This window comes from Schistocerca piceifrons, chromosome 3 (genome assembly GCF_021461385.2).
Source record: "Schistocerca piceifrons isolate TAMUIC-IGC-003096 chromosome 3, iqSchPice1.1, whole genome shotgun sequence".
NCBI classification, from domain to species: Eukaryota; Metazoa; Arthropoda; class Insecta; order Orthoptera; family Acrididae; genus Schistocerca; species Schistocerca piceifrons.
In genome coordinates, this window is record NC_060140.1 from 760,144,571 (window position 1) to 760,721,286 (window position 576,716).

The window sequence follows — 576,716 nt, forward strand, 5'->3', positions numbered from 1 at the left end:
CTAAGACAAAGAAAAGACACACGATGAATGATTTGTCCGAAGAGGACGGAAATAAGTGAATGCGGTGAACGTGTACAGACAGACAAATGATTACAATTTCACAAAAAGTGAATGATTTATTGCAGAGAAAGAGATTCTCAAATTGGTCCACCTCTGGCCTTTATGCAAGCAGTTATTCGGCTTGACACTGATAGGCGTTGGATCTCCTTCTGAGGGATATTGTGTCAGACTCTGTCCAAATGCCGTGTTAGAGCTTCAAAATACCGAGATGCTTGGAGGGCTCCGCCCTTAATACTTGAGACAATCTTACTTGGGGAGACATATGGCGAACTTTCTGGCCAAGGTAGGATTTGGCAAGGACGAAGACAAGCGGCAGAAACTGTCGCCTTGTGTGGGCGGTCATTATCTTGCCACGAATTGCAACAAAATGAGGCGTGAATATCGTAGACGTATTGCTGTGCTGTAAGAGCGCCTCGGATGACAACCAAAGAGGTCCTGCTGTGAAATGAACTGGCATCACAGACCATCATCTCTGGCTGTCGGGCCGTATGGCGGACGGTAGCCAGATTGGTGTCCCTCTGCTGTCTGGTGCATGTCCAGAAACATCTTCGCTGATCATCAGGGCTGATTTGGAAGCGGGACTCATCAATCCTGCTCGGGTCCATGAGATTCCAGGGCGAATATGCCCGATACCACAGCGAACAGACTTGCTGGCGTACAGAGTCAAGGGACACTGTGAGCTCAGCTACCTTTCTGTGGGTCCCCTATGAATGGTCCTTGCTGTCACTGAAGCACCAGTTGCACTTCGGATCTATAATACTGGTAAATCCGGGGCTCTGAGACCCTCCCTAAGGATCTCTGGGTCCTCACTTTCTGTCGTCTGTCTAGGTCGACCACTTCCTCCTTGGCGCTGTGTTCGGCATTGGTTCGTCCATTTCTGCCAACATCGTCGAATTGTGGCATCGAGCGATTCGCTGATTACACCAATTGGTTTCTTTGACCTGAACTACACGTCCTCTGCCAAATGCTGACATCTGCGTATATTGTTCTTGCCCCTGTCTGCGAGGCAACTGTCCAACTGGGTACACGTAATGAAATTCGCAAAAACTTTATGTCTTGCTATCGATGTTTCCCCTATTTACTATCCTTGCCAACTGTGTGGTGAATCTGCATTGCAGCATCACACATTCATCCATCGGTCGTAAAAGTTTACGATTTTACATTTTCCATCTATACCTGAACGAATGTCAATTTGTGACGAATTTGCATAACTCCCTCGTTGTGCGTTCTCTCTTCTTTTTGTCTTAGAGAGTGGGAAATTTTGACAGTGTTTTAACCGAATAAGTTCGGTTTGGAGTCTCTCCATATCCTGCATGTAAAATTGTCTAATTTGTCGTGATATGTTGGATTATTTTGCAATTTTATACCTTTTGTATATTCTGCTTTCATGTGCCAACTGCCCAAAAATTGTGTTTTACATATATGAACCATGAACGTAAAAATAAGGGGAGTAGCAATGACGTGAGAAACTTGAAACCGATGTCCGCCATTTTAATTGCTTCGAAACATAACCTTCAGGTATTTTTATTCTGTGCAGATCAAGAATCACCGAATGCACTTACAGCACGCACAGAATCAGGAAAAATTTCCGAAGCGAAACGCTACAACATTGAACACACTTCGTCAGGTCCTTTATTGGAGAGTGTTTCGTCATGTGCATTAGATATAGATTTCCCAGAAGAAAGCAGATGAATGGTGAATGAATGAAGTGATAGCTACCTTCGGTAATATTTTTCGTTGGTTGAAATATTAAGAAGAGGAAGATTCCTATTGTAATCCATACAAATGGTTCAAATGGCTCTGAGCACTATGGGACTTAACATCTGAGGTCATCAGTCCCCTAGAACTTAGAATTACATAAACCTAACTGACCTAAGGACATCACACACATCCATACCCGAGGCAGGTTCAAATGGTTCAAATGGCTCTGAGCACTATGGGACTTAACTTCTGAGGTCATCAGTCCCCTAGAACTTAGAACTACTTAAACCTAACTAACCTTAGGACATCAAACACATCCATGCCCGAGGCAGGATTCGAACCGGAGACCGTAGCGGTCGCGCTGTTCCAGACTGAAGGGCCTAGAACCGCTCGGACACTCCAGCCGGCAGTAATCCATACAGCTTGTTTTCTTAATCACAGATGTTCTACACTTACAAAGTTTTGAATGTTGAGTCTCGTAAATCTTGACTCCTTCCCTCTTATGTAGTTCATTTTGAGTCGTTATATATTAGTTCTGCTTTTTAAAAGTTTGTACCAGATTTGAATCTTTCTAGTTAACTGAAAATCAAGTTTAGAACAGTCGTATCTAAATTTGCCACACATTGAACACATCAGTAATGTAGTAGTTAGTCACAAAAGTCAGTCGATATTTATTTTAAGTCAGTACCGCCATTAGACTGTTGTTTATTTACAGTGTTACATTTACACTTACACAATCATGATTTCGGCTCCAAAGTGCCATTAGCAAGTGTTATCTGAAAGCAGGTAGACAATAACAGTGAATTACATAACAAGTGATATAACGGTGTAAGAATCCATATTTGTAATGCTTACTCACAAGCGTTTTAAATTGCCTGAGTTGGCGTTCTGTCGTATTAAAATACACTATTAGTGCAGATAACACAGGTATGTGAAACATGTCTTGCACATGCTTGCTTATATGCTTTTATGTACAAGACATGTTTCAGATACCTGTGTTATTTGCACTTATTCCTAAGTAATGTTCCACCACATATAACAGGATTTACATGTCTTGCACATGCTTGCTTATATGCTTTTATGTACAAGACATGTTTCAGATACCTGTGTTATTTGCACTTATTCCTAAGTAATGTTCCACCACATATAACAGGATTTACATGCCTGATGATACGTACATCATAAATATCGCTTCAAACCTCACTGGTTAATTAATGAGTGAGTAGAATAAGTAATTGCACTGCATTGTATTAATTCTGAATTGAGGAAAAATAACGCAACTTAGAGTTGGTCATGCGTTTGATTTCACATACAAAGCCGTATATTTACCTACTAAAATGTACTTTAAACAACGTCAATGACTAGCTGGACTGCTATATTTATGGATGCAGCGAATATTATCGAGAGGCTTGTTACTGTTTATGTTAATGAGCAGGCAACTTCATTGTACAGTAAGATAAAGAGGTACTGCAAAGATGTAACAACTACCAAAAAAAATAAATTGCTCCTAACCATAGAGCAGAAATATCTCTGGAGTGAGCACTGCGTCCTATGCATGTTGTCAACATTAAACTGGAATTGTCACGTGATCTAGGGACGGCGTCGATTGTTTAACGCCAATTCACGTCCGCCATCAGGTGACGTCACGTCTTGTCACATAACATCAAAACATTCTACAATACCTTTCGAATAGAGGCATTCGCACAGGTCGTCAACGGAACGTCACGTCATTTCACGGTACGTCAAGGTTTCTCGGGAAGAAAATTTTGACGGTACTAGTCTGTTAACATCGTAAGTTAACCTACTTTCGCCGCGCTCATTCTCCTTATAATACTGGATTTTGCACTGTTGTGTCTTCATAATCTTTATTTTATAATAGCGCTTTGTTTTAGTGACAAATTGGAGATGTTCCACGACGAGTGGGATATTTTTTCCACTTTCCTACACAACCGAGGTCGTATATCTGAAGGCGAAAAGTTATTTAGGTTTTACGATAACACAACAGCGCTGACGCCACAATGTATATGTATAAGAACATAAATAGACGACGCAAATTCCACCATATGACATTTTAAGCAAAAAAGTCAGCTTTAATGAAGGAGTGAAATACAGTTGTTTATGACGTTATTAATTTCGTAAGAAAAAACATAATGGATAAGTTTAACAGGCTTCATTAATTCGTTTGAAGCTTTCTTTGATGTGTATGAATGTACATATTTTCCCTAGCAAATAATTGTCGATGTTTTGCAACGTTGTCTCACTTCTCAGTAATTTACCGAACATAACAGCTCAAGAACATAGGTTATAAAGTTTGCTTCGGCCATTGACAAACTTTTGTCATTCTTAGCTCCTCAGTTCTGATACGATACTCTAACATTTTATGCATATTGGGGATGGTGACTCAAAACCCCAATTTTGCCGTTCAGTACTGTGTTAAGCGACTTGACGAGATGTGACATGAAAGAAATTGTAAATACATGCTGACGTGAAGCTTCTGTGACGTCATGCTCATTCATTTGGCTCTTCAAAGCTAAGAGCACAATTTATTTCAAATATCAGACGTAAACTGCTATGGTGCCTGCAAAACGTCTATACTAAATCCACAGCACTTACGAAGGGAATCTGTCTTTACTAGCGATATGACAACATTCAAAATTTATAGGACAAATGTCGGACAAATCTACGGCGTCCCGAGATCACGTGACCATTGTGGCAACGTATGTTGACAACACAAAATCAATTCTGCGCTTCTGAATGCTCACTCCAGAGATATTTTACTCTATGCTATTTATACCTTCGACCATAGATCCTAGTGGACTGGCCTTGATGTGCAAATGCTATAGGGCTGGTGTGGCTCCAACATAAACCACATGACTGTTGGCAAAACGTGGCGGGATTTCAAATCAGCGATCTGCCACCCTATGTTTGTACCGTATTGTACCCACATTTCTCAATTGACTGCCAAACGCTTCCAACAAAAATTACTTTTTTATTTGCGAAAAATTATGTCAGAACTACATTTGACCTGGATTTGTTCACAGTAGCATTTACAAAATCTAACAAATACATCGAACGCCCCCCTGGTGTGCAGCGGGACGAAATTACTATAAACTATCAATTAAAGTAAAATGTCGTTAAAATTCTTTAAAACAGTAAGCGTGGGCTCGTGTCAAAACTTTAAATATTGGATTCGCCGCGTTTTGAGCTCTAGTGACTTATAAAAGAAAATGGGATATGGGAATTATGTCAACTATAGGTGCCAAAATTGTCGACTTTAGGAGCAGGTCCGTTTTAGAGTATCAATTTTAGGTGCACTTCAAAGGTTCAGTTCCTCCTATTTTTACAAAAGTTTAAGCAATCAGTTTAAAAAAATGATATTTTAGATGAAAGGTGAGACTTTGAAGTTTCAGAAAATAATTTTGGCGCCTACATGTATTTAATAGTATTAGAAGGTAGAAAAAATTCTCTTCATGTGTCGACTATAGGTGCTCTTACCTTATTATAATCTCACCTGTATATACAAAAGGGCGCGTATGTGCAGATGGCTTAACGTTTTTCCGTTTCAGGGCCTGTATCCAAAGCTGCCTTCGATTTTCATCCTTAGGGAACTTATGAGTAGGAACGAGAAACAGTTATACTTACTTCTGTAACCGAATTATCACAGATACTTTCCAAAATGTAATATGAGTCTGACTTTACAGTCATCACTTTCAACACTTTAATTTACGTGATACTCTATTTCAAGTGTAAAAAGCATAGAAAAGTCACTTCAGCAGATTTCAATAAACGCATCTGCACTATCATAGAAACACACGTGAAATGTAATGCCATTTCCCCCGACAAAACGCTGAGTACAGCCATTAGCGCAAAACGAAACAACCATGTTTTGCCAACATTCACGTGACTTTAGCCCATAGATGTTGGAGCCACGAAAATGACGTCAGGGCCAGTCTATTATATTTATGGTCGAAGATTTATACTCAGTTTAATACATTTACATATTTGTTTGATATTTAGTAAGTATCGTCTGTGGCAGTTCCAGTACTCGCCGACACAGATATTATCTTTAAAAAATCGATACATAATTCTATACAGGTACAAAACATTACACATAATGGTTTGTCTTTATTACATAAAATTCACACAATCATTGTCCATGCAGAAATAAATTTATAATCATCCAGTTCAATTACTTTTTTTTACCACATACAATATGTATTTTGACTAAAGTTCAGTCTTGATCACATCATATATGTGGATGTGTTTTGCCAGGAGACGGTACATCTTGAATAATAATAATGGGACACAGACTTCTATTGCAGAAAACCATTCAGAACTAAGGGATTTTCAGAGAACAATGAATAGACGCTGGTTGGAAATTACTGCGAGAGGCAAGGAAACAGACAGTTGTAGTAGAGACTAGCCTGGAATGCACGACATGATGTAATGGAACTGAAGTGGAGGAATGGCCAACAATCAGGCAAATGGATCGTAGACAGCCAAAGAAATTTCTTTGCTGATTCCAAAAGTGCCGTAAAATAGGCTGAATCGAAATAGTGGGATGACCAGATATGAAACTTTTGAAAACGTTCTATGCTATTGTTTCAGAATACGAATATTTGTAAATTACACTGAAAACTGTGTTGCCCTAAGTACAGGGTAAACAAATTTCCAATCCCATTTCATTTAACAAAAGTTCAATTTTAAAGTATACTTTAAACTGAATTGTGCTTCAGCTAATTGAAAATGTAGGGCTGAGCTTCCTGAATTTGTGGGGTGAGCAGAAACAGTAAGAGTCATTCTTCCTTCAGAAGACGTGCAAGAATTAGACGGCAATGAAGAACACCTGGCATTGTTCTGAACCGAGGAGATTATGCTGTGATTGTGTGGAAAAAGTAAGCACTCATTTACACTGCAAGCATGTAAAATGTTATTTAGAATGAGAAGATTATGCTGATGCTTTTTTTTAAAAAAAGGCCATTAAACATGTTTGTTTTGCAGATGAGGAGTCGCTTTTTACTCAAGAAAACTTTGTTCAATATCTCTTTGTTACTTCTGGGAGTACGACTTGTAGATTCAAAGACACCATTTTCAAGTATGATGACAGTGACTTAAAGTCTTAACAAACAAACCAAGATCTCAATTTGATGTTGCAATAAAGTAATAAATTAGGGATATAACAATCTTTATGTGGACAACAGAACAACCAACCACAATTCATACAATATTTTTAGTTTTTGTATTGAATAAAACTTTATTGAAGCAGTTAATTTTGTTATGCTCCTAAATCGAAAAAAAAATTTTGACCTTTTACTATTCACTCCAAAGACAAATAAATAGAAAAAAAAGATTAACGTCGAACACTGCTGTTTCTAGTCATCCCTTTCTGTTAAACGAATGAAAACAAAAAGTTTTTATTTTTTATGTTAGAAAAGCACAAGGAAAGTCCCAAACGTAAATAAAAGTTTAAAGTTAGACAGAAAACCTATAATCACATATAATTTTGATTTCCATATATCTTTTTTATTTGTATAAATTTTGTTATTTTAAAGTTGAAAGCTGTTCCTATTCATCCATTTCACCTAATGGAAGATAGATAATTGACATTTCAAAACTGCAGTACATGTCGACCAGCTAAGGGAGACAGTGGTCATGATGGAGTTTGAATTTTGAATTCAAATACTGTAATTCATAGTCTTTCAAAACGGTACATCCCATCTCACAAGACAATACGTTCTACGTCAGGAGCAGGCAAGAATTCGGCTTGTGTGCCATAGCCTGGCTTGCGTGTCATAGGGCTCAACCTGATTGCACGCTGTGCTCACCGCCACGCCGCACTGTCTGAGCAGGAGGAGGGGGAAACTGCGAATGGGCTGTATTTAGATGGCAACGCAGTCGCACTGGATACGACTTCATTTCATATTTCTCAACCAAACAGATCACAAACGAATCTGAATTTCAGAATTATTTATTTCAAAATGTTCAAAGGTGTGTGAAATCTTATGGGATTTAACTGCTAAGGTCATCACTCCCTGGGCTTACACACTACTTAACCTAAATTATCCTAAGGACAAACACACACACTCATGCCCGAAGGAGGACTCGAACCTCCGCCGGGACCAGCCGCACAGAATTATTTATTTATGTTTGGCACAATGAAGACTAAATGCAATTTTTATCTAGCACAAACTGTCAGCGTACATAAAGATGCAGAAAATTTTGTAGATTTTCGCGTTCAGGTTGCCATGTAATCGTCACTTCTTTAGTTTCATAAACGACGAAAGGTCGTTCATAAATATATGTTGATCGAATTATTGTAGCACTTTTGCAACCTCATTATGGAGACTTGGTAACTCTACCTGAGGAAAACAATGTAGATATCTTGGACAGTTTCAACCTGTAAGGATTTGTGTTTTAAATGAGAATCATACTGTAAATCAATCAGTTACATTTGCACATGCGTAGGGGCACTTCAACTGAAACGGGAAAGGGTCTCGAAAATAGCTCGGAAACAGATGTAAAAAAAAAAAAAATGGTTCAAATGGCTCTGAGCACTATGGGACTTAACATCTATGGTCATCAGTCCCCTAGAACTTAGAAATAGTTAAACCTAACTAACCTAAGGACATCACACAACACCCAGTAATCACGAGGCAGAGAAAATCCCTGACCCCGCCGAGAATCGAACCCGGGAACCCTGGCGTGGGAAGCGAGAACGCTACCGCACGACCACGAGCTGCGGACGAAACAGATGTTAGACTGGCTGTGTTCTCAAAACGTTTAGAAAACTATCCTTTTAATTTTTTCAAGGCCAGAATGAAATCTTCAGACTTCGCGTTTTCTTTAATGCCAACTGGACTGTAGTCGTCAGATTTTGTCTTTCTACACTGCGGTTTTCTCTTTAGGTGCATCCGCGTCAAATTAGAAACAAGTTGTTTTTCAACTTACTGTGGACAACGTGCAATGAAGCCTATTTAAAATGCGAGGTGTGAGATCTATTGCCGGCCGCGGTGGTCTAGCGGTTCTAGGCGCTCAGTCCGGAACCGCGCGACTGCTACGGTCGCAGGTTCGAATCCTGCCTCGGGCATGGATGTGTGTGATGTCCTTAGGTTAGTTAGGTTTAAGTAGTTCTAAGTTCTAGCGGACCACAGATGTTACGTGCCATAGTGCTCAGAGCCATTTGAACCATTTTTTTTATATCTATTCTGGATGTCGTAATTTTCGTTCTTGAACTCCTTTTTTCTTCATAAACTCAACAATAGTGGGTTTTAAATTGAAGAACTGTTTTCAGTAATATATAAAGTCTCTGTACTGTAAGGTGTCAGGCAAATCCAACACCTTCCATGAAAACCCTGACATGATAAGCAAATCCAGTAGTATGTCACATAGCTCCGAATAAATCGTGACATTAAATTAATCAAAGTAATACGAGTAACGAGTGAGCAAATGGAATACCACAGACTAACACAAGAATGCCTAAATGCATGTCATACCTTCCCACCTTCGATCCATTGTAGAACTTGGAAACCCACTCAGGGAATATTCGTTCACATTTTTGTTGAACGCAGTTGGTTTTTACCATCCTGTATTAAAACATTTCCTTTTATCAATAGTGCAATTTATAAACAATGTTTTGTGAGTAGAATAAAATTTCCAATGGTAAACTTAACTGCTTTTTCGACGTTATTTTTACCAGCTAACTAAAAATAGGAAAGCCTTGAACCCCTTCCACTAAATTTAGTTAGTATTAAGATTCTTTTACAGGGAGTGCAGTGGAGCTGACTCTGAAATCATTAAGTATTTGGTTATATCATCGCTAGTCTCACTGAACTCTTCTGTATTCTACATGTCATGTGTGGTCTGGCGTCTCCTTGCCAGCAACAGGTCCCAGGTTCAAACTAGTCAATTCCCTAAAAAACACGCTCAGAGCGTCGTTGCGCGAAAGTGGCAGGGAGACACGATATAGAACAAACAGACACCACGCAGAATGTTAGAAAATGGCGACCCTGCCAGGATTGTAAAATACCATGATTGAAGGTCGACCACATGCCTAACTAGGTCAGAAAAATATCCTGTTGAAAAATTTTCGTAGTAAAATTTGTTTTTTCTAAAGTTATACATAGTCGAAAACAGTAGCTGCAGCGATAGATAGTAAAAGTATTCAATAGAAAGTGAGTCTGGCAGAGACAATAGCATAATTAAGTTATGAATTTTAAAAATTGTTAGAATTAAGTTTTCTCCTCAATGCAAGCGCACAGGTGGCGGATACATCGTTGACAAGTTGGTTCTGACCCAACAAGTAAGTGAATGGATTGTCAGTCTTGGGTATAATAAGTGTCAAGTCGTGTGAACAAAAAGGTTATGAAACGCGTGAGATCGTATGAGCGCATGTTGACTCGAAGTAGAGCGCGTGAATTGCTTTTAAAACAGAAAATAAGGGATTCAGAAAGATTAGCAATGGCAGATCGAGACCTTGACTGAATTGAGGTAGAGACCCAGCATGAAAATGGACAGAGAATAGAGGACAGTACAACAGACTATGCAGTATCGTGAGAAATAGGACATATAACGCACCATAACGAGGATAATGTACGTCAAGGCATAGAAAACGTAAGTCAGCATACGACAGAGGAACAGGAAAGTAGAGAGACAGTCCATGAGGATTCTAACTTGCGTCTTGAATACGTAGAACCCATAGTACAAGTAAACAGAGCTCCCTCACCACAGAGTACAAGGAATGCGAGCAGAAACGTGTCACAGCACAGTTCAATGCAATCGGTTGCGAACCAACACTTGGGCGAAAACACAGAGCGTAGGACGTCGGAAGAAAACGCAATAGGACCTACCAATCTGGCAGAATTATTACAATTAATGACGGAAACCATGACAAGACAAAATAAAGAAATTGCGAACCAAATTAAAATTCAGAATGCAGAAACCACGAGACAAATGCGTGAGATTAAAGAACAAAACAAAAAAATTCAGTTACACCTAAGTCGTATTGAAGACGAGGCAAAAGAATCTCGAGAATTGATAGGAAACTTAATAACAGGTCACAATCAATTGAGAACAGACATTTACAAGGTACAAGCGGACGTACAAACATTGCGTAATGACACTCAGGACGAGATCAAAACATTACGTAACAACACCCAGGGAGAAGTCAAGAAACTAAAGAAACAGATAAACGAAATTACTAGACAAGCAGCAGGTACAGCGCGTGAAATTGTTGAAAACAGTGTGTTACGTATCACAAAAGCAGCGCTGAAAAGATGTGATAACAGCATAGTCAAACTAGAAGCGCAAATGAAGCGACAATTTCAGAAATTGCGAACAGAGTTGTTGCAAACCATTGAAGAGCGTAGTGAACAGGATCTAACAAGCACAGAGTCTGCAACCACATCCGTATCTGTAACAGCACCGGAAAAACAAGCAATTAACGAAGATATTACATATTTGCGATTCCAATCATAGGCGGAAAGTAACATACGTGTAATCAGACAGCCTGCACAGCAACAAACACGTTTCGAAATTCTTGATGAACAAACGTCATCACAAACACATGCGGAACCACAAATGTACGTTTCAAGACAGTTTGGATCGTGCAATGAAGCGGCAAGGTTAGCCAGACAAGATACCGAACCAATACCTGACAATGGAAAGCCAGGTCGCGAAGAGTACAGTGCAATGCATTCAGCTACACGTTCACAACCGATGGAAGAAAATTATTGCGTACCACTCCAACGATACTAGGCAAGGGTAGGCGAAAGTTACAGTGGACAATATCCAATGGATCTACCACAACCGTAAAGAACGACGGGAGAAATGATCAGAAACAAAAGTGGCGAAGAATCGCGAATTTCATATGGAACTGTGACGAAGTACGACAACGATCATTTCCTCAGTCAAAAAATTTCAACACTTTCGAGAAGGAAACTCATTACATCCACGAACTTTTATTGAGCAATTCCGAGTAAGATTACCAGAACACTAGACGCTAGCACACAAATTAGATTTTATATGTGCACACATGTCAGGAACAGTCGCAGAAACCATGCAGAATGTTGCAGCGACATGCCGATCGTACGAAGATTTCAGAGAGAAGTTTCTCTCACGATATTGGTCCAGCGAAGCACAGAACAGAGTGAAGTACGAATTATTACAGAACCCATATTTTGAAAATTCAGGAGAGAAGAGTCCCATGAAATTTTTCGAATAAATGGCAAAGAAAAATCAATGCTTAGATGTACCATACAGTGACAGAGAGTTGATTAAATTATGCGCGATGAAGCTACCATTGAAATACCAGCAATCATTAGTAGGTCGCGGAGGCAATGACGTCGAAGCATTTAAAGGTATTCTAAGGGAACTAGAGTTCATATTTTCGGAAGATGACGCAAGAAAAAGACGAAGCGCACGTGAAAACGAAAGCAAAAAGCAGTGGAATCCACAAGACACAGTACGAATAAACAACAATTACGAACCATGTGATAACTTCGCACCAAGAAACGACAATAGATTTCAACAAAGAACCGGTTATGGATTTAGAAGGAAATATGGCAATAACTATTATAATTCACCCAGGAACGGCAACAACTATTACAGAGGGAATAACGACAACCGCAACGGGTACTGGAGAACCAATAGACCGACAAATTATCAACAAAGAAACCACTATCAACAAACTGAACAAGAGAAGATAATACAGATAGAAGAGGTGAAGGTAAGACCACCAAACTTCGATAAACGTTCCATTTGACAGCTAAGCGCCCATGCCAAAGAGAATGACGCACCGACCCAGAACAATTGCAGCACCCTGAACAGAGAAGTAAAAATCTTATCACGAGAAGAGAAGAAGGAAGAAACAAATCCGCAGGGACCAGATGAAAACGAAGACAAGAAAATAACAATATCGTGTTGGGACGAAATTAATTGGGAGAATACTGACGAGGAAGATGAATTACCAGAGGCATGCACAACGAATGTAGGAGGAAAGGACGAAGTAATGAGTATTGCAGAGCTATTTGAGATGGAAACCAGGGAAAGCGAATTCAATGAGGATAATGCACAGTTGATAGAAGTTGAAAATAAGTTACGAGTGGGCACACAACCCAAAGTATATAATGAAGGAAGTTATGAAGCGATAATTAGAGCATTTAGATGCGATTATGTGGAAGTAGCGACGAAGAAGGAGAAGATAGACGAGGATGAGGAAGAAGTAGAGGATGTTGAAGAAAGCGTAAATGAAGGAAGAAATAGAGAAGAGGAAATAAAAGAGAGAGAAGTAGCAGTCGAAGCTTATCGTACAGAAAGTTCGAATTCACAAAGGAAATTCCTAAAAAGACTCATGTATGATTCAGTGGAGGATTCGTTGATGCAAGAAGAAGAAGAACAGAACCAACCCTTTCAAATTCAACCAATTGTGAAGGCCATGGTAAAGCATATCCCAGTCAATATTGTAATTGATAGGCAAATCCAACACCTTCCATGAAAACCCTGACATGATAAGCAAATCCAGTAGTATGTCACATAGCTCCCAATAAATCGTGACATGACATTAAATTAACCAAAGTAATATGAGTAACGAGTGAGCAAATGGAATACCACAGACTAACACAAGAATGCCTAAATGCATGTCATATCTTCCCACCGTGAGACAGACGCAGTTCCGAGGGGAGAAACGAGAACAGAAGCCGAGAGCAGAACCGTGTTAAGCTGGAAGGCCCTACGATAAGGGACGGACGGACACCCACGTCGCCAGCTAACCGCTAGCACCACACCACCCGCAAGTTTTAGCGTGAGACTTTTTCGCGTCTCTGTTACGTTAGGACCACCCCCAAGCCCATGTTAAAAGCTAGAGCCCTCCAGAAGAACAATATAGATCTTACGATAACACAAAAAGGGCCACACCACCCGCCAGTTTTTAGCATGAGACATTTTCGCGTCTCTGTTACATCAGGACCACCCCCCAGCCCCTGTTAAAAGATAGAGCCCTCCAGAAGAACAGTACAGATCTTACGATAACGCTAAAAGGACCACACCAACTGCAAGTTTTAGCGTGAGACTTTTTCGCGTCTCTGTTACGTTGCAAACTTTAAAAACATTGCCCCACCACGAAAAGTATAACGTTTCTCATTGGATAGACAAAATTTTTGTAGGCTGAGCTTAAGGTTAACATTGAGACCCTGATTGGTCAGATGAAAACACAGCCAGATAGTTTTTTTTAAACCAACTTCGGTAAATTGTAGTAAGGAGAAGTTAGGAGAGAGTTACTTCCGAGACAGCGAGGTGAGCGGAGCTGTGCTGCCGGCCGCCCCCTGACGAACACCGACAAGGTAATGAACGCACGCGATGCCGCATAACAGCGCATAAAGCTTCACTCAGAACTGCAGAAGTCTCATCTGTTACACCCCCTTTTTCCGTAATACTAGTGTCGATCGCCAATTAAAGCTCATGGTGTTCACATTTGCCACTTGAAGTAAAAATCTGGAACGCGATGATTTTTCTGTTATATAGTTATTCAGAAGCCACATCAGCCACTGTAAATTACGACAAGTTAGATAAGTAATTAAAGATAATTGAGGGTCACTGTAGACCATTTTGATAGTTTTTTCTCTTGTGAAACTTAATTTAAACCTAGATTATAGATGTGATATGGCATAGGTCATCCTTCGATCCATTGTAGAACTTGGAAACCCACTCAGGGAATATTCGTTCACATTTTTGTTGAACGCAGTTGGTTTTTACCATCCTGTATTAAAACATTTCCTTTTATCAATAGTGCAATTTATAAACAATGTTTTGTGAGTAGAATAAAATTTCCAATGGTAAACTTAACTGCTTTTTCGACGTTATTTTTACCAGCTAACTAAAAATAGGAAAGCCTTGAACCCCTTCCACTAAATTTAGTTAGTATTAAGATTCTTTTACAGGGAGTGCAGTGGAGCTGACTCTGAAATCATTAAGTATTTGGTTATATCATCGCTAGTCTCACTGAACTCTTCTGAATTCTACATGTCATGTGTGGTCTGGCGTCTCCTTACCAGCAACAGGTCCCAGGTTCAAACTCGTCAATTCCCTAAAAAACACGCTCAGAGCGTCGTTGCGCGAAAGTGGCAGGGAGACACGATATAGAACAAACAGACACCACGCAGAATGTTAGAGTACTATTCGTTCAATTTCGTCGAAAACTGTTGCAACTGAGCGTGGAATAACGCGTGCGACTTCAGATATTTGCACCACCTCATTATGGAGACATGTGCTCCATGACTGCAAATTTAGCACATAGTGCTTCTTGACGTACAGAATAATGAATCTTTAAATTCTTTGTGCATGGTGTTGTAATGTCGTTTGAGAGCAAATTTGCAGTTTCCGTCGATTATGTGACTGCATTATAGATACTGAGGATTCTCATCCCTCTCTTCTGTCATTCCCACTCATTTTTAAAGGCTCGTGATAACTAGACTGCCTCTTTTTATGCAAATATGCACTGGAGCTATAAATGTCTTTCGTACCACGAACAAATAGCGTAGGGCAAACAGTGCCAACACCACGAATCTTCCTAAATGGAGGGACTTGGGGCGACTAAAAAATATTACACCGCTGTGCTAAATGAAATGACGCACTCTACGGATTACTTCCGAGAAGATTTGAGCGAAGCCGAGACAGACCGAGCCTTGACTTGCACGCAGACAGCACATCCGGCTGACGTGCAGTTTGGTTCGCAGTGGCCTGCTCTGTTCTATGTGAGTGAGGATACAAACTCGGTGTGGATTCTAACTTATGAGTCATTATTATAAAGTTTCATACATTGGTGCCACTCGAAAGTACTGGTTCATGTGGTTGCCGGTAGGGGCCTCCTTAGTACAGCTAGTGCGTTCGCACGCTGGTTCATTACCAAATGTGCAAAGAGATTTGTCTTTATCCACAATTGCGAGAACGTGACGAATATTCCATTTCTTAACAGGAGGGAGCACCACTGCACTGGCAACTGCACGTACGAGCATGAGCTACAGCAAAGGTGGATCGGACGTACACGAGAGGGGGGCGGGAAGTTGGGAATTCGTGCTACGGGCTTCCCAGATCGCCTGATATGATGGTAGGTGACTTTCTGTTTGTGTGTGTGTGTGTGTGTGTGTGTGTGTGTGTGTGTGTGTGTGTGTGTGTGTGTATGTGTGTGTGTGTGTGTTTTGCGAAAGATTCGGTTTATGTGACTCCCTTTCCAACAACTTTGGGTGATCTACAATACAGAAACAGCAGTCGGCAGTGTTGTCACACAGTCTTAATAAACTATATTTCTTTCATTTCCATGTAGTTGAACGTCTCCCTGCTAAGCAAACACTAAAAACCACACACACGTGAGATTATTGATAATTATGCTTAACGTGAATTCTCTATCACCTAAAAGCTTGTAAATCCTAATCACTGTGTTTTGATCCTTTTAAAGTACATTTAATCATGTCCTGATGCAAAAACAAAACTTAATTTTCTTTGTGAAAACGCTGCCTTTAGTGTCGACAATGCACTAGAGGTTCACATCAAACTGTGGAGGCGGAGTACGCGAAGTCTGCGACGGTTTGAAGCGTCCGTCGCCGGTCCCTAGAAGAAAGTTACGCCATTGTGTTCCCCCGGTACCCATCCGTGACACACAACGCAAGCGACGCAGAAAAACTTGGGACTCCTAACTTACCGATAAATCAGTTCCAAATTTTGTCACGTCTCCTGATAATGAGTTTAGTTTTAGAGCGGAAGCGTGTGGAAGGGCGGCGGGGCGTGCTGGGGGGGTGGTCCCGGGTAGGGTGGAGGTTCGGCGTGAAGGGGGGGGGGGAGGGGAGCTTCAAGTGGACTTTTAGAAAGAACCAACTTCTTGCACAAGGGCCTCGCCCCTCAGTCGTGGACCATTCGCGCGAGGGAGATTGTGAGTAAGCACCTTGTCGTACAAGGCGAAACGCTCTCCAGAGTCCGACACTTCGAATGACTTTCTCCCAAGCAGGTTCTACACTGAATTAGCACCAGACTCTTGACTAATTCACCGCAGTTTCCTTGAACAGATATCTACATCTACAGAGGTGTTCAAGCTACTGTGAGAGGTGAGTGCGTTACAGCTGTTGTCATCTCTTGCGCCTCAGTAGCCAGTTATGTCGGTCTCCTCCATAGTCCTCGAGCTTCCCTTGTTTAGTGCCTACTTGCATCGTAGAAAGGATTTCGTTTCTCCTAAAAGGCACAATCTCGCTATGGCAGTACTGCGAATCTCTTGCCCAAAGTAAAGTCCCGAGCGACTGGAAAAAAGCGCAGGTGACGTCTGTATATAAGAAAGGTAGAAGGACGGATCCTCAAAATTACAGACCAATAGTCTTAACATCGGTTTGTTGCAGGATTCTCGAACGTAGTCTCAGTTCGAATATAATGAATTTCCTTGAAACAGAGAAGTTGCTGCCCATGCATCAGCACGGCTTTAGAAAGCAACGCTCCTGCGAAACGCAACTCGGCCTTTTTTCACATGATATCTTGCGAACCATGGAAGAAGGGTATCAGACGGATGCCATATTCCTTGACTTCCGGAAAGCGTTTGACTCGGTTCCCAAATATGTGAGTCGCTCGAAGACTTCTTAAGTATTAGAACCAAGTACGTTGTCCTCGATGGTGAGTGTTCATCGGAGGTGAGGGTATCATCTGGAGTGCCCCAGGGAAGTGTGGTAGGTCCGCTGTTGTTATCTATATGCATAAACGATCTTTTGGATAGGGTGGATAGCAATGTGCGGCTGTTTGCTGATGATGCTGTGGTGTACGGGAAGGTGTCGTTGAGTGACTGTAGGAGGTTGCAAGATGACTTGGATAGGATTTGTGATTGGTGTAAAGAATGGCAGCTAACTCTAAATATAGATAAATGTAAATTAATGAAGATGAATAGGAATAAGAATCCCGTAATGTTTGGATACTCCATTAGTAGTGTAGCGCCAGTCACGTCGATTAAATATTTGTGCGTAACATTGCAGAGCGATATGAAGTGGGACAAGCATGTAATGACAGTTGTGGGGAAGGCGGATAGTCGTCTTCGGTTCATTGGTAGAATTTTGGGAAGATGTGGTTCATCTGTAAAGGGACCGCTTATAAAACACTAATACGACCTATTCTTGAGTACTGCTCGAGCGTTTGGGATCCCTATCAGGTCGGATTGAGGGAGGACATAGAAGCAATTCAGAGGCGGACTGCCGGCCGAAGTGGCCGTGCGGTTAAAGGCGCTGCAGCCTGGAACCGCAAGACCGCTACGGTCGCAGGTTCGAATCCTGCCTCGGGCATGGATGTTTGTGATGTCCTTAGGTTAGTTAGGTTTAACTAGTTCTAAGTTCTAGGGGACTAATGACCTCAGCAGTTGAGTCCCATAGTGCTCAGAGCCATTTGATCAGAGGCGGACTGCTAGATTTGTTACTGGTAGGTTTGATCATCACGCGAGTGTTACGGAAATGCTTCAGGAACTCGGGTAGGAGTATCTAGAGGAAAGGAGGAGTTCTTTTCGTGAATCGCTACAGAGGAAATTTAGAGAACCAGCATTTGAGGCTGACTGCAGTGGAATTTTACTGCCACCTACTTACATGTCCCGGAAAGACCACAAAGATAAGACGAGAGAGATTAGGGCTCGTACAGAGGCATATAGGCAGTCATTTTACCCTCGTTCTGCTTGGGAGTGGAACAGGGAGAGAAGATGCTAGTTGTCGTACGAGTTACCCTCCGCCACGCACCGTATGGTGGATTGCGGAGTATGTATGTAGATGTAGATGTAGATTTGCAACATAGCAACAATAGTTTGTCCAGCCGTCCCCTATCTCAACAGATGACAAGATATCTTCGAGAAACGATAAAACATTCTTGGATGACCTACTGGAAAAAAGAGTAGGAAGGTTCACAATAGCTGGATGTATTATTAGACCTCATTCCTCGCTGTCAGCTCATTATTTGCAAATGTATTTTCTGCTCTTAACCATGCCAGCTCATTAATGACTGAACAGCTTCCAGACCAGTTTCACCTAATTTGCCGGCCGCGGTGGTCTCGCGGTTCTAGGCGCGCAGTCCGGAACCGCGCGACTGCTACGGTCGCAGGTTCGAATCCTGCCTTGGGCATGGATGTGTGTGATGTCCTTAGGTTAGTTAGGTTTAAGTAGTTCTGAGTTCTAGGGGACTGATGACCACAGCTGTTAAGTCCCATAGTGCTCAGAGCCATTTGAACCATTTCACCTAATTTCTCTGATACCGCTATTCCACTCTCCTTACTCTTATTTTACAAACCTAAAATAACAAGAACAGAACAATCCTTAGTCGACAACACTACCACACTTGTTGCTTATGTCTAATCATGAGCTATCTGGACTCCCTGTATTGTCTCGGATTCCGCCATTATTTGACCATATGGGGAGACACGTAAATCAAACAAACGACACAGACTAGTCACAAAAAGAATAATGCCCATGGACATTACATTGTGCTCACGTTGTAACCACTGATCCTTAGAGTTTCCTCTAAGTTGGAAGACATACACCAGCTCTTCTGGCTTCAGAAAAATAATTTTGCTTTGACCGCCCACATCCAGGCGACCCAGGCATGCCATGTGTCATCCGCAGTGAAAAGGGAAGATTACCGTGCATGAGACATGACCCACTGCTTCCAAGGCAGATCTGCTGCGCTGTGGCACCAAGCCCCACAGGATGCACTCTGCGAAAGGCGGCTGCCCCGGCCCGGTCTTGAACCCATGAGAGCCGACGGCAGCGCCTAGTCATCTCATGAAGCCTAGTCCTGGCGTCATGGTAGTACTGCTCGGCTCCGAATGAACCTGTCTCAAAATGTACAGTTATTTTCATTGCTCTGAGAGCATTTGTTGCTCTAGTGCTCCGAACCCTATCAGTTAACTCATAACATGGTTCTCGCCCTGGTTTGGTGACACTGTACTGCCCGCTCCGTCTTGCAGTCCTTTTGCATACCTATTGCTATAACCTACATGTCGCCACACTGCTTACCTGTTAGTGGTAGCTAACACAGTACTGCACAGAGGCTTTTTAACAACTTTGTACTAATACAGGACTCCACAGCGACTCTTTACCACACTGTACTTAATACCATTAATATTAAATACAGCCGACTGGTTAACTGAAACCAAATTTAATCTTCCTAACAAGCTTCAGTTTTGCTCTAAATAACAAGTACAGAGCAGTGCTTGTGTATTCAAATATAAAGTGCTTATGCTTCGTCATGGCCAAGATCTGGAGGCAAACTTAACTTGCATGAAATGAAAGTAGGTTAATAATTCAAAGAATGACTTGTTGTTGTTGTGGTCTTCAGTCCTGAGACTGGTTTGATGCAGCTCTCCATGCCACTCTATCCTGTGCAAGCTTCTTCATCTCCCAGTACCTACTGCAACCCACATTCTTCTGAATCTGCTTAGTGTATTCATTTCTTGTTCTCCCTTTACGATTTTTACCCTCCACGCTGCCCTCCAATGCTAAATTTGTGATCCCTTGATGCCTCAGAACATGTCCTACCAACCGGTCCCTTCTTCTCGTCAAGTTGTGCCACAAACTCCTCTTCTCCCCAATTCTATTCAATACCTCCTCATTAGTTACGTGATCTACCCATCTAATCTTTAGCATTCTTCTGTAGCACCACATTTCGAAAGCTTCTATTCTCTTGCTGTCCAAACTATTTATCGTACATGTTTCACTTCCATACATGGCTACACTCCATACAAATACTTTCAGATATGATTTTCTGACACTTAAATCTATACTCGATGGTAACAAATTTCTCTTCTTCAGAAACGCTTTCCTTCCCATTGCCAGTCTACATTTTATATTCTCTCTACTTCGACCATCATCAGTTATTTTGCTCCCCATATAGCAAATCTCCTCTACTACTTTAATTGTCTCATTTCCTAATCTAATTCCCTCAGCCTCACCCGACTTAATTCGACTATATTCCATTATCCTCGTTTTGCTTTTGTTGATGTTCATCTTATACCTCCTTTCAAGACACAACAATGACTTATTTCTCAATATTAGCTATGATAAAAAATGATTTTGAGTGAAACATTAACTAAATTAGTCATTAATATATTTAATTAGGTTACTTCCACAAAAAGTATTCGTGCAAGGCCTTACAGTTACTCATATCTATTATCTCACAAAAACTGCACTCCATTTCAGAGCATATGGGAATGGTACGATTTTGAAATAAGATTTGCACTAGATTTAGATTATTTTTAAATATTTTCAGAGTGCGTATCAATTAATCTTACATGCAACGCAGCTGTCTTTAGCAGTTTACATCAGTTCTTCGATGTACATTGGAAAATCATATAAGACACTACTTGGTGAATAAAATGTCGAGTTGCTAAACCCAATCGCGAGATAACTGCAGTTCACAAACAGAACAGAAATTGCCCTAGGCAGTCGTTCTCACTCTGCTTCAACATTCAAATCTCTCTCCCTCAGCATGTGTGAATGCAACAACTTTCAATAGCACACCATACAGAGGCACATTCACAAACGGAATTTGAAGGAGACACAGTTAGCGTTCTCCGAAACCTGCAACTCATGGCCAACAACTGCACAGCTAGGCATCTCATTGGCTACGCTGCTCAGGAGCCAAAGAACCTCAGCAGATATACTAACGTAGCAGTGCCCGTAACGAAAGTCGATCAATGGGTCCAAAGATAAGAGTAAAAGTTGAAACTTCCTGGCAGATTAAAACTGAGTGCCGGACCGAGACTCGAACTCGGGACCTTTGCCTTTCGCGGGCAAGTGCTCCACCAACTGAGCTAACCAAGCACGACTCACGCCCCGTCCTCACAGCTTTACTTCCGCCAGTACCTCGCCTCCTACCTTGCAAACAGGAAAGTTTGGAAGGTAGGAGGCGAGGTACTGGCGGAAGTAAAGCTGTGAGGACGGGGTTTGAGTCGTGCTTGGTTAGCTCAGTTGGTGGAGCACTTGCCCGCTAAAGGCAAAGGTCCCGAGTTCGCGTCTCGGTCCGGCACACAGTTTTAATCTGCCAGGAAGTTTCATATCAGCGCACACTCCGCTGCAGAGTGAAAATCTCATTCAAGAATGAAAGTTGCTCGCGGGCAGTCGACATGGAAGAACCGAATGCTTGGAAATGGCAAATGTGCAGCTGTGAGAGACAACTTTCAATACGAAGGTTTATCGACAGTCGTTCCTTCCCCACTCTCCTACCCCCCAACCCCACTATCCACGAATGGAACAGGGAAGGCGGGAAATAAAAGTGATACCGGTACGCTCCACCATACAGCGTCAGTTGGTTTGCGGAGTATAAATGTGGATGTAGAATGGCATAGAGCTTCACACCGAAAAATTCATGAGGTGGCAAAACATTGGATACGAGCCATACTTCGAAGTCAGTAACTAACGCTATAACGCTTAACGAAGTCAGGATTCGCGCTCTCCGCGACGAGTAAAGCCGAGCCGTGTAGGCAGGCCGGGCAGAGACGCGGCAGAGATTTACGGGTGCATTGCGAGAGTACGCCACTGCCGCTTCGCCTGACATTTCCAATGGCGCCAGGTGGGCGCCAGTTCGGCAGTGTGCGGGCGGCGCGGGTGTCACAGGTGCGTGGCGTGGATTTACACAGGCCGGCAGGCGGGCCGCGCGCCAGCAAATCAAGTCATCGGCTCGGAACGGCCGCCGCCGCTGCCACCAATGTATGAGCCGATTCGTTACAATATTTCCGCCAGGCTGCGTGAAATTGGCAGCGACGTGGGTTGGGTGGTTGTGGGCAGAGAGGGAGGTGGAACTGCAGCCGTCGGCCGCAGAGAGTACGCTGTCCAGCAGCAAGAAAAAAACCTCGGCGGCAGAGTGCCACCTCTGAGGTCCACTCGAAAGTTCATTTTTCCTCTGACATTCCAAGAAGCTTGCATTAGCATTCACATCTGGTGCTTTCTGTGAAAACACTGTAATGTGTTTTATATAATTTTACACCGCTGTTTCGTATAGGATCATATTTCGTGTCACGCATTATTCACCAGGCTACTACACTACTGGCCATTAAAATTGTTACACCAAGAAGAAATGCAGATGATAAACGGGTATTCATTGGACAAATATATTAAACTAGACCTGACATGTGATTACATTTTCACGCAATTTGGGTGCATAGATCCTAAGAAATCAGTACCCAGAGCAACCGCATCTGGCCGTAATAACGGCCTTGATACGCCTGGGCATTGGGTCAAAGAGAGCTTGAATGGCGTGTACAGGTAGAGCTGCCCATGCAGCTTCAACACGATACCACAGTTCATCAAGAGTAGTGACTGGCGTATTGTGACGAGCCAGTTGCTCGGCTACCATTGACCAGACGTTTTCAATTGGTGAGAGATCTGGAGATTGTGCTGGCCAGGGCACCAGTCGAACATTTTCTGTATCCAGAAAGGCCCGTACAGGACCTGTAACATGCGGTCGTGCATTATCCTGCTCAAATTTAGGGTTTTGCAGGGATCGAATTAAGGGTAGAGCCACGGGTCGTAACACATCTGAAATGAAACGTCCACTGTTCAAAGTGCCGTCAATGCGAACAAGGGGTGACCGAGACATGTAACCAATGGCACCCCATACCATCACGCCGGGTGATACGCCAGTATGGCGATGACGAATACACGCTTCCAATGTGCGTTCACCGCGATGTCGTCAAACACGGATGCGACCATCATGATGCTCTAAACAGAACCTCGATTCATCCGAAAAAATGACGTTTTGCCATTCGTGCACCCAGGTACGTCGTTGAGTACACCATCGCAAGCGCTCCTGTCTGTGATGCAGCGTCAAGGGTAACCGCAGCCATGGTCTCCGAGCTGATAGTCCATGCTGCTGCAAACGTCGTCGAACTGTTCGTGCAGATGGTTGTTGTCTTGCAAAAGTCCCCATCTGTTGACTCAGGGATCGAGACGTGGCTGCACGATCCGTTACGACCATGCGGATAAGATGCCTGTCATCTCGACTGCTAGTGGTACGAGGCCGTTGGGATCCAGCACGGCGTTCCGTATTACCCTCCTGAACCCACCGATTTCATATTCTGCTAACAGTAATTGGATCTCAACCAACGCGAGCAGCAATGTCACGATACGATAAACTGCAATCGCGATAGGCTACAATCCGACCTTTACCAAAGTCGGAAATGTGATGGTACGCATTTCTCCTCCTTACACGAGGCATCACAACAACGTTTCACCAGGCAATGCCGGTCAACTGCTGTTTGTGTATGAGAAATCGGTTGGAAACTTTCCTCATGTCAGCACGTTGTAGGTGTCGCCACCGGCGCCAACCTTGTGTGAATGCTCTGAAAATCTAATCATTTGCATATCGCGTAGTCTTCTACTTGTCGGTTAAATTTTGCGTCTGTAGCACGTCATCTTCGTGGTGTAGCAATTTTAATGGTCAGCAGTGTACGAACCATGGACCTTCGCGAGGTGGAGTAGCTTGCATGCCTGAATAACACATATAACCGCGCCGTAAGTGCGACATAACAGAGGACATGTATGGAGAGGCCAGACTAACATATGGCTTATGAAGCGGAGCAGCAGCCTTTCCCATAGTTGCAGAAGCAACAATCTGGATGGGTCACTGGCCTGGACTCCTAACACTAACCAACCTGACCTTGTTATTAGGGGCGATGAATAAGTACTGCGACACATTTTTTTCTGAAAGCAAGTTGGTTGTATACAGTATTCCAACACAAGATATTACTCCCCACTCTTTTGGCTACAAAATCCTATTTTTCAACGTAATATCCGTTCAGTGTGACGACCCTAACCCCCCTCAACTGGGAGGACCTGTATCTTTGCATGGTATCATTTTTCTGGCCAACGACGGAGCGTACTTCTTGCTGCATCAAGAACCACGCCATCATCCATGTATTGCTTCCCGCTGAGTGCATCCTTCATTGGTCCAAATATATTGAAGTAGGAAAGTTCGAGATACGGCCTGTAGGATTGATGAGGAAGAACAGTCAATGAATTTTTGTGAGCTCCTCTTGGGTACGCATACTTGTGTGATGGCTTGTATTTTCATGGAGAAGGAGAATTGGTTTGCATTTTTGTTCGACGAACACGATGAAGTCGTTCTACAATTTCTTGAAGATAGTACAACACACGTCAGAGTTCATCGTTGCACCATGGGGGAGGATATCAAGCAGAATAACCCCTTCGGAGTCCGAGCAGGTCGTCGCCATAACTTTACTGGCTGAGGGGCCGGCTTTGAACTTTTTCTTCGGAGGAACAGTGATATGGCCCCACTCCATGGATTACCGTTTTCTTTCCGGTTCGAAGCGATGAACCCATGTTTCACCGCTTGTGACGATGTTCGATATAAAATTGTCACGATCAGCCTCGTAACGCCCAAGCAATTCCGCACAGATGGTCCTTAGTTGCTCTTCACGCTCTGTTAGGCGGCAGGGAACCCAGCGTCCACGACTGGTGAACGTGTGTCAGCACTACCAATAGAGACGCCAAGTTGAGTAGCGAGGTGTTTGGTTGTGATCTACCGATGACCCGTAATGAGAGGGTCCGCACGTTCCAGCATTACAGAAGTCACAGCTGCATGCGGCCGGCAGGCATGCGAGAGATCGGACGGGTTTGCACGACATTGTTGCGTTAATGACAGACGCCTCGCACAACGACTCACCGTGATATTGTTCATTGGCAGATCTCCGCAAACATTCTCCAAACGCCTATGAATATCTGCGATTATCTGCTTTCCGCAAAGAGAAACTGCTTAACATCTCTCTGCTTGGAATTCACCTCCGTTACAGACGCCATTTTAAAGGCTAAGTATAGCGCTGTCACAAGTCGCAACTTCATGAAACTACAGGAGCTGAAGTGGGAATATTCCACGATATCCTACAACAAATTTCGTATTTTTTTAACCGAATTTGTCTGAGAAAAAAAGTGTTGCGTTACTTGCTGAATACGTTGATACTGAGGGAAACAATGGGTACAGAAATCGTAACTCTTGGTTTTTTATATACACTATTTGAATGGCGTTAGTGGGATAGGACTTGAATACTGCATCACTGAACTAGAAACTTTGTACAGAAAGGACGTGTGTCAAAATGAAACCTGTCATTTCAATAATATTTCTTAAGCGATCTGTGCCACAAGGATGAGTTCAAATGACGGACCTAATAGAATTTGTCCAATATTGGGTAGATACTAATTAACAGTAGTAGTTCCACTACAAAGTAACCCTTCCCTTCAAACCACTGTGACAGTCTGAAGAACAACTCTTTTCTCCCCCCCCCCCCCCCCAACAAAATGAAGGCCAATATTTAGAACGTATTTTTCGTTAAAAACAATGTCAACTTCTTAACCTCCCCCCCTTCTTTCCCTTCATGAAGCATCAGCCTTGAAATGATGGACATACCCGTGTGCCTCATGTAAACAGCTGAACCATGGTTGCTACCACGCACAAACACCAATACGGCATTTCGACGTTTGTACTGCGAATGGCTGAAAGCAAGGGAGAGGCACAACTGTTATTTTTCTCGAGGGTATGCAGCTCTACTGAATGGCTTAATGAGGATAGTGTCCTCCTCGGTATAGTATTCCGGAGGTAAAATAGACCCCCACACAGTGGCGCAGGTAGCAACTGCTCAGGACAATATTGTCATTAGGAAAAACAAAACTAGTCTTCTGTGAGATGTCTAATCGAGTATATAGGTAAGAGAATTTCAAAAAGGAGTGGATTAGATACAAAGACGATTAGTTAAGTTCGGTGCCAGGATGAACAGGCCTTCTGATCAGATGAGTGGGGGGCTATAAATGCAAAATAAAATAGGAATAATGAAGGAATATGTCTAATAATTAATATGAAATCAGGGCGTGGGTAAGTTACTAGGAATATGTTGTTGTTACTGTTGTTGAGGTCTTCAGTCTGAAGACTTGTTTGACGCAGATCTCCATGCTACCCTATCCAGTGCAAGCCTCTTCATCTCCAACAACTGCAACTACTGCAACCTATACCCTTCTGAAATGCTTACCTATTCGTCTCTTGGTCTCCCTCTACGATTTGTAGCCCCCACACGTCCGTCCAGTACTAAATTGGTGACCCATTGTTATCTCAGAATGTGTCCTATGAACCAATGCCTTCTTCTAGTCAGGTTGTGCCACAAATTTCTTTTCTCCTTTTCTCCCTAATTCTAATCAGTACCTCGTCATTAGTTGCGTGATCTACCCATTTAATCTACAGCATTCTTCTGTAGCACCACATTCCAAAAGCTTCTATTCTCTTCTTTTCTAAATTGTTATCGACCACGTTTCACTTCCATACACGGCTACACTCCATACATATACTTTTAGAAAAAATTTTCTGACTCTGAAATCTATATTCGATGTTAACAAATTTCTCTTCTTCAGAAACGCTTTTCTTGTCATTGCCAGACTGCATTTTATATCCTTTCTACTTCGGCCATCATTAATTACCTTGCTGCTCAAAAAGCAAGTGTCTCGTTTTCTAATCTAATTCCCTCAGCATCACCTGATTTACTTCGACTACATTTATTATCCTTATTTTGCGTTTGTTGATGTTCACTCTACATCCTCCTTTTAAGACACTGTCCATTCCTTTCAGTTGCTCTTCCACGTTCTTTGCTGTCTTTGACAGAATTACAATGTCATCGGCAAACCTCGAAGTTCACTTCTTCTTCCTGGACTTTAATTCCTACTCCAAATTTTTCTTTGCTCAATGTACAGAACGTCGGGAGTAAGTTACAACCTTGTTTCACTCTTGTTAACCAAGGCTTCCTTTTCATGCCCCTCGACTCCTGTAACTGCCGTCTGGTTTCTGTACAAGTTGCAAATAGCCTTTCGCTCCCTACATTTTACCCCTGCCACCCACAGAATTTTAAACAGATTATTCCACTCAAAATTGTCAAAAGCTTTCTTTAAGGCTACAATTGCGATACACGTTGGTTTGCCTTTCCTCAATCTATCTTCTAAGGGAAGTCGTAGCGTCAGTATTACCTCACGTGTTGCTACATTGCTCGTGAATCCAAACTAATCTTCCCCAAGGTCGGCTTCTACCAGTTTTTCCATTCTTCTGTAAATAATTCGTGTTATCAGTTTGCAACCATGACTTATTAAACTGATGGTTCGGCAATATTCACACCTGTCAGCGCCTGCTTTCTTTGGAATTGGATTTATTATACTCTTCTTGAAGTCCGAGGGTATTTAGGCTGTCTCATACGTCTTGTTCACCAGGTGGAAGAGTTTTGTTATGGCTGGCTCTCCAAAGGCTGTCAGTGGTTCTAGGGATTGTCCTTTACTCCCTGGGTCTTGTCTCGACTTAGGTCTTCCAGTAGTCTGTCAAATTCTTCTCGCAGTATCATGTCTCCCATCTCTTCTTCTGTTTCTGTAGTACTGCCTGCAAGTTCATCTCTCAGCTGTCCGATGCGACATTGTAGTGCCTGTGTTATCCCGAATTACGGTGCATTGTTCCTTCGGGCATGCATGCAGGCACTGGGGCGACTACAGCCGTATGAAACACATGAAATGTGTTCACAATTACGAATATGGACAACCATCAGGTGTATAATGGAATGATGTCAATGACAACTTGTGTCGGACCGGGACTCGAACCCGGATTTCCCGCTTATCGCATGCGATCGCCTTATCATTAGGCTATCTGAGCACGACTCACGGCCAGGCCCAAACTTAAATATGTCGTCAACCGTACTCGTACATCGATTATGTATAGTCTCGTTCAGGGGAGACATTTTACTTGCCACAAAAATTCATTGTCCTCATTCCATTATAGAGCTGATGGTTGTCCATATTCGCAACTGCGTATACATTGATATACAGGACATAAAATCCCGTCGACTGCGATCATTTTTATGTTAACAATTGGCAACCAATGCTGTACAATCGCAGTAAAGTCATGAGATGTTCAATTGACTCTTTTATTAGAACATGTCAAGCGTTTCAGGATTACACCCATCTTCAGACATCACAAACTTCACTCCTTCCTAACCAACCAGACATCACGAACTTCACTCCTTCCTAACCAACCAGGCGTGCACCCTTTACAACTCAAAGAAAGTGTCCAATAATATATGACTATAAGTGCGACACAAGTAGGCTTTATTGCGATTGTGCAGCATTGGTTGCCAAATGTCAATGCGTATACATTTCTCGTATTTCGGATTTCCCTTCTTTGCTTAGGACAGACTTTTCATCTGAGCTCTTGATGTTAATACAGCTGCTTCAATATTCTCGAAAGGCCTCTTTAATTTTTCGAAAGGCTACTATATCCTTACATTTGTTTCGTAGTCATTGCTGCTTAGCTATTTTGTACTCCCTATCAATCTCATTCAGTTACTGCTTTTCATATTTTCTACTTGGCCTTGTCTTCTTACCTATGTGATACTCTACCGCCTTCACTATTTCATGTCTTCTCCTGTATTCCTTTCCTATGTTCCTGTCAATCGTCGCCGAATGCTTGCGTTGAAACTCTCAACAACCTCTGGTTCTTTCAACTTATCCAGGTATCATTTCCTTAATTTCCTACATTTTCCAATTTCTTCAGTTTTAAGCTAGAGTTTATAAATTGTGGTCGGAGTCTACACATGCCCCTTACACAATTGCCCATATATGCCTCACAATTTAAAATCTAGTTTCAAATCTCTGCCTTACCATCATATAATCCATCTGAAACCTTCCGGTGTCTACACGTCTCCGCCACGTGTACAGCCTTCTTTCATGATTCTTGAACAAGGTGTTAGCAATAATTAAATTGTGCTCTGTGCAAAAATCTATGAAGTGGTTTCCTCTTTCATTCCTCCCCCCCCCCCCCCACAAGTCTGTATTCACCTACATTTATTCCTTCTTTTCCTTGTCCTATCGATTTACAGTCACACATCACTATTAAATTTTCGTCTCCCTTAACTATCTGAATAATTTCTCTTATTTCATTACAGGAATCTTCAATCTCATCTGCGGAGCTAGTTGGCATATAAACTTGTACTGCTGCGGTAGGTGTGGGCTTTGTGCCTATCTTAGATAAGATAATGCGTTCACTATGCTGCTGTTCATATTAGCTTACCCGTATTCCTATTTTCTTATGTATTATTAAACCTACCCCTGCTCTACCCCTGTTTCATTTTGTATTTATAACCATGTAGTAACCTAACCAGAAGTGCTGTTCCTCCTGCCAGCGAACTTCACTAGTTCCCGCTATAACTGACTGCAACTTAACCTTTTCTCTTTTTAAATTTTCTAACCTATCTAGCGATTAAGGGCTCTAACATTCCATGCTCCGGTCTGAGTTGTCCCCGCCAGGAGATCCAAATGGGGGACAATTTACCTCCGGAATATTTTACCCAAGCGGATGCCATGATTATTTAACCGTGCATTAGAGCTGCATGCCCTTGGGAAAAATTACGGCTGTAGTTTTCCCTTGCCTTCAGCCGTTCACAGTACCAGCACAGCAAGGCCGTTTTGATTCAAGTTACAAAGCCAGATCAGTCAATCATCCAAACTGTTGCCCTGCAACTACTGAAAAAGCTGCTGCCCCTTCTAGCGTCCGTCGGCCGTCGTAATTTAATTTATTATTTACCACACAAATTGACTGGTAATGTTGATTGTTGCTGACTTACATCATCCAGACTCTCGCCCTGCAACTACTGAAAAGGCTGCTGCCCCTTCTCGCTTCCATCGGCCGTCGTAATTTAATGTATTATTTGCTACACAGATTGATTGGTAATGGTGATTGTTGCCGACTTACGTGGTGGGCCTTAATCAAAACGATATTTCATTCAGTTTTGATTTGCAATTAAATCCTTTTGTGAAGTTGTCTCTTTTTTAACAATATTAATCTTTAGTAGAAATTATTTGTTACGTTAATGACTGTAGACCCGCTGAATCTTAAAACATGAGCATATAAGTTGAACAATGGAATAAACTTTTCATATTAATTTCCTCGGCTAATCAGTTAACTTTAAAGCAAAAAATATTTAGTTATTCATTCCAATTGCGGCCCACACACGCGCGAGAGTATTTTTTCTTACCTCCGTTAACCATTGCATTGTAGTCGGAGTCCTGGCTTTGGCTCTCGGCTGTTGTACTGAAAATAAGAATCCTAAAGCTACGTATTTTCTGCAGCGTCGGGTGACTGTGGAGAAAAATGTATATTATGTTAATAGCGGGCGAGTTTTTCGCTTCCGCTAAATTTTATAAGTTAATATCGCCACGTAATGACGTCGTTAGCTGCATCGGCCGCTGCGATTGTTGCACTGTGTATTACTCGAATGCAGGTTAATTCAAGGAAGGCGGACATGAAATCGGGATCACCTCCTACAAATTAAAAGTGAACAATAACATTAAATCAATATATTATCTGCTTAATTAGTATAAATATGCTTACATTTGCCAGCACTCGCAAGATGTCCGTCTACACGCAACCAAAACAAGAGAAGAAGTGAAGACGACTAAAAAATTAACAAACGAGATAATCTTGTCGTCTCTTTAGATCAATTTGTTTCGAGTGCATCTTCATGTTTCTATGCCCTCGAAACTTACACAGAGAAATTATTATAATACGGATACATGAGAAAAATGCATGTTCGCCTGAGCGGCTAGTGTCCACTTGTTATTCAATTTTAAATGTCTCTTCTTTATAAATACTGTTTTTAAGTCTTTTCTTAGTATTTCACTGGGGACGGTATACCCTCTTCAGGAACCATACTTTTTCTGGCCTCTCAACAGATACCCCTCCTTTGTGATTGCACCTACGGTACTATTATCTGCATAACTGAGGGACACAAGCCTCCCCACCAACAGTAAGGTCCGTGGTTCACGGGGGGAGACGAGCAACACAGTGAACGCTTGTCGTAGCGTACACCCACGAAAATCGTACACTTATATATTTAAAAGTATTCAGCATAGGTGTAAGCAAATTTGAGGTGTTTTAGAATGTATGAGTTAATATTGACAGGTAAGGTGATCACGCTGAGCACGCACACACACACACACACACACACACACACACACACACACACACACTACATTATTATAAAGAAAAGCAGCAATCTTAGTGCCGTGCCGAAGTAGTGAGCGCAGTTGCAAATAATGCCTTCACTACACCAAGTACAGTCCGTAATAATTCATCGGATGCGTGCACAGTAATCGTACAATAAGGATAGGTAGCGTAATTTAGATTTTAAGTTCTTTGTGAATCACTTAGATTAATTGTATCTATGTTTTGTTTACTTTTCACACACAAAAAAACACGTTGCCTGAGGTACCGAAATGACCAGTGCACTGAGATTCATACTTTGAATACCTGACTGATCATCTAGCATCACGTAATCAGTGCACACCTATATGTAGATTCGCAATAAAAACCACCAGAAGCGATAGGGCAAAGCCTGCAGATAGTCGTGGGTGGGACCATTTTTGCATTGGAGAGTTTTTCGGTGGTAGGTCTCGTAGTTTTATACTAGACTAACCACAACATTTCAGAGTTCCCACACAAATAGTTCTCGAAACAACAGTACACATAAGTGTTTCTTTTACGAAATCATTCAAGAATTTTTTAAATTTAAGTTAGGGTCTGAAAATCCGAGAAATCAAGATAGCACATGGAATCTCCTTTATTTTGATGGATTATTAGTTTTGGCTAACAGTATAGCCATCTTCACATCTAAGATATAAAACAGATTTTTTCTCATCTTAGTAACATACAATAGCTTACAAACGGCACATATTGTAGCAGAGTTCAAGAGTGTATACACGAATTAATTATAGAATATATACTATAAACATTCTTGATTCATGCTGGTGCCATTAAGGCTTCATACATCTTTGAAAAATCTTTCTTAAAATGACAGCATCATACATGACGCTAGTTGAAAAGAGATTTTCATCTTCTGCGGTCAGTGTGATTGAACGATGGTCATAAAACTGAAAACATGCATAGAAAAGAAATAGAGAAAATAAAAGAACAATATTTGCTTAAGGAACTATCAAATAAAATGACTAAATGTAAAAGGTATCGTCTTAACAAAGGTGTTATGGCGTTAAAACGTAAATGACACACTCGGTACTTGCATCATCTCGTAACAGAGACCGTCATATCTGTGTTGTTGTAACGTGATACATGTGAATAATATGGCAGCTGATGCCAATTCCAACGTTCAAGGAACACAGCATTCGGCATATATATAATATAAACATGTGTGGCCTGTACAGTAGCAAAATGAGGACTGACGGCCACTAGGTTTTGACACATTGCTTGAGGCAAAGACCGTTAGATGGCGTTAGCAGCTGGCTATATAACTTACATAAAATTTACTTGTTCTAATAACACTTTAAGGAACAAGATGTAAACGTATTTAAAATTAAAATAGCTGACATCAGTACATCTCGTCTTATAGTCTTTAACGACAATAACTACCGTGATATGAAACTCCTAACATTATATAAACCAAGCGGTATAATTTTCTGCGAGGGGCTCGTGACCCCTTTGATATTCCCTCCCTTTGGATCAGCTTCTGGGTAGGCAATATTGAGGACAGTGGGGAGAAAACCAGTTGCAACTGTATCACAGGACACTGAGGTTTGATTACCTGCACTTAACACCAAAATACTACACTTGTCCAACCTCTTTTGGAGTACCGCTGTGCGTTATGGGATCCTTGCGAGATAGGATTGACGGATGGTATCGAAGAAGTTCAAAGAAGGGCTGCACGTTTTTTATCATGGCGAAGTAGGGGAGAGAGTGCCTCGGATATGATGTGCGATCTGGGATGACAATAATTAAAAGAAAGGCGTTTTACTATGTGGCGAGAACTTTTCACGAAATTTCAGTCTTGAACTTTCTTCTCCAAAAAAGCGATAATATTTTTTTGACATCCACTTGCATAGGCAAAACTTACCTTTGTGATAAAATAAAATAAATCAGAGCTCGCTCAGAAAGATTTAAATGTTTGCTTCTCCCACGTGCTATTCGAGAGTGCAACGGTAGAGAAAGACTGAAGGTGTATCCATGAGCCCCTGCCAACAAGTGTGGAATGCAAAGTAGACTGTGGTGTCACCGCCAGACACCACACTTGCTAGGTGGTAGCTTAAATCGGCCGCGGTCCATGTAGTACATGTCGGACCCGCGTGTCGCCACTGTGATCGCAGACCTAGCGCCACCACCAAGGCAGGTCTCGTGATACGAGAGAGGACTCGACCCCAGTTGTACGAGAACCTAGCTACCGCCCAGTTGTACGAGAGCCTAGCTACCGCCCAGTTGTACGCGAACCTAGCTATCGCCCAGTTGTACGACAACCTAGCTACCGCCCAGTTGTACGAAGCCTTTCTCTCTCATTAGCCGAGAGACAGAATAGCCCTCAGCTAAGTTAATGGCAACGAACTAGCAAGGAGCCATTTGTATCAGTGCCTATAGCTTACGAGTATTCAAGAGAGATGTATTCCAAAGAACAATTAAAAGATAAGTAATAAGCATCTACATACTTTTCTTCTTATTCATTTATAAGTTCTCATGTTCCAGACTTCACGCCCGTTTGCTTTAGCAGTGCGTGCACTATCGGCTACAGCGTTAGTCTAGATTTCATTTTCAGCCATCAACTTCACGGTGTCGGCCCAGCTACCGACACAACATTTATTGGCGACGAGGGAAAAGTGAACTTTTTCTGATTGCTTACATTTAATTGTGTCATGGCTTCGCCACGTTCTCCAGATGTACTGTCCGAATTTTATCGCTTGCAGAATCAGCAGACGCAGGCGTTACTGGATGCCCTTGGACAGCTCGTCCAGGGTCAACGTGCGCTGCACACCGATGCGGCCGCAGCAGCTTCACCGCTACCGCAGCCACATCCTGCCGTTGCACCGCCTTTTAGGCACTACGACCCGAACCAAGAGACCTGGCAAGAGTGGTCCCGCCAGTTTGCCTTCCACCTCGCTGCCTACAGAATTCAAGGTAATGAGCGGCAGCCGTTTTTGCTTTCTTGTGTCGGTGTGTCCACATACCGTGTGATAGTGAAATTGTTTCCCCGACGCGACGTAGCAACTCTGTCCTACGAGGAAATTTTGTCTGCATTAGATGCCTATTTCAAAGAAACAGTTAATGTGGTTGCAAAACGGTATACGTTTTTTCGTACAAAACGTACGGCCGGTCAAACTAATAGGGAGTGGGTAGCAACATTGCAAGGACTTACTAGGGACTGTGCCTCTGAATGTGACTGTGGTCTTTCTTATTCAGATACAATGGTGCGTGATGCAATTGCACAGAACGTTTCTGATGTTCGTATACGGGAGCAAATTTTGAAACTAGTTAATCCCTCCCTTCAACAAGTGATAGACATATTGGATAGACAGGACACACTTGACTGTGCTCAGGAATCTTTTGAAACTTCGCCAGCCGTGTGTAACATTAACCGGCCCGCTGGACGCGCTGTGCGACCCGGTATCCGGGCCTTGCGCACGTCGACACAGCGACCGCCGCGTGCTAAGCCAGGTGTTCCGCGCCAGCCCACAAATGCAGTGAAATCATGCCCGCGGTGTGCTACTAGACATTCGCGTGCACATTGCCCGTCACGCCAAGCTATTTGCTTTTTCTGCAATAAGAAAGGACATGTTCAAAGTGTTTGCCAGAAAAAGCTCAGATCAGACAATCACAATCATTCCAGGCCCTTTGCTTCGCGCCGGAATCGAACCAGGGGCACTCAGGCTCGTGGACCTTCGCCTATGGACATTCATGTCGTTAATTCCACTTCGTCCAGTGACACTTTCTCTAACTGTAACTGTGTTAGTCCCACAAAATCTGTGCGTCGACGTCGCCGGAAATCGCGTCAATTAGCAAGTGATTCTGTACCAGTGTCTGTTCCAATTGCACAAAACAGTCGCTCTTGTCGTCAGCAGAACAATAAACTTTTTGTGGACTTAGACTTTGACGGCCAAGTGATACCATTCCAGCTCGATACCGGAGCTGCAGTTTCATTGCTCAATCACGACACGTACAAACAACTGGGCAAACCTCCGTTGCGTTCCGCAAATGTTAAGCTAACTACATATTCCGGACAGAAACTTCCTGTGTTCGGACAGTGCAGCCTTCTTGCAACATTCAAGGGACAAACAAAACTTGTGTCATTTTACGTTCTTCGTTCTTCTTCTGCAGTGAACTTGTTTGGTCTAGATTTATTTAAGTTGTTTAACATGTCTATTGTAAATCAGGTCCTATCAGTGAATCAGACTGTGCCTACAGACAGTGTTTCTCGGCTGTGTGACGAATTTGCAGACATTTTTGCACCGGGCTTAGGTTGCGCTAAAAACTATGAAGCACATTTAGAACTGAAGGTAAACGCGCAACCGAAATTTTTCAGGGCGCGCAATGTTCCCCACGCATTGCGTGATGAGGTCGCAAGAACATTACACGATCTCGAATCACAGGGTGTAATTGAACGGGTGCAAGCTTCTCTCTGGGCCTCACCCTTAGTCATTTTGCCAAAACCTTCCGGAAAATTGAGACTTTGCGTGGACTTCACGGCCACAGTGAATCCACAGCTAGTGACTGCTACTTTTCCTTTGCCCCGCCCGGAAGATCTTTTTGCTAAACTGTGCCCGGGAACATATTTTTCAAAGTTGGACCTAGCCGATGCGTACTTGCAAATACCGGTGGACGACGAATCCCAGCGCGTATTGGTGATTAACACGCATCTGGGATTGTACCGCTTCAAAAGACTGCCTTTCGGGTGTGCATCTGCCCCTGCCTTGTTTCAGCAATATTTACAAACTATTTGTGCGTCGGTCCCTACTGCAGCAAACTATCTGGACGATATAGTGATCTCCGGACAGACAGAAGAAGATCATCTTGCGAATTTACGAACATTATTTCAGGTCTTGCGGCACAATGGTCTTCGCTTGAGGAAGGACAAATGTGTGTTTTTTGCTCGTGACTTACCATACCTGGGACATGTCATTAATGCCCAAGGCATACATCCGAGTCCAGAGCACCTCCGTGCCATACAAGACTTGCCTTCCCCTCAAAATCTGAAACAGCTACAGAGTGTGTTGGGTAAAATTAACTATTATCATAAATATGTGCGCAATGCCTCTTCCATTTCAGCTCCGCTTCATCGCTTACGCCGTAAAGGTGTTCCGTTCGTCTGGACGACGGAATGTGAACGCGCCTTTCGCCAGTTGAAATCGGCGTTGCTTTCTAATACTTGCCTTACGCCATTCGATCCCCAGAAACCCCTTTTGTTGATGGTAGATGCATCGGATTTCGGGATCGGTGCTGTGCTTGCGCACAAAGTTGGCTCCCATGATCGCCCTATTGCCTTTGCGTCCAAATTGCTCTCGTCTGCGCAAAGAAATTATTCACAGATAGAGAAAGAAGCTTTGGCTCTCGTGTTTGGTGTTACTAAGTTCCATGATTTCTTGTATGGTCGTCACTTTACCATCATCACAGACCACAAACCTTTGACATCGCTTTTTCATCCGACCAAGCCTGTACCTCCACGTACAGCGCAGAAATTCATTCGCTGGTCTCTTTTCCTCTCGCAGTACCGCTACGATATCTTGTATCGGTCCACTGCTAAGCACGGAAACGCCGATGCGTTGTCCCGTTTGCCTGTTGCTGAGGATACAGCATTCGATTCTTCCGAACTTGCTTGCATGTTCATTGATTCGGAAACCGATGAAGTGGTCGAATCGTTTCCGATTGATTTTCGTCGTGTCGCTACAGCCACAGCTGCTGACCCTGTCCTTGCTACTGTTTTCCGTTTTGTTGCTACGCAATGGCCTTTGTCAAAGTCTCGGATCGAGGATCCGTTGGTTCGCCGATTTTTTGCTCACAAGGAGAGACTTTTTGTTCGACGTGGTGTTTTGTTGTTGCGTTCTGATAATGATCAGTCCAGAGTCGTGGTCCCACGTTCGTTACAGTCCTCTGTTTTACGGCTTCTTCACCAAGGACATTGGGGTATAGTGCGAACGAAACAACTTGCTCGTCAGCACTGTACTTGGTTCGGAATCGATGCTGCGATTACGAATATGTGTTCTTCGTGCCCGGCGTGTGCCGAACAACAATCCGCACCGCCGCGGAAAGTCTTTGCGTGGCCAAAAGCCACTTCCCCTTGGCAACGCTTGCACATTGATTTTGCTGGTCCATTCTGGAATGCTCGATGGTTGGTTCTGGTCGACGCCTTCAGTAATTTTCCTTTTGTTGTCCGGATGTCTTCCACGACGTCCTCCGCCACCATCCAAGCGTTGTCTGCTATCTTTTGCATTGAAGGTCTTCCGCAGACTATTGTTTCCGACAATGGCCCACAATTCATGTCCGCAGAATTTCAGTCATTCTGCCAGGCCAATGGTATTCAACATCTGACATCCGCGCCGTTTTCGCCTCAGTCCAACGGTGCCGCTGAACGATTGGTCCGGACTTTCAAGTCACAGATGTTGAAATTGAAAGAGTCGCATTCTCGGGAGGACGCATTGTTGCTCTTTTTGTCTTCGTATCGTTCTCAGCCCCGAGATGGTCGCTCGCCGGCTGAGTTGCTCCACGGTCGTCCTCATCGCACCTTGATGTCTTTGCTGCATCCGCCGCATCACGTTCCTGTGCAGCGGCAGACTCCTGCTTTTGCTCCAGGCGACGTTGTATTTTATCGCAACTATCGAGGTTCACGGCGTTGGCTCGCAGGGCGCATTCTTAGCTGCCTCGGCCGCGCGATGTATTTGGTTTTGGGGGCCTCTGGTGAGGTGCGTCGGCATCTCAATCAGCTGCGCCTCTGTCGTCGCTCGGGTTCTGCCGCTCCCCGTCTGCTTTCAGCGACGGTGCCGTACGGTCAGCGCCCTGGGGACCCATCTACTGGCTCGCCTCATCCCCAGGTGTTACCGACGATGCCTTCCATTTTGCCCCATGGCGACGCGCCGCCGCCGCCGCAGCAGCAGCAGCCGCCGCCGCCGCCGCTTGTTCTCCCGCCGGCGCCGCCCGCATTCGACGCTTCGTTGCAGCCGCCAAGCGCCTCCCAGGGTCACGCGCCGCCGATCGCTTCCCGTGACCAGCTGTCCTCCGCCATGGAACTCCCGACCGCTCCGGACCACATGACGTCATCGCGCGTCGGCTACCCCGACGCAATGGAAATTGATCCTTCGGTCCCTCCTGTCTCTTTACGGGCGCATACACCGCATGTTGACGTGCACCCTGGACTAGTTTTTCAGGCGTTTCCTAGCTCCCCTCGGACCGTATGGCCGGGTGCGGGTGGCACAGCCTCGCCTGTTGTTAGGCTCCCCACCTCATCGCATACGTCAACATGTGGTCCTCCCCACGGCGGGCGGAAGCCTTATCACACGACCGTTCGCCGATTTGCGGGGGAGGAATGTGGTGTCACCGCCAGACACCACACTTGCTAGGTGGTAGCTTAAATCGGCCGCGGTCCATGTAGTACATGTCGGACCCGCGTGTCGCCACTGTGATCGCAGACCTAGCGCCACCACCAAGGCAGGTCTCGTGATACGAGAGAGGACTCGACCCCAGTTGTACGAGAACCTAGCTACCGCCCAGTTGTACGAGAGCCTAGCTACCGCCCAGTTGTACGCGAACCTAGCTATCGCCCAGTTGTACGACAACCTAGCTACCGCCCAGTTGTACGAAGCCTTTCTCTCTCATTAGCCGAGAGACAGAATAGCCCTCAGCTAAGTTAATGGCAACGAACTAGCAAGGAGCCATTTGTATCAGTGCCTATAGCTTACGAGTATTCAAGAGAGATGTATTCCAAAGAACAATTAAAAGATAAGTAATAAGCATCTACATACTTTTCTTCTTATTCATTTATAAGTTCTCATGTTCCAGACTTCACGCCCGTTTGCTTTAGCAGTGCGTGCACTATCGGCTACAGCGTTAGTCTAGATTTCATTTTCAGCCATCAACTTCACGGTGTCGGCCCAGCTACCGACACAACAAGACGCAGATTGAGAAGATTATTATTAACGAAGTAGAGCATCAGCAGAAAGCTGTAAATAACTCGTGGAATATGTAAAGCAGAATTTTAGTTGTGTATTACTTTTTAATAGTGGCGTCGCACCTAAAGAGAAGAGTAACACTATTACTATTTCCCTTCGCGGAAATGCTGCAACACCAAGGCGACACTGCGATTCATGCAGCGGAGGCTCTTGCAAACCGCGCTGTACACATGTTCAAGTAAACAAGCGCTTCAGTTTACATCAACGTGGCAGCTATTGTGAGGATGCAATAGCTGAATATGATTGGCTACATTCTGTCACTGAAGAGGTTGCAGACCAGTAAACCCGCTGAGAAGACTTGCATTATCACGGGTGTAAATTTTGCGTCACGAGACAGGCTTGATTGCTGCTTGCGGTCTGCTCCCCGCGATACATCGCGGCGGCCATTGTCGGCGGGTAGATGTAGGGCTCTGTGGGCGGCGAGGGTGACAATACGACGCCTCGTCTCTGTGTTTTGATGCATGCCTTCCCCTCGGCGTTCGTTTAACTGTGCAGGCGGCGGCGTACGCCGTTTCGGTGGCCCGCGAGCTATCTACTCTATCCTACGAGTGTGACAAATCGTTGGTGAAATACTGCGAAATACAAATAAACTTCCGCAAAATAAAATACGCCGATAGTCACTTTGTCATATTTCGTTATGGGCTGCGTATTTGTTTCGTGACAGCAGCTGTAAATTGTATCCGAAAGCCACATAACCCTATTCCCTTTTTTTTAGGGGGAAGGGGGGGGGGGGAGAGGGTTAAAAAACATGATCAAAGCTAGCCTTATGTTATTTAGATTTATTTAGACATCTAAAAATCGAGTTTTTGGCTGACAGCAGAGAGAAGCCTGCTTATCTTCTTGTTGTGGTTATTTTGTGATAAACCGTTATTCCTCAGCCGTAATCTGACTGTAACGCCTCTAATGAGACAAAACATAAGTCTGCCGGCCGATGTGGCCGAGCGGTTCTAAGCGCTTCAGTCTGGAACCGCGTGACAGCTACGGTCGCAGGTTCGAATCCTGCCTCGGGCATGGATGTGTGTGATGTCCTTAGGTTAGTTAGGTTTAAGTAGTTCTAAGTTCTAGGGGACTGATGAGCTCAGATGTTAAGTCCCATAGTGCTCAGAGCCATTTGAACCAAAACATAAGTCTGCGTGTGCATTCAGCTTTTCAGAAATAATGTTCTTGATTACGCAGAATGGACGTTCAACATGCATGAATTCTGTTTGGCTTCTGATTTCTCCAATGCCCACGGAAGTGATGCGAGGAGTGACATTATTCTTACGTGGCCTCAACGAGACTCGCGTATGGGGAAGACATGGCACAAGTGGACATCTTCTACGCACCATGAGCTGCCCTTGAAACATTTATTTGCCAAACTGGTATTCGGGTGTGGCAACTGATACAGAGGAACAAATGTATATACATCAATTTCTACAACATGGCAACTGTATATACAGTAGCAGAAATATAGTTCTATTTACATTATGTGTCTCTACAGCAGTGCCATGCTTGTCAGCTACAAATTCTGTAGGGTTTTCAGCCCGGTGTGCATCTAGAAGCAAATAACTATGCGGATAGCTAGAACCCTATTACAATCATGTCGATGTTAATACGACACGATATGAAATCCGTCCTATCTCATAGTATACACACGCTGTCGTGTATGTTACCGCTGTCAGTGACAATCCTTGAACGAGTCTGACGTAAATGTCATGAATTCTAAACATGGAACTTACTGATCAGGGTCGATATCACCTGTTTTTTGTTATTTCTAAGATCAACTGTCGTATTAAAATACATTATTAGACACATTGTCTCTGAGTTGATGTTTCTGGCAGAGCCTACTGCTTTGTTTCATTACTGAGTGCGCTATATTGACTGAATGACAGTCGACTAAGTGTCAAATTGTCTTGGTCAAAGAAATTCCTGTTACAAGCAGGTGACTTTTCTTTTTGTTATCTTTGGACTCAGTGTCTGGCAGGATGGGAAAGGTTAGGAGCATAGAGTAGAAATATCTCTGGAGTGAGCATTCAGAAGCGCAGAATTGATTTTGTGTTGTCAACATACGTTGCCACAATGGTCACGTGATCTCGGGACGCCGTAGATTTGTCCGACATTTGTCCTATAAATTTTGAATGTTGTCATATCGCTAGTAAAGACAGATTCCCTTCGTAAGTGCTGTGGATTTAGTATAGACGTTTTGCAGGCACCATAGCAGTTTACGTCTGATATTTGAAATAAATTGTGCTCTTAGCTTTGAAGAGCCAAAGGAACGAGCATGACGTCACAGAAGCTTCATGTCAGCATGTATTTACAATGTCTTTCATGTCACATCTCGTCAAGTCGCTTAACACAGTACTGAACGGCAAAATTGGGGTTTTGAGTCACTATCCCCAATATGCATAAAATGTTAGAGTATAGTATCAGAACCGAGGAGCTAAGAATGACAAAAGTTTGTCAATGGCCGAAGCAAACTTTATAACCTATGTTCTTGAGCAGTTATGTTCGGTAAATTACTGAGAAGTGAGACAACGTTGCAAAACATCGACAATTATTTGCTAGGGAAAATATGTACATTCATACACATCAAAGAAAGCTTCAAACGAATTAATGAAGAATGTTAAACTTATCCATTATGTTTTTTCTTACGAAATTAATAACGTCATAAACAACTGTATTTTACTCCTTCATTAAAGCTGACTTTTTTGCTTAAAATGTCATATGGTGGAATTTGCTTCGTCTATTTATGTTCTTATACATATACATTGTGGCGTCAGCGCTGTTGTGTTATCGTAAAACCTAAATAACTTTTCGCCTTCAATATACGACCTCGGTTGTGTAAGAAAGTGGAAAAAATATCCCACTCGTCATGGAACATCTCCAATTTGTCACTAAAACAAAGCGCTATTACAAAATAAAGATTGTGAAGATACAACAGTGTAAGAGGTCCGAGCAGATGTAATTTCGATGTATTGCTCATGCGCTGCCTGCGATATGCAAGGTATAAGAGAATCGCTGACCAGAGAGCAGTGTTGACTGTACTAACTGTGTAGCAGTAGCAGTAAGTTGTTGCCATTGTGTGAGTCTGCTCTGGTCTGGTCTAGTGTATCATGTTGGCTGGGCCGGTCGCGGTGCAGCGATACCGGAGCCTGAGTATTATTGTATATGAATCACATTCATTGTTAATATTTAAATTTATTTAATAATTTCGTGTGGGGAGGTTACACTTGGCGACAACCGGCCAGGATCGTATTTCTTTGTGAATCTCTGAGAAGTAGTCATATATCTCCTCTTATTTACTTAAATGTAGTTTGCATCTGGTGCAACGCATTTACTAATTTGTCACTCTTGCTTTCACAGATCATCGGCAATTTATTGCTCTTTGTTGTAATTGTGTTTGTTCCATTTTTTGCTTCGTGTTTGTTTCATTTTGTGCTTAATTTTGATTAGTGAAAATGCCGCGAAAAACTGTTAACAGTTCATCGCGATGTGCAATAAGTGAAATAGTCGACTCGAATAATTTGACCGATAATACTTGCGACATTCAGTGTAATAATGATGATCCCCTAATTACAGATAATCAGTGTGTACCGATCACTAGTAATGGTTTTATTCCAGATGATGAGCAAACAAATCCAATTATGTCCAGAGTAAATGCAACAATTTATGACGCGGCACGTTTCGTTACAATGAACGCTGCTCAGTTTGTCACACCCGGTTTGCAAAATTTACGTAACGAACATATAAATGTTTCTAACGAAAATGAACAGTGTAGTCAGAATACGTCAGATTTATTCGATTCCGGTGTAGTGATCAACAGTGCACATCCGATTAGCAAACATTTTCAAGAATCACAGAATAACCAAATGGTTACACAAAACGTGACGCATATAGATACACCATTACAAAGCATAGAAAATAGAGTCGCTAATTTTGGCTTGGATCAAATTATGGCAATATTGCTACAGTCGAAGAAAGAACAAGACGACAACTTCAAACAACTTAATGAAAAACAAGACAACAATTATAAACAAATTAATGAAAGTCTTAAACAGTCGAATGATAAGCAAGACAACAATTACAAACAACTTAATGAAAAACTAGATAACAATTCCAAACAGCTTAGTGAACAGATTACAGCCGTTGCCGTGCAATGTCATGATACTAAGGAACAATTACGTGAGGAAATTAAGGCTTGTGCTAGGAACAGTAGTGAAGAAATTAGATCTGTGGCACAAGAATTAAGTAATACACATGCAGCCACAACTAAAATACTTAGAGACGAAATTAGTGCAGTCGCTAAACAATGCTCTGAAAACGTAACATAGTTACGCGACGAGTTTAAATTAATGTCAGCAGAACTTTCAAGCACGCTGAATGCGAAAGTAGACACGAAATTTTACCAACAGAACAGCCAAATTGACGAACGTTTTAATCAACACCTACAAAACAGTGAAACGCGTTACCGTAAATTTATACAGGAACAGAATAAAGTAAAGCGACAAGTCAGGGAAACAATTACTGCACAGAGACAGGAAGATAAGCGTAAATTGTTTAAGAAAGCAAAAACATACGTAGACAACAATATTGCTACAGTATCAGACGAAATTAATGCTATCAAACAGTTGAACACCGAATTACATGATGAAATCTCTGACCCTAAAACAAAAACAGACACACACACAGTAGACTTTCAGACAGTGACCGGCAGACTTGAACATTAGAACTAATACAGGATCCCGATGCCATCAAAGCAGACGTTAAGAAATTAAACAAGACCACACGTAAAATACAAGAACAAATTAATGCCTGCGATACTAAAAACGATGGTCAGGTAAAAATACTGACTGAAAAATATGATGAATTGGCCAGTCGTGTTGACGTTATGGAAAGTAATAATGACACTAAATCAGACGATACGTCACCTGTTTCGTTTAATCAAACACCCGAATTCCAAAATTTACAGCAGACGATCAGTGAGATAGGTTCGTCCAATAATACATTACGTAGAAAATTGTCATCTTTACAGCATGAAATGACGGAGATGAAAAATATTTCAGCCTTTAACACATCACAGCATACGCCACTTTGCGAACATTTGTCAGACTCACACAGCCAGTATAATTTACGTAATTTACAGAGAGTACGTGAGTTAGATTCCGAACAGTCACAGACAAACAAATTCTCATACAATCCTGAACCTGTTCAGACATACAGAGACGATAATTTTGATTACAAACAGTTTCTAACCGTGAGAAAATTTAAGGTACTTAATAATGACAGAACACAGAGTCACGCTTTGGACTGGATACGACAATTTGCTTTCGTATTTTCGCCAGCTTGGCCTGTAATGCAGAAACTAGCATTGGATTGGATACAACAATTTGTTTTTGAATTTTCACCGGCATTGCCTTTAACACAGAAACCAAAATTTATTTGCAGCTCGTAATAGACCTCAGGGGATTCATTACACTTCGATGAATATGTGCCGTAGCGTGCACAGGGCCCTGAGCCGTAGTAATGCTATTTCATTTTTAGTTTTCTGCACTGCTGCCTTCTCTTTTACTATCCTTTATATCTATCAAAATAGCTCTTCAACTATCGATCTATCTAGGATTAAAAACGTGTAAGAAATCTGATATGACGAGTTTTACCGAAAGTGACAGTTTTCTTTAGACGCTCCAGGAACGACAACCACCAGAACTTTAATAACAGACAAAATTTTAATTATCAATATCGTCAAAATTATCAGCAACAGGAACCACATTTTGGTAACAATAGAGGTTTTTCCCAACAACAGCAACAAAACCAACCGGTTAGCATACCAAACCAACAATGCAGTCTGCAAGGTCAACCAAGCTTTAATGTTTCGCCGCCTACACGTATAGCGTCGGCTCCGCCAAATAGTAACGCACCGCAACAAGGAAATAACTACGTACAGAAAACACATCATTTCAACTCATATCGCAATGCACCGTATAGAAATGACTATCATGACAGACGTAAAAGTAATGAGCACAATTTTCAGCGTACGTTTAATAACAGTCAGTCTTACCAGCAGCAAAATCATCCGCAACAACAAATTATCATGAATGAAACAGACAGTCGATATCATCCCGAACCTAATGCGTCAGGACGAAATAACAGAACAGTACAAATAGTCGAAATGCCACAGCATCCTCCCGCAAATGATAGCACGTCAGATAGAATTTGAGTAGATACTGTACAGGTTGCATCTTCCAGCAACGCAAGCAATACTTTTGACACACAGAGTCTTGTTCTCGAAAATGTTATTACTTTTGACGACATCCGAGACACTTTTGCAGGAAAGACCAGTTATTCAAAAAACCATTTTACACCCTGTCATCGAAGTAAAGATTGGATCATCCAAATTTTCAGCAGTAATCGATTCTGGATCACCTATGTCAGTTATAAATGAGGAAACTTTCAACGAATGTAACAAAGAGAATACCTATCCTACGTTACCATTAGGCAAAACTAAAGTAAAAGGAGCAGTATCTGGTAAAGGAGAAGATGTAAAATTACAGACACATTTATCATTTTGTATCGCAGGTCATACATTTCACTCAAATTTTTGGATTGTTCCCTTATTGACAACAGACGTTATTTTAGGTACGAATTTTCTGGTACAACGCGACGCAATTATTGACTTTCAAAACTCCTATTTAATGTTAAAGGATGAAAATGTACAACTGGCATTAGAATTTCAGCACTCTTTATCTGCAGAAGAACAAACAATTAATCGTACAGAGGTCATTTCCGCATCACGTAACATAGACTGTCATTCCACATTGTTCACAGATACGTGTGTACACAACTATAATACTTCAGACGAAGCCGACTATGACGTTATGCAAATGATTTCTGATAAAGTTAAACAGAGCAGTGCAAATACAGACGACGAACGCACGCAACTGCGCAAAATTGTCTTACAGCAAGCTCCAGTTTTTGACAACGCCCCTGGTACTATGTCCGATTTTATGTATGAATATATGTATGAATTCAGCACGACACATTTAAAGCCAAACATTATCCCATTCCGTATATTCACAGAGAACAAGTTAAGAAAGAATTGCAAGCTATGCTTGACCAAGAAATTATTGAACCAGCAGTTAGTCCGTACATAAACCCACTCCATATTGTTAAGAAAAAGGATGGTTCTCTTCGTCTCGTACTTGATTCGCGTCACATCAACGACATTATTATTAATGAAACAGATCGCCCACAGACACTAGAAGAACTTCTACAGAAATTTCATGGTACTGCTATTTATTCCACATTAGATTTGAAATCGGGATTTTGGCAAATTCAGCTCCATCCGAACTGCAGAAAGTACACGGCTTTTCTCTGTTTTGGTGACTGTTATCAATTTTGTAAATTACCGTTCGGTTTAACTATTTCTTCAGCAGCATTTATTCGCGGTTTGAATACTATACTTCCGACAGAACTTAGAGACAGAATCACAACGTATGTAGACGACATTCTTATTGCAGAAGCTAACTGGTATGAACACAATCTGAATCTTGAACAACTGTTACGAACTTTACGTGCACAAGGACTCACAGTTAATCTTAGCAAATCGCACTTTGGCAAAACTTCTATAAAATTTCTTGGACATGTAATTTCAGCAGAAGGCATTGCGCCTGACCCGGACAAACTTCAAGCTTTACGTGACATTACTATTCCTACGACGAAGAAACAACTACGCAGCTTTTTGGGTTTAATTAACTTTTTTCGTAAATTTATTCATTACTCTGCTTTAGACACCCCTAGATTATGTCAATTGACGGGTAAAAACACTATTTGGTCCTGGGATAGTCAAGCACACTCTGAATTTGTGAATCTGAAAGAAGCTTTGTTGAACGCACCACTTTTATCACATCCAGATCTTACTAGAAATTTTTCCATTGCTACTGACAGTTCTAAAACCGCTCTAGGCGTACACATTTCTGTCTCCTGCTGGACGCAATTATTCTGTTACAGAACTTGAAACATTATGTGTTGTATGGGCATTTACGAGATTTAGGCATTTTTTTTATGGAAGACACACTACCGTTTACACAGATCATAGAGCTATACAGTTTTTACTTTCCGCTAAATTTACACACGACAGATTAAGCAGATGGAAACTTTATTTACAGGAATTTACTTTTACAATTGTTCACATTCCCGGTACACAAAATATTGTAGCAGACGCACGATCCCGTTCTCTCAGCAACACTCAGCAAGACATCGCAACCAACTTCTGCCAAGCAAATTTCAGCGTCATGTATATTCTACAAGTTGCATCTGAAAATTTCATTTCGTCGTCATTACGAGACATAGCACAAGAACAGAGTAAAGACAACGTATGGAAAGAAATTAAACACCTTGGGCAAGATAGGATTAATGTTACCATTAGAAACCACTGCACTGTACGCAATAATATTCTGTTTCGCCGCTCTCACCCTGACAGCAACAACTGGTTACTATCCATTCCTGACGAGCTTGTTAACAAATTAATTTGGTATACTCATTTAAGTTACGCACATTATGGAGCCAGAAAATGTTTTCTAATACTGAGACAGAACTGTTATTTTACCAACATGGAGAAACGTATTCGACGAGTTTTAGCGTCATGTAAAATCTGCCAGAAAGCTAAGTCAGACATGACTTCACATATTCCTCAGTTACATCCCATTGTACCTGTTAAATTGAGACACATGGCCGCTGTAGACATTTTTGGTCCGATTGCCAGAACTAATAGAGGTTTTTGCTACATCTTTGTCGCTGTTGAACTCACTGCAAAATTTGTTACCTTCACTCCGTTACGCAAAGCTACTGCTAAATCTGTTTCGAAAGCATTTGTAAAACATTTTTTATTTCATGTAGGGCATGTATTGAAAGTAATTTCCGACAATGGACCACAATTTCGATCTGCTATATGGACACGTATGTTACGAGCTAGAAACATTTCTCCGATCTATATATCCAAGTGTCATGCTTCTTCGAACCCTTGTGAACGATTAATGAAAGAAATTGGTAAACTATGTAGAATATACTGCCATAAAAGACATATTGATTGGGACACACAAATACTCTCATTCCAGGATGTAATTAATTCCATACCAAATGAATCTACTATGCTATCTCCGATTGTTATACTGAAAAATGTTGAACCACCTAACAAAATTAAAGAATTACTATCCTTTCCTACATCTCGTCGACTACGACACCATGAAATAATTGACATTGCGCTGAACAACATCAAACGTGCCGCAGAGCGCCGGAGAAGACAGCAAAAACAGGTTTGTACACGCCGTGACTTTCACATTGGACAGAAGATATTAGTACGTACACACTATTTATCTAACAGAGGAAAGAATAGATGTAGTAAATTTGAGCTTCTATATGCAGGTCCATACAGAATTCGCAGCATTCGTCACCCCAATGTAGTACACGTCGAAACTCTGAGAACCAGATAAAGTAAAGGCAATCACCACGTCTCCAATATTACACCCTGTATTGAATGAACATACTTTATAATTTATCACACTGTAATGCCTTTTCCTGATTTTTGTATGACCAATGATGCAATTATTTATATGAACACTTACTGATGATTATCATATTTTTTCTTGGCAAGTGCCCGGCAAGGTAAGGTTAGCAGGACGCTTTTCTTGTCATTACACATCAGACCGTGCACATTTTTCCAGATAAACTTACACATTTTATGACCACTTATGCAATTATATCTATGTGATTACTTACTGACGATTATTATATTTTTTCTTGGCAAGTGGCCAGCAAGGTAAGGTTAGCAGGTCTCTTTTCTTGTCGTTACACATAAGACCGTGCACATTTTCCAGATAAACTTACATATTTTATGAACAATTATGCAATTCTATCTCGTGACATATTAATTTTATCAAATTCTTTCTCCATTAAAGTCTTCAACTCTCGCCTCTATCAACTACACAACATACAAGCTGAACACAAAGAAAGTCATTTCTTGTCGTTATATATCAGACCGTGCAAATTTTCCATTTTTCATGTATGTATGATTGTTTTCTTGTTTGTTTGTATGCACTATGAAATCTTTAAGATATAACAAACACCAGTAGACTTTGACATTTTTGCCTTATGATATCTCAACGTCGTGACTATTTTACATTTTTTTTGCTACTACATTATGATACTCTGTGTACATTTTTGCACCTGCACACTGTCTATGTTTTTGACATATTACGTTTTCCGTCATGCTATGCTGTATGCTTAATTATATCACTAGAAAACAGTTTTTATTTAATGGGTATATGATTTAAATGCAAGACATTAATCATTGTTCATCATTTTCAGAAAGCAATAACATGTAAATGAAATAAATGAAACAAACCACAGTGGATTACTATGAAATGGGAATTTCACCTTCGGAATGAACGAAAGAAGATGCAATACCTCGTCACGAAGAGTAAATGGATCAGAATTAACAAACATTAACATGAATATACTATACACATACTATTTTTCTTTCAGAATACGAGGCGATTGATGCAGGCTGTCAGACAGAACTACAAATCTTAGTTTTAGTGATGAAATACGCTAGAAATAGGGAACTCTATACTATGAATAGTTGTATGAAGTAAATGGTAATATGAATAATGAATAATGAAGTGTCTTTTTGCAGATGATAATGAATATGATGAATAGTGATGAAGAATATGGTAATATGAATAATGAAGTTTTTCTTTGCAGGTGATGATAATAATGAAGTTATGGTGATATGAATAATGAAGTTTTTGTTTACAGGTGATGATAGTAATAAAGTTTATATGGCCACTGAACGCTCCACTTTTAAGTTTTTCTTTGCAGATGAGGATAATGATGAAGTTTATATATTTACTGTTAGTTAAGAGATGCTATGTAGTTATTTAAGTATTTGTTGCAGTTCGTTTTGACAGTATGTCTTATGTCGCATGGTATAATGACTGAAGGTTTTGGAAAGAACAGATAGAGTACATATACACTCCTGGAAATTGAAATAAGAACACCGTGAATTCATTGTCCCAGGAAGGGGAAACTTTATTGACACATTCCTGGGGTCAGATACATCACATGATCACACTGACAGAACCACAGGCACATAGACACAGGCAACAGAGCATGCACAATGTTGGCACTAGTACAGTGTATATCCACCTTTCGCAGCAATGCAGGCTGCTATTCTCCCATGGAGACGATCGTAGAGATGCTGGATGTAGTCCTGTGGAACGGCTTGCCATGCCATTTCCACCTGGCGCCTCAGTTGGACCAGCGTTCGTGCTGGACGTGCAGACCGCGTGAGACGACGCTTCATCCAGTCCCAAACATGCTCAATGGGGGACAGATCCGGAGATCTTGCTGGCCAGGGTAGTTGACTTACATCTTCTAGAGCACGTTGGGTGGCACGGGATACATGCGGACGTGCATTGTCCTGTTGGAACAGCAAGTTCCCTTGCCGGTCTAGGAATGGTAGAACGATGGGTTCGATGACGGTTTGGATGTACCGTGCACTATTCAGTGTCCCCTCGACGATCACCAGTGGTGTACGGCCAGTGTAGGAGGTCGCTCCCCACACCATGATGCCGGGTGTTGGCCCTGTGTGCCTCGGTCGTATGCAGTCCTGATTGTGGCGCTCACCTGCACGGCGCCAAACACGCATACGACCATAATTGGCACCAAGGCAGAAGCGACTCTCATCGCTGAAGACGACACGTCTCCATACGTCCCTCCATTCACGCCTGTCGCGACACCACTGGAGGCGGGCTGCACGATGTTGGGGCGTGAGCGGAAGACGGCCTAACGGTGTGCGGGACCGTAGCCCAGCTTCATGGAGACGGTTGCGAATGGTCCTCGCTGATACCCCAGGAGCAACAGTGTCCCTAATTTGCTGGGAAGTGGCGGTGCGGTCCCCTACGGCACTGCGTAGGATCCTACGGTCTTGGCGTGCATCCGTGCGTCGCTGCGGTCCGGTCCCAGGTCGACGGGCACGTGCACCTTCCGCCGACTACTGGCGACAACATCGATGTACTGTGGAGACCTCATGCCCCACGTGTTGAGCAATTCGGCGGTACGTCCACCCGGCTTCCCGCATGCCCACTATACGCCCTCGCTCAAAGTCCGTCAACTGCACATACAGTTCACGTCCACGCTGTCGCGGCATGCTACCAGTGTTAAAGACTGCGATGGAGCTCCGTATGCCACGGCAAACTGGCTGACACTGACGGCGGCGGTGCACAAATGCTGCGCAGCTAGCGCCATTCGACGGCCAACACCGCGGTTCCTGGTGTGTCCGCTGTGCCGTGCGTGTGATCATTGCTTGTACAGCCCTCTCGCAGTGTCCGGAGCAAGTATGGTGGGTCTGACACACCGGTGTCAATGTGTTCTTTTTTCCATTTCTAGGATTGTATATTGAGTACACATTTCATTACCTGTTAATTCGAAGTTCACTACTTTTCAGCATAATATGCGTTTCTTCTTTCAGCTTAATAATCCATTTTGTATTTTTTCTAGGAGAAGCTATTCATAAAATTAATGTGCTATAAGCAGTTAGTCATTAAACCTGTTCTAGTACTTGCATTTTTTTTATCCATTTGTGTGTGTCATTCATGAATGTGATAACATATACTCTACTTGTTTCATAACCTTGCTACAGCTGACTCATGACGAATGACGTTACCTATCGTCATTTGCAGCAGTAAGTCAAGAGTAAATATTTTCATGCGCCAGCAATTAATTATCGATCCCAACGCAATGCATTGCAAGCACAAAAAAATAGACCTTCAGTAATAGTTACAGTGTGTTACATTTTCAATATGTCCTATGTCACTTGACTGATGAGTTCTGAGTAATACTGAATGATGTTTTATAATAATGCATAAATACTATACCAATAATTTCTGTAAATAATATTTTTGTTATACTCTATAAATGCTATGCCAATAATTAACTCTCATTTTGAATGATAACTTCTGAATAATACTGAATAAGGTTTTATAAAAATATAAGAATACTTTGTAACTGGCCAATGAGTGCCAATAATTATTTTAAATATGTCGTATGTCACTTGATTGATGAAAAATGTTTTGTACTATTCAATACTTGCTATATGTTTAGTAGCTGGCCAATGAATGCCACTGTTTCTTATTTTTATTTTGTATTATGTCACCTACATGCTATTATATATGAATACCAGTAGCTTGATGCTACAATCATTAGCTCCTGTTTTGAAGGATGACTTCTGATGGTTTGTAACTGGCCAAAGAGTGCCAATGGTTACTATAACTAGATGAATTATGTAAATGGTATGCCATTAATTAACTCTTGCTTTGAATGATCACTTTTAAATAACGTATAAAAATGGTTTGTAACTGGCCAATGAGTGCCAATATTTACTGTCATCAGATGACTTATGAATAATATTCTGTAATACTCCATACATAGTACAGAAATATTTAGTAACTAGGCAATGAGTGCCACCCACTGCTCAAATCGGTTGATAGACTAGTGTAATTCTCAATGATGACAAGCATAAGACTTGATGTCCTTCATCTTCTGACCTAATTATCAGAAATTACTGCAATATACGTTTGTCCTGTCTATCCTTATGATCATGGAGCACTATATTTGGTTTCTGCACTAATTCTACGTTGGTGAAAGACTGTGGTGTTGACACATCATGGTGTCCACTACCTTGAACAATGGAGATGTTATTATGGTTCCACTGTTTGGTGTACCTAATGTACTACCAAAATGATAACATTGAATATTCATACGACATTTCAGTGTCTTGGCTACACTGATTAATACTTCAGGGAAGAGAACTTCAGATTGCCTCACTTGGTGTTGTGCTTCTGTAGAAAGATATGGACTTTCAGTGCAGCTATGTGCAACCTACTGTGCTACAACCATGATGCAATCCTTCCCTTTCCTATCCAAGTTCTTGTAAAATGGTAAAAAAAAATACTACAGTGCGTATGCACTTTATGTCATTTGTTAATTGTTTTGTACTCATTGCGTATACATTTTGTCATTGCTAGGTATGTTCTGTACTACAGTGCGTATGCACTTTATGTCATTTGTTAATATGATTTGTACTCATTGCGTATACATTTTGTGATTTCTTGATATGTTCTGTACTCAGTGCATGTGCACTCTATTTCATTTCATGTTCTGCACTTATATATATATATATATATATATATATATATATATATATATATATACTCTGTGACTGTAAACTTAGGTAATTAAGAAAAATTTGTTGCTCATGGCAAGTCCAATTGACTCATCATCGCTGCCAAATTTTTGCCCCCCCCCCCCAGTGGAGGGTTATGTAAGAGGTCCGAGCAGATGTAATTTCGATGCATTGCTCATGTACTGCCTGCGATATGCAAGGTATAAGAGAATCGTTGACCAGAGAGCAGTGTTGACTGTACGAATTGTGTAGCAGTAGCAGAAAGTTGTTGCCAGTGTGTGAGTCTGCTCTGGTCTGGTCTGGTGTATCATGTTGGCTGGGCCGGTCGCTGTGCAGCGATGCCGGAGCCTGAGTATTATTGTATAAGGTAAAAAAAAAAAAAGCAGCCTCGCGCATATCTAGTAATATTATGTAAACTCACATGTAAATCTTTTAAAAATGTCCTAATAATAATCTTTGTCTAATTTCTAACAAGCATTCACTTCAATTTAAAGAATTTAACAGTGCGACAGTGGAAAATCCAGTATTATAAGGAGAATGAGCGCGGCGAAAATAGGTTAACTTACGATGTTAACAGACTGGTACCGTCAAAATTTTCTTCCTGAGAAACCTTGACGTACCGTGAAATGACGTGACGTTCCGTTGACGACCTGTGCGAATGCCTCTATTCGAAAGGTATTGTAGAATGTTTTGATGTTATGTGACAAGACGTGACGTGACCTGATGGCGGACGTGAATTGGCGTTAAACAATCGACGCCGTCCCTAGATCACGTGACAATTCCAGTTTAATGTTGACAACATGCGCAGGACGCAATGCTCACTCCAGAGATATTTCTGCTCTATGATAAATAGTAGTGACCGAGAATTAATTTCTCTATCGTCTCTTTGGAGTTACGTGCGTAGGAAGGAACTGTAAAACTATATTGTATGCTTGTGGAGCATTCTTTTGTGAAGATTGACAGAAGGCATTGATTTGTAAAGGTGTGTAAGAATTTAATCTGTCTAAATGTTTTGAATAGAGTTACTTCGTGAAAACTTGCATTATGATTTGTAATAAGTTTGTGTGGTATTTTATCCCATCCTTTTAAGACTTTTCAGCTATTTAAATATTATTCGCGGTACAGAGCTGCGCTACGAACGAACGAGCCGCTGCCGCGGCGCATTCAAACTGCATTAAATGAAACCAATGATACCGCAAAGAAGCGGACATCTAATAGTGAACTAAAATTATTTCTTTCAGCTTTTGGGATTGCAGGGCAGCGCAGCAGATTTTATGATGTGTTTTACAGGTGGACTCGGGCTGCGGATGATGTTATATTATTAACAGTGCAAAAAGATAATTTACCTTCATGACATAAAAGAAATCTTGCTGTGCGTAGTTCTGGTCTCGCAAACATTATAATAAAAACATTTTTTCTCTGATAATAGTCTCATATTTTCGTATTAGTCGTGGTACGTATTGGTGTTTTAATGTTAACAAAAATCCACTGCAAAATTTTGATATTGAACAGACATTGCGTACTGTAACATCAGTATTGATAACGAAATAATTTTCAGTTTACCTTTTCAATAACTGTAAAGTAAGAAAGATATGTTGAACTGTTTCAGTAGAAACAATGTTCCTTTTATAGAAAGCCAGATCCAGAAAATACGAACATAATATATTTTGTTTTGTTGAAAATTAATGATCCAAAGAAAGTCGTAGCACAGTATTCCTAAAAGGTATTTCAGGGCTCTTTTCGTAGCAACATATTTTATCTCATCCATTTATCAATATATTAGTTGTTACACGAGCAATAACAAAGAGAGCGGAACTGTCGCCCAAAAGCGTGGGGGAGAATGTGCACTGGCCACGAAAAAAATAACTGTTGTATGTGTTTTCTTTCATTGTCTAGTGTTATATATATGTGTGTATTTAGTGATAAATGTATGTATGTGTCTCATGATAAATACCATGTATTAGACAATGTAAAAAAATTCTTTCATGAAAAAACGCACCACTGCAAGCGAGTCAGATGAAAAGAACCTGATATTGCTGAGACACTGTAACAGCTACATAATCCGGGGGCAGCCTAACCCCGAAATCAGATAAACTAAAGGTAAGACTACAGTGTAGTTGTCCTGTTCGTAGAAGCTTAACTCCAGTGAAGTGATCTCATATCACTAGTGGTGTTCCTAGTTTGAAGTTAGTGTTTATGACAGGGCAAAATTGAGTGTAGATAGTAAATTTTAGTGTGCAGTGTATTGTAGATAAATTACCATATTTTGTGTGCGAGTGGCAAAACTGATAGATCCTGTGTTCGAGTGGGTAATTTATGAATATATTAAATTGCGTAGTCAACGTCCGAGCAATATGGATACTGAGGGACAGCCATTAGTGCGGGAAATGTAGAAACGGGTGCATTAAGCAGTACAAGTACTCTCTTTGAGGATATACCATGTGAAAATGTGGGGGCGGGGGCACAGGAAGTGGTGCCAGCGCCCACCAGTGCTCAAGGAGATGTAGATAAAGAAATTGTGCCACCCCTAGAAAAGCAGGAACCAGAGAGTGGTAATCTGCCTGGTGAGTAACCACTTCAGGCAGCACTAGAGCGCGTGCAGGATTACCAGTCAAAATTTGAGCAACAACAAGCTGAAAAGGACGAAAGAATTGAGAGCTTTTTCGCACAGAAAGCTGAGCGAGATCGCCAGAAAGCTGAGCGAGATCGCCAGATAGCGGAAAATTTCCTTGCCCTTCAAGCTGAGCGAGATCGCCAGCTGGTGGAAAATTTCCTTGCACAACAAACTGAGCGGGATCGCCAGAAAGCTGAACCTGATCAGCAACTTGTGCAATTGTTAGAAATTATGAAAAGAGAGATTGCCTGTATGAAACAGAATTATGAGTCGATTCCTAAGACCGTGCAGGAGTTGACTGTACAGGTCAACAACCTACAAGTAGCAAACACTAACATTGTAGACGAGATGGGTGTGTTGGACAGCCGATTACAAAAGCTAGAAATAGATTCCACAGAGCTTGTAGAGCAGAAGTTGAACGAACAAGCAACTGGAATTGAAACCGAATTCAACTCATGACTAGAAGCGAAGGAGAGCGAGGTCGACAAAAATATTGATTCTAAGGTACAAGCATCCACGGCAGATAAAAATTTCGAATCGTTCAGTACCGCAATAAATAGTCAAGCACAGAACGACGTGCAAACCATCAAACAAATACTCAAAGAGGATATTCCGCAGTGGCCAGTGAATATCACCAAACGTATATCCGACTTGGAAAAGGGTTTAGCGCAGAGCAGCAAACATCTTGAACATGAAACTATGTCGCCAACAGCCAATGTTTTTGGCAATGCACAAACTTATGCGTGAAGCAACAATGGTGAATCTTTAGGTGATAATGCGAAGAGCTGTAGCTTCGGATCGGAGCACACAGCCTATGTCCCAGGAGCAAACCAGTGTAGTCCACAAATATTGGTTGAAGACAGTTTGATGAAAAATAGGCAGTTTAAAACGTTTATTACTGCACGGAAGTCAGTATTCATAAAAAAAGCTTTAAAAATATCTTGCCTAGTGTGTGGAACGCAGCACAGAAAATTCAATACATAATGTCATACGTTCAGGGTGATGCAGCGTTGTGGGCTACGGAAGTAGCAGAGAGCTGCATGATGTATGAACAGTTCGAAAAGGCGTTTTTGTCGAAGTAGTGGTCGCCTTGTATACAAGAGCGACTAAGAAAGAAGTATACAATCCCGAACCGTACTCAGCCCGTCTTGGGAATCTGAGACGGTATTTCGCGATATATATATATATATCCCGGTTCGGGATTGTATACTTCTTTCTTAGTCGCTCTTGTATACAAGGCGACCACTACTTCGACAAAAACGCCTTTTCGAACTGTTCATACATCATATATACACTCCTGGAAATTGAAATAAGAACACCGTGAATTCATTGTCCCAGGAAGGGGAAACTTTATTGACACATTCCTGGGGTCAGATACATCACATGATCACACTGACAGAACCACAGGCACATAGACACAGGCAACAGAGCATGCACAATGTCGGCACTAGTACACTGTATATCCACCTTTCGCAGCAATGCAGGCTGCTATTCTCCCATGGAGACGATCGTAGAGATGCTGGATGTAGTCCTGTGGAACGGCTTGCCATGCCATTTCCACCTGGCGCCTCAGTTGGACCAGCGTTCGTGCTGGACGTGCAGACCGCGTGAGACGACGCTTCATCCAGTCCCAAACATGCTCAATGGGGGACAGATCCGGAGATCTTGCTGGCCAGGGTAGTTGACTTACACCTTCTAGAGCACGTTGGGTGGCACGGGATACATGCGGACGTGCATTGTCCTGTTGGAACAGCAAGTTCCCTTGCCGGTCTAGGAATGGTAGAACGATGGGTTCGATGACGGTTTGGATGTACCGTGCACTATTCAGTGTCCCCTCGACGATCACCAGTGGTGTACGGCCAGTGTAGGAGATCGCTCCCCACACCATGATGCCGGGTGTTGGCCCTGTGTGCCTCGGTCGTATGCAGTCCTGATTGTGGCGCTCACCTGCACGGCGCCAAACACGCATACGACCATCATTGGCACCAAGGCAGAAGCGACTCTCATCGCTGAAGACGACACGTCTCCATTCGTCCCTCCATTCACGCCTGTCGCGACACCACTGGAGGCGGGCTGCACGATGTTGGGGCGTGAGCGGAAGACGGCCTAACGGTGTGCGGGACCGTAGCCCAGCTTCATGGTGACGGTGGCGAATGGTCCTCGCCGATACCCCAGGAGCAACAGTGTCCCTAATTTGCTGGGAAGTGGCGGTGCGGTCCCCTACGGCACTGCGTAGGATCCTACGGTCTTGGCGTGCATCCGTGCGTCGTTGCGGTCCGGTCCCAGGTCGACGGGCACGTGCACCTTCCGCCGACCACTGGCGACAACATCGATGTGCTGTGGAGACTTCACGCCCCACGTGTTGAGCAATTCGGCGGTACGTCCACCCGGCCTCCCGCATGCCCACTATACGCCCTCGCTCAAAGTCCGTCAACTGCACATACGGTTCACGTCCACGTTGTCGCGGCATGCTACCAGTGTTAAAGACTGCGATGGAGCTCCGTATGCCACGGCAAACTGGCTGACACTGACGGCGGCGGTGCACAAATGCTGCGCAGCTAGCGCCATTCGACGGCCAACACCGCGGTTCCTGGTGTGTCCGCTGTGCCGTGCGTGTGATCATTGCTTGTACAGCCCTCTCGCAGTGTCCGGAGCAAGTATGGTGGGTCTGACACACCGGTGTCAATGTGTTCTTTTTTCCATTTCCAGGAGTATATATATATATATATATATATATATATATATATATATATATATATACAAGAAGCTCTACTGGGGTGAGCCTATCTCACCAAGAGACATAATAAGACTCCTAAAATCACATTTACCCATTCATATGAAAGAGAAACTAATACACGTACCAGAGAACGACATGGAACATTTCCTGTCTATTCTAGATTCAATAGAATTGATCCAGGAAGACGCAAAAGCAGCGCGTGATCACTCACGGAATAACAGTGCACCAAACCACAACCATGGAAATGGTGGGGGCGGTAACAAACGGCAAGAGCACTCGCAAAATGGTAATAATGGTAAAGTCAGAATGGCTGTGGGCAACCGTCCCGTGATAAAAAGCGTCAATTTGATGGCCGGTACGATTCCGAACCGCCCGGGACCAACCGATGGAAAAATGCGCGAGGTCAGTGGCATAGCAATCACAGCGACAGCAATCGCAATTGGAATCAGAATCACCGACCAAGCCTAGAACGGCAAGGGAATGACCGGTACGATAACAACAGACCACAGCTGCAAAATGCGCCTATTGCGCAGTCGTGGCGGCCTACAAATCAAAAGATACACCGAGTAGAGGTCACGGACAATAGCCGTCCAAGTACCTCGCAAGCAAGCCATCCAACAAACTAGAATCGGCCACGATATGCTCTCCGTCGCTGGCCAAGGGGAGGAGTGAGAGCAACACGAATGATAATAACATGCCTGGAATACATATGTTGCGATATAACGACGGTATCAATATGGAGCAAGATCTACTGACCGAACGCCATGAATAAAGATAGCAACGAAAATGTGCAAGCCTTAATAGAAGCGAAAATCAATGATGTTGCAGTGAATATAATCATCGACACAGGTGCCTCAGTGAGTGTAATGAGTATAGAATTGTTTAAAGCGCTGGCAAAGGGACGTAGCATACCGACTTTCCCTTTTAATAATTGCGAGGTGTCTGGAGCTATAAGTGCACAGAGCCAATTAATTAAGCACCAAGTGCAGGTGGAGATTTGTAAGGAGGGCGAAGCCATTGTGAGCTCGTTCTTTATTGTTAAAGGGTTAAAGGTGACCTGCATTCTGGGAGTAGATTTTCTCCGTGAGAGGGACGCAGTGATCGACCTCGCCTCGAGAAAACTAAGCATAGTTAAATAAGGGTAGGAGGACTGAGTTGTCTATGATGAAATCGAAGGATGTACTTGTGTCATGTGGCAACCGAATTAATATCAAATGTTGGAACACCTGGGTACTACACTTAGATGATTATTCAATTGTGACAGATCTTTATTATCCTAGTATGGAAGATAGAAATTTTTGAAACAGAAGTTGATGCATTTCAAACCAAAGTACAGGAATCTGAAAGTTTAAGCAATGTACAAAAGCAAAAGTTAACGCAGCTGCTATCGGAATATACCATGGTATTTACCGACCGACCAGGAATAACCAAGGGGTACCACTATCACATAGAGGTGATGCCCCACAAAACGTACCGTCGCGCATCTTACTCCATCCCTTGGTCGAGGAGGGAAGCAGTGGCTAAAGAGATTCGGAAGATGTTAGAGCGGGTTATCATTGAGCCCTCGCTCTCCCCGTACAATAGTCATCTTGTAGCAGTGGCGAAAGCCACCGGAAAAATCCGGCTAGTATTAGATGCACGGGACATCAACGAAATTTATTATACCTGTCAGAACTCGTCCAGAAAATTTAGATGCGCAGATACAAAAATTCCACGGAGTACAGTACTTGATCTCAGTCGATCTTAAAAGTTCGTACTGGCAAATGCCACTCACGCCAGAGTCAAGGAAGTACACAGCTTTCGTATTCGGAGGGCGGAGTTACCGATTCAAGGTACTTCCCTTCGGCTTGAATGTAAGTGCTGGAGTATTTATTACTGCTCTCGACACGCTACTGGGTCCAGACGTGTTAGAGAAAATCACAGTACATGTTGATGACCTGGTAATCGCTACTGCTACTTGGGACGAACATATGGAATTGCTGTATAGAGTATTAGAGAAATTTAAACAGGCAGGCGTGGCAGCAAATTTAGAAAAGTAAAAATTTGGATGCAATAAAAGGACACCATATCACGCCGCTTGGTATTAGCCCAGACAACAAAAAACTAGAGGTGATTCGAGAATTTCCGAGTCCACGAGCTAAGAGACAATTAAAAGCGTTCATTGGACTTACGTCTTTTTTCAGGAGGTTTGTACCTAATCAGTTGTTAAATGACGCGTCATTGTTAAATCTACTGCGAAAAAATGTGCAGTGGGTTTGGACTGACAAGTGTCAGCAAGCTTTTGAAGCAATTAAAACCACCCTGGTGAATGAAAATATTTTGCAGCACCCGGACCTATCAAAAATTTTTTGTCTTGGGTCGGACCCGTGTTCCTATGGTTTGGGAGCGTGCCTGTTCTAGTGAGAGGAAGGCGACGACCCGGCAACAATAAAGATTATCGGCTTTGCCAGCAGGGCTCTAACTAGCTGCGAGAGAGCCTACTCGTCAACCGAACTGGAAGCCCTCGTCGTAAAGTCTGGGCTGTGAAAAAGTATAATTACTATTTGTATGGGAAAGAGATTAAAGTGTATAGTGACCACCAGGTGTTAAGTTGTTTTGATGTCATGCAAGCTATTCCATACCCGACTAAGGAGATGGATGCTTACCTTTCAAGAATACCGAATAAAGATTGTGTATATAAAAGGCCAAGATAACATAGTAGCGGATGATTTGTCGCGATTGCCGGTGGGATTACCGGAGTTAGCGGAATGCTTGAACAATCCGCCGAGTAAAAAGCGCTTTTAGTATGAGCCAATGCGTTCGGGAAGGATTTTCTATATATGTGTAAAAATATGTCTGAACTACAGAGATCAGGTCCGATGTGGACAAAAATCATTAGTAATATCGAAAATGGTGCCAACAATAAAGATCAAAAAGGTTTTAAAATTGTGGACGACCCTTTGTACCATAAACGTAGCACAAAAGAGGACTGCTGGGCAGTATGCATACCCAACCAGTCAGACAAAGTCGTAATATGGCACACGCACTTAGCATGGGGCCATGCAGGGATTGGGAAATGCGCAGAACTCATTGCGAGATACTGCTACTTCCCCCGAAAGTAACACCAAATTCAAGTAATGGTTAGAACTTGCCCTATATGCCAGAAAGCAAAACACTATAATGTTGTTGTTGTGATCTTCAGTCCAGAGACTGGTTTGATGCAGCTCTCCATGCTACTCTATCCTATGCAAGCTTCTTCATCTCCCAGTACCTACTGCAACCTACATCCCTCTGAATCTGTTTAGTGTATTCATCTCTTGGTCTCCCTCTACGATTTTTACCCTCAGCGCTGCCCTCCAATACTAAATTGCTGATCCCTCGATGTCTCAGAACATGTCCTACCAAGCGATCCCTTCTTCTAGTCAAGTTGTGCCACAAACTTCTCTTCTCCCCAATTCTATTCAATACCTCCTCATTAGTTATGTGATCTACTCATCTAATCTTCAGCATCCTTCTGTAGCACCACATTTAGAAACTTTCTATTCTCTTCTTGTCTACACTATTTAGCGTCCACGTTTCACTTCCATACGTGGCTACACTCCATACAAATACTTTCAGAAACGACTTCCAGACAGTAAAATCTGTACTTGATGTTAACAAATTTCTCTTCTTCAGAAACGCTTTCCTTGCCATTGCCAGTCTACATTTTATACCTCCTCTACTCCGACCATCATCAGTTATCTTGCTCCCCAAATAGCAAAACTTTACTACTTTAAGCGTCTCATTTCCTAATCGAATACCCTCAGCATCACCCGATTTAATTCGACTACATTCCATTATCCTCGTTTTTCTTTTGTTAATGTTCGTCTTATGTCCTCCTTTCAAGACACTGTCCATTCCGTTCAGCCGCTCTTCCAGTTCCTGTGCTGTCTCTGACAGAATTACAACGTCATCGGAGAACCTCAAAGTTTTTATTTCTTCTCCATGGATTTTAATTCCTACTCCAAATTTTTCTTTTGTTTCCTTTACTGCTCGTTCAATATATAGATTGAATAACATCGGGGATAGGCTACAACCCTGTCTCACTCCATTCCCAACCACTGCTTCCCTTTCATGCCCCTCGACTCTTATAATTGCATCTGGTTTCTGTACAAATTGTAAATAGCCTTTTGCTTCCTTTATTTTGCCTCTGCCATCTTCAGAATTTGAAAGACAGTATTCCAGTCAACATTGTCAAAAGCTTTCTCTAAGTCTACAAATGCTAGAAACGTAGGTTTGCCTTTCCTTAATCTATTTTCTAAGATAAGTCGTAGGGTCAGTATTGCCTCCCGTGTTCCAACATTTCTACGGAATCGAAACTGATCTTCCCCGAGGTCGGCTTCTACCAGTTTTTCCAATCGTCTGTAAAGAATTCGTGTTAGTATTTTGCAGCCTTGGCTTATTAAACTGATAGTTCGGTAATTTTCGCATCTGTCAACACCTGTTTTCTTTGGGATTGGAATTATTATATTCTTCTTGAAGTCTGAGGGTATTTCGCCTGTCTCATACATCTTGCTCACCAGATGGTAGAGTCTTGTCAGGGCTGGCTCTCCCAAGGCTGTCAGTAGTTTTCGACTTAGATCTTTCAGTGCTCTGTCAAACTCTTCACGCTGTATCATGTCACCCATTTCATCTTCATCTTCATCGTCTTCCATTTCCATAATATTGTCCTCAAGAACATCGCCCTTGTATAGACCCTCTATATAATCCTTCCACCTTTCTGCATTCCCTTCTTTGCTTAGAACTGGGTTTCCATCTGACCTCTTGATATTCATGCAAGTGGTTTTCTTTTCTCCAAAGGTCTCTTTAATTTTCCTGTAGGAAGAATCTATCCTACCTCTAGAGATAAACGCCTCTAGATTCTTACAAATGTCCTCTAGCCATCCCTGCTTAGCCATTTTTCACTCGTCTTTTTACCTTCGTGATCGTCTACTGCCTTCACTATTTCATCTCTCAAAGCTACCCATTCTTCTTCTAATGTATTTCATTCCCCTATTCTTGTCAATCGTTCCCTAATGCTCGCTCTGAAACTCTCTACAACCTCTGTTTCTGTCAGTTTATCCAGGTCCCATCTCCTTAAATTCCCACCTTTTTGAAGTTTCTTTTAATCTATAGTTCATAACCGATAGATTGTGCTCAGAGTCCACATCTGCCCCTGGAAATGTCTTACAGTTTAAAACCTGGTTCCTAAATCTCTGTTCAAATGGTGCAAATGGCTCTGAGCACTATGCGACTTAACTTCTGAGGTCATCAACGCCTAGAACTTAGAACTAATTAAACCTAACTAACCTAAGTACATCACACACACCCATGCCCGAGGCAGGATTCGAACCTGCGACCGTAGCGGTCGCTCGGTTCCAGACTGTAGCGCCTAGAACCGCACGGCCACAACGGCCGACATCCTAAATCTCTGTCTTACCATTATATAATCTATCTGAAACCTTCTAGTATCTCCAGGGTTCTTCCATGTATACAACCTTCTTTTATGATTCTTGACCCAAGTGTTAGCTATGATCAAATTATGCTCTGTGGAAAATTCTACCAGGCGGCTTCCTCTTTCATTCCTTACCCCCACTCCATATTCACCTACTACTTTTCCTTCTCTTCCTTTTCCTACTATCGAATTCCAGTCACCGATGACTATTAAATTTTCGTCTCCCTTCACTATCTGAATAATTTCTTTTATCTCATCATTCATTTCAACAATCTCTTCGTCATCTGCGGAACTAGTCGGCATATAAACTTGTACTACTGTGGTAAACGTGGGCTACGTATCTATCTTGGCATTAATGCGTTCTCTATGCTGTTTGTAGTAGCTTACTCACATTCCTACTTTTTTTATTCATTATTAAACCTACTCCTGCATTACCCCTATTTGATTTTGTATGTATAACGCTGTATTCACCTGACAAGAAGTCTTGTTCCTCCTGCCACCCAAGTTCAAAAATTCCCACTATATCTAACTTTAACCTATCCGTTTCCCTTTTCAAATGTTCTAACCTACCTGCCCGATTCCGTCCACAAAATTTGAAGTTCATCCCATAGCTCCGCTCTGGCCGCTTGAATTAGTATCTTTGGACGTAGCAGGTCCCTATCCCATGGCCAGGGGAGATATGAAATGTATACTGGCAGTGTACGATATATATTCCAAATACTTGACAATTTATTGTATAAAATCAGCTGCTGCCAAAAGCATAGTCAGATGGATCAATCAAGAATACTTGCGTCAAGTGGGGAAACCTGAAGCCATAACAACTGACAATACCACTTATTTCACGACCCACACTTGGAAAAAGTATCTACAGGCACAAGGTATACAGCATATTCTAGTAAACCGGTTTCATCCAGAAGCAAGTTTAGTCGAAAGAACATTCAGAGAATTGAATAAGTTCCTTAATTTACATTGAAAACCGACACAAGAAATGGCCTGAGTTGGTACCTAAATTTGTCAAAATACACAATTTAACACCCCACTCAAGTACAGGATACCGACCGGTAGAGATATTGAAAGGGGTTGATAAGACACAGAAAGAATGGCTCACGCCTCTCCCGAGACTACCAGCCAGGGCAGAAACAAGAGAGGAAAAGATAAAAATGGTATGGGACAACTTAACCTGTTGTGCCGCCAAGACAAAAAAGAAGTACGACCGAGGTGTAACCAACAAACAGAAATACAACGTAGGGGACATGGTGCTCATTGGTAACAACCCCAAATCCTCAGCCATCTTAAAGGAAAAGCAAAATAGTAATGGCAATTGATATATTCAGCACCCTTTGAAGTAATAAAGGTGCGGCATGAATGTAGCTGTTTATTAGCACACCCCCAGACGGGGAGAATAAAAGGATTGTATCCATGTAAAGATGTAAAATTATTTATTCAGTGACCTGTCAGATGTAAATAGTAGCAGTAAGAAGATTTAAATTGTGTTTTAGAGTATAAGTATGTTAGCTATAAGAAAGAATTTGTGTGTATTTAAAATTTTGAGAAAGCAAGACTTTTAGTAAGTAAGCATAGCATGAAATTAGAATCAATAAGCTGGGCAATAGCGTGCAAAGATTTTGTTTACAGACAATTAGTGTCAGTAAAATACTATATGCTCATCAAGCAATGAACAATTTTTTCTTGACAAAGTGAGGAATAATTTCTTGAATCATTTTTCATTTGTAGTGGGTATGTACAATTAATGATGAGTTTTCATATAGTAATGTAATAGATGTAATTGTGTTTGAATTAAGGAACCCTGAGAAAGTCTCTACTGGACAAAATGACTTTGTAGTACAAAACAATCATGTGGACTAATGTTACTGCCAATAGTGATCTGAAAACGACACTGGAGCAGAATTCAATTAAACACGAACTCGTTTGATGTAACCTACACTTTGTATATAACGTGCTTCAGTTGAAGCCTGTGTACTTGGTACCCGTCCTTGAATGTTAATTACGCGGTGCGTGAATTAAGTCAGTCTACGCGGAAACTACACTGTATTCCCGTAGGACAGATCATTAAAAAAATTCTAATACTAAATGAAGTATTTATTGAGCAATTTACCCAAGTCCAGCTGTCATGTACATGGTAAAATCTGTTTGCTAGATGGGTGATAACCTGGCAAGCTACACCGAAAAAGGAAAAGAAAACTATGTACCAAAAATTACACACCTTTAAATAATTACAAAAAATCCATGTATGCATAGTAACAATACTTAAAGTGTGTGATGAATATGGCAAACACAATGGACTCAATATAGATGAGAGTGATTATGCAAAGAACAGTTGATATGCATTAAAAATAAACTGTGTGCATAAACAATCTAGGAAAGGACGGAATATTGTGTGTAGCAGGGACAGAAAATGACTGTTGGATCTGCACCAATATATACGTCGGGATAAGTTAAGTGTTGAGTGACTAACTGTCATAGTGCAGTGCTCAGCGAACAATAAATTTACTGTGTATAAAAATGGCAGACAGTGATCCGTTCGGAGACGATTAAGACAAACATCGCTCGACGGAAACATTTTGTGATATCCGAAGCATTTTCGCGTGTTGAGAGACGCTCTGGCAGGGCATCGACCGTGAGAACAAATGAAAGTTTGTAGTACGTCGTGCGTGTGACGAACTCTAAATAGCAGTGTCACAGTTGCTATTCAGTTGTTAAGCCATGTGCAGACCAGCGAAATGACGCCCTGCTGAACAATAAATGCTTTTAACCAAGTTGCATTTTCTTCCATAGCTAATAACCTGTACCCTTAAAGCCCGTACACCGTTGTGAAATATTTGTTTCATGCATTCTGACGGGGAGCCATGCGGAGAAGCAGAGATGGGTGCCGTGCCGCCAGCCAGCCCGTCGCGGGAAACAACTGCAACACGCTGACAATGCTGAATGGTTCGGCGCAGTTCGCAACTGCGAGGGCGCCACCCCAACACGCCGTCGCTGTTACGGCGGACAGGACGTCGACCCCAGCGGTCGTTGACATGCCGCTTTCAGACGACGCTAGGCAACAATTGCTTCGCGCCGCCCGCTCCGTACGACATTGTTGACATTCAGCCGAACATTACTAACTACGCTGTGAATGAACTAAGATGAAAGTGATTTATTGGACACGAAATTACGCGACAAACATTTTTTCTCTAGTTTACTGTGTATAAACTCAAAATATTAATTTGTTAGATGATATATGTTTTCGTCACATTAGTGAAGCAAACTGACATGAATGCCATACCATGGTAGAACATTTGTAGTGAATAATTGTAGAGACAAGTCGTTATACGACGGTAAAACTATATAATGATTGACTTTCTATGTTACACGGAACATAACTCTAACATTACCACGGATGTGGAAGAGTGTAGAAGGTAAATTTTCAACAAGGGGACTAAAAGTTTAACATTTTGTCATAAATAACTTTCGTGTGTGACACTTTATCTATGAACATCTGATAAATGTCAGCCTTATTTGATGAACAATTAGACTGCAAACCAGGCGAGATGGCCATGGCTCCGGCGCAGTATTCCCAGGTTTCCTGACCGCACATACCCCGAATGGGGGAGCCAGAAAACTGTAATGATCCTGGGTCTAGGTTTACGGTCATCTCGCAAAGTGTGAGAAAACCATAAACAGTGTAAATAAAACTATAGTGCAACAGAGCAAACAAAGTGAATAGTGAATATACCAACTAAGGTAAGAAACAATGACGAAACGGAGATTAGTGGCAGCATATTGCCGAACATTCTTAACGGTAGTCAATTGCTGCCAGGGGGCATTGTAATGTCTATGTCTCCTGGCGAAACACATACTATATGTGATAAAAAAAAGAAAAGAAAAAATATTAGAACTGGATGATTATAATTTTATTTCTGCATGGACAATGATTGTGTGATCTTTATGTAATAAACACAAACCATTATGTGTCATGTTTTGTACTTGTATAGAATTATGTATCGTTTTTTAAAGATAATATCTGTGTCGGCGAGTACTGGAACCGCCACAGACGATACTTATCTAATATCAAAGATGTAAATCTATTAAGCTGAGTATAAATAGTAGTGACCGAGCATTCATTTCTCTGTCATCTTTTTGGAGTTACGTGAGTAGGAAGAGGCTGTGACGCTATATTGTATGCTTGTGTAGTATTCTTTTGTCAAGATTGAGAGAAGGACGCCATTAGGCATTGATTTGTAAAGGTGTGTAAGAATTTAATCCGTCTAAATGTTTTTAATAGAGTTACTTAGTGAAAACTTGCATTATGATTTATAATAAGCTTGCCTGGTATTTTATCCCATTCTTTTAAGACATTTTCAGCTATTTAAATATTATTCGTGGTGCAGAGCTGCGCTACGAACGAACGAGACGCTGCGCATTCAAACTGCATTAAATGAAACCAATGATACCGCAAAGAAGCGGACAGGTAATAGTGAACTAAAATTACGTCTTTCAGCTTTCGGGATTGCAGGGCAGCGCAGCAGATTTTATGATGTGTTTTACAGGTGGAATCTGGCTGCGGATGATGTTATATTATTAACAGTGCAAAAAGATAATTTACCTTCATGACATAAAAGAAATCTTGCTGTGCGTAGTTCTGGTCTGGTATACATTATAATAAAAACTTTTTTCTGTGATAATAGTCTCATATTCTAGTGTTAGTCGTGGTACTTATTGGTGTTTTAATGTTAACAAAATTCCACTGCAAAATTTTGATGTTGAACAAACATGGCGTACTGTAACATCAGTATTGATAAAGAAATAATTTTCAGTTTACCTTTTCAATAACTGTAAAGTAAGAAAGATATGTTGAACTTAATGGCAAGTTACAGTATCGAAACAATGTTCCTTTTATAGAAAGCCAGATCCAGAATAATAAGAATACAATATATTTTGTTTTGCTGAAAATTAATGATCCAAAGAAAGTCACAGCCCAGCATCCCTAAAAAATATTTCAGGGCTCTTTTCGTAGCAACATATTTTATCTCCTCCATTTATCAATATATTAGTTGTTACGTGAGCAGTAACAAGGAGAGGGAAAAAACTACAAGTACACACTAATTGTGGTCTTCCAGTCTCTGGGACACTGGATGCTTAGTTTTGACAACTATTTAGTTTACCAAAATCACTGTAGTTCATTTTTACTTCTCCATCAATTACTTATTTTTCTGTAGATTGAGTCTTTGGTCTCCACTGCCCTAAATATAAAGCCATCAATACATTATTTTATTTCGTTAATTTCTACTAGTCTTTCCTACGTGCTGCATAATACACTACGTTAGTCTCAGTATAGTTGATTTTCAGGCTTACTTTCAAACTCGGTTTGTTTAACATCTCCAATCATTGCTGACGTTTATCTACAATAGAGGAAAACTGTACATGTCACTAGCAGAAGGCAGATGGCTCAGTTACATTGCATTAACAGTTATCCCATCTGAAAACTTCCTTTATGTGATATAGATCTGTTTGTCTGCCTGTTCTTTCAACAACATCTCACTATCATGGTGAAATATAAAAATTATCAAAGGAAAATATGGAACTCTGGATGACCATAAATATCTTTCCATTATACAGCATGTTAGTTTTACAGTTATAGTACACTTTCTGAGTGAAAAACCTGGAAACATGCTGTCTCGTTTTCTTTCCCTTCCTGTCTCTGTCTCTTTGTTTCTCTGTATCTCACTGACACAGATGTACACAAATACATATAAGCGCTCATTATGTTACTGCCCACTCAGTGATCTTTTTATAGAGTGCAAGGAGCGTCAAGCAGATATGAATTTCCTTTATTTTTTTAATTTGCCTTTCTAGTAAATTCTTTGCATAACTGTGTGAGTGGTCCAAACTTTTTACCACTGAAGACTTCATTCCTTTCTCTGCTCCACTAAGGCCGAATGAAGGATGGTTTAAGTCATTTCTCCTACTGGCACGTGACTTATCAAGTAATAAAAGTTTCTGTTCATAACCAAGACTGTTGGAATAACGGTTAACCGCTAAATTGTTTGGCTTTTAATTGTCTAGGGAAGTGACCAAACACTCTCGCAGTCTGCTCCACTCAAGTTCAAAATCTCTCTTTCTAGAACCTGTGATTAATGAAAGACATGAAGTAAGGAATCAATAACTCTACCTGACACCTGAAATTTTGTTTGATATTATGCTTAATTAACAAAATGCGGCAATAAATATCAACAGCCTGTTGCATAGCCTGGGCACATGAATATCTAGTCCAGCATAAGACTGCACAAGAGTGAAGTTCCTTTCAGGTCTAGACTGCAATATTTCGCCAAATAATTCTAAAATTTCCGGCGCTGTGATCTAAGTTGAAGAATACCACCATTTAATCAGCACGGTTCACTACAAAATCATTAAATTTCGGTGTCACTGCCTGAAATTCTGCCAAGTCTGACGTGTTAGGCCACACGAATAATTCGGAATTCTGTGCTACTTTTTACTGATTTTTGTTAAGTCTGAAAATTGCGCTTCTGCACCGAACTGTACAAAATTGAACGCTGCGCCATTGCAGCTGTCCAGAATTTGTCTACGTAACTTCTGTATAAACTGTCCGATTCACATAATGCGAAGATTCTTCTCAAGTAACTCCTTGTTCACATATTATCTTTCATTCTCTGCTTGTAGACCCTGTGTACTCGCACTCCTATTTTTCCTCTAAATCCCATTTTTTACTGTATAAGTACAGAAAAATGAAGATAGAAACTACATCTTATAGCCTACACTGGAAGTTAAAAGCCACAGCAAAGACAAAAGCGTTTGCATTAATATTCAGTTTCAGGAATCAATTATTAAATTTGTGTTATCGTAAGTTCCTATACTTTGATTAATTTAAAAGCAATCATTGGAACAAAAACAAGCCCATTCATTTCCAAAGGTTTTCTTCCTCCTCTATACACTCATGATGACCATTTGTCCCCAACGTCAATATTTCTTTACTGAATATTCAAATTAGTTATACCTAAGACTTAAAATCTAGACATCTAATGTGATTCACAGTCGAATGGTAAGTAAAACTTGTTTAATATTCCTGTTGTCTATGGTATTCTACAATTTTGGACCTTGCTTTGATGTTAATTTACTCTAAAATCAGTTAATTAACTATTATGACAATTATGTCAAATAAACGCTTGAATTGATGAAACTTTTCGTATACCAATCTCTGCCGCGAGAAGGCGTCGTCGAATGACATTCTGATTATAGTTGTGATATTTTTCAATGCATGTTATTAATTTCCAAAGTAAATATTAAAAAAGGTGCCCTTTACTTTCGCCGTGGTTTGGTCGTTTACTGTCCAATGAAAAGCATTCCTGTTTTAAACAATATGTATATCTTTTCTCAGTCTAACGGTGTTTTTGGCTGTTGGATACAACCTATAATGGCGAAGCTACAATCACTGTATAAATAATTTGTTTATCTTTTCTCAGTCTAACGGTGTTTTTGGTTATTAGATACAACCTATAGTGGCGAAGTTACCGCGACTGTATATTGACAGCATGTCGAAATGGCAGTATTCTCTGGGAGCACCCAGTGGCAGTCATTGCCCTGGGCGGCCAACTTCTGGGTATTCAACCGGACCGCGCTGACGAGGCTCACGCCACGTTGGTAGTGGCTCGCACTCCCATGCTCCATGATCAGCGACACAGACATCTGCTGTCACCTCACTGGGCAAGTCAACAACGCTCGACTATGCTCACGCTCGCCTAACGTTAATGCGGGACAAAAAATGGTTCAAATGGCTCTGAGCACTATGGGATTTAAATTCTGAGGTCATCAGTTCCCTAGAACTTAGAACTACTTATACCTAACTAACCTAAGGACATCACACACATCCATGCCCGAGGCAGGATTCGAACCTGCGACCGTAGCAGTCGCGCGGTTTCGGACTGAAGTGCCTAGAACCGCTTGGGCCGGCCGAGTTGGAGATTTTCTCCGCTCGTGGACTGGGTGTTGTGTTGTCCTCTTCAACATTTCATACTCTTCACTGGCACGCAAGTCGCCCAATGTGGTGTCGACTGAAATAAGACTTGCACTCGATGGCTGAACTTTCCCGGATGTGCCGGCCATTAAGGCCGAGCGGTTCTAGGCGCTACAATCTGGAACCGCGCGACCGCAACGGTCGCAGGTTCGAATCCTGCCTCGGGCATGGATGTGTGTGACCTCCTGAGGTTAGTTAGGTTTAAGTAGTTCGAAGTTCTAGGGGACTGATTACCTCCGCTGTTAAGTCCCATAGTCCTCAGAGCCTAGAACCGCTTGGCCGCTCCGGGCGGTAATACGGGACACGCAGCATTATGTTGTGGCTCAAGTATTATACTTATGAATGTTACTGTTGTTTTCGAAATGTGACTGATTGTTGACAACACCATCATAAGGCAGTAAAAGTATTGTGAATTTGTCAGTACTTTCAGGTGTTTAGAGAGCCAGTTACTAGGTTCCAGGGACACAACATATTACACGGTACTGAGTGACAAACACTTTCTTCCTCCATATCGGCAGAATATGATGATAAAAGACATTATGAATGAAAACTGAAAAAGTTGAATGTTTTGACATTTTCGCCTCCAACATCTGCTATTACCCATTACGCAAAAATTGCGGAGCTTAAATGTTTAAGAACAACTGTAACATGCTCTTATTACACTGTCCAGTAACCTGTAAACAGCCTTTGCAACGTGGACCACTATTGAGACATGCAGGAAGAGAGCCACTGAGGTTCGAAAGTTACTGACATGTATGTGGAGTCGTGACAACCCCAGTGCTGTGGTCAACTGTGCTAGGTTTATCGGTTAGGGATGCATGGCACCAACAATCCGATCGAGGTAGTGTCACAAATTCTGATTTGGATTTAAATCTGGAGAGTTTTGTGGTCAGGGGAGTACGATAAACTCATCCTGGTGCTCTTTGAACCGCACCTACATTCAATGCTGCTGATAGATGCCATCGTCCTAAGGAAAAACAAACTGCTCGTAGGGTTGGACGTTGTGCTCAAAGAGAGTTGCATACTTGGCTTGATCCATTGCGCCTTCCAAAATGACGAGATTACCCAGGGAATGCCACGAAAACTTTCCCAGACCATGACGCATCCTCTTGGTTACAGGCGTTTCACGTCGTGCTCTCAAACGGTCATCTGTCCCATGGAACATAAAAGGTCACCTGTCGCCACTCAGTGGACGTTCGGTTCCGGTACTGGCGTGTAGATTCCAGCGTCCATCACCGATGAACAGCTGTCAGCATGGTGCATGAACCAGGCGCCTATGTAGAGGCACATACGCAGCAACGTTCGCTGAACGGTCGTTGAGGAGACACTGTTGGTAGCCCTTTGGTTCATTTGGGCAGTCAGCTGCTCAACAGTTGCACTTCTATTCACTCGTAGACATCTACACATCCGTCGTTCACGCCTGTCATATATTGCATGTGGTGCACCACAGTTCATCGGCACCGGTTTTAGATAGCGCCACACTTTAACCACGGCGGCACGCGAACAGCCTACATACGTAGCCGTTCAGGAAACATTCGGCTCCTGGGTCGAAAACCATCATACCCATTTGGACATCAGATGAATCATTCCGTTTCTGCATTGCGACAACAGCTGTACTGCTCCTGCGTCTCTCCGACACGATTTATATACCCTCCACTGCTAGTGTTTTCACTTGCCGTCTGGGAGTGGCTATTGCGCGTTGACATCGAACATAAGTGGTGGTCACATTAACGTGACTGGACCACGTAAAATTAACGCGTGATAGTTTATAATATTTTATTTAATTTATCGATTTACCCTCCTACAACATTTCTGATGTGTGGTCAGGCCTTATGCAATACAGAATTGGATGTATTGTGTTTGATATAGATCCAGTGACAGTGCAACTGCGGGGAACCAATTATTATTTTTCAAGAAAATTTTACTTACATTTTCAAGTACTGAAACGCTTCGTTGTGATACTTATGTTGTCAGGAAAATGACACACTTCTCTTTTTTGATATATGATGGCAAGTTATTCGTATTTACCAACAACAAAGGGATTATCTCAAAAAGATAACTGTGGTAGACACGAAGCTTACAGTTAACGTCTGTAACTACTAATTAAAACGCTCTAGCTACCGGGATCAAACATAGGCATTGCTTAAATTTTTATTGAAAGTCATCATCAATAGCGTCCGAAGACTTTCGGGCTGCCAGCGGCCTCATCAAAGAGGGCGAGGGAGAGGACAGAGGTTCGGGAGCACTCTCTTGCTGTGGTGGGAAACTATTCATAAAAGTCAGAAGAATCAGCAATGATTAACGGCATGAAGATGCAGAAGACAATGGAAACACTGCTTCAAAGACACATGCTGTATATACACAGGATATGTGACCTATCATTGAAAAAGTGTCACGATATTTTCATTGGCAAAAGATTCCGTATTAGTCCCCATTCGGATCTCTGGAAGTGAATTGCCAATGAATATGTGACTACGAGAGGGGAAAACATTCTCCTAGTCGGAGCATGGAAAGCAAGAAAATCTGATAAGGGAAGTGTGAAGGCTCAAACTACATATAGTAGACGACATCGAAGTGAAATGGACACAAGACAAGGATCTGGTGAGACGAATATGGGAAGATATTTACAGAAGTGGAAAATTGTTAACGGGAGTAGGATTCGCTATGAATAGGAAAATAAGGCGGAGAATGAGCTGCTGTAAACAGTTCTGTAATAGGGTTGTTTTCATCAGATTCAACAGTAAACCAACGCTGACAACGTTAATTCACGTATACATGTCAACGTGGCAAACAGACTATGAGGAGGTAGAGAAAGTAAATGAGAATACTGAAAGGCTAAGTCGGTATGTAAACGGAGATGATGATCTAATAATGGGTAAGTGAGCGCGATTGTAGGGAAGGAGTGGAAATGAGGATCTTTTTTTCGAGTCTTCAGTTTTATGGCTGGTTTGCTGCGGCCCGCTGTGGATTCCACTCCCGTGCTAACCTTTTCATTTCAGGGCAGGACCTGCAACCTTAGATCTCATTTATTTGCCGGACACGTTCCAATCTCTGTCTTCTCCTATAGTTTCTACCCTCTACAGCTCCCTCTAGATCATGGAAGTCTTCTCTGGAATCTTAACAGACATCGTATTGTCCTGTCTCTTCTTCTTGTCAACTTCCATATATCACTTTCTTCGCTGATGGGCGGAGAATCTCCTGTTTTATCTGTTCACCTAAGTTTCAACATTCTTCTGTAGCACCACATCTCAGATGCTTCGAATCCCTCTGTTCTGATTTTCCCACGGTCCATGCTTCACTACCACACAATGCTGCTCTCCTAACGTACATTCTCAGAAATTTCTTCCTCAGATTAAGGCCTACATTTGATATAAGTATACATCTCTTGGCAAGGAATGCCCATCTTGCCAGTGCTGTCTGCTTTCTATGTCCTCCTTGCTCCGTCCATCATGGGCGATTTTTTTGCCTAGGAAACAGAATTCCTTAAGTTCGTCTCCTTTGTGATTCCCAATTCTGATTTACATTTCTCACTTTTCTCATTTCCGCTGCTTCTTATTACTTGCGTTTAGCTTCAATATACTCTCAATCCATATTCTGTACTCATTACTGTTCATTCCATTCGTCACACCCTGTAATTCTTCTCCACATTCATCGAGGGCTGTCGGCCGGAGTGGCCGTGCGGTTCTAGGCGTTCCAGTCTGGAACCGCGAGACCGCTACGGTCGCAGGGTCGAATTCTGCCTCGGGCATGGATGTGTGTGATGTCCTTAGGTTAGTTAGGTTTAAGTAGTTCAAAGTTCTAGGGGACAGATGACCTCAGCAGTTAAGTCCCATAGTGCTCAGAGCCATTTGAACCATTGAGGGCTGCAATGTTACCAGCGTTTCCTGTCACCTCCTTTTACCTAGAATTTTAATCCCATTTTTGAACCGTTGCTTTATTTCCGTCATTGCTTCTTCGAAGTGTAATCTGAACAGTAGGGGCAAAAGAATACATTACTGTTTTAAATCCTTTTAATCCGAGTACTTCGTTCTTGATCTTCCAGTGTTATTTTCCCTCTTGGTTCTGATCTACATTGTAGAACATTTCACACCATTTGACTATGTTGCACATTTCTTCCAGATCGACGTGTCTCGATTTTCCTTCACTCTTGCTTCCATTATCAAACGCAACTTCAGAACTGCCTCTCTGGTGCCTTTACCTTTTCTAAAACCAAGCTGATCGTCGTATAATACAGATTCTCAAAATTCATTTCTTACTTAGTTTATTCTTGTCAGAACCTTGGATGCCCGAGTTGCTAAGCCGACTGTGCGATAATTTTCATGCTTATCTGCCCTTGCTATCTTCGGAATTGTGTGGATGATATTTTTCCTAAAATCAGACGCTACGTCGCCGTTCTGATAGATGCTGCACGCCAACTTCAATAGTCGATCGGCTCCCGCTTCCCCAATAATGTTAGAAATTCAAGGAGAGTGTTATCTATCACTTTTACCTTATTAGATCTCAACTCTTCCGAAGCTCTTTTAAATCTAATACTGGATCCACTACGTCATTTCTATCGACTCCAGTTTCTTCTTCTAACACGTCATCAGACAAGTCGTACTCATTATAGAGGCCGTCAGTGTACCCTTTCCAACTATTCGCTTTCTCCTCTGCATTTAGCAGTGGAACCAACGGCCTTGCCGCAGTGGTAACACCGATTCCCGTCAGATCACCGAAGTTAAGCGTTGTCGGGCTAGGCTAGCACTTGGATGGGTCACCGTCCGTTCTACGGAGCGCTGTTGGCAAGCGGGTTGCACTCAGCCCTTGTGAGGCAAACTGAGGAGCTACTTTATTGAGAAGTAACGCTCCGGTCTCGGAAACTGACATACGGCCGGGAGAGCGGTGTGGTCAACATGCCCCTCCATATCCGCATCCAGTGATGCCTATGAGCTGAGGATGATACGGCGGCCGTTCAGTACCTTGGACCCTCATGGGCTGTTCGTGAGGAGTTAGGTTTAGTTTTAGTTTTATTTAGCAGTGGAGTTCCCATTGCACTCTTCACATTACAACCCTTGCTTTTAATTTCACGGAAAGTTATTTTGAATTTTCTATATGCTGAGTCAGTCCTTCCGACAGTCATTTAATTTTCGATTTCTTCAAATATTTTGAGTAGCCGTTTCACCTGTGCTTCCCTGCTCTTCCTATTTATTTCATTCTAAAATGACTTGTATTTCTGTATTCCAGAATTTCCCAGAAATTTTTATGCTTTCTTCTTTCGTCGATCAAATGAACTATTTTTCCCATTTCCCGTGGTTTCTCCACATTTACCTTCCTTGTACCTTTGTTTTCTCTTCAACTTCTGCGATTTTCCAAGTTAGAGATCTCTCCATTACTCTTCAACTAAACTGCCTATTGAACTACTTATTATCGCAGTATCTGTAGCCTCAGAGAACATGAAGCGTATCACTTCATTCCTTAGTTCTTCCGTATCCCTCTTCTTCGGGCATTTGTTCTTCCTGAGTAGTCTCTTAAACCTAAGCCTACTCTTCGTCGTTACTAAACTGTAGTCATAATCTACGTATATCTGCTGCTGGTACGCCTTACAATCCAATATCTGATTTCGGAATCTGTCTGACCATGATGTAATCTAACTGGAATCTTCCCGCATCTCCCGGCATTTTCCAAGTACACGTCCTCCTTTTGGAATTCTAATCAGAGTACTCGCATTTACTAGCTGAAATTTTATTGCTGAGCTCAATTAGTCTCTCTCCTTCCTCATTCCTAGCATCATGCCCATATTCTGCCTTAAGCCTTTCTTCCAGTCCTTCCAATACAACCGTATTCCAGTCTTCAATGTTTATTAAATTTTCATCTCTCTTTACGTACTACATTACTCGTTCAATATGCTCATGTACTTCCTCTTCTGCCTGGGATTTCGGCATTTGTACCTGAAGTATTGTAGACGGTGTTGGTTTGCTGTCGAGTCTAATGAGAAGAACCACGTCACTGAACCCATTCACAGTAACTCACTCACTGCCCTACTTTCCTGTTCATAACGAATCCTATTTCAGTGTATACCATTTTATGCTGCTGTTGATATTACCCTATACTCGTCTGACCATGGGTGACTAGTCATGGGTGACTGGAATTCGACAGTAGGAAAAGGGAGAGAAGGAAACGTAGTAGGTGAATATGGATTGGGGCTAAGAAATGAAAGAGGAAGCCGTCTGTTAGAATTTTGCACAGAGCATAACTTAATCATAGCTAACACTTGGTTCAAGAATCATAAAAGAAGGTTGTATACATGGAAGAATCCTGGAGATACTAAAAGGTATCAGATAGATTATATAATGGTAAGACAGAGATTTAGGAACCAGGTTTTAAATTGTAGGACATTTCCAGGGGCAGATGTGGACTCTGAACACAATCTATTGGTTATGAACTGTAGATTAAAACTGAAGAAATAGGAAAAAGGTGGGAATTTAAGGAGATGGGACCTGGATAAACTGACTAAACCAGAGGTTGTACAGAGTTTCAGGGAGAGCATAAGGGAACAATTGACAGGAATTGGGGGAAGAAACACAGTAGAAGACGAATGGGTAGCTCTAAGGGATGAAGTAGTGAAGGCAGCAGAGGATCAAGTAGGTAAAAAGACGAGGGCAAGTAGAAATCCTTGGGTAACAGAAGAAATATTGAATTTAATTGATGAAAGGAGAAAATATAAAAATGCAGTAAATGAAGCAGGCGAAAAGGAATACAAACGCCTCAAAAATGAGATCGACACGTAGTGCAAAATGGCTAAGCAGGCATGGCTAGAGGACAAATGTAAGGATGTAGAGGCTTATCTCACTAGGGGAAAGATAGATACAGCCTACAGGAAAATTAAAGAGACCTTTGGAGAAAAGAGAGCCACTTGTATGAATATCAAGTGCTCAGAGGGAAACCCAGTTCTAAGCAAAGAGGGGAAAGCAGAAAGGTGGAAGGATTATATAGAGGGTATATACAAGGGCGATGTACTTGAGGACAATATTATTGAAATGGAAGAGGATGTAGATGAAGATGAAATGGAAGATACGATACTGCGTGAAGAGTTTGACAGAGCACTGAAAGACCTGAGTCGAAACAAGGCCCGGGAGTAAACAACATTCCATTAGAACTACTGACGGCCTTGGGAGAGCCAGTCCTGACAAAACTCTACCATCTGGTGAGCAAGATGTATTGAGACAGGCGAAATACCCTCAGACTTCAAGAAGAATATAATAATTCCAATCCCAAAGAAAGCAGGTGTTGACAGAAGCGAAAATTAGCGAACTATCAGTTTAATAAGTCACAGCTGCAAAATACTAACACGAATTATTTACAGACGAATGGAGAAACTGGTAGAAGCCGACCTCGGGGAAGATCAGTTTGGATTCCGCAGAAATGTTGGAACATGTGAGGCAATACTGACCTTACGACTTATCTTAGAAGAGAGATTAAGGAAAGGCAAACCTACGTTTCTAGCATTTGTAGACTTAGAGAAAGCTTTTGACAATGTTGACTGGAATACTCTCTTTCAAATTCTGAAGGTGGCAGGGGTAAAATACAGGGAGCGAAAGGCTATTTACAATTTGTACAGAAACCAGACGGCAGTTATAAGAGTCAAGGGGCATGAAAGGGAAGCAGTGGTTGGGAAGGGAGTGAGACAGGGTTGTAGCCTATCCCAGATGTTATTCAATCTGTATATTGAGCAAGCAGTAAAGGAAACAAAAGAAAAATTTGGAGTAGGTATTAAAATTCAGGGAGAAGAAGTAAAAAATTTGAGGTTCGCCGATGAGATTGTAATTCTGTCAGAGACAGCAAACGACATGGAAGAGCTGTTGAATGGAATGGACAGCGTCTTGAAAGGAGGATATAAGATGAACATCAACAAAAGCAAAACAAGGATAATGGAATGAAGTCGAATTAAGTCGGGTGATGCTGAGGGAATTAGATTAGGAAATGAGACACTTAAAGTAGTAAAGGAGTTTTGCTATTTGGGGAGCAAAATAACTGATGATGGTCGAAGTAGAGAGGATATAAAATGTAGACTGGCAAGGCAAGGAAAGCGTTTCTGAAGAAGAGAAATTTGTTAACATCGAGTATAGATTTAAGTGTCAGGAAGTCGTTTCTGAAAGTATTTGTATGGAGTGTAGCCATATATGGAAGTGAAACATGGACAATAAATAGTTTGGACAAGAAGAGAATAGAAGCTTTCGAAATGTGGTGCTACAGAAGAATGTTGAAGATTAGGTGGGTAGATCACGTAACTAATGAGGGGGTATTGAATAGAACTGGGGAGAAGAGAAGTTTGTGGCACAACTTGACTAGAAGAAGGGATCGGTTGGTAGGACATGTCCTGAGGCATCAAGGGATCACAAATTTAGCATTGGAGGGTAGCGTGGAGGGTAAAAATAGTAGAGGGAGACCACGAGATGAATACACTAAGCAGATTCAGAAGGATGTAGGTTGCAGTAGGTACTGGGAGATGAAGGAGCTTGCACAGGATAGATTAGCATGGAGAGCTGCATCAAACCAGTCTCAGGACTGAAGACCACAACAACAACAATGTCTGACCAGAAGACCTTGTCCTCTTTCCATTTCACTTCACTGTCCCCACTAACTCCAGATTGAACCTTAGCATTTCCCTTCTCAAATGTTCTAGCACCCATATCACGTTCAGACTTTTGACATTCCACCCTCCCCCCTACTCATAGAACAACCCTTCAGCTAATTAATCTTTTTCTCATGGTCACCTATCCCATGGCAGTTCCCTCCCGGAGATCCGAATGGGAGAGTATTCCAGAATCTTTTGCCAGTGAGGAGATCATCATGACACTTTTTCAACTACGGGCCACATGTCCTGTGGATTCCCATCACGTGTCTTTAATGCAGTGGTTTCCATCTCGATAAAATAAGTGAAATCAGGCCTCGCACAGAAAAGTGTAAGTGTTCGTTTTTCCCGCGTGCCGTTCGAGAGTGGAACGGTAGAGAGACAGCTTGAAGGTGGTTCACTGAACTCTCTGCCAGGCACTTTATTGTGAGTAGCAGGGTAATCACGTAGATGTAGACGTAGATGTAGAAGAATCTATCAGGATTGTGACGTAGCGTCTGAATTTCGGAAAAATATCATCGACACAATTCCGAAAATAGCAATGGCAGATAAGTGTGAAAATTATCGCACAATTAGCTTAGCAGCTCATGCATCCAAGGTTCTGACAAGAAAAATATACAGATGTTTGGAAAAGAATATTGAGGATCTATATTATACGCGATCAGTTTGGCTTTAGAAAAGGTAAAGGCACCAGAGAGGGAGCTCTGAAGTTGCGTTTGAAATGGAAGGAAAAAAAAATCGAGACATGCTCATAGGATTTGTCGACTTAGACAAGGCTTTCGACAAGGTAATATGGTTGAAGATGGTTGACGTTTAAGGAAATATGTGTAACACACAGTAGCCGGCCGGAGTGGCCGTGCGGTTCTAGGCGCTACAGTCTGGAGCCGAGCGACCGCTACGGTCGTAGGTTCGAATCCTGCCTCGGGCATGGATGTGTGTGATGTCCTTAGGTTAGTTAGGTTTAATTAGTTCTAAGTTCTAGGCGACTGATGACCACAGAAGTTAAGCCGCATAGTGCTCAGAGCCATTTGAACCATTCGTAACACACAGTATGTACAAGAACCAAGAGGAAAAATAAAACTAGAAGACGAAGAACCAAGTGCTCGGATGAAAAAGGATTTAAGATAGGAATGCAATCTTCTATCCTTCTGTGTAAACTATACATCGATGAAGCAATGACGGAAATAAAAGAAATGTTGAAGAGGGGAGATTAAATTCAAAGCGAAAGTATATCAACAGTGAGATTCGATGATAACATTGCTAACATCAGTGAGGATCAAGAAGAATTACGAGATCTGTGGAACAGAATGAACAATCAAACGAATATGGAATATGGATTGAGAGTAAACCATAAAAAAGAAAATTAATGAGAAGGAGAAGAAATGAGGATAGCGAGAAACCTATAATCAAAATTGGAGATCACGAAGTAAACGAAGTTAAGGAGTTCTGCTGCCTTGGAAGCAATATTACCCACGACGAACGAAGCAAAGAGGTCACGAAAAGCGGACTAGCACAAGCAAAGATGGCATTCCTGGCAAAGATAATCTGCTGGTAACAAACATAGGCCTTAATCTGAGTACGAAATTTCTGTGAATGCGTGTTTGGAGCACAACGTTGGATGCTGGTGAATCGCTTACAGTGGGAAAAACCGAACAGAAGAGAATCGAAGCGTTTGAGTTGTGGTGCTGCAGAAGAATGTTAAAAATCAGGTGGACTGGTAGGATAAGCAACGAAGATTTTATCCACAAAATCGGCGAGGAAAAGAATATGTGGAAAACACTGACAAGAAGAAGAAACAGGATGATAGCACATTCCTTAAGAAATCAGTGAATAACCTCCAGTATATTCGTGGGGACTGTTGAGGGTAAAAACTATAGGGAAAGAAAGAGCTTCGAATACATCCAGCAAATAACTGAGGTCGTAGAGTCCAAGTGCTGCAAGTGTTGTTCAGCCTTCGGTGGGACGCATTTTTCTCAACTATCTATGACTTGGCGGAGACCTTGTTTATAGAAGTCTGCATTTTGGCTGTTCAGGAAACGTTATACTTCGGAACCCACCTTGTCTTCATTCAGGAAATGGCTGCCCACGAAAAGAAGCGGGAAAGAGAAGAAGACAATGCAGCCATGCAAGGACAATACGCGGAGGGAGTGGGGGTGGAGGGAGGGAAATGAGAGAAAACTTGATAGCTGAATGTAGCAGTATGTGTGACTGTGTCCTGCGCAGAATTATTTGACAACTTGACAGCCCACGGAAACCTCGTCAGGTAATATGCTGTTGTGACAGTTTGTCCCTTACGATCATATTCTGTTAGCATCACGCCACGCCAGTTCCAAGAAAACAGCGTCACGTTGTCAGATGATGGTGGTAACTCCACATGTCTGCACTGCCTGCTTTGCGCCTTTTTCTCTGGGTCATGGAAACACTCAGCATTCAGCACACATCCATGGTTCCAGAAGTCATCTCATAACTCACAACTACCACGTCTCCAATACTGTGTTCATTCGGCGAGTTTTATGAATAAATATGAGCTGTCGTGGAACCCAACGAGCGGCAAATTTGCCATGTTCAAAATGTCGTGCAAGATGCTGAAAACTGATGCGTGACTGATTTTTACTTTTCCTACTATCGCCTCTATTATGATATCCGGTCCTCGAGCACCACGGCTTCCACTTCTCTAGCGAGTCCTTCTTCTTAACCCAAGAGATTTGTGTCATTTTGTTCTTCGTCGTTCAGACTTGCTTGACGATACTAGAAGCGTCTGTTTCGTATGATGGGGCATTGTTGCCGTACACTTCCGGCAGGTCAGGTTGGACTGTTGGAGCGTTAGTTCGTTCAAATACAGAAAAAGGATTACTGCTCGATACTACACCTAATCAATCGCTATACCCATTTGTTGTGGCTCCTCTAGTGGAACGGTACAATACTGTAGTGTGGGGCTTTCAATATGTACCGGAACTACTGACTGGTACCTGGAAATAAGCAAAAATAATTTTTAGGTTTATTTATTTTTATTCTGATAACAAAAAGTTGTCTTACTACAGCTCGTACACAAAATAATGTATAAAAGCATGAGATATACCAACGGCTAGAGTGGGATACAGCATCACTGAAGTTTCTTTTGTTTTATATGAATCTGTTACTTTCAGCCGCTGCTTAATTTTATTATTGTCACCCTTTTCAGAAGACCGCAAACTTGGATGCAGTTGTTGTTATTTTGAGCTTTTCCTCATTACAGAGGCTTATCTCCAACATAATAATTTACCTGGAAATGACAATACAAACAATAAACGTTCTTAAACTATACTCTCAAAATATTTCTCCAGGTGTTTCGATCTTGCGTGTCCTCTTCCTCTGCGCCCATTCTCCTCATTGTGTGCTGTACATTTTGGAGCCAGGTGGTCACAGGTCGTCCTCTTCTTCTTCTCCCCTCCGGTTCCCACTCCAGTATCAATTTTGGTATTCTGGCTTCCTCCATTCGTCGTACATGCCCGTACCACTGTAATTTCTTCCTATCCATTACGTCATATATTCTTTCTTTTATTTCCATTCTCCTTATTACTTCGGTGTTCCTTATCTTTTCTTTCCTGGAGATTCTTGCCGATCTTCTCCAAAAGTCCATCTGTAGAGCTTGTAATTTTTTAATGTGCTTCATGTTAATTGTCCAGGTCTCCGTTCCATACAGAACCACACTCTCTAATATGGATTTGTATATTAATTTTTTAGTTCTGCTCATTACATTCCTGCTCCATAAGACTGAGTTAAGCATCCCAATGACCCTCCGTCCGCTACTAATTCTTTTATTGATTTCTGAGTCTGATTTTCCCTCGATTTCTAAAATGGATCCCAAATAACAGAAAGTGTTTATCTTTTTGATTTTCTTTCCTTCAATGTAAAGCTCATCTGAATCATTAGTCAAGTATTCTGTTTTTTGGTAATTAATCTTCAAACCCCAAGTTTTGTATGCCACTGCTAGTTGATTGCACATATAGTTAGCATCCTCCCCATCTTGTGCTACGACTACTTGATCATCAGCAAATAATAAATGATGTAGGTAAACTCCATCTCTTATTTCTAATCCCATACTATTACATTTACGAGACCATGTTCTAAGGCTAATATCTATATAGATTTTAAATAATGATGGTGACATGGGACAGCCCTGTAAAAGGCCTTTGCTCGTTCTAAATTTCTGTGAAAGTTTATTACCAACTTTCACTTGGCAAATGTTATCTTTATACATCTGTCGTATTATTTTAATCAAGGAAGGGTTTATGTTTGCCATATGTAGTGCTCTCCAAAGTAATTTTCTTGGAACAGTATCATACGCTTTTTCTAGATCTATGAAAATTAATCCTATACTTTTTGATTTTTCCCTATGTTTCTCCAAAATCTGTCGTAATGTGAAAATATGTACTTTTGTAATATTTAAGATCTCGATATTTTTGTTTAGTATGATTCAATTTTACAAAATTATTATCTGTTTTATTTTTGTAACTAGGAAAGTTTGTACTAGATGAACCTTTGCAGCTGTGAGACAAACGCGGAGCTTTGGCAGACAGATTTTTACTTGTGAGGTCTGAGTTTCTCCAGGCATACAAAATGTTCAAATAGCTTACGGGAATGCAGCCGGGAGATGTCGTCGACAACCGCCGATATTTCGAAATGTGGCCACCCTGATATTATCAAGGCAAAACTACAGCAAGTAAGCTCTGTACGAGGGAATTATAAACGTCGGTTTGCAGAGTAGTTCCGGAAAGCTAATACACACACACACACACACACACACACACACACACACACACACACACACACACAGACACACATGGTAAACGCAAGAGCCACCATACAATCAAAGGTGGCCGAGGTCAGAAGTTATCGATAGTGAAAATCAATTAACTCTAACCCTCTGTTTTTTGACAGGAGAGAGAGTAGCGTCTCACGCACCATTTAAGTAAAAGTCTCCATCTCTATATATACGGTTACTTGTTAGATTAATTTCTACTGCTTCATTAACAACACTATCCCAATAGCTGGAACTATATGCCAGAACCACGGTGTTATTATGTTCCATAGGATACCCGGTGTCAAGATAATGTTTCGCTATAGGAGATTTACTCGGCTGTTGCAAGCGTGTGTGACATTTATATTCAGTACACAGGTGTTCCACAGTCCCGATAGTCTGAAAGGGGTACGACATGCCACAACTACAGGGAGGACGGTAGACACACGCCTTACACAAACCAAGATCATCGTTTACGGAACCTAAAAGGACCCTAATTTTAGATCGTGGTCGACACCCATTTCACATCTTATTTCTGCAAAATACGACCAGTCCTGTTGGAAATGCTCTCCGCGTAAGGCAAAAAAGCCGTTGACTTTGGTGCCACCACGGTATTATCATTACCCACCTGGTACACGGTTGACCGACAGCGCAACGCATGTTTGACCTGTCTTTTACTGTAGCCATTCTGACGAAATGTAACCCCATGATGGGCTAACTCAGCTCCAAAACTGTCATGGTCTCATATGACGTAGGCTCTATGAAACAAGATACGAAATACCCCTTCACGTTTAGCCGGATGGTGACAACTGTCAGCGTGTAGATATGTCAATGTGACCAGGCTTCCTATAAATGGCATGTCCCAGTGTACTATCAAACCGACTGCTGACCAATACATTATGGAACGGATGGCAGCCTCTCTTTGCAATCTCCATCATGAAACGCGTATTCTGGTGGATTGAGTTCAGTTGTTCTAAAAAGTCGTTCAGATTTTAATGCTATGAAGCCAGACAACAAAAGTATCGTTTACATACCTGAAAAAAATACGCAGGTTTCAAATCCACCTTCTCCAAGCCACTTTCCTCAAAGCAGTCCATTAACAAATTGGCAATAATAGGTAACAGTGGGCTTCCCAGCACAACTCCATCTCTCTGCGCATAGTACTGGTTATTGAATGAAAAGTAAGTGGAAGTAAACACATGTTGAAATAGGTTCATTAATTCAACAGCGAACCTAACCTCAACTAACCGAAACTAATAAGACAGGAACGCGAGTGAAGAGAGAGACTAGAGTCATTCAATCGCATTCCCACTAATGGACGTAAGAAACGTGTCGAGTTCTTAATGAGATGCTGGCACCGACCCAGTAGTGGGCTCAACGTAGTAGCAAGGCATTTTGCTACACATTATGTCGGAGTGGCAATGTTATTCACGACCGGCCTAAGAGGAATCCTTTCTTCGTGAATCTTCGGAAGACCATAAAACCTAGCGGTAATAGCACAGTGAGACTTAAGACTCATGATAGCCTCCTGCGATAAGGAACTTTTCTCTAGGAAGCTGTTAGTCTTTCTCTCAACGCTTCTGGTCGGGTCAGCAGCGATACTGCGATACACCGAATCGCAGAGCAAAATCTGCATCTTTTCAACGTAATCCTGCTTGTCCGGAACAACAGTATCTGTCCTTGTACGCACGTAAAATAACTGTATACGTACCACTAAGTGCACGAAAAACAGCTGTGTTACTCTTGAATGGACGTAACCCAGTCAACACACGACGTGCCTCCCTCCTAGCGTCCTCTGAAAAAATTGGCTCTGAGCACTATGGGACTTAACTTCTGAGGACATCAGTCCCCTAGAACTTAGAACTACTTAAACCTAACTTACCTAAGGACATCACACACATCCATGCCCGAGGCAGGATTCGAACCTGTGACCGTAGCGGTCGCGCGGCTCCAGACTGAGCGTCCTCTGAAACGTCAGGACGTATTTTAAAAACAGCCTGTTCAACGGAGCTAATAAAATCAATTACTGGGCGTCGGTGCAGAACTTACACCCTTCCATAGCACAGATAAAGCTATGTCGTCAAAACCTTTCCCCGCGTGATTTATAACAGGACGCGGAGATATAGTGTTAGACTCCGATCCACGGAAACGTTCAAACTTCAACAAAAGTCAGGCAGTGTTATCTTTCCGGAATTGCTCTGCAAATCGAGGTTTTAAATTCTTTTGCACGGCGCTTACTTGCTGAAGTTTTGTCTTGAAGGGTGTGCACCTGTCGAAATATCGGCTGTTCTCGACGACGTCACACGGCTGAGTTTCCATAACTTACACTCCTGGAAATGGAAAAAAGAACACATTGACACCGGTGTGTCAGACCCACCATACTTGCTCCGGACACTGCGAGAGGGCTGTACAAGCAATGATCACACGCACGGCACAGCGGACACACCAGGAACCGCGGGGTTGGCCGTCGAATGGAGTTAGCTGCGCAGAATTTGTGCACCGCCGCCGTCAGTGTCAGCCAGTTTGCCGTGGCATACGGAGCTCCATCGCAGTCTTTAACACTGGTAGCATGCCGCGACAGCGTGGACGTGAACCGTATGTGCAGTTGACGGACTTTGAGCGAGGGCGTATAGTGGGCATGCGGGAGGCCGGGTGGACGTACCGCCGAATTGCTCAACACGTGGGGCGTGAGGTCTCCACAGTACATCGATGTTGTCGCCAGTGGTCGGCGGAAGGTGCACGTGCCCGTCGACCTGGGACCGGACCGCAGCGACGCACGGATGCACGCCAAGACCGTAGGATCCTACGCAGTACCGTAGGGGACCGCACCGCCACTTCCCAGCAAATTAGGGACACTGTTGCTCCTGGGATGTCGGCGAGGACCATTCGCAACCGTCTCCATGAAGCTGGGCTACGGTCCCGCACACCGTTAGGCCGTCTTCCGCTCACGCCCCAACATCGTGCAGCCCGCCTCCAGTGGTGTCGCGACAGGCGTGAATGGAGGGACGAATGGAGACGTGTCGTCTTCAGCGATGAGAGTCGCTTCTGCCTTGGTGCCAATGATGGTCGTATGCGTGTTTGGCGCCGTGCAGGTGAGCGCCACAATCAGGACTGCATACGACCGAGGCACACAGGGCCAACACCCGGCATCATGGTGTGGGGAGCGATCTCCTACACTGGCCGTACACCACTGGTGATCGTCGAGGGGACACTGAATAGTGCACGGTACATCCAAACCGTCATCGAACCCATCGTTCTACCATTCCTTGACTGGCAAGGGAACTTGCTGTTCCAACAGGACAATGCACGTCCGCATGTATCCCGTGCCACCCAGCGTGCTCTAGAAGGTGTAAGTCATCTACCCCGGCCAGCAAGATCTCCGGATCTGTCCCCCATTGAGCATGTTTGGGACTGGATGAAGCGTCGTCTCACGCGGTCTGCACGTCCAGCACGAACGCTGGTCCAACTGAGGCGCCAGGTGGAAATGGCATGGCAAGCCGTTCCACAGGACTACATCCAGCATCTCTACGATCGTCTCCATGGGAGAATAGCAGCCTGCATTGCTGCGAAAGGTGGATACACACTGTACTAGTGCCGACATTGTGCATGCTCTGTTGCCTGTGTCTATGTGCCTGTGGTTCTGTCAGTGTGATCATGTGATGTATCTGACCCCAGGAATGTGTCAATAAAGTTTCCCCTTCCTGGGACAATGAATTCACGGTGTTCTTATTTCAATTTCCAGGAGTGTATTTGAACAGAACGAAGTAGTGCATTTCGTTACACCTGTCGTGTATTAGACGCGATTATTCCACAGGACAGTCTAAACTCATCTGCATCAGGGTGTTAGTTTGACAAGCAAGAAAGAAGGCGGATACATGATGTGCTCTGCGCAGAGAGGGACAGAGGATACTTTGCGACGTGGGGAGCTTGGTTGGTCTCTGCTTGTTTCACACGACCAATGCCCCAGTTGCTTTTTCTTGTGACAGCTTTCAGTGGCAGGGAGTGCTCCATATGATGACTCATACTGCTTCTGCCTCTCCATCGGAAAGCGAAAAGTTTATGTAGTGAGAAAACTATTGCTTATTAACGTAATAGTTGTGTTAACTTGATGTCATTCGTCACGTACGGTACAGTCTCTAAACAGCCTCACCATATACACAATAAAACGAAAATCAAACCTATACGTTACATTGTACTCTGAAATGCACGCTATAGACATGCAGCAGAAAGTAACTATCGGCTTCTTTAAAGTCAGTACCACCATTAGACTGTTTTTTTATTTGCAGTGTTACATTTACACGATCATGATTTCGGCTTTAAAGTGCCATTATCAAGTGTTTTAGTGTTATACAGTACCTAAGATGGCATACAGTCGTATTCGAAAAACACTATTAGACACATTGACTGAGGGTCAATACGACAGTATGCCATCTTAGGCACTGTATAACATTAAAACACTTGATAATGGCACTTTAAAGCCGAAATCATGATCGTGTAAATGTAACACTGCAAATAAAAGTCTAATGGCGGTAATGACTTTAAAGAAATATATTATGACTGTGGCTCCACATTATGAAAAAATTATTAACTATCGGCTATTGCGTCTCGAGGTAGACTATCCATCACTAATGCACATCGCCCGACTATCAACATTTCAATGGGCACGTCTCTTCTAGGTCTTGGTGCCCGCACTGACAAAATAGCATTTCGCACTGAGAAGGGAAGAAATGGAGTGGCAATAGTGGTCAGAGAGGGTCTGCGGGAGGAGGTGGAAGGTATCAATGATCGAATGGTAAAAGCCAGAGTACGGGTGAAAGGAAAAAGCATTGAAATCATCCAAGCATATGCCCCACAGGTGGGGTGTACAAAAAAGGAGAAGGAGGAATTTGAAGATGACATGCAAAAGCAGCTAAATGGAGGAAATCAGATTATAATAGGGGACCTCAATGCACATGTTGGCACAGACAGGAAAGGATTCGAGGAGATAATGGGACCAGAGGGCTGGGGGAACCGAAATAGAGAAGGAAAATTGTTGCTGCAATTCTGCAAGAGGAATGGGCTGGCGATCGCAAATTCCTGGTACAAGAAGAGGAGTAGTCACAAAATAACTTGGTACAGTGGGGACTGGTCCCAAACTTCAGTAGTAGACTATGTACTAGTGGATAGGCAGATGATGAGCAGCCTCACAGATGTTAAGGTCATTCCATCTGAGGCCTTAGACAGTGACCATCGGCTGTTGGTAGCCACCCTGAGAGAGAAAAAAGATAGGAGGGCAACAGATATACAGGAGAAAAGGTTGAAGACATGGATGCTGAAAGAGGATGAACGGAGGACCCAGTACCAGACACTGATCAGGAAGAAGCTGCCAAAGGAAGATCAGAGAACAGTGGAAGAAGAATGGGGAGATTTTAAGAGGGCTCTAGTTGAGGCAGCTGAGACTGTGTGCGGAAGAACTAGCACAAAGAGGAGAAGTAGGGAAACCCCATGGTGGAACAACATATGTAAAGAGGCAGTACTTCGAAAGAACAAAGCCTTCAGAGAATGGTTCCAGACCCGAACAGAGGAAGCTAGGGTAAAATATAAGGAAAGCAAGAAAGGGGCACAGACCATAGTAAGGGCGGAGAAGAAGAAGTGGATGGAAAAATGGACAAGAATGTTAGAAGAGGACAGTGAAGGGAACAAAAAAGTACTTTACACCATGGTAAGAAATAAGAGGAACGACAGAAGCGAGTGCCTGAGGATCATGGATAATAATGGAAGAGTTGTGGAGGAAATGCATGAGCTCAAAAAGATTTGGAAGGAGTACTTTGAAGATCTGTTGAATGCCGCCAAGCGGGTAACTAACAGCGATGGAGAGCCTAAGGCAGCAGACGATTATAATAGTGGGGAAATTGATGATCTAACTTGGAATGAAGTGGAAGAAGCCATAAAGAGGATGAAAGGGGGCAAGGCACCAGGTTGGGACGAAGTAACAGTGGATATGATACGAGCAGCAGGAGAAGTAGGAACCCAGTGGCTATACAGAGTGCTGAGGGTGGTGTGGAAGGAGAACAGAATTCCTGAGGATTGGAAGAAAGGAATTATAGTTCCGATCTTCAAGAAAGGGGATAAAAGGAGATGTGAGAACTACAGAGGAATCACCCTGCTATGCCACTGTGGAAAAATCTATGAAAAGATCCTGGAGAAGAGAATAAGAAGCAGTATTGAAAGTAGACTGCAAGAGGAGCAGTACGGTTTCAGACCGGGAAGATCAACAACGGACCTCATATTTGCGGTAAGGCAACTGCAGGAAAGGCACTATGAGTACGGGAAGGACTTAATAATGGCCTTTTTGGATATTGAGAAGGCGTATGACAGTATCTGTAGGGACAAGCTCTGGGATGTGCTGAACGCAAAAGGGATAGATGAAGAGATAACACGAAAAGTCAGAAAAATGTATGAGGGAAGTGAGAGTTGTGTGAAAGTGGGGAGGGAACGTACTGCATGGTTCAAGCTGGAAAATGGCCTGCGACAGGGAAGTGCACTTTCGCCTTTGTTGTTTATTATTGTTATGGATGAAATCCTACAGCAAGTATCAGATGCAATTGGAGATCATAAAATGAAAGCAGTGCTTTTTGCCGATGACCTGATGTTATGAGGAAATTGCGAGAAGGAGGTGCAAGAGCAGTTAGATGCATGGGAGGCAACGGCAGCACAATATGGAATGCATTTCTCTGCAAATAAAAGTGAAATAATCGTCACAACAAGGAAGAAGAATAGGCCAAATGTGGATATAACTTGTGGAGGGGAAAAACTACAAGTGGTAGAGAACTTCAAGTACCTGGGAAGCGTGATTGAAAGTAAGGGGGGAAACGCAATGGAAATAAATGAAAGGTGCAGAAAAGCAGGGCAGTTCTATAAATGCATTAGGGGGCTTATTTGGAGCAAGGAGGTGCCACAGAAATCCAAGGGAATTATATACCGAACCTACTTTGTCCCCATATTGACATACGGAAGTGAGACATGGGTAATGCACAAAAGCGACAAAAGTAGAATACAGGCTAGTGAAATGAAGTTCCAGAGGAGCAGGTTGGGTGTAACAAGACGAGACAGATTGCGAAATGTGTATGTGAGGGAAAGACTAAAGGAGGAACCAGTACAGGACAGGATAGAAAAATCAAGACTGCAGTGGTATGGACACATGAAGAGAATGGATGAGGGAAGAATTCCAAAGAGGATGTTTGATCTGCAACTGGAGGGGAAGAGGCCCAGAGGAAGACCAAGAGATAGATGGGTGAAGGGAGTGAAGGAATGTGTGATGAAGAGAGAACTGGACGAAGGTGGAAGAGGGGGAATGGTGGAAAGACAGAACACGATGGAGAGGCTTGTGTTCCCGACAGACCCAGCCAGTGGCTGGAAACTGTCCAAGATGATGATGACACCAAGTCTACTACCAGTCTCAGTCATCTCATCGGAGATAGTGACCAAAATCTTGAGCTAAGTCTTTAACAGGGAGTCTAGTGGAGAAGCGTCGTTCTCTTCTCCTGGGTTATAAAACTTCCACATCCACACGTATTACATAAATGGATGGACATATACAGGATGATTATAACTAAAGTTAAACTTTCATACCTCTGTATAGATAACACCACTCATCAGAATAACGTCAAACTGCAACGAAATAATGTCGGAGAAAGGGGAAAAAACATGGCAGAAGAAAAATAAATAGTTACAAAATGTAGCAATAGATGGCGCTGTAAGCATCATAATTTAATAGTGCTCGACCACAAATGACAAATGAATAATACAACAATGCCTAAGGTGTACGTTTGACGTTAAACGAACTGTACTACTCAGTGTGCGTGGGTGTAACCTAGAGGTGTGGTACTGTTAGTTACGTAAGCCCATCCACCATGGCAAGGTCATGTCACATCAGATGGAAAAATCTGTTTTTATTGACCTGAGGCCAAACAAAGCATAAAAAATATCACTGACAGCGGTTTTTAATTGTCCTGAGGCCAAAGACCGCATAAAAAAGCATCAATCAAAATCAAATCGGATTTTAGTTTCCGTGTGACTGACGCAAAAGGTGTTCAACATGCTGTCCACCGTTTTGAAATCGAGAAACAATATGTTCCACAACAGAACGAAATGTTTCCGGGGTCACGTTCAGAATGTGTTGCGCAATGCAAGCCTTTAATGTAGTTAAGTTTGCAATCTTAATACTGAACACAACATCTTTCAGATAGCCCCACAGCCAGAAGTCACATGGATTAAGATTACGGTCAGGCTGTAGGGAAATGGTAGCTGATAAATAAATGGCTCAGATGGCTCTGAGCACCATGCGACTTAACTTCTGAGGTCATCAGTCGCCTAGAACTTAGAACTAATTAAACCTAACTAACCTAAGGACATCACACACATCCATGCCCGAGGCAGGATTCGAACCTGCGACTGTAGCGGTCGCTCGATTCCAGTCTGTAGCGCCTAGAACCGCACGGCCACTCCGGCCGGCAGCTGATAAATCTACCGTTTCCGAAATGGCGCTTCAGCAGCTGCTTAACTGGATCTGTAATGTGCGGAGGTGTGCCATCTTGCATAAAATGACCTTATCCACCCATCCACGCTGTTGAAGAGCTGGAATGACGTGGATGCCGAAAAGACACTCATAGCGCTTACCAGTGACGGTACAGGTAACAGGACTGGAAGCACCTATCTCTTCGAAAAAATATGGCCCTATGATAAATGATGCCTTAAACCCGCACCACACAGTGACCTTTTCAGGATGAAGTGGTACTGGTCGATTTGCAAGTGGATTTTCCGTTGCCAATATTCGACAGTCCTGTGTATTGACGTATGCTGTCAGATGGAAGTGGCCTTCGTGTGTCCACAAATTTTTCCACTGCCAATCATTGTCCACCTCCGTGGGAGCGAGAAATTCTAAATCAAAGGGCTCTCTTGCTGGCAGGTCAACAGGAAACAACTCGTGCACATGGGTAATTTTGAATGGATAGCAAAGAAGGATGTTTCGTAGGATTTTACGCACCGTGCTCATGGGTGTGTCCAATGTTCGGTCAATTCTCCGTGCACTACACGTTTGCACATCACCACTCGTCTCCTCCTGCACTGCTGTGGCCACTGCTTCCACTGACGTCGAATCAATTCGTTTCCTCTCTCTAGCAGGTTGCACACCAAAAGAACTCATTTTTCGAATTTCCGAATCATTTTCTCCAGACCCACAGCAGTCGTCGGACGAACGCCATTTTTCAAACCCTTCAGTGTCCGGAAATCTTGTAGGGCGACGTGTGCGCAGTCATCATTCTTGTAATACCGCTGTACAAGCAGAGCGAGATCATGCATTGAGACGGTCATGGCGAACGTCGCAGGCACGAAAAGAGATAAAGCCGTTTTCTTTTTTTTTTCTTTACTGAATTTCGATTCCCCCCGCCCCCCCCCCCCCCCCCCCCGAAGGGGGCAGGCTGGCAGCAGCTTAGTATGCCGATCTTCAGCCTACAGACTTTGTTTTGAAATAGGAGAAGATAATATACACTCCTGGAAATTGAAATAAGAACACCGTGAATTCATTGTCCCAGGAAGGGGAAACTTTATTGACACATTCCTGGGGTCAGATACATCACATGATCACACTGACAGAACCACAGGCACATAGACACAGGCAACAGAGCACGCACAATGTCGGCACTAGTACAGTGTATATCCACCTTTCGCAGCAATGCAGGCTGCTATTCTCCCATGGAGACGATCGTAGAGATGCTGGATGTAGTCCTGTGGAACGGCTTGCCATGCCATTTCCACCTGGCGCCTCAGCTGGACCAGCGTTCGTGCTGGACGTGCAGACCGCGTGAGACGACGCTTCATCCAGTCCCGAACATGCTCAATGGGGGACAGATCCGGAGATCTTGCTGGCCAGGGTAGTTGACTTACACCTTCTAGAGCACGTTGGGTGGCACGGGATACATGCGGACGTGCATTGTCCTGTTGGAACAGCAAGTTCCCTTGCCGGTCTAGGAATGGTAGAACGATGGGTTCGATGACGGTTTGGATGTACCGTGCACTATTCAGTGTCCCCTCGACGATCACCAGTGGTGTACGGCCAGTGTAGGAGATCGCTCCCCACACCATGATGCCGGGTGTTGGCCCTGTGTGCCTCGGTCGTATGCAGTCCTGATTGTGGCGCTCACCTGCACGGCGCCAAACACGCATACGACCATCATTGGCACCAAGGCAGAAGCGACTCTCATCGCTGAAGACGACACGTCTCCATTCGTCCCTCCATTCACGCCTGTCGCGACACCACTGGAGGCGGGCTGCACGATGTTGGGGCGTGAGCGGAAGACGGCCTAACGGTGTGCGGGACCGTAGCCCAGCTTCATGGAGACGGTTGCGAATGGTCCTCGCCGATACCCCAGGAGCAACAGTGTCCCTAATTTGCTGGGAAGTGGCAGTGCGGTCCCCTACGGCACTGCGTAGGATCCTACGGTCTTGGCGTGCATCCGTGCGTCGTTGCGGTCCGGTCCCAGGTCGACGGGCACGTGCACCTTCCGCCGACCACTGGCGACAACATCGATGTACTGTGGAGACCTCACGCCCCACGTGTTGAGCAATTCGGCGGTACGTCCACCCGGCCTCCCGCATGCCCACTATACGCCCTCGCTCAAAGTCCGTCAACTGCACATACGGTTCACGTCCACGTTGTCGCGGCATGCTACCAGTGTTAAAGACTGCGATGGAGCTCCGTATGCCACGGCAAACTGGCTGACACTGACGGCGGCGGTGCACAAATGCTGCGCAGCTAGCGCCATTCGACGGCCAACACCGCGGTTCCTGGTGTGTCCGCTGTGCCGTGCGTGTGATCATTGCTTGTACAGCCCTCTCGCAGTGTCCGGAGCAAGTATGGTGGGTCTGACACACCGGTGTCAATGTGTTCTTTTTTCCATTTCCAGGAGTGTATAATAAAAAACAGGCGACAAAATCGGAGACAAAGGGTAACATGGCGAAAAAAATTGTGGAACTTAAAACACAGAACAAAGGGATAATTATGCTAATAAAATACATATGAAGCAGATAGGTAAAATAATAGACAGACAATTAAAAAACACGGCGACAGTCTGGTTTCTATTCGCAAAAGACATAAAATTCACACCCAGCGACAGCACGGTTTCTGTTCGCAACACGGGAAAAGAAGAAACAACACTGAACAGTCACTGGAACACTGCACTAAAATATGACATACCACAGCCGAGAGCAGGTGGGGGGAATCTGGTCAGATGATGGGAAAATAAAAAAGGGGGGGGGATATAAAAGGGGGTAAAGCCGTGTACCTGGCGTGTTTATACCAACTTCAGTGGGTCGTGCGCATGACAGGTGTTTTCATTTACGTATTCTGACACATGCAGCGCCATCTATTGATCAGATTTCACTCTATTAGTTTTCTTCTGCCATACGTTTTCCCCCTTCTCCGATAATATTCCGGTGAATTTTGACGTCATTCTGCGTTTTGAAAGTTTAACAGCCTGTATATATGTATGTATGTCCATCCATTTTTGTAATAAGTATGGATATAGATACCCATAAACCACTGGAAAGATTTCAGCTAATATTTGTACACATATCTTTTACTGTCTGAAAGATGTCGCTGTGGGGTAAGAACCGCCTAATATCAAAGGAGTGGGCGTCAAAAAGCGGCATCTACACACTCCCCTCTCCCTCCTCCCCTCCTTTTTCCCCTTTTGGTAGCTCCGCGGACTCGCACACGTATAGTGAACTTTCGCGCGCCAGAGATCATCGCCTAGTGTTTGTGTGTGTCGTCGTGTTCGTGTTCCAGTGTTACTCGTTTGTGCTCCAACGTTCGCGTGTGCCATATGTCATCTCTGTGCGTGTCCACATGTCTGAACATTTTTATTTTGGACTCTGCGCCCGTGAACGGCTCCGTGTGTTTTAATTTTGTACGTCTACGTTTGTATATCCACCCTTTCTGTTCTGCGATTGTCTTCCTTTGTATCATTAGTTTTATCTGTGGCCGAAGAGCGGCGTAATGTGCCGCTGCTGGCCCACCTGTATCAGGTGTGAAATTAACAATAAAGGGGAAAAAAAGCGTGAAAAAGCAGTTTAGCCCACAACGCGCAAAGACCCATACATTAGTCGTCCAGTATTTGAGAGTGAGAGTACGCAGAGACTTGCATCAAACTTTACACATAATTTCAGACCTACCCGAAACTTTTTTTCGCTGACGACCGCCACAAAATGATGTAACGATGAGAAGTTTATTGCTTACTACATTTTCGCTGTCCATGTAGTAAAACTGAAGCACTGATCATGATGTTTTAATTTATTATTTCTTTACTGTTAGCTGCATGCATGACACACTTTTAACACCTATAACACTGAATGTACCAGAAAAGTTATATCTTTGTTCAACACAGTGTTCAGGAGATATGACGTCATAAACACAGAGATCCGTGAAAAACTGCCGCATCGTGCATGATTTTTTAATTTATTGCTCCTTTGCTACTAACTCCTCTTACAAAACAATTTGCAGACGGTAGCAACATATATCACTGGATGAACCTGCAAAATTATATCTGTACAACATGTAGTCCAGGATATACGACGTCATTAACGTCGAGCTGCGTGAAAATGAACCTGGAAGGCGAAATACGCTAGAGATAAAGATATGTGTACATAAACATGTGAAATATGTTAAATGTAAATGGAACACATCTGACATGTGTGCACACGGGCAAAGCCAAGGGTGAAAAGCTCGTCCTAAACCGGTGGAACAATTTCAACCAAATTTGGTACACATATCAGTTACAATCTGGAAAGAAATACTGTGGCGGTAAGAACCACCAGCCTCCTATTGTGGAGAGCGTGATTACGTGGAGTGAGAAGGGAGAACGAGTGGATGTACAGACAACGAAGAGGAAGGAAGAAATGGGCAAAGAGAGACGGTGAAAGAGATGAACAGAAGGGTGTGAAGGGCGAGGAGGACAGAGGGGGAAGGGGGAGATGGGCTTACAGAAGACTGAAACAGATACATAGCCTAACAACGTCGCGTACACTGCTAGTTCCCCTATAAAAGGGCCTTACAGAGAATCCATTTCACAAACGCGCTGCGACAAAGGAGCAGCAATTACTGTCATAAAATTTACGGTCAACTACTAATCGTGGTACTTAACTGCTCTCGGTTTCTGGTCTGCCGTGACGACAACAAACAGCCAATTCTTTCTATATGACTGAGCTTTCAAGACACGCTCAAAGGTCAGTTCTACGTTTCTGGCGTGTTCTTCCTTTCGTTATCTCCTCCCTGTACAGAAACATTACAAAATATTGGGCTGACTGCTTGGACAAATACTTCTCACAATGAAATCGAACTTCAGCCATCACTGTCATGATCTCGACCGACCAGTCTTCTGTGTGGGGAGTGGCTACGGAAGGATTTTCAAATGGTTCAAATGGCTCTGAGCATTATGGGACTTCACATGTGAGGTCATCACTCCTCTAGAACTTAGAACTAGTTAAACCTAACTAACCTAAGGACATCACATACATCCATGCCCGAGGCAGGATTCGAACCTGCGACAGTAGCGGTCGCGCGGTTCCAGACTGAAGCGCCTAGAACGGCTCGGTCACAGCGGCCGGCGCGAAGAATTTTGCTGAGATTAGTTGGCAAAGTTCTCCACCTTACAGCTCTATACAGCTCTCTCTCATGTATTGTAGCTATCAATACGCCTTCAGTATTCCTCTATTATTAGCGAAATATAAACTGGGAAAAACACAAAATTCAGCAAATCCTTGCCTGCTTTAATGACAGTATGGACTTAAGTTAGTCCTTTTTTTACGGAAAATTGATGATTACTGACATGTACATTCATACTATAATTTTTGTACTGTTACTGGTACAACTTAATAACACAACTCATCGACTCAAGGGCAACAGAAGAAAACATATTCTTTAGCTTATAAGTAGTAGATTTATCCCGTTAAATACTTAGTTGATGATTTGTGGCGTGCTTCAAACATTATAAATCGTAATGTACATTACTTTTGTAGTTCAGAGCCGTTATACCGAAATAATTAGCTGTACCAGAACTCTAAACAATTGGTTTCAACAGCCTTTTGAGGACTATTTCTGAGTAGTCGATCTCTCTGGTAATCTGTTAACGACAAACTTAACACTAGGTGAAGTAAACCTAAAACAGTGGCAGTAGGCGTTGGATGTTAAAAATTAAGTCACTTACTTATTGCACTCTGACAACTTTGACATCATATGTGAGGTGCGGATAACCAAACCATATATATAAATAAAAAAATGTATATGCACTGTAAAAACCACAAAGCAAGTACGAAGACTTTGGTAACAATATCTCTTCAGCTGCTGAGCTTTGAAAACTAGAATGTAACATGAGCCCAGAGGAAGAAGTACGTGTGCATTATTTGTGGTGATGCTGATGCATGAAATTGGTGCTAATAACGTCTTGTACTGAAACAGAAACCAACCAATGCTCGATACCACGACATCCGCCAGAAATCTAAGCAATACAGAGGCCAAGCTTGAGTACGGAAAACGAAGAGGAGCATTTATTTTTCCGTATTTCCGCTGTGACGAGTAATGTAAATGAAGTGGCGAGTTGTGTCCGCAAACTGGATAAACATTTGGAATAAAAATTTCTTCATCTGTCGAAAAATACACACTACAGAAAATACTTGTGGAACCATCCAAACAAAACAGAAAAATCTCCGATTTGATATTGACGGGAATTTGTTTGCATTGTACAGCAGAATTGGGATCTGATAAATCACATTCTCCGTGAATGACTTTTTTTTTACACGTGCGCTAGCGTTATGTCATTTGTACACAGCTAGAATTACTTATTAGAACTCTTCAATGTCCACAAAGTATAACAAATAAATACCGACAAACGTTGAGGCGTTGTAGATGGTACCCGGGGGATCAAATTGAGAGTAGGAATCCACGTGTGCTAACGTGATCTTACAGCGTCCTAGAGCGCTAAAGTTACAGGGGAAATCACCTGCCAATTTGGCTGCAAACCTGAAGAAGGCTTTGACATACAGAATTCCTAACAATGGACTTGATGCCAGTCAGGACTGTCCAGGGCGTCCACACTGTCTGAGCAACACTGCAGAATGCACAAACTCAAGGTTGCTGCCGAAGACGAGGCCTACCTGAAAGCGATTTCACCTGTCAGTCTGACGCTCTGAAGCGCCACTGGATCCCGTTTCCAGGCATAATCAAAGAGTGCCTAAAGAGAGTATCTACACCCTCTAGAGTTTGTCTGTATATTTTTGGTACACCGTGTGTACAAGCATCCGAACCATAACATAACTCACCCCTCTGCCCCCTACCTGATAAAACTGAAACGTCCAGAAAGAATTGACCAACTGAATTAAAACTAGCAGGGTTTGTAGGAAAGAGTACTAAAGTGCGCGTCATTTATGTTGGCGGCCGAGTTTCGGTTCGTTCTGCCAATCTGACGTCACAAAACACAGTCAGCCAATGAACAGAGAACGACGTTGCCAGATCTCGACTGCAGAGCAGAGCTCGGATGAGTGTCTTCAGTTTTAGAAACGTTCAGTCATAAATAAAGTAATAGAACAAAAGCAATGCTTGATAGCGGACTTTCTTTTATAGAAAGTTTGGAAAAAGCATTCTTTATACCAATGGCTTCATATTCTATTAATTAATTAAACCAAACAAGCAATAAGACTCCTAATTCAGGCGATAGCAAGGAAAGGTGTTTGTATCAATCTCACAAAGCGCGTTTTCGCAATAAAGAACAGCGGTAATTGCTTATTTCCTATTGTACTTCGACGAAGTGTGCATAATTCATAGTCAGTATTTTGCGGGAGCTGTTAGAATCCTCATGGAGTTACATTGTAGGACGAGCTGCGTTAGTGTAACGGATGCCGGTACGGTAGCTCAGCGTGTTCGGTCAGAGAGCTGGTTGGCCTCTGCAATAAAAAACTGAGTAAAAGGATCAACAATGAACTTGAACGGATGTTACGTGACGTCCGCAACGACCAAACACAACGATCAACAACGAAGAAAAAAAAAAAAACGTTTAATGCGTCGGGATAGTAAGTGAAAGGTGAATAGTTCAAACCTTGTGCGGTGCTTAATATTTTCTTTATTTAAAAACAATATCAAAGTGTCTTACTTCACGAATTTTATTCGTTTGAATGCAATTTTTGGAAATTTCTAGTGCTTTGTCTCTTCATTAACCCATTCGCTGCTGCAGACACGTGCTCCCCGCATTCCGCACTGTGCGCGATTTTGTCATCACTGCACTGCTCGCCTGTGCAGACACATGGTGTTCCCACTGCTTTGTCACACTTATCATTCGATTTCACAAAAACTATTTGGCCCAAAAATTAGATTTTTACACATCTTCTTGGCTGATACCTTCCCCCCATAAATGACTTAATTTTTTTTCGATGTTCAACCCAGTTATAGTGCAGCATTAAATGCAGTAAACCATTGCACGAAATTTTGAAGAGTTTGCAGAGGTAAAAGTCCATAACGTATACTTTCCGTATGGACGATTTTAGTTGCCACAATGTTGAGAATGAAATGTGGACAAGATACCTAAATTTCATATAAAATTTACTGTATAACAATATCTTATTTAATTTAAGTACCACATAGGTGTCGTATGTAATATTGAGAAATATTCCGTCTTTCGCGACTATAATAAAAGTTTTGTTTACGCCGGGAGCGTTTGGCTTTATTTTAAAGCGCTTCAATCAATGAAAGGTATGGCACATACACAATGGTACTCATATTCTCTTTCTTGATTTTGTTCCACAGTCGGAGTTTTACCAATGGTATTGAAATATATTCCTCTTGTGCAACTGTAATAAGCGACTTATTTAGACCAGTCGCGTTTCTCTCTTTTGAAGCATCTTCAGTGGACTGTATTTTGTCTCCCCCTTTGCCAAGTCACCTTTCGTAGTTTTGTGCTGCGGTAACACAATATTCAACGTTTGTGTCGGCTGATCAGTGTTTTAGCAAATAAGTGCTGTTTGTGTGTGCCACACACAAAAATTATATTTGACATAGCTCAGAGCACTTCACTGATAGACGGTATATTCAAGTCCTAATGTTTTTGTAAGTGCACAGTTTTGTTTAATGTGTTTTGTCTACTTCCTTTTGATTGATTGAAGTGCTTTAAAATAAAGCCAAACGTGCCCAATGTAAATAAAACTTTTGTTACAGTCGCGAAAGACGGAATATTTCTCAATGTTACATACGACACCTATGTGGTACTTAAATTAAATGAGATATTGTTATACAGTAAATTTTATATGAAATTTAGGTATCTTGTCCACATTTCATTCTCAACATTGTGGCAACTAAAATCGACCATACGGAAAGTATACGGTATGGACTTTTACCCCTGCAAACTCTTCAAAATTTCGTGCAATGGTTTACTATATTTAATGCTGCATAATAACTGCGTTGAACATCGAAACAAAATTAAGTCATTTATGGGGGGAAGGTATCGGTCAAGAAGATGTGTAAAAATCTAATTTTTGGGCCAAGTAGTTTTTGTGAAATCGAATGATAAGAGTGTCAAAGCAGTCGGAACACCATGTGTCAGCACAGGCGAGCAGTGCAGTGACAAAATCGCGCACAGCGCGGAATGCCAGGAGCACATCTCTGTAGCAGCGGAAGGGTTAATGCAGCCGTGGTGGCTTTACTTCATGAACTGCGCGCTCCCCCCTAAACGTAAGCTTGCGAACTATGCTATACTATGGCGCTGCTTCTCTTGGCGCGTGCGTCGTGTGCAACTGGCAACACAGCAACTCCAGCGTCTGGGCGGGCATGCGCGAGCCGCCGAGGTAAAACAATCGAACTAAGACAGAGAGCATACAAGCAGGCTCACCGCCACCCTTCCTTGTGTAACCGGAAAGTAAGTGGTATACCAAACTCAATCAGTACAGGGACATCAAATTAAGTGCAAACGTGACATCAAATGCTAGTGTCCTTCATAGACGCCAAAGAGTGCAGTATTACCATACGATTTCGAACGGGACAGAGTATTTGGGTTCCTGGAAATAGTTTACCATTTAAAATTAATTTATCGATGTTTTGTGGAATTTGTTGAGATATGCGACTGTATTAAAAATTATAATACAATTTTTCGCCTTTAGTCACTTATATTTACGAATATTTATTGGCATAGGCGTTTCGGTAGCATCCTGTATTCATTATATGAGTTTTTAAATAGTTTCGTTTTAAATGTGATGATGTCTAATTACTTATTCTGCCAGTGAGGTTATCTACTGAAAATTGTCCCTGAACATTGAGACTAATCTATTTTAATGTGCATTGTTGAGTGTGTTGAATTTTTAAGTAACCCCATTGATGAATTTATTTACATTTTTGCTGAATATAGCCTTCTCTGGCACCTACCTTAGAACAAACACGACACCACCGCTTCACATTTACACTTATAGTTGTTTATATTATGCACATTTTAATTGCTAAGATAAAAATTATTTCATTTACTATCATAGTACATATATTAAAAATAAAGATCTTTTCAATAAGCATACTTTCGTCATGACATGTGTTGGGCAAATAATAATTTACTTACTATTGCTGTGCTCGGTATGATTAGCTCAATAATATGTATATAAAATTTGTAGCAATATTTACCTCTGATATTACTGAGTTAACTAGGATGATTTAGAAGGTCAGTACATTAATGGTCTCCAGGAAAATGAATTACAACAGAAACAAAGCGCTTCAAGTAACAGAGATAACGATGAAGCCGCGGAACTTCCCTGAGGACCTGTTCTTAGGAAGACTAAAATTATCGAATTACCTTTTTTCTTCATCTTTTCTTACCTTTTCTTATTTAAAAAGGGATGAATGCTGTCGTAACCTCGGACGAAGTATGGTTGTGTTTCATCGTCAAAGGAAACAACTCTCCTTTCAGCAGATGGCAACTGTTTATTTGTTTCAAGATATTGAATACAATCGAAAATAGTATGCTATATGAAATGGTTATCCATTGCCATCGACGACGGAATTTTTAGGGTAACAGTTTACAAGAGATCAGCTTCTTGTTTTTTTAATGTAATTTCATGTCTGTCATGTCACATCCATTCTACATCGAGTGACTAAGCCAGGCTTTACTCTCACGTAAGTTCAATGCCCATTAGTATTTATATTTCCATATAGTTCGTTTACTTTTTATTTTGTGATACTTATTTCTCCCATATCTCTTACTAGGGTGATTTAGCTTCTCAGCTGGTACTGATCTCACAGCAGCGGTGAAGCATGTTACCATTCGCATCTGACTGTTGATCAGCTAAAAAACTGGTTGAGATTGTAATACGTCAATTCTTAAAACTCGGAGGAGCTTCTGAAACAGCACTCCCTAGCAACTGAAACGTCTCTTAGAGGAGAGGCTTCACATTTATACTTAGTTGTATATATACAATAGAAAAGTGACTCGAACATCGTTAAATTGCAAGTAATCTCTATTAAGGGCGTCGCCTGAAAAAAGTATTCTGTTGCGTCCTATTATTTTATGTATTTAGTTACTGCTGAAATAAATGTAATACCGTAGGATGCAACTCAAGCTTGAAATAGGCGCTGTAATTAACAATCTCTAAATTACGGATAATAGTATTATTATAAACTCGAAGTACATGAAGCAGGAGAAGAGTAATAATAATTAACCGCATTAAGTTTTCTGTTAAATTACAAAAAACCTTCGCCCTCGAGGCAGCTAATGCTCACACTTGTACGCTGGTGCTCACCCAAGGTATACTTGATACTGGGTTCCTCTCTGGAGGTAGAAGAAATTTACATTACCAGCAACTGAATGTGGTGAGCTCAACATCTTTCCCCCACAGACAGATCCACAAAGGCGCCTGGATTTCCCCAGATGGTATTACCGTAAATCAGATAGATCATCTGCTGATAGATGAGAGGTACAAGAAGTGTGTGATGGATGTGAGATCGTACAGAGGAGCAGATGCGGACACAGACCATTTCCTAGTCATAGCCAAATTATGGCTACAGCTGTGCTACAAAATGAAAAAGAACAACATGGCCAAGAGACAGTCTGATATTGAGAAGCTTAAGGATCCAGGGATCTGCCAGCAGTATAACATTAAAGTGCGTAACAAGTTTGAAGTATTGGCATCAGACCGCGCTAAATAAAATGTCGTGTGACTAGGGCCCCCCGTTGGGTAGACCGTTCGCTGGGTGCAAGTTACAGTGCCGGCAATACACTCAGCTACCCGGGGCGGACATCAGACTACGCTGATGAAGTAAGAGTTAACAAGCAATGGGAAGAAATAAGGACCTCTGTAACTGGAACAGCTGGATGAAGTAAGTGTTAACAAGCAATGAGAAGAAATAAGGACCTCTGCAACTGGAACAGCTGAAGAAATTCTAGGAGAGAAAAAGCTAACAATGAGGAAGAAATGGTTCAATGAGACATTTGAACAAGCTGTGAAGGCCAGGAAGAGAGCAAGGCCGGTCACATGCTGAACAGACAATGTGCGGTATAACAGGAAGCACTCAAGACCATAAAAAGAGAAACAAATAGGATTCTGAGAACAGAAAAAAGAAAGTTCATGAACAATGTGATTGATGAAATCGAAAATGGAAATACACTATCAGACAGCAAGAAAATGTTTCAGATGTTGAAACATGTGAGGAATGGACACAGAAACGAAGCCTTAGTTATTAATGGTAAGGATGGAAATATGCTGACAGACAAGAAAAAATTCTGAATAGGAGGAGAGAATGTTTTGAAGAGCTATTAAATTCTGAAGACCCAGAGAGTGTCTTTCCACATGAAAATAATGCAGAGGGTGAAGGAAAGCCGCAAACATTCAAGTGACTCAGCAAGATGTAGAAGGAGCAATGACGAAACTAAAGAATAATAAGGCACCAGAAGAGGATAGGATAATGGCAGAGATGTTGAAGGCAGGAGGGAAACACTTCAGAAAGAGATATAGAATCTCAGAAAAGAAATACGGGAAAAAGAGGAAATCCCAGAAGAGTGGAAATCAGCCGCCATTCTCCCGCTGCATAAAAAGAACAGTAATAGGAACTGTAACAACTACAGAGGCATTTCTCTCCCAAGTGTACCTTATAAAGTTCTATCTTTAATAATACCTGAAAAACTTAAGCCATTTGCAAAAGATATTGTAGGAGAGTAACAGGCAGGCTTCCAGCAAGGATGGTCGACTATCGATCAAATTTTCACCATGAGGCAAATTTGGGAAAAGTGCTGGGAATTCAAAAAGGTTTACGATAGTATCCACAGATTAAGTATATACAACATCCTGAGAGAGCTTGGTATACCAGTGAAGTTAATAAATATGGTCAAGGTGTGCACAGCGGAGACAATGGGCAAGGTCAAATACCAAGGGGAGATGTCCGAGGAATTCCATATCAGAATGGGAGTGAGACAAGGTGGTGTTGTTTCACGACTGTTATTTAATCTGGTCCTAGAGAAAGCAATCCGAGAAACGAAAAGAGAAAACAAAGGGATGACGCTAAATGCTAGGACAGATTTATTGGGTTATGCAGACGACATAGAGGTTCTAGCAGAATGAGAGGAAGAGATAGCAGAAACTGTAGAGGACCTAGCGCAAAATGCAAGTAAGATGGGGTTACGGATTAATGGGGAAAAGACCGAGGTAATGGAGGTATCAAGAGAAGCCACTAATGACATCCCATTACAGGTGGGGATATGGAAATTTGTTAAAGTGGAAAATTTTAAATACCTTGGTATATGGTTCAACAAGCAAAATAATTTAAAACAGGAACTAAACCAATGTATTGTGAACGGGTCTAAAACTTATTTCAGTCTAAAGCAGGTAATGTCATCCAAGAATCTCTCAATTAGGATCAAACTTAAAGCATACAATGCCGTGATAATGCCAGTATTGTTGTATGGGACAGAAACCCTAAGCACAACAAATAAGGATGAAGAAAACTTGTTAGTCTCCGAAAGAAAATTATCAGAAGTATCTTTGGACCTATCCAGGAAGGGACCTCGTGGAAACGTAGAAAAAACCAAGAATTGTATGAGCTGATGAGGCAACTGAACGCCGTTAAAAAACTGAAAGCGCGGAGAATAAGCTTGGCAGGCCACATTGCTAGGAGAACAGACACCTCTCAGGCAAAAGCCGTACTTATGAGAAGACCTGATGGTACCTGTCCAGTCTGAAGACCCAGGAAGCGATGGGAGGTTGAACTACAGAAAGACCTCTGCCAACTAGGAGTCTGTGACAACTGCCGGCCGCGGTGGTCTCGCGGTTCTAGGCGCGCAGTCCGGAACCGCGCGACTGCTACGGTCGCAGGTTCGAATCCTGCCTCGGGCATGGATGTGTGTGATGTCCTTAGGTTAGTTAGGTTTAAGTAGTTCTAAGTTCTAGGGGACTGATGACCACAGCTGTTAAGTCCCATAGTACTCAGAGCCATTTGATTTGAACCATCTGTGACAACTGGACCAAAAGTGCACAAGGTTGCCATCTATGGAGGGTTATTGTGAGGTCAGCGAATGATCTACAGCAGAGGTTCCCAAACTGGAGGGCGCGCCCCCCTGGGGGGGGGGGGGGGGGGGGGGAACGTGATGGGGACGCGGGTGGAGTTAGCCATATAAACCTAACATTTCTTCTTAATATCGATATTTTAATAAAAATGAATGCGCAGGTATTAATGATAGATTATGGTGCTAACTGCAATCGTTTGACGTCCCACTTCCCGCAGTCCTATCTCAATAATCTATCCTAGAACTTACAGCTTTTGAAGATCACGTTTAGAATGTCACGTATAGTATGTCACACACAGAAACTCTCAAAATTACGAAGGCGATATGCGTTAATTCTAATATATCAGATTTGTAAACAACTTACTTCCGACAATTGGAAACAGAAAAGTCAGGTATTAACTATTCCGTACATTTGTACACATGAACTGAACGTAATCATGTTATAACTATTAGCCGTAGTTGGCTATGTTCATCAGAGTAATAATCACTTATACTGCGTAACTGCAAAAATGCCGTTTTATTACCCTGTCAACCGCGGATCCCCATGTGATGCGATTACAGTGACTTTAATAGACTGTATACGCTTCAAATGAACTGGCGGGTTCGTAATTTGGACGCCAGGGTTATACCCTTTGTCACCAGAAAAATGTGCACGACGTGAATGCGAAACTAGTACAAGTGTTCGTTCTGAGCAGGGTACTTCACGCCGTTCTGGAAACATTGTCGTGAGTGCTAACAATGAAACATAGCCCAGCTAGATAGACAATGAAGTTCATTAGTGTGGCTATTTTTTTTCCGAACGGTCAGTACTACAGCTCTTTCATTACGATTATTTGTCTGACAAAACAGTTATTTTTCTTCTGCCGTTTTGGAATACAGCATAATTTCGTTTGAAATTAGTGTACGTTCTTTGCTGCGCCAATGGCTTCTTTTGGTACGAGTACAGAGATAACTGCTTGGCACTGTGCACAGTTTCCAGCGATGTGTGAGGGGTATCCATGACCTTACTTAATTACTGTGAAATTTGACAACCAATTCATTGATGTTATCTCAAAACTTATAACGTAACGAAAGATAGGGGCACGAAAACGATTTTCGCATAAAACCGCAGGCTGCACTGCTCAGAACAGCACCGCAGAACAGGTAGCAAATTCTTAGGGTGCCTGTAGGCTGTTTCAGCCCAAATCCGGGAAAAGCCCGTTTCTCCCAGCAAGAGCCCTGCTCGGCCACCAGGTCGCAGACAGACAGTGCACTGACTACCTGTGCTGCGGCTGGGCTTCCCCGTTCTACGCCCCACCCCTCACAGGTAGTCATCGGAGGTGCCGACAGACGACAGTAGCTTTCCTCTATTTCAGTTGGGATGATTTTTGTGCATGCAAGAATCTCATTGTAGAGATTTTGATGGGAGATCCAAAACAGTATCGAAATTTTGCGAGAATGACAGCGAGAGAGATGGAAAAAATTCTCCGCAAGGGAGTGTGGAATGGTAAGAACACGTCGCCTTGGCGGTACAGCGATGACTTAGAACAAACACTTCTATTTGTTTGCCAAATAAAAAGTAAATAAATATCTTTCTGGTATTAACGTTTGTATAATTGTTATCTTACCTTTGGTTTGCAAATCTGTACTCTTCTTTGTACTCGTCATTCTGGTATTTTTCATTTGTCTGGCGATAAAGCACAAGAAATTTACGAACTTCTTCTATTATGCTTATCCATTACCGATTTTTTAGAACCGTGACTGTATAACCGAAAAAAGCCGCCTATACTGTCGCAGTAAGTAAAAACTAAATTTACATCCATATCGACAAAAATGGTTGAAATGGCTCTGAGCACTATGCGACTTAACTTCTGAGGTCATCAGTCGCCTATAACTTAGAACTAATTAAACCTAACTAACCTAAGGACATCACACACATCCATGCGCGAGGCAGGATTCGAACCTGCGACCGTAGCAGCAGCGTGGTTCCAGGCTGTAGTGCCTAGAACCGCACGGCCGCTCCGGCCGGCTTCTTTACTTTAGGACTGGCTTATAATCACTAGACTAGACTGATGACGTAATAACTGCGACACGATACGTTAACAGCCCACCAAGTTACATGACGTCACCATCACAAATTTTTCAATAGTGTCTTGATAATTAATAAAAATCTCTATATTTTTTTTAGGGGGGCACGGAAGTTTTCTTTTCGGCAGAAGGGGGGCATGACAAACAAAAGTTTGAGAACCTCTGATCTACAGGGTCCTCGATCGCCGTTTTGATGATGATATAATTGAATGGAAATGGGAGCGAGTTTCTCACCACAGCGTTACGTCAACGTTCCTCAAACCTTTGCAATTTTTCGTGTCACATATACGACAGTGAGTCAAATTCTCATTCTTCAACCGCTTTCCCCAAGGAATCTTACGTAAGAATGTCTTAACTTCGTCATACATGTTCGAAATTATCTGATCCTTTCTACAGTTTTATAATGACATCGTGCAAGTGTTTTGTTATATCGATCATGATGGGTAATGCTTGCAACTTGTGGCGTCGAAGATTATGCTTGTATCTTAATTTTTAGTTACTGAGAATTAACCCCTCTTTCCTTCCTGCTCACGTAACTGCTTAAGAATCTCAGAGAAAAATAGTCACCATATCTCGGTATAGTAGGACAAACTCAAATGATCGAATTATCTCCCTGTTAATAAAGCAAAGACCTGTCACTAATTTATGCCTAGTATACAATGTGATGTATTTTCTGCGTTTGTTGCTAGCAGTAGTCGTGGTCGTAGCAGTAGTAGTAGTAGTAGTTTTACTCATCCATAGATAATTTCTGCAATGATATTGAACATATCTTGTTATTACAATTTAAGAAGAACAAAAATAATGTAATTCATGTATTCAGGCATGTACATGACTGCAGATGTAGTATGACAAGCACGGGACAGGTAGTCGGCTTTGGCCTTACTGCAGTAATTTAGGGAAACCACGGAAAACCTAAATCAGGATGTCCAGAAGAAGACTGGAGCGTCAACCCTCCTGTTTAAAACAATAGTGGTTAATACTGCAGTAGTACTGCCTACCTGATGTCCAGTTCTCTTTGGTAAAAATCGGCATTATTTACAATTTCGATTAAGCTACACCCCCTTCACCTGCGATACCATCCATCACATGAAAGGTACCACCCCCGTTCTCTCTCCTCCCGTCCCCCTCCCCCACACAGTATGTATGAGGCATACTACTGCGATTATTTGGATGTTAAAATAATTAATTTCATCAGTTATACTTCTGTATTACGATAATCATCCTACATGTGTATTCTATACTCAATAAATGATAAATAATTTTACCAAAGATATTGCTTTTGAAATACTAACTCTGTTGTCTTCTTTCTAGATGTTACATCTCTGTCAGCATCTTTGGGCGTGTTGTGTGTAAACACAGGGGTAGACGTCCAGTCAAAGTGATATGCTGTAATAAGAACGCCTCCTTCCTTTCCAAAACACTGTTTTGCTAAGTAGTGTGTATGTGTGTGTGGTTGCTTTACATCGCATATTTTATTAGATGTTGGTGGTATTTACTAATTGGTAATAGGAAATACAGTGTGTAAAAGTTTTAGAGAGTCTTGGCATCTTAACTCTGATTGTTACAAATTACAGCCGTTCGTTTTGTGCTTAACATCAACTAAACCCAACCATTCATAACAAAAAATACTGACAATCTATATAATTGATTATATTTTTCTAGTGATATATTGTCCTCTTCTCTCTTAAATTAGTGGTGAACCGTTACAGAAAAACATTAGTTGATAAAAGTACATTCTATAACATTTCTTCATATTGAAATGACAACATACTTTAAGCGCTTTAGACATGGTGATAGCATTGTAACACTTGACAAGCATCACAGAAGAATTTAAATTTAATTTGAAGATGTATTGTGACTTACATCAACAATAGATTTAACTCTGTACATTATTCCAGTATTTCAGAGTGCCTATTTGTTTGTGTATTTGCCTAGTATTTTAGCCAACAAGTATTTTTGCTGGCTGGTCAAGTTAAATTTACGACGTCGATCTTTTCGGCCTAACTTGTAGTGTCATCTGTCTGTTTAGCACATCATTTATCTAGCCACGTGTGTTTAGGCTCGGAGGCACGTAATTTGAGATGTCGGTGGAGTAGTCGCCAATTCGACGGATGTGTGTGTGTGTGTGTGTGTGTGTGTGTTAAATATCATTTGGTACTTGATATAAAAGTTGCACTTTTGTGTTGCTGACATTTTTGCAGACATTTTGATCGTTGAAGTAACATCATGATACTTGAGAAGCGTTATAGACATAGGAATGATAAATTTAAACTATGGTACATTATTCGAACTCTTGACATTTGCAAGTGCAGCCACCTGTTGGTGATGACATACAGTAAGGGCACTAAGCAGCAGTTGATTTTATTTCGCATTTTGAAGTTTTATGAAATAGTGTTTAAGCTAAACTCATCATCAGCAACAATGTACTAATAATTGGTTATTTACATAGAATAAACAAATATTGGTTTTTAACTATTTATGGAGTGTACGTTTTCTCCCATTCCACAGTGAACACTACATAGTTTCCCATGAAATTTACGGATGTGAGTGGTGAAACAGTTAAAAAACAACTTTTTGTAGTCATGAATGAAATCATGGTTGACAGTTTTTTTCGCATCATTTTGTGCAATTCAGGTGGAGGTTATGCATTTTCTTCAGTGTATGTGTTTTGATGACATATTTCAGATGGGGTAATACTGAAAACATAAATATTTGATACATTATTCAGACCGTTCAGATATTTTTGAGCACAGGAAAGATGGATTGTCTGGGCTTATATTGGGATTCATTTTAATGGCTTCTAAAACACTACATTGTAATTGGGCTTTCATTTTAATGGCAGCTAAAATACTAGGCTCTGATTAGAGGAGAGGGGAGTAGTTACAAACGACAACTGGGCTAGTTACACTAGCCTGGAGTTTTATTTAATTTAATTAATTTAGTTATTTATTAAAAGTACAGTCTGACTAGGTGCCTCATTCAAATATTACACTTTGATTGACTGAATAGGAGGGGAGAGGGGGGAAGGAGATGAATGGAGGAGTTAAGGGAGAGATTGGAGGGGGGGATGAGAGGGTGGAAGTGGAGGGGTGAGGCTTGTCACATGATGATGACCATATCAAAGAAAAAGGCAGTGTGGTTTCATCGTAAATACGAACAAACATTGCCAGGACGCCCAGTGTAAACAAAACGAGCTGGATGGTAGGTAGGAAATACTACATGAACAAATCACGTGATGAATTTTGGACCCATCATAAGATCAACTATTTTTATTTTACATCGTGTCACAAAACACTGTTCTTTTTTACATCTTAGAAGGAGCTCGATCTGTAGCTACAAAATATAAGTCTGGCAGAAGTTAAAATACACAATTAAATATACCTTGTCCTGTATTTGTGTTACAGTTGCAACAAATAAAAGTGTTGCAATCTGTATCACGAACATGAGTAAACGAAGCGAATCATGCTATGCTCTAAATGTACATACTGACATCACAGGTAATGATAATCCCTGGAAATTAAGTGACTTCGCTTTGATCTGGATACTTGAAGTGTTAGCTAATAATTAACTCTTCCTGCAACTGCACTTCGAGACAAAGACAATGTTCGAAAGGGACCACATTTTCTGGGCAAATAATTTCAGCGTTTTTAAATAGACATTCCTTAACGGAATTACAATCAATAAAAAGTGCGCCATTGTTGATTTTCTTTTTACTATACAGTTGCTTTTTAGCCTTGACTTCTGCTCTTTCAATTCTTTGTGCGATTAATTGTTACTATCAAATACTGATTTGTTTCTTTCTAAGCGAAAATTATTGGCTTATGACTTTGCTATTCTAATTACATCACTGCACGTTAAGCAGGTGATTTTTTTTAGTACACAGGAAGAATAGTACTCATTTTAATGTACATTTGTAAAAACTATACGTTTATATGTCTTAAGTCAGTCTGTTGCAGAATTTTGGAACGTGTTTTATACTCGCATATTATGACATTTCCGGAGACCGGTAATCTGCCCTGTAGGAGCCAAAATGGTCTCCATAAACAACGATCATGTGAAAGCTATCCCATGAAAGTAGTAGATACAGGCGCCCAGGTAGATGCTGTGTTCCTTGAGCTCTGGAAGGCGTTCGATACAGTTCCTAACAGCTGCCTAATGAACGAAAGACGAGCATATGAAATAACAGATTAATTATGCGAGTGGACTAAGGGGTTTCTGGAAAACGGATCATGGCGTCATTCTCAACAGAGAAAAGTCTTCTGACGTAAAAGTAATTATGGGCGTGCTCCAGGGGAGTGTTATAGGGCTATTACACACCTGTCCCTCAAAATAAACAAATGTGACATATCGTAGTATATAGACAGAAAGTCTATGTGATTAAAAAGTTTTGGAACAATCATTGGAAGCAGTTACTTCCACAAAATATCTAGGAGTATTTGTGAGGAGCGATTTCAAGTGGAACGACCGCATACAATTAATCGCGAGTAAGACAGATACCACTCTGAGATTCATTGAAAGAATCCTCAGGAAATGTAGTCAATCAACAAAGCAAGTGGCTTTCAAAACTCGCGTTTGATTAATACTTGAATATTGCTCTTCAGTATGGGATCCATACTAGATAGGTGTGATACAGGAAAGAGACAAAATGCAAAAAAAAGAGGAACTCATCTTATAGTCGTTGATTTAGGAAGCACAAAAGCGTCACGGAGATCCTCAGCAAACTTCAGTGGTGGACACTGCAAAAGAGGCATCTGTATCACAGTATGATCCACAGTTAAAGTTCTGAGAGCGTTCATTGCTAGAAGGGTCAACCACTACATCTCTTCTTCCAACGTAAGTCTAGAAAAAAGACGATGAATATAAATTTAGAGAAATTCGAGCCCATATGGCTGTTGCTTTCAGTCGTTCTTCCACGAACCGTACACAGATGACACAGGAAAAGGAGGAAGTGAAACTGCTGTACAAAATATCTTCCGCCACAAACCACAAGGTGGCTTACGGACACAGATGTGAATGCGTAGATGTTTGTCAGCGACTTTTTGGTTGTTATTTCCACTGATTTTCGTTGGAGACATGCTGAATACAAAACGATAAAATAATAATGATTACATTACATAAAATAATGAAATAATTATTAATTTAATTTCATAACCAAAATTAATAATTTTCCTTTATCATTAACTTTATTTTTATATTAACTACTCCCTAGCAATAACTTACTGCATGCTAATTAACAGCAGAAATGTATAAATGTAACATAAAGTAAAGTGGTGTGTGTGTGTGTGTGTGTGTGTGTGTGTGTGTGTGTGTGTGTGTGTACCTTTTATTGTCGTTCTGAATTACAACTTATACGTTCTTTTGAAATTGTTTGTCGAGCAAGAAGTTCAGGTAACTTTTCCTTCAGTGTTTGTCTTATTATTAACGTGATGTAATTAGAAATTTTCGTTTTACATGGATTTTTAAAATGCTTTCTAACGATGTAGCATATTCTTACACCATAAAAAGATACGCACAGCTTAGGGTTACATGTTCCTAATTGTCAACAAAGCTAGAGTGCATGGTAATGCAATAAGCTAAGCAAATAACACGTTCGGTCAGTGCAAACTCGCTGTTGGTAATTAATCTCCATACACTTCTGAGAGGGTGAACCTGCATTGTGGTCCGTTTAGTAGTCATTGATCAATTTCTTGTTTGCAAGGGTTGGCTTACCCAGATGCATTAGTATCATAGTCCATCACCATTAAGGTTTAGTTATTGAATAATGAAATAGCTTCCAGAGCTTTAAAATAGAACTAGATTGTTTGTAACACTCTGATTAAGGTGTGTGTGTGTGTGTGTGTGTGTGTGTGTGTGTGTGTGTGTATTTCTTGGTGTAGTGGCGTTCATAATGCTGTTGTGGCTTTGATCAATGTTATCATTTTTTTTTTTTAAATGAGGAATTTTTGCTAGCTTTATCTGTATTATACACTCCTGGAAATGGAAAAAAGAACACATTGACACCGGTGTGTCAGACCCACCATACTTGCTCCGGACACTGCGAGAGGGCTGTACAAGCAATGATCACACGCACGGCACAGCGGACACACTAGGAACCGCGGTGTTGGCCGTCGAATGGCGCTAGCTGCGCAGCATTTGTGCACCGCCGCCGTCAGTGTCAGCCAGTTTGCCGTGGCATACGGAGCTCCATCGCAGTCTTTAACACTGGTAGCATGCCGCGACAGCGTGGACGTGAACCGTATGTGCAGTTGACGGACTTTGAGCGCGGGCGTATAGTGGGCATGCGGGCGGCCGGGTGGACGTACCGCCGAATTGCTCAACACGTGGGGCGTGAGGTCTCCACAGTACATCGATGTTGTCGCCAGTGGTCGGCGGAAGGTGCACGTGCCCGTCGACCTGGGACCGGACCGCAGCGGCGCACGGATGCACGCCAAGACCGTAGGATCCTACGCAGTGCCGTAGGGGACCGCACCGCCACTTCCCAGCAAATTAGGGACACTGTTGCTCCTGGGGTATCGGCGAGGACCATTCGCAACCGTCTCCATGAAGCTGGGCTACGGTCCCGCACACCGTTAGGCCGTCTTCCGCTCACGCCCCAACATCGTGCAGCCCGCCTCCAGTGGTGTCGCGACAGGCGTGAATGGAGGGACGAATGGAGACGTGTCGTCTTCAACGATGAGAGTCGCTTCTGCCTTGGTGCCAATGATGGTCGTATGCGTGTTTGGCGCCGTGCAGGTGAGCGCCACAATCAGGACTGCATACGACCGAGGCACACAGGGCCAACACGCGGCATCATGGTGTGGGGAGCGATCTCCTACACTGACCGTACACCACTGGTGATCGTCGAGGGGACACTGAATAGTGCACGATACATCCAAACCGTCATCGAACCCATCGTTCTACCATTCCTAGACCGGCAAGGGAACTTGCTGTTCCAACAGGACAATGCACGTCCGCATGTATCCCGTGCCACCCAACGTGCTCTAGAAGGTGTAAGTCAACTACCTTGGCCAGCAAGATCTCCGGATCTGTCCCCCATTGAGCATGTTTGGGACTGGATGAAGCGTCGTCTCACGCGGTCTGCACGTCCAGCACGAACGCTGGTCCAACTGAAGCGCCAGGTGGAAATGGCATGGTAAGCCGTTCCACAGGACTACATCCAGCATCTCTACGATCGTCTCCATGGGAGAATAGCAGCCTGCATTGCTGCGAAAGGTGGATATACACTGTACTAGTGCCGACATTGTGCATGCTCTGTTGCCTGTGTCTATGTGCCTGTGGTTCTGTCAGTGTGATCATGTGATGTATCTGACCCCAGGAATGTGTCAATAAAGTTTCCCCTTCCTGGGACAATGAATGCACGGTGTTCTTATTTCAATTTCCAGGAGTGTATTTAGAGGTCTAGGTGAGGTAGCTTAAGAGCTGATGAACACGACATAATAATGACTTCTTTTGTGGAAAATAGGGGCAGAAATCCATTCCAGTACGATTATGCCATAGGTGGTAAATCATTGGAAGCGGTAACGACCGTAAAATACTTAGGAGTTACTATCCGGAGCGATCTGAAGTGGAATGATCACATAAAACAAATAGTGTGAAAAGCAGGCGCCAGGTTGAGATTCATAGGAAGAATTCTAAGAAAATGTGACTCATCGACGAAAGAAGTAGCTTACAAAACGCTTGTTCGTCCGATTCTTGAGTATTGCTCATCAGTATGGGACCCTTACCAGGTTGGATTAATAGAAGAGATAGACATGATCCAGCGAAAAGCAGCGCGATTCGTCATGGGGACATTTAGTCAGCGCGAGAGCGTTACGGAGATGCTGAACAAGCTCCAGTGGCGGACACTTCAAGAAAGGCGTTACGCAATACGGAGAGGTTTATTATCGAAATTACGAGAGAGCACATTCCGGGAAGAGATCTGCAACATATTACTACCGCCCACAATATCTCGCGTAATGATCACAACGAAAAGATCCGAGAAATTAGAGCAAATACGGAGACTTACAAGCAGTCGTTCTTCCCACGCACAATTCGTGAATGGAACAGGGAAGGGGGGATCAGATAGTGGTACAATAAGTACCCTCCGCCACACACCGTAAGGTGGCTCGCGGAGTATAGATGTAGATGTAGATGTAGATGTAAAGAAACTTAATTTTCTTATTGAACACACTTCAGACAAACCAGTTCAAACTAAGTATTGTTTTCTGGCACGTACTTACAGTATTTCTAGTGGGTCTGTACAATGATTTTCAGAGAGAACCCACTATGCATCTTCTTCTGCAAAGTATACCGAAAGTGTGAGATTCACCCATCTATACCTCCACATAATATTAATATGTGAACACAAAAGTTGAAGTACTGATTTTATTGTTATTAATAACATTAATATGTGAACACAAAAACTAAAGATCCGATTTTTAGTATTAATCATACACAGAGGCCAATGAATCTTATATAATTCAAAAGGTGCTTTGTCATAGATGTGCACAAATAAAAAATTGTGTCTGAGCATAGTTGTTAAGAGTGGTGAAAAGGATGTAGATGGTTTTGTATCCATAATTCTGATGATACTTTCTCTATGTCACACTAAAATCCCCAATATGTGAACATCGAAAATTGAAGTGCTGTCAACTTTTTTTCCTGCATACTGATTAAATTCTGTGGGAGTAATGACACATGAAAGTAATAACGTTTCGTGAAATTGAATCCTAGGGACATTCATGTTACATTGTTCATTTGTGGTAGCACAAGCGTACTGGTCACTAGAATGTGACAACTGCTAGGTCGATGATGTTATAAGCAATGGAAATTTGAATGTCTGAGTAACAAAGTCTGTAAATAACGATGTGTATTGATGTTGTTACATTGGTCGGAGTGAAAGATGGAGATCTGGACAGACACAATTTTTCCATTAAGATACGAATAGGAATATGTACATTCATAATAATAATGCAGTTGTTTCATTGAACGATGCATTTAGATGTGCACTGAAGATAATTCCACATAATTTTGACAGTTACAATTGCAGTGCAGATTCTGTAATGCAAAACATTTCATATAAGGGGCATTTGTTATAGTCAGTTATGAGTAAAATTTTTCAGACACAGTTTTATGAGGAGTGTATCACTTTAAGACAGACACTATTTTTTAAATCATAGATCAGGTCCAATGGCTTCTACAGATGGTCATTCACCATGTTATGCACAGTTGTATTTTCATGACCCTGACACTGCTGTTCAGTATAGACTAAATAAACAGTCAAATGAGTCATGCAGTACTGATTACAATGAATGGATGAAATTGCTATTGAATTAGAATGCGCTAATCCTTTTGTGCATCCTTTCACTGAAATGAAGGGTTACTGTGCAAGAATGGAAAATGAAAATAGAGAAATTTTGTATGGTTATTATGGTCACTAAAAAATTAGATTACTAGCACTGCAATGATGCAGTTCAAACAGATGTGGTCACTATTTTTATCACAGCTGATGGTCGGCAACTGTTTGGAAGTAATACAGTCTGTTTTATTAACACTGCTAAAGACAAAAACAACTCAGTTTTAGATTCCTCTGTGGATCTATTAGCTTATTGATTGTTATTTCCTAATGGAGATATTGGTTGACATACTGCTTTCTTCCATAATACACCAAATATGTCCACTGTGAGACAGCATAGAACAAAAATTAGTATTCTGCAATATGCATGCTACTGCATATAGATTACAGGTGATTTCAGCCTTTTAAACAATTCACATATTGAATGTACGAGACTTCATTTTATGAGACAAAATCACTCTGTTTCAAAGTCAGAAATTTATAATAACTTACATGATCATTTAGATCTAAGCATGAATGACATTGCAAATATTGGGAAAAGAGTTATTTTTGTCTTCTTCATTTAATGGTTCTCCAAGAAATATGTTTCAAAATTATTTATATGCAATATCCATTGTTCAACCGTTTGAAAAACGCTCATTATTTGTCAAAATGACTTGCAATCATAATTGGCTGCTAATTTCTGTCTGAGAATCATTGTGTGAGTATTCAAGGCTAAATTAAGAGAATTAATTAATGTAGTAGAAATGAAACTGATTTTTGGAAATTGCAGGCAATCATTTACACAACTGAATCACTTTATGTGAAGTCGACAATATAGTAGATACTTGTGATATTGATAAATTTGTATGTGCAGGAATTCTAGATAATGACACACATTGTAAACTGTTTGAATATTTTGTGAAATGTGTGATTATGGACCAGGAGGTGCATTTAATCAAAATTCTGTTTGCATGAGAGATAATAAATACACAAAAAATTCCTAAAGATTTCTGTGAATTCACATGACAATCTATTAATGGAGGACCACTGTACAGACTGCATGATAATGGCGTTATCATTGTTGTTTGAAGACAATGACTTGACAATCGTTGTGTTGTATCATACATCCCATATTTAACTGCTAAATTTGATTGTGATGTATATGTTGAAGATTGTACTACACTTAAAACATGTTAAATACATTTATAAATGTGTATACTGAAGATATAATAGCGCAAATATAGAAGTAGGTAATGAAAGAACAGATATGAATGAAGAAGTTCCAATTGATGAGGTGAGCAGTTTTGTGAATGGCTGTTACACCAGATCAGCTGAAAGAGTATGGCGTATTTATGAATTTTCAATGCATTTTCTGTCACACGCTATCATTAAGCTTGATATATTTATTTACCATTCAGATAAATGTTTACTTCAGAGTAGGACAGGAAGGGGATGCAGTTAAAAATGTGAAAAAATTATCATCATTATTTGCATTAAACAAAATCAATCCAACACCAAATATTTATTATTATACTGACTAAGTTTGGGTAGATGCTGAAAAGAATAGAAGAAGAGAATACTTACCAGTGATAAAATTGCTCCATGTACATAGTGACTCCAAGGGACATAAAACTTTTTCATTTGTGATTGCTGTTATCTGTATTTGTGATGCTAAATCATTTGAAGACGTTAGAAGCTATAATGGAATCATTCACAATAAATTTACTGAAGCATGTGACCCTCAGATGACAATAAATGGCACAAATATTCAAATGAAGAAAAGGAACTGAATTGGCCAAAACAAATGTGTCATGCATTTGTTGTAATTTGCGCATTAAACATATGAGCAGATGCTTCGTGCATTGTGGCTTGAATTTAGAATACCTCTTTGAGAATATTTCGTAAGGCAATGCAATGAAGAAATCTTTTACAACAGATCAGATTAGAAACTGATTATATTTTGAATGGTGATAATATAACACGTCGATTACTTGGATTACCTGTTCCAACGTTAATGCCACAATTTCGTGAAGTAGATATTTTAGATCTATGAAGAATTGCAATGTCATGATCTTTATGAAAGCATTAACTGTGCATAGCATACTATAGCTGACTGTGTTATTCATGAAGTTCAGTACCATGAATGTGGCCCTAATGTGTTTCGCTTAACTGCTCATGCATGTTGTAGTAAAACATTCACACATTCTAAAATTATTCAAAAATTAAATTCGCTGAGTCTTCATAGCATTGCAACAGCCTTTAGTGGCATAGCTTCAACTCTTCTAATTGGAGGTAGAACCTTGCACAATGAATTTAAATTGCCTATTCCAATCTTTGAAAATTCACTGCCTAATATAACATCAAACAGTAACTATGGTCAATACATTAATTCAGGTTCATTAATTTTTTCTAAAGAAGTTTCCATGTGTCCTCTTCAAGTACTGAAACATAGTGACTGATGACTTAGAGGTCTGTCTACAGATGTGTGTAGTAAACATAAAACTTTTGGTGGTAATACTGTGTTTTATGTGATGGTTTTCAACAACTTTTCCAGTTTTTCTTCCTGGATCATATGCAATTTTACTTGAGAAGTTGGAATCAGTTTCATAAATTTCAGGTAATACTGTGTTTTATGTGATGGTTTTCAACAACTTTTCCAGTTTTTCGTCCTGGATCATATGCAATTTTACTTGAGAAGTTGGAATCAGTTTCATAAATTTCATCAAGTTACTTTAACTCAAAATATGAGGCCTTTGCCACATGGAATTTTTGAAACAATTACATAACGACCAAGCAAGAAAATTCCCACAGCTTGGGGATAATATTATTGACATACCTCAGCTATTAGTTGGTGATCAAGAAAATATAATTAATGATAGTTATGGTAATATTGCAGAGAAGATTTTTACCAAAATCTGTGTGAAATTCAGTTATTCTATCACCAAAAAATGAAGATTATGCTATAATAAATGGCAATATACTCAATGCTTAACCAGGTGAAGCAAAAATTTATTACAACTATAATAAAATGATTTGTGATAATGAATGCTAAATTGTTAATTACTTCTCAGTAGAGTTTTTGAATTCTCTGTCTGTAAGTGGTTCACCACCACAGAAATCACAGTTAAAAATAACTGCATTATTCCTCGTATTAGAAATATAAGTACGAAAGGAGGATTAGTTAATGAAAACTAAATGCAAGCCATTTGTTTCTTTCATTCTCTCACGCTTGCTCTTCATCCTTTCTTACTCCTTTCCTCATTGCATTCAGCTAAAACCTAAAAATCTGCCTGGAGCTCAAGAAAGAAATAAGAATCTGTATATGAATAAATTCCAATTACTTGTTTTTTTGTTTTATTTTCTTTTTAAATTGAGTTTCATTGCTTTATAAACACAGCTGCTCGAATGTCGAACATTGGGTGATACTAGCATCAATAAATACTGATATGCTGTTCTACGATATATAAGAAGACCAATGGCTATACAAAATAAACAAATCATTTGGTTACCAGATGGATTGTCTACAAAAATATTCATTGGAGGCCGTAAGTTGTCAAACATAGAGCAATACTACTTTAAAATTTCATTTGTTCTTATGAAAATACATGGTGATGGGTTAGAAGTAACGATTAAACCATCAGGAAGGAAAAATGTAAGGAAAAGAAAAGAAGAGTACACATGTGACCATCAAAATTGCAACACCAGAAAGAATAAAATTAACCAAATATTACTTATTGTACGTTTGGATTGTAGTAATCAGAATACATTATTAAATATGTCAGTAATCTGAAGGTTTAGGGAGTGCTAACACCCAAAACTGCAAATGACAGACACTCAGATCAGTAGCAAACTTTGTACGTCGATAGAGTGGCAACCAAATCTCCGATATAGTTCGTGCTATGTGCTGTCGTCCAGCAGAGCATGCAGACACGGTAATTAAAAGTAACAACAGGTTTGTGGAGAACAGGAAAAGCATAACTGTGAGTTATTAATAAATGGGAGTTGGTGGAGGGTTGGATCGATTAACACACGGTCCTGGATTCAAACCCCAATGACAACTTTCGTTTTCAATTTATTGTGCGTGAAACTGTTATATGCGACAACATCTTCATGACATGTGAAAGAGCTGTTTGTAGTTTACAGCAATTTTCTCTTTGCACTCTGCTTTCGCTTCGTTTCTTTGAAAGTGTTAAACCTATAGCGTACATTTGTAGTTTCACAGAATATACAATCAGAAGAGAAAAACAGAGAAATAATTGCAACACACGTGTGGAAATAATAATAATAATAATAATTATAATAACGAAGAAACTTGTAGTAGTGATAATAAATAAAGTAAGAAAATCAATAGTAAGTACATAACGTTCAACTAACGAAGCAAAAGCAGACTGCCAAAAGAACATTGCCAAAAACATATCTTGAAAATGTTCTCCCATACAACAATTTCACGCATAAACAGGTAAAAAAATATTGTCACTTGTGGCGTTAGAACGTGGGACCTTAGATAGGACGAACGCACGCCCTGGCAAATCACCCACGAGAGATTTAAGAAACAATTACTGACAGATACAATTTTGCTGTAAATGAAATGATGAGCAGGTGGCATTGTTGGTCCCCCTCCGGGGAAGTTCAGCCGCCGAGTGCAAGTCTTATTTCCGTCGACGCCACATTGGGCGGCTTGCGTTCCAGCGAAGAGTATGAAATGATGAAGAGGACAACACAACACCCAGTACACGAGCGGAGAATATCTCAAACTCGGACGGAAATCGAACCTGGGCCCGCTGCATGGGAGGCAAGCACGCTGTCACTCAGCTAAGCACGCGGACAGTTTTGTTGTAGTTCTGGCGTTACTTTTGATTACCGTTTGTGCCTATTCTATTGGACGACAGCGCATAGCTCGAACTAAATCGGTGTTCTGGTTGATACTCTATCGACATACAACGTTTGGTACCGATATGAGTGTCTGACATCTGGTGGTTTTGGCGTAAGCTTAATACTTAAAACCTGTCACTTCTGGCAGCAACAACAGCTCTAACGTGTCGTGGTATCGCTTCGACCTAAGCTTGAATGACAGGTACATCATGACGAATGGATCTGGCAACGTTCTACCTCCCCGGAGCTTCCACATGTGGATACCGTGCTGCTATACGCAGAACCAGACACGTCTGAAAAGACGTGTTGCTTTTCTTGTGTCCAGGGTCGTCATCTCTGTCGGCGCGCCTCCCTCTCTCTGCTTACGCTTCAAGGGTAGCTGCAGCAATGGTCGCCAAGTTGACGGTCCATAACACTCCGTGCATACTTGGTCGTCATACCAGGTGCTAGCCGCTAGGGGCCACTGAGACCCTGTGTGGCCCTCCTGAACCCATCGACTTCATATTCCCGTGAAAGTCGTGGGATCCTCACCAACACTGGTAGAAACATTGAGGAACGGTACGCTGTAGTGTCGTTGGGACATGATCCTTGCGCTGTCAGACTCTGACACATGCTGTCAGGCGTTCCTAATTTTTACACGAAGAATAGCATGATCTTCTCACAAACAGTCAACATTCAAATACGATTTTTGAACGAGAAACCCACTGCGTAATCTTTCCTTCCATCTAGGGTGCAGTTCACGTTACTCCTATCTATAAGGGACGATTAAAACAGTTTCTGTTCGAAGGCCGTACAGTCAAGAACCGATGTGCCAGTCAGGCAAAATCACCTTGAGCATTGAGTCAATTATCCTACAGACGCACGACGTCGAAGATACCTGAGCGGTAAAACACCGTGTCCTGTTGCGTGAAGAGGCCAGTAAGCTGCCTGCTACACACCCTCAACCGACAGGAATCGTCGATCTTTCAAAGCCGTCTTGAGGGTACCTCTACTAAGGATGGGGCCCCTCCACGCCCGCACCAACGTGGTGACCAACACAAAAGTTCTACTGTCACCTCCGTATGCATGTTAGTTTTGAATCAAGGCGTCACAGGATGCAGGCTGTGATGTTATCCATGCGTCTGGGTAAGGCTACTCATTAACATGGTCCATCAGGAGATAGTAGTGGTCGAAAGCGATCGAAGGGTAGCGGTTGTAAGAGCAGAGGAAAAAAAGTGCCAAGGCCAGCGCCAAGGGAAAAAACCTCTGCGACAGTAGGACGGGAAGTAAGAGTAGTAGCGGTTTGCTAGCTGCGACAGAGCATGCAAGGTGAGGGGGGTTAGCGTGAGGTATCGTGCAACGTTACCTATGTACTGCGTGGTCGTTCGCTGGGTCAGTCCGGTGCCGCGGCTGGGCTCCCTCGTTGTCTCCTGGGCCGGCCGCAGTGGCTTACTCCCTGTAACACAAAAGTTCGGCGCGGCAGCGCGGCGACGCTTGCGCGATGAAGACTGCCCTGGCGGTTTTCTTCTTTGCACCTTTCACCTGCGGTGCTGCTGGGGCAACCGCTGGGACAGGCGCGCGAACGTCCTTCTGCGAGGTCGCAGGAGTGTTCGCAGGTACGACTGCACTGAGGCCTTGGGCGAAGACTGCACGCAGTTGCCTCAAGGCCTCTTCCTTCTCTGCAGCCACGGCGGCTGCGAAGGCAGCCCTCTCCGCCGCCATTACGGCTTTGAGGGCTGCTGTGGCCTCCTTCACGGCGATGCCGAGCTCGAGGTCACATCTCTTCGCGGGAGGGCGAGCTGCGTCCTGGCGGCCCGTTTCCGAGCGGCCGTCCCCGCCCCTGGCAGGTGGATCTGCTGCTGCGCCGTCCCTCAGCTGCACCGGGCTGTTCTCCGCCCTACGCCGTTTCCGACGTCGTCTTCTCTTCTGCTGCTGCGTCGGTGCGGCCGCGGCCGCTTCGCCGCCCCCGGCACGGCTGCGGCTAGAGAAAGCCGCGCAACCGCGCCAGCTGGCGACGTGCGGGCCGCCACACCGGACACAAGTCGGCAGAGCGTTGCTGCCGCGGTCGCAGGCGCGGCTGTCGTGCTCACCTGAGCACTTGACGCACCGCGCCGCGTTGCGGCAGTACTTCGCAACATGGCCCTCGCCCTGGCACCTGAAGCACTGGGGCTGAGTATCCATGGCGGTCGGGAGAGCCTCCGTCGTAACCGGGAAGCCCAGCAACTTCCGCAAGTCGAAGATGTCGCTCCCGCCGTCGTCCGTTTGCACGGTCACGGCATAGAGCGGCGCCCTCTTCCTGTTGGTCCGGTTGTGCAACCTTGCGGCTGCATTACCAAACCCGGCTCGCAGCAGCCCTTCCCGGACCGCTGCCTCGTCACAGCACCAAGGCAACCCCCTGAGGAGTGCCTTAGTCGTCTTCATCCTTCCTACGGAAGGTGCCTTCTCCCGCGCCGGCGGCGCGTCGACGATGTGGTCGGCCACTGCGACCTTGATCGCCCTGTGGTCGGCCACGTTTGCGGCTCGAACGCAGATCAGCGAGTCTGTATCGACAGACTCGTAGACCACCTCGTTCCGAGCGCATTTCGTCATGGTGTCGAACAGCGCCGTCCACCCGCCTTTGCACTTGACGTACAAAGGGGGGACAGGCCGCGACTCGTCTTCACAGGAGTTCCTTGCACGGTCAGCAGACTCAGAGAGTCGCACAACCGAAGGACCCTTCGTAGCGGCAGGTTTCCTCTGCGCACCCTTCTTTCCCATGCTGCGAGGCGCGGAACACGACAATTTGCACGCGTTGTCAAAACAACGCACGACAATTTGCTCTCCGCAGCGCCCACAGCACAGAAAACCTCTTCACGAGCTCTCAACGGCCGAGTAAGCGAAGCGCGCAACAGCAGCGATGCGCTCGCCTCGCCAGCTCAGGCCGCTCTCTGCTGAGGGTACCAAAGGCGTGATAATCACATGGGGAGCACAGTTTGGGGCACCATTCCACAATGAAGCTTTTTGACAGACATGTCACCCCAATTATTCTTCATTCTTCATTGGATCTCTACCGGTGTTTCTCCTTTGGCATCCAAGAAAAGAATAACAGTATCTTGGCCTTGTTTGGACGCACTTCTTAATAACGTCGCTTTAGTTAACGTTTCTGCGTTTACCCCACGCACGTCGGAAAGACACGAATGCAACACTAATCCCTTGCAATACATTGGCTGGTTATATACACGCATCAGTGTCGCTCAACGTTGCACAAACGACGCACAACGTCCTTAAACGGCAACTTTTAAATAACTCGTTATACACTCCTGGAAACTGAAATAAGAACACCGTGAATTCATTGTCCCAGGAAGAGGAAACTTTATTGACACATTCCTGGGGTCAGATACATCACATGATCACACTGACAGAACCACAGGCACATAGACACAGGCAACAGAGCATGCACAATGTCGGCACTAGTACAGTGTATATCCACCTTTCGCAGCAATGCAGGCTGCTATTCTCCCATGGAGACGATCGTAGAGATGATGGATGTAGTCCTGTGTAACGGCTTGCCATGCCATTTCCACCTGGCGCCTCAGTTGGACCAGCGTTCGTGCTGGACGTGCAGACCGCGTGAGACGACGCTTCATCCAGTCCCAAACATGCTCAATGGGGGACAGATCCGGACATCTTGCTGGCCAGGGTAGTTGACTTACACCTTCTAGAGCACGTTGGGTGGCACGGGATACATGCGGACGTGCATTGTCCTGTTGGAACAGCAAGTTCCCTTGCCGGTCTAGGAATGGTAGAACGATGGGTTCGATGACGGTTTGGATGTACCGTGCACTATTCAGTGTCCCCTCGACGATCACCAGTGGTGTACGGCCAGTGTAGGAGATCGCTCCCCACACCATGATGCCGGGTGTTGGCCCTGTGTGCCTCGGTCGTATGCAGTCCCGATTGTGGCGCTCACCTGCACGGCGCCAAACACGCATACGACCATCATTGGCACCAAGGCAGAAGCGACTCTCATCGCTGAAGACGACACGTCTCCATTCGTCCCTCCATTCAAGCCTGTCGCGACACCACTGGAGGCGGGCTGCACGATGTTGGGGCGTGAGCGAAAGACGGCCTAACGGTGTGCGGGACCGTAGCCCAGCTTCATGGAGACGGTTGCGAATGGTCCTCGCCGATACCCCAGGAGCAACAGTGTCCCTAATTTGCTGGGAAGTGGCAGTGCGGTCCCCTACGGCACTGCGTAGGATCCTACGGTCTTGGCGTGCATCCGTGCGTCGCTGCGGTCCGGTCCCAGGTCGACGGGCACGTGCACCTTCCGCCGACCACTGGCGACAACATCGATGTACTGTGGAGACCTCACGCCCCACGTGTTGAGCAATTCGGCGGTACGTCCACCCGGCCTCCCGCATGCCCACTATACGCCCTCGCTCAAAGTCCGTCAGCTGCACATACGGTTCACGTCCACGCTGTCGCGGCATGCTACCAGTGTTAAAGACTGCGATGGAGCTCCGTATGCCACGGCAAACTGGCTGACACTGACGGCGGCGGTGCACAAATGCTGCGCAGCTAGCGCCATTCGACGGCCAACACCGCGGTTCCTGGTGTGTCCGCTGTGCCGTGCGTGTGATCATTGCTTGTACAGCCCTCTTGCAGTGTCCGGAGCAAGTATGGTGGGTCTGACACACCGGTGTCAATGGGTGTCAATGTGTTCTTTTTTCCATTTCCAGGAGTGTATTTTGGGTGGTTGTGCGGACATGTTAATCATTTAAATATCCGAGTATATACAACAGCTCACTGCAAATTGATGTTTGTTGTATGTCGCCTTCATGGTGATGAAATTTTAATGGCTAGCAGTATAGTTCGCAGTAATTGACGGAAACTCATCGAGTAATATATAAGTGATATCTGCCCTTCCTCAAGGTACTGTTATAGGCTTTTTGCTGTTCCTTATCTGTGTAAAGGATTTATAGCACATTCTGAGCAGCTGTCTTAGAATGTTTGCAGATGATGCTGTCGTTTATTGTCTAGTAAAGTCACCAGGAGCCAAAACAAATTGCAAAACGAGTTATAAAACATATCTGTATGGTGCGAAATTTGGCAATTGACCCTAAATAGTGAAAAGTGTGAGGTCATCCACGTGATTACTAAAAGGAATCCGTTAAACTTCGGTTACAAGATAAATCAATGGAATATAAACACCGTAAATTCAACTAAATACCTTGGAATTGCAATTGCGAACTACTTAAATTGGAAAGAGTACATAGAAAATGTTTTGGAGAAGGCGAACCAAAGACTGCGTCTTATTAGAAGAACACTTTGAAGATGCTACGGACCTACTAAAGAGAATGGTAACTACGCTTATCCGTCCTCTTTTGGAGTACTGCTGCCCGGTGCGGGATCATTACCAGATACAATTAAAGGAGTACATCGAGAAAGTTAAAAGTAGAGTAGCGCTTTTTGTATTACGGAGAAATAACGGAGAGAGTGTCACTGACATCATACAGAAGATGGGGTGGTAATAATTAAAAAAAAAGGTGTTTTTCGTTGCAATGAAATCTTCTAACGAAATTTCAGTCTCTAACTTTCTCCTCCAAATGTGCAAATATTTTGTTGACGCAAACCTTCATAGGAAGAAACGATCGTCATAATAAAATAAGAGAAATCAGAACTGACACGGAAAGATATAAGTGTTCGTTTTTTCCGAGTTCTGTTCGAGACTGGAATAATAGAGAATTATTGTGAAGATGATTCAATGAACCCTCTGCCAGGCACTTACGTGTGATTTGCAGAGTATTTATGTAGTTATAGATAGTAATAAGTGCCGGTATGAACCTCGTTTTAACAGTTTACTAGCAGAAATTGTATTAATAGAAAAGAGTGAGGTTGTAGTCAGCAAGTTCTTAATTTTGTTAGTAGATAATGAATTCAGTTAAGAAATATTCACACGATAGTAAGTACCATATTTCAACAGAAAAGAAACTAAAAATTATTTTGTGTGAAATATGAAACCTCTTTACAGTAATTATGGCAATATCAGACATTTGTGTATAAGCAATAATTAAATAAAAGTTAAATTCATTGTCCTCCCAAATAATTTTACGGCAGGCATCTTTTAACCAATCTGTCTTACCTGCATAATACTGGCACGCTGACTAACGGTGTCAGAAACATGAAATCACATTTGTACAAAAAGTCAAGAAAAATAGTCAAGGAAACAAATAGGCCGGAAAGCTACCGACGGCTGCCCTCAAAATCTTTCCTCTTTAAATGGAGTTAAATAATAATAATAATGGCGTGTGACGAGGGCCTCCCATCGGTTAGACCGCTCGCCTGGTGCAAGTCTTTCGATTTGACCCCACTTCGGCGACTTGCGCGTCGATGGGGATGAAATGATGATGATTAGGACAACACAACACCCAGGCAGATTAAAACTGTGTGCCCGACCGAGACTCGAACTCGGGACCTTTGCCTTTCGCGGGCAAGTGCTCTACCATCTGAGCTACCGAAGCACGACTCACGCCCGGTACTCACAGCTTTACTTCTGCCAGTACCTCGTCTCCTACCTTCCAAACTTTACAGAAGCTCTCCTGCGAAACTTGCAGAACTAGCACTCCTGAAAGAAAGGATATTGCGGAGACATGGCTTGGCCACAGCCTGGGGGACGTTTCCAGAATGACATTTTCACTCTGCAGCGGAGTGTGCGCTGATATGAAACTTCCTGGCAGATTAAAACTGTGTGCCCGACCGAGACTCGAACTCGGGACCTTTGCCTTTCGCGGGCAAGTGCTCTACCATCTGAGCTACCGAAGCACGACTCACGGCCGATACTCACAGCTTTACTTCTGCCAGTACCTCGTCTCCTACCTTCCAAACTTTACAGAAGCTCTCCTGCGAAACTTGCAGAACTAGCACTCCTGAAAGAAAGGATATTGCGGAGACATGGCTTGGCCACAGCCTGGGGGACGTTTCTTTCAGGAGTGCTAGTTCTGCAAGTTTCGCAGGAGAGCTTCTGTAAAGTTTGGAAGGTAGGACACGAGGTACTGGCAGAAGTAAAGCTGTGAGTAGCGGGCGTGAGTCGTGCTTCGGTAGCTCAGATGGTAGAGCACTTGCCCGCGAAAGGCAAAGGTCCCGAGTTCGAGTCTCGGTCGGGCACACAGTTTTAATCTGCCAGGAAGTTTCGTATCAGCGCACACTCCGCTGCAGAGTGAAAATGTCATTCTGGAAACGTCCCCCAGGCTGTGGCCAAGCCATGTCTCAGCAATATCCTTTCTTTCAGGAGTGCTAGTTCTGCAAGTTTCGCAGGAGAGCTTCTGTAAAGTTTGGAAGGTAGGAGACGAGGTACTGGCAGAAGTAAAGCTGTGAGTACCGGGCGTGAGTCGTGCTTCGGTAGCTCAGATGGTAGAGCACTTGCCCGCGAAAGGCAAAGGTCCCGAGTTCGAGTCTCGGTCGGGCACACAGTTTTAATCTGCCAGGAAGTTTCATATCAGCGCACACTCCGCTGCAGAGTGAAATTGTCATTCTGGAAACGTCCCCCAGGCTGTGGCCAAGCCATGTCTCCGCAATATCCTTTCTTTCAGGAGTGCTAGTTCTGCAAGTTTCGCAGGAGAGCTTCTGTAAAGTTTGGAAGGTAGGAGACGAGGTACTGGCAGAAGTAAAGCTGTGAGTACCGGGCGTGAGTCGTGCTTCGGTAGCTCAGATGGTAGAGCACTTGCCCGCGAAAGGCAAAGGTCCCGAGTTCGAGTCTCGGTCGGGCACACAGTTTTAATCTGCCAGGAAGTTTCATATCAGCGCACACTCCGCTGCAGAGTGAAAATGTCATTCTGGAAACGTCCCCCAGGCTGTGGCCAAGCCATGTCTCCGCAATATCCTTTCTTTTAGGAGTGCTAGTTCTGCAAGTTTCGCAGGAGAGCTTCTGTAAAGTTTGGAAGGTAGGAGACGAGGTACTGGCAGAAGTAAAGCTGTGAGTACCGGGCGTGAGTCGTGCTTCGGTAGCTCAGATGGTAGAGCACTTGCCCGCGAAAGGCTAAGGTCCCGAGTTCGAGTCTCGGTCGGGCACACAGTTTTAATCTGCCAGGAAGTTTCATATCAGCGCACACTCCGCTGCAGAGTGAAAATGTCATTCTGGAAACGTCCCCCAGGCTGTGGCCAAGCCATGTCTCCGCAATATCCTTTCTTTCAGGAGTGCTAGTTCTGCAAGTTTCGCAGGAGAGCTTCTGTAAAGTTTGGAAGGTAGGAGACGAGGTACTGGCAGAAGTAAAGCTGTGAGTACCGGGCGTGAGTCGTGCTTCGGTAGCTCAGATGGTAGAGCACTTGCCCGCGAAAGGCAAAGGTCCCGAGTTCGAGTCTCGGTCGGGCACACAGTTTTAATCTGCCAGGAAGTTTCATATCAGCGCACACTCCGCTGCAGAGTGAAAATGTCATTCTGGAAACGTCCCCCAGGCTGTGGCCAAGCCATGTCTCCGCAATATCCTTTCGTTCAGGAGTGCTAGTTCTGCAAGTTTCGCAGGAGAGCTTCTGTAAAGTTTGGAAGGTAGGAGACGAGGTACTGGCAGAAGTAAAGCTGTGAGTACCGGGCGTGAGTCGTGCTTCGGTAGCTCAGATGGTAGAGCACTTGCCCGCGAAAGGCAAAGGTCCCGAGTTCGAGTCTCGGTCGGGCACACAGTTTTAATCTGCCAGGAAGTTTCATATCAGCGCACACTCCGCTGCAGAGTGAAATTGTCATTCTGGAAACGTCCCCCAGGCTGTGGCCAAGCCATGTCTCCGCAATATCCTTTCTTTCAGGAGTGCTAGTTCTGCAAGTTTCGCAGGAGAGCTTCTGTAAAGTTTGGAAGGTAGGAGACGAGGTACTGGCAGAAGTAAAGCTGTGAGTACCGGGCGTGAGTCGTGCTTCGGTAGCTCAGATGGTAGAGCACTTGCCCGCGAAAGGCAAAGGTCCCGAGTTCGAGTCTCGGTCGTGCACACAGTTTTAATCTGCCAGGAAGTTTCATATCAGCGCACACTCCGCTGCAGAGTGAAAATGTCATTCTGGAAACGTCCCCCAGGCTGTGGCCAAGCCATGTCTCCGCAATATCCTTTCTTTCAGGAGTGCTAGTTCTGCAAGTTTCGCAGGAGAGCTTCTGTAAAGTTTGGAAGGTAGGAGACGAGGTACTGGCAGAAGTAAAGCTGTGAGTACCGGGCGTGAGTCGTGCTTCGGTAGCTCAGATGGTAGAGCACTTGCCCGCGAAAGGCAAAGGTCCCGAGTTCGAGTCTCGGTCGGGCACACAGTTTTAATCTGCCAGGAAGTTTCATATCAGCGCACACTCCGCTGCAGAGTGAAAATGTCATTCTGAACACAACCCCCAGTCCTTGAGCGGAGAAAATCTCCGACCCAGCCGGGAATCGAACCCGGGCCCTTAGGATTGACAGTCTGTCCGGCTGACTACTCAGCTACTGGGCGTACAGTTCTACTTTATGAAGTTTACATTTTCCTGAATAGGCACGGTTGTCCCTGCAAGTCATTTAGATAGCAACTTGCGAACTGCTAGAGCAAGTCTCACGAAGGATCGTAATACAAGTCAACAATTTTTTTGTTCGAAGGAATGTGAATGATGTTCCTTGCTGAGTCGTGGGGGTCAAATTCGAAAATGAAATCAGTCGTTACGCAGTCGGGATGTCTTCTTGTGAGTCTATCGAAATCCTACAAAACGTTGCATATCACATATTCTTTTGTGACTTAACCTAAATATTATGAAGATTTAATTGTTGTACAATAATCGAAATATGTATGAGGAATTATCTCAGATATTCTGTGCCGGAAATGTTCTCCATTATAAATTTGTGTCATATCTTTTATCTATGATTTATGGTTTTAATAGTCCGCCTACTTAGCTGGGTGGTAACGTGCTCGCACCCCTGCAAGCGGGCGCGGGTTCGATTCCCGATTGGGTTGGAGATTTTCTCCGCTCAGGGACTGGGTGTTGTGTTGTCCTCATCATCATTTCATCACCGGCGCGCAAGTCGCCGAATGTGGCGTCGACTGAAATAAAACTTGCACTTGGCGGCCGATCTTCCCCGAATTGGGGCCTCCCGGCCAACGATGCTATACGCTTATTTAATTTCCATTTATGATTTTAATGCAGATTCAAATGTAAAATAGTATTTATTTTTTTATCTGTACACAAATTATAAATTGCAGCGTAAACATAAATAAATGCAATGAATCTATAATTGTGCGTTCTATCATTTTTCATATACATTAAAATGTAAATTCTATGTAATTTCAACATAACCGATACGTTAAAAATCATCGCTATAACTTTATGGAGGAGAAAGAGACAATTGACGACAGGAGTCAGTAGTGGAAAAATGTACAGAGACGACATGGCAGCTTGTTAGCAGAGAAATGCATTGCATTTAATGGAAGGGAAGTTGTTTCTTTGCGGTAATGGTCGGATGGTAAACAGTGAAGAGGAGAGTTGTGACACTGACAAGAAGTTCTGGAAGATCTACAACGAGACGAATGAAGATGTTGCCAGAGATGGAAGATCGCGTCATTTTTGTAGTAAGTCTTTCAGTCTTACAACGAAACATCGAGGTATTAAGGTTTTCAGCCTCGGAGAGAACTTGACGAGGAAGAAGAGGGGATGAACAGAAGACTGAACCATTATTTACACAAGGTGAACAAGGACTGTGCTGTTTTCATCAAAGAACTGTCATGAACGAAAAAATAACAGCGACTCTGTGTGGAGAAGACAACGGCTCTTATTTTGATTGAGAGGAGCAATTGAGAGATTTATACAAATAAATTAACAGACGACGGAGCTGAGCCCCTATGGTACACAAAATAGATCAGAACACTGTTGCAGAAACAACGAAAAAAGCTTGCCAAATTTAAACGAAAGCAAAATACCCAAGATTGGCGATCTTTTACAGAAGATCGCAATATAGCGCGGATATCAGTGCTAGATGCTTATAATAGTTCCCACAACGAAACTTTGTCTCGAAACCTAACAGGAAGTCCAAAGAGATTCTGGTCGTATACAAAGTACGCTAGCGGCAAGACATAATCAATTCCATCTTTGCACCATAGCAAGGAAAGTACTATCGATGGTAGAGCTTCTAAAGCAGAGGTACTGATCACAGACTTCCGAAGTTCCTTCACCAAAGAAGACGAAGAAAATATTTAAGAATTCGAATGAAGAACAGCTGCAAAGAAGGGTAACTTAGAAGTAGACATCCTCGGAGTAGTGAAGCAACTTAAATCACTTAATAAAAGTCTCCTGGGCAGACCGTATACCAGTTAGGTCCCTCTCAGAGTATGCTGATTCAGCAGCTCCATACTTAATCATATACAACGGCCGGCTCGACGAAAGATTCGTACCCAAAGACTGAAACGTTGCATAGGTCACACCAATATTCAAAAGAGGCAATAGGAGTAATCCACTAAATTATATTTCATATCATTAACATGGATATGCAGCAGGATTTTTTACATGAATTGTGTTCGAATATCATGAATTTTCTCGAAGAGGACAGTCTATAGACACACAGGCAACACGTATGTAGAAAACATCGTTCTTGTGAAACACAAGTAGCTCTTAGTCCCACAAAGCGTTGAGTGAGAGATCAGGGATTTCAAATTTATCCCCTATTTCTGGATTTCCAGAGGGTTTTTGACACCGTACCTCACAAGCGGCTTGTAATCAAATTGTATGCTTATGAAATTTGGTCTTAGTTATGCGACTGTAATCGTGATTTCCTGTCAGAGAGGTCACAGTTCGTAGTAACTGACTTTAAGTCACCGAGTAATTTACAAGTGATTTCTGGCGATGCCCAAGATAATGTTATAGGCCCTCTGCTGTTCCTTATCTGCATAAACTATTTAGGAGACAATCTGAGCACCCATCTCAGTTTATTTGCAGACGGTGCTGTCGTTTATCGTCTAGTAAAGTCAGCAGAAGATTGAAACAAATTGCAAAACGATTTAGAAAAGGTATCTGTATGGTGCGAAAATTGGCAATTGACATTAAATAATGAGAAGTGTGAGGTCAGCCACTTGAATACTAAAAGCAGTCAGTTAAACTTCTGATACACGGTAAATCAGTCAAATCTAAAGGCCGCAAATTCAACCAAATACTTTGGAATTACAATTAAGAAGAAGTTGAATTGGAAAGAACACATAGAAAATGTTGTGGGGAAAGGGAACCAAAGATTGCGTTTTATTCGCGGAACACTTAGAAAATATAACAGATCTACTAAAGCCGGCTGCGGCGGCTGTGCGGTTCTAGGCACTTCAGTCCATAACCGCGTGACTGCTACGGTTGCAGGTTCGAATCCTGCCTCGGGCATGGATGTGTGTGATGTCCTTAGGTTACTTAGATTTAAGTAGTTCTAAGTTCTCGGGGACTGATGACCTCAGATGTTGAGTCCCATAGTGCTCAGAGCCATTTGAACCATTTTTAGATCTACTAAAGAGAGCCGCGTGGGATTAGCCAAGCGGTCTCAGGCGCTGCAGTCATGGACTGTGCGGCTGATCTGGCGGAGGTTCGAGTCCTCCCTCGGGCATGGGTGTGTGTGTTTGTCCTTAGGATAATTTAGGTTAAGTAGTGTGTAAGCTTAGGAACTGATGACCTCAGCAGTTAAGTCCCATAGGATTTCACATACATTTGAACATTTGTACTAAAGAGACTGCTTACACAACGCTTGTCCGTTTTCTTTTGGAGGACGGCTGCACGGCGTGGGATCTTAAATCGGAGTAAATCGGTAAGTTCAAAGAAGGGCAGCACCTTTTGTGTTATCGAGAAATAGCGGAGAGAATGGTATGGATATGATACAGGATTTGGGGTGGACACCGTCAAAACAAAGGCGGTTCTCGTTGCGACAGGATTTTCTCACCAAATTTTTCCTCCGATTGCGAAAATATTTTGTTGACGCTGACCTAGATGGGGAGAAACGATCATCATAATAAAATGAAGGAAATCAGAGCTCGCAAAGAAAGATACCGTTTTTTCCAGTCATTGCTCGAGAGTGGAATAATAGAGAGTTAGAATGAAACTGATTCGATGAACCTTCTGCCAGACATTTGTGATTTATAGAGTAGACATGTAGATGTAGATGTAACAAGTTTTAAAAATTCCTTCAAATTTACTGCAGTTCCTGAGACTTATAGGAACATCCCAGTTAAAGAATTTACAAACAATCAGAATGAATTACGAAATTATTGAACTTGCCAGACCATAAACAACGTGGACTGTTTAGGTAAATCGTTCACGTGATCCGACGCAGCGCCGTAGGCAGTTCATATAAATCTTTGCAGCTCCTGATACGAATTTCAGATTGCACCATACATGTAACATATTTTGAACTATAAGCCGGAATGTTCATTCTCAGATGTAAAAACGTAATGTCACGTAAAATAAACTGTAAATTGTTAGAAGCAGCGGTAGAATCAGGAAGTAGGCCACGTAGCCATCTATAATCGCACAAATTTCATTACGTATTAGGTTGGCGCGTAAGTTCGTAGTGTTTATGTTTTAGATGTTGGTATTCCCGTTAATATGGGTTTATTTATTGATTGTCATTTTTCCTTTGTCATTTACTGTTGTTATGATAGTTTGTATTGTCATTCCGTCATTTGGAGATAGTGAGTGGAGCTGTAGACCCTAGAAAATGGAGTGCCGAGGGGAGAAATCGGAACATTTCAGACAGATTCTAGTGTTTGTATAGAGGGGGTGACAGCAGCGGAGGCAGCCAGAAACATTTGCGCACTGTATGGGGATAACGCATTTGGACAGAGCACCACAAGAAAATGGTTTTCTCGTTTTAAGGAGGATTATCTTGGCGTTGATGACTCTCCACGTTCAGGGAGACCTTCGCGGTTTGATGAAGATAGTTTGAACCCATTAATCGACAATTATCCATGTCAGCGTATTCGGGAACTAAAGGAAATTTGTGGTAAGGGGGGGGGGCGGTTGGGTTGGGTTGTTTGGAGGAAGAGACCAAACAGCGAGGTCATCGGTCTCATCGGATTAGGGAAGGAAGTCGGCCGTGCCCTTTCAAAGGAACCATTCCAGCATTTGCCTGGAGAGATTTAGGGAAATCACGGAAAACCTAAATCAGGATGGCCGGACACTGTGGTAAGGTCTTATGGGACCAAACTGCAGACGTCATCGGTCCCTAAGCCTACACACTTCTTAATCTAACTTACGCTATGAGCAACACACACCCATGCTCGATGGGGGGAGCCGCACGAACCATGACGAGGCAGCCCAACCCCGCGCGGCATTCGGGAACTAGCTGATATGATGAACTGTGATCATTCCACCACATTTGCATGCAATGGTAAAGGTTAGAGAAAAGGCAGGAGTGTATGGGTACAGCATGCTCTAAGGCAAAATCGCAAAAATCAGTGGGGGCCATATGTGCGCCTCTGCTTGCTCATCATCAGTTGACTCGTGAACAATACCGAACATTCCTTTCATGCTTCCACATGTTACTGGTGACGAGAAATGGTGTCTTTATGCTAATATAAGGAAAAGAAAGAACGCCCCGGGCAAAAACTTGCGCGTATCCACAAAAGTTAATGTTACGTATCTGGTGGAACAGCGAAGGTATGGTGTACTGCGAATTGCTTCCCGGAGGTGTTACCATGACTGCTGACATTTATTGTCAACAACTTATGCGTCTTGCAGACGCAATCTAAAAACAACGACCAGGAAGACTGCGTAAAGTGATGCTACTCAACGATAACGCCCGGCCACATTCTGATGTGTTGTTGTTGTTGTTGTGATCTTCAGTCCTGAGACTGGTTTGACGCAGCTCTCCATGCTACTCTATCCTGTGCAAGCTTCTTCATCTCCCAGTACTTACTGCAACCTACAACCTTCTGAATCTGCTTAGTGTATTCATCTCTTGGTCTCCCTCTACAATTTTTACCCTCCACGCTGCCCTCCAATGCTAAATTTGTGATCCCTTGATGCCTCAGAACATGTCCTACCAACCGATCCCTTCTTCTGGTCAAGTTGAGCCACAAATTTCTCTTCTCCCCAATTCTATTCAACACCTCCTCATTAGTTATGTGATCCACCCATCTAATCTTCAGCATTCTTCTGTAGCACCACATTTCGAAAGCTTCTTGTCCAAACTATTTATCGTCCACGTTTCACTTCCATACATGGCCACACTCCAAACAAATACTTTCAGAAACGACTTTCTGACATTTAAATATATACTCGATGTTAACAAATTCCTCTTCTTCAGAAACTCTTTCCTTGCCATTGGCAGTCTACATTTTATATCCTCTCTACTTCGACCATCATGTTATTTTGCTCCCCAGATAGCAAAACTCATTTGCTACTTTAAGCGCATCATTTCCTAATCTAATTCCCTCAGCATCACTCGACTTAATTCGACTACATTGCATTATCTTCGTTTTCCTTTTTTTGATGTTCATCTTATATCCTCCTTTCAAGACACATTCTGATAGAGTAACAGAAACCGTTATACAGGAGTTGGGTTGGGAAGTAATTCCGAACCCTCCTTATTCACCTGATCTTGCGCCCTCAAATTTTCACCTTCTCCGCTCTCTATTGTACAGCCTTCAAGGACGTTTCTTTCCGGATGAAAATGCACTCCGCCTCAAAACCACTTGATTTCTACAGCCGTGGTATCGGAAAGTTACCCCAGCGTTGGCATATATTGTAATTAATGAAGGACAATATAGTATTGATGATTAAAGTGTCTGAGGCCGGCCGGTGTGGCTGAGCGGTTCTAGGCGCTTCAGTCTGGAACCGCGCGACCGCTACGGTCGCAGGTTCGAATCCTGCCTCGGGCATGGATGTGTGTGATGTCCTTAGGTTAGTTAGGTCTAGGGGACTGATGACCTCAGATGTTAAGTCTCATAGTGCTTAGAGCCATTTGAACCATTTTTTTTTCTCTGATGTGTGTATCTGTTGTGTTTATTAAACGTATGGAAAACCGCTACCAACTTATGCAGCAACCCTATACGATAATAACTAATAGCAAATAAGAACCAATTAACTACCTCTCGCTCAAATTGTAAATATCAAAAAAAGTACGAACCTTATATAAAATCTAAAGACGCCATCGGAAAGCTGGTGATACTCTGGTTTTAGTGAATATGTCACATTTATGAGAGCAACAAGAGAAATGTACGTGTGAGAACTGAACTTTCACTATGACAGATCGAGGCTATAAACAGGCGGTGGCCATCTTGGCTCAGGTAAGTCCGTTCTGAGACTTGAAAGAGAAAGGACATTTGTTTCGATGAGAGGCATGCCGATCGCAACTTCAAATTGACGAAATTTTCGTGGATTTCGTAAAATGTCGTACTGGAATCGAGTGATATACGGCCTTACGGTAGCCGCTGAGAGACTATAAGTTTAGATAAAAAATTCGGGACTTGTAACGTTATACGGTAGTTAGCTAGGATTGAATTTTAACTTTGAGCAAGAGCCAGACCTGTAATATTTTACGCCAGTTAGATAAAAACGTTAGATAAAGAACATTCGAGCACATGTCCTGGAATTGAAAGTATTCAACCGTTAACGGTTATAAAGTACCAGGTGGTTGTAATAAAAGAGCAGGTACTCGCGGAGGTCCAGTGTGGCCTGTAATTGTGGTACGACAGCGGAACCTGGCAGATATGCTAATGCGTTAACGGGGAAACGATTTACTCTGGGAAACAAATTAGTTCCAGTTGTGGCCACCAGGTGCAAATATGGCACTGAACACTGTTTTCATGACGGTATGATATTCACGCTGGCATTTGACCAGCGTTAACGTGAATGAACAGTATGGCTATTGAGAAGAGAGGCCGTGTACTGTTAGTGAAACTGTTTTATACGACCAGCAAGAATTACGATGCTGCAACGAGAGACTATCGTCGACTGAAAGATCTGAGGTGGAAGTTACTGACGACGTTGCTATTGCTGTAACTGGTCATGTTGAAAGTGACCCGGAAAGTGCTTGTGCTCTTGCGGTTTCACGAGAATTGTCCATCCCATGATCAACAATACGGAAAATTTTACGGTCTGTTTTCCACTGTTATCCGTACAAGATCCGGACGGTGCACCAACTGAACCCTCATGATCTGCAGCAACATTCTGAAATTGCTCTTCAGTTTCTGGCAAAGATCGAAGTTCATGACATGTGGCCGGGCAATATTCTGTGGAGTGACGAGGCACATTTTACAGTACAGGGTGCAGTGAATAAACAAAACTGCCGCATTTGGGGTGCTGTTAAACTGCGCGTTCAGCACGAAGAGCTATTGCACTCACCGTATGTGACTGGTGTCGATTCACAGGCACCTTTATTCCCAGTCCGTCCTTTTTCGAAGATAATACACCCACAGTGCCTGTCTGATGTATCGTGACGACTGCAAGTGATCGAGACCTTCTTGTACAGCATGTGATTCCTGCTTTGTGAGAGTGCAACTGCGTGAAAACCTCTGTTTTTATACAAGAAAGGGCACCACACGTAGCTCCCTCAGTGAAAGAACTGCTTGAGGTAACCTCCCACAAACGTATCAGTTCTCAAGGTTTTCTAGCTATACAGCCCACAAGACCACCTGATCTGAGCCCATATGACTTTTGGGTCTGGGGACATTTAAAGGAACGCGTTAACCATGGACCTGAACTGATGACCAATATGCAAGAATATGTTACTCAGATTCCACTGCAACTGCTGTGACCAACTGTTTCTTGCGTCGTTTTACGAACGTAGCATCTCGCAGACGTCTCAGGTGCTAATATTGAACAAGCGTCGTTTAATAATAATATCAACATTCTGCCTTTCTCACTTATTTGACCTTTTTACCCCACTTCCCGTTCCTAAGCCATTATGCAAGGAAAGATTTCTATACGGCTGTCTAGCAATCACAGCTCCAGATTCGTACCCGGCGGCCTAAACTGGAACTAATTTTTTCCAGCATAAATAGGTTCCGCATTAACGCATTGGACTATCTACCAAGGTTCGCTGCCATACGATAACTGCAACCAGCACTGGGCATTTGTGACCAGCTGAACTTTTATTATAACCACCTGGTACTTAGAAATCAACACCAATGTGGTGTACTGCACTTATCGACTTTTCGTAAGAAACCTATCTGTCATTGTGCTAGTTTATGACGTTAAAGTCTCAATAAACTTACCATATTTTAAAAATAAGCCAGTGAGTGTTCAGAACAATATTAATTTTCAGAACCGTCCAGCATACCGCCTGCAATCATCAGTTGAACGATTTACTACGTGATGTGACGTGGGTGATCAACCCCTAGGCGTCAACGTAGCTAACTAACAGTGAAATCGGAAAAACCCTTGACTTGCCAGGAGTGTGATAGAGTGTGATGTATCCAGAGGTAGCATGTATGTCACAAGTTGCACAAACGGTGTGAAATTGGTGGCGCCTGTACATAAGTGACATTACTACCTTCTGGCCAAAGCAATGATCATGCAAACTGTAACCCAACGGGCTTGAGGCAATAAGTGCCAAGAGTAGATTGCGTTCGCATTGGGGTCGTCTGGCTGGATCCGCGTATCTAAAGAAAAGCTGGTGAAACAGAACTGGGGCACCTGTGCTCCAGAGTTTTATGACATCAATGAGATTCCGACCTCAAAAAATGGGTCTAATCCCACTGCTGATAGGAGCAGTGGCCAAGGGTTACTTGCTGAGGCTGAAAGAACAAACTACATCGTCTGAAGATAGAGGTTTCACATCCTGTCTTGGCTTCAACCATGAAAAACTGTCGTCTTTGCATCACTGTACTTCCATGAAGAAGAAAATGGAGCTGTTTATATTTTTACCCGAGTATAACGGTTGCCACCATCATGGGTAAATGATTAAGACCATTCAAAATGACCACACCCTAAATTCAGGTTCCAGAATACTGTATAACAGCATTTCATGAATATTCCTATGCCAGCCTCCTTTCTCTCTGAATTTTTAGTTAGGGGTTTTTGCGTTTTAAAGTTTATGGAAAATCGAAATGAAATTGATGAAGGTCCAATAGATTCACCTGGTGTTAGTAATTAAGAATGGGTCCGGAACGTACAGTGATTTGTGAAATGGTGGGGAGCATGGATCTGGGGCTTAAGGTGATGCCAAGGGGAACATACGTACTTCATATCACCTATTTAATTCATACTGACGGAATGTGTAGAGCACAACTCGAGAAGATTGAGTTTGGAAGTGTTAGACGCGCTTATGTACTTCGTATCGTCGCAAACATTCCAGCAGTCTGCGACTGAGAGCGTAAGTGCGTAGTTTCGTAAACACGAGGTCTGTGGATATAATCTGAGCTGTTGACTTTTTTTTTGGTCCCACGTAATTCAAACAACAGATTTTTTCTGACTACGAAAATGATCAATATTTAATGGTTCATTTACTATGTAAGTAATATTTACCTTGGAAACAGAAGAAAAAAAATTTCGTAAGGAAATTGGAAATAAGAAAGGATAGTCTTAAAGAAATCACTATATTCATTTCATTTGTATTACAGTTACTGCTGTAAACAACAATGCATATTATACAGAATTTATTATACTCTAGTTTCTTAGATTAGTACCTAACCTTGTCTCTAACCACAGTCAAACATCACACATAGTCACATACAATATGAAATGATTTCACCACGTATTTCAGCTAAGTCAGCTACTCTCGCGTGATGAGCTTGACCATCAGTCAATTACTGATAACGACAATTGGACTCTCGATGCGATGTCTTATAGACGAAGACTGTACCTGGCTCCCACCACTTGGACATGTTGCCCCATACATGAAGACTGCACCTGGGCTGTCACCACCTGGGCCACATCGTCTAGTGGAAGAAGACTGCAGCTGGACTGTCACACCCTGAACGCAATATCTTGTAGATGAAGACTGCATCAAAGCTGTTACCACATGGATCACTTCGTCTTATAGATAAAGACGGCGTCTGGGCTGTCACCACCTACACTGCATCATAGGTGAAGACTGCATCCAGGCCATCACCATCTAGACTGTGCTGTCTCATAGATGAACATTGCATCTGGGCCATCATTAGGTGCACAGTGTCATCTCAGAGATGAAGACGGTGTCCAGGCTGTCAGAATCTGGACTGCATCATCTCATAGATGAAAACTCCATCCAGGTCATCACCACCAGACTGCATCATCTTGTAGATGCAGACTGCTTTTGGGCTGTCACTAACTGGACCACAATGTCTTGTAGATGAACACTGCATCTTGGTGGTCACCACCTGGACCAGGACATCTCATAGATGAAGATGGCTCCCGGCTCGTCACCATCTGGATGACATCACCTTGTAGAAGAAAACTACATATGGGCTGTCACCATCTGGACCATTGTATCTCACAGATGAAGACTGCATTGGGACCATCACCACCTACATTGCATCATCTTGCAGATGTAGATTGAATACAGGCTGTCACCACCTGGACCACATCATCTCACAGATGATGGCTCAAACACTTGGACCACATTGTATCTTAGATGAAGTCAGCGTACTGGCCATCACCATCTGGACTGCATTGTCTTGTAGATGAAGATCGAATCCAGGCCATCGCCAACTGAACCACATTGTCTTGTAGATGAAGACTGCATGTGAGCCTTCACCATCTGGGCCACATTGTCTAACAGAAAAAGACTACATCCAGGCTGTCACCACCTTGACAAAGTCATTTCATAGAGGTAAACTGTGTGCAGGCTGTCACCATCTGGAGAGTGTCACCTTGTAGATGAAAGCCATATTTGGACTGTCACCATCTGGAATGTGCCTTCTCATACATGAAAACTGCATCCAGGTTATCATCACCCAGACTGCATCATCTCACAGGTGCCTGGACAGTGTCATCTCATACAAGAAGATTGTACCTGGGCTACCACCACATAGAATGCATCATCTCATAGACAAAGACTGCATCCAGGCAATCATCACCTAGACTGTGTTCTCTCATAGATGAAGACTGTGTATGTGCCAGCACCATTTGGACTGTGTCGTCTCATGGATGAAGACCACATGTGGGCTGTCACTACCCGGACCACGTTGTCTCACAGATGAATACTGCGTATGAGCCATCATCACCTGAACTGCATTGTCTTGTAGATGAAGACTGCATCTGGGCTGTCACTACCTGGTCCATGTCATCCAATAGATGAAGAGTGCCTGTGGGTTCCACCAATTGGACTGCATAATCTCACAGATAAAGACTACATACGGGCTGTCACCACATGGACTGCTTTATCTCTTACAAGAAGACTGCATCTCGAACGTCACCAACTTGACCATGTTATCACAACCGTACTTCTAGGGATCTCTCTCCGTCTGCCGTCCCCAGCAGCCATAATGGCGGTGTAAACCTGAAAACGATCCGAGGAAAGGGCCGAAACCGGTTGCCAAAATTAAAAAAAAACCTGAAAATGCGATCGAGACTGTTTTTATTGATTTTTAAGTGTAGGAATAAATATTCAATTACCGGTTAAAGCTTCTCAAATCCAATTACCACATAATACCCGTCCTTCTTAATTTTTGCTGTAGTAGCACAGTGCCTCAAATAAAACGTTAAAGAATTTGTGTAAAAATTTTGCGACAGCTAATGGAACTTCCAACCCCCAAAATATGTGCCACAATATTTCAGACTTCAGTCCTTTGGAATTTACAGGTTCAGTTGCGAGAGAAAGCTATTCTGCTGTGAAGCGTTCCTTTGTTCCTCCTAAAAGTTGCAAACAAACAAAAATCACACCAGCAATGACTTCGCGCTAAGAACATTTCAAATAGTTCTTGGCTCTTAAGTTATTAAACACAGCCGGCCGGAGTGGCGGAGCAGTTCTAGGCACTTGTCTGGAACCGCGCGGCCGTTACGGTCGCAGGTTCGAATCCAGCCTCGGGCATGGATGTGTGTGATGTTCTTAAGTTTAAGTAGTTCTAAGTTCTAGGGGACTGAAGTTAAGTCCAATAGTGCTCAGAGCCATTTTATTAAACACACTTTCCTTCATTTCACCCCCCCCCCCCCACCCCCCCACCGAGCGAGGTGGCGCAGTGGTTAGCACACTGGACTCGCATTCGGGAGGACGACGGTTCAATCCCGTCTCCGGCCATCCTGATTTAGGTTTTCCGTGATTTTCCTAAATCGTTTCAGGCAAATGCCGGGATGGTTCCTTTGAAAGGGCACGGCCGATTTCCTTCCCAATCCTTCCCTAACCCGAGCTTGCGCTCCGTCTCTAATGACCTCGTTGTCGACGGGACGTTAAACACTAACCACCACCACCACCACCCACCCCCAACAACAAAAAAAAAATAAAATTATAAAAATTAAATCCACTGAACTTTCCCTTTTTGAAATTATTCTTCCCACTAGCCAACAAGAAATAATTATTTCATCCACTCTTCAGAATCCCGAACACGTAAATTGATTGATCAGTCTTGGATCTACTACTTCACATATAAACCAGACTGTCTTCTTACGGAGCATATTATACAATGAATCATTTCATATTACATAAAACATTACATAATCGATTTTCTATTATTTCTTTAATTGACGTTATCAAAATCATTGATAGCTGGGCTTCTACGCGCGGATGGCTGTCGCGCAAGAGAATATAGCTGCCAGAATACAGTTTCTGGATTTCTCGTTGCGGGACCCACACCACTCTTGTACCTTTCCGAGGCTCGCCGTATGACATAGAACGTAACATTTATGTAAGTAATAATTTTTTTCAGCGTATACAGTATATTAACATAATAAATACTTATTACACCATAATTACCTTGCATCATGTCCACCAATTACATTGGTCAATGAAGTGCCGCAGTATGTCGCGACTACGACTAAAGCCATCTCGCATTATTTGAAACCTCCCAGAACTGGCGTGCTGTATTTTTTATGGCCCAGCAGTCAGCTTAGCAACGTGAAGACTGATTTAAGATCTTCAGCAACATCGTGTAGGTAGATCTCGTTGATTATTGTTGCCCTTTTGATACAGTGCGCAGCGTTCACAAGCTCACAAACCAGTGCAGACTAATCGCCACTTGGCATGGGAAGCACGCTCCCCTCTCTCCGCTGTGTCGGCCTCAGGGCGTGATCTGGCGCCTGCAGCCCCTGCACAGGGCTTCCACCACTTACGGCCGCTGCAGCGTCGTGATCGGTGTGCTCGCCGATAGCACCCTTTGGCGGAACGGCCTTCCAGGTCTTGAGTGCAGCATTATCATATTAATTGAGTTCTATCCTTTGGCGCATTACGAAACCTCTCGAGACTTGGGGCGGCTGGGCGCAAAGTAGTAGCGGGGCCTCCGCCAACGTTTGGCTACACTGCGCGGCAACCACCGAGATAATCTAAACGGGCGGAAGAGTCTGCGAGCAACTTGCTGGCGAAGTCAGCCCAAGAAGTTCACCGACAAGCTTACTTACCAGCGGGAAGATGCGGGCACGTGGCCTACTGTAGTATTCAGAGTAAGAACAGATCAGTTTTAATCCGTGCTGACGCCCAAAAGCTCATACTTGTGGCGAGTGTGGTAATTATTAAACGTGTATTGAGGCAATGTAGATAAATATAAATTATTTTATCAATCAGAAATTGTCTGGTTTCACAATATTCTGTTAATCTGTCATGTATTTATCGAAAGGACAAAATTTAGAAAAGGTTAAAGAATTTAGATCTTTGATTGGCAAGAGATAAGAATTTATGAAGCAACCACCAATCCCTGTAGAAAGTTTATCATGTCGTAGCACTGAATTCTCTGGGGCATTGCATATGAGGAGGCTTTGTTGTAAGTGAGCTCGAAATTGTGTTTGTTTATGGGCAGACTGTTACACTGTCTCTTGCAGGTGTTAATAAAATGCGTATCTTGATACGTCATAGTCATACTGGAAATAGTTCACCTACTCTCTGAGGTCCAGTGTGGGCTGTACGTATCATCTGGCAGGAAAAAAATGTTCAAATGTGTGCGAATTCTTAAGGGACCAAACTGCTGAGACTTACACACTACTTAAACTAACTTACACCAAGGACAACACACACACCCATGCCCGAGGGAGGGCTCGAACCTCCGGCGGGAGGGGCCACGCAATTCATGACATGGCTCCTCTAGCCGCCCGGCCTGACAGGGTAACTTAGTAGATATTCTAATGCGTTAATACGGAACCGATTTGCGGGTTGAAAAAAAAATAGGTCTAATTTTGACCACCAGATGCAGATCTAGCACTGTGAAGGCAAGAATGACGTGTAGAAATGTTTCCATATATAACACGTTAGGAATGGGACGTGGCTAAAAAAAGGTCAAACAAGTGAGATGTGCATCTGGTGACCAAAATTGGAACTAACATTCTTTCAGCGTAAATTTGTTCCGCATCGACGCATCAGCATATCTAACAATTTTCGCTGTCATACGCTAATTACAGCCCACACTCGACCTCCGTGGGTAGCTGTACTTTAATCATAACAAACTGGTATTCGACAGCGACAGACATGATGACATCCGTGCAACACTATGGTATGTTTGCACAAGTGACCTCTACCTTATGGAGGTCCCCGAGGAGTAGTTACTCTGTATTTTCCCCTTTGTCGTTGTTTTATTCCCTTTGGCCCCTGTGGGTGCTGGTTGGACCGCTCATTAGCCAAAAGGTTTAAAATATACATAAAGACTAAACAATATGACTAAATGACGAAACTTTTATAAATTTCAAACTGAAGTATTTCATAGATGATATTTATCCTGTATATAATTCAACTGTTGATTTTCCTCGATTTAAATTACAAAAACTAAATGACAAAATAAAAATGTACTGAAAATACGTTTCAGACCGGCGAAGACCTTAAAAAAAGGAGCACCACATTTTATTTTCTTTTTATTTTTTTAATTTTTTTAGAGGGGAACATTGGATGTGTTGCAGGATTTTAGAGTGTCTGTGGAAGAATAGGGGTCCGCTGGGTAGTATCTAAGGAGATGAAGGTTGGTTTCGGGATGGAAGATATGAGTTTGGTGTGTAAGCAAGGCCATAGTATGAGGAGGGAAAGGGACAGAGAAAGATGGAGGCGAAAGGGGGAGGGGAGGAATAATAGCGAAGAGTTGTAACTGATAAGATGGAAAAATGTGATGTCGTATTGCAGTGTATAGGAGACGGAATCGGTTAAAGTTTCATCGGTACACTGATACTATTTGAAAGATAAATGCTGAGGAAACTGTTTGGTCCACTGCGAGATGAGGACGGGTGGGGAAGAAAGTAGAACCGGGAACTGTACGAGTTGAAGTGACAACCACACACTAGCCAAAAATTAAGACAAGAAGACTTACATGCCTGAGCATAGAACAGTCATAGCTGTGGCGGTGGGAAAACGCGAGGGAACATGTCAGCTTGGCAGACTGCGGTACCTCTTCTTCTAAATTAACTGGACAACCGACAGCGCCACAAATGGAATGACGCAACGTAATAAAACAACTATGTAAAACTGATCTGTGACTCATCAAATGTGAATTAATCCCTGTTGAAATAAATGATTCTATTCTCAGTAGCGAGGGATTTGGTCTCGCTCACTGACTCACTCTCTTGTATCGTAAAATCTGATGTAGGCGCACGCTTTGAAAATAAGTGCGGTAATTTTAACGTAAGCACATTAAAATTACCGCACTTCTTTTCAGTGCCGTAGAGTACTGTTTGTGAGATCGAGTTGGGATTCAATCCTGACCTCTCGGTTTATTTGTTTTCTACTTTTTCAGTCGCTTTTCAACGCCAAGATGATTATTTTTATGTCCGCCATACGGGAGTTTGTGCGGTGGTCAAGCGATGTTATGTCTGTACGAGGATCCTGCGTGAATGATTTTTTAAAAGTTACTTTTAAAACACCAGCTTTCCCTACACTCTATTCTATTGCCACGTCACGCTGGTCAATGAGTGACAGAGTAGAAGCCTTCGATTCTCTTAGCGATTTCACATAGGATTAGAATTTTCTAGAATTCGGTAATCTACGTCGGTTCGTGTCGTATGCTTCGCGCGTCGATCTTTTTGCACAGAAACAAATTTCTACTAGTTTTTGCCTGTCGTCATTTACGAGTTCTTTTTGATCGGACAATGGAACAATCCCTGCATTGCCAGCCTGTTCCGGATTTTGTTATTAACCCACAGTGGGTCTTTCCCGTCCACAATGCACTTAATTGGCACACACTTCTACAAAGTGTGATTTACAATCAGCCCTTAATTCTTCTACTATTGACTAAGTAGGATGCTAACAACTGCTTATCTGCTCTTTGCAGAATAAATTTTTTAGCCGTTTTGATGATTAACTACAGTAACAGTCGTGGCTACAATGACATCGTCATTGCTAATACCTGCCTCTTTACTGACACTGTTCGTAACTACGAGCTCGAAAAACTACATTGTAACTTCACCACAAAGAAAATATAACAATCTCCCTACAGTAAAAATATAATTATTTATAATTCACATTCTAGCGTAACCTACCAATAATACAATGTGACTAATTTCTCAATAAAACTGTGGCTTACTTATAACCTTTCAATAATTAACTGACTGTGAATCTATATTGGTAAATTTGGACGTCTGCATTGCTGCGTCATGGCCCTGAAAGATCATACGGAATAAATTAATAATTCTTACCTCAATGAAGTCGCCGGATAACGCATATATATCTGCTCTTATAATAAATTTTTCTGGCACAGCCCAGTGCAATGCTGGCCAATAGATTTGTCATATAAAAAAAGAAACAACTGATTTGTCTTTACAATAATCAGGATGACCATGGATTGGAGAAATTAGTAAAATCCTTAAATTGAGTTGAATGATTGTCAAAATTTAATTTTTATAAGAAACATTATTATTAAGAGATTTATTTTTAAAAACATTTACGTGGTACTTGATATAACAATACTAGATATGCACGAGGCTGCTTTTACCTTATACTACAACGCTCAGGCTCCGCCATCGCTCCACACGACCGGCCCAGCTAACTTCATACACACGACTGCAAGCTACTACTAACTCCTACTGCCACACAGTACCTACTGCAGTCAACACTACTCTTTGGTCTGAGATTCTCTTACAGCTTACATATTGCAGGCAGCGCGTGAGCGACCCATCGAAATTACATCTGCTCGAGTGCGCTAGCAACAAATTTCTTAGTCATGGACCTCTTACATAACCCTCCACTGGGGGGGGGGGGGGGGGGGGTCAAAAATTTGGCAGCGATGGTGACTCAATTGGACTTGCCATGAGCAAGGAATTTTTCTCTAATCTATTTAGTTTACTCAGTCTACAGTCAAAGAGCATGTATACACACACACGCACACACACACACACACACACACACACACACACACACACACACACACACATATATATATATATATATATATATATATATATAACAGATAAATAATATAAGTACAGAACATATTAAGAAATGAAATAGAGTGCACATGCACTGAGTACAAAATATATTAACAAATGACATAAAGTGCACATGCACTGTAAAACTCTTTAGCATTTTTACATGAATTAAACATATGAAGGAGTGAAATAAAGTGCACATGCACTGTAGAAGTCTTTAGTATATTTACATGAACTGAATACATTAAGAAATGAAATAAAGTGCACACGCACTGTAAAAGTCTTTAGCATTTCTCACAAGAACTAAATACATTAAGAGATGAAATAAAGTGCATACGCACTGTATAAGTTTCTAACATTTTGCAAGAACTAGGAAAGGAATCGGAAGGATAGCAACATGGTTGTATCACAGTGGGTTGCATGTAGCTGCAATGAAAGTCCATATCTTTCTACAGAAGCACAACACGAAGTGAGACAATCTGAAGTTCTCTTCCCTGAAGTATTAATCAGTGTAGCCAAGACACTGAAATGTTGCATTAAAATTGTATGTTATCATTTTTGTAGTACATTAGTTACACTAAACAGTAGGACCATAATAACATCTCCATCGTTCAAGGTGGTGGACAGCTTGATATGTCAACACAACATTCTTGTAGAATCCATACTCTTACATCAACGTAGAATTAGTGCAAAAACCAAATATAGTGCTCCATGATCATGAGGATGAACAGGACATACGGAAATTGCAGTAATTGCTGGTAAATAGGTCAGAAGGCGATGGACATTAAGAATTATGCTAGTCATCATTCAGAATTACACTAGTAGTTCAACCCATCTAAACAATTATTGGAATTCATTGGCTATATACACAGCATTTAAGTAGTATGTATGGAGTATTACACAACATTAGTCATAAGTCATCGTATTACAGTAATTATTGGTATAGCATTTATGCATAAGTAATCTAATTACAGTAATTATTGGCATAGCATTTATGCATAAGTCATCTCATTACAGTAATCATTGGCATAGCATTTATGCATTAGCCATCTCATTACAGCAATCATTGGCATACCATTTATGCATTATTACAAAACATCATTCAGTAATACTCAGAAGTCATCATTCAAAACAAGAGTTACTGCGTGTAGCATCAAGCTGTTAGTGTTTATATATGATATCATGCATGTGGCATAAGACATATTTAAAATGTAACATATTGCAACTATTACTCAAGGTCTGTAGTCCAATAATACATAGATGTAAGAGAATAAATAGATCAGAAAAATTTGCATTCTATGCAGGACTAGAAATATATCTTAAACTGGTGCGTTGGGATCGATAGTCATTAGCTGGGGCATGAAAATATTTGCTTTCATCTTATTGCTGGAAATAAGGATTAATAATGTCATTCGTTATGAGTCAGCTGTAGCAAGGTTATGAAACAAGGACAGTATATGTGATCACATTCATAAATGATAGACACAACTGGGTAAAAAAATGCAAGTACTAGAAAAGGTTTAGTAACTAAGTGATGATATCATATTAATATCATGAAAAACTTCTCCTGGAAAAAATACAAAATGGATTATTGACCTGAAAGAAAAATGTATATTATGCTGAAAAGTAGTAAACTTCAAATTAACAGGTAATGAAACGTATACTTAATATGTATGTATTCTAGCTGTCTTTCTCAAAACATTGTCATTATACTATGCGACATAAGACATACTATCGAAAGGAACTGCAACAAATACTTAAATAACTACATAGCATCTCTCAACTAATAGAAAATATATAAACTTCATCATTATCCTCATCTGCAAAGAAAAACTTCATTATTCATATTACCATATTCTTCATATAACTATTCATCATCATTTATTATCATCTGCAAAAAATAGGCACTTCATTATTCATATTCATATTACCATTTACTTCATACAACTATGCGTTATCATTCATTACTTCATATAGAGTAGAGTTTTTTACTTCTAGCATATTTCATCACTAAAATTAACATGTGTAGTTCTGTCTGACATCCTGCATTAATCGCCTCGTATTCTGAAAGAAAAATAATTAGTTATAACTGCTATAATACAGTGTGTATAGTATATTCTTGTTAATACTTGTTAATTCTGATCCATTTACTCTTCATGACAAGGTATTGCATTTTCTTTCTTTCATTCTGATGGTAAAATTTCCATTTCATAGTAAACGACTGTGGTTTGTTTAATTCATTTCTGTTACATGTTATTGCTTTCTGACAATGATGAATAAGGATTAATATCTTGCATTTAAATCATATACCCATTAAATAAAAACTTGTTTCTAGTGATATAACTAATCATACAGCATAGCATGACAGAAAACGTATTAGGTCAAAAACATAGACAATTTTCAAGTGCAAAAAATGTACACACAGTATCATAATGTAGTAGCAAAAAATGTAGAATAGTCAAGATATTGAGATATCGTAAGGAAAAAATGTCAAAGTCAACTGGTTTGTTACATCTTAAAGATTTCATAGTGCATACAGAGAAAATTATACTTTCGATAGGAAAACAATCATACATATACAAAAAATGGAAAATGTGCACAGTTTGATGTCTAACGACAAGAAAAGCGACCTGCTAACCTTACCTTGCCGGGCACTTGTCAAATAAAAATATAATCATCATCAGTAAGTAGTTATATAAATATCTGGAATTGGCATTACAGTGTGATAAATCATAAAATATGTTCATTCAATAAAAGGTTTAATATTGGAAATATGGTGATTTCCCTTGCTTTTTCTGGTTCTCAAAGTTTCGTCATGTACTACATTGGTGTGAGGAATGCTGTGAATTCTATATGGACCCGCGTATAGAAACTCAAATTTACTGCATCTACTCTTTCGTCTGTTGGATAAATAGTGTGTGCGTACTAATATCACTGTCCAATGTGAAAGTCACGGCGTGTACAAACTTGTTTTTGCTGTCTTCTCCGGCGTTCTGCGGCGCGTTTGATGTTCTTGAGCGCAATGTCAATTATTTCATGGTGGCGTAGTCGACGAGATGTAGGAAAGAATACTAATTCATTAATTTTGTTAGGTGGTTCAACATTTTTCAATATAACAGTCGGAGATAGCATAGTAGATTCATTTGGTATGGAGTTAATCACATCCTGGAATGACAGTATGTATGTATCCCAATCAATATGTTTTTTATGGCAGTATATTCTACATAGTTTACCAATTTCTTTCATTAGTCGTTCAGAAGGGTTCGAAGAAGCGTGATACCTGGATGTTTCTAGCTCGTAACATATGTTTCCATATCGCACATCGAAATTGTGGTCCATGGTCGGAAATTAGTTTCAATACATGACCGACATGAAACAAAAAATGTTTTACAAATGCATTCGAAATAGATTTAGCAGTAGCTTTGCGTAATGGAGTGAAGGTAACAAATTTTGAAGTGAGTTCAACAGCGACAAAGATGTTCCAAAAACCTCTATTAGTTCTGGGAATCGGACCAAAAATATCTACAGCGGCCATGTGTCTCAATTTAACGGGTACAATGGGATGTAACGGAGGAATATGTGAAGTCGTGTCTGATTTAGCTTTCTGGCAGATTTTACATGACGCTAAAACTCGTCGAATACGTTTCTCCATGTTGGCAAAATAACGGTTCTGTCTCAGTATAAGAAAACATTTCCTGGCTCCATAATGTGCGTAACTTAAATGAGTGTACCAAATAAATTTGTTAACAAGTTCGTCAGGAATGCATAATAACCAGTTGTTGCTGTCAGAATGAGAGCGGCGAAACAGAATATTATTGCGTACAGTGCAGTGGTTTCTAATGGTAACATTATTCCTATCTTGCCAAAGGTGTTTAATTTCTTTCCATACGTTGTCTTTGTTTTGCTCTTGTGCTATGTCTCGTAATGACGACGAAATGAAATTTTCAGATGCAACTTGTTGAATATACATGACGCTAAAATGTGATTGGCAGAAGTTGGTTGCGATGTCTTGCTAATTGTTGCTGAGAGAACGGATAGTGCGTCTGCTACAATATTTTGTGTACTGGGAATGTGAACAATTCTAAAATTAAATTCCTGTAAATAAAGTTTCCATCTGCTTAACCTGTCATGTGTAAATTTTGCTGAAAGTAAAAACTGGATAGCTCTACGATCTGCGTAAACGGTAGTATGTCTTCCATAAAGAAAATGCCGAAATCTTTCTGTAACAGAATAATTGCGTTCAGCAGGTGACAGAATGCGACTTGCAAAGGCGATGTTTTTAATTACTGTAGTACCGTCTTCTTCAATTTCTTGAAAAATGTGTACGCCTAGAGCGGTGTTAGCACTGTCGGTGGCAACGGAAAAATTTCTGGTAGGATCTGGGTGTGATAAAAGAGGTGCATTCAACAAAGCTTGTTTCAGATTACCAAATTCAGACTGTGCTTGGCTATCCCAGGACCAAATAATGTTTTTACCCGTCAATTGACATAATCTAGGAGTGTCTAAAGCAGAGTAATGAATAAATTTACGGAAAAAGTTAATTGATCCCAAAAAGCTGCGTAGTTGTTTCTTCGTCGTTGGAACAGTAATGTCACGTAAAGCTTGAAGTTTTTCCGGGTAAGGCGCAATGCCTTCTGCTGAAATTACATGTCCAAGAAATTTTATGGAAGTTTTGCCAAAGTGCGATTTGCTAAGATTAACTGTGAGTCCTTGTGCACGAAAAGTTTGCAACAGTTGTTCCAGAATCAAATTGTGTTCAGACCAGTTAGCTTCTGCGATAAGGATATCGTATGCATATGTTGTGATTCCGTCTTTAAGTTCTGTCGGAAGTATAGTATTCAAACCGCGAATAAATGCTGCTGAAGAAATTGTTAGACCGAACGGTAATTTGCAAAACTGGTAACAATCACCAAAACGGAGAAAAGCCGTGTACTTTCTGCAGATCGGATGGAGGTGAATTTGCCAAAATCCCGATTTCAAATCTAATGTGGAATAAATAGCAGTACCGTGAAATTTCTGTAGAAGTTCTTCTAGTGTCTGTGGGCGATCTGTTTCATTAATAACAATGTCGTTGACATGACGTGAATCAAGTACGAGGCGAAGTGAGCCATCCTCTTTCTTAACAATATGAAGAGGGTTTATGTACGGACTAACTGCCGGTTCAATAATACCTTGGTCAAGCATAGCTAGCATTTCTTTCTTAACTTGTTCTCTGTGAATATGTGGAATAGGATAATGTTCGGCTTTAAACGTGTCGTGCTGTTTAACTTGAAATTCATACATGAAACCGAACATGATACCAGGGATGTTGTCAAAAACTGGAGCTTGCTGTAAAAGAATATTGCGTAGTTGAGTACGTTCGTCATCTGTATTTGCATTGCTCTGTTTAACCTTATCAGAAATCATTTGTAAAACGTCATAGTCGGCTTCGTCTGGTGTATTGTAGTTGTGAACATACGTATCTGTGAACAATGTGGAATGACAGTCTATGTTACGCGATGTAGAAATGACCTCTGTTCGATTAATTGCCTATTCTTCTGCAGATAAAGCGCGCTGAAATTCTAATGCCAGTTGTATATTTTCATCCTTTAACATTAACTAGGAATTTTGAAAGTCAATAATTGCGTCATGTTGTACCAAAAAATTCGTACCTAAAATAACATCTGTTGTCAATAAGGGAACAATCCAAAAATTTGAGTGGAACGTATGACCTGCAATACAAAACGATAAGTGTGTCCGTAATTTTACATCCACTCCTTTACCAGATACTGCTCCTTTTACTTTAGTTTTGCCTAATGGTAACGTAGGATAGGTGTTCTCTTTGTTACACTCGTTGAAGGTTTCTTCACTTATAACTGACATAGGTGATCCAGAATCAATTACCGCTGAAAATGTGGATGATCCAATCTTTACTTCAATGACAGGGTGGGAAATGGTTTTTTGAATAACTGGTTTCTTATGCAAAAGAGTGTCTCGGATGTCGTCAAAAGTAATAACATTTTCGTGAACAAGAGTCTGTGTGTCAAAAGTATTGCTTACGTTGCTGAAAGATTCAATCTGTACTGTATCCAGTCAAATTCTTTCTGACGTGCTGTTATTTGCGGGAGGATGCTGTGGCATCTCGACTATTTGTACTGTTCTGTTATTTCTTCCTGACGTATTACGTTCGGGATGATACCGACTGCTGATAAGACCTACTGTTACTAAATGTACGCTGAAAACTGTGCTCATTACTTTTATGTCTGTCATGATAGTCATTCCTATACGGCGCTTTGCGATAGGTTTTGAAATGATGTGTTTTCTGTACGTACTGTTTTTCTTGTTGCGGTGAGTTACTGTTTGGTGGAGCCGACGCTATACGTGTAGGCGGCGGAACATCAAAGCTTGGTTGACCTTGCACATTATATTGTTGGTTAGGTATGCTAACCGACTGGTTTTGTTGCTGCTGTGGGGAAAAGCCTCTATTGTTGCCAAACTGTCTTTGCTGTTGCTGATAATTATGAGGATACTGATAATTAAAATTTTGTCTGTTATTAAAGTTCTGGTAGTTGTCATTCTTGGACAGTCTACCATTTTTGCTATTAAAATAGCGTGGCTGATCGTAATTGCCGTATGTTTGTTGGCCTTGGTTATGATGTGAAAAATTTTTGTTAATGAAGCAATAGTCTGATTGATGAACTTCCAAAAGCTGTAACAGATCTCTAAATGCCGAAATATTTTCTTTCTGCTGTCCTGATAAAAGTGATACTCTTAACGATCGTGGTAATTTAGAAATACATAACTGGATAAGTGGTGATTCACTGTATGGCTCACTTAAGTATTGGTTTTGTTGGACCATGTGTTCAAAAAATTGCGTCACAGTGGGAAAATTTGAGTTCTCATAATTCGGTAAGCTAATTAATTGATCCTTGATTCCGCGCTGTGTTGTCTTCGACCAATATGCTGACAGAAAAGCATTCTGAAATTCTTCTACCGAATAACATTGTCTCGCGATCGGTCTCATACGAGTTGCCGGTTCGCCTTCCAAAAAACTGCAAATAAATTCAAGTTTGTGTGTTACGGGCCAAGTTGGTGGAAAAGCAAAGCTAAATTGTTGTATCCAACCAATCCAAGGGGTGAATCTGTGTTCCGTCATTCTTAAATACCTTAATTTTTCTCACAGATAGAAAGGGCTTATAATCAAAATTACTGTCTCTGTATGTCTGAGCAGGTTCAGGATTGTATGATAATCTGTTTGTCTGTGACTGTTCGGAATCTAAGTCACGTACTCTCTGTAAATTACCTTAATTACACTGGCTGTGTGAATGTGACAAATATTCACAATGTGGCGTATGCTGTGACGTGTTAGAGGCTGAAACATTTTTCATTTCTGTCACTTCTTGCTGTAAAGACGACACTTTTCTACGCAATGTATTATTGGACGAACTAATCTCAATTATCGTCTGCTGTAAATTTTGGAATTCGGGTGTTTGATTGAAAGAAATTGGTGACGTATCGTCTGATTTGGTGTCATTGTTATTTTCGATAACGTCAATACGACTGGTCAATTCATCAAATTTTTCAGTCAGTGCTTTTACCTGATCGTCCTTTTTAGTGTCACAAGCATTAATTTGTTTTTGCATTTTAAGGGTGGTTTTGTTCAATTTTTTAACGTCTGCTTTGATGGCATCAGGATCCTGTATTAATTCTAATTGTTCAAGTCTGTTGGTGACTGTCTGAAAGTCAACTATGTGTGTATCCGTTTTTGTTTTAAGATCGCAGATTTAATCATGCAATTCGGTGTTCAACTGTTTGATTTCGTCTGATACTGTAGATATGTTGTTGTCTACGTATTTTCGCGTTTTTTAATAACGCATATACGAAAAGAGCCGCGAAATATCTGTTAGTAATGCCGTGCTTTGAATTTCTTTATCGTCATTACCTTTTAACAAAGCAAAATATATATATTGAGATCTTATTGTTCTGTATCTGGCCTACAATTAAAGGAACGTTTTTTCGTGACTGTAACTCATTCTAAAAATCAACATATCTTCCCTACTTTATAGTTATTGAAAATTGAAATTACTTGGTTATGAACACTGATGTTACAGTTCGTATGATCGTTCAACAACAAAATTTTGCATTGGATTTTGTTTCTCGGTAAAACACCATTCAATACCACGACTAGCACAAGAACATGAGACTATTAAAAAAATACGTTTTCACTATAAAGTTTGCCAGACCAGAACGGAGCACAGCAAGATTCCTATTAGATTTTGACGGTACATTAACTTATTTGTACTGTGAGTTATATACTATCAGCAGCCCGTGTCAACCTGCAACACATCATAAAATCTGCTGATCTGCACTGCAAGTCTGGAAGCTAAAAGAAATAATATTATTTTACTGTTACTTTACCGCTTCCTTGCGGTATGATAGACTATATTGGAAGTCGTTTGAATACGCCGCGGCAGCGGCTCTTTCGTTCGCCACGCAGCTCAGCACCACAGATAATATTTATATAACTGAAAAATGTCTCAACAGGATGGGATAATAGGCAAGCAAGCTTTAACAATTAATAATGCAATTTTTCATTTACATAACTCTATTAAAACATTTAAATATTTCAATTGTTACACACCTTTATGAATTCACATGTAATGGCGTACATCTCTTAGTCTCGACAAAAGAATGCTACACTAGCGTTCGCTACTACGACACAGGATATCTTACTCGCTCGACTCCCAGATGAAGAAGACAAAGAAATTGCTGTTCGTCCCGTATTATATACTAGTTACTTATTTTAATCTTTGTTCGACATTAATCGTCTGTGGCGGTTTCATTACTCGCCGACGCAGATATTCTCAAAAATAAATAATAAAAAAAATACATAATTTTATACAATAACACAATATGATACATATAATTTTCTCGTTACTACATAATATGTTGCTTTTGTTTCTTACTAGACGTTACAATGCCCCCTGACAGCAATTGACTAACGTTAAGAATGTTAGGCAATATGCTGCCACTAACGTCTGTTTGGTTATTGTCTGTTACCTTGGTTGGAACATTCACTTTAAACTTCTTAGTTCTTTTACACTGTAGGTTTAATTACACCTTTTATACTGTTCTTACACTTTGCGAGGTGACCATAAACCTAGTCCCAGGGTCATTACATTTATCTGGCTGCCCCATTCGGGCTACGTGCGATCAGAAAACCTGGGAAAACTGCGCCGGAGCCATAGTCATCTCGCCTGGTTTGTTTTAATACCCAGTTTGATCACAAAAAGTTCAGACTCTATCCAATGTTCACAGATAACAAAGGCTGTTTATGACAACATGTTAAACTTTTAGTCTCTTTGTTACCAATATACCTTCTACCCTTTTTCACATTTGTGTTCTGTATTGCAATGAAAGTCACTCATTAAACAGTTTTACAGTGGTATAATGAATCGTCTCTGCACTTACTGACGACAATTGTTTTAAAATGTTCTAGCATTCGTGCAAGTTTACTCCATTAACATGACGAAAACATATTAATCTATACATCACTGAACCGATGAATACTTTGAGTCTGCATCGAGTAACTAAAGAAAAACACAATGTTTGTCACGTCATTTCGTGTCCAATATACCGTTTTCATATTAGTGCATTAACCACATAGTTGATAGTTCATTTGAATGACAACAATGTTGTACGGAGCGGGCGGCGCGAAGCAATTGTTGAGTCGCGTCGTTTGGAACGCCGCGTGCCGACGACCGCTGGGTTCGACGACCGGCTCTCAGTAACAGCGACGTCGTGCTGACGTGGCGCAAGCAGTCGCGAACCGCGCCGAACCATTCGCCGATGTCGGCGAGTTGCCGTGGTTTACCGCGACCGGCCGTCTGGCGGCAAGGCACTCGTCTCTGCTTCTCCGCATGGCTCCCCGTCGTAGTGCATGAAACAAACATTCCACAACGGTGTACTGTCTCTAAGGACACAGATTACTAGCTGTGGAAGAAAATGCAACTTGTTTAAAAGTGTTTATTGTTCATTACGCCGTCGCTTCGCTGGTATGCACAGGATGTTTTGGCATGATAACAGGTTTCTTGTGGCATTGTGACACTGGTATTCAGGGTTCGTCACACGCACATTGTACTACACACTTTCACTTGTTCTCACGGTTGATACACTGCCAGAGCGTCTTTCAACACGCGAAAATATTTTGGTACACACATACTAAATGTCTCCGTCGAGCGATGTTTGTTTGAATCGACTCCGAACGGATCACTAACTACCGTTTTTACTCACAGTGTACTACTGTTCGTTGAGCACTGCACTATGACAGTCACTCAACACTTAACTTATACCGACGTATATATTGGTGCAGATACAACAGTCATTTTCTGTCCCTACTACACACAATATTCCGTCCTTTCCTAGGTTGTTTATGCACACAGTTTATTTTTAATGCATAACAACTGTTCTTAGCATAATCACTCTCATCTACATTGAGTCCATTGTGTTACCTTCTCATTACACACTTTTAATACTATTACTAGGCATATATTGCTTTTTTGTAATTATTTAAAGGTGTGTGATTTTTTTTTTGTACATAGCTTTCTTTTCCTCTTTTAGTGTAGCTTGCCAGGTTATCACCCATCTAGCAAACAGATTTTACCATGTGCATGACAGCTTGACTTGGGCATATTGTTCAATAAATACTTCATTTAGTACTAGTATTATTTTTAACGGTCCGTCCTACAGGACTACAGTGTAGTTTCCGCGTAACTTGATTCGCGTACCACGTAATTAATATTCAAGAACGTGTACCAAGTACACAGGCTTCAATTGAAGCATTCATACATACAAAGCATAGGCTACACGGAACGGTTTTCTTTTTTATTGGATTCTGCTCCAGTGTCGTTCTCAAATCACTATTGGCAGTAAACATTACATCACATAATTATTTCGTACTACAAAGTCAATTTTTGGCTAGTATAGACTCTCTCTCAGGGTTCCTTGATTCTAACACAATTACATCTGCTACATATTTATATGAGATTTCATCATTAATTGTACTTACTTACTACAAAATGATTCAAGAAATTAATCATTATTTTATCAACAAAAGATTATTCATTGTTTGAAGAGCATCTAGTATTTTAATGACACTAACTGTCTGTAAACCAAGTCTTCCATTTGCATATTATTGCTCAGTTTACTGATTCTACTTCCTCAAAATTGTAACTATACATAAATTCTTTCTTAAAACTAACATACTTATACTCTAAAACACAATTGAAATCTTCTTATCACTACTATTTACATCAGACATGTCACTGCATAAATAACTTTACATCTTTACGTGGATACAGTCCTTTGATTTTCCCCGTCTGGGGATGTGCTAACAAATAGCTACATTCGTGTGCCAACATCTTCCGAATCTCTTTAGCCACTACTTCCCTCCTCGACCAAGGGATGGAGTAAGTTGCGCGACAGTATGTTTTGTGGGGCATCACCTCTATGTGATAGTGGTACCCTTTGACTATTCCTGGTCGGTCGGTAAATACCATAGTATATTCCGATAGCAGCTGCGTCAACTGTTGCTTTTGGATATCGCTTAAACCTTCAGATTCCTGCACTTTGGTTTGAAATGTCTCAACATTTGTTTCAAAATTTCGATCCTCTAAATTCGGGTAATAGAGGTCTGCTACATGTGAAAAATAATCGATGTGTAGTACCCAGGGGTTCCTACATTTGATATCAATTCGATTACAACATGGCACAAGTACCTCCTTTGATTTCATCATAGACAACTCAATCCTCCTACCTTTATTAACTATGCTTAGTTTCCCCAAGGAGAGGTCGATCACTGCGTCCCTCTCACGGAGAAAATCTACTCCCAGAATGCAGGCCACCTTTAGTCCTTTCACAATGAGGAACGAGCTCACTATGGCTTCGCCCTCCTTACAAATCTCTACCTGCACCTGTTATTTAACTAATTGGCTCTGTGCACTTATGGCTCCAGACACCTTACAATTATTAACTGGGAAAGTCGGTATGCTATGTCCTTTTCCCAGTGCTTTAAATAACTCTATACTCATTACACTTACTGAGGCACCTGTGTCGATGATTATATTCACTGCAACATCATTGATTTTCGCTTCTATTATGGCTTGCACATTTTCGTTATTATCTTTCTTACATTCGTGCGGTTCGTTCAGTAGATCTTTATCCATACTGATACCGTCGTTGTATCGCAGCATACATATTCCAGGTATACTATTATCATTCGTGTTGCTCTCACTCCACCCCTCGGCCAGCGATGGAGAGCATATCGAGGCCGATCCTAGTTTGTTGGATTGCTTACTTGTGAGGTACTTGGACGGCTATTGTCCGTGACCTCCACTATGTGTACATTCTGATTTGTAGGCCGCCACGGCTGCGCAATAGGCGCGTTTTGCGGTGGTGGTCTATTGTTGTCATACCGGTCATTACCCTGTCGCTCTGGGCTTGTTCTCTGATTCTGATGCCCATTTCGATTACTATCACTATAATTGCTATGCCACTGACCTCGCGCATTTTTCCAGCGGTTGGTCCCTGACATTCCGGATTCGTACCGGTCGTCAAATCGACGCTTTTTGTTATAAGTTGGTTGCCCATACCCGTTCTGGCTTCTACCATTACTACCATTTTGCGAATGCTCTTGCCGCTTGTTACCACCCCCACCATTTCCATGGTTGTGGTTTTGTGCACTGTTATTTCTGTCATGGTTACACCCTGATCCATTATTCCGCGAGTGATCGCACGCTGATTTTGCGTCTTCCTGGATCAAGTCTATTGAATCTAGAACAGACAGGAAGTTTTCCATGTCGCTTTCTGGTACGTGTATTAATTTCTCTTTGATATGAATGGGTAAATGTGATTTTAGTAGTCTTATTATGTCTCTTGGTGATATATCCTCGTCCCAGTAGCGCGTTTTGTTTATATACTTTTCAAAATACCGTCTCAAATTCCCAAGACGGGGTCAGTACGGTTCGGGATTATATACTTCTTTTCTTAGACGCTCTTGTATACAAGGCGACCAATATTTCGACAGAAACGCCCTTTCGAACTGTTCATATGTCATGCAGCTGTCTGCTACTTCCGTAGCCCACAACGCTGCATCACCCTGAATGTATGACATTACGTATTGAATTTTCTGTTCTTCATTCCACACACTAGGCAAGATATTTTTAAAGCTTTTTATGAATACTACTGGGTGTACTGACTTCCGTTCAGTAGTAAACGTTTGAAACTGCCTATTTTTGATTAAACTTTCTTCAACTAATATTTTTGAACTATATGGAATTGCTCCTGGGACATATGCTGTCTGCTCCGAACCGAAGCTACAGCTCTTCGTATTATCGACTACAGATTCACCATTGTTGTGTCGCGTATAAGTTTGTGCGTTGCCAAAAACATTGGCTGTTGGCGACACAGTTTCATGTTCCAGATGTTTTCTGCTTTGTGCTAAACCCTTTTCCAAGTCGGATATCCGTTTGTTAATATTCACTTGCCACTGCGGAATATCCTCACTGAGTATTTGTTTGATGGTTTGCACGTCGTTCTGTACCTGACTATTTACTGCGGCACTGAACGATTCGGAATTTCTATCTGCTATTGCCGCTTGTGCCTTAGAATTAATATTTTTTTCGATCTCACTCTCCTTCACTTCTAGCCATGAGTTGAATTCGGTTTCAATTTTAGTCGCTTGTTCGTTCCACTTCTGCTCTACAAGCTGTGTGGAATCTACCTCTAGCTTTTCTAACCGGTTGGCTAAGACACCTATCTCATCTACCATGTTAGTGTTTGCTACTTGCAGGTTGTTGACCTGTACAGTCAACTCCTGCACGGCCTTAGGTATCGACTCATAATTCTGTTTCATACAGGCAATCTCCTTTTTCATATGTTCTAACGCTTGCACAAGTTGCTGGTCCCGCTCAGCTTGCTGGCGATCTCGCTCAGCTTGCTGGGCAAGTAAATTTTCTGCTAACTGGCGATCTCGCTCCGCTTGCTGGCGATCTCGCTCGGCTTGCTGTTGCGCAAATTTTGCCTGGTAATCCAGCACGCGCTCTAATATCGCCTGAAGTGAATATCCACCAGGCAGATTATCACTCTCTGGTTCCTGCTTTTCTGGAGGTGGTGTAATTTCTTTATCTACCTCTCCTTGAGCACTGGTGGGCGGTGGCATCACTTCATGTGCCCCTGCCTCCACATTTTCGCATGGTATATCCTCAAAGAGAGTACTTGTACTGCTTAATGCACCCGTTTCTACATTTCCTGCACTAACTAATGGCTGTTCCTCAGTATCCATATTGCTCGGACGTTGACTACGCAATTTAACCATATTCATAAATTACCTACTCGAACACAAGATCTGACAGTTTTGCCACTTGCACACAAAATACGTTAATTTATCTACACTACACTGCCCACTAAAAATTACTATCTACCATCAACTTTGTCCTGTCATAACACTAACATCAAACTACACACACTATGCACACCACTAGCGATATGAGATCACTTCACTGGAGCTCAGCTTCTACAAACAGGACAACTACACTGTAGTCTTACCTTTAGTTTATCTGATCTCGGGGTTCGGCTGCCCCCGGATTACGTAGTCGTTACAGTTTCTCAGTACTATCAGGATCGTCTTCTCTGACTCGCTTGCAGTAGTACGTTTTTTCGTGAAAGAGTGGTTGCACATTCATTAATACATTGCATTTATCATGATACACATACATACATTTATCAATAAATACATATATATATATATATATATATATACATATATAACAACAGACACTGAAAGGAAAATACATAAAAATTTTGTGGCCACTGCAAATTCGGGCCCCGCGTTGTTGGGCGACAGTTTCGCGTTTTTTAATAACGCATATACGAAAAGAGCCGCGAAATATCTGTTAGTAATGCCGTGCTTTGAATTTCTTTATCATCATTACCTTTTAACAAAGCAAAATATATATATTGAGATCTTATTGTTCTGTATCTGGCCTGCAATTAAAGGAACGTTTTTTCGTGACTGTAACTCATTCTAAAAATCAACATATCTTCCCTACTTTATAGTTATTGAAAATTGAAATTACTTGGTTATGAACACTGATGTTACAGTTCGTATGATCGTTCAACAACAAAATTTTGCATTGGATTTTGTTTCTCGGTAAAACACCATTCAATACCACGACTAGCACAACAACATGAGACTATTAAAAAAAATACGTTTTCACTATAAAGTTTGCCAGACCAGAACGGAGCACAGCAAGATTCCTATTGGATTTTGACGGTACATTAACTTATTTGTACTGTGAGTTATATACTATCAGCAGCCCGTGTCAACCTGCAACACATCATAAAATCTGCTGATCTGCACTGCAAGTCTGGAAGCTAAAAGAAATAATATTATTTTACTGTTACTTTACCGCTTCCTTGCGGTATGACAGACTATATTGGAAGTCGTTTGAATACGCCGCGGCAGCGGCTCTTTCGTTCGCCACGCAGCTCAGCACCACAGATAATATTTATATAACTGAAAAATGTCTCAACAGGATGGGATAATAGGCAAGCAAGCTTTAACAATTAATAATGCAAGTTTTCATTTACATAACTCTATTAAAACATTTAAATATTTCAATTGTTACACACCTTTATGAATTCACATGTAATGGCGTACATCTCTTAGTCTCGACAAAAGAATGCTACACTAGCGTTCGCTACTACGACACAGGATATCTTACTCGCTCGACTCCCAGATGAAGAAGACAAAGAAATTGCTGTTCGTCCCGTATTATATACTAGTTACTTATTTTAATCTTTGTTCGACATTAATCGTCTGTGGCGGTTTCATTACTCGCCGACGCAGATATTCTCAAAAATAAATAATAAAAAAAATACATAATTTTATACAATAACACAATATGATACATATAATTTTCTCGTTACTACATAATATCTTACTTTTGTTTCTTACTAGACGTTACAGTATGTTTTTGCTTTCTTAAACAATTTACGCTTATATTGCTGTCTCTGTGCAGTAATTGTTTCCATGACTTGTTTCTTTACTTTTTTCTGTTCCTGTATGAATTTACGGTAACTCGTTTCACTGTTTTGTAGGTGGTGATTAAAACGTTCGTCAATTTGGCTGTTCTGTTGGTCAAACTTCTTGCCTACTTTCGCATACACTGTGCGTGAAAGTTCTGCTGACATTAATTTAAACTCGTCGCGTAACTGTGTTGCATTTTCTGATCATTATTTAGCAACTGCACTAATTTCATCTCTAAGTAATTTCGTTGTGGCTGCATGTGTATTATTTAATTCTTGTGCCACAGATCTAATTTCTTCACTACTGTTCCTAGCACAAACCTTAATTTCCTCACGCAATTGTTCTTTAGTATCATGACATTGCTCTGCAACGGCTGTAATCTGTTCAGTAAGCTGTTCAATAGAAATGTCAAGTTTTTGTTTCAACAACCTGTCGTAGTTTTCATTCGACTGTTTGAAAATTTCATTAAGTTGTTGTTTGAGTTTTTCATTAAGTTGTTTGTTCGATTCATTAAGTTGTTGTTTGAGATTTTAATTAAGTTGTAGCAATAATGCCATAACTTGATCCATGCCAAAATTAACTGCTGTATTCCCTGTGCTGTGTGATAGTGTATCTGCATTTGTCACGTTTTGTGTAACCGTTTGGACATTCTCTGATTCTTGAAAATGTTTGCCAATTGGATGTTCACTGTTGGTCACTACGCCGCAATCAAATAAATCTGACGTACTTTAAGTACATTGTTCACCTTCGTTAGAAACATTTATCTGTTCGATATGTAAATTTTGCAAATCAGGAGTGTCAAACTGTATAGCGTTCATTGTAACGGAACGTGCCGCGTCATCAGTTGTTAAATTTACTGTGGACATAATAGAATTTGTTTGCTCATCTTTAGGATTAAAATCATTGCTAGTGATCGGCACGCACTGATTATCTGTAATTTAGAGGATTAGCACTATTACACTGAGTGTCGCTAGTATTATCGGTCAAATTATTCGAGTCGGCTTTTTCACTCATTGCACATCGCGATGTGCTGTTAGCAGTTTTTCGCGGCATTTTCACAAATCAAAGTTAAGCACAAAATCAAACAAAGACAAAGCGAAAATGGAACAAATACAATCATAACAAAGAGCAATAAATTGCCGATGATCTGTGAAAGAAAGAGTGACAAGCTAGTAAATGCGTTGCGCCAGATGCAAACTACATTTAACATTAAGTAAATAAGAGCAGATATATAACTGACTACTTCTCAGAAATTCACAAAGAAATACGATCCTGGCCGGTTGTCGACAAGTGTAACCTCCCCGCAGAGAAAATATAATAACCTCGCAACAGTAAAAATATAATTATTTATAACTCACATTCTAGCGTAACCTACCAATAATACAATGTGACGAATCTCTCAATAAAATTGTGGCTTACTTATAACCTTTCAATAATTAACTGACTGTGAATCTATATTGGTAAATTTGGACGTCTGCATTGCTGCGCCCTGGCCCCGAAAGATCATACTGAATAAATTAAAAATTCTTACCTCAATGAAGTCGCCGGATAACGCATATATATCTGCTCTTATAATAAATTTTTCTGCCACAGCCCAGTGCAATGCTGGTCAATAGATTTGTCATGTATAAAAAGAAACAACTGATTTGTCTTTACAATAATCAGGATGACCATGGATTGGAGAAATTAGTAAAATCCTTAAATTGAGTTGAATGATTGTCAAAATTTAATTTTTATAAGAAACATTATTATTAAGAGATTTCTTTTTAAAAACATTTACATGGGACTTGATATAACAATACTACATATGCACGAGGCTGCTTTTACCTTATACTACAACGCTCAGGCTCCGCCATCGCTCCACACGACCGGCCCAGCTAACTTCATACACACGACTGCAAGCTACTACTAGCTCCTACTGCCACACAGTTCCTACTGCAGTCAACACTGCTCTTTGGTCTGAGATTCTCTTACAGCATACATATTGCAGGCAGCGCGTGAGTAATCCATCGAAATTACATCTGCTAGAGTGCGCTAGCAACAAATTCCTTAGTCATGGACCTCTTACAACATTGCGTGTAGCTTGTCCAACTAGTTGCTCAAGACAGTTCCCCAGATTTAGAAGGTAAACGCTGCAATCGTATAGCCTGCATCTTTCACGGTGTGCTTTTCACATCTTCGGCGACGTGAAGAAAAAGACTCATTGACGTCGGTTTCAGTCGGACGAGGAAGTATAGGTGTGGGTGCGGTTGTGGATCAGTCAGCGGCCGACCGCGGTCAACGAAATTGGAATTGATCACATCGTCTCTCAGTGGGGTAAATGTTTTGACGCGTGTGGTGATTACTTTTGAATGGAACCATTCCATGGTCCGTTGTAGTTTCTTCGGTTTTCATTTGACCATCCCTTATACAAAAAAACGTGCTCGACCGCCTTCGCACTGTGAGAATACAGGAAGTAACGTGTGGTTGTCCACAAATATATGTATATGGGCGAAACTGGAATGACAGTGAAAACACTCGTTAACGAACGTGAACGCCACACACGTTTAAGACAAAAGGTAAAAATCAACGGTAGTGCAGCACCAAGAAGAATGGAAGTTTATGAATTTTAAGAATATACACTTGCTTGCCAGAGAAACTAATATTTGTAGAAGGGAAGCCCCTGAAGCTTTCGAAATAATGAAGAATGAGTACGGCTTCAATAGTGATGATGATCGCAGGCTTCCATCTTCGTGGCTAACATGTATCACCGAAGTAAACAAACAGCCCCGGCGAGCGAGGAACATAGACAGCTACCAAGAAACAACAACAACAATAATATTTGGTATTCCCCCTCCACCCCCCTCTCATCTGTCAGTGCTTTCAGTATTTACCCAACGTCGACGATTCTTCTATTTCATCTATAATAGTGGAACATTTTTATCCAGTAACTCCAGTTGTCTGAAAAATCACGGGAAAACAGCTTTTTATATGTGAACGCCACAGTGTTCGGCCACACCAATGGAATCCTGAAGCGCGTCCTAAGAGAGTATTGAAGCAGTTTGAAGAGGAATATGACACGGCTGATGACATTGGTAAGATGAAGTGTCTACCTCATATCCTGAGTGAGAAGTCCAGACGAATGTTCACCACACAAAAAATATGTGAGTGGGATATTTGGCGGGTCGTCCCTTTCTGGGGAGTTCGGTCGTCTAACGCCACTTCGCCGACTTGATGATGATTAGGAAAACACAGGCGTCCATTCCCGAAAGGAGAAACTCCCTGACCCAGCCGGGAATCGAACGCGAAATTCCCATGATCAATAGTCAGCAACGCTGACTACAAGACCACGGGCTGCTGACTACACCCTGCAGTAGGGATAGAACTGGTATGGCATTGTGTATGTCGATCAAACATAAGCAGGTAGTATGAAATTTACTGGAAGATTAAAAATATGTGTCCGACCGGGACTCGGCACAGGAACCTCTGCATTTTGTGGGCATTTCAATTTGATTAGCAGGTAGTATCAGTCTTTTGTCGAGACAACACGTTTCTGTTGCCTTATAGACTAAACATGGCATCCCGTTCCTGCAGCGTGCCGCGCGGGAACTTCCTTATTTAAAAGAAAATCATAAAACAGAAAATATTAGAGATATCAGTATAATACTCTTTTCTCTACATACAGGTACATTTAACGTTTTGTTTCATTAAGGTTTGAAAATGATATCTTGAAGATGGCCTCCGCTCTGGCCAATGCTTTCACAGAGTCTAAATCAGAAGTTGTGTTTATGATGGCAATAGCAGTATAAATATTGTTGCGCAGTTCACCCAGAACCTGTGGACGATTAGGTATGCATCAGGGATCTAAGGAGTCCCATAAGAAAAAGTCGCAGGGGATGACATCTGACGAGATGGTCAGGGAAGTGATCACCCAGGAGAGTCAATGACGCTCGTGCTATGCGAACCAGGGCCATGGCGCCGTCTTGTTGGAACAGATATCCTCTACATCCATTCCCTCAAGATCTGGAAAGAAAAAACGTAGTTATCTGACATAAGGCTCAGAACTGACCGTAACTGCCCTATCGTTCTCTTCGAAAAATTGTGGGCCAATAATGCCAATTTTGGATAGTGCACACCATACAAAAAGGCGACATAGTCACCGGATACCTCCTAATATCGTGTCTGCCCGGCGTTGAGCAGCAACTCGACGTGGCATGGAGTCAAAAGAGATGGAAGTCCCCTGCAGAAATTTTGAGCCATGCTGCCTCTGTAGCCGTCCATAATTGCGAAAGTGTTGCCGGTGCACGATTAATACACTACTGGCCATTAAAATTGCTACACCACGAAGATGACGTGCTACAGACGCAAAATTTAACCGACAGGAAGAAGATGCTGTGATATGCAAATGATTAGCTTTTCAGAGCATTCACACAAGGCTGGCGCCGGTGGCGACACCTACAACTTGCTGACATGAGGAAAGTTTCCAACCGATTTCTCATACACAAACAGCAGTTGACCGGCGTTGCCTAGTGAAACGTTGTCGTGATGCCTTGTGTAAGGAGGAGAAACGCGTACCATCACGTTTCTGACTTTGATAAAGGTCCGATTGTAGACTATCGCGATTGCGGTTTGTCGTATCGCGACATTGCTACTCGCGTTGGTCGAGATCCAATGACTGTTAGCAGAATACGGAATCGGTTGGTTCAGGAGGGTAATACGGAACGCCGTGCTGGATGCCAACGCCCTCGTATCACTAGCAGTCGAGATGACAGGCATCTTATCTGCATGGTCGTAACGGATCGTGCAGCCACGTCTCGATCCCTGAGTTAACAGAGGGGGACGTTTGCAAGACAAAAACCATCTGCACGAACAGTTCGACGACGTTTGCAGCAGCATGGACTATCAGCTCGGAGACCATGGCTGCGGTTACCCTTGACGCTGCATCACAGACGGGAGCGCCTGCGATGGTGTACTCAACGACGAACCTGGATGCACGAATGGCAAAACGTCATTTTTTTGGATGAATCCAGGTTCTGTTTACAGCATCATGATGGTCGCATCCGTGTTTGGCGACATCGCGGTGAACTCACATTGGAAGCGTGTATTCTTCATCGCCAAACTGGCGTATCACCCGGAGTGATGGTATGGGGTGCCATTGGTTACACGTCTCGGTCACCTCTTGTTCGCTTTGACGGCACTTTGAACAGTGGACGTTACATTTAAGATGTGTTACGACCCGTGGCTCTACCCTTCATTCGATCCCTGCGAAACCCTACATTTTAGCAGGATAATGCACAACCACATGTTGCAGGTCCTGTACGGGCCTTTCTGGACACAGAAAATGTGCGACTGCTACCCTGGCCAGCACATTCTCCAGATCTCTCACCAATTGAAAACGTCTGGTCAATGGTGGCCGAACAACTGGCTCATCACAATACGCCAGTCACTACTCTTAATGAACTGTGGTATCGTGTTGAAGCTGCATGTGCAGCTGTACCTGCAGCGTTTTAGTACCTGGATAGTGTAAATTCGCGTAGTCGTCTGTCTTCTGTTTTTGTTTTGAACGGCCAGTGTCGGTTGGTCACAGTCAGTGTGTTCCCCGCCGCCGTTGGATAAGCAGCTGCAGCAGCAAGTCGTATACTCCTAGCTCACTTGTTTGTTACATAGTTTAATTCGTAATTTCTTTGCGTGTTTTTGGTACTTGCATTGTTTAATTCATAAATTTCGGCCGTATTATAGTATTTGAGAGTTGTAGCATCGCGTTTTAGTACCTCAATAGTGTAAAATCGCGTAGTCTCCTTCCGCCGCCGAGCAGTGTGTCAGCAGTGCGCAAGTAGCAGCATTACTGCATTTACTAGGAAATCTTGTATTTTAATAACCGTTTAAATTTTGTGTCGATTTGTTTGCGCTCTCTGTAGATTAGTTCAAACGTTCTTTGCACAACAGTTTTTAGCATGGATAGGGGCTGCAACTGCTGTGTTCGGATGCAGGCTGAGTTGGCATCCCTTCGCGCCCAGCTTCAAGCAGTGTTGGCTTCGGTCACACAGCTTGAGGCTGTTGCCAATGGGCATCACTGTGGGGGTCCGGATGGGGGTTTGTCGGGGACGGCCAGCTCGTCCCACGCATCCCCCGATCAGACTACGACTGTGGTTGCCCGGGATACTGCCCGCATTGAGGCTGATCCCTCACCTGTGGTAGAGTGGGAGATCGTCTCAAGGTGTGGCAGGGGACGAAAGACATTCTGGAGGGCTGAACGGAAGGCCTCTCCAGTTTGTCTGACAAACCGGTTTCAGGCTCTGTCTCAGGCTGATACTGATCTTCGGCCTAACATGGCTGCTTGTCCTGTTCCAGAGGTTGCCCCTCAGTCTGCAAGATCCGGGCGATCGCAGAAAGTGGGCTTACAGGTAGTTGGGAGCTCCAACGTCAGGCGCGTAATGGGGCCCCTTAGGGATATGGCAGCAAGAGAGGGGAAGAAAACCTATGTGCACTCCGTGTGCATACCGGGGGGAGTCATGCCAGATGTGGAAAGGGTCCTTCCGGATGCCATGAAGGGTACAGGGTGCACCCATCTGCAGGTGGTCGCTCATGTCGGCACCAATGACGTGTGTCGCTATGGATCGGAGGAAATCCTCTCTGGCTTCCGGCGGCTATCTGATTTGGTGAAGACTGCCAGTCTCGCTAGCGGGATGAAAGCAGAGCTCACCATCTGCAGCATCGTCGACAGGACTGACTGCGGAACTTTGGTACAGAGCCGAGTGGAGGGTCTGAATCAGAGGCTGAGACGGTTCTGCGGCCGTGTGGGCTGCAGATTCCTCGACTTGCGCCATAGGGTGGTGGGGTTTCGGGTTCCGCTGGATAGGTCAGGAGTCCACTACACGCAACAAGCGACTACGCGGGTAGCAGGGTTTGTGTGGCGTGGGCTGGGCGGTTTTTTTAGGTTAGATGGCCTTGCGCAAGTACAGAAAGGGCAACAGCCTCAACGGGTGCGGGGCAAAGTCAGGACATGCGGGGACCAAGCAGCAATCGGTATTGTAATTGTAAACTGTCGAAGCTGCGTTGGTAAAGTACCGGAACTTCAAGCACTGATAGAAAGCACCGAAGCTGAAATCGTTATAGGTACAGAAAGCTGGCTGAAGCCAGAGATAAATTCTGCCGAAATTTTTACAAAGGTACGGACGGTGTTTAAAAAGGATAGATTGCATGCAACCGGTGGTGGAGTGTTCGTCGCTGTTAGTAGTAGTTTATCCTGTAGTGAAGTAGAAGTGGATAGTTCCTGTGAATTATTATGGGTGGAGGTAACATTCAACAACCGAGCTAGGTTAATAATTGGCTCCTCTTACCGACCTCCCAACTCAGCAGCGTTAGTGGCAGAACAACTGAGAGAAAATTTGGAATACATTTCACATAAATTTTCTTAGCATGTTATAGTCTTAGGTGGAGATTTCAGTTTACCAGATATAGACTGGGACACTCAGATGTTTAGGACGGGTGGTAGGGACAGAGCATCGAGTGACGTTATACTGAGTGCACTATCCGAAAATTACCTCGAGCAATTAAACAGAAAACCGACTCGTGGAGATAACATTTTGGACCTACTGATAACAAACAGACCCGAACTTTTCGACTCTGTATGTGCAGAACAGGGAATCAGTGATCATAAGGCCGTTGCAGCATCCCTGAATATGGAAGTTAATAGGAATATAAAAAAAGGGAGGAAGGTTTATCTGTTTAGCAAGAGTAATAGAAGGCAGATTTCAGACTACCTAACAGATCAAAACGAAAATTTCTCTTAAGACACTGACAATGTTGAGTGTTTATGGAAAAAGTTCAAGGCAATCGTAAAATGCGATTATACAGGTACGTGCCGAGTAAAACTGTGAGGGACGGAAAAAACCCACCGTGGTACAACAACAAAGTTAGGAAACTACTGCGAAGGCAAAGAGAGCTTCACTCCAAGTTTAAACGCAGCCAAAACCTCTCAGACAAACAGAAGCTAAACGATGTCAAAGTCAGCGCAAGGAGGGCTATGCGTGAAGCGTTCAGTGAATTCGAAAGTAAAATTCTATGTACCGACTTGGCAGAGAATCCTCGGAAGTTCTGGTCTTACGTTAAATCAGTAAGTGGCTCGAAACAGCATATCCAGCCACTCCGGGATGATGATGGCGTTGAAACAGAGGATGACATGCGTAAAGCTGAAATACTATACACCTTTTTCCAAAGCTGTTTCACAGAGGAAGACCGCACTGCAGTTCCTTCTCTAAATCCTCGCACAAACGAAAAATGGCTGACATCGAAATAAAGTGTCCAAGGAATAGAAAAGCAACTGGAATCACTCAACAGAGGAAAGTCCACTGGACCTGACGGGATACCATTTCGATTCTACACAGAGTACGCGAAAGAACTTGCCCCCCTTCTAACAGCCGTGTACCGCAAGTCTCTAGAGGAACGGAAGGTTCCAAATGATTGGAAAAGAGCACAGGTAGTCCCAGTCTTCAAGAAGGGTCGTCGAGCAGATGCGCAAAACTATAGACCTATATCTCTGACGTCGATCTGATGTAGAATTTTAGAACATGTTTTTTGCTCCAGTATCAAGTCGTTTTTGGAAACCCAGAATCTACTATGTAGGAATCAACATGGATTCCGGAAACAGCGATCGTGTGAGACCCAACTCGCTTTATTTGTTCATGAGACCCAGAAAATATTAGATACAGGCTCCCAGGTAGATGCTATTTTTCTTGACTTCCGGAAGGCGTTCGATACAGTTCCACACTGTTGCCTGATAAACAAAGTAAGAGCCTACGGAATATCAGACCAGCTGTGTGGCTGGATTGAAGAGTTTTTAGCAAACAGAACACAGTATGTTGTTATCAATGGAGAGACGTCTATAGACATTAAAGTAACCTCTGGCGTGCCACAGGGGAGTGTTATGGGACCATTGCTTTTCACAATATATACACTCCTGGAAATGGAAAAAAGAACACATTGACACAGGTGTGTCAGACCCACCATACTTGCTCCGGACACTGCGAGAGGGCTGTACAAGCAATGATCACACGCACGGCACAGCGGACACACCAGGAACCGCAGTGTTGGCCGTCGAATGGCGCTAGCTGCGCATCATTTGTGCACCGCCGCCGTCAGTGTCAGCCAGTTTGCCGTGGCATATGGAGCTCCATCGCAGTCTTTAACACTGGTAGCATGCCGCGACAGCGTGGACGTGAACCGTATGTGCAGTTGACGGACTTTGAGCGAGGGCGTATAGTGGGCATGCGGGAGGCCGGGTGGACGTACCGCCGAATTGCTCAACACGTGGGGCGTGAGGTCTCCACAGTACATCGATGTTGTCGCCAGTGGTCGGCGGAAGGTGCACGTGCCCGTCGACCTGGGACCGGACCGCAGCGACGCACGGATGCACGCCAAGACCGTAGGATCCTACGCAGTGCCGTAGGGGACCGCACCGCCACTTCCCAGCTAATTAGGGACACTGTTGCTCCTGGGGTATCAGCGAGGACCATTCGCAACCGTCTCCATGAAGCTGGGCTACGGTCCCGCACACCGTTAGGCCGTCTTCCGCTCACGCCCCAACATCGTGCAGCCCGCCTCCAGTGGTGTCGCGACAGGCGTGAATGGAGGGACGAATGGAGACGTGTCGTCTTCAGCGATGAGAGTCGCTTCTGCCTTGGTGCCAATGATGGTCGTATGCGTGTTTGGCGCCGTGCAGGTGAGCGCCACAATCAGGACTGCATACGAGCGAGGCACACAGGGCCAACACCCGGCATCATGGTGTGGGGAGCGATCTCCTACACTGGCTGTACACCACTGGTGATCGTCGAGGGGACACTGAATAGTGCACGGTACATCCAAACCGTCATCGAACCCATCGTTCTACCATTCCTAGACCGGCAAGGGAACTTGCTGTTCCAACAGGACAATGCACGTCCGCATGTATCCCGTGCCACCCAACGTGCTCTAGAAGGTGTAAGTCAACTACCCTGGCCAGCAAGATGTCCGGATCTGTCCCCCATTGAGCATGTTTGGGACTGGATGAAGCGTCGTCTCACGCGGTCTGCACGTCCAGCACGAACGCTGGTCCAACTGAGGCGCCAGGTGGAAATGGCATGGCAAGCCGTTCCACAGGACTACATCCAGCATCTCTACGATCGTCTCCATGGGAGAATAGCAGCCTGAATTGCTGCGAAAGGTGGATATACACTGTACTAGTGCCGACATTGTGCATGCTCTGTTGCCGGTGTCTATGTGCCTGTGGTTCTGTCAGTGTGATCATGTGATGTATCTGACCCCAGGAATGTGTCAATAAAGTTTCCCCTTCCTGGGACAATGAATTCACGGTGTTCTTATTTCAATTTCCAGGAGTGTATAAATGACCTAGTAGATAGTGTCGGATGTTCCGTGCGGCTTTTCGCGGATGATGCTGTAGTATACAGAGTAGTTGCAGCATTAGAAAATTGTAGCGAAATGCATGAAGATCTGCAGCGGATAGGCACTTGGTGCAGGGATTGGCAACTGACCCTTAACATAGACAAATGTAATGTATTGCGAATACATAGAAAGAAGGATCCTTTATTGTATGATTAAATGATTGCGGAACAAACACTGGTAGCAGTTACTTCTGTAAAATATCTGGGAGTATGCGTGGGGAATGATTTGAAGTGGAATGATCATATAAAATTAATTGTTGGTAAGGCGGGTACCAGGTTGAGATTCATTGGGAGAGTCCTTAGAAAATGTAGTCCATCAACAAAGGAGGTGGCTTACAAAACACTCGTTCGACCTATACTTGAGTATTGCTCATCAGTGTGGGATCCGTACCAGATCGGGTTGATAGAGGAGATGGAGAAGATCCAAAGAAGAGCGGCGCGTTTCGTCACTGGGTTATTTGATAACCGTGATAGCGTTACGGAGATTAACAAACTCAAGTGGCAGACTCTGCAAGAGAGGCGCTCTGCATCGCGGTGTAGCTTGCTCGCCAGGTTTCGAGAGGGTGCGTTTCTGGATGAGGTATCGAATATATTGCTTTCCCCTACTTATACCTCCCGAGGAGATCTTTTTTTTTGGTCATCAGTCGACTGACTGGTTTGATGCGGCCCTCCACGAATTCCTTTCCTGTGCTAACCTCTTCATCTCAGAGTAGCACTTGCAACCTACGTCCTCAATTATTTGATTGACGTATTCCAATCTCTGTCTTCCTCTACAGTTTTTGCCCTCTACAGCTCCCTCTAGTACTATGGAAGTCATTCCCTCATGTCTTAGCAGATGTCCTATCACCCTGTCCCTTCTCCTTTTCAGTGTTTTCCACATATTCCTTTCCTCTCCGATTCTGCGTAGAACCTCCTCATTCCTTACCTTATCAGTCCTAATTTTCAACATTCGTCTATAGCACCACATCTCAAATGCTTCGATTCTCTTCTGTTCCGGTTTTCCCACAGTCCATGTTTCACTACCATACAATGCTGTACTCCAGACGTACATCCTCAGAAATTTCTTCCTCAAATTAAGGCCGGTATTTGATATTAGAAGAGTTCTCTTGGCCAGAAATGCCTTTTTTGCCATAGCGAGTCTGCTTTTGATGTCCTCCTTGCTCCGTCCGTCATTGGTTATTTTACTGCCTAGGTAGCACAATTCCTTAACTTCATTGACTTCGTGACCATCAATTCTGATGTTAAGTTTCTCGCTGTTCTCATTTCTAGTACTTCTCATTACCTTCGTATTTCTCCGATTTACTCTCAAACCATACTGTGTACTCATTAGACTGTTCATTCCGTTCAGCAGATCATTTAATTCTTCTTCACTTTCACTCAGGATAGCAATGTCATCAGCGAATCGTATCATTGATATCCTTTCACCTTGTATTTTAATTCCACGCCTGAACCTTTCTTTTATTTCCATCATTGCTTCCTCGATGTACAGATTGAAGAGTAGGGGCGAAAGGCTACAGCCTTGTCTTACACCCTTCTTAATACGAGCACTTCGTTCTTGATCGTCCACTCTTATTATTCCCTCTTGGTTGTTGTACATATTGTGTATGACCCGTCTCTCCCTATAGCTTACCCCTACTTTTTTCAGAATCTCGAACAGCTTGCACCATTTTATATTGTCGAACGCTTTTTGCAGGTCGACAAATCCTATGAAAGTGTCTTGATTTTTCTTTAGCCTTGCTTCCATTATTAGCCGTAACGTCAGAATTGCCTCTCTCGTCCCTTTACTTTTTTAAAGCCAAACTGATCGTCACCTAGCGCATTCTCAATTTTGTTTTCCATTCTTCTGTATATTATTCGTGTAAGCAGCTTCGAAGCATGAGCTGTTAAGCTGATTGTGCGATAATTCTCGCACTTGTCAGCTCTTGCCGTCTTCGGAATTGTGTGGATGATGCTTTTCCGAAAGTCAGATGGTATATCGCCAGACTCATATATTCTACACACCAACGTGAATAGTCGTTTTGTTGCCACTTCCCCCAATGATTTTAGAAATTCTGATGGAATGTTATCTATCCCTTCTGCCTTATTTGACCGTAAGTCCTCCAAAGCTCTTTTAAATTCCGATTCTAATACTGGATCCCCTATCTCTTCTAAATCGACTCCTGTTTCTTCTTCTATCACATCAGACAAATCTTCACCCTCATAGAGGCTTTCAATGTATTCTTTCCACCTATCTGCTCTCCTCTGCATTTAACAGTGGAATTCCCGTTGCACTCTTAATGTTACCACCGTTGCTTTTAATGTCACCAAAGGTTGTTTTGACTTTCCTGTATGCTGAGTCTGTCCTTCCGACAATCATATCTTTTTCGATGTCTTCACATTTTTCCTGCAGCCATTTCGTCTTAGCTTCCCTGCACTTCCTATTTATTTCATTCCTCAGCGACTTGTATTTCTGTTTTCCTGGTTTTCCCGGAACATGTTTGTACTTCCTCCTTTCATCAATCAACTGAAGTATTTCTTCTGTTACCCATGGTTTCTTCGCAGCTACCTTCTTTGTACTTACGTTTTCCTTCCCAACTTCTGTGATGACCCTCTTTAGAGATGTCCATTCCTCTTCAACTGTACTGCCTACTGCGCTATTCCTTATTGCTGTATCTGTAGCGTTAGAGAACTTCAAACGTATCTCGTCATTCCTTAGTACTTCCTTATCCCACTTCTTTGCGTATTGATTCTTCCTGACTAATATCTTGAACTTCAGCCTGCTCTTCATCACTACTATATTGTGATCTGAGTCTATATCTGCTCCTGGGTACGCCTTACAATCCAGCATCTGATTTCGGAATCTCTGTCTGACCATGATGTAATCTAATTGAAATCTTCCCGTATCTCCCGGCCTTTTCCAAGTATACCTCCTCCTCTTGTGATTCTTGAACAGGGTATTCGCTATTACTAGCTAAAACTTGTTACAGAACTCAATTAGTCTTTCTCCTCTTTCATTCCTTGTCCCAAACCCATATTCTCCTGTAACCTTTTTTTCTACTCCTTCCCCTACAACTGCATTCCAGTCGCCCATGACTATTAAATTTTCGTCCCCCTTTACATACTGCATTACCCTTTCAATATCCTCATACACTTTCTCTATCTGTTCATCTCCAGCTTGCGACGTCGGCATGTATACCTGAACTATCGTTGTCGGTGTTGGTCTGCTGTCGATTCTGATTAGAACAACCCGGTCACTGAACTGTTCACAGTAACACACCCTCTGCCCTACCTTCCTATTCATAACGAATCCTACACCTGCTATACCATTTTCTGCTGCTGTTGATATTACCCGATACCCATCTGACCAGAAATCCTTGTCTTCCTTCCACTTCACTTCACTGACCCCTACTATATCTAGATTGAGCCTTTGCATTTCCCTTTTCAGATTTTCTAGTTTCCCTACCACGTTCAAGCTTGTGACATTCCACGCCCCGACTCGTAGAACGTTATCCTTTCGTTGATTATTCAATCTTTTTCTCATGGTAACGTTTCTGAAAGGACTTGGAAGAGCAGTTGAACGGAATGGACAGTGTCTTGAAAGGAGGATTTAAGATGAACGTCAACAAAAGCAAAACGAGGATAATGGAATGTAGTCAAAATAAATCTTGTGATGCTGAGGGAATTAGATTAGGAAATGAGACACTTAAAGTAGTAAAGGGGTTTTGCTATTTAGGGAGTAAAATAACTGATGATGGTCAAAGTAGAGAGGATATAAAATGTAGACTGGCAATGGCAAGGAAATCGTTTCTGAAGAAGAGAAATTTGTTAACATCGAGTATAGATTTAAGTGTCAGGAAGTCGTTTCTGAAAGTATTTGTATGGAGTGTAGCCATGTATGGAAGTGAAACATGGGCGATAACCAGTTTGGACAAGAAGAGAATAGAAGCTTTCGAAATTTGGTGCTACAGAAGAATGCTGAAGATAAGGTGGGTAGATCACGTAACTAATGAGGAGGTATTGAATAGGATTGCGGAGAAGAGAAGTTTGTGGCACAACTTGACTAGAAGAAGGGATCGGTTGGTAGGACATGTTTTGAGGCATCAAGGGATCACAAATTTAGCATTGGAGGGCAGCGTGGAGGGTAAAAATCGTAGAGGGAGACCAAGAGATCAATACACTAAGCAGATTCAGAAGGATGTAGGTTGCAGTAGGTACTGGGAGATGAAGAAGCTTGCACAGGATAGAGTAGCATGGAGAGCTGCATCAAACCAGTCTTAGGACTGAAGACCACAACAACAACCTCCCCCTTGGCAGTCCCCTCCCGGAGATCCGAATGGGGGACTATTCCGGAATCTTTTGCCAATGGAGAGATCATCAGGACACTTCTTCAATTACAGGCCACATGTCCTGTGGATACACGTTACGTGTCTTTAATGCAGTGGTTTCCATTGCCTTCTGCATCCTCATGTCGTTGATCATTGCTGATTCTTCCGCCTTTAGGGGCAATTTCCCACCACTAGGGCAAGAGAGTGCCCTGAACCTCTATCCGCTCCTCCGCCCTCTTTGACAAGGCCGTTGGCAGAATGAGGCTGACTTCTTATGCCGGAAGTCTTCGGCCGCCAATGCTGATTAATTATTTATCAAAATTTAGGCAGTGGCGGGGATTGAACCCGGGACCGAAGACGTTTTGATTATGAGTCAAAGACGCTACCCCTAGACCACGAATGTAAAATTAGAGAGTTTAGAGCGCGCCGGAGGCTTTCAGACAGTCGTTCTTCCCGCAAACCACACGCGACTGGAACAGGAAAGGGAGGTAATGACAGTGGCACGTAAAGTGTCCTCCGTCACACACCGTTGGGTGGCTTGCGGAGTATAAATGTAGATGTAGATGTACCTGTACACGCCATCCAAGTTCTGTTTGATTCAACGCTCAGGCGCATCAAGGCCGTGATTACGGCCAGAGGTGGTTGTTCTGGGTACTGATTTCTCAGGATCTATGCACCCAAATTGTGTGAAAATGTAATAACATGTCAGTTCTAGTATAATATATTTGTCCAATGAATACCCGTTTATCATCTGCATTTCTTCTTGGTGTAGCAATTTTAATGGCCAGTAGTGTATGTCCCATAAATGTGCAAGATTATGGTTTCCTATAAATGCTCGACAGGATTCATGTCGGGTGGTCTGGGTAGCCAACCCATTCCTCGAATTTTAATATTGTGACCCAGTGACATGGTGCATGGTCATCCATAAAGTTTAATCACTGTTTTGGAACATGAAGTTCATGAATGGCTGCAGATGGTCTCCAAGTAGCCGAACATAGCCATTTCCAATCAATGATCGGTTATGTTGGACCACAGCACACAGTCCATTCCATGTAAACACATCCCACAATATTACAGAGCCACCTCTAGCTTGCACAGTGCCTTGTTGACAAAATGGATCCATGGCTTCGTGGGGTCTGCGTCACACTCGATCCCTACTATCAGCTCTTGCCAACTGAATGGGGGACTCATTTGAACAGGTTACGGTTTTCCAGTCGTCTAGGTCCAACCAATATGTTCACGACCCTACGAGAGGCGCTGCAGGTTATGTCGTACTGTCAGAAGAGGCACTGCCATAGCCCATTAACGCCTATTTCACTTCCCTGTCCTAACGGATACGTTCGTCGTACGTCCCACTTTGTTTTCTGCGTTTATTTCGCGCAGTGTTTCTTGTCTGTTAGCACTGAAAACTCAACAAAACGCCGCTGCTCTACGTCGTTAAGTAAAGGTCGTCAGCCACTACGTTGTCCGTGGTGAGAGGTAATGCCTGAAATTTGGTATTCTCAGGGCGCTCTTGGGATTGTGGATCTCGGACCAGTGAATTACCTAACGGTTTCCGAAATGAAATGTCCCATGTGTCTAGCTCCAACTACCATTCCGCGTTCAGAGTTTATTAGTTCCCGTCGTGCCGCCATAATCTCGTCGTACACTTTTTCACATGAATCAGTTAAGTAAAAATGACAGCTCTGCCATTGCATGCCCTTTTATATCTCGTGTACGCGATACTACCACCAGCTGTACCTATGCATCCCATGCATGTACGTATGCTATCCCATGACTTTCGTCACCTTAATGTACAGTCACACATTCTGCATGCAGGGGCTGCTCATGAACTTCTCGAGGGTTCCTGCCAGTCCATTGTCACATGTTGTGCTTAGTCACGCATCCCGACAAACGAAAATGTGCTTCGTCGCTGAAGAACCAAGGGCTTCACGAGGCAGGTTTTCCACCAAAGCTTCACATATAATTTTCGCGTTTTAAGTGTGTTTGGATGAAATTGCAAGTTTTCATGAAGAATGCGTCTCACTGTTTGATCAGAAACTGGAAGGGCAGCTGCACATTTACATGCAGATCTCTCGGGAGAAATCAAAATCAACAGCCTTGTATCGGGCCTGATGGCTCAGCGTTAAGACAGTAGCGCTAGCAGTGTTTTTTCTGATGTGTCCATGAACGAATTCCTGTCGTTCACTGGCTGTTGTGTACATAGTTTCGCGTAGTCAGCGCGTACACAACTTTCCTACTAGAGCGCGCCCCGCTAAGCACAACAGCGCAGGTCAGCGCTCGTCCGTCTCCGCACTACGAGATGGCACTGTCATAGAGACGGACCAAATTCTGCTTCCGCCGATCCGTGTATTAATATGTAACGCAGCCATTGAGATTGCTGCTAACGTAGAACTTTTTCTCCTCGCGGATCACACTCGCGCAGTGATACCTGAACGCGCGATGTATTATAACGAGTGTACAGACCTCCGATTAGTCAGTCTGCATTAGTCTGTAGTCAAGTTTCAGTCTGCGCCTAATAAGATTATCATATTCCTGTACATAGCCATGAAGATAAATGTATAGACACTTTGTCAAGGATCAGAGAGATGTGAGAATAAGATTAACGTACCAAGACCAAAAGAACTTGAGATTGTCAATTGTAAATAGCATCCAGAATCCAGTTAAGTAATTTTATGCTTTTTATTATTTTAATAAATGTGTGTGAAAATTAATCAAGTTCTGTTTAAAGTTGGTCACCGTCAATCTGCTACTCTAAGCGTGCAAGTGGCATTTCTATCGTCTGACCTAACGGCAGAAGATAAACACGCCACGATAAGCCCACGAGACATATTGGTGACGCCTACTTCGTTAGAGCGCCAAGTCAAATAATCTGATGGTGTGTGTACCGAAGGTCTTACATTACGCGCACCACACTGGCCGACTGAGTTAGTGATCGGTTTATATTGACCTCGATGTTAACGGAACCTTTCTTGCTATTCCCCTACCTACTGCAATATCTGTTAGGGGTCGACTATAACATCCACAGTAGTCATCTGTAGCCGGGTTACATTGCATTTCGCATCGTGTGCTTTCCCCATTCTCATATTCTCCAATCAGTTGTGATAAAATTACTGCTGTTGTTATCTTCAAGGTACATAAGCCCTGGATGAAAGATAAACAGTTCTGGTGTACACACTAATGACGGCGGTATATGGACATCGTCATTCCGTTGATCCTCATTGCAGCCATCAGTAGATGAGAAACTGCCCTTTATGAAAGTAATATAAATCAGCAGCTTTCTCAGGTCTATTTTCGCCTCCGCCTTTCGTACAAAATTTGTAGCTATCCGTGTTTTGAGTACGTGGCCTGGACATTCTTATTCTTATTCCGTTGGAATAACTGCAAATCTGGTAGCCGGAAGTTCAGTGTGTCCTTTTACTCTAACCATGGAACTTTTATAAACCGTAGTTTGAGTTATAGGCCTCTGCTCACCTTTACGTATATTTGGACTGTTATTGTGTACAAGTGTTAACAAAATGTGTGCGTGGTAACTATGTATCGTGTGCGGTAACTGTCATGTTAATTGCTTCACTGATTAAACTAGACAAAATGTATCGCAATCTTCATTTTATCCACTTCCTGTTTATAATGTTTGACTACAGCGCAAGTCAAAGTCATTGAAACCGTTATCACGCTGGTGTTCAATGATTAACCCGATTGCTTTATTTAACTTATTTACTCTTGTCACGTTGCACAGTATCCCACACGCTTTTGACTGCAAGATGAAACCCCATTCAGGCCACACTTTACACCACGGCAAAATATCACCGGGCTGAACTGTCATTTAATCTGCATAGCTCTTTGTAAATCTCAGTGCCATATGTCAGCGTTGGCAGCTGTTTCCTTCCAAGGTGTGAATAATGTACAATGTGTAATGATTCTTGGCTTTGAATATCTAACTTATTTAAAATCAACGTTTTATTCCACATCTGAATTCTTTCCTCAACATCTCATGTAGATAATACAGTTCATGGAGGTCTTTTCCGTCTATGCATAGACGGAACACACCTTCATAAATTTTGAAGCGAATAAGGAACGATGGAAAACGAAAAAATGTCAGCAACAGAGTTTGTCCTACAAAGAATTGGCTTTTTATAGCCAATACAGAATCATACGATTTCATGCTACCTTTTATAAGACAACAGAGTGTTATACGACTGTTTCTTTGGAAACAGTAAAATAACGTATGTAAAATCATATTGCAAAGACCCATTAGATCTGAATGATTAATCGACACCGAAAAATGTGATATGTAACAATACTAGTGAATGTTGGTAGATGACTAATGTAACTTACTCTTTTATCCGAATTTACTTGCGTTTTACAAATAAGGGGATGTTGAAAGCAGACTGGGGCGAGGAAACACAGCCACGTTGGCTACCCACCCTTGGACTAGATCTCGGAAGGAAGTGCTGGGAGGCGCGTGCGTCAATGACTCACAGACCACCGGAGTTTTTGCAGTGCCACCAATAGAGCTTGAAGCACTACAGGCAAACGTAGATAAAATCTCCTGTGGCAAAAAGCCCCAAGCTGCAAAGACTTTTACAAGCCGAAAAGGACTGAGAAGGAATGCTGTTTTTAGCGATGTCCAAGATGGCACTGTTGTGCACATAAGGTAGAAATCAGTGTTTTCTCCTGTAAGCAGTAGATACTACAAATGTTGTCTCGAAGAGTGAACCAGCAGTTTTGGAGTGCGCTGAAGTTGTGAGACGCCGCTGGACGTTGATTTTGCAAAAACAATCTTTACGCAACATGAGAAATGCCTGGATTGATTGATATGAATGAGCTGGACTGTGCTGATCAGGACCCATCTGAGTGGCCACACAGAGAAACCGAAAGAGAGCGAGATGCCTTTTTTCAGTGTGAAATGGCAGGGCGTTCATAACTGGTTAACGGCCTAAAGAATAGGTAAGGTAAGTGGAGCAGCGGTTTCTAAGCAAATTTTTTACAGGTCAGCACTCAGAATATCTATAGCCCAAACTATCTGAACGGAGTAAAGATCGAAAACGCCGAAACGCTAGTTTTCCATTTAGTGGAACGCTCGTTAGAAAATTTCTTCTTCAGGGTGAGCCTTCAAAACGTCTTATTACTTCTTCAGGGTCCACCATCAGAGCGGATGTATCGATGGACTTAGAAAGATTCCAGGCTGACTCGCTCTTAGCTACTGGCGAGGACCGTTGTTGCGCCTCCAATGACCAATTCTGGAGCCATTTCAGCCTCCACCTACAATTTGCTATGGTGAGATCGAGCCGCAACCGATTGATGCTGCGGAGGGACATTCAACCCATTTTTACAATTTCATAATTTCAAGCTTCACTTTGAAGGCTTGCATTCAGATTCAGTGACTAGCTTGCTTTCAACCCCGATCATAGGTTCAACACATGTCCTTCGTTACTACTATCTGTCATGTCACGATCCATCTCAGTACCATTTTGCAATTGCGGTTGTTTGATTTACATGATTATTAGAACTTCATCCCATACCTTTTTATCGGCTGTGCCAAGGTTTACTAGAATAATACGAAGGCTATTCGGAAAGTGACACAATTGTATTGGGTAGCATTTCTAGTATGCCCGTCGATCGCGACAACTTGGTCTTTTCAGTTATGAGCGCACAGTGAGCACATAAAGGTACCTCGAAAATAGTGTCTCCTACCAAGTATGAGGGCCTGGTGAGATATTCTGCCTATATCATGCAGCCAACTTAACGTAACTTTCTTGCGTTTCCTTTTTCGCGCTAATTCTCGGGGCCACACTCTACAGGGGCAATGAAGACGTTCCTGCAGCATTTTCGATAGGAAGTGTTTGATGACCTGCAATACAGCCCGTAAATGGCTTCCCCTGAGTTTCATGTCTGCTCATATGAAACTGTGCCTATGAAGACAACATTTTGGCACGGACAACGAGCTGCAGACCAGCGTAGGGAATTGGCGGAAAGCACAGGTGGCTGCCTTCTGTGCGAGGGTATTGGAAAGTTGGTACATCGTTACGACAGATGTCTTAGTCAGAACGGCAGTTATCTAGAGAAATAGCCGGGAGGTGTAGCTAAGTAGCTAACTGTTGCAAATTAATGGACTGTAAATGTACATTACACATTTTGTGACATCTTCGGAAATACCATTTTCAACTTTGTTATGTTGATTTGAAAACGAGTCTCCGTCCGAATGTAGTCATCAAATGAAAAACAAAGTATTTGCTACTTGGACTGGTTTTCGTTCTATTGATCAAGAAAAGCTGCTAACACAACTGCTCCAGCATGCTGGAAGTTCGAAAACATTTTTGATTTGGTTCCCATGTCGCGACCGATATACGCTTGTATAATCATTGCTTATGACCACAGGCGAGGCCAGTGGTGCAATGCAAAATCCTTACTCCCCCTACTCTTTAGGACAGTGATTGCCGATAGTTCTGCTCACGTGCAGTGCTCATGCACGTCTGTGGATCTCTCTTGCCTGTGAGCACTCTCTCCTGCCTACCACTCCACTCTGGGGCGAAACTGCGAAAGTACCGCTTACAGCATACGACTTTCTTTCATGTTTCATATTTATCGGCAACACAGATCACACACAAAATAAATTTTTAGTGTTATTTAATAATTTCTTGCTCACTGAAGACATAATAAATTTTGTATCTGGCACAAACTGTCGGCATATGAACAGAAACAGACGGTTTCGCTCTTTTCGTCACTCAGGTTGTCACGTGATCGAGACTTATTTAATTTTATAATCAACAAAAGGCTTTCACGCATGTATGTTGATCGAAACACTGATAACATGTTAGCAGCCACATTATGGAGAAATGGAATCCATACAGCTGTATTCTTTTTGTCCCATGTATAGCAATCAGCAACGAATATATAACAATCTTAACTAATGGGACAAGAATAATTGAGGAATATCAATAATTGGAAACTTAATGAAGAAAATGTTAAGAAAATAATATTAACATAAAATTTTTTTAAAAAGAAAGAAATTTAGATCGTCAGAATTATAGGTAAGGGCATTTTTGTCGAGCTGCTTGTAATGCATTGTCATGGAGCTTAAGACAGACAGTGTGAAACCAATGACCAAATGTCTTGTACTCACATTTTATGTTTTTATATGATTTATTTTTAACTGTGTTACAATATTTATGTTAAATTCGTTTGTCATAAGCTTGTACACTTAAATAAGGATGTATGGACCTTATCTTAAAGTATATGACTGATTATGACAAGGAACATAATTTAGATATATCTCTGTTACGGGTGTAATATATAATTTATCTAGGGTGAACATTAACAAAACTGGCAAACTGCCCAGACGTATTCCCGACTACAAAATGCATCGTTGACACGGTAGATTTGGCTGACCCATGAAAGTTCGTCTGACCACGTGCCGTGTCTGTAGCCCACAGATGATGGTTACGCAGACTGATGATGTCAGTTCTGGTAAACGTTGCTTCGTCGGTAAAGAGGACTGATAACGGAAATCCCACAATTGCGATGGTCTGGCGCAAAAACCACAGACAAAACGACAAAACCCTTCCCGCACAAGGAAACCAATTGCTTTTAATCCATGTAGTCGTTGCAGGTGATAGGGATAGTAGCTGTTGTCATGCATGATATACACAAATTCGGTGTATTAAGCACAGTCCGCCACTCCCTGCACGTTCGTCTTTCTGAAAGTACCTATTATCACACAAACGCACAAAACGTGGTTGAATTGTTGTGTGACGTGGTTGGTGTCTTGAGTATACTTGTTTTGACTTGTAGTTGTTTGATTATTTCTTTCTGCTTGGCCGTACACATACACCATCTCGGCTTGTTCCCGACATGAATATTCTTGGCCCATTCTGCTGTTTACAGTATGCTGCATCAATGACACGGCCTGCAATACACAAGGAACGCACACCACCAGGTCAGGGGAACTTTCAGCCGTCATCCACCGTGGCGTAACAGAGTGTAATGGGTATAAGGCAGATACTTTTATTGGTGACCGAGAACAGTGTACTAAACAACATTACAACAGTATATACTTCATTTGAAGAATAATAGTTACATGTATTAGGAGAAGTATATTTTAAGGTTCGTTAGTACCGTCAAGGTGAGTACACGTGGTAGAAAGCAAGCCATTAATGCTAATTTTTCCCTAGGCAGCAGGTCAGATGTTGAAGTGTGGACTAAAGCGATAATAGGTGTAGTTCACTTAATGGAGTGGTTACAATCATGTAGAAAACATCAATTAGTAAAATATTTGACTTGTTTGTGGGAAGACTGTTCGACGCAACAAGAATTTGTAGATCATAAGGGAATGACATTTCTAAGCTGACTGGAATGCACAGATGGATATGGACTATTTTTCTCTCAGTGACTGTGTTGGTAAGCGGTAAATAATACGATTTTGCTGATTTTTGCTAAACTGTCTGGCCATGCAGACTGTAAAAAACGAAACTAGTCTCTTAACATGAGGAATGTATGTGCATAGAGACGCAGGACAATGAGAGATGAAAAATAATAATAAAATATGTGATTGTGCTATTCTGGATAGTTATAAAAAGGGGGGAGACAAGCAGAATTTCTTATGTCCATGGGATCATTAGTCTAAGAAGAGATTAAAGAGTAACTGCAGTCTTATCCCATTTTTATGACCGTATCTATGCAAATACTTTGTACTCTGTACCCTAAAACATTATTGATTGATTTTCATAGTATATGATGTAATATGAGTAATTAAAAATTACTTTACTCTTTAAGATGAATATATATCATTATACGGTACTATGCTAGAATGGGCTATGGGTTAGCTAACGTGTGCCTATCTGTAACTAACTCAGGCAGTTTCTCCTTGTATCTTTTGGTACATTGCGTTTTGTTTTCGAATACGAGGTTGCATTTTTTTTTGTGCTACATCCCGACGTGTAGGGCGATTTTAGGATTCGTTGTTCTGAACACGAGACAATGATGTCCTCAATTTCTACATGTCTGTTGGTTACTGAGAAAGGAGAAAATTCTTTTATGTGTAAATGTCAGGCCAAAGTGTTATGTAAATAATTCAATTCGGCCATGCAGATGAACAAATTGAAATAAACCGAATATAGGCGTGGATAAGTATGTGAGCACATGTTGTAAATAGACGAAACCACCAGTAAAGAGAAGCGTATGATCTGTGGGGATAAAAGTTAAATAAATCCGTTGTTATGTGGGAATGAACATTCAAATGTGAAAGTTCATAAGAAAAGCGTGTTTCCATATGTAAATGTGTTTGAACTGAATGCTTGAGTGGGGTTAATGCTGCTAAATAAGTAAATATCTTCACTAAAGCTTGTGATATAGGACACTCAATTGAGGGATTTATAAAGTCAAACCGAACGACAAAAGACTTCCCAAACACAAGAGGGAGCACAGTGAAATTTGCTTACCTCTACTGAAATGGAAATGTGACGTTGTCGTGAGATAAATCCATGGGGAACCACAGCTCGGTGAAAGCTCTTCATAAACTGAAGCACACTACCATTTCTGAACACTATAGTGAACACACGAATGCAGCAATTACGAGTCAGCTGCTATTATGACGGTCCACGTTATCAAGCAGTGCAATATTTCTAACTGTCGATTCGTTTAATTTTGTGTACTCGCCAACAAAACTTTTAATATTTTAGATAATAATTATGCCCCACATAGGCGCATTACTAGTGCTTGTCGAGGACACTCCAGTAAATTCAATTGCGTCTGTGAACTGTATTATGCATTATGAACCCTCAGGAACGGTAAAAGATGTAAATAATGCAATGAGTCATTGCCAGTATGCAGGCTTACCAACCAAGACGTAGTACACAGGTCACTTACATTTTCTAAAAGTAAGTAATCTTCTAGTACTATAACTGTGTTAACGAAAATTCTCTTCCACCACAGTTTAGAATACAGTTGTTACTATCCAATGCTGATACTGCTCGGACAATGTTTCATGTTCATACTTGACGAGCTGCATGACCACATGCGGAGATTATCAACCAGTACATGACCGTTAACTGTCTCACCGATTTATCTATTTCCGTTCCTGCCAATACGTCACGGGTTATGGGGTCAGCAACTTCCATCCTATCCTGTGGACAGTCCTCTGAACCTCTGCGCACCGCACAAAATGAGTTCGCAGCCGTCGATGAAGAAATCACAATACTATTCAATGTGAGTACAATTCGAAAGGGACAAACTGTTTACATTAAAATGTTCAAAGAAAATAGAAGACTTTCAAAACAGATTTATAATTCAAGATATATTTATAATTACCAACACATTTCATTTCTTGTCATATGGAAGAAAGTTATAATAGAATGTTATCTGAATGCATCAACCTGGTTTTAAGGGCGGTTTACCGAGGTCTGTGTCCGATTGGGAGGCAAGACAAACAAAATGAATAGGCGCCAAGTTAACTGATTACGAATCCCACCAGACGCTAACACTTTCAAATAGTGAGTGCCAAATGAGTCACACCTGGCATTAGTGCGCCAAATAAGTAACCCAATGATCTCACTGCAAGTGACATCTAGCATTCAAGGGGGCAAAGAATGCTACCTTTCTCTTTATCTAAAAAAATCATAAAAAATCAGAGGATTCACCATGTACTATTCAATTGCATAATGACAAGAAATTGTAGTATAGAGATTACTTTCCGCATTCTTAGAAGATATTTGCATGTCTCTATCTTTTATATTTTAAAAGAAAAAGGGCTACTGTACTTCTTCTGTCACGACAAGATTTGTGTCACTTGATTCTCTGACTAAGTCTTGGTTGGTAATACACTCCTGGAAATGGAAAAAAGAACACATTGACACCGGTGTGTCAGACCCACCATACTTGCTCCGGACACTGCGAGAGGGCTGTACAAGCAATGATCACACGCACGGCACAGCGGACACACCAGGAACCGCGGTGTTGGCCGTCGAATGGCGCTAGCTGCGCAGCATTTGTGCACCGCCGCCGTCAGTGTCAGCCAGTTTGCCGTGGCATACGGAGCAGCTCCATCGCAGTCTTTAACACTGGTAGCATGCCGCGACAACGTGGACGTGAACCGTATGTGCAGTTGACGGACTTTGAGCGAGGTCGTATAGTGGGCATGCGGGAGGCCGGGTGGACGTACCGCCGAATTGCTCAACACATGGGGCGTGAGGTCTCCACAGTACATCGATGTTGTCGCCAGTGGTCGGCGGAAGGTGCACGTGCCCGTCGACCTGGGACCGGACCGCAGCGACGCACGGATGCACGCCAAGACCGTAGGATCCTACGCAGTGCCGTAGGGGACCGCACCGCCACTTCCCAGCAAATTAGGGACACTGTTGCTACTGGGGTATCGGCGAGGACCATTCGCAACCGTCTCCATGAAGCTGGGCTACGGTCCCGCACACCGTTAGGCCGTCTTCCGCTCACGCCCCAACACCGTGCAGCCCGCCTCCAGTGGTGTCGCGACAGGCGTGAATGGAGGGACGAATGGAGACGTGTCGTCTTCAGCGATGAGAGTCGCTTCTGCCTTGGTGCCAATGATGGTCGTATGCGTGTTTGGCGCCGTGCAGGTGAGCGCCACAATCAGGACTGCATACGACCGAGGCACACAGGGCCAACACCCGGCATCATGGTGTGGGGAGCGATCTCCTACACTGGCCGTACACCACTGGTGATCGTCGAGGGGACACTGAATAGTGCACGGTACATCCAAACCGTCATCGAACCCATCGTTCTACCATTCCTAGACCGGCAAGGGAACTTGCTGTTCCAACAGGACAATGCACGTCCGCATGTATCCCGTGCCACCCAACGTGCTCTAGAAGGTGTAAGTCAACTACCCTGGCCAGCAAGATGTCCGGATCTGTCCCCCATTGAGCATGTTTGGGACTGGATGAAGCGTCGTCTCACGCGGTCTGCACGTCCAGCACGAACGCTGGTCCAACTGAGGCGCCAGGTGGAAATGGCATGGCAAGCCGTTCCACAGGACTACATCCAGCATTTCTACGATCGTCTCCATGGGAGAATAGCAGCCTGCATTGCTGCGAAAGGTGGATATACACTGTACTAGTGCCGACATTGTGCATGCTCTGTTGCCTGTGTCTATTTGCCTGTGGTTCTGTCAGTGTGATCATGTGATGTATCTGACCACAGGAATGTGTCAATAAAGTTTCCCCTTCCTGGGACAATGAATTCACGGTGTTCTTATTTCAATTTCCAGGAGTGTATATTGCAGGTGTCGCTTATTTAAAAGCATTTTCATTAACTGCGTAGATGCTTTTTATGTAGTAGACGGATGAGTCACATATTTTTTATACATCCTCAACTAATCAAAACTGTGAGTTATTATTTCAAAAGAGGTCAATTTCAACAGGATTGCGATCGCCACTCAATGATACAACGGTTTGAGCTTAATGTTGGCTGTTTCTTTGAACATTTTGCATGGAAGAAAGAACCTATGATTGTAGAAATGAAGTCTAATAATTTCATTTTCTTTCTTTTGTCGCACTTCCGCGGTGTGGAAATTGTATCGAAATTTGACAGCAAAACAGTCAATGAATAAGGACGGGAGCCATCCACAATGAATGTATTTAAGCTCCTAATACTTAGGATTTTTTTCTTTTACCTGCAACTACGTAGATAATGAGAATCAGTGCCGTCGCTGTTGAAATGTGCTTTCACGACGTGACAAAATGTGTATGTGAAACTTTTGCACTACTCGCATCTTTAAATGTCGCAAAACTCGAGGATTTCTCTGTTGAGGTGATTTACACCAACTTGGAGGCTCATTTGAGAGTATGCTATAGGTTTTGATGAGTGCGCTTGAGAGCATCAAAATATGACAAAACTGGCCGTATCGTTTGACTGCATTGACTTAGAAGACCTTAGTATGTGACATAAATTTCAACTTGGCACGCCAACCGTTCCTGTGAAAAAGTGAGTCGGACAGACAGACAACGAAGTGATCCTGTAATGTTTTAGTTTTTACCAACTGAGGTAGGGAGCCCCCGAAACAGTATTCTCTTGACTTCACATTATTTACCAGGGACTGAGAAACCAGAAGCTATCTTGGGGTTTTACAAATCCCAGCTAATGTTACTTGACGTGCCTTTTACGGTGTTGTGTGTGCGTCTGTTGTGTGGCAAGACATAGAGACGAAAGTGTACGTGGGAGTCATTGTGTTCTACCTGTACAAAGCAGATCACAAACCGCTGGGTTCCCTATGTCCCGGAATATACACGTACAAGCACAATACGGCAGCTGCCTAAACTCTATACCATCGCACTTTGTAACTTTAATTTTAAAGGAAAATAGGCGGTGTCTCCTTCGAGAAATACTCTGTAGAGGAACTTTTTTGTTTGAGGTCCTCGGCTGTTGCCGTCCGAAGCTGTGAGTCGGCCGTCGGACAGGACGTGCTCCGCCTCAACAGAGAGCTGGTGCGGTAATCCAGTTTCCTCGTCCGGCACCTCTGGGAGCGAGCCGAGTTCCCTGTGAGGAAGTCCAGTCCCTGGCCGGGCAATGTAAGTGGCGGCTATTCCCTGTCCAGTCATAACAGCTGTAAGTTTGCTGCGTGGGTGGAGATGGGACATTGTTGGACGAAGGAGCGCAAATCCCGTGGAAACGAGACAGAATACATGACTCTGGACAAGACTGTTATTGGTAAAAAAGATATATATATATTTCGTGAGATATCTGGCCCGGTCACGATCAGAGGACCATCCTATATATATATATATATATATATATATATATATATATATATATATATATATATATATATATAAAAAGTGGTCCAATTAAAATATTCATATTTCTTTACGTACTACACGAATATGTAACAAAAAATGGGGGTTCCCATTTTAAAAAACGCAGTTGATATCCGTTTGACCTATGGCAGTGCCATTTTTTTAGCGGGCCAACCATAGTGCCATCTGGTTTCCCCCTTCAAGTTATAGTCCGTGAGACGAGTGATTGGTACTGACAGTTTCGGCGGGCAGACGGCGCTGTTGCCGAACGTGGCTCACAGCACGCGGCGCCCTGTCTGCTACACGCATTCTCTAGCAGCAGAAATAAAAGCGAGACAAAATACAAGTCGTATTGGTACGCGTGAATTTATTTAAAGTTGATGCTTGAAATATATTAACTCGAAAACTGATAAGAGCTATTTAGTACAAGTATCTAAGATGCTGAAACATAATAAAGTTATTTGTTAAACTTCACAACTGAAATGGAAACTATTTTCGCAAGTTGTTGAACATTAGCAGTTTTGGTTTCCATTGTTAAGTATTAGCATTATTAATTTGTTCTACTACAAGCTACAGAATAATTGGTCAGTGTATTAAGAGTTATAATCTGAAGAAAGTACTCACAATATGATGATCTGGTTGTAGATCGATAGCAAACTCCCTCCTTACATTCCTGAATACGTTGTAGTTACTGTAATGGAAAAACACCACTCACATCACTGTCAGAATCTGATTTGACATTGTCTTCCTCAGCACTACTCGAACTATCACTGCTCTCTCCCAGATGTATAATTAAATTTTCGATGCATTCTTCCACAACCCCTTCGGTTTTGGCCGCCTCTCTGATGGCACTTGCAGTGTTGTTTACAATTTTAGCCCACGTCTCGCTTGTCACTTTATTGATAGCTGCTGGAAGGAGAGTTTCCACTTCAGAGATCGTGAATTTTTTATTGTTTGCAGCAATGTAATTTTTTATCTGCGCCCACACTCCTTCAATTGCATTGAAGTGACAGTGGTATGGAGGAAGCCGAACGATTTCATGCCCGTGCCTTTTAGCAATCTCGTCAATTACATATGTTGGAAATTGGGGTTTCTTTTGTGCCACAATTTCGAGCAGTTCCGCCTTCCTTAAATCTTCTCTGAAATCTACTTTTCGCCGTTTCAACCACTGAATGATATCGTCTTTTTTTGTTGCGAAGGTTGGTGCCTTATCGTGAACAACGGAATGATAAGGCGCATTGTCCATAACAATCACTGATGGACTTGTCAGATTCGTCATAAGCGATGTCTCGAACCATTCTTGAAATACTACACTGTTCATTTCTTCATGGTAATCTCCCGTCTTTTTTGACCGAAACATTTTCAAGCAGTTTGGCACAAAACCTTTCGATGTTCCTGCATGTAAGACAATAATACGCCCTCCTTTGCCAACAGGCACTGCCATTGTCCCCTTGGGCGTTCCATCATTCCAGCCTCTACGTAAAGAATGGCTGGCATTGACCCAAGTTTCATCTAACCACACTATACTTTCGAATTCCACACCCATGATCCTGCGCAGAAATCTGCACCGCCATGCAACTACATCTGTCCTTTGCATTAATATTTTGCGTCCGTTAAACAGTGAATAGCTGAAGCCTATGTCTTTCAACACTGTACGCAATGAAAATTTGCTCCCTTTAAAAAGATCGTCTTTCTGAAGTGACACCTGTAATTTAGATAGAGTGGGATGTTCCCTTCTCTTATAATAGCTGTATATATGACGACGAATAGCGTCTTTCTGAAAATCGTCCAAAGCTGTCACCTGCTTATTTCTCGGTCGCTTCTTTCCTGGTGTGTGCAGCTTTGTTGTGCCACTCTCGTCACTATCTATACTATACTGTTCTTTCCTTATCTTTACAACAGTGTTCTTACTTATTTTCAATGCTGCTGCAGTTCTCTTCACAACCTGAACAACAGGAATTAAGAGCCCACATTTGTCCTTTTCTTTCTCAAAGTAATCCCTCACAGAGCACACGAATTCACGGGCCTGGGTGTGTAGCACACTTTTCTTCCTCCGTTTCACTTCTTGTGTTGGGCTGGTACTACCCGCCGCACTAGACATTGTTTACAACGAAACATAAACAAAGAAACACTAAAAACAACAAAAACGAAATAAACTGCGAATTCAACTTCAGACAAACGACGAACGACCGCACCGCCTGCACGCGAGACACTGGTAAGTTTCATAAGCGCGCGCGACCGGGTTTCAGAGCGGCAACGTGGCCCTTGCTACCCGCTCAAAGTCAGGCCGTCATTGGCTGCCTGCCTGCGGTCGCCAGGCAACGGAATGACGCTACCGAGCTGTCAATACCAAAGACTCGTCTCCCAGACTATAGACGAGTTTCGTTCTTTGTAGTTTTTTCGTTTGATGCTTATTTCGTGAGATATTTGGCCCCGTCACTATCAATGGACTAGGGCTATATATACCACAGGGTTAGCTGAGTTATCTCGTGGTGTGTTCACCTATTTTTTACTAAATGGTCTGATACGTTAAACGTGATTCGCAGTCGTGAATATGGACAACTATCAGCTTGTACAATGGAATGACCACAATGAAGCTTTGTGCCGGACTGGGACTCGAACCCATGATTCCAGTTCATCTCGAGCGGTTATCTTACCATTAGTCTATCCGAGCACGCTTCACAGCCAGACCGAAACTTTCATATGTCACCAACCACGTGTCTACAAACTTCACTCGTAAATCCACTATGTATATTACTGTACAGGGGAGACATTTTAATTGAGAGTCGCCTGCCCAGTGTCCGAAGGAACATTGCATCATACTTCTGAAAAACACAGGTACTGTAACATCGTAAATGGTCTGAAGAAGACAAAGATTAAAACGGAAAGGAAGAAAAATTATGGTTTTTCGTTGCATCGACGACAAGAAGAGAATAGAAGCTTTCGAAATGTGGTGCTACAGAAGAATGCTGAAGATTAGATGGGCAGATCACATAACTAATGAGGAGGTATTGAATAGAATTGGGGAGAAGAGGAGTTTGTGGCACAACTTGACAAGAAGAAGGGACCGGTTGGTAGGACATGTTCTGAGGCATCAGGGGATCACAAATTTAGCACTGGAGGGCACCGTTGAGGGTAAAAATCTTAGAGGGAGACCAAGAGATGAATACACTAAGCAGATTCAGAAAGATGTAGGTTGCATTAAGTACTTGGAGATGAAGAAGCTTGCACAGGGTAGAGTAGCATGGAGAGCTGCATCAAACCAGTCTCAGGACTGAAGACCACAACACAGACGACACAACCATCTAGGAGGAAGCACAACTGGGACTTAACAAGGGTGGAAAGGAAATCGATCGGTTCCTATTGACAGGAACCAGCCTACAACTGGCCTTCAGCGATGTAGGGATATGTCATGTGTGACGTCGGGTCTCCTTAGAGTTAACACGACTCGGTGGTGATGGTTGTCCCGGTCGGTATGACGTGGAACGGAGTCCGTCGCTCACGCCATCCTGCAACTAGTAGAAAAACATAAACTCCTCGCGGGTTTTGGTCGTACTTCAGATACCGTCTTTCGTGATTAAAGTCAGTATTTCAATAGAACAGCAGGTCAGAATGTGTAAGCCGCTCTTGCTTCTTCAATGATAAACGCTGCAATTACACCCCTCGATGACGCGATGACTCCCTTGACCTGAAATGATGACCACCAGTTATCTTTTGTTGTGAGTGCGCGACAAATTTTTCGGCTTGCGCGAACTGGCTAACTGTAGTTCTTCTTTTTATTATGCCCGGTTAGATAATGAATGTTGAATATTAATAAAATAAACTCTTGAAACTTCAATCCATCGCCCAAGTCGTAGACACATTATGGAGTTACGAGGATGTTAAGTTGATAAAATTGTTATTCCGCCGTCAAGACGTCGCTACGTCGCGTGTTCAAAAACTACACGACATAATTCTAGAGAGAACATATACTTAAGCAACGTTCAGAATGCGTCGTAATCTTGGGACACATCGATGACTCTGCACTGTTCAATAATCATGAATTCACTTTTCACTTCATAATATTCCGCTAGTCAATTAATTTTCACTAATACACATCCCATAATGTCTATTTAATTATGTAGGCGACACGAAGAATTAAAGTTTGAATCCAATTTTATTGTTCCTTGTAATTAATTGACCCTACGCTGAGCACGCACACCGATTTCTCACTCAGGGAATTGCTTCCGTTTGCATCAGTAATCCTGTCGTTGACGAGAACTTCTGACAACTTGGCGCAATTGTATGTTCTTCGTGTTTGCGTTTGTCTGTTACCTACTCGAGACTAATAATTGTTTTTCTGTCGTCGATCTTTCTTTTTCAATGTCCTTGAATGTTCGTGCTTATTCAGTGCCACGAAGACTAAGTCCCATCACAAATCTCACACGGTTTAATTTCGTCGCGAATCTCCGTATCCCGTTATCTTGCTAACGGTAAAGGTGACTTTGCTTTAGTATGACTTCTGAATAATACTTCAGTCTGTATCGCAAAACTTTCAAACTTCCGATTAGCTTAAAACAATCTAGTAGCGCTTACATGCATACTACTATCGCAGTAGTACTAGAGAAGGACTAGATAACAACTGAAGCAAACATTTCCATTTCCGAGTTACGTTGTAGTCACATCAAACTTCCTTTCCGATGCCGCTACAACTGTCTTCTATGCAAAATGTTATCTTTGGCCAATTTACCATCTGGGCTTTAACCGTCTTTATTAATTATTTTGAAATTCTTTCTTTGATGTTTTTGTTGCGTATCCTATCATATTCTCTCATTAGTCTCTATTTCATGATAAATATTATTATTCACATGACAGTCCTGTTGATCAAATTATCACAAGTGTATATTTTCTCGTAAGTAGCAGCCATCTCTGTCAGGATGACTAATTTTCCTACTTCTTTTACAACAAAGGGTTGTTTATTAGGGTTTCTGTAATTGGGGTGTTATACATGGTGTGATATTATTGGATTTCAGACATTTTGCATATGAGAAAAGGACAACCATCGAGCTGTAGTTTGTAATGATACTAAGCATGACAACGCAAGAGTAAAGAAACGAAATTTGTTGGACTGCTCCATGTATGAGAAAAACATAAAAATGTAAGTTTTGTATTCATTGTAAATTTGTTAATGTTTGTAGTTTAGCGCCTTTGTTCTTTGAGAATATATTGATGCTTCACTGTACAGAAAATCTATGCTTATTCTTTTCTTTAAATTAACCACAAATAATGTTTATGTTTAAATGAACTTTGTTACAGGTTCTCTCTTTATCGCGGTGTCTCGATTGTATTTGGGAGACCATTAATGTGTTCAATTTCCGATCCGACAACTTTTTTTACAAAATTTCACTGTTTTGCATTTTTTTTCTTATTCAAATAGGTCTCTTAGGTAATTTCAATGAAGAGTCTGATTGCGTGAAAGCAATCCGGGTTAAGAGGTCATTTGAGAAACTATTTTCACGCAATCAATCTGTACGTCTCCTGAACACAATCGAGAACCGACGCATCGTCGATCATTCATTAATTTTTTTCTCTTTCCAAGTCGTACCAAAAAAAACGGCCAAGGAGAACTGCCGTGAGTACGCAATCTAGTGTTAAAAGGTTGCAGTCTTTATCTTGTCGGCAAACATTGCCATAAATTATCATCATCAATGTTATATTTGGTTAAATACGAAAAGCAAAAAACCCTTTAACGCTAGATGTGGCGCCCGAACAGGGAATTGACTAAAAAACTAATTTGTTCTTTTTATTTTCATGCTACCAACTGGAGAAAATTGGAAGCCAAAACTATTGATAAAAAAAAGTACGTATATGCAGAAAATCGCAGTAAGAATCCACAACAGCAATAAATAGCAGCACGCAAGACAACTAATGTGAGTAAGATTTTTCATTACTTTTGAAGCTTTGCGTACCGAGCATTCAGTCGGCTCGTGACATTCACTCTCTACGCTTTTTTCCTTTTCCTCAAGCAATTTAATTTCCAAATTTCTGTTTCCATTTGCTATTAGATCCGCCTCTATCACATCATTTCGCTTACAATAGTTAGAAATAGTTAGCAAGAATTTCCATAGTTGTGCATTTTAGTGAATCACAATGGCCGCTATCTGTGCCAGTTTCAGTGCTCTATAAGCGTTTTTCGTTTATTTTATCACTCCCGTTGCCATATTGGCATTTTCGTGTGTCAGAGTTCAAATTGTTTTTAACGCGCAAGCAATATCTGAGAAATCAGGACGCGAAATCCTTGGCGCACCTGACAAGTGAAAATCATAATTAAAAAAAATTATCTTTTCTAGCTCGTGCAGTGTAACTACCCACAGCGCCAGCAGCGCCCCAAGCGGCTGGTAGGTTACACTGTGAGTTCGGCGCGATCGTGAAGGAGAATAGTGGTTGTTTATTTTGATTTTTACAATGGCTTTTACTGGCGGGAGCGTTTGTAGCGCAATAAATTGCACCAACAACAGAAAGAAGACACCAAAGCTGTCTTTTTTTAGGTTTCCTAAGGATCCTGAGAGGTATAACCATCATGTTACTAAACTGTATCGTCAGGATTCACTTGCAAACTATATGTGTATAAATGATGAATGTTTCGTTTTAGGAGCAGAAAATGGCTTGTTAACAGCAGGCGAGAAGACCTCATGAAGAAAGACCCAGTGTACCTGTATAGTAATATTAGGTTTTGTTCGCTACATTTCGAACAAAACCAGTTCATGAACGCAGACAACAACAAACTCGTGTGGAATGCAGTACCCACCCTGTTTGACATTCCAAATAAGCCACCTCAGCTGACGATGAAGAGGAAACTGCCACAAAGATTCGACAGTCAATCTAAAGCAGTAAAACAGTCCTATGACACAGAAGCAGCTGGTTCAGCTCACCATGTATCAGTGCCAGATTCGTGTGAATCGTCAACACAGACCTGCTTTGACGATGAAGTGGTTAGATTAAGTGCAGCTGTTCGTGTCTTGCAAAAGCGTGTGAAGTGTCAGAATGTGCAAATCGCTAGACTTCGAGCGAAACTATTACGGGACAAGGAAAGTGCCTACAGACAGCGACAGAAATTGTATCAGAAGGAGCAAGTGAACAAGGACAAACGAATGTTAAAGACTATAGGATCCCGATATTTAAAAAAAGATGCCCTTGACTTGTTGTTAAGCCAGATTAGCACGCCATTGAAAGAGAAACGTGTGATGACATTATTTTGTCAGCACCTTCTTCACTGACAGATTGTTTGAAAATTATACAAATATTTGGTTTTTCGTGAAATGTAGTGTAATCAGCTCATTATAGTGTTTTCAGCATATTCTTCCCACTATTTGGCAGTTGCTTGTCCCACTTAGAATAATAAAAAGATGAAGGTCGTACTTGTGGCAACAGGCGAAAATGACAAACAAACGCAGTAGGCCTACAGAACGATAAACGAGCTGTCGATCGTTTTTGCAAGTAGAGGTACATGTCTGTGCTTCTGACATGTGAATCTGTGTGTTTATATTCTTTTGATATGAACGTGGTAAGCTGCAATTCTGTCCAATGTCACAAGTGTTTCTTCACGAATGTGTTGTAGCTTGCCACTCTATTCATGATTTTTGTCCGTGCTGGCGCTTATTTTAGAATCATTTTTAGAAACATATATGCCTTCTGATACCACACAAACCCTTGGAGGCAAGAAAATAACTCAAATAATGCGGAAATTACGTAGGAAATGGATGTAAACAAACATTATGCTTACGACGCGTCTGACGTTCACCTTACCTACCGCTTGGAGCGCTAGTGTCGCTCCATCTGTCAAACGGCAACAACTTTTACAGCAGTGAGTGTCGCGACTGTTATATTAGACTGTGGTAACTACTTTAAGTTTACGATGGCTGATGAGCAACCAAGGCAACTCAGACCGCGCGCGGGTGTAAACAATCCTGAATCTCGTAGTGAGGGAACAACAGACGACGAAGCGACACGTGAGCTGTCGGCGCCACAGACCGCGTCGCAGTCACGTGAATATACTAAAATTGTTTGCTGATATGAAAACCAGTGTTAAAAGAAAAGAAAAAAAATTCCTTGACGTCTATATTTATGTGCTGCTCCATGACTCTGCTGTCAATATCTTTATTCTTGGCTTGTGTGTAACTTCTGTGTTTTTTCTTACAGTAAATGTGGTTTTTTTTTCGTATCCAGGGTGTAATTACAAAGTTAATAAAATGTTTTCTTGCCTTTAAATAATATTTTTCATCAGGTTATGGGCCCAGTACACGTGTAAAGGCAAACAACACAGTTTCATTAAAACAATATTTGAAATGAGCGTATGTCTGTAAAGAAACATGACTGCTAGCGGCGATTATAAGGTCAGCATTGATAAGCTTGAAGGACCTGACGACTGGGCCAAATGGAAATGGCATATTTCTATGGTGCTACGTTCATATGGACTAGAAGACATTATTAACGGTACACGTGAACGTGTAGAGTTGCCGCAAGATGCGACAAGTGAACAAAAAGAAGCGTATGTGGAATGGCTCAAGGACGACGCAAAGGCAGCAAGTCTTATAGCAAGTGCGCTAAGTAAACCTGTTGCAGAACTCGTCGTAACGTGCAAAAGTGCTAAAGAAATCTGGGACAAATTACGCGCCCGATTTGAACGTAGCAGTACTCAGCGTTTGAATATGTTGATTGAAACATTTTTCCGTGTTAAACGTGATGAATCGGAAGATATTAGTGCACATGTGGCCAAACTGCAAAAGTTATTTGTGGACCTGAACGATGAATTATCAAAACATGAAGAAAATACGCTATCTGAAAGAATCTTAAATGGTCGAATTTTGTCTACACTGGGAAAAGACTACAACAATTTTAAGGATCTCTGGGATACGATACCGACAGAAAAGCAAAGCTTGAATTTATTGATTGAAAAACTCTGTACTATTGAAATGCGTGAACAAGACGTTAATGGAAGTGCAGCTTTTGTCGTTTCTAAAACAAGAAAACGGCAAACAAGTAATCAGCAAGTAAAGATGACGAAGTCACAATTAAAACAGAAGTTTCCGTGTAATAAATGCAAACAATTAGGTCACTGGGCAGCAGAGTGTCCACAGAACACTCGTGACAGCAATAAAAGAAAAGAGAAGAAGCGAGACAGTGAACACGCTGCATTTACTTCATACGCTATGGGTGTGTGTACCAGTAATCACAGTGACCCAAATAAATGGTATTGCGACAGTGGCGCTACAAATCATATCACTCCCAACAAACAGTATTTTCTTTCGTATAGTGAATTTGATGTCCCTCAAGTAATTTCATTGGGAAAACAAAATGTGAAAATGTGTGCGTACGGTCAAGGAACAGTTTACATCCAAATCCGACGAAACAATAAATGGTACAATGCTAGAATGGACAATGTTTTATACGTCCCTGATGCAAGTGCTAATCTGTTCTCTGTGAGAGCCATTGCCTGCAGAGGCTACAGTACTAATTTTAGTTGTAATAATGTCTGTGTTCGAAAACAAGTCAGTGGCAATATTGTTATGACAGGTTATGTGAAAAATGGACTTTATGTGTTGAACATGCGTGTTGTTAGAAATGCAAAAATGAATCGTATGAGCTTGATGACTTCATCCGAAACATTGCAAGTGTATCATGAAAGGTTTGGTCATCAGAATAAACAACATGTGAAGAATATTTTAAAAGGAATGAACATTAATGTGGAAGATGCCAAGAGTGAATTTTGTGACGGCTGTGCGGTTGGAAAGATGCATAGGCTGCCATTCAAAACACGAACAATACGCGCTACCAGTACTGGTGAATTAATCCACGCGGATGTAAATGGACCAATGAGCACGAAATCTTTTGGAGGCAAGCATTATTATGTATGTTTCAAAGACGATTTTAGTAAATTTCGTCGAATTTTCTTTTTAAGACACAAAAGTGAAGTGTGTACTGTGCTTAAGCAGTTTTTAAATGAAGCACGAACTAATGGACATGTTGTCAAACAATTTAGATGTGATGGTGGCAAAGAATTTAACAATAAGAATGTCAGTGAACTGCTTGCAGACAGGGGAATAGAGGTACTGATTCCTCCTCCTTACACTCCTGAACAAAATGGTGTGGCTGAACGGGAAAATAGGACCATTGTTGAAGCTGCCCGGTCAATGCTAAATCCGAGTAAATTACCTAAAGGGTTGTGGGCAGAGGCATGTAACACAGCAGTCTACCTAATAAATCGTACTGGAAAATCTTCAGTTGAAAATAAAACCCCTTATGAACTATGGTTTAATCGACCAGTAGGACGACTTGATCATCTCAGAATTTTTGGTACAGGCTGCTATGTTCACATTAACAAACAATTCCGTTCCAAGAATGAGATTTTCACTCTGCAGCGGAGTGTGCGCTGATATGAAACTTCCTGGCAGATTAAAACTGTGTGCCCGACCGAGACTCGAACTCGGGACCGAGTTCGAGTCTCGGTCGGGCACACAGTTTTAATCTGCCAGGAAGTTTCAATTCCGTTCCAAGTTTGATGATAAGGCAGTTTTTGGACGACTTGTTGGATATGTTAATGACAAAGATGGGTTCAGAGTTGGGATTCCATTTAAAAGAAAAGTGGTGTTGAGTCACGATGTAAAATTTAAGCCAGAAATTGTGTGTGATTTACATAGTGATCATGTTGAATTTGAAGTCCCTCGGGAAGAATTTAATGATCCGAATTCATCTAAAGATGACCAATGTAAGTCTCCTAGGCTGTACACTTCTGGAGGAAGCCAAACTCAAGATAAAAATTGGCACTCTCGATTCTAGAGAAAGTCAAGAGCCAAGTGAATCTGAAGAAAATAAAGAATTAACAGAATTTCTAAAAGCAGAAGCTGCTGAATCTTCTAATGAAGAGAAACAGAAGAATAAAAGACAACGAAGAAAACCAACCTGGATGGAAAGCAAAGATTTCGAATGGCAGAATGCAATACAATCTCAACTCCTATTGGACGTGAGGACAATAATCAAAACGAAGAAGTTTCGTCATCTGTACCCTACCGTGAAGCAATTGGTTGTCTCATGTACCTTTCAACAGTAACTCGTCCAGACATCACTTTTGCAGTCAATAAAGCTGCTCGAGCTATGGAGAAACCAACCACTGAAGACTGGAATAGAGTAAAGCGCATTTTCCAGTATTTGAATGGGACCTTAAATTTTGGAATTGTATATAATAAAAAAGAAGAGTTAAAGATTTACGCTGATGCAGAATTCGCAGGTGATAACCGGACAAGGCGCTCAACAACTGGAATTCTTGCAAAGTACTCAGGTGGTGCAGTGTCATGGACAAGTCAGTTGCAGATAGTAGTGGCCTCATCCACAACCGAGGCGGAAATAATTGCAGCTAGTGAAGGAGCAAAAGAGTTAGTTTGGTTACGTCGTCTGCTGTCAGAATTAGTGGAACTGTCGGGGCAGCCTTCAGTTCTTTACATTGACAATGCTAGTGCATTGAAGTTGGCAAAAAATCCAGAATATCATCGACGTTCTAAACATATAGAGGTCCGACATTTCTATGTTCGTGAAAGACATCTGAACGGTGAGATTTTCTTGGAACACATTGATGGACACAACCAGTTGGCAGATATTTTGACGAAACCTCTTGAACGAGTTCGATTTAATTTTCTATGTTCAGAAATTGGCATGCAAGAGACAAAGCAATAATTTCATGATTTTTTCTTTTGGAGGAAGTGTTAAAAGAAAAGAAAAAAAATTCCTTGACGTCTATATTTATGTGCTGCTCCATGACTCTGCTGTCAATATCTTTATTCTTGGCTTGTGTGTAACTTCTGTGTTTTTTCTTACAGTAAATGTGGTTTTTTATTCGTATCCAGGGTGTAATTACAAAGTTAATAAAATGTTTTCTTGCCTTTAAATAATATTTTTCATCAACCAGTTTTGAAGCAAACATGGCACAGCTTACAAACAAGAGTGAAGCTCACATGGGTAATCTTGACACTCGAATGGGACAGTTAACAAATCAAAGTGACAATATTGAAACGCAAATCAGTCAGTTAGTAAATCAAAGTGACAGCAGGTTCAACAGTTTAGAATCAAGGATAGAGGACACTCAAGTGCGAATGAACAATATAAATTCTGTTATTACCGACATCCAAGGACAAATCAAAAATTCGAATGACACCATGGAAGAAAAAATTAAAGCCATTACCACTGCTTACGGAAGCGAGCTAAACGCAAGCGTACACGCAAAAATTGATAGTGTTCTTTCGATCGCGGAATCCGCCGAGACCAATATTGGTAGCAAGTTCACAGATATGCAGGCCCAAATAGATGTGTGTAGATCAACTGCGAGTGACTCTCTGAAACATTACAGTGAAGTTTCAAAGAGAGTAAGCGAATTGACAGAAGGTGTCAACCACGTTGGCGAGCGAGTTGAAGACCTTGCTCAGCAAATATCCGATGTCAATATTGACAAAAAGATCGCAAATATCAACACCGGTATAAGCAATAGACTTAATAGGGAATTTGAAGAGTGGATGCAATCCAAAGAACAGTACATTGTCAGCAAGGTACACGCTGAACTAAAGGGTACGGTTAAATCTGCTACAGCCGAAATCTTAACCGTTCCCGGTACTTCTGGTGACACTTTAACCAGTGAATCAGGTGAAATCAGACGAGCATTTAGCCACGATCTTCCGGAATGGAAACGTTAGCTAAGCAATGATATAGATCAACTGAAACGACAAGTTACGGAATTGCAAGGTGACAATCAAAGTGAGTATTCGCTACCGCCAGAACACGATAATCGTCAATATCCCGAGTGTCAGGTACAATTCTCACCAACAGTAAATAATACGCGTGACGAAACTTCCACGTCACGTAGTCATGCCGATCAACTAACACTCGTTGAACTAATGCGAGACGAGAGTGTGCTAAAACACAGAGTTTTTCAGCCTTTTATACCTGAAAAACGAAATATACATCCCATGGTATTTTTTAAAATCATTGACAGGTGCTTTTACAGAATCATGGAACGACAGGCAGCGGATACCGTTCATCTTAGGCTATGTGCACGGTGAAGGATCAATTTGGGGTACAGAAATAATAGACAAATGTCACACCTATGCAGATTTTGAAAAGCATTTTTTGAATAAATTTTGGAGTTCAGGTATACAAAGATTCCGAAAGGAGGTTTACAACGCCGAACCTTTCAACAACAAAGGAGGAGGTTTGAGACGTTATTTTGAAAAATATCTACGTAAAATTCAGTATTGGGACACGCCCATTTCAACCAAAGATGTAATCATGATCTTAAAGTCAAAACTTCCTGTGTCAATAAGAGAAAAACTAGTTAATGTGAGTGAAGAAGACCTAGAAGCCTTTCTTTCTGTTCTTGACAATTTGGATATGATCTATGAGGATGTGCGTGCTAGCGCGCGGAATAATTATAATAATGGACCGCCCGCTACGCAGCAGCACATAACAAATTGCGTCAATGGAATGTCGTACCAACATAACACGGGACAACCAAACGCTCAACCTTACGGCAATCATAACACTTTCAACCGCCATAATGGAAATCAATATAACAAATACCCACACCAGAATAGATACAATCCGATTTATCAAAACACACAGCAACAATACGGTAATTCACCGATAAATCACAACGGTAATTATTAGTACCAGAACAACAAGACGAATAATGGAAATCGTCACAAGGGAAAGAAATGGAACAATTATAACAGACCACAACAGTACAGTCAGCCGAGTCACTTCACTCCCTCTCACCAAATGAATTTTTCACAGCCGAAAAATGCGACATTTTCTCACCAACCCAACCAACAGTTCAGGAACAATAGTCAGGACAATTCGTCGCATGCTTTTCCTGACACCGCCGGTCATAATAGCCAAGGAAATCCGACCATTTTCTACACACAGGCGAACCAAGCACCAAACGCGATATCAAATAACACGCAATCAAGAGATGCACAAGTCGTATGGGATACGAACGCAAATTTTCGACCTGGTATGTCGCAAAATACTAGTCAAGTAAAAATAACTGACATTTCAGCTCCACCCCAGTCGGAAACCCATTAGCAAATTCTTTATGCCTCCACGGGGAAGTTGCGGAACCAATAAGCTCTCATATCTTTAACCACTCATGCCAACCTTAGAAAAAAGGCGCATGACAAACACATTAGCAAAGTCTTATCGTATCGTATAAATGAACGAGTGCTATTAAAGACCCACTTCAAACCATCTTTGATTCATCATAAGAATCGCAAGTGGCAGCACTTGTATGAAGGACCATATACTATCTTAAGAAAGCCGCACATTGGTTGCTATCTATTAGCTGACCCTGTATCTGGACGAATAAAAGGATTGTTTCATTACGCAGACTTGAAGAAATACCGCGTCAACCATTGAAAATATCTATTAAGTTAAGCTGCTAAAATAAAATATACACACACTATAAGTTGTCATACTATGTGTGAAGCACCAACGTATGTAAGAGTAATGCACAGGACTAACACCCTGTCGACCTGCCACAACAAGATAAGTAATTTATATGAGCACCTTAAGTAAAACACATTTATTGTAGGAGAGCAAGATTTGCCTTAGATGTAAGTTAGTTTTAAGTTAATTGAGCCATGAACGGCCACAGCCGAAAGAGCTGACAAATAAATATTATAGTAGGGACGTGCTAAGTGCCACCTGCTATCACTAGTTTTAAGTATAGCACAGCTCTCTCCTCTTGAATGAAATAAATTAAAATGATCATTCAGACCAGAATGATTGCTCGTAGGTAAAAAAAAAAAAAAGAAAAAGGATTGATTAAGGTCGCTTACTCTAATGAGGTAAATGTTATGTTATGCGTAAGGAGTGTGTGACAACAAATTTTATGAGACCACCTATGAAACGCAGCAGGCAAAAAGCAGCAGCTTGGCATATAAGAATCAAGTAAGTCAATAACGATGCAGGTAGCCGGAATGAAGTGCGCAACTCAATTATTTTATTATAATACGGAGAAAACCGTATACTCTCATAACAATTTTACGGCACAGTGCAGCTGAAATACTTACAAAGATCATTTATATATAAACTAATTTAGTACTAGAAATATCTATTTCAGGTCCTCGAGATACGACGATTTTTTTTTTAGAAAACCAATTTTACGATACATGGAACAGAAGATAGTTAATGGACACAGTTCACTGCTAATGCATGGTTTAAGTAATTTTAGATATGCATAGAAAATTGTTTAGAGAGCTGGATCAGACGACACTGAAACTACTGTATCGATTTAATTATACTATTTGTCATGAAAAACTAAGGTGATAATAATTTATGTTAAGCTCATCATATCATACGTCATTAACACTGTGTCTTCAAATCTCTTCACTCCATAAAAGTCTTTTGTGTTTTCCTCTAACCAGTATCCTTACCATCCTACCTTATCCAGTAGAGAAGTGAATTTTACGGGCTGGTTGCATGATTGATACATACAGGCTATACGAATGGATAGTCGTGACACATTGGTTGTCGACGGGCTATGCTTATTCTCCGCAAATTGCGAGTTCAGTTAAGATTTGTTATGTGCAATTGCACGACAGGGAACACCAAGCTTCCTAATTTCCCTAATGGTAGTTTGAACACGAACTGTTCATCACGTAAACGAAGCCACATTGACTATGTCTTCAAACTAACGACGTAATAGAGAGAAAATAAAAGAGCTGAACTTGAGAAAAGAGTAACTATTCTAAAAAGAAAAGAATAACAAGATTTCGTACAAAGTGTAAACCTAAAGTGCCTAGTAAGCACAAACTACGAACAAGAGACACGCTTTTCGTCAGGCCTTGTAGTCACAGAGACTAAATATTTCTTTGTAAATAATGTTTAGACACGATATGTATACTAAATGTTAACTGTACTTTGTAGTAATAATGCAGGCAGTAATAAATGGACACGTATATGCTGCTGCGTGTGAACCGACTATTGACAAGCAATTAATGGGCACGTATAAAAGTGGTGCGTGTGAACCTTAACATGACGACCAAATAAATGTGAACACGAATTAATAATAACGTGTGAACTGGAAGGGTGATAACTCCAAGGACACGTGTGAAATACCGCGTGTGAAGTAATGTTATAAGTACTTGTACCACGATGTAGAAAGCCGAAGAGTGAAAGTGAATAAGTGTTGTACTTACCACAAATGGTACTGTACGCCTTTCGACGGACACATTCTTCGAAACAGCTGCGGGAGTCGCCGCATCTGGCTGCTTCCGTAGTCCAGAGTCGATGAAAAACTGTGTAAAAACTCACACCACGGCTAGTAGACACCAAACGCTCTGCTTCTCGCAGAATACTGCTGCTAGCTTTGTGGAACTGTCAAGTTATTATCACGTGATTGTGACCAACGGACGTAACACTGTGTACGCTGAGCGCTCAACAATCAAATTTTCTTTGCACAACGAGCGCGGATGCCAAATGTGTTTGAAATGCATTCAAAATAAAATATGATATAGCAATGAATTAAGCACTCATGTACCTTGTGAAATTATAAAGACACTAAACGGAAGAGTCTTAAGCTCAAATATGACAATTGCTACCGAATTTACTGACCAGGCCGAGTAATGACGAAAACGTGTCGAACCAAATAAAACCAGAAAAATAAATAAATATGAGAACTAAGCATTCCTAAGAGAATGAGACCTTATGTACATAAACAATTGTTATCCTTACCTAATCCAATTTTCTTTTAGACTAAGTTATTAGTAAGTAAGCACATTCTAATACAGATTTTTTTCTGTATTTTTCATGTACGAAAACCTAAATGGAAGCACGGACATGTGTCAAGTGAAATAGAGACCGCCACCATACGGCTCAACATGTTGCAGAACCAATCTTCCAGTTCCTGACCCACGACGTATTTCCAACGCAACATCACACCCCGACAACTACTCCAACTTCCGCAGTGAAAGTGATGCCCTACTTTTCCTCCACTGTGAAAGTGTAATCAATTTCCCCACTCAAGTGCAGTGCTATCATTTATACCCAAAGTTCTACCACTCCCAGTGCAACTCATACCTACCCAAGTGTAGTGAAACACTTTTTTTTCAGGTCATGAAAGCCACAAATAAGTAAAGTGCTATGTATTTACTGCAAGAAATCTTCGACGAAAAAAGGACAAAAATATTCCTGTAATATGTCATTGAAAAACAAGAGTGTCAATTTTTTGTAACATTTTTTCCACGAGTGCACACAGCATCCAGACTTCCTGTGAAGTCAAGTAATTTATTTCTTTGTTATTTTTTAATTTTATTATGCCATGTATAATGTATCTATGTATGTGTATCTTTATCTTAATTTCATTATCTTTTACCGAGAAATGAACATTTGTTATCCTTGTACAATACATTAGAAAGAGCACAGTTCAGTTGTCATGTAGTTACCATATGGACAAATTACTATCAATTTCAGTCGTACGAATATACTTACCTGATACTCTGTATGTTAACCACTTTGCCTGATGTAGTGTGTAAAATCTATTGTAAAGAATTTTTGCAAGTAATACTAACTTGTTTCACGAAAACAATAATATCACGACTACACGTGAGTCGCGATGATCCTGACGGAGTCATCGCTCCTCACGCGGGAAGCAATGTGATATTATTGGATTTCAGACATTTTGCATATGAGAAAAGGACAGCCATCGAGCTGTAGTTTGTAATGATACTAAGCATGACAACGCAAGAGTAAAGAAACGAAATCTCTTTATAACGTGCGCCTATACCAAGACGCGCGGCCAGCGTTTAAAAGGTACTTTTAAACACTATGACTCGCTAGGTGCAGATATTTAAAATCATTGCCCCAGCGCTTGATAGCAAGAAGCTGCGAAACAGAAGAAAGAACAATTTATCATTTGTTAGGAAAATTCTAGAGTCTTTATAGTTAGTTGTATTTCTGGTCGCCGATATGTTAACATGTACTTCATTACCTTTGATGTTTGGTCGCCGACTTGTTAAGACGTGTTGTGTAGCACCGCTACAAGTTATATTTCATTTAGTGTGAAAAACCACGTTATCATCAAGAAAGAAAACGCTTTTGTAAACCTTGTGACATAAAAAATACTTACGCGCACGCCAGGACATTTAATTTTTACAAAATATCACACATACCAAAGCAGCGATTGTTGGACTGTTCCATGTATGAGAAAAACAAAAAAATGTAAGTTTCGTATTCATCGTAAATTTGTTAATGTTTGTAGTTTAACGCCTTTGTTCTTTGAGAATATATGCTTCACTGTACAGAAAATCTATGCTTATTCTTTGCTTTAAATTAACCACAAATAATGTTTATGTTTAAATGAACTTTGTTACAGGTTCTCTCTTTATCGCGGTGTCTCGATTGTATTTGGGAGACCATTAATGTGTTCAATTTCCGATCTGACAACTTTTTTTACAAAATTTCACTGTTTTGCGTTTTTTTATTATTCAAATAGGTCCCTTAGGTAATTTCATTGAAGAGTCTGATTGCGTGAAAGCAATCCAGGTTAAGAGGTCATTTGAGAAACTATTTTCACGCAATCAATCTGTACGTCTCCTGAACGCAATCGAGAACCGACGCATCGTCGATCATTCATTAATTTTTCTCTCTTTCCAAGTCGTACCAAAAAAAAAAAAACGGCCAAGGAGAACTGCCGTGAGTACGCAATCTAGTGTTAAAAGGTTGCATTCTTTATCTTGTCGGCAAACATTGCCATAAATTATCTTCATCAATGTTATATTTGGTTAAATGCGAAAAGCAAAAAACCTTTTAACGCTAGAATGGGAAAGACAAATTTGGATGGTCGGACGGGTATTTGAACCAAATGCTAGTCCAAATACAATGCCTCATCGATTCATATAGAGATTAAAGTATAAAAGTGTCTTCTTGGCAAATTGTACAGTTCATTAGGACTTCTGAGTGGTAGTTGCTTCACGCTCTGCATTATGCATTATTAAACAGCAGTGGTGAAATGATAATCAGCCTCGATACCAAAATGTGCTTTATTCCGCTTGTGAAACAAGACCGACTGGTTATTTATTCTAGCGTCTCCTAAAGTGTCGTTATCAAATCGACTGGACCACGTCCAGGCCACCGACAAAGGAAAAATCGATGTACGGTAAGTGGGCGGAAAGGAAACGCTTCACTCCGTAACCTAGATTTAAAACCCTGTGCTCTGTGTGATTGATGGATTGACGTATCAGCAGCGGGGACGAAGTGGGGGAATATTCAATACTATCGCTCGTTGTCATGATGATATAGTGAAACCTAGATGACTTCATAAGTTTATAATGAAAGTTCACATGGTCTCTGGATTATCTTACTTTGAAGACGCCCGCCATACGTAATTAGTTACTACTTATACAATTACACGAAACTCGGAAAGAATAATCGTTCTGTCACTGTCGTCTTAAAATTGTGACACACATCTTGCATAAAAAAAATTGCTGTAAAATAACCGCACCAACTGACTAAAAGTTTTTGTGCTTTATTTGACCATTCAACTTCTTTCGGCAAGAATTGGCCAGGATGTACACAAACAAGAGCATACAATTTTTACTAAGACAAAACAGCAAAGCATAATGCAATAAGACAATCATTAAGAACCTTACGCACTTTTAAACTTTTCATCCTGAATACCACACGGGAATACCATTGTAACCTCCCCACAAAATTAATATAAATAATATGAATATGATTCTAATTTAATGTAACATCAAAACAGAAAATATTAACATAAATAATATTCACGTTTAGTGTAACCTCAAAAGAAAAAAATTCCTAAACTTCTCATCAGTAAAAGTTATAATTATGTCGTTCACATTCAGTGTAACGTCCCAACAAAATAATTTGCGTAACCTGGTAATAATACAATGTAACAAACCTCTCAATTAAATTGTTGCTCACTTATAATTTTTCAATAATTGACTGTGAATTTAACCTGGTAAATTTTGGATGTCAGCAGTGCTGCGTCATGTCCCTGAAAGATCATTCCGAATAAAAAGAGTAAAATTCTGACCTCTATGAAGTCGCCGGATAACGCATATATATCTGCTTTTACGATAAATTTTTCTGGCACAGCCCTGTGCAATGCTGGCCGATAGATTTGTCATTTATGAAAGGGAAACAACTGATTTTTCTTTTGCAATAATCGGGATGATCATGGATTGGAGAAATTAGTAAATTCTTTAAATTGAAATGAATGGTTGTTAAAAATTACTTTGTATGAGAAAGATTATTATGAGGACATTTTTAAAACATTACTACATATCCGCGAGGCTGCTTTTTACCTTACACAATAATACTCAGGCTCCGGCATCGCTGCACCGCGACCTGCCCAGCCAACACGATACACCAGACCAGACCAGACCAGACCAAGCCCCTACCACGCCTTAGCGAGGAAGCGAGGCAACTGTCCCCCAATTGAAGCAGCTGATCGCCGCCATTTGCAGGGATGAATCCTAGTACTGGGGTTGTGATTTGACGTATATGAGACGCAACAAGAGCAAATTGAAGCACAAATTAAACACATGTTTGTTTAAAAAAGTACTGAGCATTCGAGTCTATTTTAAAAGTATACTTGAATGAATGAAGTTTCCTAATTTCTGAAATACGTCTGCATAGAGACGCGAAATTTAAGAATGTAAGGCTCTTTCCTGACAAGGTGGAGTGAGTTTACATCAAGTTATTTGCATTAGATAATTACATGAAACTTTTAAAGTAGCAGACAGTACGATTATTATTTAATTCACGTAAATTTCGTGTCAGGTCCTGTTTGCTTTTTGCCGACTACTGTGTACATTTTGCACGCCTACTTTTGTTTAGCACAGTATTGCCTACACTCGAATTTTGGTATGATTAATTGTAATAACCCATATCACTTTAAATACCGTAGGAATTTCATTCACACATTAGTTTTTAACACTGATAGCACCTCTGAAAGTGGTTGAGTTTGCAACATTTAATCAAATATTTGACCATTTACGAAGTACGTATAATCACCACCTGACAACACATGTTAAGTATCTAAACGCAATTATTCGATATACCTCTGACTCATACTTAATATATATTTGATTGCCTTGGTAACCTGGAAAAGCAACGTTCAAAATTATACACACTGAGAGTATTTCCACACTATTTAACCTAGGCCTATATTGCACGATACCTTTTTCAAATGAGTTGGAAATCCAAATACAGTCGGTATAGCATCGTCCTTCAGTTGACGTCTGTTTACATAATTTTCCATGTAACAATTCTCTTCAAAATGAAGAGAGCACAGCAAATGAGTAGCACCTATCCATTTCCGATTTAGAAAATCATTTGTAAGGGGACACCTAAACAAAAACAAACGCTGATTATGTATTATTTCTCCATGAAAATACTATATACAAGTAACAGAGAGTAACAAACAACCAGAAATGACTGACCTGTGAAATGTAACATTGTTTCCGTCTTCGTCTTTGCTTCCATTATACTGTTACAATTAAAAGCAGCACATGAACGGACCATGTTTACGCACTGTTTCCCTACAAATGGCGGCTTCTATCACGTTCAATGTGGGGACGCGACACTAGCGCCAATGCGCGGTCTAGTTTTTATTTAGTAAGTCTATGGACCAGACTGCAGACTAGCAACAACTTACTACTACAGCTACACAGTTCCTACTGCAGTCAACACTGCTCTCTGGTCAGAGATTCTCTTATATCTTGCATATCGCAGGAAGCGCATGAGCAATACATCGAAATTACATCTGCTCGGACCCCTTACACCTATGATACAGATCGCTGTGCTAATATGTGGAACATACCAAGGGGGCATTTCAAACTGCCTGATGATATACGTTCCCATATTCATTGATAATTCGAGATATCCTGCGTGACCTATAAATAAAATGATGTAGGAGAGCATTGATTGAGTTCCAAACTTGGCGATGTAGTGCCTCACGCAAATCGTATTATGATCAAATGTGAAATGTAGCCACTTAGTTGTTGCGACAAGTTACACATGTTCACTTGTGTATCATGCATGTGCTCGTAGGGCCACATATTCGCACAGCGATAAGGCATATTGAATCTATAGATGTGCCACATCCTCAATGAGAGACTTAATAATAAGTGCTTAATGGTTTTGGTAATGGTCTTATTGCATTACGTCTTTCTCTTTTCTCTTAGCAAAAGTTTTTGATCTTGTTTTGTGTACTGTATCCAGGTATAGCAAGGTGATGCCTGCTGCGTGGAAGCTAGTTGCTGGATAATAAAATAGCCAGCCGTTGTAGCCGAGCGGTTCTAGGCGCTTCAGACCGGAACCGCGCTGCTGCTACGGTCGCAGGTTCGAAATCTGCCTCGGGCATGGATGTGTGAGATATCCATAGGTTTAAGTAGTTCTAAGTTTAGGGGAATGATGGCCTCAAGTGTTAAGTCCCATAGTGTTTAGAGCCATTTTTGATAATAAAATAAACACTTTAAGCAGCTTGGTGTGGCTATTTTAGAACAACATTATTAGACTGTATTGCAAGTATTAACGCAATGACGTTTGTAAGTATTGCAAGATCTATAAATTACGACAAAGGGGATTACGAATTGTGACGATATGTGGAACAGTGTGTGAGCAATAAATGAGTAAGGCTGCAGAGGGATGGCCGTCGTGTAGGTCCAGTAGGTCTGTAAAGGCAGAGCTACGAAAAATGAAACACAAACAGCCGTCAGACGACATATGTAATTAGTTCGAAGGGGCAGAATGATGGGACATCCGACTCCACGAAATGTGTTTGTCATATAGTGACATTTCTAGAGGGCACACTGCTACAACAGTGACGCACATGAAACCGCTGGATGAAAGGAGGATCGTAGGTCGTCACGGACACGTACTGAATCACACAGTGTAACCACAGCACGTGATGGCTATAATGTTGCTAGGAGGGCCATTGTGTTGTTGTAGTCTTCAGTCCGAAGATTGGTTTGATGCAGTTCTCCATGCTAGTGTATCCTACTGCAGTCTGCATCCGTTTGAATTTGCTGAGTGTAGTCAAGCTTTGGTCTCCCACTGACGATTCCTTGATCCCTCATGATGCGTCCCTTCAATCGATCCTTTCTTTTAGTCAAGTTGTGGCGCAGCTTCCTTTTCTCTTCAGTTCCATTTAGTACTACTTCAAAACTTATCCTACCTTCTCGTCTATACTTCAGCATTTTGCCGTAAGACCACTTGCCATAAGCTTTTGTTCTCCTTCTGACTGAACTTTATTTTTTGTACTTTCAGATAGGATTACACCACAGACAAATACCTTCCAAAAAAGACTTCCCAACACTTAAATTTATATCTATGCTACAATCTCTCTTTCAATGCTTTATACTGGTTGACGCTACAACGGGGTTTATTTTGGATTAGCTATTACCGTGGCTGCGCTCACACATCAGTAGTTTTGTTACGTTAGTGACGGTGAGTAAGTAAGCTACTGTCTGTGAATTAACATCAGCTGCCCTCACGTGTCTGCCTGATTGAGTAAGCATGGTTCGTGGTGTGCATCCCACTCCCCCCCCCCCCCCCATCAGTGTGGGATGCGTCGACATGTGAGCATCGCAATTGAACAGTGGGTACAGAGGATGGGCAGGGGCGCGCATCTAATCATCGTGGTGTGGAAGTTTGTATGACATAGCACGTATCAACCAATAAACCATTTTCAAAATATGACGAAGTTCAGAACTAAAAAGAGTAAATATTTTTCCCTAATTAGCTTAATATTCGCCAAATCAGTAAGTACCTTGAATTACAAACTTCCTGAAGTATCCAGGGCTCAAGCTATCTTCTTACCAAATGCCATCGAAATCGGTTACGCGGCTTAGTAATAATAAATTTAAACGTCATCCATGACGGGGAAATTTCTCACACATCTCAGTGTTTATGAGTCATGTATCCCGAACTATGTGTCTTACAATGATTTAATTTTGCAGGTACCATCGGTGGCGTATAGGAACGCTGTATGCAAAATGTGTCACGAGTACAGTTAGAAGTAAAGAAGTAATAAATTAAAACGTCATGCCTGATGCGAAAACGAACAGCGAGAACGTGGTAACCGATAAACATTTTTCATCATCTTATGGGACTGGTGAGTGTTTCGTAAAAAAATGGTTCAAATGGGTCCGAGCACTATGGGACTTAACACCTGAGGTCATCAGTCCCCTAGAATTTAGAACTACTTAAACCTAAGTAACCTAAGGATATCACACACATACATGCCCAAGGCAGGATTCGAACCTGCGACCGTAGCGGTCGCGCGGTTCCAGACTGTTTCGTAAAAGTTTGAAATTATGTGTAAAGTTCGTTGCAAGTCACTAAGTCCTCTCGTTCTCAATTACTGTGTGAATAAAATCTCGGTATTCGTGCATTGTGGTGAATATTTCTTTATTACCCCCACCCCACAGCGATTATTGCTAGACAATAGGTGATACATACACTATGTTTGGCTGAATTCGGTCCAGTGTGTTTGCAGGCGATGTGGAACATACATACATACGTCTGTATAAAATGTATGTATATCTTTTTTTCGTGATCAAGTTTTGAAGAAATAAAGCCTATACCGGGTCCAAAGCTATACTAAAGTTACCAGTGAAAACTCCATGAAAATTCATATTGTAGTTTTGGAGGTTACAACTTCAAACAGACGAACAGACAGACACGACGGTTTTACAGATATGTTACTAGTATAGGTAACACATATCCATATCATGCTATTCGTATAGGGTGATGAAGCTGTTGATGAACCTCGAAATCAGTTGATAGATAAGTTGATTTTCGTCCTCCTCCCCGTAGGAACATTCCATAGAGGGGGATGTATCGTCGACATGAAAAATATCATAGCTTCGTCGTATATCGATGACATCGTCAGTCACTGATCCGAAAAATATCACTACTTAAATTATCAGTAACCACACCCCAATGACTGTATTTTGTGCCTGCCTGTGTTGTGCGCGACACCTTTTTCTTACACAGTATCACAATTACACAGTGTATGCTAGGATGCTCATACTAACACACTCAGTATGCAATGTTCATGCTGTAGATGCAAGTCATAGCCTGAGAGTAAATGAACTTTCGCGCATGTGTCTTGTAAGGAGTGTTACTATTGATAGTGGTGTGACTTAGATAGTCGTACCCTTTAAGCATCGCTTGTTCTATGGAACATTACCAGCTGAGTGCACCTTTTCCGACAGGAGGAGCTGTCTTTTGCTCCGTTCAACAGTACCCGTAAGCTACCATTCATGCGCCTTATGCCAGACGTTGGCAGTTCATTGCTCAGGTTTTGCATGGAACGTTCGTATGCAGTCGAGTTTCACCAAAAAATATGAGCAGTTTTCAGCTATTGAATTTGGAAGCTTTCCGTGAAATTGTGGGCAACAGAGAGTGATTAAGCTAAAGGAAAGAGATCGAGAATCAATTAAAAATTAAAGTTACAAAATATCAAGGAAAACACTATACAGAGGACATGAGCGAGATAAAATACTAAGAATGAGGAGCAACAGTGGACCATGATGTCGTCCCTGTAGGCCGTAGCACCTCGCCGTGTTTCCCTACTATTCTAACAGGTTTTTAAGAGTATTTGTCGCTTTCTTGTCTGTCTATTCAGTACAAATTTTAACTTGATTTTAAACTAACTTCACGATGAGATACAGGCTTGAATGCCTCCTCATAGCTCAGAACTGGATAACAATCCAATGATGACGAACTTTAGAATCTGGTGCGTGGCAGAGGGAACTTTATTTATCACGTTTTCTTTAGGTTCTTTCGTTTCTCTCTGTCTGTTTGGTACATATTTTGCAACTGATTTAAAAAAATAACGTACTGATGAACTAGAGTCTTGAAACTGGACGACAATGAAATTTTAGCTCACTCTCTTACCTGGTGTGTGGAGTATAGTACTTTTTGTACCACTGTTATTTCCTGTTCCAGTAGCGAATATTTCACAGTAAGAACGATTGTTGGTAACTCTTCGCGTGATATCGAATTTCTATAGTTTTTACCTTCATGACCTTTTCGCGAGATATACGTAGGAGGAAGCAGTATACCGCTTGACTGAGGAACGTAAGTAAACCTGAAATTTATAGCTTGCCTCTGCTGGAACCACATGAAAATGTTTGAAATCGATTGAAAACTGTCTCTCTCTCTCTCTCTCTCTCTCTCTCTCTCACACACACACACACACGCCGAAGGCTAAAAGTAGAAAATAACTGTTTAAATAAAAAGGTTTTTAATTTAACGCGAATTATTTAAATAAAAGATTTTGATATAACACGTTTTAAAAACAAAGCGTCATACAGATTTCTGATCCAAAACAGATAGTCCTAAAACCTTGTCCTTGTGTGTTTTAAATTGCTGTTACAACACTTGTAAAATTTAAAACGAAAAACATTAGGCGCATGCAATAGATAACCGATGCATGACTAGATCACCTATGTCACTAATAATTTTATTCTACTGCAAGTGATATTAACTGTTGTGCGATTTTGTTCAAGGCCAGCTGCTGTCTACAATCTTTAATATTATTTATTGCATCAGTCCCTGGTTTTTCTTTTCAAATATTACAAGTATTATCATAGCTATTAAAAATTAAAACCACAAGCTTAGAGAATTATCTGTGTGAGGCCAGGTGTCAGTATGCGGCTACGAGAAATTGTTTTCTACTTTTTAGTCCATTTTTTAACACGTGTTACATTAAAAATTAAATAATTATATAATTTCGCTTTGGGCAACATTGATCATACAGCGAGCAATAGTTATGGGTGTACAGAGTCAAGACAAAAATTTGAGTTAAAGTAAACTGACAGAATAAACTCAGCTATGTGTGTAGACAGCATACTTTTTTTTATTATTATTTATTTTATGGCCTTCATTGGGCCACTCTAGTCAAAAATACTAAGTTGCAAACAAGTTGTTACACAGGGATACAATTTGGTTCAACAATAACTTAATATGATATTTAGGTAATATAATTATTAGAGTCTATTCTTATATGAAAGGTGTTTTGATCTTCTGTCTGCCCAATATTTCTTCATTCTTTCAGATATTTTCTTTTTTTCTTCATTTGAGACCACTCTTCCTGTACTCCTTTTATTGATTTACATTTGTAGTCTGGTTTACGGGTCTTGCAGTATTCTGGTTTTCTCTGTCTTGTTTTTTAGGTCATATACTGTAATTTGAAGTTCTTTTATATCTTGCTTAATTTCTGTGAGCCATTTAATGTCGCTCTTGCTATTCCACAATTTTTGTATTATTTTTTTACTAATTCTGTTTTCTGGAGTTCTCATCAGATGTCCAAAGAATGAGATGCGTTTCTTCGTGATTATGCTCATGACTGGTTCTATTTTCTTATATACTGTTTCATTTGATGCTATTCTCCAGTGTCCATTTATTTTATTCTGTTTATTTATACACTCCTGGAAATTGAAATAAGAACACCGTGAATTCATTGTCCCAGGAAGGGGAAACTTTATTGACACATTCCTGGGGTCAGATACATCACATGATCACACTGACAGAACCACAGGCACATAGACACAGGCAACAGAGCATGCACAATGTCGCCACTAGTACAGTGTATATCCACCTTTCGCAGCAATGCAGACTGCTATTCTCCCATGGAGACGATCGTAGAGATGCTGGATGTAGTCCTGTGGAACGGCTTGCCATGCCATTTCCACCTGGCGCCTCAGTTGGACCAGCGTTCGTGCTGGACGTGCAGACCGCGTGAGACGACGCTTCATCCAGTCCCAAACATGCTCAATGGGGGACAGATCCGGAGATCTTGCTGGCCAGGGTAGTTGACTTACACCTTCTAGAGCACGTTGGGTGGCACGGGATACATGCGGACGTGCATTGTCCTGTTGGAACAGCAAGTTCCCTTGCCGGCCTAGGAATGGTAGAACGATGGGTTCGATGACGGTTTGGATGTACCGTGCACTATTCAGTGTCCCCTCGACGATCACCAGTGGTGTACGGCCAGTGTAGGAGATCGCTCCCCACACCATGATGCCGGGTGTTGGCCCTGTGTGCCTCGGTCGTATGCAGTCCTGATTGTGGCGCTCACCTGCACGGCGCCAAACACGCATACGACCACCATTGGCACCAAGGCAGAAGCGACTCTCATCGCTGAAGACGACACGTCTCCATTCGTCCCTCCATTCACGCCTGTCGCGACACCACTGGAGGCGGGCTGCACGATGTTGGGGCGTGAGCGGAAGACGGCCTAACGGTGTGCGGGACCGTAGCCCAGCATCATGGAGACGGTTGCGAATGGTCCTCGCCGATACCCCAGGAGCAACAGTGTCCCTAATTTGCTGGGAAGTGGCGGTGCGGTCCCCTACGGCACTGGGTAGGATCCTACGGTCTTGGCGTGCATCCGTGCGTCGCTGCGGTCCGGTCCCAGGTCGACGGGCACGTGCACCTTCCGCCGACCACTGGCGACAACATCGATGTACTGTGGAGACCTCACGCCCTACGTGTTGAGCAATTCGGCGGTACGTCCACCCGGCCTCCCGCATGCCCACTGTACGCCCTCGCTCAAAGTCCGTCAACTGCACATACGGTTCACGTCCACGCTGTCGCGGCATGCTACCAGTGTTAAAGACTGCGATGGAGCTCCGTATGCCACGGCAAACTGGCTGACACTGACGGCGGCGGTGCACAAATGCTGCGCAGCTAGCGCCATTCGACGGCCAACACCGCGGTTCCTGGTATGTCCGCTGTGCCGTGCGTGTGATCATTGCTTGTACAGCCCTCTCGCAGTGTCCGGAGCAAGTATGGTGGGTCTGACACACCGGTGTCAATGTGTTCTTTTTTCCATTTCCAGGAGTGTACATGTCCTAATTATTCTTCTTTCTATTTTTAGTATTCTGTCAATTTCTGCTGTATTAGTTGTTTTGAAGATAGTTTCAGCTGCAAACGTTATTTCTGGTTGTGTAACTGTTTTATAGTGTTTTAATTTTGCATCTATAGATAGGCTTTTTTTTGTTGTATGTAGTTTTGGTAATGTAATTTGCGTAGTTTAGTTTTTTTATTCTATTCTGCCATGATGGCTTCTCATTTAGATTGTATGTTATTATTTCGCCTAAATATTTAAATTTATCAACAATTTTGATTTCCTGTTCTCCTATTGTAATTTTGTTTGCAAGTGGTGGATCAGTTAGCGTAATCTCCGTTTTTTCAAATAATATTCTAAGGCCTACTTTCTCTGCTATTTCTTGTAGTGATTTCACTTGTTGCCTGGCTTCTTGAATGGTGTTGGTTAGGAGAGCAAGATCATCAGCGAATCCCAAGCAGTTTAAGCTAATATCATGTTTTGCACTTCCAATTCTTATCATCTTTGGATTGTCCTTGTACCATTCTCTCATTGTGTATTCCAGTGCACAGTTGAACAGTAATGGTGATAGGCAGTCACCTTGTCTTAAGCCTATTTTTATGAGAAATGGTTCCGAAATTTCTCCTCTAAACTTCACTTTTGATTTGGTGTTGATTAGAGTGAGTTATATTATTTTAATTAGTTTTGGATGTAGTCCTAGATATCTTAAAATTTTTAATACTGAAGGTCTGTGGAGACAGTCATATGCCTTCTTAAAATCTACAAATGTTATTGCCAGAGGTTTGTTCCGTTTCTTGTAGTATGCCATAATCAATTTTAAACTAATTATCTGCTCTGCACAGCTTCTCCATGGTCTGAAACCTCGCTGATATTTCCATAACTCCTGTTCTAATTGCTCCTTGATTCTTTCATATAGGATCTTGGATAGAATTTTGTATGTGCAATCTATGAGAGAGATTCCTCTGTTGTTGTCTGGGTTGCTCTTATCTCCCTTTTCATGTAGTGGGTAGATGATAGCTATGGTCCAATGTTCAGGAAATCGTTCTGTTACCCAAATTTTTGTTAGAGCCACGTGTAAGGAGGTCTTGACTGTGTCACTTGCATATTTCCACATTTCAACAAAAACCTGATCTTCTCCACATGCCTTATAATTTTTTTGTTCTTTAAGAATTTTTTCTACTTCTTGGAAATTTGGAGGATCTAGTTCGTTAGGTTTGGTTTTTATTGGGGTATTTATGTTGATTTGTAAAGGTTCTTTGGGTTCCTCGCAATTCAGAAGTTTGTTAAATGCTTTTGCCATGATTTCTGCATTTCCCTGTGTAGTGTGTGTCATTCTCCCATCTTCATCTTTCCGTATTAGTGTAGGGACCTCATATTGTTGTAGTTGTTTCCCAAAGATTTTATGGTAGTTCCTGCAGTTGGTTTTATGATAATTACCTTCTATAGAGTTTATAATACCATTATGAAATCCTCTCTTGATTCTTCTAATATTTTGTGTGAATTTTTCCTTTCATTTTTTAGGTTGATGGCATTTTCTTCAGTTTTATGTGTTTGAAACTTTAACCGTGCTTGGTGTCTATCTTCATGGAATTTGTCACATTCTGATATCCATCATGTATGTTTCCTTCGTGGGTTCAAGGGAGCTAGATTCTCTGCTTCTTTTTTAAGATTAGGCACTAGTTGTTCTAGATCATCTGTTAATTTGATGGTTTGTGTTATTTGTTGGTACTTATTATTTTTAATTAGCTGATGTGGGTCAAACATCCTTTTTATTTTATTAGTTTTTCCGGTCCTCTTCTTTAACGGAGTGAATTTGATTTTAATTTTAACCATATAATGGTCTGAGCCTGTGTCTACTCCTCTCAGTACTTTAATATTGTGGATCTCCTCATGAAAATTTTTGTCCATACAGACATGGTCTAGCTGCCACTCGCCCTTTCTCCAGTCTGGATGTTTCCATATTTTAAGTTTACTTGGCTTCCTCTTAAAGTATGTTGATTCGGATATAAGGTTGTGTTCTCTGGAGAGTTCTACAAGTCTTTGACCGTTTTTGTTCGTAAATTTATGTGGACTCCATTTTCCAATTATATCTTTATATTTCCTTTCTTTTCCCAACTGAACATTGAAATCTCCCGATAAGACTTTTACATTATTTTTATTTACTCTGTTCACAGTTTGTTCTAGAAGGTCCCAAAACTTATCTACCTCTTCCTTTGTTTTTGTTAGACAGTTTTTTCATTTGTTGGGGCATGAGCATTTATTATTGTATAGGTTTTATTCATTGTTTCAAAGCTTAGAGTCGCAATTCTTGGTGATACTGCTTGGAAATCCGTTACTGAATCTATTATTTTTATGTTTACTAAAAACCCTGTTCCAAACTGGGGACATTGTTTCATTGCCCTCGGTCCTGGTTTCCCATTATAAATTCTGTATCCTTGTGATTCGAATGGGTCCTCTATGGTGTTTCTCATTTCTTGGATCCTTGTTATTAAATTTTTTTGTTTTTTTGTTTATTTAGTTCATCTGTGAGCTCCTTGAGTTTTCCAGTCTGAAGTAGTGAGTTTATGTTGTGTGCTGCTATATAATTTATTTGATCATGTTTAATCTTCTTTTTGTGTTTTAGTGTGCATTTGGATGGTTGCAAACGCTGCGATTCGTTGCTGTCTTCTAGTTGACTACCCACCGAATCCGACGTAGCCTTTTCCTGCCCTTTTGAGCAGGACAGTGGAATTTTTTTCCTAAAAGACCTTTCCATTTTTGACTTTCGAAGGTTGTCAACCTTAGTTGGAGCAAGCTCCGATTTGCAACTACGGTTGTTAACCGCAGAGGCTGTGTTTGGTCCGCGAGAGCTATTTTATTTCACTCAAGTCCGCTAGTATACTAAGGAGATTATATTACGCACAAATGTATTCTTAGAATGGTTTCATATGGAGTATCTTATACTGTATAGTTCGCCTGCAAATAAGAATACAAGTTCTTAATTAAAAATATATTCAAAGGTACTATAGTTTGCGTCCTCATATATCGAGGGAGTCATGAGGAAAGATAGATGCTTTGAGGGGTGATTTTATTAGTTATTCTGAATTTAAAAAACTAATGAAAGCAGTGGAGAAAAGGACAAATGCAGGCGATACTAAACGAAACGTTGCAGTCTGATATTTTGCTTAACTGTGTACATTTCCTTATAAAAAATGTTCCAAAAGTCCAACATCAACTGCAATGCATTTTGCAGCTCTTGTAGACAGCTGCAGTATTTCTCATCTGAGCTAATTAGTACGGTCCTTTATTTGAGCACCCGCATGTAGAATAAGAGCGAGAGGTTTCTGGTTTGTGTCCACTCTGCTCTAGTAGACTTCGCTCTTAATCCAGTCTCACGAACGGTAATCTCATGGAGTAAGACCGGGTGACCTCGGTGGCCAAGAAATGACTCTACGGCCACCGCCCCAACGGCCAGGATACGTTTCACTGCCACTGGCCGTACGGACTGTGCAGGAGCTCCGTCGTGCTGAAGCTACATACGGCGTCTTGTTGCCAAAGGAATGTCCTCCAAATACCTACCCTAACATCGCTTTGGCTGTATTCGCATGTGAGTGCTGGTAAAGAAGGACATGTGATTGACGCCCGTGATTTGCAAAGAGCTGCATGTCGTACAGTGCTGAGAAAAGGTTATATGTTCGATTGAATTTTTTGTTCTGAATAGCCAATACTATCACCCCGCAAAGCGTGTACCCATCCTCCTGACTCACCCTGTAGAAGGTGCGCTCTACTACCACCGCGCATTTGGGAAGGATTGCATTTAGGTAGATTACGTGTTGCTGGACAGGCACATGGCCACCGCCACGTGGCCTGTGCCGTCACAGCAGCCGCACTGGAATTGCACCTTTTTGCAGACGGCGACCGGTGTTCGTCTTCCTATCGTGTGAGTCACGCAGATTATCCACGTATCTTGAATGGTAAACGTCATACTTGATTATCAAAGGGTGTCCCTACCCCCAAAATGTGACTGGGGCATTAGAGTCACACTTTCACCATTATCGCGCCTATTACGATGTCGTCTGTGATCACAGATGTTACCAGTGCAAAATTATTGTGAGTGGACGGTGAGCAGCCCCGCTGCTGCTCGCACTGAGGTTGACCCCTCACCTGCGGTCGAGTGGGAGGTCACCCCGGGGCGTAGCAGGTGGCGAAAGACCTCGCAGGCGACCGCACGTAAGGCCTGCGCGGTTTATCTGTGGCTGACACTGTCGCTGAGCCAGATTCTGTCGCCTGTCCTGTTTGAGAGGAAACCTCTGAGCCTGCAAGATCTAGACAAGCACAGAGGGCGGGGTTATTGATAGTTGGAAGCTGGAACGTTAGGCGCGTTATGGGGTGCCTTAGGGACATGGGTGCCAAGAAGGGGAAGAAAGCCAATGTGTTCTCCGTGTGCACAACGATTGGACATACGTGGAATGGGTCTTTCCGGATGCCATGAAGAGCACAGGGTCCAGCCAACTGTTGAAATTCTCTTTGGTTTCGAGTGGCTGACAGTAACGGTAAAGGCCGCCAGTCTTCCTTGCAAGATGAAAGCAGAGCTGACCATTTGAAGGCCGGCCGAAGTGGCCGAGCGGTTCTAGGAGCTACAGTCTGGAACCGCGTGACCGCTACGGTCGCAGGTTCGAATCCTGCCTCGGGCATGGATGTCTGTGATGTCTTTAGGTTAGTTAGGTTTAAGTAGTTCTAAGTTCTAGGGGACTGATGACCACAGCAGTTAAGTCCCATAGTGCTCAGAGCCATTTCAACCACTTTTTTTTACCATTTGCAGCATAGTCGGCAGGACCGATTGCGGACCCCTGGTACAGAGCCGAGGCTCAGACGGTTCTACGGCCGTTTAGGCTGCAGATTCCTCGACTTTCGCCATAGTGTGGTTGGGTTTCGGGTTCCGCTTTATACGTCAGGCGTCCACTATACGCAGGAGGCGGCTACACGGGTAGCAGGGGAGGTGTGGCGTAGACTGGGCAGTTATTTAGGTTACAGAGTCTCGGGAAAACACAAAAAAGAGCTACAAAGGGTGCAGGCTGAACACAGGAAGAAGGTAAATACAGGAACCATCGGTATAACAGTTGTAAATTGTCGTAGCTGTGTCGGGAAAGTACCAGAGCTCCAAGCGCTAATAGAAAGCACTGATGCTCAAATCGTTATAGGCACTGAAATCTGGCTAAAGCCGGAGGTAAGTTCAGCTGAAATTTTTGCGAAGAACCTAAGGTATTCCGAAAGGATAGGCTACACACGGTTGGCGGTGGCGTGTTTGTTGCTGTTAGAAGTAGTTCATCTTTTCGCGAAATTGGGGTAGATAGTTCCTGTGAGTTAGTATGGGCAGATGTCATTGTTGGCAACCGGAATAAAATAATAACTGGATCCTTATACCGACTTCCCAATTCAGGTGATACACTTGCTGAAAGGTTCAAAGAAAACTTGAGTTTGAATTCAAACACGTACCCAGCTCATACAATTATAGTTGGTCGTCATTTTATTTTACCCTCGATATTTTGGCGAAAAAAAAAAATTCCGGAGATACGTGTGAAACATCATCCGAAATTATGCTAAACGAATTTTCTGAACATTATTTCGAGCAGTTAGTTCATGACCCCACGCGAATAGTAAACGGCTTTGGAAACACACTTGACCTCTTAGCAACAAATAATTCTGAGTTAATAACGAGCATCAAAATGGATAAAGGGATTAGTGAGCATAGGGTTGTTGTAGCGAGACTGCACATTGTAACCCCCAAATCCTCCAAAAATAAACGAAAAATATACCTATTCAAAAAAACAGATAATAATTCACTTGACGCCTTCCTGAGAGACGATCTCCATTCCTTCCAGATGTGGCTTGAATTCAAAAGAGTAGTATCGGCAGCAATTGAAAGATTTATACCAAATAAATTAACGAACGACGGAGTTGATCCTTCTTGGTACACAAAACTGGTCAGAACAATGTTGCAGAAAGAACGAGAAAAACATGCCAAGTTTAAACTGACGCAAAATCTCGAAGACTGGCGATCTTTTAAAGAAGCTCTAAATTTAGCGCGGACTTCAATGCGAGATGCTTATAATAATTTCCACAACGAAACTTTGTCTCGAAACCTGGCAGAAAATCCAAAGATATTCTGGTCGTATGTGAAATATGCTAGCGGTTAGACACAATCAATGCCTTCTCTGCGCGATAGCAATGGAGATACTATCGAAGACAGTGCTGTCAATGCAAGTTACTAAACATAGCCTTCCGAAATGCCTTCACAAAAGCAGACGAAGTAAATATTTCAGAATTCGAATCAAGAAAAGCTGCCAACATGAGTAACTTAGAAGTAGATATCCTCGGAGTAGTGAAGCAACTTAAATTACTAAATAAAAGAAAGTCTTCTGGTCCAGACTGTATATCAATTAGGTTCCTTCCAGAGTATGCTGATGCAATAGTTCCATAGTTAACAATCATGTACAACGGTTAGCTCGATGAAAGATCCGTACTCAAAGACTGGAAAGTTGCACAGGTCACACCAATATTCAAGAAAGGTAGTAGGAGTGATCTACTAAATTACAGGCCCGTATTATTAACGTCGATATGCAGCAGGATTTTGGAACATATGTTGTGTTCGAAAATTAGGAATTACCTCAAAGAAAACGGTCTATCGAGAGACAGTCAACACAGATTTAGAAAACATCGGTCATGTGAAACACAAATAGCTCTTTACTCGCACGAAGTGTTGAGTGCTATCGACAAGGGATTTCAAATTGATTCTGTATTTCTGGCTTCTGACACTGTATTACACAAGTGGCTTGTAGTGAAATTGCGTGCCTATTTAATATTGTCTCAGATATGTGACTGGATTCGTGATTTCCTCTCAGAGAGGTCACAGTTCGTAGGAACTGACCGAAAGTCATCGAGTAAAACACAAGCTATTTCTGGCGTTCCCCAAGATAGTGTTATAGGCCCTTTGCTGCTCCTTATCTGCATTACTGACCATTAAAATTGCTACACCACGTAGATGACGTGCTACAGACGCGAAATTTAACCGACAGGAAGAAGATGTTGTGATATGCAAATGATTAGCTTCTCAGAGCATTCACTCAAGGTTGGCGGCGGTGGTGACACCTACAACGTGCTGACATGAGGAAAGTATCCAACCGATTTCTCATTCACAAACAACAGTTGGCCGGCGTTGCCTGGTGAAACGTTGTTGTGATGCCTCGTGTAAGGAGAAGAAATGCGTACCATCACGTTTCCGACTTTGGTAAAGGTCGGATTGTAGCCTATATCGATTGCGATTTATCGTATCACGACACTGCTGCTCGCGTTGGTCGAGATCCAATGACTGTTAGCAGAATATGGAATCGGTGGGTTCAGGATGGTAATACGGAACGCCGTGCTGGATCCCAACGGCCTCGTATCACTAGCAGTCGAGATGACAGGCATCTTATCCGCATGGCTGTAACGGATCGTGCTGCCACGTCTCGATCCCTGAATCAAGAGATGGGGACGTTTCCAAGACAACAACCATCTGCACGAACAGTTCGACGACGTTTGCAGCAGCATGGACTATCAGCTCGGAGACCATGGCTGCGGTTATCCTTGACGCTGCATCACAGATGGGAGCGTCTGCGATGATGTACTCAACGACGAACCTGGGTGCACGAATAGCAAAACGTCATTTTTTCGGATTAATCCACGTTCTGTTTACAGCATTATATGGTCGCATCCGTGTTTGGCGACATCGCGGTGAGCGCACACTGGAAGCGTGTATTCGTCATCGCCATACTGGCGTATCACCCGGCGTGATGGTATGGGGTGCCATTGGTTAGACGGGTGAGCGCACATTGGAAGCGTGTATTCGTCATCGCCATACTGGCGTATCACCCGGCGTGATTGTATAGGGTGCCATTGGTTATACGTCTCGGTAACCTCTTGTTCGCAGTGACGGCACTTTGAACAGTGGACGTTACATTTCAATAGTGTTACGACCCTTGGCTCTACCCTTCATTCGATCCCTGCGAACCCCTACATTTCAGCAGGATAATGCACGACCGCATGATGCAGGTCCTGTACGGGCCTTTCTGGATACAGAAAATGTTCGACTGCTGCCCTGACCAGCACATTCTCCAGATCTCTCACCAATTGAAAACGCCTGATCACTGGTGGCCGAGCAACTGGCTCGTCGCAATACGCCAGTCACTACTGTCGATGAACTGTGGTATCGCGTTGAAGCTGCACGGGCAGCTGTACCTGTACAAGCTATCCAAGCTCTGTTTAACTTAATGTCCAGGCGTATTAGGGCCGTTATTACGGTCAGAAGTGGTTGTTCAGGATACTGATTACTCAGGATCTATGCACCCAAATTGCCTGAAAATGTAATAACATGTCTGTTCTAGTATAATATATTTTTCCAATGAATACCTGTTTATCATCTGCATTTCTTCTTGGTGTAGCAATTTTAATGGCCAGTAGAGTATATAAACGATTTGGGAGACGACCTGAGCAGCCGTCTTAGGTTGGTTGCAGATGACGCTGTCGTTTATCGACTAGTAAAGTCATCAGAAGATCAAAACAAATTGCAAAATTATTTAGAAAACGGATATGTATGGTGCGTAAATTCTCAATTGACCCTAAGTAACGAAAAGTGTGAGGTCATTCACATGAATGGTAAAAGGGATCGGTGAAACTTAGATTACACGATAAATCAGTCAAATTTAAAGATCGTGAATTAAATACCTAGGAATTACAAATACGAACAACTTAAATTGGAAGGAACACATGCAAAATGTTGTGGGGGAAAGCTATTGGCAGGACGCTTAGGAAATGGCCAGATCTACTAAGGAGGCTGCTTACACTTCGCTTGGGCGTCTTCTTTTAGAATTCTGCTGCGCCGTGTGGGATCCTTACCAGATAGGATTATCGGAATAAGTCAAAAAAGTTCGAAGAAGGGCAGTATGTTTTGCAATATCGCGAAATAGGAGAGAGAGTGTCAATGAAATGATACAGGATTTGGGATGGTCACCATTAAAAGAAAGGCGTTTTTCGGTGCGGAGAAATCTTCTCACGAAATTCCAACCACGACCTTTCTTCTCCGAATGCGAAAATATTTTGTTGATGCCGACCTACATATGGAGAAACGATCACCATGATAAAATAAGTGAAATCAGAGTTCGTACGGAAAGATACAGGTGTTCGTTCTTTCCGTGCGCTATACGAAAGAGGAATAATAGAGAAGTGTGAAGGTGGTTCGATGAACCTTCTGCCAGGCACTTAAATGTGATTTGCAGAGTATCCATGCAGATGTAGACCCCAAAAGAGCCGCCCCTGCTAACAGATGTGACTGTCTTAGAAGCGAGTTCTCAGGGAAATTTACAGGTCTTTAGGTTGCCATTACCTCGCTGGTCCATACCGCTAACGAGCATCCAGGAAGGTATCCCTACGCTCCTGACGTCCTTTTTCAAACCAATAACTGCCAACACCATCTTGATAGCCACCAATAATTGCAGCTTGGAAGGCGTTGAACTGAAACTGACCTGGGCTCATATTAGTGCTATACAGAGGGAATGACCATGAACTATCGATTAAAGGACTCACAGAAAATCGGGAGGCAAAATTTTTCATTTTAATTTATAACTTAACTTGCAGAGGACCCCTGCTGACGTTAATAACAGGAAATCTCCGCATGTACATGACTATGTAGAATTGTCATTCGAACTGTAACGTTCTGGCGATGTTAATCGAACTAGAAAGTTGTTACTCAGACATAGGCCTGGCAAACTATCTGAGCCCGGTCGTCCTTTATTTTTAATAGTAAATTAACGATTCCGTTTTCGCTGTCAGGTATCCTTGAACAATGTTAACGCCACTGTTTGATCTGTACGGGAGCTCGCACGGTATGCGGTGCTGAATGACTAGAATTTTCACAAATTATTTTACTTTATTCGTGGTATAGCTACCCTCTCCCAGACCCAAAGCCACATTTTCGTCAATTTTTAACGTTTAGCCCGTCCGCCAAAAGACCCGGGCGCTTTCTTCTCAAACGCACTTTTCCCTTGAGCGACAAATTCATCTGACGAAGGTCATAGAAAATGGTGAGCACAGTTTTAACTGGGAGTTTGCAAAGTTATCAACTTCATTCTGTTGCAAACTCAAACAAATACATGTGAACAAACACTAGATTTTCATATTCTTATCAGGGACGTAATACAGTCCCCGAATTAAATTAAAAATAATACCGAACCCTCGGTTCTGACACAAGTAATTGCTCTAGTAACAGCCTTCCTCAAAAATGAGGCTTAATTTAATTAAATGTTATTCAGTCCTGAGTGCTACTGTTCTGCTAACCGTATGTTTGTATTATAATTTTGCTCGGGTGAACCATCACAAAAAGGGCATAAAATAAAAATTCCACTGGAAAATTTTAGTTATCCGTATAAAAATCATAACTGGGGCTCTGGATTTAGCATTTGACTGCATTAAGAATGTTCTGCGGTTACAGACGCCTCTCATAAAACAACAGAACACAAAATGATAACTCAAAGTATGAAAGTTTGTCTCAGCTTCAAGCAGCGACTCTACTTTTTTTTTTATTAAAAAAAAGAGTTACAAACTGTGCAAAATTAGTGAAAGAAAAATGAGAAAACTTTCATATTAGTTCACTCTGTAAAATAAACCGTTGATCACTGAACTAAAATCAGAATACATCCTTCAAATAATTGCTCTAGTAACAGCCTTCCTCAAAAATGGGGCTTAATTTAATTAAATGTGTTCCATGGAAATAACTTTTTAAGAGTATTTGAGAAATATCAATGAAAACTGCAGTAGACCTGGCGAAATGTAATCCGTCAGACCAAAATGAATACAATACAGACAGCACAATATAGTGTCAAAATAACCTTTCCATTTTCGTGATAAAGGCAAGTTGGGTATGCTGTACGTCTCAGGTAATTGGCTCTGAGGACTATGGGACTTAACATCTGAGGTCATCAGTCCCCTAGACTTAGAACTACTTAAACCTAACTAACCTAAGGTCATCACACACATCCATGCCCGAGGCAGGATTCGAACCTGCGACCGTAGCAGTCTCGCGGCTCCAGACTGTAGCGCCTAGAACCGCTCGGCCACCACGGCCGGCCGTCTCAGGTAATTACTAGCTGTAACCTGTGACTGCACTCGCATTTGAGTACTTTTGTTATTACGAATGACGATGAGTAAGTAAGCCATTAGACGTACGGAAGCGTCAGCTGCCCTCACGTGTCTGCCCGTATGGGTAATCATAGCTTGTAATGGGCGCCCCTCCCCTTACCTCCACAAATCCTTCAATCGCGTGACACCGTGGCATACGCAGCTTCGTCGCCGAGTGGTATGTGTGGAAAGGTGTGGACAGCAGCGCGCATTTATGCATCGTGTTATTGAAGTAGCTATTCGTCTTACAACGTGTACATCATACAATAAATGTAATAATTTTTTAACTTCGTTTATGTTTACTCAATAAAGACGTTCCAATTCCAGCGTCGCCCTCTTAGTGATTGATGACATTGTTTTTCCTAAAGTAGCCTATGTTCTTCCTCAGGGTTAAGCAGTTTCCATAACGAATTTCAGAGAAATCAGTTGATTAGTTTAGTTGTGAAAATGTAATCAATTTACTCTTGCGTTTATAATATTACAAGGGGTGTTCAACAAATAATGCAACACTTATTTTTGCCATTTTCGGTTGAAAAAATGCGAAATTCGTTGTGGGACATCGTGGAATATTCCCGCTACTGCCATTATAGTTTCATGAAGTTCCGATTGGTGTCGGCGCTATATGTGCTCTTCAAAATTGCATCTGTAACGGAACTGCGTTCTGAGCAGAAAGCTGTCAGTGAGTTTCTTTTGGCGTAAAACGAGAGCATCTCAGGCATTCATAGGTGCTTGCAGAATGTCTACGGACCTGGAAGTGATCAAAAGCACTGTGAGTCGTTGGGCGAGGTGTGTGTCATCATCGCAACAAGATCGCGGCCGCCCAAACCTGTCCGATCTTTCGCGTGCCAGTCGGCCATACACTGCTGTGACTTCTGCAGTGTTGGAACATGCGGACGCTTCCATTCGAGTTGATCGACGGATGACACTCAAACACCTCGCTGCACAACTGGTCGTCTCTGTTGGTAGTGCTGGCACACTCGTCCACCAGTTAGGTTACTTTAAGGTGTGAGCCCTCTATGTTCATCGTCGCCTAATAGAAGGCCATGAAGAGCAAAGAAGGAACTTCTGCGTGGAATTGCTTGTAAGTTACGCTGCTGATAGCGCCAATTTTTGTCGAACATCGTTACAGGCGATGAAACATGGGTTTATCATTTCGAACCGGAAACTTAACGGCAATTCTCCTCTGAAGAAAACCTTCAGCCGTTAAAGCCATGGCGATGGTCTTCTGGGACTATGAAGGAGTTATTCTGTGTGATATTCTTCCTCGTGTTGCAACGATCAACTCGGAAGTGCATTGTGCTACCCTCAGGAAATGGAAGAAACAGCTTCAGTGTGTTCGTCGCCACAACAATGCAAACGAACTATGACAACGCAAGGCACCAGAGAGGAGCTCACAAAACTTCACAGGACTGTTCGGCCTCATCCACCTTACAGCTCGGACCTCACATCTTTGGACTTCCATATGTTTGGCCCAATGAAGGATGCACTCTACAGGAAGTAGTACGTGGATGATGAGGAGATTGATGCAGCAAGACGTTGGCTCCAACGTAATCCAGTAGAGTGTTACCGTATGGGCAGACAGGTTCTTCCAGTAAGCTGGCGTAGGGCCGTCGCATTGAACGCAGATTATGCTGAAAAATATAGTTTGTAGCCGAAAGAGTGGGAAATAATACGATGTATTGGAATCCTGAATAAAATCAACCTACTTTCAGAAAAAAAAATTGTGCTCCATTACTTATTTAACGTCCCTCGTAGTACTGAACTATGGATTAAACACGTTGAAGATTGTGTATTTGGGGTCTTTTGCGGCTGCATACTTGAATAATGTCTTCTCGGTGTTTACAAGCCACATAACTTCGAATAAAACGCTCGAGCTTTTGCTAGCTGTCTCTCATCAAAAGTCACTGATTGCTGGGACTGGCACGTCTTCTTATACAGATGCAATAGCAGCATCTGGAACCAATTAGAGAGAGCCGAAGTGGCGCATGCACGGCTTGTAAACCAAGGAGATTTTATTGAATCGTTGAGGATTGTGTAAGCATTGTATTCACCACGTTGAAGTGTATTACGTAGAACATATCAGCCAATAAAAGCATTTTCACCAATATGAAAACAGCTGAAAAGTCAAAGAGTATATAGCTTTTCCTAAAATTTAATATACTTCCTTGTTTTGCATAGTATTCTTCAAATCAATCAGTGTCTTTTACTAAGCAGTTTCTAAAGTCGTCTGTTTTCCTCCAGGTTCTATCTATCTCCATACCAGGTTTCATCGAAATCGGTTCAGCGATTTAGTCGTGAAAACGTAGCAGAGTTAATTTCGCATTTATAACATTAGTAGGGATTCCGCGCCTGAATCGCGTTAACATCAGTCGTGCAGTTACTGCATCCCCCACAACTAGGAGGTGGGTAGCGGCTCGGACTTTCTTAGCGGCGAACACGAAATAACTTTTTGTCAGGAATTTGTTTCCACTTGTCGCCTTCTACCATTACTCAGTAACAGTTTAATATCCGGCATCCGACTTCTTATAATCGGAATTAATGTTTTAGCAGAGAATAAAAAGAACGTATGTAAGCACTTTGCCTAGAATCTGGCTGAAAAAACTCTTTTTCTACAGTGGGCGCTATCTTTAGAGGTAGATAATGAAAAGTAAAACAAAATAATAAAAACCACCAGCCTGATGCACTTCTTTTGAGGTAACCGCTTCCCCTCCAGTCCTATCATTATCCACATCCCCCACCTTAGGAATGATACCAGGAATAGACAGCACCGTACTCCTTACAGTTTCAAGAGCGCCCGCATCACCCTATCAAATTGAGGTAATTGTTTTGATTCATGTGACTGTATGTTTTCGAATTTTTAACTATTTAAAAGAAGGGCTGAAGAGTAGCAACACGAACACCGCCAGCCAGCACCAACCATTCCTCACGGGTGGGAAGTGAATAATACATGAATTAAAAAAAAAGGTCTGGTGACTTAATCGAGAAGGTGATGATGATGGTGACACACATCTTCATCTACATGATTACTCCAGAATTCACAATTAAGTGCCTGGCGGAGGGTTCATTCAACCACCTTGAAGCCATTTTTCCACCGTTCCACTCTCGAACTTCATGCGGGAAAAGCGAACACTTACATCTTATCGTATGAGCTCCGACTTCTCTTATTTTATTATGATGATCATAGCCTCCTGTGTAGGTGGGCAATAACAAAATATTTTCACACTCTAAGGAGAAAGTTGGTGAAATTCGTGGAACTCTCTTGAGCCGTGTGTCGGCTCTCAACATATATCGCGCTGTTAAGATTGTTCTGAGTCCTTTCATTCCATCGTTAATTTATTCTTTCACAGTTATCGTTATGCTGCGTACGATTCTGTTGAGATTCCCCTCTGGCGGCGTGTCTGGTCCTATCGATCTTCGAGTCGTTGCTTCCTGTTAGCCTTGTGTAAGGGAATAAGATCTTTGGGGGGATGGCCGGTTGGTTGCCTAGTGGTGACGAGTCGGTAGATCGGTTTTTAAAATCTGGAATTAGAGAATGTCGTACGATGAGACGGCGGCGTGACGTGGTGGTGGAGAGTTGGCTGTTGTTCCGAGAAGCCGCATGGTCCATCCTGGCGGTGCGAGACGTGTGGGAGAAGTTGACGGGACAAGGCTGTAAGCTCTTGCTTTGAACACCCGGGGGCCACGGCTGTGGTTCCGAGTCACTACTTGGTGGGAGCGGAAACGGATGTCTTTAAATTTTCCACCTGGAGGCGGGAATGATGGACTAGTAGCTCGCCTAACCTGAGGAGTGGTATTTCGCCGCCGTGGGTGCAGAGAAGACGAGGGCTCCTGTGACAGAGCGCGTGGCTGCGTGACCGTGCCCAGTTGGGTACGCTGGCGACGTGGACACGGTTGGGTGTGGGGAACCTTTGCATCGGAGTTCACCTGCTGTTTCTCTGATAAACTGCAAGTTAAGTTGGTTAAAGGTTTACATGTTAACTGAAGAATTTTGGTTTGTGCAATCAGCGTATTTTCTGCCTTGTGGCCTCCTGCGTTCGGGTTTCCTGTCCCCGTCGCCGATGTATTTGTAGACAGTGATCTTTTCCGATTCTTATTAGTACTGCCCGGTAGGAATTGTATTTTTGGGCAGGGATTATTGTTTTAGATTACATTATTTCTGCCTTGTGGCCTCCTGTGTTCGGATTTCCTGTCCCTGTCGCCGGTGTAATTATAGACAATGATCTTTTGACTTCTTATTAGTACTGCCTGGGAGAAAGTGTATTTTTGGGCAGGGATTATGGTTCCTGATTTGATTCCTCCTCCTCCCCTGGCCTCGTGTGAGGTCGATGTGATTGCTGAATGTGAGGCGTTGTGGGTCCGTTAGTCCGCTTCTAGCCTGAGCATCCTTCGGGAGACAATTGTGGCCACCCTTACACCCGGTCGGTTAATTATTTCTATCCCAGGACATTTTGGTGGCAGGACATGGTATTAAAGTTGTTAGTTATTGTAAAATGTTAAATGGTTGTATTTTACTCTGATTGTTTTTGGTCACTGTTTAAAAAGGTTAAGTTTGCCTTTCATTGGTGGGTTTTTTAAAATTACGTGACTTTAAAATTGTTAATTATTGTAAAAGGTGAATGACTGTATCTTTACTTTGATTGTTTTAATCTACTTGGCATCCTTTGAAAATGGTAGTTCTGCCTCCCTGTTAGCGAGCCCTTGTAATTTAATATCTTGTTGTGCCAAAATTTAAAAGAAGTGTCTGCCTACATGTTCGGTAGCGAAATTGTATGCAGATTGGTGTTTTTGTTTCATTACTTGGAAGGTTTTAATTTTGTTATTAAATGCTTTATAAAAGTCTGTTTTAAGTAAAATGGCTTGGCTATTAACGGTAAAGTTTTTTTGATTTGTTATCAAATGTTTTATCAAAGCCGGTTTTAAGTAAAATGGCTTGGCCATAAACTGTAAAGTAAATTGTTTTGAAAAGGCGCTCATGCCTGCTAGCTTTTTTTGGATCTGTTCCTGGTCAAGTGGTAAAGAAATGACTTTTAATGGTTGAAGTAATCAATAAAGAAATTGTAAATTGCAACTCGACAGTAACCAACTGGGGGGTTTTCCTTGATTAATTGTAACTCCCGTCACATCTCTCCCCCTATTTCGCAATAACACAAAACAATCTGCCCTTCTTTGAACTTTTTCAGTGCCTTCCGTCAATCTTATTTGATGCGGATCTCACACCACACACAAATACTCCGGAAGAGGGTGGACAAGCGTAGCGTAAGCAGTCTCTATATTCTATCTGTCACATCTGGTAAGTTTTCTGCCAATTTTTTTCCGAAGGAGCGCTCCTGGCGCCCAAAAGAAGAGGTGGGGGCAAAATGGGCAGGGGTAACAACCCAAGGCCTGGCCATCATACCTGTCCCCCCCTTCCCCCGCCCCCAGGAACGAAGAACGAAAGCATAGGGAACGTGGAGTAGACGTACAAAGAACGTCAATGATTTATGCTTCCTTTCTTTGTTTTTTTTTTTACTATTATTAATACCACCGAGAGTAACACGTACCGACGTCGCGAGGAGGGGGCAGTGGCAAGTCATCAGACTCAGGATCTATCGACGCATAGTTTTTTGGAGAACAACATTCCGATGACCGGAGAGTAACCGGTTCTAAGAGTAAGAAAGGCTTGGATCAACTCTTCAGTGCAGTAACACTCCAACTCGGCGGTGGGTAAGGAAGGCACTACAAAGGATATTGGAGAAAAAATGTCTGTATTTGGGATTGCGGATAACTGCAAACTGGCGTTCATTATGGAAGTGCCAAAAATCAATGACATTTTTCTCGGCGTCAGCAAACAAGTAGTGAACTGCATGTCCGCAAATCTGCTTCACGGAGCTCGTTTCGTTTGTGGGGAGTATCTCGAGGCCGGAAAAAGGAGCAGGTGAGGAGGTATCTGATGAGGAGTCGTACGGGTAATAAAGGCCAGCATCTGTAGCATCAACAACCAGATATCTATCGCCGATCCTCACAACAGGCGATGTTCGTCCGTATCCAGAAAATCATAGGCGGTACACAATTATCTGTCTGCAAGGTGAATCCTGTGAAGGCGTGTCCGACATACTTGCTTCTCTTTGACAGTAAGGCACCATGCAGGCTGGTGTCAGTTGCGAGATAAGGAGCGTACAAGGAGCGCCAGACACCATCCCAGTCGATGTGGGGATGCTTCCCCTTGGCGGAAGTAAAAAAAGGGCGGCGGGACGTACGAAAGCTGGATATGGGCTGAGAGAGAGAGAGAGCGTGGTGCAAGAACCTCCAGCAACAGGCCAGTGAACCTCATGGGACAACGGCGCCACAACAACATCTGAGAGCTCACGAAAAGGGCTATCGATCAGTCAGGGACATGATATTGGCCTAAACCGCCCCTGCATCGCAGGAGGGTGAGGATCTCGTACCATATCTTGAACAGCAAGCCGTGGCAAACACAAGAATATCATGCCACTAGCGAGCAGTCGGTTATGGACGGAGGAGTAGGAAGTGTCTCTGTCACGTGGGGGAGACGTGACGCTATATACGCATTTAAATATTGTGCACAATTGTGGTAATAGTAAACTGCAGGCACTTCTTTAGAAAGGTCCCAGAACTGCTCTCATTAATAAACGGTCACAATGCCCACATAGTACTAGGGACGGAAAGTTGGCTGAAACCAGATGTAGACAGTAATGAAATTCTAAACTCAGGTTGGAATGTATACCGCAGGGACGAGCTGGACAGTGAAGAGGGAGGCGGGTTTATAGCGATAAAAAGTGCAATAGTATTGAAGGAACTTGACGGAGATCCGAAATGTGAAATAATTTGGGTGAAGGTCACGGTTAAAGCAGACATAAACACAGTAATTGGATGTCTCTATAGGCCCCCTGGCTCAGTAGCTGTTGCGGCAGAGCACCTGAAGGAAAATTTGGAAAATATTTCGAGTAGATTTCCCGACCATGTTATAGTTCTGGGTGGAGATATTAATTTACCAGATGTAGACTGGGAGACTCAAACGTTTATAACGGGTGGCAGGGACAAAGAATCCAGTGAAATTTTTTGAAGTGCATTATCTGAAAACTACCTTGAGCAGTTAAACGGAGAACCGACTCGTGGTGATAACATATTAGACCTTCTGGTGACAAACAGACCCGAACTATTTGAAACAGTTAACGCAGAACAGGGAATCAGTGATCATAAAGCGGTTGCTACATCGATGATTCAGCCATAAATAGAAATATTAAAAAAGTTAGGAAGATTTTTCTGTTTAGCAAAAGTGACAAAAGCAGATTTCAGAGCACTTGACGGCTCAACACGAAGGTTTGTCTCAAGTACAGATAGTGTTGAGGATCAGTGGACAAAGTTCAAAACCATCGTACAATATGCATTAGATGAGTATGTGCCAAGCAAGATCGTAAGATATGGAAAAGAGCCACCGTGGTACAACAACCGAGTTAGAAATCTGTTATGGAAGCAAAGGGAACTTCACAGCAAAAACATAAACATAGCCAAAGCCTTGCAGACAAACAAAAATTACACGAAGCGAAATGTAGTGTGAGGAGGGCTATGCGAGAGGTGTTCAGTGAATTAGAAAGTAAAGTTCTAAAGTACTGACTTGGCAGAAAATCCTAAGATATTTTGGTCTTAGGTCAAAGCGGTAGGTGGATCAAAACAAAATGTCCAGACACTCTGTGACCAAAATGGTACTGAAACAGAAGATGACAGACTAAAGGCCGAAATACTAAATGTCTTTTTCCAAAGCTGTTTCACAGAGTAAGACTCCACTGTAGTTCCTTCTCTAGATTGTCGCACAGATGACAAAATGATAGATATCGAAATAGATGACAGAAGGACAGAAAAACAATTAAAATCGCTGAAAAGAGGAAAGGCCGCTGGACCTGATGGGATACTAGTTCGATTTTACACAGAGTACGCGAAGGAAATTGCCCCCTTCTTGCAACAGTGTACTGTAGGTCTCTAGACGAGTGTAGCGTTCCAAAAGATTTGAAAAGGGTACAGGTCATCCCCGTTTTCAAGAAGGGACGTCGAACAGATGTGCAGAACTATAGACTTATATCTCTAACGTCGATCAGTTCTAGAATTCTGGAACACGTATTATGTTCGAGTATAATGACTTTTCTGGAGATTACAAATCTACTCTGTAGGAACCAGCATGGGTTTCGAAAAAGACGATCGTGGGAAACCCAGCTCGCACTATTCGTCCACGAGACTCAGAGGGCCATAGACACGGGTTCACAGGTAGGTGTTGTGTTTCTTGACTTCCGCAAGGCGTTTCATACAGTTCCCCACAGTCGTTTAATAAACAAAGTAGGAGCATATGGACTATCAGACCAATCGTGTGATTGGATTGAAGAGTTCCTAGATAACAGAACGCCCTATGTCATTCTCAATGGAGAGAAGTCTTCCGAGGTAAGAGTGATTTCAGGTGTACCGCAGGAGAGTGTCGTAGGACCGTTGCTATTCACAATATATATAAATGACCTTGTGGATAACATCAGAAGTTCACTGAGGCTTTTTGCGGATGATGCTGTAGCATATCGAGAGGTTGTAACGATGGAATATTGTAGTGAAATGCTGGAGGATCTGCAACGAATTGACGCATGGTGTAGGGAATGGCAACTGAATCTCAATGTAGACAAGTGTAATGTGTTGTGAATACATAGAAAGAAAGATCCTTTATCATTTAGCTACAATATAGCAGGTCAGCAACTGGAAGCAGTTAAATTCCATAAATTACCTGGGGCTAGGCATTAGGAGTGATTTAAAATGGAATGACCATATAAAATTAATCGTCGGTTAAGCAGATGCCGGACTGAGATTCATTGGAAGAATCCTAAGGAAATGCAATCCGAAAACAAAGGAAGTAGGTTACGGTACACTTGTTAACCCACTGCTTGAGTACTGATCACCGGTATGAGATCCGCACCAGATAGGGTTGATAGAAGAGATAGAGAAGATCCAGCGGAGAGCAGCGCGCTTCGTTACGGAATCATTTAGTAATCGCGAAAGCGTTACGGAGACGATAGATAAATTACAGTGAAAGACCCTGCAAGAGAGACGCTCAGTAGCCCGGTACGGGCTTTTGTTGAAGTTTCGAGAACATACTTTCACCGAGGAGTCAAGCAGTATATTGCTCCCTCCTACGTATATCTCGCGAAGAGACCATGAGGATAAAATCAGAGAGACTAGAGCCCACACAGAAGCATACCGACAATCTTTCTTTCCACGTACAATACGAGACTGGAATAGAAAGGGCGAACCGATAGAGGTACTCAATGTACCCCCCGCCACACACCGTCAGGTGGCTTGCGGAGTATGAATGTAGATGTAGATGTAGAAGATCGAACGCTCGTAGACGATGCTCCACGGGCCCAGCTCGCAGTTCGGACAATAAACGCCGGCAGTAGAGGGTAAACGTGCACCGCAGATCGCCTGTGAAATCCAGTCCTAATCATCAGGTAGTAGCAGCTACACGCAGTGGAGTAACGCTGTACTCAGGAAGCCCCGCACCTGTAGCTACGGCTCTCGATTTGCGGGCGTCAAGGAGTTACCGGAAGCTTCTCCTTTGGTGGTAACCCATGCCAGTTCCTCCGTGACCTCAGCACCGTTGTGAAGAACGATGACGAAATCGACCGCATAAGCAGTGCAGCTGAATACATGGCCAACAAGAGCCATCCCAGACAGGCGTTAACGGAGGCCACAGAGCAATAGTTAAATGGAGAAAGCATACAACAGTGCAGAGAGCAGGAAGCCTTAATGCACAGAATGACGGATTAAGAAGGGAGTGAGACAGCCATTGTGGAATCTCTACGAAGGAGATGCATTATGGCTTCGACGGTAGTATAACGGTGTCCCATACTGCGGAGTCAAATGCCTAGCTGAAGTCAAGAGCTGCCAAACGTCCAGGCATATGACGAGCGTGAGCCAGAGCGATTATGTCTCGATAGCGACAAGGGTAGTGTGAATGTTATTGGCACTTCCCAAAGCAGTTTGATCATATCCGTCTATTCAAGCCGTGCAGCCAACAGCCGTGTATAGATCTTCCTGTCGCTGTTAAGCAATGTCAAGGAGCGGTAATCGCATATCCATCCCGTCTGGGATCTGCATGAGACGTGACATAAGGTCCCGACAAAATTCCGTCCACACTGGCGCCATTAGGGGAAGAAATGTGCGATAAATCTCTAATGGGTGGCCTTCAGGGTCAGGCGACTTGTTCGTAGAACTTTCCTGGATGACGTCATGGACTTCGTCCACCGTGATGTCGGCAAGCACATCCATCATTGCATCCTCAGCAACCAAATCAAAGGAGAGTCGGGAGATCACTGCTACGTTGGTTCAAATGTCTCTGAGCACTATGGGACTTATCATCTGAGGTCATCAGCCCCTAGACTTACAACTAATTGAACCTAACTAACCCAAGGACATCACACACATCCATGCCCGAGGCAGGATTCGAACTTGCGACCGTAGCTGCAGCGCGGTTCCGGACTGAAGCGCCTAGAACCGCTCTGCCACTAGAGCCGGTTGCTATGTTGTCAGGGTGGTGACGTTATGCAGGGTGCAGTATGATAAATGGGCATTGAGGGCAGGCCCTGTAACGGATGGGAAATCTAAACGCCATCCATCATCAGTAATTTTTTTTTTTTTTGGTCGTCAGTCTTATGACTGGTTTGATGCAGCCCACCACGAATTCTTCTCCTGTGCTAACCTCGTCATCTCAGAGTAGCACTTACAACCTACGTCCTCAATTACTTGCTGGACGTATTTCAATCTCTGTCTTCCTCCAAAGTTTTTGTCCTCTACAGCTCCCTCTAATACCAAGGAAGTCATTCCCTCACGTCTCAACATGTGTCCTATCATCCTGCCCCTTCTCCTTACCGGTGTTTTCCACACGTTCGTTTCCTCTCGGATTCTGAGCAGACCTCATGCTAGTCAACTTTTGTGTCCTCCTTGCTCCGTCCATCATCGGTTATATTACTGTCTAGGCAGCAGAATTACTTAACTCCATCAATCCTGATGTTAAGTTTCTCGCTGTTCTCATTTCTACTGCTTCTAATTACCTTCGTCTTACCTTATCAGTCCACGAAATTTTCAACGCTCGTCTTTACACCATATCTCAAATGCTTCGATTCTCTTCTTTTCCGGTTTTCCCACAGCCCATGTTTCACTACCATACAATGCTGTACTCCAGACGTGCAGTCTCAGAAATAGCAGTCGAGATGACAGGCATCTTATCAGCATGGCTGTAACGGATCGTGCAGCCACGTCTCGATCCCTGAGTCAACAGATGGGGACGTTTGCAAGACAACAACCATCTGCACGAACAGTTCGACGACGTCTGCAGCAGCATGGACTATCAGCTCGGAGACCATGGCTGCGGTTACCCTTGACGCTGCATCACAAACAGGAGCGCCTCCGATGATGTACTCAACGACGAACCTGGGAGTACGAATGGCAAAACATCGTTTTTTCGGATGAATGCAGGTTCTATTTACAGCGTCATGATGGTCGCATCCGTGTTTGGCGACATCGCGGTGAACGCACATTGAAAGCGTGTATTCGTCATAGCCATACTGGCGTATCACCCGGCATGATGGTATGGGGTGCTATTGGTTACACTTCTCGGTCACCTCTTGTTCGCATTGACGGCACTTTGAACAGACAAATCTTGCTCCTCATTTATTTCATTCCTCAGCGACTTGTATTTCTGTATTACTTATTTTCCCGGAACATTTTTGTACTTCCTTCTTTGATGTATCAAATGAAGTATTTCTTCTGTTGCCCATGGTTTCTTCGCAGTTACCTTCTTAGTATCTATGTTTTCCTTCTCAACTTCTGTGCTGATTTTTTTTAGAGATGTCCATTCCTCCTCAACTATACTGCCTACTGAGATATTCCTTATTGCTGTATCTATAGTCTTAGAGAACTTCAACCGTATCTCGTCATCCCTTAGTAACTCCGTATCCCACTTCTTTGTATTGATTCTTCCTGACAAATGTCTTAAACTTCAGTCTACTCTTCATCACTACTATATTGTGATCTGAGTCTATATCTGCTCCTGGGTACATCTTACAAGCCAGTATCTGATTTCGGAATCTCTCTCTGACCATGATGTAATCTAACTGAAACCTTCCCGTATCACCCGGCCTTTTCCAAGTATATTTCCTCCTTTTGTGATTCTTGAACGGAGTATTCGCTGTTACTAGCTGAAACTTCTTACGGAACTCAATTAGTCTTTCTCCTGTTTCATTCCTTGTCCCAAGCCCTTGCCTGTGGTTGATTGAGAGGTCGTTCCAAGGCGTGGAAGGCAGCGAAAGACGTCCCCGGAGGCTGATCAGAAAGCCTCCCCGGTGCGTCTGACAAACAGGTTTCAGGTATTGTCTCTGGCTGAGCCAGATGCAGCTGCCTGCCCTGTTTCAGAGGATGATTCTCAGCCTTCAAGGTCCGGGCAATCGCAGAGGGTGGGCTTATTGGTAGTTGGGAGCTCCAATGTTAGGCGCGTAATGGGCCCCTTAGGGATATGGCGGCTAAGGAGGGGAAGAAATCCAGTGTGCACTCCGTGTGCATCCCGGGTGGAGTCATTCCTGATGTGGAAAGGGTCCTTCCGGATGCCATGAAGAGCACAGGGTGCAGCCAGCTGCAGGTGGTGGCACATGTCGGCAATACTGACGTATGTCGCTTTGGATCTGAGGAAATTCTCCCTGGATTCCAGCGGCTGTCTGATTTGGTGAAGGCTGCCGGTCTTGCTTACGAGATGAAGGCAGAGCCCACCATCTGCAGCATCGTTGACAGAACCGACTACGGACCTTTGGTGCAGAGCGGTTTTGCGACCGTGTTGGCTGCAGATTCCTTGACTTGCACCATAGGGTGGTGGGGTTTCGGGTTCCGCTGAATAGGTCAGGAGTTCACTACACTCAGCTGGCGGCTACACGGGTAGCGGAGGCTGTGTGGCGTGGACTGGGCGGTTTTTAAGGTTAGAAGGCCTCTGGAAAGTACTGGATGGGCTGCAATCTCAAAGGGTGCATGGCAAATACAGGACGTGCTTGGATCAAGGAACAGTCTGAATTGTAGTTGCAAATTATTGTAGTTGTGCTGGGAAAGTACCAGAGCTTCAAGCGCTAATAGAAAGCACAGAAGCTGAAATCGTTATAGGTACAGAAAGCTGGCTAAAGCCTGAAATAAGTTCTGCATAAATTTTTACGAAGTCTCAGACTGTGTTCAGGAAAGATAGATTAGGCAGAATTGGTGGTGGAGTGTTTGTGTCTGTCAGTAGTGATTTATCTTGTAGTGAAGTCGAAGTAGATACTCCGTGCGAATTGGTATGGGTGGAGGTTATACTTAACAGCCGAACTAAGTTAATAATTGGCTCCTTCTACCGACCTCCAGACTCCGATGATATAGTTGCTTAACAGTTCAGAGAAAATTTGAGTCTCGTAACAAATAAATACCCCACTCATAGGGTTATAGTTGGTGGGGACTTCAACCTTCCCTCGATATGTTGGCAAAAATACTTGTTGAAAACCGGTGGTAGGCAGAAAACATCTTCCGAGATTGTCCTAAATGCTTTCTCCGAAAATTATTTCGAGCAGTTTGTCCACGAACCCACGCGAGTTGTAAATGGTTGCGAAAACACACTTGACCTCTTAGCCACAAAAAAATCTAGAGCTAATAGAGAGCATCATGACTGATACAGGGATTAGTGATCACAAGGTCGTTGTAGCTAGGCTCAATACGGTCTCTTCCAAATCCACCAGAATCAAATGCAAAATAATTTTATTTAAAAAAGCGGATGAAGTGTCACTAGAAGCCTTCCTAAGAGACAATCTTCATTCCTTCCGAACTGACTATGCAAATGTAGACGAGATGTGGCTCAAATTCAAAGATATAGTAGCAACAGCAATTGAGAGATTCATACCTCATAAAGTGGTAAGAGATGGAACTGATCCCCCATGGTACACAAAACAGGTTCGAACGCTGTTGCACAGGCAACGGGAAAAGAAGAACGCGAAATCCCGAAGATTGGCTAAAATTTACAGACGCGTGAAATTTGGCACGGACTTCAATGCGAGATGCCTTTAATAGGTTCCACAACGAAACATTGTCTCGAAATTTGGTAGAAAATCCGAAGAAATTCTGGTCGTATGTAAAGTACACAAGCGGCAAGACGCAGTCAATACCTTCGCTGCGCAGTGCCGATGGTACTGTTACCGACAACTGTGCCGCTAAAGCGTAGTTATTGAACGCAGTTTTCCGAAATTCCTTCACCAGGGAAGACGAATGGAATATTCCAGAATTTGAAACACGAACAGCTGCTAGCATGAGTTTCTTAGAAGTAGATACCTTAGGGGTTGCGAAGCAACTCAAATCGCTTGATACGGGTAAGTCTTCAGGTCCAGATTGTATGCCGATTAGGTTCCTTTCAGATTACGCTGATACAATAGCTCCCTACTTATCAATCATATACAACCGCTCGCTCACCGATAGATCTGTACCTACAGATTGGAAAATTGCGCAGGTCGCACCTGTGTTTAAGAAGGGTAGTAGGAGTAATCCACCGAACTACAGACCTATATCATTGACGTCGGTTTGCAGTAGGCTTTTGGAGCATATAATGTATTCAAACATTATGAATCACCTCGAAGGGAACGATCTATTGCTACGTAATTAGCATGGTTTCAGGAAACATCGTTCTTGTGCAACGCAGCTAGCTCTTTATTCGCACGAAGTAATGGCCGCTATCGACAGGGGATCTCAAGTTGATTCCGTATTTCTAAATTTCCGGAAAGATTTTGACACCGTTCCTCACAAGCCACTTCTAATCAAGCTGCGGGCCTATGGGGTATCGTATGAGTTGTGCGACTGGATTCGTGATTTTCTGTCAGGAAGGTCGCAGTTCGTAGTAATAGATGGCAAATCATCGAGTAAAACTGAAGTGATATCAGGTGTTCCCCAGGGAAGCGTCCTGGGACCTCTGCTGTTCCTGATCTATATAAACGACGTGGGTGACAATCTCAGCAGTTCTCTTAGGTTGTTCGCAGATGATGATGTAATTTACTGTCTAGTAAGGTCATCCGAAGACCAGTATCAGTTGCAAAGCGATTTAGAAAAGATTACTGTATGGTGTGGCAGGTGGCAGTTGACGCTAAATAACGAAAAGTGTGAGGTGATCCACATGAGTTCCAAAAGAAATCCGTCGGAATTCGATTACTCGATAAATAGTACAATTCTCAAGGTTGTCAATTCAACTAAGTACCTGGGTGTTAAAATTACGAACAACTTCAGTTGGAAAGACCACATAGTTAATATTATGGGGAAGGCGAGCCAAAGGTTGCGTTTCATTGGCAGGACACTTAGAAAATGCAACAAGTCCACTAAAGAGACAGCTTACACTACACTCGTTCGTCCTCTGTTAGAATATTGCTGCGCGGTGTGGGATCCTTACCAGGTGGGATTCAAGGAGGACATCGAAAGAGTGCAAAAATGGGCAGCTCGTTTTGTATTATCACGTAATAGGGGAGAGAGTGTGGCAGATATGATACGCGAGTTGGGATGGAAGTCATTAAAGCAAAGACGTTTTTCGTCGCGGCGAGATCTAATTACGAAATTTCAGTCACCAACTTTCTCTTCCGAATGCGAAAATATTTTGTTGAGCCCAACCTACATAGGTGGGAATGATCATCAAATTAAAATAAGAGAAATCAGAGCTCTAACAGAAAGGTTTAGGTGTTCGTTTTTCCCGCGCGCTGTTCGGGAGTGGAATGGTAGATAAATAGTATGATTGTGGTTCGATGAACCCTCTGCCAAGCACTTAAATGTGACTTGCAGAGTAATCAGTAGATGTAGATGTAGATTCTCCTGTAACCTTTTCTTCTACTCCTTCCCTTACAACTGCATTCCAGTCCCCCACGACTATTAGATTTTCAACCCGCTCTACGTAATGTATTACCCTTTCAATATCCTCATACACTTTCTCTACCCCTTTCTCTACAGCTTGCGACTTCGGCTTGTATACCTGAAGTATCGTTGTCGGTGTTGGTTTGATGTCGATTCTGGTAAGAACAACCCTGTCACTGAACTGTTCACAGTAACACACTCTCTGCCCTACCTTCCTATTCATAACGAATCCCACTCTCGTTATACCATTTTCTGTTGCTCTTGATATTACCCTATACTCTTCTAACGAGAAATCCTTGTCTTCTTTCCACTTCACTTCACTGACCCCTACTATATGTAGATCGAGCCTTTGCATTTCCCTTTTCAGATTTTCTGGTTTCCCTACCACGTTCAAGCTTATGACATTCCGCTCCCCGACTCGTAGAACATTATCCTTTCGTTGATTATTCAATCTTTTTTCACATGGTTGTGAGAATATCAGTCAAGGACGTCAGACGGTAGCGCTGTTCCGCTATCGCATGGTATAAAGACGGCCACTCCTACATTAATCTGTCGTGTGTGCGCGTCCTTTGTAGATGATGTTGAGAGAGGGTCAGGAGCTGTGCCTTGGCACGACTCACCATTGACTGATGCTCCGGCAAATACGGCATCATAGACATTTCTGGAGGATGGTGAAGTAGAAATCCTGGGTTCATCACAGCTATGCCATAACCTCCCATAACAAGTCAAGATCTTACGGGAGGCAGGCTTTGCGCTGAGAACCCACCATGGCAGGGCGACTGGTACGGATCAAGCATTGACAACAAGCTGTCCATGGGGCCTCGGTGAGCTGCCGCCGTCAGGTGAAGTGAGACGGATCGTGTTCAGTTTCCATGCTCGTCGGCCGCGCCACTCCCTTTGGTGCCAGAGATTGATGGCACAGATGTATGTGACATGGTCCGAGAACTCAGCGGGCCAGACTTTATTAGCCTATACCCGACCGACAATATCGCGGGAGATACAAACTCGATCGAGGAGACTTGAAGAATGGCTAGTGAATGCGTAAATCCCGGACGATCAGCTTTAACATGCTCCCAAAAGTCCACAAGGTTGATATGGTGGAGAATTGCCGCTAGCGCCGTGCACGGAGAATGACGTGCCTGGGAGATACCAAAGTTGCCTCCCATGGTCAATACATCTTGCAAACCCAGAAAGAGAGGCGTGTCTGCCTTGTAGAAGAAAGTCAAACGTTGGCGGCGCCGACCTGAACCAGATGGCTGATAGATGTTCACATCTACATCATACTCATCAAGCCACCTAATGGTGTGTGGTGGAGGGTACTTTCGGTACCCCTATCTGATGCTTCCGACACTGTTCCACTCGCAAGTAGTGTATGGGAAGAATGATTATCGGTAAGCCTCTGTATTGGCTCTTATGTCTCGAACATTCTCCTCATGGTCAATACACGAGATGTATGTGGGGGGGAGGGGGGGGGGAGGAGGAATGAATATGTTGTCCGACTGCTCCTGAAAAGTGCTGTCCCAAAATTTTAATAGCAAATCTCTCCATGATGCACAACATGTTGATGAGCCTAACGCCACTAAACGTGAGAACCATACCACTGGCAACAGGGTGATAGGCAACTGTATCAGTGAGGACATCATCACGTAGGATCGCCACCTCGTTATCAGTAGGGGAAGCATTAGAGATGTGTGCCGTGAAGCCATGGTGAGCCCAAAAGGTTGCAACACGCACCTCCTGAAGGAGGGCAACGTCGACGTCCGCTGCATGCAGCATTCCATGGAATAATACCAGAGCGAGAATGATATTGACATTGACTATGGCTATGTGATAAATTTTACAAAGCTGCCATAGCCAGGAGGACGAGCGATGCAAACATGGAAGAAGTACGGGGATCTCCCTGTTAGAACCCAATAGAAGGTCACATTACTGTCACAGGGAGGGCGCCGACCTTACCATGGGGGTTCCGTCGCTCTGTACACGCCCAGGACGTCCATCTTCAGCATTGACATCCTCTGACCAAGAGACAGAATCTCACCAGGCTGTTTCAGTGGAACACTATCTGAGGTGCGCCCATGGGTGGCGTCAGATACAGAAAGGGAGCTCACTGCATCAGATGCAAGCAGGTGAATGTCAGTGTCTGTAGGTGGATGCTGACTGGAGACAAAGGCGGGGAAGATGTCGCGTCCTCCAGTGCCAGGGAGCCAGAGAGCAGCGCTTCATCCGTAGGAGGGTCGTCATCCTGTGCAAGCATCCGATGGAGGCAGTCGTCAGAACGGGTACGGCGTTGTCTCTTCCGTTTTCTCGGCTTCTGTTGCTTCCTAACGTGTTTTTCGGTGTCGGATGGCGGACGGCTGTCGTCTGACATGCAGTCAGACGGCAGAAAAGCGGAGGTCAGTGTTGTATCTGCTTACTCGTCAAGTATGGGGTGCCTAGGAAACCTGCTTTCTCGGATCGCTAGACAACAATTAAAGCAAATCGTACTAATGACAGTGCCATATAGTAGAAGCGAAATGATTTAGTCTCGATGCTATGCTTGAACTCGCCGCTGTAGATCTCACAGAACTGGCTAGTCTTCAATTGGGCCGCGGCCAACCCGCGCGGTGCTTATGTCCTCTTCGTGTCGAGGACGCTGGCGTTCGGTTGTCGCCCTAGAGAGCGGTCGGTCCGTGTCCAATTGGCTGACGTCTTCTTCACAGCCCTCTCTGCTCTAACCTTCTGACCCGCGCGCCGGCGCCTGACTTTACGCCGGAACAGTCGGTACTGCCTCGTGATCAACAACCAATGGGTCGAGACAGCAGGCTTGCGTATGTTGACGGCCGTTGTCCATTGGTACTGCCTCCAGCGGCAGTGTAAGAAAGACAGGCAAAACTTCCATCACATCGTCGAGAGGAGTCAACGCCGGCGCCGACTGACTCTGAGTGGGCGCAGCAGGCAGCGCCGCCGCGGACGCGTAAGATAGGGGTAACACAGTTGGCGCCGCACGACAGTGCGACGCCTCCGATTGGCGTCTGAATGTCGGAAGCATTCAGAATGGACATGGCCTTCCTGGGCACAACCTGAACAAGAGTGCAGCTGGCCATCGTACGTGACGACAGCCCTGCAGCCGGCAGTAACCAAGTAGGAAGGCACGTGTTTCCTCAGTTCAATTTTCATCTAACGAACACCTTTGAGGACACGGTAGGTTTCGAACGTCGTCTACCTTTCAGCTATATGACTGACGACGTTGCAGTAAGCTTCAAAGGCGGCCATCACAACCTCCGACGGCACTTCAAATGGGAGTTTGAAAACCCTGAAGGCCGGGAGGCCAAAACCAGCGTGATCACCCACGGCGGTCCTATATGGCCTTCAGAGTATCGGAATTTGAGATCATGATCGTGGCGCCGCACAGCTCTCCATTTGCCAGAATAGTAGTACTGAGGATCGAAAAATTAATTCCGAGAACTTGTTGCGGTGGGAGAGGCATTTCGGCCTGTATGAAACTTTCTGCTTCATAGCCATTGGTCTTTCATGATCCAAAGGAAAAGTCAATTTAGTCGTGGCTTGGCGGTAGGAAAACGCCATGATATTCAATGAAATCGCACCCTAAGACAAGCCACTACGTAGAAGTAAACAAATGCGCGCTCGCTTGCAAGCAGCGCAACAGGCGAGACGCAAACAAGACTTTCTTGCCTCACCACTGCCGAAGGCAGGCTGCCAATAATCGCACTCTTTGGTTTTCTTCCCCACAACATTATCTATGTCACAGTTCCAAGTTATTCGTAATTGTGATTTTTAAGTATTTAATTGAATTGATAGCCTTTAGTACTCACATGGATGACTCCACACTTTTCATTTGACTTCAGATTCAATTGCCACTTTTCGCGCAATACAGATATCTTGCCGGAATCATTTTACAATTGGTTTTGATCATCCGACTACTTTATGAGATGGACAAATTTATAAGACGGTAAATCGACAGCATCACCTGGAAACAATCTAAGAAGGCTCCTCAGGTTGCCTCCTAAATCGTGTACGTATATCAAGAATAGCAGAGGCCTAGTACACATCCTTGGGGAACACCAGATGTTACTCCTTTTACTCTATAACATTCCATCAGTTATTACGAACTGTGATCTCCTTGGTAAGAAGTCACTGTGGAATTAATTTGACACTCCCTATCGACAGCACTCATTACTTCGTGAGAATAAAGAGTTAGCTGTACTTCACAAGAACGAAATTTTATGAGCTCTTGTTGGCTGTTTCTTAATAAATCGTTTTCTGTGAGATAACTCGTAATGTCCGAGCGCAATATATGTTACAATGCTTGAACGTAGTAAATATTTCAAAATCCTACATGTGATATTCGCTATTTTTGGCTTCATTAAAACAGCAAATAGTTAAACTTTCAGCCAGAAGGCTAATACTTGTTTATAAAGAATGATTAATGTATAATAAGGCGCCCCAGCGACGGTGGAATTTGCTAAATAATGTAATTCTTCGTCTTTGGGCAGCAATATAAACAGAAGAATACGGATCGATATGCGATCCTTCACTATTTTGTTCGCTGGAGAACAGATGAAGCCTTGAGCGCTAAACACTTGTACTGTTTTTCTTGAAAAAAGACGGACGCAGATTTGTGGCGGTCTGATCTAATTTTTACTAAATGTATAAAAACGTGTTCCGTCTAAGTCTGAGTGAAGTGTAAAAAGAAGAACTGTTACAACTTATTGTGACGACGCACGGGAGACTCAGTAGGACAATGGCTATAGAAAAGAGTACTCAATGGACATGAAACGGACATAAAAATCTACCGTCATTGTTGTACTAAGCGTAAGGTACGATATATGTTTTAGCTATAAAAAAAAAAATTGTTCTGGAAATGTTGGATCATTTAGCAGTGCTTATTCCTATCATCTCCTCAGTATTATTTTCATTTTAACTATGCATTTTTCTAAGATTACAGACACCAAGATCAGCAGTCCAATGCGCGTGAAACATTAAAAAAACTGTTTTATCGTCTTCTTGCATCAGCTTTAATATTGAATTCCCCTTCTGTTTGATATTACAGTTGTTTTTGCGCCATTAAGAACTTTCTGGTCCCTTAGGAAATTGTTTTGTCATAATAATAACTTCACAACTGGGTATGACCATATCTACGATCATGAAGTAATTAGAAAGACGATAATGCAATTTCTTAATCAATAGCACGCTAGCTGTGATTGCTTCAAGCCACGCGAAACTGCAAGTAAAGACTATTCACATTTCATAATGCAATATCGTATGACAATCGTCAACCCATGATTCTTACGCCAGTTGTGATTGATAAAACAGTAAACGAAATCTCAAATTCCAACTTTTCCCTTGAATAACAATATCACTTTTATTTTATTACATCACACACTGCAGATCGAAGTTAGAGATAAGGTCTGTAGTTCAGCGGACTATCATTATTTCTTTTTTCGGGTAGTGGTGTGACTTGTGCAGTTTTCCTGTATTTATATTTGTTGGTTTTTGTTGTTCTCTGACAGTATGTTTAAGATGTGCTATTGTAGTGTGGGAATAAATACAAGCAATTAAGTATTCAGAAGTATACGCCTCTCACACCCGACGCTTGAGTAAAACTTGTAGAAAATATTTAAAATTAAAGCAAAGAAAATGACCAGATCACTGTACTTCGCAACAATTGCATCAGGGACGATCAAAAAACTTCCGTTTGAGGGCGTCACTGCAGCGTATGTACAACGTTGTGCGACTCCGATGCGGGTATGTAACCACCGATATGTAGGCAAGGGATTAGTGTGGCATTCGTGTTTTTACGAAGTACGTGCGGTAAAAGCGGCAACGTGGACTATGGTGACGTTATTACCAAATGTGTCCAAAAAGGACCAAAGTGTTGTTATTCTTTCCTTGGCCGCCGAAGAACGAACACCGTTAGACATCCATTGGAGAACGAGGATTGTGTAAGGGGCAGCATGTCTGTCGAAATCTACCATTGTGGAATGCTGCGCCAAGTTCAGTGCTGGTCGCGATTCGACACAAGACGCCCGTAGATCTGGGAGGCCATCAGAAGTTATGCCAACTCAAGTGAGAGACACTAGAGCACCCGCTTTGTAATCCTCTCCGCATGTGATTATCACGCCTTCGGTCCCTTAAAAAGGTCCTCAAGGATCAATGATTCCTGTCAGACGAGGATGTGCAGCAGACAGTTACCGACTTCTTCACGCAGCAGGACACGGCGTTTTACCAAAAGGATATCTTCAACTTGGTGCGTCGGTGATATGATTGCCTCAATGCTCACGGAGATTTTTCCTACTTTACATATCGATTCTGAACCGTATGGCCTTCGAACGGAAACATTTTGATCATCCCTTACACTGCTGTCCCTTTCACTACTTGTTATTGACTGTGTGTGTATGTGTGTGTGTGATTGAGTGAGAGGTTCATTTTTGTGAATCGTGACCAGGTAAAGAACAAAGTGGGCCCTTCTGAATCTAGCTAAACAATAGTAAAGCTGTCAGTCGTGAGACCTCCATAATGGTTCTGAGAACTGACTATAAAAATTATGCAAAGTTCCAACACGGAAAGAAAAACTGAACTAACTCTCATCCAAAATCATCTTCCAAGTACGCACAGAAGTGGCACATCACACTCATCAGACACCAGCAATGCGACTGCCTGACTCAGCACAAAATCTAACTTACCTTGCCTCCCACTTGGAAGGGGGGGGGGGGGGGAAAGTGACCAGTAGACAAGACGAATTCTTTAGTTGTACCAAGCGCCTCCTCCAGTCAGAAGATAGGAGAAACAACGCCTGCTCAATATTTTCCGTAAGTTCGACGTATACAATCAGAACAAACGCTTGTCTTACACGTAGGTCTGAAGAAACTATTCGCGAGGCGGTGCGTTTAGAAAGAACAGGCGGCCAGATGCCTCGCCCTACTTGTGCCTTTTTCATGCGTTTGCAATTATACCCACATTCATACAATTTAGCAGTCATCCATGTTTAAAAATGTGGTTAAAGGTACAAGGAATAAAGAATATCAAACGTAATATAAATGAATGTAAATATCAATTAATTCGGTCCCCAGCGTGATCCTTCCCTCTGGCTTGCTAAAAACATTAAAAGAAAACACTGGCATAGAAAAGACACTCTGCAAAAGTTGATAAAACTACAAAATCACATGGAAGGTGGACTGATCGCAGCCCTTCAACATGATGAAAACAATATGGGTCTTTTTTGTTTTTTTACGAGCTTTACGTTACTTTATGTTCGGAGTCAACTATTAATCTTTTCACATTGCGCTGACAATCTACAAGTCTCTCTGCATTTTGTACGAAGTTTGTAACGGTCCTTAGCTGGCACACACCTGTGACTCAAGTTTCTAACAATGTTAGGACCTGGTACTCAAGTCCGGTTTCAGCTGGCAGCTTCAAAGGGCCACAGACGTTTCCGCCAGCTTAGTTACACACAGCTGCAGCTGCACCACGCCAGTGAGATCTCCAGACGTTACCTTCGCTTCTAAAGTTACTCCGACTTTGAGAACGACTCCTAAGTTCCATTGTTAACAAGCATTCAATAAAACCACAAATGCGTTGTGTGTGCACACGATTTTCTATGCTAGCTGCAGTGCGAAGCTATCACAAACTCCTTCTGTTACTCAAGAATCACAGCATCAAACTGACCTCAGCTGTCTGTTGCCTTTTAGATCTCATTCAGGAAGAGATCAAGCTGCTGTATACTGGTCTTGGAAGGATTTGTATGGACTGGGACGTTCTGGGCTTTTTTCCATGAGTATCCCACGCTCAGTTATTCCAGTGTTTTGCAACTTACGAACCTAAAATCTGAGTAAAGAGTTTTTTTATGGTTTAGGGCCTCCCTTCTCCCCTCGCAGCCCGTCCTTGCACTCTCCAAAGGTGCAAATGTGTGAATTCCTAAGGGACCAGACTGCTGAGGTCATCGGTCCCTAGACTTACACACTACTTAAACTAACTTATGTTAAGAACAACAAACACACACACCCATGCAAGAGGGAGGACTCAAACCTCCGGCGGGAGTGGTCATGCAGTCCGTGACATGGCACCTCTAACCGCGCGGCCACTCCGCGCAGCTTCCAAAGGTGCCTTCAATGGCGAGCTTCACTGCTTTGGTTAAATTTAAACGTAAATGTCAAGTTCCGACAAAGGGTGATCCATAATCTACTCACTCTATAGCAATAAAGATATAAGTGGTATGAAATGAAACAGTAAATGTTTCTCAGAATCCATGTACCGTGACGAGTTCCTTTTCGAGAACTGAAACTTTATGATGTATAGTGAAACAGGAAGTGTATTTCTTCATGAAACGAATATCTTGAAGTACTGTTCTTCCTAAAGCCAAGTAAAGAACGGAGGCCAAAATACACTATGTGATGAAAAAATCCGGACACTCCAAAAAACGTACGTTTTTGATATTAGGCGCATTGTGCTGCCACCTACTGCCAGGTACTCCATATCAACGACCTCAGTAGTCATTACACATCGTGAGAGAGCAGAATGGGGCGCTCCGCGGAACTCATGGACTTCGAACGTGGTCAGGTGATTGGGTGTCTCTTGTGTCATACGTCCGTATGCGAGATTTCCAGGTCCACTGTTTCCGATGTGATACTGAAGTGGAAACGTGAAGGGACACGTACAGCACAAAAGCGTACAGGCCGATCTCATCTGTTGACTGACAGAGACCGCCGATAGTTGAAGAGGGTCGTAATGTTTAATAGGCAGACATATATCCAGAACATCACACAGGAATTCCAAACTGCATCAGGATCCACTGCAAGTACTATGACAGTTAGGCGGGAGGTAAGAAAACTTGTATTTCATGGTCGAGCGGCTGCTCATAAGCCACACATCGCCGGTAAATGACAAACGACGCCTCGCTTCGTGTAAGAAGCTTAAACATTGCACGATTGAACAGTGAAAAGACTTTGTGTGCAGTGACGAATGACGGTATACAATGTGGCGATCCGATGACAGGGTGTTGGTATGGCGAATGCCCGGTGAGCGTCATCTGCCAGTGTGTGTAATACCAACAGTAAAATTCGGAGAAGGTGGTACTATGGTGTAGTGTTTTTCATGGAGGGGGCTTGCACCTCTTGTTGTTTTGCTTGGCACTATCACAGCACAGGCCTACATTGATGTTTTAAGCACCTTCTTGCTTCTCACTGTTGAAGAGCAATACAGGGATGTTGATTGCATCTTTCAACACGATCGATCACCTGTTCATAATGCACGGCCTGTGTCGTAGTGGTTGCACGACAATAACATCCCTTTAAAGGACTGGCTTGGACAGAGTCATGATCTGAATCCTATAGAACACTTTTGGGATGTTTTGGAACGCTGACTTCGTGACAGGCCTCACCGAGCGACATCGAAACCTCTCCTCAGTGCAGAACTCCGTGAAAAATGGGCTGCCATTCCCCAAGAAACCTTCTAGCACCTGATTGAACGTATGTCTACGAGAGTGGAAGCTGCCATCAAGGCTAGGGGTGGGCCAACACCATATAGAATTCCAAAATTTCCGATGGAGGGCGGCACGGACTTATAGATGTACGAACTGACAGTCCGTCAAAAGAGCTTAAAGCCTGTGGCGTTTCTTGGTTGTCATCCAGAAAAATAAAATATTCACTGGCCGCTGTACAAAAGTAATAATCGTTATCAAAGCATTTGGTGGAAAACGCATTTCTGTGGATAATGAAATAATCGCTTTCTAAATCGAAAATTCCGGACGGAAACATTGAACACAAAACAGCGTAACCTGGCTGCAATCATTCTCGCTGACACTCGAAGTAAATGTTTACCTCCAGAGGCTATATCCTGCTTGGAAATAAAATGTAGCTTAAGTAAAGGAAGCAGAAGTTTCTCCCAGCTGTCCTACAGGTCCAGTCATAGGCTATGTCACTGAGTAGATCAGCCGCTTGTCTCCAATACACAAGGACACACGTACTGGAATGTGCACCACACCAAGCAAGACGGAACACTCTTGAGATAAGTTGCCTACGTCTGTTTTTCTGTCTATGCTCTTCTAATAAGGTGTTGCATAACGAAAACAAAATCTCAGAACATGGAACATAGAAAAGTAAATAAGGTCTTCAGACAGCACAGTAATCACGAAATCACATTAAATGAAGAGAAAAGAGAACACAAAAAACAGAACGAATAAATTATAGTCCCATATCAACATACGCGTTTCGCAATGGTGTTTTCAGCAAATTTGCGAAGGTTTCGCTACATTCCTTCCTTGTTTGTTCCTTACAGTGTCCATTTCACAAATATTTCAAGATATCCAATTTATCAGACATTTTCGGAAAAATATTGCGTGAATTTGTGTGCCATAATCCAAGTCGTGATATTTTTGTTTGCTTTGAGGTAAGTGTTCCATTGTGGTATGATGGCGTCTGACACTGTGATGTGATTCATAGCGACTTTGTTTATAAATCGCAGCATGTCTCTTGTAGTGTCCCAGATGATACGAAATTTGCGGCACACAAAGCGATATTCGATTCTCTTCTTCCGCAAACACGTCACGGATACTTGATCGGAATAGCTGAATTGAATAGAGTTTAGAATTTGTAGGAATATGGGGGAGAGCGGGGGGGGGGGGGGGGACAAGGAAGCAGCCTCTGCGAGAGCATTCTATAGCAACATCATCAGAACATAGCATGCTGGCGTCCCCTGGAAACGTTATCAATAACGATAACGGCCAATCCTTCCACCACCGGAAACCTTGGAAGAAGGTAAAAATAGCCACTTCTCAGAGACAATCCTGAAGATTGTAAGCTTAAACGTCGAGGGAATTACGAACAACAAACAAGACATCTTATCGGAACTCTGCCGTACTCATAAATGGGATGTGTTATGCGTCCAAGAAGCCCACAGAACAGCAGAAGCAAAAACACCTGAAATACAAGGAATGCGACTAGCTATGGGAGCACCACCTCCTAAACACGGCAGTGCCACATTCGTTAGAGTTGAGATGACGGTAACTTCTGTCGGAAAATCTACAGCTAATGATATCGAAATACTAACAGCGGAAATTGGAAACTTTACAGTAACATCTGTGTATAAATTTCCAGGAAAAAAAATTTGCTTTCACACCGCCAAAAACTTCAGACACCAAAACACGAAATTCATTGTAGGAGATTTTAACTGCCACAGCACCACTTGGGGATGTAGTGAAACAGACGAGGACGGACAACTGTTGGAGGAATGGATAGAAACAAGAAACCTCAGTATCCTCCATGAACCAGAACTTCCCCCCTCCTTCGCAAGTAAAATATGGAAACGTTGATATAACACCGACAAGTGCATTACCAGCTCAAACATAAAAGACTGCTGTACTAAAGTAGTATATCAACCCATACCTCGAACACAGCAAAGACCAGTAGGGATACAGGTGCATACAGCAGTCAAGGCTACTACAGTACCGTTTCGCAGAAGATTTAATTTTAAAAAGGTCAGTTGGGAAACTTTCGTAGAGGAAATGGATAAAGCCGTAGTAAACCTCGCCCTAACTCCAGAGAACTACCAGGCATTTGTGCGAATGCTACAGACAACATATACCACGAGGATGGCGACAGCGGTACATCCCAGGTCTCTCACATGACTCCAGGCATCGCCTAGCCAAGTACGAAGAATTATACCAAAACGATCTCTTTAATCAAGAAATAATAGCATGTGGTACGGCTCTGATGGAAATTCTAAGTGAAGCTAGGCAAAATAGATGTTTGGAGATGCTGGAGAGGATGGATATGACACGTAGCAGCAAAATAGCCAGGAATCGTATTAAAAAAAGTTGACTCAGACCCAGATGGTCCCAAAAAGTCTGCAGCGGTAACACCTAATCAACTGGCTCATCAACTGCTCCTGAATGGAAAGACTAATACAAAACAACAGAAAGCAAAAATTAACAGGCCTTAAGAATCAGAAACTAGTAGGTTTTTAACACCCTGTAAAGTGAAAGAATTCAACAAGGGACTCAGAAATATTAAAAGCGGCAAAGCAGCTGCTATGGATGACATGTGCGCGGAGCAGATCAGACGCTTTGGACCGGGCACAAAGAACTGGATCCTGCGACATTTCAGTTAATGTCGCGAAATATGTTAAGATCCCCAAGAGGAAGGCAAGGATAGTGGCACTCTTGAAACCCGGGAAGGCACCTGATTCACCAAAAAACTATCGCCCAATATCTCTCCTGGGTCATCTTTACAAAATGTATGAGAGATTTATTTTAAATCGTATGACAGACTCTTTTGAAATGAAACTTATTCCTTAAACAGCTGGTTTTAGACCTATAAAATCTTGTACTAACCAAATTCTGTGCTTAACAGAACACACAGACGAAGGATATGAAAATAAAAAGATAACAGGGCTAGCCGTGGTCGACCTTAGCTCTGCATATGATACAATTAACCACAGGCTGCTGCTCCAGAAGCTCTATAATGAACTAAGTTACTATCAATTTGTCAAGATTATCGAGTCCCTACTACAAAATAGACAATTTTATGTTATCCTCAGTGGGAAAAAGAGCAAATAGAGAAACCAGGAAAATGGTCTGGCCCAAGGAAGCGTTTTGGCGCCCTCCCTGTTTAATCTGTACGTCAACGTCCAACCGATGCCTAAGCATACAAAACATTTTCTGTATGAGGATATCCTGGTAATTACAGCACAGGGGAGGACCTTTGAGGATGTAGAACAGAAGCTGGAGAAAGCTCTTAGAGGAATGTCAGAGTATTATAAAACAACTTTCTTAAGCCAAACCCGTCCAAAACATAAGTCAGCATCTTCCACTTTCGATCTTGGCAGCATAACCGTTAACTTAACGTTTCTTGGAATAATACCACACTGGAGCATACCGATAAATCAACTTACCCGGGCGTGGTGCTCCATAGATCTCTGACATACAGGTACCACTGCGAAAAGACGCGACAAAAGGTAACTGGCAGAAATAATATTCTGCTGAAAGCAGCTAACTGCAGATGGGGTGCTAAACGTTCCATATTAAGAACGACAGCGTTACGCTTCTCTACAGCCGAATATGCTTGCCCAGTATGGTCCAGATCAACCCATGCAAAGAAGGTTGACATAAGCCTTAATGAAACATGTCGATTAACAACGTGATGCATGAAACGTACTTCCCTACCAAAACTATATAGAGCTGCCCTGTTTGCGAATCCCAAATCTCGGAGAACATCACATGACTTCACAGAGAGGGTCAGACAAATTGACGATCGGCATTCCCTTTTTGGCAGTGAGTGTAAGCCCGGACGATTGAAATCCCGTAGAAGGTTCTTGGCCACAATAATAGAAGAATCACCATCTGGTTACCTACCTGCACAGGAAGTGCCCAGCGGATTCAGCACAAACTGGATGACATGGAGGACACTGAACCGAATAAGGACAGAGGTGGTCCCAGTGAAGACAAATATGATTAGGTGAGGTCTTGGAACCACGGATGATAAGTGCGACTGTGGCCCTGTGCAGGATATGGAGCATCTGCTCGCCTGCCCAAACTGCCCTTACAGGTGCAACCCCGACGATTTATGGCTGGAAAAAAGAAAAGCTTTGGACGCAGCCCTATACTGGACTAAAAGATTTTGACCTGGTTTCCGGACACGAAAAAGTAAAGTAAAGTAAGTGTCGGAATAGAGTGATTTACGGTCTTGTACCACGTCGCCCGCACACGCCCAGATAGAATCTTGGTGGCTAGATTTTACCACACAGTTTTTCACTTGTATTGTGGCAGCCGCAACTCCCATTTGTTCCCGACTGAAGATCGATGAAGTGCGGTAGCAGTTTCACTATGCGTCGAGGTAAAACCGACACACGAAGTTCAGCGGATGGGGGATACTGCTGATTTGGACTAGGACAAGTGATTGCAGCCGGAATTTATGAAATAATGTTGCTATTGGACAGCAAGAACTTTTTTAAGTCATGGCTTTGGTGCGGTTGATGAAAGGCGCAGCACATTTGGCATGTAAGTCTATTAACCCCTGTCCACTATCTTCAGGACTCAGGGTGCAAGTTTGCATAGGGACCTTGAAGATGTGTCCCTTCCTCAGCATCTAACATAAGGGCTGTTTAATCGGACGTGCTATTATTTGTTTGGCATTGGTAGAACTTGAGCCAGATGCTAGGCCTTCGCTAGGATGTAGGTGTTAATGATCTCCACCCTTCCCTGAAGTTCCAAGGGCATGACCAAATGTATTTTGCCTAACTCTCCGAGTTTATGCAAAGTGGTACGCCAGTTGAGCGCCTCCACACTCTGCGGGCTATCCTTCATGACTATTCCGAGGACTCTGTGCTGTATCCGCGCACAGAACCAGTTACTCTAAATATTCCATCCGCCACGTGTGAGGGTGAGTATCACTGTCTATGTAGGATTGACAATCGCCCTGTTGACAGTGTATAGCCCGTAAACGTCTGCTGGCTGTCCCACGAAAACTCCAATGTCATCGGCATAAGCTCTGCGAATCAGCTGGACGTTGTCTATCCCGGCATTCTTGGGATATATGTCGGAGGAAGGGGTCCAATGGTATGGTGTACAGTACAAAGCCATCGACAGTGGGCTTTCTTGCCGCACTGACTTTGTGATCGGGATTTTGTCACCCAGGCAGCCGTTCATCATGACCCTCGAAGTGGCGTTCCCAAGCATGTTCTAAATGACAGTCATAAACTTGGTCCCTAATCCATCGCTGGTCGTTGCCTGCTTCAGATAAGCGTGAGTAATTCAGTCAAACGCATTTTGAAAGTCGATAAGTAAAATCGCTGCGGTTTTTATCCTTTCACTTTTGACATACAGTCTCTTATGCCAGAACAGCGTCGAATATATTTCTATCCCGCACTGCACGAGTTTGGTGTTGGCTGACAACCTTTGGTATTACCTGCTTCAATCTACTGGCGACACACCTCGCCATTATTTTATTGTCGCTTTTGAGGAAAGTATTACTTGACTTCCGGAAGGCATTCGCTACAATTCCATAACGCTGTCTAGTGAAGAAATTTGAGCGTATGGGGTATTAGATCTACCGTGTGATTGGACTGAAGTCTTTCTGGAAAATGGAACACAGCATGTCATTCTGAACGGAGAGAAGTCTTCCTAAGTAAAAATAACTTCTTTCTTGACCCTGACGAGTGTTAGAGGACCGTTACTTTCATAATATATACATGACCTAGTAGATAACGTCGGAAGTTCCATGACGCCCTTCACAGATGACAGTGTACAGAAGTCGCAACGCTGAAAACTTACAACGAAATGCAGGGGGAATAGCAGAGGGTCGACGCTTGGTGCAGGGAGCGTCAATTGACCATCTGTTGTATCCATCTGGCAGTCGTTTCCCCCACACAGCAGGCGAGTCGTGCTGGCAGCTGCCCCACCAGGGGCTTTCATCAACATCGCGATATTTCGTTGTATGGTCTGGGATGTTTATCACGGAGTTACACGTCGCGTCACCCTCGCTGACAAGCAGCGTGCCCGCCTCAGCACAAAGCGCTGTCGGGAGGGCACTATTTTGCTACTCCTGGTGACGTGCCCTCGCAGCGCTCCTGAATACTTAGGCCACCGCTGGACCGCACGAAGTTAGTTACGCCCTACGCCTCAAGTCGGCTGTACCACCAGTTCCAGCGGGCCACTTCAGCAGTTTAGCTCCAGTGCTACAATTTGTCAGTATCAGCAATTTCATCTCACCTCTCCACACCGGGAGACCGGGTCCACTTCATTCTGGTCTGCACCAGCAGCACGTCAGCCGTCACACGCCGGCAGCACTGGCCTCGTAACGTCCCAGGTCTTGAAGTCCGCTGTCTAACACGACTCTAGGGTTCGTCGTGCATGTACATCACAGTGAACGTCATAGGAGACACATTGCTGTTGTATGCAGTTTGAATATTCATCGAAGAACATAGTAACTGAGTTTTGGTTTTATTAATAAACATGAAACCTGATAGTCAAGGAAGGCAGGATTCGGTTATGACTGTGGACGGGGCAGTAATCAGTTACTATTGGTTCCCTTTTGTAATTACACACATTTATTTAAAAGAGTAATTCCAGACTCAGCAATATATAAAGATATCACACGTTATTAATGAAAAATAAACAAGTGTGTTATTAATAGTGGCTTTCAGTGCGTTACAATTTATCAAATGAGCATAAAATACAGACACAGCAAATAATGTTTTAAAAACAAGCCAATGTGACCCCAATTAGAATTTTAAGGCAAGTGACCACGGTCACGGCTGAAGGCCTTTAACGCCAAGAACGGCAATTATAAAAAAATTAACAAACATACTGTAAAACAGCAATGCAATAGCACGGTTAATTTAAAAAGGCAGGCAACTGATCACCAAACAGGTGAGACAAAATGGCAATTACATGAAAAAATTAGAAACATACAATAAACAATAAATACAATTATAAAACACAAGGGCCAGTCACAGACGGTGCACCAGGAATCGACCTCTGAGTAGGTCCGGCAAAAAACACTTTTGCGAGCGATGAGATAGGCAGCCAAGAGTTGCATTCACTTAAAAAAAAAAAAAAAGGGTTCAAATGGCTCTGAGCACTATGGGACTTAAATCTGAGGTCATCAGTCGCCTAGAACTTAGAACTACTTAGACCTAACTAACCTAATGACAGCATACACATCCAAGCCCGAGGCAGGATTCGAACGTGGGACCGTAGCGGTCGCGCGGTTCCAGACTGAAGCGCCTAGAACCGCTCGGCCACAACGGCCGGCTTCACTTTACAAGATGGTAACTCAGACTAGTGGCAGTATAACGAATAATAATAATCTTGCTGAGGCTACCTGACGCCCAGTAAACGAAATGCAAAGATGTAAAAATACTCCAAAGCCGGAACCGGCGGTCTGGACTCCACCCGCAGAATCCTGTGCTTAGAGTGCCCAGAACGAGAAAGGAACCACTACCACCAGACTAGAAGAATCACCAACCAACCTACAATCAAGAAAGCTGTCAAAACTACACGCCTCACTGGACAGCAGTGGCAAGGCAAGGAAACGTACACTGCCGTTACATACGCTAACCCCCAGGGTAGGTAACTGGGGCGTTAGTGACCACGAGGCAGGAAAAATACCTATGGTTGAACTTAACAAATGGTAACAAACTGAACGCGATAAATAGTAATTAGAAGTCCAGGAAAGCTAGTCAGATCCGCCTACCCCATGCACTCCACTCGCTGTTCTTCGCCTCGGCAACACAAACCCAAGTCACTGGAGAGCCGCAAGATCTCGTAATCGTGGCGGTTTCTCCACTTGAATCCAAATGCACTCAACTTAAAGCTTTCAGGATCCAGTTTACGACGAGGTCGTGCACCCTCGTGACCACAGCCCTTCGATGCAGCAGTCCATGCCCGCTGCCAGGGGTAGAGGCATGTTCTCACACGGCGCGGACCTGGCTCCTCCTGAGTCCCCAACTGAACTGCACACTGACTCGACCCGGAAGAACCACGACGTCGCTCCAAATATGGGGCCACATTTACTACATATTGATAACCGCTGCTGCTGCCACTAGCGGACAGTCAACGCTTGCGAAACCAAGTGGCGCCATTCAGCACGAGAAGAAGACAAACAACCGCAACTATGTCAACTAAACGACACGGTCTGGCCATCAGCAGAGGACAGAAACATACAAACTGCACCAATGCGAGCCGCAGCACCGTTCAAAACAGTTGTTCTCTTAAACTGTCTTCGATCACTCATCAGGGCAAACATAAACAAATGTTAGCATAAACAAATGTACCGTTTTGAGAATATATACACAAAAGTACTGTGTATTGTGTAATTACACAATTGTAGAACAAGCACCAGAAACAGTTTCTACCATAAAGTACCTAGGAGCAAGCGTACGGAGCGATTTGAAGTGGAACAACCACACAAAATTAATCGTGAGTAAGCCAGATGACAGACTACGATTGAATGGAAGAATGCTCTGGTAATGTATACAATCAACAAATGAAGTAACTTACAAAAACGCTCTTTCGATCAGTACTTGAATATTACTCGTCAGCACATGGTCCGTACCAGTAGGACTGGTAGAGAAAATAGAGAAGATCCAAAGAAGAGAAGCACATTTCGCTACAGGTTCATTCAGTAAGCGCGAAAGCGTCACAGAGGTGTTCATCCAACTGCAGTGGCAGACGCTGCCAGAGAGGCGCTCTGCATCGCGGTGTAGTCTACTGTTGAAATTCCGAGGGCATACATTCCTAGACAAGTCAACAAATATATTGCTTCCTCTTACGTACGTTTCGTGAGAAAACCATCGAGATAAAATTAGGGAGATTCCAGTCCACTCATAGGTTTACGAGCTGGGAGTGATATTGGTAAACGAGCTACCATCCGCCATTTGAAGAGCATAGATGTCTATGTAGACTGTAGGAGTGGTTCAGTTACTCCACACTTACGTTATAGAATCTCAACATCTCCCCGCCCGGTGCTGTGATCTTTCTTCGATCGAGCAATTTCAGCCGTTTTGCAACTCTGCAAATAATGTACCTGTCAGGAATATATGAACTCACATGCAACACTTGCCAGTCAGTGTACATAGGACAAACATGCAGAAACTTCAAAACCAGATATTCAGAACATCTTAGAGCTTTAAAAAGCAACAGCTCCCATATCGCATTTGCTGACCGCCTTGTAGCCCACAATCATCACCCTCCTACAATAGAAACAGACTTAAGAATACTAAAGCCCAGCCACAGCCCATACAGCAAACTGTCTATTGAGGAAAACTTCCACATAAAAGGCAATAGCAGAAGAAAGAAAGCTCTTAAATGAATACACTACACTCTGCAAGGGCACACTATCTAACAAATTAAAGGAACTTTACAAAAAAGACAACACAAACAGATCAAGTCTACACACACACGCACACACACACACACACACACACACACACACACACACACACGAAAAATGGGATCACTACAAACTGCAAAGACTCACCATTTACACACTAAAGGAACACCATGTAAAAGACAGCACAAACAGCTAAGAAGCGCACAGAAAATACACACACACACACACACGCACACACCACACACACACACACACACACACACACACACACACACACACACACACACACACACGAAGATAAAATGTAAACAAAATTCAAATTTGGCGCCGAACTCTCTGGTGAACAAATGAACACTGACTGGGCTGGGACACACAACAAACCACAATCACACTGTGTTTTGGTGAAGTGAAAAGTGTTTTTCAATCTTATTTGTGAAAAATATTTGCTATATTCACGTATGCATCACAACACCTCACCATGACGCGGAGAATAAAAGGGCTTCCCACACGGAAACGTAAGTAAAAACGAATGTAAGCGCGAAATATCGCGACAAACTAAATTACATTCTAGATGATAGGTTAACTCCAAGCAAAATTTCTCATCATCATCGTTTGGTTGCAGATGACAAGCTACCTGTAATAAATAATACACAAGTGATCTAGGAAATGCTCACCAAGTGTAAAGGTATTAACAAAAAGAAACGAACATAAGCCGGCCGGTGTGGCCGAGCGGTTCTAGGTGCTTCAGTCTGCAACCGCGCGACCGCTACGGTCGCAGATTCGAATCCTGCCTCGGGCAGGGATGTGTGTGATGTCCTTAGGTTAGTTAGGTTTAAGTAGTTCTAAGTTCTAGGGGACTGATGACCTCAGATGTTAAGTCCCATAGTGCTCAGACCCATTTGAACCGTTTTGAACCATCCACATAAGTTTGTAATCATTTAATAAAAATGTTCACATTACAGAATAAATAAAAACGGAAACCCATTGATGATGGCACAGTGGTGCTGAAACATGTTTGGGTACTGAGAAAAAACGGTGTTTTGCATAACTAGCGGACCCTACACACTACAATGCACCTGTTATTTTCGCTCTCTTGTGACGGCTTAACTGCATTATGGTTTTCCTTAGTGAAGCAATTTCAGTACGGGGACTTAGTATTTTGCCCCACATTTCGTAACATCCCTTTTCGGTGCGCGCCATCATCGTCAATGAGTGTTAGATCTTTGGTCTATTAACTGATAGTACTTAAGATGAAAAGTTTTTTAGGATCAGGTAAGATCTTACTCTACGCTTTATTCAACTAGATACAAATACAACACACGCGAGCACACACGGCGAGAAAATAAAAAATATCAACACAATATTATAATGGCGCGTAATGGGGTGCTTCATATACAGAATATCAACTATTCACCGTTCACGGTGCGCACTTATTTAAGCCGGCTGCCAAACTAACGAGTGTGCGCATCTAACTCACGCCTCCTGGCAGTCTTTGCTGAGTTGCTTCTGCTCCGCTACGTGGAGGTGACTAATCGATTCTTCTTCCACAACACCGCCTGCTGGTGGGATGTTCTCGTCGCCACTTGGCAGAGATACAGAACTTTCCAGTTTACCGAATGCTTCCTACATTGCTTTCCTTACGCTTGTTCCCACTTCGTGTGGGCTGTGGTGTGTCATTTTCGTGCTGACTTTTTAGTGCAGTGTTTCCAGTGATTGTTAAGCGTTGTGCATCTTTTCCAAAGTGTTGCGAACGGACATCATACCGTCGCTGGGTGTGATTTTTATCTCTCTTGCGAACAGAAACCAGACTGTCGCCATGTTTTTTTTACTTGTCTGTCTACTATTTTACCTGTGTATTTTATTAGCATCGCCCATCCTTTGTTTTATGTTTTAACTTTCCACAATTTTCCGCCGTTTTAGACTTTAAGTCGTTGTTTTATCGCCTGCTTTTATTGTTTCTTATCTTCTTATGTTTTAATAATTCTGTAGGCTGAAGAAGAGCGTACTAAGCAGCTGCCAGACCGCCCCCTTCGAGGGGAATCGAAATTCAATAAAGGGAAAAAAAATAGTGTTCTCACCAAATTGTCTGGCCGAAAGTTCTAGAAAGATATTCTCCACATATTTTCTCCCGCCCCTTCCCCCCCCCCCCCCCAATTCCCCTACTGATAAGGCTGCTGAATGCTCAGGTAGTTTCTAACTACCCTGTCGCACTTGCTAAGCAGAAATATCTTTCTTAGATTTTGTTCAACACCAACTGATTATCAGGAGCTGTTGCGATAAAATTTTATTATTCAACTTTGATTTGGTAACGTCAGTTCTGTTTTTTTAATGACCGTGCAAATATAATTTCTGTGGGATCAGAAAATCTATTCCAGCACTGCCCAAGTCGACACTTTTACGTTCATCGACCTGAATGGGAGCCACATATGGTGATGTCATAAAACGGTAATTACGTTCAGCGTTGTGACTGCTAACACACACACCCACCCACCCACCCACACACACACACACACACACACACATACACAAACACACACACTCACACACACATACACATCACACGCACATACGTGCACAAGAAGGGGACTCTTGACACGTTACTGTTGCCAGCAAAGGGTAAAATTCAGCGAGCAGCATTAACAATCACGACAGAAATATTCTGGATAACTCACTTTGCCGTACAGATTATGTTATGCGTCGTGATTTACTACAATTCCATTAAAACGTCAGGCCACGCAGCAATAATTTATGGATCCCCATTAGTAAAATTTATCACTACTGAAGAACTGCTGGCATTATCCGGCGGCAGGGGTTTTGGAGTGGGGAGGGCGTGTACAAAGCACGGGGGGCGCATTTTGCAGTGACAAACAAAGCGAGATATATGGCAGACGCCGGGCGCTCGGCAGCGAAAGGCCACACGCTCGACGGCTGTTTATGTTATACGTTGTTGATAACTTTTTATCACTTGTCATTCTCCAAATGTTAATGTCACAAAACAGCGAGCGGCAGGATATAACGTTTACGGCTGGAGCTCAGCTACGCCTGTGTTGGCTGTCACAGATACACGCCACGCTGAATAAGAGCGAGTAGTGTGTGACACGCTACGGCCTGGTATTCAAGTGACACGTATTTTTATCGACGTATATGATGGAAAGTAAACGCAGAAGCGATTGCCAACTTGTGCTTAACACGTTAAAAGAGGCTTCCCAATTTTACTTGATTCGTAACAGGCTCTTATTAGGAATGTTGCCGCTCAGAACTATACGTCAATTGCCGATTAGTTCAAAAATGGTTCAAAAAAATGTTCAGATGTGTGTGAAATCTTATGGGACTTAACTGCTAAGGTCATCAGTCCCTCAGTCCCTAAGCTTACACACTACTTAACCTAAATTTTCCTAAGGACAAACACACACCTATGCCCGAGGGAGGACTCGAATCTCCGCCGGGACCAGCCGCACAGTCCATGACTGCAGCGCCTAAGACCGCTCCGCTAAATGGTTCAAATGGCTCTGAGCACTATGGGACTTAACATCTATGGTCATCAGTCCCCTAGAACTACTTAAACCTAACTAAGGACAGCACACAACACCCAGTCATCACGAGGCAGAGAAAATCCCTGACCCCGCCGGGAATCGAACCCGGGGACCCGGGCGCGGGAAGCGAGAACGCTACCGCACGACCACGAGCTGCGGACCCGCTCGGCTAATCCCGCGCGGCTCAAAAATGGTTCAAATGACTCTAAGCACTATTGGACTGAACATCTGACATCATCAGCCCCCTAGACATAGAACTACTTAAACTTAACTAACCGCAGGACATCATACACATCCATGCCCGAGGCAGGGTTCGAACCTGCGACCGTAGCAAAAGCGCGGTTTCGGACTGAAGCGCCTAGAACCGCTTGGCCACAGCTGCCGGTCGTAATGCAGAAACGAGGCGTTTTACTTGTCGTCCAAAACGGAATGATCACTGACTTCCGGGTCAAAAGTGGGCGCATTTCTGAAACGGCTAAACTTGTGAACAAATCGCGTGCCGCCATGGTTAAAGTATACCGAGCATGGCAAAATGGCGCTATCCAAAACCTGTGCCGAGGCAGCTGTGGAGCACCACGGGTCATAGATGACAGAGGTGAACCACAGCTGTGGAGAAGTATACGGGCGAATAGGCGTAGCAACTGTTGAGCAACTGACTGCCCGGATGAACCAACGGACTGCCAACGGTGTCTTCTCAACGACTGTTCAGCGAACGTGCTGCGTATTGAGCGTTCACAGCAGGCGCCTGATTCATGCGCCCATCTTGACTGCTGTTCATCGGCGATAAGGGCTGGAATTTTCACGGCAATTCCATATCTGGACGTACACTGACTGGCGACAGGTGCTTTTTTTTTCAGATGAATCACGTTTTATGCTGCATCGGCGTGAGACGTCTGAAAGCAAACTCCCTGCAAAAGTCTTCGGAAAGGGTAAAGCGGGAGGAGGAAGCGCTGTGGTGTGGAGAATGCTTTTGTGGCATTCCCTGGGTGATCTCATCGTTATGGTAGGTATACTGGATAAACACAAGTATGTATCTATCCCTGGGGGCCACCTGCACCTCTATATGCAGTTGGTTTTTCCTCGGCACGATGGCACTTACCAGCAGGACAATACAACCTGTCACACAGATGGCTGGTTTGCTTGGTCGAAGAGCACCAGGATGAGTTTACCGTACTCCCCAGGCCACCAGACTCCCCTATTAAAACCCAATCGTGAATCTGTGGGACTACCCCGATTGAGCCGCTCGCGCCATGGTCCGCAACCGAGAAACGTAATGCAGCCGGTCATGGTACTGACGGTCGACATGGTTCCACACCCCTTTGGTACTTTCCCGAATCTCACTGAATGTCTTCGCGCAAGTCTCGAAGCGATTCGTGCTGTAAAAGGTGGTATTCAGACTTTTGACAGGTGACTGGACAGTGTATGTCGCAAACATTCACAAACTTATCAAGTGGCATGGGTATTAAAATAGCAAGACCATGAAGATGGAATCCAACAGACGTCACATTACCACGAAGTGTACTGCATGATTGGATATACAAATTATAAACGGATCAACACAACCATGCAAAGTAGGCAAGCGTAATGTCATCCACATTTAGTATATCAGGAAAGAGCGGGATTCTCGTTGAGAACTCATAATAGTATGTTGTTTATTTGTGACGAGTCCGTGTTATGTCTCGTGTGACAACGAAAAAGGTCTACCAGCACGACACAGAATTCGTCAGCGGCAGCATTGCAGGCTATCTAGACTGCGGTTTGTTTGTCGGCGATATTGCTACTCGTGTTGGTCTGGATGGCAGCGAGGTTATCATCACTCTACGCACAGTACGGGGCGCCGACAGCGGTGTGAAAAACAATACTGGAAACGGAAGTAGCAGCACTTGCGAAGCAGAAATATAGTATTAGAATGATAAGTTATTTAAGGTCATAACAACCTAAACGATTGGAATTTGAGTGTGGTTTTTGGGATACCGTAGTGAGACATCTAGGGACGCGAATGTTGTGTCCGGTTTGGTTGTGCGCACGTGTCACCTTCCGCTAAATTACTCAGTGCTGTGCCCTCAGCGGGCAACGTGATATGCCCACCGTCTTTTTCGACGGCCGACGTTCCTTGAACTCGGAAAAACCGTTAACAGTGATGTGCACTGTGAAACACTCTGTAGCCTCTGAAAGTCCATCAAGAGCAAACGGTCGGCCGAGGCTGCTCGCGGAGGGTGTGATTCTGCCCAACGATAACCTGCGTCCACACTTGTGCAAGGTCACACAAAGTGCAGTGGTGACGTTCAGCAGCTTGGGTATCTATCCTAAGGCTTGGACATGTCGCCCTGCGATTTCCATGCACTTAGTCCGCTAAGAAAACGTCTCAAACGGAAGTGCTTAAAATCGGACGACGAAATGAAGGACACATTGGAGGACTGACTCCTCTCACAGCCGCAGGAATTCTACGAACAGGGAATGGTTCACCTCGTGAAACACTGGATAATTGCGCTCAGGTCTCTGGTGATTGCTTTTGAACAAAGACTTCAATTATACTCGCAGTGTTGTTTCGACCCTTTTCTTTTGCACATCCCTCATATCTTTCTATCTTTCTTAGCTTTTCTTCAACATTGGTAGATTGTCAGCAGATGTTATCCTCGTTTATTCCTTTATTATAAATTCCGCAGACTGCCTCTCCTTCTCGCTCTTATACTTTCATCCGCCTCAGTGTGCTTCTAATTGTGATATGAACTGTATACAGCTGTATACTTGGGCAGCCCTCTCAGCTTGGCATCCCAAGCTGCCACCACTAATTGTGAAAAGTTCAGTAAGAGGATCTTACAGTTGTGGTGTCTCTGGATGCCCTTTCAGTTTGGCGACCGAAACGGTGGCTTGTGTTGCTTGGGGCCTTAAAACCCTGCTCGTTAATATTTTTGCCATTCTTTTAGCAGCGGCTCTCTTGAGGACAAAAAGTTTCCAAACTTGGAAAGCAGCTTTACTATTAGTATTAGTTATATATATCCATAGTTGATGGTGTAGTAGACACTGTCGGAGCTTCAGTTCTCTGACACCCCCCTCAGGAGTGCAACACCACTCTTATTTATTTCGCCATTCTCTTAAAGTTGCAGTTTCTCTGTAAGAGTAGCAAGAATTTTTTTGCTTCAAAATGCACCTGGTTGTTATGTATGTGCCAAATGAGTTTTATTACTGCTGTATAAGGCACACACACACACCCTCCATCCACTTGCATCTGATTATGCCAGTGAAAAACCGCTTTTTTCTCAGAAAGTAAAATTGTCTCTGCTCTCTATCGTTCCTCGTTGTATTTTGGAGAGCGAGATCTAGTTCTCTGTTCCTCCTCAATGTTAGCAAAGAGATCCAGAAACGTCACATGAAATTTTCAAACAGGGTGTCTCAGCTATATGGCACCTTCATGTCATATCTGATCTGCTGTGAGATGGCCCTTCTCCTCCAGTGGGTAACCAGGAGGGGTCATCTGCAGTTACACTCTCCTTGCCTAGCAGATGAGAGGCCAACATTCATTGCATTAGGCAGCACCTTGTTGTCTGTCCAGACATTTGCTGGGCATCCTGATAAGAAAAACAGAAAGTTTTTAAAAGCCTATAGAGTGGCTAACACTTCGAGGTTGTGTACTGGATAATTTCTTTCGCACTTATTCAGCATCCGACTCGCAGACGCTACTGTCCCGTGTTTCTCTTCCTTTCATCTCCTATTGCAAGGTAGAGCAATGATATCCCATACCTAAAATAATTTTTTTATTCAAAGTGAATGAAAGATATATGGATTTTTAAATATTTCTGTTAGATGATGTAATGTTACAACTTTTGTGCTTTTTGCTCACTGTTGGTGGACCGCATCAGACTCTCAGCTCTCTCCATTTGCATGGGATATTAGAACTTATTTTATTAGAAAACAATAGTAGTATCATCAATAGGTATTTTAATGACTACAGGTGAGAAGAGGAAATTCGTAATATACATGATTTTTACCCATATGTGAACTGACTTTCATGCAACAATAATAATTCCACATCATTTCATTATTGCAAATTGGTGTGTGTTAATGCTGCTTTATTCTATTAATACGAAAAGCACAATAATAAATTCCGTTTAGTCGAAGTTGAAAACAAGCTATGCTGGTGACAAAATAACATATGCGATGTAAAAGATCACTTAATATAGAGACGATACTCGAGTTTAAAGAGGGGTTCGTAGCTTTTCAGTAGAAAATACGTAAAAAATTATTTAAAATTTACAGGCAGTTGGGCAGCAGACACTAAAGCACCACCACCATTCCCCATGAGGAATCGACAGATGCAAGATGGAATAGCTGTGAAAGATCAGGATGAGCTAAATGTTGTACATTGCCCACTCTGCATGAAACTCCTGTTCATATTGCTTCTTCCACTTCTGAGATACATTCGTCATGGCAAAAGCTAAAATATGGGGGACAATAAGGACGTGGTGGAAGTCAGTTTTCCTGTAGAGTCCCACTAGCTTCATGAAAGTATATACTTGCCACGAATTAGAGGGTTTTGGCAGATGAAAGACTGAGACTAGTAAGTGTTTATACTACATTAAATATCTAGAACAGTTCATCTATTAGCTCTGGCTGAGATCTCTCTTCACCACCAGAATTCGAGTCAACTTGCGAGCGTCAAGTGCTAATTGTACTGTTCTATTTTTGTTGCAGACAGCCATTCCTGGATTATTTTAAAGGATCACAGCCTACTCTATGCTGCTTCCATCCAGTATGTGTCTAACATCCTTATCCTCTCTCTTTGGTAAAGGCGATGGATATGATTTACTGTAAAACTACACTTAATGTTTCACTTTAAATTCCTATTCAAACTGTTCTGACCAATCGAAACTACAATATTCCGGTATGACAGAGGCTTCTTTGATTTCTCTGGGAGTTTGGGAAGCGAAAAATATTAGTTCACTTTATTACAAGAACGATAAAAAGATTTACTTGACTTTATTCAATCCATTGCCACAGGAACGTGCTAAATATTTACAACTGTCTTTAAATATTAAATCATCACTTGATGAACACATTTACTAAACTCTTCACTTGAGGTGCAAAGTTCTCAAAGTTCAGGATGACGGTTCAATTTAAGACATGAGTAACATATGAGTCCTAACTAGTCGATGTTGATTTCTTGATCAGAGGTCAGGAACTGGGTTAAGCCTTCCTCTGCTGGCTATATTTCGGTCTCTGTGAGGTGGCGCTGCTGAACTGGGAGAGAGGGTGTAGCTTCGTCAACGCCTTCCATTCGTCTTTGCAGTATCCAACGAAACATCACTATCTCCTGTGGTATAGATGGAAGTTCCCGACCTTGTTATGGCACCGCGATCTTTGGATATTACCACACAAAAAGAGTAAATTGCCCAGAATGTGATGAAAACACTAGTCGGTTATGGTATAGCACCTGGCCTAACCTGATCTTTCTCCCGGGAATCTCTTACAGTTCTGCGATTTTTGCTTCTATTCCTCGGCCTGCTTCCATGGAGAAACTGTCGCGAGATACTGCCGGTTCTGTTGCCGATTCCGTGCGTACTTTTTCTGGTAGAGAGCGTTCTGTGTTTTATGTTGAACACACGTACCTCGGGACCATTGGCACATCTGAGAAGTGCCCATTCCTTAAGTAAAACTGTTACCTGCCTTCCGTCACACCGAGTCGTCAATTGCTATTCCTCTACATCCAAACTGTCACGTGCCCTTCTTATCCAATACCATCACAGTAGAATTGGAACGCACAAATGTGGAATGACAATCATATTATTTCAAAACGTGGAATTGCTTATCGATAGCTAGAGTCGGATTTGTTTCCTTGAAGTCTAGTTTTTCCCTTTGAAAGCATCTACGATCCTGACGTCTGACAGCGGTAACGTCGGTGACAGACGCTCGACTACTAGTGATGCGCGAGTTAATTCGGTGTTACCCTTTTTGTTTTGGCGTTTCTGATCAAATCCTTTCATATACTACTTCTTGTTTCCCCTTTACTGAGGCTGCGATCTCTCACCACTCACATGGTCCGTATGTTCTAACTGGATAACGCGCACGCATTCGTTAAACTGTTCATTTCGTCCCCTCTCGCTCAGCTGGTCATTTTGAAAGGTCGAAGGCGGACTTGGACACTACCAACGTCCTCGACTTCTTCTCTGCATTTATTCACTGGTTTGTTGCATCACCATATGATCTCTGTGGGGAGCTCTGTTTCCTATCCCAAGTGTTTCGAGATTGTTTAAGAGCTTTTTTTAAAACTTCCGTATCACTTCTTGGATTGACCATCAAACGTTCTTCCTCTTCTTCCGGAAACTTAATAATTAATGTATTTAATACCCCTGGACGAAAAGGCTCTGTCAATTAAAAATTTTGGTCTTAGATTTTATTACACTCCTGGAAATGGAAAAAAGAACACATTGACACCGGTGTGTCAGACCCACCATACTTGCTCCGGACACTGCGAGAGGGCTGTACAAGCAATGATCACACGCACGGCACAGCGGACACACCAGGAACCGCGGTGTTGGCCGTCGAATGGCGCTAGCTGCGCAGCATTTGTGCACCGCCGCCGTCAGTGTCAGCCAATTTGCCGTGGCATACGGAGCTCCATCGCAGTCTTTAACACTGGTAGCATGCCGCGACAGCGTGGACGTGAACCGTATGTGCAGTTGACGGACTTTGAGCGAGGGCGTATAGTGAGCATGCGGGAGGCCGGGTGGACGTACCGCCGAATTGTTCAACACGTGGGGCGTGAGGTCTCCACAGTACATCGATGATGTCGCCAGTGGTCGGCGGAAGGAGCACGTGCCCGTCGACCTGGGACCGGACCGCAGCGACGCACGGATGCACGCCAAGACCGTAGGATCCTACGCAGTGCCGTAGGGGACCGCACCGCCACTTCCCAGCAAATTAGGGACACTGTTGCTCCTGGGGTATCGGCGAGGACCATTCGCAACCGTCTCCATGAAGCTGGGCTACGGTCCCGCACACCGTTAGGCCGTCTTCCGCTCACGCCCCAACATCGTGCAGCCCGCCTCCAGTGGTGTCGCGACAGGCGTGAATGGAGGGACGAATGGAGACGTGTCGTCTTCAGCGATGAGAGTCGCTTCTGCCTTGGCGCCAATGATGGTCGTATGCGTGTTTGGCGCCGTGCAGGTGAGCGCCACAATCAGGACTGCATACGACCGAGGCACACAGGGCCAACACCCGGCATCATGGTGTGGGGAGCGATCTCCTACACTGGCCGTACACCACTGGTGATCGTCGAGGGGACACTGAATAGTGCACGGTACATCCAAACCGTCATCGAACCCATCGTTCTACCATTCCTAGACCGGCAAGGGAACTTGCTGTTCCAACAGGACAATGCACGTCCGCATGTATCCCGTGCCACCCAACGTGCTCTAGAAGGTGTAAGTCAACTACCCTGGCCAGCAAGATCTCCGGATCTGTCCCCCATTGAGCATGTTTGGGACTGGATGAAGCGTCGTCTCACGCGGTCTGCACGTCCAGCACGAACGCTGGTCCAACTGAGGCGCCAGGTGGAAATGGCATGGCAAGCCGTTCCACAGGACTACATCCAGCATCTCTACGATCGTCTCCATGGGAGAATAGCAGCCTGCATTGCTGCGAAAGGTGGATATACAGTGTACTAGTGCCGACATTGTGCATGCTCTGTTGCCTGTGTCTATGTGCCTGTGGTTCTGTCAGTGTGATCATGTGATGTATCTGACCCCAGGAATGTGTCAATAAAGTTTCCCCTTCCTGGGACAATGAATTCACGGTGTTCTTATTTCAATTTCCAGGAGTGTATAAAAGCACTGCAGGCTCATGGCACTGTTTCTGTGGAATGGTTGACCTGGTAAAGACCGTTTTGAATACCACTTTCTGTGACTCTGGTCCGTAATTTGGCCATGGATTTATTTTCATAAACATGATTCATCTCTGTAGAAATCTGTCACTCTCATTATCCACACCAAAGCTTCCTTTTGCAAACTGGTGACGACTTTAATTATTTTTCTTTTCTCGTTCCAGTTTTTTGGCATTACATCTGCGAGCTGTTTAATGATGGCGAAGGATAGCACTTTTGCGTTGGAAAGGACAAATGCTCCGCTTGACTCACGCTCGTCTCACTCACAACTTTCCTTGACCGACACACATTTTCATTCGCCTGATCCTATGAGTTTACGCTACTTGGCAACGTAGGTGAATTGACTCGATCTGCTACATTTGTCACCATGTATTATCCGTCATTTCATTAACTCGTGTTTCCACCCGAATTTCGACCGAATTTTTTAGTTGCTGGGGCCACCAGCTGTACCGTGTCGTCTGTGGGCATATCTCTTCCTTGGCAGAAGATGATAATTCCTGTCTCACTTCTTTGGCACACTCTCTCTACTTTCTTTCCAGGGCTTGCCAAAGCTGTCTCATTTCATTACTACTGCGTGTGCTTTTCTACAAAAAGTCATCGAGTCCCCTGTTTGTGGCCTGCAGATCTTTGGTCAGGTTCTGTCCAACACTTTCCAACAGTACTTCGCATCTCTCCTGCGACTTGCTTATCTCCTGCGGCACTCGTAGAGTAGTGTCTAACAGATAAGAATCGAACAGAGATAAACCATCCCTATCATTATCTATTGGAAGGTTCGGCGTGTCTGTCCCCAACAACTGTCTGAAACCTTAGAATAACTAGCTGTATAGACTGTCGTCTTTACCTTAACGTAATACGATAAATTGCTTTCTGTGTCTATAATTTACCCTCGTTCACAACCCAGCATTCAGTCTAACATGCACTTCAAATTTATCCAAAAGATATATTACTTTTCTCGAATGTTGCACTTTTAATCTAATCGACATGTAACACGAACCACAACCACATCATCTATGAGCACACTAAGCCCAAAGGAAAGAGGAGAGAAAAAACCTTTTTCTATATTACAAAACTATTTTTCAATTATCAACTGTGCGGCACCATTCACTACATCACTCTTGAAAACAGAAAAAAAATTGGAATTCACTAGACTCTCTATTGTATCGTCCAGAGATCGCGGTGTCATATAAAAGCCGGCAACACGAATCGATGCCATAGACGTTAATAAGGGCTGGTTGCAGTCCGCGACGACGATGGCAGGCGCTCCTGATGACCGCGCCTCCCTCTCAGCACAGCAGCGCCCTCACACTGAGGTCAATATAGTGTCGAGCTAGCAAGAGATCTGCCGTAGTTCGTGACGTCACCTGAAGGAGCCAGCATCATAGCATAGGACCAACGAGCAGTTAAAATTTCAGACGAAATTGTAGTGTTATTAAGAGGGAACATTGTACTGCAAGAGAAGAGTTTGTCAATATGTGCGTCAAGTGATACTTCAGTAATCAGTAACAGGTGTAACTTACCAAGCAATCCCGTGCCAAAAAAGCCTGTCAGAGTCAAGTAAATCCAATATTTCATGTGTTCTAGTATGATGAGCCTTCTCCCAGACCAATTACACTACTCACGGCTGTGGCCAGACGAAAGAAGTATCGTCTGGTTGCAGAACTCACAAAGAATATTCCTCCCTTACCAAAAGTTCAGTAATATTAAAAAGGAAACACTTCCCTAGTGTTCTGAAAAAATATGAACAGGGCTATTCAGAAAGAAGGAAGAGATTTCAAACAATTATTGATTCCAACTACAAAGGATAGAAACACAATTCCAACGTCGGCCGAAGTGGCCGTGCGGTTAAAGGCGCTGCAGTCTGGAACCGCAAGACCGCTACAGTCGCAGGTTCGAATCCTGCCTCGGGCATGGATGTTTGTGATGTCCTTAGGTTAGTTAGGTTTAACTAGTTCTAAGTTCTAGGGGACTAATGACCACGGCAGTTGAGTCCCATAGTGCTCAGAGCCATCTGAACCATTTTTCAACCACAATTCCAACTTTCCTGGAAAGAGAAAAGTTCAAATTTTTATGCATTCAACGTGAGCACCATGTGTTGCACGATAAATACCAAAATGGTGGCTGATTTCCCGCAACATATGAAGCAGCTGGTCTCTCGTAATCGAATTCACAACTTCATCAATGCGATGTCACAGACTTTTAAGAGTGACAGGCTTGGGGAGGGGAGGGGGGGGGGGAGGTATAAAAACGCTGTCTTTCACGTAACCCCACAGTTAAAGTCACAGGATGTGAGAGCTAGGATGTTTGATTGAAAGAGTAGGACAGAAGATGAACCTCATCGCCAGTAGCCTCGCACGTCTCCAGACCTCGCACCTTTTGCCCTTTATCTGTAGGGTTACGTAAAACAGTGCGCTTTTGTACCCCTATGCCTGACACTCTTGGAAGTCTGCGTCATGGCATTGTTGAAGCTGCGAATTTGGTAACGAGAGACAAGCTGCTTCATGTGTGGCAGGAAATGAGCCACCATCTTGATATTTCTCGTGTAGCACATGGTGCTCACATTGAATGTACAAAAATTTGAATTTTTTTCGTTCCCAGAGCGCTGGAATTCTGTTTCGATCTTTTGTTTAAGGGGCGCTCAAAAAGAAACGAGCGGGAGGCATAATTAAAGAAGCCTGTTCCTGTATGTTAAAGTATTGACCCTGGCTGTTGAGACACTTGTCCCAATGTGGCACAAGGCGGTGAATGGCTGTCTCATAAAATTCCCGGGGCCGCGATGTTAGCCAGTTCCGCGCGTACAGCTGGATGTCGTCGTCCGAGGTGAATCGTTTGCCCCTCAGAGCCTTTTTAAGGGGACCAAGAATGGCGTAATCACAAGGAGAGATGTTCGGACTGTATGGAGGGTGGTCGAGAACCTCCCATTTGAATTTCTGCTGGAGTGCCGCGACTGTGTTGGCCGTATGGGGCTTTGCATTGTCGTGGAGCAGAATGATCCCACGGGTGAGATTGCCTGGTCGTTTTGATTTGATCGCTTTGCGAAGGGCGGTCAAGGTCTGCGAGTAACGCTGGTCATTCACTGTTGTCCCGTTCTGCTGGTGAATCAGAAGGTGGCCATCTTGGTCAAAGAAGAACGTCAGCAAAACCTTTTCTGGCAGCATTGGACGATTGATGTTTGCTGCTGCTAGCTCTGGATAGTCACGTGACGTGCACACGCGTGTCCTCTAGCAATGAGCTGTGAACTTCCACGCTCTGGTCAGAACCACACCTCGTTACACACGCCACGATATTACCCTCCTATCACCAGTTTGCGCATTCCAGACTCCAGCTCGTTTGTTTTTGAATGCCCTTTATAGTTTGGAAGCAATAAATGTTTGAAATCTGTTCCTTTTTTTTAATAGTTCTGTGTATTTGGCTACCAATTGGCTTTCGACTCCAGTACTCATTCCTTCAGGAACAATATTTGTAATTCTTTGCAAAGTTTTTCACTGTGTGTCAACGCTGTTGCTGTATGGACCAGTGTCTTTGTCATTGATTTAATTTTGACGGTTGGTGGTAACTTGAAAGAGAGAGAGAGAGAGAGAGAGAGAGCGAGAGAGAGAGAGAGAGAGGGAGAGAGAGAGAGGGAAAAGTCCGTGAGCGTGGGTATTTTGTATCCTGTAACCCAGGGACCCTTGTGTTCTTGTCTTATGTAACACGTCGAGGAAAGGCAGGTGGCCCTCTTTGTCAATTTCAGTCATGAATTTTAATTAGAATGGCTAAGTGAAACAGATTACTCCGATGTATTCTAATGCATTTGCATTGAAGTGTTCTAGGTTAAGTCCTCCATGACAGACGATAATGGACTACCCATCGCCCCGCCTTTGGCTTGTTGACAGCCGTGAGGCAGGAAATAGCCCTTCTTCCACACGCTGGCGCCAACATTGTCAAATATTTAAGGAACAGCGCCCACACACTGGAGCCAATATTTATTTAAATTCATATAGAGTCAACGTAAACATGTTTGACGCACAGATCGCGGCGAATGCGTTTGCAGTTTTGAGCGTAAATGATATTGCTGCACTGTTCCTGAGACATTTCGAAAAACTCAGCTTGGAAAAAAATACAACGATAACGACTGAGAAAACCAACAAACTCGGTTTCGAAGCGGCAAGGACAGAAAAAAAGTAGCATTGGCATTGGTCCAACATCCTTTGATATTTTTCGAAATATCGATTAGCAACTGAGCCGTACCAACACTGAGCCAACATTGGTCCCAATGCTGTTTCATAGATTCACACATTCGACGAATACTTTTGGCTCCATTGTCGTCCAAAATGTGTGGACCCGGCAGAAGTTGAGGTTAATACGTCCTCTGAAAAATGAATGAGCATCCAAGGGCATAGCGTTGCGATGAATCACAGTCTGGTTGGCGTCCAGGTCATGAGTACGCATAACAACAAAGCTCACAGGACCCGAAGAAGACTGAGACGGTCTTTGAAATATTGCTCATCAAATATAATCAACTGCTCGGTTGTAGCCGCCAATGCAACTGTACGGAAAACTACATAAATAATAAATAAATTGTGCTGCTAGTCCTTTATGCCAATGTAATGTTGGAATTGCACTCTCAAGTTTAATTTGGGACTCATCATTTTTATGATTTTCTTTATTTATTCATAAATTAGATTCTTGAACGCTGTGATCAATTGAGCCTAAATATGCACTGATTAATTATAGATGAAGCAGTCGTGTTCCAGTACTGCTGAGGCACTGGCGAAAAATGCTACAAGGAATGAAAAATGTTGCATCAAATTTAATTGTATAACTGACGACGTAATGTTACTATACCTATGACTCAGGATGCGAAATTATGTAAGAAGCTGTAGATTATTAGACGCTTAACATGATGGTACAAAGTTTCGCTGTCACACCCGCTGTCGACAACTGGTTCAGCTGTAAATCTGATTGAATTACTTCTAGCTCAGGTTAGGACTTACTGTGTACTAAAATTAAGTGAACTAATGATAAATATAAGCTCACAAGAAACCGAATACAAATTAGGAGAAACGAAATAGCCAAACAGCCGCTCGAAACGTTTTGTTGTGGTGGAAGTGCTCCTGCACTTAACTTTCTTGCTGCGAACGATGATTAACTGAAACGAAATATATATCACAGATACGTAACACAGATGACGAACATCCAATTTCCCCTCCCCAATGCATTCCTTGTAAAAAAAAAAAAAAATGTTAACGGCATCAAACAGAGGATTCCTTGTTCATGTGTTTTGACAATGGAGGGATGGTATTGATATAATACCTTTCGGCGTGATTGTTTGGGTAAGTGATTGAATAAATCAGTTTGCGATAAAGCCAACATTAATCAGACACTCTCCCAATCAGCAAGAGCTGTACTACAAATAGATGGAACAGAACTGATTAAATCTGAAGCCAGGATCTTGCGAGAGTGATAAAAACTGTTACACATTTGATTCATGCTGTAATCCGGCGATTTATAGCTTATTTCAGCGTGTGACGGGGAGGTTTGAGCTTCAAATGATAAACGCCCATAAATTCACTCGTATCTTTCTGTAAACTGTTCGAAACGATTCCGGATTTACCCTTCATTGGACTAACAGTAGACATACGCTGATGCGTCATGTGACTCTCTTCCTAATATTCACACTGCATTTAATTCCTTTATCTAGTTGAACTAAGAAATAGATTATTTTAAGAAATTAGTATCGACGAACTCTGTGGAGTGCTTTGTTACGTACTGACGTCCAGTTAAGATTAAGGAACATATTATCTTTAAATTGTTAGAAAATTTGCGTATAACAGATTAGGATTATGAAAACGGGTAGTAACAGTTCTACAGCGATGAAATGTTATAAAAAATGTCCGAATTTGTTTGGAACATATGTTCTGTTTGCTCTGAGCCTCATTATATGCTCAATAGTTTCGCAATAATGACAGCTCAACTAAGTGGAGTACGTAAGGATTTTCTTACATGCTGTGAAACACATCATAGTTCGATCAATATGCTCAGCTCTGCTGGCAATTTAAGTGCACAATAGCTTTGACATAATCCTAGAAGAAAAAGAAAAGATCTAGAGGCTGTGAAACGTGTGAATACACTGACCACGCTCCCAAAAATCTACCCTCAGCTGTGCTAGTTTCGATTATTTTAGTTTGTTTAGAAGTTTTCACTCGATACTCCACCATTAATAGGCGACGTAAGCATCGTGATGCAATTTGTCGATCCGTCATTTCTAATAATGACGTTCCTAGGAGGACATATGTGAGTGTAGCATATAGACACTCTGAAACTCCAAGGACCTTAGTATTATTTGCATTAAATTAATGTAAAGATAACACAGCAGAAGGATTCTTTTGCTACGTTTTATTTCATTTAGCTGATAATATTTCTTACTTTTAAGTGTTGTATTTGTCAGAGTTTTACATTTGTGAATGAATATCCATACAAAAGTGTGTAAATAGTATCTGTTAGACCTATGTCGTTGGATTTAGTACCTTGAACGTTTCTGGAGCATCCATTACACGAACTTTCAATTCTAAAATCTAGCATTACTTTTTTTCATCATCGCTTTTCAGACTGGTGTGACCACCATGCGACTTTCTATGCTGTGCTAATCTCTTCATCTCAGAGGATCCAACGCTCTCCAACGTTTGTGCAATATAGTCTAATATCTGCCGTCCCCTGCAATTTCTGTCCTCTTAGGCCCCCGCAGTGATTCCTTGTGTCTTAACCCCTGTGCTGTCAACCTATCCCTCCTTTTAATTCAAACTCTGCGGCTCTGGTCTTATCTAGTCTCCCTACAGTCCCTGATCACTCCCAAACAGCGCTGAGTGACAGACGTACATTGACATAAAAAATTTAATTTTGAAATTAAGACCTATTTTTGATATTAGTTGACCCCTTTTGGCGAAGGATGCTCTCTTTGGCTGTGTTAGTCTCTTATTATGGACTTCTTCCTTCGTCCACAAAGCATTATTTTGGTTATAACGTAGAATGAATCCTTCATTTCGTCTACTTGCCGCTTCTTCCTTTATTTCCTTGATCTCATTTGTGCTACTCTTCAACATTTTCAGATTTTTAAAAAATCTCGTTATTGTATCATTCAGCTACCACATGAAATGATCTTTCAGTCGGAAATCAACTATTATCAGGTTGTGTAAAGAAAGTTGCAAAATAAAATAGTCAAAAGTGTGGACAGACGGTAAGAAGTAACAAATACTCGTACATGAAACTGAACAACAACGCAAGAAAGCACGTATACTTACGTTAACACTCGAGTTACTTATCTGAAATCTAGGATTTAATAGTACTCTTAGTAAGAGTCGAAATGTTCAAAGAATTTATTTATAAAAATATCTATGAAGAATTTAACATTCGAAACATCAATAAAATCTGAAGCGTTAATGAGATACTTGCAGATGAGAAGCCTTACTGCAGTTATTCTGCATCTCGCAATTAGTACCTTGTACCTGAGTAATAGCAGCAACCTAATTAACACTCTCTGATGAGCAAAGTGTTGTCAGCTGTACGAAAAGCAGACAGAAAATAAAAAGAAAATCTTTAACTCCTCTTCACAAAAATCCAGGGACGTACATACGTTGAGACCATTAACGTAACTAAGAATTTAAACGGACACAATCGACATTACAAGGTGATATAACAGTCGTTACATACGACTACCATCTAAATATAATGCAGCCATAATTAAGAAAAAGAACGTAAAAATGAAGTTATAAAATGAACAATATATTTTTAGAACTCACTCCTTATGGAATGCCAGGAAGAGGAAATTCGTAATGAAGAATGACCATACAGTATAGAGTGGATATGGTAACCGTATGTGTACTAAATAGCAGCATATATCATAAATAAAAAGCCATTTATAAGGTACAGAGGATAAACATTTGTTCTTGGAATAACAACCAAGCACTGTGCAATACTGGATATTCTGCTCATCTAATGTGTAATGTGCCATACAGATAGGGAAATTAATCAAACTCATAAAAGAAGCATATATATATATATATATATATATATATATATATATATATATATATTTTGAAACACGTATGTTGTGTGGCGGCGATGGTGGGGCATGATAAAATCTTTGACCAGAGAGCCATTTATCGTGGTTAGTCTGCGCTTGACCGCGCGAGAGTTGCGAGCGGTACTCTGTCGGTAGTCGTCGTGCAGTACAGTTGCGAGCTGTCTGTCAGTGGGCAGTCTGTGAGCAGTGCAGTATGTCGGTAGTAGCAGTCGAGTGCAGTTGTGTGTGAGGAGTCGGCGGGCGTCGACATGGCATTCTGGTCAAGATTCAGGATGAGGTATATTATTTTTAAATGCGCTCAGCTAATAATGTAAATTAACTGTAACTAAGTTGTGCAACAATCGCCCCAATAATAATTTTGATTTCAAAGCAATTTTTTTACAAAAAAACCATTTAATTGAACCAACGATTTCCTTCCATTTCCCTTAAAGAAAAGTTTCAGTTAAAGTTAAAAAAATATTATTTGCAATGCAGTTCTTCCAAGCCGTGGCCAACAATAAGAGCAGAAATTTGACATGCAGTTTCAATGAGGTAAGAAATTAATTATGATTTTTTGCACAGGGCCAAAGACCGATATTTCGGTTTAATTGAATTTTCATTGTCACTGAAGTTTCATTAGCATTGAATTGACTTTCATTTTTTTCGTGAGAACTTACACCTTGAGTCAGATTGCGATTCTCATTTTTATTGTCATTAAATTTATTTGCTGGGAGGTTACGTTAGGTTGTATTCTTGTTAACATTCAACTATTGTGTTTCAAAATTTCTCTGGGGAGCTTACACTAAGCTCAATGACCATTAGCAATTAAAATATTGTCTTTTAAATTTCTGCGGGGAGGTTACACTTGGCGACACCCAGTCCAGGATCGTATTTCGTTGAGAATCTTTTGAAAAACAGTCAGATATCTGCTCTTATTTGCTTAGATATAATAAGGATTTGGCGCAACGCTTTTACTAATATTGTGACTTTCTTTCTACAGGTCAACGGCAATTCGTTGCTCTGTTGTATTTGTGTGTTGCTTTTGCATTGTGTTTATTTATTTTGTGAATAATTTTGACTATTGTAAAAATGCCGCGAAAGACTGTGAATAGTGTATCGCGAGGTATTTTGAATGAAATTACCGACTTAAACAGCGTGACCGATAGTAATTGTGACACGCAGTGTAATGATGACAATCCTGCGTTCACTGACAATCAGTGCATTCCAACCACTAGTGATGACTTTTACCTTAATGATGAACAAACGAACTCAATTGTCTCATCTGTTAATTTGACGACAACTGATGACGCGGAGCGGTCTACAGTAATGAGCGCTGCCCAGCGTAACACACCCGGTTTGGAAAATTCAAGTAACGTTCAGACGAATAGATTTTCTTGCAATACAGAACCTGTTCCGTCATACAGAGAGGATAATTTCGATTACAGACATTTTCTATCTGTGAGGAAATTTAAAGTGTTTAGAAATGACAGAACACAGATTCATCCGCTTGATTGGATACAACAGTTTAGTTTTGCTTTTCCACCGACTTGGCCTGTAACACACAAACTTGAATTTATTTGCAGTTTTTTGGAAGGCGAACCGGCAACTCGTATGAGACCGATCGCGAGGCAATGTTATTCAGTAGAAGAGTTTCAGAATGCTTTTCTGTCAGCGTATTGGTCGAAGACAACACAGCGCGGAATTAAAGATCAGTTAATTGGTTTGCCAAATTACGAGAACTCAAATTTTCCCAGTGTGACGCAATTTTTTGAACACATGGTGCAACAAAACCAGTACCTAAGTGAACCGTACAGTGAATCCGCACTTATACAATTATGCATCTCTAAATTACCACGGTCATTACGAGTGTCACTTCTAACGGGCCAGCAAAAAGAAAACATTTCAGCATTCAGAGATCTTTTACAGCTCTTGGAAGTACAGCAATCTGATTATTCTTTTGTGAACAAAAATTTTTCATATAATAACCAGGGCCATCCAACTTACAGTAACTACGATCAGTCACGCAATTTTAATAGTAAAAGTAACAGACGCTTTAGGAACGACAACTCCCAAAGCTTTAATAACAGACAAAATTCCAATTATCAATTCCGTCAAAATCATCAGCAGCAGGAACCAGATTTTAGTAACAATAGAGGTTTTACACAACAGCAGCAACAAAACCAGCCGGTTGGTATACCTAACCAACAATGGAATGCACAAGGTCAACCAGGCTTTAATGTTTCGCCGCGTGCACGTATAGTCCCAGATCCAACAAATGGTAACGCACGGCAGCAAGGAAACAACTACGTACAGAGAAGACAGTATTTCAATTCCTATCGCAATGCACCGTATAGGAATGACTATCACGACAGACGTAAACACGATGAGCACAATTATCAGCGTACATGTAATAACAGTCGGTCCTACCAGCAGCAAAATGATCAGCAACAACATATCCTGATGAATGAACCCGATAGTAGGTATCATCCAGAGCGTAATACGTCTGGAAGAAGTAATAGAACAGTTCAAATAGTAGAAATGCCACAGAATCCTCCTAATAATAATAACACGTCAGATAGAATCTGACTAGATACTGTACAGGACGCATCTTCCAATAACACAAGCACTACCTTTGACACGCAGAATGTTGTTCATGAAAATGTAATTACTTTTGACGACATACGAGACACTCTTTTACAGGAAAGACCAGTTATTCAGAAAACCATTTGACATCCTGTCATCGAAATTAAAATAGGTTCATCGAAATTTTCAGCAGTAATCGATTCTGGATCACCTATATCAGTAATAAATGAAGAAACTTTTAACGAGTGTAACAAAGAGAATACGTATCCGACATTATCATTAGGCAAAACAAAAGTGAAAGGAGCAGTATCAAGTAAAGGAGTAGACGTTAAATTACAGACGCATTTATCATTTTGTATTGGAGGTCATACTTTTCACTCAAATTTTTGGATTGTTCCTTTATTGACAACAGACATTATTTTAGGTACGAATTTTCTGGTACAACACGACGCAGTTATTGATTTTCAGAATTCTTATTTAATGTTGAAGGATGAAAATATACAATTTGCTATAGAATTTCACTATCTGCGGAAGAGCAAACAATTAATCGCACAGAGGTCATTTCCGTGTCACGTAACATAGACTGTAATCCCACATTGTTCACGGATACGTACGTACATAACTATAATACTCCAGACGAAGCTGACTACGACGTAATGCAAATGATTTCCGATAAAGTTAGACAAAGCAGTGCAACTACAGACGACGAACGAACGCAATTACACAAAATTCTTTTACAGCAAGCTCCAGTTTTTGACAATATTCCTGGTACTATGTCCGGTTTTATGTACGAATTTCAAGTCAAACAGCACGATACATTTAAAGCTAAACATTATCCCATTCCGTATATCCATAGAGAACAAGTTAAGAAAGAATTGCAGGATATGCTTGACCAAGGAATTATAGAACCAGCAGTTAGTCCGTACATAAACCCGCTACATATTGTTAAGAAAAAAGATGACTCACTTCGCCTCGTACTTGATTCACGTCACATTAATGACATTATTATTAATGAAACAGATCGACCCCAGACACTAGAGGAACTTCTACAGAAATTTCACGGTACTGCTATTTATTCCACTTTAGATCTGAAATCGGGATTTTGGCAAATTCAACTTCATCCGAATTGTAGAAAATACACAGCATTTCTTTGTTTTGGCGACTGTTATCAATTTTGCAAATTACCATTCGGCTTAACTATTTCTTCTGCAGCTTTTATTCGCGGTTTGAACACAATACTTCCGACAGAACTTAAGGACAGAATTACGACGTATGTAGACGACATTCTTATCGCAGAAGCTAACTGGTCTGAACACAATCTGATTCTTGAACAACTGTTACAAACTTTTCATGCACAAGGACTTACAGTTAACCTTAGTAAATCGCACTTTGGCAAAACTTCTATAAAATTTCTTGGACACGTAATTTCAGCAGAAGGCATTGCGCCTGATCCGGAAAAACTTCAAGCTCTACGTGACATTACTATTCCTACAACGAAGAAGCAATTACGCAGTTTTTTGGGTTTAATTAATTTTTTTCGTCAATTTATTCATCGCTCTGCTTTAGACACACCCAGATTATGCCAATTAACAGGTAAAAACACTATTTGGTCATGGGATAAGCAAGCACATTCTGAATTTGTGAACCTGAAACATTCTTTGTTGAATGCACCACTTTTATCGCACCCAGATCTTACTAGAAATTTTTCCATTGCCACCGACAGTTCCAATACCGCTTTAGGCGTACACATTTTCCAGGAAATAGAAGAAGATGGCTCTACAGTAATTAAAAACATCGCATTTGCAAGTCGCATTTTGTCACCTGCTGAACGAAATTACTCCGTTACAGAATTGGACACATTATGTGTTGTATGGGCTTTCACGAGATTTAGGCACTTTCTTTATGGCAGACATACCACCGTTTGCACAGACCACAGAGCAATACAATTTTTACTTTCAGCTAAATTCACTCACGACAGATTAAGCAGATGGAAACTTTATTTACAGGAATTTAATTTTACGATTGTTCACATTCCCGGCACACAAAATGTTACGGCAGACGCACTATCGCGCTCTCTCTGCAACAATCCGCAAGACGTAGCAACCAACTTCTGCAAAGCAAATTTCAGTGTCATGTACATTCAGCAAGTAGCATTTGAAAATTTTATTTCATCGTCACTACAGGACATAGCACAAGAGCAAAGTAAAGACAATGTGTGGAAAGAAATTAAACACCTTTGGCAAAATAAGAATAATGTTACGATCAGAAACCATTACACTGTACGCAATGACATTCTGTTTCGACGCTCTCATCCTGACAGCAACAATTGGTTATTATGCATTCCTGACGAACTGGTTAACAAATTAATCTGGTACACTCATTTAAGTTACGCACATTACGGAGCAAGAAAATGTTTTCTTATACTGAGACAGAACTGTTATTTTACCAACATGGAGAAACGTATACGACGAGTTTTAGCGTCTTGTAAAATTTACCGGAAAGCTAAGTCAGACACCACTTCACATATTCCTCCTTTATATCCCATTGTACCTGTTAAATTAAGACATATGGCCGCAGTAGACATTTTTGGTCCAATTGCAAGAACTAACAGAGGTTTTTGCTACACATTTGTCGCTGTTGAGCTCACTTCAAAATTTGTTACTTTCACTCCGTTACGCAAAGCTACTGCTAAAACTGTTTCGAAAGCATTTGTAAAACATTTTCTATTTCATGTAGGGCATGTGTTGAAAGTAATTTCCGATAATGGATCACAATTTCGTTCTGCTACATGGACACGTATGTTACGAGCTAGAAAAATTTCTCCGATCTATATATCCAAGTACCATGCTTCCTCGAACCCCTGTGAAAGATTAATTAAAGAAATTGGTAAGCTGTGTCGAATATACTGCCACAAAAGACATATTGATTGGGACACGCACATATTCTCATTCCAAGATGTAATTAATTCCATTCCAAATGAATCCACTATGCTACCTCCGTCTGTTATACTGAAAAACGTTGAACCACCAAACAAAATTAAAGAATTAGTAAACTTCCCTACCTGTCGTCGCCTACGACACCATGAAATAATTGACATTGCGCTGAACAACATCAAACGTGCCGCAGAGCGCCGGAGAAGACAGCAAAAACAGGTTTGTAGACGCCGAGACTTTCACATTGGACAGAAGATATTAGTACGTACACACTATTTATCCAGCAGAATAAAAGGTAAGTGCAGTAAATTTGAACTTCTATACGCAGGTCCATATCGGATTCGCAGCATCCCTCACCCCAATGTGGTACACGTCGAAACTTTGAGAACCAGAGAATCGAAAGGCAACCACCATTGGTCAAATATTAAACCCTTTATGAATGAAGACACTGTATGATTCAACACACTATGATGCCATTTACTAATGCAATTATATTCACATGACTAATTATTGATGATTATCGTATTTTTCTTGGCAAGTGCCCGGCAAGGTAAGGTTAGCAGGTCGCTTTTCTTGTCGTTACACATCAGACCATGCATATTTTTCCAGATGAACTTACGTATTTTATGAATAATTATGCAATTCTATGTAATGACGTAGTAATTTTATCAAATTCTCTCTCCATTAAAGTCTTTAACTCTCGCCTCTATTAACTACACTACATACAAGCTGAACACAACGAACGTCACATTTTGTCTTTTTATGTACGATTGTTTTCATGTTTTGTTTATATGCACTGTGAAATAGTTAAGGTATAACACACCAGTTGATTTTGACATTCTTTTTGCCCTATGATATCTCAACATCGTGACTGTTTTACATTTTTCTTTTTGCTGCTGTATTGTATTATTCTGTGTACATTTTTGGCTTTGAACACTGTCAATGTCTTTGACATATTACGTTTTCTGTCATGTTATGCTGTATGGTTAATTATGTCACCATAAACCAGTCATTATTTAGTGGGTATATGATTTAAATGCAAGACATTAATCTTTGTTCATCAATTTCAGAAAGAAATGATGCATGTAAGAAATAAATTCAACAGAAATGGGAATTTCACCTACGGAATAAACGAAAGAAGATGCAATAACTTTATGAGGAAGAGTAAATGGATCAGGATTAACAGGCATTAACAAGAATATACTATACTCATCGTAGAATAGCAGTCTTAACTAATTTTTTCTTTCAGAATACAAGGTGATTGATACAGGCTGTCAGACAGAACTACACATCTTAGTTTTAGTGATGAAATATGCTAGAGATAAGGAATAGTTGTATAATGAGTAATGAAGTGATATTTTTGCAGATGATAATGAATGCTGATGAATAATGATGAAGGATATGCTACTATGAATAATGAAGTTTTTCTTTACAGGTGATGATAATAATGAAGTTATGATAATATGGATAATGAAGTGATTGATACTGAAGTTTTTTTCTTTACAGATGAGGATAATGTTGAAGTTATGTATTTATTCTATGTAGTTATTTAAGTATTTGTTGCAGTTTGCTTTGACAGCAGGTGTTATATTGCATGGTATGATGACTGAAGCTTTTGGAAAGGACAGCTATGGAACACATTTTTATACACATTTCACTACCTGTTAATTCGAAGTTCACTACTTTTCAGCATAGTATGCGTTTCTTCTTTCAGTTCAATAATCCATTTTGTATTTTTTTTCAGGAGAAGCTTTTCATGATACTTACTAAACCTGTTACTTATTATACCTGTTCTAGTACTTGCATTTTTATTTTTTACCCATTTGTGTCTATCATTTATAAATGTGATCACATATACTGCCTTGTTACATAACCTTGCTACAGCTGACTCATGATGAATGACGTTACCTATCCTCATTTGCAGCAATAGGTCAATAGCAAATATTGTTATGCCTCAGCAATTAATTATCGATCCCAACGCAATGCATTACTAGCAAAAAAATGTATTACCACTCCCAAATAATGATACCAGTTTAAAAGAGTTCTGAGTAATGCTGATCAGCTCTGAATAGTATGTCACTTCAGTAATGACTTCTTAATGATACAAAAAAATTATATATATATAAAATAATGCTTTGTAACTGGCTAATAACTGCCGCTGTTTATTGTAATGAGACTACTTATAATGCCCATGATTATTAATGCTATGACTGTAATTAACTGATTTTTAATAATGACTTCTTAATGATCTGAATAACACTGAATGATGAACAATGTTTTATACTATTGAATACTTTCTGGCCACTGAGTGCCAATAATTAAGTCACTAAATGAATTATGTTATTAATTATGCCATTAATTAGCTCCTGTTTTCAATGATGATTTTTCATGTTCTATAAGTGGCCACTGAGTGCCAATAATTAATGTCACTAAATGAATTATGTTATTAATTATGCCATTAATTAGCTCTTGTTTTCAATGTTGGCTTTTCATGTTTTGGTAAATGGCCAATGAGTGCCAATAATTTGTATCACTCAATGTATTATGTTAATGCTAGGCCAATAATTGAGTCTCCTTTTCAATTAAGACTTCTGATGAACATTATTCTGTCATACTAAATATGCTTTGTAACTGGCCAAGGACTGCCACTGTTTATTGTAATACGATTACCCATGATGCCAATAATTTAATTTTATGAACATTATTCTGTAATACTACATACTTGGTACAGAAATGTTCAACAACTGGGCTATGAATGCCGCAAACTACTACTGTAATTCTCAATATTATGTGACTTAATGTCCTTCACCTTATGAGCTAACTACCCTGAATTACTGCAATGTCCATTTGTCCTGTTCATCCTCATGATCATGGAGCACTATATTTGGTTTTTGCACCAATTCTACGTTGGTGTGCCTTGTAAGAGCGTGGTGTTGACACGACATGCTGTCCACCACCATGAGCGATGAAGACATTATTATGGTCCCACTGTTTGGTGTACCTAGTGTACTGCCAAAATGAAAACATGGAACATTACTACGACAGTTCAGTGTCTTGGCTACGCTGATAAATTCTGATGGGAAAAGAACTTCAAATTGTGTCACTTGGTGTTGTACTTCTGTGGAAAGATATGGACTTTCAGAACAGCTGTGTGCAATCTAAAGTGCTACAACCATGATGCAATCCTTCCCTTTCCTATCCTAATTCTTGTCACATAGTGAAGATCATTTTTTTGCTAACATCATTTATGTTCATGGGTTATACACTTTTTCCGATTTGCTGAACTCCAGTGCGAGTACACTTATGTCACTTGTCGACATGATTTTTTTGCCATTATGTTTATTTATTGTGAAAATGCTAAAGACATTTTTTCGATTTGTTCTGAAGTACAGTATATGTGCACTCTTGTCTTTTTTATTGTATATACATTTTTGATTTTGATGATATGTTCTGAACTACAGTGCATGTGCACTTATGTTATGTGTTAATATGTTTTCTACTGAACTTCAGTGCCTGTGCACTTTTCTCATTTTTCAATATGATTTGTACTCATTCTGTATGTTCAATTCTTCAGTGCGTATGCACTTATGTCATTTGTTACTCATTATATATACATTTCGTCATTTGCTGATATGTTCTCAACTCCAGTGCATGTGCACTCATGTCACTTGTCAACATGATTTTTTTTTTTGCCATTCTGTTCATTTGTTCTGAAAATGCTAAAGAATTTTTTCAGTGCGTGTGCACTTTGTTATCTGTCAAATAATTTGTATATACAGTTTTCTGATTTGCTAATATGTTTTGTAATCATATCTTGTCTTTGTCTGAAATGTTTTGTACTCAGTGCATGTGCCCAACATTTAATTCATGTATCTAAATATTCTGTAAATTGTACAAGTTGACTAATTAAAGAAAAATTTTGCCGCGCTTGGCAAGTCCAAATGACTCATCATCGCTGCCAAATTTTTGCCCTCCCCCCCCCCCCCCCCCCAGTGGAGGGTTATGAAACACGTATGTTGTGTGGCGGCGATGGTGAGGAATGATAAAATCTTTGACCAGAGAGCCATTTATCGTGGTTAGTCTGCGCTTGACCGCGCGAGAGTTGCGAGCGGTACTCTGTCGGTAGTCGTCGTGCAGTACAGTTGCGAGCTGTCTGTCAGTGGGCAGTCTGTGAGCAGTGCAGTATGTCGGTAGTAGCAGTCGAGTGCAGTTGTGTGTGAGGAGTCGGCGGGCGTCGACATGGCATTCTGGTCAAGATTCAGGATGAGGTATATTATTTTTAAATGCACTCAGCTAATAATGTAAATTAACTGTAACTAAGTTGTGCAACAATCGCCCCAATAATAATTTTGATTTCAAAGCAATTTTTTTACAAAAAAACCATTTAATTGAACCAACGATTTCCTTCCATTTCCCTTAAAGAAAAGTTTCAGTTAAATTAAAAAAAAAATATTATTTGCAATGCAGTTCCTCCAAGCCATGGCCAACAATAAGAGCAGAAATTTGACATGCAGTTTCAATGAGGTAAGAAATTAATTATGATTTTTTGCACAGGGCCAAAGACCGATATTTCGGTTTAATTGAATTTTCATTGTCACTGAAGTTTCATTAGCATTGAATTGACTTTCATTTTTTTCGTGAGAACTTACACCTTGAGTCAGATTGCGATTCTCATTTTTATTGTCATTAAATTTATTTGCTGGGAGGTTACGTTAGGTTGTATTCTTGTTAACATTCAACTATTGTGTTTCAAAATTTCTCTGGGGAGCTTACACTTAGCTCAATGACCATTAGCAATTAAAATATTGTCTTTGAAATTTCTGCAGGGAAGTTACAATATATATATATATATATATATATATATATATATATATATATATATATAACTGTTATTTTGTTTCGTAGTTAAGACTGCATAATGTTGAAACTACGTATAATGTACGAAAATTAAAACATTGGACATTGTGTAATAATTTTACATATAACCATCTCTAAGAACTGAACAACTGTCCTCAGTTCTTCTACATGACAGTAAGCAAAGTACCACTGCATTGTTATAACAGTCCCCATATCTTGTATCTACGTGTAATGTTTACTCTGAAGCTTGAATTGGAGACACACTTTCAAACTTCATAATTACAATTCTATGTATGGTAAAATATCAATACAATTTCCGATTGTGAAATAGTCGTCTCCAGCTCATGAGCTATATAAGAACTACTTAACAATATTGTCGTTGTGAGTGGTGTGGTAAATACAATACATATACCAAACTACAGTACCATCTCATTACAACTTACATTGACCAGAACACAGTTGAACCAACAAAGGTATGCAGAAAAGGGTTATTACAAAAGTATGTACCTGGACGTATCAGCAGTGCCTTAAAATTGTTAAAGACCAATTCTATGTATGGTAAAATATCAATACAATTTCCGATTGTGAAATAGTCGTCTCCAGCTCATGAGCTATATAAGAACTACTTAACAATATTGTCGTTGTGAGTGGTGTGGTAAATACAATACATATACCAAACTACAGTACCATCTCATTACAACTTACATTGACCAGAACACAGTTGAACCAACAAAGGTATGCAGAAAAGGGTTATTACAAAAGTATGTACCTGGACGTATCAGCAGTGCCTTAAAATTGTTAAAGACCAAAACCTGTAAGATATGAGTAGGAGTAAAACAATGTACCGATAAGAGGCTGAAAAATGTATCTATACCTAAAGATAGTAAAATGGTACATATCTCCAAAAATCATATGGAAATGAACATAAAAACAGATGATATATTCGTATAAGATACTAAGCATACATACATATGTGATTACTATCACAAAATAACAGTGGAATAAAAAATAGCTGTGTTGTATACGAAGACACTGTGTATCACAGTCACAATGTAACTTAGTGATGTTCAGCTACCATGTTGTAATAGACATGAAGACAAAAGTAAAACATATACTGACAGAAATAATCGCAACGCCAAAAAGTAATTAATGTAGAGTAATATATATATATATATATATATAGAGAGAGAGAGAGAGAGAGTAGGAGATCAGCAGACAGAGGATGGCGTGGAAAGGTAGGTGAGATGGACAGAGGGAGAGGCGGTAGGAGCTGATGGATGGACAGACAGGAGGAAGGAGGAGATAGACAGTGTGGGGGATGCGATGGACAGAGAGAGAAATGAAAATTAAAACACCTGCAGGCATCTCTTTTTCATTAATTTGTTTATGGAACCAGTTTAGGTGTTCCACTACACCATCTTCAGGCACGTTAACCATCTTAAATTGGAATATTGATCAAGGCCCCTGACAATGGTGTAATTGAACACCGAAACTGGTTGTGTAAATAAATTAATTGCAAAAGATACAGCTGCAAATATTTTAATTTCATTTCGTATTGAACAGTTGAAGTCCCTGTAACCACCAACTACAAAGTTGGACAGACAGAGAATACAGAGAGGGTGGAGGAGGGGATGGACAGAAAGAGCGGGAGTATGGCATGGTTGTTAAGTGGCAGGTAGGGAGGGGTAGGAGGCAGGTAGAAGATGGATAGTGGGTAAGGGGAAAAGCAAGAGGGGAAGGAATGCACAGACAGAGAGAGGGGAGGAGGAGATAGAGTGGAAGGAGAAGGTGGACAGAGAAATAAGGGACAACGGAGATGGAAAGCGTGAGGAGTAGATAAACTGAGAGAGGGGGCAGGAGAAGTTGTTTGCATTATATGGGCTGAATGCGGCCGTGGGCCAAGTCACAGGTAAGGCTAGGTATTTAATAAAATTCACCCTGCATAGAGAGAGCAGCAGTACGAAATATGGTCGTTTGCAGCAGGAGAGGAAGAACTGTCCAGTATGCTGTATACAGTCCACGGCTACCACGGATGGCCACTGTCTGTCTCTCACGGTTCCGGTCCTGAGACAGGGGTTTCGCCTATAGACATCCGCTAAAGCGGCGCTGACTTTGTTTACCGCCGCGGCTCTAAGTGGCTCCCGTCCCTATTGTCTGCGGCACTCCTTGCCTGCTCTAGGAGGCCGGCGGGCACCATTCGTCAGCGGCAGCGCCGGAGCGGGACCACTCCTTAATCAGGGTGTAATCTGTTGGCTCCCGGGTCCTGGGGCGGGCGCAGTGATGTAGTGTTAGTCGCGGGCCTGGCTGGGCCTGCTGATTGCGAAGCGCCATCCTAGCGGTACGCCCCACGCCCCAAGCTCCGCCTCCGCGAAGTTACGGCCGGGGGCGGCGCCGGCTGGCATTAACATACCAGCGACCTCTGGCACAAGACAAGGCAAGAAGGCGGCAGCTGATGCCGCACACAGCTTCTCGCAAGCGCTATCCCGTGTACATGGACGTATTTCTGCTCCCACATCTTTGCCGTCCACGACTAATTTGCTGCGCCATTTTTCTAGTTTTTCTTACAAGGGGTAGCAACAAAGTGCCAGTTTGAAAAAAAAAAAAAAACAGCGACCATGAAATTTAGTCCTTTTCTAAAAATTCACCTTTCAAAGTAATACGATTTTCCCATCGGTGAATGACTTGGTGTATACACTGGTTGTAGAAGTCTGCATTTTTCTTTACATGAGGTGTCCGAAAGAACATACACGACATATGCATAATTTATGCAAGGACGGCCATTTATCGCTTCAGTGCGGATGTACCCCAGGCTCGAACTCTTACGGGATCGGCGAAGTGCTGAGAGTAATGAGGATAATGAGCAGGGGCACTACATTGGTAGTGTGTGCATAAGTCGATAATTTGGGTCCGGCAGGAGAAGTGTAGAGTAGTCCGTGCAGTCGTGATGACCAATGTGTGCCGGCAGTTGTGGCCGACCGATTCTAGGCGTTTCAGTCCGGAACCGCGCTGCTGCTACGGTCGCAGGTTCGAAACCTGCCTCGGGAATGGATGTGTGTGATGTCCTTAAGTTAGTTAGGTTTAACTAGTTCTACGTTCTATGGGACTGATGACCTCAGATGTTAAGTCCCATAGTGCTCAATGCCATTTGAACCATTTTGAACCAGTGTGTCCAGACGGCGCAGTGCTCAGTGCAGTTGGCTGGTAAACAGGAGACTTGGCTTCGAATCCCGATCCGGCTCAAATTTTCAATTTTTCCCATTGATTTAAATCAATGCTCACTGGAAGCCAATGTCACTACTTCCTGGCCGGCCGTTGGTGGCCGAGCGGTTCTAGGCGCTACAGTCTGGTACCGCGCGACCGCTACGGTCGCAGGTTCGAATCCTGCCTCGGGTATGGATGCGTGTGATGTCCTTAGGTTAGTTAGGTTTAAGTAGTTCTAAGTTCTAGGGGACTGATGACCTGAGATGTTAAGTCCCATAGTGCTCAGAACTATTTGAACCACTAATTCCTATGTGTCTGCATTTCTCTCTCCAGAAAACGTCCTTCCTCCAAAATGACTTCTTCATCGTTTCGGAAATGCCGTCCATAATGGTTTCATCATTCGAGGAAAGAGGAAGACACTGAGCACTTATTTTATCACCGCTTTATTTGATCGCTAATAACAATTCACTTGTTGTTAAAAATGTTATTTGTGACTCATTAGTGGTATAGCCCATCAGAGCATCCAATGAAAAGACTTAATATGTGGTATTATGTTACGTAATATATTCTTAACACTGATGTTCAACTGACGTCAATGTTAAGAATGCAAATATCAAGAAGGAGAATAGAATTTAACGTCAGTTGAGACGGAGCATGAGCTAGAACCAGGTAAGGGTGAGGAAGGAGGTCGGCCGTATCCTTTCGTGGGAACTATCCCGGCATTTCCCCTAAGCTTGTCAGAGAAATCACAGAAAACCTAACTCTGGATGGCCGACAGAGATTTGAATTTACGTCCTCCCAGATGTGAGTCCAGAGCGCTAACCTCTGCTCCACTTCCTTCCATATTATAATTAGGTGACATAATCAAGTCTTTCATCTGAGCTTGCAATGATAGGCTATGTCAGAAACGCGTTAATAAATAAAATTTTAACAGGTAAACTGTTAGAAGGGGAAAAAGGCGACTGTGCTCCCCTTTATTAAAAGACAGTTATTGAAAAATGGGGTACCAGTTGCCTCATTCTACCTTCCTCAGTGCCTTAAAAAATTTTCGCTAAGATAATGGCATGCGAATATGTTCGCGCTCGTTTTAACGTGCAACTTACCTACCACTCCCGAAAGCTGCCCTAACTGTAACTCCCTCACACCCGCTAGTCCTTCGCAGTAAGTTTCTCATGCTCATCCACTCTCAATTGCTTATTCTCAGTCACTCATTCGGTCCAACTCATGGTCACTATCTCTTTGTGTCTCTCCAACTGTCACTGTCTTCTGTTTCACAGCCACAGTCTCCTTCGTTCTGTCCTACTACTACTGTCTCGTCTTACTGTCACTGTCTTCCTCTTGTCCTTTCTTACTGCTTCTATCTCATTCATCCCTTATGTGGCGGAATCGGTTTATAGTATTTCGTGACTTTAATTACTTATAAATGATATTTCAGGTAGATCAAAAAAATATAAAACCAGTTACCTATTGTCAGCGTAACAATTAGTTTGATCTCAAAAATGATTATCCCGGTTAATATTTTTCACTCTGCTAAAGAAATCTCCACTCGACGTTGTGTAGAAATGTTGTCAGTAAAGTCGTGTGAGTGGCACTAAATTGCATCTCATTTGTCAGATTTCACACAACTGTTACTTAAGGTGGAAGCACTTTTCTCTAGCAAAGGAAACATTTAGTCACAAAATACTACCCGCTCACAACACTGACGTATGTCTCCTATTAAAATATTTTATGTAAATCGTCAGAAATAATTAGGCTTCATAGATCAGCAAATAAGAAATTGATACTACGTAACGTGCTGCGAACACTGTATTTATGGATTCAATCTGAGTCGAATTCTGTCTTTTAAAATAGATTCGGGACCACCAGTGCACATTTACTTTCATTCATTTGTATCTAACAGCATATTTGTTCGTTAAAATTCTCGATTAAAAACTGCCGCGGAGATATTTTTGCTAAGATGGGGGCAGACAGACGATAGTCAATTTGTCTATTGTTATTCTCTATTTATTTTTATATGAAGGTAATATATTTAGATAAAACTCTTTAAGCCTTTTATCTCTATTCTTTAGCATTTAAAATCATTTTCAATAATAAATACCGTCATAATTTTTATACCAGCTACTAGTAAACTCCGCTGTAAGTTATTAGCGCTAACGGCTGCGCTCCTAATTGCGGAGCTGAAAATTAACACTTACAAACGTCCGCAGCTCGTGGTCTTCCGGTAGCGTTCTCGCTTCCCGCGCACGGGGTCCCGGGTTCGATTCCTGGCGGGGTCATTTCATCACCATTGACTCGCAAAGTCGCCGAAGTGGAGTCAACTAAAGGGGACTTGCAATACGGCGGGCGAACTTCCCCGCATGGGGCCTCCGACCAACAATGCCATACGATCATTTCATTTCAATTCATTAATAAGATTGGATTACAATTGAAATAAATACAAACCCACGTCTAGACAATAGCGACTCTATTCTTCCAATAATAATTAACAATATATAATTACAGGTTTTCTCGTTACAGACCTCACACGTCTCACGTCCGAACAGTACATCGGTTAGCACAGGAAAAAAAAAAATTGTCGCTGTCCATGAGTGTAGTTCTCTCCCACAACCGAACTATCTTCTCACTGTCACTTTTTCTCTCTACCTCGTTGTCCTTTCCCACTGACACTGTCTCCTTCACACTTTTCTTAGCACTCTTCTCTCATTGTCTACTACGTCCCACTGCCAATGTATCCCCCCCCCCTCTCTCTCACTTTCTCTCTCTCTCTCTCTCTCTCTCTCTCTCTCTCTCACACACACACACACACACACACACATACACACACTGCCATTGTCTCTTCTCCGCAGCTCTCTCTGTTCCACAATCACTGTCTGCTATCTTCCAGTACTTATTACTTCTCCGCCTCTTTCCCACTGCCTCTGCCTCCTTCTCTCTCAACGCAAAAAAACGAGTATATTTTCATGTCAATACTTTTGTGAAAATTTTAAAGGTGGTAAGGCAGATGGTAACTCGCTTTTCAGTCAGTCTTTTAATAAACATGAGTGTATTCACCTTTTTCGTGTTTCGATAGGTCCCTTCTTTACCCTGCTAGAGCAGGGCATCTGACTCATATGAAAATAACGTCATGGGTCAGTAAAATTTTGATAGTTTACTTATGAGGAATTGAAATAACGCAAAACTAGTTGTGTATCTCAAACTGGATTTTATGTGTACAAAAATTATACATGTGCTCCAGTGCTACAACATGGACTTCCCAGAACCCTTCTGGTGATAACGGAGACACTGTACATCAGAGTTCTTCGTGCTAGGTCACTTTATAAACTATTTTTTCCCCACACACCGCATTTTGCGTGCATATTTTACGCGCACAAATAGGGTAGCTCTGAAACTCTGTGACTCGGAAATCGATAAAGATATCTAGAAAAATTTCTAGGTTTGTTCGAGATCGGAGTTTTAGGAATATGTCATAAAAATTATAGCCACTTGCTGTGCATAACTGGTTTGGAATCCACGGCTGGGCTTTGGTAGCAAAAAATCATGTTGTCGACAATTTGTTAAGCCTACAGGTAATACATACAGTTTTGACGAATTACACCCTCAAAAAGCAAATGAATCATTCCTTCATTCATCACAGGTATCCATGTCAGCTTAAATCAGTCGATGTCACGGGTGTAGCCATCAGCAATCATCAATCTACTTATTTAATAATTTTTACCTCGTATTTTACTTAAATAAGTACCTGTATCTTGTAAATGGATAAAGAAATGAAGAAATTTTTCCAGTTATTCCGAGATCGGCATCGTAGGTATGTATCGTAGAAATTTCAGTCATTTGCTGTGCATAGTCGTCTTGGACTCGGCAGCTGGGGTTTTATCCGCTGCTGACGGCGGAAGAAAGGTGAATCACGCTTTTTGCTGCTTTCTAAGGAACCGCCCATGAATTTACGCAAACGCATCATTCATTCATTGATTCATATACAGGGTGAGTCACCTAACATTACCGCTGGATATATTTCGTAAACCACATGAAATACTGACGAATCGATTCCACAGACCGAACGTGAGGAGAGGGGCTAGTGCAATTGGTTAATACAAACCATAAAAAAAATGCACGGAAGTATGTTTTTTAACACAAACCAACGTTTTTCTGAATGGAACCCCGTTAGTTTTGTTAGCACATGTGAACATATAAACAAATACGTAATCAGTGGCGTTTGTTGCATTGTAAAATGTTAATTACATCCGGAGATATTGTAACCTAAAGTTGACGCTTGAGTACCACTCCTCCGCTGTTCGATCGCGTGTATCGGAGAGCACCGAATTACGTAGGGATCCAAAGGGAACGGTGATGGACCTTAGGTACAGAAGAGACTGGAACAGCACATTACATCCACATGCTAACACCTTTTTATTGGTCTTTTTCACTGACGCACATGTACATTACCATGAGGGGTGAGGTACACGTACACACGTGGTTTCCGTTTTCAATTACGGAGTGGAATAGAGTGTGTCCCGACATGTCAGGCCAATAGATGTTCAATGTGGTGGCCATGATTCGCTGCACACAACTGCAATCTCTGGCGTAATGAATGTCGTACACGCCGCAGTACATTTGGTGTAATGTCGCCACAGGCTGCCACAATACGTTGTTTCATATCCTCTGGGGTTGTAGGCACATCACGGTACACATTCTCCTTTATCGTGCCCCACAGAAAGAATTCCATAGGTGTAAGATCAGGAGAACGGGATGGCCAATTTATGCGTCCTCCACGTCCTATGAAACGCCCGTCGAACATCCTGTGAAGGGTCAGCCTAATGTTAATTGCGGAATGTGCAGGTGCACCATAATGCTGATACCACATACGTCGACGCGTTTACAGTGGGACATTTTCGAGCAACGTTGTCTGATCATTCTGTAGAAACGTTTTCAATTACGGAGTGGAATAGAGTGTGTCCCGACATGTCAGGCCAATAGATGTTCAATATGGTGGCCATCATTTGCTGCACACAATTGCAATCTCTGGCGTAATGAATGTCGTACACGCCGCAGTACATCTGGTGTAACGTCGCCACAGGCTGCCACAATACGTTGTTTCATATCCTCTCGGGCTGTAGGCACATCACGGTACACGTTTTCCTTTAACGTACGCCACAGAAAGAAGTCCAGAGGTGTAAGATCAGGAGAACGGGCTGGCCAATTTATGCGTCTTCCACGTCCTATGAAACGCCCGTCGAACATCCTATCAAGGGTCAGCCTAGTGTGAATTGCGGAATGTGCAAGTGCACCATAATGCTGATACCACATACGTCGACGCGTTTCCAGTGGGACATTTTCGAGCAACGTTGTCTGATCATTCTGTAGAAACGCGATGTATGTTGCAGCTGTTTGGGCCCATGCAATGAAGTGAGGACCAATGAGGTGGTCGCCAATGTTTCCGCACCATACATTTACAGTCCACGGTCGCTGTCGCTCTACCTGTGTGAGCCAGCGAGGATTGTCCACGGACCAGTAATGCATGTTCCGTAGATTCACTGCCCCGTGGTTTGTGAAACCCGCTTCATCGGTAAACAGGTAGAACTGCAACGCATTCTCTGTTAATGCCCATTGACAGAATTGCACTCGATGATTAAAGTCATCACCATGTAATTGCTGATGTAGCAACACATGAAACGGGTGAAAGCGGTGACGATGCAGTATGCGCATGACACTACTTTGACTCAGTCCACCGGCTCTCGCAATGTCCCGTGTACTCATGTGTGGGTTCATGGCAACAGCAGCTAACACACCAACTGCACCCGCTTCTCCTGTGACGGGCCTGTCACGGACCCGTTTGCGTGCTACGACCATACCTGTTGCATGCAGTTGGCGGTAGATGTTTTGCAATGTGCGGCACGTTGGATGCTCTCTGTCCGGGTACCGTTCTGCATACACCCTGCAGGCTTCAGCTGCATTTCGTCGACACTCGCCATAGATGAGTATCATCTCAGCCTTTTCAGAGTTCGAATACACCATGGTCACAGTTCCTACAACACTACACTATCACAGACGTCTGGTAACACGGTGCACTACAGTTGGTCTGCGTGCGGAGACGAATGCAGAATAACAATAGCAGCAAGCGCTACATGCGGACACTGCGACAGCTAGACCAAACCACAACAGTGCACTACAGCCACAATCGTAAACACGGTCGTCATCGTAAACATGTCCCTGCAGATGCTGCTCGCCGACCGTGGCCCGTGTTTGTTACAACACGCAACTGAACGCCGGAGGTTTCAAGCGTCAACTTTAGGTTACAATATCTTCGGATGTAATTAACATTTTACAATGTAACAAACGGCACTGATTACGTATTTGTTTATATTTCCAGATGTGCTAACAAAACTAACGTGGTTCCATTTAAAAAAACGTAGGTTTGTGTTAAAAAACATACTTCCGTGCATTTTTGTATGGTTTGTATTAAACAATTACACTAGCCCCTCTCCTCACGTTCGGTCTGTGGAATCGGTTCGTCAGTATTTGATGCGGTTTACGAAATATATCCAGCGGTAACGTTAGATGACTCACCCTGTATTCATTCATTCATTCACGGAAATATCCGTCAGTGTAATTAAATCACAATACCCGTCATCAGTCAGTCTATTCAATTTTACGTGCATATTTTACATGTATGGGTAGGGTAAATTTTAATCTCTGTATGTGGGAAAGAGATAAAGTTGTCAAGAAAATTTTCAAGATTGTTCGATATCAGGATCTTAGAAATGCATTTCAATAAGTCCCATAAAGCCCAACTTACGCTATATAAATTCGAAAAAGATCAAACGGATTTGCTCCATTTGCCTAAGCAGGAGGAAGTGTGTATACTTCGAGCCTTTACTACAGGATAAAATGGTTCAAATGGCTCTGAGCACTATGGGACTCAACTGCTGAGGTCATTAGTCCCCTAGAACATAGAACTAGTTAAACCTAACTAACCTAAGGACATCACAAACATCCATGCCCGAGGCAGGATTCGAACCTGCGACCGTAGCGGTGTTGCGGTTCCAGACTGCAGCGCCTTTAACCGCACGGCCACTTCGGCCGGCTTTACTACAGGATAGTGACACAAACAAGATCGTTTTGCTGGGTATGCAAACGGCCCCTAGCCCAAGGAGTATCCGAACACGTGACCCTACCTTTTTTTTACCGTCAGTAGAACCCGAGGTATGAGCACTGGAAAATCCCATTTTCATGCGTAGCCTTTTGGAACGTATTGGTAAGCATTTTGTCGCATTTATACAGATTACTCGGTGCAGTCACATTAATGTGAGCACCACCTACCACCTATGTTAGACGTCAACGTCCAACAACTATAGATGACAGGTGACAATACTAGCGGTGGAAGGTATATAAAGCATCCTTGGGGGGGGGGGGGGGGGACACAGCGCGGTCGTTGTTGCAATGCGGAAACGGCTTGATTTATCTGACATCCAAAAGGGCATAATCATTGGCTTCATGTGGAAGCTTTTCCGAAACGGGTAAGTTTGTAAACTATTCACATGCCGCCGTGGTTGAAGTATACCGGCAAAATGGCGGTATCCACTCGTGCTGACTGCTGTTCATTGGCGACGAAGGCTGCAATTTGCATGCCAACACAGCAACTAAACGTTCACTCAGTGATTGCAGGGGACCTTCTCAGATGAATCACCTTTTATGCTCCATGAGATAGAAGGCTGTTGGTGTGTACAGTGTGAACGTCTGAAAGCAAACACCCTACAGTAATCATTAGAAGGGTCCAGTGTCTCCTCACGAGTGACATTATACTGAGTGCACTATCCGAAAATTACCTCGAGCAATTAAGCAGAGACCCGATTCGTAGAGATACCATCTTGGACCTACTGATAACAAATAGACCCAAACTTTTCGACTCTGTAAGCGCAGAACAGGGAATCAGTGATCATAAGGCCGTTGCAGCACCCCTGAATATGGAAGTAAACAGGAATATAAAGAAAGGGAGGAAGATTTATCTGTTTAGCAAGAGTAATAGAAGACAGATTTCAGACTACCTAACAGATCAAAACGAAAATTTCCGGTGCGACACTGACAATATTGAGTGTTTATGGAAAAAGTTCAAGGCAAGCGTAAAATGCGTTTTAGATAGATACGTGCCGAGTAATACTGTGAGGGACGGGAAAAACCCACCGTGGTTCAACAACAAAGTTAGGAAACTACTGCGAAAGCAAAGAGAGCTTCACTGCAAGTTTAAACGCAGACAAACAGAAGCTAAACGATGTCAAAGTTAACGTAAGGAGGGCTATGCGTGAAACGTTCAGTGAATTCGAAAGTAAAATTCTATGTACCGAATTGACAGAAAATCCTAGGAAGTTCTGGTCTTACGTTAAATCAGTAAGTGGCTCGAAACAGCATATCCAGACACTCCGGGGTGATGATGGCATTGAAACAGAGGATGACACTCGTAAAGCTGAAATACTGAACACCTTTTTCCAAAGCTATTTCACAAAGGAAGACCGCACTGCAGTTCCTTCTCTAAATCCTCGTACAAACGAAAAAATGGCTGACATCGAAATAAGTGTCCAAGTAATAGAAAAGCAACTGGAATAACTCAACAGAGGAAAGTCCACGGGACCTGACGGGATACCAATTCGATTCTACACAGAGTACGCGAAAGAGCTTGCCCCCCTTCTAACAGCCGTGTACCACAAGTCTCTAGAGGAACGGAAGGTTCCAAATGATTGGAAAAGAGCACAGGTAGTCCCAGTCTTCAAGAAGGGTCGTCTAGCAGATGCGCAAAACTATAGGCCTATATCTTTGACGTCGATCAGTTGTAGAATTTTAGAACATGTTTTTTGCTCACGTATCATGTCGTTTCTGGAAACCCAGAATCTACTCTGTAGGAATCAACATGGATTCCGGAAACAGCGATCGTGTGAGACCCAACTCGCTTTATTTGTTCATGAGACCCAGAAAATATTAGATACACGCTCCCAGGTAGATGCCATTTTCCTTGACTTCCGGAAGGCTTCGATACAGTTCCGCACTGTCGCCTGATAAACCAAGTAAGAGCCTACGGAATATCAGACCAGCTGTGTGGCTGGATTGAAGAGTTTTTAGCAAACAGAACACAGCATGTTATTCTCAATTGAGAGACGTCTACAGACGTTAAAGTAACCTCTGGCGTGCCACAGGGGAGTGTTATGGGACCATTGCTTTTCACGATATATATAAATGACCTAGTAGATAGTGTCGGAAGTTCCATGCGGCTCTTCGCGGATGATGCTGTAGTATACAGAGAAGTTGCAGCATTAGAAAATTGTAGCGAAATGCAGGAAGATCTGCAGCGGATAGGCACTTGGTGCAGGGAGTGGCAACTGACCCTTTACATAGACAAATGTAATGTATTGCGAATACATAGAGAGAAAGATCCTTTATTGTATGATTATATGATAGCGGAACAAACAGTGGTAGCCGTTACTTCTGTAAAATATCTCGGAGTATGCGTGCGGAACGATTTGAAGTGGAATGATCATATAAAATTAATTGTTGGTAAGGCGGGTACCAGGTTGAGATTCATTGGGAGAGTCCTTAGAAAATGTAGTCCAACAACAAAGGAGGTGGCTTACAAAACACTCGTTCGACCTACACTTGAGTATTGCTCATCAGTGTGGGATCCGTACAAGTTGGGGTGACGGAGGAGATAGAGATGATCCAAAGAAGAGCGGCGCGTTTCGTCACAGGGTTATTTGGTAAGCGTGATAGCGTTACGGAGATGTTTAGCAAACTCAAGTGGCAGACTCTGCAAAAAAGGCGCTCTGCATCGCGGTGTAGCTTGCTGTCCAGGTTTCGAGAGGGTGCGTTTCTGGATGAGGTATCGAATATATTGCTTCCCCCTACTTATACCTCCCGAGGAGATCATGAGTGTAAAATCAGAGAGATTCGAGCGCGCACGGAGGCTTTCCGGCAGTCGTTCTTCCCGCGAATCATACGCGACTGGAACATGAAACGGAGGTAATGACAGTGGCACGTAAAGTGCCGTCCGCCACACACCTTTGGGTGGCGTGCGGAGTATAAATGTAGATGTAGTCGTTAGAGGAGGGGGCGTTAGGATCTCATCGTTCTGGAAGGCACAATGGACTAACACAAGTATGCATCTATCCTTGGGGACCATTCCATCTCTACATGCAGTCTGTTTTTGTTTGACAAGGTGGCATCTCTCAGTAGGACAAGGCAACTTGTCACGCAGCTTGCAGAGCACCAGGATAAGTGTATCGTACCCCCCTGGCACCAAGTTCACCAGACTAAAACCCTGTCGAGAATCTGTGGGACCATCTCGAACGGGTAATTCGCGCCATGGATCTCCTACGGAGAACCATAGCACAGCTGACCACGGCATTAGATGGGCATGGCTCGACATCTCTGTTGGTATCTTCCAGAACCCTATTTACTCTCATCCTGAACGTCTAGCAGCGGTCCACGCTGCAAAAGATTGCTACCGAGGCTTTCGACAGGCGGCTGAACGATGCATTAGAACTGAGTGAAGCTGCTGTTAAAGACGTAATGGTTCTCATGACAGTTATAAAACATTGTAAACATTATCAGATGTGTAATGTTTTGTTTTAAATATTGTTTCTGTGAATAATTTGCTTATACCTTATTTAATATAAGTCACGACACAATTTTTACAATTCTTGCCGCTGTTTCCGCCATATTTTCGGGGTTTTTCTGTTGCCGTTTTTCTCAGCATACACCCTGTCATTTGCATTTGAAACAGTGCCTGTCAGTAAATTACACAAAAACTTATTTACGTCAGCGTTACACAATTGGGACTGTGGGTGTGTTGTGGATACTGTTTTGGTGTGTATTAGGTTGTTATTCAGTTTTTTTGTGTACTCATATTAGTTGGGTGGGTTGCTTCTACGTCTGGAAACAGAGAAACACCTTCTCCGTGATTCAAAACATTACGCCACCTTGGTGTTCGCGTGTGTCGCGAGAACTGTATCGCCTATTGCGAAAATCGTAGTGGGAGTTCTGACGACTTCTGTTGCTTATTTATGTCTCCGTGTGTGACTTGGCGAGTGACTGTGTGTTTGTGTTTGTGTGTGTGTGTGTGTTTTACTTTTCTGTGTCCTTTGTCAGCTCTCCTTGAGCGGTAAATCAATTTGCATCAACGCTGACTACCAGTCTTTTATTGTTTTTGTATGCAAAAACGGACCGATGGAAGAATTTCAAGAGAAAATTATTGTTAATACTTCAGTTTCACCCTTCCTTTTTTTTTGTGGCCAACTCAAAAGGTCTGCTGCCATCTCTGCATATGGGTTAGTTTTCACTAAAGTGAGGTGTCGCAGGATGTGGGTACTGCGATGTTTGCGTACGTCTGGTTAAGGTTAACCATTAATAGGCGCTCATCTGGAGATAGATTGGCTCGAAGTCGACCGAAGGGTAGCGGTTTGAAGGGCAGAGGAAAAACGGCGCCAAGGCAAGAGCCAAGGGAAAAAAACCTCTGCGATAGTTAGGTCGGGTAGTAAGAGCAGTAGCGGATGTCTTGCTGCTGTGATAGGTCATGCAAGGGTAGGCTTTGTTAGTAGTGGGTATCAAGGAGGTGGATACCTTTGACGTTGTGCGGTGCTGTTGCTCGGCGGCTGCCGCTGGATGCCGGTGTTGAACTCTCGATCAACGTCAGCAACCTGCAACAGTTAGCTTTATCATCGTTTTTGTGTCCGATAGGTCATATATCGGATGCACAGCGCAGGGTGATGTTGGCGATTTGTTTGATGGTCAGTGGGCGAGCTCGTCGGTTTCCCAGAGTAAGGATGAAAGGATTGTTCGAGTGTCTCGAGTTCCTGTATAGTCGTGTGGCGTGTTTTTTGAATACTTCCTTGAGGGTTTCAAGGCGGTATTCTTTGTGAAGATCCACGGTGCGTGCGTAACATGGGGCGTTGCTAATGATTCGTAGCTCTTTGTTCTGTATGATCTGCAGGCGGCGCAGTCGTGTAGGAGCTGCACATCCCCACACAGGAGCTGCGTACGTCATCAGAGGTCTAATCAGTGTCATGCATATGGACCTCGACACCCTCCTATTCAGTGTGCTTTCCGTGTTGAGCATTGGGTAGAGTTGCTTGAGCCTCGCGTGCGCTCTGTTGGCAACGTATTCCATTCGGTCCCCCCCCCTCCCCCCCCCCCCCATGTAAATTTCCGGTCAAGCCAGACACCGAGATATCTGCGCAGTAGTTTCGGTCTGAGTGTAAACAGAAATGCTTTGCACTTGTCGACGTTTACTTTAATACGCCATAGTTCCAACCAAGGCTCGGCAGTTCTGAGTGCCGTCTATATTCGTGAATTAATGTTCGACGGTTTCCAATCTTGCGCAAGATGGCTGTGTCATCCACATAGATGGCTAAAGTCGTTTTTTGTGTTGCTGGGAAGTCGTTAATGCACAGGCTGAACAAGATGGGCCCTAGGATGCTTCCCTGGGATACTCCAACTTGGATAGCATGTTGTGTTATTGTTTGCCCTGCACGTCGACCCAGCATTTCGTTGCAGAAAGAAATTTTATTTTTGCTCCTATTCTTTTTCCCAAGAAGATATTTACTCCCCGTTGTCGAAAAAAGGCAAAGATCTGGATCCGAATATGGCATACACAGTTTTAATATGCGAGGCAGTAACAGAATCTGTTGCTTGCTTTTATAAACGTGTCTCGCTTAGTGAATGGGTGAATGTTTACTTACGCTGAATTGAATGCTCCGAAGTCATGTCTCGTACCAGCATTGTCTCTGTTGACCACTCCCTCGCGAAAGAGAGTGCCATTTTGGCAGGGACTTTATCGAAGAGGTTTCCTTTACGTTGTATCATCTATCGTCATGATGCGTACTGCTGTGTGAACTGCGAAACAGTAGACAGTGTGGGTCTAGTGCAATACGTTTTCATACCTTTGTCTGTGAGACTAGGTGAACCTTTTATTACTTTTATTTCTGTGAGAAACGAAGGGAAATCATTTATAGTGCTTGCTGACGTTCTCTCTCCCTGTTCTCATGTTTGTTAGGTTCCACTTAACGCTTAGACATTAGTGGGTATGAGGTGAACATCAACACCACATTCGAGTGCTCGTGAATTGCAGCGAGTCTAGGAAATCTCACTCCTGTTACAGTATGTGAAAGATTTAGTATGCGATCTGAAGTTTTCCTGGCGTATTTCCAATTTGAACAGTTCTCGGGTATCCGACCGGGTAGCGTCGTAATATCTCCACAATATTTCGGCAGACGTACACGCTGCCATCTTCAGGTGGTTCCTGACGAATGTTGTGCTGTTCCTCTCGGCGCCCTATATATACTAGCCGCTACCTCCTCCACCGTTCCTCTTCTGGTGTCTTTGGTGCGGCCAGCGCTGCAGCTACTGGAGGTGGTGGGTGAAGCGGCGCCTGGGTCTGAACTGGGGTCTGCAGTCTCCCTGCTGCCGCTGTCGGGGGCGGTCCTCGATCTCTGGGACCGCATCTTTCTCTCCAGGCTGAGTGCAGGGTTCCAAGTCTGACTAAGTTGAAGGCCACTGTCTTTATTAATGAGATCGTCCTGTAGTCGGATTTCGATGGCCTCTTTAGTAATGCAGTCCCAGAAGTAGGAGGATTGACAGAATATTTTTGTTTTTTCATACTCCGTAGTATGGCCAGTCTTTATACAATGGTCAGCTTGTGTTCGCGGCACCTCTCTTCTACAGTGCGGACTGTCTCCCCAATGTATGATTTTCCGCACTGACAGGGAATTTGATAAACGCCTGGTTTTCGAAGGCCTAGGTCATCTTTCACTGAACCCAGTAGTGTCAAGGTTTTTGTAGGGGGTCGTAATACACATTTCACATTGTGTTTCCCCAGGATTCTGCCGATTTTTCTTGAGGTGTTTCCCACAAACGGAATGCACGCCCACGACTTGTGTTCTTCTGTTTCTTCTTCTTGTTCTCTTGGCGCAGTCTGTCTGAGTGCGTGTCTTATTTGTTTCTGATTGTACCCATTTATGGGTACTCAATCACTACTCATGTCTAACATCAGCATTGCTCTCCTATCCTCGATTTTACCATTCCATGACCTAATAATTATATCGACACTTCCTGTAACATGGTCAGAATTTGTTGCCGAATAAATAAACATATTGTCCAGGTAGGCAGACAACTTCGGTCCTCCCAACAATGTCCTGCACAAGTGGGGGTTTTGAACTCTGTAGAGTAGCTAACCCAAATTACAATTTTTGTAATGAGAATTCTTTATGAACAGAATATATATCAAGAACTTTTAGGAAACAATGAACGAGGTGGTAAAGGCGAAGGGGCCGTTTTTATGAGAGCTGCGGTTTTCGTTGCTTTATAGACAAATGACTACATCGGTCTTTGCCTGATTAGTGGCATCTGGACAGCAGCACATCCTGGCGTGAGATATCCCACGTCATCGTGCCACTGACCTTCTTGCTGATCTGTACTGAAAATCGTCAAACAGATGATTCGTGTTTACATTTTCTCCCTAAGCAACGAAATATAAATGTAGGTGATTGAACCTAATGCGAGGGTGACGTCAGCGAGCCTACATCTTCATGTTGTCTAAGCTACCCGTAAGCTACTTCATGGATACGTTAAGAGGATACCCTTGCCCGCATCGAGATATAAGGTTCTCACCACGTCATATTAACCTGATGTATAATATAAATAGCATTTCACTTGAAACGTTTTACTCATTACAATAGGTTTAACTGCAGCTCAGTTCCAGGCACAAGCTAACATACGGCCTCTACTTTACTTCTTGATATTCATGAAAATCCTCCAACGTAGTTCAGATAAACCTAGGGCGTCTGTGGAATAGGTTGTACAATGATAAACTCAGAGTGGCTTTTATTGCAAAACGTGTGTCTCATATTATACTTGGGAAAGAAATAAAATAAATCAATAAGTGAATATATTATGATATGTAGGGTAATGTATCCAGATATTTTACATTACTGATATATGATATATACAATAAGATTATTTGATTAATATTGTTAATGTTTTAATATAATATATTACAAAAAACCCACAGGAGTACAACGTGGTGCGACTGCAGTTCCGTTTGAGCCCAGATCGAGAGGAAGGTGTTCCTCCGAGGGCATACGGACCGCAGAAGACTCTGAAGTCAGCTTATGCTTCGGACATCAGTCCTGAGGAGCGTCCTTAGCTACAGGAAGCGCAGCGTGCCGAGTGCATCACTGGAAAGGTAAGACAACAATGCGATTAACAGGGAGGGCAAGAAGGAAGAAATTGCTTGAATGATTAGGACAGTGACATCCCAATTCTAAGACTGCACACATTGTGGAGACATCCGTTCTTTTATATCTTATTTACTGGGAGTGTCACTGAAATAAAAATGTGCTGATGGGTAATGTTCATCATTATGTAGCTCCAACCTGTGTATTGTAACTTGCTAGATCCGTCTGAGGTATGCTGTCCAGAATATGTCCGTGATGTAGCAGCTCAAGCCCATGCCATTTTCCGACAGTGGTCGTCTAGAGGTCATACAGAGTGTGAAGACAGTATCTCCAAGGAGTCGTTGCAAGTTTCGGCCCTTCCCAAGCGTGTTCTATCGCATTCACTGATTGCTTCTTTTAGCGACATCAGTCTTCTGACTCGTTTGATGTTTATCGTCAGGAATTTCGCTCCTGCTCTAAGCTCTTAGCTTCAGAGTAGGACTTGCACCCTACATCCTCAACTTTCTCCTAGGTGCTTTCTAATCTCTGCCTTCCCTACACTTTTTACTCAATACGGCTTACTCTAGCACCCAGAGGGCATTCCCTGATATATCTTATCTTGTCCCTTCTTCTTCTCAGCGTCCTCCATACATTGCTTTCTTCGCCAATTTCTTATCTCATCAGTACATCAAATTTTTAACATTTTCTTTAGCATCACGTGTCAGCTGCTTCGATTCTCCTCCGTTTCGGTTTTATTAGAGTCCATGATTCACTACCATACATTTCTGTACTCCAAATGTACATTCTCAGAGATGTCTTCCTCAAATTAAGGCCCACATTTGATACGAGTGGACTTCCATGGTCTAGAAATGCAATCTTTGCCTGTGATAGTCAGCTTTTTGTGTCTTACTTGTTTTGTCCGTGATGAATTATTTTGCTTCCAAGTTAGCAGAATTTATTAACTTTGTCTACTTCGTGATAATCAGTTTTCGTGTTGAATTTCTCGCTATTCTTATTTCTGTTGCTTCTTATTTATTTGTATTTTTTTCTTTTTTTACGGTGTACTTTCTGTAGTCATTAGGCTATTCATTCAATTCAGCAGATCCTGTAACCATTCTTCACTTTCACTGAGGGCAGCAATGTCATCAGCGAATCTTGTCATTGATATCCTTTCACGCTGAATTTTGATCCGGCTCTTGTGCCTTTGTTTTAGTTCCGTCACTTCTTCGATGTATAGATTGAACAACAGGTACGAAAGACTGCATCCCTCTTACGCCATTTATAATCCGAGTACTTCGTTCTTGGTGTTCCAGTCTTACTGTATACATTCTTCTTCTCAGGTTAGATGCATTAGCTGTTAAGCTGATTGTGCGACGATTATCCCACTTATTTGCCACTGCTACCTTCGGAATTGTGTGGACGATATTTTTCCGAAAGTCGCCTTCGTATCAGAAGTCTTTTGCATTAGACTGTGTCCTATCTCTTGCCGGAATGTGTTAACGAGGTGGGCGGCATATGTTCCTGCGTTGCCGTCTCTAACATATTCGCGAAGGTTGAACTTAAAAAAAAAAAAATGGCTCTGAGCACTATGGGACTTAACATCTTAGGTCATCAGTCCCCTAGAACTGAGAATTACTTAAACCTAACTAACCTAAGCACATCACACACATCCATGCCCGAGGCACGATTCGAACCTGCGACCGTAGCAGTCACGCGGTTCCGGACTGAAGCGCCTAGAACCGCACGGCCACCGCGGCCGGCGAAAGTTGAACTGTGTGGCTAGAAAATATGTCGGAATTTTCAGTCCCAGTATTGCACTGTCCTCAAATTAGCGTCGATTGCAATGAAAAGCGGCCGAATTCGTATGTGGTTGGAGGTCGAAACATAATTGACCAACCTCTCTCATCTCCCATACCCACACCCCATTTCTGTGTAAGACTGTTTCTCCTTTTAAGAAATGCTTTTCTTCCTCTTGCCAATCTGGAGTTATATTTTCCCTACTTTTGCCACGATCGGTTAATTCACATCTCCAATAGCAAAACTCGTCTACTGCTTCCAGTGTCTCAGTTCTCCAGTGTCTAACCAACAGGGACTAATTGTACAAAATTTTCATATTTTCTTCAAAATTCAATCCTTCGCCTCTTAGAGGAATACACATAGCCTTATGTGAAGTAGAAATACGACAGTATTCTGATATACAGTCAGTGCTGATCCAACATTCCCTTTTTCCAGCCCACTTTTTAAGAAGCACCTGCATAAAATTTAATGTTCGGGAACAGTGAAGCTGTAAGGGTTTTAATGTGGGTATTACTTTCTTTTTTCAGGTGACTGATGCGACTGTTACCTGGGCGGCCACCTCGGTGTACACCGCTGCAGAGGACGGCGCTTCCAGTGCAGAGAAGGCGCCGCCTGCAACTCGCCACAGACGTGGCTGCTGCCGTTGTTGGGCGGAACGACTGGGCGTAAAGTGGTGTTGTACTGTTTCTCCTGGGTGGACTGGGGTTTAAAAAAATGTAAACTAAATATTACAATAAATTTTATAAATAATCGACAAGTACGCCAAAGAAGAAGAGATAGAACTACAATGGAAATGTTATTCCATGGACTCTTGCGCTTCTATGCATGAACTATCTTTCCTTTGTCATTCGCGTATCTTATCTGCTTGGATTCGGACCTAAAAGGACAATTAATTATCGACGATTACGTAACTACCGTGAGAACTGAGCTAGTTTACTGAGCGCTTGTACACGTCGGACTAAATTAAACAACATATTACCCTGTTAATAATATTCCTACATTGGTTATTTCTCTTTTATGCTGAGCCTCATATTTTATTTTTATTACATTACACTAATAGCCACAAAATAATAAAAACAAATTTATTATATTACATGGTGCGGCCCCATGCTCGCCAGGGCTACCGCTTCAATAGGCGAGAAATCTCTTTCGTGAGGAAGAGGATATTAAAATCTCCAGAAGCTACAAATATTTGGAAACAGTAATAATTCCGTTACACGTGACAAAAGTATGGTTCCAGAATAGCAGTGGGGAAGAGAGATGCTAAAACATTCCATGGGACAATGTGAGATAATAACATTCGACAGAACACTAAGAAAACAAAATTTCACAGTGTGTTAGTGAACATAATTCTTTGTGATGTGGCCTAAAACAAGAAAAGTTATTGAGAAAAATAGGACACTGGAAACGGATTATATGAGAAGACTACTGTAGGTAACGAGCCAAGATAGTGTAAGAAATGAGGAAATATGGAGGCAAATGGAGATAACGTACTCAACGACAAAAACTTCGGAGAATAGAGTGCTTCAGTGGTACAGGAACGTACAGAGAATCCCCAAACGTAGGCGGCCAAGTAAGACTTTAAACTGTGATCAAACCAGAAGAAGGAATAATAAAAGGCCAGCGCTAACATGGGTACAATGCATACAGGAAGCAATGCAAGACTAACATCTAGGACAGGATGACTGAAGTGGGAACAGCCTGTGGAGGTCGAAAACGGTTAACTGTCGAAGAAGAAGAAAAGAATATTTTCGTTGCTCATCTTCGATTTATTGTGCAGCTGAAAAAATGATAGGTTACGGAACAGTTGTGATATTCCGAATTACTTTTCGCCAATGTTGCTAACCACCTCACGACGTTATTCCCTACCAGTATTAGAAGATATTGAATGCGAACAACAAGCTAACAGGATCTGGTGGGGTATGAATTGAGCTCTGTTTGAAATAATAAGTACCTGCTATTGTGCATATCAAGCAAGCAGTTTAATGACATTTCTAGGCGCAATAGGAGCGTCCGGTATTATTGAAAAGAATACACGTCACTTTCGTTTTTGTATGAGTTTCGGCTGAATCATGTAAATCTGTATTATAAAATTCAGAGTTTTGTGTACTATTAAACATCCTGCTTACTCAATAAAATAAGATATAATGAAGATATTACATAAAAGTTTATTCTTGTCTTTTTTGTAAATCCTTTTATAATTGTTTTACACTGTTACTCATTTGCTACTGTATACTCGCATTTTATGAGTTGGAAGTGGCTGAGAATTTATTTATAGACAGAACCTCTTAGGTAATTGCTGATGCTAAACGTCGACAATTAAAATTAGTGTGCTATAGCAATTCACTATCTCAAAAGCAAGTAATTTACAGTGAAAACTTTTGGTGACTTTAAAATGTCACGATCCACATGGAGGTGTAGACAAAAGGTATCACCAGAAAATTGTGGAATGATGCAAGGTATCTTTACTTCATCTCAAACCAAACGTGACTTATTAATATGAGTAAATGAAAATTATTTAATAAAATTTTACCAAGCTATCGCAGAAGTATGATTTTGCTGGAGTACAGGATCGTTTACACATCATTGTAATTGCTATGTCTGCTTTTTGATTATCAGATTCTGTAAGAGGTAAGTTCAGCATACTGTTATGTATCCCTGTGCACTTTGATTTTATATGCACTTTGATTGAATCTAAAAGAATGTTATTCATTTGCTTGATACTAATAAAATCATGGATTGAACTTTTATGATCTTTGTCTATAATACAGTTTATATTGCACAGCACTTTAAGTAAACCAAATGTTGATTATCGTTGCAAACACAAAAGATAAAATGCAGTTCTCATTACTGGTTTCTGTAGTTGAAAATTTAGCTTCGTGCACTCTGACCTATTACATGGGGATACGTGCAACACTAAAACATTTCCTGCCGTGAATGTACGATCGTTAATTTTCAAAACTATATTGTCATAACTCTGATCTGGGTTGTTATAAATGAAACACTGTATCATTACTGTAACTGATTATGAAACTACACATGTCTTTCTCTACTTTAGTCTCTGAAATGCACTGAAAATTACTCTTGTTACACGCACTGAAAGTACAGTATGCAGTGCCTGCTAGACATAAAAGCTGCAGTGGATTTTTTTAACATTTGCACGCTATTGATTTCCACGGTTAATACGAGAGCATGAAGCTATAAATGAAAATGATTTTAATATTATTAGCCAGACCAGCAGTCTTTTGATCTCACACTAGTAAAATTTTAACTCTCTGATTTAAGTAAATTATTTACGTCACTAATATTGTAATAGCAGTTACCCACGTCCATCTGAAAATGACATAATAAAATCTGCAGTCCTCCTCTATGGTCTCAGGGAAGCTGATAGAAATAATTTTGATGTACAATTACCTGCACGCTTAGTTGTGGGAATACTGCTTTCATTTAATTATAGTTTGAATTTGCCGCGGCAGAGGCTCCCGCGATCGTGGCGCAGCACTGCGTCACAAAAAATGCTAAATTCGCTGAAGAGGGATAAAAATGTGGGATGAAATACTGGGCAAGCGAGCTACAAATTATTACAAGAATTCACATAAAATTCAAATTACACACCTTTTTTTATACATCAGTGCCCAATGGAGTCTTACTTGATCAAAAAACAAATAAAGCGAACTAAGAGTTCGAGAGAGCGTCACGGGCTCTTACAACATTCACGGCTACGACAAGACAGAGAGAGAAATGTCTAAGCCTTGTAAGCAATTTAATATGCTAATATATATCTTTGTTATATTTTTAATTATCATTCTCTACGTCGGTTTCCACACTCGTCGACCACAGAAGTTATTTGCTAAATTGACATAATATTATTATACAAACATAAAAATGCAAAATGATTATTCCTTTTATACAGAATCCACATAATAGATAACTGTTCATACAGAAATGAACTATAAGAACATAATAAATGTTTTCTGCATATATTACACAGATTTTACAAATGTCTTACCGGAAGACATCACAATACATTACCAATAGGAACGCAAATCACACAAATAAATATATTTACAGGAGAGGTGGTTGTCCGTAGTGCTTAGTGCCTTTTGACAGTTTACAGAAAGTACTTTGATCAAAAATTCAAGTAAACTACTCAGTTTTCCACTGGATTCACCTACCAGCACATCCAAACACCATCCACCATCCGAGCCTTCCCCTTCTCTCACCCTGCCCACAGCACAGACACATATACATAAACTCTTCATAGAAACTGCTACAGCGGCAAACAGGTTTTGTCTACCAGTGTAGATTAAAGAGATAACAGATGATTCTAAACTATAAACTTCCTGCAAAAACTATTCACTTCTATTGGATAAAAACACGATTGTAATATTCGTACACTATGTGATCAAAATTATCCGGACACCTGGCTGAAAATGACCCCAAGTTCGTGGCACCCTCCATCGGTAATGCTGGAATTCAATATGGTGTTGGCCCACCTTTAGCCTTGATGAGAGTTTCTAATCTCGCAAGCATGCGTTCAATCAGGTGCTGGAAGATTTCTTGGGGAATGGCAGCCCATTCTTCACGGAGTACTGCACTGAGGAGGAGGAAACGATGTCTGTTGGTGAGGCCTGGCACGAAGTAGGCGTTCCAAAACATCCCAGAAGTGTTCTATAGGACACAGGTCAGGACTCTGTGCAGGCCAGTCCATTACAGGAATGTTATTGTCGTGTAACCACTCCGCCACAGGCCGTGCATTATGAACAGGTGCTCGATCGTGTTAAAAGATCCTATCGCCATCGCCGAATTGATCTTCAGCAGTGGGAAGCAAGAAGGTGCTTAAAACATTAATGCACGTCTGTGCTGTGATAGTGTCACGCTAAACAACATGGGGTGCAAACCCCCTCCATGGGAAACACGACCGCACCATAACACCACCGTCTCCGAATTTTACTGTTGACACTACACACGCTGGGAGATGACGTTGACCGGGCATTCGCCATACCCAGTGTGGTGCCACCGCAAGGCACCACACTTGCTAGGTTGTAGGCTTCAAATCGCCCGCGGTCCGTCAGTACACATCGAACCCGCGAGTCGCCACTGTCGACGCTAGCAGACCGAGCGCCGCCACTCGGCTGGTCTTACGAGACAAGCTAGCGCACTGCCCAGTTCTACAGCCGACTCGAATAGGAATGGTTCACTGGTTATAGCTTCAGAGAACTCATTTGCAGAGACGCTAGTTAGCATGGCCTTCAGCTAAGTCAGTAGCTACGACCTAGACAGGCGCCACATACAGTTTATGCATTGACAATTGATCTATATGTGTGAAGCAATCAAATTGTAAAGAAGTATTCGCAGTTCAGTCTATAACTGCACTTGTAAATATTATTGTACAAAGTCAAGATCGACGTTTACCGCTGATGCTGAATTAAAGCTAAGTATTTATTTGTATTCCTGTCTACTAACTTCTAATCATCTACGATGTTCCAGATACATTCCGTCAAGTATACTTCATTGACCCTCATATCAGCCTACGTGATCAACGCGTGCAATAATGGCCACCTCTTGTGATCAGACTAAGAGCCAACTCAGCAGGGTCACCCTTTTTCCATGAGGTCCATAGTTCCGCCTCATACATAACACCCAGACCCTGTCATCGGATTGTGTAGCGTGATTCGTTACTCCACACAACGTTTTTACACTGTGCAGTCGTCCAATGTTTACGCTCCTTACACCAAGCGAGGCGTCGTTTGGCATTTACCGGCGTGATGTGTGGCTTATGAGCAGCCGCTCGACCATGAAAACCAAGTTTTCTCACCTTCCGCCTAACTGTCATGGTGTTTGCAGTGGATCCTGACGCAGTTTGGAATTCCTGTGTCATAGTCTGGATAGATGCCTGCCTATTGGCTTGTAACATTGTGTCAAATAAAAGAACATCCGAATCTCCAACTTTCGAAGCGGCCGCTGTCAGTCAGCAGATGAAATCGGACTATACGCTTTTGTGCTGCATGTGTCCCTTCACGTTTCCACTTCACTATCACATCGGAAACAGTGGATATAGGGATGTTTTGGAGTGTGGAAGTCTCACTTACAGGCGTATGACACAAGTGACACCCAATCACCTGACCACGTTCAAAGTTCGTCAGTTCTACGGAGCGTCCCATTCTGCTCTCTTATGATGTGTAATGACTACTGAGGTCGCTGATATAGAGTACCTGGCAGTAGGTGGCAGCACAATGCACCTAATATGAGAAACTTACGTTTTTGGGGGTGTACGGATACTTTTGATCACATAGTGTATGAAATTATTTTAAGCCTAAGTGAATTGAATTTTCGAAGTTAAATTATTCAGAAGGTATAAAGGGCCTAAGGGTGGAAACTAATATTTTAGAGTTGCAGTAGAGTGACTTCGTTTTTATGGCTTTTTTAAATAGGGAAGTGAGGGAAATCAGAGTGATTTATTTTGGAAAACCCCCTGACTCGAAAATTATTTATTGGTGTCATTACATTGCAACCGCGAATAAACGGAAATCTTGTGATTTACGATCGGTGGTTCACTCGTGTGTATGTCTCTCACGTCTAGATTTACTTTAATAATATTATTTTTTTCATTGTAAGTTGTAAAGCTCACTTCTAGATGAGTGCTATTTGACAAGGGGTGCAATAACACTGAAATGTAAGACTCTACGTCTGACTCGACACTGCCTATAAAGGTGTACATTACTCTATAAAGTGGCTGTTGTTGTTGCTGTCTTCTGTCCGAGACTGATCTGATGCACACCCATTCATGTCTACAAAACAGCCGCAACCCACAACCATGTGGGCCTGGAGATTGGGTTCAAGCTTTGGCCGTCCTCTAAAATTATATAATCAAGTTAAGTTACAAATATTTCAGCACGCCCTCATTAGTTATTTGATCTACCCACCTAATTTCCAACATTTTTTGTAGTACAGCATTTCAAAAGCTTCTATCGTCTTCTTTACTGGCCTACTTATCGTCGACGTTTCACTTCCGTACAAACCTATTCTATAGGTTATTTTACGAAGTAACTTCTTAGTACTTAAATTTATGTTAAATCTTAATACATTTCTCTTTTTCGGAAATTTTGTTCTTGCTATTGCCAGTCTACATTTTACATCCCCTCTACTTCGGTAGACATTAGATATTTTCATGCTCGAACAACAACTCAACGGTTACATTGCCTGACAAAAACAGTGAAGCACTCAGACTGGAGGAGAAAATGTAAGGAATCTTCACGGGTTGGGAGGGTATATGATATTATTTCGGTGATTACAAAATCGAGTCAAATTTACAAAGAATGTCTTCGTATAATTACACTTATTTAATAAGACTTTACACCGTCTCTGGCCTGGGTGTATGTACTGTTTATATTTGATGTGGTTTCATGATGCCCTTAAATTCTGACCTGCGGTAAGATGGCCAAAAACTGTTGTAAGTGGTCCTTTTGAAATGACCACGTCTGAAATAATATTACTTCAAAGTACCACTCCTACATTATACAGCCCATTAAGAAGTGCTAATAATAGCTACTAAAGACTTTCTCTGCGATATTTCTACGAATCAGTAAATAATGATAATCGTTTCTTTCAATAAAGCAAGTAAATTATTCCCCAAAATTTTTGAATTTGAAGGTTATTTTAAATTTGGTAAATAGACTTTTCTTTGTTGGCAATCAGCAACTCTTTGCAATATACTCTATGTTGTATAGACAATAGTTCGTTTGTATTAATTCTAATGAAGCCGTCTCGGAACGCAGATTCTGTAATGACTGACCATGGACTACCAATAATCACTACAATCAATTAGAGAAGATCTTACACTGCTTAAAACAAAATTAGGAAGATCGGAAATACTTTCAACTTTGTCACTCAGTGCGAGGTAGACATTTTATTATTCTTCTGTCATACATCACTTTTTGAAGTCGTTCGTTTCATGTCGGGTATAGAACAACGAATAATAGCAGAGAGTGAATCCATTATCAGATAGTGCGTAAGATTGCTGATGCACTGATTATATGTCCTCTTGCGAACGGTATTTTCGTAAGTTCTTTCACGATATTCTCTACACTGATATCCTAGAATCCTAGATATCCGCAATGGGACGGAGTTGATGTCCGAGCTGGTCGCACACATGTTTTATCAGGGGCAGATCTCGGGATTTTGCTGCACCGACATCTCACGCTTGCAAAAGGCAATTTCAGCTGGTTCACCATTCATCCATACATCTTCCCAGGCATGGAATGCTTGTACCACTGCAAGATGATCAGAAGGCCTACCACAAGCAAATGGGTTTTGTTGTCAAATGGCGACCATCAAACAAGACCCTCTGTGAAGGTAGAACTTCTGAAACATGTTTCTCCAGTTATTATCATCTTACCCAGTGTAGACAATCACTCTGTCAATTCATAGGAGATTCTCCATTGGACATAACTGATATCTGCTGCAGAGTCACTGGAGACCGTATTCCAGACATGAAAGGTATCTTCCGCATAGCTAGAATTTGTCAGAATAGAGCGAGTTTATCATTATTTTGTGAGACCTCGCGGTGAGCCGGATTATCCTCTCACAATTTTATTCCGATTTATATAATGATTTACGTACATCTTGCCTATCATCTTCATTCCCTCTTTCGATCCAGATGGTATACGAATTTCTTTTTCGAATTGAAGTTCTCTAACGCTATAGATACGGCAATAAGGAATAGCGCAGTAGGCAGTACAGTTGAAGAGGAATGGATATCTCTAAAAAGAGCCATCACAGAAGTTGGGAAGGAAACCATAGGTACAAAGAAGGTAGCTGCGAAGAAACCATGGGTAACAGAAGAAATACTTCAGTTGATTGATGAAAAGAGGAAGTACAAACATGTTCCGGGAAAATCAGGAATACAGAAATACAAGTCGCTGAGGAATGAAATAAATAGGAAGTGCAGGGAAGCTAAGACGAAATGGCTGCAGGAAAAATGTGAAGACATCGAAAAAGATATGGTTGTCGGAAGGACAGACTCAGCATACAGGAAAGTCAAAACAACCTTTGGTGACATTAAAAGCAACTGTGGTAACATTAAGAGTGCAACGGGAATTCCACTGTTAAATGCAGAGGAGAGAGCAGATAGGTGGAAAGAATACACTGAAAGCCTTTATGAGGGTGAAGATTTGTCTGATGTGATAGAAGAAGAAACAGGAGTCGATTTAGAAGAGATAGGGGATCCAGTATTAGAATCGGAATTTAAAAGAGCTTTGGAGGACTTACGGTGAAATAAGGCAGAAGGGATAGATAACATTCCATCAGAATTTCTAAAATCTTTGGGGGAAGTGGCAACAAAACGACTATTCACGTAGGTGTGTAGAATATATGAGTCTGGCGACATACCATCTGACTTTCGGAAAAGCATCATCCACACAATTCCGAAGACGGCAAGAGCTGACAAGTGCGAGAATTATCGCACAATCAGCTTAACAGCTCATGCATCGAAGCTGCTTACAAGAATAATATACGGAAGAATGGAAAAGAAAATTGAGAATGCGCTAGGTGACGATCAGTTTGGCTTAGGAAAAGTAAAAGGACGAGAGAGGCAATTCTGACGTTACGGCTAATAATGGAAGCAAGGCTAAAGAAAAATCAGGACACTTTCATAGGATTTGTCGACCTGGAAAAAGCGTTCGACAATATAAAATGATGCAAGCTGTTCGAGATTCTGAAAAAAGTAAGGGTAAGCTATAGGGAGAGACGGGTCATATACAATATGTACAACAACCAAGAGGGAATAATAAGAGTGGACGGTCAAGAACGAAGTGCTCGTATTAAGAAGGGTGTAACACAAGGCTGTAGCCATTCGCCCCTATTCTTCAGTCTGTACATCGAGGAAGCAATGATGGAAATAAAAGAAAGGTTCAAGAGTGGAATTAAAATACAAGGTGAAAGGATATCAATGATACGATTCGCTGATGACATTGCTATCCTGAGTGAAAGTGAAGAAGAATTAAATGATCTGCTGAACGGAATGAACAGTCTAATGAGTACACAGTATGGTTTGAGAGTAAATCGGAGAAGACGAGGGTAATGAGAGGTAGTAGAAATGAGAACAGCGAGAAACTTAACATCAGGATTGATGGTCACGAAGTCAATGAAGTTAAGGAATTCTGCTACCTAGGCAGTAAAATAACCAATGACGGACGGAGCAAGGAGGACATCAAAAGCAGACTCGCCATGGCAAAAAAGGCATTTCTGGCCAAGAGAAGTCTACTAATATTAAATACCGGCCTTAATTTGAGGAAGAAATTTCTGAGGATGTATGTCTGGAGTACAGCATTGTATGGTAGTGAAACATGGACTGTGGGAAAACCGGAACAGAAGAGAATCGAAGCATTTGAGATGTGGTGCTATAGACGAATGTTGAAAATTTGGTGGGCTGATAAGGTAAGGAATGAGGAGGTTCTACGCAGAATAGGAGAGGAAAGGAATATGTGGAAAACACTGATAAGGAGGACAGGATGATAGGACATCTGCTAAGACATGAGGGAATGACTTCCATGGTACTAGAGGGAGCTGTAGAGGGCAAGAACTGTAGAGGAAGACAGAGATTGGAATACGTCAAGCAAATAATTGAGGACGTAGGTTGCAAGTGCTACTCTGAGATGAAGAGGTTAGCACAGGAAAGGAATTCGTGGCAGGCCGCATCAAACCAGTCAGTAGACTGATGACCCAAAAAAAAAAAAAAAAAAAAAATCGCGCTTAACTGCTTGAGTGATCAGGGGAAGCAATACACTTCTACTGTATCTCTTTTCTTATACAGCGGAAATCTGTCATTACTTGAGATTACCAGACCTTCCATAGCTTCTTGCTTTCGGCCAGGGGAATCTCCAGCTTCGAGGAAGAATCAGCCTTTCTTATGGTCCAGGCACACTAACGGCAACTCAGAAACTGAGTTTAACGCTCCGGTAGGAGTAAACACGAGTCGGACAAGGCAGCCCAACCTGGCGCTCGGGCAGATGGACTCAGTGTCCAGTTCAGGCAATACAAGACGGAAGGCTTAGGAATACGGAGAGGACGGAATCCCCTTGCTTTCCCAATCTGCCCCAGGGGCTCTGAGCTACCACTTTCAAAAACTACCGTTTCGTCCTGTTGCTGTACAGCACTCCAGTTCTCTTATACTAATTATTGCCACAGCTGCTACTGAGAAAATTTGCACTTCAGCTGTCCATGGGTAGGACACCTAAATTCACAAGACATCCCAGAATACATGCCTTGCCTTGAAACATAGTTTCGGGCCTTTCCCGTGTGCGAAAGCACGTTACTGATTGGCGTTCTAGTATCTAAATTGTTTCTAGGAATCAGTGTTCTCGATTCCAGTCCCCTGATTGGAGGAACAGTTAAGCCTTTTAGCAGATCATACTCTATGATTTAAGTGTTTATCCCACCACTGTAATTAAACTGCCAATGCTCTCCAATCACAGACAATTAAGTGAGGCCCCCCGATGAAATCAGCATTTAAATTAACGTTTCCTGCAAGCGCCACAGTCATATCGATAATCACTCTTAGTGTTTCATGGGGATATGCTATGACTTTCTGATCCGCGTCGATGGGTCTATGGTAATGAAAACTGAATTTATTTCCCTGTCCACAGACTTCACAGCAAGTTGCTGTTTGTATTTCTGTATACTTCCGGCTTCTGGCAATTTATCTAATCATTACATTTCCCACGGAAAAATTTAAGGTTCTTATCTGATGCTTACCATTCTGCAATTAAGCCTTTCAGTTTATTTACTGTAGTCATGGTAAACTTCAGTCAATAATTGATGCTTCTCAAAGTTCCTCTTCACGTGAATTATTGTCTACTAGTTTCAAAGCTACCAAGAAAACTAGTCACTCTACCAGTTCATATGGGTTGTTCCGCTGGACACAGTCGATATCTGCTGACAACTGATTGGAGATCATCTTCCAGTCACGAACGTCGTTTTCCTCGTAGTAATTCTTCTTCTTCTTCTTCATCATCATCGTCAGCAACATCTTCTTCATTGCATTAATTATCTTCTTCTTATTCTTCTTACTTTTATTATTCTTGTTTTTCTACATCATCGTCATATTCTTCATCTTCACCATCCTGTACTTCTCCTCCAATTTCTTCTAAATCTACTCTCACAAATATATTGTTCTTTGTTCGGCTTTAACTTAGTTCCCTTATTTTTCTGTCTGTCTTCCTCATCTCTGCAGCTGTAGAGAAACAGGTTTAAATGTTTTTTCCAGGACAGGCGCAGCTTCAGCTTACCTTTCTGCAACAACGACAGTTTCGTCGAGGTTTCAAAAATACCTAATGATATTCTTTTTGTATCTACTATTAGCCACAGCTGGATCAATCTGAATTTGAAAGCAATAGAGAATATCTCCATTTAGTGATCGCAACAGACAGTAAAATAGTATATTTCTCGTTATTTTATATACTGAGCCACAATGTTTGTAGTGGATAACACTCATACAATGGAAACGTAATGCACATTAAAATATTCACTCAATTATTGTACATGACATAATGTTCACGCAGAACATTAAACTGTAGAATTATGTGTAACTGTGAATATTATTACGTGTAGAAGCAGGGTTTATTTTTAACAGAGCTGCTGTAGCGTCACGAGATTTACGCCATATTTATTAGCAGTCTTCCTCAGGGAAGAATCAACTATTACTTCATTTCTCACTCTGTTATTTATCCGCAGCTCGCGATCTAGTGGCTAGCGTTGCTGCCTCTGGATCACGGGTTCTCTGGTTCGATTCTCGCCCGGGTTGGGGATTTTCTCTGCCCGGGGACTGGATGTTTGTGTTGTCCTGATCATTTCATCATCATCACCAGCAGCAGCAGCAGCATCATTCGTGACAGTGGCTCGATTGGATTGTGTGAAAAATTGTACTGTGTAAAAATTGTGACTATGTTTGGGCGCTGATGACCGAGCAGTTGAGAGCCCGAAAAGCAAAACATCATCATCAACTCTGTTATTTGTTCTTGTTGGCGTTGTGCCTCTATTTTCCTTCTTTTTGTAAATGAGTGCGGGTGTAAACCCGAGAAGTATTGGTGATTTTGGTGAAAAGGGAAACTTACTAGCTGATGTCGTTGGAGGACTTGGGTATGTCAGAGGAAAAGCATTACGGTGTGAGCAACTAGGATGGTTCAGAGTGGTGCATAGGCACGCGAGGTGCAATTGTTCTTGGGAAAAGGAGAAGCAACTGAATGCTGACGGGATGTTAGCCCCGAACCCTCATTGCCAGAGAGTGTTTCTCCACCACCGGATACACTCAGTTTTTGCCACAAGTAGTAATAATAAATCGTTATGAGAGAGGGAAGCTGAAGAGCATGAGAAGAATAGATTTATGGTACATCGGAATACTAGCAAGTGTTACGACTTGTGAAGTAGCGGGCACAACGTTCCGTTTCCCAGATATGGCCTCCGGTATGACTACACTCAAGGGGACACAGCCTACGTTGCTGTATATGCTGTCAGAAATACTGTCAACCTTAAACCTAAGTTTCTTGAAAAATATCCTGGAGCCTGCACTCCTAAACTCAGTGGATCAATTCATACCCTCATAGAAACGACGAATCACAGTGGTGCATTTGTTTCAACATGTGCAACAATAGCACGACAAACAGCATCACAATCGTATGACTGTAAGTGTCATAACTTCCGATGCTTCAGTGTTTCTGAGAGCGATTTGTGTAATCTACTTTTGTTTTAAACGAAGATTTGTATACCACTCTGAGCTAGACACCCGCTGGTTGGTTTACCAGTGCAACTAAGAGTTCATAAGCGAGGCTTCAGATAATAACTTAAAGGCTAAACTAGTAGACGAGATTATGAATTTGGAAAAACTTTGTTCTAGCAGCTAAGAAATGAGCTGGGGACAACATATGGGTTAAAGAGAATAAGTTCAGTGAACTGAACGTGAAATATAGTGTTGTAAGATTAAGGGTTAGAACATGAGCCTTTAGGCTCAGCTCCATGGGACCAGGAAGAAAAACAAAATATGTGTTTAGTCTATAACCTTACTTCAGCCGTTTTGCAATAGACGGCAGTAGCGGCAAGTGGGGTTCAGGTGATTGGTCATAGGTCTAATAGTATACGCTTATGCATCTGTTAACGTAATGCCATAAAAATATTAGTCAATTTGTGATTGCATCGTAAGGTTATTCTCGATTAAGTACGTCAACTTACCTACCCATTTCTCGCCATTTTCTGCTTTAACATGAAAAAACCTGCGACTGTGGCTCTTAAAATGCTGGTAAGACCGATGGTGAGGGAACTATTAGAGGAACGCCTTAACAACGGTGATTTCGATGTCGAAGACCGGCATGGCGGTGGAAGACAGACCGTTTTCGTAGCTACTGAAACAGACGAAGACAGTCACAGGACATCATTATCGAAAGCAATTGATGCTTTCGAGCCCAGCACTGAAACACAAACGGCCACAATTCAGCGACACACGCGTAAAGGTAATTTTGCAGCAGGTCAGTGCTCGACCCCATGTCGAAAAACCCGTCAAAATATACATGGAAACGTTGAAATGAGAAGTCCTATCCCTCCCGCCGTATTCTCCATACGTTGCTCTCTCCGACTACCATCTTTTTAGATCAGTGGCATACAGTCTGACTGACCAGCACTTCCGATCATATGAACAACTACAAAATTGAATCGATTCATGGATCCCCACAAAAGACGCCCCGTTCTTCCGCCACGGGATTCGTATGCTATCCGAAATATGGCAGAATGTAGTGGCCAGCGATGGGTAATACTATGAATCAAATTTTTTTGTAAGTTTTTCACTATAAAGCCCCGAACTTCGAGAAAAAACGGTGGAAACAAAGTTGTAGACGTAGTAGTATGCAATTGTTGATGTAAAACATGTATGACGAGATTGTTCCAAAAACCTTCGAGGTGAATTTTCTGGAAGAAGGAGAAATATTGCGCCCAAGAATGATAGTCTGGGCACTTGTGAAAATTTTTTAAGAGCTGAACCCAAGGCAGGATAGTACCCCTAGGTTGAAAAGCCGTAAGGAAGGAAATCTGACATTGAGTGCAGAATGGGCACACCACCGAGCTAAGTGCTACACACCATATGTGCTGGATGCCCAAAGTGTTAATGCAGCAGAATGACTTAATGAATAAACAGCATAACGCCATTCTGCTGAGCATGCACAGTGAGGTAACAACACGTAAGTTGTACACAAGTGTGGCTTTACAACACACATATGCTGCAGAAATAACCAAACTAAAAGCCTGAAGAGAAGAGTTGGGAGACAATGGCATGGTGTAAGGCACTGACGGGTCCAAGAAACTACACCACTTTCAGTTATTCTTGCCACACGATATCATCACTGACATACAGCAACGTTATTGACATAGAGCAGCCGGAACAAATACTCCGACTTCCAAAGCCCAGTTGTCTAATTTACGGCTAACCAGTCCCGAGGTGAGACCTGTGACTCTCCATAGGCGATCCGCCCGATCTACGATGCAGCAGCCGGTCACTTCTTAATAACTTGGCTGCTTTGGTCTATAGTCGCTTCATCTTCGTCACGGCTGACTGAAAGGCTTTGGCGCCTCCTACCACCATGCCCCCTGAAGGCCTAGCAGGTGGTACATCCCGGGGGGAGTACAGTAGCTGCTGTCTCCTCACCTGCACCTACTGGCAGACACAAGCGTGACTGTCTGTTCTTTCGCTGAGAGGCCATGACATAACTCTTCAGGACCACCTTGTGTAGAGTTGTTGGATGTCTTTCGCAGAGCGCCATCTACAACATCAAAGACAGTGGCCTGGAAACCAGCTAGCCATGCTATCGGCCAGAGGGACACCGCAGAAAGCATCGGCAGTGCATCCTGAGAGCCAGCTACTGTGATGTAGCTGTCCACTGCATGTGCAGCCCTCTCGCTGTGGCTTCCGAGACTGCAAGGCATGCAGGATCAGCACATACCGGCCTTGTGTGAGGTACAACTGCTCTCCTGGATAAAGGCGACCATAGAAAAGACAACTGAGTATCCATGAGCGAAAAATGTGTATATTGTTACCCATACCGTACTAGCACCTTTGAGTGACTGATAGATCCTCGCCCCCGCACTCTACATTGTGCTGTCCTGATGACCGTAGAGTCCTTGGCTGCAGCCCTCTACAACACAGTAACTAAAGCTTTAACGCCTGAGAATGATGATGGGTTGTAAGTATTCAGACCCTCTTTAGGACTTATAAATTAACAGTGTTCATATAAAATAAAAGAATACTACTTATTTTGAGTTGTGAGACTTCAGTTCTCGCTTCCTGCGCCCGGGTTCCCGGATTCGAGTCCCGGCGGGGTCAGGGATTTTCTCTGCCTCGTGATGACTGGGTGTTGTGTGATGTCCTTAGGTTAGTTAGGTTTAAGTAGTTCTACGTTCTAGGGGACTGATGACCATAGATGTTAAGTCCCATAGAGCTCAGAGCCATTTGAACCATTTGAGACTTCATTTATCGATTGTTGTGGAATGGTCTGAAAACATACATACAGAGGCACACACTTCAGGCAACGACAGGAAGCAACACCATCCCAGGCAGGGCAGCCACGTCTGAATTAGAAAACAAATATTGAAGGTATATTTATAAAAAAGGAGTACGTAGTCTTTAGATGAAATTGAAACAGAAACAGCTAATGAATTTAATCGGAGGTATTGACAACAATTGACGTTATGACAGTCCCATAGGTCCCTGTGAACATGCTGACTATCAAATTAGAGACAAATGCACTACTTGCACCGACTTTTAGTGAAGGGTATATTAAGAATGGACACTCTTCAGGTAAGTATCATTTATATGATAACGTTCAAATGTTCGTGTGCTTTTTTGGAAACATCAGTCAGTCTTACAAGTAGTGATGTGCAAGCCCTGATTTGAAAAATGAAAATTATAATGGGTATGAAAAGGTCTTTAATGCGCCTGACTCCTAATAAAGGCTCAAAAATAATAATAAGGACACACTTTGACATAACAGAGCGCAACAGGTATCAAAGTACTTGTAAAACTGAGTATAGAATAGAAAATGTAAGTAAACACATTCATGGAAGCAACCAGTGTTACAATGTTGTGTTAGTTTTGCAGTTCTAGCGATTCTACATGTAACGGTCTGAGGTCCAACAACAGCGACCCACTTTGTCTTTCCTTCTTGATGGCTGAAAGTAACTATAATGAAGAAATAATGTGCCAAAATCTTTCATCTGCCTCCAAGTTATATTCGCGGTACGTAATAAAAAAAATTAATTTTTCTTCGGCCACTATTCACTTAACCTTACGACAACAAGAAGGAAGCGAGCTATGATCTGTACATTTAATCAGAATATGAATAAAGAGAATGGTCTATCTAGAAATGGCGTGCTTTGATAAACAAATATATCGATCTCCACAAACATAGACAAAATGACAAGTTTAATATCAGAATCTTGTGTATACTCAACCTTAAAAAAATGATTACATCATTGGAAGCACAATTCAAAATTGTTTAGAAAGTGCACCTTCTTCTTCTCGCAAATCTTATGTTAGAGGAACTGAATACAAAAGAGACTGAAATGAAGTTAGAAATGCTGCAGTAACCAGCTTCTCTATTCTCGATAAATTCTCACGTGCTCTCAGCCCACATCACTGCATGTGAATACGTGTGCGTGACTGAAAATCGGGGCGCAGTCTGCGACGAAATAATGCTTGGCGAAAGCGTGGCAATCGTTCACTATTCTTGGGGATGATTTTTCGTCGCTTTGCCCTCTTTATGTGTGCTTTAATTTTAAAATAAAATAAATCAATAAATAAATAATTTTAAAATACATTTCTGTTAACCAACAAAAAAAATGTAACTGGGTTGTATCTACGTGCAAAATACCTAAAATAACGGTTCGAAATGCAGTAATTAAATTTCCACTAAATAAAGTGTATTTTCCCCCAAATGCTATTTAATTCGAAGACTGGTGAAACCAGTTACTCTGTGAAGTGGTTCAGAAAGTGAATCAAGCCCTCAATATAGCTGTTACATTACTAGCTATATAAAAATTAAATAAATTGAAACAACTTTGAAAAAACCACAGAGTGTGTCCTCGGATAAACGTAAAATGAAAAAAGATCGCATACTGAGTTTAACGGAAATATTCTGAGTCTATCTCAGGCAAACTGAGTCCAGCCTCAGTGTTCAGAGTCAGACTCCCAAACCGACTTCACACTAAATTTACGAGTTCAGCCGATCTGCTGGCAGAAAAATATTCGAAGTCCGAATTATTTAATCTACTGCTACTGACGACCCGAATAACTTCAATCTTTCCAAACAAAAGCGGCTGGAACACCAAGTTTCGAAAACTGTTCTGACCGGCACAAGTCCTACATTAACCAGGTTGTACCGAACACTCTGCCAAAGCTTGATGGTCGCGGCCCTTAAATAGCCTCGTCCCACCCCTTCAATGAGAATCCTACAGGAACGTCACTTAATGAGTTTAGCAGTTTCATCAGCCTATTTTGCATCTTTTGATACATAGATAGCATTGTCATTCTGAATGCGCCAGCAGATGCATACTAAAAATTCTAGTCCAAATCGTTGTATTGCATTTAACTGTAAGTGTAACAGTTCGCCAAATATTTAAGTTTAAACAGTCGCAAAACGTAGCTACAGTGCTTGAAATCGGTCCATTCTTTTCGTGCCTTAAAATATTTAAAAAATTACAGATGTGGCAATACTTCCTGTTCGGACATTTACTGCTCTTTCCACTGCACTACTCCTAATTAGAATATCTGTGATAGTTCGCGAGCTATGGGCGAAACTACGCAAATTTATAAATTAATAATAAAACATAAAATAAAATATATAGATCTTGACAGCTAAGGGTTAAATAATGTGCGTAACGCCGTTTGGCAATGCCTACTGCTTTGCTGGATATGTGCTACTCTTCTGTCATAATTTAAATTGCGTCACACAACTCAATTAATCATGCTACAAACCATGTAAATACGTCAGTCGAAGCGGCTCGCGGAGAGCTACAGTTTGAGTGCTCGATATTGTACATTAAATAATTAAGAAGGTATTCAACATTTTCTGGCTGATGTTTACAAAAACCTCTTAGGTGCTGTATTTTTTCTACATAATCTAATCAGAATTAATGCACACCCGTCGGCAGAATTATGGCGGTCCCCTGTTTAACACGACGTATAGCGCTATTGTGGGCACTAGCAGCAGAGCTGAAGTCATGTACGCTCGTTTCCAAGATTTGACTGTTCCGTGTATCACGCCGGCTAGTGGTCAGCCACGTCGGACTGCCAAGTGGCTCCAGGGTCGCCACATCTCAGAACCCAAAACTCTCGCTGTCCAGAAGCTGACACACCTTCATGCCGGTGCGCCTTCGCCTGGAGTCCGTGTTACGAAGTGTAAACATCTCAAACGCCACTCGCAACCTAATCCAAAGTTCCTCCAGAAATAACACTCCGTCGTCTCACAAGACAACGACTTGACCTAAATCCCTTCAAGTGGTAGTAAATTTTATTTTACACTACTGGCCATTAAAACTGCTACACAACGAAGATGACGTGCTACAGACGCGAAATTTAACCGACAGGAAGAAGATGCTGTGTTATGCAAATGATTAGCTTTTCAGAGCATTCACACAAGGTTGGCGCCGGTGGCGAGACATACAACGCGCTCACAAGAGGAAAGTTTCCAACCGATTTCTCATACACAAACAGCAGTTGACCGGCGTTGCCTGGTGAAACGTTGTTGTGATGCCTCGTGTAAGGAGGAGAAATGCGTACATCACGTTTCAGACTTTGATAAAGGTCGGATTGTAGCCTATCGCGATTGCTGTTTATCGTATCGCGACATTGCTGCTCGCGTTGGTCCAGATCTAATGACTGTTAGCAGTATATCAAATCAGTGAGTTCAGAAGGATAATACGGAACGCCGTGCTGGATCCCAACGGCCTTATATCACTAGCAGTCGAGATGACAGGCATCTTATCCGCATGGCTATAACGGATCGTGCAGTCACGTCTCGATCCCTGAGTCAACAGATGGGGACGTTTGCAAGACAACAACCATCTGCATGAACAGTTCGACGACGTTTGCAGCAGCATGGACTATCAGCTCGGAGACCATGGCTGCGGTTACCCTTGACGCTGCATCACAGACAGGAGCGCCTTCGATGGTGTACTCAACGACGAACCTGGGTGCACGAATGGCAAAACGTCATTTTTTCGGATTAATCCACGTTCTGTTTACAGCATTATATGGTCGCATCCGTGTTTGGCGACATCGCGGAGAGCGCACATTGGAAGCGTGTATTTGTCATCGCCATACTGGCGTATCACCCGTCGTGATGGTATGGGGTGCCATTGGTTAGACGTCTCGGTAACCTCTTGTTCGCAGTGACGGCACTTTGAACAGTGGACGTTACATTTCAAATGTGTTACGACCCTTGGCTCTACCCTTCATTCGGTCCCTGCGAAACCCTACATTTCAGCAGGATAATGCACGACCGCATGTTGCAGGTCCTGTACGGGCCTTTCTGGATACAGAAAATGTTCGACTGCTGCCCTGGCCAGCACATCCTCCAGATCTCTCACCAATTGAAAACGTCTGGTCAATGGTGGCCGAGCAAGTGGCTCGTCACAACACGCCAGTCACTACTCTTGATGAACTGTAGTATCGTGTTGAAGCTGCATGGGCAGCTGTACCTGTACACGCCATACAAACTCTGTTTGACTCAATGCCCAGAGCCACAGCTGGTTGTTCTGGGTACTGATTTCTCAGGATCTATGCACCCAAGTTGTGTGGAAATGTAGTCACATGTCAGTTCTAGTATAATATATTTCTTCTTGGCGTACCAATTTTAATGGCCAATAGTGTAACTTGCAATCGTCTTACAGGCGATCCTGTGAACCGTAAATATTATTGGACAACACAATAGCTATCCATCAGATAAAAATAACTTCAATGGGAATCATACAGCACTACCTGACGTGCGTAACTGCTTTACATAGTTTTCATGTACTCACTATTTTACAGTACCAGACTTAAAGCAGGCTTACCACCAAGTACCGTTAGCCAAAGAGTCAACAGCACTTCCAGCTTTTACACTAGATTGGAACTCGTATTTTTATTGTCATATACCAATTGGTTTGGCCACAGGAGCTGCAGTTTTGTCAAGATAATGAGATTATGTGTTAAGTGATTTGCAGTACAAATTTGTCTATAGTTACATGCATGATGTAGTAGTGTACAGTAAATCTTTTGAAGAACATTTGAGCTATGTGCAACAAGTTTTGAATAGATTTTGGGAGGCTGAGTTAACTGTAAAACCCTCCAAGGTAGACTTATCCTAGTAGGTAATATCTTTCCTTGGACATCTAGTTTTATCTGCGGGATTTAAAGTCGATCAGGACAGAGATTGAAGCATTCGTCAGCTTCCTCATCGGCCCACCCCCCTCCTCTGTGACAAAAAGGCTGCTGTTTATTTTTTAGGAAACTTGCGCCAAACTTCACATAGCTGGATGCGCCGCTAGGATAACTGAGGTGGAAAGATGAATGTTTCAGGTAGACTGAAAGCCATCAAGCAGCTTTCAAACGTTTGAAGCAAGCTCTGACGAATGCACCGGTTTTTGCTGTTTCTGACATTGAATGTGAATTTCTGCTCCAAACGGATGCTTCTACTTCTGGACTGACGCAGTGGGGAACACGAACGGGAGCTGTTGCCTATGCATATAGATCATTGACAGGGGTCAAATACAAATATTCTGTTTATGAGGTCGATGCCTGGGCTGTGATGTTTGCCTTACAAAATTTCCGCTTTTATTGAGAACACAAGCAAATCGCGTTTGAAACAGACAATGAAATTCTTTCATAGATTTCAGCACTCCCTAGAAATATGGATAGAACTGCTCATTTGGCTATTAGGATATCAGCATTTAGGTTTAAAATCAAGCGTATGAAAGGGATAGAGAACCAAGTTGCCATTACCCTTAGCAGGATGCTTTAGGAGGACGATGAGGTAATGGATGATGAAGGCGTAGAGCAGACACGGATGGCCGGGGTACTTGGTGAAAATCTGGCTCTTTTTGGAAACCTGGGGGAATGAGGAGAGAAGAATCTTCGATTTCTGGAAATTAGGCAAAAGATCGGAGAGGATGTTGAAGTTCTGGGATATTCTATCTAAAAAGGACTTATGTATTTTAATACAGCCTATGACAACAAGACAAGATCTGTCTACCCAAGGAATTGGTATTTCTGGCTTTCAAGTATTTTCTCGAGTAAATTTGTGGAGGACATTTATATCTTAATAAAAGAACTATAAAAATTAAAGGGCATTTGACTTCCTCAAATCCTTATAAGGACATCAGAAAGTTAGTACAGGGATGTCATGATTGTAAAAGAAGTAAACGATATTCGAGCACAAGGGGGAGGGGGGGGGGGAGGAGACCTTCAGTCGAATAGCATTTTCCACAGGCTGTCACTGGAATGGTGCCTTCAATGGAAAATGAACAGCTGGAAGTGTTTTCGACACTTGGGACTGAGCCGAGCAGGAGTCAACTGGCACATCCCATACTGCAGTTAACCTATACAGCTCGACTGAGGTTCGATATACAACTCATATATATGTCAAGTGATGTATTCTATGTTACCGCTACTTCTATCCCTTTTTTCCTTTAATTTTTACAGAAGTACTAGGGCACAAACAAGCGATATCCTTCACTTTATGGTCGATATATTACTGGCCGTGATATATCTGTACTGTCAGTTTTCTCTCCTGCGTTCCTTTATTTACGAACTCTCGTCTTTGCTGTTAAATCTGTGTAACAAATGATCTCTTGCAAATTCTGACGTCATTGGTCAAAGCCGACGGACTGTATTCCGTTCCTCACTAGTCCTGAAAAGTTCGTCTCGAGGGTATATTTTGAAATTCCGATGTAGTTGAGATACTGGGTAAAGTGCTTCGAATTTTCATGAATTTTATTTTGTACTTTACTAAAGGAGGATATAAGATGAACATCAACAAAAGCAAAACGAGGATAATGGAATGTAGTCGAATTAAGTCAGGTGATGCTGAGGGAATTAGATTAGGAAATGAGACACTTAAAGTAGTAAAGGAGTTTTGCTATTTGGTGAGCAAAATAACTGATGATGGTCGAAGTAGAGAGGATATAAAATGTAGACTGGCAATAGCAAGAAAAGCGTTTCTGAAGAAGAGAAATTTGTTAACATCGAGTATAGATTTAAGTGTCAGGAAGTCATTTCTGAAAGTATTTGTATGGAGTGTAGCCATGTATGGAAGTGAAACATGGACGATAAATAGTTTGGACAAGAAGAGAATAGAAGCTTTCGAAATGTGGTGCTACAGAAGAATGCTGAAGATTAGATGGGTAGTTGGACAAGAAGAGAATAGAAGCTTTCGAAATGTGGTGCTACAGAAGAATGCTGAAGATTAGATGGGTAGATCACATAACTAATGAGGGAGTATTGAATAGGATCGGGGAGAAGAGAAGTTTGTGCCACAACTTGACCAGAAGAAGGGATCGGTTGGTAGGACATGTTCTGAGGCATCAAGGAATCACCAATTTAGTATTGGAGGGCAGCGTGGAGGGTAAAAATCGTAGAGGGAGACCAAGAGTTAAATACACTAAGCAGATTCAGAAGGATGTAGGTTGCAGTAGGTACTGGGAGATGAAGAAGCTTGCACAGGATAGAGTAGCATGGAGAGCTGCATCAAATCAGACTCAGGACTGAAGACCACAACAACAACAACTTTACTAAACAGAAATTTTTTGTTGAAATCTCTTGAACAATTTCTCAGAATAATGTTCATAAATTATTTATCGAAAATAAAATTTTTAAATTGCATAAAATGTTAAATATATACAATGCAAGGAACTTAACAGTAAATGTGTTAATTTCATGTAAAGCATGGTGCAAAATTGCAGTACCGTATCATCAAAATTGTGGATTTAATGCTTCTTTTAAATAGTGTGTGTTTTTCATGAAAGTCCCACCTTTACAGAAATAATTAGAGCTTGTGCTCCATCTCTAATAATCTCATTATCGAAGAGGCCTTAAACGCTGATTTAACATGAGGTCACGGGAAAAAATTGTCATCTCAGTGCACAGGCACAGATGAATCATTAAGCCTTTGCAGTTGGTGGAGCGATCAAGTCACGCGCTCCACCGCTCGTTACTACCTCAACGTGAGAATGAGGCAGTAGCGATCAATGAGACATTTATGTTTCAAGCGTACATCGTACGTCAACGTGGGTAAATGTAAGGGCACGACAGATTAGCAATAAGCGGTAATCGGCAATCGTGTTTGGCCGTGCCCATGGCCACAGGGTGCGTGAAGTTGCCGGATTTGTCGGTGTTTCGTGGCAGATTGTTTAGCGTGTCTACAAGCTGTGGTGTAGTACGCGTGACCAAGAAACACGACGTCAGAATTGTGGTCGGAAAAAGATCCCGTCTGATAGGGAACGGAGACACGTTTTTCGACTTATGAATCAAAATTGCTTCCAAATCTAACAGGAATTGCTTCAGGCAGTGATTGAAGGTCCATCCAAATCTGATATCGAGAGAACATAGCGACGGGAACAGCATACACTTAACAATTGGAGTCACTCACCTCACGTGAGGACTTGACTCACACAGGAGTAGAAATCCGACAACAGCAGAGTTCATCAGGCTGGAAGAATATGTGACTGGTTTTCTGAGCGCTCCCCCCACCCTATTACAACTCGATTGTCCAGCAAAATCCATAAAAAATATGTGGGACATCTTAGAACAGCGGGTGAAACGCCGACTTCGTCATACCCGCAATTTGGTGGAATTCCGCGACCAAATCGTCAGAGAGTGGCTTAACCCGGATGCGACGTTCCTGCACTGTTTTGTGGACTCACTTCCTAACCAAATCCAGGCGGTTATTCCGTCCAGGGGCGGGATTATATAGTATTAAGTGATTCTTGCAATGATTTCTGTAGAGGTAACTAATGTTTTGTCCGGTGTGCAAATATTCAAACTCGTTACTTCTCTCTGAAACGGTGGATACGACTATATCCTCTATCAATTACGATTATCAATAATACTCTCCATCTCCGCGTGTGTCTTCCTGTCTGACATCATTGTTAGCAATAACTTACATTTATCTATTCAAGTATGGTGCTTCCGTCGTGTCTGTGTTTCGACGTATGTTGGACAGAAGCAGAAGCGTTAATTTATCACAAGATTCCACCCAGTTTTTGTGAAGTAGCTGCCTACAAACACCTGACCTAGGAAGCTATTCAAATGGTTCAAATGGCTCTGAGCACTATGCGACTTAACTTCTGAGGTCATCAGTCGCCTAGAACTTAGAACTAGTTAAACCTAACTAACCTAAGGACATCACACACATCCATGCCCGAGGCAGGATTCGAACTTGCGACCGTAGCGGTCGCTCGGTTCCAGACTGTGGCGCCTAGGAAGCTATTCCTTGAGGAGAAATCTATGTCATTCAGAAAGCTATCACAATAATGAACATGGTATTCCAACCGATAGCGTAGATTACGTTTTTGGTACATCTACATCTACATTGATACTCCGCAAGCCACCCAACGGTGTGTGGCGGAGGGCACTTTACGTGCCACTGTCATTACCTCCCTTTCCTGTTCCAGTCGCGTATGGTTCGCGGGAAGAACGACTGTCTGAAAGCCTCCGTGCGCGCTCTAATCTCTCTAATTTTACATTCGTGATCTCCTCGGGAGGTATAAGTAGGGGGAAGCAATATATTCGATACCTCATCCAGAAACGCACCCTCTCGAAACCTGGCGAGCAAGCTACACCGCGATGCAGAGCGCCTCTCTTGCAGAGTCTGCCACTTGAGTTTATTAAACATCTCCGTAACGCTATCACGGTTACAAAATAACCCAGTGACGAAACGCGCCGCTCTTCTTTGGATCTTCTCTATCTCCTCCGTCAACCCGACCTGGTACGGATCCCACACTGATGAGCAATACTCAAGTATAGGTCGAACGAGTGTTTTGTAAGCCACCTCCTTTGTTGATGGACTGCATTTTCTAAGCACTCTCCCAATGAACCTCAACCTGGTACCCGCCTTACCAACAATTAGCTTTATATGATCATTCCACTTCAAATCGTTCCGTACGCATACTCCCAGATATTTTACAGAAGTAACTGCTACCAGTGTTTGTTCCGCTATCGTATAATCATACAATAAAGGATCCTTCTTTCTATGTATTCGCAATACATTACATTTGTCTATGTTAAGGGTCAGTTGCCACTCCCTGCACCAAGTGCCTATCCGCTGCAGATCTTCCTGTATTTCGCTACAATTTTCTAATGCAGCAACTTCTCTGTATACTACAGCATCATCCGCGAAAAGCCGCATGGAACTTCCGACACTATCTACTAAGTCATTTATATATATTGTGAAAAGCAATGGTCCCATAACACTCCCCTGTGGCACGCCAGAGGTTACTTTAACGTCTGTAGACGTCTCTCCATTGATAACAACATGCTGTGTTCTGTTTGCTAAAAACTCTTCAATCCAGCCACACAGCTGGTCTGATATTCCGTAGGCTCTTACTTTGTTTATCAGGCGACAGTGCGGAACTGTATCGAACGCCTTCCGGAAGTCAAGAAAAATAGCATCTACCTGGGAGCCTGTATCTAATATTTTCTGGGTCTCATGAACAAATAAGGCGAGTTGGGTCTCACACGATCGCTGTTTCCGGAATCCATGTTGATTCCTACATAGTAGATTCTGGGTTTCCAGAAATGACATGATACGCGAGCAAAAAACATGTTCTAAAATTCTACAAGAGATCGACGTAAGAGATATAGGTCTATAGTTTTGCGCATCTGCTCGACGACCCTTCTTGAAGACTGGGACTATCTGTGCTCTTTTCCAGTCATTTGGAACCCTCCGTTCCTCTAGAGACTTGCGGTACACGGCTGTTAGAAGGGGGGCAAGTTCTTTCGCGTACTCTGTGTAGAATCGAATTGGTATCCCGTCAGGTCCAGTGGACTTTCCTCTATTGAGTGATTCCAGTTGCTTTTCTATTCCTTGGACACTTATTTCGATGTCAGCCATTTTTTCGTTTGTGCGAGGATTTAGAGAAGGAACTGCAGTGCGGTCTTCCTCTGTGAAACAGCTTTGGAAAAAGGTGTTTAGTATTTCAGCTTTACGCGTGTCATCCTCTGTTTCAATGCCATCATCATCCCGTAGTGTCTGGATATGCTGTTTCGAGCCACTTACTGATTTAACGTAAGACCAGAACTTCCTAGGATTTTCTGTCAAGTCGGTACATAGAATTTTACTTTCGAATTCAATGAAGGCTTCACGCATAGCCCTCCTTACGCTAACTTTGACATCGTTTAGCTTCTGTTTGTCTGACAGGTTTTGGCTGCGTTTAAACTTGGAGTGGAGCTCTCTTTGCTTTCGCAGTAGTTTCCTAACTTTGTTGTTGTACCACGGTGGGTTTTTCCCATCCCTCACAGTTTTACTCGGCACGTACCTGTCTAAAACGCATTTTACGATTGCCTTGAACTTTTTCCATAAACACTCAACATTGTCAGTGTCGGAACAGAAATTTTCGTTTTGATCTGTTAGGTAGTCTGAAATCTGCCTTCTATTACTCTTGCTAAACAGATAAACCTTCCTCCCTTTTTTTATATTCCTATTAACTTCCATATTCAGGGATGCTGCAACGGCCTTATGATCACTGATTCCCTGTTCTGTACATACAGATTCGAAAAGTTCGGGTCTGTTTGTTATCAGTAGGTCCAATATGTTACCTCCACGAGTCTACGAACTTCTTATCGACATTCAAGATAAGTCATTATTAGTACCGTCTTTTATCAGAGTAACTTTATTAGATATTTGCATTTTTCAGCGACACTAAATGCGATTGCTTCTTCAAAAGTAAACGTTCTCTAATTGACTGTGTGCCGGAGAGCAGATTTAATTCAGCAGGACGGCACTGCCTGGCATTTCCCACCTCCAGTCCCGAGATTTGTTGGCAGAGCTTCTTGAAGGAGTAAAGTGAACCACGAGTGCTTATCGATGTTTAATGAAGTTGACTTGAAAGGACCGATATCCGTTGCCTGAGGTAACAGTACACGACTACTTGAGCTCGTAAAGAAAGACCGACAGAAAAAACAAAGTTAAGAGAAAAATGAAAGGTTCTTTTGCTGCAATCTTCTTCCTTAGTGCTGCATGAGAAAAAGGAAATTCACAAGGCTGACGTCTTATTAGCGATGATGTAAATTAATTAAATCTTTTAATTAAAAAAGCAGCTGCTTGAATTTTGCTTTATATCGTTCCTAGCTATACAACACAGAAAAAGCAGTCACATCGATGAATATTATGACACTGTAGCTATGTGCAGTTCTCTCGATATCAGATTCGGATGGACCTTCAATCACTGCCTGAAGCAATTCCTGTTAGATTTGAATGCAATTTTGATTCATAAGTCGAAACACGAGTCTCCGTTCCCTATCAGACGGGATCTTTTTCCGACCACAATTCTGACATCGTGTTTCTTGGTCACGCGTACTACACCACACACACACCGACAAATCCGGCAACTTCACGCACCCTGTGGCCATGGGCACGGCCAAACACGATTGCCGATTACCGCATTTTGCTAATCTGTCGTGCCCTTACATTTACCCACGTTGACGAACGATGTACGCTTGAAACATAAATGTCTCATTGATCGCTACTGCCTCATTCTCACGTTGAGGTAGTAACGAGCGGTGGAGCGCGTGACTTGATCGCTCCACCAACTGCAAAGGCTTAATGATTCATCTGTGCCTGTGCACTGAGATGACAATTTTTTCCCGTGACCTCATGTTAAATCAGCGTTTAAGGCCTCTTCGATAATGAGATTATTAGAGATGGAGCGCAAGCTCTAATTATTTCTGTGAAGGTGGGACTTTCATGAAAAACACACACTATTTAAAAGAAGCATTAAATCCACAATTTTGATGATACGGTACTGCAATTTTGCACCATGCTTTACATGAAATTAATACATTTACTGTTAAGTTCCTTGCATTGGATATATATAAAATTTTATGCAATTTAAAAATTTTATTTTCGTTAAATAATTTATGAACATTTTTCTGAGAAATTGTTCAACAAAAAAATTTCTGTTTAGTAAAGTTGTTGTTGTTGTGGTCTTCAGTCCTGAGACTGGTTTGATGCAGCTCTCCATGCTAGTCTATCCTGTGCAAGTTTCTTCATCTCCCAGTACCTACTGCAACCTACATCCTTCTGAATCTGCTTAGTGTATTCATCTCTTGGTCTCCCTCTACGATTTTTACCCTCCACGCTGCCCTCCAATACTAAATTGGTGATCCCTTGATGCCTCAGAACATGTCCTACCAACCGATCCCTTCTTCTGGTCAAGTTGTGCCACAAACTCCTCTTCTCCCCAATCCTATTCAATACTTCCTCATTAGTTATGTGATCTACCCACCTAATCTTCAGCATTCTTCTGTAGCACCACATTTCGAAAGCTTCTATTCCCTTCTTGTCCAAACTATTTATCGTCCCTGTTTCACTTCCATACATGGCTACACTCCATACAAATACTTTCAGAAATGACTTCCTGACACTTAAATCTATACTCGATGTTAACAAATTTCTCTTCTTCAGAAACGCTTTCCTTGCCATTGCCAGTCTACATTTTATATCCTCTCTACTTCGACCATCATCAGTTATTTTGCTCACCAAATAGCAAAACTCCTTTACTACTTTAAGTGTCTCATTTCATAATCTAATTCCCTCAGCATCACCTGACTTAATTCGACTACATTCCATTATTCTCGTTTTGCTTTTGTTGATTTTCATCTTATATCCTCCTTTAGTAAAGTACAAAATAAAATTCATGAAAATTCTAAGCGCTTTACCCAGTATCTCAACTACATCGGAATTTCAAAACATACTCTCGAGACGAACTTTTCAGGACTACTGAAGAACGGGATACAGCCCGTCGGCTTCAGGTGGATTACGTTTGTGTGCTGACTTTGAGGCAACAGTAGCCCCACACATGGTAGTGAAGTCTTTTTCTCTTCCATGTCTGGATGAATTGAGGGACAGACTGGGACAGAGCAGATAGATGTGCGATAATACAGTTGGTGCTGGATGAATAGTCGAAGTAATACTTTTCGATAAACGCCCACTAAGTTTGTTCCAGTTTCAGTGACTACCGTTTGAAAGTGCTTCGGCTCCAGAAAATTTTTCGATTCCTGAAACAGTCAACAGCCAAACTGCCATCTTTCACTAACTATTTAGGGGACACTGAGGTCGAAGGTCGTACACCAGCTGAAAATTTAGCAAACTGAGACTGCTTCTTTCAAGTTAATTCTGCTGTTGGCTTGAAATGCAACTCGGAAAAGTGCTCCTTCTTCTAGGAAGAATTTGTCAGTTTAGGTCACATAATAAATCCATCTGCATCACATTTGGCTGCGATTAGAGGTCTACCAGCGCCCCTTAACGTTAAGGAGAATACCTATTATCTAAAATTTATTCCTACAAAATGTGCTGCTTCGCTGCTCTGGAAAAACGTTCCTTTTCTGCGGACCAGAGAATGTCGGAACACTTTTCAGCAATGGAAAGAGGTATGATTAAGTCGTAAATGTTCGATTCACTTTGGCCCAACTAAGCCTGTGAAGCTTAACTATGGAACCATCTTTTTATGGGATTGGAGCGATGCTCTCCCATAAGATTGGTTCTTCTGATAGACCTATTGCTTTTACCTCAAAAACTCTTAACAAAGGGCAGCACATTTACAGTCAGAGAAAGAGGCACTCGCCATTATCTACGGTGTTACGAAATTCCACCGGTGTTTGTATGGTCAGAAGTTCTATTTGCTGACATATCATCGCCATTTGATGACCTAGTTCAATTCAGCTAAACCTGTCCCATCACAAGCAGTGCAACAATTGCATCGTTGGGCTCTTATATTGTCCAATTATCAGTATGAGTTGTTGTACAGGCTCATTGTCCAATATTCGAAATCCAACATGTGGTCTCGGTTACCGGTAGGTACCGACACAGTGTTTGATTCATCTAAGGAATCATGTTTTCAAATGGATTCTCAGGATGTTGAATGTCCTCAAAACTTTCCTCTCGACTTCCAGCGTGTTGTCAAAACAACTGCTGCTGACACAGCTCTTCAGCTCGTTTTGCAAAAGTGTGCTGGATGCGTGTGGCCCTGCATGTGCTACTGTATACAGAGAAAGATGTCTCATGGGTAGCGATTCCTCAGTCCGTAAAGTGGGAATCTGTGACTTTATTGTAACAAGAGCAATGAACGTAGTTTGCACAAAGCAACTCGCCTGTCGTCATTGTACTTAGCAGGGAATGGACGTTCATATTGAACACAAGAGCGCTCGTTGCGAAGTTTGTGCAGAAAATCAGTCAGCACCGTTGGAACGCTTTTTCGTGTGGCCATGTCCGTCTGGGCTGTGATAGCACGTTTATATTGATTTTGTGGGTCCACTGTGGAACATACGATGGTTATTAGTGGTAAATACTTACAGTAAGCATTCTTTTGTTGTCCGTATGACATCCACCACTACTGTAAGTACGGTATCGGCTTTGTCTCCTGTTTTTTGTCTTGGAGGTCTTCCTGATGTCACTGTCTCGAACAGTGGTCCACAATTCATGTCAGCCGATTTCTAACATTTTAGAGACGCCAGTGGCGTACATGATGTATGACCATTGAACCATTCACACACACAGTATAATGGTGATGCTGAACGGTTCTTTATGTTCCTGAGTCACTTGGAGAAACTCCGTCCGTCCCATACATGGGACCAGGCAAAGAAAATTTTCCTGCTCTCCTTGTGCTCCTTGCCTTATCACGGGAAGTCGCGTGCAGTATTGTTGGGCCGTCGTAGGCACCATACCCAGTTACATCTCCTGCAGCCGCCACGGAAACAATTCGTTCCACAAGTCAAAGGTTTGGCCTCAGGAAGAACTCTTTTACAAGGTCTTGGATAAGCAACAGCGTTGGGAGTGTGGAGTCACCAAAGCAATCTGACGTTTGCATCGTCTACAATTCTGCTGGGCTATCAGTTTCAACAAAACCAGCTATGCCGCACATACGAGTATGTCAGTGATCTAGTTGCAGAATGTTTGTTCACAGACCTAGCACGTAGCTGGAGTCTACCCCTGCAGTCGCATCCATCTCTCTGCTAGCGGATGCCCCGCCGCCGCTGTCTGCGCCGCCACTGACGTCACTGCGGCCGGCACCCGTCCATCTGCCCGAACCAATGTCCATGGGCGAGCCACCCCAGGAAGATCATAACGCCACTCCCCAAGATCCCCTCGCCGTCCAATCGATCACAGGATCTGCGTCTCTGTATTCGAGCGTGCACACTGTGATTGGGTTTTCGGCCGCTGTTCCTGGTCACCTTCATGGTGGTTACTGGAATGTGGGCAGTGAGGCGCCATCAGCCGCAGTTACCCTCCTTGTTTCTTTACCTGTGTCTGAGTTCTGTTCTCCCCACCCCCGCCACCCATCGCTATGCGTGTCAGCCCTAGGCGACGATGGTGTGGAGGTTTTGGGTGGAGGGGCAGGAGTGTGCTATCATCCAGAGATCTCAGTGCCATAACAAGGTTGGCAATGCGTATCGATACCACAGACATTAGCGAGAGCTAGCTGCAGTTCACAACAACCAATGGGGAAAACTCCAGAGGACATGCCCTCTGTCCCAGTATAGCAGCACCCTCGCACTGAGATCAGTACAATGTCAAACATTCAAAAGCTGTGCCCAGTTCATGACCTCATCTGAAGGAGACAACATCACAGTGTAGTACGAATGAGTTGTTAATGTTCTCATGAACTTGCACTTTAGAAAAGATTGAACACTGTACCTAAACAGTTTGTTAATTAGTGCACCAAGCGATGCTGCAATAGTCTATGGTAGCTGTAAATTATACAACATTCCTGTGTCAAAAGAGTGTGTCAAAGTTAAGTAAATCTTTTATTCATTTATGCACTGAAGTAAACTAATATTTCATGTGCTGTAGTTTGATGAGCCTTCTCCCAGAGAAACCAGACAATAACTTTTTCTGTAGGATTAATAGTTCGAGCTTAGCGACCTGGAAAATACGAAAAACTCCTGCACAGTTTACGAAGGCCAGCTATAACACTGCGGGTTGCACGAAACTACTGCGATAGGGACAGATGAATCACCTTGCATAATTTTTAATACCTGCATTTTGATCAGTATGCAGTGTCATTGATATGGGAGAGAAGCATAAATGACTGTCACCTTTATTAGGTGGTCATGGAGCTAGATTTTATATGCTTAAAGCTCTATTTAAGATAACTGATGTCGACATACCACACTAAAATGCACTAACACTGTAATACACCGCAGAATAGTTTATACATCTAAGTGTTGGCTTTGACAACTAGCAATCCATGTTTACATGAGGATTTTTTGAGATAGACATTCAGATGAAGTACACTTTTTAGATAGTCTGACTAGGTAGCTAATCTGAATCACAGTTGAATGGAAAAGTAGGTCATTCATACTTACAATAAGAACACGAAAAATGCACATTTACGAATATGTAAAATACTGATAAAATATCGAAAAGATCTAAAGTATGGCAACGTCCGGCAACAAAATGGGAAAATAGGATATCCGCATTTATACAGATGGACTAATCAAAATATTCGGCATAAGCGCTAGATATACAGTACAGAGGTGACACCACACATACACTTAGAAAAAACATTCCATTATACGAAGGGAATAATAAGGAATTGCGGTAGAAACGCTAGGACTTTAATGTAACCACAAAGTAGGGGAAGAATGACAGCACATGTATGTGCTTTAATAGTGGGAAGACTGTACATTCTAGAGACGTTACTGCCATTTTCTCCTACACTGGGTCTATACTGCATCAACAATAGATATATCGCGAAAAACTTATGTTGGGAAGCGCTGGAACCCATTCAGAGTAAATATAAAAGAAACCTGTGGCTGCGTCATAAGCCAATCTCAAAACGATGTTCTAACTGCTCAAATACCTGCAAACAGTTATCACTTTATTTATGCGTATATAATGCAACACTTCGCTGGGATAAAAAAAATAGTTTGCGAAATGGAAGTACAGGTTATCAGTAATAACACAGAGGGAGTAATCGAAATTCCTGATGTAAGCACTACATATATACAAGAGGGATCACAGCACCTGTTGGATGCTAAAGAAAATTGGTAAAGTAAGCAAAAAAGCACAAATACTCTTGTACATTTATACATAGAATCTGAAGGAAAAAATAAAGGATGGAAAGTATGGAAAAATTATAGATAATTGGGAAAATGTTGATAAATATATAAAAAAATACTGATGTGAATTGTGAATAAAGGATACCTACTTTTATACAAAGTGAGTAATCCAAACTTGTGCCGTGAACACTGGAAACATAGGGGATGGATGACACCACACATACACTGACAGGACAGGAAAAAAGGAAAAAGAAGTTATATAAAGGGAGTACCCGGAATTTACGATAATTGCTGTAGGACTTTAATGCAGCCATTAGAAACAGGAAAGACGGGGAATTGTAGAGACATGGTGTCGAGACGAAACTACAGTTTCCCCTACGTTGGTTCTACTTCATCAGCAATAGGAATATCAGAAAAAAAACTTTGACAAGGAAGCACTGCAAGTCATTTTGAGGGAATATAAAAAACCTGTGGCTACGTCATAGAAAGCAATGTTCACCGACGTTAAAAATCTAGAAGCTGTGAAAAACTCTGAAGTTATAGGTGTTCTGTGCCACTCCGAACGCCATGTAACCACAGGGATAGAAAAGTAAACTAGCATCATTTTCGTGTAGTGTGAACATGGAAAAAGAAGATGTTGTAACATATATAAAAGTTGAACACAAAATCAAAAATATTGATACAAACAGTATTTGTGTAGATCAGTGTCTAGAAGCACATGCTTGTGAGTTGTTACTGCAGAATACTTATCTCGTATTTGTAACAGTCTACATATCCTATCAAGGAAATGTTCAGTTATTTATCAGAAATACAGATTCATTAGTACATTAGTGAGCTACCTGTCAGACAAGAAGAAACAATTAGTCATTTGTGGAGACTTCAATCTAATTTTGTCATATTATGATATGGTTGGAGACCGTGGCTGTTATTTGAAGACAAATGTTAATGGTGTTGAGACAGCAACCAGTCACAAATTTATTTTCAGTTCCTTTATTCAAAAGGAACCGTTACCGGTTTCGAATCATTACTATTCATCGTCAGACGGCTTTCATTACAACATATGCTGCGTTTTTTACTGATTAGTTATCCTAAAATAGTAATAATACAGCATTAAAAGCACGTCACAGAGATGGTTGAGTTACAGATTTGCATTGGGATGTCAAGCACGTGAAATGTCGGTTTGGAGTACTTGTTTTCATAGTTTTCGTCCAGCAGACAACGTTTGCAGTTTTCGCCGCATTCACATCGTTGCGCACATAAACTTGCATAATTCAGCGCTTCAGATTTGTCACTGAATGCATTTCCACCGCGAAAACTACAAACATCCTGACAGACAATGCATATAATAACACTAAAACAGTGTGGGCTATTATCAAACAGTAGAAAGGGCAGCTAGTCAGTTAACAAGACATCATCACAATTAAACTAAACGATAATGTTGTGACTGATGATTCACAATTTGCAAGTACTTTTAACTACGACTTTTCTAAATGTAGCAGCAAAAGTGGGGTAAAATGGTTCAGTTCAAGAAGCAAGAGAATATATTCATTCCACAAAACTCTAAGCAGCTAGAAGTGGCACCAGCATGTTTCAGTGAAATTAATAGAATTACAGAAATTCTGAAGAACAAAGGCTGATATGGTTTTCATGGTTCTGAAACGTTGTTTTAACTAGACAGATAGTGTGTCCTAAATAACATGTGCAACGCATCACTGGTACAGGGAACTTTTCCAGACAGGTTAAAACATGGTGTTGTTAAGCCTCTTCATAAGAAAGGTGACAAGAAAGACTTAAATTGTTATCGTCCAACTTCCTTACCGACATCTTTTTCCAAAATTTTCGAAAAAGTGTTGCATTCAGCAAAAATAAATTACTTGGCATGTGACAGTTTGAGTTCCAGAGAAGTTACTCAGTTGAGATTGCTAATTACACAACAGCCCACCAAATCTTACTACCCTTAAATAATAAAATATCGCCAGTTGGTGCTTTTCACGATCTTTTAAGGTGTTTTATTGTGCAGATCATGAAACATCCTTAGAAAAACTTAAGGTTTTTGGAATTGATGGCTTTACACGCAACTGGTTTGAGTCATTCTTAGCAAACAGAATACAGGAAAACTGGGATGAATAATTCAAGCGGAGTTGGAAAGGTGTAAAGTTTTAGAGTCTGGGAAAAAACTCACAAAGGGAACTACTCCTATTCCTTATATTTGTGAATGACCTTCCACTTAACATTCAACAAGCAGGATTAGTAGTTTCGTGGGAAATACCAGTGTTATAATAAATACCAGGGCAACAAGAGAAATTGTTAATGATGTTTTAAAACAATTGTTAAATAGTTGTCTGCAAACAGGCCATTCCTTTATTTTGAGGAATACTCAATATTCAGTTCTGTACAACAGAGCAGTACCGAAAATTACAGTAGAATGTGAAAAGAAACAAGTAAATGGGGTAGAATTCTCCAGATTTATGGGCGTACATGTTAATAAAATTTTGAACTGGAAGAAGCATATTACTGAGCCTCTCAAACTATTCAGCTCCTTTTGCTCTTAGTATAATTGCTAATCTGTGAAACAAACGAATTAATCTCGTGATATGTTTTGCACATTTTCACTCAGTAACGTCTTATAGATTAATTTTCTGAGGTAGATAATTCAGCACTTACAAAGAAAGTTTCTGATTGCACAAAATCAGTCAGTAAGAATAATATGTGGTGTTCAACTACATTCGTTTCGATACTTCTTTAACGAGTTGGCCATTTTTACTGCACAATCACAATAAATATATTTAGTAATGAATTTCTTGATAATTAATCCATCACAATTTGAGAAGACTACTGATATCCGTAACTACAAAACCATATGAAAATCACTTATTTTCAGTCATCAGTCTCCTGACTGGTTTGATGCGGCCCGCCGCGTATTCCTCTCGTGTGCCAAACTTTTCATCCCAGAGTAGCACTTGCAACCTACGTCCTCAATTATTAACTGGATGTATCTCAATCTCTGACTTCCTCTATACTTATTACCCTCTACAGCTCGCTCTAGTATCATGGTAGTCTTAACAAATGTCCCATCATTGTGTACCTTATCATTGTCAGTGTTTTCCACATGTTCCTTTCCTTGAGTATTCTGCGGGGAGCCTAATTCCTTACCTTATCAATTCATGTAATATCAACACTCTTCTGTAGCACCACGTGTCAAATGCTTTGAGTCTCTTCTGTTCTGGTTTTCCCACAAACCATGTCTCTCTGCCATACAATGTTGTGCTCCAAACGTGTGTACTCAGAAATTTCTCCCTCATATTAAGAACCATGTTTGATTCTAATAGACTTCTCTTGCTCAGGAATATCCTTTTCGCCAGTAATAGTGTGCTTTTTATGTCCTTTTTGCTCCGGTCGCCATGGGTTATTTTGCTGCCCAGGTACTAAAATTCTTCAATTTACTCTCCGTCGATATTCTGTACTCATTAGACTGTTCATTCCATTCAACAGATCCTGTAATTCTTTGTCACCTTCACTGCGTATAGCAATGTCTTCAGCGAATCTTAACATTGACATCGTTTCACCTTCAATTTCAGTCCCACTTTTGAATCATTCTTTTATTTCCGTCATTGCTTTTTCGACGTACAGACTGAACAGCAGGAGCGAAAGACAACGTCCCTGTCTTACATCTTTTATAATCCACTCACATTGTTCTTCGCCTTCCACTCTTCTTTGTTCCCTATTGGTTCTTGTACGTATTGTATACTACCCGTCTTTCGCTTTGGCTTACCCGTATTTTTCTCAAAATCTCTAACATTTTGTACCATTTTACATTGTCTAACGCATTTTCCAGGTCGACGAATGTCAATTTTTCTTCATTTTCGCTTCCATTATCAACCACAGCGTTAATAACTGCCTCTCTGGTACCTTTACCTTTCCTAAAGCCAAACCGCACGTCATCTAACACGACTTTATTTTCTATTCTTCTATATATTATTCTTGTCAGAAACTTGGATGCATAAGCTATTAGGCTGACAAGTGCGATAATTCTCGCATTTGTCGACTCTTTCTACCTTCGGAATTATGTGAATGATGTTTTTACGGAAGTCTGATGACATATCGCCAGTGTCATACATTCTAAACATCAACGTGAGCCACTTTGCTCAGTGATTTTAGAAATTCCTTTGGAATGTTTTCTAGCCCATCCGCCTTATTTGATTTTGAGTCCAAAGCTTTTCTAAATTTTGATTCTAATAATGGAGTCCTTATCTCTTCCCTACCGACTCCTAACTCTCCTTCTATCACCTCATCAGACAAGTCATACTCCTCATAGAGGCCTTCAGTGTACTCTTTCCAACCATCCGCTTTCTCCTCCGCATTTAAGAGTGGAATTCTCACTGCACTCTTAATGTTACTACCCTTGCTTTTAATTTCACCATAAGTTATTTTGACTTTTCTATATGCTGAGTCAGTCTTTCCCACAATCATTTCTTTTTCTATTTCTTCACATTTTGCATGTAACCATTTCGTCTTAGCTTCCCTGCACGTTCTGTTTATTTCATTTCTGTGACTTGTATTGCTATATTCCCGAATTTCCATGATAATTTTTGTACCTCCTTCTTCCGTCGATCAACTGATGTATTTCTTCTGTTATCCATGGTTTCCTACCAATTACCTTTCTTGTACCTAAGTTTTTCTCGCCAACTTCCGTGAGAGCTATTGTTAACTTGTCCATTTCTCTTCATCGAAACTGCCTACGGAGATATTCACTATCGCAGTATCTGTAGCCTCAGAACCTCTAGCATATCTCTTCATTTCTTAATACTTTTGAATCCTACTTCTTTTCGCACTGATTGTTCCTGATCAGTTGTCTCAAATTTCAGCGTAGTCTTCGTCATTACCAGATTGTGATCTGAGGCTACATCTGCTCCTGGGTATGCCTTACAATCTAATATCTGATTTCGGAATCTCTTCCTGACCATGTGTATTGGTACATAAGGAAAAGCTCCGACAAAAATTTAAAACCAATGATAATAATCATTAGCGCGCCCGGAAGGTGAATGACAAATTATAAAAACCCATTCAGTTTTTTGTCAGTTATTACATAGACTCTGTCTTTAGTTTTCGTGGCGAGAAGACGTATTTCTTGTAATACAATGTGTTGTTTGAATAATAATCCTAAGAAAATACCAAGTCTGAGAGTTCATTTGTGCAAAACCACGAAAGTTATCTTTTCTTTTGCGCATTATCACAGTGTCATGTCAATAAACTGCCTGCATCAGAAGAGGAAGTCCGATTAAGCACGGTCAAGAAAGAGAAAAACTTACGGAGGAAGAAGACGAATATAACCAAGGATACCAGATTCGACGTAAGTTCACGACACCACTGGCTCAAAAGTGAAAGACAATTCATAAAAATCAAATATGTCCATAGTTTAATTAATTTGTTTAATTATATATTTTCATAAATGTATAAATTTGCTCAACTGGCGACCGTGACAGGACATTGAGAAAGCCATGAAACCAGTTGTGTAAATTATTCAAAATTATTTATGACATTGTATGAGATTTTTTGCATGTACTAATTATTTTCAAATTTTCATGTGCAACATCATGACTGGGAGAAAAATAACCAGAACCAAAAATTCTTATGGATAACGTAACCAATTGAAAAGGGAAACAAAAGTGAAACCGTAATTTACGGAAAATTTCGGAAATACTCTGTATGTTTCACCGCAGCAAAGGTAGGACCGCTACGCAACCGCTTCCTTAGTTATGCTCCTGCGAAGTAATTAGACATCCCTTTTCTCAATTTCCCTTCCTAAATGTATTTTAATGAATTTTTCAGAATTTTTTTGTAATGTTTAGCGAGAGGAGAGTTTGAAGTTTTTGTGTCATAACATTTCGTGCGTCATAAAAGTAGCTATTTAACGCCTGACGACACGTAAATTGTATGTTTCAATTTCCAATATTAATATATTTCAATTTTGAATTTTTGAAAATTTCAATTTTATTATTCAAGCAAAATGGCACAAAAATCAGTTTCCATTATTGCTGACAATGGCGAAAACGCAATGAGCCAAGATGGCGTAAAATTGCAAGACAGCACATCTGAAGTACCGGCAGCGCTATGTGGTCCACTCTGAGACGTATTAAGTAGTTCAGTGATGAACATAACCGAAGTAGCAAGTGCTAGTGCGCTTTCACAGAGTTCTACATTGATACATTGATTACAATAGATGAAACTACATCACGTATCTCTGCGAGCAACATTCTGCTCGCACAGGAAAACATAGAAAGCGAAGATAACATGATTTTTAACGACACTTCACCGTCACCTATCACACGAAATCCAAATGTCAATATACAAAGTACAGTTGTTAACAACCAAAGTATATTGGATAGCAACCAAAACAGCGCACTTGCCGCTATACTTCAAAAACTCGATAGCTTGAGCATAGAAGTAAAAAATACAAACACCAGTAACACCAATTCGCGTGCAGACATAAATACAAAATTTTGGCAGCTTCTCGCAAAACCTTATCATAGTCACACAAGACTTAAACAACATAAAACAAGAGCAAAAACAAGTATTAAAAGGTTTTCAGGATTCAGTCACACAACAGATCAGTGATTTGACTAAAAATTTTCACGAGAAAATGAATATAAAATTTAAATACATGGAAAAACAGCTAAAGCAAGATGTACTTTTCGAAGTAAACAATGACATTACAGAAATAAATCAGAAATTAGACACTCTTAAGGAGCAGAATGATACAGCAGAGCAACAAATAAAAGAGATTAAAGACACACACACAAACTTGAAAGCTACACATACATATTTAACTTCCATGGTGAAGAACATTTCTACCCTAGTGAACAAACTGCATAACGGTTACGAAAATATACCAATAGCTATTGTTGAACTTACTTTAAAAGTAGCATCTTTGAAATCGGATCAGTCTGCGCACAAAAAGGAAAGAGACAGAACTAGTGAAAATTTATCTGACATAGTTTCAAAAGCTGAAGCAGGTACTTCGGACAAAACCAGTACCGCAGTGGAAAAAGTAGTGAAGGAATGTAGATTGATCAATGATGTGGCTGAAAAAGTTTTTCAGCAAAAGGAAAATGATATTATCGACCAAGTGAACACCAATTTTCAAGCTACAGAGCACAGGATGCGCAACTACTTAGGTGAGAATGTTACAGAGGCACAAGCTGTACACATAAACAGAGAGCCAGCCACAGGAAACCAAAGTAAGGTATGCACACAGATCATTGCAAATCCTACAAACAATGCCGGTAGGAATGACAAAACGCAGAGTGAAGGACAATTTATTCGCTGCAAAATTCATAAAAATCAAATATGTCCATAGTATAATTAATTTGTTTAATTATATATTTGTATAAATTTGCACACATGACGTAATCTAACTGAAGTCTTTCTGTATCTCCAGGCCTTTTCCAAGTATACCTCCTCCTCTTGTGGTTCTTGAATAGAACATTTGTTATTACAGTCTGAAATTTATTGCAGAACTGTCTTTCTCCTCCGTCATTCCTACTACCGAGCCCACATTTCCCCCCAACACCTTCTCCTACTTCTTCCCCTACAACCGCATTCCAGTTACCCATGAATATTAGATTTTCATCTCGCTTTATGTACTGAATTACCTTTTTAAAATCCTTATATACTTTTTCTATCTCTTCATCGTCTTCTTGAGCCTTAGGCACAAGTACCTGCATTATTGTTGTCGGTGTTGATTTGCTGTCGATTCTGATGAGACAAACGTATCGCTGAACTGATGGCAGTAAATCACTCTGTGTCCTACCTTCCTATTCGTAACGAATCCTAATCCTGTTCAACCATTTTCTACTGCTAATGGTATTATCCTATACCCATCTGACCAGAAATCCTTACCTTTCCTACTGCTGGTGGTATTATCCTATACCCATCTGACCAGAAATCCTTGCCTTTTTTACATTTCATTTCACTGACGCCCACTACAGTCAGACTGAGCCTTAACATTTCATTTTTCAAATTTTTCTAGCTTCCCAACCACGTTCAAACTTTCGAAATTTCACGACCCGACTCACAGAAAGATATCTTTTCCTTGGTCATTCAATCTTTTCCTTGATCGTTCAATCTTTTTCTGATAATCACCTCCCCCCTCCCGGAGATTCGCATGGCTAACTAGTCCAGAATCTTTTGCTAATGGTCAGATCATCATGACATTTTTTTTTTCAGTTACAGGCCACATGGCCTATGGATGTTGTGTGTCTTCAATGCAGTGGTCTCCACTGCTTTCTGCATCCTATTGCCGTTGATCATTGCTGATACCTCCGCCTTTTAGGTCCAGTTCCCCACCCCAAGGGTAAGAGCGTGCACTATACCTTTGTCCACTCCACCGCGCTCCATAAGGCCGTTGGCAGAATGACGGTGACTTCGTACATCGGAAGTCTTTAGCCACCTTTAATGATCAGCCCGAGGAGGTTTTGATCACGAATGTAATACTCTGCACCTAGACCACGGGTCTATCCGTTGATAAATCTGTAAGTGGCTCAGAAAGAATGTCACTGAGCAGCAAAAAAATTTTTTTTGTAATCCCCAAGACTGAGAAACTGGCAGGTGGCAAAGCAAGTTTTAAATCTAACTTAAAATCATTTCCTCTGGGACAAGTCTTTTTATACCATGGAAGAGTTTCTATCTAAAAACTGGTAGCCTGTTCGAAAATCACCCAACTTTTAAGTGTAGTTGCCTGAGTAGAACAAAAAATAATGTGTTCATTAACGTTAAAAGTAATAATGTTTACATGTCCTGTAAACTAACGAGAAGCACACCATTTCGAGAAAAGAATCATTCAAATAACGTATGGAAGATGTAACAAACTAAATAACAAACTGACACATAATCGCCGATTCTATACATATTTCCTAGCCTTGCCAAGAATCACTTTTTCTATTTCCTTAAATACCGTCTGCGTTTCGACTGGAATATAGTCCCAATACATATCTATGTCCAGTAATCTATTTCTAGGTGCTAATGTGGAGCAAAGCAAGGTGTTATACTAAGAAAACAAATTCTATAGTTGTAAACAAACAATACGACTATGTATGGGGGTGGGGGGTGTTGGATAAGGAGAATCGAATTTGATAGCTCGTATGTAATTTATTAGAGTTTTGCTATGCTGAGATTATTGGCTATTGTCCATGTTTTTTAACGTACGTATTAAGGTACACTGGTGTCCAAAATTAAAGCAACAAACGGAAATTTTGTCAGGTTGCGTCTATTTTGCAGCTAAACTGTATAAGTAGGCGACTGAAGTAGAAGCAATGTAAAGAATACAAATCGTAAACAACTGCAACATGCATAACGGTAGACAAAAACGTCCTTTTTCCAAGTTGCACACGCATTCCAACAACTGGTTAATGTGCTCAGTATGGGATGTTATCAGCTCTGGCAGCAATACAGGTCTGACAACGACGGGGCATGTTGTGAATGATATCATGAGTCTCATTTTGAGGCAATAACGCCCATTCTTCCTGCAGAGCTGCTCCCAGTCTTGGAGAGTCGTTGGTGGATGAAGACCCTAGTGCATCCCAGACATCATCTATGGGATTGAAATTCGTGAAAGTGAGCAGCCCTACGCCATGGTTCAATATCTTCCGTTTCCAAGAAAACATCAACTACTCGTGGTCTATGAGGTCTATCGTCCATCAATACGTAGTCTGGGTCCACGGCAACTCGTAACACCGCAGACGGGGTCCCACGATCTCGGCACGATACCTGACGGGGGTTAAACCTTGACGATTTACCAATACAAATTCATGAAGAGGATTTTGTGTGGTAAGCATGATTCCTGCCCACACCATTAGGCATCCTCCTCGATGTCGGTCTCTTTCCATTGTTTGGGTTCCAGAATCGTGTTCCACGTTCCCTCCAGATACAAATCCATCGACAATCATTCTCCAGACTAAATCGGGAATCATCTGTGAAAAGAATACTGGACCACTGTTCGACCGTCCAGGTACCTTGCATGAAGACGCGTCAGAGGTAGACATAAAGCTATTAAGGCCACTCTGGAGAAGCCTTCTGCACACCATTTGCCCCGATGCAACACGTCCAGGGGATGCTGCGACCTCACATGCCAGTTGCCGTGCAGTACTAAGGCGGTACTGTCGTGACCTCGTCAGTAGGCTGTTTAGGTTTTTATGTTGGTAACGTCACGTAGCGCTCTGTATGAAAATCACTGGCTGTGCTGTATGCAGTCTGTGGCTGATTTGCATTGTTGGAATATTTGCTATTGTAGTGTTGGGCAGTTGGATGTGAACAGCGCATAGCGTTGCGCAGTTGGATGTGAGCCGCCAGCAGTGGTGGATGTGAGAAGAGAGATAGAGAGATGGCAGAGTTTTGAGAGCGTGTGTCCGTCAGAAAAGCGAAATTTGTAAGACTATATATATATATATATATATATATATATATATATATATATATATATATATATATATATATATATATATATATACTGGAAATTGAAATAAGAACACCGTGAATTCATTGTCCCAGGGAGGGGAAACTTTATTGACACATTCCTGGGGTCAGATACATCACATGATCACACTGACAGAACCACAGGCACATAGACACAGGCAACAGAGCATGCACAATGTCGGCACTAGTACAGTGTATATCCACCTTTCGCAGCAATGCAGGCTGCTATTCTCCCATGGAGACGATCGTAGAGATGCTGGATGTAGTCCTGTGGAACGGCTTGCCATGCCATTTCCACCTGGCGCCTCAGTTGGACCAGCGTTCGTGCTGGACGTGCAGACCGCGTGAAACGACGCTTCATCCAGTCCCAAACATGCTCAATGGGGGACAGATCCGGAGATCTTGCTGGCCAGGGTAGTTGACTTACACCTTCTAGAGCACATTGGGTGGCACGGGATACATGCGGACGTGCATTGTCCTGTTGGAACAGCAAGTTCCCTTGCCGGTCTAGGAATGGTAGAACGATGGGTTCGATGACGGTTTGGATGTACCGTGCACTATTCAGTGTCCCCTCGACGATCACCAGTGGTGTACGGCCAGTGTAGGAGATCGCTCCCCACACCATGATGCCGGGTGTTGGCCCTGTGTGCCTCGGTCGTATGCAGTCCTGATTGTGGCGCTCACCTGCACGGCGCCAAACACGCATACGACCATCATTGGCACCAAGGCAGAAGCGACTCTCATCGCTGAAGACGACACGTCTCCATTCGCCCCTCCATTCACGCCTGTCGCGACACCACTGGAGGCAGGCTGCACGATATTGGGGCGTGAGCGGAAGACGGCCTAACGGTGTGCGGGACCGTAGCCCAGCTTCATGGAGACGGTTGCGAATGGTCCTCGCCGATACCCCAGGAGCAACAGTGTCCCTAATTTGCTGGGAAGTGGCGGTGCGGTCCCCTACGGCACTGCGTAGGATCCTACGGTCTTGGCGTGCATCCGTGCGTCGCTGCGGTCCGGTCCCAGGTCGACGGGCACGTGCACCTTCCGCCGACCACTGGCGACAACATCGATGTACTGTGGAGACCTCACGCCCCACGTGTTGAGCAATTCGGCGGTACGTCCACCCGGCCTCCCGCATGCCCACTATACGCCCTCGCTCAAAGTCCGTCAACTGCACATACGGTTCACGTCCACGCTGTCGCGGCATGCTACCAGTGTTAAAGACTGCGATGGAGTTCCGTATGCCACGGCAAACTGGCTGACACTGAAGGCGGCGGTGCACAAATGCTGCGCAGCTAGCGCCATTCGACGGCCAACACCGCGGTTCCTGGTGTGTCCGCTGTGCCGTGCGTGTGATCATTGCTTGTACAGCCCTCTCGCAGTGTCCGGAGCAAGTATGGTGGGTCTGACACACCGGTGTCAATGTGTTCTTTTTTCCATTTCCAGGAGTGTATATTATTGGCGCTCGCTGTATTTCAGTAGTTCGAGTAACGGCGATTTTTGTGAGGTAAGTGATTCATGAAAGGTATAGGTTAATATTAGTCACGGCCATTCTTTTGTAGGGATTATTGAAAGCCAGATTGTGTTGCGCTAAAAATATTGTGTGTCAGTTTAGTGATGATCAGAATAAGTAAAGAGAGTACGTTAAGTTTTGCTCAGCTGTTTGTACATCAAAAAACGTAGAGGTTTACCAGCACAGTCATTTATAATTTTCCAAAGTGGACGTTTCATAGCCTTACATCCAAACAACGGTCATCTCTTCTTAAGTCACACGCGGTCGACCCTACCCTGGTCTTCGTGAGACAGTTACAGTCTCTATAAATTGTCGCCGCATCTGAGAAACAACAGAACGATTCACATAAAGCCACTGGGCCACATCATTTTGCGACAGTCCTGCTTCCTTCCCTTCTACGGCCCTCCAACTCAGAGAGTCTGGTATGCATTTTCTCTGTGCCATACTGCACCGTCAGTGAATGTGCACGCAGCGATTGTGGATGTGGGGCTACATCGCAAACACTATCACGTATCATGGGTGCCCTGACGTCATCGTTGGCATGGTTCTTCGTTGACCAGAAAGCCATCTTCCGTGCAGAACACGATCTTACGGACGTCTGGTTCGTAGTTTGTACGATTATAACACGAATTAGACGCAGGACGGGGAAATAGCGGTTTATTGCTTTAATTTTTGGCACCAGCGTGGGAAAAAGCGGTTCGTTGTTTTAATTTTGAACACCAGCGCATACCGATTAAACTAATATCGAACTGGACTATTTTGGAATCACTGTAGCGAAAGAGCACTTAAAATTCCACTTCAAAATCATTTTATTCTTAACATTTTATTACTCAGTTTGGTCTTCGTTTTTCTTTAGAGGTAACATGATTGCACAACAAATCGTGGGAACAAATGTCTGGACGTGTCTTCAAGGATGACATTTGATACAACGATCGCAATTTACCAAGGTATACACAAACAAAACGCAATTTAATGATCCCATCATTGTGATCAGTCTGTCACAACAACAGAAGTAATGGGGGGCGGCAGAGCTGCCAGCATACGGGATACTTTTAATGATTTATCAATAGAGTTGTGCTGGAAACGAAAAGCACAACTAAAACCCCCAAAGTCTCTTGGATAGAAGAAGAACTGCGGGAAGGAAAGGAGCTAACAGTTAAAGCCATAAAACAGGTACTATTTTACAGGAAGGAATTAGACACGTATTGGGACTGGAGAACATACCTTGTTTGGACCAGTAAAAGTACTGGCTGGAGATGGAATTACATGATTCTACTGTTGATTTAAATTATAAGTTAAAATTAAGCTTAATGTTATTGAACTATACCAAACAGGGAAAGTGTCGTTTCCTGAGCGTAACTGTACAAGCAGAAATTAATGAAGATTTTGTACGAGCATACTTGTTTTCTTACTCAGTAGCCTGCCAAAAAAGCTACGAAGCTTCCTTGTTACCATGAACTATGTGTTTATCGTTTGGATGGGGACGAGTCGGTAGTGGGTAACGATGGGAACACCAAGGTAATACAGTATATGGACGTCAAAGCTTTTTCAGTACTGCACCTACATATTCGCAAATATTTGTCTATAATGAAAAAGTTTCACAACTGTTTGTCCACTCCCCATCCACAGGAAATGAGAGATGGATGTACCATGACAAGCCCACACACCAAACAAAATACGTCTCCATGATGGACATTGTCTCTCTCATTGTTCTTGTTTATCGCGCAGTAATATTATTGCAATCCTACGACAAATACAGCTCTTTTGTTAAACCACTCTGGTAGGGGTCTCAGACCAGCGTGCAAATACTCGGAAAATAAACATCACGGATATGATTGCATGCAGGATTACATCTCACATCATTCCATGGTGGTGTTATTGTGTTGGTTTAGCGAAATCGTGTCCGTCGAAATTTCTCCACCATTACTTACTTTCTTGGTAGCAAGAGACATGTAATAAAAGCGTAATGCGGTTAATATAGACTGCTTTATCCTCTGCTCAGTTCTTGCCCAGTCGAATCCTCTGCTTCCGCTGGTTGACCCTATCAAGAGTGGAGGCGCCTATGCTATTTTGACAACCAAGCATCACATACATGTGCGAATTCCATTATTTGGGAGTTGAGCCTTCCTGGCTGTGGACTTTTACTTTTGGCTGTGTCTGAGAGGCATCTAGCTCTGGCAGACACTGTGGTACGTGCGGGACGCACGCAGCGGTGGCAACTAGCAACAATGGCATTTCGTTCTGGGTACCCTATATGGAGAATCACAAGGAGACGACTACGCACAGCTCTTCTCATCGGATTTTTGTTTGTTTTAAATAAAGTGCTTGTCTATCCTATTCATGTCATATGCCTGTCGTGTTTGTTGTTTACAGTGTAGATTTAGTGATGTGTTGTGAGAGTACAGATGCAGATTATTTCATGGTTGTTTACGAGTATATTATAATCCTAGAGTTTCAGACTCTTCTAAAGCATCCACATTATCAAATAACACAAATAAAAAAGCAGGGTCAAGACTTAGTATGAATTTTCCACAGTTTACTAATTGTTTAGTCCTGTACCTAAGTGCGTGTCTTTGGAAGGCTGAAAGAGAACTGACAAATTGCAGATAACAGTGGACGAATGTATAGTCTGTCAGTGCGCTTGTAGGATGTACAAGCAGGTGTGTATTTCTTGTTAAATAATGCAGTAAAGAAATGGTTTAATGCCGGATATCGGCATATTTGTTAAAATAATTATCTCTCTCCATCTGAACAGGCCTCAAAAGGCTTACTGGTAACGCTGGTCGCCGTATCATGCACAGCCGACAGGCATCACAGGATGCAGATATGTAGGGGCATGTGTTCAGCATACCGCTCTCCAACCGTTGTCAATTTGCGTGACCAGAGCAGCTACTTCTCAGTCTAGCAACTCCGCAATTGGTCTCACAAGGGCCTTGATTGCCAGCAGCACTTGGCAGACTCGGTCGGCGGCCCATCCAAGTGCTAGCTACGCCAGATAGTGCTTAACTTTGGTGAATTTTTGAGAACCGCTGTTACCACTTTCTTAAAGACTGCTGGCTAGTTAAAATAATGAGCTGTGGTGATATATACGATATAGTCATATTTACTTACATCTTAGAATGGAAACGTGTGTATTTGTTGGAAAATCGAACAAAAATGGTGAATAGCGAGGGCAGGTGGAGTGCTTGTGGCATTGTTTTTAACGAACTATGATGTCAGACACCAGTAACGCAAGGGATATGTTTCCCCATAGCAATAATTTATTTGTTGTTAGAGCAGGTATCTGTGGAAAAATCGGCTAAATCTGTGAACAGCTATTGGAGGTGAAATGTTTACAAAAATGCCCATTACTTTGTTGCTGATTGTTTTACTTAAGATACAAGACTTGGCGGGTGTATGTTTGATCCCCTATTTATGGTAACATGGCAACAACTTTTGCTGAGAAGAGTGGGTGGACTAACATTTTTTGCCATTTTGCAGAATATGCCATGATATAACTAAATTATAGTAATTCAGTCACACACGGTCATATGAAAAGTCTTTTGCCTCACAGGTTATGGTACTATTTGCAGCTGTTTTTTTAAGTACGATGGTAATAATCTTCTCACTGTTGCGAACACACGTGGAATAATGAAGCCCACACATTTGCTCTAGTAATGAAAGGGGGAGGAGGAGCTTGATTCTGATTGGCCTAGAGAGGAAGAGGAGGGGGAAGAGGAATCATGAATGTGCCTCACACAAATAATTTACGTGCGGCCTGACACCAGGATACATCCCTTTAAATCCCTCTACTTGTCCTTTTAAATCCCGTCCTCTTCTTTTATCTTGAGATTACTGCACCTTTAAATCTAGAACCAGGTGTGCTCGTCTGCTGACGAATTTGCCTTAAGTTTCAGAGATGTATCATTTGGAATATCTGCAATTTTTCCTGCTATTTGGGGCAAGTAAGGCTAGCAACCTGCTTCCCTGGTACTTTAAATATGATGCTGGCAACAATCAGAGCAAAATGCCTCAGACCTTTGGAGGTGACGGAGTCCCACCTCTAACTGACAAACCAGGGACTCCTAAGATACGACTTGGCAAACGAATGGTAATGAGATGGGGAGCTATTAATATCAATGGGGGCTACTCTGGGAAGAAGGTACAGCTGGCAGAGGCTGCAAGTAAGATGGGGCTGGACGTTTTAGCTGTTAGTGACATTCGGGTGAGGGGTAAGAAAGAAGAGGAAGTGGGAGAATACAAGGTCTACCTGTCAGGAGTCAAAGCAGGAATAGCACAATGGGGTGTAGGGCTTTACATCAGGAAAGAAATGGAACCCAGCGTAGTTGCAATAAGTATGTAAACGAACGACTGATGTGGATAGATTTGACACTGTCTAGCAAGAAAATTAGGATTGTGTCAGTATATTCGCATTATGAAGGGACAGATCAAGATAAGATGGATAGTTTTTATGAGGCACTCAGTGACGTAGTTGTTAGAGTAAAGGACAAGGACAGTGTTCTGCTCATGGATGATTTTAATGCCAGGATTGGAAATCGAACAGAAGGGTATGAAAAGGTTATGGGTAAATTTGGAGAGGATATGGAGGCCAACAGGAACGGGAAACAACTCTTGGATTTCTGTGCCAGTATGGGCTTAGTAATCACAAACTCAAGAACATTCACCGGTATACTTGGGAAGGCAAGGGAACCAGATCTGTCATTGACTATATAATAACAGATCAGGAACTCAGGAAGGCTGTGAGGGACACATGTGTATTCAGGGGATTCTTTGATGACACTGATCATTATTTAATCTGCAGTGAAATTGGGATTGTGAGCCCGAAAGTGCAGGAGGTCAGGTCCATATGTAGGAGGATAAGAGTGGAGAAACTTCAGGATAAGGAAATCAGGCACAAGTACATAACAGCGATCTCAGAAAGGTACCAGTTAGTTGAATGTAGTCAATTACAGTCATTGGAAAAGGAATGGACAAGGTACAGGGACACAGTACTAGAAGTGGCTAAAGAATGTCTTGGAACAGTAGTGTGTAAAAGTAGGATGAAGCAAACAGCTTGGTGGAATGACACAGTCAAGGCAGCCTGTAAAAGGAAAAAGAAGGCGTATCAAAAATGGCTACATACTAGAACTCTGGTAGACAGAGAAAGTTATGTTGAAGAAAGAAACAAAGCCAAACAGGTAATTGCAGCATCCAAGAAGAAATTTTGGGAAGACTTTGGAAACAGGTTGGAGACTATGGGTCAAGCTGCTGGAAAACCATTCTGGAGTGTAATTAGCAGTCTTCGAAAGGGAGGTAAGAAGGAAATGACAAGTATTTTGGACAGGTCAGGAAAACTGCTGGTGAATCCTGTGGATGCCTTGGGCAGATGGAGGGAATATTTTGAAGAGTTGCTCAATGTAGGTGAAAATACGATCAGTAATGTTTCAGATTTCGAGGTAGAATGGGATAGGAATGATGATGGAAATAGGATCACATTTGAGAAAGTGGAGAAAATGGTCAATAGATTGCAGTGAAATAAAGCAGCTGGGGTGGATGAAATTAAGTCGGAACTCATCAAATACAGTGGAATGTCAGGTCTTAAATGGCTACACAGGACAGGTTCCATCAGACTGGACAAAAACAGTAATCACACCAATTTTTAAACATGGAAACAGAAAAGATTGTAACAACTACAAAGGTATCTCTTTAATCAGCGTTGTGGGTAAAATCTTCTCAGGTATTGTTGAAAGGAAAGTGCGAGTATTAGTAGAGGACCAATTGGATGAAAATCAGTGTGGGTTTAGGCCTCTTAGAGGTTGTCAGGACCAGATCTGTAGCTTGCGGCATATAATGGAGAAGTGTTATGAGTGGAACAGGGAATTGTATCTATGCTTTATAGATCTAGAAAAGGCATATGACCGGGTTCCTAGGAGGAAGTTACTGTCTGTTCTACGAGATTATGGAATAGGAGGCAAACTTTTGCAAGTAATTAATGGTCTTTACATGGATAGTCAGGTAGCAGTTAGAGTTGACGGTAAATTGAGTTCATGGTTCAGAGTAGTTTCAGGGGTAAGACAAGGCTGCAACCTGTCTCCACTGTTGTTCATATTATTTATGGATTGTATGTTGAAAACAATAGACTGGCTGGGTGAGATTAAGATATGTGAACACAAAATAAGCAGTCTTGCATATGCGGATGACTTAGTTGTGATGGCAGGAGATTCGATTGAAAGTTTGCAAAGTAATTTTTCAGAGCTAGATCAGAAATGTAAGGACTATGGTATGAAGATTAGCATCTCCAAAACGAAAGTAATGTCAGTGGGAAAGAAATATAAACGGATTGAGTGCCAAATAGGAGGAACAAAGTTAGAACAGGTGGACGGTTTCAAGTACTTAGGATACATAATCTCACAGGATGGCAACATAGTGAAAGAACTGGAAGTGAGGTGTAGCAAAGCTAATTCAGTGAGCACTCAGCTACGATCTACTCTCTTCTGCAAGAAGGAAGTCAGTACCAAGACTAAGTTATCTGTGCACCGTTCAATCTTTCGACCAACTTTGTTGTATGGGAGCGAAAGCTGGGTGGATTCAGGTTACCTTATCAACAAGGTTGAGGTTACGGATATGAAAGTAGCTAGGATGATTGCAGGTACTAGTAGACGGGAACAATGGTAGGAGGGTGTCCACAATGAGGAAATCAAAGAAAAACTGGGAATGAACTCTATAGATGTAGCAGTCAGGGCGAACAGGCTTAGATGGTGGGGTCATGTTACACGCATGGGAGAAGCAAGGTTACCCAAGAGACTCGTGGGCCCAGCAGTAGAGGGTAGGAGGAGTCGGGGCAGACCAAGGAGAAGGTACCTGGATTGGTTAAGAATGATTTTGAAGTAATAGGTTTAACATCAGAAGAGGCACCAATGTTAGCACTGAATAGGGGATCATGGAGGAATTTTATAAGGGGGCTATGCTCCAGACTGAACGCTGAAAGGCATAATCAGTCTTAAACGATGATGATGATGATTTGTCAGTTATTTTCTTGCCTTAATTTTGAGAAATGTACCATTGGGAATATCTGTAAATTTTAGCTGCTATTCGTCTGATGTTTTCTTATATGTATTCTATCCTTTAGGTTCTTAGTGGGAGAATACTTGTTACCACAAACGATAATGTGACTCGCCAAATATGTATAGTATTAGTGCCTTCGTGTTCTGCGCCATCTTTGCTACAGCACGTATTTGCACTATCGTCACAGGATAATAAATTACCCTAATTGGATGTACTTACACTGGACGTCACACTGATCACGTAGATAAAATGTCCCACCATGAATCGTTACTGCTGCAAAACAACAAATTAAAAAACAGCTGAGTGGGGTAAAAGCAGTATAGCGGCACCTCCATTCAGTATAGGGAAAGTTAGCTTTGTGCGATATTCAGAGCACGAGTTACAGCCAGGTGCGGGCCGGATTGCAGTAAGTTATGCATTTCAGCATTTGCGAAGGCAAATAGAGGCTACAGAGGCGTAGAACTGCTGGAGAGGGCGCACACAGCAGTTTCCATGGTGCAAGTCACAAGCAGAAGGGGGCCACTGGCCAACCTATGTGTTACGCATACGTGACGTGAACCGGCGCTCTTGGCAAAACAGAGGCGCACAGCGAGAATAAATAAGTGCTGTTTTCTAAAGAGATTCATTCAAGTGTGGCAGCTCTCCCGGACGGCTGCGCATATCACACCACCAGCTACAAGCAGCAGCAGATGGGGCGCCAGGGTCCCAGTCCACGGCAGTTCGTTGGTTCGACCCTCTGAGACCGACACGAGGTCCACAACCAACCAGGGCAGGCCACTCCCTGGCTCGCTACCGCAGCCAGTTGTCTTGGCTCCAGACACACGATGGAGACTTCGGAGGCGAGGGCCGCAGATGCAGACGCCGGATAGGAGGCGCTAGTTCGTCACCATAATCTCAGTCACTACGGCGAGAAGAGGGACGCAGCTGGCTGCCCGCAGCTCACACCGAGCGGCGCTGAGTCGGCAGGGATGCAGACCGCCGAGTCTACCATGGCATCCTGATGACGGCGCACTCCACTGGTGTACAAGGCCGGCACAACACAGCGTTGTGTTGCACAGGTCTAGGGTGCTCCCTCAACATTGCGGGGCCTGTGACTTAGACCGAGGTGAATGGAGCACTGTAGTGGAAACAAATCATTTGGAAAGCTCTCGCCGAGTTTTAATACTGCAACCCCTGGCACCCATCCACTACATTTGGTGTCTTCAAGCCACATTTGGCGTCTGATAGCACAACATTTGGTGTCAGAATAGTGGACGTCATCTGTCCAGTATGATGTTTAAGCTTGCAGTACAGTCACAAGGTGTGGTGAGTGCAGCCAAAATTGTTCTTTTGAGTGTTGGACGTTTTCTTCCTTTTTTGTTTGTGTTTTGAGTATGAAGTGTCAAAAGCCACATTGTAGATGTTTTGCGTGGGCATAGTGTTTTTTGTTGTCAGCGTAAGTGTTAGTATGTTTAGGGAGTAACATTGTTTTGTGACATTTTACTTTTGTGTTAATTTGAGTATGATGTTACTGCAGTGTAAGGAATCAGGTCATTTTTGCAGTTACATGTTTTGGTTTCTGGGATTTTATAAGATGAAATAGGACTAACTGGGGACGAAAGCAACACAATGACAGAGCCAAGGACGCGAGGAACCAGAAGTGGTTCGGATTTTGATGGGAAAAGTAGCAGAATTCATAGCGGACAATACGCAGTTGACAAATGAATTAACATCTAGAAGGGAGCGGGAAACGGCATCTGATCAGTCGTTGTTGTCTTGGGAGCGGGGGATTGAGCCAGCCGCCGCAAGTATGATTATTCCGTTTTCTGGCAAGGCATCTGAGGATGTGTGCTCGTTTGTGGAGGACTTGGAAATTTCAGCTGCGATGGATGGTTGGTCTGATGAACAGTTGTTACATGTAGCCAAGATTAGATTAACGGATGAAGCGGAAACATATGTAAGGTGTTCTGAGGCCTTAAGGAAGTTTAAGTAGTTAAAGGAAGAACTTTTACAATGTTGCAAGAAACAGAATAGCGCTCGATACTTTAGGGGGAGGTTAAGTACAATGATAAAGAGACAGGGGGAGACGGTGGATAAAGTTGCGGACAAGATAAGGGACATTAATACGAGTTGGGTCAGAGCGATGAAGCGAGTAGTGTTCTGTTGCAGGAGGTGGAGCAAAGCGCACATGATGTATTTTTGAGGGGGTTACCAGCACATGTCACGGGAAGTGCGTGAGGGAACTCTGAAAGATTTGTATTCGGCCATTCAGCTGGCAATTCAATGTGAGGAAATAGACGTGGCAACTGGGGCACATGTGAGGCGCTGGCCAGTGTGGCCGTGCGGTTCTAGGCGCTTCAGTCTGGAACCGCGTGACCGCTACGGTCGCAGGTTCGAATCCTGCCTTGGGCATGGATGTGTGTGATGTCATTAGGTTAGTTAGGTTTAGGTAGTTCTAAGTTCTAGGGGACTGATGACCTCAGATGTTAAGTCCCACAGTGCTAAGAGCCATTTGAACCATTTTGAACCACATGAGAGGCAAACATTGTTTGCAGTGGGTATAACATGTTATAAGTATGGTCATACGGGACCTGTGCAGAGGCAATATACCCAGTCACCGACGAATAGAGGAAGGGGTGGAAATCAGCAGCGTGGAGGATGGAGAAGTGGAGATAAGAGAAGTGGACAAGCGTTAAATGGCAGAGGGGGCACAAGATCCTCCTAATGGCGTTCCCGTTTAATTTCAATGCCACGAATACATATGCAGATCTGCAGGAACTAAAAACTTTAAGATTTTGTTGGACACAGGGGCGCAGGTGTCAGTGGCTACTAAGAATATAATGGGACGAAGGATGTTAGACCCACCACGTTATAGGTTGCGTGGAGTGGGGGATAAGGTCACACCTTTGGGGTTGGTGACAGTTGACTTTCACATAGGGAAAGTCCGATTTAATGCATTCATGGAGGTGGTACCATGGGTAAGCGAGTGCTACGACATGATCCTAGGAATAGACTTCTTGCATCAGCATCATGCCAAAATTGATCTTGGACAACGATCTGTGGAACTTGGTGGAATGTTATTTCAGCTAGGGGAAACTGTCGTCAATGCAGAGCTTTCACGAGGGGCATTCAACGTAATGAACAAACCAATTGAACCGCGTACATTAGCATTAAGGCTTAATTCGCATGAGTGTATGTCTAGTGGCACTGGGAAGTCGTTTTGGGTAAGTGTGGAGTCGAATCTACCTGTGGGTACAGTATGTGTTATTGAACCATTGGAGAATAATGAAGATTTGGGTTCATTGGGTTGTTTTGTGAAACATAGTGTTGTACGCGTACAGGAGGGGAACGGCGGGCGAGTAGTTCCCGAGAACGTGGATAATTTTAGCGCTTTAGACGCAAATTTGAGGAAAAGAGTTTTAGTAGCAAATTTGGATGTGCCAGATGACGAAGACTGGTGTTCGAGAGGTAGGCCAAGCGATCAACCACTAACTGCCGATAGAATTAAGCATTTGAAAGGAGAAGAAAGCGAGCATATGGATAAATTGTTATGGGAATTTAAGGATTTGTTTTTTCCACAAGGGCCGTTGCCAGCAACTCCGTTAGTTCAACATATGATACCAACAGGGAATGAAGCACCTGTTTACCGTAAACTACACAGAATACCGAGGTATTTGCAGCTGATTGTGGAGGACTTCATTGATCAGCAGCTTGCGGATGGTATTATAGAGCATAGTAATAGTTGCTGGGGAGCAGGCATTGTCGTTGTGCCTCAAAAATCTACGGATGGAACTAAGAAATACGGGTTCTGTTATGACAACCGATACCTCAATAATAAGACAGTAACGGACGCATACCCTATTCCAAACATATCGGAGACTTTCGATCACTTAGGACAGTGCCAGTACTTTTCTACGATGGATTTGACAAGTAGTTATCATAAGTTAGAGGTGGCTCCAGAGGATCGTCCAAAAACTGCTTTCTCTACACCTGAAGGCCATTACCAGTACATTAGAATGCCATTATATTTGAAAAACGCCCAGGCAACGTTTCAGAGGTTGCTAGACAGTGTCTTGAGGGGTTTGAAACCACGGCACTGTCTTGTCTATTTGGATGACATAGGGTTTTCAAGTAGTATGGAGCGACATAGACAGCGGAAAAGGGAAGTGTAGCGTCTGACGTATGTGGAGTGTTGTTGGAGGAGAAATCTAACGCAGTTCTGGAGAAATAAATGCATCAGAGTAAATTTTGCGTCAAAGACGTAATAAATATGTGTTGATCGATGTCACAGACACATATCAGAAATTTACTAAACGTTAAAAAACTCAAGGTCAGACACTAATATGTGCCAGAGATAAAGCTGCACTACCTATTAACTCCAGCAAGAACTGGGAAACTTTACACTGATTCACTGGCAGAAATGTCATCCATCAATACCCAGTTCTTTGCAAGAAATTATCATTACCAGACCACCAGGGCAAAGCTAGTCGCTTAGCGCCACGTGTATCCATGAACTTCACAATAACTGATATTCCTCTTTTCAAATATTCCCTATTCCCTACAGTCCATGAACATACAGGTACCTCTGTCCCACCACCTGCAGTCGGGCAGTATACCACAACCAGAACTTAACCCAGGCATTAGTGCACGAGATATAAAACAAGTAACGATTAAAAAAACAAAAAAAAAATACTTCTCACAGTCACAACTGCATTCCTGCAGGCACTTAAATGAACGCCTCTTTTTCTTCCTAGTAATCCTTGCAACCTTTTATAAGATTATTCTTGCGACAGGTTGTTACCCTGAACTGTGGATAATTTCCGAAATCCAAACAGAACGCTCAGCAAGCCGATCCTCAGTGTTTCTCAATGTCTTCAAATCCATCCACTCTCAAAGCATCCATAAATTCCTGAACCATCATCTATCCCGTCCTACTAATCAGTGTGACTTCTGACTTCTCTTCAGATGACCAACTCCTGTTACTCACACATCCCCTATCCCATTATCTTAAAGCGGAAAATACAGTTCGACATTCACTGGCCTTGAAAACCTTGTAAATGTGTATGGCATTACGGTCTCCTCTTGAAACTCCAGATACACGATCACTTTCAAGTAACTGTATCTGCTTTATTCTTTGTCATTATTAACAATACCATTTTCTGTATCTTCAGCGCTGCTGCAGTTGCGGCCCAGAGCTCTCTGTCCTCTCCCCTCTGCTCTCCATTATAACCTCTATGCTGATTAGGCAGACCACCTCTTCCCGCGCGGTAGCGTTCTCGTTTCACACGCCCGGGTTCCCGGGTTCGATTCCCGGCGGGGTCAGGGATTTTCTCTGCCTCGTGATGACTGGGTGTTGTGTGATGTCCTTAGGTTAGTTAGGTTTAAGTAGCTCTAAGTTCTAGGGGACTGATGACTACAGATGTCAAGTCCCATAGTGCTCAGAGCCATTTGAACCATTTGAGCCACCTCTTCCAGCTCAACTCGTCCAGTATGCTGAACACTGCTCCTAGCTCAGCAAACCATAAATCCCAACGATCCCCCTACGTTGGAAACATAGGACTTTTACCTAAACTTTACAACTATTATCCAGTTATTTAATGCAAAAATCCAACTTGGAATAATGCTTGACCAGCAACTAGCATGAAACCTCACCTATCAACTGTCCAGCAGAAATCGTATAATAGACTAAGACTACTATAGTTACTAAACAGGTAAAACGAGGATTTCTGCCATCGATTGTACTCCAGACCTACAAATCGGTAGTCCACTCTATCCTGTTCTATGTCAGTGTTGCCTGGATATCCGCTCCACCCAAGTTCTACAGTTCCTCCGAATCCTTGAATGTCAAGAACTTCGTCTCGCTTTTCATATGCGTTAACCTTTCCCCTCATGGATCCTCTAACTTCTCACCAAATTACGACCTCTCATCACCCACAATGATTACTTCCATATATCACTCAAATATCCTTCATGTATCCTATACTGTCCGCAAACTAGATTCCATCAATCCCATTGTTTCCCCTCTGATCACCAGTCCTGATTTCCTGCCATGCCTGTGTCAACACATCTTCCGTCCCTACACATACACGCACTCCACTCCTACTCGACTCAACCTCCCAGACAATGAAATCCATCCCAATATTTATTCATCCCATCAACTATAGCTCTACACTAAGTATCCTAATTCATTTTAGGTCCTACTGTTACCTCTATATAGCTTTAATTACATACACTATAGCTATAACTACACATTCAACTCCTCTACCCTTTCTGTCCTCGAACCATCCACCTCAACACCTACCTTCATCTCCACAAATACCACTCAGTATCACCTAAACGCATTTACAACCACACCCTTCTGTGCTACAGAACAGAAATGAAGATCGCCTAGAAAACCTAACGTTTCCCCCTCCCAAAAACCTTCGTCTTCAATGAACAAGCTTTTTGGTGAAAGTGAAATGCTCCTTCTTAAGGAATGTCATCGTTTTGTAAACGTGTTTCAAGTATATATTTTTGATGACATCTTTACCTTTCAGTGTTTCTGTTCTTAAGTGAAACAAGGAAAATCAGTATTTTAGTTATATGTAAATGCCATTAAAATACATTTCTGTAGATCTGAAAACATATATAAATTTTTCACCTTTTAATGATATTGTTTCACCTTTACATGTGTTTTAATATTCGGATTGAAGAGTGCGATGTTGTACTGTTGGAAGCCCACTGTCCTCATTTGATCACAGCGGCGGTGCAACAATAATAAAATAAAAAATGTCTTGCAGAGCAGCAGATCTCTCCTCTCGCAATCAGAGCCTGCTGTGGAACAGCCACACATGAATGTTGGTGGTCCGCAGTTCATACGACGTACGACCGAAAACTGTACTTCAATCAAGAGAACGGCTGGCCAGAATTTGCGCTCCTGAAGCGCGCTTGTGCTCCGCGATTGCTGTCGAGTCTGCCCGGAGCTCTGGCTTCCCCTACCACACTGCACTACTGCGAGCAGCTGTGAATCAGACAGCTACATGCTGAACGCTACACGCACAGGAAATGTATGAATGAAGACGTGCTTGCATCAGAGTGCAGCTACTTCTATTTTTAAGAAGGAATTTATCATGTGTGTTTATTTTCAACCTTTTATTTTTTGCACAGAGCATAACTTAATCATAGCTAACACTTGGTTCAAGAATCATAAAAGAAGGTTGTATACCTGGAAGAATCCTGGAGATACTAAAAGGTATCAGATAGATTATGTAATGGTAAGACAGAGATTTAGGAACCAGGTCTTAAATTGTAAGACATTTCCAGGGGCAGATGTGGATTCTGACCACAATCTATTGGTTATGAATTGCAGATTGAAACTGAAGAAGCTGCAAAAAGGTGAGAATTTAAGGAGATGGGACCTGGATAAACTGAAAGAACCAGAAGTTGTAGAGAGTTTCAGGGAGAGCATAAGGGAACAATTGACAGGAATGGGGGAAAGAAATACAGTAGAAGAAGAATAGGTAGCTCTGAGGGATGAAGTAGTGAAGGCAGCAGAAGATCAAGTAGGTAAAAAGACGAGGGCTAATAGAAATCCTTGGGTAACAGAAGAAATATTGAATTTAATTGATGAAAGGAGAAAATATAAAAATGCAGTAAATGAAGCAGGCAAAAAGGAATACAAAGTCTCAAAAATGGCTAAGCAGGGATGGCTAGAGGACAAATGTAAGGATGTAGAGGCCTGTCTCACTAGGGGTAAGATAGATACTGCCTACAGGAAAATTAAAGAGACCTTTGGACAGAAGAGAACCACTTGTATGAATATCAAGACCTCAGATGGCAACCCAGTTCTAAGCAAAGAAGGGAAGGCAGAAAGGTGGAAGGAGTATATAGAGGGTTTATACAAGGGCGATGCACTTGAGGACAATATTATGGAAATGGAAGAGGATGTAGATGAAGACGAAATGGGAGATAAGATACTGCGTGAAGAATTTGACAGAGCACTGAAAGACCTGAGTCGAAACAAGGCCCCGGGAGTAGACAACATTCCATTAGAACTACTGATGGCCTTGGGAGAGCCAGTCATGACAAAACTCTACCATCTGGTGAGCAAGATGTATGAGACAGGCGAAATACCCTCAGACTTCAAGAAGAATATAATAATTCCAATACCAAAGAAAGCAGGTGTTGACAGATGTGAAAATTACCGAATTATCGGTTTAATAAGTCACAGTTGCAAAATACTAACGCGAATTCTTTACAGACGAATGGAAAAACTGGTAGAAGCGGACCTCGGGGAAGATCAGTTTGGATTCCGTAGAAATGTTGGAACACGTGAGGCAATACTAACCTTACGACCTATCTTAGAAGAAAGATTAAGAAAAGGCAAACCTACGTTTCTAGCATTTGTAGACTTAGAGAAAGCTTTTGACATTGTTAACTGGAATACTCTCTTTCAAATTCTGAAGGTGGCAGGGGTAAAATACAGGGAGCGGAAGGCTATTTACAATTTGTACAGAAACCAGATGGCAATTATAAGAGTCGAGGGGCATGAAAGGGAAGCAGTGGTTGGGAAAGGAGTGAGACAGGGTTGTAGCCTCTCCCAGATGTTATTCAATCTGTATATTGAGCAAGCAGTAAAGGAAACAAAAGAAAAATTCGGAGTAGGTATTAAAATTCATGGAGAAGAAGTAAAAACTTTGAGGTTTGCCGATGACATTGTAATTCTATCAGAGACAGGAAAGAACTTGGAAGAGCAGTTGAACGGAATGGACAGTGTCTTGAAAGGAGGATATAAGATGAACGTCAACAAAACGAGGATAATGGAATGTAGTCAAAATAAATCTGATGATGCTGAGGGAATTAGATTAGGAAATGAGACACTTAAAGTAGTAAAGGGGTTTTGCTATTAAGGGAGTAAAATAACTGATGATGGTCAAAGTAGAGAGGATATAAAATGTAGACTGGCAATGGCAAGGAAATCGTTTCTGAAGAAGAGAAATTTGTTAACATCGAGTATAGATTTAAGTGTCAGGAAGTCGTTTCTGAAAGTATTTGTATGGAGTGTAGCCATGTATGGAAGTGAAACATGGACGATAACTAGTTTGGACAAGAAGAGAGTAGACGCTTTCGAAATGTGGTGCTACAGAAGAATGCTGAAGATAAGGTGGGTAGATCACGTAACTAATGAGGAGGTACTGAATAGTATTGGGGAGAAGAGAAGTTTGTGGCACAACCTGACTAGAAGAAGGGATCGGTTGGTAGGACATGTTTTGAGGCATCAAGGGATCACAAATTTAGCATTGGAGGGCAGCGTGGAGGGTAAAAATCGTAGAGTGAGACCAAGAGATGAATACACTAAGCAGATTCGGAAGGATGTAGGTTGCAGTAGGTACTGGGAGATGAAAAAGCTTGCACATGATAGAGTAGCATGGAGAGCTGCATCAAACAAGTCTCAGGACTGAAGACCACAACAACAACAACAACAACAAGCAAAAACTTTTATTACCTGATTAAAAATACATTAGATAGTGCTAATACGGTGAGAAGGTCTAAAAAATGCATTACATGCAGGCATTTAACGTTACGTAACGATGTTTATAAATCTAATCATATTTAGATTTTAGAATATGCACCTGGCACTATGATTCGTGTTAGGCAGATTTAAATCTGTTGAAGACGAACGCTGAGTGTCAATTTTATAACACAAGAAAAAAACGATGGCGTACATTTTTGAAGTACACATTGAAATAACTTTAGTAGTTTGTCTGTCACAGGGTAACAATTTATAAAAGTTTTGTAAATTCCAAGACTGGACAAACAAATCGTTGAGTTGGGTGCTCCACTATAAGTCTATCACCTCAAGTCGGAAGTCATGGGGTACTTTAGCAGCGTCAAAAGAAAATGTTCTGACAAAGAAATCGAACTCTATCTACAGTCCCTCAATGTCTTGTAATCTTTTTGAGCACTCGTGATGAAATATTTCAACTACTGAAACTCATTCAGTCATGTCTTATCCCTGAGTTATGGGAAATGTTTCATATTGTGAACTTGAAGCCGATTTATCCATAGTATTAACTTTTGTTTCATACCGTCAATATTGTCCGTCACATGTGTTACCAAATGATTCTCCTCTTGCATTAAGACACTTAATCAACTCAAAGAGTTTGTGACGTCAAAAATAAAAGATTTTGTCACCACTCTGCTTACCTTGAACTTACAAGGGGAGGCCAAGACGTTGGAATCACGGATTTACTTCAAACTTTGTTCGTTTTTAGTAGGCCATCGAAACAGCATAATGTGCAAGTAGTAAGGTGGAAATTCAGAGAAACTCACAAGATAAATTTTATGTCTCTAATATGTAACTGATCTACGCATGCATAGGTGCCAAACGTTGCACTTCGTGGTGGTCAAACTGTTAGCATTCGAGCTTTGTTAGATGAACATGTCTGAGGTGACAGTTCGACTCACACTCAAACCTTCATTTTTCTAGTACAAGAGTAAATTATGTGATATTAAAAAAATTTGCACCTGTATTATTAGTTCTTGCTTCAGTAGTTTCGTCTCACCGCAAAGCAGGTTAACTGCCAAATGAGGCCTGCTTCTGTGCCTACAGCTCGAAGTGTCGAGGTGCAAAGTACTTTCGGGTGCCTTATCAGATCACGTGTATAACGGATTCTGCAAATCATGACGGGCATACAGTTTCAGGAAAACTGCATGCCTTTCATCATTTACTTGTCAATAGTTATAAATATGTTTGTTCTAATAACTAAATTTAATTAAAAATAGTAAGTAGTCAACCAATATGAAACTCAGTTAAACTTCATGCAGGTACACTTGGTTTTTTAATTATATTACCTCTCAAATGTCGTATAAATTGAATAATATGATCAGCGGTGAAAAAATATAGATTAAAAAATTAAATTCGAACAGGAGTTGTACCATCGTCTCATAGACGTTCGTCTTACGTAATTCGAACGCTAACCAATTTTTTTTGTTAATAAGACGCGAACCAATAACACTTGACTTAATTCTTCCAATACTTTTTTTTACTTTTTTAACGCTAACTTTTTTTTGCACCTGGGGAGTATAAAAGAGATCTAAAGTAAGAAAGGAAAGTTACCACCATCCCCTTTCTCCTAAATAAAAAAAAAACCAAACCACCACTTCAAGCACTGGCCCCTATCTAACCCTACTCCCAGTACGGCTAACCTAGAGCTATGAGGGGGCGAGAAAGAATAAAGGAAAGGAAACCACAGGGGAACCATGCAAATTAAACATAATTCGTTTTCTCCTTTTTCACTTTATTTTTATTTATTTTTCTTTTTTATTTTTCTTTTATTTTTTATTTTTTTATTTTATTTTATGTATGGGCGCCTTTAGTAGCGGGTCCTGCATCGGCCATTGCCTCCAAGAGTGTCTTTCGTTGAGTAAGCGTAGATTCCGTTATCAGTTCTGTTTGGTTCGGGGAGGTTCAGATCAGTCTTCAGCTTCTCATGGCTTGGACTTTCCATCTGCGAGGAGGATGATTTAAAGTGTTCCTTAAGAAATTGGAGAAGTATTGCTGATAGTGTAGTTTGCGTGTTAGGACGTAGAGTCGTTCTTTAAGATAATTCCAATATTCTAGCATTGACTTACGTCCAGAAGCCACAGAGCCAGTTCATAGAGTGAACTTCTGTGGTGGGTTAAAAAGTCCCGTCTGGGAATAAAGTGTGTGGATATTGATCTGCGCGGGTGTTTGGCGGATAAGAAACGTCAAAATATGCTGCGCAAGTCGCCCACTCCATAGAGGGTGCAGAGGGGTGAGTCGGCTTGATGGACGCGATGCAGTCGATGTCAGTTAACTTATTTGCCATTCACTGTGATATACCACCCTGATTGGATGTCGGATTCGAGAAAGCGGGCGTGAACCGTTTTCCCTATGTGCCGCCACACATACTGCGGACTCGTTCGATGGGGTTGAGCGGGCGACACTGTTGTAACACTTGGTAACCTGTTTTTGTCTGAAACAAACTTCTAAGTGGCAAAGACAAGTAGAACAACTGCCTGATACGATAAAAGGGGATGGGATAGTCGATACCAAAACCGGGGCGGCCAAAGTGACCAGCGCGAATTCTTGGAACAGGAGTCCAGTGAGACTCTGTGGGCAACGATGCTACAGTTTGAGTTGGGAGCTTATGTACGGTGCCGTGACTCTGGTCGGCACGTGTATTAGTCCCACGCAACCACGATCCCGTGCGAATGCGAGGGAATCATACTGCACTTTGAGTAACATCCCTGAGCTGCGAAGGAGTCCAATGTCATCCAGAGATGTCGGGCCAGGAGAGTTGGGACGGGTAGTATCTGAGCCACATGTGGTAAACGGGAGGCATGATAGATGTTCACATATCGGGCGCGTTGGATAATGACGAGGGGTCGTAGGCGGTGATCCGCAAGGCGAGCTCTGATGGTCTGTAGCTACACTTGAGCACCATGAACTCTAACGTCCACTACCTATGCACAGATATATCAGTTACATAAAAGACGCGTAAAATTTCTCTTGCGATTTTCTCGGAATTTCCAGAGTGGTGCACCTTGCTACTTGCACACTACGTTGTTTTAGTGGCCTACTAAAGGTGTACAAAGTTTGAAGCAAATCTGTGATACCAATATCGTGGTCTCTCCTTGTTAGTTTTGTTCCATAACGACCGCCTTCAGTTCAGCCAGCGTTCACTGTTGTTTCTACGAAAACAAGTACATAGTATTTGTGGTGTCGACAGCTACGATGCCACAGCTTAGGTGCCCGTTCTCAGGTTTGCGCTACGAGAGCGGAAGATCTTCGCCGACGACAGCGCCCTCTAGCCGGCGCTGTGCGGCTCTATGAGCGCCGCTCCAGATTCACCCCATTTGATCACGAGCACACGACCTAGCAAGATTGTTTCTATTGCATAGTGGGCGAGCCACTACAGATTTTGCCTTTGTAACTTCTAGTCGATGTTAGCTTTGACTGATGTACGGCTTCGCACCTATGTGCTCGTCTCAACCAAAGTTAAGTAACAATTTATGTATTCATATTCTTCTTATAGTAAAGGTGCTTTAAATTTACACACAGTACCGAAGTACTTCACCTTTTCCTGCTCCTACTCGCGTCCTTCACCTTGGTTGAAATGGCTCTGAGCACTACGGGACTGAACATCTCAGGTCATCGGTCCCCTAGAACTCAGAACTACTTAAACCTAACTAACGTAAGGACATCACACACATCCATGCCCGAGGCAGGATTCGAAACTGCGACCGAAGCGGTCGCGCGGTTCCAGACTGAGGCGCCTAGAACCGCTCGGCCACATCGGCCGGCCGTCTTTCACTCTCGGCCTATTTTGCAGAAGCAGTTCACAGGAGCAGACCAACGCGCCGCCTTCCAGGCGGGATACAAGAGTATTGTCTAAGTGAATGGTGCTGTAACAACGTTCCAATAAATGTGTTTCCTCCTCATAATAGTAACGGAAATCTAATTTACTGCAAGTTAGTTAGTAAACTGCCGCCTGACAAGGTGACTGTCCAGCTCTAGCGGCGTCCATCTGCAGCCTTCACTGTACTCTTGCTCCTCACTCCTCAGCCCCACTCTCCTCTGCCCACGGAGCAGTAAGCAGGAGGCGGCCAGAGCTTTCGCGCTTGCGGAGCGCTGTGTGGGCAGGCCTGATCTAGAGTCTCAGTAAATAAATCAGGCACACGAAAACACTCACTGTTATGAGAAAATCACGAAAGATATTAAAGTAAAAATTCTAACTGAAATTACACCGTTCCTTCAGGATTCACTTGGACGCATTCTTCTTTTTTTTAAGTAAACATGACAGTCTCTTCTGACGTCCTGAACAACTTCCCTTTTGACGCAATGTGCAAAATGTCCATATTGCGGTGGATACCATGAATAAAGTGCTTTTACGTAGGTATGTACACAATATTTGTTCTGGGAATAGGTGCGCTACCTAAAACATGTCTCAAATGGTTTTACTAATCACAATCACTGCAGTTAACCTTATACACAGCGGAACTGATAAATATATCATGTTTGGCACAGAAGTTGGGTAGTTTGGGGGAGGAGACCGGACAGCGAAGTCATGGGTCTCACCGAATTAGGGAAGGTCGGGGAAGGAAGTTAGCCGTGCCCTTTCAAAGGAACCATCCCGGCATTTTCCTGGAGCGATTTAGGCAAATCACGGAAAATCTAAATCAGGATGTCTGGACGCGGGATTGAACCGTCGTCCTCCCGAATGCGAGTCCAGTGTGCTAGCCACTGCGTCAGCTCGCTCGGTGTTCGGCACAGACTTTATGCTTTAGGAGTAATATACCTTATGATACCAATTGGTGTTATAAGTTGTCTTGTGTCCAAAATAATTAATTTGTTTTTATTGATTTTTCATCTGTGTGGCTTACCTTGCTTTACTTTTCGTAGCTCTGAAGATCTCATATACAGTAATGGCTGTTAAAATTGCACCACCAAGAAGAAATGCAGATGATGAACGGGTATTCATTGGGCAAATATATTATACTAGTACTGACATGTGATTACATTTTCACGCAGTTTGGGTGCATACATCCTGAGACGCCTTTGCATTGAGTCAAACAGAGCTTGGATGGCGTCACAGGTACAGTAGCCCATGCAGCTTCAACACGATACCACAGTTCATCAAGAGTAGTGACTGGCGTATTGTGACGAGCCAGTTGCTCGGCCACCATTGACCAGACGTTTTCAATTGGTGTGAGATCTGGAGAACGTGCTGGCCAGTGCAGCAGTCGAACATTTTCTGTATCCAGAATGGCCCGTACAGGACCTGCAACATGCGGTCGTCCATTATCCTGCTGAAATTTATGGTTTCGCAGGAATCGAATGAAGGGTGGAGCCAAGGGTCGTAACACATCTGAAATGTAAAGTCCACTGTTCAAAGTGCCGTCAATGCGAACAAGAGGTGACCGAGACGTGTAACCAATGGCACCCCATACCATCACGCCGGGTGATATGCCAGTATGGCGATGACGAATACACGCTTCCAATGTGCGTTCACCGTGATGTCGTCAAACACGGATGCAACCATCATGATGCTCTAAACAGAACCTGGATTCATCCGAAAAAATGACGTTTCGCCATTCGTGCACCCAGGTTCGTCGTTGAGTACACCATCGAAGGCGCTCCTGTCTGTGATGCAGCGTCGAGGGTAACCGCAGCCATGGTGTCCGAGCTGATAGTCCATGCTGCTGCAGACGTCGTCGAACTGTTCGTGCAGATGGTTGTTGTCTTGCAAACGGCCCCATCTGTTGACTCAGGGATCGAAACGTGGCCGCACGATCCGTTACAGCCATGCGGATAAAATGCCTGTCATCTCGACTGCTAGTGATACGAGGCCGTTGGGATCCAGCACGGCGTGCTGTATTACCCTCCTGAACCCACCGATTCCATATTCTGCTAACAGTCATTGGATCTCGACTAACGCGAGAAGCAATATCGCGATACGGTAAACCGCAATCGCGATAGGCTATAATCCGACCTTTACCAAAGTCGGAAAGGTGATCGTACGCATTTCTCCTCCTTACACGAGGCATCACAACAACGTTTCACCAGGCAACGCCGGTCAACTGCTGTTTGTGTATGAGAAATCGGTTGGACACTTTCCTCATGTGAGCGCGTTGTATGTGTCACCACCGGCGCCAACCTTGTGTGAATGCTCTGAAAAGCTAAACATTTGCGTACAACAGCATCTTCTTCCTGTCAGTTAAATTTAGCGTCTGTAGCACGTCATCTTCGTGGTGTAGCAATTTTAATGGCAGTGGTGTATGTTACGCAACTGCTTCCTCATATTGCCAAGAAGATGAGTAAAATTATAATGATTTACACGAAACACAATATTCTGAAATGTATTGCAGTCTTTCATCCTTCTAGTCGTGTTATTCATGTTATGTTATTTCGTGGTGAGTGACTTTGTGCCTTTATTTTAGAATCAGTGGCTCCTCTTACCTTAGCAGGTCAGGCACCTTCCTGAAACCATCGTCAGCGAGGGCTCTTTCTAGAGAGCACCTCCTTACTGTCTGCCTAATGACCCCCCTGTTCTACGTTTACCTAGATCGGCCAGACGCAGTGTCTTTGTCACTAGCGAGGAGAACACGGGTAATGCCGTAATACGATTTTCCAGGAATTTCACGCAGTGAAAGAGGAGGCAAAATAAGGGAATACCTGTCTCGGCTTACCCTTAGTACTCAACCGTCTGTGAAAACGAAACTACGATCAATGTTTTCGAGGTACTTCATGTACCTTCTATCGGTTGATTTGCTCAGATGGAATGGTGGTTTACTGGTTAGGGTCGCAGCATCTTAACTTTACGCCCCCTGTTCGAAACCCGATTATTTTTTTGGTTCTTTTCATTTTTATTTTTTTCATTTATCTACCCATGTTGGTTGAAGATTACTACACGATTGTTTCTTATCAATTCAGGGGATGCGAGGGCGTTATACTAATTGTAAAAGTACAACCGAATTTCACAAAAAGTGTCACACATTTGTTATATTGTGTATGTTATTTTGAGGCTTTACAACCTTTTTCGTATGCTGATGATTCATTTTCGTATCAGTTCTTATATTAATTGTTATATGTTGTTCTTCTTCAGGAAGATCTGGTGCGTTCCCTTGGAGGATATAGATCTCAGAAACATTCAAAACACAGATGTTTCGAACACTGTGAGCATCATGCGGAGGTAGGTTTGTGACAGTGCCATTTCTTCGTATGGATTTCACTCGGGAAAGAAACGTAGCCAACGCTGGTAAAGATTTCACGCTTGGCAATAATTTGACTGCAAATCATGCATAACGGCTCACGTTTTCGAAAACTGGCGCTTGCAGTTGGTTGTGAATCAAGATACACTACAGGAATTTCACTGAAAGGAATTTCAAATAAATCTGACATACAGTTAATAAAGAATAAGGACTACTTTACATCAATACACATCGGAAATCATTGCGTGCAGTAATCTTCTGCAGACATGGGTATATAAGTGAGAAACAAAAATGAAGGTAATAAACGAGATTTGAACACAGGGTGCAAAATTAAAAAGCTGCGTCGTTAACCACTGGCCCACCATTTTGTGTGAGCATATCGCATGGCAAAAGACGCATAAAATACATCGAAACCACCATGAAAACTTTGACCACCATTTTTTTCAGAAACGGTCGAGTATTTACGAATAAGCTTCCTTTGGCCCCTCTTTTACTGAGCGAAATTTCTCGGATATCATGATGTGGCACTTGCCGCGTTCTCCTTGTAAGCGAAACTGTTTGATTTCTTGAACCAAAGAAAACTCTTTCTCTCTCTCTCTCTCTCTCTCTCTCTCTCTCTCATCCTTCATTTGACAGATACGTATTGTACCAGGTCTGCAAGGAAAGAAGACTGAGCCACCTGCGGCAGTGGTTAACGCACTCCATACGCATTCGGGAGAAAGATGGTTCAAATCCAGGTCCGGCCATCGAAATTTAGTTTTTACATGATTTCCCTAAATCACTCCAGATAAATTCCAGGATTGTTTCTTTGAAATAGCACGGTCTAATTCCTTCCTCATACTTTAAATAATCCGAGCCTGAGCTCTTTAACGGCCTTGTTGTCGAGGAGAAGATTAAACGGTAATATTCCGTCCCTCTGAGCGAAGAGTCAGTAATTATTTAATTTCTGGGACTGTAAGTGGGCTAATTCACAAAAAAGGCACACGGTGACTATAAATATTTTTATTTCACTTTATCTGGACCCGACAACTTACACTAAATGTAGTGCAAGTTGGAAAAAATCTCCGCCTTAGGCAAGACACAATTCATTTGTACAGACTGGATGTGTCACCTAAAGGACTCAGTGACTAAGTTGCAAACCCAAATAACTTTCATACACAACAGTACGTCCTTGACTACACAAACCCGTCAGCTGAATAGTCGATGAGGCGCACTCAAAGTATGAGGATATCAGCGACCTAACCTAAGGAAGGGCTACAGTATAAAGTATTGAGTTTCCTAGTATTTTACTACACCCTTTTCCTTTCTTTATGAACAGATCATCTGATGATGACTTTCCAAGAAGTCGAAACCAGCAAGGCAAGAAAAAAATTACAGTTTCAGAAAAACTCGGAGATTTATTCAAGAGTGTGCTCCCTGCCGCCGTTGGATAAGCAGCTGAGCAGCAAGTCGTATACTCCTAGCTCACTCGTTTGTTACAAAGTTTAATTCTTAATTTCTTTGCGTGTTTTTGGTACTTGCATTGTTTAATTCATAAATTTCGGGCGTATTATAGTATTTGAGAGTTGTAGCATCGCGTTTTAGTACCTGAATAGTGTAAATTCGCGTAGTCGTTTGTCTACTGTCTTTGTTTTGAACGGCCAGTGTCGGTTGGTCACAGTCAGTGTGCTCCCTGCCGCCGTTGGATAAGCAGCTGAGCAGCAAGTCGTATACTCCTAGCTCACTCGCTTGTTACATAGTTTAATTCTTAATTTCTTTGCGTGTTTTTGGTACTTGCATTGTTTAATTCATAAATTTCGGGCGTATTATAGTATTTGAGAGTTGTAGCATCGCGTTTTAGTACCTGAATAGTGTAAATTCGCGTAGTCGTTTGTCTACTGTTTTTGTTTTGAACGGCCAGTGTCAGTTGGTCACAGTCAGTGTGCTCCCTGCCGCCGTTGGATAAGCAGCTGAGCAGCAAGTCCTCCTAGCTCACTCATTTGTTACATAGTTTAATTCTTAATTTCTTTGCGTGTTTTTGGTACTTGCATTGTTTAATTCATAAATTTCGGGCGTATTATAGTATTTGAGAATGTAGCATCGCGTTTTAGTACCTGAATAGTGTAATTTCGCTTAGTTTCCTTCCGCCGCCGAGCAGTGTCAGCAGTGCGCAAGTAACAGCATTACTGCATTTACTAGGCAATCTTGTATTTTAATAACCGTTTAAATTTTGTCGATTTGTTTGCGCTCTCTGTAGATTAGTTCAGACGTTCTTTGCAAAACAGTTTTTAGCATGGATAGGGACTGCAACTGCTGTGTTCGGATGCAGGCTGAGTTGGCATCCCTTCGCTCCCAGCTTCAGGCAGTGTTGGCTTCGGTCACGCAGCTTGAGGCTGTTGCCAATGGGCATCACTGTGGGGGTCCGGATGGGGGTTTGTGGGGGACGGCCAGCTCGTCCCACGCATCCCCTGATCGGACTACGACTGTGGTTGCCTGGGATACTGCCCGCATTGAGGCTGATCCCTCACCTGTGGTAGAGTGGGAGGTCGTTTCAAGGTGTGGCAGGGGGCGAAAGACATTCCGGAGGGCTGAACGGAAAGCCTCTCCAGTTTGTCTGACGAACCGGTTTCAGGCTCTGTCTCAGGCTGATACTGATCTTCGGCCTAACATGGCTGCTTGTCCTGTTCCTGAGGTTGCCCCTCAGTCTGCAAGATCCGGGCAGTTGCAGAGGGTGGGCTTACTGGTAGTTGGGAGCTCCAACGTCAGGCGCGTAATGGGGCCCCTTAGGGATATGGCAGCAAGAGAGGGGAAGAAAACCTATGTGCACTCCGTGTGCATACCGGGGGGAGTCATTCCAGATGTGGAAAGGGTCCTTCCGGATGCCATGAAGGGTACAGGGTGCACCCATCTGCAGGTGGTCGCTCATGTCGGCACCAATGATGTGTGTCGCTATGGATCGGAGGAAATCCCCTCTGGCTTCCGGCGGCTATCTGATTTGGTGAAGACTGCCAGTCTCGCTAGCGGGATGAAAGCAGAGCTCACCATCTGCAGCATCGTCGACAGGACTGAGTGCGGAACTTTGGTACAGAGCCGAGTGGAGGGTCTGAATCAGAGGCTGAGACGGTTCTGCGACCGTGTGGGCTGCAGATTCCTCGACTTGCGCCATAGGGTGGTGGGGTTTCGGGTTCCGATGGATAGGTCAGGAGTCCACTACACGCAACATGCGGCTACACGGGTAGCAGGGGTTGTGTGGCGTGGGCTGGGCGGTTTTTTAGGTTAGATGGCCTTGGGAAAGTACAGAAAGGGCAACAGCCTCAACGGGTGCGGGGCAAAGTCAGGACATGCGGGGAACAAGCAGCAATCGGTATTGTAATTGTCAACTGTCGAAGCTGCGTTGGTAAAGTACCGGAACTTCAAGCGCTGATAGAAAGCACCGAAGCTGAAATCGTTATAGGTACAGAAAGCTGGCTTAAGCCAGAGATAAATTCTGCCGAAATTTTTACAAAGGTACAGACGGTGTTTAGAAAGGATAGATTGCATGCAACCGGTGGTGGAGTGTTCGTCGCTGTTAGTAGTAGTTTATCCTGTAGTGAAGTAGAAGTGGATAGTTCCTGTGAATTATTATGGGTGGAGGTTACACTAAACAACCGAACTAGGTTAATAATTGGCTCCTTTTACCGACCTCCCGACTCAGCAGCATTAGTGGCAGAACAACTGAGAGAAAATTTGGAATACATTTCACATAAATTTTCTCAGCATGTTATAGTCTTAGGTGGAGATTTCAATTTACCAGATATAGACTGGGACACTCAGATGTTTAGGACGGGTGGTAGGGACAGAGCATCGAGTGACATTATACTGAGTGCACTATCCGAAAATTACCTCGAGCAATTAAACAGAGAACCGACTCGTGGAGATAACATCTTGGACCTACTGATAACAAACAGACCCGAACTTTTCGACTCTGTATGTACAGAACAGGGAATCAGTGATCATAAGGCCGTTGCAGCATCCCTGAATATGGAAGTTAATAGGAATATAAAAAAAGGGAGGAAGGTTTATCTGTTCAGCAAGAGTAATAGAAGGCGGATTTCAGACTACCTAACAGATCAAAACGAAAATTTAATTTCTGTTCCGACACTGACAATGTTGAGTGTTTATGGAAAAAGTTCAAGGCAATCGTAAAATGCGTTTTAGACAGGTACGTGCCGAGTAAAACTGTGAGGGACGGGAAAAACCCACCGTGGTACAACAACAAAGTTAGGAAACTACTGCGAAAGCAAAGAGAGCTCCACTCCAAGTTCAAACGCAGCCAAAACCTCTCAGACAAACAGAAGCTAAACGATGTCAAAGTTAGCGTAAGGAGGGCTATGCGTGAAGCGTTCATTGAATTCGAAAGTGAAATTCTATGTACCGACTTGACAGAAAATCCTAGGAAGTTCTGGTCTTACGTTAAATCAGTAAGTGGCTCGAAACAGCATATCCAGACACTACGGGATGATGATGGCATTGAAACAGAGGATGACACGCGTAAAGCTGAAATACTAAACACCTTTTTCCAAAGCTGTTTCACAGAGGAAGACCGCACTGCAGTTCCTTCTCTAAATCCTCGCACAAACGAAAAAATGGCTGACATCGAAATAAGTGTCCAAGGAATAGAAAAGCAACTGGAATCACTCAATAGAGGAAAGTCCACTGGACCTGACGGGATACCAATTCGATTCTACACAGAGTACGCGAAAGAACTTGCCCCCCTTCTAACAGCCGTGTACCGCAAGTCTCTAGAGGAACGGAGGGTTCCAAATGATTGGAAAAGAGCACAGATAGTCCCAGTCTTCAAGAAGGGTCGTCGAGCAGATGCGCAAAACTATAGACCTATATCTCTTACGTCGATCTCTTGTAGAATTTTAGAACATGTTTTTTGCTCGCGTATCATGTCATTTCTGGAAACCCAGAATCTACTATGTAGGAATCAACTTGGATTCCGGAAACAGCCATCGTGTGAGACCCAACTCGCCTTATTTGTTCATGAGACCCAGAAAATATTAGATACAGGCTCCCAGGTAGATGCTATTTTTCTTGACTTCCGGAAGGCGTTCGATACAGTTCCGCACTGTCGCCTGATAAACAAAGTAAGAGCCTACGGAATATCAGACCAGCTGTGTGGCTGGATTGAAGAGTTTTTAGCAAACAGAACACAGCATGTTGTTATCAATGGAGAGACATCTACAGACGTTAAAGTAACCTCTGGCGTGCCACAGGGGAGTGTTATGGGACCATTGCTTTTCACAATAGATATAAATGACTTAGTAGATAGTGTCGGAAGTTCCATGCGGCTTTTCGCGGATGATGCTGTAGTATACAGAGAAGTTGCAGCATTAGAAAATTGTAGCGAAATGCAGGAAGATCTGCAGCGGATAGGCTCTTGGTGCAGGGAGTGGCAACTGACCCTGAACATAGACAAATGTAACGTATTGCGAATACATAGAAAGAAGGATCCTTTATTGTATGATTATATGATAGCGGAACAAACACTGGTAGCAGTTACTTCTGTAAAATATCTGGGAGTATGCGTGCGGAACGATTTGAAGTGGAATGATCATATAAAATTAATTGTTGGTAAGGCGGGTACCAGGTTGAGATTCATTGGGAGAGTGCTTAGAAAATGTAGTCCATCAACAAAGGAGGTGGCTTACAAAACACTCGTTCGACCTATACTTGAGTATTGCTCATCAGTGTGGGATCCGTACCAGATCGGTCTGACGGAGGAGATAGAGAAGATCCAAAGAAGAGCGGCGCGTTTCGTCACAGGGTTATTTGATAACCGTGATAGCGTTACGGAGATGTTTAACAAACTCAAGTGGCAGACTCTGCAAGAGAGGCGCTCTGCATTGCGGTGTAGCTTGCTCGCCAGGTTTCGAGAGGGTGCGTTTCTGGATGAGGTATCGAATATATTGCTTCCCCCTACTTATACCTCCCGAGGAGATCACGAATGTAAAATTAGAGAGATTAGAGCGCGCATGGAGGCTTTCAGACAGTCGTTCTTCCCGCGAACCATACGCGACTGGAACAGGAAAGGGAGGTAATGACAGTGGCACGTAAATTGCCCTCCGCCACACACCGTTGGGTGGCTTGCGGAGTATCAATGTAGATGTAGATGTAGAAATAGTTTCACAAATTGAGCAAATCAATAATGCGTTGGTTCACCTCTTGCCCGTGTGCAAGTAGTTATTCGACTTGGCATTGACAGACAGAGTTGTTGGACGTCCTCCTGAGGGAAATTGGGCAAAATTCTGTCCAATTAGCACCTTGAGATGGTTGGAGGGTCCTGCCCATAATGCTCCAAACGTTCTCAGTTGGGAAGAGTTCCGACGACCTTGGTGGTCAAGGTAGGATTTGGAAAGGACGAAAAACCAATAGAAATTGTTGCCGTGTGCGGGGGGGTGTTATCTTGCTGAAATATAAGTCCAGGGCAACAAAGTCACACATCTTCGTCCTGATATCTCATTGAGCGGCGTAGAATTGTCTTGAGTGATGACAACTTGGAACTAATCCCCGATGACCAACCAAGACTTGTATGGAGACATCCCGGACAGTGGTTGGATACGAACCTGATGGTCGCCCAACATACGGCCCAACAACGACGAGTTATGGCCTGGGGTGCCTTTTCTTTTGGTGGCAGAGCCACTTTGGTTGACACCCACCGCATCCTTATAGCACAACGGTACGTCGACGATATTTTACTCCCCAATACGTTGCTCTTCATAGCAAGCCATACTGGGCTTACATTTGAAATAGATAATACCCTCACGCAAACGGCGAGAGTTTCTACTGATTGCTTTCCTGCTTGTGAAACGTTACTTTGGCCAACAACGTCGCCAGTTCTTTCCACAAATGAGAGTGTCTGGCACATTATGGCCAGGACCCTCCTACCAGCTCGGGATTTTGACGATCTAACGTGCCAATTGGACAGAATTTGGCACAATTCCCCTAAAGAGGACATCGAACAACTCTGTCAATCAGTGTCAAGTCCAACAACTGCTTGTATAAGAACCAGAGGTGGAACAACTCGTTATTGACTTGCCCAATTTGTGAAGCTCTTTCTCTTGAATAAATTATATAATTTTTCTGAAATTGTAATCATTGTAATCACTGTCTCTACATGTACATCACGTCTACCAATTTCCATTCCATTCGGAAAATTCCTTCGGTGCGTCATTTTTTATGTTAGAATGTATTTCCGTGACCTGGAACTGAAAAATACAAAACAAGTATCGTTTAGTTTCTTTCACCCAAATACGTTTCCACCCGTTTCCACCCTTTACATGCTGTCTTTGGTGATTTTTTTATGTTATTCTTTCTTACAACATCTTTTGGACGTTCCTGTCATCTCGAATGAAACCTACTGCTATGTTAATAGAAGTGGTAATCTGACGCTAAATGCAGTGACACAAATTATATTGTTCTGCTATGACACATATTCTGGGTGCTTTACAGCTTCTATTTAGTTGATGAAGAACATCTTGTCAAACACAGTGTTCTGTACTTAAAAGTATTTGTGTGCTAAACCGATATTGGGGCATACAGCTCATCATCATTGCCATCTAATACAGAAGATAAACAATAAATGTATTCGTACCTACGTCGATAACACAGAACATTTTATGTACACTGAAGTAGAAAAAAAGAGTACTTGTATACTGTATACGTTTCTGGCATTTGTGGACTTAGAGAAAGCTTTTGAGGATGTTGTCTGGAATACTCTCTTTCAAATTCTGAAGGCAGGGGTAAAATACGGGGAGCGAAAGGCTATTTACAACTTGTGCAGAAACCAGATGGCAGTTATAAGAGTCGAGGGACATGAAAGGGAAGCAGTGGTTGGGAAGGGAGTGAGAAAGAGTTGTAACCTATCTCAGATGTTATTAAATCTGTATATTGAGCAAGCAGTAAAGGAAACAAAAGAAAAATTTGGAGTAGGAATTAAAATCCATGGAAAGAAATAAAAACTTTGAGGTTTGCCGACGTCATTGTAATCCTGCCAGAGACAGCAAAGGGACTGGAAGAGCAATTGAACGGAATGGACAGTGTCCTGAAAGGAGGATATAAGATGAACATCAAGAAAAGCAAAACGAGGATAATGGAATGTAGTCGAATTACATCAGGTGATACCCAGAGAGTTAGATTAGGAAATGAGACACTTAAAGTAGTGCTTGAGTTTTGCTATTTGGGGAGCAAAATAACTGATGATGGTAGAAGTAGAGAGGATGTAAAATATAGACTGGCAATGACAAGAAAATGCGTTTCTGAAGAAGAGAAATTTGGTAACATCGAGTATCCAGGAAGTCTTTTCTGAAATATTTGTATGGAGTATAGCCATGTATGGAAGTGAAATATGAACGATAAATAGTTTAGACAAGAAGAGAATAGAAGCTTTAGACATGTGGTGTTACAGAAGAATGCTGAAGGTTAGGTGGCCAGATCACGTAACTAATGAGGAGGTACTCAGTAGGATTGGAGAGAAGAGGAATTTGCGGCACAACTTGACTAGAAGAAGGGATCGGTTGGTAGGACATTTTCTGAGGCATCAAGGGATCACTAATTTAGTACTGGAGGGCAGCATGGAGGGTAAAAATCGTAGAGGGAGACCAAGCAATGAATACACTAAGCAGATTCTGAGGGATGTAGGTTGCAGCAGGTACTTGGAGACGAAGAAGCTTGCACAGTATAGAGCAGCATGGAAAGCTGCATCAAACCAGTCTCTGGACTGAAGACCACAACAACAACAACTGTAGGTATGCAATCATTTGTTGTTTATTCTCTGTATCAGTTGCTTTCTACTGGTGTTGGGTTGTGCGCCCGAACAGGGAATTACCTATGAAGAGTAGCTTATGGTGTACAACAAAATGTCCTTTATCAGACTGTCTGTTGTGTTTCTTCTTTGGCCACTCTGACCACTCAGTGTAAACCAATTATTACTACAGGAAGCGTCTATATACGTACTATACACATCATTGTACAGTGCCTGGAGGGGGGGGGGGGGAGTGCGGGAGAGTAGATAGTACCAATATTATGAATTTTCTTTCCTGTTCGTTTCGCTTGTAGAGTAAGGAGAAAATGGCACAGTGAGTGGCTTGCTCTCCCTCTCTCTCTTTTTGTCTCACGCTCTCTACATGAGATATACGTTGGCTGCATTATCATGGTCACACAGTGAAGTGATTAAATTCGAACTATGCTTCGACCTAGTGCTTTTTTAGCATTGTCGAGCGACAACTGAACTTAAACAACCATGCTGCTGTCCATCAGTCATCGGATAAGGTAATACTGTAGTTCCGCGTCCGCCACGCCCTTCTTCAACCTCGCAGTGGCCGAATCCTACGCTGTTCTGAGATGAAGGTCGCCGTATTTATCGACTATCTTCACCAAAATTTAAATTTCAGTCGCTTCTTTTGTTATGATATCCCACATACCGTACGTTCTCGTAACAAGAAGGCTGTTAACGAACGGAACTCGGAAGTCATTGCCGGCCGTTGTGGCCGAGCGGTTCTAGGCGCTTCAGTCTGGAACCGCGCGACCGCTACGGCCGCAGGTTCGAATCCTGCCTCGGGCATGGATGTGTGTTGTGTCCTTAGGTTAGTTAGGTTTAAGTAGTTTTAAGTTCTAGGGGACTGATGACCTCAGCAGTTGAGTCCCATTGTGCTCAGAGCCATTTGAACCATTTTCGGAAGTCATTTTCTAAACCGTCCTCTTCCACGACTGATTTCACGAGACTACACACTTAATGTCCGATGTAATAACGGTCACATTAACAGAATATCTTGAATGCGTCAGGCGTTCACTGCCCTTCAGCGTTCTTCACGGGCCTCGTGAGCTGCCGTATTTTTGCTGGGGCCTTAAGAATGATTTAACGTTGTGTCCCTTCAGGAGAAGGGTAATATTCCTGGCCACTGAGCGACAAAATGAAAAAAAATGGCTTTGTTTTTAGGGGTTGTTTTACTTGTGTACCTCACCTGAAATTGCCTCCGAAATCTAGGGTGACTGTAGCCAGTTATATGGGTGAATTTTTGTGTGACAGACATTTCGACGTTTGAGACATATTTGCACCATCCGCTAGAGTTTTCAGAACACTGAGCTTACATGACAGACTGTGGTAACTGAGAACGTGTAGGGATGGGTTTCCTGTATTTTCCGGCTACTCACTGTACAGTATGTGATGCAGCCACTCAAATTATCTTCTTATGTTGAGTGCGCTATGAACGTTGGTTATTTCTCATACACTATGTATGAGGGTCTCGTCAGCTATGTATCGATGTCATAGAAATTGGTGTGTGTCAGGAGCAGATAGTAACTAGCGGGTTCCATCAGTGGCGCAAAACTTCACAAGGGAAATTGTTTCCATATACAACAATGCTAAGAAGTTAATATTTCCCTGATTCCATATCTATCAAACCAAGAAGTGAAAGGTCACGTTAGTTTCACAAAAACGTATTTTCTTAGATTGTCGATATTTGGTGTGTTTGGTTTCTGCGACCGCATTTCATACACCTATGGGCAATTAGAAGTCGAAAACATTTTAATCTGTATTTTTTCTAGTAGTTCCACCATTATTTTGTTGTTCTTGAGACGTCTAGGTTGTTTCTCCGTTTTCTTAAATTTAGAATGTGTTGGTAACATGACATTAGTCTTTTGTCATTTGGTCACTGTATAAGAACGTAGAACTTAAAGAAAAATGCCGTACGAAACAAATAATGTGATACATGCTCCCTTAAGATGTGTATTGACGGTAACCAGATACTCATCAACACTGAAAGAGGAAACATCGTCGTAGTAAATCCAGAAAGTTTGATGAAGTAGTAGAGGGAAGGAAAGCGACAGAGAAAATCAGTTTAAACAATACTATCAGTTACGAAAAATTAATATAGGAGGAACGAGCGCGGCAGCATACAGAGGACAGGGTTGTTCAGAGCCGAGTTTTGAAAACAACGTTTCCTCTTTATTTATATATGGCCTGTTCCGTTCAGCTGCTTATTAGATTGTTGTGTAAAAAATTGAAGTAAAACGGCCGAGAACTTTTCGAGAGTTTTGCTAACAACTTATCCGCTTTGTAAAAAAAAAAAAAAAAAAAAAAAAAGTGTCCTGTGTCCGTTCGAACGTTTATTAAAGTATCGTGTGCAAATCTGAAAGAAGTCGATCTAGAACTTTTCGAGATTTTTGGTAACAACTTTAAAAGAGGATCTGTCTTATAGAGCAGTAAAGATAACAGTGATTAATATGTTTAGTAGATTTTATAAAAGGATAATTAAACACATGTTAGAGACAAAAGTAAGGAAATGGTGACCAAAAAATAAGCTGGCTTCGTAGCACCAAGATCAGCTGTATTTTGTTTCCAACATTTACTTGAAAAGAAAAGTATCGGAAAACAGACCCTTCGTTTAATATTTGTAGGCAGTGCTTGATCTGTGACGGTAGACACCAGTACGCTGTTTTGGTACCAATGACGAAAAAATAAAAATCAGAACCGCATATTTTGCAATGTGGTACGATGGAACTTTTGCTGCGCTTGAAGCGATATAAATCGAGTGTTGTATACACACTTTTAAAATGCTCAGAAAAGTGTTAAAATAAGGTTTAAGAAGTAAATTTCAAAAATATCCTCTGATAGGTCACGGTACAGGAACATCTTCTTTTTCCAATCAAGCACTTTTTGTAAGACCCGAGAAGGCTTATGATAGTATACCTTCATGGAGTTACAGAAGGTTTTAAAATCATTTAACATTAATCTACCGTAAAGCAGTCCAGAACCTTTTCGAAAACTCTACTGAAAGAATAAAACTACAAAACTTTCTTCCAACTTGATTTAATGATAAAAAACGCTTTCGTGGCATTGGTGGAACACTAAAAGAAAGGTCCGAAGTGGCGCTTTTCTAATAGAAACCTTTGTCTCCCATCAGGCTACGCGAATGCCGAATACAAAATACATTGGAGAATGTTCATCCATATGTGACCGAGAGATTATGGATATGGACTTGTAAGGGGTACTACTACCGATAGTGGTATGGCAGTCGATAGTATCCCTCGAGTATCGCTGCTTCTCTGGAACATTCGGAACTGACCGCGCCGTTCGGGAAGGTAACATTGCCCAAGGACTTCACCGTTCACGCTCCTTTATGCAAGGTAGACGACTCGTTGCTTAGGTTCCGATTGATACGGTCGTATGCTACCGACTGGCAACAAAAATTAGGGATAGTTTGCAGATATAGATAAAAATATGAGTTAGGAAATATTCCGTCGAACAGTAGCCAAAGTTAACGATTAATCGCGTAATTACACACGAAATCAGTGGACAAACCAGTATCGTCATTTTTATGCAGCAGCAACCGTTGGCTGTGTTATTACTTGGATAAAGATTAAGACGACCCCGAGCATTTGTAAGTGACAGTTTAATTGAGAAGCAGTACAGCAATGGCAAGATTCGGTGTGAATTCGGAACGGATTTTGACCATTACTGTGAGCGTGGTTGGCTCTATCTGTTGTTAGATGTGTTTGTTACTGTGTTACTTACGAATCTAATAAACGAAGTAAATGTCATGAACTGTTCTCCTTTAAAAGCAACCTTTTCACTTTAACTGAGCTACTGATGACTTTAATATTCGTAAATGAGAGAGAAAAATTTTCATTAAGGCAACACGGTCAAGTTTCGTACAAAATGTGTTGTCTCTATTAAACGTCCCATACCATTGACCGATTGCCACGAAGAAAACTGTTTTAACCAGCAATGGCGAAAAATTTACTGCGAGGGAAACTACATTGTGAATGTAAGGAGGAATGACAGTGTGAAAGTGTCAGTGAGGTCAAATAATGTTTGAAGAGGATAAACAAAAGCTGGAATCAGCTTTTGTAATGAGTTTAAAAACGTTTCAAATTTCTGTTTCTTTTTTTTTTAAAGCATAGCTCATTTACTTAAGAATATAACCTTGCCTAACCGAGACTTTAAGATGCTTCAGGTACCAGAGGATTGTTGATTTGAAACACTGTTGTTGTTACTTGTTTTACAAACGTGAGATTCGTCACACATTTTGAAGGTGTAAGGTTTTTGGCGTCATATTTGAGTTAAAAGTATCGTGGTCATCACAAATATGGTATCTAATGGCACGGAACTTGCAGATACTGGATCTCTTGCGTCACTTAAGGTAACCAGGAAGTGTCGGTTCCAATTTTATAAAGCTTCTGTACGATCCTGGCTAGATCAGTGGTGCTCACAGAAGATACGAAGTGCGCCAGCTGCACCTTTTGAGAATTTATTTTGTTTATGTAAACGAAAAAGGATCCGCAACCTCAGGGCCCGGTATTGTTATGACCTAAATTGCCTGCAAAAATTATCACTAAAAAGACTTTAAAATCTTGACAAAATGGCGTAAAAATGATTTAAAACATACATAAAGTGAGTCATAAAATGAACTAGAGTAAAGAGAAAGTTCACAAGAGTCTGGAACTGAGCTATTTAAAAAAGGATAACTCTGAAACGGCTATGTTTTTCTTTAAGAAATCTCATTCCTTAAAGATGTACTTAAATAGTCGTACAGCTGTCTTAGAACTGGCGCAGTGTATGGCAGTCCGTATGCAGGAGTTCTAGGAGGTTACGTCAGGGAAAGTGCGTTGTCAGGCAACATGTGCTTGTGTTAGAAAATCTTTCAGAATTTTTATGACACAACTGGAACGTTCACTTTGATATCTTCTTTAGTTTTAAAAGGAATATAAAAATCAACACGTGACTATCAACATTTCATAAATGGACGTTACGTCTGATACAATATCGATACCGAGTTTTTTTGTTTCAATACCCATACTCGGTACCAGCTAACAACAGTAAGTGCATAACAACGACAAATAAGCAGGTGAACCATCAATTTAGTTTCAACATTTACGCATATATCCTTGAGCAACATTGATGCGTTTTTTCTAGATACTTTTGTTTTGTTGGCTCTTACCAGCAATAGAAGAATGAATTGTTGTTATAAATGGACGTTAAACACAAGTAAGTTAAAACTGAAGTAAAACCTTAAAAGTGACATTATCTATAAAAAAGAAAATACGGTACAGTATCTATAGGACGAAAAATGTAAAACTGAATTTACATTTCTATAACTATAATATTCAGAACTTTAATACTTGTGAACAACGCGTAGCTCATAAGGTACGAAGGATTGGGCATTACTAATAATAAGCATTAACAAAATGTAATGAAGCTGCCGATAAACGAAATGACCAAACTACTACGTGTGTATTCCATGCCATTAAGGAGGACATCTATGGCGAGAGTTCCACCTGACAAGTAATCAACTTAGGCACTCTTTGGTACATGATACACTACAAATTAAATGCCACGTACAGACACATACACATGTACACTCATGACTTGCATTCAATATTTATATTAATTGTAAACACAGTAATCATATGTTTAACCACTAAAAGTTGTATATGTTTATGCAGTGACAGATCACATGTTGTGAGTATTGTCTTCATTGTGGCAGGGAATTATTGTCCACGAAGGCCTAAACACCGCAGTAAATTTGCTGCCATATGGTATTGCGGGCAGCTGGAAGTGACATGGTGGGCGTTCTGTCCTGCAACACAATCACATGGGGTTGAGTTTGTTAGTTGTAGCTTATAGTGGTGCTGTCGGGACTTTCCTTGATAAAAATGGAGAAGAACATGGTCACAGGAAACCCTCTGTAGTACACAGCTAGAGAGTACCATGGTTATGCAGGGATGCTCGGTAGTGTGGCAGCATTATAATTTCCCACATGCCAGTATACATCTAGGGTAGCATTATGCAGTATCCAAATTATGCAACGTGGTGCCTCTCGGATTATGTGATGCAGAACTAGGGGCCTTCTAAATTTGGCATGTATTACAGGAAGTAACATCATGATATTATTTGAGAACCTGGACGATCTTGTTACTAATACCACCAACGTAAATAACTCTGAAAATGGCACACTCTTTAGCGAGACAAATTTAAATGTTATGATGGTTAAAATCTGTGATCAAATGGACTACAAGAACAGTTAGAGAAAGAACGATCTACACACAGTATTTCTGCAAGTCCATCTCTGTGAGACGTAGCATCCAGGTGATACTACCATTTCGTCTACATGAAAGCGAGAAAGGGACATCCAGCAACTTCATGTAGTTACTACTATCTCATGGAGCTTCATATAATGCAAATATGAGCTGGGATATCTAACAAAACGGGGATGTGTGATTATCAAATAAACCATTGCTTCTGTGCGTAAGATGACTGAACAACTGATATAATATAGCTGGATTAGACAGTTTAATGTGGATAAACTCTAACAGTAGAATAATGATATATGACGGTTGGAACTTTAATAATGGAAACTATTTATTTACAGCTCGTGCAAAACAGATATATGCTTCAAAGTTTTACCGACCTTCATAGTAGTCACCAGAATTCTGTATAACCAATTGCCAGCGATGTGGAAGTCGTAGGATACTCTTAGCAGTGCTAGTTGTGTTGACAGTTCGAGCGGCGCGGTCTATTTCCCGACGAATTTGCAGCAGTTCTGAAGCGAATGCCGTGAAATGTTTCCTTCAATTTAGGAATCGAGTTGAACTCACGAGGGCTTAAGTCAGGGGAGTGTAGTAGGTGGTATAGCACTTAGCAGCCCTATCAGGAAAACAAATGAGTAACAGCTTGCACTGTACGTGCTTGAGCATTGCCCTGCAAATGATATTCAGGTCCTGCAGAAAGTGTCATCACTTCTGTCTCTAAGCTGGTCATAGGTTGTGTTCCAAAAATGAGCAACATAAAGACAGACGTGGTGACACTTTCTGCAGGACCTGACCATCATTTTGCAGGACAATGCTCAAGCACATACAGTGCAAGTTGTTACTTTGTTTTACTTATGGGGCTGCTAAGTGCTATACCACCTACTGCACTCCCATGACTTAAACTCGATTTCTAAACTGAGGGAAACACTTCGCTGCATTCATTTCAGAACTGCTACAAATTCGTCGGGCAATAAACCACGCCGGTCGAACTGTCAACACAACTGGCACCGCTAAGAGTATCCTACGACTTCCACATCGCTGGCAATGGGTTATACAGAATGCTGATGACTACTTTGAGGGTCAGTAAAACTTTGAAGCACGTATCTATTTTGTACGAGCTGTAAATAAATAGTTGCCAGTATTAAAGTTCCAACCCTCGTGCAACATATTTATACGCCAAATCACAAACCCAGAAGTGTACGAAAATATCAGTAACCGTCTTAACAATTTTATGTATCTATGAGAAATTGGTATGTCTTGTTTGGCTAAAGAACATGGTGTTACCAAATTATAGCTGCAGAAAGAGTTGGTGTGTCTGACCCTGTGGAAAACTGTCTAAGTCGATTAAACACCAACAAACAGTATCTACATTATACTCGACTGAACACTGTATCAATAGCTTCTGTGTGACGTAAACTATAAGACAGCTTTCATAGCAGTTGCTGCGTATGGTTTAATAGTGTTTTACAATTTGTCTACGGGTCGGGTAATAAGAATAAATGAAAGTCGAATGGTAGACAAGTAAACCTTCTAGAGAATCAAGACAGAGGAAAGATTAGAAACTATGCTCTAAATGCGTTGTTGTTGTTGTGGTCTTCAGTCCTGAGACTGGTTTGATGCAGCTCTCCATGCTACTCTATCCTGTGCAAGCTTCTTCATCTCCCAGTACCTACTGCAACCTACATCCTTCTGAATCTGCTTAGTGTATTCATCTCTTGGTCTCCCTCTACGATTTTTACCCTCCACGCTGCCCTCCAATGCTAAATTTGTGATCCCTTGATGCCTCAAAACATGTCCTACCAACCGATCTCTTCTTCTAGTCAAGTTGTGCCACAAACTTCTCTTCTCCCCAATCCTATTCAATACCTCCTCATTAGTTACGTGATCTACCCACCTTATCTTCAGCATTCTTCTGTAGCACCACATTTCGAAAGCTTCTATTCTCTTCTTGTCCAAACTGGTTATCGTCCATGTTTCAGTTCCATACATGGCTACACTCCATACAAATACTTTCAGAAACGACTTCCTGACACTTAAATCTATACTCGATGTTAACAAATTTCTCTTCTTCAGAAACGATTTCCTTGCCATTGCCAGTCTACATTTTATATCCTCTCTACTTCGACCATCTTCAGTTATTTTACTCCCTAAATAGCAAAACTCCTTTACTACTTTAAGTGTCTCATTTCCTAATCTAATCCCCTCAGCATCACCCGATTTAATTTGACTACATTCCATTATCCTCGTTTTGCTTTTGTTGATGTTCATCTTATATCCTCCTTTCAGGACACTGTCCATTCCGTTCAACTGCTCTTCCAAGTCCTTTGCTGTCTCTGACAGAATTACAATGTCATCGGCGAACCTCAAAGTTTTTACTTCTTCTCCATGAATTTTAATACCTACTCCGAATTTTTCTTTTGTTTCCTTTACTGCTTGCTCAATATACAGATTGAATAACATCGGGGAGAGGCTACAACCCTGTCTCACTCCTTTCCCAACCACTGCTTCCCTTTCATGCCCCTCGACTCTTATAACTGCCATCTGGTTTCTGTACAAATTGTAAATAGCCTTTCGCTCCCTGTATTTTACCCCTGCCACCTTCAGAATTTGAAAGAGAGTATTCCAGTTAACGTTGTCAAAAGCTTTCTCTAAGTCTACAAATGCTAGAAACGTAGGTTTGCCTTTTCTTAATCTTTCTTCTAAGATAAGTCTTAAGGTTAGTATTGCCTCACGTGTTCCAACATTTCTACGGAATCCAAACTGATCTTCCCCGAGGTCCGCTTCTACCAGTTTTTCCATTCGTCTATAAAGAATTCGCGTTAGTATTTTGCAGCTGTGACTTATTAAACTGATAGTTCGGTAATTTTCACATCTGTCAACACCTGCTTTCTTTGGTATTGGAATTATTATATTCTTCTTGAAGTCTGTGGGTATTTCGCCTGTCTCATACATCTTGCTCACCAGATGGTAGAGTTTTGTCATGACTGGCTCTCCCAAGGCCATTAGTAGTTCTAATGGAATGTTGTCTACTCCCGGGGCTTTGTTTCGACTCAGGTCTTTCAGTGCTCTGTCAAACTCTTCACGCAGTATCTTATCTCCCATTTCATCTTCATCTACATCCTCTTCCATTTCCATAATATTGTCCTCAAGTACATCGCCCTTGTATAAACCCTCTATATACTCCTTCCATCTTTCTGCCTTCCCTTCTTTGCTTAGAACTGGGTTGCCATCTGAGCTCTTGATATTCATACAAGTGGTTCTCTTCTCTCCAAAGGTCTCTTTAATTTTCCTGTAGGCAGTATCTATCTTACCCCCAGTGAGACAAGCCTCTACATCCTTACATTTGTCCTCTAGCCATCCCTGCTTAGCCATTTTGCACTTTCTGTCGATCTCATTTTTGAGACGTTTGTATTCCCTTTTGCCTGCTTCATTTACTGCCTTTTTATATTTTCTCCTTTCATCAATTAAATTCAATATTTCTTCTGTTACCCAAGGATTTCTATTAGCCCTCGTCTTTTTACCTACTTGATCGTCTGCTGCCTTCACTACTTCATCCCTCAGAGCTACCCATTCTTCTTCTACTGTATTTCTTTCCCCCATTCCTGTCAATTGTTCCCTTATGCTCTCCCTGAAACTCTCTAAAACCTCTGGTTCTTTCAGTTTATCCAGGTCCCATCTCCTCAAATTCCCACCTTTTTGCAGTTTCTTCAGTTTCAATCTGCAGTTCATAACCAATAGATTGTGGTCAGAATCCACATCTGCCCCTGGAAATGTCTTACAGTTTAAAACCTGGTTCCTAAATCTCTGTCTTACCATTATATAATCTATCTGATACCTTTTAGAATCTCCAGGATTCTTCCAGGTATACAACCTTCTTTTATGATTCTTGAACCAAGTGTTAGCTATGATTAAGTTATGCTCTGTGCAAAATTCTACAAGGCGGCTTCCTCTTTCATTTCTTCCCCCCAATCCATATTCACCTACTATGTTTCCTTCTCTCCCTTCTCCTACTGACGAATTCCAGTCACCCATGACTATTACATTTTCGTCTTCCTTCACTACCTGAATAATTTCTTTTATCTCGTCATATATTTCATCAATTTCTTCATCATCTGCAGAGCTAGTTGGCATATAAACTTGTACTACTGTAGTAGGCATGGGCTTTGTGTCTATCTTGGCCACAATAATGCGTTCACTATGCTGTTTGTAGTAGCTAACCCGCACTCCTATTTTTTTATTCATTATTAAACCTACTCCTGCATTACCCCTATTTGATTTTGTATTGATAACCCTGTAATCACCTGACCAAAAGTCTTGTTCCTCCTGCCACCGAACTTCACTAATTCCCACTATATCTAACTTTAACCTATCCATTTCCCTTTTTAAATTTTCTAAACGACCTGCCCGATTAAGGGATCTGACATTCCACGCTCCGATCCGTAGAATGCCAGTTTTCTTTCTCCTGATAACGACGTCCTCTTGAGTAGTCCCCGCCCGGAGATCCGAATGGGGGACTATTTTACCTCCGGAATATTTTACCCAAGAGGACGCCATCATCATTTAATCATACAGTAAAGCTGCATGTCCTCGGGAAAAATTACGGCTGTAGTTTCCCCTTGCTTTCAGCCGTTCGCAGTACCAGCACAGCAAGGCCGTTTTGGTTAATGTTACAAGGCCAGATCAGTCAATCATCCAGACTATTGCCCTTGCAACTACTGAAAAGGCTGCTGCCCCTCTTCAGGAACCACATGTTTGTCTGGCCTCTCAACAGATACCCCTCCGTTGAGGTTGCATCTACGGTACGGCCATCTGTATCGCTGAGGCATGCAAGCCTCCCCACCAACGGCAAGGTCCATGGTTCATGGGGGAAGTCTAAATGCGTATAGTTTTAATTATTTACCTGTAAAATATGCGGAAATGGTTAACACAGACTCTCACAAAGATGACATAAGTATTATACACAGGTGGTATATTAAAGCTGAAGAAACATGTTTTTCCCAGTCCAGGACATTGTTCTCTATAATACCAACAAATATAAATATTGCCGGTTGCGGATTGCTCGCCAAGAATAATGTTATTCTGCAGATCAGAAGGAAGAGAACAATGTGTCCAAAGAACTTTAACCATTCCGTATTACAGAAATTTCTCCTTAAAGTGGAGCTAACCTGTTATGTGTACACAAAAAAAAAAAAAAAAAAAAAAAAATATGGAAATGGAACGTTGTGGGTACAACGATCGATTCACAGTCTTGTTTTGAAGCCATGTGTGCCTTAATCCGTAAGCTACAAAACTAGTACCAATAAAGATAGCACTGTGTGATTTACACTGTTAGAGAATCGATCTTTACGACTTTTGATAAATAATACAGCTAATTTTTAGTTTCTTTAAAGTACTATTGTGCTCTGGTAAAAAGGTAGAATAACAGTCGAATTCTGACGCCAAATGTATTTTAGCCTGTAAGTTCGGCAAGTGTCGAAATAATACACACAACTGAGAAGTGACAATAACGTTATGGCTCTTGATTTGAGCGCCTATAGAGCTTGCACCAACTGGGTACACATACCGAATAACAGTCGTGTTAGGGAGAACATTTTCTGTGTCTACTTGCGCTGATGATGAAGAATTTCGTTTGGTAATCTGACCAACCACATGTCCTTGTCAATAACATAGTTCTGACAGTCGTCTAATACAGACTTTTTGCAACCTCATTCAGCTAAATGGAGTGTAGCACACTATATGCAATAATGAACATATGCAACTACAGGTAGTTCTTAGGGCCCCGTTTGCCCGGCTTTATCTCCAAGTACACCCCCTACTTAAATGTTTTTCAGCATCAATGGCGTTGTGTGATTAAGTACTGTATGTGTGTGTGTGTGTGTGTGTGTGTTTGTGTGTGTGCAAATGATGTAGTAGTTCGCCATTAGTGCAAGATGAAAAACAGTTTATCACGTCGCTTGAGCTGCCAAATATTTCAGTCTCTCACGAACCTTAGAATGTAATACATGTTATTTGCCAGCTGATGATGACGACGTAACCGCGCGACTGCTACGGTCGCAGGTTCGAATCCTGCCTCGGGCATGGATGTGTGTGATGTCCTTAGGTTAGTTCGGTTTAAGTAGTTCTAAGTTCTAGGGGACTGATGACCACAGCTGTTAAGTCTCATAGTGCTCAGAGCCATTTGAACCATGACGACGTAACTAAACACGCAGTGAAGTAATAAATTAGTGAGTAGGTTATCAGTCACAGTCATCGCATTGCAGTCCACCACACATAAAACTGGTGTTACCATCTGAAGTTGCAAACAAATAACACAATAGATTTTTCTTGAAAATAGTCCAAATTGCCTGTCTGAGGCAACTAGTGAATGTTTCACAGTTCCGTTCGACATATGTGATTGTATTTCAGTTTTCTTTACAATACGCTTTATAGTCAATTAAGGACTACAACGTTAGTCATTTCTTGTTCTATTCTCTAATTTATGCTTCGGAAGTTGTAGCCTTGAATAAAAATCAGTGAGCTGGTTGTTGATTATTGAAAGGTTTACGGAGAAGTAAGGAATCCGAAATATGAATTCAGGGGCGCGTAATAGGTGGAAGCCGTCGCTTCTGCAGACCGCATCAATATCTAAAAGTTATTTAAGGGCCGATTTTATTTCGGGTGGAACATAAACGGTTAACGACCCATAGACGCCCTGGAACAACAATGGGCTGCAGGTGAAATAACTTTTTAAAGAGATCCCCTCAAAAAACGAGAAATGAAATATAGCTTTCAGGGCACTGTTAATGGAGCTATCACGAGCGGAGTTTTCATGAATAATTTATGAGAATGAAAAATTAAATTGAAAAAATTAATTAAACCTGTGGTTGGAGAAAATTTCAAAAGAATTTATACGCAGCACCATTTACATAATTAAACTTCACGTCGGTGCCTCTCGGTTAATTGCGGACTCATCAGGTCATTCATCGGCTAGATATTTGGCTATATGGAATTCTCTTGCAGCCAGGAAATGACCAGTCAATGCATTCATCTCTATTTCTCGGTGTTTCACTGCCATTTTATAGTCGCGATTGAGCTGGTATTTGTGATAAGATTAGAGATAGCTGTATTTTCTTAAGATTCAACGATAATAAATTGAACCACTTGTATTTGATGTATCTCGAGTACAATCGAGTAGATGCTGAATTACGATTTTTCTCCTTATCTGATATTTCATATTCTTACAATAACTGGAGCAATTAACACTTTGTTTTTAAACTTATCCAGAAATTAAAGTTTTGGTCGTTAGTGTCATCTTTTTATACGACAGGCACTTATCACGAATATTACATTAAGTTAATATTATATATTACGTGTAAGGGTATTGCAGAATATGCAGCAATTGCTTGCGTCCTCTTATACAGTTTAACAGAAAAACTATATACACTGCAAAATACCTATCGGATTTGGATATACGCCCTAATCCCCTGATTCCTCCTCCATCTGTCCACCCCCTACTCCTCCCTCTCTCTGTCCACCTCTTCCTTCTCGTTCATTATGTGCTTTTCCACCTCCCTCCCCCCTCTGTTCATATTCTGTTCCCTCCTCTTTCTAACCTTGAACCTTGTTTATTGTCATTACAAATTCAGGTTTAGTAATACTATTCTAATTATAAGTCGATTAGCCATAAATACAATTTTTCGGTTTGGAAAACAGAACAGTACATATACACACACATCAAAAACAGTTTTGCGCTACAGTCTGGAACCGCGCGACCGCTACGGTAGCAGGTTCGAATCCTGCCTCGGGCATGGATGTGTGTGATGTCCTTACGTTAGTTAGGTTTAAGTAGTTCTAAGTTCTAGGGGACTGATGACCTCAGACTTTAAGTCCCATAGTGCTCAGAGCCATTTGAACCATTTTTGAACCCAGAACACTTGAAGATAGACTGTGGATACTGTATCAAGACACAGTCCCTTTGACTGTTCAGAGATGTCACTAAACCAATCCAAAGATTTAAAGAACCCTGCATGAGCAGCACCTATTAGACGGAGGGGTCCGACAGCCGATCAGTTTCAGTTATTCCACCAGGAAGGAGATACACGGCTGTAGTTCAACCATGCCTAGACGGTCAAAACTGCGATTTGATCGCTTTCACGTTGTTACTTTGTGCCAGGAAAGGCTCTCAACAAGGGAAGTGTCCAGGCGTCTCGGAGTGAATCAAAGCGATGTTGTTCAGAGATGGAGGAGATACAGAGAGACAGGAACTGCCGATGACATGCCTCGCTCAGGTCGGCCAGGGGCTACTACTGTACTGGATGACTGCAACTGCGGATTATGGCTCGGAGGACCCCTGACAGCAACTCCACCATGTTGAATAATGCTTTTCGTGCAGCCACAGGACGCCGTGTTACGACTCAAACTGTGCGCAACAGACTGCTTGATGCGCAACTTCACTCCCGACGTCCATGGCGAGGTCCATCTTTACAACCACGACACCATGCAGCGCCGTGCAGATGGGCCCAACAACAAGCCGAATAGACCGCTCAGGACTGGCATCATGTTCTCTTCAGCGATGAGTGTCGCATATGCCTTCGACCAGACAATCGTCGGAGACGTGTTTGAAGGCAACCCGGTCAGGCTGAACGCCTTAGACACGCTGTCTAGCGAGTGCAGCAAGGTGGTGGTTCCCTGCTGTTTTGACGTGGCATTATGTGGGGTCGACGTGTGATTCTGGTGGTCACGGAAGGCGCCGTAACGGCTGTACGATACATGAATGCCATCCTCCGACCGATAGTGCAACCATATCGGTAGCATACTGGGGAGGCATTCGTCTTCATGGACGACAATTGGCGCCGCCATCGTGCACATCTTGTGAATGACTTCCTTCAGGATAACGACATCGCTCGACTAGAGTGGCCAGCATGTTCTCCAGACCTGAACTATATCGAACATGCATGGGATGGATTGAAAAGGGCTGTTTGTGGACGACGTGATCCACCAACCTCTCTGAGGGATCTACACCGAATCGGCATTGAGGAGTGCCACAATCTGGACCAACAGTGCCTTGATGAATTTGTGGATAGTATGCCACGACGAATCTAGGCATGCATCAACGCTAGAGGACGTGCTACTGGGTATTAGAGGTACAGGTGTGTACAGCAATCTGGACCACCATCTCTGATGGTCTCACCGTATGGCGGTACAACACGCAATGTGTGGTTTTCATGAGCAGTAAAAAGGGCGGAAATGATGTTTATGTTGATCTCTATTCCAATTTTCTGCACAGGTTCCGGAACTCTCGGAACCGAGGTGCTGCGAAACTATTTTTAATGTGTGTATGTAAAACGAGGGATCTGTTAAAAGTATATATATCCTATGTTTGTCCTAATGTCCAATACAATAACATTTAAAATTTTCAATTAATAAGTCAAAAAGTTTTCGAGATTTTCCTTAATCATACTTTCCTGTTATATATTATATACGTATTCATACTTCATATATACTTAAAAATATGTGACCTATGACCACAAGATGTTTGTTAGAGTATCGTGTAAAAAATTTGAAGTATACAGGTCAATAACGTTTCGAGATTTTTCGTTAGAACGTTTCCCCCATTATATATTACACACATGTTACGCATAGACATAAAAAATATAGTGCCTTTTCCATCCGAATGTTCATTTAATATTGTGTAAAAATTGAAGTACGTAATTGGTCAAGGACTTTTCGAGATTTTTGGCAACAACATTAAACAACGATTTGTCTTTATACAGTAGTGTAGATGCCAAGGAAAAAATACCATATTTCTGTATGTGCATATTTATACATATACCAGATGGATGGTAGATGGTAATACTCTACTGGTTCCACAAGAAATTAGACCCAAAGGGTATTAGTAACTAAAGAAAGATATCCCTATTACTGGTCACTTACAAGATCCTCTCAAACCTCTAAACAAGTATAGAAACAAGGACAGATACCCATGACGGTGTACAAAAAACACAATTAAAAAAAAAAGTTATACAGACTGAAGTAATTCAGAAAACTGGGAAGCCAGGAAATAAGAAAAGGATCTTGAAGTGTGTTGGTTTATAAACGTGTACGTACAGTGCACAGTTACAGTTTAACATCCTAGAGAAATTTTGCACTGACCACAAGAGTAGAGAAGTGATCAAGGAGAAACGGCCTTCCGGTTAAAAGCATGGAGCCATTGAGAAACGATGGCACCATCTGGGATCAAGCCGGGAGTGATGCAGGGCGACGGATTCTCACCAGTGCTAGTTAACTTTGGAAAAGAAGGAATTACCGGAATCAAGAGAACAATGCCACAAAGAAGGCACAACTGGCCTACGCCTAGGTCAAATGAAGGACAACCTTAAAACAGATTCCTTAGCTTTCGTTGATGATATAGTGATTTTAAGTGACAGGGAAGACCAGAGAAAGATGATACTGTAATAGCTGTATAATAATAATAATAATAATAATAATAATAATAATAATAATAAAGAATAGGCCTCCGGTATGTTCTGCCAGTCGTAAAAGGCGACGAAAAGAACAAACCACTAATAGGGCTAACCCCCCTTTTAGTGTGATTAGTTGGTTCAGGACAGAACTAAAGAAGCCTCGGACAAGCGCCGTCAGGGTCGGGGACGACGCTTGAACCCTATGCCCACCCACAATGGTAACGACACTGCTAGCCAACTGGAAAATGATTTAAATCCAAATAGAGGTGTTTTGCAGGATATGCTTCCTGCAACCACCCTAGAAGGAAAACAAAGACAGAGGATGAGATGGTCAGATGAAGTTAATCGACACCTCATGTTCTGTTATTACCAAGCAACAAACCTAGGAACCAACACAACTGGATACAGATCACAAGTATACACAACATTTATTACCAGATACCCAGAATTAAAATTTTTAACAGAACAACGACTAGCTGATCAGATCCGTGTAATAATAAAAAATAACAGGATACCCCAGTCAGAATTAGAAAATATCAAACAACAAGTACAACAAATACTGGAACAACATAATGTGCAATCAGAAGAAGAAGAAAATACAGTAATGGACTCAAACATCCCAGAGCAAACAAACAAAGAACAACACGCACCAATTAAACAATCAGAGGAAAACGAAATCTTAAGACAGCCTCCAGAACAAGCACAAATAGAACACGAAGTGACACAGATGTTAGATATAGAAGAAAAATTTCAGCTAACATATATAGAATACAAAGACACAAATACAGACATTAGACCATTCTTGCATAGACCACCAAATAACCCACAAGTCGAAACAACAATAAAAACTATCAACACAATCATACACAACAAAATAAATGAAAACACAACTATGGAAGAGTTACAACTACCGGTTTATGTAGGAGCACTCACTACACTAAATATACACACCAGGCAGAGATCAGAACCAACCAACACACAGAAGAAACCCACAAAACCAGCATGGCAACACAGGCTACAGATCAAAATAGAAAAACTGAGAAAAGACATTGGACAGCTAACACAATTTATAAGAAATGAAATCTCGGAAAAGAAACGAAAAAGGTTAGGTAAAATCTCACAACAAGAAGCGACAGAGCAATTAGACGAAAAGAAGCAGAAATTACAAGCATTAGCCAAACGACTCAGAAGACACAAGAAAAGTGAAAATAGAAGGAAACAAAACCAAACATTCAACACAAACCAAAAGAAATTTTACCAGACAATAGATAACACACACATTAAAATAAACAATCCACCAAACATAACAGACATGGAACACTTCTGGAGCAACATATGATCAAACCCGGTACAACATAACAGGCATGCACGGTGGATACAAGCGGAAACAGACACATACAAGATGATACCACAAATGCCTGAAGTGATAATTTTGCAACATTAAGTCACCCAAGCAGTTAATTCTACTCACAATTGGAACGCCCCTGGAAATGATAAAATAGCAAATTTCTGGTTAAAGTAGTTCACCTCAACACATTCACATCTAACTAAATTATTTAACAGTTACATTGCAGACCCATACACATTCCCTGATACACTTACACACGGAACAACATATCTGAAACCTAAAGATCAAGCAGACACAGCGAACCCAGCTAAATATCGCCCCATAACATGCGTACCAACAATATACAAAATATTAACTTCAGTCATTAAACAGAAATTAATGACACATACAACACAGAACAAAATTATAAATGAAGAACAAAAAGGCTGTTGCAAAGGAGCACGAGGATGTAAAGAGCAACTGATAATAGATGCAGAGGTGACATATCAAGCTAAAACTAAACAAAGGTCGCTACACTACGCATACATTGATTACCAAAAAGCTTTTGATAGTGTACCCCACTCATGGTTACTACAAATATTGGAAATATACAAAGTAGATCCTAAATTGATACAGTTCCTAAACATAGTAATGAAAAATTGGAAAACCACACTTAATATCCAAACAAATTCAAATAATATCACATCACAGCCAATACAGATTAAGCGTGGAATATACCAAGGAGACTCATTAAGTCCTTTCTGGTTCTGTCTTGCTCTGAACCCACTATCCAACATGCTAAATAATACAAATTATGGATACAATATTACTGGAACATACCCACACAAAATCACACATCTGCTATACATGGATGATCTAAAACTACTGGCAGCAACAAATCAACAACTCAACCAACTACTAAAGATAACAGAAGGATTCAGCAATGATATAAATATGGCTTTTGGAACAGACAAATGTAAGAAAAATAGCATAGTGAAGGGAAAACACACTAAACAAGAAGATTACATATTGGATAACCACAGCGACTGCATAGAAGCGATGGAAAAAACGGATGCCTATAAATATCTAGGATACAGACAAAAAATAGGAATAGATAACACAAATATTAAAGAAGAACTAAAAGAGAAATATAAACAAAGACTAACAAAAATACTGAAAACAGAATTGACAGCAAGAAACAAGACAAAAGCTATAAATACTTATGCCATACCAATATTGACCTACTCATTTGGAGTAGTGAAATGGAGTAACACAGACCTAGAAGCACTCGATACACTTACACGATCACAATGCCACAAATATAGAATACATCACATACATTCAACAACAGAAAGATTCACATTAAGCAGAAAGGAAGGAGGAAGGGGATTTATCGACATAAAAAACCTACATTATGGACAGGTAGACAATTTAAGAAAATTCTTTCTAGAACGAGCAGAAACTAGCAAAATACACAAGGCAATCACTCATATAAATACATCGGCTACACCACTGCAATTTCATAACCACTTCTACAACCCTTTAGATCACATAACATCAACAGATACGAAGAAAGTAAATTGGAAATAGGAAACACTTCATGGCAAGCACCCGTATCATCTAACACAGCCACACATCGATCAAGACGCATCCAACACATGGCTAAGAAAAGGCAATATATACAGCGAGACAGAAGGATTCATGATTGCAATACAGGATCAAACAATAAACACCAGGTATTACAGCAAGCATATTATTAAAGATCCCAATACCACAACGGATAAATGCAGACTTTGTAAACAACAAATAGAAACAGTAGATCACATCACAAGCGGATGTACAATACTAGCAAACACAGAATACCCCAGAAGACATGACAATGTCGCAAAAATAATACAACAGCTTGCCTTACAACATAAACTTTTAAAACAACACGTTCCTACATACAAGTATACACCACAAAATGTACTGGAGAATGATGAATACAAATTATACTGGAACAGAACCATTATAACAGATAAAACAACGCCACATAACAAACCTGACATCATACTCACCAATAAAAAGAAGAAATTAACACAACTAATCGAAATATCCATACCGAATACAACAAATATACAAAAGAAAACAGGAGAAAAAATTGAAAAATACATCCAACTGGCTGAGGAAGTCAAAGACATGTGGCATCAGGATAAAGTTGACATCATACCAATTATACTATCAACTACAGGAGTCATACCACACAATATCCATCAGTACATCAATGCAATACAGCTACATCCAAACATATATATACAACTACAGAAATCCGTAATTATTGATACATGTTCAATTACCCGAAAGTTTCTAAATGCAATATAACACATACCGTACAGTTAAAAGGAAGTGACGCTTGATCAAGGTCCGCGTCACTCCATTTTTAACCGGACTTAACGTCTGAGAAAGTGAAGGAAATAATAATAATAATAACAATATAAATAATTCCCTGTGTCTCAATGACATGGTGCAGGTCATTCAGTTGTACGAGCTTTGAGTGTTCCTAACCTGCCCCACTAATGCTACCAGTTGTAATATCAGTAATTTTCGCCAGACAAACATTAATATACGCTCAATAGTAAACGCCTGATGGCCTAAAGTTATCGAACAATTGTAAAGTAAAAGAAACGAACCATCGCATAGCAGCGACAGTATCTATTATTCTTTATCTTTGCTGTTCTTGCGCGGTGCCTGTAAATCTCTATGTACAGTCGTGCTCAAAAGTATCCGAACGTCCTGAATTGCATTTCGCCTGATTTGAATGCAACCCACATAGTGCAGCTGTCTAGCAGGTCCTCTAATAACCCCTCTGTGCAGTCGTTCGACTATTGAAAATGGTTCCAACAAGTCACCACTAGAAAACACTGCTCTGTATCGCAATAACTCAAGATGTAAAGTAATACCAAGGTACTACAAATACCAGGGAACATCTTATCACAGATAAGACGGTTCTTTGGGCTTGTAAGCTCACATTTATTACAGTAAATGACACACATGAAATGTTACCACTCTCATTATTACGTCATGTAGGTAATTCACGTAGTAAGTTCGTCGTATTCATGATTTCCTCTTCAAAATAACATACCCTACTTATCATTTAACACAAAATGACATTAAAAGTTTAAGTTATTCACGAGCAGCTAGTTGAGAATATGTATGAACTTCAAATGACACGGCGAACCATCTCGTTCTGCATATGGATTCAAACTCAGGTCATGCAGACTAAGCAAAGAATTCGTGACTCACGGAAACTAACAGTCATTCCTGACTATGCATACGGAGAGTGATATACCTCGATTTTACACAGTATCAGTTATGAAAATCAACTTTAAATTACATAATGTAAACATTGTTAACGGACGCGAATTCCTACCCAGTATCTATTGTCCTTGTTAACGAACTACGAGAGATGTTAAATATTGCTTCTTCACAAGTAACTTACTTGAAATGCGGTGAGATAGAGCTTTCTGTTGGACAGGGATTTGAACCCAGAACCTAACTGGATTGTCATCGAAGCACAATCAACTGAGACATATCGGATTTTCCCGGCAGTAGCAAGATGTTATAACTGAAATGAAAAGACGAAACATTAATTTTTTCTTTCCCAGGACTCCAACCTGGCACCTATCGCTGTTATATTCTAGAGAAAACGAACGTTAAAAATGGGTTTGTTACACCAACAGCGACATGTGAGCATGTTTGAACTAGCAATAATATGACGAAGAGTTCAGTGCTGACTGGGAATCGAGCCCCACACGTATCTTTGTTGACTGCACACAAAGAGACGTCAGCTACAGAATTTTTCTCCACCAGCACCTCGGAATAACATCGTTAAATTTACAATGACTTCGCAAACAGTTCTGTGTCTCACAGGGACTCAAAAACGTCAGATACCGTTAGTGTTGACAACGAATGAAAATACGTTAAAAATCAAAATTATTACCAACCAGCAGATAGGTGTTCTCATGCTAGAGCTTGATAATACATAACGAAAGCTTTAGTGCCGGGCCAGGATTCGAACCCTTTCACGCGCAATACGTGAAGATGTTGAGGAATCTGCAGTTTTGAACAAACAACAAATTGCAGTCGAGTTGTATTGTTTCGAAGGGATCAAGTTCCGCGTATAGGGCGGTCTGAGTTGCATTCCCAGATCAGAAGCAATTTTATCGACATACAGAAGCTCAAATAAAAGATGGAATAAGAGTCCTGTGACCCTACATAGCGTTTGTTTCGTCACTAGAAATAAATAACTAGTATAAGAAAGGTTACTGTTGATGGAGTTTCTACGTGTCGCGACTCCTGACTTAATTGTGGTTCAACCTAACGTCTACTTGAAAGAGAAGGAAGATCATGTTTAAGATGAATGTCAGACCACAATGCCATTATACCTTCTTCACTTGGCGTAGCCAGAGGAGAACAGAATCTATCTCTCCTTATCAAAAATCATCGGCAGAAGTTGAAATCGAACCCAGACCATAATTATATGAACCTAGCATCAATCCAAGAGACCACCAAATTCTCTTCTCTATCACTCATTTTTCTATCATAACGATGATGCGTCACACTGGATGAGAATTCTGACACACAGACTCCCTGTAGTGGTTTGCAACATGTTCAGTACATTCATTTACTTGGTTGAACGAATCGCCATGAACTAGCTGCCTCGACTACCCAGTGCATACATTCGACTCTATTTTGTAATCACCGAAATAAAATCACCTAACTGACACCTACACAGAACTGCTAACATTGTAGGATGCAGAAATTTAAACAGGAAGTGTTCCTTTCGACTTGAGCTACTCTACTGCGCTGTTTGTTAAACACGTCGCGCAGTGCAAAAGAAAAGCTGTAACTGTCTGTCTCTCAGAAGTCTAGATCAGGCCATATGCATTATCTCACAGCACTGTGCAATGCGCAAGTTCTGGAGGAGTTATTGTTGAGTTCTGGAGGTGTTGTAGCAATGTGTCAGCTAGTAGCGTAACGGTAAGCGTCGCGCACTGTTCATAAGACGTCGCGAGTTTGGGTACATTCACTGCAGCATTTTTTAAAACGCCATACTGCTTTCTAGCGAAGTTATCGATCTAATGGAACTTTGAACATAATTCCCTTCATTTCTCAACCCAAAATAGTCGCATGTGGAAAAAGGGCTAACTTCTGCGACATTTTGTTCTTTTCAGGTTTAATAGATGGCCAGGCTGCAGATGCATATCGAAACTTTTGTATTGTGTATGGGGAGAGCGCATCGTGCTAAAATACGTCAGAAAAGTATTTTCTACATTAGCTGTCGTCTGGCAGTGGCATTTTATTCTTCATAAAAACTTAGCTTTAACTCAGATCAAGTTTTCTACATGTATGTAATTAATAAACTGCATGTGCATTGTCAGACTGTTATAGATATCAGAGAATTCGCATATATATCGTTGATGATTAATTTCGCTCTCATGTTAACTAATGTTTTAACAACACTAAAAGAAACCATACGAAAATTGTGCACTGTATTATAATAAATGAAATAAAACTACCCACGATAACCTTACGACGAAAGTCTGTTTCAATAAAACTGAGTATCCGTACACAAGCGTGCCTCTATCGGCACAAATTAGTAAAATACTAATCACTTAGATTTCGATTTGGCCTGTGTTTGATTGGTATGCTGTGTCATATTCAAGTGGTATGCAAATGTGGCATTTCATAAATAACGTTATGTATTCCTAGAAACCCAAAATTTGTTTGTCAGCAGCGGAAATAGGCGTTACCTATTGTGCAGCATTGTAAGTTTTTCACAATTGCACTATGAGCCGAAAGTATTTTCGTGCGATTTCCTTATCGATGTGTGATCTGACTGCTTGTAGCTCTTTCACAGAAGGGATAAAAACGTTACTGTCAGCAAGACTGAAACCGCAAACCGTAACAGACGCGTTCATCCAGATTGGCACGTTTCCGCAGAGCTAGGGAAGAGGCATCGGTCTATTCCTCCTCTTACGAGATCAGTAGTGGCTACAACTCGTAAACTGCTATTTAAACGACGAGATTAGATGTGATTTTCACGTGCAACGACTTTCCTGGGCTGAAAACCGAAAATTTACAATCTTTATTACAGCTCAAGCGTTAACAATAACTCAGATTATTCAATGGAAATGACAGGAAAAATCAAGTGAACTTTGAGGCTTAATTCCGTGCACTCCAGGAAGTAACTCGTCGATCACAGAGTTGCCAAATATACCTTGTCTTGTTGCCAAGTCTCAGTTACATTACCAGCAGGAAGAAGACGAACCGATGTGATCCTTCAGTGGGCTGGGAAGTGACCATAGCTGACGTCTCAAAGATGCGGCTGCTACAACCTGGAATACGCAATCCGTCCGATTCACACTTCTGTAACTGTGTTTAGGGTCAGGAGCGTAGTTACTAATAATACCCAGAACTGACGGCTAACTAAGCTTCATAAATCAGTAACTCTCATAGTTGTTTTTATATATCTTTCGTAAGTGTATTCAAAACTAAGAAAATCATTGACGAACGTTTTCGTGCCTCACCGATAGTCGAGCACATCAAACAACCAAAAATAAAAAAAGACTTGTGTGTGTGTGTGTGTGTGTGTGTGTGTGTGTGTGTGTGTGTGTGTGTGTGTGTGTGAGAGAGAGAGAGAGAGGGAGAGAGAGAGAGAGAGAGAGAGAGAGAGAGAGAGAGAGAAGAGAGAGAGAGTGTGGGAGAGATATAAAAATAAAAAAGAATGAGAGAGAGAGAGTAAAAAATTATTGCAAAGAAACTGAATCACGCTATGTAAAGAAACCTTTCATTAAAATGACACGTTCTACATCATTACGAAATGTCGTATTTATGATCTATGGAACAAGTATTAATCTAATCTAATCATATCATATTGCTGACCAGTCATGAAGAGGCACGATTTACAGAAATTTTCGCTATTAAAGATGAAGCACATGATGAGAAGTTCTGTGATGGAGATACGAACCCAACGTGCAATCGGATTGTTAACTAAGTAAAATCAAATGTTACGTATCGGTTTTTGTTACCAGCTTCTAGTGCCTGAGCGACAATCGAACCGCACACCTACCGTCCTCCTTTATTATCCACGAACATAGTAACACTTGCTTACTCACCAACAGTAAGATGTGTAAGTGTTTGACCAGAAATAACGACACCTATTGCGATTGTTGGCAACACATGAACAGACATTAAAAATGTACGTTAATTTTCACTAGCAGACTGGTATGCCCGTGATAGGACTTGAAATGAAATTATGAATATTTTTGTACTGGATCAGAATTAGGACCCACATACTTACCTTTGAAGGAGACCTAGAGAAGATTGCAGTCTTGGGAAAAGAACCGAAATGATGGAACTATACTGTTACGAGAGACTCAGATCCTCGAAAGATGAGATCCGAATTCGAATCACAGTCCAGTACCAAATTTTTCAGCGTCTCTAGTTCAATCAAGTACAAGAAAAATAAGAGCCCTGTTCCTTTAAATGGCTATCGTTTCATCAAATAAAATAAAATTTTCTAATGTAAGTAAGTTTACTGGAGACAGTATTTCTGTTTACCATGACTTCCGGCTATGTCATTTCCCAAGGTAAACCAGCTTTGTCCAATTGGTAAGGAAAGAACGTGATGTTTAATGCGGATTCTGGATTATAACGTCTTTCTCTTGAGCTTACCAGAGGTAAAGTAAATCTGTTCGTGCCTCTTAAAAGTAAATGCCTGAACCCACGCATTGCACCTGTGATAGTTCGTTCCACCAGACCATTGTGACCACATTTCCCAGCCCCAGGAGTGTGCTGTAACGGATGATGTGCTTAGTTTACAAAATTAGTCACGGTAGAAAAAAATGCGAGTCTATTAAATGGTTAAGTAGAAGCAATCTTCTGACGTGGAGATAATGCTATTCTCATGTCAGCAGGATGTAAAGACTCTTCTAGGCATCATAGCCTCGATGTAAAGCCATTTTGAAATATTCACTAATTCAGCAAATTTCTTAGTTCGAGAAAATCCACTGTGAAGTGTGAAGTTACCGGATAATTCGATTATTACCGTCATTGTTACTATCATTTTCTTCAAACCATTGCTGGAACACATGTGCTTGAAGATCATTTAATGCCTTTTGGTCATTATAGAAGTAGTTGCCCAAGAGGTTCTTTCCCTGTCTACGGAGTCCTTTTCATGTTAATATCAAACATCATCAATTACTCGCTGATTACATTAAAACTAAAGTAATTGATGAAGACGTTACTTGATAACAAAAACGCGGTGCCTTTCTTAATTTACTTGCGCCTAGAATTGGCTGTCGAATACTGCCAAACCAAAAGCCAAGGTATCTTACTGCCTTCCGTTATACGTCTCTGTCGGTCCTTCCACAAGATTTGGTCGATGTGACCTGTTTCAAGTTGTGTATGGCAGAGAATGTTTTAGAAAATCAATTGTTTTCCTTTGCAATAAACAGAAAGATTTTCATTGTAAGCTATCCAAGTTCAATCGCATTATTAGTTCAGATTTAATATTCACTTCTATAACGTAGGAAAGTACACTCCTGGAAATGGAAAAAAGAACACATTGACACCGGTGTGTCAGACCATACTTGCTCCGGACACTGCGAGAGGGCTGTACAAGCAATGATCACACGCACGACACAGCGGACACACCAGGAACCGCGGTGTTGGCCGTCGAATGGCGCTAGCTGCGCAGCATTTGTGCACCGCCGCCGTCGGTGTCAGCCAGTTTGCCGTGGCATACGGAGCTCCATCGCAGTCTTTAACACTGGTAGCATGCCGCGACAGCGTGGACGTGAACCGTATGTGCAGTTGACGGACTTTGAGCGAGGGCGTATAGTGGGCATGCGGGAGGCCGGGTGGACGTACCGCCGAATTGTTCAACACGTGGGGCGTGAGGTCTCCACAGTACATCGATGATGTCGCCAGTGGTCGGCGGAAGGTGCACGTGCCCGTCGACCTGGGACCGGACCGCAGCGACGCACGGATGCACGCCAAGACCGTAGGATCCTACGCAGTGCCGTAGGGGACCGCACCGCCACTTCCCAGCAAATTGGGGACACTGTTGCTCCTGGGGTATCGGCGAGGACCATTCGCAACCGTCTCCATGAAGCTGGGCTACGGTCCCGCACACCGTTAGGCCGTCTTCCGCTCACGCCCCAACATCGTGCAGCCCGCCTCCAGTGGTGTCGCGACAGGCGTGAATGGAGGGACGAATGGAGACGTGTCGTCTTCAGCGATGAGAATCGCTTCTGCCTTGGTGCCAATGATGGTCGTATGCGTGTTTGGCGCCGTGCAGGTGAGCGCCACAATCAGGACTGCATACGACCGAGGCACACAGGGCCAACACACGGCATCATGGTGTGGGGAGCGATCTCCTACACTGGCCGTACACCACTGGTGATCGTCGAGGGGACACTGAATAGTGCACGGTACATCCAAACCGTCATCGAACCCATCGTTCTACCATTCCTAGACCGGCAAGGGAACTTGCTGTTCCAACAGGACAATGCACGTCCGCATGTATCCCGTGCCACCCAACGTGCTCTAGAAGGTGTAAGTCAACTACCCTGGCCAGCAAGATCTGCGGATCTGTCCCCAATTGAGCATGTTTGGGACTGGATGAAGCGTCGTCTCACGCGGTCTGCACGTCCAGCACGAACGCTGGTCCAACTGAGGCGCCAGGTGGAAATGGCATGGCAAGCCGTTCCACAGGACTACATCCAGCATCTCTACGATCGTCTCCATGGGAGAATAGCAGCCTGCATTGCTGCGAAAGGTGGATATACACTGTACTAGTGCCGACATTGTGCATGCTCTGTTGCCTGTGTCTATGTGCCTGTGGTTCTGTCAGTGTGATCATGTGATGTATCTGACCCCAGGAATGTGTCAATAAAGTTTCCCCTTCCTGGGACAATGAATTCACGGTGTTCTTATTTCAATTTCCAGGAGTGTATTTCACAGTTGCAAAACCCGCATCCGACTCATTGACCTTATACTTAGTCGCTGACCATAAATTCTAGCTCAGAGAGACACCAGTTTAAGTGACCTAATGTAGCGAAGACTGTTTGCCAGTGCTCTTTTTCACCGGAAAATATGCAAGTCACTCAATTGGCTCCAATAGTATACTGTAAAAGTAATTTCTGTGTGTATGCAATGAATGCGGATTGTGGAATTTAGTGGTGCTCTCTCTTCCACTTCTGTATACAATATGCCTGACCTAAAAGGGCCCTTTATCATTACAGACCTGGGCAGTGCAACATCATACTGACAACAGTAATGTGCTTATACCGACAGCCTCACTGTTCGTTTTAGCTGATTTTGTAGTCATTTAAATAGAACAACATGACCTTCCAGTGGGAGACATTTCGTCCCCCTTTTCCTTGTGTGAAATTTGTCAGTAAGCTTTTTGCCTTCCAACCAGCGAAATGCGGCAGAATACTGCCAGTAAACGATTTACATAAGACGATTTATTACCGTTAAGACGATTTCTTTAAACATTGTCGTAGCTGAAGGAATTTAGTTTCTTCTTAAATTGTGTTATGCAGCAACGTTCACAGATATTTCAAATAGGAAAAGTTGGAAAAGCTCTTTATCCCGGTACGAAGGTTGTGAGACAAACTTCCAACAGTTTGTGTGAGGGTGATCTTTTCGTCTGGTAGCACTGCATAAGTATTTTGCCTAAGAGGTGTCACAAGTAGTGTTCCTGTAGCTGTGGGAATCATTGGTTGAAAACGAGTTTAACACCAATGGGTACAGTACTGCCAAATATTCAAAATGGTTATCAACTTGAGTTCATGAACAAACTGAGGCGTATTTATAATACTGTAGCTAGACTGTGTATCCTTGTTTTCTTTGAGGGGGCATTGGAAGACATTTACACACACGCATACAATACTATGAATACTTCGACGCTGTAGCTATCGTTGCTCTCAAATCTAATGTTAGCAGATGGGAGGATACAAAGAAACAATCAGACTCTTGGGTGTGGACTGCAACTGAAGGGCAGATGCGGGCAGATCTGCGCTTTTACATCTTCCGATCTATACAAATAATGTGTACTAATCACCCTCCTTAACAGTGATATGAAAATCTTCACTCGCCTTTTGGCAGCACGACTTAAAAACGTTGCCCGATACGTTGTGTCGCCAGACCAAGCATCTTTGTGAGGAAATAATAATATTCGCACGGCTTTATGCCGCTACAGGGATATGATCGCCGTTACCCAGGCACAACGCCTCTCTGGGGCACTTGCGTCTTTGGACTTTAGTCAAGCTTTTGATAGGGTTGACCATTCGTTCCTTACGGCCGTTCTCCACCATATGGGCTTCCCAGTCGCCGTTATCACGGTAGTGATGCGCCTTCTGCGGGGTGCCTCATCCAGGATTATGTACAATGGCAGACTCACTCCACCGATAATAATAGGTCGATCCGTACGTCAAGGTTGCCCTCTATCAGCAATTTTGTACGCCTTTTCCTTGGAATCCTTGCTATGTGGACTAAGACAACGTTTGGTAGGGTTGTCCATAGATCGCTACCGATTCTGTTGCACGGCCTATGCTGACGATGTAGTCATCTGTTTACGTAATGCCGACGAGGTTCGAGCTGTTTTGACGTGGGTAGCGACTTTTGGTGAGGCGTCGGGTAGCTCTTTAAAGGTACGCAAGTCACAAGTTATGTTCATTGGCACGGGACTTCCCGTGGAGTGCGTTACACCTCTCACCACCGTTGATACCATTCGTTATTTGGGAATAGATTTTTCATCTGATCTCCGGCGTTCAGCCACCATCAACTGCCGACGCCTCCTTTTAATGATCAGAGCAGGTCTTATGGACCATCGCCTTCGATCCCTAGATATTCTCCAACGAGCTCGATATGTCAATACATATATCGCATCCCGAGTTCCCCATGTAGCACAAGTTCTACCTTTCCCGCTTACTGTGGCACGTCGCATGTTGGCAGCGATGGCATCTTTCGTCAGCTCTGGGATGTTGTTCAAAGTTAACTATGCAACCCTTACTCTTCCCCGTGAACGAGGAGGGATAGGTCTGTTTCACGTGCCGGATAGAGCTCGCGCCCTATTTGTCAGCTCCCAGATGACGGTATGGACCCGTTGCCCAACGAGCCTCACTGGTCTCCTCCTGTCGGCATAATCGCCGGTCTCACTGTCAGCGCCAGTGATGATCTCGGATGTTCCGCCCCAGTTCCATTATATACGGTACTTCTTTCTGGAACTCAGTTATCTACGCCTCACCTTACCTCACCTTACCAAGACAGCTTTTACTCAAGACAAAGGCAGTATACAATGTCCTCCAATTAGGTCGTCCACTTAACCCGATTGAACAAAAGTTCCCCCAGGTTGACTGGCGTCATGTATGGCGCGCGGTGTTCGCCTGTTACCTTGACACGAATGTACAATCTGTCTGGTAAGCCTTCATCGTATCCACCTTGCCCAATCACCTCTATGCTCCACGTGTGGAGTGCCAGACAATGATGAACATCGGTTTGTTTGCGGACCGGCGGCGGAGGTTTGGCACTTGGTTCGACGTGTTGTGGCTTTTCTAACGCGGGACATTCCGGATCGGATTACTCCCCTTTCATTATTATTTCCGGAACGTGACTATTTTCCTCGGACAAAGACCAATGCTGTGAATTGGATTCGCGGACATGCCATTCACTACGTATTTGGACAAACTGTAGACTCTGTACTCGATTTTTGGACATACCTCAATGACCGTCATTATGTCGTTGTCCGTCACCCAAAATACAGACAATTTTTCTCGAACTTCCTTGGGAGTGCTTTCCACGAGCCGCCTCGTAGCTGGAATGTGTTAAGCCAAGAGAGAAGAAGGTTTCCTGTTTGAACCAATGAACATTTCTGAACAATTGAACGGAACACATCAATTTCGAGAAGACGTGACTCAACATATTACCAGAGGGGCGCAGAAGGCCTCTGATCACTTACACAAAAAAAAAAAAAAAAAATTACGAAAAAGGAAGATTTTGTTTTGTTTGTAAGGATAGCCCTAACCTTGATTTCCCATATTTCCCCTGGTATATAGGCAGCTCTCAGGGGTAGGTTTAGTCAGGAGCCAACGCCTGAAGTGGCCTAGATTTTTTTGTTATAGGATGAAAAGTGGCGGTGGCACTTTTTTTTTGTTAACGGGTTTTCAAAAGAAAAGAAAATGTTTGCAAAAGAAAGAAAAAAAGAAAAAAAACACAAAAAACAAAAAGAAAAAAGGGGTAGCGTAAAAAAACAAATAAAAAAGCGGTTTAAAAAAAGCGGTCTAGGCGCTGCAGTCATGGTAATTACAAAAAAAAAAAGTGGTACAGCCCGTGTCTCGTGTCGCAACGGCTCAATGAATCGTCAGTTCTAACCGTGGTGGGAGCCAGCGTATGCGAGCTTTTTTTCTGATTTATTTTATGGAGCTACGAATTTCCAGAAAAAATTCTGTAACGAAATCGGAAGAAAAACCTTTACACTTCAAGTCCTCTTGGTAGCTCGACCCAGTAAAAGTTGTTAATGGTCATAGATCTCGGCTTTCTGACTGTTAAGCTGCTTTACAATACAAGCGTCTATGAAGAAATTCGAATCGACCGTCAACGATACGAATTTCAATCTTGTTCTTCACATAAGACTCACATGCCAGGGTGATAAGTATGAATGGAATGAAACTTTTGATTACTGTAGGGCCTCTATGCTAAATTTCCACAGTAGCAGCTAGGAACTCTCTGCAGACATTTACTAACAGCGGCTCAAACGACTTACTTTTCTCTGGGTAGCTTCAAATATGGGCAATTTAGTCGCCTTAAATCCAATTGAATATTTTAAATATCACCTCTGAACAGCGTTCACTTCTCCATTAATTGATGTATAGACCTCATAACAAGCAATATGCCTGAGTAGCTATGTAGCAGGTTCTGAAAGGTATTGACACTATGTTTTGCATCCATTTACCAGAGGGAATCAAAGAAAGGAACCAAACACATTACACTACATTTACTCTCTGTGCCTTGACTAACACATATGAACACATGAAAAAAATAAATTACTTCAAGAATCTCTTGTGAAAGGAAAAAGAACAGGATATGACACTTTAATGGGATCACAATGAAATTAAATCTGTGCCACATTGATGTATTGCATACTAGTGTAATAAAATACTCACCAAATAAAATCGGTATTGTGCCTCCGTTGCAATAGAGTGTGAAACACAAATTGTAGACATTAAAGCATTTCGCATAGTCGAGAGTGAGGAGGGGAGCAGACGTTGCCGGCAGAATGCAAGGCAGCGCAGTGCCTCAGCCCCCGCCGGTAGGCAGCAAACGGGTCACAGAGAACACAGACGCATGCGGTGTTCAGAGGCAGATGGTGGGCCAAGAAATCTCTTGCTAAAATATTGTTGAACCAAACTGTTATTACCAATGTGACAGAAAGCGAAGTATTTTGTAGATTCGCTTGAAATACACTCATAGCTTCAGCACCGAGAGGAAAGGGGTGATAAAAATTATGTCGACGTGTTCTCTCGGTTGCCAGATGTCGTAATAGCTAATCATGCGTTTTACCTCAAGACTACAGTCGCAGCGGAAAACGATGCACTCAGACTGCACTCAAGACTTCCTCCAGGAAGTGACGCAGTCTACAATGTAGCTAGATCGAGCATATTGCCGGACATAGAATTCTGATGGCAGCACGATTGATCGTCCACCTTACGCACAATTTTTTTGTTCCAGACTGTGTTTGCAACACATGTTGCACGCTGAACACCCAGAAAAATTAACAAAACAACATATTTTATTAGAGCAACGTTAGCTACAGCGTTCGAAGTATTCATAGTATTGTATACGTGTGTGTGATGCCCACTCAAGGAAGACAAGAATACACAGTCTAGCTACCGTATTGTAAATACGGCTCAGTTTGTGAATGAACTCAGACAGATTGATAATCATTTTGAATATTTAGCAGCACTGTACCCATTGGCGTTAAACTCGTTTTCAACCAATGATTCCCACAGCTACAGGAACACTACTTGTGACACCTCTTAGACAAAATACTTGTGCAGTGCTATAAGACGAAAAGATCGACCTGACTCAAACGGTGGGAAATTTGTTTTACAACTTTCGAACCTGGATAAAAGCTTTTCCTATTTGAGATATCTGTGAACGTTGCTGCATAACACGATTTAAGAAGGAACTAAATTCATACAGCTACGACAATGTTTAAAGAAATCGTCTTAACGGTAATAAATCGTCTTATGTAAATCGTTTACTGGCTGTGTTCTGCCGCATTTCGTTGGTTGGAAGGCAAAAAGCTTACTGACAAATTTCACACAAGGAAAAGGGGAACGAAATGTCTCCCACTGGAAGGTCATGTTGTTCTATTTAAATGATTACAAAATCAGCTAAAACGAACAGTGAGGCTGTCAGTATAAGCACATTACTGTTGTCAGTATGATGTTGCACTGCCCAGGCCTGTAATGATAAAGGGCCCGTTTAGGTCAGGCATATTGTATACAGAAGTGGAAGAGAGAGCACCACTAAATTCTACAATCCGCATTCATTGCATACACACAGAAATTATTGATACAGTATACTATTGGAGCCCAATGAGTGACTTGCATATTTTCCGGTGAAAAAGAGCACTGGCAAACAGTCTTCGCTACATTAGGTTACTTAAACTGGTGTCTCTCTGAGCTAGAATTTATGGTCAGCGACTAAGTATAAGGTCAATGAGTCGGATGCGGGTTTTGCAACTGTGAAATACTTTCCTACATTATAGAAATGAATATTAAATCTGAACTAATAATGCGAAAATATTGAACTTGGATAGCTTACAATGAAAATCTTTCTGTTTATTGCAAAGGAAAACAATTGATTTTCTAAAACATTCTCTGCCATACACAACTTGAAACATCGACCAAATCTTGTGGAAGGACTGACAGAGACGTATAACGGAAGGCAGTAAGATACCTTGGCTTTTGGTTTGGCAGTATTCGACAGCCAATTCTAGGCGTAAGTAAATTAAGAAAGGCACCGCGTTTTTGTTATCAAGTAACGTCTTCATCAATTACTTTAGTTTTAATGTAATCAGCGAGTAATCGATGATGTTTGATATAACATGAAAAGACTCCGTAGACAGGGAAAGAACCTCTTCTTGGGCAACTACTTCTATAATGACCAAAAGGCATTAAATGATCTTCAAGCACATGTGTTCCAGCAATGGTTTGAAGAAAATGATAGTAACAATGACGGTAATAATCGAATTATCCGGTAACTTCACACTTCACAGTGGACTTTCTCGAACTAAGAAATTTGCTGAATTAGTGAATATTTCAAAATGGCTTTACATCGAGGCTATGATGCCTAGAAGAGTCTTTACATCCTGCTGACATGAGAATAGCATTATATCCACGTCAGAAGATTGCTTCTACTTAACCATTTAATAGACTCGCATTTTTTCTACCGTGACTAATTTTGTAAGCTAAGCACATCATCCGTTACAGCACACTCCTGGGGCTGGGAAATGTGGCCACAATGGTCTGGTGGAACGAACTATCACAGGTGCAATGCGTGGGTTCAGGCATTTACTTTTAAGAGGCACGAACAGATTTACTTTACCTCTGGTAAGCTCAAGAGAAAGACGTTATAATCCAGAATCCGCATTAAACATCACGTTCTTTCCTTACCAATTGGACAAAGCTGGTTTACCTTGGGAAATGACATAGCCGGAAGTCATGGTAAACAGAAATACTGTCTCCAGTAAACTTACTTACATTAGAAAATTTTATTTTATTTGATGAAACGATAGCCATTTAAAGGAACAGGGCTCTTATTTTTCTTGTACTTGATTGAACTAGAGACGCTGAAAAATTTGGTACTGGACTGTGATTCGAATTCGGATCTCATCTTTCGAGGATCTGAGTCTCTCGTAACAGTATAGTTCCATCATTTCGGTTCTTTTCCCAAGACTGCAATCTTCTCTAGGTCTCCTTCAAAGGTAAGTATGTGGGTCCTAATTCTGATCCAGTACAAAAATATTCATAATTTCATTTCAAGTCCTATCACGGGCATACCAGTCTGTTAGTGAAAATTAACGTACATTTTTAATGTCTGTTCATGTGTTGCCAACAATCGCAATAGGTGTCGTTATTTCTGGTCAAACACTTACACATCTTGCTGTTGGTGAGTAAGCAAGTGTTACTATGTTCGTGGATAATAAAGGAGGACGGTAGGTGTGCGGTTCGATTGTCGCTCAGGCACTAGAAGCTGGTAAGAAAAACCGATACGTAACATTTGATTTTACTTAGTTAACAATCCGATTGCACGTTGGGTTCGTATCTCCATCACAGAACTTCTCATCATGTGCTTCATCTTTAAATGCATGAAAACTTTGTTCCTTCCGAATGGAGGTATATCACACATCTCTCGTTGTTAGTTAACAGGGACGAAAGCGTCTTTACAGGAGTCCCAGTTTATTACAAATCTGTTTTTTTTTTTTTTTTTTTTTTTTTTTGACGTTTGGATTTGGTTACTGATATTGGCGAAAATTTCTATAAATCGTGCCTCTTCATTACTAGTCAGCAACATGATATGATTAGATTAGTTTAATACTTGTTCCATAAATCATGAATACGACATTTCGTAATGATGTAGAACGTGTCATTTTAATGAAAGATTTCTTTACATAGCATGATTCAGTGTCTTTGCAATAATTTTTTACTCTCTCTCTCTCATTCTTTTTTATTTCTGCATCTCTCCCACACACTCTCTCTCTCTTCTCTCTCTCTCTCTCTCTCTCTCTCTCTCTCTCTCTCTCTCTCTCACACACACACACACACACACACACACACACACAGTCTTTTTTATTTTTATTTGTTGTGCTCGACTATCGGCGAGGCACGAAAACGTTCGTCAATGATTTTCTTAGTTTTGAATACACTTACGAAAGATATATAAAAACAACTATGAGAGTTACTGATTTATGAAGCTTAGTTAGCCGTCAGTTCTGGGTATTATTAGTAACTACGCTCCTGACCCTAAACACAGTTACAGAAGTGTGAATCGGACGGATTGCGTATTCCAGGTTGTAGCAGCCGCGTCTTTGAGACGTCAGCTATGGTCACTTCCCAGCCCACTGAAGGATCACATCGGTTCGTCTTCTTCCTGCTGGTAATGTAACTGAGACTTGGCAACAAGGCAAGGTATATTTGGCAACTCTGTGATCGACGAGTTACTTCCTGGAGTGCACGGAATTAAGCCTCAAAGTTCACTTGATTTTTCCTGTCATTTCCATTGAATAATCTGAGTTATTGTTAACGCTTGAGCTGTAATAAAGATTGTAAATTTTCGGTTTTCAGCCCAGGAAAGTCGTTGCACGTGAAAATCGCATCTAATCTCTTCGTTTAAATAGCAGTTTACGAGTTGTAGCCACTACTGATCTCGTAAGTGGAGGAATAGACCGATGCCTCTTCCCTAGCTCTGCGGAAACGTGCCAATCTGGATGAACGCGTCTGTTACGGTTTGCGGTTTCAGTCTTGCTGACAGTAACGTTTTTATCCCTTCTGTGAAAGAGCTACAAGCAGTCAGATCACACATCGATAAGGAAATCGCACGAAAATACTTTCGGCTCATAGTGCAATTGTGAAAAACTTACAATGCTGCACAACAGGTAACGCCTATTTCCGCTGCTGACAAACAAATTTTGGGTTTCTAGGAATACATAACGTTATTTATGAAATGCCACATTTGCATACCACTTGAATATGACACAGCATACCAATCAAACACAGGCCAAATCGAAATCTAAGTGATTAGTATTTTACTAATTTGTGCCGATAGAGGCACGCTTGTGTACGGATACTCAGTTTTATTGAAACAGACTTTCGTCGTAAGGTTATCGTGGGTAGTTTTATTTCATTTATTATAATACAGTGCACAATTTTCGTATGGTTTCTTTTAGTGTTGTTAAAACATTAGTTAACATGAGAGCGAAATTAATCATCAACGATATATATGCGAATTCTCTGATATCTATAACAGTCTGACAATGCACATGCAGTTTATTAATTACATACATGTAGAAAACTTGATCTGAGTTAAAGCTAAGTTTTTATGAAGAATAAAATGCCACTGCCAGACGACAGCTAATGTAGAAAATACTTTTCTGACGTATTTTAGCACGATGCGCTCTCCCCATACACAATACAAAAGTTTCGATATGCATCTGCAGCCTGGCCATCTATTAAACCTGAAAAGAACAAAATGTCGCAGAAGTTAGCCCTTTTTCCACATGCGACTATTTTGGGTTGAGAAATGAAGGGAATTATGTTCAAAGTTCCATTAGATCGATAACTTCGCTAGAAAGCAGTATGGCGTTTTAAAAAATGCTGCAGTGAATGTACCCAAACTCGCGACGTCTTATGAACAGTGCGCGACGCTTACCGTTACGCTACTAGCTGACACATTGCTACAACACCTCCAGAACTCAACAACAACTCCTCCAGAACTTGCGCATTGCACAGTGCTGTGAGATAATGCATATGGCCTGATCTAGACTTCTGAGAGACAGACAGTTACAGCTTTTCTTTTGCACTGCGCGACGTGTTTAACAAACAGCGCAATAGAGTAGCTCAAGTCGAAATGAACACTTCCTGTTTAAATTTCTGCATCCTACAATGTTAGCAGTTCTGTGTAGGTGTCAGTTAGGTGATTTTATTTCGGTGGTTACAAAATAGAGTCGAGTGTATGCACTGGGTAGTCGTGGCAGCTAGTTCATGGCGATTCGTTCAACCAAGTAAATGAATGTACTGAACATGTTGCAAACCACTACAGGGAGTCTGTGTGTCAGAATTCTCATCCAGTGTGACGCATCATCGTTATGATAGAAAAATGAGTGATAGAGAAGAGAATTTGGTGGTCTCTTGGATTGATGCTAGGTTCATATAATTATGGTCTGGGTTCGATTCCAACTTCTGCCGATGATTTTTGATAAGGAGAGATAGATTCTGTTCTCTTCTGGCTACGCCAAGTGAAGAAGGTATAATGGCATTGTGGTCTGACATTCATCTTAAACATGATCTTCCTTCTCTTCCAAGTAGACGTTAGGTTGAACAACAATTAAGTCAGGAGTCGCGACACGTAGAAACTCCATCAACAGTAACCTTTCTTATACTAGTTATTTATTTCTAGTGACGAAACAAACGCTATGTAGGGTCACAGGACTCTTATTCCATCTTTTATTTGAGCTTCTGTATGTCGATAAAATTGCTTCTGATCTGGGAATGCAACTCAGACCGCCCTATACGCGGAACTTGATCCCTTCGAAACAATACAACTCGACTGCAATTTGTTGTTTGTTCAAAACTGCAGATTCCTCAACATCTTCACGTATTGCGCGTGAAAGGGTTCGAATCCTGGCCCGGCACTAAAGCTTTCGTTATGTATTATCAAGCTCTAGCATGAGAACACCTATCTGCTGGTGGATAATAATTTTGATTTTTAATGTGTTTTCATTCGTTGTCAACACTAACGATATCCGACGTTTTTGAGTCCCAGTGAGACACAGAACTATTTTCGAGGTCACTGTAAGTTCAAGGATGTTATTCCGAGCTGCTGGTGGAGAAAAATTCTGTAGCTGACGTCTCTTTGTGTTTAGTCAACAAAGATATGTGCGGGGTTTGATTACCAGTCAGCTCTGAACCCTTCATCGTAATATTTCCAGTTCAAACATGCTCACACGTCGCTGCTGGTGTAACAACCCCATATTTAACGTTCGTTTTCTTTAGAATATAACAGCGATAGGTGGCAGGTAGGAGTCCTGGGGAGGAAAAAACTAATGTTTCGTCTCGTCATTTCATTTAAAGCCTCTTGATACTGCCGAGAAAATCCGATATGTCACAGTTGATTGTGCTTCGATAACAGTCGTTTTAGGTTCTGGGTTCGAATCCCTGTCCAACAGAAAAGCTTTACCTCACGGAATTTCAAGTAAGTTACTTGTAAAGAAGCAATATTTAACATGTCTCGTAGTTCATTAACAGGGACAATAGAGGGTGGGTAGGAATCCGCGTCCGTTAACAATGTTTACGTTATGTAATTTAAAGTTGATATTTCATAACTGATACTGTCTAAAATCGAGGTATATCACTCTCTGTATGCATAGTCAGGAATGACTGTTAGTTTCCGTGAGTCACGAATTCTTTGCTTAGTCTGCATGACCTGGGTTTGAATCCATATGCAGAACGAGACGGTTCGTCGTGTCATTTGAAGTTCATACATATTCTCAACTAGCATCTCGTGAAAAACTTGATTTTTAATGTCATTTTGTGTTAAATAATAAATGCGGTATGTTACTTTGAAGAATAAATCATGAATACGACGAACTTACTACGTGCATCTGATGTGATAATGAGAGTGGTAACATTTCTGGTAAGTCATTTATGGTAATAAATGTCAGCTTACAAGCCTTAAGGACAGTCTTATCTGTGATAAGGCGTTCCCTGAGATTTGTAGTGTCGTGGTATTACTTTACATCTTGAGTTACTGCGATACAGAGCAGTGTTTTCTAGTGGTGATTTGTTGGAACCATTTTCAATAGTCAAACGACTGTACCGTGGAACGATTAGAGGACCTGCTAGACAGCTGCGTTATGAGGGTTGTATGCGAATCAGGCGAAATGCAATTCAGGTCGTTCGGACACTTTTGAGCACGACTGTACATGTATCGATTAATGATAAAAAAAAGAATTCTGTTGTTTCAAGACAAATGAGGCATTGGGCGCCTCACCTTTTACTTTTTGTGTTCCATGAAAGGCGGACGCGGACTTGCTGAGTTCCGCATCGGTATTCTATATTTTATGCTAAAATGTTCAATAAATGTGCTAATTGCTATTTTTTCCAATCAGAAAACTTTTAGTTTCTTGTAATTGATTACGAACAGGCAGCATGAAGAGGACATTTTGACTGTTATGTATAAAGTATTTAACCACAATGGTCATCTTTTGTGATTTAGTATGAAAAGGTACGTAGCATTAAAAAAAACCGTGTTACAGATAAGTGTATTTATTTTAGTGAATTAACCTTGATGATTTCCATCTCCTCATTTACTTGAATGATAATTATTTTGTTTTTATCACCAGAAATTACGATCACGCTGATGAGCCGAACGCAGCATGAGGCAGAAGGTACATTATCGTTTTCCTATTATTTCTGAATCAGCTCTTTTTTTCAATTGTGTAGTGTTGCATTTCTTTTGAAGTCTATAAATCTTCTGGTCCCTTAGCGTTGTTTCGGGTATGACTACATCGCGACTATAAAAATGCCCAGAAATGATTATGTTTCTTCGGAACGATCTTAAATAAATCAATCTGCTGCTCTTATTCAGGTATTTAATGCTCAACGTATGTTATTATAATAGTGTAATCAATCCCTGATTCTGTTGCCAAGTGGCCCACCAAAATATTCACTTTTTTGACATTGTTCAAAAAAAATATATAAAATAACAATACTTTTTCTTTTCGCCCCCCAAGAGCAACTTGGCGCCCGAACAGGGACTCAATCAAAAATCATCTTATGAATGTGTTTAAGAAATTTTCAGTTCTTGTTCTAATAATTGTTTCATTTTTTCATGTGGATGCAATTCAACCGAGAAAGAGAAGTGGGAAAACCTTCTAATTAATTCAGAAGAACGATTGCTGAAAATACCACAAAACGCGAATATCCAGCCGTACCGCCATCACTTTTGTAGTGACGTAGCATCTTTCGAGTTGATCAGAACGTAACCCAGTCTTTCCTTGCCTTGAAACAGCTTTATTTCAATTTCTCCATAGTCCATTCTTCTGTAGTTAAATTCAGTGAAACTGTACCATTGTAGTCAGTGCAAAATAAAAAAAAAAAAGATGTTCAAATGTGTGGAAACCTTATGGGACTTAACTGCTAAGGTCATCAGTCCCTAAGCTTACACACTACTTAGCCTAAATTATCCTAAGGTCAAACACACACATCCATGCCCCAAGGAGGACTCGAACCTCCGCCGGGACCAGCCGCACAGTCCATACGGCAGCGCCCTAAGACCGCTCGGCTAATCCCGCGCGGCTTGTCAGTGCATCAAAAAATTTTTACAATATGGCGGATAATTACGCTCAAAACTGGTAAAACGTGTGATATTTCATTTGTTTGTAATTAGTAGGAACCATCTTGTCTTCTTGGCGCACGTGAACGTCAGTTGTTGCCCGGACTTAAAATTTCATCTTAGGTCCCAGTAAGCCATCGCACTACGTCACAGACAAACGACTGACGGCAATGACAAATAATATATGTAGAATTTTGACGTTTGATAAACAATTCATGTACGTGGCTGGTGGTAAACAGCGGACACAAAAAAAGCAGACGACAGCGGTGATGCGAATGGACCTCATTATCCATTACGATCACGCGCGATAGGTAGCCTACACGAGCGGAGGCAGAAACAGCCCTGACCGAAGTTTTAGAAACGGGTCCTAGTGTGCAAAGTATTCCCGCATTTGAAAAAAAAATGACTTAGCCGCAATGATTGAGGCAATAATGGAACGCAAGTTCGAAAGTCAAAAACAGGAAAGATTAGATGAAAAGTTCCGCGAAGAAGAAGAGAAGGCCGAAAGACGGCGTAATAAAGACCAGATCTTTGCAGATCTTAATGAAAACTTAAATTTAATAAAAAACAGACATAAATTCAGTAAAAGTAGACATAAATTTAGTAAAAACAGGTCTGCAAACGGAGATAAATGACCTAAATACACGGATAAATTCGATAAGGTTCGAACTAAAGGCAGACATAACAGCTGATTTAAATACCCTGTTGGGTAACGTCCAAAACCAAATCAGTAGTCAGATTACGACCACGAGGTTAAAAATTGACGCACAAGTAGAATCAAAAATAAAGGATATCTCAAAACGGTAAGATGAAAAAAATCGAAGCAGCCAAGGGAGAGATAAATTCAAAAGTGATGCAATATCATCAACAAGCTGTGACCTTAAAAGATGATTATAATGCAACCTCTGATGAGGTCAAGGGAGTTAAAACCGCAGTAGACACGATCGGGAATGTTGTTGATGATCTTTAAAGTAGAGGATCAAATAAAGAATACCGTTAAGGCACATCCCGAAGCATTGTCCGACCACTACCAAGAGTGGATTAAAAACAAGGAAGGATTCACGGAAAACAGGGTCAAGAAGGAACTCAGGGAAACTGTCAAAAATGTAACCTTTGAAATATTGGCAGCCCCTGGAAAAACAGGAGACACGGTCATGTCAGAATTAGGCCAGATAAGACGAACGTTAGCTCAAGATTTACCTGAATGGCGTCAACAGATAGTTGATGAAGTTCGCATACTAAAATGTCAAGTTGAAAATTCCCAAATCCCGTGTTAGGAGAGTGGAATTATTCACCACCATGTGATGAACAACAGTAGGTACATTACCGTTCACCACTTGATAACGCTCAAACCCATAGTTCTATAGAAGCACAATTTAATCAGAGTTCCAGCCCACCCACTTTTGTCAGTTTGGTTCAGGAGGAAAGCATGATCAAACATCGTGTTTTTCCGACCTTTCCCCCACAGAAAAGAGAAACTCATCCTATAGTATTCCTCCGAAATTTTTCAGGAATTTTTTCGAGTAACTGGAGTGACCGCCAGCGAATTCATTTCGTTACTGGATTTATCGTAGGCGATGCTGCCTTATGGGGAACCGAAAAGGCCGACTCTTGTAAAAGTTACAAAGATTTTGAACAGATGTTTTTAGCTAAATTCTGGAATTCTGGTGCGCAGCAGCGCCTGAGAAAAGAGGTTTACAACGCCGAAGTATTTAACAGTAAGCGCGGTAGTCTGAGGAGATATTTTGACAAGTATTTAGCGAAAATCAGGTTCTGGGATTCGCCGATCATCGACAAAGGCGTTATTATGATTCTAAAAACAAAGCTACCGATTGCGATCAGAGAAAAGTTATTAAACGTGTCTGAGGACGATGCGGACATCTTCCTATCTGTGTTAGACTCATTAGATCTGATTTACGGGGACGCTAGAGTTGATGTTGGCAACACCCATTTCAGTGCAGGCGGCCAGCACAATACGGAGTACGCAGGCAACAATGGTGGCTGAGCGAAAGCGCGTCACAGCGACGGCCAGTACCAACCCCACAACGGTTTCAAAAATGAACACACTACTTACTCCAACAGTAAATACAAAAATAAGTACAATAACCGCCAGAGATACAATCCAATATATAATTCGTCACCACATCAGTACGGAAATGCACATTATAATACACAGCCCCAGCAATATGGAAACACGCAACCGACCAACGGTAATTATCAAAACGATCAGTCTTACGATTCTAATCGTCAGTGGAAAGGAAATAAATGGCATGATCAAGGTGGAGACCAACGTACACCTTTCAGTAACGGTTACAATCAACACAAGCCACAGCAAAATACTGTTCAGCCACAAAATATACACTTCACGCAACAAGCGAACGGACCTTCGGGAAGTCTGAAGCCTAAACGTCCGCCGGCCGGAGTGGCCGAGCGGTTCTAGGCGCTACAGTCTGAAGCCGCGCGACCGCTACGGTCGCAGATTCGAATCCTGCCTCGGGCATGGATGTGTGTGATGTCCTTAGGTTAGTTAGGTTTAAGTAGTTCTAAGTTCTAGGGGACTGATGACCTCAGACGTTAAGTGCCGTAGTGCTCAGAGCCATTTGAGCCATTTCAACCTAAACGCCCGCATAATACGCAAATTTATTATGCACAAGCGAATACGCCAGGACAACAAGATCCATTTCCACGCGAGTTCGTAACACAAAACCAACACCAGTTCGAGACGGAAGAAACTTTAAGAAATATAAATTAGCAGGAAAGTAAGCTTCGAGCGGAAAATTAAAAGCAGTACTTTTGAGCCTCCTAGAGGATGCTGCAGGTTTGAATGGGGGCACCCTGTCCATTAATCCACACGAAATTAAAGCTATTAGGTATGACAAAGAGACAACCTTACGGGATGATCTAGTACCAGACACTGAGACGAAAGACAATGATGACGCATGGGACGAACAAGTTCAAGGTCCCATAAGAGTATCAATTGCCAACATACCAGTAACAGCCATCGTAGATACAGGAGCTAATATAAATGTCTTATCTTTATGTTTATTTAAGCAAATATCCTCCGTATGCAAGGTTTTATCACTTCCAATTCAAGGTTGCACCGTTTCGGGAGCAATTGGTCCACTAAAACAACGTGTAAATCTTCAGACTCATTTTAAAATCCAGTAACATGCGTTTTTCTTATTGTTAAAAACCTATCAGTGCCATGTATCCTGAGTATGGAATTCTTGAGACAGACGAAAGCTAAAATTGACATCGAGTGTGGAATCTGTAGTCTAGTAGCGGGTCAGCAACAAGTAACAGTAAATTTGTTAAGGAGTAAGGTGAAGACATACTTTGGTGTGCTTCAAATAGCAGTACGACCACGGACAAAAAGACAACAGTACAGTCAGACAGGAGACATGACAGATCTTGAAAGTGTTAACGACGATGAGTATAAAGACCTAATTCCTGGTCAAAATGAATTATACGTTAAAGCTAGTGAGTCCACTGAATTATCCAAACAACAGAAGAATGAGCTTTACAATTTGTTAACAGATTACCTTCAAGTATTTTCTAAGAAACCTGGACTAATAAAAGGCTTTGAATATCGAATGCATGTCCTTCCCCATTCAACCTACTGTAGAACAAGCTATTCCATTCCATATGCGAGACGCGAAGCTGTGAAGAGCGAGATCAGGAAAATGTTACGCTGGAGTGTGATAGAAGTATCTCATTCACCTTATTCGAGTCCTTTATTATCTGTACTAAAATCATATGGTAGCGTAAGGCTAGTCCTAGATGCAAGATTAATCAATAAAATTGCAGTACCCATAAGAACGAGACCTGAGGCTCTTGAAGAGCATCTGCAGAAGTTTCATGGAGTTAAGTATTTGAGCACCCTTGATTTGAAAAGCAGTTACTGGCAAGTAAAACTTGCGCAGGAGTCTAGGAAGTACACTGTGTTTATATTTGCAGGTAGATCTTATCATTTCAAAGTTGTACCGTTTGGACTAAATGTGAGTTCCGGAAGTTTTATTTCAGACCTTGCCCATGTACTAGGTCCTGAACTTTTAGATGAGGTAACAGTCTATGTGGATGACGTTCTTGTAGCATCGAAAAATTGGGAATATCATGTGGCCCTTCTGCAAAAGGTATTTCAACGATTCAGAAAATATGGTGTTACAGCAAATCTTAAGAAATCCAAGTTTGGAAAAAGTGAAATTAAAATTTTATGAGACATAATCACCCCTGAAGTAATTGAACCTGACCCGCAAAAATTGTCTGCTATAAAAAAACTTTCCAGTCCCTGTTACGAAAAGGCAGCTGAGAGGATTTATCGTTCTTACGTCATTCTTCAGACGTCTTATTTCCAATCAAGTACTGAACAATCCCGCTCTTCACAACCTTTTGAAAAAGAACTCACATTGGAATTGGACCCGGAAATGCCAAGACGGATTTCAGAAAATTAAAAGACATTTTGGTTAACAGTAACATTCTCCATCATCCTCAGATGGATAAGGAATTTTGCATTACTGCAGACGCTTCCTTTGTGGGTATCGGCGCTTGTCTTTACCAGATTCAGTTAGTAGATGGACACGAGCAAATCAAAGTGATTAGCTTTGCGATTCGAATGTTGAGCGTGAAAAGTCTTATTCGGTTACGGAGTTGGAGGCACTCGCCGTTGTATGGGCTTTTAGGCGATTTAACTATTATATCTATGGAAGAAAAATTAAAGTCTATTCAGACCATCAAGCCTTATCATTTCTCCTTACATGCAGGTTGCAACATCCCCGTCTTACTCGATGGTGCTTATTCCTACAGGAATATGACTTTGTCATTGTTTATATAAAAGGTAAAGATAATGTTATAGCAGACGCACTTCCAGCTCACCTGATGGCTTACCAGAAACCAGCGAACTGGTGGAACAAATGTCTAATTATAAAATTTTGTTAATGAAAGATCCGATTCACAGAAAGTATTTTCTTCAGTTGTGTAGGCAGATTCAGATTCTTGAAAATACAGATCCAAAATGGAAAAGGGTTAAACAAATTCTTCACGAAAATCCGGCCCACAAGTTGTCAAAGTTTTATGAAGTGATATTTCATAAGATGTCAGAGTCATCTGAGAGGTGGTGTGTTTGTATCCCTCGAAATCTCATTGAACATCTTCTGTGGTACACTCACATTTCATGGAGTCACTACGGACCAGAGAGATGTAAAAGTAAAATCTCGATTTACTGTTATGTTCCGAATCTACATCAGAGGATCCATAAATTATTGAGAAACTGTGTCATCTGTCAAAAGGCAAAATCCTTAAACATCTCCACGTCAATCCCACTAAATCCAATAATTGCTGATAGGCCAAACCACCTTCTTAGTATTGATTTGGCAGGTCCACTACCCACCGGTAGGGGAGGCAATAAATACTTGGTAGCAATCCTGGACAATTTTTCTAAGCACATAAGACTGTACGCAGTGAAATCTTCTTGTGCAAATCCGATAATTCGTCGCACTGAAAATGACTATTTCCCACGATTCGGAGTTCCTGAATCAATATTGTCCGATAATTCTTCAAATTTCACATCACGCCCGTGGCGTGCATTTCTTGCTCGCCCTGGAATCAATCAAATTTTGATATCCCGGTTTCGGCCGCAATCGAATCCGACAGAGGAATCTTCAAAGAATTTAACAGATTTATAAGGACGTACATTCTGAATAAGCAGTCTAAGCAGGTAGACTTTGTAACAGCTTTCAAACAGATTGTAAACCACCTTCCTCATCTGTCGAGCGAATTCACGCCATATGAGATAAGGTCAAGACCAAACGAAAGGAATGAGTGGATAGACCCCCTTCCAAAGTTACAAGACAACGAATTGGACCTAGACGCAAAAATCAGGCAAGCTCTCATATAATTGACAACGTATGCTAACCCCCGAGAAACGGCATTTGATAAGAAGGTAAACAGAGTTATCGATTTCAAAGAAGGAGAAAAGATATTAGTCAGGACTCAATTTAAACAATCCCTGTTGTTAAAGAAGAATCGTAAGTGGCAACGCATTTATGAAGGTCCCTTTGTGATAAGGAGGAAACCACACATTGGTAGCTATTTGTTATCTAACCCTGCCGCAAATAAAATCAAAGGATTGTTCCACTATCATGATTTAAGAAAATTTTATAGCGCCAGTTATTAAGTTAATTTAAGCTGTAAGAAACTTCTAAGGTATTGGAGATCAGGATTAACCAATAAGTAACAAGAACTGAACTGAACTGACTACAGACGTTAACCAGTGCTAAAAGGAAACCTTATGTATTAAAACAACGTGTCTGGAAAATAAAATACAGAATAAGTTGTAGACAGGTATTTATATGAATAATCTTTATGTAAACAGGACGACATGTCCTAGAGCTAGAGGCGATTTCCAGTTTTAGTTATAAGTTAGTATGTAAGAAAAATGATGTACTCGAGAGGTATTAATTAGCCCCAAGGTACTAAAATGGAGTAATGCGCTTCTCTCGCTAAATAGTAATATGAAAATGAGGAGGAAGGAGCGAATAACGCACTTCTCTCACTAAAAAGATGATTTTATGCTCTTACTATTAGCAAGTGAAATTTAACCAAGGACAAATTAATGACCTGTTTTGAAAGAAAATACTTAACGTCCAGAGAAAGGAGGAAAGTAATGTGAAAAGATTCGATTCCATGAGGTTATTCCCTAATTTCAAATGTGAAGTAAATAAGGCACCACCTGTTAGCGCAAAGCTGTCGGTGGATTTAACTTGTACGTTCCAGCACAGTGCTGTGCCAGCGATAAAATAACATCTCTTTGAAGTAAACAGATACCTAGGATTAAGCATGAACAGATTTACAACGCAGCGCAATTGTTTTAAAAAGACCTGACGTTAACCCTAAGTAAAAGCGTGATAGAATAAAATGGAAGTTAATTATATAACGCAAATTAAGATGAGTCCAGACTATAAACAATCTGTGTAAAAGGACATGGTTTATTATGGCAACTTCACGGTACTATAGAGCATTGGCGACACTACAAGCTCTTATATATACAAATGATAATTAATACCCAAATGCGTAATGCGTAAACTTGACTTAGTCTAAGAAATGGACAAAAAGCAGTAAGCAAGCTGCAGCAAGATAGATATTAGATATATATGCTTGAAGTGATAGATTTTGTTTTAAGTGCGCACTGCAATATTTATTGTCTGCTCTGTGATTATGTGAATATTAAATCCCTTTCCTAAGTGTAAATCCTTTAAGATCCTTGATACGATCCACTCCCCAGGATCAAATTGTAAAGATGCACGTGTGCTTGGGAAGTGAGGCACTACGTATGAAAATGAGTAGATTCGCGACGCGCAAATTGCTTTTGTATTGCGCAATGTAAATTAAATTTTCGACCTCGTTGATGAGTAATTTAAATTCTGTCGACGATCCGCAAGTAGGTCCGAGTTGCCCATTTTTCTTTTTCAACCGTTTGTATTTCTACACGACATCCAGACGCGTATTTGCTATTTTCAAATCCATCCTCCAATTTTCTTTAAAGACAAGCACATACGAGTGAAACTTTGACATAAATGAAGCACCACTCACAAGTCACTAAAAAAGATGAGCATTGAAAAATTTATTGGGCCTTTTTTTTTTTGGTCATCAGTCTACTGACTGGTTTGATGCAGCCCGCTACGAATTCCTTTCCTGTGCTAACCTCTTCATCTCAGAGTAGCACTTGCAACCTACGTCCTCAATTATTTGCTTGACGTAATCCAATCTCTATCTTCCTCTACAGTTTTTGCCCTCTACAGCTCCCTCTAGTACCATGGAAGCCATTCCCTCATGTCTTAGTAGATGTCCTATCATCCTGTCCCTTCTCCTTATCAGTGTTTTCCACATATTCCTTTCCTCTCCTATTCTGAGTAGAACCTCCTCATTCCTTACCTTATCAGTCCACCTAATTTTCAACATTCGTCTATAGCACCACATCTCAAATGCTTAGATTCTCTTCTGTTCCGGTTTTCCCACAGTCCATGTTTCACTACCATACAACGCTGTACTCCGGACGTACATCCTCAGAAATTTCTTCCTCAAATTAAGGACGGTATTTGATATTAGTAGACTTCTCTTGGCCAGAAATGCCTTTTTTGCCATAGCGAGTCTGCTTTTGATGTCCTCCTTGCTCCGTCCGTCATTGGTTATTTTACTGCCTAGGTAGCAGAATTCCTAAACTTCATTGACTTCGTGACCATCAATCCTGATGTTAAGTTTCTCGCTGTTCTCATTTCTACTACTTCTCATTACCTTCGTCTTTCTCCGATTTACTCTCAAACCATACTGTGTACTCATTAGACTGTTCATTCCGTTCAGCAGATCATTTAATTCTTCTTCACTTTCACTCAGAATAGCAATGTCATCAGCGAATCGTATCATTGATATCCTTTCACCTTGTATTTTAATTCCACTCCTGAACCTTTCTATTATTTCCATCATTGCTTCCTCGATGTACAGATTGCAGAGTAGGGGCGAAAGGCTACAGCCTTGTGTTACACCCTTCTTAATACGAACACTTCGTTCTTGATCGTCCACTCTTATTATTCCCTCTTGGTTGTTGAACATATTGTATATGACCAGTCTCTCCCTATAGCTTACCCCCACTTTTTTCAGAATCTCGAACAGGTTGCACCATTTTATATTGTCGAACGCTTTTTCCAGGTCGACAAATCCTATGAAAGTGTCTTGATTTTTCTTTAGCCTTGCTTCCATTATTAGCCGTAACGTCAGAATTGCCTCTCTCGTCCCTTTACTTTTCCTAAAGCCAAACTGATCGTCACCTAGCGCATTCTCAATTTTCTTTCCCATTCTTCTGTATATTATTCTTGTAAGCAGCATCGATGCATGAGCTGTTAAGCTGATTGTGCGATAATTCTCGCACTTGTCAGCTCTTGCCGTCTTCGGAATTGTGTGGATGATGCTTTTCCGAAAGTCAGATGGTATATCACCAGACTCATATATTCTACACACCAACGTGAATAGTCGTTTTGTTGCCACTTCCCCCAATGATTTTAGATATTATGATGGAATATTATCTATCCCTTCTGCCTTATTTGACCGTAAGTCCTCCAAAGCTCTTTTAAATTCCGATTCTAATACTGGATCCCCTATCTCTTCTAAATCGACTCCTGTTTCTTCTTCTATCACATCAGACAAATCTTCACCCTCATAGAGGCTTTCAATGTATTCTTTCCACCTATCTGCTCTCTCCTCTGCATTTAACAGTGGAGTTTCCGTTGCACTCTTAATGTTACCACCGTTGCTTTTAATGTCACCAAAGGTTGTTTTGACTTTCCTGTACGGTGAGTCTGTCCTTCCGACAATCATATCTTTTTCGATGTCTTCACATTTTTCCTGCAGCTATTTCGTCTTAGCTTCCCTGCACTTCCTATTTATTTCATTCCTCAGCGACTTGTATTTCTGTATTCCTGTTTGTACTTCCTCCTTTCATCAATCAACTGAAGTATTGCTTCTGTTACCCATGGTTTCTTCGCAGCTACCTTCTTTGTACCTATGTTTTCCTTCCCAGCTTCTGTGATGGCCCTTTTTAGAGATGTCCATTCCTCTTCAACTGTACTGCCTACTGCGCTATTCCTTATTGCTGTGTCAATAGCGTTAGAGAACTTTAAACGTATCTCGTCATTCCTTAGTACTTCCGTATCCCACTTCCTTGCGTATTGATTCGTCCTGACTAATGTCTTGAACTTCAGCCTACTCTTCATCACTACTATATTGTGATCTGAGTCTATATCTGCTCCTGGGTACGCCTTACAATCCAGTATCTGATTTCGGAATCTCTGTCTGACCATGATGTAATCTAATTGAAATCTTCCCGTATCTCTCGGCCTTTTCCAAGTATACCTCCTCCTCTTGTGATTCTTGAACAGGGTATTCGCTATTACTAGCTGAAACTTGTTACAGAGCTCAATTAGTGTTTCTCCTCTTTCATTCCTTGTCCCAAGCCCATATTCTCCTGTAACCTTTTCTTCTACTCCTTCCCCTACAACTGCATTCCAGTCGCCCATGACTATTAGATTTTCGTCCCCCTTTACATACTGCATTACCCTTTTAAAATCCTCATACACTTTCTCTATCTGTTCATCTTCAGCTTGCGACGTCGGCATTTATACCTGAACTATCGTTGTCGGTGTTGGTCTGCTGTCGATTCTGATTGGAACAACCCGGTCACTGAACTGTTCACAGTAACACACCCTCTGCCCTACCTTCCTATTCATAACGAATCCTACACCTGTTATACCATTTTCTGCTGCTGTTGATATTATCCGATACTCATCTGACCAGAAAACCTTGTCTTCCTTCCACTTCACTGACCCCTACTATATCTAGATTGAGCCTTTGCATTTCCCTTTTCAGATTTTCTACTTTCCCCACCACGTTCAAGCTTCTGACATTCCACGCCCCGACTCGTAGAACGTTATCCTTTCGTTGATTATTCAATCTTTTTCTCATGGTAACCTCCCCCTCGGCAGTCCCCTCCCAGAGATCTGAATGGGGGACTATTCCGGAATCTTTTGCCAATGGAGAGATCATCATGACACTTCTTCAATTACAGGCCACATGTCCTGTGGATACACGTTACGTGTCTTTAATGCAGTGGTTTCCATTGCCTTCTGCATCTTCATGTCGCTGATCATTGCTGATCCTTCCGCCTTTAGGGGCAATTTCCCACCCCTAGGACAAGAGAGTGCCCTGAACCTCTATCCGCTCCTCCGCCTTCTTTGACAAGGCCGTTGGCAGAATGAGGCTGACTTCTTATGCCGGAAGTCTTCGGCCGCCAATGCTGATTACTTATCAAAATTTAGGCAGTGGCGGGGATCGAACCCGGGACCGAAGACGTTTTGATTATGAATCAAAGACGCTACCCCTAGACCACTGGTCTACAAAATGAATAAGGAAGCGTGATAAAGATTACTATGAATGAAATTAATTTCTAAAGGAGATTGGAATGAATTTGGTCAAAGAAAATGGACATTTAATAGCTTACATGCGACCGTAGGCATAAATGGTAAAAGAAAAGACTAATTAAGAAACAACTGTTCTGATTCAAAGTGGTCAATTAGATTATTTCTCGATTTAAATGAACTCTTGTAAATATTAGTATGTAAATCACCTTGTAAACACAGTGCGATGTGATGAAGTGAGAATTTCATCGAATACAACGTTCACACAGACGCTCACCACAGTGCAAGTGAAGTTGTAAGGTTCGACGATTTTCAGTGGCAGTATTCTACTGCAACATATGTGTGAAAAATTCTCTGATGTCTGCCGTGTGTCATAATCAGTGTCATTCCACACATGCAATTTCAGTGGTAGCTACCACTTACCTGTCAATCCGTAACTGGATAGTGGAGAGGAAGTCATGTGAGGCAGTTTCGGTGGCAGACGCTCCCTCCAGCAATCTCAATAGCACAAAGCCACGATCCGACTAACAAAAGCGACGCACGGCACCTCAAACGCGAAATCGACGCTCTGCAAGTAAGCTCTGGTCATGTGCGCGTGCAGACTGAATTTCAAGACTGCTTGCAACAATGGAGGCAGAGAGCCACCATGTGACGAAATAATGCAGACGTTCAACCGCCAACAGCAGTTGCTGTGCGCTACATCCTGAATCAAAAACATTAACACCCAGTAATGAAAACATTTTTGTAAGTATCATAAACCTTCTGAGAGACTCTAAGATAGAGATGTTTGCGTAATTAGTATAATGACTGATTATACACAGAGATAAGTCACGAACACTGTTTAAATGTAAACTTTAACGAGAGGTCACGATTCGAATGAAAATAAGCACACGAAAATACGTCAAAGGATCCGATCCTTCCTATATCCCATCCCACATTAATATAACATTAGTTTTGTAAGCTATTCTAATATAAGATATTTTACGTTTCATATGTGCAATAATTCGGAGAGCCACTCTCGAGCCCTGAAAATGAAAGATACGGACTTCCTTGTCGAAGCCATCACCAGTGGCCGCTCTAAAATCCAAGTCTATCATAAATAGTGTATGTACGACGAAAATAAGTGTATAATTAAGTACGATAACGGAAAACAATCAACTGACAAGACGATGACAATACAATGAATACGGGAAAAACAGAAAGTTGTGTGCCAGTTGTGATAGTCAAATTACTTTTGCAACGATGAAAAATGAAGTGTGACTTTTTTTCCTTATAAATTTTGTAAATATGTGTACTTATAGCATTAATTTTAAGAATCATCAAGAAAAACTGAATCCATACAAAGACTGATAGTAGCACAGACCAAATTCACAATGATCTACCGTCAGTAATTACAAATTATAATGTTAATTCATTTAATATGGAATGAATGTGAAATGAAAACTTTTAATAACGTGTATGTTACACCCGAAAATTTCAAATATTCCAATCGGCATGAGGATGAAAGTAATACCTTCGGTGTTCCTTCCCTCCTCATGGGAGGCAGTGTAATATTAGTAATTTTCGCCTCACGAACATTGGTATGTGCTCAATAGTAAACGCCTGATGGCCTGAAGTTATCGAACAATTGTAAAGTAAAAGAAATGAACCATTGCATAACAGTGACAGAATCTATTAGTCTTTATCTTTGCTGTCCTTGCGCGGTGCCTGTAAATCTCTATGTACATGTATCGATTAATGATATAAAAAAAGAATTCTGTTGTTTCAAGACAAATGAAGCATTGGGCGCCTCACCTTTTACTGTTTGTATTCCATGAAACGCAGACACAGACTTGCTGTGTTCCGCATCGGTATTCCATATTTTATGTAAAAATATTCAATAAATGTGCTAATTGTTATTTTTCCAATCAGAAAACATGTAGTTTCCTGTAACTGATTACGAACAGACAGCATCAAGAGGACATTTCGGCTGTTATGTATAAAGTATTTAACCACAACGGTCATCTATCGTAATTTAAAATGAAAAGGTACCTAGCATTAAAAAAAACCTGTGTTAAAGATAAGTGTGTTTATTTTAGTGAATTAACCTTGATGATTTCCATCTCCTCATTTACTTGAATGATAATTATTTTGTGTTTATCACCAGAAATTACGATCACGCTGATGAGCCGAACGCAGCATGAGGCAGAAGGAACATTATCGTTTTCCTATTATTTCTGAATCAGCTCTTTTTTTCAATTGTGTAGTGTTGCGTTTCTTTTGAAGTCTATAAATCTTCTGGTCCCTTAGCGTTGTTTCGGGTATGACTACATCGCGACTATAAAAATGCACAGATATGATAATGTTTCTTCTGAACGATCTCAAATGAATCAGTCTGCTGCTCATGGTCAGGTATTTAATGCTCATCGTATGTTATTATAATAGTGTAATAAATCCCTGATTCTGTTGCCAAGTGGTCCACCAAAATATTCACTTTTTCGACATTGTTAAAAAAAAATAACAATTCTTTTTCTTTTCGCCCCCCAAGAGCAACGCTACACAGGTGAGAAGTGAGAGGTGAAGAATGGATTAAAAGAAACCTGAGAAATTTCGTGGTCCGATCACGATTCGATTGTCGACCATTCGGTTGCCTCACGCACTTTACTGGTATACCACCAGACCGAAGAAACGCTACATTATTTAGTCTAAATGGATGTGCGATAATCAGATGGCTGATATTAATTGTCAGACATTCCTGTAGAACAGGAGATGAGATGATAGAAGGTATTTAGGCAAAGCTTGTGATTCTCTGCTATTCTGTTACTCTGTTTAATAACCATTTAGATGATTTAGTTAACATCTGCTTTCAGCAAATAAGAGATGTTGCGGTAGGAGGAAGTGTTCTTCTTCTGCACTTTAAGGTTTAGGCATTTGCGCCCGTTCCATCGTTGTCACCTCGTTTTTAATCTTCCTTTTGTCTGGTACAGCATGACCCGACGTCGGATTCTCTAAAATCATACTATGAATTTGATGTTTCAATAATGTTTTATTTCCTTTAATATTCTCATTAATATTATAAATCGCTCGTTAATTCCTAATATCCTAATTTAGTATGTGGTTTTAACTTGTAGAATCTCTGACTTTCCTGTGAAATCTCATTTCTGCTGCTTGGAATTTACATTTGTCACGTTTTTCAGGGATCCATGACTCACTTCAACCTAGCAATACACGTGTAGCCACTGTTTCATAAAAAAATAATTTTGTTTCCTCCTGTATCTTGTTCTGGAATGTTTAGTTCATTTTTCTGCTTACTGCTATTCTTTCCTCTTTATTTCAATATCCTTGTTCAAATCACAGTTTGTATCGCATCTTTAAAAGTTAAAGCTGGAGACCTGGTCAGGTGGGGCATTATCTGTCATTATTTTTAAGTGAGCAGGATATTTCCCATAACGAGCCATGATTTTAGTTTCCTTTATTGGTACTCGAAGGTTATGTTTCCTTTTCTCAATCTGATGTAGCTTAGACACTGAATTTTGTAACTCATCCTCACTTTCTTCCAAAATGGTTACCTCATCTGCATAAATAAGGATATTAACACATTTATTTATTTTAATCTGTATACCTAGATTTATTTCATGTTTCACGTTCTTAACCAAATCCCTTACATTTACGTTTTATATGTACATTAAATAAGTATGCTATTTAATTGCCTAATTCATTGTGAATTCTTCAGTTCGACTAATGCCAGCAATCTTTGTTGTGTTTGTCTCCTCGTATGAGCTTTTCTACGATTTGATACAGGTCTAACACACATAAAGAATTAAAGGGGAAAATAGGTCTATACAATGATGTTTACCGAAGAACTTCAACACACTCGAGCATCTGGTGCAGTTGAAGTCCTAATAAATTGAAAATGGAAAAGAAAAATTATACAATATACCTCTGTTTTAAATGTGAAGAGTATAGAATGAAGATAATGTGGAGAAAATCACAGGATTCCTTTTTACAAGCAGTTCAAGTGAAAGATGCATGTTTATTTGAGTACATCTTTCACTAAAGAATAGCCTATGAACTAGGTAAGGTGTTTTATCACTTTTATATGCCATCTTAATCGTATTCTGCTAGGAGCATTGACTATAGGAAGTGATCTGTGGGGTATGTGGTTTATTTTTAATTTTCGCTATTAGTTTGTAGCTCTGTAATTCTAGTCACAGACGACATTTCGGTAATGGTATTGGGTATGTTACATGCAGTAAGTTTAATACTTTTTGTCTTTCACACTGGTGGACATCTGTTCTTTTGTAAAGGATATTCCAGCGTTCTTTTACCTGAAATTGTACTCCGTCACAAACGTTCCCGTCACCAACAGGTCTTTCATATATTCTCCTTGATAATCCTAATTTTATGTAAACATTTTTAAGTTTATAAACTCTACCGTTGAGGTCAATGTTGCCTCAGTCAGTGCCAGATGGTGGATACATCGTTAATGAATCACTCACAGAGAATGTCAGAGACCACGATGCTTTGAATTTATAATAAGTGTAAGCAACAAATTTGACAAAATTCGACAGCTAAAACACAAGATCATGATAATCGACATGCAGAGAATGTCAGTTTGGCATGATGTGCACTACATGTATGCAAATGTTCAGCATTTCATTGAACCTGTTCAAGGTAGTGTTAACATCAACTATATTCTGCACATTTGAGAAGATTACTCAGCGACTGTCTCAAGAAGAAGCCGGTTTCAAATGTTCGGCGTTTGCGAGAAGGTAGCGTTATACCTCGTGTAAGAAAGCGAAACGTCGGCGGCATGTTCTAGAATGCGGCAGTCTGTCGAGACTGTGCTTTATTGTTCCGCAGTATTCCTGCCGGCGATTTCCGGATCTCCCGACCGTCGTGAGAATATGGAATAGATGGGATCGGAGGACCACGCTGAATGCCATACTGGTTCTCAATTTCAGTATGCGGCTAATGCCAAAGAGGGCAGTCATATTGGTCCCTCGGCTCTGTAGGATTTTACAGCCACGTGACGTAACTTGAGTGGGGAAATGGGTTGCTCTGCGGGAGACAGACATTCACACACGACGGGTGACGACATCTGGAACATCAAGGACTGTCAAAATGGCGTCCATCGTTACGACTCCATTGACGTGGCTGTATATGTAAAGCTACATGATTGCTCTGCATTTCAGAATTAAGAATCAGGTAGAGGGTTTATCGAACCATCTTCAGGTCATTTCTCTACCGTTCCAGTATCGAACAGCACGAGGGAAAAACGCGCACTTAAATCTTTCCGTGCGTGATTTTTCTTATTTTATTACGATGATCATTTCCACCTATGTAAGTGGGCGCCAATAAAATATTTTGACACTCTGAGGAGAAAGTTGGTCAACGAAATTTCATGAGGATATCATTTCACAACGAAAGATGGCTTCTTTCTCATGATTGCCATCCCAACTCGCGTATCATATCCGTGGCGCTCCCCCCCCCCCCCCCCCCTATTTCGATATAATACAACACGAGCTGCCCTTCTTTGAACGTTTTCGATGTCTTCCGTCAAACCTATCTGATGCGGGTCCCATATGGCACAGAAGTACTGCAGAAAAGGGCGGACAAGCAGAAAGTTAGCAGTATCTCTAATGGATCTGCAGCATTTTCTGCATGTTCTGCCAATAAATCACACCATTATCTGTGTGATCGTTCCAATTTAAGTTATTCGCAACAGAAATTTAGCGGCTTCCTTTTATTACACACGTGGATGAGTTCATACTTCTCATCCCAAAGAAAGCAGGTGTTGACAGATGTGAAAATTACCGAACTATCAGTTTAATAAGTCACAGATGCAAAATACTAACGCGAATTCTTTACAGACGAATGGAAAAACTGGTAGAAGCTGACCTCGGGGAAGATAAGTTTGGATTCCGTAGAAATGTTGGAACACGTGAGGCAATACTGACCCTACGACTTATCTTAGAAGAAAGATTAAGGAAAGGCAAACCTACGTTTCTAGCATTTGTAGACGCAGAGAAAGCTTTTGACAATACTGACTGCAATACTCTCTTTCAAGTTCTGAAGGTGGCAGGGGTAAAATACAGGGAGCGAAAGGCTATTTACAATTTGTACAGAAACCAGATGGCAGTTATAAGAGTCGAGGGACATGAAAGGGAAGCAGTGGTTGGGAAGGGAGTGAGACAGGGTTGTAGCCTCTCCCCGATGTTATTCAATCTGTATATTGAGCAAGCCATGTAGCCATGTATGGAAGTGAAACATGGACGATAAATAGTTTAGACAAGAGGAGGATAGAAGCTTTCGAAAAGTGGTGCTACAGAAGAATGCTGAAGATCAGATGGGTAGATCACATAACTAATGAGGAGGTATTGAATAGAATTGGGGAGAAGAGGAGTTTGTGGTACAACTTGACTAGAAGAGGGGATCGGTTGGTAGGACATGTTCTGAGGCATCAAGGGATCACCAATTTGGTACTGGAGGGCAACGTCGAGGGTAAAAATCGTAGAGGGAGACCAAGAGATGAATACACTAAGTAGATTCAGAAGGATGTTGGCTGCAGTAGGTACAGGGAGATGAAGAAGCTTGCACAGGATAGAGTAGCATGGAGAGCTGCATCAAACCAGTCTCTGGACTGAAGATCACAACAACAACAACAACATTATTTAGAATCAACTGCCACTTTTCGCACAACACAGATATCCTGTCTAAACGATTTTGCAATTGGATTTGATAATCTGATGACTTTACAAGACGGTAAATGACAGTATCATCTGCAAACAATCTAATAAGGCTGCTCAGATTTTCTCCTAAATAGTTAATGCATATCAAGAATAGCAGAGGACTTACAACACTTCTCCGTCGAGCGCCAAATATTATTTCTGTTTTATTCGATCACTTTCCGTCAGTTACTACGAACTGTGACCTTTCTGACAGGAAAACACGAATCCAGTCGCACAACTGAGACGATTCTCCATAGGCATGGAATTTGATTAGAAGTTGGTTGTGAGGAACGATGTGAATCTCCTCCCAGAAATCTAAAATATGGAATCAGTTTTACATCCCCTGTGATAACACCCATCACTTCGAGACAATAAAGAGCTATTTGTGTTTCATGAGATATTTTCTGAATTTTTGTTGATTATTTATCAATGAACCGCTTTTGTTTCGAGTTAACTCATAACGTTCGAATACAGTATATGTTCCAAAATCCTTGTGCAAATAGACTTTAGTAAGGGTCTGCAATTCAGTGGATTACTCCTGTTTCCTTTCTTGAGTACTGGTGTGACTTGTGTAGCTTTCCAGTCCTCTGGTACTGATTTTTTTGGCGAGCTAGCTGTTTTATATGACTGCTAAGTATGGAGCTACTGTATGGGCATATTGTGAAAGGAACTTGAGTGATGTACAATCTGAACCGCATGCCTTGCATTTGTTAAGTGATTTAAGTTTCTTAGCAACACCGAGGATATCTGCTTCCAGTTACTTTTGACTCGAGTTGTAGGATATCTACTTCGTCTTATTTGGTGAAGGAATACTGGAAAACTGTATTCAGTAACTCTGCTTCAGTGCATCAGTAATATTGCCAATGTCATCGTGGAGTGAAGATATTGATTGCGCCTTACCGCTGGTCTACTTTACCTACGACCAGAATCTCTTCGGATTTTCCGCCAGATTTCGAGACAGGGCTTCACTGTGGAAAACCATCTCCCATAAAAGTCTGGGCTGAATTTCGAGCTTCTGTTAAAGTTCGCCAATATTGGGAATTTTGCGTTTTTTTAAGTTTGACAAGCTTTTGGTGCTGATTGTGCAAGAGCTTTCTTACCTGTTCTGTGTACTTTGGGCGGTCGGTACCATCGACTATGGATTTATTTAGTGTATATCTGTCCATTGCTGTCGATACTATTTCTTTGAGTTTAAACCACATCTGGCTTATGCTTGCATAGTCAGATAGGAAGAAGTGCTGACTATCTCTTAGGAAGGCGTCAAGCGAATTTCAATCCTCTGTTTTAAATAGATATCTTTTGCGCGCTGACAGTGGTACGCCTGGCGACTTCACTAGACGAAGGAGAAGCACACCATCATCTATTTGGGTGAGTGCTGGTCCTGAGTAGATGATACTGATCGGTGTCCACGTCTATGGAGGCACCGCGGAGAAGGGGCGTTGCCTGACTGAGTGCAACGTCGTCACACGATGGGCCCGGCACCTAGCGTGCCTTTGGGTACCCACTATAACATCTCTGATCCGCAAAGCCGATAATTTGGAGGGAAATAATCTTATTTTTGACGCATTATAGCCGATGACAATGATCGCTCCATGAAGTTATCTTTAAACAACTTAACTCAAGACTACACGCTACACGAACTGTCCTTGGCTACCTCGATTCAGCACATTCACCAGAACTCTCACTCGTTGAAAACTTGTTATCGACAGTCGAAAAACTGACCACCAGTTGCTAGCCATAACACTCGTATTTATTCTAGCAGAACACGACAAGGTGAGAACTACAGTCTTTATCCCTGACTATTTAAAAAGTCACACCTCGTTACTAATTTCGCAAGTTCTCTCTCTAAACACCGATAACTGACCACCAATTTACTTATTATTGTGACTGTTCTAGGCTTAAGACTTCTTCATAGAACCTAAGTACAACCGATAGTACCAGACAAAGCATCTGTGGCTCATAACTGCTCGTGCCAGAGTGACAAAGCAGAGAAACCATTGCACTTGGGAGCGTAGTTAAGGCGATACCCGAAGATACGTGAAGTACTTCGTCTGACTGTTATTTTTCAGTTTATCTTATTAGTATGACTTTTGAAATACGTAGGCGACGGCTTCCTGTTTGTAGATGCCTCTACTTAATTTTCAAGGAAATTTAAACCATTTTTTTATAATGCTGAAGATCGAAAATTAGCATTTTGGCGTGCTGCCTCCGTACACAGCAGTCAATCACTGCGATGGACTACAATTCGGGCGATCTTTCTCACGAAACGAGCATCGGTCATACCATCTGCTGGTGGCAGCTCACACTACTTATTACGATTGGTTGTTTGATTTGGGGGGAGGGGACCAAACAGCGAGGTCATCGGTCCCATTTTATTAGGAGAGGATGGGGAAGGAAGTCGGCCGTGCCCTTTCAAAGGAATCATCCCGACATTTGCCTGAAGCGATTTAGGGAAATAATGGAAAACCCGAATCAGGATAGCCGGACGAGGGTTTGAAACGTCGTCCTCACGACTGCGAGTCCAGTGTGCTAATCACTGCGCCACCTTGCTCAGCACTACTGATTACGTCACCTGCTTAATTCTGCAATCTCAGCTGCTCTGAGGTGGGAATCTTGGAGCTAAATATGATGGCTGCTAAAGCTAGAAATATTACACTAATAAGATTGACGGCTTCGTTAAAGCAGCATGGCATGACGTACTCAGATGTGTCGACCAAAGCGCAGGCGACTCCTCTACATAAGAAGAGAAAAATAAAACACCCGCAATGTCCATAACATCAGTTTGCTGCAAAATTCTTGAACATATTCTGTATTAGAATATAATAAAATTCCTTGAGACCGAAATGCTTCCGTCCAAAAATCAGTACGGCTCCAGAGAGCATAGCTCGTGCGAAATTCAGCTTACCCTTTTCTCACATAATGTACAGCGAACTATGAACGAAGGGAAACAGGCAGATTCCATATTTCTCGATTTCCAAAAAGCTTTTGACACGGACCCGACTGCAGACTGTTAACGAAGGTAGGAACATATGCAAAAGGTTCACAGATATGTGAATGACTCGATGACTTCTTAAGTAATAGAACCCAGTACATTGTCCTAGACGGTAGGTGTTCATCAGAGGCAAGGATATCATCCGGAGTGTCCCGGCGAAGCGTGATAGGACCTTTATTACTGTCTTTATGCATAAATGATCTAGCGGACAGTGTCGCCAGCAATCTGCGGTTGTTTGTTGATGATGCTGTTGTGTACGGGAAGGTGTCGTCGTTGAGTGACTGTAGGAAGATACAAGGTGACTTAGACAACATTACCAGTTGGTGTGATGAATGGAAGTTAGCTGTAAATGTAGAAAAATGTAAGTTAATGACGATGAGTAGGAAAAACAAATCTGTAATGTCCAGATACAGCATTAGCAGTGTCCTGCTTGAGACATTCACGTCTTTTAAATATCTGGAGGCTGCACTGCAGAGCGGTATGAAATGGGATGAGCATCCGAGGATTGTTATAGGGAAGGCGAATGGTCGACTTCGGTTTATTGGGAGTATACTGGAAAAGTGTAGTTCACCTACAAAGGACACCGCATCTATTTCTCAGTGCTGCTGGAGTGTTTGAGATCAGCACCAGAATGGATTAAAGAAAGACATCGAAGAAGTTCAGAGGGGGGGCTGCAAGATTTGTTACTAGTAGTTTCGAACAACACGCAAGTGTTACGGAAATCCTTCGGGAATTCAAATGGGAATCCATAGAGGGAGAAAACGGAGAGAACTAGAATTTGAAGCTGACTGTAGAACGATTCTTCTGCCGACAAGGTACATTTCGGTTGAAGGCCACCAAGATCAAGTATGAGAAATTAAGACTCATATGGAGGCGCATACACAGTAGACTTTCACTCGCTTTATTTACTAGTGTAACAGGAAAGACAATGCCTGGTACTGGACAGGGTACCCTCCTCCACGCACCATACAGTGGCTTGCGGAGTACATATGTAGATGCAGCTGTAGAACTGCACCGTGTATACACATAATAAGTAAAATTTCGTTAATTGCTATCCTTCTTGGTGCTATAATTTTAATGACCAGGAGAGTAAATTCTGTTACCCAGTTTTCCGTTGGTAGCCTTAACAAAGGAACAGCGAAGCCGGTGCTGTTCTGTTGTCTGCCTGCGCACAAACGTGCCGCTGTTTGGCTTTACTTGTTAACTGAGACTTGGCGTTCTTTCTCTTCCCCTTCAGGCAGCTCGCTCGCTCCAGGTCCCACGCGTGAAGGAGGGTGGCGTGCCGAGCACGCTGTTCCTTTGGGCGAGCGGTGACGCCAGTGTTTCACAGCCTCCGGCGGCGCCGCGAACAAGAACTGAGCTACAAGCCGCGCCACCCCTGTTGCTGCCGGTGACTCCCGCCTTTACAACGTGGACCCCCGAGTTTACGGCCAGAGCTGCTGAGTTCACATTAGCATGAATTTACTCGCAAGAACTAGCTACTAGCCACTGTTTGGACCACACCTTCGCTTTAGCTATTCTGTGCGAGAACAAATTACGTCTCTCTCTCTCTCACTCTCTCTTTCTCTCTCTCTCTCTCTCTCCCTCCCTCTTTCTCTGTCTCTCAGTGTAGCAGTCTCTTTCGCTTGATTTCGGCTGCGTGGAACGGAACGCGGCTTATGATTACCTGTTTGAAAAGAACAGAAATTCTATTTGCATGGTTCACACTATGGAACTCCTTACGTTAGGCAAATTCATGTTCTGGGCCTTTCGAACAAAATGAGATGTAACGAAGTAGTCCACAAGCTACTTAGTGTAACTATAATCTAGAAAGGACACGCCTGAGAAGTCGAGATTAGATCGACGTTAATCACGTGGTACCTGCCTGAGACGGTGACAATCTCAGGCTTGTCGTAACAAGACCACACATTGGAAGCCTAGTTAAAAGTCTAAATAAGGGCAGCAGTGCAACCTTGTTGTAAGTGCTCCCCGTAAAATGAGTTGGGAACGAAAGGGAGTGTGTCCGCTGGTGGTTCTACGTAGCCAGTGAGAGAGAAGCGGACAGACGATGCGTTTCGTAGCAAGAGACGAACGAATACTGTCAGATTTTCGTTTCAATAAAGACCCAAAATCCCCTAAGACTTCGAAAAAAATCTGCGATCGTGTTCACAAGAGTTACAAAAATTTTCCCCTTGGTATACAAATGTATGACATACAAAATATTGCCGAAATAAGAACCTGTATGGATGTGAGACGTACATAGTTTCTGATGACTATCTTATGAATATCTACATGAAATCTTCAGGGAATGTGGCCTACATTCGTGTCACAATATCATATTCGTTGGCTTCGAAGAACTCACAACCATATATCACATTTCAGACTAACCTGTAACTCAGGCTACAATACAGATCTGTGTTACCACAACCTTCATTCGGAGAAATAGCTTCTTTTTAGGTGGCATACTTGCTGGCTTCGCCGTTTACAACCGGATTATCATCTTCCAACTTAACCTAGACTTCGGGCTATACTACGGATCAGTGTGTCATCGCAATGTTCATTCAGACAGAGTGATGGGTTTTATGTACAATGGAGTTGGCAGTCATCTCAGACGAATGTCATGAAGTAACAACGAAGAACAATATCACGAATCAAGAGCGAGGAGGAGAACTTGTTCAACAGAAATATACTGTCTCTTTTCTCGCCTCTCATTGGTTACTTGAAACAGTCCCCTCTCTGGCTACGCGAACCGACTAGCTGTCGAACTCTGAATGGTAGAGAAACATTGCCGTTACTGGCTTACTAAAATTAAGGGGTTGGTGATCTTTCGCTGTTTGGGCTATGCTCGCCTCTGTTAAGAAAATGTGACTCGACGTTGTCGTAGGGTCGAGCCATACAACTCTGCTTTCAGGCCCAATAGCTAAGATAGCTGAAGTAACAGTTACAGATTATAGTTCTTTGGTCAAACAGCTAGTACGCTGACAAGTTAAGCGAAATTTTAGATAAATATAAAATAAAAATAAACGAATATTGATAAATGACAATAAAAGGATATTATCTGCTGACTATAAATTAATGTAGACGACAGTATAATTTTATGTTGAATAAAGTGATAATTTACTGAATCAAATGACGGCAGAATCTCTATATATGATGGTCTTACAGTAACTAAGTTTAAAAGACACAAACTGGTAAAATTCAACTGAACTTAAGATCGTGTAATCTGCATAGTGAGAGTGATAGTAGACTCCCCATAAATCAATAGATTATCACTCGTTCGCCAAAATAACGTAGTCCCATGCTTTGAACTACGTAAAAATTACCCCTAAACAGCGAGTAAATCACGTCCAAGTTCCTTGAAGCACATCTTATGACGATCTCTCAGTTAAAGTTCATACTAACCCACTAACTCAAAGTTGTACTTTAGCAAATATTAAAGTATTTGAGACACATAGCCGCACATATTCTATCACTTTACCCCACTGACTGTTTTGCAACATCAAGTGACTACTCTATTACATCTCGATGAAATTCACTGTATTACATCTCCACACCATGCATTCCCTATCATTTCTCCACACTAAGTCTTCCACTCTCCATCAGCTCACAACAAAAATCGTTTCAACACTCTACCCCTCCCAAAAATCACACCTTACTTCCAAGAATGACTCCACAAATCAAAATGTTCTAGAGCCTCACAGCTCACACCAGTGCGAAGCATTCACTCCCCCAACAAACAGCATCAATTTATAAAATCTATCAAATGAACCATCATTTGCATTATAATAAAGTTACAGATTATATGGCTTAAATTAAAAACTATTTTCTCCCGCTTCTGTAGAGACAAAGCAGGATATTGTACATATAAAAGCACAGGCATAATTAATTAAGCATGATCGAATACATACGGGTTTACGACAAATAATAAAGGATACACTGTAAAACATGAAACAGAAGTATGGCCTGCTCAGCTGATTCGGCTTTCCAAGCTTAATATATTTATGGTGTTAAATCTTATGAATCATTTACAATTTGTAAATTACAAAGGGTTTAGTACTGGCCGACATAACTTTTAGTTTTCATTCAAACAGTTAATAAATGAGATAAACGGAACATGATCACGTTTGGCTAGACCTGGGAATTGCCATACCGCTTCTATTTGTTGTGTATCTGGGAAGGATATGATCCGACGTATTTTCACAATAAAGAGATATAAAACGCAGTAATTCAATAAATGAAAACTGTATCTATGTGTCACTTTGAGGCATGTTAGCTAGAGTTCTGAATTATCATCTGATACTTTGTTTATAGACCGTGTGAAGCTTCAGCAGTTGCTAATCTGCAGTGTCTATTGTAAATATTCACTCGTGCCCAAAATTAGAGCAACAAACGGAAATTTTGCAAGTTGCGTTTATTTTGCCATAAAACAGTACAAACAGGTGATAGTAAAGTAGAAACAATGCAAAGAATACAGAATGTAAACAACCGCAACATGCATACCGGCAGACAAAAGTGTACTTCATTTCTTCCAACTTGACAGATTTGCACAGACATTCCGATAACTGGTTAATGATAGGGTGCGACCTCTGGCAGCAATACAGGCCTGACAATGACAGGGCATGGTGTGAATGATATCAGTCTTATGTTGAGGCAGTAACGCCTTCCTGTAGAACTTCAATCAAATGGCTCTAAGCACTATGGGACTTAACATCTGAGGTCATCAGTTCCCTAGACTTAGAAACTACTTAAATCTAACTAACCTAAGGACATCACACACATCCATGCCCGAGGCAGGATTCCAACCTGCGACCATAGCAGGCGCGCGGTTCCGGCCTGAAGCGCCTACAAGCGCTCGGCCACAGCGGGCGGCCTTGTAGAGCTCTTTACAGTCTTGGAAAGTGGTTGGTGGATGCTGACGTGTTGCAAGCTGTCTCCCTAACGCATCCCAGACAGGCTCTGTGGGAGTCAAATAATCCGTGCTCTACGAGGTCGAGCATTATCGTCCATCAGTACGAAGTCTGGGCCCACAGCACCTCGCAACAACCGGAAATGAGGTCCCAAGATCTCGTCACGATACCTGACAGCAGTTGAACCTTGCCGACTCACCCAAACAGTTTCATGGTGAGGGGTTCGAGAGGTAAACATAATCTCTGCCCACACCTTTATGATCCACCTTGATATCGGTCTCTTTCCACAATATTTGGGTCCCGAAATCGTGTTCCGCGTTCCCTCCAGATGCCAATCCATCGAGAATCACTCTGCGGACTAAATCGGGACTAGTCTGTGAGAACAACCTTGGCCTACTTTTCGACCGTCCAGGTGGCATGTTGATAACTCCAATCTAGACTTTCCCTTCTGTGAAGAAGCGTCAGAGGTAGACTTACAGCATGTTTCCGACAATAAACGCCAGTTTGTGAAAGCCTTCTGCGCACCGTTTGCCTCGATACAACACGCCCAGTGGATGCTGGGAGCTCACATGCCAGTTGCCCTACTGTCGTGCCTTTACAGCCAAATATTAGTCCTCTCTCCTCAAGTCACACGTGATCGGCCCTACTCTGATCTTCGGGACACGGTTTCGGATTCTATAATCTGTCGCCACATCCGAGAAACATCAGAGCAAATCGCATTAAGCCATCGGGCCACATCAGTTTTCGGTTGCCCTACTTCCTTTCTTTCCACGCAATTGCAACGTTTGTAACTGTGTACACAGCGATCGTGGATGTGGCGCTAACCAGTAAACGTCATGGTAAGCATGGTTTCCCGATGACCGGAATGCCATCTTACGTGTAGAGCATGATCGTACGGACATGGTTATATCGTGAATTAGACACAGGACGGGGAAATAGCTGCTTGTTATTTTAATTTTGGACACCTATGTATTTTGTAATAGTGTTCCACTACATTCTAAAGTTTGATGTTTATAATGTGCGACACAATACTGAAAGCATCCTCATATATTTTGATTTGTGGTACTATGGAACGTCGAATTATTGTGGAATTATGAAGCATTTCAATATGGTCATCTTTCGTACTGTAGCACAAGCGGCCGTTGAACAAGACAAACATTATAGCCCAGGCTGGAGGTTCGCCACTCGGTACATACTAATGGGGAAAAGTCCTACTAATGTCCGCTGCTGGTCAATTCTTTGTGGACGTGCCCATTGGGAAAGTCCCTAAAGCGAGACTCCACTCATATGATAAACTTTAAAACTTCTCTGAGGCTGATTTCTCGAGCATATACCTTATGTTAATTTGACACATTAGGTAGCACCAGTTTTAACGTATTTAAAACTAAACAAGGCGTACATTGATTTCACATCAGTAGAGTAAATAACTTTGTGGAGGTGCATGAAGCAGCATGAATTCGTTTGATAAGACTGAACTTAAAATAATATGCATAACTACATAATAGTCCGCAGCTCGTGGTCGTGCGGTAGCGTTCTCGCTTCCCACGCCCGGGTTCCCGGGTTCGATTCCCGGCGGGGTCAGAGATTTTCTCTGCCTCGTGATGACTGGGTGTTGTGTGATGTCCTTAGGTTAGTTAGGTTTAAGTAGTTCTAAGTTCTAGGGGCTGATGACCATAGATGTTAAGTCCCATAGTGCTCAGAACTATTTTAAAATTACATAATACACTCCTGGAAATTGAAATAAGAACACCGTGAATTCATTGTCCCAGTAAGGGGAAACTTTATTGACACATTCCTGGGGTCAGATACATCACATGATCACACTGACAGAACCACAGGCACATAGACACAGGCAACAGAGCATGCACAATGTCGGCACTAGTACAGTGTATATCCACCTTTCGCAGCAATGCAGGCTGCTATTCTCCCATGGAGACGATCGTAGAGATGCTGGATGTAGTCCTGTGGAACGGCTTGCCATGCCATTTCCACCTGGCGCCTCAGTTGGACCAGCGTTCGTGCTGGACGTGCAGACCGCGTGAGACGACGCTTCATCCAGTCCCAAACATGCTCAATGGGGGACAGATCCGGAGATCTTGCTGGCCAGGGTAGTTGACTTACACCTTCTAGAGCACGTTGGGTGGCACGGGATACATGCGGACGTGCATTGTCCTGTTGGAACAGCAAGTTCCCTTGCCGGTCTAGGAATGGTAGAACGATGGGTTCGATGACGGTTTGGATGTACCGTGCACTATTCAGTGTCCCCTCGACGATCACCAGTGGTGAACGGCCAGTGTAGGAGATCGCTCCCCACACCATGATGCCGGGTGTTGGCCCTGTGTGCCTCGGTCGTATGCAGTCCCGATTGTGGCGCTCACCTGCACGGCGCCAAACACGCATACGACCATCATTGGCACCAAGGCAGAAGCGACTCTCATCGCTGAAGACGACACGTCTCCATTCGTCCCTCCATTCACGCCTGTCGCGACACCACTGGAGGCGGGCTGCACGATGTTGGGGCGTGAGCGGAAGACGGCCTGACGGTGTGCGGGACCGTAGCCCAGCTTCATGGAGACGGTTGCGAATGGTCCTCGCCGATACCCCAGGAGCAACAGTGTCCCTAATTTGCTGGGAAGTGGCGGTGCGGTCCCCTACGGCACTCCGTAGGATCCTACGGTCTTGGTGTGCATCCGTGCGTCGCTGCGGTCCGGTCCCAGGTCGACGGGCACGTGCACCTTCCGCCGACCACTGGCGACAACATCGATGTACTGTGGAGACCTCACGCCCCACGTGTTGAGCAATTCGGCGGTACGTCCACCCGGCCTCCCGCATGTCCACTATACGCCCTCGCTCAAAGTCCGTCAACTGCACATACGGTTCACGTCCACGCTGTCGCGGCATGCTACCAGTGTTAAAGACTGCGATGGAGCTCCGTATGCCACGGCAAACTGGCTGACACTGACGGCGGCGGTGCACAAATGCTGCGCAGCTAGTGCCATTCGACGGCCAACACTGCGGTTCCTGGTGTGTCCGCTGTGCCGTGCGTGTGATCATTGCTTGTACAGCCCTCTCGCAGTGTCCGGAGCAAGTATGGTGGGTCTGACACACCGGTGTCAATGTGTTCTTTTTGCCATTTCCAGGAGTGAAAATACAATGACGGAAAAAACACCAAGAAGAAGTTGGGCGACATATAAACGAGAGTGGCTAGGCGTGTTCCTACATCTGAAAGATAACATCTAATCAAATTTAGCGCCAGGTTTGCTTTAAATAAGCACTGTAATGGTCTTGAGCGTTAGTTATCTTTGAGATTGGACGTAGTGATATGTTGTTATTCTAGAAAGCGTTTAAAGCGACAAAGACGTCATTATCAACGTATCATTGACTTTGAACTAGATCGTGTAACAGGACAGCGAGAAGCTGGATGTTCCTTCTGCGATATTGCAGAAAGACTTGGCAAGAATGTAGGCATTGTACACGAATGCTGGCAGCGGTGGTCACGCGAATGTACGGTTGCAAGAATATCGAACTCCGATGGCCAAGTGGCGCTACCGAGAGGGAAAACCACTGTGTTCGGCGAATGGCTCTGGCACATAGCTCTACGTCTGAAGCAGCAATATGAGCAGCAGTTGGCACCACAGTGATACAACCAAATGGTACAAATCGGTTAATTCAAGGGCAGCTCCGAGCTGTAGCTTGCATTCCACTGACCCTAACCCATCGCCAATTACGACTTCAGTGGTGGAAGGCAAGAGCTCATTATGCCGTAGGGATGAGATCTCCTGCGTTTTCTAATGAAAATTGGTTTTCCCTTGTTGCCAGTGATGGTTGCTTGTTGGTTAGAATGAGGCCAATTGAGGGCCTGCAACTAATCTCCCTGCGTGCTAAATACACTGGACATACACTTGGAGTTACGGTCGAGGGTACTATTTCGTGTGACAGCACGAGCACGCTCGTGGTTGTCCCAAGCACCCTCATTGCCAATTTGTGTGTCAGTCTGGTGATGCGTCCTGTTATGCTACCATTCATCAACAGCATTTCAGGGGGTATTTTCCAATAAGGTAGCGCTCTCGCACGTACCATTATAGTGACCCAACATACTCCAAAGAGTGTCGACATAGTGCCTTGGCGTACTAATTCACTGGATCTGTCTCCAAGTGGGATCAAATGGGTCTTCATCAGACGACAACCCACTGTCATCCACAAACAGCATTAACCGTTTCCATATTGATTGACCAGGGCAACAGGTATGGAACTCTGTCCCAGAAACTGACAGCCGGCACCTGTACAAAGCAATGCAAGCATCTTTCGGTGCTTGCATTCATCATTCTGAGAATTACACCAGTTATTGATGTGCTAGCATTTTACATTTGCAACAGCAAATCTGAAGCTTAATTTACCTATTATCTTGTAAAGTAAATCACTTAAATATATTATCTAGACAAATGTATTCCTGAAATTTTTTTGCGATGTACTACGAGTGGTGTTCAAAAAGTAATGCAGCACTTCTTGGACAATTTCGGTTGAAAAAATACATAATTTGTTGTGGGATATCGCGGAGTATTCCCACTTCAGCCCCTACAGTTCGTTAGGTAGCAGTGCTGTATGTAGCCTTAAAAATGATATCTGTAATGGAGGTGCTTTTCAAGCAAGAGCTGTGTTGTTGCATGTCGCTGATCTAACCCGGAACTCCAAATGGCCGAGCAGAAGTTGGGACCCCCCCCCCCCCCCCCCTCCCGTGCCGCTTTTCGTCAGGAGGCCGAGCAAGTTCAATAGTGGCAAGGGCAGAGCACTGTGATACCATCGTATTCAGAAGTATTCCTTTATTCACATAATTTACAGTACTTAGATGGGTGCAGTGGAGTGTCGGTGTGCTGCCCACAGCACTGTTCCACGAATCCAGCTGGCATCGTAACTCCTGGTAAGCCGACGCCATTGCTCCATCATCAAGGCCGCTCAGCTGGAAGTCAGCTGCACTCGCCCCAGTCGCCGCCCGTCGAGGATTCGTGTCTTGCATCATGTAGCTGCCTGCGATTCTAGAGACTATTCCCACCGTCCCTGTTTGGCCTGCCATGTCCGACCATGGGATGAAGGTAGATGTACTGGTCACCCATGACCCTCGGGCCGCCGCTGCTCCCACGACAGGACCAGACTCGAACCCGCGCCCTCCTGGATGCGGTGCCACAACTTGCCACTAGTGATGCTTGCCAGTTGCCAACACCCACCGCCGTCTCTGGCACTGCTTCAAAGCTACCACGCCTCCTGCAGTGCACGCCTCGCCTGGGCCCCAGTATGCCAGGTGGGAAGTGAACGTGGCCCATCCTCGATCCGCTGCAGGCTGTTGTCACTGCCCTCCTTCAGGCAGACCATGCAAAGTACCCGGCTGCCACTCTGTCCCACCCCAGTGTTGTATCCCCGGAGGCGGAATACAGCCCGAACAAGTACACAGGAATAAAGTACAAGTTTACATATAATATTTACAATATCGCTGCCAGACTGGCCTCTATAAGCGTAGACCAGCACAGGTCCGGCCCGACTCTCAACTGACCTGGCACACCCCTCAAGCTAAAAGTGCCTGACTATTTACACGCTTTTCCCCCCGCTTCTGATGTAGTGTCAGAGAGAGACAGAAACTTTGCTTGAGAAATGGGTCTGCACACTATGGACTTAACATCTAGGGTCAATCTAAGGACATCACCCACATCCATGCCTGAGGCAGGACAGAAACTATGGCAGGGTAAATTCCCATATGTCAGCCACTTACACATCACCTTCCTGTTTCTGGCCTACTGCCTCACCTCATACATCGCAATAACTTAAAGCAATGCTGCAGTTCCCTGCCTCGCCGTTGCTTCACACCAAACAAATCGTACATGCAATACGCTGCTGCAGCTCTGTGGCTTGTTTACTCTGCCTATTACTAGACACTGCCAACAGCCCCAGACTTCATCGCCCAACCCCTCCTTTACTGAATTTTAACAAAATTCCCCTTTTCTATGACTAAGACTTATACTAGTGCAGCAGCTGTCTGTCATTGTATTCCTTTTGTCGTTAAACAAGAGCATCGAAGATATTCATAGGCGCTTGCAGAATATCTATGGAGACCTGTGAGGCCCGTCAGTCAACAAATTCACGACGATTCGTTGTGAGAGGCGTCTGTCATCATCGCGGTGAGGAAGTACAAACCTTTCTAATTTCCTGTGTGCCGGCCGGCCGCACACAGCTGTGACTGCTGTAATACTGGAACGTGGGGACACACTCATTCAAGGTCATCGAAAGAGCATAATCAAACACTTTGCTGCTCAATTGGACGTCTCTATGACAGTGCTGACTGCTGACACACTCGTCCACCGGTGGGGCTACTTAAAGGTATGAGCCCGAGCCCGCTGGGTTTCTCGCCGTCGAACACAAGACCATAAAGAGAAGCGAAGGACCGTCTGTGCGGAATTCCTTGCGCGTTACGAGGCCGACCGTGATAATTTTTTATTGAAAATCGTGACAGGCGATGAATTGTCGGTTCATCATTTCGAACTGGAAAGAAAATGGCAATCCATGGAGTGGAGCCACACTATCTCTCCACCAAATAAAAAACCCAAAGCTGCTCCCTCAGCCATTAGCGTCGTGGCGATGCGCTTCTGGGTCTCTGAAGGGATTATTCTGTTTGCTGTCTTCGCTCGTGGTGCAGCGATGTCCCCTGAAGTATATTGCACTACCCTCAGGAAACTGAAAAACGAGTTCAGCATGTTGGTCGCCACAAAAATGCTAACGAACTTCTCCTTCTCCACAACAATGGAAGCCACCACACAAATCTAGGCACCCGAGAGGAGCTCACATAACTTCATTGGATTGTTTTTCCTTATCCACCTTGCAGCTTGGATCTCGCACCTTCCACCAGTTTGATTCATGAGATGTGGACTTGGCGGAAAGCAGTACGCAGATGATGGGAAGGTTATTGATATAGCAAGACGTTGGTTCAGAAGTCGACCAGCAGAGTGTTACCATGCGGCCATACAAGCCCTCCCAGTAAGGTGGCAAAAGGCCGTCGCAACGTACGGAGATTATGCTGTAAAATAGGATTCTGTAGACAGGAGAATGGGGAATATTGAATAAAACCAACTTGCTTTCAGAAATAAAAGAACTGCTGCTTTACTTATCGAACACTCCTTGTACAACGAATCCTTATCGGTCAGGCTCTAAACGCCTCCTCAGTGGAACCGGTACATATACAGGACAAAGGAATAATGCAAACAAACTTACAGATTTGGCAAAATACCCTTGACTTTGTGCGAAATTCTCACAAGAAATTGTGGCTTTCATGTTACTACGTTTCGCTACTCTCTGCAAGGAAATAATACTACCCTTTAAACTGTGTAATTGTACAACTTTAATAAATGATTCTAAGCTTGACGCTCCCTACTAAACTATCTTTAAATGGCAAATAGGTTGCACTGTACACAACACATTCTCTTCTATGCAATCCCATTTGACCATCTAATTAATTTCCTTTTCGAATATTTGTTTACATGTAATCCTACCATTAACGTCAATAACACATTAGCAAATGAAAACCCATCCAAACTGAAACACATGATAGTTAAAACTCCGCCTTTACAATTGCCTTAATATACGATGAACAAATTTCTTTCTTCAAATAAACAAATTTTTGCCATCTCATCGAACTTCAAGCACCGATAATTACACTGACTTTTTCTACCTATATTGTGGCACGGAATTTTGAGCGCCTACTTACTCTTTTTGTGTCTTTTAGTACCATTAACTCCGCCATAATACAGAATATAAATGTTCCACTAAAATTTTACTGTAATAAACGTGTAACATTTAATTATTTTACGCATAATAATGTATCCATTACATACAGATTTCGTCTGTGGAACAGCTCTTCTGTAACTGCTTCCGGGATAATTCTACATGCAACTGGGCCAATCGCTGTTCGCCACTTAGCACTCTGCTTGATTTTATTCTTCCTTTTGGACCCTCTCGTTCAAATTTTAACTATTTTTTCTTATAATTTAGCACCGCTTTATGCCTCATCATAAAATCAGTGCACAACACAGTATTTTTTACTTACCCTTTGACAGTAAAATGACTCATTCTAAGCTTCAATCTGTCACTTTGAAATTCTCCTAACATTTCTTCTCTTACATGCTTGTTCAAACCACCTGTTGCAGTTCTAATTTTCAAACCAGTGACTGGAAAAGTTATCAATTTCGTTTTCTTATGCATATTTACTTATCTTCCGACACGGATGATACATTGCTTCCAGAACCAATAAGCGCATATATTTTCTCGCCACAAACATCGATTTTTATGGATGGTCGCACATTCTCATTTTTTCCTTATCCAGACACTTCTCCCTTAACAGATTGTTCTCAATATCCCATCCTCTCTCTTCCGCATTTAAAGTACTTATCCTAACTACAGACCATTTCTCAAAGTGGTCACCTTCAGCAAATAATTCGTCAAAGCGGTTGCTCTGCACCCATTTCTTTCTTTATTTCCTGATGTCCTCTTGCCACTTTACATTTTTCCAGTGCCCATAAACGAGGTAATAACTTCTTCAAATGTTACAATACGGATTCCAATCATTAACGGAATTATCACTCTCCTCCTTGCTATACACTTTGTAATAACATAAATTCCTATCGCCCATTACTATATTATTCTGCCCTTTTTCTAACTTGGCATTGGACTACAGTAACCCATGCAGCTGTGTAACTACACTACTTTGGCGGTGTAATGGGTAGCACATCTTCCTAATAAGCAAGAAACGTGAGTTCAAGTCCTGGCCATGACAAGTTTTAATTCATTTCGTCAGCTTCTATCATTATCGAAGAGAAAAATGGTTCAAATGGCTCTAAGCACAATGAGACTTAACATCTGTCATCAGTCTCCTAGACGTAGAAACTATTTAAACCCAACTAACCTAAGGACATCACACACATCCATGCCCGAGGCAGGATTCGAACCTGCTACCGTAGCAGTTGCGTGATTCTGCATTGAACAGCTCGGCCATAGCGGCCGGCTTATCGAAGAGACTGACATGCCTCAAGGATAACTTAATTTCTACAGATCGATGTAACATGTTCACTGAAGCTTCTTCTTCATCCAAATAAATGTTCGCACCCCCCTCCCCCTTCCCCACCCAGTGTACAGAACTCTTCTTCACAGTTCTCAATTTCAGTAGCTATAATGTTCTCGCACTCATCTACATCATTTAAAACTTCATCTTCATTCTCTTTAGTTACAAGTTACTTACATCTACCGATACAACACAAACTTCCCAACTAAAACCTCCAACAGCATACTACAATACATTAAAAACTTCATGACAGTTCTTCTTACATCCACCGATGCATTATCTCGAGCGGACGATATCACAGCTATGCCGCCTTCACAGCTATTTCTTTCAAATAATCCACCATCTGCAACATAAAATTTGCCGTTACAGGGTCGCACCTCACCAAAAACGCACTCGCTTTCCGACAAGTTGGCACTTACCACTGTCTCCATTTTACCTTTCCTCTTCTCAGACTCCCCTGCTACTTTATTATTTTCCCTCCAGAAGTGAATATGCTCCTGCCTTAGAATGACTGATGTATCATCAGCCACATTGTCCTCACGTCTATCCTACAACATCCACTCATAATTTACGTTCCCGTCATCGGTTCACTTTCACTTACTGTTAACCCATATTCTGTTCCCATTAGAATGTTCGTTCCATTCAACAGATTGTACAATTCTTCTTCACTTTCGCTGAGGATAGCCAATCTTTACAGTGATATTTCTTCACCTTGAATTGCAACCCCCGTTTGAACCTTTATTTTATTTCCGTCATTAGTTTTTCAACGTATACATTGAACAAAGGAAAATTAAAGAGACCTTTGGAGAAAAGAGAACCACTTGTATGAATATTAAGAGCTCAGATGGAAACCCAGTTCTAAGCAAAGAAGGGAAAGCAGAAAGGCAGAAAGAGTATATAGAGGGTCTATACAAGGGCGATGTACTTGAGGACAATATTATGGAAATGGAAGAGGATGTAGATGAAGATGAAATGGGAGACATGATACTGCGTGACGAGTTTGACAGAGCACTGAAAGACCTGAGTCGAAACAAGGCCCCGGGAGTAGACAACATTCCATTAGAACTACTGACGGCCTTGGGAGAACCAGTCCTGACAAAACTCTACCATCTGGTGAGCAATATGTATGAGACAGGCGAAATACCCTCAGACTTCAAGGAGAATATAATAATTCCAAACCCAAAGAAAGCAGGTGTTGACATGTGAAAATTACCGAACTATCAGTTTAATAACGGCTGCAAAATACTAACGCGAATTCTTTACAGACGAATGGAAAAACTAGTAGAAGCTGACCTTGGAGAAGATCAGTTTGGATTCTGTAGAAATATTGGAACACGTGAGGCAATACTGACCCTACGACTTATCTTAGAAGATAGATTAAGGAAAGGCAAGGCTACGTTTCTAGCATTTGTAGACTTAGAGAAAGCTTTTGACAATGTTGATTGGAATACTCTCTTTAAAATTCTGGAGGTGTCAGGGGTAAAATATAGGGAGCGAAAGGCTATTTACAATTTGTATAGAAACCAAATGGCAGTTATAAGAGTTAAGGGGCATGAAAGGGAAGCGGTGGTGGGGAAGGGAGTGAGACAGGATTGTAGCCACTCCTCGATGTTATTCAGTCTGTATATTGAGCAAGCAGTAAAGGAAACAAAAGAAAAATTCGGAGTAGGTATTAAAATCCATGGAGAAGAAATAAAAACTTTGAGGTTCGCCGATGACATGGTAATTCTGTCAGAGACAGCAAAGGATTTGGGAGAGCAGTTGAATGGAATGGATAGTGTCTTGAAAGGAGGATATAAGATGAACATCAACAAAAGCAAAACGAGGATAATGGAATGTAGTCGAATTAAGTCGGGTGATGCTGATGGTATTAGATTAGGAAATGAGACACTTGAAGTAGTAAAGGAGTTTTGCTATTTGGGGAGCAAAATAACTGATGATGGTCGAAGTAGAGAGGATATAAAATGTAGACTGGCAATGGGAAGGAAAGCGTTTCTGAAGAAGAGAAGTTTGTTAACATCAAGTATAGATTTTAGTGTCAGGAAGTCGTTTCTGAAAGTATGTGTATGGAGCGTAGCCATGTATGGAAGTGAAACATGAACGATAAATAGTTTAGAGAAGAAGAGAATAGAAGCTTTCGAAATGTGGTGCTACAGAAGAATGCTGAAGATTAGATGGGTAGATCACATAACTAATGAGGAGGTGTTGAATAGGATTGGGGAGAAGAGAAGTTTGTGGCACAACTTGACTAGAAGAAGGGATCGGTTGGTAGGACATGTTCTCAGACATCGAGGGATCACCAATATAGTACTGGAGGGCAGCGTGGAGGGTAAAAATCGTAGAGGGAGGCCAAGAGATGAATACACCAAGCAGATTCAGAAGGATGTAGGTTGCAGTAGGGACTGGGAGATGAAGAAGCTTGCACAGGATAGAGTAGCATGGAGAGCTACATCAAACCAGTCTCAGGACTGAAGGCCACAACAAGAACAACAGATTGAACAACAGGGGGGAAAAATTACATCTCGGTCCTACACCTTTTTTAATCCAAGCACATCGTTCTTGGTCTTCCAGTCTTATTGTTCCTCTTGGTTTTTGTACAGATTGTATATTACACATCTTTCCTTACAGCTTACCCCTAATTTTCTCTCAATTTCTACATTGTATTATAGATCTCTTTTTCCGGGTCGACAAATCCTGTGAACTTGTCTTGATTTTTTCATCAGTCCTGATTCCATCAACAGCTGCAACATCAGATCTGCCTCTCTGGTGCCTTTATGCCAAACTGCTCGTCATATAACAAATTATCAACTTTCCTGTTTATTGCGTTAATAAGTGCATTGTATTTCTGTATTCCTGAGTTTCGCCGAACAGTTTTGCATTTCCTTCTTTCGTAGATCAACTTAAGTATTTCTTCTGTTACTCATTGTTTCTTCGCAGCTACTTTTTTTCTACCCATGTTTTTCTTTCCAGCTTCAGCGATTACCCTTTTTAGAGGTGACCATTAAACTTCAACTGAGCTGCCTCACTGAGCTGTTCATTACACCAGTATCTATAGCCTGAGACAACTTTAAGCGTATGTCTTCATTACACAGTATTTACGTATCCCACTTCTTTGCATATTGTTTCTTCCTGACTACCCTCTGAAACACCAACCTACTTTTCATCATTACTAAATTGTGATTTCAGTCTGCTCCTGGGTAGGCCCTACAATCTAATACCTAATTTCGGAATCTCTGTCTCACCATGATATAATATAGTAGGAACGTCCCGTCATTTTCCAAGTATAACTCCTCCACTTATGATTCTTGAACACAGTATTTGCTATTTTCATTTGAATGTCATTGCAGAACTCAATTAGTCTTTCTCCTGTCTCATTCCTGCTATGAAGCCCATATTCTCCAGGAATCCGTTTTTCTATTCCTTCCACTACAGCTGAGTTCCAATCCTGTATGACTGTTAGATTTTCATCTTCCTTTACATAATTAATCACCCGTCTATTATGTTCGTTTACTTTTTCTATTTCTCAACTTCTGCTTGTGACGTCGGCATGTATACCTGAACTATTGGTGTCGGTGTTGATTTTCTGTCGATTCTAATGAGAAAAATCCTGTCAATGAACTTTTCACAGTATCTCACTCGCTGTCCTACCTTTTGGTATCGTATCTACTCCCGTTATTTAATTTTCTGCTGCTGTTGATGTTCTATATTCAGCTGACCAGAAATCCTTGTCTTCTTTCCATTCACTTCACTACCCCCACTATGGCTCTGCATCCGAATGCCGTTGATCATTGTTGATTCATCCACCTTTAAGGGCAGTTTCCCACACCAAGGGCAAAAGAGTACACTGAACCTCTGTCCGTTACTCCGTCCGCTTTCACAAAGCCGTTTGCAGAATGTGGGTGACTTCTTATGCTGCTATTGCTGATGTTTTTTATTCAAAATTTAAGCAGTGGTGGGTATCGAACCAGGTATCTATGACGCTACCCCCACATCACCTACACCACTAAAACTGATATACTAGATAGTTCCTTATCTGCTTCCTCCATAGATTCAATCTAGCTCAACCATGCGCAGTTTCACAGCTGTCTCTGTTACAGATACAGAATTTTCCGGACTTACACTCTATCTTTCTCTTCCCTCGAATGAAACACTAAAACTCAACCGCATATCTTCCTTATCTAAATTATAAGTGTTTTCTTGTAACTTTTGCGCGTTCTCTTTTCTGCCATGCTACTTCAAAGAGCTACAGAATTTGTCTCCCATTCTAATAATATGCATTTCAGGCATATGAGCCTTATTATCACGTTATTACAAAAACAGAACTCCTTCCGTTACAGGTCCGTTTCCTCGTCGATTTATCTTGCTACTCTCGGGCATGAGACGCGAGTAAAATACTGAGTTTTAGTTTCCGTTCTCTTTGCGTTGCTTTGTTAGTGACCTGGTCCTCGACAGTTGTTTTGCGTTTTATGTTTTTAACGTGAGATTCACAAATTTTTCCCCCTCTTATTACCATCATTTTGATCCCCTGTAACGTAGGAGACTCCTATTTGCTGTTCTTACTGCACTATTTAACCATTATTTTTTCCCGTAATATTATTTTCACATTTTGCTATTCCAGTGTGAAAAGCCATTTCCGTATCCAACATTTTGTCACAATTTTGTTTTCCAGTGCCTCGTAATCCATATTTGCGGTTCCTGCTGCGCTGCTTCGCCACTGTTTCTGTCCTCGATCATTTTTATTTCATTCTACTTCAACCTGGAAATCAATTATGAGCGTTACTTCACTGCTTGCATTCTTAGTCAACTCCTCAGGTGTCTTTTGCTTAGGCTCACAGCTCTCCACACCGCTAAATACCTCATCCTGCAACGCATCAATTCCATTTCGTACTGGTTACCTTACTGGATCGTCTTTGTTGTCAAAAGTTTTCATTCCAAAACTGGTTTCAGGATTTGAACTTTCCCTTTCACAATTAATTCCTGTACACCATTTTTTACTCATAGATACCACATCCTCTATGTCAGAATTAATTTGTGACACCATTTGAAATATTCACTCCCACTTCTCCTATGTAACAAAATTATTTCCTCTCTCTGATAATGTACAATCTGACTCGCAAACTTTTGTCCCAGAATCTTTCGGTTATTGTTTAATCACGGCACTCCTCATCTGCGACAGTTTCCCGGCAAACTCACATACGATCACACCTTCATCGCCATGATGTCTGCGTAATCAGAATGGCAGTTGAAGCGTTGCTCTTGGAGGGCGAAAATAAAAAGAATTGTTATTTTACATTTTTTTTTGAAAAATGTAGAAAAAATGAATATTTTGGTGGGCTACTTGGCAACAGAATCAGGGATTTCTGGTGATAAACTAACAGAAAATAATTATCATTCAAGTAAATGAGGAGATGGAAATCATCAAGGTTAATTCACTAAAATAAGCACACTTATCTTTAACACACGTTTTTTTAGTACCTTTTCATATTAAATTACGATAGATGACCATTGTGGTTAAATACTTTATGCATAACAGTCAAAATGTCCTCTTGATGCTGTCTGTTCGTAATCAGTTACAAGAAACTAAATGTTTTCTGATTGGAAAAAATAACAATTAGCACATTTATTGAATATTTTTACATAAAATATAGAATACCGATGCGGAACGCAGCAAGTCTGTGTCTGCGGTTCATGGAATACAACCAGTAAAAGGTGAGGCGCCCAATGCCTCATTTGTCTTGAAACAACAGAATTCTTGAAACTTCCTGGCAGATTAAAACTGTGTGCCCGACCGAGACTCGAACTCGGGACCTTTGCCTTTCGCGGGCAAGTGCTCTATCAACTGAGCTACCGAAGCACGACTCACGCCCGGTACTCACAGCTTTACTTCTGCCAGTACCTCGTCTCCGCTGCAGAGTGAAAATCTCATTCTGGAAACAGAATTCTTTTTTATATCACTAATCGATACATGTACATAGAGATTTACAGGCACCGCGCAAGAACAGCAAAGATAAAGACTAATAGATTCTGTCGCTGTTATGCAATGGTTCATTTCTTTTACTTTACAATTGTTCGATAGCTTCAGGCCATCGGGCGTTTACTATTGAGCGTATACCAATGTTTGTGAGGCGAAAATGACTAATATTACACTGCCTCCCATGAGGAGGGAAGGAACACCGAAGGTATTACTTTCATCCTCATGCCGATTGGAATATTTGAAATTTTCGGGTGTAACATACAGGTTATTAAAAGTTTTCATTTCACATTCATTCCATATTAAATGAATTAACATTATAATTTGTAATTACTGACGGTAGATGATTGTGAATTTGGTCTGTGCTACTATCAGTCTTTGTATGGATTCAGTTTTTCTTGATGATTCTTAAAATTAATGCTATAAGTACACATATTTACAAAATTTATAAGGAAAAAAAGTCACACTTCATTTTTCATCGTTGCAAAAGTAATTTGACTATCACAACTGGCACACAACTTTCTGTTTTTCCTGTATTCATTGTATTGTCATCGTCTTTTCAGTTGATTGCTTTCCGTTATCGTACTTAATTATACACTTATTTTCGTCGCACATACGCTATTTATGATAGACTTGGATTGTAGAGCGGCCACTGGTGATGGCTTCGACAAGGAAGTCCGTACCTTTCACTTTCAGGGCTCGAGAGTGGCTCTCCGAATTATTGCACATATGAAACAGATAAAATATCTTATATTAGAATAGCTTACAAAACTAATTTTATGTACATGTGGTATGGGATATAGGAAGGATCGGATCCTTTGACGTATTTTCGTGTGCTTATTTTCATTCGCCTCGTGACCTCTCGTTAAAGTTTACATTTCAACAGTGTTCAGAGGTGACCTCGTGACTTATCTCTGTGTATAATCAGTCATTATACTAATTACGCTAACATCTCTATCTTAGAGTCTCTCAGAAGATTTATGATACATACAAAATGTGTTCAGTACTGGGCGTCAATGTTTTTGCTGCAGAATATAGCGGACAGCAACTGCTGTTGGCGGTAGAACGTTTACATTACTTCGTCGCATGGTGGCTCTCTGTCTCCAGTGTTGCAAGCAGTCTTGATATTCAGTCTGCCCGCGCACGTGACCGGAGCTTACTTGCAGAGCGTTAATTTCGCGTTTTAGGTGCCGTGCGTCGATTTTGTTCGTCGGATCGTGGCGTTGTGCTTTTTAGATTGCTGGAGGGAGTTTCTACCACCGGAACTGCCTCACATCACTTCCTGTCCACTATCCAGTTACGGATTCACAGGTAAGTGGAAGCTACCGCTGCAACTTCCATGTGTGGAATGACACTGATTATGACAAACCACACACACATCAATGACTTTTTCACACACATGTTGCAGTAGAATACTGCCACTGAAAATCGTCGTACTTTAAAACTTCACTTGCACTGTGGTGAGCGTCTGCGTGAACGGTGTATTAAAAGAAATTCTCGCTTCATAACATCACACGGTGTTTACAAGTTGATTTACATACTAATATTTACAATAGTTCATTTAAATCGAGAAATAATCTAATTGACCACTTTGAATCAGAACAATTGTTTCTTAATAAGTCTTTTTTTACTATTTATGCCTATGGTCACAGATAAGCTATTATAAGTCCTTTTTCTTTGACTAAATTCACTCCAATCTCCTTTACAAATTAATTTCATTCATAGTAATCTTTATCATGCTTACTTACTCATTTTGTAGGCCAAATACATTTTTAATGATCATCTAATTTAGTGACTTGTGAGTGGTGCTTCATTTATGTCAAAGTTCCTCTCGTATGTTCTTGTCTTTAAAGAAAATTCGAGGACAGATTTGAAAATAGCAAATCGGCCTCTGGATTTCGTGTAGAAATACAAACAGTCGGAAAAAAAGTGGGCAAAGCGGGCCTACTCGCGGATCGTCGACAGAATTTAAATTACTCCTCAACGCGGCCGAAAATTTAATTTACATTGCGCATTACAAAAGCAATTTGCGCGTCGGGAACCTACTCATTTTTATACGTAGTGCCTCACTTCCCAAGCACACGTGCATCTTTACAAGTTGATCCTGGGAAGTGGTATGATCAAGGGTCTTAAAGGATTTGCGCTTAGGAAAGGGATTCACTAATCACATAATCACAGAGAAAACAATAAATATTGCTGTGCCCACTTAAAATAAAATCTATCACTTCATGCATGTATATCTAATATGTATCTTGCTGCAGCTTGCTTACTACTCTTTGTTCATTTCTTAGACTAAGTCAGGTTTATGCATTACGCATTTGGCTATTAATTATCATTTGTATGTATGAGCCTCTCACTAAAGTGTTGTTGTTTGCTGCTGTGTCGATCTGTGAAGCTTGGGCGAGATTCTTATTCTATTTGCTGCTAGCTTGCGAATTTGCAGTATTGCTAATGCTCTATAGTACCGTGAATTTGCCATAATCATCGATGTTACTCATATGTTATTTTACTCAGCTTGTTTATAGTCTGGACTCATATTACTTTGCGTTATATAATAAACTTCCACTTTATTCCATCACGCTTTTACTTAAGGTTAACGTCAGGTCTTTTTAGGACAATTGCACTGCGTTGTAAATCTGTTCATGCTTAATCCTAGGTATCTGTTTACTTCAAAGAGATGTTATTTTATCGCTGGGACAGCACTGTGCTGGAACGTACAAATTAAATCTACCGACTGCTGTGCGCCAACAGGTGGTGCCTTATTTACTTCACATTTGAAATTAGGGAATAACCTCATGGAATAGAATGTTTTCACACTACTTTCCTCCTTTGTCTGGACGTTAAGTACTTTCTTTCAAAACAGGTCATTAATTTGTCCTCAATTAAATTTCACTTACTAATACTAAGAGCACATAATCTTCATTTTTATATTTACTATTTAGCGAGAGAAGTGCATTAGTCGCTCCTTCCTCTTTCCTCATTTTAGTACCTTGGGGATAATTAAAACCTCTCGAGTATATAATTTTTATTACATACTAACTTATAACTAAAATTGGAAATCGCCTCTAGGACATGTCCTCCTGTTTACATAAAGATTATTCATATAAATACTTGTCTACAACTTATTCTGTATTTTATTTTCCAGACAAGTTGTTTTAATACATAAGATTTCCTTTTAGCACCGGTTAACGTCCTTAGTTCAGTTCAGTTCTTGTCACTCATTGGTTAATCCTTATCTCCAATAGCTTAGAATTTTCTTACAGCTTAAATTAACTTAGTTCCTGGCGTTATAAAATTTCTTAAATCATGATTGTGGAACAGTCCTTTGATTTTATTCGTGGTAAGGTCAGATAACAAATAGCTAGCAATGTGTGGTTTTCTAATTACCACAAAGGGACCTTCATAAATCTGTTGCCACTTACGATTCTTCTTTAACAACAGGGATGGTTTAAAGTGAGTCCTGACTAATACCTTCTCTCCTTCTTTTAAATCGATAACTCTGTTTACCTTCTTATCAAATGCATTTTTTCGGAGGTTGTAACGTGCGCGCGGGGCACACAATACTCATTAAAGCCTGTACTACGGTAAGTGAGTGGGGTTCACCTTACGAGACAGGATTTTTGTATAGATATTGACCGCGTGTACCTGAATGGCGGCAAATCAAACTTACACCCACTCTGTAATAACAATGAAATGTCAAATAAGTCCGAAATACAACTACACGTCAGGACGGACAACAAGCGACACAGAAGATGCTACCAATTTGTTAATAATATGGTCACCAGCCTGATTAGGCATTAACTGAGTTTCTTCCCTGTACAAGTTGATGTACATTCATGCAAAACAACACGTAGTAACACTGCATGATATAGTAAATTTTAGAACAAGAAAATCTATTGAACTGATAGTTTCACTTTCTGTACTGATATGGAAAAACCATGAATACATAACACTACACTATAATGTATACTACCAAACTTCGTACTGTCTATTGATCTGATTAAAATCGGGCATAGGTTACCCTAGAAATAGCACTTTCGAGCCACACACAAAATGTCAATTTTGATAAAGATAAAACACTGATAAATTTTGGCTTTTACATTGACTTTAACTTTTGCTGGTCAAATCAATTTAGAGCACTTCAGAATTCAAATGAATAAAGAAAGGGGGGGGGGGGTTCTGAAACTGTATAAAAATGATTACTGATTTTATTATGCGTTCAAGGTTTCCAGTATACGAGTTACTACTCTTTTTATCTTATTTCCTGCTTATTTAAATACGTTTTTATCTGTCTCGAAATAATTAAACTTCATTACTAAATCAATATTAAAGTTATCTTCCAACTTTGTCAGACCTTCGTTATTTATTTACTGGTTCATTAACAAAACAGTTCTTTAAACACCATTCTAACATAGTTAGGTCTGCAAGTAATTATTATTAACACAAAATTTAATTTTTCATCTCGGGACACTCGGATTGCACAACATTTGGAAAGGACCCTGTCTAGGTTAGTTGTGAGGATAATTAAATGATAGGAAAGTTCTGGTAAAATTTAAGTTGTTATTAAGTTGTTACTGAACAGTATGGAACAAAAGTAACACTGGTCCATACGAATATAGTACTAAAAGATTCAACCTGCTTGTATCGATGCGGCGGTTGGCAGGCGGCGAAATGGCGAGGCACAAAGCACACATACAACCACAGCTATGGCTCTTGACGTATCGGCACTTTATTTCTTCATAGCGTCGCAATACTTTTCCATTTAGTGCCTATGGAATTTTGCCATGCTGTATGGGCGTTGGAACGGCATACCCGAGGCTCAATGAAACTATGTCTTCCAGGAGAGCCTCCTCGCTCCAGAACGTGTTGCTCAGACCAATGCCAAACTCCAACTACCACAGCTGAGCCCGTTGTGCCGTACAGTGTTTGCGTGCATTTTCCCGCGCTCGCCTGCCATCCACCTTTTACCGCTCTGTTACAGGCCGGGTATTCACCCGAGGTTTTGCATTATACATATCCTAACACATTGCCTACGTATGGACCAGACGCACGGATACAATTTTAAACATGTTACAACAATTTCAATATTTGTTACCTTTCAATTCTATTACAATATTGCTTGACATTTGACATAAACATTAACATTCACATTGAAATTTGTTTACAGTTTTCTTAACACAAGGACATGAAACAAAAAAGAAATGAAATCAGAACATCGATTACACTAATTTATCGAAAATTCAGATGGAAAAAAAAATTATTTATATGTACAATAGTACAGCGTTGTTGTTGTTACACATGCCCTTGTTTCCAGTATATTTCACTAAGTGCAAATTTGATGGGAACACTGAACTTTATATTTATAGAGGGGTTCTGAATCTTTGCGTGAATGTGCCATCATAAAAGTTTATACCACAAACTTCCTTTCACTCACATTATATAGGTCTATACTTTTTAATATATCGAGAACATTTACCTATCATTTACTTAAGTGCCTTTGGCACAGTCCAACCTCCTATCAGAACATGATTTAAATAGCAAATTACTTATTATTAAATTTCTCAGAAAAATAAATTCAAAAGCTGAAACACAAACACTTAACTACAAATCATATACAAATACCTATATACACTATAAAACAATTTGTTGCTGCTTGCATTGAATGGCAGTCCATTTCCTTATTTACTAATAAACACACAATACTATTTAGAAAAAATCACTACATCTATTTGCTGCCTATTATTCAGATTTGGGCAGTCCATTTCGCATCTTTTTTTCACATCACCTGCACCACACTTACAATTCTCCTTTGACTATTTATCTGCCCTCTTTGGGTTTTGGCAGTCCCATCGTTTATTTGGCTTGCAGCATTTACCCTTTCTTTTCAGCCCTTTTCTCCATACATCTCTACATTTATAATACATTTGGTAATCTGAAACTCACATAAGTACATTAGCACACTGACATTGGTATACATACATTTACAAAGATTTGTTACATTTAGAATAAAATAATTTCATCATTAGATACAGCATATGTACTGCAGATCGCTTTCTGAGTGTACTTAGGCCACTCACTCCTAGGAACATACAGTTTCAGGTCCACAACGTCTCTTACACCTAAAGGTCTCTTGGATTTTGGGTAGATCATGTAGTAAGCATTATCATGTGGAATGTTCTGTATTATATACGGTCCATTGTAAATATATTTAAATTTGGAAATTTCATAGTTCACTTTACTAGATTTTTCGTGGATTTTTAAAAGAACATAATCTCCAATTTTAAATTTTGAAACTTTCAGGTTTTTATCGTGTGGTTTAGATCTAGATTCAGCTTTTTGCTTTGCCCTTTTTCTGACTAATTCTTTCTTTTGACTCAACCCCAAGCTTGTACAAGGTGGAAACTCTAGTTTTTCCTCAATTAAACTTTTACTCCTGCTGCCTAACAAAATTTCTTCCGGTGGGAACCCAGTAGTTTCGTGATGTACTGTGTTCATGACATTCTCAAAGTCCAATATAAATCTGCCCCAGACTCTAAATCATGCCCCTTCCTGTTTTTTCCACAACACACCTTGGTCGACTGTGACATCGTTCCAAGATACGTTCCTGACCTGTGAACCATTTATATCTGGTGGTTTTCTAGGTTTCTGGAGTTCAAAGTCTTTGCTTACTTGAACTCTTTGCAAAATAAACACTGAGTCGTCAGGTGGCTCTTTCTTTCTGTGTTCAGTCTCAACATCTGGGTTTTGTTTTGAAACTTCGTCGTCAGTATGTACATCATCGCAATTAGCTGTATTCCCATTATTTTCACTAGTACCGAAATATTCGTCATCTGAACTATCGTCAGAATCCGACCATTCTGGATCGCTTTCAGGTTCTAACATAAAAGCTTTTCTGAGACAGGAACTAAGTTCTTCCTCTGCATTTTCGTCAGGCTTTGATTTTAACTCAGTATCCTCTTTTGACAAAACGATCTCATTATCAGCTTTACTCACATCCGCTGTTACTTCATATTTAGTGTAATCCTCGTGGACTCCCGTTACTCGTAGGTAATTACCTGCCTCTTCCCCACAGTGCCTTTCGGTAACAGCTTGTACTGTTGACGGATCGTTAACAGAAGTTACTTCCTCGTCAATGCTTAGGATTTCATCCTCCAATTCCTTTCTATCTTTAACCTTCGTCCTATCGGCAGCACGCGTATTTTGCGCGGCGCTATTTACTCTCTCCTCTTTAAATTCGGCCACGTCACCTTATCGACGTCCCTACTACCTCCTTTTTCACTAATTAACCTCCTTGCCTCATACTCCTTCTTAAAATCCTCCCACTCACATTGCTTGAGGCCCTTGTACAGATCGTCGATCTGCACACGCCAATCAGTTACTTCTGCTAATTCATTCTCGCCATTTGCTTCATTACTAACACTGCTAACCGCACCTCTCTGTGTATCCACTGTTCCATCTACTATTTCCTTCGCCACGGAATTACCACTCGTAATGTATTCACCAGCTCTTACGGCAATGTTTGTACCTAATTCTGCCGCCTTGCTAGCGGCTTCTCTCTGAACGTCTGTTCTGCTAGGCTGGGCCGTTGCCCTCTGATGCTCCACTCGCCTGTTAACATGTATCACTCTGCGCAGCGAAGATGAGTCATCTGCGTTCGCACCTGACGCTTGTTCCGCAACAACACGTTGCGTCGTTCCACGCCTGTCTCTAAACTGTCTCATAACTTCACTGTCAGTCCGGTAATGTTTCTTAAATCGGGGCCGGTATGTTCTGTCCGCTTTCGTTTGGCCCGCAACGTTCGCAGAAATCAGTTTCCTGGGTCGTTATTATTTTGCGCGGTGTACCCTCTACCGCTACCTAGATAACTCCCTCTTCATCTTCCTCTGCCTCTACCTCTCTGTATCATGTTGACGCGAAACCCATCGCCGTCATTCCTCTCATCATTATTGCGATTATTTCTGTTACCAAAATTCTGATAATTGGCACGACTTTCGCGCCAGTGATCTTCGTCTTCGACCCTTTCGAGAAACGCTTGGAAGCTGCGATGATTGCTTCCCACATATCTCTTCGAATCTTCTGGAAGCTTTTTATATAGCTCCCATATGATTTCTGAATCGGATCTTCTCCCTCTTAAGTGTGTCAACTTTCGGTACCAATATTCGCAGAAATCTTTCAAAGAATTCCTGCCCCTGTCATCATGAAGTTTGGCCATGATAAACTCGCGCCACAAATGATCCTGTTTTTGCTCGGACCAGTATTCTTCCGTAAACTTTTGTTTAAACTCTTCGAACGTCATTAGTTCGGTATTCAAGTTAATTCCCCAGCGCTTAGCGTCACCTGCTAAGGCGCTAATTACTACGTTTATCTTCTCCTGACCAGACAAGTGTTCAGGAAACATCCTCTCGCAATTTTTGATGAAATCTAACGGATGCCATCCGTTATGTTTCTTGGCGGGATCGAAGCGCTCCTCACCTTCCAACAGCTTCGTAAGTAGCGTGCCATTACAGACAACACCAGGCCTATCTTTGATTTTATTCTCGAGATCGAAAATTTTGCCTTGAATTTTCGATGTATTTTGTTCATAATTTTGTACACATCCGGTAACTTTTTCGCCTAAATCTCTTTCAGTGTCTGTCACTGCCTTTTTCAACTGTAAGATTCCATGTTGGCATTCGTTTACGATCTCAGTTTTAAGACCGAAAACTTTTTTGTCTACCTTTGTTTCAACTACAGGCTCTACTTTCTCTTGGATGTTGAGAATTTCAACATCAAACCTACTGTTAATGTTGTCAGTTTCCCCCTGCATAGTATTCATATTTTTATTAATTGCGTCAATTTCAGACTTCATAGTATTTACTACAGAGCTTAAATTACCCACTTTTTGTTCTACCAGTTCTATTTGTTTACTAATTTTAATTCCTTGTTCTTCGACCTGTGCTTTAAGCTGATCATTCTGTGTTTTGAGCTGATTACTTTGTGTTTTGAGCTGCTGATCAACGTGTTTTTAAGCTGATCATTCTGTCCTGCAATTGGTTAGGTTAATTGTTCAAATAAATCGTTCATGCTTAAAATTTTCACGCTGTTTTGTTCTATGAAATCGGTGTGTTCCGATCCTACATCAAAATTTTCTTTTGGCTCTTTCTTTATCTGTGGTGAATCAAACATCTCAGTGGATTCGTTCACATACCCACTATCATCTACAAAGTCATCCTCTACTTCCTGTTTTATTCCTTGCTGTGTTCTAGGCAATCTCGACATTTCAATCTGTTCGTTAACATATTCGTGGTATTGTATGTACGCCAATTGCCTATCGCTAACGCCATCTGTTATCTGGCCACGTAAACTCCTGTCATTGCCAGCCGCATCTTTCATTACGCTCGGCACATCTACTATGTCCACGTTCTTGTCCATACTGAACGCAAATTACACCCCACTATCGTACTTGACGTTCACTGCTATTTACTTAACTGAATAATATTGCAATTCGTGCCACTGAACATCCACTATTCGGTATTCACGTTAATTTGTGACCGATAACAACTGGATGTCCTGTCACTGGGAGCCACTTGTAACGTGCGCGCAGGGCACACAGTACTCATTAAAGCCTGTACTATGGTAAGTGAGTGGGGTTCACCTTACGAGACAGGATTTTTGTATAGATATTGACCGCGTGTACCTGAATGGCGGCAAATCAAACTTACACCCACTCTGTAATAACAATGAAATGTCAAATAAGTCCGAAATACAACTACACGTCAGGACGGACAACAAGCGACACAGAAGATGCTACCAATTTGTTAATAATATGGTCACCAGCCTGATTAGGCATTAACTGAGTTTCTTCCCTGTACAAGTTGATGTACATTCATGCAAAACAACACGTAGTAACACTGCATGATATAGTAAATTTTAGAACAAGAAAATCTATTGAACTGATAGTTTCACTTTCTGTACTGATATGGAAAAACCATGAATACATAACACTACACTATAATGTATACTACCAAACTTCGTACTGTCTATTGATCTGATTAAAATCGGGCATAGGTTACCCTAGAAATAGCACTTTCGAGCCACACACAAAATGTCAATTTTGATAAAGATAAAACACTGATAAATTTTGGCTTTTACATTGACTTTAACTTTTGCTGGTCAAATCAATTTAGAGCACTTCAGAATTCAAATGAATAAAGAAAGGTGGGGGGGGGGGGGGGGGGGTTCTGAAACTGTATAAAAATGATTACTGATTTTATTATGCGTTCAAGGTTTCCAGTATATGAGTTACTACTCTTTTTATCTTATTTCCTGCTTATTTAAATACGTTTTTATCTGTCTCGAAATAATTAAACTTCATTACTAAATCAATATTAAAGTTATCTTCCAACTTTGTCAGACCTTCGTTATTTATTTACTGGCTCATTAACAAAACAGTTCTTTAAACACCATTCTAACATAGTTAGGTCTGCAAGTAATTATTATTAACACAAAATTTAATTTTTCATCTCGGGACACTCGGATTGCACAACATTTGGAAAGGACCCTGTCTAGGTTAGTTGTGAGGATAATTAAACGATAGGAAAGTTCTGGTAAAATTTAAGTTGTTATTAAGTTGTTATTGAACAGTATGGAACAAAAGTAACACTGGTCCATACGAATACAGTACTAAAAGATTCAACCTGCTTGTATCGATGCGGCGGTTGGCAGGCGGCGAAATGGCGAGGCACAAAGCACACATACAACCACAGCTATGGCTCTTGACGTATCGGCACTTTATTTCTTCATAGCGTCGCAATACTTTTCCATTTAGTGCCTATGGAATTTTGCCATGCTGTATGGGCGTTGGAACGGCATACCCGAGGCTCAATGAAACTACGTCTTCCAGGAGAGCCTCCTCGCTCCAGAACGTGTTGCTCAGACCAATGCCAAACTCCAACTACTACTGCTGAGCCCGTTGTGCCGTACAGTGCCCGCGTGCATTTTCCCGCGCTCGCCTGCCATCCACCTTTTACCGCTCCGTTACAGGCCGGGTATTCACCCGAGGTTTTGCATTATACATATCCTAACACATTGCCTACGTATGGACCAGACGCACGGTTACAATTTTAAACATGTTACAACAGTTTCAACATTTGTTACCTTTCAATTCTATTACAATATTGCTTGACATTTGACATAAACATTAACATTCACATTGAAATTTGTTTACAGTTTTCTTAACACAATGACGTGAAACAAAAAGGAAATGAAATCAGAACATCGATTACACTAATTTATCGAAGATTCAGATGTAAAAAAATTATTTATATGTACAATAGTACAGCGTTGTTGTTGTTACAAGGTTAGCATACGTTGTCAACGATATGAGAACTTGCCTGATTTTTTGAGTCTAGGACTAGCTTTAAGCTACCATCTAATTTTAATACAGACAATACAGGACTCGAATAAGGTGAATGAGATATTTCTTTCACATTCCAGCGTAACATTTTCCGGATCTCGCGCTTGACAGCTTCGCGTCTCGCATTTGGAATGGAATAGCTTGTTCTACAGTAGGTTGAATGGGGCAGGACATCCATTCGATATTCAAAGCCTTTTATTAGTCCAGGTTTCTTAGAAAATACTTGAACGTAATCCGTTAACAATTTGTAAAGCTCATTTGTCTGCTGTTTGGATAATTCAGTGGACTCACTAGCTTTACCGTATAATTCATTCCGACCGGGAATTAGGTCTTTATACTCATCGTCATTAACGCTTTCAGCCGGCCGAAGTGGCCGTGCGGTTAAAGGCGCTGCAGTCTGGAACCACAAGACCGCTACGGTCGCAGGTTCGAATCCTGCCTCGGGCATGGAAGTTTGTGATGTCCTTAGGTTAGTTAGGTTTAACTAGTTCTAAGTTCTAGGGGACTAATGACCGCAGCAGTTGAGTCCCATAGTGCTCAGAGCCATTAACACTTTCAAGATCTGTCATGTCTTCTGTCTAAGTTTACTGTTGTCTTTTAGTCCATGGCCGTAGTGCTATTTGAAACACACCAAAGTTTGTCTTCACCTTACTTCATAACAAATTTACTGTTACTTGTTGCTGACCCGCTGCTAGACTACAGATTCCACACTCGATGTCAATTTTAGCTTTCGTCTGTCTCAAGAATTCCATACTCAGGATACATGGCACTGATAGATTTTTAACAATAATAAAAATGCATGTTACTGAAATAGACTCTGTATGGATTTGAAGCCGAGTCTGAAGATTTGCACGTTGTGTTAGAGGACCAATTGCTCCCGAAACGGTGCAACCTTGAATTGGGAGTGATAAAACTTTGCATACAGAGGATATTTGCATAAATAAACATAAAGATAAAACATTTATATTAGTTCCTGTATTTACAATGGCTGTTACTGGTATGTTGGCAATTGATACTCTTATGGAAGCTTGAATTTGTTCGTCCCATGCGTCATCATTGTCTTTCGTCTCAGTGTCTGGTACTAGATCATCCCGTAAGTTTGTCTCTTTGTCATACCTAATAGCTTTAATTTCGTGTGGACTAATGGACAGGGTGCCCCCATTCAAACCTGCAGCATCCTCTAGGAGGCTCAAAGGTGCTGCTTTTAATTTTCCGCCCGAAGCTTTCTTTCCTGCTGATTTATATTTCTTAAAGTTTCTTCCGTCTCGAACTGATGTTGGTTTTGTGGTACGAACTCAGGTGGAAATGGATCTTGTCTTCGCGTATTCGCTTGCGCATAATATATTTGCGTATCATGCTGGCGTTTAGGCTTCAGACTTCCCGAAGGTCCGTTCGCATGTTGCATGAAGTGTATATTTTGTGGCTGAAAAGTATTTTGCTCTGGCTTGTATTGATTGTAACCGTTACTGAAAGGTGTACGTTGGTCTCCGCCTTGATTATGCCATTTATTTCCTTTCCATTGACGATTTGAATCGTAAGACTGATCGTTTTGATAATTACCGTTGATCGGTTGCGTGTTTCCATATTGCTGGGGCGGTGTATTATAATGTACATTTCCGTACTTGATGTGGTGACTAATTATATATTGGTTTGTGTCTCTGGCGGTTATTGTACTTATTTTTGTATTTACTGTTGGAGTACGTAGTGCGTTTATTTTTGAAACCGTTGCGGGTTTGGTACTGGCCGTCGTTGTGACGCGCTTTCGCGCGGCCACCATTGTTGCCTGCGTATTCTGTATTGTGCTGGCCGCCTGCACTGAAGTGGGCGTTGCCAACATCAACCCTTGCGTCCTCTTAAATCAGATCTAATGAGTCTAACACAGACAGGAAGGTGTCCGTATCGTCCTCAGACACGTTTACTTATTTTTCTCCGATCGCAATAGGTAGCTTAATTTTTAGAATCTTAACAACGTCTTTGGCAGTGATCGGCGAATCCCAGAACTTGATTTTCGCTAAATACTTTTCAAAATATCTCCTCAGACTACCGCGCTTACTGTTAAACTCTTCGGCTTTGTAAACCTCTTTTCTCAGGCGCTGCTGCACACTAGAACTCCAGAATTTAGCTAAAAACATCTGTTCAAACTCTTTGTAACTTTTACAAGAGTCGACTATTTCGGTTCCCCATAGGCCAGCATCGCCTACGATAAATCCAGTAACGAATTGAATTCGCTGGCGGTCACTCCAGCGATTCGGAAAAATTCCTGAAAAATTTCTGAGGGACACTATAGGATGAATTTCTCTTTTCTGTGGGTGAAAGGTCGGAAAAACACGATGTTTGATCACGCTTTCCTCCTTTATCAAACTGACAAAAGTGGGTGGGCTGGTACTCTGGTTAAATTGCGCTTCTATAGAACTATGAGTTTGAGTGTTATCAAGTGGTGAACGGTAATATACCTGCTGTTGTTCATTACATCGTGGTGACTTATTCCACTCTCCAGACACGGGAGGTGGGGAATTTTCAACCTGAAAATTTAGTGTACGAACTTCATCAACTATCTGTTGTCACCATTCAGGTAAATCTTGAGCTAACGTTCGTCTTATCTGGCCTAATTCTGACATGACCGTGTCTCTTGTTTTTCCAGGGGCTGCCAATATTTCAAAGGTTACATTTTTGACAGTTTCCCTGAGTTCGTTCTTGACCTTGTTTTCTATGAATCCGTCTTTGTTTTTAATACACTCCTGGTAGTGGTCGGACACTGCTTCAGCATATGCCTTAACAGTATTCTTTATTTGATCCTCTACATTAAGTCTCAATCTGTTTGGAAAGATCAACAACAACATTCTCGATCGTGTCTACTGCGGTTTTAACTCCCTTGACCTCATTAGAGATTGCATTATAATCTTCTTATAAGGTCTCAGCGTGCTGTGATATTCCATCACTTTTACTGAATTGCACAGATCTGTAAGGACCTGATCTTTATTATGCCGTCTTTCGGCCTTCTCTTTTTCTTCGCGGGCCTTTTCATCTAATTTTTCCTGCTTTTCGCGTTCCGGTCTTTGCACTTCTCTTTGTCTTTGAATTTCGAACTTGCGTTCCATTATTGCCTCGATCATTGCGGCCGAGTCATTTTTTTTCAAAAGCGGGAATAGTTTGCACACCTTGCTTCTGCCTCCGCTCGTGTACCTATCGCGCGTGATCGTAATGAATAGTGATGTCCATTCGCATCACCGCTGTCATCTGCTTTTGTCTGTGTCCGCTGTTTACCGTCAGCCATGTTCATGAATTATTTGTCAAACCTCAAAATGCTACAGATATTGTTTGTCACTGTCGTCAGTCGTTTGTCTGGGACTTAAGATGAAATTTTAACTCTGGGTAATAATTCACGTTCACGTACGCCAAGAAGACAAGAAGGTTCCAACTAATTAAAGACAAATGAAATATCACACGATTTTACCAGTTTTGAGCGTAATTATCCGCCATATTGCAAAAAAGATTTTGATGCACTGACAACAATGGTAGACTTTCACTAAGTTAACTACATAAGAATGGACTATGGACAAATTGAAATAAAGCTGTTTCAAGGCAAGGAAAGACAGGTTTACGTTCTGATCAACTCGAAAGATGCAACGTCACAACGAAAGCTTGGCTACTGCGTATGAAAATTTCACTTACTATGGCTGTCTTGATGGTGATACGGCTGGATACGCCCGTTTTTTTTGGTAATTTCATCAATCGTTCTTCTGAATTAATTAAAAGGTTTTCCTACTTCTCTTTCTCGGTTGAATTACATCCACATGAAAAAATGAAACAATTATTAGAAAAGCACTGAAAAATTTTTAAACACAGACATGAAATTATTTTTTGGTCAAGTCCCTGTTGGGGCGCCAAGTATAGCGTTGCTCTTGGGGTTCGAAAATAAAAAGAATTGTTATTTTATTTTATTTTTTTTGTAAATGTAGAAAAAATGAATGTTTTGGAGGGTCACTTGGCAACAGACTCAGGGATTGATTACACTATTATAATAACATACGTTGAGCATTAAATACTTGAATAAGAGAAACATTATCATTTCTGTGCATTTTTATATTCGCGATGTAGTCATACCCAGAACAAAACTAAGGGACCAGAAGATATATAGACTTTAAAAGTAATGCAACACTACATAATTAAAAATAATTGGTTCAGAAATAATAGGAAAACAATAATGTTCCTTCTGCCTCATGCTGCGTTCGGCCCATCAGCGTGATCGTAATTTCTGGTGATGAACTAACTCAAAATAATTATCGATTAAGTAAATGTGGAGATGGATATCATCTAGGTTAATATACTAAAGTAAGCACGCTTATCTTTAACACACTTTTTTTTTAATGCTACGTACCTTTTCATATTAAGTTACAATAGATGACCGTTGTGATTAAATACTTTATACATAACAGTGAAAATGTCTTCTTGATGATGTCTGTTCGTAATCAGTTACAAGAAACTACACGTTTTCGGACTGGAAAAATAACAATTAGCATATTCACTCAATATTTTCACATGAAATATAAAATACCGTTGCAGAACACAGCAAGTCCGCGTCCGCCTTTCATGGAATACAAACAATAGAGAAGACAAGGTGAGGCCCCCAATGCCTCATTTGTCTTGAAACAACAAAATTCTTTTTATATGGTTCAAATGGCTCTGAGCACTATGGGACTTATCATCTATGGTCATCAGACCCCTAGAACTTAGAACTACTTAAACCTAACTAACCTAAGGACATCACACAACATCCAGGCATCACGAGGCAGACAAAATCCCTGATCCCGCCGGGAATCGAACCCGGGAACCCGGGCGCGGGAAGCGAGAACGCTACCGCACGACCACGAGGTGCGGACTGTTTTTATATCGTTAATCGATATATGTACATAGAGATTTACAGGCACCGCGCAAGAACGGCAAAGATAAAGAATAATAGATTCTGTCTCTGGTATGCGATGGTTCATTTCTTTTACTTTGCAGTTCGATAACTTTAGGCCATCAGGCGTTTACTATTGAGCGTATATTAATGTCTGTGAGGCGAAAATTACTAATATTACACAGTAGACTTCCCATAAATCAACAAATCACTACTAGTTCACCAAAGTAACGAAGTCCCATGCTTTGAACTAGCTACAAATAATCCCAGCACAGTAAGTAAATGACGTCCAAATTCCTTGAAGCACATTTATAACGATCGCTCACCGGTGAAGTTCGTATTAACTCACTGAGACGAAGTCCTACTTGCCTCGGAACTTCATTATGTATGAGCAAATCGTAAAGTATTCGCGACCTATAGCGGCTCATATCCTATCAATGTACCTCACTGATTGCTTTGCAACATCAAGTCTTTCCTCTGGCACGACTCGACACGAAGTTCACTGTATCACATATCCACATCAAGTATACGCTATCACATCTCCACACCAAGTTGAGGTCTGCTCCTTGTTACATGCTAATGGGGAAAAACCCTACTTTTGTCCGTAGACCATTCGGAAAGTCCCTGCAGTCGCACACCACTCTCGTGACCCATTTTAAAACTTCTCTGCGGCTGATTTCTTGAGCATCTGCGTTATGTTACACTGAGGACACATCTAGAGAAAAACGTATTCTTTGAATGCTGCCTGAGTGATATCGGCATATACTGAATGCTTGGATATTCAAAACCCGTAGACGTTTAGCAATTAGCAAAGCGGAAGCATATGGCATGAACAACCATAAGACTTAACGAACATGTAGGTCAGTTATTTAAACATCAGATTTTCCTGTGCGCGGAAGTGAGAAGATTAGCGTGGTTACCTTGTAATTATCCGTCCTATATAGGAAGAAATTATGAAATACACAAAGTGTCTAGAATCACCTAAGGTGAGATAAATCGAAAATGCTATCAATTTCGAAATTGAGAACGAAATATAAACAATTCATATACACAATAGTATAGAGGGTGTCCCAGGAGTAATGGTCAGTATCCAGGAATATGAAAGAACGATCATTCGAAGCAGGAAAATCCAGCAAACGGGGCCCTAAAATGCATACCTTAAGAGCTACGAGCAAGTGTTCACGTTTAATACTTTGAAACAAAACTTTTCCATGTAAGCTCTCTGCTTTCTATATTTTCAGAGGGGGCAGTATGGACGAAAACAAGAAAAATAATGTCCAGTACACGAGGGCTCAAAAGTTCATGGCGTCTTCTCTATTGTGAAACACATCTCTTTCACTAGGCAAGTGCTCATAGCTCATAAGGTATGTACATTAAAGCCCATGTTTACCCGATATTTTTTTCTTGTTTTGGCCCTTAACTACCTACTCCCAGAATGTCGAGAGCAAAGAGCTTGCAGTATAAGGTATTTGTTTCACGGTATCGAAAACGAATTAGTACTGATAGCTCTTACGGTATGCATTTCAGAGCCCAGGTTTAGTAGACCTTTTTGTTTCGAATGACAGTTCCTTTCATATCTCTGAATACTGACCCATTTCGAAGAGAATTAATCTTTACTAACTTCTAAAATGAGGAAGTTTCACTATTATTTTTTTTACGTACGTAAAATTCACCTAGTCCTCATAGTAGTATGTGGGCGGGAATTATCCTGCAACAAAATGATGCCGTCCACAAACAATCCTTGGTTCTAGGACTTTAGAGCTCGCTTCAGTTTTTGCAAGGAGTCAACGTACCGCTCTGTGTTAATTGTGGCGCCGTGTTCCAGAAAGTCAATGAGCAGTGGCCCTTGCAGTCAAAGAAAAAGGACATCAAGACTTTCCCGGAGATGGCGTGCCTGTTGTTTCAACTACGCTACGTAAGTGTCGCTGGGAAACCCTTACACATCCTCCTTAGAGGCCTGATCTCTCCTCATGCGATTTCGATATTTTTGGAGCACTAAAGAAATATATTCAAGGCTTTCGATTTCATTCGGACGAAGTGGTACACTTCTGGGTACAATCATGGTTCCACAGGAAAACGCAAACAATCATTAATAGTTACGGCGATTACTGTTGAAACAATAAACCGTTTATGTCGGTACTGGTTTGAATTACCGCGATCGACGGTTTAACATCTGCGTGTGCCTGTAGGCTGAATAAGAGAAGTAGGCTTGTCTTAGGTTGATTGAATAATTTATTTACGAAACCCTGCGGTAGGAACAGATAATATTACACTGCAACCGATAACTCGTGCGAATGCGTGAGAAAAGTTCAGTACGGTAAATTCTTCCGTATCTAACACACTTGGATTCACGCTTTCGCCAAGGAGTACAACGTGGAACAGAAATCAACAATCAAAGAGTAAAACACAGAACAAATGTTGCTTGTGTATAGCGTCTCTGGCGTCCAACGGGAAAGTTTCGCAGCACTGTACCTCCAAACACCCGAACATGTCACGGTGCTGGACGATCATCCCAAATAGCGTGCTGGAAAATTGACATGTCGTCCGTATCTTGAGGTGCGTGGTGGTGGGTCAACGGCGGCCCCCGGCTGCGTCGGCGACGACGTTGACGGAGTGATTGCTGAGTGAGGCGGAAGTTGTGGTAGGTCAGGCATCGTTGCTTCCGGAAAGAGGTACGCCGGTTTCACGCGGTCAATGGAGACTGTAGTCGGTTTCTCATTGATCAAGATGTCCAAGGTCTTGCTTCCTCTGGTTACGACACGATGTGGGCCGGAGTATGGCGGTTGGAGCGAGGGTTTAGTACCTTCCGTTCGTAACATGATGTGTGTGCAGGAGGATAGGTCACGATGGACAAATGTGGCAGGAGCCCCGTGTCGGTGAGGTTGCTGCGGACGGAGGCGAGCCACATGTTGTCGCAGTTGGCGGAGAAATTCCGGCTGGTCACCCGTAGGGTTCGGCAGAGCGTCGGTAGTCACGAATTCTCCCGGCAGGCGTAATGCTTCGCCATAAACCAATTCGTCTGAAGAAGCATCCAGGTCTGGCTTGAATGTGCTTCGGGAGTCCAAGCAATACCACAGGAAGTGCTTTGGTCCATCCAGTGTCATGACAAATTAGGGCAGCTTTTAGGGTACGGCGCCATCGCTCTATTAAACCATTGCTGGCAGGGTGATAGCTCGTCGTCCGGTGGTGAAGTGTGCCACAAAATTTTGTGAACTCTCGAAATAAATCGGACTCGAATTGGCGTCCCCTGTCCGTCATAATGTGCACCGGTTGGTTGGTTGGTTGTTTGAGGTTAAAGGGACCAAACAGCAAGGTCATCAGTCCCTTGTTTCAAATAGACTCCATTCTGCTAACGGGACATCTCAGAAAAGTCAGAACAATAAAACGGAAAAAGGGGAAACGCAAAAGGGCAGTCACGTTGTCAATAGTAAAAACAAATGAGGGAAGTTGGCAAGAGAACGAACCCAACACTATGCTGAAGCAGCATAGGCAAGACCACCTGTGACTTAAAAGGTACAACTGCTATAATGCAGAAAGTACGTATGGGAATAGAAAAACTAACCAAGCCTTAAAAAGAAGGGGTAAAAACAGAGTAAAAGGGAAAGAAAAGAGGATTCCGGTCAGGGAGGTGAATCGGGAATCTCTGAACACTGCCTACAGTGGGAGACACCCAAACACTCACCGCCCTGCCCCAACACCAGAGGGAGATTAAAAACTTTAAAACTGAGAATAAAAACCACTCTCCCGGAGGAAACCTAGAACCAGAGAGACCATCCGAGAATCGTCAACCAACAGCAGAGGTAAAGTGTGGGGGAGTCTGTACTTAGCACGCAGAGCCAAAAGAAGGGGGCATTCAACCAAAATGTGGGCCACTGACTGGAAGGCTCCACAACCACATAGCGGGGGTGGCTCATCATGCAAAAGGAAACCATGGGTCAGCCTGGTATGGCCAATGCGGAGACGACACAGTGTGGTCGAGTCCTTGCGGGAGAGGCGAAAGGAAGAACGCCATGGGCCTGGATTCACCTTAATGGCACGAAGTTTATTAGACAGTGGAGTAGCCTCCCAAGAATTGGCCCATGACTGTGCAAAGTGGGATTTGATGTGAAGCCGTAAATCCGCTGCAGGAGGGGTTACAGAAAACGGGGGGTAAGTAACTGCTCCCCCAGCCAAACGATCAGCGAGCTCATTACCTGGGATACCCACATGGCCCGGGACCCATAGGAAGTCAATGGAACAAGCAGCACGGTGAAGAGCAGCGAGATGGTCATGGATGGCAGAGACCAAGGGATGGCGCGAAAAACACCGGTCAATAGCAAGAAGGCCAATCATCGAGTCTGTACATAACAAAACGCGGTTTTGTTGGGATTGTTTAATAAAGGTAAGGGCCCGGGAAATTGCCATCAATTCCGCAGTAAACACCCCACATGAGGGTGGCAGTAGATGATTTTCCGTTCCAACAAAGGACGTGAAGGCATACCCAACATGATCAGCAGATTTAGAGCCATCAGTGTAAAAAACAACAGCATCCCGAAACTCCCATAAAATTTGGCGGAAAAAGGAACGGAACACCACCGGGGGGATGGAATCTTTCGGACCGCGGCGGAGATCCATCCGAATTCGAGGCCGAGGAACTAACCAAGGAGGGGTGGAGGGGAGGGAGCGAGGAAGACAGGACAAAGAAGGAAGCCGAAAATCATGGTTAAGAGACGCAAGGCGCAGTCCAACCGGTAAACCCGCCCGAGGGCGGGAGTCAGGCGGGCGACGTCCATGGTCTGGGAATAGGATAGAATAGGAAGGATGAGCGGGAGAAGAACGGATAGTAAGGGCATAAGACACCAGAAGCTGGGACCGCCGAACAGAAAGGGGGGGGGATCCCAGCTTCAACCAGGAGACTATCAACAGGGCTAGTAGGGAAGGCACCGGTGGCCAAACGGATACCACGATGGTGAACCGGATCCAGCACGTGCAGCGTGGAAGGAGCAGCTGAACCATAAACTTGACAACCATAGTCCAAACGTGACAGAACTAGAGCACGATAAAGACGGAGGAGGAGGGAACGGTCCGCACCCCAAGAGGAGTGGGCAAGGAAGCGAAGGACATTGAGTTTACGGAAACATTCTACCTTCAGGAGTCTGATATGGGGCAGCCAAGTGAGCTTGTTGTCGAAAAGAAGACCTAGGAAACGAAACTGTGGAACCACAGGCAATCTTTGTGCAGCGAGGTAGAGCTCTGGATCAGGGTGGACCGTAGTACGACGACAGAAGTGGACCACCCGCGATTTTAAAGGAGAGAATTGAAACCTGTGTGAGAGGGTCCATGCAGAGGCACGCCGTATAGCCACCTGGAGCTGCCGTTCTGCAGATGGCATCGAGGAGGAACTAACCCAAATGCAGAAATCATCCACATACAGGGCAGGGGCGACCAAGGGACCGGCAGAGGCCACAAGTCCATCGATAGCAATGAGGAAAAGAAGGACACCCAAGACAGAACCCTGTGGGATGCCCGTCTCCTGGGTCTGTGGAGAACTAAAAGCAGTACCAACTCGAACTCTGAATGACCGATGGATCAGGAACTGGCGGATAAAAATCGGGAGTGGGCCCCGAAGACCCCACTGATGAAGGGTTAGTAAGATGTGATGGCGCCAGGCCGTGTCATAGGCCTTGCGAAGGTCAAAAAACACTGCAACCAAATGGCGGCGCTGGGAAAAAGCCTGCCGAACTGCGGATTCCAAGCGAAGTAAATGATCGATTGGAGATCGTCCCTCTCGAAAGCCACACTGGTAAGGGGACAATAGATCCCGAGATTCGAGGACCCAAGTGAGCCGACGGGCTACCAGCCGTTCAAGTAACTTACAACCAACATTGGTCAAACTAATTGGCCGATAGCTGTCAACAGATAGGGGGTTCTGACCAGGCTTAAGGGCAGGAACCACAATGCTATCCCTCCACTGAGAAGGGAAGTCACCCTGGAGCCAGATACGGTTAAACACCCGAAGAAGATGGTGCCGTTGTGGAGCACTGAGATGTTGAAGCAGCTGGTTATGAATGGAATCTGGGCCAGGGGCCGTATCGTGAGAAGAAGATAGAGCAGAAAGAAATTCCCATTCAGTGAAAGGTTCGTTGTAAGATTCTGACTCACAAGTGGTGAAACATAAGGTGACAGCTTGAAACACGTATGTAACATAGCAGCGATGGCGAGGCATTGTAGCATCTGTGACCAGAGAGTATGCGCTTGACCGCGCGAGTGTTGCGAGCAGTTCGCTAGTTGTCGCTATGCAGAGCAGTAGTCTGTTAGTAGTCTGTCGTTGCGAGTCTGTCAGTTCAGTCGTTGCGAGTCTGTAGCTCTGTCTAGTTGAGAGCAGTACTCAGTCTGTAGTCGTCATGCAGAGCGGTCGATCAGTAGTAGCAGCTCAGTGCGGTTGTGTGATGTAGGCGGTCGGCAACACTGGTCAAGATGAGGAATAAGGTATACTGTTAATTAATATAATCATTAGATAATGAAAAATTTTATTTATTGTAATTATTCTCCAACAAGTCTCCCAATAATAATTTTTTATTTCAAAAGCATTTTTTCAAAAATTTAATTTTTTATTGAACTCAAGATTTCGTTGCACTTCCCATTTCATTCCACTTCTTTTGAAGAAAAATTCCACTAAAATCACAAAAAAAGAGAATATTACTATTTGCAATGCAGTTCCTCCAAGCGGTGCGCAACAACAAGAGCAGATATGTGACATCCATTTATTCTGAGGTAAGACTTTAATTCTGATTGTTTTACACAGGGCCAAAAGACCGATGTTTCGGTTTAATTGAATTTTCTTATCACTGAATAGACTTTAATTTTTTGAAGGATTTATATTTGAGTCAGATTGCGAATTTCACATTTTTGTTGCCATTGTCAGTACATTTGATTGTGGACAGGTTACTCATAGAGCCATGTCCATCAGCATTTCTAATTAGTATCGTCCTTTTCTTTTAAAATTTTTGTGGAGAGGTTACACTTGGCTCCCATTTCTATTAAGTATTGTCATTTCATTATTTCTTATAAAATTACGGTGGGGAGGTTACACTTGGCGACACCCAGTCCAGGATCGTATTTCGTTGAGAGTCTTTTGAACAACAGTCAGATATCTGCTCTTGTTTGCTTAGATATAATTAGGATTTAGCGCAACGCTTTTAATAATATTGTGACTTTCTCTCTACAGGTCAACGGCAATTTGTTGCTTTGTTGTATTTGTGTGTTGCTTTTGCATTGTGCTTATTTATTTTTCTGAAAAATTGTGACTATTGTTAAAATGCCGCGAAAGACTGTGAATAGTGTATCGCGAGGTATTTTGAATGAAATTACCGACTCGAACAGCGTGACCGATAGTAATTGTGATACGCAACGTAATGATGACAATCCTGCGTTCACTAACAATCAGTGCATTCCAACCACTAATGATGACTTTCACCGTAATGATGAACAAACGAACTCAATTGTCTCGTCTGTTAACTTGACGACAATTGATGAAGCAGAATGCTCTATTGTAATGAGCGCTGCAGAGCTTAACACACCCGATTTGGAAAACCCAAGTAACGAACAGACAAATTTGTCTAATGAATATGAACAGATCACACAAAGTAGGGCGGATTTATTTAATTCCGAAACAATGACTGATAGTGTACATTTGACTGGCAAACCTTTTTCTAAAATACAGAATGACCAAATGGTCACACAAAGCGCGACAACTGCAGGTACACCATTAAACAGTACTGAGAATGCAAATGCTACGTATGATTTGAATCAATTTATGGCAATAATGCTACAGTTTAAGAACGACCTTACTGCAAATTTCAAACAACAGAACGAAAAATTAGACAAACAAAGTGAAGATCTCAAACAACTTATTGAACAGTTCAAACAACGAAATGAAAGTGTTGACAACCATTACAAACAACTTAGCGAAACAATTAATGAAAGTTTCAAACTGACGAACGAGAAACAAGACAACCTTAACGAACGGAGCAGACAAGTTAGGGAAGAGATTACAACTGTTACCGTTCAATGTCGGGACAATAAAGTACAATTACGTGAGGATACTAAGACTTGTGTTAATAACAGTAATGAAAAAGTTGGCACTGTTGCACAAGTATCAAGTAGCACACGTGTAGGCACAACAGAGTCACATAAAGACAAGATTGATGCAATCACTGAACAATGTTTGGCGAACGAAACACAGATACACGAAATTAATGCAGTCACCGAACAATGCCCTAAAAACGCAGTACAGATTCGCGATGATTTGGAGTCAGTGGAAGTTTCACACACTCCGAATACGGAGGCTGACGAGAAAAGTGAACGACACAACAACCAGATTGACGAAAGTATTAAAGTAACAGAATTAACAATTATTTCAGTCACCAACACGTCACAGAATCCGCCACGTTGCGAGCATTTATCAGAGTCACGCAGCGTGTATAATGTGAGCAATTTACAGCAACTACGCGACCTAAAATCCGAAAAGCCACGCGATTTAAAATCTGAAAAGCTATGCAACTGGAAATCCGGAATGACACAGACGAACAGATTCACACACAAACCCGAACGTGTTTTCAAATTCAATGACGAGAACGTAGATTACGAGCAAATTTTATCCGCCAGAAAATGTAAAGAATTTAATAATGACAGAACACAGATACACGCTTTGCACTGTATACGACAATTTATCTTTGTACATTCACCGCTATTGCGTGTAATGCAGAAGCTAGCTTTGAACCAGATGCGACAATTTATTTTTGTATTTACAACAGCATTGCCTATAATGAAGAAACTAGAATTAACATGGATACAACTATTTACTTTTGGAATTTTTCCGCTATTGCTTGCAACGCAAAAGCTAAAATTTATTTGCAGTGCGTAAAAGACCTCAGGGGATTCATTACGCTTTAATGAATATGTGCCGTAGCGAGCATAGGGCCCCGAGCTGTAGTAGTGCTGTTTCATCTTTAGTTTTCTGCACTGCTGCTTTCTCTTCTACTATCCTTTATATCTATCAAAACTGCTCTTTAACTATTGCTCTTTGTAGAATTAAGAAACGTATGTAATGAAAACCGGATACGACAAATCTTTTACCGAATGTGACAATTTTCAGTAGGCACTCCAGAACCAGCGTAATTTTAATAACGGATAAAATCGCAATCATCAGTATGTGTAAAATTATCAGCAATAGCAAACCACATTTTAGTAACAATAGATGTTTTTCACTACAATAGCATGAAAGTCAACCGCTTAGCATACCTAACCAACAATGCAGTCTGCAAGGCCAACCAAACTTTAATGTTTCGCCGCGTGCACGTATAGTCCCAGCTCCAACAAATAGTAACGCATGGCAGCAAAGAAATAACTACGTACAGACAACACACCATTTCAATTCCTATCGCAATGCGCCGTATAGAAATTACTATCATGACAGACGTAAAAAGAACGAGCACAATTTTCAGCGTACATTTTAATAACAGTCGATCTTATGAGCAGCAACAACATCAGCAACAACAAATAATCAGGAATGAAACAGACAATAGGTGTCATCCATAGCGTAACATGTCAGTAAGAAATAACAGAACAGTTCATATAGTGGATATGCCTCAACATCCTCCGTAAATAATAGCACGTACGACAGAATTTAACCAGATACAGCACAGATTGCATAATACAGTAACGCAAACATTACTTTTGACACGCAGAATTTTGCTCACGAGAATGTTATTTGAAACATGCTTTGTTGAATGCACCACTTTTATCGCACCCCGATCTTACTAGAAATTTTTCCATTGCCACCGACAGTTCCAACACCGCTTTAGGCGTACATATTTTCCAGGAAATAGAAGAAGATGGCTCTACAGTAATTAAAAACATCGCATTTGCAAGTCGCATTTTGTCACCTGCTGAACGAAATTATTCCGTTACAGAACTGGAAACATTATGTGTTGTATGGGCTTTTACGAGATTTAGGCACTTTCTTTATGGCAGACATACCACCGTTTACACAGACCATAGAGCTATACAATTTTTGCTTTCAGCTAAATTTACTCACGATAGATTAAGCAGATGGAAACTTTATTTGCAAGAATTTAATTTTACGATTGTTCACATTCCTGGCACACAAAATGTTATAGCAGACGCACTATCGCGTTCTCTCGGCAACAATCAGCAAGACGTAGCAACCAACTTCTGCAAAACAAATTTCAGTGTCATGTACATTCAGCAAGTAGCATTTGAAAATTTTATTTCATCGTCATTACAGGACATAGCACAAGAACAAAATAAAGACAACGTGTGGAAAGAAATTAAACAGCTTTGGCAAGATAAGAATAATGTTACGATTAGAAACCACTACACTGTACGCAATGACATTCTGTTTCGCCGCTCTCATCCTGACAGCAACAATTGGTTATTATGCATTCCTGATGAACTGGTTAACAAATTAATCTGGTACACTCATTTAAGTTACGCACATTACGGAGCACGAAAATGTTTTCTTATACTGAGACAGAACTGTTATTTTACTAACATGGAGAAACGTATACGACGAGTTCTAGCGTCTTGTAAAATTTGCCAGAAAGCTAAATCAGACACCACTTCACATATTCCTCCTTTATATCCCATTATACCTGTTAAATTAAGACACATGGCCGCATTAGATATTTTTGGTCCGATTCCCAGAACTAACAGAGGTTTTTGCTACATTTTTGTCGCTGTTGAGCTCACTTCAAAATTTGTTACTTTCACTCCGTTACGCAAAGCTACTGCTAAAACTGTTTCAAATGCATTTGTAAAACATTTTCTATCTCATGTAGGGCATGTAATGAAAGTAATTTCTGACAATGGATCTCAATTTCGTAGTAGCGTATGGACACGCATGTTACGAGCCAGAAACATTTCTCCGATTTATATATCCAAGTACCATGCTTCTTCGAACCCCTGTGAAAGATTAATGAAGGAAATTGGTAAACTGTGTAGAATATACTGCCACAAAAGACATATTGATTGGGATACACACATACTCGCATTCCAAGATGTAATTAATTCCATTCCAAATGAATCCACTATGCTATCTCCGACTGTTATACTGAAAAACGTTGAACCACCGAACAAAATTAAAGAATTAATAGAATTTCCCAAAAGTCGTCGCCTACGACACCACGAAATAATTAACATTGCGCTGAACAACATCAAACGTGCCGCAGAGCGCCGGAGAAGACAGCAAAAACAGGTTTGTACACGCCGAGACTTTCACGTTGGACAGAAGATACTAGTACGTACACACTATTTATCCAGCAAATTAAAAGGTAAGTGCAGTAAATTTGAACTTCTATACGCAGGTCCGTATCGGATTCGCAGCATCCCTCACCCCAATGTTGTACACGTCGAAACTTTGAGAACCAGAAAATCGAAAGGCAATCACCATATATCAAACATTAAACCGTTTATTGAGTGAAACCACTGTATGATTCAACACACTATGATGCCATTTACTAATGCAATTATTTCACGTGACTAATTACTGATGATTATCGTATTTTTTCTTGGCAAGTGCCCGGCAAGGTAAGGTTAGCAGGTCGCTTTTCTTGTCGTCACACATCAGACCATGCATATTTTTCCAGAGGAATTTACACATTTATGACTATTTTTGCAATTATATTTATGTGACTACTTATCGATGATTATCGTGTTTTTTCTTGGCAAGTGCCCGGCAAGGTAAGGTTAGCAGGTCGCTTTTCTTGTCGTTACACATCAGACCGTGCACATTTTCCATTTTTTTTGTGTGTATGATTGTACTCCAGTTTTGTTTGTATGCACTATGAAATAGTTAAGATATAACACACACCAGTCGACTTTGACATTTTTTTTGCCTTATGACATCTCAACATCGTGACTGTTTCACATTTTTTTGCTGCTGCATTGTATTATTCTGTGTACATTTTTGCATCTGAACACTGTCAACGTCTTTAACATATTACGTTTTCTGTCATGTTATGCTGTATGGTTAATTATGTTACCATAAACCAGTCATTATCTAGTGGGTATATGATTTAAATGCAGGACATTAATCTTTGTTCATCAATTTCAGAAAGGAATGATGATTCTAAGAAATAAATTTAACATAAATGGGAATTTCACCTACGGAATAAACGAAAGGAGATGCAATAACTTTATGAGGAAGAGTAAAGGGATCAGGATTAACAAGCATTAACAAGACTATACTATACTCATCACAGAATAGCAGTCTTAACTAATTTTTTCTTTCAGAATACAAGGTGATTGATGCAGGCTGTCAGACTGAACTACACATCTTAGTTTTAGTGATGAAATATGCTAGAGATAAGGAATAGTTATGAAATGAGTAATGAAGTGATTTTTTGCAGATGATAGTGAATACTGATGAATAATGATGAAGGAAATGGTATTATGAATAATGAAGTTTTTCTTTACAGGTGATGATAATGGTGAAGTTATGATGATATGGATAATGAAGTTTTTTTCTTTACAGATGAGGATAATGTTGAAGTTATGTATTTATGCTACGTAGTTATTTAAGTATTTGTTGCAGTTTGTTTTGACAGCAAGTATTATATTGCATAGTAGGATGACGGAAAGTTTTGGAAAGGACAGCTATGGAACACATTTTTATACACATTTCACTACCTGTTAATTCGAAGTTCACTACTTTTCAGCATAGTGTGCGTTTCTTCTTTCAGGTCAATAATCCGTTTTTGTATTTTTTTTCCAGGAGAAGTTTTTCATGACACTTACTAAACCTGTTACTTATTATACCTGTTCTAGTACTTGCATTTTTATATTTTTTTACCCATTTGTGTTTATCATTTATGAATGTGATCACATATACTGCCTTGTTGCATAACCTTGCTACAGCTGACTCATGACGAATGACGTTACCTATCCTCATTTGCAGCAATAGGTCAAAAGCAAATAGTGTTATGCCTCAGCAATTAATTATCGATCTCAACGCAATGCATTGCTAACAAAAAAAATGTATTACCAGTCCCAAATAGTGATACCAGTTTGAGAAAATTCTGAATAATACTGATTAGCTCTGAATAGCATGTCACTTGAGTAATGACCTCTTAATGAGACTATATTCAAAATAATGCTTTGTCACTAGCTAATAACTGCCACTGTCTATTATAATGATACTACGTATAATGCCTGTGATTATTAATGATTTGACTGTAATTAACTGATTTTAATAATGCCTTTGTAATGATCTGAATACTACTGAAGGAGGAACACTGTTTATTGTAATGTTACCACTTATAATGCTTGTGATTACTAATGATTTGACTGTAATTAACTGATTTTAATAATGCCTTTGTAATGATCTGAATACTACTGAATGAGGAACACTGTTTATTGTAATGAGTACTTGTAATGCCCATGATTATTAATGCTATGACTGTAATTAACTGATTTTTAATAATGACTTCGTAATAATCTGAATAATACTGAATGATGATTCTATTCAATACTTGCTGGCCACTGAGTGCCAATAATTAATGTCACTCCACGAATTGTTATTAATTATGCCATTGATTAGCTCTTGTTTCCAATGTTGATACTTTGTAATTTGAAATGAATGTGACTGTTTAATAATGCTTTGTAATTAGGAGAAGGCTAATAATTCTTACTATATTGGAATTTCAAATGATTAATTAACGATGCCATACTTTGTTATTGGAAATGAATGTGACTGTTTCATAATGCTTTGTAATTAGGAAAAGACTAATGATTCTTAATAGATTGGAATGACACATAATTAATTAACTATGGTACTGTTTAATAATGCTTTGTAATTAATTAAGGCTACAAATGATTAATTAATTAACTGTAATTAGACAAATGATTAATTAATGACAAATGATTAATTAACTGTAATTAGGAAAAGGCTAATGATTCTTAATTATACTCTGTAACTGGAAAAGAATGCGATTATTTAATAATGCTTTGTAACTAGGAAAAGAAGATTACTGATTCTATGTAAAACAATTAATGAACATTTTTCTGTAATACTACATACATGGTACAGAAATGTTCAATAACTGGGCTATGAATGCCGCACACTACTACTGTAATTGACAATATTATGTGACTTAATGTCCTTCACCTTATGAGCTAACTACCCTGAATTACTGCAATGTCCATTTGTCCTGTTTATCCTAGTGATCATGGAGCACTATCTTTGGTTTTGCACTAATTCTACGTTGGTGTGCCTTGTAAGAGTGTGGTGTTGACACGACATGCTGTCCACCACCATGAGCGATGAAGACATTATTATGGTCCCACTGTTTGGTGTACCTAATGTACTGCCAAAATGAAAACATGGAACATTACTACGACAGTTCAGTGTCTTGGCTACACTGATAAATTCTGATGGGAAAAGAACTTCAAGTTGTGTCACTTGGTGTTGTACTTCTGTGGAAAGATATGGACTTTCAGAGCAGCTGTGTGCAATCTAAAGTGCTACAACCATGATGCAATCCTTCCCTTTCCTATCCTGATTCTTGTCACATAAAGAAAAAATTTTTTTGGTAACATCATTTATGTTCATAGGTTATACATTTTTCGATTCGCTGAACTCCAATGCGAATACACTTATATCACTTGTCAATATAATATTTTTGCCAGTCTGTTTATTTGTTCTGCATATGCTAAAGAATTTTTTCAGTGCCTGTGCACTTTGTTATCTGTCAAATAATTTGTATATACTTTTCTGATTTGCTACTATGTTTTGTACTCACATTTTGTCTTTGTCTGATATATTTTGTACTTAGTGCGTGTGCACAACATATACTTTATGTACTACATCTAATTATTCTTGCCAGTCTGTTTATTTGTTCTGAATATGCTAAAGAATTTTTTCAGTGCCTGTGCACTTTATCTGTCAAATAATTTGTATATACTTTTCTGATTTGCTACTATGTTTTGTACTCACATTTTGTCTTTGTCTGATATATTTTGTACTTAGTGTGTGTGCACAACATTTAAATACTCTGTAAGTTGTAGAATTTTGTTAATTAAAGAAAAATTTTGCCGCGCTTGGCAAGTCCAAATGACTCACCATCGCTGCCAAATTTTTGCCCCCCCAGTGGAGGGTTATGAAACACGTATGTAACATAGCAGCGATGGCGAGGCATTGTAGCATCTGTGACCAGAGAGTATGCGCTTGACCGCGCGAGTGTTGCGAGCAGTTCGCTAGTTGTCGCTATGCAGAGCAGTAGTCTGTTAGTAGTCTGTCGTTGCGAGTCTGTCAGTTCAGTCGTTGCGAGTCTGTAGCTCTGTCTAGTTGAGAGCAGTACTCAGTCTGTAGTCGTCATGCAGAGCGGTCGATCAGTAGTAGCAGCTCAGTGCGGTTGTGTGATGTAGGCGGTCGGCAACACTGGTCAAGATGAGGAATAAGGTATACTGTTAATTAATATAATCATTAGATAATGAAAAATTTTATTTATTGTAATTATTCTCCAACAAGTCTCCCAATAATAATTTTTTATTTCAAAAGCATTTTTTCAAAAATTTAATTTTTTATTGAACTCAAGATTTCGTTGCACTTCCCATTTCATTCCACTTCTTTTGAAGAAAAATTCCACTAAAATCACAAAAAAAGAGAATATTACTATTTGCAATGCAGTTCCTCCAAGCGGTGCGCAACAACAAGAGCAGATATGTGACATCCATTTATTCTGAGGTAAGACTTTAATTCTGATTGTTTTACACAGGGCCAAAAGACCGATGTTTCGGTTTAATTGAATTTTCTTATCACTGAATAGACTTTAATTTTTTGAAGGATTTATATTTGAGTCAGATTGCGAATTTCACATTTTTGTTGCCATTGTCAGTACATTTGATTGTGGACAGGTTACTCATAGAGCCATGTCCATCAGCATTTCTAATTAGTATCGTCCTTTTCTTTTAAAATTTTTGTGGAGAGGTTACACTTGGCTCCCATTTCTATTAAGTATTGTCATTTCATTATTTCTTATAAAATTACGGTGGGGAGGTTACAAGCTTCAGCCTGATGTTTTTGATGAAGGAAAGCAGCTGGATAGGAGGCCGACGCTGATGCCACTGCAAAATGGGTCGCAAGATGTTCTGCGAGAACTAATGGGTCCGTACAAATGCCATCTGGGAGGTGAAGGCTTGGGAGGGTGGACTGCCGATGGCAACCTTGGAGAGAGCGAAGTGTAGCCCATACCCGTGACAGAGGGACAGTGGAACCGAGGGAAGAAACGAATCGTTCCCAACATATCCGCTTGCTCTGTTTGATTAAATAACGGGCTTTAGCGCGAAAGCGCTTAAAGGTAGAAAGGCTGGCTACAGATGGGTGCCTCTTAAAGTGTTGCAAAGCTCGATGGCGATCACGGATGGCAATGGCAATGGTCGTACTCCACCACGGGACTTGCCGACGACGAAATTGTTCAGATGAGCGCGGGACAGCAAGGTTAGCAGCGCGAACAATCGCGTCAGACACGTCACGTAGGACGTCATCAATACAACCCGACAAAGAGGGAGAAAACTCGACCTGTGCAGTATATAGAGGCCAATCGGCGCGGTGGAAAGACCAACGAGGTAACCTCTCCATCGGGGAGCGGGAAGGGAGCGTGATAATCAACGGGAAATGGTCACTATCACAAAGGTCGTCGTGTGGCGACCAGTGTAATGAAGGGAGGAGAGAGGGAGAAGAAAGAGAAAGATCAATGGCAGAAAAGGTACCATAACCAGCACTGAAATGAGTAGGGGAGCCATCATTAAGAAGGCACAGGTCGTGGTCTGCAATAAATTGGTCTATAAGAAGACCTCGTCTAGATGGAAAGGCACTGCCCCACAAAGGATGATGAGCATTAAAATCCCCAAGGAGGAGGAAGGGAGGAGGAAGTTGCTGAAGAAGGGTGGTTAACGCAGCAGGTGTAAGAGTCCTGTCAGGAGGGAGATAAAGATTGCATACTGTGACTGCAGAGTCTAAGTGGACCCTAACAGCAACCGCTTCCAATGTAGTTTGGAGAGGAATCCACGTGCTAGCAATGTCTGTACGGACCAACGTACAAACGCCACCAGAAGCCCGCAAGGGTCCGACCCGATTTCGACAGAAAACACTGAACCCACGGAGGGTCGGTGAGTGAGCATCAGTAAAATGAGATTCCTGGAGAACCACACAAGCTGCTGAGTAGGACGAAAGAAGGGATTTCAATTCCAGAAGGTGACGATAGTAGCCATTACAATTCCATTGGAGAACCACAGAACGATGGTTTAAATGAGGGCTGAACACGCTAAATCCAGTCATACCGCCGGGTCCCCACCCGTCACCGACAAGGAGGGGGCGACATCCATAAACGACAGGTCAGAATCCGGTTGTGAAGTCGGGGAAGGGACCTCCGGTGACACCAGAGGCTCTTTGTCCCGGGACTTATGTTTCTTCTTCTTTTCAGGCTGAGATCGAGGAGGGCTGTGTGGCATAATGGAGCCAGCTGCAGCAAGATCAGGAACAGAAAGAGACCGGGCGACCTGGGGGCCGATAAATCGCGGCTCTCGCGGTCGCCGCGCTGCAGCAGACCTTTGACCTGGAAGGTGCCGGGAAGGGGCATCCCGGGAGAGGCGCCCTTGACCGGCAGACGCCGAAGGAGTGGGACACTTCTCCGGCTGTGGAGGGGGAGCAGCGCCCAGAGGAGAAGGTGTGGGAGCCGCAGGGGAGGGGGGAAGGAGAGGGGTCCGGGATGGGGGTAAGGAAGGGGGAGGAAGGGATGAAGATGTAACCAAGGCGTAACTAGATGTCATGGACACAGGGTGCAATCGTGCATATTTCTTACAGGCCTCTGTGTAGCTTAAACGATCAATATCTTTTTTTCTTTCTTATAGACTGGGCAATCTGCTGAACGTGGAGAATGACTACCATGACAATTTACACATACAGGAGGGGGAACACAGGGACTCCCCTCATGGAGTGGACGTCCACAGTCACCACAGCGAGAAGACATGTGGCCAAAACGCAAGCACTTAAAACACCGCATAGGAGGTGGGATGTACGGCTTCACATCACAGCGATAGACCATAATCTTAACTTTCTCAGGAAGGGTATCCCCTTCAAAGGCCAGGATAAAGGCACCAGTATCAATACGATTATCTTTAGGACCCTTCTGAACACGCCGAACAAAGTGAACACCCCGCCGTCCGAGATTGTCCCGAAGTTCCTCATCAGTTTGAAGGATGAGGTCTCTGTGAAAAATCACTCCTTGTACCATATTTAGAGACTGGTGAGGGGTAATGGACACGGGTATTGTGCCAAGATGGGTACAGGCACAAAGAGCCGCAGATTGGGCAGCCGAAGCAGTTTTTATCAGCAACGAACCCGACCGCATCTTGCTCAGGGAGTCCACTTCGCCGAACTTGTTTTCAATGTGTTCCACAAAGAATAAAGGTTTGACACTGGTGAAAGTATCTCCATCAGTCCTGGTGCAAACTAGATAACGGGGGAAAGGTTTTGCCCCTAGACGACGGGCCTGACCCTCCTCCCAGGGGGTAGCCACGGAAGGAAAGGCCGAAGGGGCAAGAGAAGCAGCACTTGAGGAATCAGTACCACGCAGAGAGACGGCCGCAGAAGAGCGGCCAGAGTTTTGGACCCGTATGCGTTTCATCTGCATAGCGTCCGCCCTGATACCACCCACTCTGATCAGGGGCTCTCCTCACGGGCGCCACCCAGCCACAGCAAGGGCCGTCTGGCACGGCGGCCATTGCCGGGAGTTCCGATGCTCCAGGATGACGAGCAACCACTCCAAGGCATGCATGAGGAGGTCACAGCTCAGGTATCAGAAGTGTGATCCCTGTGTGTTCAGGGGGCTCAACCAAAAGGGTACATAGCGACCCCACCACACGGGCTGGCTACCGTGCTGGCTATGCACCCTAGCATCAGACAACGACGTAAAAGAAAAGGTGGAATGTACTAGGAGGGCACACGTCGGAGACACTAGGTAAGGTGCTCTTCCCCAAATGGCTCACACTACGGAAGAGAAATTTTGGAATGGAGGTCAAACCCCAGAGGGGACCAAGGAATGCCAAAAGGAGGAGATGATTATGCAACAAAGCTGGAGTGTAAAACCAACAGAACCAGGAGGATAGCGGGGGCCAACATAAGCAAGGACACCAATAGAGGGAGAGGAGAGGGCGAGGGGAAAGGGGTATGGAGGGGAAAGGAGGGGAAGGGAAAGGAAATGCAGCCCGGGAGAGAAAGAAGGCTGCAATGGCTCGGGGCCCCGTGCTCGCCACGCACGTATCCACAAAAGAGTTGTGGATCCCCTGGGGGGAATGTGCACCGGGCAACCAAAACGTGACACCCATTGTGGATTAAGGTGAATGCGATGGTTTCTGCCGTAACGTTGTCCACTGGTGCAGCTTCTGGCCATCGAGTGTCCCGATCAATCATCGTAAGTACGTAACGGTGACTATTGGATGATGACAGTGGGCCAACAATGTCAAGGTGGACATGCGTGAATCGTGCTGTCGTAATTGGAAAGCTTCCTACCAGTGAGTGGACGTGGCGATTTATCTTGCTACGTTGCCATTTCAAGCAGCATCGCGTCCATTCACGGCAGTCCGTTCGCATTCCAGGCCACACGTAACGCATTGTAACTAAGCGTGTCGTAGCTCGAATTCCTGGGTCACATAAGTTGTGCAGCGAATGGAAAGCGTCCTTCCGAAATTCCAGAGGCAGGAAGGGTCTCGGCTTCGATGTGGACATGTCACAATATAGCTTTACGTTGCTTCCAGGAATGTCTACCAGCTGCAGGTCCAGCGCTGATTCACCATTTGACAGAATCGCTTGTAATTCCGCATCAGCTTGCTGTGCTGCAGCGAGGTTGGCGTAATCAATCGTATTGGCAATGCTGCTGACTCAGGACAAACAATCGGCCACTACATTGTTGATCCCAGACACACGACGTATATCAGTGGTAAACTGAGAAATAAACATGAGCTGATTGTGTTGTCTGGGGGAACAGTTCTTGTTGTTCTGGCGGAATGCATATGTTAGTGGCTTGTGATCCGTAAAGATAAAGTCACGTGCTTCTACTTGCGGTCTGAAGTACCTGACAGATTCGTAAATGGCCAGAAGTTCTCTGTCTATGCGCTCCAAAGTCTTTGTGAGGTTGTCAACTTGCTTGAAAAAATGCGAGTGGCTGCCACGTGTCAGTACATTGTTGCTGCAACACAGTGCCGACTGCGGTCTGGCTAGCGTCGACTACCAGTGCTAACGTGGCGGTATGATCTGGATGTGCCAGCAGGGCTGCATTGGCAATGCTTTTCTTGGCCGCTTCGAATGCGACACTCATTTCGTGAGTCCAAGTTATGGCCGCATTACCCTTGGCTTTCGGACCAGTTAGCGCTGCGACTAAAGGTTCCTGTAGCTCAGCAGAGTGTGGCAAATGGCGGCGGTAAAAATTTAACATCCCGAGGAAATTCCGTAGTTCCTTGGCTGTAGCGAGCCTCGGAATGCGCGAAATGGTTTCCACCTTCTCAGGTGGTGGTAGCGATCCTGTCGCAGAAATTCTATGTCCGAGAAAGTCTACTTCAGGTTGACCAAAGACACATTTTGAGGTATTGAGCACGATTCCGTAGTGTTCCAATCACTTGATCACTTAGATTAGATGGTGGCGATGTTCCTCAGGCGACGACGAAAAAACCAAAATGTCGTCCAGGTATGCAAACGCAAAAGGTAAACCCTGTAGCACAGAATCTAGGAAGCGCTGCCATGTCTGTGCGGCATTCCTCAGTCCAAAAGTCATGAACATGCTCTCGAATAAACCAAAAGGAGTGATGATGGCTGTCTTTGGAATGTCACGTTCGGCTACTGGTATCTGTGTGTAGGTCTTTGCACAGTCTAACACAGTGAACGCTACTGAGCCACTCAATGCGTATTTGTAATCCTTCTTTTGCACTAGATGTAACGGTGAGGACCAAGGGCTGTTGGAAGGCCGGATTACACCTTTGCGCAACATACAGTCAAATCTGCCTTTGCTATTTTGAGGCGATCTGGGGCTAAACGTCGCGGCCTACAAGAGGTAGGGGGTCCGTCAGTAGTCTCAATATAATGGACGATATCATGTCTTACCTCCTTAGGTGCTCCGGGTGGTCGCATCAGGGATGGAAATCCTCGCAGCAGCTCCGCGTTCTCGCCATCCACTACCTGAATTACCTTGGCAGTATGGACAGCGGCATCTCGATGGAATCCGGAAGTTGTTAGGCCAGTAGTGTTGTCGACCAGGCGAGAGTTCCTTACGTCAGGCAGCAGTTTGTAGTGGGCGAAGAAGTCGGCGACGTCCGCGACGGTAAAGTCCCACGCGAAAGCGCGCCGCAACCCGTGGTCGAGTTCCAAGCGCACCGTGCCATACATCGTAATCGGGGAGTTATTAGCAGCTGTGAGGCATATGGGCGTAGACGGTCGCTTTTGACGTAGAATGGTTCGGGGAAAGATTGACAAGTCGGAACCAGTGTCTACTAAGTACTTCCAGGTGGAACGTCGGTCACTTACAAACACGCGCCTAGATGTCGGACAGCAACCGGAGGAGGCGCTCACTTCCGATCGCCGCTGCCGTTTGGGTAGGCGCAGGGCGTCGTACACTTACGTGATTGCTCGCCAAACTTGCGGTGGTACCAACAGACTGTTTGTTCTGACCCTGTCGTTGGTTCAAATGGCTCTGAGCACTATGCGACTTAACTGCTGAGGTCATCAGTCGCCTAAAACTTAGAACTAATTAAACTTAACTAACCTTAGGACATCACACACATCCATGCCAGAGGCAGGATTCGAACCTGCGACCGTAGCGGTCGCTCGGTTCCAGTCTGTAGCGCCTAGAACCGCACAGCCACTCAGGCCGGTTGTCCCTGTCGTAATCGAGGCTGTCGATCGGCTGCGTGAGCGACGACCGAATCGATGTCGGCCCCTGTTGTCCGTGTCGCGGCAGTGTAACAGCTCGCTGATTTGCCGTGATAATAAGTCCACTTTGTTGGCGAGAACATCATAATCCGCGCGCGAGACAGTTGTCGCCGCGCAGGCGCACGCCGCGGTGGCGGAGCTAACTATTGACGGCGTCATTGCCTCTTGGATCTTATCGGCTAATTCGGCCCCCGCATCTAAAGACGCGTCAGTCTGCGACACCACGATTGCCTTGACTGGTGGTGGTAACCGGCTGCTCCAGATCGTGCTCAGTAAGCTGTCCGGGACTGTACCTGCGTCTACTTTACTCCGCTGATGACGTAGGTACTGTGAAGGTTTCTTATCGCCGATGTCCTCTTGGGTAAGCACCTGCCGGATTCGTTCTTCTAGCGAAGCGGACACGCGCCGAATTAGTTCTGCTTTCAATCGGTCGTAGCTGTTCGTTCCCGGCGGGTTAATTATGATGTCTTGAACCTTAGCGGCGTACTGGTGATCTAGTTGCCTGACCACCAGCGCGAATTTTGTGGCGTCGACCGTGACACCCGCGTAGGAAAAATTTGCTTCGACTTGCGCAAACCACAGGGATGGACTGTGCGGCTAGAAGGGAGGTAGTCACACCTCTAGTCGCGCCACAGAAGTATTTGTCGGCTCTGGTGGATTCGCCATCTCAATTTCTTGCAAGGACTTCTCTTAAATTCAGCGTGCACGCAGGAGATCACGTCGGGGTCACCACCTTGTCGGTACCGGTTTGAATTACCGCGATCGACGGTTTAACATCTGCGTGTGCTTGTAGTCTGAATAAGAGAAGTAGGCTTGTCTCAGATTGATGGAATAATTTATTTACGAAACCCTGCGGTCGGAACAGACAATATTACACTGCAACCGATAACTTGTGCGAATGCGTGAGAACAGTTCAGTGCGGTAAATTCTTCCGTATCTAACACACTTGGATTCACGCTTTCGCCAAGGAGTACAACGTGGAACAGAAATCAACAATCAAAGAGTAAAACACAGAACAAATGTTGCTTGTGTATAGCGTCTCTGGCGTCCAGCGGGAAAGATTCGCAGGACTGTACTTCCAAACACCCGAGGATGTCACGGCGCTGGAGGATGACAGAAGACGCCACAGTTTACTTTCTTTTTTCCCATGTCTCGTTTTCGTTTGGCTGCCCCTTGTAGTTACATAAAGTATTAAAAAAAAGTTTGTTTACATGCATTATTCAAAAGATTGAAATGTTTGACAACCATTATAGTTACTGGTCAATAACAGAAAGAAAAAAATCACGCAATTTATGAATAAAATATCTGTTATAATGATATCTTATCGGCGATTTAAAGTAATAAAGGAAATGTTTAATAACGTATTTTTACTTACGCGAGCCAACACAGTATTCCCGACGCCCGAGGGTATGTCTTTGCAGCTACTCTCCTCATTGGCATATACAAGACTATCATGTCTTTCAGCATTTGGGAGTGGATAACTGACCAGTTTTACCAACTTTATTTATTGGTGACAACATAATTATAAAAAGATTCTCATTTGAGCACAGAAAGTCTTTGAGTGAACTCTTACTAACATATCCGCTTGTTTTATACTCTTTCTAAACTATAATACTGTTGACCTATTAATAAATGTGATAACTCTTTGGATAAACGTACGGGGTAACTCTTTCAGTTCGGAAATGGTGTATGCTTACGCTATTTCTTTTACACTGGTATGAATATTCACCTCTTGGGCACTCAATGAGGAACTTTCCCTTCTTGTTGATGTCTTTAGTAGGAAGTCTGCTCTGATGCAGCTCACCACACTACCCTGTCCTGTGCAAGTCTCTTCATATCTGCGTAAATACAGCATTCTACACGTATCTGAAGCTGTTTACTGTAGTCAGTCTTTGGTCTCTCTATGCAGTTTATACACCCTACACTTCCTTTTGTTACCAAACTCATGACTGTTGATGCATCAGGACGTGTCCATCTAACCGACCGTTCTTTTAATTAAGCTGTGCCATAAAATTCCTTTTTCCTATAGTTCGACTGTATGCACCCTCAGAGGGTACAACATATACCCAGCATTCTTCTGTAGCACTGCATGTCGAAAGCTTCACTTCCTACCATAATGGATAGTACACGTTTAACTTCCATAAATGGTTACATTCTGGACATCTGTTCCGCCTCTGTCTTGAGAAAACACTAAAAGAAAAAAGAAAATAAAATTTTGGAAAGCGAATTGAAGTCCAGGGAGAAGGAATAAAAGTTTTAAGGTTTGCCGATGGGACCGGAACGTTAGCTGAACGAAATGGACAGTGTCTTGAAAAGAGGTTAAAAGATAAATATTTAAAAAATATTGGAAAGGGGATGTAGTCGAATTAAATCAGGCGATGCTGAGGGAATGGGGTTACTAAACGATGAATTGAAAGCAGTACATGAGTTTTGGTGTTTGCGCAGCAGAATAACAGATGATAGTCAAAGTAGGGAGGACGTAAAATGCAGACCGGCAGTAATCTGAAAAATACTGTACTGACTCTAATTTCTCGAATTGTATCGTCATGGTCATTACGCGAGACGTAAGCGAGGGGAAATAATATGTTATCCGACTCTTTCCGGAAAGTGCTCTCTCAAATTTCAGCAGTCAATCTCTCCGTCATGCACAACGACTCTCTTGTAACATCTGCCAACGGGGTTTGTTGAGCGGCTCCGTAACGCTCTCGTGCAGACTAAACGATCCCATGACGAAACTTGCCACTCAGCGATGGATCTTCTCTATCAGTCATATGTAGTGTTGACCTAAGATAGATGAACAATGCTCAAGAATCAGTCGAGCAAGGGGCTTATAAAATGGTTCAAATGGCGCTGAGGGCTATGGGACTTAACATCTGAGGTGATCAGTCCCCTAGAAGTTAGAACTACTTAAACCTGACTATCCTAAGGAAATCACACACATTTATGCCCGGGCAGGCGCGGTTCAAGGGGCTTTTAAGCCATTTCCTTCGCAGATGAGCTACATTTCCCTCCTATGAATCTGGGTGTTTTATGTGCTCATTCCACTTAAAGTCGCTCTGGATACTTACTCCGAGAAATTTTACGGCAGATACAGTTTCCAGCGGTTTGTCATCAATAGTGTAGCTATACAGTAGTGGATTCTTTTCCTATTTATGCTCATTTTGTTACATTTATTTACGTTCATGTTCAACGGCCATTCATCAGTTCTCTGGAGGTCGTTCTGCAAATCGTTACTATCTTCTGGCGTTGCTACTTTGTTACACACAACCGCATCATCTGCGAACAGCCTTAGAGGGCATCCGACGCTTTCTACTAGATCTTTTATATATATTGTAAACAGTAGAGCTCCTATCACGCTTGCTTTGGGTACTCCGGAAATTACCTTTACGTCTGTCGATTTTGTTCCATTAAGAGCGATATGATGCGTTCTGTCTGCAGAGAACTCATGAATCCAGTAGCAAATCTACTGCGATACTCGATAGGATCGTACTTTTTTCACTGAACGGCAGTTTAAATCTCACTTTATATTGTTCCGCGGACGTATAATTATAAACTATTTGTCGGTCGTTTTTCACGGAGATATTTTCTTTTTGTCTTTATTGGATACACTAACTGGATTCATTATATACTGTGTTATGAAATCAAGACGCTGTTGTAATTGATTATATTGTTTATGACTGCATACCTATTTTGGGGTGAATGCCATCTTCTGATTATATCTTGATATCCACGTGACAGCGATGTCTCAGTTGCTGCCGCAATATTGTGCTAGTTTGCTCCTTTGATGTTGTCGGAGCTATAGTAGATGTTAAACTTATGCTGGAGCAGTTATTTGCAGTTATTTGCGTAGCTGTCGAATTACGAAAGTTTATTTCATAATGACGTTTTGTGACAGCTATATTGACAGTTCAGTCAGCGATGTTTTGAAAAGAGCAAACTTTTGCAGTAGTGTGACAGCAACTGAGACAGCGATGTCACCTGATATTACCTGAAGATGGCAAACACGCTGAAATAGGGCTGCAGTAGTAAACAATATAATCAAACACAGCAGCATCTTGGTCTCATAACACAGTATATAATGTCCTTATATGACATATACGACGCTGCAGGGCCAGATGAGTACTAATTAGCTAGATGCACTATGAAACTTTACGAATAAGTGAATAAACTGTATGTAAGATCCCAAGACAATTTGAAATATGTATGAGCTTAGGATTTCACGGCAAGAATTCATTTCATTGAGATTGTTTTGGGTGACAACCAGTGTTAAAGCTCCGAGGGCGCACATCATCTTCCTAGTAGAGTCAACTAATATACTCCTTCCACGTACATCTCTCGAAAAGATGATGAAGCCTCACGGAGGCTTCCCGGCAATCATTTTTGCCGTGAACTGCGAATTCTACATCTACATCTACATCTACATCCATACTCCGCAAGCCACCTGACGGTGTGTGGCGGAGGGTACTTTGAGTACCTCTATCGGTTCTCCCTTCTATTCCAGCCTCGTATTGTTCGTGGAAAGAAAGATTGTCGGTATGCCTCTGTGTGGGCTCTAATCTCTCTGATTTTATCCTCATGGTCTCTTCGCGAGATATACGTAGGAGGGAGCAATATACTGCTTGACTCCTCGTTGTAGGTATGTTCTCAAAACTTTAGCAAAATTATTTGCGAGCTTAAAACATTATCGGTGGTGGTGGTGGTGGGGTTGACATTAGGAAAGGACCCTCTGTGACACACCGCAAGGTGGCTTGCGGAGTATAGAAGTAGTTATAGCATTCTGTACAAGAACGTATAGAAGATTTTGTACACTAATAGAACCCAAATGAAGTAGGTATTTTAAACAGAAAGGCTTTTCATGCAACTGAATGGAGACTTCAATTCCCATCCGTCTTTCATGATTCAGAATATCTGTCGTTTCTTTTTCTTAATTTAGGCAAATTCCGAGATGGTTCCTACTATAAGCCCATAACGAACAACCTGTCTCATCTCCTTCACAATACACCTTTAAGTATTTAAATACCTGCAAATATTAATTATGCTTTTGTTCTTAAGCTGTAATACCACACATGTCCAATACCGTTCTAAAATTGTTCCACGAGTGATTAAAAGTATTTCTACTACAAGTCTTTCTTTCTCTTACCATGTATTTGTGATTATTTTCAAGTATTATTTAACTTTTTTCCAACTTAATCACGCTCATTCTAGTACCGCCACGTAAAAACTAGAATGAAACCATTGTCAGTGATCATGAAGTGGTATTACCATACTCACTATAATTTAAGATAAAGTATTGAAAAGGTTATCTCCTTTCGTAAACACCTGTGCATGAGATTTGAATACAGGTGGCTAAATCGGATTGTGGTATGATATAGAAGTTGGAATAAATGCAGTTTTTACATCTGTGCCAGTTAACACACGTAAGCCTCTTTGGCTTATTTATCTGTTTGCTTAAGGATAAGCGTAGGTACATGCAAAACACATATAAACACATTGACATACGGGACATTGATTGTATTTGGATTAGATACGTAACATTTAAATCTGCTTATTCCCATTTGTTAAATGGGAGTAAGTTATTATCTTCGTTTTTTTTTTGTTGCTTTTTTTGTCCAGCTGCGCGAAAGAAAGGAGATGTACACATTTTACGTGCCTGGAGACAGATTACAGAAAGTGGAGAAAATGTTTTCCAATTGTGATGATTCATAAAGGTCAGCATAATACCGAATCTCTGCAATAAACAGTCCTTACTATGTCATAGAAATACACAGTAGAACTGTCTGTAGGTGGTAATGAGACTAAATAATTAGTGTGTAGTTGCTGGGAAAACGAGAACGATTACCTACTAGGTATCGCTACATAACTGTGTGGAGATAACTTGGTCTATTAAAACAATTTTTAACTTCGGCTAAGACCTTTACTAACTGCAGAATAAGATGAAAGTGCTACGCTGAAACTTACAGAACGTCATCATCATTGTCATCAGCCATTTAACAATTTTTGAAGTCATTCTTCTTCTGACAGGTTTGATGCGGAATCCCACGGCTTCCTATCCTATGTCCACAATTTCACCTCGAAGCAGGACTTTCACTCACTGCCTGCAGTTATGAAATGGACCTATTCCCGTCTTTGTTTTCTCCTACAATTTTACTCCTAGTACCGTGGAAGATACTCCCTGATGTCAGAACAAATGCCCTATTTTATGTCCTTTCTTCTTGTCAGCATTTTCATAATTCTGTAATGGCCGATTCTTCGGAGAACCAACGTAAATTCTCAAAATTTTCTTGTATAATTCACTTCCAAATAATTGCAATGCTCGAAACGTACATTCTCAAAATTTTCCAGTGTAATTTATTCTGTAAGGTAGGAGAAGGCTTTCTTCTACTTTGGGGTCTCAAATTTTGATCTTAAGTCTTAAATTTATCTCATCTCCGCTACTCTTCATTGCTTTCGTCCCTCTATGGTTTACTCTCAGTCCGAATTCTGTGCTCTTTAGACGCGCATTTCATTCATCAGATCCATGCAATTCTTGGCATTGTAATATGTGTTCATGGATACATGCCTTCAAAGTTTGCAGTTTTCAGCTATGCGTCTATACTCTTTCAACGTTATTTAATATGTCTACTTAACTCCCATTAGGGCATCATCTCATCCTTTACTTATCACTCTTTTGTTCCGTTTCGCATTCGGTTGACTGGCCACATGTCATATCGATCTCCATTTCGTTTTTATTACAATGGCAATTACGTGTTCCCTTACACTTTCTGCTGTGATCGATTCGTACGTTTTCATATCTCTCCGAAATCAGAATGCCTTCTCGTATTTATCGTTGACTTTCTAAGAATTCTCAGCTCTTTTAATGGAACTGAACTAAAAGTTCATGTATGACTGTCATGAGCCAAAATTGCTACTGTGATTTTCTGGTACTGTAATTTTGTTCGCTTTGTTCTGAAATATCTATGCAAAATTTTCTGGAATCTTACATATCGCTGACAGCTTTTTCTGAAGTGGACGTTCAAAACGTTTAGACGTGTGTGAATTCCTTAGGGACCAAACTTCTGAGCTCATAGGTCCCTAGACTTACATACTACTTCGACTAACTTATGTAGCTTTTTCTGAAGTGGACGTTCAAAACGTTTAGACGTGTGTGAATTCCTTAGGGACCAAACTTCTGAGCTCATAGGTCCCTAGACTTACATACTACTTCGACTAACTTATGCTAAGAACAACACACACATCCATGCTCCAGGGGAGACTCGAACCTCCGGCGGGAGAGTGCGCGCAGTCCGTGACATGACGCCTCAAACCACGCGGCCACTACACGCTGCTTGAAATGTACGATCGTTGCGAAGTACTTTCGGCACGTCTCTAAGTAAACGTCGTTAAACCTAGATATTTTCGACATACTGTTAGACACAGGTTTATCCTGAAACATTTCCATCTTTAGGCAGTGGTTGATTCACGTACTACTGGAAAATTACTATGTTAATGGTGCTATTTATGCTATCGGTGGAAGTAGTATTCACACTGTGGACGTTTTTGAGATTTGGAAATACCTTTTATATGTAGCTGGGTCTTCCAGACATCGTTCTAGCACGAGCAGTCATGAATGACACGTTAAAGAAGCGGGCATACAATACTTCAAGTACAAATTTTGTGCCCCTGTAGCGCAACATTCCTGGACTGACGCACATTTTTCAATAAAAATTAATACTCAATGCAATTCTTTGTTGTTTTTCCTAATACCTTACGTACTGGGAATATGAGTTTTGTTATGCTACTTCAGTATATATAGTTGAAATAAAAAGCGTTAATCTTAGTTGAAATGTACAGAACCGAAGATTATTTCAGTCAAAGCTCACATAAATTGCTTAATAACTATGCTAGTCACAAGTCATTAGTAATTATCAATAGCCCACAGATTCCACATAAATTATGTCCCTGAACTCAGTATCAAGTTCTGTTTGAGCTAATTACGGTATCTCTGATGCAAGGAAGCAGAAAAAAGGTTAGTATTGTTAGCAGAATTTATGGAAGATGAATTGTTCGCTTTGAACCACTGAAGTAGTCGATATGTCCAAAACAGGTAAAAAAAATGGAGAGAACTGTAAAGGCATAATACAGGCTTTAAGAGCCCTCCTGTGAACATTAACTTCCCCCCTGAAGCTACTGATGATTAGCTTGCTGGAACAGCGCGACCGCTACGGTCGCAGGTTCGAATCCTGCCTCGGGATGTCCTTAGGTTGGTTATGTTTAAGTAGTTCTAAGTTCTAAGGGACTGATGACCTCAGAAGTTAAGTCCCATAGTGCTCAGAGCCATTTGAACCATTAGCTTGCTTAACGGAAAAGGTGGTGTCCGGATAAAAAGAGCAAAAACCTAACAAGGATTGTAGTTGGAGACTAGCTGCCTCGTAGATGACATCGTAAAGAAGGAAGTTGAAAATGCCTTAACAAGACGAGAGAAGTCAAAGTGACAGTTTGGAATGATGCGAAAATAGAACAGGTTAAATATGTCGGCAAGTCAATAGTTTCTCCCTGTTTTATTTGTCCCTCAGTGAAGAAAGGAATCAGATTCGCGGTTAGACGTGTATGCAACAATCTTTCTCAGGCCATTTTCAATGTCACGTAGATAATGTGGTGAAGCTTAAGACTGGATTACGAGGGCTATTTATTCCCAAGGTCACATCGGTCGTGAAAATAAAACCACAGCTAAAATCTGATGCAGCTTCTTGTAGACGTGTTGCGCAGTGTCTCTAGTGAGCCCTTCGATCGCGTCACGTTGCACTTTGCAATACTGAGCGTACAGTGAGTCCGTAAAGACGCCTAGAACAATAGAGTCGCCCACCAGGTATCAACTGTGTGCCGTCATTCGATTTCTACATGCTGAGGGGTTCAAGATGATTTACATGCAGCCTATATAACGTACCTGCCTTGAGAGGAAAGTGTGTCGATGGTGCAGTTAGTCTGAAGCATGACGTACAGACGATCTTGATGCAGGCGATCAGGGAAACAAGCGAGTTTCAACCGACGTTCTTGTTCACCGATTCAAACAATCGGTCTACGAGAGGCATTTCAGAACAAGCGAAGAGGAAGGTTGTCATCAGGCATCGTCCTTCTCATGGCAATAATTGACCGCACACTAAAGCTGCAACGAAGACACTCCTACAGCAAAGGGTTCAAATGGCTCTGAGCACTATGGGAATTAACATCTTAGGTCATCAGTCCCCTAGAACTTAGAACTACTTAAACCTGACTAACCTAAGGACGTCACACACATCCATGCCCGAGGCAAGATTCGAACCTGCGACCGTAGCAGTCCCGCGGTTCCGGACTGCAGCGCCTGCAAACCGCACGGCCACCGCGACCGGCCGCTCCTGCAGCATTTTTGATGGAAAGTGTTCGAAACTCCCGTACTTCGCTCCCTCTGATTATCATCTCTCTGCTGACATGAGAAGCTGGCTATGAGGACCACATCTTGCCACAGACAACGAGCTACAGACCACCGTAGAGAACGGCGGCTACTTTCTTATGACGACGGTAGTGGAACAGTGGTAACGCGCTGCGACAGTTGTCTAGGAGCGGCGACTCTGTGGGAAAATAGCTGGAAGTAGTAGAAAAAACCAGTCCTCGCAAAAAACTTTCTATTCTACTTGTATTCAACTTCTACTCTGTTGAAGAATATCTTTACGGAAACAATTCAATTTAATGTGTTAGGTAAATTAGCAATTAGAATTAGCACTGCATTACAGAAATATAATGTAACTTCACTGTATTGCACTTAGCTTGACATCGAATCTCCGACATCGCTGCTGCAGGGAAAAGATCCTGCAAGAACGGGACCAACGACGACTGAATTGAATCGTTCAACGTGACAGAAGTGCAACGCTTCCGCAAATTGCTGCAGATTTCAATGCTGGGCTATTAGAAAGTGTCAGAGTGCGAACCATTCAACGAAACATCATCAATATTGGCTTTCGGAGCCGAAGGCCCACTCGTGTACCCTTGATGACCACACGACTCAAGGCCTTACGCTACGCCAGAGCCTATCAACACCGACAATGGACTGTTAATGACTGGAAACATGTTGCCTGTTTATACGAGTCTCATTTCAAATTGTATCGGGCGGATGGACGTGTGCGAGTATGGAGACAACCTCATGAATCCGGAAAGGAGCAAGGGACTGTTCACGCTGGCGGAGGCTCTGTAATGGTGTGGGACTATAACACTAACTTGCCGTGAAACGAGCTAACGTTACCCTCTGGGAGGATTTTTAGGACTGACCGCACGTATGTCTAATGGACAAAGGTATCTGACTATAATTCTCAACTTGGTGATTTTAACAGAAAAAAACAAACGTACTTTAACCTTGGATGTTAAAGGAAGTGATAAAATCATAAGTGAATGAAAAAAAAAGAACGGTCGCTAGCCCAATTAGGTACGTTAATTTGGAAATACACCTTTAAGATAATTGAATACTGTTTATTGAAGTTACTTTCGTTAATGTTTCCCTTTGAATAGCAAACAGGATACAAACTGACACAGTGGACTCTGAACTATGTGTAGTAGCAGTTACCAATAACTCACACATCAGTAACCTATAAGAAGTAATTTTGCACCAAGTTCATACTAATGACAGCTACACTCAAGAGCATTACTTAAATACTGAAATATTACTGCATGAAGTGCAGAACTAAATTTGGACATGAGGGGCTTTTATCTTAACTGACATAAAAAATCAATAAAATGAATACTATGATAAATACACTGTTTAATCTACTCTACATACATCAGTTTTCCTTAGCAACAATAATAGTTATTTTTTTCCTTATAAGTAGACAACATGATGGGGACCCATAAGCTAGTATAGTTTCTCTAGTCAACTCTCTGATTATTAGAGTAAAAAAGACTAATTTAAAAAGCTAATCATTCACTTAACTTGGAGTAGTTGATAATTTACTTTTTAAGACAATAAAACACAACAGTGGGATTTATTAACATCAAAAAAAGGAACCATTCATGATATAAATCAAAAACACACTATTTTTGAAAATGAGCTTATTTGCCTTTTTATCACATGTGAAGCAGGTATTTTAGACAATAATATTTACACAATCTTGCACTGTATTCCTACAAAACTGTGCTTTGTAATCAACTAAGGATATTTTAGCAAAATCATATCTACCTTAACTTTTGTGGTTTTAACTTTAACTTTTACTATTCCTTTTACATCAAACACTTAAATGCAAGAATCGTTCATTTAAATCTGGATACTAGGTTGTAGCAGGACTCAGGTGAGGACCTTGGATGGGTTCGTGATCAGGATAGAAAATATGGTTCTGGACATAAATTTGTTTTTGTGATTATTATTCAAACTACACACACATAAACTAATCCATGTCCATATACGTTACTGAATGTATGAAGTTAGTGAAGCAGTGGCGAATATTGGTGGCAAGCGACATAGCGGCTAACTGTACTCACGGCTCTTGATGTTCGAATGCTCTATAGAATCTCTTCTTGGCGTCGGATTTTCATCATATTAGAGCCGTTCCTTTTTTCCGATAATACCAAATAATAGCCAGATACACATTCGAGGCGAATCCTTTGCAAAGCAGCTTCCAGTTGCCTCTCTTGGTACCGTCCAAGTGTAGCGTACTACAGCTAGCTACATACTGCGTACCGTTTACACCAAGGAGCCGCCCAGTTCGGCCGCCAAGACCACCATTTACATTGCGCCATGCCACTTCCATTATGGAGGGACTTCCCTACATCTTTTATGTGTGTATAAACAGTCTGTCACGCAATTTAGCTGAAATTTTTATGAATGGCTTTGAGAATAAAGTTTTCAGCTCTTTTCCAGAAATTAATGAGAAGTTAATATATCACAGACGGTATGTTGACGACACTATTTTATTATTAAACGGGAGAAAAGAAGAAGTAGATGAAATGACTGAAGTTTTAAACGAACAGCATCCAAAAATTCAATTGACGCTAGAATGGAGAACAGTGGGGCGATTAACTATTTAGATTTGCCCGTCAGAAATGAGGGAAGCAGACACGTTTTCGGCGTCTATAGAAAAGACACTTGTTCCGACAACACCACAGAAGCAACGTCGTACCACTCGGCACAGCATAAAAGAGCATACTTTCATGCAATGTGCAACAGAGCCCTGATATTGCCACAAAAGGAAGACGAGTTGCGGAAAGGCCTAGGCATTATTGAGCAAGTAGCAGCAGCTGATGGGTACAGGACACAAGATGATACACGTATGTTTAACAAGATCAAAAACAAATTCGAGGATATGAGCAATGATTCTAGGAAAATTAAAGTTAAGAAGAAGTTTGTCACCCCGACATACAAAGGGCGTGTGTCGGAAACAATTACTAAATGCTTTCCAAAGAAACATCGCTGTGGCACTCCAGAATGAAAGGCAAATGGTGCATAGACTAAGACACAAACCAACAACGAGAAAACAAATAAAATACAATTCCGCAGTATACAAGATCAAATGTGCTGAATGTGACAGTTATTATATAGGGCAGACAGGGCAGAATTTTGAAATTCGATACAGGGAACATTGCAGTCATAGCAGTCGGACAGCATTTGGAGCCCAAGTAAAGGATAGTAAACATGAAGTGAGCAATATAAATGAACAAATGGCGGTGCTACATAAAGCTCCAAAAAGTCTCTATCTCAACATGCTCGAAGAGATTGAAATATACGCTCATCAAGGGAAAAACCCAGACCTGCTACTTAATGAGGAAAGTGATTTTATGCACAGGAGTTGTTATGAGATTTTTAAAGACATGTCTTAGGCTTACTCTTGAATGCAACAGCACCCTCCAGTAAGAACCAGCTGCAGCGGAACGGCCCTCAGCCTACTGGCGGCGAGGTGAACTGGGCGCCGCGGAAGAGGACTTGGCGTGGCGCTGTATACGTTCCGACGTAGGGACATTCTCTCCACCACCAATCAATACGAAGTAGAGGAAACGCTCATTTTCGAAAGAATATGTATATGTTTTAATTATATTTTTAAGTGTGTTCATAAATTTTTTAATTAGTGTAAATTATTTCAGTTCATGGTCGACTCAAAAGAGATTATTCATCTGTAACTGCAATATATGGTATGCTGGCATTTAATACATTCCAAAGTTCCTTTTTGTAAACTAAGATAGTTCTATCAGTAACTATATCTCTCTTGTTAATTATATTTTTAACTTTATCTAACAGATCTGAAGATGGGCAGCTAACCTAAAACCGGTTACTGAAAATAAAAAATTGCAACCCAAGACTGAAATGCCATATTTTTATGAGCTTAACTTACCTGCCCTTTTATTACCTGTCAATCAGGTATTTTACACAATAATATTTACACAATCTTGCACTGTATTCCTACAAAACTATGCTTAGTCATAAACTCAGGCTATTGTAGCAAAAACCTATCTACCTTCACTTTTGTGGTTTTAACTTTAACTTTTACTACTCCTTTTACATTAAACACTTGAATGCAAGAATCGTTCATTTAAATCAGGATACTCGGTTTTAGTAGGACTTAGGTGAGGACCCTGTATAGGTTTGTGATCAGGATAGAAAATATGGCTCTGGACATAAATTTGTTTTTGCGATTATTATTCAAACCACACGCAAATCAACTAGTCCATGTCCATATACGTTACTGAATGTATGATGTTAGTGAAGCAGTGGCGAAGATTGGTGGCAAGCGACATTGCGGCTAACTGTACTCATGGCTCTTGATGTTCGAATGCTCTATAGAATCTCTTCTTGGCGTTGGATTTTCACGATATTATTGCCATTCTTTTTGTTGAGAATACCAAATAATAGCCTGATCCACATCCGACGCAAATCCTTTGTAAAGTAGCTTCCAATTGCCTCTCTTGGCACCTTCGAAGTGTACTGCGCTACGGCTAACCACATACTGCGTACCGTTCACTCCAAGGAGCCTTTCAGTTACACCGCCAAAACCACCTTTTACATCGCATTATACCATTTCCGTTACGGAGGGACTTCCCTTCATCTTTTATATATTGCAAATGCAAGTGCCGTAGGCATGAATCAGCTTTCAATAAACATTTTCTTTTCATGAGCAGACACATATTATAATAATTTATCATTTTAACAAATCATTTTGCTTTTTTCATATATACTTTACAAAACTGTAATTTTCCAGCCAGAAATGAAGGACTTTGAATAACAAAGAATACACTCTCTATAATTGCAGATATACCGTTACATAATATAAACCTACTTCTAATCGATGTAAGTGTTACAGGACGTGTGCAATTGGAGTGATATGGGACCTCTGATATGTCTAGATACGACTATGACGGGTGACAAGTACGTAAGCATCATGTCTGATTGCCTGCATCCATTCATGTTCATTAAGCATTCTGACGGACTTTGGCTATTCCAGTATGATAATGGTACACCCCACACGTCCAGGATTGCTACAGAGTGCCCCCATGAACATTCTTCCGAGTTTAATCATTTCTGATGGCCACCAAACTCTCCAGACATGAAAATGATTGAGCATATCAGGGGATGCCTAGCAACGTGCTGTTCAGAAGAGATCTCCATCACCTCGTACTCTAATTGATTTGTGGACAGCCCTACAGGATTCATGGTGTCATTTCCCTCCAGCACTACTTCAGACATTAGTCGAGTGCATGCCATGTCGTGCTGCGGCACTTCCGCGTGCTCACGGAGGCCTTACACGACACGATACTTTGGCAGGCTCTTCAGTGTATTATATACACAGGGTGAGTCACCTAACGTTACCGCTGTATATATTTCGTAAACCACATCAAATACTGACGAACCGATTCCACAGACCGAACGTGAGGAGAGGGGCTAGTGTAATTGTTTAATACAAACCATACAAAAACGCACGGAAGTATGTTTTTAAACACAAACCTACGTTTTTTAAATGGAACCACGTTAGTTTTGTTAGCACATCTGAACATATAAACAAATACGTAATCAGTGCCGTTTGTTGCATTGTAAAATGTTAATTACATCCGGAGATATTGTAACCTAAAGTTGACGCTTGAAACCTCCGACGTTCAGTTGCGTGTTGTAACAAACACGGGCCACGGTCGGCGAGCAGCATCTGCAGGGACATGTTTACGATGACGACCGTGTTTACGAGTGTGGCTGTAGTGCACTGTTGTGGTTTGGTCTAGCTGTCGCAGTGTCCGCATGTAGCGCTTGCTGCTATTGTTATCCTGCATTCGTCTCCGCACGCAGACCAACTGTAGTACACCGTGTTACCAGACGTCTGTGATAGTGTAGTGTTGTAGGAACTGTGACCATGGTGAAAAAGCGGAGATGATACTCATCTATGGCGAATGTCGACGAAATGCAGCTGAAGCCCGCAGGGTGTATGCAGAACGGTACCCGGACAGAGAGCATCCAACGTTCCGCACATTGCAAAACATCTACCGCCAACTGTATGCAACAGGTATAGTCGTAGCACGCAAACGGGTCCGTAACAGGCCCGTCACAGGAGAAGCGGGTGCAGTTGGTGTGTTAGCTGCTGTTGCCATGAACCCACACATGAGTACACGGGACATTGCGAGCGCCGGTGGACTGAGTCAAAGTAGTGTCATGCGCATACTGCATCGTCACCGCTTTCACCCGTTTCATGTGTCGCTACATCAGCAGTTACATGGTGATGACTTTAATCATCGAGTGCAATTCTGTCAATGGGCATTAACAGAGAATGCGTTGCAGTTCTACCTGTTTACCGATGAAGCGGGTTTCACAAACCACGGGGCAGTGAATCTACGGAACATGCATTACTGGTCCGTGGACAATCCTCGCTGGCTCAGACAGGTAGAGCGATAGCGACCGTGGACTGTAAATGTATGGCGCGGAATCATTGGCGACCACCTCATTGGTCCTCACTTCATTGCAGGGGCCCAAACAGTTGCAACATACATCGCGTTTCTACAGAATGATCTGCCAACGTTGCTCGAAAATGTCCCACTGGAAACGCTCGACGTATGTGGCATCAGCATGATGGTGCACCTGCACATTCCGCAATTAACACTAGGCTGACCCTTGACAGGATGTCCGACGGGCGTTTCATAGGACGTGGAGGACGCATAAATTGGCCAGCCCGTTCTCCTGATCTTACACCTCTGGACTTCTTTCTGTGGGGTACGTTAAAGGAGAATGTGTACCATGATGTGCCTACAACCCCAGAGGATATGAAACAACGTATTGTGGAAGCCTGCGGCGACATTACACCAGATGTACTGCGGCGTGTACGACATTCATTACGCCAGAGTTTGCAATTGTGTGCAGCAAATGATGGCCACCACATTGAACATCTATTGGCCTGACATGTCGGGACACACTCTATTCCACTCCGTAATTGAAAACGGAAACCACGTGTGTGCGTGTACCTCACTCCTCATGGTAATGTACATGTGCGTCAGTGAAAAAGACCAATAAAAAGGTGTTAGCATGTGGACGTAATATGCTGTTCCAGTCTCTTCTGTACCTAAGGTCCATCACCGTTCCCTTTGGATCCCGACGTAATTCGGTGCTCTCCGATACACACGATCGAACAGCGGAGGAGTGGTACTCAAGCGTCAACTTTAGGTTACAATATCTCCGGATGTAATTAACATTTTACAATGCAACAAACGGCACTGATTACGTATTTGTTTATATGTTCAGATAGGCTAACAAAACTAATGGTGTTCCATTTAAAAAAACGTAGGTTTGTGTTGGAAAACATACTTCCGTGCATTTTTTTATGGTTTGTATTAACCAATTACACTAGCCTCTCTCCTCACGTTCGGTCTGTGGAATCGATTCGTCAGTATTTGATGTGGTTTACGAAATATATCCAGCGGTAATGTTAGGTGACTTACCCTATATATATATATATATATATATATATATATATATATATATATATATATATTCAGACCCTAAGACCTAAGACAGGATTGCAGTACACGTAAAGCGACACTAGTGAAATTGTGAATGTTCGTCGAAATAACAGAACCACAAATTTGCCTCCTTAGATGACGTACCTGTGGACCAGCGATCAGTCAGTTAGAACAAGTAAAAGCAATGGGACAATTCTTCAACAGGCAAGGTCTCCGGTCCTGATTGTATGCTTGTCAGCTTACTTTCAGAGTATGCTGATATATAGATCTCCATATTGAGCAATCAGCAATCCTGACGGGATACCAATTCGATTCTACACAGAGTACGCGAAAGAACTTGCCCCCTTCTAACAGCCATGTACCGCAAATCTCTAGAGGAACGGAAGGTGCCAAATGATTGGAAAAGAGCACAGGTAGTTCCAATTTTCAAGAAGGGTCGTAGAGCAGATGCGCAAAACTGTAGGCCTATATCTCTGACATCGATCAGTTGTAGAATTTTAGAACCTGTTTTTTGCTCGCGTATCATGTCATTTCTGGAAACCCAGAATCTACTCTGTAGGAATCAACATGGATTCCGGAAACAGGGATCATGTGTGACCCAGAAAATATTAGATACAGGCTCCCAGGTAGATGCCATTTGCCTTGACTTCCGGAAGGCGTTCAATGCAGTTCCACACTGTCACCTGATAAACAAAGCAAGAGCCTACGGAATATCAGACCAGCTGTGTGTCTGGATTGAAGAGTTTTTCACAAACAGAACACAGCATGTTGTTCTCCATGGAGAGACGTCTACAGACGTTGAAGTAACCTCTGGCGTGCCACAGGGGAGTGTTATGGGACCATTGCTTTTCACAGTATATATAAATGACCTAGTAGATAGTGTCGGAAGTTCAAATGGTTCAAATGGCTCTGAGCACTATGCAACTTAACTTCTGATGTCAACAGTCGCCTAAAACTTAGAACTAATTAAACCTAACTAACCTAAGGGCATCACACACATACATGCGCGAGGCAGGATTCGAACCTGCGACCTTAGCGGTCGCTCGGTTCCAGACTGTAGCGCCTATAACCGCACGGTCACTACGGCCGGCAGTGTCGGAAGTTCAATGCCTCTTTTCGCGGATGATGCTGATATATACAGAGAAGTTGCAGCATTAGAAAATTGTGGCTAAATGCAGGAAGATCTTCAGCGGATAGGCACTTGGTGCAGGGAGTGGCAACTGACCCTTAACATAGACAAATGTTATGAATTGCGAATACATAGAAAGAAGGATCCCTTATTGTATGATTATATGATAGCGGAACAAACACTGGTAGCAGTTACTTCTGTAAAATACCTGGGAGTATGCGAACGGAACGATTTGAAGTGGAATGATCATATAAAATTAATTGTCGGTAAGGCGGGTGCCAGGTTAAGATTCATTGGGAGAGTCCTTAGAAAATGTAGTCCATCAACAAAGGACGTGGCTTACAAAACACTCGTTCGACCTATACTTGAGTATTGCTCATCAGTGTGGGATCCGTACCAGGTCGGGTTGACAGAGGAGCTAGAGAAGATCCAAAGAAGAGCGGCGCGTTTCGTCACAGGGTTATTTGGTAAGCGTGATAGGGTTACGGAGATGTTTAGCAAACTCAACTGGCAGACTCTGCAAGAGAGGCGCTCTGTATCGCGCTGTAGCTTGCTGTCAAGGTTTCGAGAGGGTACGTTTGTGGATGAGGTATCGAATATATTGCTTCCCCCTACGTATACCTCCCGAGGAGATCACGAATGTAAAATTAGAGAGATTCGAGCGCGCACGGAGGCTTTCCGGCAGTCGTTCTCCCCGCGAACCAGACGCGACTGGAACAGGAAAGGGAGGTAATGACAGTGGCACGTAAAGTGCCCTCCGCCACACACCTTTGGGTGGCTTGCGGAGTATAAATGTAGATGTAGAATTATATACAACCGCTCGCTCATAGAAAGATCTGTACCTGAAGACTGGAAAATTGCTCATGTCATACCCAGGAAGGGAAGTAGGAGTAATCCGCTTAACTACAGGCCCACATCACTAACGCCTATTCGCAGTAGAGTTTCGTAACATTACTGTGCTCAAACATTATGAAGTGTTTCGAAGAAAACGATTTATTGACAGATAGTCAGCACGGATTTAGAAAATATCGTTCTTGTGAAACACAACTAGCTCTTTATAGTCATGTAGTAATTTATTTAATCGTATGGTGATTTTTTACAATATACAGTTGATGTAAGACAAGTGATTTTATACAATATGCATATGATATAAACAAGATTAAACCTTAAAGTCTGTGTTTTCAACCAATTAATTAAGCTAGGTGTGAGAGTGAACAAGTCATCGGGAATTCCAGGGTATGAAGGAAGTGGACAGCGTTGTCTGCCCTTCTTGATTACATTCACACATTGGTGAACTGATCCAGCCACATTTTTACCTGAAATAGCTACAACAACCATGTCCAGTCCTTAACCTATTGAGTCAGCACCAGCGTAAAACCTTTTGGGTTCTTTGTGGGATCAAGATGATGGGCTCTTGTTCCCAGTGTTTTTGTTGACCGTTCATGTTTCCAGCTCAATGTTTTTGTTGCTTCCAGCTTTCATTTAGATCAAAACCATCAGCGATGAGTTGTCCTGCAGTAACATTTGCTTGTTTTCTTGATCGCAACCGTTGCTGTGGCGGATAACAGAATTCCTGGTGCAGTGTAGAGAGGGTGATGCAGAGATTTTCTTGGCCACCCTCAGTAAAGCTTGTTTCGAGTACACACGACTGATGCCAGTTAATTGCAGACAGTCAGCAGAGGTACCCCAGGTGATACCACTGAGCTTATGTAGTACATTGTTCCTTGCAGCAACTTATTGAGAAAGCTTGGTGATGTGCTCTTTGTAACTCGGGGTTCTATCTAGAGTGATTCCGAGATATTTTTGGATAGGACTGTAACTCAGCGTTTGTCCATTGAACGGAACTCTTGGTTTGTAGTTCGCAGCACGATTCGCTAGATGGAAACAAGAGACTTCAGTTTTTGATTTGCTTGGAATCAATCTCCAGGTCTTAAAGAAAGTTGTCATTTTCTCCAGATGCTCGGTAAGAATTCGTTCACCATCTTCGAAATTACTGCTCTGTGCTACCAGTGCGGTGTCATCAGCATAGATGACTTTAGTTGATATTGTGGTTGGTAAATCATTAATGTATAAAGTGAATAGTGACGGAGGTGAAACAGATTCCTGTGGTAGTCCATTATTTAGTTTCCGTTTGTGGCTTTTAGAGCTGCCTAGAAACACTTCAGATTGCCTTTCAATAAGCATGCTGGATATTAGAGCCACAATTTCTCGACTTGGTACAACTTGCAGTAGCTTGTAGATCAGTCCCTGTCGCCAGACAGTGTCACACGCGGCTGTCAGGTCGATGAAGCCAGCTGTTGATTTCAGATGGCCTTGAAAACCTGCTTCAATATAGGTAGTTAGGGCAAGAACTTGATCAGTGCAGCTGCGTCCTTGTCTGAAGCTAGCTTACTCAGGAGGGGTAGCAGCCTCGACGAACGGTGCTATTCTGCTTAGGAGGATCCGTTCCAAAAGTTTGAATGAATAACTGAGCAGTGCTTCAGGTTGGTAGCTTTCGGGGCTGTATCCAGGCTTGCTAGGTTTGAGAGTGGCTATAACTTTCGACGGTTTGAATTCTCTGAGAAGTTTGTTCTCTTTGATTGTGTAAGTGAAGAACGAAGTGAGCCAGCAGTGTGCAGTGTGGGCCCATGTTCTTGTTGTTGTTGTTGTGGTCTTCAGTCCTGAGACTGGTTTGATGCAGCTCTCCATGCTACTCTATCCTGTGCAAGCTTCTTCATCTCCCAGTACTTACTGCAACCTACATACTTCTGAATCTGCTTAGTGTATTCATCTCTTGGTCTCCCTCTACGATTTTTATCCTTCACGCTGCCCTCCAATGCTAAATCTGTGATCCCTTGATGCCTCAAAACATGTCCTACCAACCGATCCCTTCTTCTGGTCAAATTGTGCAACAAACTCCTCTTCTCCCCAATTTTATTCAATACCTCCTCGTTAGTTATGTGATCTACCCATCTAATCTTCAGCATTCTCCTGTAGCACCACATATCGTAAGCTTCTATTCTCTTCTTGTCCAAACTATTTATCGTCCATGTTTCACTTCCATACATAGCTACACTCCATACAAATATTTTCAGAAACGACTTCCTGACACTTAAATCTATACTCGATGTTAACAAATTTCTCTTCTTCAGAAACGCTTTCCTTGCCATTGCCAGTCTACATTCTATATCCTCTCTACTTCGACCATGATCAGTTATTTTACTCCCTAAATAGCAAAACTCCTTTACTACTTTAAGTGTCTCATTTCCTAATCTAATTCCCTCACCATCACCCGATTTAATTTGACTACATTCCATTATCCTCGTTTTGCTTTTGTTGATGTTCATCTTATATCCTCCTTTCAAGACACTGTCCATTCCGTTCAACTGCTCTTCCAGGTCCTCTGCTGTCTCTGACAGAATTACAATGTCATCGGCGAACCTCAAAGTTTTTATTTCTTCTCCATGAATTTTAATACCTACTCCGAATTTTTCTTTTGTTTCCTTTACTGCTTGCTCAATATACAAATTGAATAACATCGGGGAGAGGCTACAACCCTGTCTCACTCCCTTCCCAACCACTGCTTCCCTTCCATGCCCCTCAACTCTTATAACTGCCATCTGGTTTCTGTACAAATTGTAAATAGCCTTTCGCTCCCTGTATTTTACCCCTGCCATCTTCAGAATTTGAAAGAGAGTATTCCAGTTAACATTGTCAAAAGCTTTCTCTAAGTCTACAAATGCTAGAAACGTAGGTTTGCCTTTCCTTAATCTAGCTTCTAAGGTAAGTCGTAGGGTCAGTATTGCCTCACGTGTTCCAACATTTCTATGGAATCCAAACTGATCTTCCCCGAGGTCTGCTTCTACCAGTTTTTCCATTCGTCTGTAAAGAATTCGTGTTAGTATTTTGCAGCTGTGACTTATTAACCTGATAGTTCGGTAATTTTCACATCTGTCATACAGTAAAGCTGCAGGCCCTCGGAAAAAATTACGGCTGTAGTAGCCCCTTGCTTTCAGCCGTTCGCAGTACCAGCACATCAAGGCCGTTTTGGTTAATGGTTCAAATGGCTCTGAGCACTATGGGACTTATCATCTATGGTCATCAGTCCCCTAGAACTTAGAACTACTTAAACCTAACTAACCTAAGGACATCACACAACACCCTGCCATCACGAGGGAGAGAAAATCCCTGACCCCGCCGGGAATCGAACCCGGGAACCCGGGCGCGGGAAGCGAGAACGCTACCGCACGACCACGAGCTGCTGACTTTTGGGTAATGTTACAAGGCCAGATCAGTCAATCATCCAGACTGTTGCCCTTGCAACTACTGAAAAGGCTGCTGCCCATGTTCTTAATAAATTCATTATATATGTTGTCGGGCCAGCAGCCTTACCGACTTTCAGTGCTTGACAGCACTTTCAACTTCCGGTATGGAGAAGGGCCTGGAAAGCGGCTCGTTTCTTGGGGCACTGCGCTTGAGGTTACAGAGGTTACATTTTACTGCTCTGGTGTAATTCTTTCCTGTCTTTCCCCTTGTGAGGTCTGCGATCCGGTTAGCAATGAGGTCGGGACTCAATGAGTGCTGTCGACATACTATTTCAGATTGATTCCATTTTTATAGATTTCCAGAAGGCTTCCAACACCGTTCTTCACAAGTGTCTTCTAACCAAACAGCGTGCCTGTGGAAAACCGCTTCAGTTGTGCGACTGGATTCATGAATTCCTGTCTGAAAGGTCACAATTCGTAGTAATAGATGAAAAGTCATCAAGTAAAACAGAAGTAATATCCGGCGTTTCCCAAGGAAGTGTTATAGGCCCTCTATTGTTACTGATCTATGTTAACGACATAGGAGACAATCTAAGTAGCCCTATTAGATTTTTTGCAGATGATGCTGTCATTTACCTTCTAGTAAAGTCATCAGATGACCAAAACGCATTGCAAAATGATTTAGATAAGATATCTGTATGGTGCGGAAAGTGGCAGTTGACCCTGAATAAATAAAAGTGTGAAGTTATTCACATGAGTACTGAAAGAAATCCGCTACATTTCGATTACGCGGTCAGTCACACAAATCCGAAGGCTGTAAATTCAACTAAATACTTAGAGCAAACCAAAGACTCCGATTCATTGGCATAACACTTAGAAGGTGAAACAGGTCGACTAAAGAGACTGCTTACACTACGCTTGTTCACCCTATTCTGGAGTACAGCAGTGCGGTATGGGATACGCATAAGGTGGGACTGACGGATGACATCGGAAAAGTTCGTAGAAGGGCAGCTCGTTTTGCATTATCGCGAAATAGGGGAGATAGTGCCACAGACATGATCCGTGAATTGGAGTGGTAATCATTAAAACAATGGAGTTTTTTGTTGCGACGGGATCTTTTCATGTCATTGCTATCACCAGTTTTCCCCTCCGATTGCGAAAACATTCTGTTGGCACCCACCTACATAGGGAGAAGTGATCACGAGAAAATAAAAGAAATCAGGGGTCGCACAGAGAAATTTAAATGCTCGTTTTTCCCGCCCACCGTTCGAGAGTGGAACGGTAAAGAGACAGCTGGAAGGTGGTTCATTGAACCCTCTGCCAGGAACGTTTTTGTGAATAGAGTAATTACGTAGATGTAGATGTAAAGGTATATGACTAGCGAAAAATGCCTAAAGAGTTCGAAAATCGCGATTACGTCCAGCTGAAGACAGACGCTGAAGTTCCATCTTGTAAAACCCGGTTCAAGGCTTCTAACTGCCAGTTTTACACTGAACCTGTAGCCCAATTCTTGAATAAGTAATTTTTTGAATCGTTTTAACACATCCGCAATTAGCTTATTCAAGTTTGCCGCCAGTTTAAAAAAGACATAATTATGCCGAAGTATTTAGTTCTCACTATTTCTGCATAGGACAAGTAACCTTCTTGCGTAACTTTTAATTTTTGCGTGTGTTATGGCGTTTATGTGATATCTCCACCTACAATTTATTATATTTTTGTTGTTACGTTCTAACACTCGTTATAGGAATGTTAACGTTGCGGTGAGGCAGTTAGAAGCGTACGCTTCGCGTCACGTGATAGGTGGAAAATCAAGTGGCATCCCAATACTCTGCAATTTAATTTTCAATAGCAATGAATTGTTTCTCATTTGTCCTTTCGTTTGCACTGTTTACTGCATGCGCGTGAGAGTGTGCGGCCAATGGAGAAGAACCAATCAGGATGATGTCTACGAGATATCTTCACGAGCAAGAGGTAAGAACAGTGCCTCCAGCTATGTTATGGAAAGTGTGCTCGGGTAATATTTACTGAAATCCACAGTGTTTGTTTATTCTAGAAACTCCTTTTGATATGAAGTGTTATATGTAGGAACCCCACCTTGAGGTACGTAACATTACAAGCTGCATCTTTTGGGAATTATACCTGATGTACCCTCATGAATACTTTACACTTTATACCGTATTTTATGGACTGGAAAGCTGTCTTTCTTCTTCGAAAAATTGGTATCAAAATTCGGGTGCGTCATATACTCGAAATTAATATAAAAACGTTCAGCATTTGATTTAAAATTCGCGCCAGTTTTAAAAATGGACATATGAGGTGTGACAATGAAGTAATGAGACGGATTTCCTTTGCAAGATGTGGCAACCCTACAGGCTTTATTTGGCACAATATCTTTGACCTCGGTCTATAAGCTGCTTCTAGTCCAAGTGGCACATCGATGCAACTGCTTAGTCGTGAGTTGTGCTGTAATGAGATAACACGTGTTTGTGTCTCTTGTCACGGAAATGGAACTGCATAATATTGCGTTCCAGTAAGTCATTTCTTTTTGCGTTTAATTGAGTGAAAACGCAACGACAACTTACGGTAAGCTTCAGAGGGATTTTCGAGAGGAGGTTATATCAAGAGCTCAAGTTTTTCATTGGCATAAAGTGTTTAGTGAAGGCAGAACGAATGTTGAAGATGAAGACCGCAGTGGACGACCATTGATTCCATGGGAATTGTTCATAAAGAGTGGGTGCCTCCTGGACCAACTGTTAACCAATATTACTACAAAGAAATTTTAGAAAGACTTCATAAAAGAGTTCTTCGTGTCCGTGTCAACATTGCTGACAATTGGATTCTGCATCACGATAACGCGCCATCCCATACTGCTCTCAGTACAGCAATTTTTAACCGCAAAACTACCACATCCACCTAGATATCGCTCTGTGCGACTTTTTTCTATTTCCAAGAGTCAAAATGGCGGTCAAGGGACACGATTTTCAAACAACACAAGACTTCCAAAAAGCTGTGACGAGGGTCTTGGAGGATATTACAGAAGATGAGTTCCAGAAATGTTACCATCAATGGCACATGCGCCGGAAGAAGTGTGTGCAATCAGAAGGGAACTACTTTGAAGGAGGCAGCACTAAACTTGACTAAAACGGTAAGAAACTTTTTTTTTCACCTCAGTCTCATTACTTTATTGTCGCACCTCGTATATGCAATGTCGCTGGAAACCTATCCCTGTCTGGAAACGTTGCGTTCAACTGGCATCAGCCACGTGACGATGCGACGAACATGAGTTGTGGGGATTCACAGGCTTCCTAACACATCTCCCTCACCTCGCGCCATCACAAACACAGAACACTATGTAAGCTACCATGCGTCATTGCAGGCAACGGTACCACTGAACTTTAACAAAAAGTAATTTGTACACTCCTGGAAATGGAAAAAGAACACATTGACACCGGGGTCAGACCCACCATACTTGCTCCGGACACTGCGAGAGGGCTGTACAAGCAATGATCACACGCACGGCACAGCGGACACACCAGGAACCGCGGTGTTGGCCGTCGAATGGCGCTAGCTGCGCAGCATTTGTGCACCGCCGCCGTCAGTGTCAGCCAGTTTGCCGTGGCATACGGAGCTCCATCGCAGTCTTTAACACTGGTAGCATGCCGCGACAGCGTGGACGTGAACCGTATGTGCAGTTGACGGACTTCGAGCGAGGGCGTATAGTGGGCATGCGGGAGGCCGGGTGGACGTACCGCCGAATTGCTCAACACGTGGGGCGTGAGGTCTCCACAGTACATCGATGTTGTCGCCAGTGGTCGGCGGAAGGTGCACGTGCCCGTCGACCTGGGACCGGACCGCAGCGACGCACGGATGCACGCCAAGACCGTAGGATCCTACGCAGTGCTGTAGGGGACCGCACCGCCACTTCCCAGCAAATTAGGGACACTGTTGCTCCTGGGGTATCGGCGAGGACCATTCGCAACCGTCTCCATGAAGCTGGGCTACGGTCCCGTACACCGTTAGGCCGTCTTCCGCTCACGCCCCAACATCGTGCAGCCCGCCTCCAGTGGTGTCGCGACAGGCGTGAATGGAGGGACGAATGGAGACGTGTCGTCTTCAGCGATGAGAATCGCTTCTGCCTTGGTGCCAATGATGGTCGTATGCGTGTTTGGCGCCGTGCAGGTGAGCGCCACAATCAGGACTGCATACGACCGAGGCACACAGGGCCAACACCCGGCATCATGGTGTGGGGAGCGATCTCCTACACTGGCCGTACACCACTGGTGATCGTCGAGGGGACACTGAATAGTGCACGGTACATCCAAACCGTCATCGAACCCATCGTTCTACCATTCCTAGACCGGCAAGGGAACTTGCTGTTCCAACAGGACAATGCACGTCCGCATGTATCCCGTGCCACCCAACTTGCTCTAGAAGGTGTAAGTCAACTACCCTGGCCAGCAAGATCTCCGGATCTGTCCCCCATTGAGCATGTTTGGGACTGGATGAAGCGTCGTCTCACGCGGTCTGCACGTCCAGCACGAACGCTGGTCCAACTGAGGCGCCAGGTGGAAATGGCATGGCAAGCCGTTCCACAGGACTACATCCAGCATCTCTACGATCGTCTCCATGGGAGAATAGCAGCCTGCATTGCTGCGAAAGGTGGATATACACTGTACTAGTGCCGACATTGTGCATGCTCTGTTGCCTGTGTCTATATGCCTGTGGTTCTGTCAGTGTGATCATGTGATGTATCTGACCCCAGGAATGTGTCAATAAAGTTTCCCCTTCCTGGGACAATGAATTCACGGTGTTCTTATTTCAATTTCCAGGAGTGTATTATCAGCGACAGTGCACTATTTTTGTTAGTAGCTAGTTTCGTAATGGAAAACAATAAAAGGTATTCATATGATGCGGACTATAAACTGAAAGTCATAGCATATGCAGAAGAACGCAGAAACAGAGCAGCTGAGTGACATTTCGGTCCCCCGCCAACGAAAAACACCATTCGTGAGTGGCGGGCTAGTAAAGGAGAACTGAAAAAGGAGGAACACGAAAATAGAGAACTGTATGCAAAATGGACAAAACTAAAATGAGGATTTTCAGGGATTTTAAAGGTCAGTTCGGTTTTCTGAAATAAGAATTTTCTTTGAGTTCTGCTTTGTAATGCAATAGTAGGAATGGTAAAGATGTTATTTTTTTAAAAAATTGCTTAAAAATTAATGTGTGTCTTACAGTCTGTAGCGTCTTGAGATCTGTATAACGGGCGAAATGACCAGTAAAGGATGCATAATCGACGTAACAGGAAACGTTCTTGGATGGTGAACACCGCGGATTGGAACTGACGCTTGAACTCTGCAAAGCAGTGATCAGATGGTGATTAAGTGAAGTGGGAGGAACTGTGAACAGTGCATAAAAGAACGGTGAATTTTAATCTCGCTATGCAATATGTTAATCTGTGAAGATTCCTATGTGACTGCTGATTATGCACGATATATCCATTACAAAGAGTGAAAATTAACAGAGAACATATTTTTCAACTGTGTTATGAAACGAATTATACGAACAGTGATTATAGGGAATCGTTTTAAACAGCGGATAAATTTTTGGTATATGAAGGAACCACAAGCGCCGACACCATGGAGCCTGAGGGGGCCTGAGCCCTCTCAAAAATTCGTTTGGGGGGACTCCACCCACAATAATTAAGAAAATTATTAATTATATTATGCTTTGTAAAATAAAATTGTGTTGGAATTTTTTATTTTCCTTGTTTGACGATTGTTACCTTTTAAAATACATTCAGTAATGAGTTAAAACAATTAATTATTATGGTAGTAAGCAAGTTAACTGAAAACGAGTGGTGTGAATCACGATGGTTTTATGGTGCTGCGGGCACTCTTAGAATTTGTCCCGGTGCGCGAACCTTCGGGTAAAGTCTGGCGCCGACAAGCCAGCGCTGCGGCCGCGGCGACATCAAAAGGACTGGAGCAGAAGCGCCTGGAACCCTCCACCTCGCGTCACCTTGACGCTTTGAGACATTACGACACCGCGGCTATATAAAGCCCACCCTGCTGTCGCAGTCGTTCTTTGTGGATCGTTTCGTTCAGTGCATGCAGCAAATGTGTTTAGTGTTCCAACTTTAGTGTCTAGTGGACTATTTTATATGACTATATTTTATTCGTTTACTTTAGTCTCTTAGTGTATTGTGAATTAAGTTTGCAATGGATAAATCTGTTACCAAAAAGGCGCGCTTGAAAGTTGATGATACTGCAAGTCAACCTCCAACAATTATTGTGCTGTCAATTGCTCCGTCGTCTTCAGGCGAGAACCGTTCAAGCGGAAACCTGGACAATCTGGTAAGGGAAGATCATTTCAAAAGTCTTGGTTGATCAAATATACATATCTGGAATATGGAGCATACACCGAAAAAGTTTTTTGCAAAACCTGCAAAGAGGCAGAAGCTAAAAATCTATGACAATTTTCTTCAAAAAAAGAAGATGCATTTACTTCCGTAGGGTTTTCTAACTGGAAAAAGGCTTTGGAAAAATTCCGTCTTCGTGAAAATACTTTTACTCATAAAGAAGGTGTCCTGAAACTAAATTCTATCACTAACTGAAGTGTGGACTCCCAGTTGACTGAACAGTTCAAAAATGGTTCAAATGGCTCTGAGCACTATGGGACTCATCTGCTGAGGTCATTAGTCCCCTAGAACTTAGAACTAGTTAAACCTAACTAACCTAAGGACATCACAAACATCCATGCCCGAGGCAGGATTCGAACCGGCGACCGTAGCGGTCTTGCGGTTCCAGACTGCAGCGCCTTTAACCGCACGGCCACTGCGGCCGGCGACTGAACAGTTACATAGTGATATGAAGAAAGGCCGTTTAGCTCTTGATACAATTTTTACTACCATGCAATTTCTATGCCGACACGGACTAGCAATTAGACGGCACAAAGATGTAAACTCAAATTTTTTCTATTGTTAGAACTCGGAAACAATGACATACACAACTGGCGTTTAAAATTGCTGCACCAAGAAGAAATGCAGATGATAAACGTGTATTCATTGGACAAATATATTATACTAGAACTGACATGCGATTATATTTTCACGAAATTTGGGTGCATAGATCCTGAAAAAACAGTGCTCAGAACAACCACCTGTGGTCGTAATGACGGCCTTGATACGCCTTTGCATTGAGTCAAACAGAGCTTGGATGGCGTGTACAGGTACAGCTGCCCATGCAGCTTCAACACGATACCACAGTTCATCAAGAATAGTGACTGGCGTATTGTGACGAGCCAGTTGCTCGGCCACAATTGACCATACGTTTTCAATTGGTGAGAGATCTGGAGAATGTGCTGGCCAGGGCAGCAGTGGAACATTTTCTGTATCCAGAAAGGCTCGTACAGGACCTGCAACATGCGGTCGTGCATTATCCTGCTGAAATGTAGGGTTTCGCAGGGATCGAATGAAGGGTAGAGCCACCGGTCGTAACACATCTGAAATGTAACGTCCACTGTTCAAAGTGCCGTCAATGCGAACAAGAGGTGACCGAGACGTGTAACCAATGGCACCCCATACCATCACGTCGGGTGAACGCCAATATGGCGATGACGAATACACGCTTCCAATGTGCATTCACCACGATGTCACCAAACACGGATGCGACCATTATGATGCTGTAAACAGAACCTGGATTCATCCGAAAAAATGACGTTTTGCCATTCGTGCACCCAGGTTCGTCGTTGAGAACATCATCGCAGGCGCTCCTGTCTGTGATGCAGCGTCAAGGGTAACCGCAGCCATGGTCTCCGAGCTGATAGTCCATGCTGGTGCAAACGTGGTCTAACTGTTCGTGCAGATGGTTGTCTTGCAAACGTCCCCATTTCTGTACTCAGGGATCGAGACGTGGCTGCACGATCCGTTACAACCATACGGGTAAGATGCCTGTCATGTCGACTGCTAGTGATACGAGGCCGTTGGGATCCAGTATGGCGTTCCGTATTACCCTTCTGAGCCCACCGATTCCATATTCTGCTAAAAGTCATTGGATCTCGACCAACGCGAGCAGCAATGTGGCGATACGATAAACCGCAATCGCGATAGGCTACAATCCGACCTTAATCAAAGTCGGAAATGTGATGGTACGCATTTCTCTTCCTTACACGAGGCATCACAACAACGTTTCACCAGGCAACGCCGGTCAACTGTCAACTGCTGTTTGTGTATGAGAAATCGGTTGGAAACTTTCCTCATGTCAGCACGTTGTAGGTGTCGCCAACGGTGCCAACCTTGTGTGAATGCTCTGAAAACATAATCATTTGCATATCGCATCATCTTCTTCCTGTCGGTTAAATTTCGCGTCTGTAGGACGTCATCTTCGTGGTGTAGATATTTTAGTGGCCAGTAGTGTACCTGAGTTTAAGGATTGGTTAAGGTGTTCGGGGTAGAAATGGACGTCCCACGATATTCAAAACGAGATCATTGATCTACTAGGGAAGTCTGTGTTGAGAAAGGTATTAGCTTCAGTCAACAAGACTAAACATTTTCTATTATGGTTGGTGAAAAAGTGATTCTTCGATACACGAACAAGTGTCATTTTGTATTCGTACAGTCGATGATTCCCTAATGATCAATGAAGAATTTATTGGCTTATACGACACCCCCAACACTGAATCACGAGCTGTGTTAAGTATTTTAAAAGACGTTTTTGCTCGTCTTGATTTTTCAGTGGATAACTTAGAGGACTGTGCTATGATGGTGCCTCGAATATGAGAGGTAAAATCAAGGGACTGAAAAAGTTAGTTTTGGATATGCAACCAAAAGCACGTTATGTGCACTGCATTGCTCAAAGTTTAGACTTGGCAGTTGTAGATGTCTCCGCCATCTTACGTGTATGAGGGATATTATGGCTTTAGCCACGGACCGTAAGGGAATCCAACAAAATGATGGGACTTTTTAGAAGCATGCGATGTGAGAGAGCCAACGACCAAGCTGGTCTACGGCTCTTGTGCTCGGCTCGATGGAGTATGTGAGCTTCTGGTATCTTGAGAATATTGAAAAACTTTGAAGAACTTCTAGGGTTTTTTCAAACATTTCCTGCAGAGGACAAAACAGGCAGGTTACAAATGTGCAGGCTACCTTGAGTCAATGTTACCTTTCAAGACATTTCTTTTTACCTCTTTATTGCCATGCATTGAGCCCAGAAGATGATGTCAATGAAAAACTTCAATGCCCTCATCTAAGTGTTGCCGATCTGGAAAAAATATATGAGGGCCTGATTTGTATATTGAATGGAAGGCGTGATAGCTTTGAACACTTTTGGGAATTGTGTTTAAAAGAAAAACCTTCACAAGTTGATGATCCTTCGCTTCCTCGGAATCGAAGTATACCAAAGACGTATGAAAACAACGAAGTCAGCTCACCGCACTCTTTCAAAACCCCGAAGGAATACTACAAAGCTATTTACCTTGAAGTTTGTGATACGGTGCAGTCTTGCATTACTGAGTGTTTTGCTTCAAATGGACTCACACAGGTCCTTGCATTTGAACAAGAGTGCTTGCTTTTGGTAAAAAGAGGTGAAATAAATTTGGAAAAATCAACTAAGTTTTTCAAAAATGACCTAGACATTGAGAGACTGCGCTTACACTTGAATATGTTAGCCGACATCGCTAATGAAAAACAACTGGTCTTAAAAAACATGCGTGATGTAAGAAAGTACATTATACAAAAGCTTGCAGTTGGAGAAATGTTATGTGAAGTAGTGAAGTGCATTAAGCTTGTCCAAGTAGTTCCAATCACGACAGCAACAACAGAACGGTCATTTAGCGCCTTCAGACGTCTGAAGTAATATCTCCCATCAACAGTGGGACAGAAGCGATTAAACAACTTGGCTGGTTTTCATGGCCACCGAGATGTTTTGGATGAATTGGATATCCGACCAGTCATCAACGATTTCATATTCAGTAATCCAGTCAGACGGTCGACATTTGCACCTTTCTAAAGACACTCTAGGCCTAATAATAATAGCATTTGGAGCAATTTTAAAAATCTTTATAAAACAGGGAATTAAATACATATATGTTAAATTTTTGCATTTATTATTTTCAAAAAATTAAATATTTTTAGGGTGTAAGAGCCAATTAAAACCCGCTATTTACATACTTTTTGACTGAAAGTGTTAGGCATACTGTATTAGCTTTATTAACTGTATTAAAGCATTAACTTTGAGATCTTGTTTTATTTAATGAACCCGGAGCCTTATTCAAAGTAAGGTTAAATTAGCTGTTTCAATTATTAATCAAAGTGCTATTACTGTGCGACAGCAATATTTTATGTTTTATTCTTTTAATGATAATTTAGGATTTATTTAAATATAATTTCGGTCTGGATGTTTATTGCCACGATATTAATTTAATGACGGCGTGTAAGTGCAAGTTTTGAGTTGAGAGAGTGAAGGCACCGTCATCATTGGACCATGTGCGCGACTTCGAGTGCGGGGACTGCAGAGACACGGTACCGGTGATTGGAGGCATTTCGACCGACACAGTAAATTGTTAGAAGGGGGTTCGACTTGGTGGAGTCGGCGACGTGTGGCGGGCCGCAAGCGAGACGTCGAGTGCGGAGGTCAACGGTGGGCCGACAGTGGCAGCTGGATGCGCATGGCTTCAGCTCTGTGACAGTGCAGGAGCGGCACCTGACCTTGCAGTGATGAATGTAACTCGTGCTTACATTTTTGTTAAATAAAGGAACTTTTGACGTAGATTTAGGAAAATTGGTGTTACCATTTTAGGACTTATAATTTTGTGTTTTGTGAATTATTGTCATAAGAAATAAGGCAAGATGAGTTCTGTTAGAGACAATATGGCTGATGGGCGCACGAGTCAAGCAGATGTTGCTAATGTAGGGGACAATGTTAACGAATTAATTAGTAATGGTAACGATAATGTACGACCAGTAAGTTAATCTCATAATGTAGTATATGACGATGCTGTTGAAGTAAATGGGGAACATGATGTTGATAACAGAATGAAGCATGTTGATGATGAATCAATTAATATAATGTTAATGTAAATGGGGAACAGGAGTTAATGATAGTGTAAGTCATGTTGAATCAGCAGAATTCTCTAGTAATGATGAGATTAATACTGGAACACCAGAAAATATTGATCTTAGGTACAAGGTGAAGGAAATAACACATCTGGGAAAAAGAAGAGTATAGAAATAATACTAAGATTGATAAATCTGATGAGAGACTGGGGAGGAAAACAGAACAAATTAATAGTAATGTCGATAAATATAATGAGATTTTGGGCAGAGAAACTGACCAAATGAAAAAAGACCAAGTCTTGTAACAAACTAAGAAATGAGATTAAAACCGGAATAAACACTGAATTAAAAAAAAAAAAATGGTTCAAATGGCTCTGAGCACTATGGGACTTAACATCTATGGTCATCAGTCACCTAGAATTTAGAACTACTTAAACCTAACTAACCTAAGGACATTACACAACACCCAGTCATCACGAGGCAGAGAAAATCCCTGGCCCCGCCGGGAATCGAACCCGGGAACCCGGGCGTGGGAAGCGAGAACGTTACCACACGACCACGAGCTGCGGACTGAATTCACAAATTTAAAAAAATAATGTTAATATCCAAGAACTCGAACATTGAAAGTGACCAAGTAAATAGTGAACAGGGGACGTTGGGAGAGGGCTATCTATAGTGAAACTACGTACCGGAATAAGACGACTTGGTAGGAAAACAAATAAGAGAGAGAGAGAGAGAGAGAGGTGAAGATTTTTGATTTATGTCAGGCTACATGTCGAAAACGAAAATATGAGAACAGAGTTTAAACAATCAGAGGTCTAATATGTGGAAAAATGTATTGAAAATGTTGAAAAATGTAAACGCTAAGTTAATGTTAATGTTGAAGTAATGCAAAATGAATGTAATTATTGCTCAGAGTGAGGCAGATACGGGATTATGGCAAGTGCAAAAAACATTTTGACACAAATAAACCAATTTGTGAGAAAGATGACACCAATTGTGATGGCGTAGAATGGAAGAGTGACTTTAAAAACTGCAGAATAATGATAACTACATTTTGTTGAAGAAAAATGTTAATGATATGATTAGTAACAAAATAAGTCAGTTAATAGATTATTGTTACCGAAATTATCGAGAAAGCATCAAAAAATATTTTCTGGAATTTGTCATTCAAAAAGAGTACTCTATCTGATTTGAGGAGCAAGATCACAGCTCTTTAAAACGATGGCTTCTGGTCACGTCATTATAGCATGAAAAACCGTACATGATAAAAATATGAAGTTGCTTGGATTGTCAGAAGTGTGCTTATTAATTTACTGTTACTGTGAGGCGATGTTAATGTTTTAGTTATCTGTTGTTGCACTCACCACGAATTGTGTAAGTATTACATGATTAAAGTAAGCAAAAGGGTTCCTTAGAATGTCTGCACAGAATATGGACAGTTAAAATCAGCTGAGTGGATAGTAGCAGTTCTGCAGGCGTGGCTAGCGTAGTGAGCGGCTACGCAATGTCTGCCACCAGCTGTTGCGGTAAGGTCGTTGCCGTGAATGCTTGAGAGAGCGGAATGCAGAGAACGCATCGCTGCGTGGCATGCGACGAGTCGTAAGAGGTCTTTTAATCTTTAGAAACAAACCAGGCACCTGTTACGCTGTAGAATAGATTTAGTTGAAGTTATTAACCATTCATATAAATAATATTATTGTAATTTTGTCTTTCTGTTAGGAACGCTGTGATATTGTATGTGTCTAATGTGTGTATTATTTAATATATGCCACGCGGAGTGGCCGCACAATCAGAGGCGGCATGCACAGTTATAGTGGCCCCTCCCGCCGGAGGTTCGAGTCCTCCCTTGGGCATGGGCATTTGTGTTGTTCTTAGCATAAGTTAGTTTACGTTAGTTTATGTAGTGCGTAACTTTAGGGACCTATGATCTCAGCAGTTTGTTCCCTTAGCTATTCACACACACACACACACACACACATTTAATATGTGTTACGTGTATTAAAGTGTTTGAGAGGAGTAGAGAATGGATGCCAACAACACCTGAGCGACACAACTTACCAGTGAATCAATAGAAGCCTTCGCAAGTAGTCACACAGAATTCAAAAGAGCCGCGCTGAGTGGCCGCGCGGTTTAAGGCGCCATGTCACGGATTGCGCGGCCCCTTCGGCCGGGGGTTCGAGTCCTCCCTCGGGCGTGTGTGTGTGTGTGTGTGTGTGTGTGTGTGTGTGTGTGTGTGTGTGTGTGTGTGTGTGTGTGTGTGTTGGTCCCGTAGAATTTCACACACATTTGAACATTCTTTTTTAATTAAAAAGATGGACATCATATGGAGCTATAGTGAGTACTGACTGTCAAAATTATTAGTTTGATGTATTTTAAAGGAAAGAAAAACGAAAAACTATTCTTAATCAAATGCAACATAGTATTAAGAAACCCAGAATTTTCAGATAATTAGTTACGTGTATATGTTATAGTATTTCGTCAGCAGGGACGAGTAACTTACAACTTAAATTACTTTTGAAATGGCGAAAGCAAAGAAGCTGCAAAATATGTAACAGTGCCGCGATCCACCCTAGTAAATTTATTAAATTTTAAGTCAGAAAACATTAAAAACAATTTGTTGGACGATATGTGGCGTTTATATCACTCCTGCATCTACATTTCATTAAATTTGTTATTGCTACGTTTTAGCCTTCGGTATCTGAAGATTCATGCCGCTTGAGAGCTCGATGCACACGGGCGATTTATTGTGTGCTCGCGAGCCTGAGATTTCGAGTCGCTGTAGTTGAATGGGACAGTGCACAAGCATTCGCAATCGCGGACACATTGATGGCCAAATCGAGTTGCTACTCGGAAAGAAAAAGATAAAGCAATAGCTGCTGCCAGTCTGCCATGGATACACACCGTTTTGACGAGGAATTATTCATTGAAGGGGTGGAAAAAATACCCTGAAATATAGGGCACATCTCGCAAGGATTAAGAAGAGAGCCGCATTGTTTCAAGTACATGTAAAATTTTGCGAGGTTTGAGCTGCGAAACCAGATGGAGAGAGAAATGTTGCAGGTAAACATCATTGTTACATTATTTACTGTTTGCGTTCTACAGGTGGCGTTTTCCCACGGATGAAGCCGTTTAAAACTTGAAATAATGCTAAGAAGCAGATGTTTTCCTCCCTGGCGAAATTTTTTTCATCTGAGAATACAAAATTTTAGTTAATAGTAACGGCTCAAGTAAATTGTCTTATCTCAGCTTGCTCTTTGTAATCAATGCTTTATTGTATAGTAGTCATAACTGCAAATTTTAAAACAGTGATATAAACTGAATAGTCTTTCACGTCCCGGAATAAATAGATTCATGTTCACTGCAATTTTTACCAAACAGATTTCGACACATTTGTCTTGCCTTGCTACTTTGCCAGCATTGTCTATAAAATAATCGGCGAAAACATTGCTTCCGCTGTCAAGCAGACTTTCTCCTTGGGTTGGTGGGATTTCATTGCCCATATCACACAGTACGCATTTCAAATACTATGGCATTTTTAAGCCACCTTTCTTAAGTTAATTTCGGTATGCACTCTTTCTGCAAGACTTCTTACACAGTGTTGTACGTCCGATTCTGTATCTATAATGGAGATTACAGTGCAGTCATTACCCATATATTTGTGTAAAAGATCACAACTGACGTTACAGTTGTGGCTTTACTGTTAATTCATCAGGTGACTGTACTTTCATTTGAAAATAAAGAATTTATCTTCATATTCTCTTCAATCTCTGAACACTGTCACGAATGCTCTTTTCAGCAGCCGTGAAGTAACCATTGGCTGAGTCCAAAACCTCATGCGACGTTTTTTAATGTGCAAGCACTGAATTTTCTCCTCTGCATATTTGCATACTGGTTGACTTCCAGCCTAGTACTGCTGCAAGATTATCGCTATTTTGCTGCCGTGTTTGCACTGAAACGATGTCAAAAGCCGCGATCTCGCAGGAAGGTAGCGAGAATCATACACGTCACGTCATGTAACAGATGGGTACAGAGCGTGAGAACAGTGCGATAAGTAAGATCCGTATCGTTCTGGAACCTCTTCAGACAGCAGGGATTCACCTGCGAGGTTTGGCGCGAAGAAGCATGACTATCATCGTTTAGAGTTTCTGTTTAGATGTTAATACACATCTCCAACAGTGCTACTGGCTTTATTTCTACTGATAGGTTATTAATAAACATTTCAGTATCTTTCAAACGACACATAAAAGCTAAATACAATGTTTCGTTAATGTTGACGTCATTGGCGAAAACTACAGACAAATAATAGGCTCGCGGGCGCCAAATTTGTAAGATAGCTCACTTCCAGTCTGTGATCACTTTGAAACGTCCCCTTTGAAGAATTAAACACGAGACTGTGCTTAACCTGACACACAATATTTTTTAGCGCAACGCAATCTGACTTTCAAAAATGCCTACAAAAGAATGGCCCTGACTAACATTAAACTATACCTTTCAGAAATCACTTACCTCACAAAAATCTTCATTACTCGAACTACTGCAATACAGCGAGCACCACTACTGCCAGCTAAATAAAAGATTCAAACTACGGAAGGCACTAACTACTGATAGGGATAGTTAGCAAATGAAAGATTTTAGTAGAGAACAAACAATGTATTTACCTTAATAGTCATAATATATATATAGCAGTTCATGACAAATTACAAACCTCCGCCATCTATCCCCCCACATCCACCACTGCTGGCGGCTCACCTCCAACTGCGCAACGCTATGCGCTGTTCACATCCAGCTGCTGCTGCCCAACACTACAATGGCAGACAACAATGCAAACTAGCCACAGACTGCACACAGCACAGCCAGTGATTTTTATACAGAGGTGGCGTTACCAATAAAAAAAACATAAACAGCCTACTTACATAGCCCCCATGCTCCCCACAAAAAATTTTACAAATTGTTTTGGGCACTGGACAATACATATTTGTTAAAATTTTTCATAATCGTAATTACAATAACAAAGAAATCAAATGCACACACTTATTGATACAATGTTGATCAAAAGCTAAAATTTTCTCACAGTCCATAAAGATAGTTCTGATCATTCATCATAATAGTAATTACAGTTTGTTTTCACAAAGTATCATTAGTAAAAGAAATTGCACGCAGAAGTAGTGGATTTCCATGTAGTCTTGAAGAAGTAGTGTCCTTCCAACGGAAAGACAGTGCTGACTCTTGACATGCAGACAAGTAATGGGCCACAACAGAGCAAACCCACAACAGAGTCATTCGAAGTTTTGAAGAATAATGGTAGGTAGGTCATCACAGAGCAGACCCACTGTAGTTCTGGTAGAGATTACGGTATTGGTGGGCCACCAGAGGTGCAGACCCACTGTAGTCCTTGTAGAAGTAATGGTATTGGTGGGTCATCAAAGGTGCAGACCCACTTCAGTCCCTGTAGAGATGATGGTATTGGTGGGTCATCAAAGGTGCAGACCCACTTCAGTCCTTGTAGAGATGATGGTATTGGTGGGCCATCAAAGATGCAGCCCCAATGTAGTCCTTGTAGAGATGGCCAGCAGCCATCTGTTGTGACTGTGCAGGTGCACAATCACCACTGAAGATTCTTGCGGAGAATATAGCAAGTCCATAACCACCATTTGTGCACTCACAAAGTTTTTGGAATTGTACTTAGAACCAGCAATGCTGTTATCCAGTCCCTTGCTGAATCATTAACACACGTGCAAACACTAACAGTCCCTACTTCTCACATATTGTCCATATACTATGACCAACAGAAACGTGTGCAGTGAAATGATACTTAATTTGAAGAACTGGTGTCAATTACAATATTATAACATGAGAATACAATAACAAAGGTACAAAATACATCATTAAAGAACATAACAATACAGATAACATTTGTAGTAACAAACTTTACAAAAGAATCGAAATAATGTATACATCAGTGTTAAAGGAATTATGACATAAGTACATACATAAAAGATCAGAATAACTTTCGAAACATCAACTTCACACATGAGCATTAAAACAAAACAGAATAAATAATGTCTAAACATCTTTAAAAAGTAAATAAGATATTATTAATGCCAGTTATATTTGAGGATAACAGTATTCCTCATCATAGTGAATGTAGCTTAGTATTAGAAGAGAAAAAAATTCTATGAAACAGTACACAGAGACAGGAAGAAAACAAATACACAAGGGTACACAAACACATAGCATAATAATACAAAAGCAAAGGACAGGGTTTGTTTTACTGCAGTATTTTGCAAACAAAACTTTCTTTACTTCTTGGAGATCTCCCTTCGTTCTTCATTATTTCAAATAGTGCTATCTATACCTGCTTTCTGTATTCTATTCATATTTCTTTCAAAATAATTATTTCTCGGTGTACAATACTCATTTTGGCCCAAATCTTTTTCATATAACTTCTCAATGCATTTTTTCCCTATTGTCCATAATCAGTTTCTTATATAGTCTACCCCCTCTTAAGCTAACTTAAATCTATTGAGCTCAGATGCTAAACTAAGGGACAAGGCAATACAGCAACACAAAACAATTAACGCAAACAGCAATGAAAAAAAAATGGAAATTTGCAAAGCAAGCTACGTAAATCTAAATTACCAAGCAATTCAACATTACAACTAATATGAGGCAATGTGCAGCAAACAAGAAAAATAAATCTGGCTTAGCAGAGTAACACAAATTGAAATTCAGTAGCACTATGCCTGGCAACAAACAACAGAAAATGAAATAACTTATACCTAAACATGACAAAGCTCAAGCAGAAAAAATAGTACACTAAAAATGGCCATGTCTAATACCTATGTCACATCTTAATACTAGAGTGATGCATCACAATTTATTCTACAAAAGAAATTACCACGTACTTGAAAAGAAAATTATGAATGTAGTTCCTGTGAAGGTAAATGTCGTTTTGTGCTCATTCATTTTTTTGAAAAAAAATATTATTTACTCGATCTGTAGACAGAAAATATTTATATTAGTACATCTATAAAATTTTATGTTAACCAATGCTGCAGAGCAGCTAGAAACTAGATATCAAATGAAATAAGCAACTATGTACAAAGTAAAGCATAAGAACATCATTCAGCAGTCATTAGGCATTTCATAAGTTAGTAGAAAAATCTCTCAACTAGAGAGACAGTAGTCATAATCAGGCGTATAGATATGAAAATATTTCTCGTCATTTCATTAGGCATTTCAGTAAATCATAAATTAAGAGCTCCACAGTGTAGTCATATGTTATCAAGTTCGACCGTGTCGTTTTTCCGATGCTTTCTACAAAGGAACGTCAATAGCGAGGATAATGGCCTCCCTTTTTTTTTCCACCTGTGCCTCTGGAAGGCACACGCTAATGGCTTTTTTCAAGGCGACTGTCGCCCAGCTGGGTGCCCACGACACATTAGGTGCAGGTGGTCACTTAACTTTCTTACTGAAATATTTACGACACCAGTTTCCGCTACAGTGACAGTCTCATATAAAAATATTTCACAGGTCAAGAATTTGGGTTACAAATCTGTAGAAACAAAATCCTATAAATATAACAGCATCCAAAAAATTTTCGCCAGCATTGTGATACATTCACGCATATACACACATTTCATAACTCTTAAAGTACGATTCTTGGTTTCCAACAACCTTTTTCACAAACCAGAGTCCCTAACCACTACTCATTATTCCTTACCTTATTCGTCGACACTTCCTCAATATTTCATCATTACAGATATGTAGGATAATCAAATAATTCATATAGCATCAGCTTACTGATCATAAACATACCACAACAGCACAATACACATAGTCATCGTAATAATAACATCATAACACCTCAGTCAACTCTCAAAATCGTCGTAGCTTCCTCCAATAATTTCAAAACCTAAAAAAATTCACCGCTCATGTCAAAAGTGTCATCTGCCTCAAACGCACTTCAAAAATCATGATCCCATGCCAAATACATCATTCAAAGCTCTCATAGTATCACAATGGTTTCGAAAAAATATGAACAATTTACAAAGTACAGACAAAATACAGTTTCATAAGTGTGAAGTTATCCAACTGTGTAATTGTATAAACATCTGTCACTGATGTAGTAAAAAAAGTTTCTTTCTCTGTTAAATAATCAGATAGCTGTGTAATTCTGTTAGAGTAATATGGTACCAATGTGTAAAGTTGTATAAGCAAATACCATATTAGCTAGGGCTCCTTGTGCTTGCCAAACACATGGTACACAAAGTAAGCGTGTACCCCCCTGAGGATTAATGTAATTATACCCTCAGGTGTTACAGATTACAGCAATGGAATGAAATATATCACGGAAAACCCTTGTATCATTGTACTTCAAATATCTTAAAAAATGCATGTTTTAAGTGCGAAATTAATCACTCAAATACGTGTCCTGTAGCGCTAAATGTGCGTGTTGCTGTAAGATAATCTCTGTGGAAGTGTCGTAGTTATCGTCCTCCGAAAGCTAAGTTCTGCAGAAGCCAATGTACTTACCTCATGATAAACATAAGTGAAATGCTTTGCGTATAGATATCTTAGTTATTACACTTATTGCCATGATGAAGAAAGTACTGTGCTGTAGCGTATTGTTGTGCTATGGAAAAGGCAGTCTCCTTGTAGCTATACCACAAAAGTTACTACTAAAACATGCTTTACTTTCCAGAATAAAACAGAAAACTGTGCAGATATAAAACAGTAACACTGCAAAAGCAACATTGTAAATTGTCACCCATTAGTAGCGTCGTGATAAAATCATGTAGCTGTCACATAAACTAACCACTGTGTCATCTGGTATCTCACAGAAAGTACTTTAATTCAGAATGTATTTTCAAGTACACCAAAATGTTGCATTAAAATCTCATTAGCAGTACTGGTAAATGTTCTAAGCATGTGAGCCTTATAGTCGTTACATAATCGTGCTACTAACAAGCAAGAATGTACAAATACAACACTGTGTCGTCTGTTCACTATAACAATGCATTCGTAATTTCTGTTTAAAAATGTTCCCTAGGTTCTAGACTGGATATTTAACTTCAAACATTGTTGCATATTAACAGTTTCTTAAGTCTGACAAAGCATACTAGAAATGTGAAGTGAAAAGTTTTATGGCAAAGACAAAGTTAAAAAGCAGATTATCTCTCGATAAATGGTTTTACATGTGAAATGTGGTGTAAACCTTTACTCTTCCTAGTATGCAGAGTTTCACCTTCAACGCAATTATCATGTGGTATACGTCGGATTCTGTATGGTCCATTGTAAACTAGAAAGAATTTGTGACTCAAGTGTTTCTTCTTATGTGACAATGAATCAGCTTTAATGAGAACTTTCTGACCAATGTATAATTTCTTTGCATTTGCTTTACCGTGTAGTTTTCTCCTTTTGTCTGCTGCAGATTTTATATTTTTAATAGCCATATCAATTATCTCTTTGTGTCGAAGTTTACGTGTATTCGGGAAAGGTACAAGCTCTCTGATTCTGTTCGGTGGTTCTTCATTCTTCAGTACAAGAGTAGGTGGTAAAGCAGTGGAATCATGAGGCATTTCATTCAGCACATTTTGAAATAAGTGTAAATATCTGTCCCAATGCTGATGCTTTCTGTGACAATAAAGTCTGCAAAGCTTGTTGATTTCTTTCATAATCATTTCAGACGGGTTGCAATGTGGTGAGTACAATGAAATAAAAACAGGTTTGATTTTATGATTCCGAAGCATGCGTGACCAAACAGCAGATCTGAATTGAGGTCCGTTATCTGAAATGACTTTGCAAACGTGTCCAACTTCACGTAAGAAATTTTTAACAAAGGCGTTGGATACAGACCGTCCAGTGGCTTTACGTAACGGTGTGAAAGAAACAAATTTTGAAGCAAATTCAACAGCGACTAGAACGTACGAAAATCCATTAGATGTTCTGACAAGCGGTCCCAAGAGATCAACAGCAGCAAATTCTTTTAATTTAGAAGGAATGATAGAAAACAGCGGAGCACGATGGGAGATAGTAGATTGTTTCGCCTTTTGACAAAGTTAACAAATAGACAAGGCTCTTCGAATTCTCTTTTCCATATTGTTAAAATAACAAGTCGTTCGAAGAATGTGATAACATTTTCGTGGGCCAAAATGTGCATAGCTGAAATGAATGTACCAAATGAGCTTATTAACAAAATCGTCAGGAATGCAAAGTACCCATAGCTTGTCATCAACAGTGCAGCGTTTGAACAGTATGTTGTTTCTAACCAGATAATAATGCCGAATCTGCGTGTGTGTCTTTTCATGCCATTTGCTCTTGATGTCTTTCCAAATCGGATCTTTATCTTGTTCATGAGCAATGTCCTTTAAAGATGTGGTGATGAAATTTTCAAAGGCGACCTTCTGAATGTAAAGAATACTGAAATTTTTTTCGAGGTTGCCTTGTGTGTTACTTTTCACCAGCCCAGCCGGTGCGAGTGACAGTGCGTCCGCAACAATGTTCTCCTTGCCGGGAATGTAGACTATTGTGAAGTGGAATTCTTGCAGAAACAATGCCCAACGTTTTAACCTGTCATGATTTAATTTTGAAGACATAAGAAATTGTAATGCACGATGATCACTGTATACTTTTACGTGCTTACCAGAAAGAAAGAAACGGAATTTGTTAAATGCCCAAACGATTGCTAAAGCTTCTAATTCAGTAACGGAATAATTTTTTTCAGATTTTGTTAGCACTCGGCTAGCAAAAGCAATGGTTTTCTGAACAGTAGTGTCATTTTCTGTGGCTTCTTGAAATAAATGGGCACCAAGACCGACTTTAGAAGAATCCGTGCTAAGGCAGAAATCTTGTGACAGATCTGGATGAGCTAGTATTGGCGCGTTAAGTAGCGATTCTTTCAAAGAATTGAATTCCAACTGTGCTTGTTCGTCCCAGTTCCAAATAGTATTTTTTACAGTGAGAGAACAAAGTTTTGGTGTAACAAGAATTTGCATATTCAGAAAACGACGGTAAAAATTTACGAGACCTAGAAAACTGCGGACCTGTTTTTTTGTGGATGGAACTGGAATGGCTCTGATTGCTTCTAACTTTTCAGGATCCGGCTGAATGCCTTCAGAAGAAATAATATGTCCCAAAAACCTCACCTTTGACCTACCGAATTCAGACTTTTCCAAGTTAACTGTAATTCCAGATTCTGCAAAAATACGTAACAAACTGTTGAGGATGCGATTATGTTGTTCCCATGAAGCTTCTACTATTAAAATATCGTCCACATATAAGGTGATGTGACGTTAAAGAACTCAGGTAATATGGAATTTAGCCCGCGAATGAATGCTGCCGAAGAAATGTTCAAACCAAAAGGAAGTTTCCGAAACTGATAACAAACGCCGAAACAAAGGAAAGCTGTGTATTTTCTACATTCTGGATGAAGTTCGGTCTGATAAAAGCTGGATCTGAGATCAATGGAAGACAACACTTTTACACCATTAAAATTCTGAAGAAGTTCTTCCAACGTTTGCGGCCTGTCTGTTTCAGGAATAATGATAGTATTGATTTGTCTCGAATCTAAGACAAGCCTGATCGATGCATTTTTCTTCTCAACAACGTGTAATGGATTGTTGTATGAGCTTACTGCAGGCTCAATAATGCCCTCGTCAAGCATAGATTGTATTTCTGTTCTAACACGGTCCCTATAATGTGCTGGAATTACGTATGGTCTAACACAAAATTTAGTATGCTCACGAACACGAAATTGGTATTGAAATCCCTTGATTGTTCCTGTTTTGTGAGTAAAAACTGTGGAATGTGCTTGTAAAATCTCAAAAAGGTCCTGCCTATCAATGTCATTACAGTTCTCAATTGTTTGAATTTTATTTTGAATTAACTCATTAGTATCAAATATGTCGTCGATATCATCACTGTCAGTACTTGCAGAGTGATTGTTAGTGTCTAGTTCCGTAGAAAACTCCGAACTGTTGTCTAACAGAAGGTAAAGCCGATTAATTACCTCGTCATGGTTTGAGATCCAATCTTCAAATTTCAAAGCTATTGACTTACCTTCTTTCTCTAAACTTATTTCAGCATCGTGAAAGCTTAAGATTTCTTTGTATTCATTCAAAAAGTCTACTCCCAATATAATTTCCGTCGACAATAATGGAACAATAAGAAAGTTCATAGAGAAGCTGTGGCTTTGGCAAAAGAATTCTAAATTGGTTTGTTGGCGTACATCTACACTTTTTCCAAAGATTGCACCTTGTAATTTAATCTTACGTAACGGAAGTGTGGGGCAAACGTTCTATTTGTTGCATTTGCTAAAAGCTGTTTCACTAATTACTGAAATGGGACTGCCGGAGTCAAGTACTGCCAGAAATTTTACGTCATTTACAGTAATGTGAATCACAGGATATGCAATGTTGTTATGTTTTATGTCGTGTTCCTGGAGTAAGATGTCCCTAATGTCTTCCATTTTTACGTAATTACTAGCTACGGCAGCTGCGTCGTCAGTTTCATAAGTACGTTTTGTGGCTGCCAGCGGTGTGAGTCATTGCCTATTGTCTCTTTGTTGGCGCGCGTCGTTATTGGGATTTGGAGACCTAATTTCTACAAATTCACCGTGACGAGAGGGCCCTGCCCTGTTTAAATCCCGCCGGTTCTGATGCAATTCAGGTCTGTCATTACGATCACATCGTCTGTCGTCATGTCGGTAGTTCCTGTAGTTTCCTTCTTGTCGGTTAAGTGGTGGAGAATTTCTCCCTGAATCGTAACTGCGCACTGGACCGTTGCGTCTAAAGTTATTCTGTCTCCCTTGACAATAATTATTTTGGTTCCCAAATTGTCTGTTTCTTTGATTGTTTCTGTGATAGTCACTACCGCGGAGAGGTGATCTTTCCCTGTAATTATTACTACTCTGCCAACGGTTGTCATGCGGGTGGTGTCTGTTTTGGTCACGATATGTGTTGTGAGAATAGCCTTGTCGTGTCCAGTTATTATTTCTTTCATCGCGGAATTGTGACAGATGTGACTTGTAATTGTTGTGCTCCTGTTTCCACGTTCCCCGATTGTCAGTGTCAATTTCCAGTTCTTGTAACAGTCCCTGAAAAGCCTCAATGTCTTCTTTGCAACGTCCTGCTAAAACAATACACTCCTGGAAATGGAAAAAAGAACACATTGACACCAGTGTGTCAGACCAACCATACTTGCTCTGGGCACTGCGAGAGGGCTGTACAAGCAATGATCACACACACGGCACAGCGGACACACCAGGAACCGCGGTGTTGGCCGTCGAATGGCGCTAGCTGCGCAGCATTTGTGAACCGCCGCCGTCAGTGTCAGCCAGTTTGCCGTGGCATATGGAGCTCCATCGCAGTCTTTAACACTGGTAGCATGCCGCGACAGCGTGGACGTGAACCGTATGTGCAGTTGACGGACTTTGAGCGAGGGCGTATAGTGGGCATGCGGGAGGCCGGGTGGACGTACCGCCGAATTGCTCAACACGTGGGGCGTGAGGTCTCCACAGTACATCGATGTTGTCGCCAGTGGTCGGCGGAAGGTGCACGTGCCCGTCGACCTGGGACTGGACCGCAGCGACGCACGGATGCACGCCAAGACCGTAGGATCCTACGCAGTGCCGTAGGGGACCGCACCGCCACTTCCCAGCAAATTAGGGACACTGTTGCTCCTGGGGTATCGGCGAGGACCATTCGCAACCGTCTCCATGAAGCTGGGCTACGGTCCCGCACACCGTTAGGCCGTCTTCCGCTCACGCCCCAACATCGTGCAGCCCGCCTCCAGTGGTGTCGCGACAGGCGTGAATGGAGGGACGAATGGAGACGTGTCGTCTTCAGCGATGAGAGTCGCTTCTGCCTTGGTGCCAATGATGGTCGTATGCGTGTTTGGCGCCGTGCAGGTGAGCGCCACAATCAGGACTGCATACGACCGAGGCACACAGGGCCAACACACGGCATCATGGTGTGGGGAGCGATCTCCTACACTGGCCGTACACCACTGGTGATCGTCGAGGGAGACACTGAATAGTGCACGGTACATCCAAACCGTCATCAAACCCATCGTTCTACCATTCCTAGACCGGCAAGGGAACTTGCTGTTCCAACAGGACAATGCACGTCCGCATGTATCCCGTGCCACCCAACGTGCTCTAGAAGGTGTAAGTCAACTACCCTGGCCAGCAAGATCTCCGGATCTGTCCCCCATTGAGCATGTTTGGGACTGGATGAAGCGTTGTCTCACGCGGTCTGCACGTCCAGCACGAACGCTGGTCCAACTGAGGCGCCAGGTGGAAATGGCATGGCAAGCCGTTCCACAGGACTACATCCAGCATCTCTACGATCGTCTCCATGGGAGAATAGCAGCCTGCATTGCTGCGAAAGGTGGATATACACTGTACTAGTGCCGACATTGTGCATGCTCTGTTGCCTGTGTCTATGTGCCTGTGGTTCTGTCAGTGTGATCATGTGATGTATCTGACCCCAGGAATGTGTCAATAAAGTTTCCCCTTCCTGGGACAATGAATTCACGGTGTTCTTATTTCAATTTCCAGGAGTGTATGTCGTAAATGTTCAGGTAATTTGATTAAGCAAATGCGGATGAGTTCTGAGGGCCTGTATGGGTTTGACAGGTACTGATTCTTGTGCAACATGTCTTCAAAATATTTCACAAGACTGGAGAATTCAGATTGTTCAAAGTGTTTCATCATCATGATGCTATGTTTTACTCGGTCTTGTGTAGCTTGAGACCAATATGCTGACAGGAAGGCATGGTAAAACTCTCCTTCACTGTGGCAATCGAGAATGACCGATCGCATTCTTACAGCTGGTTCATTCTCTAAGTAGCCACACATAAATTCTAACCTGTGCTCCAATGACCAGTTGGGAGGAAAACAATGAGGGAATTGATGGAGCCATGCTTGTGGATGAATGTCGTTGCCAGAATTCTTAAATGTTTTGAATTTACGTGTAGTAATGAACAGCTTATAGTCAAAATCATCATGTCGGCGAGTCGCATATCGGTCATTGTTAGGTCGTGTCGGCCGTTCCATCTCAAAATTCGGTGCACATTGCCAATTTCTTTCATAACTTCCGAAATGCCCTGTGTTATTATTTTGCGGCTTTTCCGTATTTTCAAGTCCCTCTTCCCGTGTTGGAGTGCGAGTGTCCTCTGAAATACGTAATTCTTGTATTACCTGCGTCAACTGATCTTGTACTTCCCGGATTTCTCTTTTGTACTGTGTATTGATTTGATTTTGATTTTGTTTGAATTTTCTAATTTGTTCATACTCTTCTGTGTCAGTGAAGGCTACAGGCCTTGTGTCATTCAGATCATCATCTACCTTTGTAGATAAGTTAGTGACCTGATCCGAAAGTTCGGCTACTTTCTCCGATAGTGAACACATTTCCTCAGTGTGTTTTTCTGAACCAAGTTTCAGAGTGTCCAATTGTGTTGAAAACGAATCTACTGTGTCCTTCAAGTTTTCCTGAGTTTTTGCAAGTTGCGTAACCGAATCGGTAGATGCAACTGAGTCAATTTTAGCCCACAAGGTCTCATGATTTTCATGAACAATGGTTTGCATTTCTTTTATGGCTGCTTCGTGATTCTGTAATGCATTTTCATGCCGCGAAAAAATAGGTTGAAAATGCTCACAAATTTGTGTTTTTACGTCATTACAGACTTTTTGACATTTCGATTCAATGTTATGTAACTCAGTAGTTAAGTCTTCACGTGTTTGTTCAAGAGTTTGTTCCAATGAGTCTAACTTTTTAAGATTTTGTTCCACTGTGTCTAACTTTTTGAGATTTTGTTCCACTGTGTCTAAATTTTTGAGATTTTGTTCCACTATGTCTAACTTTTTGAGATTTTGTTCCATTTGTTGCATTAATTGTAATAACAATGCACTGGTGTCTGAAACATGTTCCTCAGTGCTTTTCAGCAGTGAATTTGCACCAGCAACATTCACATTTTGACAAGCGGAAAATGTGTCTTGACTCATTTGAAAAAACGGTAAGGACGCGAAACCTGAATCTACAGTATTTGCAAAATTGTGTCCTGTCATTTCGGATTCCTGAGGCGAGCTGTTGCCGATCGATCGATCGATAATGCTTCCCTGTTCACTACCTGTTTCACTGTCTACGCCATTGTTTGCAGCCCGCTCCATTTCCCTATGCACAGTTACCAAATTACTACTTTGAACGTCTGTTAATTCATTACACAGTGGTGCTGGCAATCTACGCTCGTCGTCACTATTATTTCTCAGTTTACTTTGGAGCCTAGTGTTACGTTTTTCACACGCCATTATTGTCGCAATATTTCACACGATAACACAGAAAAGCACAATTTGAAGAGCAAAAATAAGAGAACACATTAACATAGCACTGAAAAAATATCTAGTTAATTGCAGCTGCGAAATACTAGGTGCAAATCTACATGCATGCCACAACTGTGTACAACAATGAAAAACTACAACTACAAAGGAGATTCTCTCTACAATTACGCGCTAGCAATAAACAATAGCTACACTAATTACACAAACTATAAGAAAAAATCAGAAGATTCCAGTGAGGTATCCTCGGCTAAGGGTCGACATATGAAACGTCCCCTTTGAAGAATTAAACACGAGACTGTGCTTAACCTGACACACAATATTTTTTAGCGCAACGCAATCTGACTTTCAAAAATCCCTACAAAAGAATGGCCCTGACTAACATTAAACTATACCTTTCAGAAATCACTTACCTCACAAAAATCTTCATTACTCGAACTACTGCAATACAGCGAGCACCACTACTGCCAGCTAAATAAAAGATTCAAACTACGGAAGGCACTAACTACTGATAGGGATAGTTAGCAAATGAAAGATTTTAGTAGAGAACAAACAATGTATTTACCTTAATAGTCATAATATATATAGCAGTTCATGACAAATTACAAACCTCCGCCATCTATCTCCCCACATCCACCACTGCTGGCGGCTCACCTCCAACTGCGCAACGCTACGCGCTGTTCACATCCAGCTGCTGCTGCCCAATACTACAATGGCAGACAACAATGCAAACTAGCCACAGACTGCACACAGCACAGCCAGTGATTTTTATACAGAGGTGGCGTTACCAATAAAAAAACATAAACAGCCCACTTACAACTTTCGGAGGAGGCAATACATAGATCCTTGGGTAAAACGTGACCTCGCGTTAACACAGAACAATTAATTGAAACTCCCTTTGATGCCATTCTTGTGCGAGCCTGTGTTAATCTCCTGTGGTGCTTTTTATTGTGATGTCAGTGCTCTAGAAAAAGTTAACATCCACGAACTTCGCCACGGAGAATGGTAGTAGACTGGCTCTCAAAGCATTTTTCTCGATTTTTTTGGTCCTACAAATAGAAATAAAATCAAATGGAATCCCAATATTCCGTAGTTTCGTTTTCAAGAACAGTGAACTCTTTCACATTTGCTATTTCGTTTTGCGCAGTTTACTGCACGCGCGCCAGAGTTTCGGTGAATGGAGAAGAACCCAATTGGGACGATGGCTGCGAGACATTTTTACAAGGCAAGAGGTAAGTAAGTTTCCTCCAGTAGTGCTTGGGAAGGTGAGTGTGGACATTTACTGAAATCCATCGTTTATGTTGATCCCGGTGCATCTTTTTGGTGAGAAGTGTTAAATTCAGGAACCCATGGTGTAGTATTAAGGTTTACAACTTTCGTCTTTTGGGAATTATACTTGGCAAGCCCTCGTGAATACTTTACAGGGCCACTGTCACTATTTTCCGATTTCTCCTCATGGGATTCGGTAACAACGCAAGGGGAAGAACGATATGTGGCATCTGTTCAGGCCGAAACAGAATAAGCTCTATACAGCTACCGCAATGGATTAAGAGTGATGATATATGAAATATGACATATTGAGCAGAACTTGTGCAACCGGAAGTAAGATGCATCTAAGAAGACTTTCAGCTATTTGAGCCACAGTTGAGGTAAAAATAACACAGAAAAACAACGCAGGATTTTCTTTTTCGTTTGAGAACGACCACAAGAGCTTGCAGACTTACATTGATGAGTCGACACTTTATGACCACCTGCTCTACAGCGTGTTGCTGCGCCTTTGAATGCAATGCAGCAGCGATTCTGGAGTACCAAGGAACGTGATGCACCCGACCAGGCGACATTGACAGAAGGTCCAGTTTTGATGGCCCGGTTAAAAGACGCTGATTCTTCTTCTGGTTCGATTTAACCTTAATTCTGACCTTAAGCGTTAGTCCAAATAAAGGAGACGCTATTCGCCATATCTATTGTACTTGGTATAGCTATGGTGCTCCATACCAAGAGCAGGCAGTGCCCCCTATCTGTTGGTAAAATCAGCTGTGTGCAATGTCGCCTGAAGTCGATAAGAGAATATAATGAGAGCTGCGCGCGTGATTTATCTAAAAAGCACCACGGTATCTGACTACACGATTTCAGTAACATTGATAATTGAATGAATTTCATTGATAACTTAAATAGAAATTTTTCAAGCAGGACAGCTATTTTCATGAATCACAGGATCTGGAATGAGGCGGTGGTCAGAACATAGGCGAAAAGACTAATGATTCATGTTGTTGTTGTGATCTTCAGTCCTGAGACTGGTTTGATGCAGCTCTCCATGCTACTCTATCCTGTGCAAGCTTCTTCATCTCCCAGTACCTACTGTTACCTACATCTTTCTGAATCTGCTTAGTGTATTTATCTCTTGGTCTCTCTCTACGATTTTTACCCTCCACGCTGCCTTCCAATACTAAATTGGTGATCCCTTGATGCCTCAGAACATGTCCTACCAACCGATCCCTCCTTCTGGTCAAATTGTGCCACAAACTCCTCTTCTCCCCAATTTTATTCAATACCTCCTCATTAGTTATATGATCTACCCATCTAATCTTCAGCATTCATCTGTAGCACCACATTTCGGAAGCTTATATTCTCTTCTTGTCCAAACTATTTATCGTCCATATTTCACTTCCATACATGGCTACACTCCATACAAATACTTTCAGAAACGACTCCCTAACACTAAAATCTATACTCGATGTTAACAAATTTCTCTTCTTCAGAAACGCTTTCCTTGCCATTGCCAGCCTACATTTTATATCCTCTCTACTTCGACAATCATCAGTTATTTTGCTCCCCAAATAGCAAAACTCCCTTACTGCTTTAAGTGTCTCATTTCCTAATTTAATTCCCTCAGCATCAGCCGACTTAATTCGACTACATTCCATTATTCTCGTTTTGCTTTTGTTGATGTTCATCTTATATCCTCCTTTCAAGACACTATCCATTCCGTGCAACTGCTCTTCCAAGCCCTTTGCTCTCTCTGACAGAATTGCAATGTCATCGGCAAACCTCAAAGTTTTTATTTCTTCTCCTTGGATTTTAATATCTACTCCGAATTTTTCTTTTGTTTCCTTTAGTGCTTGCTCAATAAGCAGATTGAATAACATCGGGGAGATGCTACAACCCTGTCTCACTCCCTTCCCAACCACTGCTTCCCTTTCATGTCCCTTGACTCTTACAACGCCATCTGGTTTCTGTAGAAATTGTAAATAGCCTTTCGCTCCCTGTGTTTTACCCCTGCCACCTTCAGAATTTGAAAGAGAGTATTGCAGTCAACATCGTCAAAAGCTTTCTCTAAGTCTACAAATGCTAGAAACGAAGGTATGTCTTTCCTTGCCGGCCGGAGTGGCCGAGCGGTTAAAGGCGCTGTAGTCTGGAACCGCACGACCGCTAAGGTCGCAGGTTGGACTCCTGCCTCGGGCATGGATGTGTGTGATGTCCTTAGGTTAGTTAGGTTTAAGTAGTTCTAAGTTCTAGGGGACTTATGACCACAGCAGTTGAGTCCCATAGTGCTCAGAGCCATTTTTTTTGTCTTTCCTTAAACTATCTTCTAAGATAAGTCGTAGGGTCAGTATTGCCTCACGCGTTCCAATATTGCTACGGAATCCAAAGTGATCTTCCCCGAGATCTGCTTCTACCAGTTTTTCCATTCGTCTGTAAAGAATTCGTGTTAGTATTTTGCAGCCGTGGCTTATTAAACTGATAGTTCGATAATTTTCACATCTGTCAACACCTTCTTTCTTTGGTATTGGAATTATTATATTCTTCTTGAAGTCTGAGGGTATTTCGCTTGTCTCATACATTTTGCTCACCAGTTAGTAGAGTTTTGTCAGGACTGGCTCTCCCAAGGCTGTCAGTAGTTCTAATGGAATGTTGTCTACTCCCGGGGCCTTGTTTCGACTTAGGTCTTTCAGTGCTCTGTCAAATTCTTCACGAAGTATCGTATCTCCCATTTCATCTTCATCTATATCCTTTTCCATTTCCATAATATTGTCCTCATGTACATCGCCCTTGTATAGACCCTCTTTATACTTCTTTCACCTTTCTGCTGTCCCTTCTTTGCTTAGAACTGGGTTTCAATATGAGCTCTTGATATTCATAATAGTGGTTCTCTTTTCTCAAAAGGTCTCTTTAATTTTCCTGTAGGCAGTATCGATATTACTACTAGTTATATATGCCTTTACATCCTTACAATTGTCTTCTAGCCATCCCCGCTTAGCCATTTTGCACTTCCTGTCGATCTCATTTTTGAGACTTTTGTATTGCTTTTTGCCTGCTTCATTTAGTGCATTTTTAAATTTTCTCCTTTCATCAATTAAATTCAATATTTCTTCTGTTGCCCAAGGATTTTTACTAGCCCTTGTCTTTTTACCTACTTGATCCTCTGCTGCCTTCAGTATTTCATCCCTCAAAGCTACCAATTCTTCTTCTACTGTATTTCTTTCCCCCATTCCAGTCAATTGTTCCCTTATGCTCTCCCTGAAACTCTGTACAACCTCTGGTACTTTCAGTTTATCCAGGTCCCATCTCCTTAAATTCCCACGTTTTTGCGGTTCCTTCAGTTTTAATCTACAGTTCATAACCAATAGATTTTGGTCAGAGTCCACATCTGCCCTGGAAATGTCTTACAATTTAAAACCTGGTTCCTAAATCTCTGTCTTACCATTATATAATCTATCTGATACCTTCTAGTATCTCCAGGCTCCTTCCATGTATACAACCTTCTTTCGTGGATCATACTCCATGAAAAAGAACGTTTATTAACGCGACGTGTGGTGTAATCGAGTTTAGCGATCATTTAATAAGCAAAAATCGTCTTAGTAATATGGTTCCTTACAGTGGTTGATTTTTTTTTTGCGAACTCTATATTATCCTGTCAGCAGAGGATCTTGCCATCGGAAATATGGAGCGGGGTTGCTCTTGCCAATGCATTAAAATCCCACAGTAGCAGTGAATAGATAACTCAAGAAGATGAGTTCACCAATAATTGCTACGAATTGGGGGCAGCTGCCGTCAAACCCGGCTTGTGACCATTCACTCTGCTCAAGAAAATCTGAAGAGCATAATGGAGAAATCCTGACTGAGACGGCTAATAAAAAGCAAGTCGCCCTTCCAAAAACTAAGCTGACAACCTATAAAATTTACACACGCTTAATTTAGATACATAACTGCTTTGCTAACTGAATTTAACTACTGCGTGGAGTACTTGCATTACAAAAAAAGCGACATGCTGGATTCCCAAACAATAAGTTTATCCTAAGTGCGTAGAGAACAGTACGTGTTACCACACCCCACACCGTCATGTCGCGGCGTATTGGTTGGACCAAAAACTTTCTAAAATTTCTCAGATGATGTGTGAGACGCCCGCTAAACCCACAGGGCAGAGCAAATGATTAGGATTGTGGAAAGGGCCAAATAAGGTGTCGGTCAGGTTCACTCAAAATTGTAATTTATTGTACTTTAATAACACCTTTAAACCAAAACGGCACATAGAAGAACCTCTAAATCCACGAGTTTCCAAAAGGAAATTATTTCACAGCTGAACGCCTCCAAACTAGAAAGCTTAAAAATCAATAAAATAAAAATGCAGTTAAAAAAGCAAATAAAATAATAAAAATTTATATGGTACCACAGTTAGGCTGGAAAGCCTCAATGCAAAAGTAGGTAGAACAAACATATGCAAGGTGCAATAAAAGCGGCTGAGGGCCACAAGTAAATTTGAAATTTTAAAAGTATATTACCATAATCTTTCAAGGCAGAAGGCCGCAATGTTTTGCTTAAAGGGGAAGTTCAAGAATAAGGTTTTAAGCGGCTTAAGGCCCACAATTGATTTTCCAAAATTCAAAAAATACTTGAAGTCCAGTAAAAACAAGAAATTTTAAATCATTGGCTATGATAGATTATAAACAGACAATTAAACACCGGTGAGAAAGACAGTAAAGACAATAGCACTCAGAAGCCTCCAGGGGATCGGTTTGTCCTCGTTCACTTAGGTGAGACAGGTAGTGAGCCCAACAGCACTTGATCTGTCGGAACCGAACCAAGGGACAGTCACGGACCGACCGACAAAACGACTTGCTTGCGACCAATCGGTACATGAGAACTCAAACACAGAAGGTTACGAACGTGATTATCCACAATGAAATATGTATTAAGCTGTCAAAACTACACACCATGTCGGACAGCGACAAGTGAGAAAAGGACGCTGCCTGAAATTACGTTAGTGGCCAGGGCAGGTAACCGGAACACTAACGGCCAGAAGGCAGAAAATTCCGCTGGTGCACTTGAATTGTAGTTAACCAATATAGTTAATTGCACCGCATGGCGGCTAAATTTCAGCAATAGAAACACTCGGTGTTGCTCACAGGAAAACC